General features: G+C 34.9%; 1 protein-coding gene across 3 annotated transcripts; it reads right to left on the reverse strand.

Annotated features, from left to right (window-relative positions):
* Positions 1-194,537: 194,537 nt before the first annotated feature.
* SRBD1 (S1 RNA binding domain 1) lies at positions 194,538-469,234 on the reverse strand. 3 transcript variants are annotated; one of them, XM_023494981.2, is made up of 22 exons: positions 469,175-469,234; positions 465,009-465,135; positions 463,359-463,435; positions 461,324-461,489; positions 456,734-457,120; positions 442,702-442,868; positions 439,264-439,381; positions 438,354-438,492; positions 435,581-435,677; positions 434,079-434,214; positions 415,742-415,845; positions 403,145-403,252; positions 400,706-400,863; positions 391,526-391,616; positions 389,573-389,680; positions 335,654-335,745; positions 309,153-309,235; positions 236,788-236,894; positions 235,215-235,391; positions 232,691-232,879; positions 200,244-200,428; positions 194,538-195,439 (listed from the first exon to the last, which is right to left on the reverse strand). In XM_023494981.2, the coding sequence occupies exons 3-22, from the start codon at positions 463,433-463,435 to the stop codon at positions 195,150-195,152; spliced, it is 2,979 nt and encodes a 992-aa protein (XP_023350749.1). In that variant the 5' UTR covers positions 465,009-465,135; positions 469,175-469,234; the 3' UTR covers positions 194,538-195,149. The 3 variants fall into 3 exon arrangements, with proteins under 3 accessions (XP_023350749.1, XP_023350750.1, XP_023350752.1); XM_023494982.2 differs by having other exon boundaries at positions 469,009-469,192; XM_023494984.2 differs by lacking the exon at positions 465,009-465,135 and having other exon boundaries at positions 469,175-469,232.
* Positions 469,235-487,587: the final 18,353 nt, after the last annotated feature.

Raw genomic sequence — 487,587 nt, forward strand, 5'->3', positions numbered from 1 at the left:
AGAGATAACAGGTCTCTCATGTTTGCAGTGTGTGAAATCGGCAAGGCTAGCCATGGAACTTTTCCAAGACCCTTTCACTTTTATAACCAACCCTGAGGTTCCAAACCCACATGTCACAAATCTTGAAGCAAGAGGAATAAAAATAATAAGTCTAAAGTTGGGCTCCTTCAAGTATGAAGGTATGGAAACTGAGTTCCTAAACATGTTCCTCTGGCCATGCATGCATCAGGATTTAGCATCAGGATGTTATTAGAGAGAACTAAATGTAATCTGAACAAGCACACAGTATGGGACTAAAGATAGCCAAGTTCTGCCTTCATTAAGATAGGGCAACTATGGAATAAGTGTCATTTAAAGTGATTACTGAACTGATATAAGAATTTATACTATAACCTCACTATTACAAAAATGAACTCTGAAAAACTTAATAAATTGAATCAATGAACAAAAGTAATTATGATTCCAGAGGACTGATGAAGAATTCTCCCAACCTCACGACTGAGAGATGATGAATTGATTTGCAAGATGAAAAATGAATTTTTGAATGTGACCAATGTTTTGCTTGACAGTGCTTATATAATAGAAAATTTCTTTATTATTTTTTCTTTCTTTCTTTTTCCTTTCCTTCCTTCTTTACTTTTTTCTTCCCTTCCTCCTTCCCTCTTTCCCTTCCTTTCTTCTTTGCTTGATTTCTTCCTTTTTTCCTCCACTCTTCCTTTCTTCTTTCTTCTTTCCTTCCTTTTTTCCCCAGTGAGTAGGAGAAATAGGAGAGAGAAAAATGTGTGCTTGATAATTTAAAAATACAAAAGGATCCCAATGTGTGTGTACATTTATATGTTATAGATATATTTCTTTGCTAAGTTTTTTTTCTAGAGACAATAGCGTTTTCTGTATTTTAAAACATATGAAAAGATTTGAATGAAATAATGCAGAGTGAAATGAGCAGAACCAAGAGTTTATGTGTAATAGCAATAGTGTTCTAAGAAAAACTTTGCATGACTAAGTCATTTTGAGTATTATAAATATTCAAATCAACTACAAAGGACATATGAAGGAAGATTCTATCCATATTCAGAGAAAGAATTGAAAAATAGAAGTATTTATACATATATATATGATATAGTTTTACATAGATACAAAATGGTATTTAATGGTAACCCTTTCTCTAGTGGAATGGGGAGAGAGGAAGGAAAAAAGTACACAGCAGAGAACAAAAGAAAACTTAGAAGAAATTATAGAAAAGTGGTTTATCTTTGAAATGATGTGCAATATTTATTATACAATTTTTCAAAAAAAATTTCCATGAAATGTAAGTTCATGGTTCTATACTGAATCTTCTTTTCATGTGCTTTTTCATTTTCTTTATCTTTTAATATTTAAGATTAAAATTAACAAACATTTAAAAAGAAAAGAAAATGTGAAATCTGAATTATCCTTTAGAATTTCTTTCATTCACTCTAAAGATTTTGCTTTTGATACTTGCTTTGATGAAGAAACTCTATCCTTTAGATGTGAAGTTTCATAAGATTTCTTGTGTTAATTTTTATTTTTTATTCATTCTTCTTTTTTTTTAGATGGAAAGGCATAAAAATTAGCAACCCGAGCACAGATATGACCTGGCAATGTAATCATAAGAGATTGCACACCAAGTCGGGGAGTCTGATCAGACTCAAGAATGGAAGCTGAATTTTCCCTTTGGAAAAGTTGGTCAGGTTAAGGGAAGCAGAGTAGTCTCCATATATTCAGACAAAAAATTTAACTCTATTTAGTTGGCAGGAAGAAGGGGGAGAGGAGAAAGATATACTGCTATACTCAACCTTCTGCCAGGCATGAAAATATAGGTTAGAAACCCACAGTTTAGGAATAGAAAAGGTCACATGTCTTGATATTCAAAAAGAGAAATGTATATTTTCAATTATTAGTCAGTTAGTTTGACCTGGACTCCTAGAAGAGTTCTACAACGGTGAACATCTGGAGCAGAGGGAAGTCCAGCATGGCTTTATTAAGAACAGATCATTTGATCAACTGTGATAGACTTGACTCTTTTCAACAATGAAATGATTCAAGCCAATTCCAATAGACTTGGAATGGAGAGAGCCATGTACGTCCAGAGAGAGTACTATGGGGACTGAATGTGGATCACAACATAGTATTGTTACCTTTTTTGTTGTTTGTTGTTTGCTTGCTTGTTTTTTCTCTCTCACATTTTTTTCTTTTTGATCTGATTTGTCTTGTATAGCATGATAAATGTGGAAATATGTTTAGAAGAATTGTACATCTTTAACTTATATTGGATTACTGTCTAGGAAAAGGGGGAGAGGAAAGGGCGGAAGAAAAGTATAAAACACCGGGTTTTCCAGGGGTGAATGATGAAAATTATCTTTGCATTCATTTTGAAAAATAAAAAGCTATTATTTTAAAGAGAGTAGATCATTTATGACCCATTGCCTTTTTTTGAAATGGTAGATCAAGGGAATGCTATAGGTACTTTGCCCAGATATTAACAATACATTGTACAAATTATCTCATGATATTCTTCTGAAAATGATGAAAAAACAGTCTAGATTATGGCACAATTAGTGAATTCCAAACTGGTTGAATGAATGTATTGAATTATCAGTAATAGTTAAACCTCAACTTGGAAGAAAGACTCTAACACAATGACTTTGTTACAGTCTTGGCCCTGTATTGCTTAACATTTTTATCAATTACTTGGATAAAGACATAGTTTCTCTGTTTGCCAAATTTTCAGATGACATAGGACTTTGAAAGCTAACACATTTTATGATAGCCATGATCCAAAAAAGGCCTCAGCAGGTTAAAACATTGGGACAAATTGAATAGGGTGAAATTTTAATAGGAATAAACATAAAATCCTATGGTTCAACTTCTTCACAAATATAAGATAAGGAAGGAAAGTATGGCTACCTAGCATGGATCATTTTCTTCCAAACTTCTAAATATTTCCATCCATCATCCAGATTTTCCTTGTTGATGAGAATCAAATACAGGGGAGACTTTCCTTGTTATTGAACTCTCTACTTTGTGAGGAAAATTATTGTTGAGGAATTTTTTTTAAAAAAACCTCCATTTTTTTTTGGCAGAAAAACTACTCTACAAGAAGTCCAGATAATAAATCTCTCCAGCCCAACCCTCCCTTCACTTTCACTTCTCTGTTATGCTACTGTGGCAGACTATGTGATGATACAATGTGGAAAATGCTGGGCTTAGAGTCAGGAAGACCTGAATTCAAAGTCAGCCTTATATACTTATTAGCTATATGATCATAGGTGGGTGACAACTTCTATTTGCCACAGTTTCCTTAAGGCTAAGATGGGAATAATAATAATAACATCTACTTCCCAGTGTTATTGTGAGGATTAAGGGACATAATATTTATTTTTTTAAAAAGGTAAATAGGGGTGCCTAAGACATAGTAGGTACTGTGTAAATGATTTTTCCCTTCTCCTGTCTTTCCTTGATTCCTAAACTCAATATGTGTATACATATATGTGTGTATAGGTAGTGTGTAAATGTGTATATGTGTATATCTGCATGTATAGTGTACATGTACATATGTATTGCTACACACTATACATATATACATGTGTGCACATGCATACCTACTACATGCGGTTATGCACAGGTGTATAAGTGCATTTGTGTGTCTATGTATACATATGTATGCATGTGAGCATATTATGTACATATGTATTCTCTTTCTGACTAAGGAGCTTAAAGTATACTCTGATGACTCTTTTACTTCTATTTCTGCCTCTGCTGGCTCTTAGTCAAATGCTTTCCACCTGCTTCTTCCACAATTCCTGGATTTTCTTATGTAAGAACATGTTCTAAATGGGCAATGTATTCCAGAAGTCAAAATGATGCAGTGTCAGCATTGTTGCCTAGCTCATTCAGTAAACTTCTATTAAAAAGCTTTTCAGACTGAATTCTGATTGGAAAAATCAATAAAATGTCATTTGGAGTAGTTTTTCCAGACAGCATAACTTAGAAAGATAGACAAAAATGTCTGTGGACATTGGGTCAGGAACTAACCAAGATCACAACATAGTGGTAGTGTTGGGGAGCATTCCAGCACTCAGAGATTTTAAAGGGGCTGAGAATGAACATCCAAGCAAGAGACACTGGGGCAAAAAGATCCTACAAAACAACCTGAACCATGCTGAAAGCAGACACAAGGGCCAGCTGGAAGCTCTGTTGCCCATTACTAGGGCTGGGTCAAAATTTCAAAGCAGAGAGAAATGGTACTTAAAGAAAATGAACTGATAAATAAAACTAAGAGTTGAGTTTTTAGAGGAAAAAAATCCACAATTGATAATGTATTAGTTAAATTGTTTTTTTAAAAGAAAGAAAGAAAACAAATTGCCAGTTTCAAAAAAGAAAAAAGGGAATTCACAAGCAATAAAAAGGAAATAAAAGTAATTGTAAGGAGCTATTTTTACAAAATACAACACTCATTCTGTTATTTGAAAAAATAGAAAGCACAAGAATAAATGCAGTTTTCCTAAAAATTATATTAACTTAAAACCAAGAGCAGACATTATCTGCAATAGGAATAAGCTATAAGGCTTTCCAATAAGATTAAGGGTTAAATAAGGATTCCATTATCAGCACTACTATTCAATATTGTATTAGAAATCTTGACTAAAGCAAGGAGACAAGAGAAAGAAATTGACAGGAAAAGCATAAACAATGAAGAAACAAAACTGTCACTTTTTTGCAGATGAAATGATGGTTTACTTGGAGAAACTTAGAGAGTCAAGTAAAAAATAATTAATCAAAGCCTTCAACAACTTTATCCAAGTTGCAAAATATAAGATAAATCCATAAAAGTTATCAGCATTTCTATACGTTACCAATAAAACTCATCAAGAAAAAATAGAAAGAGGAATTTCACTTAAATAGCTAGAAACAATATAAAATCTTCAGTAGTCTATCAGCCAACACACACCCAGGAACTGTGAAGTCCAGGTTAGCACCCTGGATGCCTTAGATTCAGCCAGAATCAGGATACACAAAAATCCTTGGTCTTTATTCTTGATCTTTAGGGGGAGAAGTGCAGCAAAAGGCTTTAGTGGGAGAAGTAAAGGAAATGGACGAAACTCCAAGAGGTGTGCCACCAACCCTCCTTTACCTTGTCCTCCTATAAAGTGATTCTGGCTTGTCTTACCCCACCCCCTAATCCCACCTACAACTATCTGTATACACCAAAAGATCGAGCCAGCACAGAATAGTGGGAAGGGCCATTTCCCAAACATATGCTAATAGAGTATTGTCCAATAAGTAATTAGCCTTAAATGCTTGGTTGTCTTTTTCCAGTGCACATACTCAAAGTTTCAGTCCTTTACAGGAACTATATTAACACAATTACACAATGTTCTTGACTCAAAGACAGAACTAAATATTTGGGGAAATATTAATTGCTCATAAGTAGACAGAGACAATATAAAATGAAAACAGTAACTAAACAAATTACTGATTCAGTGCTGTACATATCAAATTATCAAAGAATTGTTTTACAAAGCTAGAAAAATTATAACAAAATGCATCTGGAAGAACAAAAGGTTAAGATTATCAAGGAAATCAATGAAAAATGTGAATGAAGAAAGTTTAGCATTATTGGATCTCAACTATAGTGTAAAGCTGTTGTCATCAAAACAGTTATGTATGGAGTAATAGAGAAGTTAATTAGTGGAACAAATCTTATATAGATATAGATATCTGTGTATTTATGTATATATATATATATGTACATGTAGATGTAAATATACATAAATACACATACAAATGAACACAGTAACCTAGTATTTGATAAATCCAAAGGTTCCAGCTACTGGGCCAAGAACTTACTATTTGACAAAAACTGTTGGTAAAATTAAACCAGTTTGAGAGAAACTAGGCATAGACTAACATCACATACTGTATGCCAGGATAAGATTAAAATAAAGAATGACATCATATAAATGATATGAGGGGATATGAGAAAACTAGAACACTAATGCATTGTTGACGGAGTTGTGAACTGATCAAGACATTCTGAAGAACAATTTGGAACTATGTCCCAAGGGCTATAAAACTGCATACTCTTTGATGCAGCAGTGTCACTACTGGGTCTGTATTCCAAAGAGATTATAAAAGAGGGGAAAGGACACATGTGTGAAAAAATGTTTGCATTAACTAGTTTTGTAATGGCAAGGAACTGGAAAATGAGTTAGTGCCCATCAACTGGGGAATAGCTGAATGTAATTAATATTATTGTTCTATAAGAAATGATGAGCAGGATGATTTTAGAAAAGCCTGGAAAGACTTAAATAAACTGATAATGAGTGAGGTGAGCAGAATCAGAATATCATACACAGTAACAGCAAGATTATGTGATGGTCAACTATGATAGATTTAGCTCTTCTCAGTACACAATGATCCAAGACAATTCCTATAGACTGGGGATGGAAAATTCCATCTGCATCCAGAGAGAAAACGATGGAGACTGAATGTGGATTGAAGCATATGATTTTCACTATTTTTGTTTGCTTTTTTTCCTCATGGTTTTTCCTTTTTGTTCTGAATTTTCTCTTTCTCAACATGACTAATATGGAAATATGTTTTTAAAAAGATTGTACATGTATGACCCATGTCACATTGCTTGTTGTCTTAGGGAGGGGGGAGGTAAAGGATGGAGGAAAAAAAATTTTGCAATTTGAAATCTTACAAAAATGAATGTTGAAAACTATCTTTACATTTAATTGAAAAAATAAAAAAACCTACTGAATTAAAAGAATAAACACATACCAAAAAAAAAAAAGAATGATATCATAATCAAATTAGTGGCATATGCAAGAAATTATCGATTAGATCTATGAGAAGAGATAAGAGTTCATGGTCAAACAAGTTGTAGAGAGTTTCATGGATAATAAAATGGATCATTTTGATTACATAAATTAATTAGCTTTTTTGCATAAACAAGACCAATGCATCTAAAATAAGAAGAAAAGCAGAAGAGAGAAAGTGTTTGCAATAAGTTTCTTTGATACATTTCATTTCTAAAATATATAAGTGATGTAGTCAATTCTATAAGAATAAAAGCCATTCCTATAATTATTAAATAATGAAAGGATATATATATATATATATATATATATGCAGTTTTAACAGAAAGAAATCAATGGTATGAATAGCCATATGCAAAAATGTTCTAAATAGCTAATAATTAGATCAATATAAGTTAAAATACCTCATATCCATCAGTTGGTGAAGATGACAAAAAGAAAAATGACAAAAACTAGAGGACATTTGGGGAAACAAGTACATTAATATACTATTGATGGAATTGTAAACTAGTCCAACCATTATGGAAAGTCATTTGGAGAGCTATTAAATTGTGCATACCTTTTGATCTAGCAATTCTACTACTTAGTATATATACAAATAGATTTTTTAAAGAGAGAAAAGAACTCATACGCACAAAATATTTATAGCAGAGTTTTTTGAGGTGGCAAAGAATTAGAAACTGAGGACATAACTAGCAATTGGGAAATAGTGAACAAGTTGTGGTATATGATTATTATGGAATTTTATAATCCTGTAAGTAATTTTGAAGCAGAAAAATGTAGAAAGACTTATTAAATAAATTAATGTAAAATGAGGGCAGCTAGATGGCCCAGTAGATAGAATACTTACCCTAGAGTCAGGAAGACCTATTCAAATCTCAGAGAAAACCTGATTTTATTAGCTGTGTGACCTTGGAGAAGTCCCTTTACCCCATCTACCTCAGTTTCCTCATCTATAAAATGAAATGGAAAAGGAAAAGAAAATCCCAACGGGATTACCAAGAGTCAGATACAACTGAACAACAAGAAAATGAAGAGAGCAGAACCAGGAGAGTGTCAGACATAGTAACAGCAAAGTTAAAAGATAAGCAACTTTGAAAAACTTCATGACTAGTGGAATAGATTGGGTTCAAGGGATAAAACAGTCAACAAATATAGCAACCTAGTCTTTGACAAACCCAAAGATCCCAGCTTTTGGGATAAGAACTTACTGTTTGATAAAAATTGCCTGGGAAAATTGGAAACTAATATGGCAGAAACTAGGCATTGATCCATACTTAACGCCGTACACCAAGATAAGGTCAAAACGGGTTCATGACCTAGGCATAAAGAATGAAATTATTAATAAATTAGAGGAACATAGGATAGTTTACCTCTCAGACCTGTGGAAGGGGAAGGTCTTTATGACCAAAGCAGAACTAGAGATCATTACTGATCACAAAATAGAAAATTTCGATTATACCAAACTGAAAAGTTTTTGTACAAACAAAACTAATGCAGACAAGATTAGAAGGGAAGCAATAAACTGGGAAAATATTTTTACAGTCAAAGGTTCTGATAAAGGCCTCATTTCCAAAATATATAGAGAATTAACTCTAATTTATAAAAAATCAAGCCATTCTCCAATTGAAAAATGGTCAAAGGATATGAACAGACAATTCTCAGATGAAGAAATTGAAACTATTTCTAGTCATATGAAAAGATGCTCCAAGTCATTATTAATCAGAGAAATGCAAATTAAGACAACTCTAAGATACCACTACACACTTGTCAGATTGGCTAAGATGACAGGAAAAAATAATGATGATTGTTGGAGGGGATGTGGGAAAACTGGAACATTGATTCATTGTTGGTGGAGTTGTGAACGAATCCAACCATTTTGGAGAGTAGTTTGGAACTATGCTCAAAAAGTTATCAAACTGTGCATACCCTTTGATCCAGCAGTGTTACTACTGGGATTATATCCCAAAGAGATTATAAAGAAGGGAAAGGGACCTGTATGTGCACGAATGTTTGTGGCAGCCCTTTTTGTAGTGGCTAGAAACTGGAAACTGAATGGATGTCCATCAGTTGGAGAATGGCTGAATAAATTGTGGTATATGAAAATTATGGAATATTACTGTTCTGTAAGAAATGACCAACAGGATGATTTCAGAAAGGCCTGGAGAGACTTACATGAACTGATGCTGAGTGAAATGAGCAGGACCAGGAGATCATTATATACTTCAACAACAATACTAGATGATGACCAGTTCTGATGGATCAGGCCATCCTCAGCAACGAGATCAACCAAATCATTTCTAATGGAGCAGTAATGAACTGAACTAGCTATACCCAGAAAAAGAACTCTGGGAGATGACTAAAAACCATTACATTGAATTCCCAATCCCTATATTTATGCACACCTGCATTTTTGATTTCCTTCACAAGCTAATTGTACAATAATTCAGAGTATGATTCTTTTTGTACAGCAAAATAATGTTTTGGTCATGTATACTTATAGTGTGTCTAAGTTATATTTTAATATATTTAACATCTACTGGTCATCCTGCCATTTAGGGGAGGGGGGGGTAAGAGGTGAAAAATTGGAACAAGAGGTTTGGCAATTGTTAATGCTGTAAAGTTACCCATGTATATATCCTGTAAATAAAAGGCTATTAAAAAAAAAAAAAAAAAGAAAAAGAAAAACTTCATGACTTGTATCAATCATATGGCCCACAATTTCAAAGGGCTCATGATGAAGCATGCAATCTGCCTCCAGACAGAGAAGTAATGTAACTATTGTGGAAATTTGCATGATTAAATATACACACACATATAGGCAGATACACATATATAAATGCATACATGTGTGTATATATGTGTATACATGTAGTAAGTTTTGTTTTTCTTGCCTTCTAAGTGAATGAGAGAGGAGGAGAGAATTTAGGACTAGAAAAATTAAGATAAAAATCCCTATGCTTTTAAAAAATATATGATTTGTTCTGCCCCTCTCCAACTTATCTTCACTGATATTATTTATATGTGAATTATACTCTTCTAGAACCATATTCCAGTTTTAGGTCTCATCCTCCCAAATCAATGAAAAATAGGTGGTCAAATTCACCTCATTGTTTTTGTATTTTTAGTTCATCTTGCTAATTAATGCCAAGCCATGCATTTGAAATAGATATCTAAGCATCTTTGGTGCCTCTTGTTTTTCATTTCAAAGTCCTTTTGATTATTCCAGAGACCAGTAAAATACATTATTATCAATCCAGGCTAGTGCCTGGTCAAGACCTATCATTCCTGTATTTGAAGCCACAGTCCAGAAATTCAAATACTTCTCTCATATACCATCTTCTTAACCACCTGTTCAGATACTAAATCTATCCTTCCATTCTCAATTCTTTGTCTTCGATGGATAGCAGTGATGAAAATACCACTTTTGTCCCTACGAACATCAGTTTCTTGCCCTTAAGACTTTATAATCCTCAGGAATTCTGGCTAAGTTCTTTCTATCAGTATCATTTGTTCCCACTTGACATAATCATCCAGCTTGATAAGTTTGAGAGGTTAGTGTATTTAAAGCTTATTTAAAATTCTAAAGCATTATATTCTAGTTATTATATTGTCACCTACAATTTTGATTCCTTAGAGGTAATATTTTGTGTTTCCCCCCCCCATATAACCACAAAAGAAAATGGAGATCGAAAGATACTTTTTACTGAACTGCTGATCCTCTTTTTAAAATAATTGTATATATCTCACTGAAGAAGCCTCATAGTATCATGACACTTATTATTGGAAAAAATCGGTACAGCATTCTCTGCAAGTTGAAATATTGGAAGAATCCCATATCTACACTGAGGGTTTTTAATTTTTCTGATCCCTTTGGCAGTTTGGAGAAGTCTGTGGAACCCTTCTCAGAATATTGGTTTTAAATGCATAAAATGAAATATATGGGATATATATTTCAGATATTGAAAATCTGTTTCATTGAAATTGTTAAAAAATTTTTTTCTTATTTTCACAAATCCCAAATTAAGAATTTATAACAAATCCCTCTCCAATATGGATTCTGGGTGGGACTCCCTGACAGTGGTAACATTTCTTCCTGTTTTTTTTTTTTTTATATATATTGTTTGACAAAAATACTCAGAGACTTTTTGAACAATTATCTCTGTGCTTACAACCAACAAGATGAGATCCACATACATATGCTTGGGAGATATTTTTTTATTGGAGGAGAGTTTTTAAGGCTGCATTTTACTCTATTAAACAAACTCAGTGGAATCTTTCATCCTCTGCACCTATCATCTAGTTGTGTGGCTATATGTGTGTTTTATTATAAAGAGTTATTTGTAAAAGCCTGCCTTTTTCCTTTTCATGTTTGCATTAAGGGCACCTGTAATATATTTATAAACCTCTTTCATAAAGATTTTATAGAAAAAAGAAAAATATACCTAATTGTCAGTAATTACTGATATCTTTTCAAGTCCCCCCCCTTTTTTTTTACTCCCAGGGGGACAGAAAAATACCACTAATGGTGTCTTGTTTTTTTTATTTTTTTAAGAGATATCCCAAAATAATTTCAAAATTGTTTTACTCTAGCTTGAATTTCTTTGTGATATATCTGGTCATGTCCAGCTGCTCTTACCCATTTCATCTTCTGAAGTGTCATTTCTGTTTCCTTATATAGTACATTTAGCATTCAAGATTTAAGGTCTAATATGTTAACTCCATTACATTCAAAGATATGAACAGGGCATGATGGCAAGGTTGCAAATCTGTATATCTTGTGAGTTATCATCCTGTCAGTTTAATCTGTACTAACCATTGGGGGAGACACAATTTACCTAGATAACTCTCATGCCAAGCTTTCCAGGCACTTGTTTTCACTGCTTTTTTGAGGTCATATCATTTTATAACATTCTGCCATTCTCCTCTGAAATTTTTTTTTCAAAGAGCTTATACTCTAAATTTATGTTTTCTTTGGCTGCCATGTCTTTTTGCTTAGTTAAAAAGATCCCCTAAAAGATCCCCATTTGTTCCCTAAAGTAGCTTCAGGGATCTTTTGACCTTTTCCTGATGGCAACTATTTTCCATCTTACAACTCCTCAAAGAAATGACAATTATAATAATTGACATTTGTAAAGTGATTTAAAGTTTGCAAAGCACTTATATGCATTGTATCATTTAAAGCTCACAAGAATTTTATGGAGTAGGTTCTATAGGTATTATCTCCATATTCATCATCATCATATACTAATATAAACCGTGGTTAAGTCTATTTGCATAAGACTCTCCTTATTGATGGATATTGATTACTCATTTGATTAATAGCTGTTCTGTGCCTTCATGAGACATGAAATTGGTGAAAATCTGGGGGAAGAGAAAGCCTAATCTTCTGGCTTCCAGATTCAAAATTTATGGTTCCAGATTCTCTTCAGGTAAAAGTCCTTAAAGAGAAAGACTCTGGGAAGAAGCCATCATGTTGAGAAACTATCATTTTGAACATGTCCCTATCCTCACTAGAGATTTTAGGGAATATTTCCTTGCGTGAACTCTAAAATACTTTCTCTTGCTTGATCTACCTTATTCCCAGTGGATGATCTTGTTGGCTTTATTAATAATTTAGTATATTGTCATTTGTATAATTTCTGTTTTCTATTTTTTATTGGCCTGGATAAATGGATTTAATTAGTATTTGCTTTATGTGGTATGTGTAACTGGCATCTGGTAGGAATGTCAGGAATTTTTTAAAAGAATCCTAGGAGGCAATGGATATGGGAAAATCACAGGATCATAGATTTAGAGCTTCAAGTGCCATGGAGGAAGCTCCCCTGGTGGTCTACCTTGTCATATCACAGTTAGTTGACATAGATAGGAGTTTTGCTTTCCATTGGCAAAAGAAAAACTAGTGTGGTATCTTTGCCTGGGCATAACTGTTGTCCTCTTACTTTTCTAGGGAGATGATATAAAAATATGTGCAATCTTGATAATACTACTGGATGAATTCACGAGGGACTTGAGGGAATGCATGGCAATACCAGGTTATGTCTCAGTGTATTAATTTGTGAAAAGTCTGAGACCTTCTCTTTGTCTTTCCCCAATTCACAAAATTGTTTAATTAAGCCACCTTGAAAAATAGAAGCAAAGATACTTAGATTATTAGGGCTAGGCATTGGGCATATGGGAGAATGGTCCTTTGCAATAATAATTGGGTTCACTACATTTTGTGCTATATTTTCTTTGATATTTTCTTGATTTCATAACGCTTTCTTTTTTAAGTATACTATTTTCTTTTGCTACAATATGAGGTCTAAATTGTTGTTTTTTTCCTTCCTGGATCTGAATAGCAGAAATTTATAGCAAATGATGGCTAAACCAAGTAGGCGGTTGGGTGATACAGTTGATAGAATATTGGACCTTGAGTCAAGAAGACCCGAGTTCATAACTGACCCTCACATTCTGTGAATCTAGGCAAGTTATTTAATTTTTATCTGTCTCTATTTTATCACTTGTAAAATTGGGGTAATAAAACCATTTCCCAGGGTTTTTATGAAGATCAAATGAGTTATTTGTAAAACATTTTGAGTTGTTGCTATTATCTGGAAATAATATGGAAAGTAGTCCTATCAACACACTGACCACTGTGAATCCAAAGGATTAATGCTAAATCATGCTACCTACCTTCTGACAGAGAGGTGAAGACCTCTCACTTTTTTTTTTTTAACTTGGCCAATGCAAGAATTTGTTTTCCTTGAGCATGCATATTAATTATGAGGATTTTTTTCTTTCTTCTTTCAGTGGGAAGGAGAGACTATTTTTGTTCATTGAGAAAAATTAATTTTTAAAAGTAGTCCTGTGGTTATATCACTCCCAATTATGGAGATGTACCCTCTTTTTCCTTTTTTGGGGATTAAGTGACTTACCCAGGATCACACACGTACTAAGTGTCTGAAACCAGATTTGAACTCAAGTGCTAGTACTCTATTTACAATGCTCCCTAGCTAACCCAAATATATTCTTTTATTCCAGGCACTTACATACAAAACATGTCACAAGGCATTATATATTCAATGCAGTTATTAAGTGCTATTGGAATTCCAGGGAGGCAAAAATTACTTTCAAGTAGGATGGTCAGGGAAGACTTCAGGAAGGAAGAGATCCAAAATAGCTTTTGAGGGATGGGTAGATTTGGGCAGGTGAAGAGACAGCAGTAGGATGGGGTGGGGAACAATGGGAACAAAGTCTCACGAGTTGGGGAGAAAAGACATTTCCAGGAGCAGAGTTGGGAAGAAGTGAAGAATAAGGCTGGAAAGGTTTGGAGCCATGATGTGGAAGGCTTTGAATGCCAGAGATGAAGAAAAGAGTTTATGCTTTATATGCTGTAGGATGCAACTTGAGGGGGCTGTGGAAAGATGACACCAGATTTCTTTGAATTTCAGTGAAGCCGCCAAATGTTTGGCCTGGAGACAAGATGTCAGACACCACACTGAGCTCAGTGGCTGGGTCTCCTCCAAAGCCCCCCTCCTTTTCTCCCCATGGATGGCTTTAAAAGCTGAGACTTGCTGCCTCCGCTGGGCCCTGAGTTGACTCTGGGGCATGTCATGAATAAGAGAACAGTGAAAAAAAGAATTCCAGCATTCTTCTAGCGATGCTCTAAATCCTTTGTTTACCTTATTAGCCGAGACCTGTCAGATTGCCTGACACGCTGATGGGCCAGGAGGTTGAAGGAAGCTGTCACCATGTGATTTCCACGCTGACACTCTGTCTAGTCCCCGTGTCAGCATACAGCTTTCCACAAAGCATTCAGCCAAGCTAACCTTTCAGTCGCCTTTGCTTCCCAATGTAGACACAGTCTAGTGTCTGTGAGCTTGCACAGGCTAGAAAGGACTGAGGATTGATGGAGGGATGGTCCAGTCTATCCCTATGGCCCCAATGAAGCCTGAACCCACTCGAGGGGAGAAACTCCCTATTCCCAAAGAAGGTGATATAATCCCTCTTCAGGCCCACCCCTTGTCCCTCCAGGTTTGCATCCTAGCCTATGTTTCTCCTGCTGCACTGAAAACACTTTTAAGACTCTTCATCTTTGAAAAGTGGATTCATTATTTGATCCTGACCACTCATAAAATAATTCCCAACATAACTTGTTGATTCTATACATCCACAACCCTCCCAAACTGCTAGGATACAATAGGGAAAAGAGAGATTTTAGGCAGCATAGCACAGTAGATAGAAAGATGACTTCAAAGTCAGCAAAACCATAATCTGACACATTCAAGCTGTGTAACCTCTAAGTCTCCAGAAAAAATTCTTTAAGATTATAAGAGGAGCTGAGTTGGGAGCAAAGTGGAGGCTGGCATGGAGTTTTCCACACTGACAAAAATGACAGAAAAAAAAGAAAAGAAAGACTGAAATAAATCAGAAAAGTGCAGGGAATTGTCTTTTATTCCTTTGTGATTTTAGGTAGAGTTGGGGGTTTTGACAGAGAAAATAATAGAAGATATTTAAAAGGCACTTTAAGACTTGTATCTGAACTGATACTGACTGAAGTGAGCAGAACCCAGGTGAACATTGTACCCAATAGCAATAACATTGTGAAGATAATCAGCTTTGAAAGTCTTTGCTCTTCTCAGCAATACAATGATCGAAGATAATTCCAAAAGACCCATGATGGAAAATGCTATCCACATCCAGAGAAAGAATTATGGAGTCTGAATGAAGATCAAAGCATACTGTTTTCACTTTTTTTGTTGTTTTTTCTTTCTTGTGGTTTTTTCCTTTTGTTCTGATTCTTCTCTTACAACATGATTAGTCTGGAAATATGTTTAATATGATTGTGCATATATAACCTGTATCTGATTGAATGCCATCTTAGGGAAAGAGAAGAGAAGGGAGGTAAGAAGAAGAAAAAATGGAAAGCAATAAAAGTAAATATTGATAACTAGTAAATTTTAAAAGTAAAATCACTATAAGATTTGCAAAATATTTTATCTATATCAAATTTGAACTTTCTAAATACCTTGTGAGGGAGGTACTGTGGGTCTTATCATGTCCATTTCACAAATAAGGAAATTATATCTCAGAAGAGATTGAAGAACTTCATGATGGTCACAAAACTAATAAGTATTGCAGATGGGATTCAAATCTGCTCTCCTGACAAGTCCTAATGTATCTATAATATCAAGCTGCCCTGCTGGAAATAGAAGGAATGTTTATTTATGATCTTGTTATTTAGGCCTCTATAGTTCATCAGAGATTAGTTAAAATCACAAAAGACCTCTTGGAGGAAGGAGATAGAGGTATATAAGTTGATATAGGTAGTGTTCAATATATAGGTTGTATGTATATTAGTAGATGATAGAGTACAATCCACGGACATGGACATTCCTTCTAAATTTCTGGGTGTTTAATAACAACAAAACAATAGTAATAATGACATTGAGATGATACTTATTTTCTGGGCACTCTACTTAGCACTTTAAATTATTATCTCCTTTGATTTTCACAGTGATCCTGAAAAATAGGTACCATTATTATTCTCATTTTACAGATGAGAAAACTGAGGCAGGGTGACCTGTGTCCATGGTCACACAGCCAGTAAATAAGTGTATGAGGCCAGATCTACACTTATTCTTAGTTTTGCTTCCCACTTCCTTCAGCATTTGTTCTGAGTTGTTTTGACTACTAAGCATCTAAGAGGGACAGTCAGGAGTTTATGGTATATCTGTGCTCTTCTTGGTGGGAGAAAAGGGATGTGAATCTGTATTTCTGCAAAGGGAATCTGGGGTAACTCTAGAGTCTGTATGCAAAGCACTTTGAAAGGGGGATGTAAACAATGATTCAGGTCTCACAGATACCTAAAAACAGTGTATTTGATCTTTGGCAACTGAGCTCTGTTTCCTGGCTCTCAAAAAGATTGTGTGATTATTCTCTAATTTCACCCCCTGCCATCTTTCCTGGACAGAAATTCCCATGCTTCATGCCCTGTGGACACCCTTTCCACTTGTTAAAATTCTTCCCTTCCTTTTGGGTCCAGCTTAGTCATCATCTCCATACAGCCTTCCCTTATCCACCCATTCCCCAACTGAAAGTATTCCCTAACTCCTCATTGTAGCTTGTACATTTCATCTAGCTCCTCTCTCTTTCTCTTATAGAACCCTAACTTGTATCATCCTTATATGTGTGACTATTGATTCCACTCTAATTGAATATATGATGTTCTCCTTCCCATTAAACCTGCTTCTCCCCCACATGAAGTGTTAGGATCTCCATGGAGATAGTTATAAGAAATGAGGAAAGAGATGCAGCTGTAGTAGGGAAGGTGCAGGGAATTACATGGAAATTCAAGGCTAAAAAGGAAAGGATCCCAAGATTAATGATTCCAAGATTATTCCCTTGTTGGGACTGGCTGCTAAATTCACTCATATTCTGTTGTGTGGATGAGGGAGGAGATGCCTTCCAGAAGATGGAAGACTATTTCCTGTCAAAGGAACATTGGTCCTCTCCTGAGTCCATCTAGGTCTGAGAAGTCTATTCTCTGTCACAAGTTCTAGGACCAGAATTGCCTCAGAGTTTTGGCCCCTCCATCTTAGTGTGTTGATAACATCAAATGGTCACTTCTTTCTCCAGTTAAGGGGAAACAGGAAGATCTAAACTCTACATCTCATAAATCTTCCAGCCTCAATTGACCCGATATATGGTTAATTCCTAAAATCTGGGGAAACAGTGGACTTGCAGCCACTTAGTGCTATGTGAGGGCAGAGAAGAGAAGAGGGAGACAATGAGAGAAGAGGGAAAATATATGCATGGGAGTTTACCTGCCTGAGATGATAGTGGTATCCTCAATAGTAAGGTTTGAGAAAGGGAAGAGAATGAGTTCTGGGTTACCTTCCTATGCAATAAACTCCAGTGGCTTCCTTTTGACTCCAAGAAAAAATTTGCAATATTCTGTTTGACATTTAAATCCTTCAAAAACTAGTCCTCTCCTACCTTTCCAGGAGGCTGTTTCAAAACCAAGACTTTCCATCTTTCACCTCCTGGCATCCTCTCTGGTTGTCCCCCAATGATTAGAATGCTCTCTGTCTTCCACTCACACTACTAACCTCCCTAGCTTCCTGTAAGCATTAATTCAAATCCCATCTTGTACAGAAAGCTTTTCCCAAGCCTTCTTAATTGTAGGGCCTTTCCTCTGTTAATTATTGCCTATGTATCTTGTATATAGCTTGCTGTTTATATCATTGTTTGCATATTATCTCTCCTATTGTAATCTGCTTGAGGGCAGGAACTATCTTGTTGCCTCTCTGTGCATCCCCAGTATCTGGCACATAGTATGTGCTTAATAAATCTTTATTGATTACTTCTTCTGAAGGTCAGGGGAGAGATGAAGGCTGGATATATGGGAATCATCTTCACAAAAATGATCATTGAACCAATTATAGTTGATCAAGTTGCTAAGTAAGAGAATTGTAAAGTAAAAAGAGAAAACAGATCAGAACAGAGCCTTGGTTGCTGGCTGAAGACTGAGCAATGAAGGCTTTTTCTCAAAGAAAGAGAATAACAGAGAAACCTAGAGAGAAAAGACTATCAGGGAAGAAATGGCAATTGGTAGTATTAAAGATCACAGAGAAGATGAGGAACAAGGTAGAGGCAAGCCCAAACTGTAATGGAAAACATTACTTTCAGTACCTTATTCCTTATGGCTCCTCTGATTCTTGGGGGAAGGGGACAGAGGAACTTTGGGGCACCAGAACAAACCATTTTGTTCTCTCTGAGCCCCCCTTTTTATATACAAGCACAATGAATATCAAAGACAGTTTTCATCAATATTATTTAGAACATAAACATCATGTGTGAGAACTAGTAGATAGAAATGTTGGAGGGGAAAAAAAAGTAGCAGCCAAAGAGAAAGGAAGATCTCAACTGAAAAACCTGTCACTTAAGGGACCTCTGTGGACAAGGCAAGAGAATTACTAAAAACAGCCTCCCCACATTGTAGTTTTGGAAGGAGGGAGAAGCATGTGAGTGGGAGACTGGGAGAACAGGCTACATTTTTATTTTATGGCAACATTGGGGCTCTTTTGATATTTTCCTCTTCTCTCCTCCTCTTTCTTAAATTCCTTTGGGACCCCATTGAAACCCTAGGTCTTCCATGAACCTTCCCATAATAACTGCTAATACTTTTCTCTTCCTTTTTTGATCATCTATAAAACTTACTCTATGTGGCAAAGATCTTGGACATTGTTATATTCCACATAAGACTTGGTGATGTATTGTCACTGTCTTTCTCTAAGATTTCTTTCATTAGTGTTTTCTCCTCAAATCAAACACAGATAAATTGCCTAGGATTTCTCTTGTGCCCTTAGCTAAATACAGAGAGTACTGGCTACCTTGCCACTCACTCCTCACCTCCCCAGGGTAGAATCCCTAATTTTCTTCAAAGCTCAACTCAAATGTTAAGATTCTCCAGGGAGCTTACCCTGATCCCTCCTCTCCCCACCCTCCTCTTGCTAATGATTTGTTTCACGTACTTTGTATATATTTTGCATTCACTTTTTAATGTACCTGTTCTTCTTCTAAGGACAAATCATTGTTTCATTTCTGCTGACATAGTTCCTGGCACAAACTCAAATAAATGCATCAATGAATGAAGACATTGAATTCAAATGAAGTGAATTGAATTGGACTAACTCTATTGAATTTCCCTGATCTCTGATCACAAGCTGCTTTAGCCCCAGATATTCTCCCAGAAGCTTTAATCAAAACACCATATGTATAATTGTCCCAACCGCTTCCCACTCATAACTCAGGCCCATATTACTTCCCATCTTTAGTCCTGTCTAGTCCCTAGGCAATGATTCCCTAAGAGAAGGTCTTTTAGACCTTGAATAAAAGGGTTAAGGTTCTCCCAAGTATTACACCCCCATCAAATTACGTGCCATTGCGAGTGTCAAGAAAAGTTCAAGATAGCTATTGCAAAGTCGTGCCAAAATTCTTGCCCGAACACATTGGATTATAAAATATGTGTGTATGACAAGCATATCTGACAGATCGGTTTTCTCCACACCGACATGATGTTTAGAAGAAGAACGTGTTTTTTTAGGGTTGTGGTTTGGGGATTTTTTTTTGTTGTTGTTTTGTATGTGTACTTCTTAAAATATGACCCTGCCATCAAGTTGCAGCATCAAATCACAACTAAAGGGCTGAGATATATCCAATGCCATTTAGGAAAGTGAGTCGCCATCCCCTTTTAAAAACAAACAGCCCAGACGTTGAGTTGAGTTCAATTAGACATCCCCTGTTGCTTGGGTACAAAAGTGTTTTTATTAGGTTCCTCCCTCATAGTGCTATACATGGCATTTCCCCTCCACCCCCTTTTGCTTGTTTCAACAAGTATGGTAATTGCCCCACCAGATTTCCCGGATTAATTTCTAGTTTGAGGAAAAGAACTCAGTTTAAGCCTGTATATGTAATTAGAGGTGGTACAGTAATTAGCAATGCCCATTGAGACTGAGTCCCACAACCACCAAAACAACAGCATGCCCAACTGAATCTGATGAATGACTCAAATAGCACATTGCACAGAGAAGGTGCTCTTTGATATCTAGAATTCTGTTGTCTGGTTTACTGGTTCCTTGTATGAGGAATTTAATAATAATGAGTCATTTGGAGGGGGAGGGGAATGTTCTGGGAAGTATTGGTGGGCACATCAAAGAAAGGAGTTAACTGAAACTTTTCACATTTCAGTCACTTGTGCTGCCATCTTGCTGAACTGACTTTGTTTTAAACAAACTGATCTGCTTCGCTGTAAATGACATTCCATTTCCCACCTCCAAATCTTTGTAAAGGCTGTCATCCCATTCCTAGAATGTTCTTCCTCTTCACTTTCAACTCTAGGGACCCTTGGCTCCCTTCACCTCTCAATTCAGGCATTATTTTTGATAGGGAAGTATTGTTGATGCCTGAGTTCATAGATCTGGAGGACCATGAGATTAGAGCTGAGAGTCTATCTGGTCCAAGTCCCTCATTTTATAGCTGAGAAATTGAGATTCAAGTGTCTCCTGCAGAATTTGAATTCAAGTTTTCCCAAAACCTTTCAGCCCATTATACCAGCCAGTACTCTCCCCACTAGCCATATGAGAAATTATTTTGTACATATATATACATATATGTATTATATGTATATATATATATATGTAATATGTGTATGTATATAAACTCATCAGTTTATATGTCATATTTCCCTAGCAGGATATAAGCTTTTTGAGGGCAAGTATTGTTTCATCTTTTTCTTTGTATCCCTACTGCCTAGCAAAATGCCTTGCACATAGTAGGGGACTTAATAAAAGTTTGTTGAATTGAACTGAATTAAATTGAATAGGGGCATGGGACACAACATAATATATGTTGTAAATGAGCAAGCAAACGGACTGAAATATATTTGGAAATCTGCAAATAGAGCTATTTTCTACAAAGATCCACTTTTCTGTGAGGTCAAACTGGTCTTCTTCCATCCAGGTGTTTTCAGTCTTTTAAATGGTGTGAGAAGAAGCTTTAGTTCATACATAAGAAAAAGTTTCCCCACTCAACAGAGCCATATATGTGTGTTTGTAGGTAAGTATGTATACATATATACATATACTCATAGGCATATATTTAATGCTTTGAGTCATTATTTATTTTTAGCCTTTAACAATTTTTTAGAGTTCCATTCTCCTTCCTCCCCACAGCCTCCCACACCCCCTGAGAAAGCAAACAATATGAAGACAATTATATACATGAAGTCATGTAGAGCATATTTTCATATTAGCCATGTTTCCAAAAAAATGCAAGGAAAATAAAAAAGTAAGAAAATTGTGCTTCAATTTACACTTAAGAGTTCATAAGTTCTCTCTCTCGGAAATGGATAGCATTTTTTCATTACAAATCCTTTGGAATTGTAAAGACCTCTTAAAACAATGTCTCGAGTTCGAACTATTCAATACCAACCATCCAGATAAAACTGATGACCAAATATCTCCACATTCTGATACCAATATGCTATCAAAAATGCATTAAAAGTGAAAATTTCCACCAATCATTTTGGCACTTCTCATTAATCAAAAGATTGATATCATGTAGTTAAGTTTCGTCACCAAACATTTATTAAGTCCCTACTATGCGCAGTACTGTGCAAAGTGCTAGGGATAGAAAAGCAAAATGGCACTTGTCCTTAAGAAGCTTACATGTAGAACACAACATGTAGACCAGGGGTCTTACTCTTACACCATTTAAAAGGTTGAAAACACCTTGATGGAAGAACTTGACTTCTCAGGAGTACATGGATACTTTTAGTGGAGGGAAGGAGATTGTGAACTTGGATGGGAAAAAAATTACATCTTTATTTTCACTAATCTTTTCTTGAAATTTAGCATTAGAAAGGGTCTGTCGGGAGGTCTTAGCAGACCTGACAAAAGGCTCACTGATACAAAAAGTTAAGAACTTTAATGAAGAGGAAGAATCTGTCTGGCCAAGTGAATTTTTCACTTTTCACTTCAAGGACAAAAATGACATTCCTTTCTCAACACCAGAAATAACAGTTAGAGTGTTTTCCATTAACATGTAAATGGCTGATTAGTTACTCTTTGGTCTATGTTCTGCTCTAAAGGGAAAAAAAACCCTGATGCAAACTCTAAACACATAGAGTGTAACATATTTTAACACAATTTTTCTTTCCACTCCGAAACAGTAGATCTGAAACATCATGGAGTATGGCTCAGGCAATGAAGGGAAAGGTTAATATGTGAGGCTCTCTGTGGGGGGCAAGCCGGATGACTGGGGGAGCTGTTTGTCCCATAAAAAGCAATTAAAAATGACACGATGTTAAAAACCATCCATTCAGAAATGCCAAACAGTCCCGATCACCTGCAAATGATCCCTTGAGTCTGGTCAACGTAAAAAAAAAAAAAAAAAAAAAAAAAAAAGGAAAGAAGGAAAAAAGAAATTCTGTCTCACAAATTGCCTGGTGTTTAACTTGAAGCCCATTTGTTAATTTTGTAAACACGAGACTATTTCCATTTCACATTGACACGATATTGACAATATGATTCCTGGCAGGAAGGAAGTATCTGGTTTCAGCCAACTCCAGGGCTCTTCTCAAGTCTCTCCTCACCTGAAGGGTTTGGAAGAAGGGGGAGGAAAGGCATAGATGCTGAGAGAAAGGAGGCGTTGTGAAATACACACACCAGGTGAACAAGTCCGTCAGAGGCAAGCCCGTTAACCCCTGCTGTTCCGAGTTCCATCCTCCCCCCAGAGCCGTGCAATTCTAGTTCCGGATGAGGAGCCGGAGCCCCTTGGCTGTCCTGCTGTGGTCACCTCATTAAGGGAGGGGGATGGCTCTTTGCTACCACTTAGCTCACGGAAGCCCGAGGTGGTCCTAGCTCGGTCTCCTTCCTCCAAGCAAGTTCAGATCTGCTATAATTGCTTCGTCTAAACTTTTGGAGCTACTGTTAAGTCCACATTCTTTCTCAGTTACTCTAACTGAGTATGGGGATTTCAGTATGGGGATTTTATTCCTGATAGTCGTTTTTCTGTGAGGGTAATACAAAGCTGGGCTTAGTTCCTGGAAGACGGGAGTTTGTAATCCTGCCCCTGATGCAGACTAGCTGTGTGAGCCTGGGCGGGTATCCCAACCACTCTGTGCTCTGGACAGGTCTCTAGGACTATAAATTACAAAATATTGACAGCATTGGTAAAGGGTATTCCTTAAGAAAACTGTCTTCACCAATGAAATCACAGGTCTGGTTTCTATTCCCATACTTCGATTCCATCATTCCCATTGGGGGTAAAATGCCTTTTCTCCTCCCACTTGGGAAAATTAGAAGGACATCGAAAGGGAGCAGTCTATGTCTTAAAATGTAACTGTAGAAGGGAAATACTTAGATTGGAGTTAAGCAGGAAACATGTTAGTGCTCAGATTGTATGTGTCTAAAGGATCCAACTTGTGGGACCTACATCTTGTGTTGTAGTCATGTCTTCCTAAGTTTTCAAAGGGAAGAAAAAGGGGACCTCTGAAACACAAGAAGAAATGCCCGTGGACTATGGACCCCAAAACGAGTAGGTGGAAAGAACTCTTGAGGGCTAGTATATATGCAAGGAAAATGGTAGCGCAAGTATTTTCTATGCCAAATGAAAATCCAAACGTTGGCATCCCTAAATGTGATAACAGTGGGGTGGAATAGCATAAAAACTCAACACTGGGAGAACACAAGGTCATATCTGGCTGTGAAACTTATATATAAAGTATATGTATGTGTATAGATACACATATAGCATTTCTATGTTATATGCATATTGTATATGTGCAACATACGTATGCATATAATACATGTTATCGTGAACTAATATTTATAAATCTTTTATATGATTTTACATATATATTACCATTTGCAAAAATTTGACATCTTTAGTTCTCAAACACCTAATTTGTACTTATGATGATACCTCACAGAAAGATTGCAAGAAAAGTATTTTTAAAATGAAAAATACTTCTTCATGGTTGATGTGCTAGCTAATTTCCTCAAAGTAGTTTTAAAAATCTTTTATTTCTAATTTATTTTCTTTTCAAATCTATTTTCTTTTATTTCTTTCCTTTTTGAATTATTTTTTTAAATGAGAGACAGATCCCTGGGGGTGAAAGTAACTAGAAATATATTGAAAAATGGGTAAAGAGATGATGCAGCTGGGTGGTCCGGGGATAGGTCACTGGGTGTAAAATCGGGAAGAATTCAAATCCAGTATCTGATACTGACTAGCCATATGACTTTAAGCAGGTCACATAAATCTCTCCTAGACTCAATTTTCCCATCTGTAAAATGAGGATTAAAAATAGTCCCTTTTTCATAGGTCTACTGTGAGGATCAAGTATGATAATATCTGTAAAGTATTGTACAAATATTAAAATATTAGATAAATTCTAGTTATTATTAATAGGTAATAAAGATATCAATGTTTTTAAAAAGTAGAATACTATAAAATTGCAAGTAATTATTATACAATATATAACTCCTGCTCTCCAAATCCTCTTTCTATTTGGACAAATTACAATTTCTCTGGCCCTCAGTTCCTCTTCTGTAAAATGAGAGCCATTCAACTTCTCAGATCCTTTTCACTATGGATTTAAGATAATAATACTAGTTAGCATATAGTAATTGCAAAACATTTTAAATATATTATCTCTTTTTAAGTTAACTGAGTTTCATAGCCTTTGGGTTCTGGATTTAAGATCTGGGTTGTTGAGTTGTTTCCGTCATGCCCTACTCTTTAGGATTTTTTGGCAAAGATACTGGAGAAGTTTTCCATTCTTCTACAGGCTATTTTACAGATGAGGAAACTGAGGCAGACAGGGTTAATTTAAGTGGCTTGCCCAGGGTCACTCAAGAAAGTGATTCCCAAAATCCAAGATCTAGAGAAGTATTTCTTGGGAAACTCTAGATAATTAGTGGGGAAAGGGAGGAAAAATAAGGTCAGGAAAATTGGGAAGCAAGAAGTAGCCCTAATTCCTATTCTGTCACTCCCAGACTGATAAAAATTTATTCAGCATTCTCCCTGTCAATACCCTCTTGGGAGGTCCCCTTATAATCATCAGCCTCCTCTGATCCAGCTGAACCATCCCTGCTCTCGCTTCATCTGTCTACCGGTCAGAATTTAGACGAGGATTCCTCCACTGCCGCCCTTATTGGCGATATGCCCTCGGTGGGATGATGTTGACCCCAGGACAATGTTGGTGGTGATGCTATCCGTCCACATTCCTTGATTTAATCTGGAAGGCTCCAAGGAGGTGGGCTACTGCCATAACTCTGAATCAACTTTCCTGCCTGAGGATTATGTTCACTTGTACAGGATCTGAGAAAAGAAATTCCAAATATTTGACACTGGAAACCATAGGCCAATATCATATGAATAATACAGACAGGAAGGCTCCCTCAGCAGCTGGTACCAAACATATATTAAATAAAGAAGTAGAACTGGCCCCCAGCCTAAGTGCCAGCCATCCAGCCAGATCATTTCAAATTACAAATAGAAACAATTAAACCTTATTACATTTATTACAGACCTGGTCTCTGGTTAGCTATTAGGTTTCTGCACTTACTAATTTTTTAGTCACGGAATCCTAGATCTCTGAAGATTAAGTATCTGCCACAACTCAGCAGGCTACCAACATTAGACAATATTTACACTGCACTAGATTCTCAATGCCAGCCTTTGAGACCAGTGACAAGCTGTAAGCCCATGTTCAATGTCAAAATGATACAGAGGACAGATGGGATGAACCTGGAGTTAGAGAATCTCGATTCCAATCTTACTTTCTGTGTTCTCGGGGCCTCAGGTCTTCATGTATCAAATGAGAGAATACAATCCTTTCCAGAATATGATAATAACAGCTAGCTACAAAGCACTTTAAGTTTAACAAAGCACTTCACTCATTTGATTCTCACAACAGCCTTGAGAGGTCAGTGCTACTATTTATCATGCCCTTTTTATAGAGGAGAAACTGAGTCTCAGGGAACCAAAGGGATCACATAGCTGGTAAGTAGCTAATTCAGGTCTTCCTAACTCCTAGACCATAGCTACTAACCCAACTGAAAATAGTAAGCAAATTAGGGAAGAAGACCGATCTGTTTTGGAACCCAAATGGAAAATATTCCAGTCTGCTCGTATGAATAAATGTATGTTGTGTCTATGCTTAGAATGCTATCTCTGGCCCTGATGGATACACTTCCAAGGAGACACAATGGAGAGGGAAAAATTTGGAAGAGGAAAAAGAAAATGGTCAAGGATATTCAGAGATTCTTCTTCATAGCTTGCAAATCCCAGAGGAAGACAGACAGCTATAAAGACAACACACAGAACAGAGTTCATACAGCTGTCCAAAGTAATAAATTATTCCCACGGGCTAGAAGAGAGTGTCCAAGTGCTCTCCTGATGCTGGGGATAGACTATTTGTGTCAATGTAGTTATAAAATCTGGTCTCTTGGTATGTTTTTGATAGATCATGTCCCAATCATGGAAAGCATGAAGTAGAATGGGATTGGGAAAGAATGAAATAGTGGGGAGAGAGATAGAGATGGAAAAGAGAAAGAAATGTGGATTTGTCAAGAAATGCTTTTGTAGCATATACTGAATACAGGGAAAAGGAAAAAGACAGGGACTCCAAGTGTGAACCTTTGGAGGCAAATCTCTGTGGTGAGTTTAAGAGTGATGAGGAATACATCTGATGATAGCTCATGAGAGCTAATTCTATGATGGGTACCTAAGGAGTAGAGTTAGTGACCCACAGAGATGACTTGAGAAGGTGTAAGCCCTGGATCTTCCTTGGTATGAACTGAACAAAATCAGCATTTGGGGAATGGTGGTGACAAAGTTGTTGCCATGATAGTAGCACAGTACAGTGGAAAGAATGGTGGATATGGAATTATATGACCCGGCTTCATCTTCTAATTTTGTGATATGTTATTTATATAAATTTGAATACATCAAGCCTCAATTTATTCTTCTATGAAATTAGATTGTTGGACTGGATCAGATGTGTCAAATTCATGATCCACAAACTGCCAGCAAAGTTCCCAAGTGCAGCCAGAAACAGATTAAAATGTAATTGGGAAATTTTGTTTCCCAAGCAAACAAAAATACACTACAACATAGATAATTTTAGTTTGTGATTTTCTAGCAAGGATGCTAGGCTCATCAACTAGACTAGATGGCTTTCTAGTTTCTTCATAGTTCTGAAGTTGTCATCTTATGTAAATCATCATCTTATGTAAATAATTGTCTTTCTTATGTAAATAACTAATAAGAGTAGTTCTGAGCTTTTGTAGTCCCAAATTGAGGGAGGATGCACTTGTAGAGAAGGAGTAGTTCTGAGTTTTGGTAGTCCCAAAATGAGGGAGGGGAGGGTACACTTGTAGAAGAAGTCAGGGGACCTTCTTCTGGAACAGAGAATAATTTTTTTTTTAATTTAATAGCCTTTTATTTACAGGTTATATGTATGGGTAACTTTACAGCATTGACAACTGCCAAACCTCTTGTTCCAATTTTTCCCCTCTTTCTCCCCACCCTCTCCCCCAGATGGCAGGATGACCATTAGATGTTAAATATATTAAAATATAAATTAGATACACAATAAGAATACATGATCAAACCATTATTTTGCTTGTACAAAAAGAATCAGACTCTGAAATATTGTACAATTAGCCTGTGAAGGAAATCAAAAATGCAGATGGGCAAAAATATAGGGATTGGGAATTCAATGTAATGGTTTTTAGTCATCTCCCAGAGTTCTTTCTCTGGGCGTAGCTGGTTCAGTTCATTACTGCTCCATTGGAACTGATTTGGTTGATCTCGTTGCTGAGGATGGCCAGGTCCATCAGAACTGATCATCATATAGTATTGTTGTTGAAGTATATAATGATCTCTTGGCCCTGCTCGTTTCACTCAGCATCAGTTCGTGTAAGTCTCTCCAGGCCTTTTTGAAATCATCCTGTTGGTCATTTCTTACAGAGCAATAATATTCCATAATATTCATATACCACAATTTATTCAGCCATCCTCCCAACTGATGGGCATCCACTCAATTTCCAGTTTCTAGCCACTACAAAGAGGGCTGCTACAAACATTCGTGCACATACAGGTCCCTTTCCCTTCTTTATGATTGGAACAGAGAATAAATGAAGAGATAATGGATGTTCATGTCTATAAGGTTAGTCTACAATGAGTAGACTTTTTTTTTAAATTATGGACAAACCAAGGCTTAGGAGTCAGGATCACAATTAACAAACCCACAAAGGGAATGAAGAGACAGAAAATATCTTGTTGCCTAAGTACCAGATGCTAGGATAAGGTATTCACTTACCTCGAGTATGAGAATGGTAAACTTCAGACAGCTCAAAGCTTACATAGGAGAGTTAACATATGAAACTCATTCCCCTAAAAGGTGACATGAGCTAGAAATACAAAGAAATTTAAGAGTATGAGAGACTTTAAGGATATAATGTTCACAAGGGAGGTTACAGAAACAGCAAGAATACATCACATTCAAATCAAATTTATGTTCAATCATTCTGCAACTTTTCTTAAAGCACACAAACATATGTTATATATTTGTGTATACACACACATATACACAAATGCTGATCATTTCCCAAGTTGTGGAGAACAGGCAATGTTCAGGTAGATATATTCACTGTTCTTGCCTAGTCTTGTAGAATGATAGGATCCAAACACAAATAATCATAATATACAATGATATGACTGGAGAGAAATTATTATTTCTCTCTTATATTAATAATTAGTATTAAGGAGATTCAGGATTTTTTTCCTTCGAACTTCCTCATTCTCTACTGGATCAAACCAACTCCTGAAGAATTGGGCTGATAACATTCTATTCAATCTTGTCAGACCTCATCCAATTGAGAAACCAATTGAGGATGGGAGGGAGATGCTTTGTGCAGGTTACCCAAGCTGGGGGAGGGAGGGTGCAACTGGAAGTAAGAATAACATAATCAAGTGTCCCTGCCCATCATTAAAATAGAACCACTTCTCATTATAATATTCATTCTTCTCACTAATTGTTAATCCATGATAGTTGATTGCTGTTTCTTAGGAACACCCATTCTTTGGAAGGTATATAAACATGGATAGGTTGCCATTATCCAATTTTGGTTCATGATTGATCTCCAAGTGACTATCTTTTTATTAATTATTTACTATCCATAATTAATAAAATGAGTACCCAGAATTTATGTCTCTCCAAATTTTTATTTATCATAGATTAATGCATTAGGAAAACACAGAACAAGGTATACTATGAGATCTGAGGAACAAAGTTAACTATCCTCACAATCACCCTGTTGGGTAAGATCTATGTATCCCTAGTACTTAGCATGATGTCTCAAATGCAGTAAATATTTAACAAATGCTTGTTGAGTAACGGCTCCACTTTTTTTTTTTTTTTTTTTTTTGTCTTTGTAGCTTTGGTGATTTGGATATAGTAAGTATTAAATAAATGCTTTATTTATTGATCTTCTTTTCGTAGATGAGGAAGATGAGGTTCAGAGAGGCTATGATGTCCAAATTCATATGGCTAATAAATGGCAAAGAAAGAATTAAAACTCAAGCCTTCTGACTGTTAATCCAATGTTCTTTCAACAACCTCCCACACTACAGATGGTTCCTAACATCTTGAACCTTGTGAGGTTAATTTCCTGGAAGGCTAGTCATGACCTTTTATAGACAATCTGTCTCTTGGTGATTCCATCAGAAGCAAAATCCTGAAGCTGACCCAGGGTGAGGGTAGGGGATGTGTTTTTCATGGATCTGTGTATGTCCTTACATTCTCTGCCTAAGAGACCTGGATATTGTTTCTGCAGGGAACTGTGTGCCAAACAGCTGGGTTTGGGGAAGCTTTAATAGGGATTTAGGCTGTGGATCAAGCCAAATGTTCCCATTTATTTGATAGCCTAAGAAGGTTTGTGAGTCTAGGAAATACCTCCAGTTTCATTATCATAACCGAGTAAGAAACTCAGGAGCATTTCAGTTCATGCAAACTCAGCAAGAGTACAGCTGATAGGGGAGTCAGATGCTCCAGCCACTTATATTCCAGGTAAATCTCCCCCAAGCCCCAGTTCATCAAAAACCCATGTCCCCCCATGAGAGCAGTTGTCAAGACAATCCCAATTCATACACTAATTCCACAAGTTTTCCTTGAGAGCCATTTCTGTGACCAGCATTGAAAGATCCAAGTGGTACCGTCTCCATGGCGCTAGCTGCCATGAAGGGTGTGCCATCCTACTTATGCTTTTCCCTTCCCTTCCCCTAGCTTGTTTTCTGCTTGATAAAAGCACAACGGTTAGACCATTAGTGATGCAGTAACAGCTCAGGCAGTGGATCAGATGTCCTCAGAGGGCCCCAAAATGGAAATGTATAACTATAAACTACAGGCCACATAATTCAACTTGATTTCTCACTACATCCTAAATTTTATGTGCTTTGGGAGACACTGCAATCGATTGAAATAAAGATAAATTCATGCACATGGTCGTTTTTTATTGGCAAGGTGAAGGATTCCTTTGGGTTGAAAAAGTTACTTCCCCAAAGAGGAATGACTTCTTAAAAAAATCTCAAGGAGGAGAAATCAGGCGTGGGGAGGCAGGGTAGTGTATCAGACCACAAAACTGCCTGGCAATAAGAAATGCTTTCTGACATTGGGGAAAATCTCCACTCTACTTTACTTCTCAAGGTCCTCACATCTAAAATGGAAACTGGACATTAGTCAATCAAACAGCACTCATAAAGGGCCTATGATGTGCCAATTTCTGAACGAGGTACTGGGAGATGCAGAGACAAAACAGTCTTTGTTTTTGAGGATTTTCTCATATCATATCAGTGATCTCCAAGGTTCTTTCAATCTGCAAAATGTTATGATTCTACCTTTTCGTCTCTCTGGAGAAAATTCAAATTTTTATAAGTGTGTGTGTGTGTGTATGTACACATATATAGATATACATATATAATAAAATTAAAAAATTAAATTCCATAATCTCTGAATCTGAAACCAGAAAAGCTCCAATTATCTCTTGGGCAAATGATTCTTGCTTCTCTTTCCCTGTTCTGTGTAGCCTAAGAAAATTCCCTTCCTCGTCTGTGTTCCTGTTTTTCCATATCTTGTTGTTATTTTCCATCTGTAACATGGTGGGAGAAGTCTATCTGCCCCTCACTTCCTCACCTTCTACAGGTGAGGAGCTAAGAAGCTAAGAAGCTAAGAAGGAGCATGAAGAAGCTAAGATAGCCTTCCTGGGGATATATCTCAGCAACTTGACAGCAGAATGCTTTCAAAATGGTGGGGGGCATCCGTGTTTTTCATACTTGGTGTCTATTTAATGGAAAAGAAGTCCTGTTCTTGTTGGGGTTGGAGGCCGAGAAAGCTGGGAGGAGGGAGGCTGCCACCATGAAGTGGGGAAGTCAGGCCACACTTGAATATATTTCTCTTGTTGGCCCTTAAAATCACTCTGTGGAAGCCCCATAAAAACTGCTTTCAAAGACAGAGCCCTCCAAAGAAAATGGAAATATTATGGAGCACTTGTCTTTTTGTTCCCCTCCAGGAGGGATTGAAGCGTGTTTCTCATCTGGAGATTCCAGATCACATTACAGCAGCAAAAAAGTGAGGGGACACCGAGGGACATCTGCTTACAGGCATTCCCACTGCTAGCTATTTCCAGCAAAGACTTCAGGCAGAGATATCAGGTGGCTGATCCTTCCCACTAACAGAGGACATCATTTTAGATAGTTCTATCCCCCTGGGGACCATTTACCACCTCACACTTGAGGTCTTTCCACCGAAACAAATCTTTGCTTCATAATAGAAACTGTAGACACAGGCCTGAATGTGGACAGAGCCACTGCAGAGCACCAATATTTAGACATTGCTAAATATTTCCAGCTGCCCAGAGGACCCATATACTATATGAGGTGAGACTCTGTGAGGTTTCACCACACAGTCAACAGCAGCCAAAGGGCATTTTCAAAACTTTTTTCTACTGTCCTCCATTTGATGAAAGACTTGTGGTTAAACCTTTATCTTCCATAAACATTTAAAATGTGGTTACCTGTGTTTCCATGTCTCATTTTTGTTTTATTAAAAAAAAATAGGCTTCTAACAGTCAAACATATGATACTCTGAATTTTCGGCTGAAAACAGATGTGATTCCATGTAATAGATGTCCACGGGCATCTGCACACCTGGCAAGTGTTGGTGCCCACATACCAGCATGAGGGTGCCATGCATAGATTAACATGGAATGCCGGTGTTTTTGCAGATGCCCATAGACAATTTAATGCAGAATCATGGGGGGTGATAGCTACATCACAGGAACTGGGAAATTTCAAGATCACAGAGCACCAGATCCAAAAGCCATGTTGTATTTGTCCCACGGGGCTGCAGTATTAAAGACATGATCATCAAGGAACTGAAAATGGGTAAGGGACAACCAGTTACTACTAAAGAAGGCAACTAAGGCTAAAAAGCAGCAAGGCACCTGAGGGAGAGACAGGAGAGAGTATGTGACAGGGAAGTCACACAAATACAAGTGCCTCCATCACATCTTCCCTCAGAAGGCCAGGAGCCTGAACCTGAGAGTTCTAGAACAGCAGCCCATCCCAGTCCCCTGACTTTGCTTCCAGGCCATCCCTAGCAGCCATTATCCAAAGAACAGCTCCTGGAGACGTGCCCCACAACTACTGAAGACCTGGGAAAGAAAGTTCTCATTCCTAAAGACCTTGGTAAGTCACTGTCAAATGGTTCAACATTAGAAACAGCTAGGAAATAATGTTAAATAAAATAGATTGTAACCTGCTTTGTCCCTGCACCTGAAGGCCCATTTTAAAGGTGAGGAAACTGAGGCAAAAGAGTTAAGTGACTTGCCAAGGTCACACAACTAGTTTGTTTCTGGGCCACTTTTGAACTCATGTCTTCCTGATTCTGAGCCAGACATATTATCTACTGCACCACCTAGATGCTCAAAATGTACCCGGTAATACAGTCAACTAAAGGCAAAAAAAGAAAAAAATTAGTTTGTACTCTCAAGGAGCTCAGTTTAATGAAGAAGATAACATACAAGCAACTAAGTGTAAATAAAATATAAACAGAATGAATTGGAAATAATCAATAGAGAAAAAATGTTACAAAGGTAAACATTGATGGGGCGTTAGCAAGAGATTGGATATGAGGAGTAAGGGAGAGCAAGGCAGTGGAAGGTGGTGTCCAGGTCATAAGCCTGAGTGGCCGAGAAGATGGCAACACTTTTGAGAATACCAGGAAGTTAAAAGGAGAGGAAAGTTTCATGAATTCATATTTGGACATGTCTTTAAGATGTAAGTGGGATATCCAGCTCTCGATGTCCAACGGGCAGCTGGAGATGTGAGACCACAGAAAATCAGCAGAAAAGTCGGAGCTGGATAAGTCTGCTTGAGAATCATCAACTCAGGGATGATAATTGAGTTCCTGAGAGCTGATAAGGTCACCCAGTAAAATAGCACATATACAAGAAGTGTCCAAGGAAGGTTTTCTGACTGTACTTCTGCTCCCTAGCCATTACTACAAGGATCTGTGAGGAATCACAAAGGACCCCTGCCTAGAACCACTTTTAATTAGTATGTTAGAAGAAAGAGACATTAGGAAACTTTATGCAAGCAGCCAGCTTTTCCCTCTTGGTGAATGGGTCTAGAGATTCTAGAAAGAAGTTTGGGTTTATCCTGAGAAAGTGGCAAAAATGTACTTTCCTTTTACCCAAAAATCCTCTCCTGGGCAAATTCCCCAAGTAATAAAATATTTTTAGAATCATTTTACATATATATATTCCTATATGTGTCTAACAGTAGCCACCTTTCAGGGAGACACATATGTTTATGTCTATATACATATATACATGTATAGGGTGTGCATATATATATTATGTGTGTGTATATGTACAAAACTGTCTAATTGTAGCCCTTTCTAAGGAGAGGGAAGGAGGAAGGAAAAAGAGGGAAAAAAGTAATTTTTATGACATACACACACTCATATACATAAATCTTTGTGTATATATGTATACATATATAATGTATATATAATACATATATATTTATATATATAATTATTTATGTCTAATTGTAACCATTTCTAAGGGGAGGAGAAGGGAAGGAAAAAAAGAAAAAAGAAATTTATGTAATAGTTATATATATATAGATAGATATGTATATAGATACATATATATATTTGTGTGTATATTTACATATATATGTGTATACACACATACACACACAAATATATATATACCTATTTATGTCTAACTGTAGCCATCTCTAAGGGGAGAGAAGGAGAAGGGGGGAAAAAGGAAAAAATATATATATGTTTATATGTATATATACATCATATGTACATACACATATACATACTTATTTATGTCTAATTATAGCCATCTCTAGGGGAAGGGAAGGGAAAGGGAGGGAAGAAAAAAATTTTTATGAAAGACATATACTCATATTCAAACACACAAATACACACACATATATTTGTGTCTAATGGTAGCCATCTCTGGGGGAGGGAAGGGAAGAAAAAAAAGGAAATTTATATGATAGCTATATATTTGTGTATGTAGGTAGATATGTAGATACACACATATATCAATATAGATACATATAGACATACCTATTTGCATCTAATGATAGCCATTTCTAGGATGAGGGGAGAAAGGAAAAAAGGAAATTTACATGATACTTTATTATTTTTTTTAAATAGCAAATTGTACATAATAGATTTGCAGTTTTATGAGCAATTTTTTTTTTACTATACTATGTTATGGAAATGCTTGTTCTATTACATAAATTAAAAATGAAATTACTTTGTTAAAAAAAAAAAAAGAAATCATCAGAAAGGCCTGGACTCATATGAACTTATGATAAATGAAGTGAATAAAACCAAGAGAACATTGTACACAGCAACAAAATTAAACGATGATCAATTCTGATGGACGTGGCTTTTTTCAACAATGAGATGATTCAGACCATTTCCAATGGACTTGTGATAGAGAGATCCATCTCTATCCAGAAAGAGGACTATGGGGACTGAATGTGGAGCATAACATAAAATTTATACCGTTTTTGTTGTCATCTGCTTTCTTTTCGTTCTCTCTCACTTTTTTCCTTTTTGATCTGATTTTTCTTGTGCAGCATGATAAGTGTGGAACTATATATAGAAGAATTGCACATATTTAATATATATTAGATTACTTGATGTGTAGGGAAGGTGGAGGTGGGAGGAAGGAAAGAAATATGGAGCACAAGGTTTTGCATGGGTGAATGTTGAAAACTATCTTTGCATGTATCTTGAAAATGAAAAGCTATTATTAAAAATAAAAGAAAATATAAAAAAGAAATCAAATATAGGAAGGAAGATATTATGTACATCAAAACATTTATAGCAGGGGTAGCTAGATGGTGGGGGAGAGCATTGGCTCTGCAGTCAGGAAGATCTGAGTTTAAATCTAGTCTCAGACACTTAATACTTTCCAGCTGTGGGACCCTGGGTAAGTCACTTAACCCCAAATTGCCTCAGCAAAACAACAACAATGATAAAAAAAAAAAAACTTTTATAGCAATAAAAAACTAGAAACAAAATAAATTTTTACTGGTTTTTACTGGAGAGAGAGAGAGAGAGAGAGAGAGAGAGAGAGAGAGAGAGAGAGAGAGAGAGAGAGAGAGAGAGAGAGAGAGAGGAAGGAAGAAGAATATAGGGGAAAATGAAAGAGAGGAGGGAAAAAGAGGGAGAGAGGCAGAGAAGGAGGAAGAATATAGAAAAGAAGGAAGGAAGGAAGAAAGAAAGAAAGAAAAAGAGAGAGAGGGAGGGAGGGAGGGAGGAAGAATATAGAAAAAAGGAAAGAAAGAAAGAGAGAAAAAGAAAGGGGGAGAAGGAGGGAGAGGGAGAGAGAGGGAGAAGAAGAGAGGAAGATAGAAGGAGAGAGGGAGGGACAGAGGGAGGGAAGGAGGAAGAAAGAAATGTAATACATTAATGTAATGGAATTTTATTATGTAAGAAGAAACAATGAGCATAGAGAAGCATGAACATATTCATACTGAAGTAAACAGACCCAAGAAAATAGTATAGACAATGATCCTGACAATGTAAATGAAAAGAACAACAACAACAAAAACCCAAAACCACCACCAACAATAACCAAACTAAAAAACAAAAACAAACAAACAAACAAACTTAATTTGGAATGATTTTAATGACTCAGCTTGGTCCCAAAAAATAAAACAAAAAAATGTTATTTCCTCCTTTTTTCCTGACCTGAGGAACTATAAGAATGAAACATTACTAAAAATGTCTTTGGTTTACTATGAAACAGACTAGATAGTTTTCTTCATTATTTTTTAAAAACTATTTCAGTTTTAAAATTTTTTGTTCCTGGGACTATCTCGCTAATAGGGTATGGGGAAAGGGAATATATTTGAAAATGAAAGTAATGAAAAAGCAAAAATTTTTAAATGTTTATAGAAAATACAACAAAAAAATGGAAAGGGGAAGAAAATCACACACATACACAATTTTCTCCCCAATCATCTGTGCCTAAGATAAGTTCAATGAAAATAAATCAATAGATTCCCTTATTAAAGACTTCGGGGAGAGACCCCTTCTTTTTGTACTTTCAGTGTCCTCGCTTCTCTCCTTTTAGTTCCTCCCCTTAGTTCCTCTCCATCTCCACTGACTGATTGTACCATCCGATAACAGAACACATCAGCAAACCATAAATATTGGCCAACTCCAAGGCTGGCTTTTCATCCCTAACCTAATGGGAAATTGGAAGCTCATTTGCTAGCTTTCCCAAGCTGCCCTCAAGGGCCTTCTCCACTGGAGTTCAAGTCTCTGGAGAACAACTCACTGTGGGCCTAATCATAACAAGCCGCGTGCAGTCATTACACGATTTTAATACTGAGCTTTTACACAGGCATCTGGGTATGTGTGTTCTTATGAGCAATTTGTAATGAAAAAAGGTATGGCCGGCAGCAGCCTGGGAGACGAGGGGTCCCCGTGCACAGCACCAGGAGGTAATCAGTTCTCCGAGTGGGAGCAGCTGCCTTGGGTCTGGGCATGGGTGAGCCACACTGGGGTTTTTAAGGTGCTATTTGATCTCCTCTTACACCCCACATGTCTTCAATTTTCACATGATCGGAATGAGACTGGAATGAGAGCAAACGTATCCATCATGTCTATTGCAAAGACTGTGTTCTTAATTAAGGGCCCCAGACGCTTGGCTTGCTTCCCCATACTCTATTTACACTAGCAAGGAGATAAGGAAGCCGGGAGTCAGAGAGAAGCTCTTCTTCCTTTGAGACTTAGCATCCGAAGGCCATGCTCATAATCTTGTTGTCCAAAGGCATGAGGATTCTCCCACTGGGGACTACTGAATCTACCCTCTGGAGAATTCCTAAACAAGTCAACTTCATTTTACAGAAGATGTATTTCCCTCAGAAGTTAAGTGGAAATGGAATTTTTGCTAATAAAATCTGAGTTTCTCATTCCCATCAAAGAGTCGGTCCATCTTCTTTTGTGCCAAATGAACCTTGAGTGGGTGGGAGTTCTTGACCTTTCTCTCTCCCTCATTCTTATCTGCTTACCCTTTGCTAATGATGAGCATATGAAATCTAAAATGTGTAAGAAAGTCTTCCTGTTTAAAGTGATGCTATACTGAATCCTTTTGGTTGCTGCATGATATCTTTACCCAATTACCACATACAAATATATAAATATATAGAATATAAATGTATTTAAACATGCATATAAACAATAAATAAAATATTAAAATAATTAAATTTAAATTAATATTAAATTTAAATTTAAATAATAGAAAATAAAATGTATATAAACAAATACATAATATAAAATATGCATACATATATGTAGATGTATATATTTTTCTTTCTATATCTATACATGTCATGCATGCATATGTACATACATATCTTTCTATATCTATACTCTATATCTTTCTATCTATCTATATATCTCCCATCACCCTATTCAAAGATGGAAAACTGATGTTTTCTGTTAAGAATATCTGCATCCTGCTTAAGTATCACACAGTTGCTCTGTGATCCAAATCCATTTCTTAGATTTTTACTAAAACATTTTCTAAAGAGAAAACTTGAAAAATCTTTCCTCATATTCTCACAACTCCTAACCCAGGGCTGTCCACACAGCAGTTCCCAGGAACTTCTCAGAGTTTTGGGGCTCTGTGAGGACTACATAAAGCCCTCCCTCCTGGACACATACCCTTCTCACTGAGGGGTAGGGATTTGTGGAGGGAAGAAGTTTCCTTTCCTTTTCCTGTGGTATAGGGATACCAGGAACAGCAAACCCAGAAAAAAATGGCAATAAACACAAACAAAAAGAATAGTAGCTAGCATTAACATAGAGTTTTAAGATTTGAAAAGTTCTTTTACAAATGTTATCTCATCCAATTCTCAAAACCACTCTATAGATTAGGTGCTATTAATTATCCTCAGGGCAGCCCAGTGGCACATTACATAGAGTATTGGGCCTAAAATCAGGAAAACTCATGTTCCTGAGTTTCAAATCTAGCCCCAGCCTCTTACTGTTTAATCCTGTCTGCCTCAGTTTCCTCATCTATAAAATGAAGTAAAAAAAAAAAAAAAAAAGAAATGGAAAACTACTCTAGTATCTTTGCCAAAAAAAAAAAAAGGGTTATGAAGAGTCAGATACTACTAAAATGATTGAATAATAAAAATTTTCCCATTTACCAATGAGGAAACTGAGACAGATATCACTGATTTATTTGCTCAGGGCCTCACAGCTAATAAATATGTCAGGCAGGGATAAAAAATCCAGCAAAAGAGAAAGTCATTGACATCTGTTGGAGGAGCAATGTAGCAAGGGAGTGAAATGATAGGAGAATTCAGTGCCGAATCATCCCCTTTCCTGAGACCTCGTCCAAGAAAGGGCTGGGATGCTTAGTGATGCTCCATATCCCAAGGGGAGCGAGGAAAGAGAAATGTCTCTTCCTTCCCTCACCAAAGGGAAAGAGTGAATCATTGGTGAGACTGTGTTTTTAAGTGTATTTCCTTTCTGTATGACCAAAACCTCTCCATGTTTGAGAGTCTTATAATATTGAGTTCATATCAACCAGTCCCTTATGGAAACACAAGGTTCCAAAGCTCCCAGATTTTAAGTAATGAATCAGATAAATGAGAATTCTCCAAAGTGTACCCAGGCCTTTTTGGTCAAGAGGGGAGACTCCTCTTGACACAGGGAATGACAAGAGAATTCTATGAATACCAGGTTTTAGAGCTGGAAGAGAGATGCTAAAAATAAATTAATATAATTGTTTATAATTACAAACTTGGGCTCTAAGTTTATTTCTAACATACTTCTTTCACTATTAATGTTATTATTGAATTGATGAGTGAAGTAAAAAAAAAAAACATAAATTGGTTCCAGTGTGAAATCAGGCTTATTATATTCATGTTGAAAACATTTTAAAGTGAGAGAAAGAAAAGGAGAAATAATATAGGTTTAATTACATATTTCCAATTGCACTCTCTAAAGCATAAGTAGAATTTGAATTTTGATTTCTTTAGTTTCTCAAGAGAAGTAATGTGTCAGTGGATAGAGCTAGTTTCAGAATCATTAAGAACTGGATTAAGTCCCAACTCCTGACACTTATAGATCAAGTCACACTAGCCAAATGATTTAACACCTTAGTGCTCAGGGCAACTCTTCTCTAACTCAAGTTTTTTTTTTTTTTTTTTATTTAATAGCCTTTTATTTACAGGTTATATGCATGGGTAACTTTACAGCGTTAACAATTGCCAAACCTCTTGTTCCTAACTCAAGTTTTTTTTTAAAAAAGAGGATCTATCTTGCACTAATGGAGAAAATTTCATTTTCACCAAGTTCCTTATATCAATAAAACAGATCTAATCTCTAAGCTTCTTTAAGGACAGACTATTTTAAATATGCTAAAGTAAAACCCACATGGGGAGAGGGATTTTTTGATGTGATTAATGAGATTTCTGTGTGAAGACAGGGATGCATACTTGAAAGCAATTGTGTTCAAAGAAATTAGCACGTACTAATTGCTTTTTATGGCAAATTGCATCTCATTAAGAACACTATTGGATTTTTAAAAATGAGTTCTTCCTGAGCAGGGAGCATATCTAGATTCCCAGAGGCAATGGGGCAGATGCTGGAGCATCCCTTCCAGAAATGACAAGTTTGACAAAGCTGTCCTGAAGCCATGAATGAGAGGAGGAGGAAGAAGGTTGGTGGGGGTCTGTTTTCTGCAGGATAGATCAGCCAATTATGTGGTATACCAACTTGATAAGCAAAGATGGAATGAATGTGTCCATCTGTACCCTTCCCTCCTCTGCCCTCCACATCCCATTCAATACCCACCTCTGTGCCTTGCACTTAGAAAGCACTGAATAAATGTTTACTGATTATGAATGTGGAAGGGGAGAGCAGGGACGAAAGTAATATATTTCTGAAGGAGAGGTCAGACCACAGCACAGGCAAGAAGAACTATTAGGCAGCTGAATGGTACAATAGCTAGAAGGCTAAATTTAGAGTCGGGAAGACCATAAGTCAAAATTCAACCTGAGCCACTAACTCGCTATGTGACTGTAGGCAAGTCATTTCTCTCAGCCTTGATTTCTTCATCTGTAAAATGGGGGTCATGATAGCTCCCACCAAATAAGGTTCTTTTGACAATCAAATGAGAAACATGGGTAACTGTTTGCAGATCTTAAAAGTGCCATATGAATGCCAGATAACAGGAATGATAATAATAACATGGTTAAGGAGTATGGAAGAGCTGATTTGGTCTATCTTCTCCCTTTCATTAAAATAGGTAAAGATGATGCTCCATGCAGCATTCTTAAGCTTTCAGCTCTTCTCAGAAATTGCTGTCCCAACTGTCCAAAGCAAAGTGTGTTGCCATCATAATTTTTTTTATAAAATTTCTCCAAGAGCTCCTTCACCTAATGCCCAGCCAGCACATATATGCCCTGGCCCAGCCCCTCTGAATGAATAGTGAAATGCCCCCACTGTTTCCCCACTGATGACCATTCGTTTTCCACAGCCCTACCACCAGAGGCATCTTGGCATGAGGCAGCTCACCTCCCTTACTTTCTACATGGCTGGCTTCATTTTCCTGAAATATCCATATTTCCAGGAACCCAAGAGCTCTGCTTCGAAGCATCAATGAGGACTTGTTCTGCTTATCGTTAATAAGTCTATTTTCCCCACACTCGGATCTTGAGTGTATTAAAAACCCAATGGTTTCTGCAGCAAAACATTTAAGCTCTTGTTGTAGCCACTGAGAAAAGGTCTTCAATAGCCCATAAAAATTTTCCCTCCCATAACATACATGTTTTTTTCAAAAGCACAACTAATATATTCCCAACTGCAATGATGGGAAATAGAAGAAACCAGTCATTAGAAAAGCAAATTAGAATTCTCCAGCCCAGACCCAACAACAGAGGCAGTTCAGTTCATTTCACTTATTCAGTATTCATGAATATTGTGTCCAGTATTCATTAAGTGCTTATTAAAAACCTATGTTCTGTTCAGTAGATCATTAAATACTTACTAAGGCAGCATCATATGAGCAGACATTTTTGATGGAAATTAATTCAATAATGGTTCAGGGGGAAAAGCACTAACAGGAATATCAAAGGATATAGATTTAAATCCTGTGTGATTTTGGCAAATCATTTAGCATCCTGGTTCTTGGTTCCCTCACCTGTAAGATGACAGAAAAAGAGACTGACAAAGAGAAACCCAGAGAGACAGAGACAGAGACAAAAAATGGAGCATACAGAGAGAGAGAGAGAGAGAGAGAGAGAGAGAGAGAGAGAAAGGGAGGAGAGAGACAGAGAGAGAGAGAGAGAGAGAGAGAGAGAAGGAGAGAGAGAGAAGAGAGAGAGAGAGAGAGAGAGAGAGAGAGAGAGAGAGAAAGGGAGAGAGAGAGAGAGAGAGAGAGAGAAAGGGAGAGAGAGAGAGAGAAAGGGAGAGGGAGAGAGAGAGAGAGAGAGAGAAAGGGAGAGAGAGAGAGAGAAAGAGAGAGAGAGAGAGAGAGAGAGAGAGAGAGAGAGAGAGAGAGAGAGAAACAAGAACAGAGACAGAGACAGAGACAGAAAAATGGAGGCAGACAGGGAGACAGAGACAAAGAGACAGAGATAGGAACAGAGAAACACAGGGAAAAATAGAAATAGAATGAGAGAGACAGAGATACAGAGAAAAAAATAAGACAGTGCTTGTTTACATTCTAATGCTAAAAACTACACATAAAGGTGAGCTGAAAAACACTGGGACAGGTCCAGAAAAGAATGGGAAGTGGAGTGGAGGCTTGAATTCCAGAAAAAAAAAGTTCACTTATCAAAGCAAAGAGACTTCAGAACAGAGTCCAGGTTAGTGCTGGGAAGGGCAGCGAGGTGATGATCCATTCAAAAAAGTCATAGCATCCTGGTTATCCTTTTCTAATCATATCTCTGTTATTCATTCTTTCCTAAAATGTGACACAAAACAGAGCTTGAAATTCCAGATGTGATCCTACCAGGGCAGACTAGAGTGAAATGATTAGCTCCCTTATTCTGAGCACTGCACTTCTATTAATGTAGTTTAAGATGCCATTTGCTGTTTTTGGCTTCATGTCACACTTCTGACTGGTGTTATATTTCAGTCTATTAAAATCCCCAATTTTTTTTTCATAGCAGGTACTTTCTAGCCATGTCTCTTCATCCTGTACTTGTTCAGTTATTTTAAAAACAAAGTGTAAGACTTTGTTTAGCCATATTGAATTCCATCTTAATAGATCCATATTATTATTCTAGTCTGCAAAGATCTTTTTGCACCATCACCCTGTCATCCATAATAACTGTGCTTCTTACATTTTGTGTCATCTGCAAACTTCATAAAGCTGTCCATTATGCACTGCACTGACCCAAGTCTTTAACTCAAAATGTTGAACAACATATGATCAAGAGCATTTCCCTGACTTGCCTCCACTAGAGATCATCTTCCAAATTGTTATTAACCCATTAATGACTATTATTTCAATCCAGATACTTAACAAATTTTGAGACTTTGCTTTGTTGCAAAATGAGTCAAGTCTATCTGTGGAATTTCTCTGGTCTACAAATTGGTCATCCTATCAAAAAGCAAATAAGGCTATTCTAATATAAAATGTTCTTTTTTAAAATGTATGTTTTGTTTAGTTAAACATTTCCTAATTACATTTTAAAAATTTTAATATATATATTTAAAAATTTTGAGTTCCAAAATGTCCCTCTCCTTCCCACATTTCCCTTATCCCTTGAGAAGGCAGGCAATATGATATGGATTATATATGTGGTTATGCAAAATGTATTTCCATATTAGCCATGTTTCAAAATAAAACATACACAAAAAAATGGAAGCAGCTCTCTCTCTGGAGGTGGACAACATTTTTCATTATGGGTCCTTTGGGATTGTCTTGGACCATTGTTTTGATTGGAGAAGATAGGTCTTTCACAGTTGATCATCATTACGATATTGTTATTCTTATAAATAGTGTTCGCCTAGTTCTTCAGATGACTATTCTTGATGAAGTTATACTATTCTTAGTAATCATTACAAGCTTTCCTAAGTGTTCACAAACTATTCTTTTAATATGTTGTAGAATCACAGTTAAAGCCTAAACTTTGAAGACTCCAGTGTTTTCCTGTTTTATTTTATTTTTTTAAAGAAAATCAGGACATGACATGTCTTCCATTATTTTTCAAGGATCATTGAGCATCATTCAACATTCAAATATGCTAGTTCTTTAGTTCTTGTGTTCATCCAGGCCTAATGACTTAAATTCATTGAGGGCAGCTAACATTCTTTCCTAGCTTTGTTTAATTTAATTGTTTTATTAACTCTTTATTATCATTCCCCCCCACCCCCATATCCCAGTTCTACTATCATTATCCTTAGAGGAAAACATAGTAAAAATGAGTTGAGTACTTTTAACTTTTCCTCATCATTGATTAGCATTTTCTCTTCATTCATTGCCATTTTCCCCTCCACTTGAAGCATTAATCCTATCCTTGGATGGAGTGATCCCTCTCTTCCAAGAGTTACATCATTCTTCCTTAGCAATGATGTCCTTATTGATTGGGATCAAGCATAAAATAGCAGTTCCTCTACTCACTTCTACCTTTTGAAGTCACCCTATCAATATGTTGTCTGAGTAGTGTATTGGGGCTTTAGACAGAAAGCAATCTACTACAGATATCTAGGTAACTGAAATTTCCTATAACTAATATATGACATATTTGTCTTATTTCTCAAACTTTTTTTTATTTCAGGGCTTCTTAACATGGAGTCCATGAACTTGTTTTTTAAAAAAATTGATAACTATATTTCACTATAATTGGTTTCCTTTGTATTAAAAAAAAGCATTATTTTGAGGATTTCATGGACTTAACCAAATTGCCAAAGAGAACCAAAAAAGGTTAAGAGTTGTTTCCTCCTGACTTGGTGGTCTGAAGTCATCTGCCTTGATAATAGCTTTTCTTTGTTTCCCACAGCATTTATCTTTACCAGGTGCTCTCCACTCTTCTTTCTGCATCTAGTTTCTGGATTTTCTCATGGGCATTTTTCTCCTTAATATTTAATGCTTCTCCAATAGCTCTTTTTATTAAGGATAAATATTTATAACAGTAAATATGAAATTATGAATATCATATACTTTTTCACAGTCATTGTGTAGACATGAGTCATGTCTCTATGAGAACAAAAGATCAAATTTAAGTTAAGGATATTGGATTTGAAGTCAAGATTTGGATTTTCTGAGTTATACAGTCTCCAAGCTTCAGAGAAACTAGTTAAACCTCTTCATGTTTGGTACTCAAGCAACCAGGAAGTGATATCAACAGCCTATGCCTTTAGTCCTCCAAGCCATTTAAGTCTCCAGAATGATTTCAGTATCATTCATGAAAAAACTAGCGTAACTTGCAAGGGACAAAGGTATGGATATTGCTTCTCATACTAGAAAACTAGTACATATCTGAACAGAATTTGAATTCAAATCTTTTTTGCTCTAAAAATTCATTATTCTATTCAATATGGCACCTTCATCTGTGTGCAGTGCTCAGGGACCCCTTCATATCTTGATTCCTAGGAAGCTACCCCAGGTCTATGGAGTAGTTCCACGACTTTGTGGGTCAGGATTCACTCAAAACCATAGGTCACAAGGACCCATTAATGTGTTTCCTTTTACTACTTCAACCAGAAAACATTAATTCAATTCAAAATACATTTAATGAAGGGGTTCTTAGCATAGAGTCCAAAGATTTCTTTGGTTTCTTTTTATATTTTGCTGACTATTTTCAATATAATTATTTTATTTTATAGTCTTATACATTAATTATGTAAATTTTAAAACATTATTCTGAAGAGTCCATAGGCTTTTGGAGACCATGAGACAAAAATCAAGAAAACCTGAGTTCAAATTAAACCTTAAGCTCATCATGACCCAGTAAGATAGGTGCTATTATTATCCTCGCTTCACAAAAGAAGAAACTATGGAAAACAAGTTTAGTGACTCACATAGGAGATGTCTTTTGCCTCTTTTTGTATACCCAGAACTGTTAATGACCATGGACAGTCAGAGGCCTGCAGATGAACCCTAGGTGAAGCAAAGATACAAAGGTTAAGTCCAGCTCCCAAGCCCAAAGCCCAAGGATGCATGAAAGGAGATCACATATCCCTGTTTGTCCCATAAAACCACACTAAGATAGACCGGACACAACATCCTCTCTCCTTGAACCAGCAAAAAGTTTAGCCCTTTCTCATGGAGATATGGCCCTGGGCAACACAGAACCAGAAATGCATTCAGGAAATGAAGTGGGAGGAACCCTGAAAAACAATAAGGCAGAATTATCAAATGAAAGAGAAAACTATGTGTAACTTGGCCAAAGTGAGGAATAAGGGAGATCATGATAACCATCTTCATGGTCATTCATAGGATACATACCAAGGAGGGAAGAAGAATTGCATGGGGCCATCTATGGAGTCAGGAGATGAAATTGATGGAAGAGAAATGCTGCCTTCAGGAGCGTTTCCCCCATATGGAGGTCAATCAAAATGTGAACTAGACTTGGAGGTAAAGGGATAAAAGATATTCTCATGAAAGCTATTCTCAGCTCCTTCTCTTTCACATACACACACACACACACACACACACACAAAGAGACAGACAGACAGAAAGAAAAAAAGACAGAGACAGACAGAAACAGAGAAATAAAGACAGAGACTGAAAAAGAGACAAAGAGATGGACAGAGAGAAAAAGAGAAGAGACAGAGACAGAGATAAAGACAGAGAGAGACCAAAAAAGAGACAGAGAGAAAAAGAGACAGAAACAGACAGAGACAGAGATGAGATAAAGACCGAGACAGAAAGACAGAGACAGAAAAAAAGACATAGACACAAAGAAACAGAAAAAGAGACAGAGATAGAAAGACAGACAGAAAAAGAGACAGAGACAGAGAAAGACAGAAAAAGAGAGAGAGATAGACAGAGAGAAAAAGAGACAGAGACAGATAGAGACAGAAAGTTAAAGCCAGAGACAGAGAGACAGACAGAGACAGATAGACAGAAAGAGACAGACAGAGACAGAGAGACAAAGACAGAGACAGAGACACACAGAGATAGAGCTCTAGACTTGGAATCCTTGAGTTCAAATCTTCTCTCAGGAACATGCTAGCTTTGTGACTCTAGGCAAGTTACTCTAAGCCTCAGCTTCATCATCTGTAAAACGGAAATGATAATAAAGCATCTACCTCATTGGATTGTTGTAAGGATAGAATATAAAACACTTAGCACACTTCTATGAATATTATTAATATAGCAGCTCTTTAATGGAAGAAGAGGATCTTATTATGAATATTATATCCTATGTGCACATAGCAGACACCCAATAAAGATTTATTGAATGATAAATGGTCCATAACCAGAAGGATACCATATATAGCACTTAGATGGTATACTGGATTGCATGCTGGACTGAGAAGTCAAGCAGACCTGAATTCAAATTTTATTTCTGGTTCCTAATAGCTATATTATATACAAGCAAGCCACTTAACTTTTTTGAGATTCAATTTCCTCATCAGTAAAGTGGGAAAAACCATAGCACCTACTTCATAAAGCTTTAGTAAAGATCAAATGATATTATGTGCACAAAATACCTTGTAAACTTTAGAGCACCATATAAATGCTAGTTATTCATATAACTACATATTGTTTCCATATCACTGTATTAATTTGATTAATTAAATAAAAATATGAGCGTCAGCTCACAGTGAGGCAATAACTAAATGTTACAAAGGATTTCCAATCCTTAGAGGTCCTGAGTTCAAGTTCTGACTTTACTCCTTACCATATGTGAGATCTTGAAAAAAGACTCTGACTTCTCTAAGTCTTAGTTTCTTCATTTCTACGTGTTAGAAGCAGGATTAAAGCTCATTTACACCAGTTCCAGATCCTGCTCTTTCCACTCTGCTACACTACCTGTCTATTATCAATAATTAACCTTTGTGGATACACAGACAATTGCCAAAAGTCTTTGATAAATAACTGGGCAATAGTAAAGTAAGATAGTTTCTTAAAAAGGATTGGACAGTGTGCTTCTGATTTAAGTGCTTTTTTACTGACCAAAAATTATAATTGTTTGATATAATGGGAAGAGCACTGGATTAGTGTCAGAAGACCAAAAGGCACATCCTGTTTTAGGACTTATTAGCCAGGATGCCCTATACAGATTCCTTAACCCTCTCTGAACCTCATCTATCAAATGGGTATAAATAATATCTTGTACCTCACAGGATGTTGTAAAGATCAAAGATCAAAGTTCATGTAACTACTTTGAAGTAATAAGTTTTCTATAAATGTTCCATGATTGTTACAGAGTTTTATATCATGGTACTTCTGGACATTCCTTCATTTGACCCCCATGATACACACATAAGTTAAGCAGGTATTAGTATTAGCATTTGACAGATGGGGAAACTGAGGCTTATAGAAGCAAATGCTTAACCAAAGTCACACAGAGCTAGGATTAGGACCCAAATCTTTTTTTGGCTCGCAGTTCACTGACCTGTCTTAAATCACATTGCCTCTAAAGATACTGAAGAATGATAATGGCAATGTTATATTGCCCTCGTTCACCATTCCTCCTGGTCTAGACCCACCAATGAGTATTTTTCTGCCTGATTAAATAATGAAATGACACAAATCTATTTCTTTCAAGGTCCAGAGGCACCATTTCTTGTCATGCTATATTCGGCTTGTAAATATTGACTTTGGAAAATTGTACTGAAAAAGGAAAATGTTAATTTTTAAATCAGAAACAGCTTCCAAATCCTCAGTTCCAGCAGGAGAAGAGAGAAGCTTTTGAAAGCAATGCGTGTCTGTTTGGGTATATTACAAAATGCCCTTATTTTGAGGAGATATGTAACATGGGCTCATTTCTTGTCACTACTACTATCAAGGCTTCTATGAGTTGAGCTTCCCTCCACACTGACTCCTCCAATTAAGTTCAAACCATGCTGATAGAAGCTCCAAGCCTATGTCATCACAGGGATTGTCTGTTGTGAGCTTTGGAAATGGTTCAAGTTAGGTAATAGTGAATTTTTTCCCAGTAATATTTTATTTTTCTCAATACACATAAAGATAGTTTTCAACATTCATTTTGTAAAGATCTGTATTCCAATTTTTTCTCCCTCCTGTTCTTATCTCCCCTCTCCCCAAGACAGCAAGCAACCTGATATAGGTTAAACATTTATAATCCTTTTAAACATATTTTAATATTTGCCATGTTGTGCAAAAAAAATCAGACCAAAAGGAATCATGAAAAAGAAAAGGCAAAGAAACAAAGATTAAAAAAAAGGATGCTTCAATCGACATTCAGTCTCCATAATTCTCTCTCTGGATGTGGATGTCATTTTCCATTCCAAGTCTATTGGAATTTGAACTACATTTTTTAAAGTGACAACAATAGTATCTTTCCCTTTTGGAATTTCTTTCTTCTTTGGGAGGAGAAGAGGGAAGGAAAGTAAGATAACAGATGATGAATGGAACCCCCCAAATCCACCAGCTATCAGAAAGCTTCCTGAATGGCTGAGAATGAGCTTAAAGCTCTACAATGAGCCAATGAGCTCAGCCCAGGATGCTTAGGAATTCATTGTAATATGGAGGAAAACATGTTCCTCTTTTGGGAGTCACAAGGAAGGAATTCTTAGTCTTTATTTTTGTCAGGGAAGCCACTGGCAACAATATGATGAAGATGATGAACCTTTTCTCAGAATGACACGTTCAAATATATAAAAGAAAACACATAGGAATGCAAAAGAAACCAATGACCTTGAATACAGTGTGTGTGTGTGTGTGTGTGTGTAATATATATATATATATATATATATATATATATATATATATATATACAGTGACTATATAAGTCCATAGAGTTTCTTGCCAAAGATACTGGTGTTTTGCCATTTCCCTTTCCAGCATATACCATTTTATAGAAAAGGAACTAAAGCAAATGGGGATGATAAAAGAGTTATTTAGAGTTCTAAGACTGAATTTGAAGTCATGACGACGAGTCTTCCTAGGGGACATCCAAATAAATAGTGTTCTATCCACTGAGTCACTTAATAGCTCCTTTTGTACATACACATATATACATATTTATACCTATAGTTATATGTAAATGTATATAGTTTTTATATAAGCTCCAGGAACTTGTTTTTAAACTATATGTGTGTATAATACATATTCATGTATGTATATACAATATACAGGTATTATACATAAATATATATATATATATTTTTTAAACAAACTCATGATACCCAGGCTGAGACCCCCAATATTATGACCAAGGAAGAATCATGGGCCAAGATGAACATCAGCTAGCAAAAGCAAACACTGTGTAGTCTAGAATCTTTTAAACATACTTTCTATACTTTCAACTCTATTCATAATATTTCCAAATACTGATATTTTCCCTTGTGAATTTTAGGCCCTCTTCATTTCTTACCAGTAATTCTAGCCTTCTAGCAGTTTTTCCTGGCTTCACATTATTCTTTTCACAGCTGTTCTATTAATCTTCCAAATGCAGTATTTAGCCATACTGCTCTCCACTTCAGAAATCTTCAATGTCTCCCTATTGCCTTGAAAATAAAACTTAACCCCTTTTCCTAGCATCTGAGGTTTCCCTAATTTGCTTCCATCTAACTTTTAAACCTTATTATACTTATATATTATAATATATATATAATTATGTATTTTATATTTATTATATCACAATCATATAACATTAATTATATGATGTTATAGAGTGCAATGGATAGAATGTTGAACCCAGAGTAGGAAGTTGCTGTTGTTGCTGTCCAGTTGTGGTCAACTCTTGGTTTTCTTGGCAAAGATACTGGAATGGTTTGCCATTTCCTTTTCCAGATCACTTGCATTTTATTGTTTATATGCTCTTTTCTTTGTAATGGGGTTCTGATTCCTAAACTATCAAGAATAAAGACCATGTTTTCCACTTCTCGTCCTCCCTGCAGCACCCCGCACTATGTCAAGCATTCAAGGATGCCCAGAAAGATTTGTTGCCTGTATCATAGCATCACTCAGATAAAAATTCATATTCCATCCATCATGCTATAGTGGAAAGAACAACAGTCTTACAATCATGAGAGACTGGGCTATAACCTTGACTCTGTGTGATCCTGTGCAAGACATTTAACGTCAGTTTCTTTATCTTTAAAACTGGAATGATAACACTTGCCCTACCTTTATAAAACAGCTGTAAGAAAACACTGCACATCTTCAGATTCTCCACCTGTGACAGAAGCACATAGTAACTGTTGTTTAAATGTTAGGTGTTATTTCTAAGATCTCAGTATTCCATGAACTGAATTCTAGAAAAAGATTGGGGGGTGGGGGAGAGTTCTAAAGAATATTTTCACACACATTGCTCTAACTCATCCTTAATCTAGCCCAGAGCCCGTGGGCATCGTACGGTACCCACTAGATTTGGAAACTTCATGGCCCTGCCAGACCTCCAAGTCTCCGCCAATTTTTTTGCGGTGGCTACTGTAGTTGCCCAAGCAAATGAAGGCAGAGAGACGGAGCAAGTTTCTGCCAAGCCGGCGCCTGCTGAGCTGCCCCACCATTCTCACTTACATTCTAGACCACAAATTGCTCCAAAGGACTTGTTACAGTCTGGAACAAAGCAAATCATACTCCTCAAGGTTCTCAGGGGCGCAGGTTTTAATGTCACCAAAGGAACTCTTAGCACTCAGCATTGAAAAAGCACCATGTTAGTGTTCCCATTTCTTTGCCACCTTCATGAACCATTTTCCTAGATCAGCAAAAGAACACACACACATACACACATACCCCTAATATTGGAGAAAATTGAGTTTAAAATAATTAAGAATTTAACTTGGAGTTTCCACATGAAAAGTATGTCACTGTGGGACTTCAATGCTAACCTGAAACAAGCTATTAGTAATGAGTAGTATCTCACCCTGAGCCAGTCTGAGGAACTTGTTTCAAGCCCATTAAAAAAGGTCTAAAAGCCAAGTTCTGGTCTTTTTTCAGGGAGATACTGCTGAACTGAACTGAACTGAGTTTCTGGATTCTAGCCTTCCTCTCTCCCTTTTACTTTGTGGTTGGACTGACTGCTTTCCACCTCTCAAGCCAGGTAAATTCCCATGATACTATTCTCCCCCAGTTGCATTTTGCTTCCCCACAGCAAAGTCATCCCTCCTACCATTTCCTTTTTTCCACCAAACTACTTGGATCAGCTCTATTTTCTGCCCCGTTGTTTGTTTAGAGGAGGATGGAACAGTTATGAGGGGATTGAGAAAGAACTAGGCAAATCGTGATGTCTGCAGCACGAAAAGAGGAATTTTTCTCCTTTTCCCACCTTTGTTCCCTCCCCTTATCACAAACCACTGCAGAGAAACTCCTTGTCATTCTAGGGTATTAGCCATAGAATTATGGAGAGGGAGAGGGAGAAGAGCCTCAGAGAAGACCATATGAATTAAGAAACTGAGTTTCAGAGAATTTGATGCTTTACCACATACTGGAGTAAATAAATAGCAGAGCTAAAATTTTCACCCTTTTGATTCCAAAACCAAAAGTTCCAATAACTGGGGTTATTCCATTACCCCAGTATTTGTATGTTTGAATCTGTATGGGGGGAGGGAAGTAGTCTATTCTCACATTTCACATATACTTGTTCATATAGATAACATGCAAATACCATTATTAAGTCTTCCTTCAGCAAGCATTCCATTTCAAGTGGAACTGAGCTGTATGCCCTGTATAGAGAAAACCACATAGAGATACCAGGACTTGCTTATTTCAATCAATCAAAAAATATTTATTAAGCACTTACTATGTGTCAGCACTGTGCTGAGGTGCTAGGGATGTAAATACAAAGAATGAAATAATCCCTCTCATTACCTTACATTGTAAGGAGAGAGACACTAAATTATTCGTTACTGAAAGTGGATCTGATAAGTTTGTCTCTTAAATGATTACCTTATAAATAAAACAAATAAGAGAGGTAAAAGGATTTGGGGGTAAAGAAAGATTCTGAAAAGCATCATATGTTGAAGAAAATATTCCTATGTGAGGAAATAAAGGAAGCACAAAAGGGAACCGTGAATGAATAAATGAATGAGCATTTAAGTGTTTACCGTGTACTAGGTGCTGGGGACACAAATAGAAAAGTGAGTCAGTCCCTGCTGCGGAGGTGACCATACTCTAAACTGGAAAGAATTCACATAAGAGAGTTCTGCAGCAAGGTTGATGGAAAGGACCAGGAAGTGAATCTTACAACCTTTAGTATCCACAGAGGCCAATTAATATAATGAACTTAGTGAAAATAAAGAGGTACATTTTTTCCCATTCAAGTAATCTGTCCAGACACCTTGGTTAAGATCCTCTGAATTCGAAGATTAATGTAATAGTCTAGGCGAGGGTAACAAAGTCTGAATTATGGTAATTGCTGTGAAAGTGGAGATGAAGAAATCCAAGAATTATGTATGTTGTCCAGGCAGTAATAAAAAGATTTGATGACTGGTTGGATATGGGTGAGTTAGGAGTCCAAGTTGGTACAAAGATTGCACACCTGGATGATTGAGAAAGCAATGCTCTCAACAGTAATAGAAGATCTTTGAATTAAATGAATTTTGGGGAACAGTAATAAGTTTTGTTTTGGACTTAAGTCTGAGATGCCTAAGAGACATTTACTTAAAAATGTTGCATAGACAATTGGTCATAGAGGGCTTGAGCTCAGGGAAAAATCTAAGGAAAGATATAGAAATCTGTGAATCATTAGTAGAATGACTCACCCAAAGTCATAGAAAGTGGGAGAGTCATTATTTAAACCCAGATCCTTCTCTTAGATGTTTTGCAAACTTCAAAGTGCTCAATAAATATTAACTGTTATTATTATTTTATTTTTATTAAGACCATGGCTCTTTCCTATCTGTCATAATGACAGTCAGTGAAAACTTTCCAGGTTGTATATATTTCCTTCATGTTCATAGCCTGATTTCTATTCTGTTTTATCTAATTTTTTTAAGTCCTTAATGTGTTTCAAGGTCAATATTTCAATAAACACATTCAGAACTGGCTACTGGTATACTGTGTGTATATTGTGCACTGTTACACACACATACACACGTGGCATCTCCCCTCATTATTGTCGTTATAACCATTTCAATTGAAGTTATATATTTCTAAAATTTTATTGTGGCTAAAAACCATAAATTGCTCAGTTTGGAATTACTGACATGCTCAGGATACAGGAGGGATATTAAAAGCATTTTCTGCACCACTGTTATGACTCGATGACAGCTGCCAAGAAAATCTTCTATAATCATAAATGAGATAAGCAAGAAGCAATGAAGACAACATAAAAAAATCTGGCAGTCAGTGAAAGCAGGTGTTTCCCCTGCCTCTGAGCTAAAGAGGCTGCCCAAATTAACAACCTTATGAAAGGCCGGCTACAGACTGGAAACATATGGCTGGACAGCCCCAAAACAGTGAGATAGAGTAAAGGCTACAGGGAGAGCAGATCCAAAGCTTTAGCCAGTTAGCTTGAATGAAGGAATCTGTGCAATCATAGACAGCAGAATTTATAACATGGACACATGGGTTTCCTGGGAGTAGAGCAGAAGGAAAATGAGGTCTATTTTCTCCCTATCTCCCTCTCCATCATGTTCCTTCTTTCCTCAATCTTTGTCCATGACATACCAGGAATACCCTCCCTCATCTCATTCACTCCTTCAGGGAACTGCTTAAGTCTAAGCTCTTCCAATACATATCATCTGATAAGAATTTAGAAATAATAGAATCTGAGAGATCAACTCATTAGTTTGCAAATAAGGAAACTGAGGCAGAGAGAAATGGAATGACAAGGCAGTAATAGATTAGAGCCTGAATTCTCTACATATCGTTCTTTTCACTGCCAGTCTGACTGCCTGTATCACTGACCCAGATCCCACCCCTCCTCTGACTTCTTACTATTACCTCACAGAGATTGCTGTTCTTTGTCCTTCATATCAAAGAGGACCATGACATCAGAGAGGAGATGCATGACATGCAAGTGAATTGGAATTAAGTGAGGGAGAGCTGTGCAAGGTCACTTGTGTCACTTACCCCTCCATAGATATCTGAGTCCACTGGCCAGATACAGATTATGAAGACTGGATTTGGCCCTGGATGATCCATCCATATTACTCAGTTAACCCTCCTTTTCTTTTGATAGGACAGATTCTGCACTTTCTAAGGCTTGTTTATTTAACAACAAACAGATCTCTACTCCTTAGACAGACAATTCAAGTGGATTCATATGAATAAGCTTGCAAGAATTTTTTGAGACTTTCATCATATACTTTAAGAGGAAGAAATTTTTGTTTTCAATATTTTATATTTTCTTTGATTTTGGTATTTCTACTTTTAGGCTTTGGGGAAGTTACAGATTTGTTTATTTCCTTGTTTTTAAGTGTCTGCTTAATTCCTTTATCATCTCTTTTTTTTATTGATGTGTTTAGTAAAAAATACAATGTTTTCCCCTAAAAACTGTTTTAAATGCAACCCACAAATTTTGGTGTTTCATCATTTTTCTTTTAATTTTAAAACACATTTTTCTATGATTTGTACTTAACCCAATCATTATTTAAGATTAAACTATTTAGTCTTCATTTAATTCTGGGTTTGATACATATTTGATACATATTTTCCACTTTAAAAGTTTTTTATTGTATTATATTCCGTATATTCTACAGATTCTACTTTGTATTTATGATGTGCAACATTTTTAAAAGATGCCATGAAATGCTGAATATTTTCCCTATAATTTCAATTCAGTACTCACCAAAGGTCTTTTCTATTTAAAAAAAAATAGTGTTTAGATCCTTAATTTATTTCTTGCTTTTCTGTCTAATATGTTTATCCAAATCTAAAAGAGGAAAAGTTGAAGCCACCAATAATTATTGATTTACAATAGGTGTTGTCCTATAATTCAGTTAGCTTACCTTTAAGTAATTAGATGTTATCCCAAAAGACACATGTAGATAGATATGGATATATATTTGATATTAATATGGTTTCATTATCTATGGTGCCTTTAAGCATAATGTAGTTTCCCTGCTTGTCTCTCTTAATTATATCAAATTTTACTGTTATTTTCTCTGAGATTAAGGTGGCCAATCCTTTTCCTTTTCTTTCTTCTTTTCTTCTCTCTTTGGGATAGAAGAAATTCTACACTTTGAGGGATGGGCACCCTTCCTTCCTTCCTTCCTTCCTTCCTTCCTTCCTTCCTTCTTTCCTTCCTTCCTTCTTTCCTTTCCCCCCTAAGAATGGGTCTTCCCATTTTGTTCATAGTAGAATTTCAAGGACCATTCACAATCCTAATCAAACTACTAATTAACATGGGAGCTGTGACCTGCTCCATTTTTAATATAAGTCTATTTAGTTCTCCTTAGGCAGCCTTGGGGCTTACCAATTGATGCTAAACTTGGTGCAGGATATAAGCAGATAAATCAATAGGGAAGACATTAACAGCAGAAACAAATGTATAAAAAAGTTCAAGCATCTATGAATAAATTGAGTAAAACAAAGAAAAATTATTCAATATCTGAATAGGTAGATGTAATGGACCCTGTGGATTTTGTGAAGAGCATGGAACACCACACAGCATGAAATTCCTGAATGTTTTAAAAAAGAAGTAAGAATTGTAAGAGAAGAATTTATTATTTGCACAGTAGAAATAATTGGCAGAATAGAAAAATTTGAATCTTTGCAAGTTTCACCAGAGAGGGGGGGCAGGGATTACTAGTTGGAAATGCAAATATATGGAAGTGAAGAATAATCTGTATGACAGAGAAGGAAGAAAGCAATAATATTTTTTAAAGCATGGTCTTAATACAAACAAAGCAGAATGATTTCAAAAATAGGATGAGTAGGGACAAATTAAGAAATCTTGGTCTCTCAAAACAGCATAAAAAATCAAGAAAACTAAAACCCATAATGCATGAGATAATACAAGAAAACTTCCCAGAAGCTCTGGACACAGAGAGCAAAGTGCCCATTGAAAGAATCCATAGGTCTCACCCAGAGAAAAACCTGAATCTGACAATTCCAAGATACGTAGTGGTTAAATTTAACAAATTCACTGAGAAAAAATAAAATTCTGTGAACAATTGAAAGACTTTCAAACACAAAGGAAAATAAATTTGAAAACTGCAAGACAATTTTGTATCCACCAGAAAATGCAAAAGGAAATAGAATGTGTTCCAAAGAAAATGAAGCTCAAGATGCATTCCAAGATTACTTACCCTGCTAACCTGAGTCTAACCATAAATGGAGGGGGAAATGATGATATTCAATAATAAAAGTCATCTGAAGCATTGTCAGTAAGGAAATATAAGATACTCGGTTGTAGTAGACATAATGAAATTCTTGTCATTTGGAGACCTGGGTCAGAATCCTATATATGAGTCACTCTGGACTAGTGACTTAGGCTTTCCAAGCCTTAATTTGATAGATGCATTATATTCCAGTAGGATGTAAACACCTTGAAGAACAGCAAACATTTCAGTCTTGTTCAGGATTGAAAAGAAGTGACAGGGAGACATAATGGAGAGACACAGCTGCAGTAAAGGGATGACATAGTTAAATGTCGAAAGAAAGATGCCAGAGAGGTCAGAGAAAACCAGTCCATTTAAACCATGCATTTCCTAGAACTTTTCAGTTTATTGAGTGTCCCATCCTTTTGTTGCCTCTTTTAGCACAACCTAGTACCTAACTTATTAACCAAAGGAAGCCTAGACAAGACAATGCTTAACTTAAATAATCATTTGATCAACATTATCAAGCACTTACTATGTGCCAAGCAGTGGAAATGCAAAAAAAGGTCCATAACCTACTGCCCCCAACAATTCACAGAATCTCAGAATTAGAAGGGATCATCTAATTCAGACTAGACATGTTTAAGAACCCCTCCACAACATTCCTAACCAGTGATCATATAATCTGTGCATAAAGACCTCAAGTAAGGAAAAATTGACTTTGTCCTGAGGCAGTCTATTCCACTTTTAAGTTGTCCTTTTTGTTAGGAAGTTTTTCAAGTGTACTGAGTGGATAAGTCACTTAATGACTCAGAGATTCAATTTTTCCATCTATGAAAGGAAGATAATAGTATTTGTACTAGGAGCTATATGGCATAATATACAGAAAACATGGGTTCTAGCATCACTTCTAATATACATTGACCACATGTCTTAAGAAAAGCAACTTAATCTTGCAGGGAGTTCATGCAATTCATTAAGATTATAAATTGCAGAGTAGATGCAATGGGTTGGAAGACATTTCCTCACTGAGAATTCTTTACATCTGATTGTTGTTGTTCTTGTTGGTGGTGGTCCTTCCTTTTGGAAGAGGACCAATGACCTCATGAGGTGATGTCTTAACTTGCCAGTGAATTGGATTTAAGTGATGTAGCACAGTCATCAGCCTCATGTCATCAAAGTCCCATGGGCAAGACAAAGGTCAGGGTTATGGGTGCAGTGGTAGTTATTGTATGGAAAGTTCTTTGTAAATCTTATAGCACAATTTAAACATTATTATGATGATGATTGCTATTAAATTTGTCTTTTTACTAACCCTCCCCATTGCTCTTAGTTTCATTCTCAGGGGCCACATAGAGCAAAGTCAGTCCCTCTTCCAAGTGACAGGACTTCAAATACTTGAAACCATCTATTACATTTCTATAGTACATTAAGGTTTAGAAAGCTCTTTGCTTTGGCTCAGAGAAGGAATATCACCACACCAGGGTTGGTAGTCCATTGTATAAAGGGTAATACTGAGAAGTGAGTACAAAAAGACTAAGTTTGGGTTTTGCTGAAGGGTATTTTTGTTTTGTTTTTGTTGGGGGGTTTGTTTTTTTAGCACAAGTTTAAATGGAACCTTTAAAATGGCAAATGATTCAGGTGTTGCTAGAGATGAATCTAAAAGATTCTGAAAGCAGAGAAATAGTAGAATAAAAAGAATGTTGAATTTAGAGTTCTCTGAAACTTGGATTCAAATCCCAAATACCGTTACTGCCCATGTAATCTCAGGCAGGTATCATCTCTTCACTTGCCTCATTTATAATGAGATCAAATTAGAGGAATTCTATGTCTCTTTCCATCTAAATCTGTGGTACTAAACCCATTCTGGTAGTAGAACTGACTTTAGAATCACTGGCTTGTGCCTGAGCTGAAAGGCTTAGCCCATTGATTCTAATGGTAATTGGCATGAGGCAAGTTTCTGCAGAAATGATATCCCAATGCATTAAGTCCTTTTGGAAATAGATCCTTATGAACTAAGTTCTCACTTCAACTAGATATGAATTTGGAAATAAAGGGGAAATGGTTTGGCTAAGTGCCTGAACCAAGTGCCAAATGAAGAGCTAATGAAGTATCCATATGCACCAACACTTGGAAAGGAGGAGAAGGGAGGTTTAGTGATGTAATTCTCCAGAGTAGAGACAGCTACAGTGAGGCATTCTGGGAAAATAAGAGGGCTGAAAGCCTCTGACCTGGGCTTTTTCCTATTTAACTTATTAACCACTTTTTTGCCTTTGCTCCTGCTAACCTCCCCATCTGAAAAAAAAAATCTGATTTCTTTCTTCCCTTCTCTGTGGTAGTTGGGTGATACAACAGATAGAGTCTGGGCCTAGAGTAAGGAAGATGTAAGTTCAAATCCTGCTTCAAACTGACTACTACCTCTTTTGATCATATTCCATAGCATTTCCCATTTGTCTTTTATTTGACTCTCAAAAGACATCTTCCATCTCCTGTGGTGTTGCCTTTTCAGGGACATAGATCTCATCTTTTCTCTCTCCTAAACTAAATTTCATGAGGGCAGGAACTGGTTCTCATCACAACTTGGTATCTTCTCTAGCACCAAGCATTATTAAGTCCATTCAGATCAAAGGGTATGTATTAAATGATTAGTAACAATTAAATATTATTCCAAGCACTGAGAATATATAGAAAAATCCCTGTCCTTGAGAAATTCGTAGGTGATTTCAAAAAGAAGGTCCCAGCATTGAAGAGGACAGTAATGTCTTCCTGAAGTAAAGAAAACTTAAGCAGAAAATTGAAGAAAGCCAGGAGGAAGAGCCAAGAAAGGAAAGATTCCAGGCTTTCTGGGAGAAAGCGAGTAGAAAAGTATAGACTCTAGAGAATGATTGTCACAACCAGGTCAATGTCACTAGATCTTTAAAGTACATATATACATATACATATAAAGTACTTGTACTTAAAGTACATAAAGAGAAATAAAGCATGAAAAGACTAGAAATGTAGGAAGAGTGCCAGTTGTGAAGGTTTTTAAAAGTCAGAGGGTTTTATATCTGAATAGAGAGGGAATAGGGAACCAAAGGATTTTATTGAGTAGGGGAGAGACACTGTCAGATGTAAACTTTAAGAAGATCATTTTGGCAGCTGAATGAACAATGACTGGGATGAGGAAGAGATTTGAGGGAAGGAGACCAATCAAAAGGTCTAGTCCAGATATGAAATTATACACTGTCTTCTACATACAGTAAGCATTTAATAAATAACTAGGCTTAAGTTGAATTGAATTGCTTTCCTTGAATGGGTTTTTGGCTAGTTGAAAGCACTACTAACTTTTTTTTAACCCTTCTAATTCTAACTTTTCTTCTAACTCTTCTAATTCTTCTAACTCTAACTTTTCTCCCAACTCTGCTTTTAACTCCTCTCCTAACTCTTCTACTAACTCTAATTCTTCTTCTAACTCCTTTTCTAGTTTTTCTAATTCTTCTAACTCTTCTTCTAATGCTAACTCTTTCTAACTCTTTTTCTAATTCATCTTCTAACTTTTTTCTAACTTCTAACTCTAACTCTTCCAATTCTTCTAACTAACTATTCTCCCAACTTCTCTTCTAACTCTTCTTCTAATTCTGTCTTTTATAACTCCTCTTCTAACTCTTCTTCTTACTCCTAGTTCTTCTTCTAACTCTTTTAATGTAACTCTTTTTCTAATAGCTCTTTAACTCTTTTTTCTAACTCTTCTCTCTTCTAATTCTTTTAATTCTAACTCTTCTTCTAACTCCTCTTCTAATTCTTCTTCTAACTTCTCTTCTTCTAATGCTAACTTTTTTTTCTAATTCCTCTTCTCTCTTTTTCTAATTCTTCTAACTCTAACTCTTCTCCCAACTCCTCTTCTAACTCTTCTTCTAATTCTGTCTTTTATAACTCCTCTTTTAACTTTTCTTCTTACTCCTAATTCTTCTTCTAACCTTTCTAATGCTAACTCTTTTTCTAATATCTCTAATTCTTTTTTATAACTCTGATCTCTCTTCTAATTCTTCTAACTCTAAGTCTTCTTCTAACTCCTACTTCTTCTAACTCCTCTTCTTCTAATGCTAATTCATTTTCTATTTCCTCTTCTAACTCTTTTTCTAACTCCTCTTCTAATTCTAATCCTTCTTCTAACTCTTCTAATTCTTTTAACTCTAACTCTTCTCCCAACTTCTCTTCTAATTCTTCTAACTCTTAACACTTCTTTTAAGGCTTTTTCTAATTGCTCTTCTAATTTCCCTTCTCAGTCTGAGAATACAATGACAGGCAAAAAACAGTCCCTGCTCTCAAAGATATCAGTCTAATAGAGGAGATAAAATGAAAAGAACTACAAGAATTTACAAACAAATATACAGGATAAGTTGGAGGTAATCAAAACATTAAAAGAAATGGGTAAAAACTTCTCATAGGAAGTAGGATTTTAACTGAGGTAAGGACAATGCTTTTTTTTTTTCAGCAGTGCATGGCACAGTGTTTTATATGTTTGTTGCTGTTAAGGAATTTCATTCACGTCTGACTTTCTGTGACCCCATTTGGGGTTTTCTTGGCAAAGATGCTGGAGGGGTTTGCCATTTCCTTCTCCATCTCATTGGACAGACGGGGAAACTGAGGTGAATAGCTTAAGTGACTTGTTCAGAGTCACACAATGAACACCTGAAGTTGAGTCTTCTTGATTCCAGTTCCAGTATTCTATCTACTGAGCTACCCATTTGGGGCATTGCCTCAGTCAAATTGAGACCTGGGAAAGACCTTACCTTAAAAAGACCAGTGTCTCTCATGCACCCAGGACCATCACCAGTCATCCTAATCTGTGACTTGCATTGGACTCCAATGATTTAGGAGGAGTAAGTGAGGCTGGTGATTTTGCACAGCCTTCTCTCACTTAAATCTAATTCACTTGCAGGTCAAGACATCACTCTGCTATGCCACTGATTTTCTTTGAGAAAGGACAAACGATAGCTGTCCACTTAAACATAGAAAGTGCTTAATGAATGTTTAATTAGGCTGAGTGGCATTAAATTGAATAACTCTTCTTTGTATCCCTAATAACACTCTGAACACATCACAGGTACTTTGGTATATCTCCTACCCCAACCCATAACAGAGCATACTGGAAAATGTTGAACAATCCCAGAGTAAGATGTACACAAAACAAGCTTTTAAATTTAATCTGTATTGTTATTATAATATAGTGAATGAATAAAATATCTATCGTTGAAGATGAAACTATCTAAGTCTTTGTCATTTATGTGACAATGGTAAAGATTAATATGAGCTCAGGAAGGAAAGAGTAGCAAGGAGAACAGTTATGTCAGTAGCAATTGAGTACGGGACCTCATATGAAGGGTAGATTTTGGGCAGGAGTGGAATAGATCTGATCTGAAGGATGCTAAGAAGGCTCCTTGGCCAAATAAATAAATCACTTTGTCACTGATGCCTAAAATTCTACTATAAAGCTTCACTGCTTGAGTCTGTCACTTCTCCATTACTGTATAAACACTTTTTAAAGTGTAAGTCCATTAAGAGTCATTATTATCAGCTTTTAACATCTGTGTCATTAATTTATTTCTCAGATCCCTTTCCTAATAGCAAGTTAGTTGAGTTGTGAGCTAATAAGAGGCCATAGGAAAGAGGGAGGAAAAAATCCCAGACACAGAATCCTGAGCAGAGAAAACATCAGTGGGATTTGTTCCAAGGGGATTCTAAGAATCCAGAGATCAGTGGAAGGGCATTGAACACCTAAGAAAAACAGAAGGGTGTCATAAGGATGCTTTCTGAACAAACAGCAAATCAAATGAGAGAACTGAAACTCAATCCCTACCCAACCCCAGCTGGAGAGGAGAGGCCAGTTAAAAGAAACTTGAGCCATACCTCAGAAATAGCAACAGCAATACTTCAACTTCCAGCCATGAGTATACTGGAGATTATTTAACAATCGGCTCTTTGGGGTAAAGAGGAATATACTCACAACACACTTTTAAGTTTAATCTTCATTATCAGTGTTCTCTGGATCACTGTTTTAAGTCTAGACAATCAACAAAATAATAAATCAAGCCCTGATTTGTACTGCATTTCTGAGGTGTGAATGATCACACTAAAAATTTAACAATCTGTCTCCTCAGCCCTATGAACAGGCTCCAGCACACCCCTGCCTCTAGCCCCAAGATGAGGAACAGAGCCATGAACTCCAAGAAATCACAGCCCAGCTGTCTGTCACTATTAATTTCTTACATTTCAAACATGATTAGCTGTCTCCGAGACAGGAAGGAGCCTGAGGTGAAAGGTAGGTGGAGCAGGGTGTTTGGGAAGGATGAGGGGGGGAAGGCCGGATCTCAGAGAGAGAGAGAGCAGATTCTGGGAATAACCTGCCAATCTTGCCTTCTTTTCTCATTTTTGGGTCTTCTTTTTTGGAGTGTGTGTGTATGTATCTGTCTGTCTGTTTTTCCTTTTGTTTTTCCTTTAATAGGACCCTAAACATGATGAGGCACAATCCATGACCAGTGTCTGTGGTTTAAAGTTTCCTCAGTTTGCTCAGCCACTGTTTTTTTTTTCCTCTTTTTCCCCTTTCTTTTCTTTTCGTTTCTTGTGTGTGTGTGTGTGTGTGTGTGTGTGTGTGCTGAAGTTAAAACTATGGAAAATCCTTTATATGCGTACTTCCTCTGAACACACAGTATCTCTACAATCTGACCTGAAGCATGAACATCAACCCATATTCTTCCTTTTAAGCCTGGCATCCTTCCAGCCCTTCTTTTCAACCTCAAATGTCAGGCTGGGGCTTTCCATACATATACACACAGCTCCTCTGCCAACAGGTCTCCTTCCTTGACTGGTCAAGTGAAGAGGGAGCAGACTCTCACTTTCTCCCCAAGCAACAATCTATACTCTTCCTGTCGGCCTGAGAGTCCTTATGAAAAAATGCCAGCTCAACAGAAAAGGATCCTGTCAGAGAACAATGCGACCCTCTGGGATCTATTTGGTGTTTGGGAAAGAAAGGGAGAGCCTAAGTCAGAGTTCGCTAGTTCAGCATGGACAGTGGACTTGCAATTTGAGGGATGTTCCTAAAATCTCACTCTAGTCTTTTGGGATGCTAGAAATTCCACTCGTAAAGATTCATTCCTTGGGCTCTTAAAGTTTGGTATTTGTTTTTGTTTTGTTTTGGTTTTTGTTTGTTTGTTGTTTATTTCTTTGTTTTGTTTTTGGGTTTGGGGTTTTTTGGTTTCCTTTTTTGGCATGCAAATACCATTAGGAAGGGTGATGACTTAGATGTCAGTCAGGCAGGATGGGTTTATCGGAAGGTTTCTAGCCATGTGATTAAGGCTAGTAGTTACTGAACCCAAGATAGGTACCTGAAGAAAAGATGAAGGATGGGGAATATTGACAGAAAAGAGAAAAATTGGGCTGAAAGAGAAAAATTGGGCTGAAAGAGAAGAGGCAGGAGTCCAAAGGGGGTTCTTACTGATTCCAGTTTTTACGGTTCAGGTTCATTTCAGGAAGGACAGAGACATTTGTGACCCTTAAAATAGGTTTCTTTTATTGTGGAGAAAGCTCATAGGGAACATGATCACTACCTGCTTAGTTTTCTATGGGTTTTAACCCAATACTGAGCAAAGGGATTCTTTTTGATGAAACTGCTGCTAATGATAACAATAATAAGGCAGAAAGAACCAAACCCATTTCAACTAAATGCAAACCTCCTAAAGTTTATTTTCTTTAATTTACCTTCAATTATCCTGATAATACATATGGGAGAACTCTTGCCTGAAATATCCAGATAAATAGGAATCTATATATCTGGCAATGAGTCCCAGTTCTATCATTCATGGACTATGTGACCAGAAGCAAAATTTGCCTTTATCCCTCATGTCTGTTTCCACTCTGTGAAAATCCTATCTCCTGTCTCCCAGGTTTTTTGTGAGAATAAAATGAAATTATATTTGAATAGCCTGAAATATGAAGAGTTTAGTTGAGATGACCTCTAAATTCTTCAATCCTATTGAACTGATGAAAGACTGACTAGTGACTCTTGATTTTTTCATGATGGAGTCCTTTCTCTTTTTTCATAATTAATTCGCACAAAAGCAAGTGATACATTCTGGTTGATAGATCATCAGGAAGATTTTAATTCAAATCCTAACTCTGACACTTAGTAGTTGTGTGACCCTATACAAGTCACTTAACCTCTCTCTGCCTCAATTTCCTCATCCACAAAATGAGGATGGTATTAACATCTACTCCCAAAGATTATTATAAAGATCAAATGAGATAATATTTATAAAGGAATTTGTAAATTTTAAAGCAATATATGAATACTAAATATTATTGTAATTATTACTAATGCTAATTACTATATACAAATAATTATTACATTTTATTTTTATAAATATGAACTATATAATATTATACATAATTAATTAATGATCCCATCAAATATCATTATCATAATGTTCCTCAAAGTCATATTATTTGACCTCATTCCATGGGTTTTGAATCATAGTAGGGTTTCATGCATCTAAGGGACACCTCATTACAGAGGGTGAGCATACCCAAGATATGAAACTTGGGCAACCTAACACTATGGAACAAAAAGTAAAAATCCTTCCCGTTGCAGTGTTTTAAAGATGATCCAACCTCCTATGACCTAGAACAACACTATTTCTCTTTTATCTTTTCAATAGCCTTTCATTTGGTTCAGCTGGCATTGACCTGACCAAAAAGTGACCAGAAATCATTTCCATTCATTGAACATTTATTAAGCACTAACTGTATGCACAACACAATAGAAAACTATACCTACTTTACCTACTTTACTATTCTTTTACTATACGTACTTTAAAAAAATAGGCACATTACAGCTATACACCTTGTACTGTTGGGTACTTTGAAGGATAAAGGATAAAAAAGACAATTACACATAGTTCCTGACTTCCAAGAATTTATATTCTCTTTGAGGACACAAGACATGAAACAATTAAAGGATAATTTAGTTCTAAACTGTGTAATATTGTCCTTCTGTATGCTAGAAGATCAGGAGAGAATCTGAAGAAGTACTAGGGAAAGATTTCATGGGGAAGGTGGATTTAGTTGAACTTTAGAAGATAAAGTTTTGATGAACAGAGGGAAGAAAGGTCGACAAAATGAAAGCAAAATTCTTCCCCTTTCTTATGTGGACATTTGAGAGAGAGGCAAGACACTTCTGAGGACCTGAGAAAAAACAGTTCCATGGAGAGAAATACTAAGAGCACCTGTTTAAAAACAGCTCTGAAGCAAGTATGTTTAACGGCCAAAGCAATGATATAATGTATTCCCAGCATACAATGTTTCCCAGCAATTAGCTTGAATTTGACTATTTTCAGGATTTTGGAGCTTATTGCTGGGATACTCTGCATCAAAGAATTGTTTGGCGGCTGCAGGAGTGTTGTTTAATAACTATTTGTGTTATACCTAATAGAAATGTGTGAATTTGGAATTTCTTCATCATGGTTGGGTCACTCCTTATTAAGGTTATCTCCCTCATGGGAAATATTAGAGACCAGACAATAAAAGCAGAAGAACAGGAACCAGATTAAATAGAGACCAAGATGGGGGAAGAGAAAAGCAGCTGAATTGAAATATCATCATCATCATCATCTAGTATTTTTATAATACTTCAAAGTTTGCAACATGTTTAAATTTATTTGCAACATGGTTAAATCTTATTTGACTCTCACAACTATCCTGTGACATAAGTGCTCTTTTCAGTTTTATTTTACTGATGAGGAAACTGAAGCAGACAAAAGGTAAGTGATTTGTCCTAATCACACAGCCATTAAGTGTCTAAGACAGGATTCTAACTAAAATTTTCCTGATTCCAGGTGCACTGCTCTCACAGGGATCTGGAAAAGTACCTAAAACCTATGCTGCCCCACGGCTCTCCTAAGGAGGTTATGGTTTCATGATTTTGCTCCCTTTGGGACCCTGTTGGGGTGAGCTGACGATGGCTATCTATAGACTGATAAGTGAGAAGGGGTGAGGTGTATCGGGGTTTATCGATTATAGAACAGGCTCCTCTAGGACAGTCTAGCGCACCACCAAGTCCTTTGAGTTTTAAGCAGTGGCTAGTACTTCTCTGGTTAGTAATTTTGTTATTTAATTACCTCAGTTGATGGCTAAGCATAGTGGGGGCTCTAATCCCAGTTTGTACCTTAGCTTTAGTGTCTTCAGCAGGGGTAAAGTCACGTAAGTTGCGTATTTTAATATCAACTAGGGTGTATTACAGCACAGTTGAGCTTTAACTTTATTTGGTGAATTGAAAGCTTAAACACACTTTATGCCCGTTCTTATGTTAATTCGGGTTAATCGTATGACCGCGGTGGCTGGCATGAGATTTACCGACCCTTTTTATTATGATTTAGTCAAACTATCATTTATAGCTCAATGTCAGTCACTGCTGTAACCCGTGGGGGTGTGGTTAAACAAGGTGTCATGGGCTACTTTGGGAAGTGTGCCTGATACCCGCTCCTTTAAACTCCATATAAGCTAAAGGGGGATACTCACTGGGCTGCGGAAACTTGCATGTGTAGGTCTAATAAAAATTAACAGTAAGGCCAGGACCAAACCTTTGTGCTTGTGGAACTGATTAAAACCCATCTATGCATTTTCAGTGCTTTGCTTTGGGTTAAGCTACACAAACTAATAAATAAATTGTTGATAAAACTCGAGTTTGTATACTATGTCAATATTAAAAGTTTTGCATTTTTTTTGTTTTTTTCCCAAAACTTATAAAATAGATGAACCAAGGTTTTGGTTTTAAAGATGATATACCTATCTAGTTTTTATAAAAGTGTAGTGATTGCCTCAGTACAACTGAAACCTGTTAAAGACCTTAGCTTAAAAAAGACCAAAGTCTCCCCCTGAAGCCAGGGCCATCTCTAATCATCTTGATCTATATCTGTCCACTGGACCCAGTTCCAGATGAGGTTCCAGAGGAGAAAATGAGGCTGGCAACTGTCCACAGCTCTCCCTCACTAAAATCCAATTCATTTGTTTATCATAGCATCATGGTCAACTTTAAGAACAAAGAACAAAAAATAACAGTAGAGGGAAAGAAACATCCTTTGTTTCTGGGAGCCATTGGAGAAAAAGGGAATTCTCTGCTTAGATTGTGGACCTGAATGGGCTTGCCTTCCTTGCTCTTTGATGTTATCAACAGTGAGGAAGGTGACCTTGCACAGCCTTCCCTCACTCAAAACTAATTCCCTTGCATGTCATGTTATCATCTCCCTGAAGTCATGGTCCTTTTTGAGAATGAAGGACAAACAACAATGAGAACTTAAAAATGATAGAGATTCATTCAGGTGACCTTGCACAGCCCTCCCTCACTCAAAACCAATTCCCTTGCATGTCATGTTATCATCTCCCTGAAGTCATGGTCCTTTTTGAGAATGAAGGACAAACAACAACGAGAACTTAAAAATGATAGAGATTCATTAAATTGGAGAAGGGATCTGATGGTGTGACAATATTGGAGGAAATCAAAAGAGCAAAATCATCCATGGTTTGAAATCAGAGTAGAATTTGTATGCCTTGCTATTTTTTCTTAATCTTTTTTTCTCTAATCAATAGTGATTTAGAACATTTTTTTTTCATAAGACTACAGATAGTTTTGATTTCTTCTTCTGAAAACTGTTCATATCCTTTGTGTGCATCCTATGGTCTCTGTTATTATTTTTAATGAAATTATTGATTGTTTCAATGATTTCGAACCACTCATTTAGGATTAGGTTATGTTATTCCAATTAATTTTTAATCTATGTTTCCATGGCCCTTTATTAAATGCAATTTTATTGCATTATGATCTGAAAATAATGCATTTGATATTTCTACTCTTCTGTATTTGCTTGTTATTTTATGCCGTGATACATGTTCAATTTTTTTGTAGATGCCATGTGCTACCGAAGAAAAAGATATCTTCCTTTCTATGTCCTTTTAATTTTCTCCAGAGGTCTAATAGACCTATCTATCAGACCAGGTCTATTTTCTAAAATTCTATTCACCTGGTTAACTTCTTTCTTGTTTATTTTTTTTTTTGGTTAGGTTTATCTAGTCTTGACAGGATAAGGTTGAGTATAATTTTAGTATAATTTTTACTATCTTTTCTTACCCATAATTCATTTAACTTTTCCTTTAAGAATGTGTATGCTGGAAATATTTATGGAAATATGTATAGAAGAATTGCACTGTTTAACATATATTGGATCACTTGCCATCTAGGGGAGGGAGTGAGCAGAAAGGAGGAGAAAAATTAGAACATAAGAGTGAATGTTGAAAATTATCCATGTGTATATTTTGAAAATTAAAAGCTTTAATTTTAAAAAAGAAGAAGAATGTGTATGCTATACCAGTTGGTGCACATATATCTATTATGTATGTTACTTCATTCTCTATGGTACCTTTTAGAAAAACATGGTTTTTCTGCTTATTTCTTTTAATTAGATCTTTTTTACTTTTGCTTTGTTTAGACCATGATTATTACTCCTGCTTCTTGATTTTTTTAACTTCCACTGAAGCATAATAGATTCAGCTTGAGCCCTTTATCTTTGCTCTGTGTGTATCTTTTTGCTTCAAATGTGATTCTTTTAAACAACATATTGTAGAATTCTAGTGTTTAATCCACTCTGCTATCCATCTCCATTTTATGAGTGAGTTCATCCATTCAGTTCATGCAAGCTGTGGTAATTAATCATTCATTTCTCTTCATCCTTTATCCTTCTCTCTCTCTCTCTCTCTCTCTGTCTCTCTGTCTCTCTCTGCCTCTCTCTGTCTCTCTGTCTCTCTCTCTTTCTCTCTCTCTCCTTTTTTATATCCAACTGAATGTGCATATTATTTTTTAATCAATTCTCATGAAAATAAGGTTCAAGTGTTGCCCACCATCACCTCATCATCCCCTCAATTATAAAAGTTCTTTTGTGCTTCTTTTTATGAGATAATTTATTCTATTCTATCTCTCCCTTTTCCCCTTTTCCCAGCAAATTCTTCATTCTTACCTCTTAATTTTATTTTTTTAAATCATCCAATTATAATCCACTGACACCCATGGAAAATTGTTTCACCCCCATTTTTTGTTGGTTCTGACTCCCCAGAAATCATTTTAAGGCACTATTTTAATAATGTTTAGAAAGGAATTTGGAAGAACTTAAGCAAGTCCCTCCTTCACTCTGCCATTTTGGCTCCAACCTCCTATGGTTTACTCTTGAGTGATATCTACATCTTCAGAGAAGAAATCCTTTTTAGATCAGCAGTTCTCAAAATTTGATCCCCAGCCTCCAGTCTTCTAGGCTTCCTTGAACTCTTTTCTAGGAATCTAAGAGGTCAAGACTATTTTGGTAATAATATAAAAAGATTTTCATTTCTAAGATGGTAAATATAATCCACATACATAAAAGATTTGGGGGTATAGGAGATGTCAGGTCCTCAATTATTTTTAAGAATGTAAAAAGCACCCCAAATCAAAATAATTTGAGAATGACTTGCTGCCTTAAAGATTTAACTGTTTTTGCCTTTTGCTGCCATCTCTCCCTGAAGAGGGGAGAAACTCCTCATAGCTCAGAGACCAGTTCTTGTACCTAAATAGGTATAATACCACTATTTTATTAACACAGTTTCTATGACCTGAATTGTAGAGAAGTGTCCTCCTCTAGCAGGAGAGTGGAAAAGCTCCAAAGAGGGGCGATCCTGTCACACAAGACTGACCATTCCCTAAAGAAACCTAGCATGGCAAAGTGCAGTTATAAGTTGTCTTTTTTTTATTTATTTAATAGCCTTTTATTTACAGGATATATGCATGGGTAACTTTACATCATTAACAATTGCCAAACCTCTTGTTCCATTTTTCACCTCTTACCCTCCACCCCCTCCCCCAGATGGCAGGATGACCAGTAGATGTTAAGTACATTAAAATATAAATTAGATACACAATAAGTATACATGACCAAAACGTTATTTTGCTGTACAAAAAGAATCAGACTCTGAAATATTGTACAATTAGCTTGTGAAGGAAATCAAAAATGCAGGTGGGCATAAATATAGGGATTGGGAATTCAATGTAATGGTTTTTAGTCATCTCCCAGAGTTCTTTCTCTAGGCGTAGCTGGTTCAGTTCATTACTGCTCCATTGGAAATGATTTGGTTGATCTCGTTGCTGAGGATGACCAGGTTCATCAGAACTGGTCATCATATAGTATTGTTGTTGACGTATATAATGATCTCCTGGTCCTGCTCATTTCACTCAGCATCAGTTCGTGTAAGTCTCTCCAGGCCTTTCTGAAATCATCCTGTTGGTCACTTCTTACAGAACAGTAGTATTCCATAATATTCATATACCACAATTTATTCAGCCATTCTCCAACTGATGGGCATCCATTCAGTTTCCAGTTTCTAGCCACTACAAAAAGGGCTGCCACAAACATTCGTGCACATACAGGTCCCTTTCCCTTCTTTATAATCTCTTTGGGATATAATCCCAGTAGTAACACTGCTGGATCAAAGGGTATGCACAGTTTGATAACTTTTTGAGCTATAAGTTGTCTTAACCATGTGATCTTCTCTACTTATTTGCTTCACTTCTTAGTGAAAACTACTGTGCTCTCTCCCTATCTCCCAGATGCTTTGTATTGATGGAAGAGTGGCACCCAGGTTTATGGATAGCTGTTACATTTTGATTATTCCTGTTTTGGTTTTTCTATCACAAATGTCATGTGATGATTATTTTATTTTGCTTTATCATTTAAGGGGCAAGGCTGTGACTGTGACTGATTTGTTTAAATGGGAAACACCTTATTAGGGATGCAGAATCTGCAGTATGGTGTAGTAGTATATCTCCCTAGCAGAAATTGTAGCTATATGGTGGCCATGGTTAATGTTGTCCCTTTCCCCTCATCCCATCATGGACCTGCCATCATGAGTACAGATTGGGCTTAGTGAGTCAACTAGAAGGAGAAGAAGAGGAGTATAGATATTCTGTACTCATCATGTCCAAACACTATCTGAGTAACTGAGGACTCCAAGAAACAAATATATATCACATGTAGGGGAAGCACCCTTCCTAGGAAAGATGGGATGTGGTGGGGAAATGGTAGAAAACAAGACAACGAAGTATGGGAGGAAGAACAGCAGGGTTAGGAGCCATAAGGAATGGTTTTAAGTTCCAATTCAGCCTCTTGCAAGTCCTATGATTTTGACAATATGATATTCTAGGAAGAGTCCTCAATTCTGAGTCAGACATCTTAGATACAAATGCTTTCACTTAATTAGCTGCATCAGTGATGTAGAGGAAATGATGTATTATATTGTTCAAGAAAGAATATTATGTTGTCTAAATCCAACTTTTTAAGTAAGTAAAAGTCATCTTCACACAGAGTGTCATCTGACTCCAGTCATTCTCTAAAAATGCTGGAAATGGTTACAAGGTATTTGGGGTTTCCCCAAGTCTGGGTCCACCCAAAGTATTCTTATTTTTGGTTGCTATATCCAGGACTTGTATTTTGAGTTCCCTTGTGTTTTGACTTCACTCAAATTTTATTAAATGTTTACAGTTACTCATATCTACCTCAATCTACCTTGTTTTCAAATTGCCTTTTTAGCAGTTTTGCTTAACTACATACAAATGGTTTAAGTATGCGTACCATTATCTAAATATTATATGTTAACCTTCTAGAAGCTGGGTGAAAGGAGCTACAGTCTCCTTTCAACTTACTCTCCAATATCAAATGACCTAATAAATTTCTTTCAGAAACTATTTCAGATTTTAGGGTTTCTTCTGGCAAATGACAGTGACCTTGAAGAGTCACCTAATTTTTCTGACCATCATTTCCTGATCTATAAAATAAAAGGCTTGTACTGGATATCTAAAGTCTCTTTTAACTCTAAATCATGATCTTAATTATTAAATCCCTTAGTTTTCTGTCCTATAGAAATGGAGGGAAAAAATGCTACCTTACTTACCTCATCAGCTCTTTGTGAAGATCAAATATTCTCTATAATATCTAACTTAGGGACTATAAATAGATGGCCTCTGCTCTCCTCAAGTTTTTTTTATTTTAATTTAAAGCCTCTTTTATTAGATTTGCTAAACACCTGGCGAATACATTGTTAGTAGCCTTTGTTAGGTATACTCCATCTCTGGCCAGGAATATGTCCATCCTATATTGTGAGCCATAATCCAGAAATCCAAATACCATTCTCAGACACCACATTCTTAGCCATCTGTTCTCTTCCCAAATTAATTTTTCTCTTTGGCACTCAAAGAACAACAGTGGGGAAAATACAAGTAAAGTACCCTTGTGGTCTTGAGTTTCCTGCCAGAGCTTCATAATCATTTAAAATAAATACTTTTTAGGTTCTTTCTGGAATTGTCATTTGTGTGTATGTGAATCACTAAAAACTACTAAAAGTGTTGTCATTTTTAAAAATTTCTAGTGAAGTCTCCATTAAGTCTTGCATGTACACCCAAGGAAGACAATAGATATCAAATCAACAAATAATTGTCTTACTACCCACAAGTGAGAATTGCCAACTGCTATTACTCTTCTCTTTCTGCCCCTTATTGGATGATCTTTTACCTAACAATAACAGTGGTTCTATGACATCATATATGGGAGGACAAGCACTTCTTCCTCAGAGTCTCTAGCTTTCTCCCTTTTAGGAAGAACCTCAAATTGTACAGATGTCCTTTACCTTCCCTTTCTCCTTTTTTTGTAACACTTCTCCATTCTCCATCATCCTAACAAGGGTCTACTCTCTTCTCCTCCACTTCAGATTTCATACCCCATTTTAGATTTCCCCACATTGAAGAACTATTTATGTTTCTTCTAAGAAATCTTCACTCTCCTTAACAACCTGTAGGATTGAGAGGCATTCTTTGTATTAGTCTTTTCATCAAGGAGGGAAAAAACACAGACAACACTAGGCTAAGGTTAAAACACAGACACTACACATTTGATGTAAGCCATTGAATAGTTTGCTCTACTCTCCATAATAATTTGGATTTTTCATCGTTATTCCTTGAAGCTACTTCTCTGAGCTGATACTTTAATTCAAGACACTTTAAAATAAATAGCTCAAATTTTTTTATCTCAAAAATAATTCCATAGCCAATGCCACATCTACCTGCTCCTCAATGTTGTACCGACCTCTTCTCTGTTTTGCCAATTTGTGTCTGGCATATACTAGGCACTTAATGAATGTTTTCTAAATTTAATGAGATGGAATGGAAGGAGATGGGATGGGATGAGACTTTCAATCTATGTTGGTGGTGAGAAGAGTCATATAATAATAAAACTCCAGAATCAAAGACAAAATCAGTTATTTGTTTTTAAAATCAGCCTCTTTGGTTTGGCAATTGTTAATGCTGTAAAGTTACCTATACATATAACCTGTAAATAAAAGGCCATTAAATTTTTAAAAAATAAAAAATAAATAAAATTAGCCTCTTTTATAGTCTCATCTGGTAATTAATTCAAGACTTTGATTTTAAAAAAAAAATAAGGTTTGTATTGTTTTCAGTATAACTCCTTTTTCTTTTTTTAAATAATAGTTTTTAATTTTCAAAATACATACAAAAATAGTTTTCAACAGCCACCCTTGTGAAACTCTGTGTTCCAAGTTTTTCTACCTCCCTTCTCCCTACCTTCTTCCCCTAGACAGCAAGCAATCCCATATATGTACAAACAACAACAAAATGATGCAAATACTATGTTGTGATCCACTTTCAATTCCCAGACCTCTTTCTGCATTCAGATGACTCTTTCCATCAGAGTCTATTGGATTTGGCTTGAATTACCTCATTGTTGAGAAGAGTCAAATATATCAGTTAATCACCACATAATCTTGTCACTGTGTGCAATGTTGTCTTGGTTTTACTCATTTCACTTAGTATCAATTCATGTAAGTCTCTCCAAGCCTCTCTGAAATCATCCTTCTGATCATTTCTTACAGAACAATAATATTACATAGCATTCATATACTATAACTTATTCAGCCATTCCCCAACTGATGAGCATCCCCTCACTTTCCAGTTCTTGCCACTGCAAACATTTCTGCAAATGTGGGGCCTTTTCCCTTTTTTATGATCTCTTTGGGATATAGACCTAATAGAAATACCTCTGGATCAAAGGATATGAACAGTTTGATAGCTCTTTGGGCATAATTCCAAATTGTTCTCATGAATGATTGGATCAGTTCACAACTCCCCAATAATGTATTAGTATCCCAGTTTTCCCATATCTCCTCCAACATTTACCATTATTTTTTCCTGTCATTTGAGAGATGGTACCTCAGAGTTCTCTTAATTGGCATTTCTCTAATCAATAGTAATTTAGAGCATTTTTTCATATGACTAGAAATGTCTTCAATGTCTTCATTTGAGAATTGTCTGTTCACATCCTTTGACCATTTATCAATTAAAGAATGGCTTACAATGTTATAAATTTGAGTCATTTCTCTATATATTTTAGAAATGAGGCCTTTATCAGAATCTTTGGGTGTAAAAATTTACCCCCAGTTTTCTGCTTTCCTCCTAATCTTGGCTATATTGTTTTTGTTTGTAGAAAACATTTTAAATTTAATATAATCAAAATTATCCATTTTGTATTTCATAATGTTCTCTAATTCTTCTTTGGCCATAAATTCCTTCTTTCTCCACAGATCTGAGAAGTCATAATTCCTCTTTCCAGGGAGATGTTTGGGAATTACTTATGTGTCTGAGAGGTAACATTGTATAATAGATGGAGAACTGGCTTTAGAATCAGAGAGACCTGGATTCAGGTCTCACTTCTGACACATATTGTTTTAGAAAAAGCTTTTAACTTCTTGGTGCTCTAGGCAACTATCTGAGACTACAGAATAAAGTAGAGAGGGAGTTTATTCATCTGGGAGTTAATTGAAAATAACTGAATGAAATTACAGATTTTGTCCCAATTCTCTATCCTATATATGGCTAGCTGGCTACACATATTTGTATCTTTCTTAACTGCCTTCAGGCAGAGACTACTTTCCCCCCCCCCCACCTCCCCTCACCTCCCTTCACCTCCCCAGTGAACTTAGTTGGGAACTTTTCATGGAAAAAATGCTCAATGAATGAATCACTGATTGAGTTCTCCTATGTCCAAATGCCAGCAAGTGAGATTGGACTGGGAAGAAGGGGTGGTAATGAGATTAATAACCAAGGAGAAATATGCATATGCTCAAAACATTCTAAGTAACCATAAGTAAAGCATTCAATGTCTCAGAGTCTTAGTTTCCTTTTCTCTAAAATAAGGATAAATATTACTTATGCTACTAGTATCATAAGGTTGCTCAAAACAAGATAATGTAGATAAAACTCCTTGCAAACTTTATATAAATGAAAATCTCTTATTTTTTATATAAATGCAAGCTACCTAAATTTCAATTATCACTATAATTATCTGAAATGGATAAGATGACTCAGACAGTCCTTTTCAGACCAAGGAAACTCATTTTCTGACTTTTTCTTTAATGGAAATGAAAAATATTCGAAAACCCTAATATTAGGTGCTTGAAATCACAAGAATAATGATCTTTCTTGAAGATGTCAATAAAATTTCTCCCTGAACTGTCTAAATCACTATTTGATTTTTTCTCTTTTCCCCTGAAAGTTCCTGCTAGCTCTAATCTTCCTTGTTTCTATGGTTCTGTGGAATAAGAAAAGTTCAGAGAACATTCTGTCATTGGAACACACTAAACATTATCCAGGTTGCTGAATTTCAGGGACAGACTATTAGACCAGATTCAATAAGCTTGGGAATGATCTGACTTAAGAGATAGAAGGTTTTAGATTTTTTAGGAGGAAGAGCTAGAAATACAAAGCAATGTTAAGGAAATCCAGGATAACCTAACAACATTGCAATTTGCAAAAATGAGTAGTAAGTTCAGGAAAACTTTATTTGTTATGGCTAAAGAGCCCAAACAATCAAAGCAAAATTTTCCATGATATGCTTTTAACTGTTTTCCTGTTTCATACGCTGTCAGACACAGTCTACCCACTGGTTAGTTTTACTGTACTGCTTTTCCCTCCTGTTGTTTTTTAATCTTTATAATAAGGGATAGTTTTCTGAGTAATAGGAGAGAAGGACTATATTTAGAAACGAATATGGTAGAAAAACAAAAGTTAAGACCCTTTCAAAAAATGACTACTTTCAGATCAGGTTCCTATCCTTTGTCCAAGTTCATTAAGTTGCATATTTCAGAATTCCTCTCAGATAAACTGGACATGACTTACCTTTTGTAATTTTCCCAAGGTATCCTCGGGGGGGGGGGGGGGGGATGGTTTTCATCTGAATAATTAGTGAATTATCAAAACAAAGAAAGGGAAGAATTGGGGGCACTTCAATAACCTATATGAGAAAATTCACTTTTCTGAGTGATTCCAAATATAATACATATATTTGGATTCATTATTTTTATCACATGCATTAGTCATCGATAAGATTATTAATAATATTTATATATTTTAAAGTTTACAAAGCACTGTACATGTTTTCTCATTTGAGTCAAACAAAACCCTGTGAGGTAAGGATTACAGGTGCTACTATTATTCTCATATTTCAAATAACGCAGTCTCAGAGGAATAGACTTGCCTATGGTCATATAGTTGACAAATATAAAAACATAAGATTTGAAGCCAGAGCTTCCCAGGTCTATGTCTTGTCCTCCATTTCACTATAGTACATTGCCAATAATAGTGATAATGATAATGATGGTGATGATGATGATAAATTTCTCAAAGCCCAACCTAAAATTCACATTGTACGTAGAGCACAATGACAAAGAAAGGGATTGCCTGTCAGGGTGAAGTAGAGAATGAGTGCCCTTGAAATGCTGGCCAAATAATCTAACAACACAGTACATCACAATACCATTTGTTGAACTAGCACACTAGCCACTGTATTTAAACTACTGGGGTAAATGTAAGAAATTCACAGGGTTGGATAGTGTTGTAGGTTGGGTCTACTTGAAACTGTTGTGATGATCTTGAGGAATTAGAAAACCAGTAGAGGTAATCTTGCTCCTTTGTATCCTAATTTCATATGAAGGCGAACTTCTTCAGAACTAGGTAGAAATGTTAATAATCCCACTTGCTAGAAAAGCTTCACAACAAATAGTGCTGCTCACTCAAACAATAAAATTACAATGGTACCTAAATTGGATTGAAAATATGAACACTTTCATTATGTCCCCAAAATATCACAAAACTGGAAATGGATTTCACTAGCCAATGCAAAAACTTCATACTGGTCCTTTCAATGATACCCTCAGCTCCAAGTTATATAACAGTGTGCCACAGGTCATTGTAGGGAAATCAAGAGGAAATAGTTTTGTCTGTAAGCCTAGATTAGCAGATGGAGAATTAGAGATGAAATGGAGCATCCACTCCAATCCAAAGAGGGAAAAGTTGAAAACCTTGAAGTCATTGAAAGTCTACATTTATTGTAGGGACTAGAAATTATACCTAATAACGGAGCAGATGACAAAAATAGCATCAACATCCCAAGTGATTTGAAAAGGAGAGGAATTCCATAAAGTCCTATTTGACTTTGAAGTTGTAAATCCAACTAACAGACCAATTACACCAAAACTGAATGATAGAGGGAAGGATTAAAACCAAGGGTGTGCTAGAGTCTGCTTGTACTGATTCTTGAGAACCAATTGTTTTTTTTCTTTGTGGTCATTTACACCTCAAAAAATCAGCAATTACTACAAATCAGAAACTGATTTGTAGTAGTTTTAATTTCTAAACTTAAGAATGTGACAGAGAAAATATTAATAATGCAAATTAAACTTAAAAGTGTCATGTGTACATTTTTTTTCTGAAGCCAGTTAAACATTTACCAGAATACTCCTGGTTATAATTATCATGAACCAACACATTTTTTCCCAGAAGAAATATATAAACTATCTATAGAAAGTATAAAAACACTTTAGTACCTGCCCACATGAATATTTGTAGCAGCTGTTGTCACAGAAACACAAAAGAAAAGGTAGAACTTACCAAGGAATAAGCATCAAAAATCACCTTGGAATTGGGAAAAATATTGACTATTTATGGGAAGGCTTAGGAAGATCACACCAATATCTAGCTCCTATGTGCAGAAGAAAACTTGGACAATGTACAGTCTAAATAAAGACAGTAAAAAAAGAAATATTCAGAAAGGAATCTGAAGGAGAGGAAAGATATTTTAAAAATTCTGTATTCCTTTAATCAGCAAATGAAAGCAAAAGTCAAAAGGTTAAGGTAATAAAAAGGGGTCAAAGTAGCACAAAGTAAAAAAATAATCATTTTAACATCAATCAGAAACTTTATTTCATGGAGTCTTAAGAAGGAAAGAAACAAGTTAAATACAAAAAAAAAATGTATATTTTTTTTCTAAAAAAGGAACATGGTGACCCAAAAAGCTCCAGAAACTTAAAAAAAAACTGACTATCAATTTAGTAATCATTAAACAAATTGTCTTAATGTGCTACAATCTTTATACTGCTTTTATGGATTATCATAAAACTTTTGCCTCATTTCTGTATTTACAGCTTATTCGTGTTGCCACCAATAAATAAAATAGTCTAAAATATAATGAGAATGCTAAAGTACTTGATATCTGTCTTAAAATCTGTTCTTTATTTAAAACACACCATAAGCCATATTATAACAAGAAAAATTGATATAAAACATGGCATTTCTTGGGGAGACAATTTCTGGAGGATGCCCATTATATTTATCCAGCTGTTGCCCAATGGTTAGAGCCCAGGGCCTTGCATCAGGAAGACCTGAGACATTGACTAGTTTGTGTGACCTCAGGCAAGTAACTTAAATTCTGTTTTACTCAGTTTCCTTGACCGTAAAATGAGAACCATAATAGCACCTACCATTTAAGGTTACTGTAAAGATCAAGTGAGTTAATATTTGTAAAGCACTTAACCAAATGCCTGGCACAAAGCAAATATTATTTAAATGTTATTATTGTGCCAAACTTTAAATCCATTGTCACATTTCCTAAACAGAACAAGATATGGCTTTCAAATTTTAAAATTATTAAATTAAATTAAAATATTAACAATCGCTTGATGCAGATCTAGATCTGTAACTTGATATGGATCTCTATATCAAGTGATTAATAAGATGCATATGTGCATGTTTATGTATATATTACTGAAAGAGAGAGAGAGAGATTACATCAAATTATATGGCTGGGTTGAAAATGCATTAAACATCTCCATAATCTCATGAAATCTTTCTCCAATAAAATCAAAATGTCATTTGGACTTGTTAAGTAGAAAATTCATAATGTAAGCCAAAAAAAGATCAACATTGAAGGCTCTGAACTTGAATCCAGGGGTAACATTGAACCAGTGTATGAAAGCAAGACCTACAAATAGCTAGGTCACTCAGTCAATAAATATGATTTAAACACCTACTATGTGCTAAATACTAGGAAAACAAAGCTAAATTTTTTTAAATAGTCCCTGCCTTCAAGGATTACAATCTAAGGGGGGAAGACAACATTCAAAATTGGGGATAAAGCTATCCAGAAAATGACTGTGATTCTGTGACCAAACAGGCTAAGAGACTTGCTGGCAAATCCAGTCTGAATTGAAAAAACATATTAAAGGTAATCAACACCTTGGCAATACCAGCCTTAATGTGCCAATCCCTTCCCCTCAAAATTACCTTGCATTCATTTCGCATTCACATATTCTTATATGTTATAGAGTTCATCTCCCCTGGTATAATGTAAATTCTTTGATAGCAGCAACTGTTGATTTTTGTCTTCGTATCATCAGCATCTTAGACAGTTTGATGCATGATAAGAATTATATCAATTCTTGTTGATTGATTAATTGATTGTGAATGTGGGAAATGTGCTCCAAACAGGTTTTTCTCTAGCTTCTTCAACTAGCAATAAAGTCCTTTCCCTTCTCTTCTGAATCAGTCTTCACCCTTTGAGTAGTTAATTTACTTGCTTGGAGTATTCTTGGAATACTCCAAGTAAATAGTTAACTTATTTGCTTGGAGTAACTCGGAGAATTCAAATATAGGGAGACACTTCCCTGAAAGTACCAAATGGAAGGCGTAGGCCAGCAAAGCTTGGCCCATGAAGCATAGCCGCACAGACAAGAAGCATCTTGAATGCATGTCTGTGAATTTTCTTCATTGCATCTCTTCCCCCCCCCCGCCGCCCCAACACCTCCATCCCTAAGCTGCTGAGACACGTCCAGATGTGTTTATACATTTCCCCCCACTCATCATTCCTCTGCCTTGGATTGGGCGACAAAACAAAGATAGAGGAACAAGAGGCACTGAGAGAGACTTATCCGGTTTCTGTTTATCACAAGGGACTGGTTTATTTGTTTTAGTGAGTTGGCCAGCTGCAAGCTGTTTGGTTTGGGGGGCTTGGATGAGGATTGTTTTCTTTTCCTGGTCAGGGGCAGTTGGGGGAGCCCTTTCTCTCCTGGGAGATCCCTGACTAACAAAGTGAACAGTTAGGGGTTTCCTTCGCCAAGGGGAGCTGTTTTATCCTCAAGGACACTGACAGTCAGTGCCAGGACAGCCCTTCTAGGAAAAAATGACTGGAATAAAGACAGGCATCCTCCTCATTCTTCCCCTTTTTTTCTTCCTTCTTCTTTCTTCTTCTTCCTCCTCTTTTTATTCCTTTTCCTATCCTTCCTCCTCCTCCTCTTCTTCTTCTTCTTTTTCTTCCTCTTTCTACCCTCATCATCATCATCCTCTTCTTCTTCCTCCTCTTTCTACCCCTTCTCCTTTTCTCTTCCTCTTCTTTCTTCTCCTCCTCTCTTTTTCTTCTCCTTTTCCTTTTCTTCTTCCTCCTCTTCCTCTTCTTCTTTCTTCTCCTCTTCTATTCTTACTCCTCTTCTTCCTCTTCCTTCTCTCTTCTTCTTACTCCTCCTCTTCTTCTTCCTCCTTCTCCTCCTCTCTTCTTCTTACTCCTCCTCTTCTTTTCCTCTTCCTTCTCTTTTTTCCTTTTCTATCCCTCATCACCATCCTCTTCTTCCTCCTCTTTCTACCCCTTCTCCTCTTCTTCTTCCTTCTTCTCCTTCTCCTCTCTTCTTATTTTCCTTTCCTTCTCTTCCTCCCTACATTTCAATCCCAGGAGCACATTCTCTAGTGAAAAGGAACAGAAAACTCCTCAGAATGGGAGTCTAATGTAGAGGAAGAAAAGGTATCTCTCCACAATCCTGCTTTCCAAAGAATCCCTGGAGTTAAGCATACCTACAGATATTTTTATACTCATTTTACAGATGTGGAAACTGAGCCTCGGAGTGATTAAGCGATTTAACTATCTCCTCTGACTTCAGACACTCTACCATATTTAAGTATTTTAGTAAATGCTTGTTAATCTATTTATTAACTGATTACATGTGTCCATAGAGTGGAGACGTCTCTGTTTCGATTCAGTTAGAACATCAAAGGATTTATTTGGTTTTTAAAACTTCAAATCAATCTGAAGAGGCAGACTGTGAGCCAAAAAGAGACAACCAGCCCTCAAGCAGAGAATCTTCTAGCTGAACAGATCCTCTGAAATACCTTTTACTTGCCTCCAGGCAAGCTTCTGGCTTCTGTAGGACATCAGGCATTCAATTCACCTTACTAAATATAAACTGGGTATCTATCTACTCTGTAACCTACCCTATTTCAATTAGATATGCCACAGGATGGAGGCTTTTTTTCTTATAAGTTCTTGGTGATTATTCTTAAAAATTAAATATTTTATAAAAAAAATTGACATTGAACATCAATTGGATAGAGTGATAAAGTAGAATTAAGAAGACTCGAGTTCAAGACCAGCCTCAGACATTTACTAACTCTGTGACTCTCAGAAAAAAAAATGTTTTACTTAATAATATTTTTATTTTTTCCCAATTACATGTGAAGATCATTTTCAGCATTCAGCTTTGTAAGACTGTGAGTTCCAAATTTTTGTCTCTTCCTGCCTTCCCTCCCTTCTCCCTGAAATACCAAATAATCTGATATAGGCTATACATGTACAATCATGTTAAACATATTTCCACATTAGTCATGTTGTGAAAGAAGACAAGGGGAAAACCACAAGAAAGGGGGGAAGTGAAAATTGTAAGCTTCAACCTGCATTTGGACTTCATAGCTCTTTCTCTGGATGTGATCAGCATTTTCTATAACAAGTCTCTTGTAATTGTCTTGAATAATTGCATTTTCTCAGCAAGTTTCTTACTTCTGCCTCATTTTCCTCTCTGTAACATGAAGACAATGATAACCTGCCTTCAAGGATTGTTCTGAAGATAAAATAGGATAATATTTATAAAGTGCTTTGCAAATTTCAAAGCATAATTTAAATGTTAGCTATTAATATAATACAAACAACTGAACTTGTTTAACATCTATTTACATTTAAATGAATAATATTTCAATGCATAAAGAATCATAACAACTTTTCAATTATTCCAAATTCTATCCACCAAGGTCCTTTCTTTGTCGTGGTTAGTATGTATCTTTTTTTCTTTTTTTTTTTTGCTTCACATCACACATAAGGGTCTTTCCAAAATTTTATGCATGTATAAGTATGTTTTAATAATATTATAGTATTCTTTTATATTGATACAGTAAATATATTTAACCATTCATCTGTTGTTGTTCTTTTAGGTTCCTTTTTAAAAAATAAGTATGTATATTGCAGTTTTAACCAAATTGCTCTTTTTTGTTTTTGGTTAACATCTTCACAATATGTTCCCACTATATGGAAGTATTGGGTCAATTTGTATCATTTTTGAAGTTGTGACACTCTTCTTCAAAATGATTCTGTAAGTTTGAATCCCCACCAGAAAAGAATAATTTTACCCACTTCTCCACAGCACTGTCAACATTGCATTATATTGCTTTTAATTATTTCTAGAATTTAGATTGGCAAATTTCTGATAATGTTGAATTTCTCACTGAGGCAAACTATTGTGATCTCTAGGACAGGATTGGACACCAAACAGGGACCATTGGAAAGAACTTAACACAGGTGGCAAAAAGTATCTGATTTCATTCTTCTAGGTTTGAGACAATTGAGTTGTCATCAGCACTAAGCAGAAAATGCTGGTATTACATAGGATCAGAGATCCTGTATTAGTCACCTAACCAATTCTCTGAAGAAGCAGGAGTTTCTGGGAATTTATTTACATGAATTCAAATCTAATTGTAGGCCCTATCTTTTTCTCATTTTTCAGTTTTTCCCTTAGTTTTGTGCTAATTTTTATCTGTTACTAGAATAAGTGAAGTGAGATATATAGTATAGAAAAATAAATGCTTTGATGTTTGTAGAAATATATGTATCTATATATATATGTATAGATAGATATAGAAGAATTACACATGTTTAACATATAATGGATTACTCACTGTCTAGGGAAGGAGGTAAGGAGAAGGGAAGAGAAAAAATTTTGAAACACAAGGTTTGCAAGAATGAATGTTGAAAATTAATTATGCAAATAGATATATTTTGAAAAACAAAGTTTTAATAAAAAAAGAACAATAGATGCTTGATGTTTGAAAAATAATGACTCATTTAAAAGGTAAAAGAGAAGTCAGTGGTCTCGCTTTTCAAAGACAACTGATTTAGGGGAGAATCCCATATTTTGTCTATTAAAATATAATCCACAATATATTTTATGTCACAGCATTTGGTGATTCCCTCTATTCTTTTCTCCAGGAAAATATTCATGATATATAGACATAGTCATTCTTGGGAATCTTCAAATTGATGGTTTTTCTCAATCGCATTTTCCAATATTATTCTCATCCCTATTGTCAAATTTGTCATGAAATCATAACTGTCAAATTTCACTTCCACCATCATCTAGTTTAATAACTATTCAAAACTAGAATTCCCACTTTAACACACCTGACAAGTGGGCCTCCATCCTCAGCTTTAAGACTTCCAGTGAGGGGAAATCATTTTGTCCTGAAGTGAACCAGTTCATTTTAAAGAGCTCCCATCATTATATTTTCCCTTATATCATGCTTAGATTTGCCTCTTTGCAAGCTCTACCCATTCTCTCTGAGTGACAAGCAGAACAAGTCTACTGCCTCTTACATGTGAAAACCTCTCAAATATTTGAACATAACTATTATTTCTTCCCCATGCCTTTTCTTCTTTAAGCTAAACATCCTAGCTCCTTCCACAAGTCCTTAGATGGCATGAATTCAAGGATTATCTCCATCCTAGTTCCTTCCCTATGGATAATTTTCACCTTATCTTTGCCCTTCTTAAAGAAGAGCCCAAAACTGAACACATAGCTTTATCTCTGAAGTACAGTGTAACTATCACTGACTTTTTCCTAGAAAGTTCTACTTTTAATGCATCCCAAGAGTTAATTCACTTTTTTTTTTGACTATCATATTACCCCACTAACCCTTACTGAATTGGTAATACACCATAACCTCAAAATATTATTGGGGGCAAGCTACTGTTTAATTGTTTAAACTATCATACTTGTTGTGAGACTAATTGCTTACACCCAAGTGTAAAACTTTATATTTAATTCTAACTAAATTTCACCTTAGTAGGTAGATTTGGTCAAATTTGCTACCCGTTTGTATTATTAAATAAAAACATATTCTGATTTAATATGGAAGACCTTAATGAGCTCTTTGTAGAAATTCTCTACCTCTCCATAATCTGCACCTGATCTTGGAGCATTTGCTACCATTATCTTCATTATCTTTTTATAAATATACATCATGAGCACTACAACATGAGAGGGTCAAAGTATTGTAAGATAATATTTCCTGTTGCCTTTTGATATACAATAAAACCAGCTACACCAAATCCCCAACTTTTGTGTCATTCTTGTTTTTAGGAGTAACATCTTTTTGCCTTCTGATTTCTTTTAGAGTGAGAAGAAAATGATGAACATGATTCATTTACTGAGTAGCATGTCTCATCAATGTCCATTAGAAAGCAATCTCAAAGCTAGAGTCTGGGTAGCTAAATTCATGTTAAAGACCTGCCTGATTCATTTATCCTCTGACACTTTTGGGGCAATCCTGCTAATATATCATGGTATACTCTTGAAGATCGAAAAACAATTTTGTTTTACCTTATTAAATCTTGCATTGCAAAGAAAATCAAATTCTATTTTGTAGAAATGTGGAATGTTCATGCAAACCACAGAAATAGGTCTGCTGAAAATATTAGTAGGGGCAAATTTCTGGAGGTATTGTCTAGAGCTCTTAAAGTGTGATCCACAAGGCTATTACTGCTATCTGAGAAAGCTAGGTGACTTCTGCACTCGAAAACAGACTCCTAATGCTGAGTGAGGAACCAGCCAGTAGCCTGGAAACTTCTTGAAGATAGAAATAATTTCTTGTTTTAAATATATCCCTCATTTGTCTTTTATTTTTGAAGAAGACTGACATCACAGGGTGATATCTTGACTTGTGCACAAATTGGACTTAAGTGAGGCAGAATTATTCAAAGTCATCAGCTCTCTTCCATCATCAAAGAACAGTGGCAAGATAAAAGTAAGGTGACTAGCAATGGCCCAGGATGCAAGGGATGACCTTGATGTCTTCAATGCCCGACCAAGCTCAAAGCCCTCCACAGTATCTGCTTCAGCTGCCTTTATGGTCATTGAAATATATTCCTCTGTTCCACTCATTCCATCAGGAGAAGTCTTCACATGCTTGGGATAGAAACCCTCCTAACTCACCAACAGGTTTGAGTCTTATCAATTATCCTCGACCTGATCTGCTGAAAAATTTTTTTAGCAAGATATAGCTGCTGTATATTCTACAGCTTCTTGGAGCCAGAGGTGAGAGTTGGGTGAGGGTGGACACTAAAGGCAAATGGGCAGCCCTTAAAAGGATTTAGCAACCTCTCAGCCAAAGGCACTAATCCACTACTTTGTCCCTAGATCTAGTACAATTCCTTGCACATAGTAGGTACTCAATAAATGCCTTTTGGCTTAACTTGGACCAGGATTCCCTATGACAGCCAGAGCCTAAAGCACTCCTCTAATGAATATTCCTGCAGTATGACTCATTGGGGATAAAGTGATTGCCATATACTTTAACTGATATCCTGATGTGACTCATGGTCCCATTTATGAGGAAAGTGACTTACACACTTTGCTACTTGAGAAAGGAGGAGTCAAACAAAAATAGAATATGCATTCTCTGTATCCTCCCAAATATGGCTACTTGGGCAAGGAAGTTCCTTCTTGCTGAATAGCTGGAGATGATCAGTGGTGTGTTCTTCTGCAGACTACAAGGCTCTGCTGAGTTCCTGAACCTCAGTGTCTTCTCATTAAAAAAAATATGGAGATTAATTTTTTTAGGCCCTTCTAGGTGTAAAAATATCCCATGGTCATCCCATCTATTTTAAGTTCTATAATGTCAAACATTTTCCATTCATATCCTATTCTATTAAGTCAAAAGACCTTAGAAAACCACTTAATGTATTCAAGCTTATCATTTCCATAATGCATAGGAAAATGGCATTGATTTACCTCATATTTCCAGAGTAGGGTGCCAGAAATTCATTTATTTATCTGTTAAGTAATTTGTTCATTCATTCATGTGCCCTGTTATTTGCATGGGTGTTAAGAAGCATGAACTTTGACTCTTCCCTTCAAGGAATTAGCTGGGGAAAAGGAAAAGGATGTACTTAAAGCACAAAAAATATTTAATATTATTCATATATGTCAGGAACAAGTGTAAACACTTTTATCTTATAAATATGAAGGATCAGAGATAAGTTGGGGGCAGTCAGGTAGTGTGGAAAACAGAGTGCTGGATCTGGAGTCAAGAAGATCTGAGTCCAATGCAGCCTCAGATACTTCCTAAGCAAGTCACTTAATGCTATTTACCTCAGAATATCTGTCAAATGGCAAACAACTCCAGTATCCTTGTCAAGAAAAATCCAAATGGTGTCACAAAGAGTCAGACACATCTGAACAAAACTGAACCACAGTAACAGATTTAGAGCCTTCAAGATTTAGAGCGCTACATTTTTAAGTTTGGTCCACTTGGGGCTTTGAGGTGGTACAGTGGAATAGAATGTTCAAATGCTGCCTCAGATACTTACTAGCTCTATGTGACCCTGGACAAATCACTTAACCTGTTTTCTCAGTTTCATCAATTACAAAATGAAAATTATAATTGATTTTTCAGGTTTGTGAGGATCAAATGGGATCATATTGGCAAAGCACTTACCATAGGGCTTAGTACATAGTAGATACCACTTAAATGCTTATTCTTTTCCTTTCTCCAAAGATAAATAGTGCTGGTGACACAGTTGGTGCTCAATAAATACTTGCAGACTGGAATGGAATAACTGCCTCTCCTGTCCTTTGAACCAGCCAATTGTGCCAGAGGGGTGAATGTTTCTCACCCTTCAAGTTACTGGAAAGGATGACAGGGTGGAATTGAAAGACAGGAGCTGTCCAGCTGATGTCCCTTGGGATCACTTGATTTTGTGTAATGGGTAGGAGATGACTTTGGGTCCAGAAGTCAGAGAAGCTGGAGCCCTTTTTACTGATAGAGTGTCTGAGAGGTAGTGATAGTACAGTGGTGATGAGTCCAAGAATCATTGGATGTCAACCCTAAGATCTGACAATTCCCACATATTGACTGGATCTTTCTTTGGGGCTGTTCCATTGGAGTTCACAAATGTCTAGCAGTGAGGTATATCCCCAGTATCCCTCCCTTGTAAGCTGAAAAGTGATGGTGGGTTTGAAAAGTGGTGAAGGGTTTGTTTTTCTCTAATAGGTCTTTCCTAGACCTTTATAAACAGTAAGTAGCTGGGCCACCATTTGAACCCAAATCCTTTTTATTCCAATATGCCTCATATTCTTTCTCTTGTACAACCTGCTTTCTTATTATTTGACTGTTTCTTCTGAGTTCCTATAGCTATATTCTAAAATGGGGTTTTGCTCTAAGTTCTTTTTTGATGGTGGGGAAGAAAAAGGAAACAAACATTTATATACCATCTACTATAAGCCAGGCACTGTGCTATATACTTTTTGCTGATATTATGTTATTGGATTCTCCCAATTCTTGGAGGTAGATGCTGTTATAATCCTCAATTTACAACTGAGAAATCTGAGGCAGACAGAGATGAAGTGACTTTTCCAAGATTACACAGCTAATATGTTTCTGTGTTCAAGTGCAGGGATCACTTAGCCCGCTCAAGCAGCTGTTATAGCCCTGTGAGTCACTGACTTTGAGAGCCCTAGCCAAGGATGTCCAGAAGACTGTCCCAATTAAATCTGACTGACTAATTCCACCTTCAAGAGACTCATCTCCAAGCTTTGAATGAACACTTCAGATTTCTACAATTCAGAATTTGATTTTATTTGCAATTCAAGATTTCATAAAGTCATATAGAAAGATCATAGCATGTAGACATCACAAGAGCATGGCTTCAAAGCTAAAATGGATCTTGTAGGTTCTTATTTAATAATAGTTATTAGTTGTTAATAGTTGTATGACTGCTGAGAGCACATCACCTTAATTTCTGTGAATCTGTTTTCTCATCTGTAAAAAGAGGCATGATAATGTGTTACCTGTCTCATAGGGTTGTTGTGAAAAATGTGTTTTGTTAACTGCAGAGTTTTATATAAATGTGATGATGATTGAGGAAGATGATGATGATAATGATGACATTATGAATGTCAATATGGCCCCAAAGTAGAAACAAAGAAATGGCATCATGAATCCTGACTTTCTTGTGACAAGTTTATGAGGTCAAGCTATAAAAGCTGACCCTTTATGGTCACTGTAGGAGATGAATATCTTCATCCCCACAATTCCTTCATGAAAATATTCATGTCTGAGTGTGATCATTCTGCTTAGATTTGAGTGCTTTTCATTTGAGAAGCTCTGATCTCTGTCTCAATTGTTAAAGATGGGAAATCTTTTTTCTTTCTTTCTTCTTTATTCTCCTCCTTTCTTCCTCCTCTTCCTCTACCTTCTCTTCTTCTTCCTCTCCCTCCTCTTTCTTCTTCTTCTTCTTCTTCTTCTTCTTCTTCTTCTTCTTCTTCTTCTTCTTCTTCTTCTTCTACTTCTTCTTCTTCTTCTTCTTCTTCCTTTCTTTTTTCTCTTCTTTCTCTCCCTTCTCTCTATCTCTCTCATCTTTCCTTTTTTTCTTTCTCTTCCTCTGTTTCTCCTAACTCCCCCCCTCTCTGCACATCTCACTTTTGCCTTCTAGCTGATTTGAACTTCTCTTTCCTTCCCTCGAGTTTAGCTTTAGGGACTTTATTCTTTGTAATAATAAAATTAACCAGCAACTAAGGTCTCCAGGGAGAAGCAGTGCAGGCCTACATTCATAGAGTTCCCCCTACAAAGATCTCCAATTAGAAATTATACCTGTGTTCTCTCATGGCCTCCAAGTCCTGGTGGAAGAGAGCCTGAAACAGGAAATAGTGATCACTGCTAATCCTGAGCATGAGCTGGATTTAGCAATTCATAAATTCAGAGTTAATTCATTTTATGATTTGCTTTCAGTAACACATATTTCATTTAACCCTACGGTCCTTGTGGTTCAGAGCCCTACCTGCCCCCTCTGCAACCCAGGTTATCTCCTTGGTTCTGTATCTGCCATTCCATGACTACATGGCCCAGTAGGGAATGGCTCTGGTAACCAGGGACAGAATTAACCAACCCTCTAATTCCAACGTGTTTAGCTTTGGAGCAGAAAAAGTTAAACACCTTCTCACAACACATTGTAAACATGTCAGTGTGTTTAACATTTTAAACATGCTCTGTTCTCCTGCCCACGTGGTTAGAAAAGAAACAGGTTATGATGTTTAACTTGTGAATGAACGTATATGCTCATACGACTAACACTTTTTAAACACTTGTGGATGCTTAAAATTATGATGTGTTTAAGATTTGAGTGCATTTGCTTTTCTGCACTCTTAATCCAATGAGTATTGAATGCATTTTTCCCAAACAGCAAGGGTCTGTCCACCCCACACAGCTGAGGCTGGTAACCACAAAGCGCTCATGGCTCCAGAATGCTTTTTTCAGCACTTTTATATCACACACACACACATACACATGCATGCACACATGTTCTAATAACAGCAATGACAATAACTCTTTAAAGGCTTTTGAAAGCATTTTACTTTCAAAACCTTCAGGGACCTTTGTAAGATAATGGCCTCTTTCTTTTTGTGGATGGGAATATTTTGCTATTTCTGCCTGTTTAAAATCTACAGCTGAATTACCTCATTTCTCCTGTCCTCAGATTCTTTATTTGAATAAATAAGGAGATAGACAGACAGACATAGGGGATGATAGATAGATAGACAGACAGACAGATAGATAAATAGATAGACATAGGAAACAGACAGACAGGTAGAGAGATACACAGACAGACAGACATAGGAGACAAACAGATAAATAGGCAGATAGATAGGTAGAGAGATAGATAGATAGATAGACAGACAGACAGATTAGATGAAAATTAGGCTATAATGCCAGGATAAGGTTCCAGAAAAAGACTACTTCTCTTGCAAAGGGGCAAGAGTCAATTAGTCATTGATTTAGTAAAGACAGACAAACAGACAGACAAACAGGCAGACAGACAGACAGACAGATAGATAGATGAAAAATCAGGCTATAATGCCAGGATAAGTTTCCAGAAAAAGACTACTTCTCTGGCAAAGAGGCAAGAGTCAATTAGTCATTGACTTAGTAACTTTGGAAGAGAACAGAAGGGCAGAAAAATGTGAAGAGGCCCTGATAGGAATGGATAGGGTTCTAATATGAGATAGTGGTCTCATGGTGGGTGGAGTCTTGAGCTTAGAGTTGAGAAGACCTGAGTTTAAATCTCATCTCTAATACTGAGTTTTCTTAGCAAGTCACTTCAACTTAATAACACAGTAGAACCTACTTCACAAGTTGAGAATATGTGTATATAATCTCATGTTAGATCCCCTGGTTGGTTCCTGCCCCTTTCCCAAGAAAGTAGTGCTTTCCTCTAATTCCATCCTGACATGATAGTCTAGCATTCTCCTTTCACCAATGAAGAAAATAAGGACTGGAGAAATGAAACAACTTATCCACAGTCACACAGTTAAAGAAGAGGTGGGATTTAAACTCAAAATATATGCATATGTATACAAAACATATATATGTGCATATATAAAATTACAGATATACATATTATATAATATTACATATTATATAATACATTTCTATTAGCTGACATTTCAGCTATTCTCTATAGTTTGCAAAAATCCAATGATGTGGTGGTGGTGTTCTTCTGTTCTGTCTAACTCTTTATGATCCCATTTGGGGTTTTCTTGGCAAAGGTATTGGAATGGTTTGCCATTTCCTTTTTCCAGCTCATTTTACAGATGAGGAAACTGAAGCAAAAAGAGCTAATTGACTTACCCAGGGTCACACAGCTAATAAGTGTTTAAGACCAAATTCAAATTTAGGACTTACTGACTCTAGACCTAGCCACCTAGCTACTTCCCCCCAAAAAACACTATATAAATAGACATACATACTCTTTAGCTTATAAAGGGACAGCTAAGTGGCACAATGAACAAAGCTTTATAAAAACAGTGGCTCAGAGGTATAAGGTAATTTATCCACTGCCACCCAGGTTGTTCATTTGCAGAGTGACTTTTTTGATGTAGGCCTTCTAACTATAAAGTCTTCCCCTCAGTCATTATGAATAATGGCTAGGATGGGACTGTAAACTCCTAAAATAAAAAGAGCCAATTCTCTTAATAACCTCTTTCTGACTCACATAGGAATCACTCCCCTCTTAGTAGGCAGAGAAGTTGCCTAATGGGCATTTTCCCAAATAGGGAATTTATTCCCAGTGGCCTGAAAACTAGAAAATGCCAACAATGCACCATCTGGTCTAAATCACGAAACATTAGAAATTCTAGTTCCTTCTACTGGACTTCATATGGCATGAATTCAAGAATTCTAACCATTCTAGTCACTGCCCACCTTTTCATTGTCTTCATTCAGAACCAAACACAACACTAAGTGTCCTCTGACCAGGGCAGAGTACAGAGGGACGATCACTTCCTTATTCCTAAAAGGTCTGCTTCATCTAATGAAGACAAAGAGTCACAACAATGTTTTGGCTGCTACATCCGATTGTTGATTCACACTGACCTTATAGTCCTCTAGAAACCCTTAATTTTAAAGATAATTTTTGAACCATTTTTTGAAATGAGAAAGCCTTCCCATTTTTTCTATTAAATTTTATCTTATTAAATTCATCCATGAGTATGCTGGTAAGTATTTAACAACTAAGATTTCCTCCCTCCAAAAAAATTATGAATGACACACTTTTAAATTTAATTTGCATTTTCTCCATCTCTTAAGTCTAGAAAATCAACCAAAACAAAGAATATTTGTAGCAGCTGCTGATTTCCAAACTGAAAATCTAACAATTGGCTCTTGAAAGCCAGTTCTAACTGGATCCAAGAAATTCCTGGATTTATCCCAGTATTAAAGCCTATTAGGATGTTTAACTCCCAATTCTGTCATCCAGTGTTTGTCATCCATCCTAACTTTATGTCATCTGCATGTTTAAGGAGCATGCCATTCATTCCTTTATAAAGTCATTGATGAAAATGTTGAATAATACAGATACTTATGGTCTTTCACTGGGAGATGTCCTTCCAAGTTGATACTGAATCATAAAAGTCTAAGATTTGGTGCCCCCCCAGCTACTCAACCATCTAATTCTAATTGTAGCATTGTCTAGTCTTCATTTCTTCATCTTTTCTATAAAAATGTTATGAGATGAAATGCTTTGCCAAAATCTAAATAAACTATATTTATAGTTTCCTTGGATCTATTAGTTTAGAAAGTATAACAAAAAAGGAGGAAGAAAAAACTTAAGACACTTACTTAGTTCATAATCACTGCTTTCTTTGCCAGATATTCACTAATCATCTCTTTCATGATCCATTCTGCAATTTTCTCAAGATCAAACTCAAGCTCAAATTCCTCATCCCATTTCTTACAGATCAGCACACTTGCCTTTCTCCAGTCCAGTGGTACGTCTCCCAGTCTCCACAACATTTTGCTGATGTCTTGCTTTTTCAAGAAAAATTTAATTATCACATGTGCCAATTATTCTAATACTTGGAAAGATAGTTCATCTGAGATAGATGGCTTGAATTACTTAATAGCAACTAGTTTCTACTTTTTGTGATTTATATTAGATAATAACACCTTTTGATCATTTTAGGTCTGTCATTTTTCAAAGAAAAGGCTTTTTCGCTTCATTGAACAAGCAAGAGAAACACCTTGCATATCTTCTTCTCTGTTGCCACTTACCATCATTCCATCCACTCCCAGGAATAGTCTTGTTTCTTTTTTGATCTCTGGCATAATTCTTGTTTTCCCCATAATTTTTATGTTGTTTTTAACAGTATTTGATGTTTCCAAATACATGCAAAAATAGTTTTCAACATTCATTTTTGTAAAACTTTATGTTCCAAAATCTTTCTCCTTCCCTCCCCTCTTCCCTTCTCACCAAGACAGCAAGCAATCTGATATAAATTAAATATATGTAATTTTTTTAACCATATTGGACAATATTTGTCATGTTGTACAAGAAAAATCAGATCTAAAGGGGAAAAAAACATGAAAAAGAAGAAAAACAAGCAAACAAATAACCACAAGGTGAAAATACTATGCTTTGATTCATATTCAGTCTCTACAATTCTGTCTCTAGATGTGGATGGAATTTCCCAAACCAAGTCTATCGGAATTGCCTTGAATCACTGTATTGTCAAACATAGTTTTTAAAAAAACAACTTTACTAACTTCATCTTCCCTCACTAACTTCCCTCTAAGCTTTAGCACTCCCTGATTCTGTTTCCATAGTACCCTGCCATTCTCTTATTTACCTGCCCTTGCTTGCAGTTTCTCTACATAGCTTGAAACCTAATTTTCATTCCCTGGGTTTTAGTTCTCTTAACTGTAAAATGAAAGTTAGACTAGATGTACTCAAGCTTCAAACCATATCATCTCAATGTATTCACTTCTAATAGGTATTCAATCCAGTGATCAGTCAGTAAGTCAATAAGCATTTCTGAACAACAATTAACATGCATTATTTATTATTGGTCACCAAATAAGGATTCTACAGACCCGGACTTTGTTCTAGGTTCACTGTGTACTTGGCAATTCACATTGGGTTCATAACTACTATAAAAAGAGTGACTGTGAGATGACAAAAAAGAAAAATGAGATGACAATCTCATAGGGATTTTGTTGAAACCATTCTCTTCATTCTAGGCTTGGAATATTTGTCTCTTCCTCCATGAAGCCTTATCTGATTCCCTCTTCCTCTTCCCCACCTCATCTCACCACTGAAAGTCTTTTTGTCCTATTCAAATTTTCTTAAGAGTCTTTTGTCTGGGGCTTTTTCCCTTTGCTACTGATTCATTAACTACCTTATATCATACTTACTTGTCATATTCTCCACCTCTCCTTAGATTGTAAGTTTCTTGAGGACAGGAGCTTCTTTCATTTTCCATATTTGCAATAAGTAACAGTATTTTGCATGTAGTAGAAGTTGGGGCTTTGGACAAAGAATATAAAGGAATTGGTTTCTAGTCAATTTATTGCCACATACTTTCCAGATATGATACTGTTATCTGACTTCTGTTCTCAGGTACAAAGGAAGAGAGATACAAGATAATACTAATTCTTACCCATTAGCAGTCTATCATCTCAGAAGTGGGAGCTTGACAGGCCATCCTCAGCAACGCGATCAACCAAATCATTTCTAATGGAGCAGTAATGATCTGAACTAGCTATACCCAGAAAAAGAACTCTGGGAGATGACTAAAAACCATTACATTGAATTCCCAGTCCCTATATTTATGCACACCTGCATCTTTGATTTCCTTCACAAGCTAATTGTACAATAATTCAGAGTCTGATTCTTTTTGTACAGCAAAATAATGTTTTGGTCATGTATACTTATTGTGTATCTAAGTTATATTTTAATATATTTAACATCTACTGGTCATCCTGCCATTTAGGGGAGGGGGTGGGGGGGGTAAGAGGTGAAAAATTGGAACAAGAGGTTTGGCAATTGTTAATGCTGTAAAGTTACCCATGTATATATCCTGTAAATTAAAGGCTATTAAATAAAAAAAAAATTAAAAAAAAAAAAAGAAGTGGGAGCTTGAGAATTATTTCTCATTACAAGTATTCTGAGAATGCAAATTTGGTGGTCCCCAGCTGATATATATACCACTATGCTTCCCAACTCCACCCCAAACAATATTTTCTTGCTAATCAATCTATGAACAAACATTCTAGATGTCCTTTGAGGAATAAGACTTTTCACACTGCTTAATGATCACGAATGTCATAAAAGACATTACAGCCCTTTTTGTCACAATAACTGTTTGCCCTTAGTAGCCACATCCATCCTGCCCAAATATCTTAGAAGAGTTTTTTGTGGAAAGGCTTTAGAGGGGATATGATTAAGTTGACTATCCTTTAGTTATTTCAGAAGCAGAGGGAAACCCCCAAAGAAACACGTTGACTGGATGAAATTCCAGCCTGAAAAATCATTATCCCCACTGCTAGGAACAATAGTCATAGCTTTACCCATAGAGCAGTAACACTACCTATTTCAGAAGCCCCTGTTCATCTCTCTCAGGAGTTTTACCTAGCCTCCTAAATATGTTACAGATTCCCACCCAAATGACACACGAAGGGGTTCCAGAAGTCTATAACCATGAGAATGAAGCAAGAGGAATTCCTCTAGCGAGTAATTCCCCTATCCCATTCTCATAAACTCCTCAGTTATAGATGATTAATCAGTAAATCAATCAACAATTATTAATTATTATTAATTATTAATCAACGACTATGTGTCCTTTCAAGCACTGTACTTAGCTCTAAGATTATAAAAACAAAACAAAATCGTCCCTGCCCTCAAGAAGTTTATATTTTGTGGGTGAAAACAACATGCATGTATATAAGTTCATACCCCCAAAAAATACCATAAAAAATAAATTCTAATGATTTACAGAGGCAGAAAAGGATTCACATGGGAAGTACTTGACCTGTGGTAGAGCCTTCTGAGCTGAGCTTGTATTGGTCTGATTGGCCACAGTCAGACACACCATATCTTGTCATTTTGTTCCTCTGAGAACAAAGGACAACAATCAAACAAATCTTTTTTAACTACTTTGAAAAGGACAACATGCATTTGGATTCTTAAGTTCCACCATTTTAGAAAAACCAGACTTTATTATACCTTCTAGTCCCATTTCCTATTTCCCTGCCCAATGTTATATAATTTTCTCCACATTCAAATTATTTTTCCTTAAAAAAGTGAAAATTTAACAGGGGCTGTCCTAGAAATTTCTAAAGTTCTATGAGAATGAGCTTTACCGTTAAATTTTATAAATTACTGATTTGTAAAATGTATGCTGTTGGTAAAATGTATATTGCCCTTAGGACAACTTTATTTACTTTTACTAGTGGGTTCAGAGAGGACTAGCACCTCAGACTTGAGGGATTGCCAAGCCCTTTTTAGAACTGCTCATCCACTTTTGATGGCTATCGTTACCCAAATCTGTGGTTCCAAGAAGCTATAGCATGTACAGTGGCCATACCCACTAAACAACACCTCACAGCAATGGACTAAAACAGATTCAGTGTAACCAACAGGCCTCAAACCCATCGATGAGATAGGGAATGTCTTTCCTAAGCATGGGAAGATGTTCCCCAGAAGAACAGACAGATAAAAACAATTTGTTCTGACAACCATGAAGGCAGCTGAAGCAGGAGCTATAAAGCCTAGAGTTTAATCAAGTATTCAAGATGCCAGGATCATCCACTGCATCCTGGGTCATCACTAATGTTAGCTTTAATGTTATCATTGTTCTTTGATGAACAATAAATATAAATATAATAAATATAAAAGAGAATATGACTAACAACTTTGAGCAATGCAGCCTCACTTAAATCCAATTCACCTACAAGTCAAGATAACACCCATGATGTCATTAGTCTTTTAGAATAAAGGAAGAACATTTACTTTTACTGAAATCAGTCAATGCACCAATCAGAATTTCTTGAGGTGCTCTAATTTGATATCCAACAATCTCTCTTGTGTCTCTCCAACAAGGAATCCCATTAATTCCTCACTAGGCTCTCATGAGGTGTCTGAGATTCTGCTCCATCTGGATGTCAGAAGACAGTCTTATTAAGAAATTGAGTGGCCAGGAGACAAAGAGGAAAATGTTCTGTTTCCCTTCTAGCCCTTCCAGTTAATTGAAGCATCCTACAAAAATTTCTCTCCTAGGGCCCACTTCTAAAACAATTGCTTTCCCACAATACATGCTAGACAAGAGGTTCTCATGCCAGTGTCATGGATAACCCCACTAACCTTTTCTCTCATGCACAAGATGGTAATTATTGTCATTGCCCTGACTTAGGTCCACTTAAATCAGTTAACCTGGAAACCATCTGGGAGGCAAGTCCTAGTTTCATTTACTTTGTACAGTATCACTAGGGAATATGAGGGAGAGGAAAGACCTTGAGATAAGGGTCAAAAGATTTACAGAAGTCCAGTTCTATTTCTACTATTTAATAATTGTAACATTTGGTCCAAATTGACAAGGAATCCAAGCCTCAGTTTCCCCACCAGTAAAATGAGGGTAATAATCCCAACCAGGTCCCAAGGTTATCCTAAAGACTGACTGAGATGTGGCAGCTAGGTGGTGCAGTAGATAGAGCACCAGCCCTGAAGTCAAGAGGACCGGAGTTCAAATCTGGTTTCAGACATTTAATGCTTCCTAGCTGTGTGACCCTGGGCAAGTTACTTAACCCCAATTGCTTAAGATTATATGTAGGGAGGCATTTTGGAAATTGTAAAGCCTTTCTTTGGTATATTAGCCTCTCTAAAAAAAATTTCTTTTAAAAATCAAATACCCTAGGAAGATTAGGTCTCTAACATCTGAGTGTGAAAGAATCTCTGAGAGGTTTTACTCCCTATATAGGTACGAAACAATCACAGAATCACAGGATTTGGTCATTTGAAGGGCTCTTAGTATATATCTGGCCTAACTCATACATGAAAGAAATCATAACTGTGACACATCCAAAAAATAATATACTAATAGATCCAGTGGATAGACTGCTAAGCTTGGAGTCAAGAAAATCAGAGTTCGAATCTAGCCTCAGACACTTACTAGCTCTATGATCCTGGGCAAATTGCTTAACATTTGTTTGCCTCAATTTTCTTCATCTGTAAAATGGAGATAATTATGACACCTACCTCCTGGGGTTATTGTAAGAGATAAAATGAGTTAATTAAATATAAAGCATAGTGCCAGCACAGTAATCAATATAAAATAAATGCTATTACTTTCACCATCACTACTATTATTATATCATTATTTTCTAACCCTCCTCTTCCATCTTGTATTTTGTAAAGTTGATTTTTGTACCAAAGTATAAGATTTTACATTTGTCCCTACTGAATTTTACCTTATTAGATGTAATCCAATAGCTTAACCTGTCAAGAAGTTTTGTAGGATCCTTCCTTTGTCATCCAGCATGTTAAGTATCACCCTTAGCTTTCTGTCATCTGAAGATTTTATAAGTAGGTCCTCTGTTCATTTATTCAGGTTGTTGATAAAAATATTACACAGAACAGAGGACCAAATACAAATTGCTAGCTTACTCCATCAAAAATCTTTTGCCACATTAGCTCTGAACTATTAACAATTATTCTTTGAAGTTGGCCATATGACTAGCTCAAAATCCATCAAAATTAATTTTATCATTGAATCCATCTCTCCATATGATTAATGTAAGATATTTAATAAAAAGTTCTATTAAAAATCTAAGTAAACTATATGCATGACATTCCTATTATTTATTAGTTTAGTAACTTTGTCCAAAAAGGAAGTGAGGCTAGTCAGACATGACCTGTTCTTGATGAAGCCATTTTGGCTCTTTGTCAATAACCACTACTTTCTATAGCTGTTCAGCAACCATCACTTTAATAATCTGTTCTAAAGTTTTCCTGGAAACTGAAGTCAAATTCACTGGCCCACAGTTTACAGAATGATCTCTTCTCACTCTCTCTTTTTAAAATTAGGACATTATTATAAAGTTACCAAACATTGTATGCCCTTTGGCGCTACTATAGCTTGCCAAAGAAATTTTTAAAAAAAAGGCATTTTTACATACAATGAATTTTACAGCAGTTCCTTTCTGTTGTAGCCAGAAATTGGAAACAAAGAGGGTATCCTAGTGGAGAATGGCTAAACAAATTATGTATATGAATTAATGTAATATAATGCTTAAGAAATGGTCAGACAATTGATTCAAGCATTCTGGAGAACAATTTGGAACTATGCCCAAAGAGCTATCAAACCATGCATACCCTTTGATCTAACAGTGTCTCTACTGGGTCTATATCCCAAAGAGATCATAAAAAAAAAGAAAAGCACCCATGTGCAAAAATGTTTGTAGCAGCCCATTTTAAAGTGGTAAGGAACTGGAAACTGAATGGATGCTCATTAGTTGGAGAATGGCTGAATAAGTTATGATTTCAGTAATGATTTCAGAAAGGCCTGGAGAGACTTACATGAACTGATGCCAAGTGAAGTAAGCAAAATCAGGAGATCATTATACACGGCAACAGCAATATTATACAATTCTGATGTATGTGACTCTTTCCAACAATGAGATGATTCAGGTCCAGTGGTCTTGTGATGAAGAGATCCATCTACACCCAGAGAGAGGAGTATGGGGACTGAGTGTGGATCGCAACATAGTATTTTCACTCTTTTTGTTGTTATTTGCAATTTTTTCTTTCTCATTTTTTCCCTTTTTGAACTGATTTTTCTTGTGCAGCATGATAATTGTAGAAATATGTATAGAAGAATTGCACATGTTTAACATATATTGAACTACTTGCCATCTAGGGGAGGGGTTGGGGGGAAAGAGGGGAAACTTGGAACACAAGAATTTGCAAGGATCAATGTTGAAAATTTATTCATTCATATGTTTTGAAAATAAAAAGCTTTAATAAAAAAAAAGAAATGGCCAGACAATTTTCAAGGCTACTGGAAAGACCTCTGTGAACTAATGCAAAGTAAAGAGAGCAGAACTAGGAAAATAACTTATATGGTGATGACATCATAGAAAATAACAACTTTGAAAATCTTTTAGAATTCTAATCAGTTCACTAATAAGCCATGAATTCAAAAGAATGAAGCTGAACCATACCACTCATCACCTGATAAAGAGGTGATGAAATTAAACTGCAGAAAAATAAATACATTACAGAAGGAAATTCTAGGTTGAGAAGACTAAAAGAATAGCTTGATGTTCTAGGATAAAGAGGCCCCAGATGCTGAGAGAAGTTCTAGGACCTGAGACTATATCTCAACTGAGCCAAGTGACTCAAATTCAACAAGAATATTATCTAGGAAGTATCTTACTAGTGCCTTATTTATTGTGGGTACCAACTCCCTTCTAGTCATTTTTATTATTATTTCCAGTGTAAAGATCATTGTCTTTGGCAAAATAAAAATGGAGGACCTCTACTTTTTCTTCCTTCATGTTATTATCATTCCCTCAGAATCATTGGAATATACTCTAGACCAAAGATATCAAACATATGGCTGCAATATTCCCAAGTGTGGTCCAAACCAGATTAAAGCATGACAAAAAATATTTAATAAAACAAATAAGAACACAGTAATACATAAATAATGTTTCATTTTCTAAGTCATTGTGCATCCCACAGGGATCCTTTTGTCCAATTTAGTGATCCCCATTTCTATTTGAGTGTGGTCCCATTGCTCTAGACCACATGGACAAAAAGAGGAAATAGATTAAAAATTCAGAAAACTTATCACCAACCTGGCAGAGAAACGTGATATAGTAGTGATAGGAGACTTCAATTATCCAAACATCTGTTGAAGTTTTTCTTTCTGTGTCTCTATCTCTGTATCTCTGTCTCATCCTGTAATTTCCTTCAACACCTGGAACCCTTTGACCTTGAGACAGCCTATATCATCTTGTGATTCACTTCCTCACATTTCTCCACTGGTAAGTTCCTCCTGGAACTTCCATTCTATAGATGAGCTTCGTTTGGAAAGTCTTCATTCTCCTTCTGATATTCTTAGATATTAAAAGCATCTACCTTAAAGATGGCACAAAACAATTTGAATGTCCCAAGCAGGACTGGAGCTCAAGAGAGAGACAAGGATTGAATATTGTGTATAGATCTGGGAGCCACTAAACAAAGATGAGAATTAAATCCATATGACCTGATGAAATCTTGGAAAGAGAAAGCATGGAAAGAAATGAAAAGAGGATCCAGGATAAAGCCTGGGAATATAACTATGGGACTGTACTGGTAAATGTTTAGGGAAAAAAACATTATATGTAGGAAACATATTATATAGTAAATATGCACTTACATATACAGGGAAGATTTTTAGATTTAATCTACACTATTAAGATTTTTTTTCATCCATTTCTTAAGTTCAAATCAGGGGTCAGTAACCTATGACCTGAGGGCCAAAGCCAACCTATTTTTGTCCCACTGGATCTGGGAATGGTTTTCACATTTTAAAATATAATAAAACTTTGTTTAAAAATATAAAAAATATTTTTTTAGTGCAACTGTATACAAAAACAGGGGACAGGCTGGATTTGGTCCTTAGCCATAGTTGACCAATCTTACTCTAGACAATCAACAAAATAAATCAAAGCATGATTTATAGTTCTTTGACAATTTCTGAGGCAGAAATGCTCATTACTAAAATTTAACAATCAGGTGTCCTAGAAGTTTGAACTGGTTCTAGCACAAGCTGATTATGGAGAATAATCCAGCAAAAACGACTGAGAAAGATGCATACAGTTTGTGGCCTCAGCACACAACAGGGCTTCTTCCATATAGTAGGTGCTTAATAAATGGTTGTTGGATTGGACTCCCTGCTGTTAGAGCAGATACCTCACACTCATGACACAAACCCAACTCATCAAAAAACAAAACAAACAAACAAACAAAAAAAAACCCTCTGGAATCAGCCTTAAATATTTTGTGTGTCATGGACCCCTTTGGCAGTCTGATGAAACCTATGGATTTTTTCCATTTATTATTGAAGGAAATTCTAACTTCTGATTAGCATTTAGTCAAAATAAAGGTGTAATTTTTCCAATCCAAGTAAATTTGTTGTTGTTCAATAATTTTTCTGTCGACCCTCACTCTTCCTGACCCTACTTGGGATTTTCTTGGCAAAGATGCTAGAATAGTTCCCCAGTTCCTTTTCCAGTTCATTTTACAAGTGAGGAAACTGAGGCAAACAGGGTTAAGTGACTTGTCCAGGGTCATACAGCTAGAAAATGTCTGAGATCAGACTTGAACTCAGAAAAATTAGTCTTCTATCCACTGCACCACCTAGCTGCCCCCAAGTTAGTAGACTCCCTAAAATCTATCCCAGATTAAGAAGCCCTCTTTAAACTTTCATTCTCTGTAATCCTGGACAAGTTATCTACTTTTTAAACCTCAAACTGCAAAATAAGGAAGCAATACAACTTCCATACTCCTTTCTTCCCATTTTAAGATTTAAGATCTCATTATCCCAATTGTTGAAAAACTGGGGGCAAAAAAATCTAAAGAAGGAAAAGTTGGTGCCATATGTAGCCATGCTAATGCTCCCAGTGGAAAGTGACATGAGACCAGCATGGAAGAAAAAACATAGACCATTTAAAAATCCACCCACCCAGTAGTTGAGCCACATTGAAAATCAATAAGGCAGAGAGGCAGAGAGATCTTAGTGCCGACCTGATACCTGTCTGGGCCTTTAAAACTGGGAGACCTTTGAAGTTGCAGACGACCAATAAAAACACAGCTGGTCCTCACAGCTTAAACATCCCCAGTGCTGGTGGTTTTATTTTATTTTATTTTTTTACCACTAGTATTGCAGCAGCCAAACCACTGATCTCTGGAATGTTTGGTCATCGCTGCCTTGGCCAATAGCCGAGAGTCCATCCAATAAGCCGGGACAATGGCTCATGGCCAGACACTCCATGACCTGTGAATGACTGCACTGTGAAAGTTTGGAATAACAATATATTGGCTGTGGCGGGCTTTACTGTAGGGCAGAATCCTGTGTAAGCTGACCCTGTCTGAGAGCCACATCCATGGCATTTACCTTATTAAAGTTCCTCCAATGTCTCATTTTAAGTTAATTTTATCTTTAATACAGCTCCAACTCTTAGCCCCCTGAGAGAGAGTCAACGTCCCAGGGTAATAAGAAATTCTGTCATTTGAGTAAAATTTGTCATCTATTTTCCATTTTGCACCAACTTCTTTCTGGGAGGTAGGTAGGGCTGGATTTAGTCTCCCCATGAAAAGAAGGGAAACTGAGGTACAGAGTTTTGTCTAAGTCACATGTCACTTGTATGATTTATCACCCAAATCAGAAGTTGAGCTCGTATTAGAATCTATAAGAAGCCTGATTTCCACCCAAAGATACTGACTTCTATGCGCAATGGCTACCCTGCTATGGCTTACAATAATCTAAAGATGGTAGGTTTTCTTTAGTTGGGTGTCCTACTTTCTGGCTATTATGCACAAGAAATTCTGACTTTGCCAAAGACTGAGACATTCATTCAATAAGCTTTAAAGGAACATCAAGTGAGCAGTTAGGTAGTACAGTGGTTACAGCACCAGCCCTGGGATCAGGAAGACTTGAATCAGAATCTGGCTTCAGATAGTCATTACCTGTGTGGCCCTTGGCAAGTCACTTAATCCTGATTACAGAGAGAGAGACAGACAGACACACACACACACACACACACACACACACACACACACACACAGACAGAGAGAGACAGACAGAAAGACCGAGAGAACACAGAGAGACATAGAGAAAGACACAGAAAGAGAGAGACAGACACAGACACAGACACAGGGAGCAAGGGAGAACGAGAAAAAGAGACAGAGAGAATAAAGAAGTATCCAATATATGTCTGTGATTACAAGGAAAATACAAAAATAAGATGTGGGAAATCCCAGTCCAGTTATTAGAACACACAAGGCATACTAGACAGTGGCGTTCAGAGAGAAATATGCTAGATTCAGGATGAGAGGCTGTTCAGCCATTTCAGTCATATCCAACTCATAGTGACCCCATTTGAAGTTTTCTTGACAAGGATACTGGAGTAGTTTGCCATTTCCTTCTCCAGTTAATTTTACATATAAGGAAACTGAGGCACACAAGATTAATTGACTTGGCCAAGTTCACACAGAAAGCATTTGAGGTCATATTTGAACTCAGGTCTTCCTGACTCCAGATCCAGTTATTATCCCATTTAGCTAAATGGGAGGACCATTATTCAAAACCTAAATCTACTTAGAGTCAAGTTATCATGTTGGGTAGGAACAGCATTTAAATATATATATATATATATGTATATATATATATATATATATGTATATATATATATGTATATATATATGTATATATATATATATATGTATATATATGACAATATCAGAAAGTGAAGAAAATGTATTTGGCAAGAGGAAGACAAAACAATAATAGCAAAAAGAATGGAAATAGAAGAATGATTTTTCTGTAGGTGGTAAGGAAGCCATCCTCAGGATGTGAGCAGTTTGGGAGATTAGAATTTGAACTTCCATATTAGGTAGGACTCCAATGACAGAATAGATATGGAGACTAAGAGCAACAGAATCCACTTTAAGCAATATTGTATCCATTCATTATTTTGAATCAACTTTGATCAATCCTAGCTTTTGAACAACTTACATGACAATGGCAAATTATCTCCTAAGACCCTCTATTTTTTTTTATCTGTAAAATGAGAGCTAGACTAAATAAAGTATTTCCATCTGAATTGTGTAATAGGAGAGAAAGATGATGAGAGAAAGAGATGGCATGAAGTGCATCTGGACTTGAGTTAATATCAGCAAACAGGGAATTGTTTGGACATCCATAGGCCAAAGTCTTGTTTAAGTTTAGCTTATTGACTAAAAATCACTTATTTGTTTTGAGCACTATCTCCTTAAGAATAGTAGCAAGTCAGAGTGGGGGAGGAAGATGAGACTCCATGCATTCCTTGTTCTCTCTTGGTTTATTTTCGTATCCTCACTCAAACTTTCCTCATCTATGGCCTTTTAGCCTAATCACACCCCTTTTTCAGGGCTCAGCTAAAAAGCCCTTCCTCCATGAAGCCCACAGTGATTTTCCCCAGCCCACCACCTAGAATCCACGCTGTCTGGGCCATTATTTAGGCAACCAGGAGATATTACTTTGTCTTGTTCCATGTGTGTCACCATGATTGTAAGCTCCTTGAGGGCAGAGTGTTTCCTTCTAACTTTCTCAGGATCTAGCGCCCCTCAAACATTTATTGATCCAGACATAAATCTTGAGGTTATCTACAGTTAAGAGGCCTCTACTTTCCAGTACAGCCATGAAAGGGAAGTCAGGATGCTAAAACAGAGAAATGTTAATAAGAACTTCAGTAATGTCAGAGACCTAACAGGAGGCAAAGTCGCCTGCTTCAGTCCAGTCTCTATGCTTGTTGCTTTTCCACTTTCATCTCCCAAATCATACTAATTTCGTCATTTTCCAACTTATCTGACAAGGTACTTTCTGTGCAGGAAATAAATGTGTCAAATGATTTCTAGATTTAAAGTGACGGATCACAGTGGGTTTCTGGGCAGCAGGGGTGCTAGTCTCATAAAAAGTAGGCAGCCTTTATTACTTTAAGGAGGGGAAGGAGAAAAAAAAGAAAAAAGAAAAAGGGAGAGGAAGGGAAGGAAGGCTAGAATTTCTCTGGTTTTACTTGGGGTAATCTCCTTAGCAGCCACCCTTGCCCCTCTGGTGCCTGCATCTTGAAAAGTACAAAGTCTGGAAAAATGGCTCACCTTCTGTGAAAAACTACTGTGTACTCTTCTCCTTCGTAGTGGAGGCTGAAAAAAAAAGGAATAAACCTCAAAACCATCTTGGAAAAATCAAAAAAGCAGACTCACTGATAATTGAAGCTGGCAAGGGCAATAGAAACATTGTTATGGGTGTTCCAGCCACCCCAGCACCAATTAACCCAGAGGGGATAGGAGGGAGATGCAACTAAGGGGTCAGGGCAGTACAGTCTCCTGAAAAACCAACTCCTGGGATTGGGGGCTTAAGTGTGCAGAGATCCCAGTTTCCCCGAACTGATCTGAAAACCAGGTTTGAGTAGAGAGGTTTGGATGGGGTGTGTGTGTGTGTGTGTGTGTGTGTGTGTGTGTGTGTCTGTTCAGCTAGACAGGCTCCTGATGAGCTTTAAGACGGGGAATGGGGGGGAGTCTGAGTCCTTCTTGCCATCTCTTCCCATTCTGTGATCCCAAAATGAATCCAAGGTACTTTCCCAAAGGCAGCAGTGCAGAAAGCCACCTTCTCAGATCCCGCCCACCCCCCCACCTGCCTTCCCACCCTTTACACACACACCCTTCTGCTTGCTCAGCTTGATTTGAGTGTCAGATTACTTCTTGGCCCCTTATGTCCTGACTCAAACTCAATACTGACGCCTGGGGCAGGATGCTCAGATAGAAGGGTGCCAGGGACAGGCCTGGTTGCTGGCATTCTCCAGCAGGAGCAGGGAGAAATGGGCAAGGCGCAGTGGCCCAGGCAGTGTCTGTGCAGAGGAGCCCGGATCTAAATTTTACTATTTGCCATTTACTATTCTGAGGGGGAAAACAAATTTAAAACACCTGGAAATTTACGTCTCTGATGGGTCAAGTTGCAATGTGCTATAATTTAAATGACCCAGTCTGTATACTTCAAAGGGATCTCTCCTCCAGGAAGCTGGGGAAAGGGGGTTGGGGGGCTGCTTTTGTTTCATAGAGCCTGGCAGTCAAGTGATGTCTGAACAATTCACCTGCTTCTTCGGGCTCCTTCCAAAGATGCCATCGCAAATGCCAGGGAAAGCAAGAGACCACGTGAGCTCGGGTCTCCTAGGGAGCCCCTGGGACCAGCAGCCAGGACTTCTCAGGGGGAGGGGAAGTGAATGAGGTTAGTTCAGTGAGAGCTATCCCCCACGTGGAGCATGAGAATGTCATTATATAGCTCTAAGGAGGACAGAATAGACATCGCTAGCCTCAAATCCCCCACCAAAGCCCCCCACTATTGTCCAAAGGAGATCTGTTCTTGGCAGGAAAGGAGCAGGAAATTGGAGCCAGAATTTGGATATTTTTTCTCCTCTCAGAGAACATACAAGTTAGAATTTTTACATGCATATATACATGCGTGTGTACACATGTATATGTGGATATGTGGATATATTTATACATATGCATATATATATATGTATAAATGTATAAGTATATACTGATAAATGTTTTCTCAAATATTGTTAGTCTAGGGTGTGTGATTTTCAGTTTCAAACTAACTTCTGATCATTGTTTCATTTATGAGGAAAGCAGAACCCCAGATTTTATATCCAAGGCTTGGCTGCTTTCCCACTGAATGCCAGTTTCACAATGAACACACGTTTTAGGTGGCCAAAAAGCCCATTTATCCAACTCAACAATAAAAATAGAATTCAGAAAGAAGTAGACACAAGAGAACATCATACCAGCCAATTCAGAGTAAAGACGCTTTCCCATTGGGAGTGAGGTAATTCAGTTCAACCAAGAGAGAGGATGCTAGATGTCACCCAGGGGGAAGTTCCCCAAAGTCTCTAATACAGCAAGGTAGGGCTATGGGTATGATGGACACGGCTAGCTCTCCTCGTGGCAATTTCTCCCCAGAATCTTTTCTTCAGCAACCTGAAATGAGATCAGCATCATCCACCTTGACTCACAAAACCATAAGCCAAAAATGCCTAAAGCATCTGCAGCCCCTGGAGAGACTAGAAGTGACCCCTAGCACAGTCCTCCCCCTGCACTCACTCTGCCCCCCACACACACAGGCATGGGTCAGCCCCGATAATTGTAAAAACCTCTTTGCTTTTGCAATTATCTCATCTCACCCTTACAAGCAGCCCTTGGAAGCTTCCCTGGAGGATGGATTTGTTTTTTACAATGAGGAAAACTGAGGGTCAGAGACATTGTGATTTGCCCAGTGATCACACAGGAAGTTAGCAGTGGAACTAATGTTAGAACTCAGTTCTTTTGGCAGCCAGTACCAAGGGGATGGAACTTGGCCCTGAAGTCATAAAGGTGGGAATTCAAATCCCGCCCTAGGCATTTTCTTATTGCAGATTATAGTCCTGAGATAGTTATTAAACTCTGAGTCTCAGCTTCCAGCTCTGTAAAATGGAGATCATAATAAGACTCACCTCACAGGGTTGTGGTGACAGTTAAGTGACAGGATGGATTATAGGATTATAAATTTAGGGGCTAAAGGGAAGGAATCTTAGAGGCCTCTAGTCCAACCCCTTTGTTTTATAGATGTTTATAAACAATCTCAGAAAGTTTAAGGAACTTACCTGGGATCACCAAACTAGGAAGAACTTGAAAGCGTCTAAATCCTTTCTGAACCTACAACTTCCTACCACAAAGTCAGTATCCTGGTCATTATGCCAGGCTATTTTGCATAGGATTTTGCAAATCTTAAAGGACTATATGAACATGAATAATGTTGGTGCTATGCTCTTTCCATTAACCTTTTCTGAAGTGCCTTATCTGTCCTCCCCTCCCCTTCTCCCATTGGTAATGCCCGTCCTTGAAAAGAAGGACTTGTGTAAGAGCTATCAAACTACACATGCCCTTTGATCCAGCAGTTAAGAGATCTTAAAGGAGGGAAAGGGACCCACATGTGCAAAAATGCTTATGGCAACACTTTTTGTAGTGGCTAGAAACTGGAAACTGAGTGGATGCCCATCGGTGGGAGAATGACTCAGTAAGTTAGATATATGAATGTTATGGAATATTATTGTTCTGTAAGAAACGATCAGCAGCATGATTTCAGAAAGACTTGGAGAGATTTACATGAACTGATGCTGAATGAAATGAGCAGAACCAGAAGATCACTGTACACAGCAACAATAAGATTATATGATGATCAACTTTGATGGAAGTAGCTCTTTTCAACAACGAAATGATTCAGATAAGTTCAATAATCTTGTGATGAAGAGAGCCATCTACACCCAGAGAGAGGACTGTGGGAACTGAGTGTAGATCACTACATAGCATTTTCACTCTTTTTATTGTTATTTGCTTGCATGTTATTGTCTTTCTCTTTTTTTCTTTTTGATTTGATTTTTCTTGTGCAGCAAGAGAATTGTGTAACTATGTATGTATATATTAGATTTAACATATTTTTATCATGTTTTATATATATATATATATATATATATATATATATATATATATTGGATTACTTGCCATCTAAGGGAGGGAGGGAGGAGAGTGGGAGGGAATAACTGAAACAAAAGGTTTTGCAAGGGTTAATGTTGAAAAATTATCCATGCATATGCTTTGAAAATTAAAAAGTTTTAATAAAAAAGAGGGAGTTTTGTACATTGCCTAATAAGTTGTCAATTGTAGAATACTGCCATAGGCAGCTTGTAAAAACACTCTCTGCTGCTCATCTCCTCTCAGAGAAGAAGAAATTTTCTTTTTTTTTTTAAAGCCAACATAATCACTTGTCAAACTAAGAAAGGCTTCCCAGAATATTCCCACTTTTCAATCTTGTGGTTGCTCCTGCTGCAATCTCAGACTAATCATCATAAAAGACAATTAGATCAGATTGTAGTATAAAGAAGAAAAAGTGTTGTCAAGGGATCTTGGGTTCTTAACATCTCAAATCTGTCATTAAGCTACATGTTGCATTCATTATGTAATCTTGGGCAAATATAATTTCTGTGAGCCAGTTTATTGATTGATTGAGCTATAGGGAAAAGACTTCTAAAGATCATTCCTCTGTTCTCAGGCAAATGATTTTGGATCAACCCAGAAATATTTTTGTCAGAGCCCTAACTAGGAATTCCAGTACCTGGGACAAATTCAGGTGAGCAGATAGGGAGTGGTATCTGAATTATGACCACATAAAAAAATTTTATGGTTGAAATAGACTCTAGATAGAGGGACTTGGTAGTTGAGGAAGTTGAGGACCTAGAATCAGAATGTTCTTGAAGAAGGTTGGGATTGGGCTGAAGAAGACTAAGAGGTAGAAACTGAACTTCTTAAGAGGGAGAGTAGTCTGAAGGCCCAGAGAAAACAACAATTGGAATAGGATAGAATGAACCTTAAAAGAAGAAGGATGGGGTACAGTGCCAGTAAGAGGATCTGAAAGTGTCATTGGGAAGCAAGGAATGTGCCAATTATTTCTCTCACCCCTATATTTCAGTATATGTAATGGAAAGAGAAATCAGCTTTAGAAATGGCATCAAGAAATATCTTGTCTTTGGGACAAAATCAAGTTTCAGTGAATATAATGTAATGGCAGGAATGTGGAAGCGTGCATTAACAATAAGGAGAGTTCCCGTTCCAAGACTTTCGAAGTCTTGTAGAAAGAGAAGGTGCAAGAAAATAGAAAGTTAGAGAGAGCTAAGGTTTGAGCTAGTTCCAGGTGTTGGGAGAAGTTGGGAGAAGCAAGGAAATCTCCTTAGCCTTAGGATGATACCTAGTACATAACAGTTGCTTCATTTTCTTCCTTTTTTTCCTTTTCTTCTGCTTCTTTCCTAATTTCCAATTTCTAGTCTTTTTCATTCCTCTTTCATTTTCCCGGGATGATCTTCTCTCTAAATCCCAGCAAATATTGAGATTGGAAAGTGGGATGAAACTGAAATGGCACAGTTTTACAAAGAGACAAAGTAGTCCATCCCATTCTCCTCTTCCCAAAATCTTTGAGGACAATGACTCAGTTTTCTCTCCCACCTTTTACTCCAATCCCCAGAAAGGTCATGGAACTCAGAAACAACTAAGGGAGAAAGGAGTTTAGGGGAAAGGCTTCAGTTATGTGAAAGATACTAGAGTAGTCAGGAAACATACTTCCCAGGTACCGGAAGAGAGAAGATATCAGACAGTGAAGTTCTCCTTGACCAATCTGGTACTGAGGACAGAGACTTGCCTGAAAATGCAATGAGAAGAATATTCCTGACTTTTGTTTGTTATACTTCCAAGAGATTAGAGGTCTATAGGCAGCATATGGTAGCAGAAAATGAAGAGGAATTAAGTAGCCTCTTGATGAGGGTAAAGAGGAGTGTGTAAAAGTTGATTTGAAACAACATCAAAAAAAAAAAAACCAAAACCCTGAGGTCTTGTCAACTGGTCCCATCACTTTCTGGCAAATAGAGGAAGTGGAAATAGTGTCAGATTGTATATTCTTGGGCTCAAAGATCATGGCAGACAGCAACTGTAGCCATGAAAGGAAAAGCTAAGTTCTTTGAGAGGAAAACTGTGGAAAATCTGGACCTCATCCTAAAAAGCAGAGACATCACCTTGCCAACAAAGGTCAAAGCTATGGTTTTTCCTGTAGCAGTATATAACTATGAGAGTTGGGTTAAAAGGAAAGCTGAGCACACAGAATTGATGCTTTTGAATTCTGGTGCTGAAAAAGAATTTTTAGAGTTCTTTGAATAGCAAGGAGATTAAATCAGTCAGTGTTTGAAGAAATTAATTCACAGGAAATTATTCCCTAGAATCATTCAAATACTGAAGCGGAAGCTTAAATACTTTGGTTACATAATGAGAAGATGGGACTCACTGAAAAATCCCCTCATGTCAGAAAAGATTGAAGGCAAAAAGAAAAGGGGATGGATGGCAGGAGATAAGATGGACAGGGTTTTGAAGATAACCTGAGCTGCTGCTGGAAGTTATTCAAGTTAGGAGGATTGACTTGAGGGAAGGGGGAAATGTCAAGTTCTCCCTGAATTACTGCATAAAAAGAAGACAATGTTTTTTAGTCCCTACTATATGCTTAGCAGGCTGAAAAGAGTTCTGATCTTTTAGTTAAAAGAGTCAGGTTCAAATCCCAGCATCACCATTTACTATAGAATGAATACATACATACCTATATATGTCTGAATATGGATGTGTATGAGTGTATATATAGATATATATTAATTTGGTATATATATTCAGTTCTTTGATATATATTAAGTGCCAATCATATGCCAAGCACATAAATAAAATTTTAAATAATAATGCTAAACTGAGAGTTTATATATTTGTATATATATATAATATATATAATTTGTAATATAAATTTGAATATTGAGAGAGTAATATATTTGTATACTAATAATCTAACAATCTATGAAGCTTTTGTTTTTATATCACTTTATTTGATCTTCACAACAACCTTTCTAAATAGGTTGCATAAGTATTATTGTACCCATTTTTCATAAGAAAAAACTGAGAAAGGTTTAGATGATTTTCACAGAGTCACAGGAGCTAGTCAGTATACCAAATTTTCATAGCCTTCTCATCAGGCTGTGCTGCTTCAAATCCTCCCCCCACTTCAGCCTTCTTCCCAAACAGATTTATATCATTACTTTGCTCAGCAAAGCCTTCTTTTGTTGAATTAAGTGATTGAAATTATTTATTTATCTCTTACTAGGTACCCGAACCATGTAAGGATCAGCTAAAACTCAGTCTCTGTCTAAATCATTAAAAATTCCAAATGGTTGGCCAAGGGTCGCTGAATTCCTATCTGAGAGCCCCAGATAATACTTCAAATGAGGATCTGGATGGGTTGTTAGCTGTTGAAATGACCAATTTCTCAGAGATCACTGCAATTAAACCTCATGTTCAATGGCTTACAACACCAGCACTGAGATTTCAGAAACGGAGCATCTGCAGCACAGCTGGAGCAGCTGTGTTGGAAAATCAATCATTGCCCTGGCAACTGTGTAACTGATGGTCCATCAATCAGAAACACAAGGCATTTATAAAACACATAAATGTGCCTGCAGATCTGCAAATGCAATAGGGAACCGAGGGCCTGAGAAGCTTGGGAGAGAAAGCAACTTGAAAGGCCTCATGAAGGGGGGAATCACAGATGGGTGCCCCCAGCAGAATAGCCCAAGGGGTGGCAGATGTGACATCTTCTTAGGGAAGGCAGAGCCCCAGGCAGAGTACCTATGACAAACCATCTTCCAACTTGGAGTATTTTTTATCAGTTGTCTGTCCCTCATGCCTGGAATTCTCTCCTCATTTGCTCCTCCTGTCTTGGGTTCCTTCAAATCTCAGCTAAAGTACTATCTCCTACAAGAAGTTTTTCCAGTCTGTAAATTGTAGGACCTTCCCTCTGAATCTATTTTCAGTTCATTCTGCATATCTCCTGTTTGTACATAATTGTTTCAGGTTCTCTCCTCTATTCGATTCTTTTTTCCCTTGAGGTAGGCTTTTTGCCTAACTTTGTATCTGCAGTACTTAGCACAAGGCCTGGAAGATAGTTGAGTTACTAAGTTATTGTATACTGTGCCTCAAAGAGTCCATCTCCCCATCTTTAGGGACTAAGGGTACCTAAAAGTTTGCACTTGAAGATGCTCTTCGACATTTTATTGGTTCAATTATCTTCAAGTTCCACTCTTTACAAACATTTGGATGCGTTGGATGCATACAAAGTGTATGTAGTGTATGTATGCTTGTAAGAGGATAATAGAGAAACAGAGGAACAAAAAGAGAATAGGAAAGGAAGCATTTTGTTTTTCCTGACTCAAACTATAAAAGAGAAACCTTTTTCTACTTAGGAATTCTATGTGGCTTTAAAAAAAAATGGAGATACAATGGATGTTCTCTTCTCCTTGCAGGACTCTTCTTAGGTCATTCATTCACTCTCATAGGAATTTTATCCACCTTACCCCATCCCATATTCATGGTGGGAGGGGAAAGGGAAAGAAAATTAAGAAATGTTTAGTTTTTTCCCATAGTTTTTTCCTATTTTTACTTTTTTTAGGGGGGGGGTTTCATGTTGCTAATCCAGATGTCTTCCTAGATAGTAATAGCCAGATCACTACTTAGAGCATAAATTCCTCAGGCATAGCACTTTAAGTATAACTCCAAAAATAGCATAGTTTTTATAAGCTTTAAGTTTTATACAAGGTGTCCCAAAAGTCTTAGGGCACTTTAAAGCTTTAATAGCATACAAAGTGTCCCAAAAGTCTCAGGGCACTTTTTAGCTTTAATAGCATACAAAGTGTCCCAAAAGTCTTAGAGCACTTTTTAGCTTTAATAGCATACAAGGTGTCCCAAAAGTCTTAGAGCACTTTTTAGCTTTAATAGCATACAAAGTGTCCCAAAAGTCTCAGGGCACTTTTTAGCTTTAATAGCATACAAAGTGTCCCAAAAGTCTTAGGGCACTTTTTAGCTTTAATAGCGTACAAGGTGTCCCAAAAGTCTTAGGGCACTTTTTAGCTTTAATAGCGTACAAGGTGTCCCAAAAGTCTTAGGGCACTTTTTAGCTTTAATAGCATACAAGATGTCCCAAAAGTCTTAGAGCATTTTAAAGCTTTAATAGCATACAAAGTGTCCCAAAAGTCTTAGAGCATTTTAAAGCTTTAATAGCATACAAAGTGTCCCAAAAATCTCAGGGCACTTTTTAGCTTTAATAGCATACAAAGTGTCCCAAAAGTCTTAGAGCACTTTTTAGCTTTAATAGCATACAAGATGTCCCAAAAGTCTTAGAGCATTTTAAAGCTTTAATAGCATACAAGGTGTCCCAAAAGTCTCAGGGCACTTTTTAGCGTTAATAGCATACAATAACAGACTTCAGAGCTGAGGTCTCTGGACAGTATCACAGTAATACAAGAACAGTCAGGAAATCACTAGTGAAATGCAGCTGTTAAGTCGCGTGATATACGCTGTGATGGGTCCTAAAAACACAACAGAAGCATATCACAGGGAATGTACCTCAGGTCTTCAGCATTTAGGACCTTTTTTCTCAAAGTCTCCATTTTAAGCCTTTTAAATATTAAACACTGAAAAAAGCCAAGAAGAACTTATTAGGTACCTACTATGTGCCAAGCACTTTGCTAAGTGCCTTGGACAAAGAAAAGCAAAAAGTTCTTGCACTCAAGCAATTAACAAACTAAAGTACAATCTAACTACCTCTTTAGTTTAACCCAGTTATTATCATGAATCCAAATATTTTATATTTCTCTTAGAAAACTACTATCGATGCTGTAAAGTTACCCATGTATATATCCTGTAAATAAAAGGCTATTAAATTTAAAAAAAAAAAAAGAAAAGAAAAGAAAACTACTATCGAACAATCAACTAAAATTGCTTAACAACTATTTTTATTCGTATCCATTTAACCATATGTATTATATCGTAACAGCTAGGTGGCACCAGAATGCTTTGCTTAGAGTCAGGAAAACTCATCTTTCTGAGTTCAAATCTGACCTCAGACACTTCCTAGCTGTGTGACCCTGTGTAATCCTTAACCCTGTTTACCTCAGTTTCCTTATCTGTAAAGTAAACTTCAGGAGAAAATGGCAAACTTTTCCAGTATCTTTGCCATAAAAACCCCAACATGGGATCACAAAGTCAGATATGACTGAACAACCACCAAATATCATAACATTTTTTGGTCTCACTCTAAGTGCCCAATTTTGCCTTTATTCTCATTCATTTTTCCTTATATACATAGTTAGAGCATGTTCTATTTTTCTGGTTATACTTTTTTCTTTTCCATTGTTTTAAAAACTTGTTTTCAGATTTTTTTGTATTAATTGCATTCTAATATTCCATTTCAGTAATATACTACAAATTATTTAGCCACTTTTATACTGGAGAGCTTTACATATGGTTAGACATTTAGGTGCTTCCAGTTTGAAAAATCTTTGTTTTTCAAATTCTCATAATGCTGCCATGAAAATCTGTTAACAGGTTTTTTTTTCCCTTTGTCTTGATAACATTGGGAATCGTGGAAAGGATGTGAGGAGGAGACATTTCCAACAATGGAATTATTAAATAACTTCTCTTACATGCTTTCTAAAAAGATTCTATGAATTTGCAATTCTTCCAATAATAAATGTAGATATCTTGCTGCAAGTCAAAAAGTCAAGTCAACAAATATTTATTCCATACCTATGTCCCAGGTACCATGAAAGCTCAATCTAATTGGAGGAGACAAGATTAAAAAAGAAAAACACCTATGTACAAACAAGATATTTATAGAGTAATTTGGAGATAATCTCAAAGGAAAGGTTCTTCCATTAGGGAAGAGTAAGAAAGGCTTCTTGGAGAGTGAAGAGTGGAATTTTAGCTGAGAATTAAAAGAAACTGTGAAAGTTAGAAATTTAAGACAAGGAGAAAGAGATTTCCTACCTGTCCTGAATTTTGTTTTTTTTATTAATATTTTCACATATTATGAACATGAGATTGTACCTCAAAACTGTTTTAATTTTTACTGCTTCATTATTGACTTTAAGTATTTTTTAATGTATTGACATGAATTTTTGTTTTCTCTTTCAAAATTATCTATTATGGTATATGAATATGATGAAATATTATTATGTCATAAGATATGATAGAGGGGATGACTTCAGAAAAATCTGGGAAGTCTAATTTGAATTGATGCAGAGCACAAGCACACTGAGCAGAACCTGGAGAACAATTTATGCAGTAACAGCAATGTTCGGTTCTAAAGGATTCATAATGAAATATACATTCCACTTCCAAATAGAGCATATTTTTTCTCTCTTTCTTTTTTTTTCAGGTTTTTTTTTCTTCCCACAACTAATGTGTAAATTTATTTTGCATGGTTTCCTATTTCTAATGAGTTTTGTTTTTCTTGACTTCTCAATGGGGAGAGGGATGTGAAGAAAGGAAAGAATCTAAAAGTAAGACTAAACTAAAATTGAATTTAAAAAAAAAAAAAGAAAAAATGTTCATATCCTTTCATATCCATTGTATACTAGGAGTTGCCATTTCAATTTTTAACAATTTCTTGTCCCAAGTTTTTCATGATTTCTCTGCTATATTATCTTTCCCTCTGAATTATCTCTCAACAACTTCATCAGGAAAAAAAAAAAAAAAAAAAAAGCCTGGGCAGGATAGACTATGGGTCTGACCTAGTGTGGCATTTCTGATATTTCATTCTCCTGTAGGTTACATAGGGGTGATAAATTTCCAGTCTTCCCATTTCACAGAGAAATAAGCTAAGGTACTTAATAAATGTTTATTCAATGAATTAATGGATGGAAGCTTGAAGTCTTGAGATTTGATGGTATCTAAAAGGAAATAATCCATCATTCAATCAACAAGCATTTTTAAATTCACTTGATATCTTTGGCAGTATGAAAGTTTTTAAATTGAAATGTGAATAAATGTGAATGTGAATAAATTCTCCCTTTACCAGAACAAAGATTTACTCCTCAGATTGATATTAAAGACCCTCCCTCAGTTGTACCCCCATCCTTGTTGCTCTGGTCCCCTACAGGGTCTCTCTCCAATCTCTGGCACACACATTTTTTATCACTCCATCTCTTTGCTCTCCTGATACACTTCCTTTCTATTATTCCATGAATTTGTTGATAGGATCACAGAACTGGAAGGAACCTTAAATGATATTTAACCCCATTCTCTTGCTCTGTAGACAAGAAACCAGTAAGAAAACAGATACTTATTTAAAGCCAACACAATATGTCAGGGCCAAGATTTGAAACTAGATGTCCTGAGTCCAAGCCAAAATTGTTTCTTCTACATTATAATCTATGACCTAAGTTCACCAATTATTTCATGCATGAATGAGCCATATTACTTCTCCCTTTACTCTGGAACACTGAAGACCTATAATTGGGATCAGGAAAACCTAGATTCAGATCTCGCTTCCAAGACTAGCTTTGTTGAGCAAGTTACATAATTACTCCAAGACTCAATTTCCTCATCTGTAAAATGAGTGTTGTGTTATTTTTATTGTTCAATCATATTGATTCTTCATTGCTCCTTTTGAGATTTTCTTGGTAAAGATACTGGACCAATTTACCATTTTCTTCTACAACTTGTTTTACAGATGAGGACACTGAGGCAAACAAGATTAAATGACTTGCTCAGGGTCCCACAGCAAAGAAGTGTCTGTGGCTATATTTGAACTCTAGTCTTCCTGACTCCAACCCACTGCACTGCACTAGGGGCCTCTTCCCATTCATAATCCTATTATCCTAGGAATAACAGTGGTTTTGTCCTTTGCCAAGTTCTCCCATTTATTCCTGGGACATCTCCAGCCATCCTGATCTATAACTTGCCATTGGACCCAGATGGCTCTGGAAGAGAAAGTGAGACTGGTGACTTTGCACAGCCCTCCCTAATTCAAATCCAATTTTCTTTCATGTCATAGCATCACCACACCAATGTCCCATCGTCTCTGAGAACAAAGGACAAGCAACAACAACAACTTTATGCAATGCAATATAAGCTCCATCAGTGTTTGCTGATAAATGTAATATGGTTATAACTTCAATTTCTCCACCAAAATAAGGAATGAGGTTGTAGCTGGAGTTAGAAACCAGATAGGATCTAAGCCAGAACAGTTAATGAAATCATATTCAATAGCTCAGAGACAAAGCTCCAAGAAAGAAGTACCTTTGATTGCACCCACATTCCTACTCATCCTCTTGAGGAGAAGGACCTCCTCCAGTTCCTCTCCCCTCATTTCACATGTTCCCTACATGTTCTTAGCTGACAGTCCCTTCAAAAACAATAAGCCTAGAGCATCCAATATTTCTATGTGGCATTTGTGATGGATATGAAATCAATAATTTATTTCTGTCACCGAAATAAACCCTGCTTTTCAAAGACGCTGGTAATTTAGAAGCCAGGGGATTTCTCCGCTTACTTCTGCCAATTGCCATTTTTCTTTCCTTCTGGCTTTTCCCACAGTAAATCACTCTGAGGGAAAACAAAATGTGAAATCAGGCTTTTCATATGCTGGGGACGGAAAGTGAAGGATCGTAGGAAAAAATGAAACCACTCTGGAGCTGCAAGTCCCAAGCTCCAGTCAAACTTTCCACTGAATCAAGACTTCAGCTTGCAACCCGAGAGGAGAAATTAAGTTGTAATATTCCAGCAAATAGTGGGAGCCAGTCATCGCTGTGATATGGACTTGTGGCCTAGATAACGAGGCTCTGCAGAAGCAAATTTAATTACCTGTCAGGAACTAAATAAAAGCTTTGCTTTATCTAATACTCCCTGTGTGTAGCATAACTATGGAAACAAGTCTGAAACTCAATTGATTTGTTATTTACAGGGTCCTAAAGAGTCGTTAAAAAGAAAAGTGGATGACTGAAAGTCTTTTTGAAGTTTGATTTTTCTTTGATATGCTTTTTGTCTACTTTTTTTGCTAACTAAACCTGTAGCTGCCACCATCTCTGATCATTATCTTTAATTATAATTATGCTTACTAAAATAACTCATTTGAGTAGCTTACCTTGATTAAAAAAAATTAAAAATAAAAATAATTTTTAAAAATCTCCCAAAGTGACCAACTGACTTGAAATGAGCTTAACCCTTTGCTCAGTAAGTCCTCAGAAGGCAGAACCCAAGTCTTTCTGGCTTGGTAAGACCTGACTCATGAACTCATGCTCCATTGTTACTGCCTTTGAAAACTTACAATCTTCGTGACATTCCCTCTTCTCTAGCCACATCAGAGAATGATTCATTTTATAGTAATTACTAAAAATCTAGTCTTATAACAATTATGTAAGGAAGATTGGATAGATACTATTGTCCCCCTTCCCAGATGAGAAAATCAAGGCTCAGTGATGATTATTATTCCAACTCTTGACTATTAGTATTCTTTCTTTTTTCTCATGGCCTTCATTCAAAAACATTTATATTTTATATTCCTTTGGGTAGAGCACTACAGTAAAGGTATAATTCCCCATGTGGACAGAGAAAAAGGAAGGAAGGAAGGAAGGAAGGAAGGAAGGAAGGAAGGAAGGAAGGAAGGGAGGGAGGGAGGGGGGGAGGAAAGGAGGGAGGGAAGGAGGGAGAGGAGGAAGGAGAGAAGAGAGGAGGAAAAGAGGAAGGGAGGGAAGGAAAAAAGGAGGGAAGGAAGGAAAGAAGGAGGGAGGGAGGGAGGGAGGGAGGAAGGGAGGGAGAGAAGGAGAGAGGAGCAAAATTATATAGAGCAGATGCTACTACTACCACTTATCTTGGAGACTGGGGGCTAAATGTTTTTCTCTTCCCTACTTATTTATTCCTTCAATGGAAAAAAAATGGGATGATTAATACTTTTGTCCCACATAGTTTCATTTATGCTTTTTTGAAATAGCTCTCTAGAAAACCAGGCTTTGATAAGGCCCACAGAGATTTAAATGGAGCTACTTGACTATTCCTTAAACCCAAATCACTCTAACTCTCACTGATTGGCCAATAATAGATCCCAGCCCCAAGCCTGACTTGGTCCCCCTTAAGGTTTTGATAGCTCTGAGTGTAAATAGTAATTGTTTCTGTTCTGGCCAGAAACTTGAAGGTCTTCCTCTTCTAGATTTTTTTTTCTTTTTAGTCAGCAAACTGGGCCATTTTTTGCTTCCTTTTTTATCTAGCCTTAAACCATTGAATCTCTGAATGGATGTTGCCTCAGAGAAATTGAAACTTGGAAAGACTTTATCTTAAAAAAGACCAAGTTCTGCCTACTGTATCTGGGATCATCTACAGTCTTCCTAACCCAGGTTTTGCCTTTGGACACATATGACTTTGAAGAAGAGACAATTTGATGACTTTGGGCAGATATATCTTACTTAAAACTAATTCACTTGCAAGTCAAGATATCACCCTCCTGATATCACTGGTTTTCTTCCATACCAGGGATTAACAAACATTTATTCAACCATCATGGGGTATTGTTAGTCATTGTCCAGATCACTTCTCCCCCATTCACCCATTTCCCCATGAAATGGATATGCTTGGAAATGTCATTGTTTTCCTCCCACTTTCTTTTGATTTTGAACTTAGGTGGTCATGACCTCCCTGACTTCTCAAAAGGGGAGATGAAAACACCAAAGGAAAGGGGAAATCAAATCAGATTAGCAGATTTCTGAAGGGGCTCACTCAAAACAGATATACATAAATCTATCAATATGGGAGGTATTACACATAATTACATAAATTACATAAGCACATAGTAACTCAGGCTAGTAGTGATGTGATAAATAACATAGATCAACATGAGGATTTATACATGTCCATAAGTCCTAGAAATAGTCCAAAAGGAATCTATTGTCCATTATTTCATGTGTATAGGGAATCCAATAATTTCTGCAAGCTTTGAAGTACTGCAATAGTCTCATCAACAATCTTTCATCTCAAGGAATCCAATGATTCCTGCTGGTTTTCAAGTCCTGCAACAGTCTCATTATCAGCCATGATCTTTCAGTGTCAGATGTTTCTTAGATTTTCTCCTTTGTTTTGAGGTTTTTCTCCATTTCTGTCTCTCTCCAGGTGCTCGTTGCCACCCATCTGTTTCCTTCTCCATCTGTAGGAATACAAGCAAACCCTCTCTCCCAGGCAGTTAACCTATCTAATTCCCTTCTTTTTACCACTTTCTAAATCTCTCCTCATCATCTGGCTATTACATTGGAGCTGTTTGCACCAGACACTGCCCTGTTGGGTGAAAAGGACCTGTATTCTCCCCAACTGTAATTTCTTGCTGCCATGTGATTATTTTTAGGCTGATTGATCACATCCGAGTCCTGACCTTCTAAAGACTCTCTGGGTGTAACCTCAGCTGCCATCATGCCACACCTGTCTTTTGTATGATATCTTGGGTCTGGGCCCCGCCTCTCATTTCTCTGGGTCAATCTACATGCGGAGGCCCAGTAAAAGCCCTTGTGGCATTTTGGACATAGGGTTTTGGGTTTTATTCTCTCACCCTGTCCTCTCACTCTATCTCTATATCTACACTGGGCTCTCAAATGTCCTATTTTTCCACATTGAGAGCATCAACGAGTTTCTCTAGAAGTCCCTTGCCAAGAGGGACCCTGTCTTCCCATGTTCATCATAGTTTGGGTATAATAAGCATTTGTGCCCACTATGTCACAGCGCCTTATGATCTCCTCTAAAGGAGCATCTTTGTCTAGTCCCTATATAATTCTTTTGCAAACCTCATTTGCATTTTCCTTAGCCAGATGTCTGGTCATTATTTCTGTAGCTGAATTTTCTCCAATGGTTCTTGTGACAGCTGTTTGCAAACGTCCCACAAAATCTGCAAAAGGTTCATTGGGACCTTGCTCTATTTTTGTGAAGGCTTCCCTTGATCATTCCCTGGGAGGGAACCCCAAGCTTTTATCACAGCCTTAGAAATTTGCTCATACACTGTTATGGGATAATTAATCTGTTCGGAATTCTCTCCTTACTGATCTTCACCTGCTAGTTGGTCAAAAATGACTTGTACATTAACTACTGTTTGCTTATTGTGTCTGGCTTGAATCTTACATAATTCATGATACTCTGAAAGCCACAAGTTTTGTCCAGGTTCTAAACATGTCCTTGCTATGGATTTCCAGTCACTAGAGGTTAGGATTTCATAAGACAAATTATCTAGTAACATCTTAACATAAGATGATGTAGTCCCATAAAGAGTGCAACCTTTTTTCAAATCCTTAATTTTTTCCAAATCAAAAGGAGTGTATCTTCTCCTTTTTTGACCTGAAGAGTCAAGCTCTTCAATCACAGGGTATACATTTATTAAATCAGATATATCCTGTCCTTCATTTTTTGCTTTAACCAATGCTTTTTTTGTAATCTTGTCATAGGCTGTTTCATAGGAGGTCCTGAATGTGTTACTGCTTCTTCCCCTCCTCCTTCTCCCTCCACCCATGAAGGTGGGTAGGTCAGGGGATGGGAAATGCTCCTGTTATGAAGTGCCACACTCAGAATTGTACTTCACTCCATTCTTATCTGATTCTTCATCCTTTTCACCTAGTTTAGTTGGCTCCTCCCCCTCCTGCTCTTTCTTCTTTTTTCCTTATTCTATAACTTATATAATTTCCTAAAGCCAGTTGTATTAAATTACATGTATTAAGTGTGTCTTTGGAAATTGAGTCAGGTCCATTTTTATTGTAGAATATGTATTGACAAAGTTGCTCTCCTACTAATTTCCACTCCTCTAGATCCAATTCTTTTTCCATAGAGAACCAAGGAGATATGTACTGTACAGTTTCTAAAAGTTCAGTGATCTGCTCCCAAATTATAATCAAACCTTGGCTTTTCATAAGTCTGACAATGCTCTCTACACATTTTCCTTGAATTAGAAAAGAAGGCTGTTTTCTAAACATTTGTCCCATTTTAGCTAAAATTCTATTTTAGCTCTTTAACAAAGTTTCCTTATTGTACTTACCCTAATTTCTGGGTCGAGGAGACTTTTCCACTGACATCAGGATTGGAGGCTTTTCCACTGGAATCAGGAGTGTGTCTAACCCACATTGGGAGCCAAAATGTAATGTTCTTCTCTAAAATATAATGTTCTCTGGGAGCAGGTTTCTTGGAGGGCTTCTGGAGGCAGCCTTAGTTTCAGTTCTGTGTAATAATCACCTCAAATGCAGCCAGGAATTTAAGTCCAAATCCTTCATTTTCTCCTTCAAAGTTGAATCTTTTCCTGGAGCATGGTTAGCTTTCTTAAAGGTCTATTTCTCTCCTTGGTTCTGAGAGCTCCTGCCACTAGTCCTTTGTCTCTGCCAGCTTCTGCCTCTGAATGTCTCTAGCCAGCACAAAGGTGGAAATTGGAATGAATCTGACTCTGCCTCCAAGAGTGGGCTTGCGGGCTTCCCGAAGTGCATCCTGGTTGAGGCTCCTACCTTATATATATTCTCTTAAAGGTGTGAATCTTGTGGAACTCTTAATAAGTTCTAAGTACATCTAGAGAACTGTTAAGCACCCTGCTGAACAACCATTGTCTCTATCAATTCCACTGACTTAGCACCTTGTAAGAATCGTAACAGTTTTCTATAGGTCTCTGAAAGTCAGTAACCTTCTGTCCTTCAGTCCAATCACCTTTTATGATGCAGCTTGGATTAATTGTCAAAGGGTATATGAGTTTGTGGTTCTAATAGATTAAGACTTGGCTCCGAAATTTGGAATTATGCCCAAAGGGCTATAAAACTATGTGAATCCTTTGATCCAGCAGTGTCACTACTAAGTCTGTATCCTAAGGAGATCATAAAAAAGGGGAAGGGATCCACATATGCGAAAATGTTTGTAGCAGTCTTTTTTGTGGTGACAATGAATTGGAAAATGAACGGATGCCCATCAACTGGGGAATGACTGAGTATGCTATAAAGTATGAATGAAATAGAACATTATTGTCCCTTGAGCAGGCTGGTTTCAAAGAAGTCTGGAAAGATTTACATGAACTGATGCTGAGTAAAGTAAGCAGAAGCACGAGATCATTGTACACAGTAACAGCAAGATTATGTAATGAACAGCTATGACAAACTTGGCTCTTATCAGCAATTCATTGATCCAAGATAATTCTAATAGATTTGGGGTAGACAATGCCATCTGCATCCAAAGAGAGATGAATGTGGATGTGGATCCACATAGCTGAATGTGGATGAAAGCATATTGTTTTCACCTTTCTTTTGTTTGCTTTTTCTTTCTCATCATTTTTACCTTTTGTTCTAATTATTTTCACAACATGACTAATATGGAAATATGATTTAAATGATTGCATATGTATAACCTTTATCAGATTCTTTGATGACTTGGGAATATGAGAGGTAAGGAAGGGAGGGAGAAAAAAATTGGAACTCAAAAACTTACAAAATCTAGTTGTAAACTATCTTTACATGTAATTGGAAAAATAAAATACTATTGTATTAAAAAGGACACCTCTGAGTCCCCACCTCCTTTTTATAAATTTTCTATATTTCACTTAATGCTGTTCACATGCACATAATAGAATCAGTTCTACACAGAAACAGTTTAACATAGAGTTATTATTCAAATAAATAGTACATAACAAGAACATAATGAATAATAAAACAATAAACCTTTTGCCAAGTAGCTGTGAGTCCTCCACTCTATTAAACCTGGAAGTTTGACATCACAGGTGTCAAACATGTGGTAGGAAGCATACAACCTAAAACACTCCTGACAGTGGCCCAAGATTAAAATTTACTTCCTATCTGATTTTAATGTGTTGATTTATTAATAAGAAAAAAAAGAAATATCTGAACATATGATTTTCTAAGTCAATATGCAACCCACAGGAATCCTTATATATACTTTAGTAGCCCCCCATTTCTATTTGAGTTTGACACCATTGCCCTAAATAATAGGAACAACTTAGATGCAATTCTCAGAAATATACTTTGTATTTATTTAGTTTCCCACAGCTATGCCCCTGTGAGTGGGAAAAGGAATAAAAACAAACTGTTCCAAAGAATGTTTGACTCATCCTTCCAGAACTACCATTCACTATAAGTAGTCAGAAACTTAGAGGAATTCTAGATCTGAGACTCCTAGAACCCAAGATTTCATATGATTTAGAATTAAAAAGCATTGCATAATGCATAGCAAATTGCTTGCCATCTTGGAGAGATAGAGAGAAAAAATGAAATTTGAAATCTTATAAAAATGTTTAAAACTTAAAAAAAAAGAAAATTAAAGAGAAAATTCATTTTTCAATGGCTTTGGGGGGCATCTATTTATATAATCAATCATATAGTGTATGGAGCTTTTAGTTTATATAATCTTATTTGTCTAAAATAAAGTCTGCTTATGAAGAAGAAGGAAGAGAAAAAAAAGAAGAAGGAAGAAAAAAGAAGAGGAAAGAAGAAGAAAAGAAGGAAGAAGAAGGAAGAAGGAAGAAAGAAGAAAGAAGAAGAAGAATCTTCTCTAAAATATTGAAAGCCAGTGTGATCTAGTGGATGGGGCATTGGACTTAGAGTAAGGAAGGTGGATGGGACACTAGACTTAAGAGTAAGGAAGATCTGAATACCAATGCTTCAGATACTTACAAACTGGCTATCACTTGACTATCTTGATCTCATTTTCTTCATCTTTAGAATGAATGGATTGGACTCAGAAGCTTCTAAGGTCCCTTTCAGTTCCATATTTATGATCCATGATCCCTAACTAATGATCACTCAGCCTCTTTTTGAACACACTCCAAAAACTGGTTAATTGGAAAGGATGCTAGATTTGGAGTCTGAGGAACCTAAGTTCAAATCTCAGCTCTGAAGATTACTGTCTATGCAGCAGTCACTTAACCTGGCTAACCCTCACTTTCCTCATGTAAAAAAGGAAGAAATGGGATCAAATACCTTATAAGAGGCCTTCTAGCTCTAGATCTGTGGTTCCATGACTTTCCAAACCACCCACTTACCTTTTAAATAGCTCTAATTGTTAAGAAACTTTTCCTTATTTCAGCCCAAAGTCAGCTTCCCTGTAATTTTCCTCTACTACTTCTAATTCTGCCTTTTGAGAACTAAATAGAATATGCCTTCAATTCACAAACATTTGTTAAGCCCTCTTTATCCCCTACAGGTCCTTGAACACAGGACCAAGTTTGAGGAGAAGAGGGGTTCAGTGCATGCTATGTTAAGGTGGAGAAATCCTGGAGGCAACTGAAATTGCAGAGCTGGAGATCCAAGATGGAGACCAAGACATGGGAACCTTCTGCAAAGAAATGGATCATTGAAGAACCAGAGAAAATAGAACAAGATCGCTGAGAGATGGGGTATAAATTTTAGAAGAGGACCAAGAACAGAACTTAGAGGAACAGGGAGGGAAAAGGGTCAACAAGGAACCAGGAAGGGTTCGTTGCATGGGAGTCAAAGGAGCAGAAGCTTTACAGAAGGAGAGGCTGGTCCACTCTGTCACATACAACAGAGAAATGAGAAGAGAACATTGGATTTGGCCATTCCTAGATTATTTATGACTTTCAGAGGACAGCCTCCATAGAGAGGCAGAGATAGAATCCTGATGATCATAGATGGGAAGAAGATAGAATTCAAACTAGAAATTAGACAAATAAAGAGAGAGGAAGGGAGATGGAGATGGGATGCTGCTTTAGGTCTGTATAGTAGGGATGGGTTTTTTAGGATGGAGGAAATCTAAGTTTTTTGTAAAGGTGGAAAGGAGACAGTAGAGAGAGAAAGATTAAAGGGGATACTGCTATCCTCCTGCTAGATCATCATTGATGATCATATGAGATAATATGGTGTCTAGCACATAATAGGCACCTAATAAAAATTTCTTTCCTTCTTACTTTCCTTTCCTTCCTCTTGCCTTCTTTCCTTCCCACTTTCCTTCCTTCCCCCCCTCCTTCTTTCCTTCCTCTCTTTCTCCCTCCCTCCCTCTAGAATAAAATATAAACTCCTCTGTCAGGCATTTTTACATTTCTTGACAACTTGGCTCTTTCAGATTCCTAGTCTTCTTAATCTTTCTTCCCTCACATTCTGTGATGGAGCTACACCAGTCTCTCTATACAACATTCCATTTCCCAAACTTGTACCTTTGCAATGGCAGCTGGAATTCACAACTTCTTTATTGTTATCTCTTGGAATATCTGGTTTCCTTCAGTACTTAGCTCAGAAATTTTCTCCTACGTGAAACCTCTCCTGGTTCCTACCCCTATCTCACCCTTAGTATACATTTCACCTCTTCCCCAAACGACCTTGTTTTCCTTTTTGTGAATATATATATTGTACTTACTCATATCTACACATGTTTTCACCCTCATTAGAGGATGAGCAGGACCCGTTTCACCTTTGTCTTTGAATCCCCAAAGCTAAGAACAGTCATTATAACATAGGAAGTGTTTGTTGAGAGCACAAGTGGAGTCCAATATCTATCTATATCCTTCACAACCCCATGGGTCTGAGTCAAGATAATAGAATCAGACCTTGAACCCTGAACTTTTTTAACTCCTGGCTCCCTGCTCTTTTCCAAGACATCCTGTTGTTCATTCGTTCCCTTTTCTTAGAAAAGGAAAGCAAAAATTTGACACATGACACATTTCCATATTCCAGTCTTTATTCAATGTGCCCTTCCTCCTTGAAGTTATCTATATCCTGCCCCAACTTTCTAAACCCAGCTTATCCCACCTCTTCCATACAGACTTCAAGGAAATATCCTCATCTGTAAAAGGAGGGAGCTGGATTACACGACTTTTTCCTTGAGATCTTTGATCTATGAGATCTTTGAGATCTATGATAGCAGGAGCCAATGACCTCCTCCGAGCTACAATGACTTCTCTCTTTGCTTCCATTTGTTTCTCTCTGTCTCTCTCTGCCTGTCTCTGTGCTTGTCTATTTGTTTCTCTTTCTCTCTAAAGTCCAGAATATATCTATATTTAAAAGCCTGAGCCTCCTTCCTGGTAAAATTGCTTGTGCTCAAGAATCATCCACTATGGTAATCTTTCAATCCTCTTACAGCCAAAAAAAAAAAAAAAGCGAAAATTTCTCCCTATTTATTAAAGATGGAGAAACTGAGGAATAGGGAAGTTTTTTTAACTGAATCCCATGCACATTTAGCATATTTATGCTATTTATGCTCTGGCTCTCCCTTCCCTGCTTCCCTGTAGCATTACTAATGATCAGATTATCCAGAAGACACCATTTTTAATTTCTCTCTGTTGTGATTTTTATATATATATATAAGCAATGCTAATAAAATCTATACCCAGTGTGGAATCCCACTCCACCCTTGCTCATCAGCTATTACCTGCCCTCAGGCAGCTCAAGTCTGTTTACATTACAAATAAAAGCTAAAATATGCTCATTGCCAGCTCCCAGGCTCCTGGGATGGAGAATGGGAACTGGTTGGGAATGGGGCCAGGCAGACACCCCCGATCTCTCTCAGCTGACTGCTCCCCACCTCTCCCCAAACACACCCCCCTCCACTGCCCCAGGCGTGGATCCCTGCATTTCTCTCCTTTGGACTTTAACGGACTGCTACAACTACCGCAGATCAATTCCTTAATTCACAGTTTAATTATTTAGAAGAGGGGAGCTTTGGCTCCTCGGCAAGCCCCCCTCCCTGTGCCGCACGGCCCCCCAGGAACTAGCATTGAATCATTGTTTAATCCTTATTACTGCCGTGGGCCCCCTGGGGGCCCTCTGTGTTGTTGAAACTTCATTTCAATATTTACCACTTAGATCACTTAAGGGCTGTCAGCTTTAATAAAATTTTATCAATTGGATACTTATATTATTCACGGCTTCATAAAAATAACAAGGCCTGCCTTGGCATTTCAATCATTCCCGGGCTAATTTCAGTGACTGCTCAGGGATTTCGTTTTTATTAACATTTATATAGGATGTGACTGATTTTGCTTACCAGATACATATTGCATGAAGCAGCTGGCCCGCGGTGCTCCGAGTTATCCCGTGCATCTTGGCTCCAAGGGGATGATGTGGAGCACGCACCAAGCGCGGGCCTGAACAGCTGGGCCCAGAACCAGGCGGCCTCCTTCAGAGTACGGGCCTGGACCTCGTTTGTGGAGTAACAGGAAGCCGACAGTATCCCTCCCCCTCCCTCAAAACAACGGGGCTTGTCATCCAAGGATGGCAGATGCTGTCCGTGACATCGCCGTTCATTCCTCAATGCAGGGGCAGTCGGCTGTCCTGGATGGCCAGCTGGAGCCCAAGGTTGGAACTTCCCCCGAGGGACTCCTTTTTGGGTCCTTTTCCGAAGGAAATGACTCCGGAGTCTCAATATGGAGAGGGTACCTGAGCATCTTAACCTGTGTTCTGGAAAGATTTCAAGGGTCAGAAGATGGGGGGGAGGAGGGGGGAATGGCCACTTTTTTCATCAACCTCTAACTAAAATCCTTCAGTTATTTTAAAACATGATCCCAAAAGTCTTCATCATTTAATAGTCTTCATCAGATTGTGACAAGGAACCATGATGAACAAAAAAAAAAGTTTATAAATTCCTGATCTACACAGAGAAGGCTGCATTCTTGAGAAGCTCGGAGTGTCCCATAGAATAGATTACATGGAACCCGTAAATTTGAGTTGTAATTGCTTTAAATGCACATACATGAAAACTACATGATTTCCAACTGCTTCAGCAATTGTGAGATTTGCCAGCCTGGAACTTTGCTACTCATTGGGGTTTCCCAGGGATTACTCTAGGGATAATAGTGCCAGGTCCTGAGTTCCTCTCTCAATTTTTTTTTTCCTGAGGCAATTGGAGTTAAGTGACTTGTCACACAGCTAGGAAGTGTTAAGTGTCTGAGACCAGATTTGAGCTCAGGTCCTCCAGACTTCAGGGCTGGTGCTTTATCCACTGCCCTCCTCACTCAAATCTTTAAGCATCTCAGTCTTTCATTTACCAGCTGAGTCAAGTGAAGTTCAATATCTTCTTGTTTTCTGGTGGTTTACCCTAAACCTCCAAAAACACCCCAAGTTTTTGAGACTTAATGGACTAAATTTCTGCTGCTGTCTTCCCCTTCTCCCCTTTGTCCTACACTTTAGAATCCAGGGCTACTTTCCCTAACATGTTTACAGAGCTTTGTGGAAGGACTACGCTATCTGGAAATGACTACAGAGTCTCAATATGTAGATGGTATCTGAGTATCTAAACACTCATTGTTAAAGTTTTGAGCTCCCTATCCTCTCCCTCCTTTCCTAACCCCAACCCCTCTGTTGAGAAGCCAAACAATTCAGTAGAGGTTTTACATGTATAGTCATGCAAAATATTTCAATAATAGTCATGTTGTGAAAGAAAACAAAAACCAAAAAAAAAAAAAAAAAAAAAAAAAAACACCCTCAAAAATAAGTTTTTAAAAGTATGTTTCAATCTGCCTTTAGACACCAGCAATTCTTTCTCTGGGTATGGATAGCATTTTTCATTCTAAGTCCTTCAGAGTTGTCTTGGATCATTGCATTGCTAAAAATAGCTAAATCATTCACAGCTAATCTTACAATATTGATATAACTTTGTACACTGTACATTTCACTTTGCATCAGCTCATAGAGGTCTTTTCCAAGTGTTTCTGAGAGGATCCTGCTTCTCATTTCTTATATCACAATAGTATTCCATCACAGTCACATACCACAATTTGTTGAATCATTCCCCAATCGATGGGCATTCCCTCAATGTTCAGTACATTGCTACCAGAAAAGTATTGCTATAAATATTTTTGTGAATATATGTCCTTTTCCTTTTTGTTTTTTATTTCTTTTGAGACACAGACCTACAAGTTGAATTGCCAGGTCACAGGGTATCCATGGTGTTACAGCTCTTTGGGCATAATTCCAAATTACAGAATGATTGAATCTATTCACAACTTCACCAACAATTCATTGATGTCTCATTTTTCCCACATCCTCTTCATCACTTGTCCTTTTTCCATTTCTATCCTATTAGTACTTCAGAATTATTTTCATTTGTATTTGTATTGAGTTAATTTAATTTGTATTGACAAAGCATTTTTTCATATGGTTATAGCTATCTTCATCTGAAAACTGTTAATATTTTTGATCATTTATCATTTGGAAAATTGTGCTATTTTTATATTTGACACAGAACTATATGTTTGGAGATCAACCAAATCATTTCCAACGGAGCAGTAATGAACTGAACCAGCTACGCCAGAGAAAGAACTCTGGGAGATGACTAAAAACCATTACATTGAATTCCCAATCCCTATATTTATGCCCACCTGCATTTTTTATTTCCTTCACAAGCTAATTGTTACAATATTTCAGAGTCTGATTCTTTTTGTACAGTAAAATAAAGGTTTGGCCATGTATACTTATTGTGTATCTAATTTATATTTTAATATATTTAACATCTACTGGTCATCCTGCCAACTGGGGGAGGGGGTGGGGGGGGTAAGAGGTGAAAAATTGGAACAAGAGGTTTGGCAATTGTTAATGCTGTAAAGTTGCCCATGCATATAACCTGTAAATAAAAGGCTATTAAATAAAAAAAAAAAAAAAAGAAATGAGGCCTTTATTAGAGAAATTTGTTTCAAAGTTTTTTAACAGTGCTATTGCTAACTATATTTCCTTCCATCCTATTTCTTCCCCTCCCCCACCTGTTTATTCTCTCCTTTCACCTTTCCCTCTTCAAAAGTGTTTTGCTTTTGACCACCTCCTCCCACAAGGTGCCCTCCCTGCCATCATTATGCTTCTTCTCTTATCCCCTTGTCTTCACACCCTTCTTTGTGGTTAGGTAGTTTTCTATATCTAATTAAGGGAATATGTTATTCCTTCTTTGAGCTAACTTTGATAAGAGTAAAGTTTACTCAGTTCCCCTTAGGTTTTCCCTCTTCCCCTCCACTATAAAAGCTTTTTCTTGTCTCTTTTATGTGAGATAATTTACCCTATTCTATCTCTTCTTTTCCCTTTCTCCCAGTACATTTCTCTCTCACCCCCTAATTTTATTTTTTTGGATATTATCCCTTCATATTCAACTCATGCCTGTGCCCTCTGCCTATATATACACGTCTTTTAACTGCCCTAATGATGAGAAAGTTCTTATGAGTTACAAGTTTCATCCTCTCCTGTAGGATGTAGAAATGTAAATAGTTTAACCCTATTAAGTACTTTACAACTTCCCTTTCCTGTTTACCTTTTTATTCTTTTCTTGAGTCTTGTATTTTAAAATAAAATTTTGAATTCACCTTGGGCATTTTTAATCAAGAATACTTGAAAGTCATTTCTAGCCATATAAAAAGGTGTTCCAAATCACTATTGATCAGAGAAATGCAAATTAAGACAACTCTGAGACACACACAGGTGTGTACCTGTCAGATTGGCTAAGATGACAGGAAAAGATAATGATGAATGTTGGAGGGAATGTGGGAAAACTGGGACAATGATACATTGTTGGTGGAATTGTGAATACATCCAGCCATTCTGGAGAGCAATTTGTATTACTCAAAAAGCTATCAAACTGTGCATACCTTTTGATCCAGCAGTGTTTCTACTGGGCTTATATCTCAAAGAGATCTTAAAGGAGGGAAAGGGATCTGTATGTGCAAAAAATGTTTGTGGCAGCCCTTTTTGTAGTTGCAAGAAACTGGAAACTGAGTGGATGCCCATCATTTGGAGAATGGCTGAATAAATTAAGGTACATAAATGCTATGGAACATTATTGTTCTGTAAGAAACAACCAACAGGATGATTTCAGAGAATCTTGGAGAGACTTAAATGAACTGATGCTGGGTAAAATGAGCAGAACCAGCAGATTATTATACACAGTAACAACAAGACTATACAATGATCAATTCTGATGGATGCAGCTCTTTCCCACAATGAGATGATTCAGATCAGTTCCAATAGCCTTGTGATGAAGATAGCCATGTCCACCCAGAAAAGAGGATTTGTGGGAACTGAGTGTGGACCATAACATGGCATTTTTCACTCTTTCTGTTATTGTTTGCTTGCATTTGTTTTCTTTCTCAGTTTTTTCCTTCTTGATCCAATTTTTCTTATGCAGCAAGATACCTGTATAAATATGTATACATATATTAGATTTAACATATATTTTAACATATTTAACATGTATTAGATTACCTGCCATTTAGGGGAGGGGATGGGGGAAAGGAGGGGAAAATTTGGAACACAAGGTTTTACAAAGGTCAAAGTTCAAAAATTACCCATGCATGTGCTTTGTAAATAAAAAGCATTAATTTTTTTAAAAGAACAAAAAATAAAAAAGGAATACCTAAAAGGCTTCTATTTCATTGAATATAAATTCAATAGGAGAAAAATGGATATTTTCCTCCCTGAAGGATTATATTCAGTTTTGCTGGGAAGGTAATTCTTTGTTGTAATCCTAGTTCCTTTGCCCTTTGGAATATCATATTTTTAACTATCTGATTCTTTAATGTAGAAGCTGTTAACTCTTGCTGACTGTGCTTCCATGATATTTGAAATGTTTCTTTCTGGCTGCTTGTAATATTTTTTTTTGATCTGGGAACTCTGAAAAATTTGACTGTGTATATTTGGCTATAATATTCCTGGAATCTGAGAATCTCTTTCATGAGATGGTCAGTGGATTCTATCGATTCTATTTTACCTTCTGCTCTAGAATATCAGGACAGTTTTTGCCGATTATTTTTTGAAAGATGGTATCTAGGTTCTTTTTTTGATCATGGCTTTTAGGTAGTTCAATAACTGTTAAATTGTCTCTCCTAGATCTATTTTCTGTGTGTGTGTGTGTGTGTTTTTTAGTGAGATATTTCACATTGTCTTCTATTTTTGATTCTTTTGGTTTTGTTTTATCGTTTCTTGATTTCTCATAAGGTCATTAGCTTCCACTGGGTCATTTTTAATTTTAAAGAATTCAGGAACCTTATGTACCTCTTTTTTCCATTTGGCCAATTCTGCTTTTTAAGAAGTTTTTCTCTTTGGCAAATATTTTTGCCCTTCTTTCCATTTGATCATTTCTTTTGTTAAGGCATTTTTATCCTCATTGGCTTTTTGTACTTCCCTTGCCATTTGACTTAGTCTGCTTTTTAAAATGTTATTTTCTTCAGTATTTTTTTGTCTTCTTATTTAGCTATTGACTCATTTTTTAATGATTTTCTTTTATCACTCATTTCTCTTCTCAATTTTTTCTCTATCTTTCTTACTTGGTTTTCAAAATCCTTTCTGAATTCTTCCACAGCCTGACACCAATTCATGTTTTTTCTTAGAAGTTTTGAATGTAGGAGCTTTGACTTTGTTATCTTCTTCTGAGTGTGTATTTTGATCTTCTTTGTCACCATAGTAATTTTCTATGATCAGAATTTTTTTCTGTTGTTTGTTCATTTTCCCAGCCTATTACTTGACTTTTAAGCCTTTGTTGAAGTAGGACTCTGCTTCCAGGGTGGCAGGGTTTATTATCCCATACTTCAAGAGTTTTGTGCAGCTATTTTCAGAGATACTTCTATAGATCTGTGAGTTTTCAGTTCTTCCAGGATAGTATGAACTAAAAAGAGGTATGTTTACTGCTCTCTTGATCTGTGCTCTGGTCTGTGAGGGTCAACAAGCACTAAGTCACCACCTCTAATACCCCCCTAGTGCATATTTTATACACATGACATACAACTATACAAATCCATAACCACAAATTCATACAGATACCTCCCCAAAGTCACAAAAGCCCCCATTCTCCCAATTAATTTCAAAAATCATAGAACAAACCTCCTGAACTAATGGAAGAACTATATGGGATAAAGCAACATTAGGTCTAATTGTTGTCTAGAGTCATCAGTTTCTCCATTATTCATGGAAAGTGGTAGTAACAGGAACATGGATAATTGAAACTCAGTGAGAATTTCAATACAACCCTCCTTTAAGTATTCTCTTTCTTCTTCTCTCTACCTTCCTCCTTGGAGATTGTTTCCCTCTCATAGCTGTCATTTCCATGTAGATAACTCTTAAACCTATATCTCCAGGCACCATCTCTTTCCTGAGCTATAGATCTGCATCTCCAAATATCTGGTGGACATTTCCAGCTGGATGTCCCACCATCACTTCAAATTTGGCATGTATATAACAATTCATCTTCTCCTAAAACCTACTCTTTTTTCTTATTCTTTTGTCTCTGATGATGGCATGTCTATTCCAGAAGTCTGTTTTGGAAATCTGAGTTTACTTTGGCTCTTCCCTCTACATGCATTCAATTGTTAAGTCATTCTATAATGCTTCTCTGAGCTTTTCTTTCTTTTCTATTTCTATTGCTACAACGAAAGTTGCAAGCCCTCTTTAGTGAATCCTTGCAGGGATTTCTCATTGGTCTTCCAGTCTCTCTCTCTTTCTCCATCCTACAAATAATTGTCAGAGTCATCATTCTAAAATGTAGCTTTAAAAACAACAATTCCCCTGCCCCAAATCCTTCAATGGTTCTCCCTTATCAATTTAATTCAACTTAATAAAAAATTATTAAGTACCTGTTATGTACAAGACCTGCCTATCTGGAGATGTAAAGACCTATATGCAAAGACCTGTTCTCAAAAAGTTTATATTCTCATAGAGAAGAGATAAGCATAGAGGATTTCAATCATATTTGATTCTTTGTTACTCCATGTGGGGTTTTCTTGGCAAAGATATCGGAGTGGTTTGCCATTTCCTTCTTCAGCTCATTTTGCAGATGAAGAAACTGAGGCAAGCAGGGTTAAGTGACTTGTGCAAAGTCACATGACTAATAAGTGCCTGAGGCTAGGCTTGAACTGATGCAGATGAATCTTCCTGATTCTAATCAGGTTGCGCTATCTACTGTACCATCCAGCTGCACCACAAGAAAGAATAATTAAATGTAAAAAAGAGGTCTATACAAAGTGTTAAATAGAAGGAGGGTGAAATTTTCACCTGAGAAAGCCAGAGGTTTCATGGACCGGATGGCAGCTGTTAGGTCTTAAAGAAAGTAAGGCTTTTCACCAGATGGAGAGGGAATTGGGCATGTCACAGCCACAGAGAAGAAAATGAGAAAAGATGATGAAACAAACCAACAAAAAACAATGGAAAAACCAAAATGTGGGCAGAGAGGAGTTCAGGTTGGCTGGCTTGTAGAGTATTCAAAAGAGATGGGATATAAGGTAGGTGGAAGCCAGATTTTTGAGGACCTTGGATGCTTTATTTGGCAGCAACAGGGTGTCACCGATAGTTTTTTTTTAAATAGAGGAGTGACATGATTAGAATACTGAAAAAAGAACATTGCTCAGGATGGAGTAAAAGAGAGATTGCAAAGGAAATAGATGGGGATAATGAGGCTAGTTGGGAATCTCCTCTATTGATTTAGACAAAGAGAAACAAAAGTATGTCCTATGGTGGTTGCAGGAGGAGTTAGAAGGTGTGAATGAGCAAGGTATTAGAGGTGTAGAGCTGACAGGGGTTGGAAACTAATTGGCTGTGTGGACTTGAAAGAAGGAAGAGTCAAAGATAAGACTAATGACGTGTGTGTCATTGTGTCATTGATAGAAACAGAAAAGGTAGAGGAGAACTGGGTTGGGATTTTTTTCTGCATAGTTTATTTTTGGCAGATTTTAGTGCATATATCTAGCAGACAGGTGGAAATATGAAATGTGTGCTTTGGGGAACAATAAAGATTAGAGATACAGATCTGGGATTCATCTGCATAGAGCAAATAATCTCCAAGAGAGAATTAGATTGCTGAGGGAAATCAAGAATTGGAAGGGACCTTAGTATTACCCATCTACTCCAAATTATACTAGAAAAGAATTACCACCAAAACATACCTGACAGATGGTATGTTAGAAAGAGTAGAGAGAAGGAAAGAGGGCCAAGAATAAAATAATGGATGTTACCCACATTGAAGTCATGGAAGGTGGAAGGAAAGGGAGCCAGCCAAATGAGACATAGAAGAAGAGTTCCAATAGACAGAAAAAAAATCACAAATTCAAGACAGTTGAGATAATCCAGAAAGAAAAGATCAAGATACCTAGTAAAGATATCAGTGTGAAAGGTTCCAAGTCCTTCTAAAGTAGAGATTCTTCACCTGGGGTGTACAAATTCTCAAGAGTGTCACTGAATAGATTTCAGGGGTTCTATGAATTTGGCTAGTAAATAATAATAATAATCTTTATATTAAGTAACTTTTGGTTTTCTTGATAATTCTATGTATTTTATTTTATTCATTTAAAATAATTATTATGAAAAAGGGATTCTTGGGCTTTACCAGGCAGCCAAAACTATCACACACACACACACACACACACACACACACACTACACACTATTAATTCCAAAGACATCTCAAGAACAAATAAGACACTAACTCATGTAAAGTAAACCATCAATAAGCAAGAGAGTTGAATGAAAAGTAATCCTCACTGGATTTCAGAAAGGCCTGGAGAGACTTACATGAACTGAGGCTAAGTGAAATGAGCAGGACCAGGAGATCATTATATACTTCAACAACAATACTATATGATGATCAATTCTCATGGATGTGGCCATCTTCAATAATGAGATGAACCAAATCAGTTCCAATAGAGCAGTAATGAATTGAACCAACTACACCCAGTGAAAGAACTCTGGGAGATGACTAAGAACCATTACATAGAATTCCCAATCCCTCTATTTTTGTCTGCCTGCACTTTTTATTTCCTTCACAGGCTAATAGTACAATATTTCGAATTCATATTCTTTTTGTACAGCAAAATGACTATTAGGACATACATGCTTTAACATACTTAACATGTATTGATCAACCTGCCATCTGTGGGAGGGGCTGGGGGGAAGGAGGGGAAAAATTGGAACAAAAGGTTTGGCAATTGTCAATGCTGAAAAATTACCCATGCATATAATTTGTAAATAAAAAGCCATAATAAAAAAATAAAAATAATAAGAAAAAAAAGTAATTTTCACTAAAGAGGCAAAAACAACAACCTAGGACCATACTAATGGCACTCATCACTGACAAACCCACTCTAAGCCAGTGCTGAGGGGGAAAGTAGACAGCAATTCTCTCCTCAACAGCCATGATCCGGGAACGGCATAGAGAGTTATCTTCTCATAATCAGATCTGGGTCCCAGTCCTGGGGACAGTCTTAAGGTGAGAAGGAGGGCTAGCACACCAGAATTAGAGACCACAGTGGAGTGGGAACCCTCCTCAGAATTTGTTGGCAGAAAAAAGAGTGTTTGTAGTTATTCACAGACCAGAGCCCAGGTCAAGAAAGCAGTAAATACATGTCTTCTTAGATCATACCACCTTGGAAGAACTGAAAATTTACAAATCCATAGAAGTTTCTCTAAAAACAGCTGGACAAAACTCTTGAAGTTTGGGAATGTACCTTCCACTTTAGAAGCAGATACTTTAACAAGGAGTTAGAAGTCAAGTGATAGGTTGGGGAAATGGTTGGGGAAATGATCAAACAACAAAAACAATTCTGATCTGAAAAAATTACTATGGTAGTAAAATTACTATAGTAGAAAAAATTACAAGGAAGATCAAAACACACTCAGAAGAAGATAATAGAAAAAACTCCTACATCCTAAGTCTCCCACACAAAGGGTTATCAAACTGTACATACCCTTTGACCCAGAAGTGTTTCTAATGGGCTTATATCTCAAAGAGATCTTAAAGAAGGGAAAGAGACCCTAATGTACAAGACTGTTTGTGGCAAGTCTCTTTGTAGTGGCCAGAAACTGGAAACTGAGTGGATGCCCATAAATTGGAGAAGGGCTGAATAAGTTATGGTGTATGAATGTTATGAAATATTATTATTCTACAAGAAACGATCAGCACGATGGTTTCATAGAGGCTTGGGGAGACTTAGTGAACGGATGCTGTGTGAAATGAGCAGAACCAGGAGATCATTGTACCTGGCAACAACAATATTATACAATGATAAATTCTGATGGACGCAACTCTCTTCAACAATGAGACAATTCAGAAATGGTCTCGTGATGAAGAGAGCCATCTATACAGAGAGAGAGAGCTGTGGGAACTGAGTGTGGATCACAACATAGCATTTTCACTCTTTGGCTATTGTTTGCTTGTATTTTGTTTTCTTTCTCATTTTTGTTCCTTTTTGAGCTGATTTTTCTTGTGCAGCAAGAGAATTGTATAAATATGTATACATATATTGGATTTAACATATATTTTAACATATTTAACATATATTGGATTACTTGCCATTTAGAAGAGGGTAGAGGTAAAGGGGAAAATTTGGAACACAAGGTTTTGCATGGATTAATGTTGAAAAATTATCCATGCATATGTTTCAAAAATAAACAGCTTTAATTAAAAAAACAGTGTTATTAAAAGCAGGGAAAGTTTTGCATTTTTGTTTCAGTTTTTCACTAGCTCTCTAAAAAAAAACCCCAAAGAGAAAATTATGTACCAGATGTGAAACAATTATAGCTGAACCTATGGGAAAAGATAAGTCAAGTCAGTCATTTAACTCTTGCCTTGCAAAAAAAAAGAAAGAAGAAGAAAAATAAAAATAAAATAAAAAGGTAAGTCAAGTCTACAAGCATTTATTAGGCATTTAATATGATACAACAAAGAAAATAAAAACAGTCCCTGGTCTTAAAGAGTTCATAATCCAGTGGGGAGACAACATGCAAACAATTATGTACAAACAAAATATGAATATATATATATAATATGTATACATACATATATACACACACATATATATACATCTATATACACATACACTAATATATATATGTATATATATGTATATCTATCTATTTGGAAGGTTTTTCTGAGAATATCCTACACATCATTTCTTATAGTACATTCCATCATAATCACATTCCACAGTTTGTTCAGCTGTTCCCCAATTGTTGGGGATTCCCTCAATTTCCAATTCTTTGTTCCCAGAAAAGAGCTTCTATAAGTATTTTTTTTACATATAAGTCTCTTTCCTTTTTTTGTTTTATATGTGTGTGTGCTTACATATGTATATATATGTCCTTACATATACATACATACATATGTGTGTTTACATATACATATGTATGCACACACAGACACACACACACACACACACAACAAACATGACAAACAGGAGATTAGCAACAGAGGGAAATGTTAAGGAAGTTCAGGGAAGGTTTCTTGTATAAAGTGAGATTTTAGCTTAGACTTTAAAATGAACCAAGAGGCAGAGATGTGGAGGGAAAAAATCAGAGCAAGGAGGGAAAATGCGTAGAATCAGAAGATAGAGGATCTTGAAAGAGAAACAGGAGACTAGTGTCAGTGACTCACAGAGTATATTAAAGGGAATAGGGTATAAGAAAATTGAAAAGGTAGGATGAAGGGTCTAGGTTATGAAGGATTTTAAAAGCCAAACAGAGGTTTTGATATTTTATACTGGAGCTAAAAGTGAGAAATTCCCAAGCAAGTCATTTAATTTATATTTGTCTTAGTTTCCTTATCTGTAAAATAAGGATAATAATGAAGTCTACTTCCTATTATTTTTGTGAAGATAAAATAAGACAATATTGTAAAATATTTCACAAACATTAAAAGGCTCCCTAAATGCTAACTATTAATATTGTTATTCATTAATTCCCCTACTTCACCAGCCTCCATGCTCCAACAGAAACATAAAAACTAATCCACAGGTTTGTGCCTGAAATGCACATGAAAATTCTCTTCTTGCATGATACCAACCTCACTTTCCCCTCTCCTTTCAGAAAGTAGCAGGAGCTAAGTCCAGCCTAAAAAGAAAATAATGAGAGTCAGAGAGGAAACTAAGTCAGGGGGCCAGTATGAGTGGGTGGACTCTCTTGAATGAAAAAAGACCAAAGCCAATTAAGTTTAGTCCATTTTCCCCAGAAACTAATTAGGGCAAATGTTATGGGCCAGAACTCTGAAACAAGGATTCTTACAAGGTGTTAAATCAATGGAATTGATAAGACAATGGTTATCTAGTTTAGCATGGTGTTTAACAGTTCTCTAGTTCAGTACATGTTCTTAGTACTTAAGATAGTTCCACAAGATTCACACCTATGAAAAGAGACCATATAAGCTTAGACAAATTCAGCCAGGATTCATCCAGAGAGAGCGAGAGAAGACAAGCGCACTAGAAGCTCTTGAAGCCAAGGAGATAGAAATTCATTTTCATCTTCAGTCAGGCTCCTGGTGGCCAGCCTGGCCTCCTACATTTTCTCCACTGAAACCAAGACTCCAGAAGGCTTCCAAGAAAGCTAGTGGAACCTCAGGAAAAGAGACAATAAAGGATTTGGGCTTGGCTGTTCTTGTGGGGACTGAAAAGAAAACTACCCCAGAGACCTCCAAGGAAACCCAACCAAAGAGAACATTACAGGCAAGGACTGAGGCCAGTGGAAAATAAATGCCCCAATGTGGGAAAAGCCTGAGGCAGCTTTGTAGTCCAGTTCTGACAGTATATATACCATTAAAAAGAAAGGAGTCAGAAAGTGAATGACAGGGGAAAATGAGAAAAAGATGAAACACTAAAGACATTAAGAGAATAAAAGTTCAGTGAAAAACATAGAGACAAAAAATAGTCAAATTAAGATTTAAAAAATCCCAAACAAGCAAGGATAAGTACTAAATTCTCAAAAATGTAAACACCATGGAATCACAAGACAGAGTTGAACAAAAACAAGATATTCCAAATGTTTCAAAAGAAAAATGAAAACCTTACTAAAAATTAAAAGGTAAAATGTATAAGTAGTTTTTGTAGAAGAAATGATTGGCAGTTAGAGAAACTTGAATATATAGTGGCTATTTTCTCCAAAGAAGTGGATTAGAAAATACTGAAGTAAAGGACATCTATAATAAGAGAAGCAACAGGCAATAACATTAAAATAATATGTGATTTCTATACAAGCAAAAGTCATTGACCTTGAAGACAGCATCCTTAGACACTTAAAGATGATAGATCTCCCAGAAGAACAGACAAATTGAAAACAGTAATACAGAAAATAATACAACAGCCCAGAACATTTAAATACATAAAGCAAAACTGAACAAAAACAATTTAAAGAACCCACAAATTGCTTCCAGGAAAAACAACAACTTTATTCAAACTCTAGGACACCTACTAGTTAAACTGAAGATAAACAACAACAACAAAAATCTGCAAGCAGCCAGAGAAAGACATTCTAATATGAAGGAAAGGAAATTTGAATAACACAAGACTATCCTGCACCCACTAAAAACAGTAAATGGGAATGTAATAATATATCTGAAAAGCAAAGGAGATCAAATATAATATGAAATTACATACCTGGAAAATCTGAGCTTAATCATTAACAAAAAATATATTCAATAAGAGAAGCATTTGAGACCTTCCTGAAAATAAAAACAGACACAAGCAGAATATTTTACTTGCAAATACCCCCAAAAAGCAGAACACAAGAAAGGCAAATAAGTGTAACTATCAAGGAAAGGATAAATAATGAAATAAATTATTCTCTTCTTTAGACATTACTTTTTTTAAGAGAAAGATGGGCCTATAGGATAAAACAATATTCACCACAAAAGGATCTTCAAAAATTATTCCCCCTTTTTTGTGTTTTAACTATGTAAGAAGATAAAAATGAAAGAAAAATAGATCAACGGAACAGACAAGACAAAAAAGAATCACAAATAATTAAACTCAATAACTTGGTGTTTAATAAACCTGGAGATATAAATTAACTCAGATTGAACTCCTTATTTGATAAGAAATGCTGGAGAAAGCAGTCTAACAGATATTGGGTTTACACCAACATCTTACACTATTTTCTATTAAAAATTCAAAATAGATATGTGACCTGAATACTAAAGATCACTCCACTAAAATAATTAGAAAGGATGTAGATCATATATCTTTCAAAGCTATGAATAAGGCATAAACTCTTAACTAGAAGACTGAGACAATTATAAAATATAAAATAGATCATTTTAATTAAATAAAATTAAAAAGCTTTTGTAACTAATAAAATCAATGCACCTAAGAAAAGAGGGAAACAATCAATTTGGGATAGGGGAGAAGGAGGAGGAGGTATGTCAATAAAGATTAGCAATTTTCTGTACCTTTTAGTCTTAGAGAATTCACTGGAGCATGGGGAGGTTAAATAATTTGTAGAGCTTCACAAAACCAGCATGTATCAAAGGTAGGCTTTGAGTCAAGGTCTTCTTTACCCAAATCCATTATATCTAACTATTATAGCATACTATCTTTCTTTTAAGGAAGAGACAAGTCCTCATAGGAGGTAAGACAGGGGTGGGACTGGAAAGAGGAAAAAATAATCTATAACAGGAACTGAAAAACATTACCCATGAAAAACACTTTGGAAACTAGAAGGAAAAAAAAACATAATGCACAAATTTAATGATACAATAAGAAATAACAGAGTAGCATTAAAAGAAAGAAAAATTGAAGGAATATATATCTACTATTAAAAAATAATAGACTTGGAATTTAAAAAGTAAGAATCTGAGAGAAAAGAAAGAGGAGGAGGGGGAGAGAAAGAGAGAGAAAAATGGAAGGAGAGAGACAGAGACAAAGAGAGATACACAGAGAGATAGAGATATGAAGGGAGGAGGAGAGAGAGAGGAAAAAAAGAGGAGGGGAAAGGAGGGAGGGAGGGAGGAAGAGAGAATTTGCATTCTCAAAGAAGACCAAAATGAAATCAAAACACTGGGGTTAAGGACCAGCCAAAATACCTTAACCCCATTACATTCTCTTAATGTCAGTGGAGAGACAGAGACACAGAGAGACACAGAGACAGAGACAGACAGACAGAGTAGGTTTAGATAAGTTCAACTGCTTTCATTGCCTATTCTATTTTCTTTTTCTCAAAATTTTTTCCACATTTTTTTAAATGCAGAAGGAAATATATTTCATCCAAAACAACTATGAAATACATAAAATACCTGGGAGATGATCTACCAAGACATATTCAGAAATTTTTAAAAAATACAACTGTAAAACACCATGTTGTTGTTCAGTCATTTTTCAATCGTGTCTGTTCTTCATCATTCCATTCGGGGTTTTCTTAGCAAAGATCCTAGAGTGGTTTGCCATTTCCTACTCTACTTCATTTTACAGATAAGGAACTGAGGCATATAGGGTTAAGTGACTTGCCTGGGATTACATAGTTAGTAAGCCCTCAGGCCATTTTGAATTCAGGAAGATGACTTTTCTTGACTCTAGATCTAATACTCTATCCATTGCACCAGCTAGCTGCCCAGCATAAAACAGTATAGAATTTTTTTTAAGGATAAATAATTGGAGAGACATTCAGGTATTCATGGTTAGGCCATCCCAATGTGATAAAAATGACAAAGTTATTAAATTAATTTACAATTTCCAACAAATCATACTACTCAGAAGTTACTTTATAAAAGTAGACAGAATAATTATAGTATCCATCTGGAGGAACCAAAGGTCAGGAATCTTAAGGAAAATCATGAAAATAGTTAGAAAGAAAGCTTAGCACTGCCAGATCTCATTATTATAAAGCAAAGGCAACATAGAATAGTGGACAGAGAGCCTGGCTGGACCAGCTATATTGCTTTTAGACTTCCTTGAACCTCTCCATTATGTCTTCCTTTCCCCAGGAAACTGTGAGTTACAGAGAAGGGTCAAACTGTATAGGTGGATGGAATTTCCCAAGAGAGCCCATATCTATTAAATCATAGATATGAATGAAAAGCAAAACAATCAGCAAAACAATTAAAAAGTCATTCAATTGAACAGACTTGGTAAGCAAGACCCAGAAGCACTAAAAAATATATAAATAACTACATAGTAACCCAGTGTCCAGTGAATATAAAAACAGAAACCATTAATAGTAACTCAGTTCAGTCAACATAAAAATGAAAACCATTAGTGCTAAGAGTTCCCTATTCAAAAAAAAAAAAAAAAATACTGAGACACTGAACAACCATTTGTCAGGGAAAAGACATACCTTAGAGTATCAACGTGAGAATGGTTTCCAGAAAAAGACATAATTAATTATTATCAAGAAGGATCCAAATGAGAGGGAATACATGTAAAGTACCTTAGAGGGAAGATGGTTAATGGAATAAAGTCACAGAAAAGAAAGAAGAGGATGGGATTTAAGGTACAATTGGGGTTTATCTTTGGCAAGGAGGATATTCAACTCTTATTCTGTGGCTGTAGAGAAGGAGGAGAAGATGAATGAAGACACAGAAGAGGATTAGGGGTTTGAGAAGAACTGGAAAAATTTTTATCATACGGGCCCAATCGTTTCAGTAAAGTAACAGGGAAGATTACCAAGTTGAGACTGAAGGAATAAAATCCAAATTCCTTAAGCATGACTTAGTCCCAAACTTTCTTTCCAATCTATTCTTTCACTATTCTCTTCGACAAACCTATGTCTAATCAAATGGGAAGCATCATTATACCCCAAATATTTCTTCATCACTCCATACCTTTACTCTTGCTATTTCCTCAATCTGTAATTCAATGCCCAGTAAGATGGAGGAAGAGAACTTGCCAAAACTATGTATAAACAAGCTGTACAAAATTAGAAAATGACCAGTAGAGAGAAGGCACTAGAAGTAAGAGGAGGTAAAAAATAATCACTATTAGAAAGTGGGATTTTAGCTGAGATCTGAAGCTTCCTTCAGGAAGACCAGAAGCAAAGATGAGAAGGGAGAGCATTCTACCACAATGGACAGCCAGTGCAAAATGCTTGGATTTGGGAGGTGTAGAATCTTGTTTAGGGAGCAGAAGAAAGGCTGGTATCACTGGATTGTAGAATACATGAGAAAAATGAGTAAGGTGTAAAAAGATTGGAAATATGGGACAGGAGACTAGTTTATAAAGAATTTTGATAAAAGGTTTTAGGAGCTGAAAGAGATGGATATGATGGAATATATATATATATATATATATATATATATATGAATTAATCAAATAAAGATGTGAGACAATGTGGTGGTATAGATAGAGAGCTGGTCTTGGAACTAGCAAGCTGTATGATCAAATACTATCTCTGATACAAAAGCATTGTGGGACCTTAGACAAATCACTTAGCTTTCTCATTAAGACAAACTTTTAGTTTGCTCTGGGCAACACTATAAGACTACAACCTGCAGGAGTACATCCCACCTACCATACAGACCACTTTCATCTTTGTTTCATGATATTGGAATCTCTACAAAATTTTCATAAGAATAATTTGCATAAATATCAGACATTCTTGATGCAGTTACAAGAAGGAAATTGCCAGATTTTGCCACCCCCAAAAATCTTCCTCAACAGAACACATTTTATAGTCATACCATTTACTTAAAGATGCAGAGACCCCACTGTACTTATTGTTGGTTGTAAAAAAGCATGTGTTTCAGGAAGGCAAAATTCAACCTTAAAGGCAATCCTCTAACAAAGTATCTTCTATACATATGTTAAGATTATGAAAGATTCTTTGATAGAGGCAATAACAGAAATAACTACATCTGACAGTTCTCTGATTATTAACAACAGGTGAAGCCTAAATGAGGAGACATACATCCACTGTCAATGGAGGATGCCCCAGGTGGAGTCCAAATAGTAGAATTCCCTGGGATTGTTAAGGCCCTCCACATGCTCTTAATTGACAATGGCATTTGTTGATTTCCTCAAGAACTGGAACATTGTGTAGTTTCCTAAATGAGATTCATAATCACACAAAAGAGATCAGTCTAACTATCATCCATGAAGGAGATATCGAGAATAAGGTTCCAAGAATTTGGGGTGGAAACCTCTGGAGAATATATGGGTTAACAGACAAAAGTCATTAAGAATGAGAAGTTATATAGGTAGATTGCAACATGGATCATGGGAGGGAGTACTCATGCTGATGAAATTGTATATGCATTGAAGTACAATATGTCCAGCCCTATCCTAAGCTCTGTGGCAGAGGGGGAAAAGCAACTAAGTTAATTCTTTGTTCTCAAAATGCTTATAGTCCAGTTGGGGAGAGAAGAGATTTGGAGACAAAAGACCTGAGCTTGAGTTACTGCCAATGTAGTTTTGAGAATGTAACCTAAACTCTCGTTTTCCATACCTTTCAAATAAAGAGTTAGACTAGATGATCTCTATAATCCCTTACAATTCTAAATTTTATGATTGTAGTCTTTCCCCAAACTCAATATTTCATTTCCTATATCGGTATATATGAACAAGCTATCTTCATATTTAGAATACACTCCCTTCTTATTTCTAGTTCTTGGAAACTGTCTTCTCAAGGTTCAATTCAGATACCACTTATTGAAATGATAATCATGAAGGGAAATGCACTTGGAAGGGCTCATGAACTACTACTATCTACCACTTAAGTTTTCTCCTAGACTCTGAGGGGAGGTGCAACAATTGAGCTCAATTAAAGTGGAATTGGGATTGTAACACAACATAACTATCAGTTCTTCATGTTTGGGGAATCACTCCTTCCTCAGCATTTTGTTTCCCTTTCAAATGTAACATTTATTCTTGCCTCCAGAACCTTTGCAGCCACCCCACCAAAGCACTTCCCTTTATGTGATCATAACAATCGCTAAATTAGGTAGCTTTTAGAAAAGCTTTACTAAGGTGGTAAAGACACAAACTAACTCTCCCACCCTCTCCTCCTGGCCAAAGTCTGGCATACTTTCCCACTAGCATATACAAAGTCCAGGAAAAAGTGAGCTCAAGTTTTTAATATATGTGACTAAAGAACCATTCATAGCTCATGAATGCCAAAGTTCTTTTCTCCTCTTTGGTGGATACCCACGAAGTTCTCCTTAAGCATGGTGTAGTTTTTCTACTATATTCTTTGTAGAATTTTGAAGCTAGCTTTCTCCAGTGTATCTAGGTAGCCATTATGCAGACCTTGAATCAGTTATTTTAGGGATGCTTCTAGGACTAGTATATCAATGAAAAGTCCAACATCCTTCAACCCTCTAAAGTTCACAATTTCCTCTTTTGTTTGAGAATGGAGCAGAGGTGACTAAGGTTTGATCCTTTCTTCCCTCCAGAATGATTCCTTTTCAAGTGTGTGGCTAGAAGCTTCTACCAATAAGATATCGAATGCTCAAACCCTCAATTTCAAACTAGCTTCCTAGTTTTATACACCCCCACAGGGTGTAACCAGTTCTCTCAACTGATCTAAACATACTTCATGTCACATTTAGTTGAAATACCTTTGATTAATTATTTGATTCAAGAAGATTCCCAGATATGTTTGTACCTACTTTGCACCTCTGATCCATGATGATGATGATGATAATGATGATGATGATGATGATGATGTGTTCTTCACTAATAAAGATATCAGAGCTAAGTGGGGTGATGTGATTGAATAGATGGTTGATTGATTGACTCAATTGATCCCCAATCTTACCCTTGAATGTCTTATGGTTATTATAAAACAATACAGAGGCAACCTGTGATTGTTTTTCTGCCAATACAGTAAAGGCAGTATGGACTTGGAACCTGGCTTCCAATCTAGAGTCTGACACACTTTTTGTGAGACTGGACAAGTCATTAAACCTTGGTTCTCTCATCTATAAATTGGAGAGAATGTGCCCTGCTTAGCTTAACTCAATGAAGAAAAGGTTTTATAAGGCCCAAAAGAACTAACATTTTTTGTAGAGGCAAAGAGTTAGAAATTCAAGGGGATGCCCATCAATTGAAGAAAGCCTGAATAAATTACAGCTTATGAATATGATGGAATATTACTTTCATACAAGAAATGATGAAAGGCAGTTTCAGAAAAGCCCCGGAAGATTCTCTAACCAATATAGAATGAAGTGAGTAAAACCAGGGAAATAATGACAACATTGCATAGACAATCAACTTAAAAACTCTGATAAACAAAATAATCAAATAGGATTTGAGAATATTCATATTGGAACATATTATTCACTGCTTGACAGAGAAGTGATGATTGAGGTATATATATATATATATATATATTGGACATGGCCAATGTGAATTTATCTTGCTTTACTATATATATATATATATATATATATATATATATATATATATGTTACAAGGGTTTTTTCTTTTTCTTCTAATGGGAGGGGGGTTGATGGGAGGGACAGAAAATTAATTTTTGTTCATTGAAAATATTAAATTATGTCTATTTAAAATTTTTTACATTTTTAACAAATGTACAAAATTTATATTACCACATTAGTGGTAGTAAGATGTGAACTATTGCTTTTATCTTTTTCAGCCTATGAGACAGAGAATCAGCTCATTTAACAGACCTTTTAATTAAACAGAGGACAGAGTGCTGATTCAGTTCAATGAGCAGTTCCATACCCATTGGCCACTTTATTCTTATCCTAACTTCCTTAGGATCAGTCAGTCATTCAATCAACAAACATTTATTAAGTGTTTCATATATACCAGGCACTATCAAGCACTTCAAGAGGACAGGAAAAATGTAATCAATTCATTAATCAACAACAGTGTGTGAGGTGGCCTGACCCTTGCCATCTCCCACCCCAGTCCTGGGCATGGAATCCCTTCAAAACAGAATTTTATTATGGAAAATGCTTTGTTCCCCATTCAGTCATATTAACCTTGTCAGTCAGGATGTGCCCCACTTGATCATCTATTTCACTTGTCTCAAACTTGGGTTTGAATTGTTTCCCAGGAAGCCTAAGGCTGGATACATTGTTTCCTGCCTCCTTCCAGAGCTGTGTGGATCAGGTCTCATTGTGACAATGGCTGAAGGGCAGCAGTTGCAGTGTGAAAGGATCAATACTACTTGAAGCAGGATACAACTTTTTGCTGTCCTTGTTTTCCAGTTCGTGTCCTGAGCTGAACTAGAAAATCCTAAATTCCATGTGATATTGTCCTGAGATTTCGCTTTTAGATGGGGTCTTTTAATTGCAAACAGGAGTGTTAATCCTGCACTAATCAACAGCTTAATTAGCTCAGCTAGAGAAAAGCTATATATATATATATATATTTTTTTTTATTTTTGAGGCATTGATAATTATAGTAAGCCCCTGCTCCAGACATACCAGAAACTGAACATGTTAACAACTCTAATAATAAATCAAATCAATCCAAATTCACAGAACACTAACAATTCCACCAGCTTCCTCTCAAACTTTGGCAAACTCACAGAGTTGGCTTTGTCAGTTTTTATTCTGCAGTGACTAAACCTCAGGAATCTCAATCAATAGGAATTTATTAATAATAAAAATTAGAGTTTACATACTTTTTTGCACATTTAATCTCATTTTATCATCACAACAACCCAATAATAGCACCAAGGTAGGTATTACTATTATCATCCCTGTTTATAGCTGAGGAAACTAAAGCTGAGGTTAAGAATCATACAACTAATAAGTGCCTAAAGCTGGATTTGAACTCATGTCTTCTCCACTTAAGGGTCAGAGCTTCATACTTTTTGCTACCCAAGTGTCTACTCTGTGCAAGATGTGCGCTCAAGAAGTTCATAGTCAAATGAAAGAGGAAACTTGAAGAGAATTATAAACAATTATGAGACATAATCAACAGAGGGAAGGCAATGGAATTAAGGGGGCTTGAGAAAGACTTCTTATAGAAGGTAGGATTTAATTGGGCCTTGAAGGGAGCCTGGGAGGGCAGGAGGTGGACCCAGAGAGGCTTAGGGAGATGGATAGAGAAAATACCCAGAACTGAGAAATGGGGGATCCTGTTAGTAGAACAATCAGGAAGTCAGTATCTCCTGACTGAAGAGTATTTGTCAAGAAGTAAGGTGTAAGAATACTGGAGGGGTAGGAGGGGGCTGGGTTATAAAGGCTTTGAATGCCAAGAAGAAGATTTTATAGTTGATCCTAAAGTATAGATAATAGGAAGCCATTGTTGTTGATTGAGTTGGGAAGGTGATTTGGTCTACACTGGGAAAATCACTTTGGGAAGATGGACTGGAAAGTCCAGCCAAAGCTGTGCCCTGAATATAAAGAGTCCAAACTGGAGTCAGATCCGCCTCTGATGCTAATTACTTGGGTGACCCTGGTTTCAATTTACTCATCTATAAGATAAAGGGAACAGGAATGGCGAAGGGTGATAGTGCTGCTCCCCTTAAAAAGGGAAGAAAATAGAACAAAACATTTTAAAAATACACAGAAGAGAGCAGAAGGAAGTTCAGAGACAGTCAGATATATGCTGGGTAGAGCCCCCAGCTTAGAGTCAAGAAGATGTAAATTCAAATCCAGATTCAACATTTACTAATTCTGTGACATCAAATCAGTTTCCTCACCTGTAAAATTAGTAATAGTAATAGCACCTACTTTACAGTACTGTTGTATGAATGCAATGAGACAATGACTGCAAAGTGCTTAGCCAAATGCTGGGCACATATTAGATGCTATATAAGTATTATTATTATTAAAAGGGGGATATAATCATGGTAGTTAGGTACCATCTCATTAAACTTAATATCTACATTTCAAAAAAAATTTATGTAATAGACATTTACTCTTTTCTATTCTCTTTGTCTATAGAAATGTTCATGTATGTTTTAAGTTCACAGTTAAAAAAAATTTTATAAAATAGAATGGGAGAGAGGAAACATGAAATAGTTTCCTGGGTCCTTTTCAGCTCTAGACTTCCAATCTTATAAATTAGCATGAGAATATATCATGATTTAGATCAGTCACACAAGATAAATAGGCATGGATAAGTCGCTTTGTTAATGAGACCAAAGATTCATTTGAGTGTTTATGTAGATGGAATACAAGTTGAGGAGAGAACCAGAGAGTGGTTCTCTGACTATGAATTCTTGATGGGTCATCAGTTTTTCAAATCATTAAGTATATATTTAGTTAGAACCAAGTGGATCTACCATTAACTACAATTATTTTGATGTTTTTCTACAATTCCTACCCCCTGTGCATAACATCAATGACAATTAAAAATGGTTATAATAATAGCATTACTAAATACCTATTATGTGCTAGATACTCTGCTAAGTGCTTTATTAGTATCTCATTTGATCATCAATTCTAGGTGATAGACATTATCTCCAATTTACAGTGGAGAAAATTCAGACAAAGACTGATTTGCCAATAGCCACAGCTGGTGAGACTGGTTTTTGAACTCAGATCTTCCTGACACTGGGACATAATTGGTACCAAATAAATGCTTATTAGATCCTGAGAATTGGTTCAGTCTGGCTCTTTGATGTCACTGACATCTTCATCAGTCTCAGTATTCTGACCACCATTACCATCCTTGCTCTGCATTTCATATGACAAAGACAGAAATCTCCACACACAGCAACAGGGAATTCCCTTTACCTGATTCCCTTCCCAGGTCCTCATGTTTCCCAGAATGAATCACTTACTCAGATTTTCAGCTGTTTTTGATGTCCTCAAAGCGTTTCTAATAAACTGAATTATATGATCCATAATGCAGTCTTCATGGCAACAATTAGAGTCTAAAAGACAAAAAGCCAACTTTATTACTCCCTGTTTCCAATTGTTCATAACTGTCTCAAAACTTCTCCTAGACTGAACCTTTTTTCCTATGTCTGGCTTCTGCCTAGCTTTGGAGAGGATGCTTTAAGCCTTCAGTTTTGATGCTTGAAGAGAAACAAATGGGGAAGATAAGGAGATGGAGAGGGAGGAGAAAGTCAGGCAAGAGAGAAAAAAAGAGATAGAGAAGGTGGGGAGGAAAGGAGAGAGAGAAAAAAAAGAAAAGAAAGTGGAAGAGAGAGATAAAAGGAAAGAGAGTAGAAGGGAAAGGAGAAAATTGCAAAGGAGAGAAAGGGCAAGGAAGAAGTAGAAAAAGAATGATAGAGAAAAAAGAAAGAGAGAGAGACAAAGAAGGTGGAGAGGAAAGGGGAGAGAGCAAAAAAAGGAAAGAAAGAGGAAGGGAAAGGAGGAATTTAGAAAGGAAAGAGAGGACAAGAAAGCAGGAGAAAGAAAAGGGAAGAAAGAAAGAAATGGAGGAGACAGATAAGACACAAAAATCTCACTCTAGGAGAGGAAAAAGAGTTTAACTGTAAATGAGGACATCCTATAGCTCAGTCCTACCAATATTTTAGGCAGAAAAGTCCCTTGTAGCAGGCTGAATACCAAGTTAATAGAACCCTAATAATGTAATAGAATGAATAGAATTGTGAGTCTCATTCATTCGTTTGAGCAAGATTTATGCGGTCCTACTGTGTTAAGGCACAGTGAAAGGTGACATGATAGATACAAAGAGGTATAAGATGCAATCCTTCAAAAAGAATATAGCCTAGTTGGTGAGAGGGGCCTGTAAGATTCCACAATCGGGAGAGTTTGGCACCTACTTTAATTCCCTGGAACATTGAGGAACCCACAGAAATTCTTGGTCCAGAAATGGACAAAAACCTTCCTTTGATAATACAATCAAGACATATTCAAGATTAAAAAGCTTTACTTTAAGAAATAAAAGGGAAAGAAAGATAAAACAAAGTCATAAGATCATAGAGGTAGAACTGGAAGAGAATCATTTCTATTCCAACACCCTCAAATATTTCAATATATTCCAATACCTTTTTATAGATGATGGACCAACACCCAAGAAGAGTAATTGATTTTACAAAGTCACAGAGGTGACCAAATACTCAGACTCTTTTTATTGTACCATACTTCAAAGGGTATTTCTCAGTTAGCCCATGTAACTGTTGCCAAACCCAGTCTAGAAGATTCTTTTCATTCCATGATTCAACTCTATGATTAGGTCAATGTTTTGGGATAGCTATAGATAGGATAGATAGATAGATAGGTAGGTAGGTAGATAGGTAGATAAAAGATAGATGAACAAATAAATGAACATAGACTAGATAGATGATAAATAAATGAATTGATAGTTGATAGATGGATAAATAGATAGATTGAGAGCTAAATAAATGGATGGATAAATAGTTGAATAGATTAGATAGATCACATAAGTAGTCAGTAAGGGTAAGAGGCTAGATTTCAACTGCCAGGTCTTCCTGGGTCCAAGAGCAACTCTGAGTCAACTCTACTGAGTCTTAATATAAAAATATGAATATAAAATAGATATAATAAAATTTAATAGATGGATGGATGAATGAATAGATAGATAGATAGATAGATAGAAGCTTAATTCTTACTTTTGGTGAAACTCAATTTTTTTTCCCATTCCAACTATAGTCTCAATCTAATCTAGACCCAGTCCACAGAGTTTATAATGGCCACATCATAAGTCTTAGAATATCCCTTCAAGTCAGAATATATTTCCCAGGAGGTTCCAAAACTTCTCCCATCATTTTTATTTTTCTGCTTTCAAAATGTATAACTATCCTTGCACCACTTATATAGTTCTGCATCCTACTTGAGGATGTGGTATAGAGTCATACTCAAACTCATTAACTGTATTCATACTTTTCTTAGACCTACTTGCCCATTACAAACACTTTCCTCATTGAGACAACTAGGTAGTACAATAGTCAAGAAACCTCAATTCAAATTCTGCCTCTGATGCTTATTAACTGTGCAATCCTTGACAAGCAGAAGAGTTTCAGTATGGATGCTCAGCTCACCTCTGCAAAAGTCTTCAGACCACCAGCACAAGGCACCATGGTCCAAATAAGTTTGTAAAGTACGCTGATTTTTGGTTTGGCTCAGCTTGTGTAATCACTTTGGGTATTAACTCGGCCAAGAAACATTCTGCAAAAGCAATTTATATAACAAATATAAGTGGAATGGAACACATTTCAGGTACCCAAATATGAGGAGAAGAAAGAGAAAGCAAGGATGGAATGGAGATTAGATTTCTAGTCCTTTCATATTGGGGTCCCCCAATAGATCTGTAACTTTATTAATTTGGTTATTATACCTGGATCACAGACCATCCATGCTTGCCCTTCCTTTGTGGCTCTTGTCTACATCCTTCCATATTTCCTTAGGATCCGTCCAACACGCTGCTTAAATGTCAAGATGGACTGGACCCATAAATCCATATAAAAAAATAACTCCTTTTATCAAGATCATTTAGTGTCTCATCTGCAATTTAGTCTTAGAGAGTTGACCAAAGCACTGAGAGATAAGATGATTTGGCTAGGATCACCCTAGTAAGGGTCAGAGGTTAGATTTGAACTGCCAGGTCTTCCTGGGTCCAAGAGCAAGTCTTCATCAACTCTACTCAGTCTTAATATAAAAATATGAATATATAATATAAATAAATAATATAAAAATATCTGTTTTAATACAAACTGCCAAAAAACATTGTTTTCTCAAGTCCCTGCCATGGGTTAGAAAATGGACACAACCCCTAAGTAATTCTATACCAAAAACCTGTTCTGGAAACTGACCTGACTTTCTGTGGAAAATCTTATACTTTTATTATCATTTATAATTATAATTTTAACATTTTTCTTTTGCATAAAGAAAAGTGAAGACATATCAGTAATAGACTCTGACCAGAGGAAAATAAAAGAGGTGACTATTTCTAGCAGATATTTGAAGCTGGTGAAAATTTAAAGTACTCTTGTATGCATATGCAATCAGTTCCCCCCCAAAATCAGTTATTTAATGGGCTATCAATGGTCCACGGTAATGATGAGACATGGGACAATTTTCAGCACCAATCCCACCAAGAAGAAGTAAACAAAAATGTTTGCTTTTATTATTTATTAGGCATTTTGTTGGGGAGAGGGGGTAGCAGAGAGAACACTGTCTAAAATTGCATGCAGCACCTTTAACTAAAGAAACTAATTGCAAGCCACTTTCAATATCTCTTGTTTTTTAATTTAATGTCCTTGGAGAGATATAATTGGGCTGGAGGGAAGAATTTTCACTGAAGTCATGAATTTGCGATATAAATACAAACAAGAAAGAAAGCTAATACAGTAAGGGAATATGGGATTAATTTTGAAATTGTCTGATTAGTGGATTGCTGCCCATCAATAATTGCCTTATATTTTCCCAAGGCCCTCTCTTTATTGGAGTCTGGCATCTGCATCTGCCCACAGAGTCTGTCAATCAGTTCTTGCAGCTGGGAGGGTCTTTAGAGAGACCACAATTGTGAGCCTGCTGGGGCACGTTGTTAGACAAAGCAATATATCCTAGACACGAAAATCACTCTCATCTCAACTCTACTGCGGACATTTTTTACACCAAATTCTCCTCTGGGCTTGTGGGAAGGAGGAGAATCACATGGGGCTAAACATTACTCAGCCTGATATTTTTAAAGGCAAGTAAAAAGTCATCTGCAACTCTTAACATACATTATCAGAGCCTTTCCACTAGAAGAAGTTGAAGTCCCTAGGAGGATCTGGGATCCTTAATAGTGCTATTAGGAGAACAGTACAACAGCTGGAATTTTAAGAGATACATAATGATCATCAGAGATATCTAAAAACAATTTTTAAAAATAGAAATGAAGAAAGATAATTAAGACAGTTAGGAGTAAATGGAGTAGATGGTTTAAAATTGAATTAATTTATCCTTGCATCTTTTTTAAGTATTCTTCACAGCATAGAGAGCTGATCTTCTATTGCCCAGGTCTCCAAGGGCCACAGAGATACTTGATCAGAGAAAAAGGAGGTGGGTCTGTTGACTGAATTCACCATAAACATCTCTTAAAACCACAAAGAAAGTTGCAGCCCTGCTAATGATCTGTTTATGGTATGTCCTTTTCCAGAAATATTTATGTCTCCCTATCTTGCCAGCAATCAGTCAAAATACACAAAATGGATTTGCATGTAAAAAAAACTTCATTTGGAAGCAGACAAGAGATGATAATGGAACAAAGATGGTTCAAAATACTCTGGGTTTTTGTTTTCTTATCATCTGGTTTGCTAAGCCAAGCATTTGTTTTAAATTGTGATGACATCCTTGTCAGGCAGAAATGGGATAGTTATAACCCTGGAAGGATGGAAGGCTCCTGAAGTAATGTACTGGGTTGATTTTAGGATTGTTGGGGGTTTTTTAAACAATCAAAATGTAGCTTCCCATCTTCAGAATAGTTGTGTCCACAAAGGCATGTGCTCAGGTACATGCTCATATTTTTAATTGATATTTTGCATCTTTAAAAAAAACTTATTATTTTTAAGTAGTACTGCTTTGTGGCTCATTAAGAAAAAAATTTGAAGTTCCATTATTTTTGTTTCTTCAGTTTGATAGATTTTTAAAAAGTCTTTAGGACTGAGTATTTATTGAATAATGAAAATTAATCTTAAAAACATGAAATTCCCTGGATCCATATCCTAGAGTTATATGCTATGAACATACATGTGTGTCCCACATAAGCAAGGGCTTAATCCTAGATTGTCTCAGAATATCACATACTCCATTCTGCCTTGTGAGCTTTTCTATCTCCAATAACTATCAGCCATGTGGCACAAAAATTGTGTTTCCATAGACCAAAGGATTAGTCTAAGGCAGATCTGCCTGATAGGAAGTCTAGTTTCACCCTGGAGGTGAGTGAATTTCCAGAAGACTGGAGCTGGGATAGATCTTTTCTTAATGGAATCTTTGAAGATTCCAGCAGGGACCATATTTTATTCTTCTGTAACCCCCAGGGTCACCTAGCAGATTGCTCCACGGGAAGGAAGTCCTGAATGTCATTTCTGGATGAACTAGTTAATGAGGAACCAATCATTTACATTTTACTGAGAGCAAGGTAGGGAGGGAAGCATGGACATGATATGGACAAAGATAAGTAATGTGAGATAGAGAATGATAGGGGGAAAGCACCATTGAAAAAGTGGGGGAGAGAAAGAACACTGTCATTTGCTGAGGATGGGGAAAGAGTTATATGAAGGAAGGACACCTGATGAGCACACTGATGGAAGATGGATATCTTGTAATATAAAATGGGACCATAATGCTTGAACTAGTTACCTCTTAATGGGTTTTGTGAGGAAAGAGCTTTGGGGAATCCCACAAAGCTCTGTACTCCACTATTCTACATGAGAACTCTGAACTGACACAGCCATAAGAGTCAATTAATTAGGCTTGTTGATTGGTGTTCTTTATGGCTGGGGTCAATTCAGAGAGTCCTCAGGAATACAGGAGCCCTCCCCAAAGATTATTAAACTTGAACAAACAACCTGATGTTTCTAGTCAGCATAAACTATATGTTCAACAGAGTAAAGAAGACAGAAAGATCACGTATCTCAAGTGCTTTAGCAAGCAGTGGATGTTTTACTTCCCCCATACACCATTTCTTAATCCCCAGATCTCAGTATGGTTGGTTGCAATCCCCTTAGAAGATTTATGATGCCAAATGAGAAAATCTCAGTCTTCTTAAAACAATTCACAGTACCACTTGGGAAGGAGTTAGAAGAACTGCTGATTAGGCTGGTGTCTTGTCTACATCTGCAACTTTGTCACTCATATAACAAGGGAATCTCTCATCCAAAGTCATTCTCATTTAACAGCCCCATCCCCACTGCCTGTTGTCAAAGGCAATGTTTCTTTGTGCTCCTGATCAGCACCATGGCATCCAGAGCCATTCTCATTTTCAATGACCCTCAGTCCCCTCACGATGTCCCGACACACTCTTGAGAAGTCCATGGTCTTCTTTGCTCTTTCTGTTACCCCTTTTCCAGTGGCCCCGGCTTTTCCAGTCACCTTTACTCAATGCTCCATTTACTTTGGTTCAAAGCATTCTGGGAAAGTGAAGTTTGGGAGGTTTTTTGTTTTTTTCTCTCTAATGGCACCATTTTCTATTGCAGCAATGTAATACCTTTCTATCTCCCTTCCTTCTCCTTAACAAAGCAGGTGAGGAGAAAATAAAAAGGAGGGATGGTTCTGCCATCTGCTGGTTCTGGTGTATGACTGCTGTAGTACCGCACAAATGTGAGATAAATTCTTCAAGAGGTTCTGTGACTCCATCATTGTGGAAATCACCACTAATGCAGATCAGAGCTTTGATGCAGATTGACTTCGATGGTGTTGGAAAGTGGCTATGGGTCTGTCATCCCATGGTCAACCTGATGAGGACCCTTTCTGACCTACCTGGGTTGGTTCTAGGACTACCTAATGCCTGATACCAGGCTCTATTCTCTAGGCTTTTCCATCTTGGTAGGACCTGTGGAACTTGTATTCTACTCACATAGCAATAAAAGACCCAAGGGCCATAAAAGTGGCTGAAGTAGGCACTAGGTGGTGTTTAGAGCTTGGTCAGCCTCTGAAGACATCAAGATCATCCACTGCATCATGGGCCATCACTTGTGACCCTGATTTTTGTCACCACTGAACTTCGATGATTCTGGAAGAGTGAGGAGGATGAGTTTCTGCATCATCTACAGGAATTCTGCAGGGAGGAAATGAGAGGTAAGGTTAGGGAAGGGAAAGGAAAGGATAGAAAAGAAAAACCTTTGTAACTTATACGCTTAGTCATACATATATTGGTTGTATGCTTAGTCAAATAAAACAAATTCCCAAAGTAGCGATGCCCAAAAAATATATCTGATTTTTCCAATTTGAGTGAATTACTTTTCTGTCAGAAAGCAGACAGCATGCTTTATCATTGGTCTTCTGTAATCATGATGGTTTATTGCACCAAGACATGTTAAATCTCTTAAAATGGTATGTCTTTATAATATTGTTATATAAATTATTCTGGTTCTGCTCACTTTATTCTTCATCAGTTCATATAAGTCTTCTTGGCTCTTTTCTTTTGAAATATTAATATTCCATCACATCCATAGACCATAACTTGTTCAGCCATTCCCCAATTAATGGAAATTCCTTTTGTTTCCAGTTTTTTGCTGCTACAAAAAGAGCTGTTATAAAAAAAACTGCTTTCTCTCTCTCTCTCTCTCTCTCTCTCTCTCTCTCTCTCTCTCTCTCTCTCTCTCTCTCTCTTTCTATCTTTCTCACTGTCTCTTTCCTCCCTCCCCCTTTTCTTCCCCTCTTTCTTCCCCCTATATATGTATATATATATATATATATATATATATATATATATATATATATGTTTACATTTGGTTTTGTCTCTCCCATTAGACTGTAAGCTCCTTGAGAGTAAGAACTGTCTTTTGGCTTATTTCTGTATCCCCAGGATTTAACACCATACCTAGCACTTAGCAGATGCTTAAAAAATTATTGATTGAGAAAACAATCAGGTTGTTAGAAAATAGAGAGACTAAGAAATTGGTGAGACACAGGGCCAGGTCAATAGCTTGGATATCCCCTAAAAGAATAAATTGTGCTGATATTGGCTTACAATGAGAGCTACCTTTTCATGGGAGACTCAAGTCTCACTGGGCAGTCTGGTGCTGAGATAAGACAATATGTCAGTCATTAAAGGTGTCTAGGACCTCCCTAATGATTTCCCTTCTAGGGTTTCTTCCAACTCTGACTCCTATTCTCCTAAAAGTGACTTGGAATTTAAAGGGGAAGGGTCTAAAAGCAGTGAAATGCTATTTGCAAGTTCCTGTAATCTCCAGTTTTAGGCACCCCACCCATTAGCCATTTTACTCAAAGGTTCTCATTCCTAGACCGGGACCCATGGGGCACCATACGATTTCACTTATATTACAAGGTTCTTAAAGGCCCATGAACATGTAGGCCTGTTTGCTCTAAACCAAATGGCATCACCTCTGAAACTTCATGATTTATATAGCCATTTTTTTTTTAAAGAAAGAAAGAAATCCAAAAGCAAAGCCTTTCCCCAGCCACAATGCATAAAGCTTACAAGAAACATGACTGATGATGAGATAAGGAGGTGCCCGTAGCATATGGAATGCAACACATGAATTCCAAGGTAACTGATTACATATTAAAAACACGGTTTCCATTTACCCAAGTCGAACAGAACAATCCGTAGCAAGAAATGAAAAGGTTGGCAGGGTGCTGTGTGTAATGGTCTCCTCTTGGTGGGGTGGAGGGAGGGCAGGGAGAACCTAACTTAATCAATCACCGGGAGTAGGAGGCGAACGCGGCATCGGGAAGCAGATCAAAAGGACTGCCTCCCTTGTATTGGCCTGGGCTGCACACACTATATCAATCTCTGGCCAAGCCCCGGGAGCCCCAGGCATCACCTCACAAACTCGCACAGAGTGGGCTGGTTTGATTTTTGAATGCACACGAAGAGCCTGAAACCCAATCCCAGAGTGAGGCTGACGGGGCAGGGGCCGTGGGGAAGGAGGGGGATGCCGATGGAGGTTTGCTGTGATTTGCTTTCCTGCTGATTTCAGGACTGTCGAGTTTAGGCTAGATCGCTCCTCAGGTACCAAACGGCTGGGCCGAGGAAGAACCTTCCCACCAAGGGCTCCCTGGATGCCGGGCTGGGCCAAGTACGCCGAGGACCCAACGCTGGGCTTCCTCGGCTCAGCATTCTCTTTCTGCGTCCGGTATGAAGGGCAGCCAAACTTTGCTCTTTGAACTCAATGTTCCTATCACATGGTCCACGATGCACAGACTGGGCCTGATATCTCGCTTGTGCTATCCAGCATTCAGCCTTCCTCAAAGGAACCCGCCCACTGACGTCTTGCCAACTAGAAACCTTGATCCCAATCAGGTGACAAACAACATTTTGCCAATTATCTCAAGGAAAGGGCGGCAAAATTCTCATTGTACAAATGCTTTTTGTACATAGAAACTTCGACCTGTACTCCTTTCCTCTTCTTTTTCTCGATTCTCCTCCTTAAAGATGTTATAATTGCCATGGTTTCATCCTCTCTCCACCAAGGACTGCCACATCTGTCTATCTAGCCCCCTTTGCTCTCCTGAGTTCCAATCCTACCTTCTGACGAGGTGCGGCTAGCCGTCTCCCAGGTGCCTCAAACTCAACATGTCCAAATTTCATTATTTTCAACATATCTCCCAGCTCTTCTGAATATGTAGACACCATCTTCTTTCCAATGCTCTGGGTTCATTATCTCAGAGTCATTTTCAGCTCTCCTCTCTTTGGTCCGTTGTTAGTCATTATAGATGATGTGGGAACACGTCTGTCAGTCCTCTCACATCTGACCTCTTCACTCCATTCACATGATGCTGCTTTGATTCAGTCCTCATCATCACCTTTCACTTCCACTATTTCAACTGCTCCCTTTTGGAAGATCCCTGCTTCTAGTCTCTCCCTTATTCAATTTAGTTTGTACCTAACTGTCAAAATAATCTCTCAAATCCAGATACTCATGTCTTTCTCCTTCATGATCAGTTATTATTTTATCTAGGATATGTGTATGTGTGTGTGTGTGTTTATAAAACTGATGAGCTTAAATGTCTGACTGATATAGACACACACACACAAACACACACATTCATATTCACACACACATATACATAATCATATATATCTATACATGTACAACCATACACACATATGCACATATGACACATTGCACTATATATACATATGTCTATATTAGTTAAGAGATATGTGTTCATATAACAGATGTATATATGAAGTACACACCTGAAGTTTGTGTGAACATATATACCTATGTAGATCAACAGAGATGTATGTATACGTGCACATGTATGTATGTGTGTCTACATTGTATGTGTGTTATGTATGTGTGTACGTATTGCTTCAGCTGGAGATTTAAGCTCATCACAGTCTGATACCACCCTATCTTTCTAGAATTATTTCTTATCATATCACTTCACATATTGTATATATCCCCTGATTCTTGTCCTCTCAGCTTCCACACAAGAATATTTACTTAATAAATATTGTTGAATTGAATTGGGCAACATATCATGAACTGCCTTGTGGCTTCTTTTACTCCAGAATTAAACTACTATCTATTTCTTATTTAATTTTTCTTGTTTTGCTTCCCCAAACAGATTCCAACCTCCTTGAACACAAAAGTCACATAATAGAATTGTTATTATATATTGTTTTCTACTATTTGATTATAAACTCCTTAAGGACAAAGACTGTTTTTGTTTTCCATATTTATATTCTCAGCACTTAGTACAGTGCCAGAAACATAGTAGATACTTAATAAATTTGTATTGACTAAGTGATAAATTGATTAGAAGGAAAATAATAGAAAGATAAGGCTAGGAAGACCTTAGAAATCCCCTAGTCCATTCTACTTCCTAAAGCTTCTTTGTATGCATGTCAATCAATCAACCAATCAACAAGCATTTATTAAGCACTTATGTGCCAGACACTGTGCTAGAGGTTGAAGGGCAAGTGCATAGAATAAAACAATTCCTGTTCTCAAGTTCCTTTAGCAGAGGCTTCTCTGGTTGTTGTCCTTTGTTTTCAAAGAGAACCAAAATGACTTTACTATGTTAGAGTTGATTTACATTGTATCTGATGTGGTTGATCAGACCAATATGAGCTTGGAGTACTCTGCTACAGGTGAGACACAAATAGTCCCCATGAACATTTGGGGTGGATTCCCTAACTTTGCTTTTTTCACATTTTCTTTGGGCTAATTCAATTCTTCTTTGCTCACAGAGCACAGCACCTTCTCTGATGAGGGCATGTCATGGTGGGCAGTTCTGTGCCAGTGTCTCCCATGTCATACAATAGATTCTAAAGTTCTTAAGAGATATATTGAAAGTGTCTTTGTATAACTTTTTCTGACCACTTTGTGAGCACTTGCCCTGTGTGTTCTTCATAAAATATATTTTTTGTACAAAGGTACATTTGCCATTCAAACAATGTAGCCAGCTTAATTGTGCTCTGTGCAGTTGGAATGCTTGGCAGTTTAGACTGAAAAAGGATCTCAATGTCTTGTATCTTATCCTGCCAGGTGATTTTTAGAATTTTCCTACAATTCAAATGGAAGCCATTCAGTTTCCTGGCATGGCACTGATAACTGTCCAGGTTTCACAGGCATACAACAATAAGATCATCACAACTGCTCTGAAGACCTTCAGTGTGGTAGTCTATCCAATAGCTTTCCTCTCCCATACTTTTTTTTCAGAACCTCCCAATCACTAAGTCATGTCTGGTAATGTGTGTGTCAATCTCATTATCAATGTGGCTAACCCTGGAAAGCATACTGCCAAGGTAAATGAATTTATCCACAGCATTCAAAACTTCACAAATTTGGTATTATGGTTGTTCGGGTCCTATTCGCCCCCTCATTAAGGCCCTTTCCTGTTAATGCTCTTCCCTTCAAGCTACCAAGGAATCAGGGTCTTTTTGTTGGTGTGGGGGACAGCAACCCTTACCCAAATTAAAATCGGAGGCTCTCAAGGTAAAAAAGCAAAAAGGATTTATTATAATCTTGTGAGAAAGGGCAGCTCCCAACGACAGCAGAGTCAGTAAAGGAGTACAAAGCACAAACTGCAAAACACAGGTTTAAATAGACCCTAAGGTGGAAGCCCCTCCCCACCCTACCTTCCCATTGGCTGGAAGTCCAGGTTCTCATTAAAATGGAAATCTACCCAAATAGTAAAACTCTACCCAGAGTCTAAAAATCTATCCAGAGCCAAAGAATACTAGCCAATGACAGACACCCTCTTTACCATATTAAGAAGTTAATGGTAATTGTGGTGAAAAGAACAAGTGGAACAGGAGGGAAATGTATGTTTATCTAAGATAAGCAAACACCTGTGGCTTTTGGCTCCAGCACAAGCAGTTATTGCAAACTTTAACATTATAATTAGGTCGAGGCACATTCTTATGAGAGGTCTTCACTCAGTTCATCCCATTCACTGGGGTCTCATTCATGCTATCAGTATGACCTTGCAGTTAAAAGGAAGCTACATAGGGGTCATGTACAACGTCAGCTTCTCACTTTAATATTTAGATTCTTTCCCAAATATTCACTGGCTGTGTGTCCATAGATGGGTCTTGGACCCTCCTTTCCCTCTCATGGATTTTCTTTAAGGGACACTCACTCACCAAATTTACAGAACAATAACATGTTGACCTGAAAACAGACTCAGTAAGGCGCAGGGCAAAGAGAGGTAGTTCTAGCAAATCAACGCGTCTGGGTGTTTAAAATCAGACTCTGTCATTTGCTAGCTAATTAGTAACTGCCAATATGTGTGTGGCTCTTTGCAAAAAACTTTTAAGTGTATTTTCTCATTTTATCCTCTTAACAACCACATGAGGTTGCTGTTATTATTCCCCTTTTGTAGATGAGGAAACTGAAGTAACCAGAGGGGATGTGACTTGCTCAGGATCACATGGCTAGCAAATACCTGAGGCTAAATTTGAGCTCTGTTCTGCCTGAATCCAGGCCTGGTGAGTGATGTCTGGGCTACCTTTCTCTGCAGTCTGGAGCCTGAGCTCAAGCTCGAGCACACACTCACTGGAGTCTGCTTATTTCAAGTCCTCTCAGTTCGTAAATACCTTAGTACAATTACATCACTACAGCACACTGAGCCTGTGCCAACTGTAGAACCATTACATCATCATACTAAGTATATGTGAACTAGAGAACCATCATCTGATCAATCACACTGAGCTAACATCCTGCTGTAAGTGTCTTTGCTCCAAGTAAACTTTTCTCAGAGTTCTCCAATATCTACACTGATGCTCCACCGGCTCCTCCACCCCAGCTGCATCTAGCTAGTTGTATCATTTGGGGCAAATCCCCTCAGTTTCTATTTTCCTGTCTGTAAAATGAGATGGTTGGATGCACTGACCTCTAAGAACCACTTCAGGGTTAGGTATAGGATCTATCACTAGCTTTTGGCAGGCATATAATGGGATTTGAGGTATTCTTATTGGAACATGTAAAACCCAGAAGCTAATCAATTTTGCTCAGAGCTCCAGACAAATCTAAGTGATTCCCAGTCCCACAAGGGTGGACCTTCTTTTGTACTTCAGTATTCTTTAAGGTACCTGGGATGTCATTAATGTGAATATTCTCAAAATGAGTGCAAAATCATTGCCTTGTTTCCCTTCTTGTTCTCTCATGTCTGCCCAAACTTTTCCTTAATGGTATCACGCAAGCCACCCCTTCGGCATAGATCATTATCAGAAATACGGGACTTCCTAGATACACCCACTATGATCTTTGAGTCCTCCTCAATTCTGATTCTTTGGAACATATGGTGATTCAAGATTCTCAATCATACATTATTACAGAGACAGGTATTTAAAGAGACAAGTGTTTGTCTCAAGGTGCATTTTAGGATGACTAAGGGTCCTGTGAAATTCCCTAAATGCAATCCAGCCTGCTCATTTCCTCTTATGCAATTGTGGGAAGAATTGTCAATCTACAGAGAATACTCCTCGGTATGTGAAGAGGATTGTAAATGGGACTGGACTTGAAAGGAGAAAGACCAGAGTTTGAGTCTCACTTCAAAAGCTTTAATTCAGCAGGGAGCTCAGTAGATTACAGTACTGGGCCTGGAGTCAGGAAGACCTGAGCTCACAAAAGGAAGATGAAAAAGATGGCAATGGTTGAGTGGGAGTATGTTCCATGGAGTCCAACCTGGTATAATAGTGGAAGGAAAATAGACAGTTCTGAGCCTTCTATAAAGGAGGAATTTATGTCCCCTTAATTGTCCAATCAAAGGGAGATGCTATTGAGAAAACTGAGGTATCCAAAGCTGAGTCAATCTGGATAGTGATGAGATGTCAGGTGATCAGCTGATCCTAGGGGAAACATGATGTTCTATAGAGTCAAGCCCAAGCAAAGATGCCAATGGAAAAATGGAGCAGATACTTACTGGCTATGGGATCTCAGGCAAAACTTAACCTGCCTAAGTCTTAGTTTCCTCATTTATAAAATGGGGATAGTGAAAACACCTACCAAATAGGTTGCTCTAAGGCTCAAATAAGATAATATTTATAAAGAAACCTCCAAAACTTAAAGTATTATATAAATATGAACTATTATTATATTGTTGATAGACTGATTCAATGAATTGTCATGCAATTGGATAACTCCCTTTGGATAATAGGTGTTTTTCATCCTGTGAAAGGAGTCTTGTGCAAATTTAAAATTACATGATATTTCTCAATAAATGCGACCAAGGAGATAACTCTGCTAAAAATGACCCTCTGATTATTAGTGCCTAGCAAGGCATAAAACAAGGAAGATATATGCTCATCAAAGGAATGTGCTACTCTCAAAATGCAAAGGGATGAAGAATTGTCTACAAATGATGACATCTTCCAGATGCTCAGTTTGTGAGTGACTTTGTTTTGATTCTCTCAAACCCCAGGATATTCTAGGTCTTCTTTAGAAAGATCAACAGAAAAATTATTGACTAAAGAACACATAAAGAAAAAAAACACTCTTTGATAAATAACTAAGCTACTCATTCATATATTTTCAAATATGCTAAGTGAAGGGCAAAAAAGATGGAGCTCCCATGACTAAGTTAATTATGTTATTGTTGTTTAATTGTTTTGGCCATATCTGACTCTTTGAGACCCCATTTGGGGTTTTCTTCATAAAGATACTACAGTGGTTTGCCTTTCCCTTCTTTAGTTCATTTTACAGAGGAGGAAACTGAGGCAAAGTTAAGTGACTTGTCCAGGGTCCTACAGCTAATAAGTTTCTGAGGCCAGAAAGCCTGGCACTCTATCCAGTGTACCACCTAGCTGCCCCATGTACATTATAAGTTAAATTTATTATTATATAATATTCTGATTCTATTTATACATGATCCCTTCCCATCCCTCTTACCCTTGTCATGTACAAATATAAAGAAACACATGTATTTGTAAAAAGGGAATAATAATCATTATACTATACTATATACTATTATACTATACTATACCATAGAGTTATTATAAAGAAAGTGCTTTCTTAATCTTAAAAACATTAGCAGAAATATGAATTGCTACCACTTTATAATGCCTTGGAATTTACAAAGCATTTTCTTCATAACAGCTCTTTGTGGCAGGTAGTTAATGCAAATATTATCAGCCCTATTCAAAATTGTGGAAAGTGAGCTTTAAAAGAATTCCATAAAAACAAATTCTCTTAAGCAGCTATAACTTTGGCAAAATCTCATAAGAGGAAATGTCAGAAGAACAGATATAAAGTGTTACACTTGAGTTCAAATATTAAACTTTATGAGTATAAAATGGGAAGGGCAGTATAACTAGATGTGTTCATTTGAAAACAATCTGAGGGTTTTAGTGACCTGCAAGCCTAATGTAAGTCAATAGACTAATGTGCTAAGCAAGAAAGTTAATGTAATCTTAAGCTACATGAAGAGAGGCATAATATCATTGGTGAAAAGAGAATCCCACCATACCCTTACCTGGTCTAACCACATCTACAAGCTTGGACTTTTGGTATCACATTTTCTTTTGAGGGGGAAGCATTGATGTGGCCAGAGAAGGGACACCAAGAAGGGAAAGACTCACAGATTCATTCCATATAAGGGATAGTCTCAGGTGGGAACATTCTAATTGTCTTTAAATAATTGAAGATCAGTCTTCATGTGGGAGGGAAATTTGATTTAGTTGCTTGGTCCTACAGGGTGGAACAAGGGGTAGAGTAAAGAAGTTTCAGAGAAGGAGATTCAGGCTTGATTTCTGAAGCAAGTTGCTAACAATTGGAATAATCTCAATGAGTGAAGAGCTATCTTGGGAGGTCCACGATCCTTCTTCCCTAGAAATCTTCAAACAAAGATTGGAAGACCACTTGTATTTGTTTCTGTTGAAGTCTCCCAGGTTTCTTAACATTTTCCTCAGCTCCTTATTCTCCTACACCCCACATATCCAATCAGTTGCCGAATCTGGCCATTTTTACTTTTACATATGAAGGTAGCACAGTGGATAGAGCTGGACTTGGAGTTAGAAAGCCATGAGTTCTAATACTGTTTCTGATTCCTATTTGCCATGTGTTCCTGGACAAGTGAAGACAAGCTGTCTCAGCCACAAATTCCTCATCTGTAAAATGGAGATGATAATAGCACCTATCTCCTAGGGTTATTGTAAGGGCCAAATGAGATAACGTTTGAAACTCAAACTTTGAAGTGCTATATAAATGCCAGTTATTGTTTTTTACGATGATAAATTGAGCCCTCTTTTTTCTTGACTGTTACCTTATTCTTAATCATTGAAAGGGTATTGGATTAGACAAACTGAAGCCTGGGAATGACCTTAACTTAGAAAGCCCAAGGTCACTCATTGCATTCCAGGTCATCACCAGATTTTTTTCTTGCCACCAGACTTTGGTGACTCTGGCAAGACTCTGTCATCCTTCCAATTCATATGCAAATCAAGATATCGGCTTCAAAACACCACCTGATGTCATTGGTTCTCTTTGAAAATGAAGGACCAACAACAATGCTATTGTATCCAACCTCTTTTCTCCACTCATACGGCTACCATCTTAGTTGAGATTTTCATCATTTTTCATCTAAATTATTTCATCTCCTGATTGACCTATCAGCCTTAAGAATCTCCCCATTGCAGTCCATCCTTCTCACTGCTGCCATAGTAAATTTTCCTGACCACGTGAATCCCCTATTCAATCAACTTAAGTGATTTCTTGCCTCTAGAAAAAAATACAATCTCTTCTATTCAGCTCTTAAATCCCTCCTTTCCTATATAAAAAATCAATATAAAGAAGTTTTATAAAAATATTTATGTAACCCAATCTTTCCAACACAACACATTCTCTATTTACTTCTGTAGCATCATATCCCTTTAAGTTACAGTTCAAGTACCATCTGCATGAAATGTCTTTTGATTTCCCCCCTCCCTATCTGTTGTTGATTGATTGACTGAAGTTGCAGGGGAAATATTATTCAGATATGGATTGAATATAATGGCTGCCAAGAACCTTTTTAACTTCACGATTCTTTGATTTTATCATAGTCATATGATTATAAGCATCCAAGTCAGAATCTCTGACATAGTTCTCCTTATTCCCAATTCCAGTTCATTATGTGGCAATTTGTCTCTTCTCTTTTATGCCTTTGCTCTTGGAGTATATTTGATTCTGCTTTTTTGCCATATGAGTTTACCACATACCTAGAATAGCCAGTCTGATCAGTCCTGCAACTTGCCTTTAGAACATGATGTCCATTGTTGGTACTGCTTCCACCATGACACACAATATTGGCTGACTGACAAACCACCTGATCTACTTGACAACTACCCCATAAGGCAGCTGAGTCCTGCCTCACCCTTAGGTCCTAGCCTGCCTTTGTGATTCTCATTAACTCTTTATTCATAGCCATACAGTGGTAGGACTTTATAGAAATGGGTTATATAAATGTATTACATAAATTATATATATTTATTGGTTATTAATTTATATGTTTAAATGACTATTTATATGAATTATACAAAATAATAAAATGATATAAATTTATATGAATATATGCAAATATGTGTATATGTATGTGCATATATATATATATATTGTAAATTACAACCCAAATCACCTTTCTAGAGTTTCTTAAAGGCTTTAGAGCAGGGAGGAACTTTGAAGATCATCTTTTCATCCTCCTTTATATTATAGATGAAGAAGCTGAGATCCAGGCAAGGGAGGTGTGTTCCCCAAGGTCATACAGGTAACAAGTATCAGAGATGGAAAATGAACCATCTATTTATGGCAAAGATGGTGATTCTCGACAGTCCCTCTACAACTATCTTAGCATCAAATGAAGCAAGAAATCTAAAAATAGCAGTGGATCAACAGTGATAAAATCCCCAGGTCCTTAAAAAATAGATAAAAAAGAGATACAAAGGACCTGATTGATATGGAGGGAGGAGTGGGCTTTGTGCATCTCTGCAACCCCATTCAAAAGTATGGAGGGAGCCAGGACATATGGAAGAGGATTTCTGATGGCAGGCTTCTGTGTAATAAGAGGAATTTAAAGAAAGAATTCACATTGAATTGAAAACTCAATAATCATAAAGAATGAGTAAGTAAAAGAACAAATCACAGATAGAACCAATCAGTAGTTTTACCAAAGAAAATTACAACACTGAGCTAACATTCCATAATTTCCAAGGTTCAGAAAAAAGCTGAACTTAAAGGAAACTTTAAATCTCTAGCCACTTTAAGCAACAAAAAGGAAGAAGAGTTTAATTCAACCCTAGGAAATGAACAAATTAAAAAACTGCAGATGAACACAAAATAGAAATTCCAAAAATCAGAGATAAAATTGAAAGGAAATAAAACAGCCTTTTTTTGGTGAGGAGGACTACAACACAGACAAGCATTAGATATTTTGATGGGAAGAAAAAGTAGAAACTCAATTTATCAAAATTAAAAAAGAGCAATTCACAATAGATTAAAAGGTTAGAAATGAAATTCTTAGAAACTATTATAGCAAATGCGCCAAAACCATTTAAAATTTAAATGAAATTGATGAGTATTTACAAAAATATGAAACATCAGCAATGAATATCAATGTAAGAATATTAAATTATTGGCAAATTATTAGCAAAATGATTAGTAAAGGACAATATATAGTCAAAAAGATTATTTTGTATGACCAGATTGCATCATACTAGAGATACAATGTTAGGAAAATTAGGCCATTTTAATAACAAAACAATTTTAAAATATGTGCTTATGTATATGTGCAAAAAAAAAGAGCTTTGGACAAAACACAGCACTCATTTAGATTTTTAAAAACTATTTAACACTTCCTTAATGTGATAATTAGTAGTTATCTCCAATGATGAGATAGCATTATTTGTAACTGAGAAATAATATGGTCCGAGAAGAGCTGAGGGTAGAAAAGGGAGAGATTATTTACTGTCACTGACCTATTTAATATTTTTCTAAAAATGTATAACTAAGGTGATAAGTGGCAAAGATCAAATATCTTTCATTTCTCTATGTACAGGTAATATAATAGTTTGCTAAAAATTCAATTAGAAAATTAATTTAAAAAATTAGTAACTTTGGCAAATTATCATCCTATAAAATAACTCAACAAAATAATTAAGTTTTCTATAATTATTAATAAAATCTCATAGTAAAAGATAATAAAAGAAATTACATTCAAATTTATTAAATTGATTTTTTTGTGTGTTTTTCCTTTTCCTTTATTCTTTTTTATAAGGCATAGCTCTCTGAGAAGTAAAGGAACAAAGGATATATTTGGAAGTGAAGATGTTATAAAATTTTAAAATAATACAAATATTAAAACAAAACCAATTTTATATTATTTCCATGCATAAAGTCATTTACATGGGTGGAAGAAAAATTCTATATGCTGTTTAAGGTATAAATCTAACAGAGAAAAGCTTGTTAAATAATTATAATTCCAAGTATCTTTATTTAGACAAAGTTCAAAGGACCAACAATATTATTGGAAAATATGACATAAACCACTTCTATCCATAATTTATAATATTCCCAAACAAGAGTCAAAATTATACAATAAGGAATATTGTACTCCATATATATGGGATATTCAATAAGGAATAACATAGAGTTTGGATATATGTTCAGTTAACAGTTCTGATTCATCCTAATAAACAATAATCACATAACTTTTGGCACACCCTAGGAAACATTTTCCTAAAACCATTTACTACCTCTTTAACTATTCTCTCTAAGGATTCTCCTTTCAGCCTGGTTAAGGGTAAACTCAAGAGATACTTCTGTAAATTGAATTAATTCCTTCTCTTACTTTCATCATTACCCTAGTGATTTCAGAAAGGAATCCTTCCTGAGCTATTGGACACCTCCCTTTAGAAATGAGTTAGGATTTTTATTAAATATGATCTGAACAAATTTCAGTGCAAGGCATTGTTTTGGAATTATTAGGTTAAAGTAATACTGAGGTTTTCTCAGTAGGATTATACCAAGGTCTTATCCTAATATTATTTTTGCTATAATACAGGAAAGAGAGAACAGAATGGCTAAGGGAAGTAGAGGAAAACTCAGTATGTTTCCACTCAATCAATAATTGGATATGTCTTCTCTTTTTATCAATTAGTCCTGCATGGGCCATGTACAACATGCTAGTAACCTTAGCTGAATACACGGTCCTTCAGTGGACCCGTAATTTTATCCATGTGTATACTACCTTGAATGAGGCATATATAATATATAGAAAACTATAAGCAACTAGATGGAGAGTGAATAGATCACTGGGAATAAAATCAGGATGAGATCAAATCTGATCTCAGATACCAGTTGTGTGACCTTGGATAAATCATTTAAATTCTGCTTTCCTCAGTTTCCTCAGTTATAAAATGGGGATAATAATAGCACCTCTATCTCACAGAATTGAAAGGAACAAATGAGATGTTTGTAAAATATGTAATGCAATGCCTGGAATATAGAAAGCAGTTAATAAATGCCTGCTTCCTTCCCTCCCTCCTTCAAATATCAGCCTATCCATTCTTTTTCATCCTGTGAGACTCTGCTTAGAGTATACTGGAACAGGAGACCTTCTTGTTCATTAAATATTCTAAATTTGGGGTCCACAGACTCTCAAAAAATTGTGAATAGATTTCAGGATGAAAATAGATTTAGTTTCACTCTTCTCTAACTGAAATTTGACATTTTCTTTTAATTTTAATTTTTTATTTAAAATTTAAAAATATGATTTAAAAGAGGAAACATAGGTTTCACCAATTTGTGAAGCAAAGGGAGTCCATAACATTCAAAACATTCAAAATCCCAGTTCTAGGCCTTGGTATTGCAAGGATAGCAATGGATCATAGGAGCTATTATCAGTTATCACCCCCTCTTACCATTGGGCTAATTCATCTTTTTTCCCAGTCATACATATTTTTCTGATGAGGTTTTTTCCCACATTTTCCCTGGGTTATCTTTTGTGTGTCACATGTCACAGCCTGCTGATAATCACTACAAACATCTCCTCATGGTGATGCTCATGTAAATACTTCAGAAACCATGACATTCTAAAACATGCACCTGTGTTTTTTAAATGGATCATTGTTTCAGGGAGTAGCTTGGGGTCCTTAAAAGACTTGAATAATTTCCCAAAAGCAATTCAGACTACTGTCTTCTTGTCCAGCTCTGGGCAGACCTCATCATATATTCAATGTCTGTTCAAGGCATGAATACTGAAGGACTAGCTGAGAATTGCATATCATCTTGGTGCAATAGTACTCTTCATCTACTTGGTTTCTTCTGAGTGAATTTTCAGTCATATATGACTCTCTATGACTCCCCATTTGAGATTTTCTTGGCAAAGATACTGGAGTAGTTTGCCATTTCCTTCTCCAGCTCATTTTACAAATGAGGAAACAGGGTGAAATGACTTTTCCAGAGTTACATGGTCATTAAGTGTCTAAGGTTCAGATTTGAACTCAGGAAAATAAGTCTTACTGACTCATTAGTGACCACATACAGTTAAATCAAACTTTTAAGTGAATGTGGACCTCATTTAGGAGAATTTTCAGTTTTTCAGAGCTCAAAGGATTTGGTAGAGAAGCATCCACAAATAGGAGCAACAAGAAATTTTATCTAAGAGAATCCCTCTTCCATTTTGATTTCATGCTGGACATCCTCCCAGCTAAGTGGGGTAGTACACAGAGTGCTGGAACTGGGGTCAGGGGAGACCTGGAGACAAATTTGACTTCAGACAATTACTAGCTATGTGACAATGCTTCCGTTTCCTCATATGTAATATTAATTGAATAAGAAAACTGCCAAGAAAACTTCAAATGGGTTATGAAGAGTCTGAAAGAACTGAATGGCAATCCTCCATTAAAGGACCTTTTTATAACTAATCAATTTAAACTGATATTAACAGAGATTATATTTGAATAAAATTATCTTTGTTATTGAATCATGTCTCATAAAATTAACAAGCAGCTAGAGTAGGGATAGGGGAGAAGACATTTCCAACTTTTGAGGACATTTTTAAGTTTAATTTCCATGTTCTCCATCACTTTCTTAAATCTAAATAAATTATCAGTGAAACAATAAATCAAACCTTGATTTGTAGCCTTTGCTGATTTCTGGGGTATAGATACACTGAAAATTTAACAATGGATACTCAGAACCTCGTATGAACTGATTCCAGTTCTAATCTATGAACTAATCTAATCTAATCTATGAATAGATCAATGCACTACTATGTCAAATTCATATTTATTTAATATTTATTTCCTGATACCTTGGGACCCTAGTTTTTTTCTTTCAAGTCAGGAAAAAACTGACTGAATTCGAGCTTTTCCACCAACTGTCTGATCAGTGTTACAGTTATCCCTCAGTTCTGTGCCAAACTTTGTAAACCTTACAAAGGGGAAGCCATAGTCTTTCCTTATGGAATCTAAAGTCTCGGCACAAAACAATTAGGAGCAATAGAAGACAATGACTAAGCAAATGAGTTGTTATGAGATCTGTATAGATGAGAGTCACAGTAGGAATTCAAAATAAAATGTAGGAAGTCTATTCTTTTTACTCTTCTACCTCCAACTTCATCTGAATGACAGTACTAATTACTAACTTGTTCTAATACAACTTGAAGATATTGGGTAGCTTAGTCTCTAAATAGCCTGAGGATATGGTGCAGGGGAGAGAGAGAGGTGGGTCTGAACTTGTTTCTTCTATGGAGATTCACAGGAGACAACACATTAGAACACTATCTCCCAGTTGGGGTTGGTATTTTCTAGTAATCAGGATGCCTGTCAAAGATAAAAGAAAATTGCAACAATCTGGGATTTACCCACCAAAAAAATCAATTTAGATCAGAGCTATTTCTTGACACATATTTCTAATGTTAGAAATTTTGGAAAAACCTTAATTACAAATATTTCAGCATAGAAACCCCTAACCCCAGAATACTGTTATGGGGACAGAAGAAACTGCTGGTGACTTTTGAGTTTGTAGTCATCAAGCAAAAATTTTGTTTTCTTTTGCATATAAAGAAAAATATTCTGGAATTTTTCTGTAATATTGAGTGTCAGGTGACAGGCCATTCATATTCTTAAAACATCCTTTTTTTCATTTTTCTGTCTAGTTTTTTTTTTTCAATTATTAAACATTACTATTTTTTTCTTTTCCATCCTCAGTTTCTTCCTACCCATTAAAAAAGAAATACAGACACCCCTGTGTTACATAAGGATAGTGAAAACATTGGCTGCATCCAGAAATAAATTTCTCATTTTGTATAATAATCTATCATCTCTCTTTTTTTCATCAGTCCATTGGAATCATAGTTGATCACTTGGTTGATCTAAGTTCTTAAGTCTTTCAAAATTGTTTTTATAATATTAATGAATCAATTCATACAACCTTTTCATGTCACGTTGAAACTATCTTTCCCCCTCATTTCTTAAAACACAGCAGCATTCCATCATTTTTATATAATAAATCTTTCCAAAGTTTCCATTGCGTTCCCTTCTATGCCCAGCAGCTCTACAGGCTAGGCTTATCATGAAGAGTCATTGGCAAAAAATTGAACCTCATTGCCCTATGAAGCAAGGAAATGACTTGTTTTTATGATTTCTATGCACCTCTTTTAAGATATTCTCAAATCTGGTTATTTTATCTTCCACTTATCTTCATTCACAGGAGGGCATCTATTTCCATCGGATTTCCCCGCCTGATTCCACAACTAACGAGCTATCCCAAGTTATTTTATTGAATAAATTGTTTCCTCTTCTTGAGCTTCTACTTTCAATCTGGGATTCATAGACCATATATTTCAGATGAACTCGGATAGAAAAAAAAAAAGACATCTGTATTTTTATTACCATCTAATTGAGATTTGACATTTCCATTATTTAAATCATCATTCTGAGAAGTCATTGATATGGTGGGCCAAAGGAATTTGTGACACACACAAAAATGTTTAAGGAAAAGACAAAATCCTGGGCTCAATGATCTTAAAGGGATGCCAGCACTAACATTCTAAGATCCCTTACCCACTGCCTTCTCTCAGATCTTGGTACAATGCAAAGTCAGGAAGACTTTGAACTCAGGGGACTTGAATTTGAATCTCAACTCTGGATGTTGCATTCCCATTCTAAGCCTCTTGATTACATGAAATGAAGTGGAAAGACTAGAGAGATGCCTTCTAAGATTCCTTCCAGCTCTAGAGCTTTGATTTTGTGAAAGAACATACTGCCAGTCTTCAGCATCACTCTGTCTTCTCCATTACTTGTTTGACCCTTCTCTTCAGATCTTTCAAAGATGATGGAACAGAACTAAAGCTCCTCCCCTCCTGCTTTCAAGCCCTCCTCCAGATTAACTCAAACACTTCCCATCTCTTCTGATTCTTTTCTTCTCTTTATATACTACACCTCGAGTGATCCTGCTCACCACCACTGAATAATAGTACTGGAAAGTATAATTCACATTTCTCTGCCTTCCACTCTTCAAATAGCTCCCCAAATCCCTGTTTCTCCAGGGAACCTTCCTAAAACATATAAACAGGAGTCACAGATAACTGTAACAAGGATCTGGAGTTCCTTTCAGATCACTAATTGTAATAGCCTTTTTCAGTGGTACTTATTTTAAGCAATTATCATTTATATTTGTTTAATGTTGGCTCATTGGTCCATCTCTCCTTGAAAGAATCTTCTGTCTGGATCAGAATCATTTGCCTCAGTGACAGTAGCTCCCAAGAGGCAAGGAGTAAGCTTGAACAAGTTTAGCAGAGCCCACCTGGCAAACAAATAATAAAAGTTTTGCATGAAGGAGAGATTTTCACAACTTTTGAAGTTCAGAGGTGATATCTGGAGACCGCCTTGGAAGGACTTGAGATCTGAGCGACATGTAGCATATCGAAGGCTGTTTTTCAGCTGGGTTTTTTCTTCAGTTGTTTTTAGTCATGTCTTAGCGGCCCCATTTAAAGTTTTCTTACTTGGCAAAGATACTGGAATGATTTGCTGTTACCCTCTCCAGCTCATTTTACAGATAAGGAAATGAAGCAGCGAGGTTAAATGACCTGTCCAGGGTCACACAGTAAGCATCTAGACCAGAGTGGAACTCGAAGATGAATCTTTCTTACTTCTGGGCTGGCACTCTGTGCACTATGATGCCACCTAGCTGCTCGTTGCTGCCAAGTAATTGCCAAGGGAAAATAGGGGTAGCCGTTCCTTTCAGAGATTACTGAATGTGTATCATTGCCTGGCTCAGTGGACAATCCTCCAGGGAAGGAAGGGGAATGAACGTGTATTGAGTATCATGTGCAAGCACTTTACAGATACTATCATTCCATTTGAGAAAATCCTTAGGAAAAAATTTTACCTGAGGATGATCTCAATGACTGGCCAAAAAAAGAGAGTACTTTTTGCTTCCCCTGGAATAATAAAGCTCTTTGAACTAGGACCATCCACTCTTCTTCTTTCTGAGGACCCATAAGAGATGTTTTATTTCTGGGAGCCCAGCTGTCCTGGAAAGGGACAAGGAATACCATGTTCTCTCCCTTGGCCTATAACCCCAGGCCTGACAGCTGGGAGGGCACAAATGCAGTAAGAATTTCCTCATCAGCAATATAGCTTGTTGCTCCCATGGATTTCCTGCCTAATTGCCTTCCTCCATCTGCTAAGTCAGAGGCTTCTCCCTTCTTGGCCTTAATATCCCATAGTTTCCACATGGATGTGGGTTTGAAACCTCTCTCAGATCATCAGGTCAGATTTAAAAGGGTGAAGGAGGTGGAGTTAAGAATAATGTCATCAGGTTAATAAGTAAATCCTTGAATTGACAAATATAAATTTTGATAAATGTTCTCTCTTTGCTTGGCATTAAGTTGGGGCCTCAACAGTCTGTCCTAGATAAATAAGTGCTATAACTAGAGTGGGGCAACTGGGGTTTTACCTAAGGATGCTAAAACTTAGAGGGGGCTAATAACATTTGGGTAACAATGTAGTATGGTAGATATAGATAACATTCTATTGGAGTCAAGAAAACTTGGTTTCAAATCCTGTCTGTGACTGTCTCTGTGACTCTAGAGAAGAGACAAATCTCTAAAATAAATTGTAAGAAAGGAATAATCTTCAGCAATAGAGGACGTTCTCTTTAGGAGCTCATGCTCTCTTTCTTACATTCGTTGGTGGAGGGGGAGACTTCACTGAGTTCCTCAGCCCAGAGGAATCAAATCAATATTCGGCAGGCACTGGATCCCAAGAGCAATGGAATGAGATTAAAATGCAAATGTTCAATGTTTAACAAAACAAACAAAAATAGAACATAGATAACATTAAAATTTAAAACTAAGCCAATTTGTGGCCAAAAGGGATTCTTATGTACAATTTAGTGACCTAGTTTTTATTTGAATTTGATACCACTGCTCTAGATCATTGCACCAGTACTGAAATAGTAAGTAAGCATTTATTAGGTGCCTACTATGTACAGCCCCTTTGCAAAAAACTCCAGCTGTTCCCTTCTCCTCTGAATCTGTCTTTAAAAATTGATTGAGCTCTAAATCACTTTTGATCAGAAAAATGCAAATTAAGACAATTCTGAGATATCACTACAATCTCTCAGATTGGCTAAGATAACAGGAAAAGATTAATAAGGAATGTTGGAGGGGATGTGGGAAAACTGGGACTCTGATACTTTGTTGGTAGACTTGTGAATGGAACTGTTCTGGAGAGCAATTTAGAACTATGCCCAAAGGGCTATGAAACTGTGCATACCCTTTGATCCAGCAGTGTTTCTATTATATATATCCCAAAGACATCATAAAGGAGAGAAAGGGTCCCACATGTCCAAAAATGTTTGTGGCAGACCTTTTTGTAGTGGCAAGAAACTGGAAACTGAGTGGATGCCCATCAGTTGGAGAATGGCTGAATAAGTTATGGTATATGAATGTTATGGAATATAACAATCAGCAGGAGTGAAACGAGCAAGGCCAAGAGATCATTACATACTTAAGCAACAATACTATATGATGATCAATTCTGATGGACCTGGACATCTTCAGCAATGAGATGAACCAAATCAGTTCCAATGGAGCAGTAATGAACTGAACCAGCTACATCCAGCGAAAGAACTCTGGGAGATGACTATGAACCACTACATAGAATTTCCAATCCCTCTATTTTTGCCCACCTGCATTTTTTATTTCCTTCACAAGCTAATTGTACAATATTTCAGAGTCTGATTCTTTTTGTACAGCAAAATAATGATTTGGTCGTGTATACTTATTGTGTATCTAATTTATATTTTAATATATTTAACATCTACTGGTCATCCTGCCATCTTGGGGAGGGGGGAGGGGGAAGGAGGGGAAAAATTGGAACAAGAGGTTTGGCAATTGTCAATGCTGTAAAGTTACCCATACATATAACCTGTAAATAAAAGGCTATTTAAAAAAATTCAAAAAAACAAACAAACAAACAAACAAAAAAAGAAACGATCAGCAGGATGAGTTCAGAGAGACCTGGAGAGACTTACATGATATGATGCTGAGTAAAGTGAGCAGGACCAGGAGAACATTATACATGGAAACAACAAGATTATACAATGATCAATTCTGATGGACGCAGCTTTCTTCAACAATAAGATGATTGAAGCCGGTTCCAATGCTCTTGTGATGAAGAGAGCCATCTACATTCAGAGAGAGAACTGTGGGAACTGAGTATGGATCACAACATAGCATTTTCACTCTTTTTGTTGTTTGCTTGCATTTTGTTTTCATTTTCATTTTTGTTCCTTTTTGATCTAATTTTTTTTGTGCAGCAAGAGAATTGTATAAATATGTATGCATATATTGAATTTAACATATATATTTTAATATGTTTAACATATATTGGATTACTTGCCATCTAACAGGTATGGGAGGAAAAATTTGGAACTCAAGGTTTTGCAAGGGTCAATGTTGAAAAATTATCCATGCTTATGTTTTGAAAATAAACGTAATAAAAAATAAAAATTGATTTGAGGGCATTTTTATTGCTGTTTTATTTTTGTCACCTACACTTTCAGTTATACTCCTCTTCTTTCCTCTATGAGTAACATCTCCTATAACAGAAAATTTTTTTAAAAAGAAAAATGCAAACAGCAAAACTAACTAATATATTGGGAAAATCTGATATTATACACAGTTTTCCATACTCATATTCCCCCATCCCTGAAAATAGGTAGGTTCTTCCTCTTATCTCTCCTTTGGATCCAGGCTTCCTCATTCTAGTTTCATATCATTCAGGTGTAATTATCTTATTGTTGTTTTTGACTTACAAAGTTTTCATCACTGTATACATTGTTTTCTTGATTCTACTTATTGTATTGCCCCAGTTGCTATGTCTTCCCTTGCTTCTCTGTATCTATCATATCTGTTTCTTACAGTGGTTTTCTAGGGGTAAAACCTTGGAATTGTTTTTAATTTGCAATTCTTATTATTATTAATCAACTTGCCCAAGGTATTTATGAAACTTGTTCTGGGCACAAAAAAAAATCCATTTTTTTGGATAGATTCTGTCCTTCCCTAAAATAGCTTGTCTCTAGAGCCAATGTTAATTAAAATAAGCAAAACTCATTTTTAAAGAAAACCACCAAAACTAATCATCCTCTCCAGTCCTCATTACTTCCTGCATGTTGTTGTTCTTCAGTTATTTTTAATAATCATGTCCAACTCTCCATGATCCCATTTAGGATTTTCTTGGCAGAGATACCCAAGTGATTTATCACTTTCTTCTTCAGCTCTTTTTATAGATGATGAGGAAACAGAAAGTTAAGTGACTTGCTCAGTCACACAACTATTAAGTATGTGAGGCGAGATTTGAACTACAGAAGATGAGTCTTGTGACTCCAGGCCAGCAGTAAGACCACAACAAGACCACCATGCAGGACAGCACCACTCAGCTGCAGCAATTCCTGCATAGACTCTTGTAACAAATAACCTTTGTTCCCCATCTCTTCCCTGTTTCCTTTACAAATTGCTCCCTCAGTTATCTTCCTAATATAGCTACTTTAGTAGACATCTTCCTTTAGGCACATGGAAGGTACTGATAACTTGTTGGAAAGAGATTAAGTTTCAAATTTCTTCTTCTATCATTCAAAGCCCCTACAATTTGATCTCAAACAAATAGTCTTGCGTTGTTCCTCCATATAAACTTTCTGTTCTTCCCCAAAAGATACCTCCTAAAATCACTCCTAAATTTTTGTCAGTTACTTTCCTCTGGGAACATCCTATTAAATTGGGTCAAGTGTAAATCTTCAGATTTATGAGAATGTAATCACTGTCTTGAGGAATCAGTAAAATGAAGCTCTGTATCACAATGGTGTGAATGTAATGAGGGAAACACATTTACACATCTTGGGTCATTTCCCTGTGGCTATCTGACATTGGACAAGCACTTTTCATCTCTGAGACTCAGTTTTCCTTATTATAAAATGGAAGGGGACAGGAGTCAAGTAGATAATCTCATTTCTACCCCTAAAATCCTATGGTTACCTCTAAATTCTACTCATCTTTCATAGTCTAGCTCAAATCCCATTTCTGGGAAGCCTTTCTTTCGTTCTTTCTTTCTTTTAAATTATAGCTTTTTATTTAGAAGTTATATGCATGGGTAATTTTATAACATCGACAATTGCCAAACCTTTTGTTCCAATTTTTCCCCTCCTTCTCACCACCCCCTCCCCCAGATAGCAGGTTGACCAATACATCTTAAAAATATTAAAGTATAAATTAAATACAAAATAAGTATACATGTCCAAACTGTTATTTTGCTGTACAAAAAGAATTGGACTCTGAAATAGTGTACTGTTAGCCTGTGAAGGAAATAAAAAATGCAGGCAGACAAAAATAGAGGGATTGGGAATTCTATGTAATGATTCTTAGTCATCTCCCAGAGTTCTTTCTCTGGGTGTAGCTGGTTCCTGCTCTGTTGGAACTGATTTGGTTCATCTCATTGTTGAAGAGAGCCACGTCCATCAGAATTGATTATCATGTAGTATTGTTGTTGAAGTATATAATGATCTCCTGTTCCTGATCATTTCACTCAGCATCAGTTCATGTAAGTCTCTCCAGGCCTTTCTGAAATGGCCTGCTGGCCATTTCTTACCAAACAATAATACTCCATAATATTCATATGCCACAGTTTATTCAGCCATTCTCCAACTGGTGGAGAATCATCCACTTAGTTTCCAGCCTCAAATCCAGCTCAATTTCTTCAATTGTAAAATGAGGATAGCAACAGCACCTACCTCCCAGGAATGGTAAGGATTAAGTGAAATAATTATAAAGTGCTTAGCACAGTGCCACATATTTAGTATGTGCTGTATAAATGCTTATCCCCCTTCTTTTTCCCATACCAGATGAAAGTGATCCCTTCTTCTTTGAACTCCTATATATAGTAATTATTGCCTTTACTACTCATTGGCACTTTTTATACCTGATCTGCATGTTGTTCTTCTGTCTGATTGTTTTCTTTTCACATATGTATGTCTAATACACATTCACACACACACACACACACACACAAATTTCCACATTTATTTAATGCTTTATTTCATTCCCCTGGCTATCTAGTACACTGTACTTTGTACATCAAGGACATCTGAACAGTATTTGATTTATTGACTACACAAAAGAAATAAAAAAATAACAGCTTTGGAATTGAGAATCATAAGACTTGAATTTGAATCCCTGCTTTGCCACTCACTGGGTATGAAATCTTGAACAAATCACAAAGCTACTTAGTGCGGTGATAGTGTAGCTCTTCCTGAGTCCAAGTCTGGTTTCAGACACTTCTTAGCTGTTTGAGTCTGAGCAAGTCACTGACCCCTGTTTGCTCATGTTTCCTCATCTGTAAGTTGAGTTGGAGAAGGACATTTCCTTCAATATCCTCCAGTATCTCTGCAATAAAACCTCAAATGGGCTCACAAAGAGCTGGACATGACTGAACAACAAGGACACCCATAACACAAATTCTGCTGTTTAGTCATCCATCAGCAAACTAAGACGATGCCTATTTTAATGTTGATGTGTAGCATTATTAGACCACTGATTAGAGTTGAGAGGAGCTCCTAGCATAATCCCTTCATTTGAGAGATGAAGCTATATTATATGCCTAAAGTCACAGAGTTAAAATAGAGGTTGCATTCATACTCAGGTCCTTTGATTCAGACCTTGTGTGCTTTCCTGTTACTTGTCTTTATTAAGGTTCAATCAAGAAATCAATCGATAAACATTCTATTAAATGCCTATCTATTGTGTGTCCGAAATACAAAAAAAAAAAAAAAAAAAAAAAAAAAAAAGGCAAAAGACAGCTTCTGCCCTCAAAAAGTTAATCTAATGGAGCAGATAACTTGCAAATAAATATATACTTAGCACAAATTTCTAAGTAGAATAAATAGGCAACCATTAATAGAGGGAAGGCTCTAGAATTAGAATGGGTTGGAAGAAGCCACATAGAGGATATTATAAAAAGAAACTCGGTAATCAGTTTGGAATACAAAAGCAAATAAATACAAGCACATGTTTTCCCCTCAACTTCACTAAATTTAGCAAATACTTTGTGATCATGAAAACCATAGCCATTAGATAAACAAATTATTATAGGGACAAGTGTCAACAGGGGCATAATCCACTAATTTGGGGATGGAGATTAGCCAGATGTGACACCATGCTTCTCATGTAAACTTGTCATGGTGCTAGAGTGAGTTTATCTGCCTTTTGTGCTTTCAGCCCTGTTAGTTTAAATTGCTGGCAGGATCCAAGCTTTTCACCAGACACCCTTTCTTAACCTTCATCTTTACAGCATACCTCTCCAGGCTCAAATGACAAGGTAACTCAAGTCCCTGAAGGCAAAGTCTGCTTTGTTTTGCACCCTGTTCAGGAGGGATCCCGGAAGGTGCTGTTAGAAAAGGTTTGCCCAAAACCCTGAGGACTTCCCTAATCTGTTCTTGGGGAAAGAAGAAGGGTGAGGGGATTTATTTTTAAACAATGCTTGTCCAATAAGACACAGGCATTCCAGCTATGCACATGTCTTTGTCTAGAGCTCTTGGAAGGAATAGAAGGAGGAGGAGGAGGTCCTTGTGCTCTCAGGGATGTGACAAGACTGAGGCCAGATGTCAGTTTTAATATTTTTGGCTGTGTCTCCGAGGTTCACTTCCAATTTCAATAGCTTCCAGTCACAGTCACACAGGAGCCAACCACCAAGGAGCCAAGGAGCTTGATCCCTGCAAAGTTCTCTGTCTGAGTAAAAGAAGCCTAATTTCTAAATATCCCATTTAGCACCCTCTGTTCAGAGCTTCTAAAGTTCCAGGTGAAAGGGGATGATCTGGAGAAGCCTTCTAAACAAAGAAGAATTGGAAGTAGCAGCAGCAGTAGTCAGGCCTCCAACTGGCCCTTGGAAATTTGACTTTCTGTCCTGAGTTCTCTTGGTACTGCAAACAGTTTAACCCAACTCACAGAACAACTTACAAAAAAGGTTGAAAGAGAATGATAATGATGTAGACACTTAAAATCTTGCACACCCAAATCTCTTCCTATCTTCCAGTCTTCTTATACCCTATTCTCCTCTATTTCAAATTATGTCATTTCAGTAACTAGTTTCCTTGTTGTTCCTTGAATAAGACACTCCAATTCCTGCCTGAGGATATGTCCCTCATCCTTTGTCTTCTTTCAAGTTCCCCAGCTAAAATCCCACCTTCTGCAAGAAGCCTTTCTAAGTTTGTCTCAGTGGTAGTGCTTTCCCTCTGCAAGTACATTCAATGTATCCTGTATATAGTTTGTCTGCATGTGGTCATTTGCATGTCATCTCTTCCTTTAAGAAGAGATATTTTTTGGGGGTATCATCCATACTTAGCACAGTAACTGGCACATATTAAGCATTCAATGAATGCTTGCTGCCTAACAACTGGCATTTCTATAGTAATTCAAGGTTTACAAAATTCCTAATTATTTTTGTTTCCAAATTCCATTATTTACTTCCCTTTTGATTCCAAATATAGGCAGCTTTTTAAATTTCTGGTGTGTGTGTGGGGGGAGATTGACCTGCTTTTAGGGTAGCCCTGTTCATAAGCATGTGAAACCTGAAAGTGGATGATGTCATTATGAAAGACATCCAAAAAGGAGTCTCAGCCAGACTTCAGTGAGTAAACTTCATCCTTTCTTAAGAAATTTAATTTAGCTTCCTGATGTTTTACTTAAAATTCCTCATCTTTGACTTAAACATTATCCTTGACAGATGACAAGTTTATCAATCAGTCATTTATTAAATACTTATTATGTGTCAAGCACTGGGCTAAACTCTGAAGATGCAAATAGAAAATCATTGCCTTTGAAGAGATTGATGGAGGAAGAAAACAGACAAGAAAAAAAGCCGAAAAAGGGGAGAGATAGAGAAGCCTGGGGGACATAGTGGAGAATTCCAAAGAAGTCCAAAGGTTTTATAGCTAGTGGGAAAGGAAGAGAAAAACCTTATTTTAACAGAGGCCTTGGAACCTAATGATTACCCTCCAATCAGACGGGGCAAAGAGTATGGATGAGATGTGGGTATCAGACAGATTCAATCCTAGAGCATAATGAAATTTCCCAATGATGAGTTTCATGAGCAAGGAAAATATGATGGCAAGGTTTCAAAGAAGCTCAAAAGCAGAGTAGCTGGTGGGAAATGGAGATGTTCTTCCATGTGTATGTCCTGGTGATGTACTTTCTCTATGACATATGACTTGGCCATATTTGTTTTCCACATACACATATATTTTCTTTGAAGATCCACTTTTCCCACTAGGTGTACACATTCAAGGAAGAATGACATCATAGTTTATAGGAGGGAATGTTCTTTGATTCCTTTATTTACAATGAAACTTAATTAAAAGACCTTTATTATGAACTGTGTCCTATGACTGATAAAAGTAAAATACAGGGATAGGGGCTCATAAGCTATGGTTTGCAAGAACTGTGACCCACAGAATACTTATAATGTGGGGTAGTGAATTGGAGGATCAGGAAGACCTGGGAACTATACTCATTTCCTTGAACATTGAGTACTTGAACCCAGTCCTGGAATAGTACTGTCCAAGTCATATTGTAGTTATATATACACTTAACTATGAAATTCCAGGAAAGAGAAACTTAAATGATTAAGTGGTGGGAATCCTGAACCAGCCTTCCAGAATATTAACAAAAGTATCTGAAACTTGTGTTGGGGAGTATCAAGGTTTTCTAGATTGAATATTAAGTACATAGTCCTTGAATTGGAGGAATGATATGGAACTGAGTTTTGATTCTGAGAAGCAAAGTCTAGACTTTATTTTCTGCTATTATTTTAGATTAGTGGTACAGGTAAAAGTACAGATAGGGCAAGTGGAAGAAGGGAGATTCTCTTCTAGCAACTCTAAATCTGTTTTCCTTCCAGGGGGTGGTGGAGAATCCTTAAGACAGTACTGTAAAGCTGGAGGCTGATGCAGTTTTGGATGAAGAAAGTAGGATTTTCAGGAATGCTGTAATTTAAATGATAATCATCTCATCTGTTCATGGGCTAATGTGCCTTCTTGTGTGGTTACCCAGGAAGGAAGACATTTTCTCTATATCCACAGCTATATACATCTTGGACCCAAGGTATATTCTGAGATTCATAGAAGAAACATTGCAGAATAGCAAAATGAATCTGAGAGGTATGACTTTGCAGAGAACAACCTTCAGCACTGATTCTGGTGGATGTATATTGAGATCTGAGGATTCTAGGCCATTAATTGAATAATATAACCTTGTTAAGACAATTTTTCTGTGTTTCTGCTGCTTCTTCAATTTAATGGAGCACCCAACTCAACTCATCCCATTCACCAAAATATCAGAAAGGTTTAGCCATTGATACCCACAAAAAGTGCTCAAAATTCCAACTTGACATTCTAAGTTTCACCTTTACAAACTCACTTTAACTCTTTGGAGTAAACATATTCGTCAGGACCTAGGCTTGACATTCACTGCAGCTCCCTCATCTAGAGATACAACTGAAAGACAAATGGGCAGTCATTTGACAAAGATAATTGTTGAAGACATTCAAATTTACTCATTTCATCTGACATTGCTCTGCTAGGGGGAATTTCCCTAGTTATGTTCACACTATTCCTATCCTGAAAGTGAGACATTGGGAGATTTATCAGAAATCAGAAATTTTCACAAGTCATAAGATAGTCAAAATTAGAAGTATTCTTGGAGGTCAATAGCTCCAACTCAAATTATTTTGATGGATTAAGAAACCGAGGTCATGTTAACAAATTCCCTTCCTTCTCTTTTCCTTTTCTCCATATCCATCTCCCTTCTGCTTTTTCTTTCTTTCCTTCCTCATCCTTTCCTCTTTCCTCCCTTTCTCCTACAGTTCTTTCTGGAGCTGGCTTCCCAGTTAGGACTTGTCAAATTAGATGGGATCTGTGGCAGTGACCAATTTATTAGCATCTCTCCAGAGGGAGCTGATCTGTAACACTTAGATCCACAATTCTCTTCTTTTCATTAGGATGATGGAGGATCTTTGTTTTATAAATTATTTGGGGATACTTGAGATGCTTGCTCAGTTTCCTATTGACAGAGTAAGACAATAAAACTTTCCTGGAAGGAGGTTTAGCAATTTCTTTCTCCAGAGGTTGAAGAACACACTTGGTTTTGGCTTTTCCCCTGTCTCCCTAATTATATGTTCCCCCTTTATCTGTAGCACATCTTCTACATAAAGAAGTGTGAAGTAATCCATACCCTTCTTCCTGTGGAAGAGATTACACTGACATTCTGGAGTCTGCTGTTCACTATGGACTTAGTTACTTATACTTGGCTGGTTAGCAGTTTCTTAACCACCATGGTGCTAAAATGAAGTGAGAAAGAGAAGTACCAATTTCTTCCAATTTAGTTATTTTAGCCCTGAGGGCTTTGACCAAGTGACATTTTGGAAAGTTCTTCTAGTTGGCTTGAAAATACTTCAATGTCACCTGGTCTGTATAGAATGAAAGCATTCTGATTAGTGATCCAAAACTATGGATATTTCCCTAAAAGGCTCCATTGGGCTAGAATTTCCCCACCACTTACAATAAGCTATATTCATGTTGAAATGAGCTGATAGATTAAAAAAATGTTTTGTCATGTTTAACCCAAACTAGACATTCTTGACATTTTTTTTTTTTTTTGGTCTCATAGACTAATTTAACAGTATGGTGAGCCTTATGGATCCCTTCTCAAAATAATGCTTTTAAATTTATTTATATATGTACGTACACACACACACACACACACACACACACACACACATACACACACACACACACACACACACACAATCAAGGAAACCAATTATATTGAAATAGTTATTTAAAAAAAAATTAAACAAGAACACAGATTCCATGTTAAAAAACCCTGAACTAAAACATCCTTTTTTTGTAGCAGATTCATTTTTATCACAGTAAACAGTTAATGTGCCCTGATGTTTTCCTTTTCCAAATTCATTGAATGAGCTAGGATCTTTCTGCCATTTCCTTAGGCCTTAGAACACTTCTGCCTACAAATTTCTAATGGAGATTTTTCCCCCTTTACTAGTATAGAGCCATTTGCAAACATTGCCATATTGTCCCAGAATCCCCTTAGATCAATTCTCTCTGGGCTCAACTGTTGCCATAGGAAGGGTGGCTCTCCTTCCTAATGTCTGTCAGTCTTAAAGTTTAGTTATATCCAAAGATATGCTGATAAGTATAAATTTAAAAATCAGCTAGCTGCAGGGTGGGGGAGGAGGGAAGAGGAAAAGGAAGGGAGGAGAGAAGTAAAAAGGACACACTTTTAAGTTTAATTTGCATTTTCTCCATCATATTCTTAAGTCTAGACAATCAATAAAAATCATTTGTAGCATTTTTCAATTTCCAAGGTATAAATGATTCCAATGAAAGTTTAACAATCAGCTGTCCTAAGTAGCACAAGCTAACTCCAGCATGACCTTCAGCTTTTGGTAGTGATTTTTATGGGCCATTTCACTTGCATAATTTCTTTGTGAATTGATATTTTCTCTTAATATAATCTCTTGAGGAAATCAATTATATTAAGTGTATTGACTGCTTTGTGTAATAGTTGGTTGTCTGAATTTGACTAAATCTGTGCCTCTTTTGTTAGAGGGAACACCCAGAAAGGAATTTCCTCAACCAATGCAGATAGTTTAAATGATGTTCTAAGCATCACAAAGTCAGCATCAATCAGTTATCCAGTCAACAAGCATGCTGCCAGGCAAAAATGCCAATCCCGTTCTCAAGGTGCTGCCATTCTAACAGAGGAAGACAACATGAAAGTGAGTAATTACAAATATGATGATATATACAGTTTTAATTGGGAACAATCCCCTAAAGAAGGCATTAGGGTAAAGGAGGTCTGGGAATGGCTTTCTTGCAGAAGGCAGGGCTTTAATTGAGACCCAGTCAAGAAAGGGAGGTAGCAGAGATATAGAGGGAACATTCTAGCCATGGGTGAAAACTAGTGAAAATGCCTTGTCAAGAAATAGTGTCATGTTCAAACAATAGCAAGGAAGAAAGTATCACTGGATTGAAGATCCACTTTATCCTGTTTGTCTCAGTTCCCTCATCATAAAATAAGCTGAAGAAAGAAATGACAATCTTTGCTAAGACCCCAAGACCCAAATGGGGTCATGAAGAGTTGGACACAACTGAATGACAAAAGCTAAACCAGATTTTACATTTGATATGGAGGTAATATGAAACTATTGGAGTTTATTGAGTAAGTGGGGGGTGGAAGTAGGGGGCGGGGTGGGGAAATATGACCAGAGCACAGTTTTGGGAGGATCAATTTGACAGGTGAGTTAAGGATGAATTAGAGTGGGGAGACATAAGGTAGGGAGACCAAGCAGCAGACTGCTGCAATAGCCCCAGTATGACAAGTGATGTGAGCTTGGACTAGGATGGTGGTCAGAGGAAGAGAGGAGCAGGAGAGAAGTTATGAAGATAGATCTAACAAGGCTTGATAAGTGCTGGGAAATCAGATTGGAGGCTGAGAGTAGAGTGAAGATTCAAGAATGATACCCAGGTTTTAAGTCTGGATCACTGGAAGGAAATAGGGAAAGTTTTTTGGGGAAAGAAATTTGACTTTAATTTAAGAAGTCTATGGGACATCCCATTTGAGATAAACCCCTAGAAAATACAATATTGCTGTATATCTAATGTGTAGTTAGAGACGGGACCTTTTTGTATAAAAGGGAGGCAACTCTAAGTCCTTTTGGGGACTAACACTTAGAGGTGCTGATATTCCAGGTGCAACCTTCCACTAGTTATCTCTGGTGATACTACTCAGTATCTGGTTTTGTATCCTTCTCAATAGTCTTTTGGGGAACTATCACCTTTCCTCCCTTCCTTGTTATAGTTGATCTGAACCCTAACTTGAGATAACCACTAAAGAAGCATTCTATTTCCACTCTAGTCTCTTAAATACTCATCTCTATCCTTCTGAGGCAATTCAGTGGGATTCATGAGTTTTATGCCCGTAGCTTTTTTTTTTTCTTCTTCTGAGAATATCAGCTATTTTACCACAAAATCATCCATTTGGAAAGCAAGTGTTCCTCAATGTAGGAAATAATATGAATAGGTGAATCCATTCAATCCTCCTTTCCAATTATTTTCTATGAATCCCCAAAGTAACTCTGATTTATTTAGAAAAAAGTAAAAATACTACAACATTTAGGTCACTAATTTTCTCATATGTAGGATTTGGTTTTGATGATGTCTGAAATTCCTTTTCCTCCTGATGATCTTTGATCCCATGACCAGCCACTTCCCTTTTTATAGCTAGACAAGTTTAGGTTCTGCAACAAATCTGAGTAAGTGGCCAAATAGTCCATGGCGGCTCTGACTGAGAAGGGATTCAAAGGCAAATGACTGAAATATCTGCCCTAATGGCATGAAACTGTCCCTAAATATCAACTAAAGACACATAGAATTCAAAGTTCAATCTATTAAATGAAATACACCGAACATATCTACAGATGTGTGTATATATACATACATACATGTAATTATAACATAAATTACAAAATAATGGCAGTTTCACAATATACCGTGAAACCATATATCAAATTAAGGTACTGTATGTAGTACAATAAGCTCAATAAGTAATTGAAGACAGAGGCAGATTAGACATAAAGTAGATAGAAGGTATTTTCAAAGGGAAAGCAATAGCAATTAAGAAGGATGTCCTGGCCCACAACATTTTGTGGGCCAACATTGTGGTGCTTAGGGGAAAAGAGGATGTTTCAAAGCTGCCAAATGTTTTCCCAAAGTGCAGGTCTGCCCACTGACCATCACCACCCTTATGCAGACCCACACTCAATAAACTCTAGTAGCTTCCTATTATTTCTAGAATCAACTAAAATTTTCCTTTTCTGGCATTTAACATTAACCACAATCTGTTTCCTTCCTATCTTTTAGTTTTCTTGTACATTTCCCTTATATACTCTCTGGCCAAAGAAGACTGTTCCTTGCTGTTCCTCACATAGGACATTCTATCTTTCAAATGGCTATTGTTCATGCCAGTAATACTTTCCCATCTCACCTCTGAATCCAGGTTTTCCTGAAGAGTCGGTTCCTTCTGCAGACCACCTTTCTTTCCCCTACCTTCCATTTTCACTTTCTATCTTTTATGTAGTGTTATTTGTATACAGCTTCCCCTGCTGGAATGTGAGCTCCTTAAGGGAAGGGGCTATGTCTGTCTTTCTTTGTATTCCTAGAATTTAGCACAATGCTTGGTACAAAGTAAAAGCTTAATAAACGCTTGTTGACTGACATGATAGATTGTTTGATACATCTTGCCTGTGACCCTGGATAAGCTGCTTCACTTCTCAGACAACTCTCTGATTATAAATTGCAGAGCAGATGCCAATCTGTAGTGGTGAAAAGGTTTTTTTCAGCATCAGACCCCTACTCCAGTGAAACCACTGGTCTAACCATACTCTTTCCTAAAGAGTAAGGAGGAGGATAACAACTTTTCTGGAGGAAGATTGCCAAAGACAAAAGTTTGCAGAGTATTCTATCTCAATATGCTGCTGCTAACCTATTTCTAAATGACAGCCTCTGAGAGCACTGGACAGTGCTCTTTCTTTCAGAGCATTTCCTTTAATCATGGGTCAGTACTTTTATAAGAAGTTTTCTTGGAAATGTGGTATGCCTGGTGATATTCTCCTATAAGTGAATATTTTCCAGCTATGACTTCTTCGAATTTCATTGAAAAATCACCAAAATAAAAGCAAGTTTACTGCACGAAAGTTTTATTATGGAGAACAAAATACATATGATTTTTTCCAATAACTTTCTGAACTCTAAGCTACAGATACACTTGGATCTGTAGAAAGTTTTAGTTTAAAGTGGCAATGAACAAAGGATTTATATACCCCAATTATAGAGCACATGTGAAATGTTATATATAACTCATAAACTGGACTTATGCCTGACTCATAACTCATACCACTGAATCCAACTCTATGGAGGACTACCCTATACTTCAGAAGGCCACCTGAAGACAGGCCTGGAAAGGAGACTTGCACTATACAGGAAGTGAAATGGTTTTCTGAAAATCTGAAGAAATGTTTAAAAATCCACTCATGACAAGCCAATTTCACTCAGAAAAGCAATACCAAATGGGCCAGGTAAGGTTCTCTGGTGTGTTTCCCCTGAGGGAATATATAGCAAACTGTTCAAGAAAAAAATATTCAGTCTCCTTAGTTATTCAACAGGCATCAAGGGGCATGTTCAGAAACTTCTGATAACATGACTTATTTCTAATCCCTGGGTAAATTCTCACATGTTTGAGCTATAATTGGTAAAAATGAAATTAAATAAAAGTTTGGTGTCCAGTGAAATGCTCATAAAACACGAATGAGGTCTAGGGTGATCCTAGATCGGGGAATATCAATATTGATTACTTTGACTTCCACTCTCTCGCCAGGGCCCAGCCCAAGACTCCTTCTCTTCTTCACTTTAGAAAGTTTTGCTTCTGTAACATTTCGGATGGGAATCAGTCCTGACTTGCCCACTCCTATATCCACGAAAATCCCGAAGAGAGTAGCATTCTCAACTTTTCCAGTAAGAACTGTCCCAATATTCAGATCTTCCAGGCACACTATACTCCGCTTGAAATCAGGTTTATCAAAATCTTTAAGGAAAAAGGGGAAAAAGACAAGACAAAATCAAAATGCAATCACAATATTTTATTTCCTAGTTGCAATATTAGTCAGACAAGTACTTGCTGCATACTCACTGTATGCCCAACCCTATATTAATTACCGTAAAAGATCCATAAGGACCAGAAACTAGATTCTCAGTTAACTGCAATCTAGTTGAAAGAGAGGATAGATGTATGCACATTGAACAATTTGAAGAAACTTATTAAAAAAACACATTAATACAATACCAAATGAGTTAAAAAAACTGAAGAGGCCACAGAGTCACTCACTGCTAAATGATGTACAGAAAAGAATATGATTTTGGTTCTAATTACACCCTCAAAAATCATTAAAACTCCAAGAAAGATGTGGAATAATTGACTGGAGACTTCATCTACCCACAAAATTCTCATATTTATGAATCCATCCAACATGTTTTGACTTCCTTCTATGTTTTATAAAGCTTGGTCCTGGAGAGATTGGCTTTGTCTTTAAGGAGTTTACTTGACCAAGAGGATTCTAATCTTGGGCAATAATGTGAATGGAAAGCCTCCCAAATATAGAGATTAATGGAACGGTTTTCAGAAAATATCATTGTATTTACACTTGTGACCAATACTTGACTCTGCATTCTTATCTCTTCGGAGTGCCAGAATTGGCACTCCAAGTCAGGAAGATGGAATTCAAATGCTGCCTCAGACACTCAATGCACAAGTGTGCCTGAGTTTCCTCATCTACAAAATGGTGATTATAATAACACAACTCCTATGGTTGTTATGAAGATAGTATTTGCAAAGTACTTTGTAAACTCAAAGCATTACATAAATATAGTTATCATTATTATTGTTACTATTATTATATACACTGGTATCTTTTTTATGGAACAGAGAGAAAGAGGGAAAAATGAAACTAATATAGAGTTGGCTATTTGTGAACATGTTGCTCAGATTAAAAAAGACTGCTACATGGGAATATTCATTCCACATGAATGGTGAAAAAAAGCTTGTGGATTAATTGTGGATTTTGTTTATCCCTTTGTTCCCTTTGCTCCTTTTTCTAGGATTACCAAGCATTGACTTTAGCAATAAAGAATACATTCTATATTCAAAATTCCCACTTATGACACCTCATTTCTATCACCTTCTCTTTCTCATCTCCTCTTCGTCCACAGCTGTCCTGTTCCATTCTGACAGCTCACTGAAGTCTTTTACATTTGCCTCGACAACTGGTCAATTTTCTTCTTTATTTTTCAAGCTATCAGTTCATTCAATCCCTCCCGATCCCCCTCCCCCAACTAAACATAGCACAACTGAAAATTAAAAGAAAATTCAGGTTTTTCCTTTGAACATACACACACACACACACCTTTTTCCTTATTACAAAAAAAAATCTCTGAAATTTGAACAGACTCTATATGACACAGAATTCTACAGAGAGAGAATGTACCTCATTATTTGATGGTGATGCAGTGAATTCCAAGAGCAAGAAACCTGTTGTAATGTAATCCTGAGAAAAGGGCCACATCCATACAAAGTAAAACCACAGAGCGGATCAGGTCGAAAGACAAAATTGGCTCTTAGGCCCCAAAGGAATTGTTCTGTGCTTGAAAAGTCTCTCCTCTCCCCTTTTTTGCAGGCAACCAGCTGCTTCAGATTCCCTAAGGATTCCTGATCAGTTGCTTAGTTTAATTTTGCATGAAAAACCTGAGTCAAGAACTACTTAACATGTTCCTGAAGACTGCTTGGGCCATAGGGACAAGTGAAAGTTCTCCTTGAAAAATCTGCAGTATCAACATTTTAACACTTTGACAGACAAGACTCCTTCCTGCCCCTAATCCAAGTTATAAATATTATAAGTAGTTATCTTATCAGGGCATTAATTTAAATAGAGTTGATTGTATCAACTGAAAAATACTTAGGAACATGAGAAAAAAAATTTGAAGGTAAGAAAGTAAGCACATTTGAGAAAATGTAAAATGGAGGAAAAAAAGATAATGTAAATCACTGAATATTTCCAAAAACTGATTAAGTATTCACTCTACTTACAAAGAGTAGAATGCCTTAAATCTTAACAGATATAGTATTTGTGAATTGCTGTGCTAAAAGAAAAATCATTATTTGTTAATGAGCCATTAAGAACTTAGTGAGGCTGGCCCATGAACAAAAGATATCCCATCAAAGCCAAACTTTTCTAGCTTTATAGAACAACTTCAGAGCAGAATTTTAATGGAAGACTAGATAAATTATTTAACTTTTTTAAGTCTGAGATCTGTAAAATGAAGGGATTAGGCTAAATGAATACTTAGATTCTTTCCAGCTCCAAATCTTAGAAACACACTGCCCATACATATCATGATTGCTAGCAATCTTAAGACACTTTACAAAACATGATTAAGTACATTCTTGTTCATACTCACTCTTCCTCCTTAATATGGTTCTTAAGAATGCTCACTCTCTGTGGTAAAAGTAAAGAACTGGTTGAATTTGAAGAAAATAAATGCAGAAATATTACCCAATTTCTTTAGTGCTGTTTTTTTTACATGCAAAGATCTGAAGGCAGATTGGATTCACAATAGTTTCTGAACTGTTTTATAAGGGGCTTTTGAATGACACATGGGTGATGGTATTAGTATAGATAGTAAAGAAACAGATATATGCTTAGGGATAAGGAGTGACACATATATATATCTGAATGTAGTCAATTGAATGTAATAGAAAAAGATGGAAAAGGAAAGTGAATAAACTTTTAAGTACCTAATATATGCAAGAGACACCGAGATTTTATAAATACCTCATTTGAAATAAATGAAGAGTCAGAAACCCTGGTCCGATGCCATTTGAGTAAGTCATTAACTACATTTGTTTAGTTGCCTTTCTTGTTCAGAGGGGAAAAAGTATTCATCAATCAACAAGCAACTATTAAACACTTACTACATGCCAGGCACTGCAAATATATAGATTAAAAAAAAAAAAAAAAAGAAATAATCTATGTTTTCAAGAAGTGAACATTATAAGAGGTACATAGATATGCAAATATAAAAAAAAAAACCATAAAATATAATTGGAGGGATGGTACTAGAAGCTGGGGGCCACAAAGATTCCCTGAGCAGCACTGTGAAAGAAAAAGGTATTCCATGTAAAAGAAGGGAAGAAGGAAACACATTGCAGGCATGAAAGGCAGCAAGTACCAGGGACAGGAGTGCTGCATGTGAGGATTAGCATATGGCCAATTTTGTTGTACTGCAGAGCCAATATGGCAAGACGCATCCAATGAAGCATTTACTATATGTCAGACACTGTTGATGCCAAGGATACAAAGAGCAAAACCAATCTTTGTCTTTAAGGAACCTCTTCACCCCTAATGGGAAGGACAAGATGATAACCAGATGGTATACACATGATACTGAATATATGGGAAAAGTGAGCTGGGAAAGGCAGTCAGGAATAGCTAGAGCAGAGAAGACTGGGAAAAGCCTCTTGCAGAAGGATCTAATGAAAGACTGAAGGAAATTAAGGAAATGAAAAGGAAGAAAGAAAGGAGAGCTTCCAGGCTTGGAGGACAGCAAGTATAAAAGCATGGAAGCAGAAGATGGGAGCTTCATATTCTAGGAACATCAAGTTGACCATGCTGCTGGAAAGCTAAATACAAGGATTCCAGAAATGGAAGAAGAGGCCATATTAGTGCTGCTGTTAAAAGAAACCTTGGTTTGGGCCTTATCTAGTCAATGAAGCAAGCTCAGGAAAAGAAAGATAAAAATTGCACATTAGGGCCGCAAATAGTTGGATGCAACCTACCTTGAGTGCAAACTATGCCAGTGCTTTTATAAACACAAGTAATCAATTTCCTAATGAGGGGAAAAAGTAAGTTGATTGCTACACATAATCATGAGGAAATGGGATTAGTGCCATTTCTGCTCTACCTTCAATATAGTATCATAGGGAGATGGGATTAGTGCACATGTGCAAAGGGTATTTCTGGACCATTGTCTCTTGCAGGTTGACTAAAAGGACTGAGTGACTCTAAAATCCATATAAGACCTTAACACAGTATCACTCAGACTGACTCTGTAGAAGTGTTTATATTTACATAATATAAATTATGCCATCTATATTAACTAACTAACTTACTACAGAGTCACTGGAATTCATTGAGCAGAAGAATAATGCATACTAAGTGTGAATAGGTAGGTCAGCCCTAGCTTGTGAAGGACTTTAAAAAAATAAACAGAGGAGCTTATATTTGCTTCAAGAGGCAAGAGGGAGCCATTGACTATATAAAATGAGAGAATAAAACGATTATAGTAAAACTTAAAAAAAAAATTACTTTGGCAGCTGTATAGAGAATGGATCAGAGAGGGAGATTTGAGGGAAAGAGATTAATTAGAAAGTAATTGATATAGTCTAGGAGAAAGTTCATGAGGACCAGAATTAGAATGTGACTATATGAATAGACATATGGGAAGAGATGAAAGCAATATTGAGAAAGTAGAAAGAATAAAATTTGACAAGTAGAGTGAGGGAGGAATAAGGAATGAAGCATAATGTCAAAGTTGAAAACAGGAGTATCTGGAAGAATCAAGAGTGCCCTCAATATGAACAAGGAAGGTCAGAAAAGAAGACAGCTTTGTGGGGAAGATAAGTTCAGTTTTAGTTTGAGATACCTATGAGACATCTTGATGATGCACGAATGAAAAAAATAAACATGCAAAAGTGATGAAATGTGTAAGTGTGAAAAAGCAAGTACAATGAAATACAAAAATGTAAATATGAATTGCTAACAATTTTCATCCCTTACCTGTTCGGAAGTCAAAGCTTTCAGGCTGACTCAGACCATCAATGATGATTTGCAATGTATGTACTGTTGTTTCCAAACTTTTAGCAATTCCTTCTAGTCCTTCTTTTTGAACAAGTGAATTTATTTTTTGTTGCACTTCAGGCTTTCCAATTTCAGAGAGGTTGCCACCAATGAGAGATAAAAACCTTCAATGGTTAAAATAAAACAAAGAAAAAAAAAAGTCTTAACAATTTTATTCAGCATCATTAAATTTCCTTCTTACCCCTATATTTTCATTTATCTCTGAATTATGCAAACATCAACATATATTATCAAGAATTCAGTGATAATTTTCTGTGTATCCTAAACTGTGCGGGACGTAGACTTTAAATCAATCTTCCTACATTTCTTTTATCTGGCAGTTTCAATCAAAAAAAAAATTTTTTTTAAATATTGTCACATGGTGGAAAGAGTGATTGACTTGTAGCCAGAAAGATCTAGTTTCAAATTCTGACTTACTAGCTGTGTATTCCTGAGCAAGTTTCTTAACTTTTCCTAGCTTTACTTTCCTTATCTGAAAAAGGAGATAACATAGAGCACTTACTTCACAGGTCTATTGTGAGGATCGATTGAGAAAATGCATATAGAGTTTTGCAAACCATAAAGCATGATATATGATCATTAATGATCTACTATCATAATGTTTATTGTTGTTAGATAGCAAGAACTATATCTATTGGAATCACTCTCAGAATCCAGTACAGTATATAAAGTACAAAATGGTATTTAATTAAAACATTACTGATAATTATTTTTCTTAGTTTCATATGCTGCAAGCAAGCTGCAATCCACAACCATGAAGAATTCTGAAGCAATAAAAGATGTCATCAGAAGATGGACTGGTTCTATGGAGAAGGATGAGAAGTAGCCAAGCAAAATGCTTCACTGGCATTCTCAAGATGTCAAAAGAAATTGAAAAGGCCCTCTAAGACAGTGGATAGCTTTCCTTTGGTGAAGATATGGGAAAACATGGCTAAGAGCTAAGGTACATATTGTTGGTGATCTGTCACTAAAAGAAATTTCTGAAACAATGAGATAACAAATCAATTTGAATATGATTACTGAGGAAATTACTCAATTTTTAGTTAAAGAGCTGGAAAAATATATTTAGAAAGAATTTTTTATTCATAAAACTCATTAAAATTTATATATTTAGAATTAGGCAGAGTATGCATCAACTAAAATTTTAAAAGGGGGCCCATGATAAGAAATTAATGACTACCTTGGTTCATATTTTTCTAAAATGAACTGAACTGAAACACCTGTCCAGTTTAAATAAAATAGAGCCATCCATTATAACAGTCATATTTAGCTCATGCTTTCAAAATCTTCTAAGGAAAACTGCTTACAACCTAAATTAGTTAAGGGGGACAGGGTAAGCAGAAAGATGGAGACAGGGAAGAATTAACTATGAAAACCAAACAAATATATTACATATACTCAGTTTTTGAAGTTGCATTACCACACCAATATGATAGTAATACAAATGACTTTGTGTATATGTGATGAGATTACATATTCTCAAACTCAAAAATCATTTTTAATAGCATCAAGTCACACCTTACATAATCTAAACTATGTCATCTATATTAACTATATTCATTGTTATAAAAATAAATTACATTTAATTATCATTCCAAAGGTGTGGAATATAAAGAAAGTGAAATAATTAAGTAACACGTATAAAATAATTACTCAGCTATTAACATTACACATATATCAACAATATATGATAAAGTAAATATACTTTCATTATTATTACCATTTTCCCTTGGTTGTATGGATTCAACTGACTTGCTCAGTCTCTAAAGTTAAGCAATAAGTTGATTTATGCATTTTTTTTTCATTAATGAGCCCAAAATATATTCCACATCTGAATGATGGACGATTGCTTACTTTCTTGAAATTCACACTACTAATATTTAAAGACGGGGAAAGCATGGTAATGTCCACATCTGTGATTTTATTAGTGTGGAGAAATTCTGGTACTTCCACTGAGGCAACTCATTTGACAGCTCTAGAGAGTAGCCTGGAAACACTAACACTTTAAGTGGTTTGCCCATGAACACAGAAACAAGATCTGAACCCAGGTCTTCCCAATCAAAGGTCATTTCTCCAGTCATTATGATGAGCTCACATAATGGTATTTCTAAATTTCTGAGATCTAAAAATTTTTTTTTATTTGATTTTACTTGATTAATGGCATTTCAAAAATGTCAAATCAGTAATTAGGCAGATAATGACACCCTCAAATCCTTTTTTCCCTAACTAAAAGATTTTGCAATAATATGGATTAAAAAACAAGTAACCTGATGGGAAACCCCATCCTTAATCAGAACTGGAGTATAACCCTTTGGTCAGGCTGGTATAGTATTTGCTATAGCAAAATGCTAAAACATTTATATTTGATTTCTTGGCTGGGTTTGCTGTATATCACTAGAAGAGAGACTCTTGGTTTCCAGAAGGAACTATTATTCTCTGTATAGAGAAGATTCTTAATTTGCTACTTAAATATTGGCAAACTGTCCGTAATCAAATCTTCCTCAGGTCTTGCTCCTTAGCTATGGGAATAAAAGTAGCTTTTCAGAAAAAATCTTTACAAACATCTTTCCTTAAAACACTCTGTACTCAGGATACTGAAGTGTTTTACCTAATGGACTAATGAAATCTAAAGTAGGCATGGAAATAAAAAACATCATTTGGAATTCTTATTTAGCAGAATGAAGTCCAAACTTCTTCAACTGGTACTTACTGTTCTCTAGTTCTGACTCCACTGTACCCTTCTAGCTTTTGCCTTCCACTGTTCCCTTTGACATAGTCTCTGTTTCAGGCACGTTGGACTATTAGCCATTTTCTGATAAATATATGTCTACTCTTGATTTTGTTCATATTCTTTTTGCCTAGGATGTCTTTTCTTTAGTCATTTTCTGTTGAATTAATACCTATATTTAAAGCCTCACTTAAAATCATATGTGTATTTGAACACAAATATGCATCTACATACATACACACATATATAGATTTCATTAATATATACATATGCATCTGCCTCACATCCTCTTACTTTCTCCACTGCACCTGATCGATCTTTCTTTTATGTGCTCCCATAACACCTGGCTTAGAGTCAGAAGATCTGAATTTAAATCTGGTCTCAGATACTTACCAATTATATAAGCCTGGGTAAGTCACTTAACCCTGTGTGCTTCAGTTTCCTCATCTGTTAAATGAACTGGCAAACCACTTCAGCATTCTCGCCAATAAAACCTTAACTAAATGCCACTTTTGCATTTTGATTGTTCTTTTCCAAAAGCACGTTTAACTAACTCACTATATTATGGTTGTTTATATGCCTTACCTTCCTATTGAATAAGAAAATTTATCACATTTCAAATTCCAGTACCTAGAACAGGAGGCACTCAATCTATGTTGATCTGAATTGAAACTTGTAGAGAGACAGAGACAGAGAGACAGAGAGACAGAGAGAGAGAGAGAGAGAGAGAGAGAGAGAGAGAGAGAGAGAGAGAGAGAGAGAGAGTGTGTGCCAGAGTCTGTGTGTTCATGCACAGAATCTCCACTGCACAGCTGAGAAGGTTAGCTGCTAACTGTTGCTGCTGATGGATGGGCTGTGGTATGACTAAGTCCCAAAGACAGGAAACAGCTGTCTGGACTCTGAGTGACATGGCAGATGTAACATGACAATCTTTACCAACAGCCAACTTCCTTATTCAACTTTCTAAATAACCCATGCTTAGCTGTAGTTTCAAACTACATTATACAAGGACTAGTAATTCAGTGCTGATAGCACCAAACTGAGAATAGACAGACCTGGCTTTCAGTATTATCTATGCCCCTCATTTGCTTGGTTGTAAGTGTATGAATAACTATTGATTTAACCTCTGGGACCACAAAGTGGGCCACCCTGCAAAATGAGGGTAAGATATCTGCCCTTAAGTAAGAATGAGACAAGAGCAAACAGAATAAATGACAAAGTGTTACGCTTTTCCACAATCAGGGGCCATTCTACCTTTCCACTCTTACCTTTTTCCCTTCATCTCCTGAATACCTCCTGCACTGTCCAATCTGCAGGCTTTTATTTATTCCAAAGACTTGCAATGTCTTACCTTCCAGCTAGCCCAATGAAATCCTACCCCCAATCCTTAAAGCCAAATTCCAAAGAAATCTCACATTTCTGATAATCTTCTAAACCGTATTCCCTCACACCAAGATATTTATCTGGTACTTCCCAGGAGGCAGAGAACTTATATACTTGTTTTGTATCTTCTACTGAAATCAGGAAATATTATGTTTTAATTGTATGTTTGTGATATCCTCAAAAAATAAACTCCATGAAGGTAGGAAGTATGTCTTCTCTGAATTTTTAACTCTCTCAGCATTTAACCTGGTGATTTATGCTTCGCAAAAATTTAATAAAAATTTGTTGAATGAAACAGATTTGAGCTCTTTGGAATAAAGATATCATACACATCCAGATTACAATATACACTGATATGATTTTTCTAATCACTTTTTGGGGGGGATATAGATGCTATTTGAAAAGTGCTAAAGAAATCTTGGTAACTGAATATAATCAAAATAATTACTCTCCAATAAAAAGTGATTTTGATGAAGAACATAAAGAAGCTTAGGAACTGATGCAAAGTAAAGAAGACAAAACTAAGAAAGCAGTGCATACAATGACCAGAACAATACAAATGTAAAGAATATCCCTACCTTCCCTCCTCCCCTCCAAAACATTAAGCTGAGTGTTACATAATTATAATGAGCAAGTTTGATCCCAAATTAAAGAGGAAAAAAAATGCCCTTCTCAGTCTGCTTTGCAGAGGTCTGATACTGGGGTATGGGTGTCACATAGATTCAGCTCAAGTACTGTTAGTTTGACAGAATTTTTTTCTTTCTTTTTTCATATTCGTTGTTATATAGGGTAAAGTGTTTTTTTTTTTTTTTTTAAACAAGTCTGTGAGTTTCATAACTGTATTTCAATATAGTTGGTTTCTTTTGAAATCCTATGAATTTAGTTTAGGCATTTAAAAATACTTTTTGGAAGAGTTCCATGTTTCCCCAGACTTGCCAAAGGGGCTATGACACGAAAAAGGTTAAGAACTTTTGTTTGAATGATGGGCCCTCTGAGCAGTGGAAGGGGGTGGTATATATTTGGAAAAGAAGGTGATTTAAAAATAGAAGATATAAATTTAAAAAGTAATACAACCCTGGAAAGAAAATGGCTGAACTGACTGTGAAGTTACCAAAATCATTCAGGCACTGCTGCTATAGATTATTGAGTTGTCTATGGCATTAACTCTCTAGAGAAGCTGAACAGTAATTTTTAGTGGTGTCAGACCATACATAAATCTTTCATTATCAGGCCAGGAGCTGGTATAGGGGCAAAAATTTCCCCAAACATTGCATAAATATTGGCCTCAATATCAGAAACACTTAATACAGCAGGCTAACTTAGATCTTTCTGGCTTTGTATGAGAGACTAGATGCTACCAGTCATTTCCATATTTTAGAAATCTGTTTATAGTGGTTACAGATGTGGGGGAGAAAGTAGCCTAGTTAAGCTCTGTGAATACTTTATAAATCATTTTCACTCTCACTCAAAGCCTAAGGGCATTTGCCACAAAAATCAATAGAAAACATCAAGTTGGGGTCAGTATTCATGGTGCACATTGATGTACTCTTTTTGATACAGCATTGCTAAGAACAAAGTTAAATACTTTTTTATTTAAAAAACTTTGGTAAAGTTACAACAAGGTTGGGGAAATAGGAAAATGGCAATCAAAGTAATTCAGAAAGAAAGAAATCTTAAAGTAAACTGGGTATAGATTTTATCCAACGAATTTCTAGCCTTATGCTGATGACAATATTAACAGCATAAATTAATGTCAATTTACCTTCATACATGGGTATATTTCACCAAATAGCTGGTTTTAAATGAAAATTTTTTCCAAAGTTACTAAGTTGTAAGTCAAACTCTAATTTAGACCATTGAATGTCACCCATTTTTTTCTAAGAACAGTCTTGCTGAGCTGCTGATGTTTTTTATTTAATACATAATTTCATCCATCTTACTTAAAAGTTAGAAAGTAACATAAATGCAACAAATAAGCACATCGTGTTCTTTTAGCAACACATCTGCACAAAGTTAAAATGCAGACCTCATGATTGAAGATCATGCCTACTTTCAAACACAATTCCAAATAATCAAAAATGACTAATACTTTTCATAAGAATTTTATGCCTTTTCTTTCTACAGGGAATAAGATATTTAGCAATTCTCTAAAACTTTATAAGACTTCAGATGCAGTGACTTTTATGGAATAATTTCCAGCAATATCATTGAGGAGCTTAGAGGCCTGGGTTTGTTACATTAAAAAGCAATATGATATGCCACAGAACGAACAGTGATGCAACATAATCACTTTAAAAACAACTTAATATTAGCATGTGCCTTGTGGGTAAAACAAATATGATTCTAAGTCCCAAACAGAGAGAAACACACCATGAAGGTAAAACATTTCCAGTTGTTTTTATTTATTGTAAATACTTAAAATTGTTCTATCAAAGATGATTTTTATATTCTAGTTTTAATCAATATTAGAGTAACTATTTTACTGAAAAGAAAAATTTTAAATTCAGTTATTTCTTAAACAAATATACATTAATTTAATTCTTAAACAAATATACATTAATTTGAAATGTGTAATTCCTACTAAGAATTAGTGTGAGAATTTGATGATTAGAAAATCATTCTTAAAAAATTAACTCTTCAAGAGAAAATTTGACTTAAAATATAATTCCAGTGGTATACTTTTTCTGCAGGAAACAGAAAATATAAATTTAATATTCTTCATATATAGCTACAAACACTTTATTATCAATATCAATTTTATGGGTTGAGAATATTGAACAATACAACTAAATTTGCTTAATATCCATATTTAAATTAATTATACCAACAAACTACCAGCAGAAGATAATTTAGAAATTCATCAGAAAAGGTTTCTCTAAATTGGAAATGGGAGGGAGGCAGCCAGCACAAGCAGCTAAGCACAAAGGCCAGCACAGACATTTCAGAGTCCTAAGGCAGTGCAGTCTTCTCGTGGTGATGCAGGCTCTGCGCATCCAGGGAGGAAACAGACCAGAAAAGGGCTGTTTCAATTGGAAATGGGAGGGAGGCAGCCTAATACAAATGCCTGTGCAGACAATGCAGAGTCCTGGGGAGCTGCAGACTCCACAGGCGTGCAGATTCCATAGGCATGTAGATAGTGCAGACTCCGTGTGGTGGAGAATCTAGGGGGAGGAATCTACAGGAATTTATACCAATGTTGGTCACTCTGCCCTGGTTGCAAGCTAGTAGATCAGCAGGAAAGTTATAAAACATCCAATACAAACACAAAAGATCAATAGTGAACCCCAAAATGCCAGAATCTCAGGGGAGCTGGCCACGCCCACCCAGCACTAGGAGTGAGTCAGCACTGACCCAGTGCAGCCGAGGCTGCTGATAAGAAGCTGCTGCCTATAAAGGAAACTTGGAAAATCTCCCCCACCATAAAAGCATATCTTAACTTTTTTTTTTTTTTTAAATGAGTAAAAAAGTAGAGAACTCCGATGATAGACAGCTTTTATGGTGAATCTTCCTGAGTTCAAATCAAGCTTGAGACACTTACTGTGTCCCTTGTGTGAACTTGAGCAAGTCACTTAATCCTGTTTGTCTCAGCTCATCTGTAAAATTTGTGAGAGAAGTAAATAGGAAAAGACTCCAGTATCTTTGCCAAGAAAACCCCAAATGGGTTCATAAAGAATCAGATACAACCGAATAACAACAGCATTAATGCCACAGATCTGAATTCAAGGGTGACAAAAGGGAGAAAAGTTCTACTGTTGTTCCCCACTACATTTTGCAAATGTAGTTAATTTCTACAGATAATTATTAGGCCAATATTCACGTAAGGTTAAAAAAAATAGTGCATTCTTTAAAACATCTGTTATTTTTGTAGTCACATTAAAAGTGTGCAATGTTAATTGCCATTTTCATGATTGACTATCATGACAAATTCCTGTCCTCTTTGTTATATAAAGCAAATAGTTGTCATGCATGCAAGTTTTGGGTTAAGTAGAGAAGAAGAATGACTTTAAAATAACCACCAAACACCTCAGGAAATTAAAGAGCCACATGTAGAGAAGTTTTAAATGATCTTTCTCAGCACATCATCTACAACACAAAGTGAAAACAGCTAGTTCTCAATAATGGTTTGCCTCTTATTTATTTCTCTAAAGCAAGCTGGATTAGGCAGCTAGATCAGACACAACTGAACAACAACAAAAAAGCAAGCTAACCCCAAATTTATTAGGCTCTGCATCCATAGCAGTGTATGGATTCTGATGACACATGTTCTGATTACATAGAGGTTTTAAATAGTACATAGCTTTTGAGCGGGTATGTTCTTAATGTTTTCACTTGGTACTAAAATGTCTTTTGATATCATTCTAAAAAGTGAGAAATAAAGCAGTCTAACATAACCATGAAGAGTAGCAAGAAAGAAGCTGTCACAAATTAGGAACTGCAATCTTTGTCTTCCAAAAAACTTGGTTTACGAGCATAAGATTATTAACCTGATTCTAACTTCTGAAGAGCCTACTAATATTTCCTTCTTTTTCAGAGCTCTGTTACATAGGTATAGAAACTGGATACTCTTGGCATGTTGCATTAATTGTGTACTGGGCCATAATCTATTGGAAGCTGTTTTCACATTCACTGTTTCCAGCAATTTAGTACTTAATATCAACTTTGTAAGAAAATGAGCTAATTAATTAATTGCTGAGTATTTTTGCTCTTAATGTTGACTTTTTTCTTAAGAAACCTCTAAGTCACCCCAAATTTAGTTGTACCTTTCACTGGTATATTAGTCACAAATAGAAACAGTTAAATTGATCATTTTTATGTTGTTTTAGGGGTCAGTATGAAAACATTTTAATCCAAAATAAAAGGTGATTATATTTTAAAAAGAGAGCACTATGAAAACACATTCATATATTGAACTCATATATTGAAATGAATACCTGTGCCCTTCAAAATAGTCCCCTTGTGAGTTACAAACTTGATCCAAAGACAGTGTAACTGTCTAAAACTCTTGGAAATCCTCTTCCAAAACTGCTTTCAGAGCCATCACAGGAAAATGACACATTCTATATATATATATATATATATAGGCATATAGAGAGAGACACATCTTGCTTTCACCCAAAAACATTATCTAAAACACTCATCCATCCTTTGTTATGATTGATTTTATAATTCCCTCCTTCTCCCCCCACCAAAAAAGTTCACTCTTTTATGAATGAATATTTGCCATTACTGAGAATAGTCAAAATAATGACAGATTTAGATGGTTATTCCAAACACAGATTTTTTGAAGTATTTTGAGCAATGGATACATAACAGGAATAAAGGTATAACTTTGCAAGGTGGCTATTATAAAGCACATAGATTATTTTGGGTATATATGGGAATTAAAAAACTGGTTTAATTTCTTTATGGATATATCTTCATGGCTTGGATTATGTCTATAATATCAGAATATAAAATGGTTTCTCAAGGATAATAATTAGAAGGATGACACATGTATAAGTTCTGTTATATTTGTCTAAATTATATTTTCTTACACCTCATACATCCAAAGAGATATCCAAATGTGAAACCAGAAGAATATTGGAAAAGTAAAAACTGCAACATGTCAATTTTCATTAGTTCTCCTCCTCAGAGAGATTTATAATTCAGGCAGAAGATTTAAGTCCCAGCTGAAAACTGGCATCCAGAGTTACCGCCTGGGAGCAATTTATTATTATTCTTTTTTGGAAAAAAAAAAAAAAGTTTGTTTGGTTCTAAGGTTACAGAGTAAGAGTTGGATAAAATTAAGTTAGTGGTTTCAAAGACTATGGAACTTCTACAGCTCAAAAACATTGTGTTTAGAACTAATATAATTTAATTTTCTGGCTGTAAAGCCATAACGTGGATTAGTGACTGAATATTTAGGAGAGTGGGGACAAATCAAAACACCCTGTTCAGAAATACACACTAGCAATGGTAGAGCTGAAATTAAAACAGTTTTGGTACTAAGAAAATGTATGCGTGTATAAAAAGAATACATTTTCTCCTTTTTAGAAGTGACTTTTTTAATGTGATGGCAAAATGACTGACTCGGTCACAATGCAAATAATGCAAAACAAAGCCAAGAATGTATATCACATAACACCTGTCTCTTACACAGCTGATACCTTTTCAGCTGTTGGTGAAGGTTCTGATTGTCTTAGCACCATTTATCTTCCCTGACCATAAAACTAAGGATTTTAGAAATGTCTAGTATTTGTGTAGGAATGGGAAGATACTATTGGGAAAATCATTTACCTACTCTAAGACTATTTTCACATCTGTAAGTGGGGGCAAGATAGGTTCAGACTAGCTAACTGCTAATATACACATTTTATGATTTATATAATACTTCATATATACATATATAAGCAAAATTTATCTTCCTGATAATTTTCTGAGGATTGCTATAATTTCCTGAATATTGCAGTCAGTAAATAAATCACTAGTTTGACTGACATTAGGTAGATACTTGAACCTGAGATCTTATCTACTTGGATGTTCCTTCCAAAGAATTAAAACTGCAAACTATCTACCAGAGGACTGATCCAGTATGTTTGGGGCCTTCCTTGCTTTTTTCCTGATAATACCAGAATACCAGTGGAGCATTCATTCTGTGCTACCTTTTATCCTTCACACTAGCCATGCACCCAATTCACCTTCTTCACTTATATATTTCACTGATTACCTCCTTGATTCTAATTCTTCTCTGAAGTTCCTTGTTATATGTTGTAGCCTATCCATATCTTTCAGATGCCTCTCCACTGCTCACTGGGTGGAAATGAAATCTCAGGATAAAAAAAAAGTGGTAATTGTCAAAGATGGGATTTGAGTTCAATTCTTTTCAGGCTCCACCTCTAGTTCCCTTTCTACTATACTATGCTAATATTCTATGACTAACTTATACATTGGATATTGCCCTCTACTCTCTCTATTCTCCCAGATTTAGTTTATGAACTTGAGAGAAGAGGAAAAAAGTAGAATTTAGGTCCCTACGTTTCTTTTGCTTTCATTAACTTTCAGCAAAGGAGCCCAGATCCCAGTTGTGGGCTAATTCTAATTTTAACATGAAATCTTGATGAAAACTTTCAACAAGATCTTTAATGAAAACAATTATTTCAATTTTGGGTTTGTTTTCAAGTAAATTAAAACAGATTATATGACTATCTCCATCCCAACCAGAAGTTTGAAACAGGTGCCGTGCTCTTATATATTGTGCTTTGTTTTTAGAAATACATACAACTAAAGAATAATGAAGTACTAAGTAATTCATTCCTATCAAAGAGTATGAGTGAATAAAATCCATCCCATAATATATCTTCATCCAGTCCATACGAATGGATATCCAATAGTCATTTGGGCGTTTCTGATATCTCCATATGATATCATTTTCTTCTCATGACCTATTATTTTAACTTCAATTTCTGAAACTAAAATGATAAACAATTAAATCTTATTACTTCTGTCTTGAGCTGCTGAGAGGCAGGAAAACCAAAGTTGGGGTTGTTGCTTGGTTGCAATGAGTGTTGAGTGACAGTCTTGACATTAAATTTCCTGGTCTTTGTCAAGTTGTATCAAGAGCATAACACAGATTTCCAGCTTAACTATCTGGAGTGAATCAAATCCTTAACACAGCAGATTCTTTGGAAGTGTGCCAGGTCTCGCTGCAACATGTACAAATCAGTGTAATCTGCAACACAACGCATGATCTCCTGGCACTTTATTCAAGCAACAGGAGAAATCTGATGCTTGCCCCTGGCTGTCATAGCCAGCCAAAATACTATTTCACAAATAGGGAAGGAATTTTTTGAGGAAAGGTAACCCCTGGGAAAAAAATATGGGGCCTCACTTTTCTGGTGAGAAAATAGCTATTTTATTAACTGTTCAAAATACACAACACAACACAATCACCCTCATGTAGGTGTTTAATAAAAGGTTTTACATAATGACATAAATAAATGTCCTTTCCTTCTGTATTTGAGGGTTTGTTGTTTTGGACTGTAAATCTGAGATCTTTGGAACTCTACACACAATGCCACATAGAAATGGGTATGTAAAAAAGAAAGGTCTTTGATACTGAGGAGGTAACATGTTTCTGGGAAGCCCAGGAATCCTTTCAAACCACAAGTGCTCCATTTAGTATATGAAAATGGGTATCTTCTGGAAAGCCAGGATGAGAACTAGCATAAAAGAAGAATTAGAAACCCCAGATTATCTTCTGATTCATTTTAGTTATACTAAAGGGGAAATAAGAACAAAAAAGAGGTAAGGACAGAACAATTACTCAGGGTAAACATGTCCGAGGGAAGGTAAAAGTACTGAATTCTTAATTGGGCTGTACCTTTTCTGTCAAGGAGAATTACCTTTGAACTGGGAAAATGACTAAGAGTGAATTAATAATGAAGATAGGGAAAGAGAGAGTAAAACAATAAAATAAAGTTCTGATGATAAGGTCCAAATGAAACAGTGCCGGGTACTTAAAAGAGTGAGCATACCTGAAGGTAAAAAGTCATAGCTAATTATCTTTGAAAGTTAAGGGGAAAATGAAAAGTTATACTAAAAGAATGAAGAAGGGCCAAAGATGCACTGTTTTTTGTTTTGTTTTAATGAAGACTGGAGTCTATAAATTAAGGTTGTTGTTTATCCTTTGTTCTCAAAGAGGAGCTTTGTAAGGTCACCTGACTACTTTCTCTTCCAGAACCAGTTAGATCCAGTGACCAGATATAGATCAGGACAATTGGAGATGGCCCTAGATGCAAAGAAAGACCTTGGCCTTAATTTTTAAGCTAAGGTCTTCAATAGGTCTCAGTTGGACTAAGACTGCACCCATTCCGTGATTAAGACTAAGGAGCAACTGAAGCAAAGAATCTCCTTTTTTTACCTTGTCAAAAAAAAAATCTAGATAAATGTGAGAGGGGAAAACACTCAGGGTTCCTAGCCAAAGCCAAATGATTGCTGTTTACACTCAATCTTATTCTATCAGAATGAACAGTGACCAAATGGGGCATGGCCTGGTACCCAATGGTAACTAATTAATGAGAATCAGATGGGTTTTTGGTTTAAGACATGGTCCTTATGAAAGAAATCTAGTCAGTAAACCCCAAGATATCTTGGGAAGATTCAGAGATCAAAAAAAACAAACAAACAAACAAAAAAAATCTTTTAGGAACATCTGTAGGTAAGGGTATGATAGGGAGGGAGAGAGGGAGAAAGGGAATAAGGTGAAGAACTTACAGGAATATATGAATTCTTTTTCTGTATTTTATTTTCATTATTTCTATGTTTCCCCTATGACCTGTATAATATGTGCAGGCTCATATCTACTTAAGCCTTGACCAGCTAGAAACATATTTACTTAACCTGAGCTGATGACATTTATTGCTATTTGACATTTATTGATATTTAGTCTATTAGCTGGACCACTGTCTGCTTGATTGAGTCTGAAGCCCTTTCTGTTTCCTTGAAATCAGGAGATTTCGGGGAAACAGAAACCTTCCATTTCAATCTCTCCAAATAGCAACAACCAATTAGATGCCTTCCCCTCCCCTTCTCAGTGCTCTCTTACTTGTGATGTAATTTCTTGTATAAAAGCTATATATCTTTACTACTTCTTTAGCCCTCCTACTGTGAGCTTTCTTTCTTATCTCGCGATGGGACAGCTCATCCTCCGGAGGTTTTCAATAAAGAACTTTTCTGCCTTCTACTGAGTGACCTCTGAGTAATCATTTTGAGTAAGGGTTTTCTACATCCCTCACAGAAGGAAGAGAATTTTCCAACTGACTAGTTCCAGTTTGTGGGTAAATTATACTCACAGAGGTTGTTGTTTGTCCTTCATTCTCGAAGAGGAGCAATGACATCAGAGAGGCGATGCCATGACATGTAAGTGAATTGGATTTAGGTGAGGGTGCACTGTGCAAGATCACCTGCCTCACTTTTCCTTCCAGAGCCAGCTGAATCCAGTGGCCAGATACAGATCAGGACAACTAGATATGGCCTCCTTAAAGTAATGACGACAGCATAGTTAAACAGAGAAAGTGCTGTCTCTGGTGCTGGAGGATCTGGGTTCATTTTCTGGTTCAGATGCTTATTATTTTTGTGACTGCAGGCAGGTCACTTGGGCCTTAGTTTCCCCAATTAAAAAATAGAGAGATTGGACTAAATCATGCGAGATCCCTTTCAGTTCTAGATCTATGAGTTAGATTTCTCTTTCTGATAAGACTCAAAAAGGAATTCTTAAAAGGATGGTTAGGGAACATACAAAAAAGTTCCAGTGATTCCTCAAACTCAACATAGCTTTATCTTCCCCCAAAAAAGGTCAGGCTAAATTAACCTTATTTCCTATGTTTAATATGACAAATAGATGAGGGGAAATGCTGTAAACAGCAAAGCATTTGAGGAGGAAGAGACAGAGGGATGTGTACTATAAAATAGTACAACTTGAGATGAATCCAGAGTACTGTACCTACTTTTAGGTGTCCAAATTTGGAATAATGTTGAAAAATTGGAGAGGATGTAGAGAAGGGTAATTAGTACATAATGGATTATATGAAGAAACTTGGATGCTTAGTCTTGGGGAAAAAAAAAAGATAGCTAGTGAGGAATATGATCACTTCCTATAGGAAAAAGTTTTTTGGGAGAGGAATGAGCCTCATTTTGGATGGGTCCTTATGTAAAAGTAGGAGCAATGGGTAAAAGTTATAAAAGAAGAAAATTTAGGTTTGATACCAGGAAAAGCTGCTAACAGTAAGAGGTCTCCTTGGGATAGAAGATTTTCATCTTACCAAAGATCTCCAAAGTCACAAAAAAAAAAAGTTCTAAATCACTATTGATGAAATTAAAATAACTCTGAAGTATCATTTCATACCTCTCAGATTGGCTAAGATGACAGGAAAAAATGACAAAATACTGGAGGGGATGTGGGAAAATTGGAACATTAATGCATTATTGGTGGAATTGTGAATAGATCCAGCCATTCTGGAGAGCAATATGGAACTATGCCCTAAAGGTTATAAAATTGTATATACCTTTAGTCCAGCAGTGTCTCTACTAAGCCTATATCCCAAAAAGATCTTAAAGGAGGGAAAAGAACCCACATGTGCAAAAATGTTTTTAGGAGCCCTTTTTGTAGAGGCAAGGAACTGGAAACTGAATGGATGCCCATCGGTTGGGGAATGGTTGAATAAGTTATGGTATATGAATGTAATAGAGTATTATTTTTCTATAAGAAATGATGAGCAGGCTAATTAAAAAACAAAAACTGGAAAGACCTACATAAATTGATGCCTAGTGAAGTGAGCAGGACTAGGAGAACACTGTACACAGTAATAGTAAGATTATGTGTTGATCAACTATGATGGACTTAGCTTTTCTCAGCAATACAGTGATCCATGACAATTTCAATAGACTTGGGATTAAAAATGCCACTTGAAGCCTGAGAGAAAACTACAGAGAGTAAATGTTATTTTCACTTTTTTTTTTGTTTGTTTCCCCCCCCCCCTCATAGTTTTCCCCTTTTGTTCTAACTTTTCTTTCACAACATTACTAATATGGAAATATGTTTAAAATAATTGCACATGTATCATCTATATTAGATTGCTGCCTTAAGGAGAGGGGAGCTAAGAAAAGAAGGGGAAAAATTTAGAACTCAAAATGTTACAAAAATCAATGTTGAAAACTATTTTTATATAAAATTGGAAAAATAAAATACTACTTAAGTTAAAAAAAAAAAACACAACCCTCTAGGATAAAGCAGAATAACCATTTTCTGGCTAAGTTGTAGAGGGGATTAATTGAGCAGTAGGGGAAGTCATATGGTACAATGAATAATAAGAATGCTGGACTTGGAATCACAGGTTTAGGGTTCAAATTCTTGCTTTGGAACTTACTACCTGGTATGACCTTGAGCAAGTCACTTAATCAAGAGCCATTTATTAAGAATTGAGTATAAATACAATCCTAGGCATTAGGAATACAGAGACAGAAATGAAATACGTCTTTGCCCTCAAGGTGTTTACATTCAATAGAAATAAACAAATGTACACAAAAGTATATACAGAATATAGACAAAAGAAATACAAGATAATTTTGAAAGGGAGAATCAATGGAGCTTGAGGATCTGTAAAGAAAAACATGCTTATGGTGATTTTTGAAAAAAAACCTTAAGAGGTGGAGTTAGAAAGGTAACTTCAAATCCAGCCTTAGATATTTAATAGTTGTGCATCATTGGTCAAGTCACTTAATATCTCTTGGCCTCAGTTTTCTCATCTGCAAAATGGGAATATTAGCACCACAAGATCATTGTAAAGAGCAAATGGCATAGTGTTTGTAAAGTGTGTAAAGTTTTGCAAACTTTAAAGTGCTATATAAATGATAGCTAGTATTCTTGTTGTTATGATTGTTCTTTTTATATATGTAAATCTATTTGAAGTTTACTAAAAACAAAAGAGCAAATGATGTGGATCTAAATAAATTTTCCACCAAATTACTTACAAGTTTTCCCAAATATATTTATTAAATGAATTCATTCACCTGTTTTTACTTTTACCAAACTCTAAACTTGTGTGCAATTACTTAGATATCGTGTGTTTCAATTCTATCACACACACACATACACATTTTGGTCAAAATCAATTATTTTGATGATAACCCATTTTATAATGTTTTATATTTTGAGATTGCCTTACTATTTTCATCAACTTTTTTTCTACAGAGTGCTCCTTAATATTTTTTACCCACTAGTTTTTCATTATCATTCATGAATTTCACTAAGAAAGCCCTTTTAATTGGTATTACATACAATGGATGGTGACAGCAGTGTTAATGGTGAAAGACATCAAATCAGATCTGTGAATTCAATGGTATGTCTGTTTCCTGTACTAATACAGACAGGGAAAGGTTGTCTATCGTCTAAATTGAATTGCCTAGTCCAAGTGGTAAGTAAATTACCACTTAAATAACATAGACAGTTTGTGTCAAAATAGGACTGGAATCCAAGTCTTTCTAGATCCAAGGATACCTTTTTATCTATTCGACTCTATTAGCTCATGTCACTTAATAAAAGTGAGGGACAGTGTCATTTTAATTCTATTAAGGAAATCTATGAACAATGAATGTCACTTTTCTTATTTAAGGTATTTCTTTATTTCAGTCATTATAGCTTGTCCTTATACCAGTATGTTTTGAAATAGGTCAATTTCCAAAATTGGGCTGTTTTGTTATTTTAAATAAGATTTTAATGATTTAAATATTTGTTGCTTATAGGTAAAATGAAAAGGTCAATAGGTATTTTGATATTCCATTTCTTTTGATAAACTTATCTAATGACCTCTTGATTTTTTTGGCTGAGTTAACTGTATTTTCTAGATAAACCATGATGTAAATATTTTGATAATAATGGCAGCTTACATTTATGCAGCACCTACTATGTGCCAAGAACAATGCAAAACACTTTACAGTTATTTTCATTAAATTCTAACTACCCTGAGAAGTAGGGCCTATGATATAGTTTTATATTTTATAACTGAATAAATAGGCCAAGAGAATGTCAGTGACTTGCCCAAAATCTCACAATAAGTGTCTAAGATTGGATTCGGATTGGGTTGGGTTCTCTTTCTCTCTTTCTCTTTCTCCCTCTCTCCTCCCCTCCCTTCTCCTCTTCTCTCTTCTCTCTCTCTCTCTTTTTTTTTTTGCTGAGGCAATTAGGATTAAGTAACTTACCCAGGGTCACACAGCTAGGAAGTGTTATACTCTCTGAAGATTCACATCTTTCTAAATCCAGTCTTGCACTATTTCAACTGTGCTACCAGAAGCCTTAATCCTTCCACTTTTTTCTTTTATTATTAAAATTGCTATTATTCCCAATACTGTATCAAATAAAAGCGGGTTAGTGAGAACACTATTCCTTTCTTACATACTAAGATGGTTTTTAGCTTAGTTTATATACTTTTTAGGGGTCAGCCCTGGAGTCTGGAAAACATCTTCCCAAAGCCTGGGCAAGTCGCTTCATCCTATTTGACTCAGTTTCCTCATCTGTAAGATGAAATGGAGAAGAAAATGAAAAATGACTCCAATCTTTGCCAAGAAAATCCCAAATAATGTCATGAAGAGTCATACATGCTATTATTATGCTAAAAAAACACCTCTCTTTAATCTTTAGTTTTAATCATCCATGAATATTGAAGTTCAGCAAAATCTTATTCTACCTTTTTTCTTATTTATTTTGAATAATCAGGATTGATAATTTTAAGATATTATATTTACCTAAAGTATCTGAAATTTGGGGATCTAATGTGGAAAACTGGTCTATAATTTTAAGTGGGCTTAAAATTAATATCATATCTGCCCCATAAAAGCTATCTTTTCCCATATACTTGATAATTTAAATGACCTAAATGAGTATTTGCAAAAAAAGCAAAATAGCTAGAATAACAGAACAAGAATCAGAATATTTAATAATACAAAACCCAAAAAAGGAATTAAATAAAACATAAACGAAGATAAAAAGAATTACAGTTAGTAACGATGTTCAATTTGCAGAGGAAAATGCAACAAATTACAATCATATCTCCTGGCCTTAGCAGACTAGAAAACATAACAGATTTAATCTCTATTAGCAAATTCAAGAAACAACTCCGTGAGATACTTTTTTAGTCCAGATTGACAGAGATATAGATGAAGAAGTCTAAAAACACCGAGGAGGGGTCTGGCTAGGAGCATATAGCAGCACCACATAAGATGTGAGCCAGAGCATGATGTCATCACTGGTCTAGAATAGAGGGATGTGGCATGCAGGAACAGGTGCCAACTGGCAGTCTTGTACTTCATTATACCTTTTTGAGCCACAGAATCAGGATGAACATAGAAAGGAACTGTACTATATGGATGAAGATGTTAAACAAGGTGAGGAGAGGCTGTGGAAGGAACAAGTTCCGAAGCAAGCAGCAGCTTTATGGCTCTGATCAAGGAGCTGAGTCACACTTTCCAGTCATGGTCAAGAATAACACTTTCAGAAGTGTTAACCAAGGCAAGATCCCAGAACAAAGGGAAGCCTCCAGTCTACTCTGGACAAGCAAAACTTTTCAAATGACTCATAGCATCTCAGTTCTGAAATAATGTAATATTCCAAATGGAGTAATCACAGACCTGCTCAGGCTCAAAACAAGGCCAAGAACTTGGGGAGCTCTAAATGTGGAGGGAGAGGCAACAATAAAAGTCTGCCTTGGGTTGGAGAACTAAAAGCTCTGCAGAATTCTTTTTAAGTTGCCTAGGAAATCACAAATAGCACAATCCTTAATACTTCAAGAAAGACACAGGACTTGCCCAGACATATTGACTGAAGTGTGCAGAGCCCTTACATAAGACCAAAGTTAGGAAGAGAGCTAGAAGACAAGCAAACAAAGAAAAAAGGATGCTACCTTAAAAAACGATTATAGGTGGTGGAGCCAAGATGGTGGAGAGGACACACGCTTCATTCTGAGCTCTCTTCTACCCTCACTGATTACAGAATTAAGTCTCTAAAATAGTGCTTGACTGATAGAATCCACGAATATTGGGAGTATAACAAATTACCAGCTGAAGATCACCAGAAAAGGTTGGTCTTGATGGGCGGGAGGAGACCAGCACAGGCAGGGAGGCAGAACAAGGAGGCCAGGGCATGCTAAGTGGACCCGGGGTGGGGTGCAGTCTCCAGGAGCAGAGAATTTGTCAGGAGGACTCTAGCACAGGTTGGCTGCTCAGCTTTGGTTGCAAAGCAGTAGATCAGCAGAGAAGTTAAAGCCGTATTCCGCAGTGCAGCTGCTCTTCCTAGGGCAGTCACTCTTCCATAGCTCAGCCACTCTTCACAGCCTGTTTGCAGGACAGCCATTGTCCATCTGCCCCTGTTCTGTAGAGGAAGCTGGGAACCTCCTTGCCCCAAAGGCAGATCCCAAGGGCTTTTAAAAAAATGAGTAAAAAAGCGAAGCATATTCTACCCATTGATAGCTTCTATACAGAAAAAAGAGCAGATTTCCAATCCTGAGGAGACTAACAGCAGACAGTCTCCAGACAAAACCCCAAAGGGGGATGTAACCTGGTCCTCACCACACAAGGCTCTTCTAGAAGAAATTTTAAAAGATCTTAAAAGAGAGATAAAAGAAAAATGGTTAAAGGAAAGGGAAGCTCTGCAAGAGAGTATGGAAAAGGCATATAACTCATTAAAAGAAAGATTTGAAAAAGAAAAGAACTCCCTGAAATGTGAAATGGAAAAGATAAAGAACTCCCAGGAAAGTAGGATTTGTGAATTGGAAAAAGAAAATAACTCATTAAAAAAAAAATTTGTGAAATGGAAAAAAATTCCATAGAACAAAACAAGTCATTTAAAAACTCAATTGGACATATACAAAAAGTTTTTTAAAAGTAAATGAAGAAAATAACTCATTAAAAATCAGAACTGAACAAATGGAAAGGAATGATTCGATGAGACATCAAGAATCAGTCAAGCAAAACCGAAAAAATAGAAAAAAATGTTAAACATCTATTTGGAAAAAAAAAATAGACCTAGAAAATAGATCTAGGAGACATAATCTAAGGATTATTGGGCTCCCGGAAAATCATGATGAAAAAAAGAGCCTAGACACTATTTTTCAGGAAATCATGAAAGAGCCCATCAACAGTCCGGATATTATAGAATCAGAAGGTAAAATAGCCATTGAAAGAATTCATTGAACCCCTTCTGAAAGAGACCCCAAAATTAAAACTCCAGGGAATATTGTAGCTAAATTTTAGAACTATCAGACTAAGGAAAAAATATTATAAGTAGCAAAAAAAAAAAAAAAAAAAAAAAAAAAAAAAAAAAAAAAAAAAAAAAAAAAAAAAAAAAAAGGCAATTCAAATACCAAGGAGCCACAATAAGGATCACTCAAGGATCTAGCATCTTCCACATTAAAGGATCGAAGGATCTGGAAGCTGATATTTCCAAAGGCAAAAGAACTTGGAATGCAGCCCAAAATAAACTACCCAGGTAAGATGAGCATTTTGTTCCAGAGAAAAAAGTTGGACATTCAATGAAACAGGTGAATTCCATCTATTTCTAATGAAAAAAATCACAGCTAAACAAAAAATTTACCTTCAAATACAGGACCCAAGAGAAGCATAAAAAGATAAAAAAGAACTCTTGAGAATTGTATTTCTGTTATGGGCATACATACATAAAGCGCGCATGTATAATTTGATTTTACTGTAATAATATAAAAAAAAAGGGAATTAGAAGTGAAAAGGGGATTGAATCAGAAAAAGGGAAAAGGGAGATAAAAAGATGGAAATTACATCTCACAAAGAGGCAAAGGAAACCTATCATATCTGAGGGAATTAAGGGAAGGAGAGGAACATTGTATGAATCTTTCTCTCATCAGATTTGGCTCAAAGAGAAAATATTAGATATATTTGGTTTATAGTGAAGCTTCTCTCACCTCACTGAAAAGTAGGAGAGGAAAAAGAAAGGGGTAGGGTAAATAGAAGGGAATACAGAAATAGTAAAGGAAAGGTATAAGAAAGGGGGAGGGACTCTAAGGAGGAGGGAGGGATTCTAAAGAGAGAGAGCTAGGGGAGGTAAGTGATGCTCATATGTCTAATACTAAGGGGGGGAAAGAAAGAGAAAAGTATAATCTGGGGATAAGAAGATGGCAGGAAATACAGAATTAGTAGTTTTAACTGTAAATGTGAATGGGATGAACTCTCCCATCAAGCAGAAGTGGATAGCAGACTGGATCAAAAGCCAGAATATGTTGTTTATAGGAAACACATTTGAAGCAGGGTGAGATATACAGACTAAAGGTAAAAGGCTGGAGCAGAATCTACTATGCTTCAGGTGATCAAAAAAGCAGGGGTAGCAACCTTTATCTCAGTTCAAGCAAAAGCAAAAATTGATCTAATTAAAAGAGATAAGGAAGGGCACTATATCTTGCTAAAGGGTAGCATAAATAATGAAGCAATATCAGTATTAAACATATATGCACCAAGTGGTACAGCATCTAAATTCCTAAAGAAGTTAAGAGAGCTACAAGAAGAAATAGACAGCAAAACTATAATAGTGGGAGATCTCAACCTTGCATTCTCAGAATTAAATAAATCAAACCACAAAACAAATAAGAAAGAAGAGGTAAATAAAATATTAGAAAAGTTAGGTATGATAAATCTTTGGAGAAAACTGGAGACAGAAAGGAGTACGTTTTCTTCTCAGCAATTCATGGAACCTATACAAAAATTGACCATGAATCAGGACATAAAGACCCGAAAATTAAATGCAGAAAGGCAGTAATAGTAAATGCATTCTTTTCAGATCACGATGCAATAAAAATTACATTCAACAAAAAGCTAGGGGAAAATAGACCAAAAAGTAATTGGAAACTAAATAATCTCATCCTAAAGAATGAATGGGTGAAACAGCAAATCATAGAGGCAATAATTTCATCCAAGAGAATGACAATGAGACAACATACCAAAATTTGTGGGATGCAGCCAAAGCGATAATAAAGGGAAATTTTATGTCTCTAGAGGCAATGAATTGGGCTTACAACTTAAAAAGCTAGGAAAAGAGCAAATTAAATCCCCCCCCCCCCCATCAAATACAAAACTTGAAATTCTAAAATTAAAAGGAGAAATTAGTAAAATTAAAGTAAAAAAAAAAATCCATTGAGTTAAATAAAACTAAGAGTTGGTTTTATGAAAAAATCAACAAAATAGATAAACCTTTGGTAAATTTGATTAGAAAAAGGAAAGAGGAAAATCAAATTGTTAGTCTTAAAAATGAAAAGGGAGAACTCTCCATCAATGAAGAAGAAATTAGCGCAATAATTAGGAGTTACTTTGTCCAACTTTATGCCAATAAATTTGATAACCTAAGTGAAATGGATACTCCCTTCAAAAATATAGGCTGGCCAGATTAACAGAGGAGGAAATAAATTGCTTAAATAGTTCCATTTTAGAAAAAGAAATAGAACAAGCTATTAATCAACTCCCTAAGAAAAAATTTCCAGGACCAGATGAATTTACATTTGAATTCTACCAAGCATTTAAAGAACAATTAACTCCAATGTTATATAAATTATCTGAAAAAATGGGGAATGAAGGACTCCTACCCAAATTTCTTTTATGACACAGACATGGTACTGTAAACTAAACCAGGTAGGATGAAAACATAGAAAGAAAATTATAGACCAATCTCCCTAATGAATATTGATGCAAAAATCTTAAATAAAATATTAGCAAAACGATTACAGAAAATCATCCTCAGGATAATACACTATGACCAAGTAGGATTTATACTAGAAATGCAGGGCTGGTTCAATATTAGGAAAATATTAGCATAAATGACTGTATTAATAACCAAATTAACAAAAAACATGATCATCTCAATAGATGCAGAAAAAAAAATTTGATAAACTCAAACATCCATTCCTATTAAAAACACTAGAAAGTATAAGAATAAATGAACTTTTCCTTAAACTAGTCAGTAGCATCTATTTAAAACTGTTAGTAAGCATCATATGTAATGGTGATAAACTGGAACCATTCCCAATAAGATCAGGAGAGAAACAAGATTGCCCACTATCACCATTACTATTCAATATTGTATGAGAAATGCTAGCTTTTGCAATAAGAGATGAGAAAGAGATGAAAGGAATTAGAGTAGGTAATGAGGAAACCAAATTATCACTCTTTGCAGATGATATGATGGTATACTTAGAGAACCCCAGAAATTCTACTACAAAGTTATTAGAAATAATCCACTTTAGCAAAGTTGCAGGATACAAAATAAATTCACATAAATCATCAGCAGTCTTATATATCACTAACAAAATCCAATAGCTAGAGATACAAAGAGAAATTCCATTTAAAATAACTGCCAATAGCATAAAATATTTGGGAATCTATCTGCCAAGAGAAAGTGAGGAACTATATGAGCAAAACTACAAAACACTTTCCACACAAATAAAGACAGATCTAATGAATTAGAAAAAACATTAAGTGCTCTTGGATAGGTCAAGCAAATATAATAAAGATAACAATATTACCTAATCTATTTATTTAGTGCTGTACCAATTAGACTCCCCCAAAAATCTATTTTAACGACCAAGAAAAAATAACAAAATTCTTCTGGAAGAACAAAAAGTCAAGACTTTCAAAGGAACTAATGAAAAAAAAAATCAAATGAAGGTGGTCTAGCTGTACCAAATCTAAAACTATATTATAAAGCAGTGGTCACTAAAACCATTTGGTATTGGTTAAGAAATAGGTTAGTTGATCAGTGTAATAGGTTAGGTTCACAGGACAAAACAGTTAATAACTATAATAATCTAGTGTTTGACAAACCCAAAGACCCCAGCTTTTGGGATAAGAATTCACTATTTGACAAAAACTGCTGGGAAAACTGCCAATTAGTATGGCAGAAACTAGGCATTAACCCATACTTAACATCGTACAACAAGATAAGGTCAAAATGGGTTCATGATCTAGGCATAAAGAATGAGATTATAAATAAATTGGAAGAACATAGGATAGTTTACCTCTCAGACCTGTGGAAGAGGAAGGAATTTGTGGCCAAAGAAGAACTAGAGATCATTATTGATCACAAAATAGAAAATTTTGATCATATCAAGTTAAAAAAGTTTTGTACAAACAAAACTAATGCAGACAAGATTAGAAGGGAAGCAATAAACTGGGAAAACATTTTTACAGTCAAAGGTTCTGATAAAGGCCTCATTTCCAAAATATATAGAGAATTGACTCTAATTTATAAGAAATCAAGCCATTCTCCAATTGATAAATGGTCAAAGGATATGAACAGACAATTTTCAGATGAAGAAATTGAAACTATTTCTACCCATATGAAAAGATGATCCAAATTATTATAGATCAGAGAAATGCAAATTAAGACAGCTCTGAGACACCACTACACACTTCTCAGATTGGCTAGGATGACAGGAAAAGATAATAATGAATTTTTGGAGGGGAAGTGGGAAAACTGGAACATTGATATATTGTTGGTGGAATTATAAATGCATCCAACCATTCTGGAGAGCAATCTGGAACTATGCTCAAAACATTATCAAACTCAGACATGTAGAATGAATCTCTTCATATGAGAGGATGATGATGATACAAGGAGACTGAGAGGCAGTTGCATTCTCTGACCTCTCCACTGAGAGGCAATTGCTTTTGCTAACCTCTTTCCTCTTCCCTCTTGCCTCCAATTTATTTCATTCTCAATCCACAAGGAACATCTGCATAAGTAAAGGCTGCTTTGCACCTTCTTTAAGTGTTATGATTCAGTGGAGGCTCTCAGAGAATTGATCTTCTCCTTCATTTAGACCTTAACAGTAACATGAAAGCATTAGAGGGGAAAAAAAAAGTTAGAAATGAAATTTATGGAAGGAAAAATTGGAAAACAGATCAAGAAAAAAACCTGATAATTATATGTAGAGGGCCGGAACTCTGGAAAAGTATACTTGAAACAAGGATACTGACAACAAGGTGTTTATTCAATGTGATTGATGAGATGATGGTTCTCTAGTTCAAAGAAAACCATCATCTCATCAATCACACTGAATTAACACCCTGCTGTAAGTAAGTGTCTTTGCTTCAAGTATACTTTTTTCAGAGTTCCCCAATATCTGCAGTCCTCTACAATCATAGGATTCCTTGAAAGCCATGATTAAGAGCCTAGACCTCATATTTTAAAAAATTATAAAAGAAAACTGACCAGAACTCCTAGAACCATAAAGCAAAGTGGAAACAGAATCTATTTAACATTAAAGAAACCTTAAAATGAAAATTCTCAGGAACATTATAACCAAAATCTAAAGCTTCCATGTTATATAAAAATTACTACAAGCAGACTTAAACAAAGAAAAGTTTAAAAAAAAAAAAAAAAGAGGGGAAAAGGAAAACACTTCAGGGCTAAAAGGAGAAAAAAATCAGGGGAAATTATCTCATATAAACAGGGTACAGAAGTAGAACTGTATAAAAAAAGAAGGGGGGTTAGAGCAGGTAACACCTAAATTTCACTCTCAGTTGAAGTGATCAAAAAAAGGAAGAATATACACACAAAGAGCAAGGGAAAGAAATGCACTTTATTCAACAGAGAAATAGCAAGGGAAGAGAAAAGGGGGAATAAAGAGAGGTCATTAAGACAGGAATGAATCCTAAGCAAAATAAATTTTAACAAAGGAATATATGTATATGTATGCATACAAACACATACCTTTTTGAGTTGGGAAAGAATTGAAAACTGAGAAATGGCTAACCAAATTGTGGCATAAGTATATGATGGATTGTTAATGTACTATAAGAAATGATGAAGGGAATGATTTCAGAGAAACCTAGGAAGGCTGGTAATAACTGTTATAAAGTGAAATGAACTGTTATAAAGTGAAAAATTTTTAAGCAGAAAAATTTACAATGACAACAATTCCATAAATAAAAACAACATTGAAAGGTGCAGGAACTCTGATCAGAATAACAACTAACCACGATTCCAGAGGGCTAAAGTTGAAACATGTTGCCCACTTCCTAATAGAAAGTAAAGGAATCAGAATGCAGACTAATTTTCTTTTTGGACATAGTCAATATGGAAATGTGCTTTGCTTGTATTTTTATTTGTAAGAGAGAATTTGATTATTCTTTTTTTCTCAATTGGAGAATGGAATAGTGATGAGGTCCTGAGTAACTAGGTGCAGCTAGCAGAGAGTATTGATGGAATTACTCCCCTGAGCAGGCAGGCAAGGGCACTAAGCCTCATGTCCCACCATCTTTGAAGGTTGAGGGCAGCCCCACTTCACTATATGCAGTCAGAAATTTGAGTTCTGTCAAAACCCTGAGGTTGAATTTTCCCATGAAATCTGTCTGTGACTCACATCATCTTTGCTGAACCCCATTTGGATCAGTCTACCAGGATACTCTGCCTCTTGGTGTCTTTCCTTGCCCCCTCTCCCTATACCACGTGGTCTCTATTCTTATCCCCACTCTGCCTTATAGTGGCTTTCTCCTTCTTTTAGGATACTAAACCCCTTTACAAATTAGCCAGCCACTGAGGGCATAGTTCAAACTTTATGTGTTTCCGTTATTAACTAATAAAACCCCTTTCCTTGCTAACTATATGCTCTCTAACTCTATATTTCATATTATCATTCCTGGTATCTACCATTTTGTCTGTAACCTCTCCTCTTAAATAAAGCTACCTTTTGACAAAAAGAATAGCTATTGTGAATTCTTTACATGACTGAACCCCAACATTTGGTATCTTCAATATTATTTGGGGCTAATTTGGAAATAGAAATTGCTCTCCTAAATCACATCATTTGGTTCTGAAAATGCCTGTTCATAAATCATATCAACAGGATGTAAAAATTATAGTTCTATCATGTATTTCTCAATGTGATTTAATTTTTACTCAGTATTTAGATGCTATTTCATTCTGGGCATACATACATATTACTAAAAGTATTTATTATTTTTGTTGCTTTTAAACAAAATGTAATTTCCCTTATCTTTTTTTTACATTTTTTACTGTTTCTTTGTCTAAAATTCAGCTTTTATATGAATCTCTATGTTTCAAAAACTTCCTGTAATAATGTATTGTTTTATTCTTCTTTTTAATTTATGCCCTTGAGAACAGACCATCTCAGCTTTTCTTCCTGCAGTCTCAACATTTAGCATAATATTTGTCACATAACTTTGTCATATATTTATTCATTTATTTACCTTATATTTATTTATCTTGTAATATTTACTACATATTGCCATGTACCAAGGTATTAGCTATGTTTTATATCCCATGTTATAAGATAGGGACTGTGTCTTATTCATCTTTCTGTACCACATCATGTAGTGCTAATAAGCAAAATGCCCGATACTTAGTAGGGTCTTAACAAATGTTCAGTAATTGGTAGTAGTGACTGACTCAATAAATACTTTTGCAATAGGTGCAGTAAAAATCAATAAATGAACTCAATGAATATTTATTGAACTATATGCAAGGAAAGCTAAATACACAACATGCTGGAGACTTACTTATTGATATTTCTCCTGAAAGGGTATTGTTGTACAGTCATGTCTGATTTTCATGAATCCGTTTGAGTTTTCCCAGAAAAGAACCCAAAGAAGTTTCCTTTTCCAGTTCATTTTATAGATGAGGAAACTGAGGCAAACAGGGTTAAGTGACATACTCAGAGTCAGGCAGCTAGAAAATACATGAGGCCAAATTTGAACTCAGATCTTGGATTCGTACCTGGCACTCCCCTCGCTGTGCCACCCAACCCCTCAAGCTCTTTGCAGCCTCTGACACTGCTGCTAATCACCCTCTTCTCTCTAGGTTTTTTGCACACTATTCCCATACTCCTAATTTCCTTTAACTCTATGTCCTGTCTTGTCTCTGTCTTCTTTGAGGCATCCTTATCTAGATCAGGGCTTCTTAAACTGTTCCTGCTCATGCCCCCTTTTTGCCTGAGAAGCTTTTATGTGATCCCAGGTAATTAAGTATATACAATATCAAATCAAATATTTACTTATAGTAAATCATAATTCTGTGATCCCCATATTTCAGTTATGCAACCCCATGTAGGGTCTTGACTTGAAGAGACTTTGATCTGGATCATGCCTTCTAACTCTAGGTCCAATAGGGTCCTATTTTGGTCCTCTTCCCTGTTCCCTCTACAATTTCATTTTGTGATCTCATTGGCTCTCATGGATCCAATTATCATCTCTATACTGAGGATTCTTGAATCTACTCATTCTAGCCAAACCTTTCAGCTGGCTTCCAATCTCAAATCTCCAACTACTTTTCAGAACTGGATTGTTCAGTAGACTGAACTCATTATTGTTCCCCCAAACTCTCCCACACTCCAAATTTCCCCATTATTGTAGAAGCAACTCTAATTTCTCAGTCCCAGGCCTCTTCATTATTGCTTACTCCTCAAATCCAATCTATTTAAAGCTCTCTTAATTTGACCTTTGACATTCATTTCTCAGAGATGCCCATTTTTGTATGATATTGTCATCACACTGGAGCAGGCTCTAGTCAATTCATATTTAGATTATTGCAATAGCCTGCTAGTGAGTTTGCTTGCCTCTAGGCTCTCTCCAGTTCAATCCATTCTCCAATTAGCCACTCAAGTGATTCTCCTAAAGCACAATTCAAAACATATCATCCTTCTACTCAAACTCCAGTGGTTTCCTATAGTCCCCAAAATCAAACAAATAAAATCTCTACATGGCATTCAAAGCCCTTCATAACCTAGCCTCCTCCTCCCCCACTTTCCAAGATTTTTACACCTTACTCTCTGTCACATTCACCCTGGCCTCCTGGCTATTATATGAATAAGACTCCATCTCTCAATTCCCAATTCATTTTTCAATTCTATATGACTATAGTCATAGCCCTCTATGACTAGATTGTTCTCCCCACTCTAGTCTGTCTATTGGTTTCACTGGTTTCCTTCAAGTTCCAATTAAAATCCCATAGGAAGCTTTTCCCAAGTTGTTTTAATTCTAGACTTAATAATTCTTACCTATTTTTCTTTTATATATCTTGATTACAAAGATTGCTTAATTTTGTCTCCCTCGTTAGATTGTGAGCTCTTTCAAGGCAGGGACTGTCCTTTGCCTTTTTTTTTTTTTTTTTTTTTTTTTTTGGTATCCCTAGAAATTAGCATAGAGCCTGGTTTAAAGTAGGTATTTAAAAAATGTTTACTATTGACTGATTGACTAGCTTAGCCTTTAATTTAGAAGGCAACACACAAAGGATATGTCATTAATTTGGGACAAGATTACAGATAAAATACATCTACTCTATTTTCAAAGCAAGTTTCTTTCTCTTGAACTGAAACACTGATGTGTTCTTGTGCTGAATTCTCAGTGTTTTAAGAATCAAGGCAAAAATCTGCCTAAATTAGCTGATTCTATTTTTCACTCCAACAAAAGCTACATTTGGTAAAATGAAGATAGTTTTTTAAATTGTCATGTATAAGGGAGGTGCTATTTCTTTTCTCTGTGTGGCTTCCTTTATTAGATAGTCAAGATGATTTTCAAAATAAAATTCTCCAACTTGTTTTTATAAATAAAGACAAGACAGACATAATTAAATATTTTTCTTCATGATCCCATCGCCTTTCCTGTCAAGACAGTGATACACCCTGAAGGTGTGAAAATAATGATAACTGGACAGCAAACTGAAAACATTGTAGTTACTCCAACTACTCTAGTAAACTGAAGGAAATAATAAAGTGGCAAAAATGTCACTTTAAAATGAAGTGTTGGCTTTTCTCCCCACACTGAGATAAACAATTGTAAATGCACTTAGTACAGAGTAGGCACTATATAGGTGGTCACTCCTTTCCTTTCCCCTTAAGTAAAAGTTTAACCATTTTATTATTTTTAAATTCAGTCAGTTGATTCCATGAAAATGGTTTTAAAATATTTTCAAATATACTGTATTATTTTTAATGAAACCAAAATACTTCATTTAAGCAAGCTTTTGATTTTATAGCCTGGAACGTGATTTTCCCAAAATCTTAGTGTTGGAGGGGATCCTGATGTTCTTGCATAAGGACCTTCTCTCTAACATTCTTGACCAGCAGTCAGTCAGCAGTTGTTTAGCAGCTAAAGCAAATCAAATCTTGCGGATTCTCAAAGAGGCCTGTTCCATTTCAGTGTGGTTCTATTACACAGCCTCTTTTCCGCTGCCTTGCACAGCTTTTTAGTAGGAGGAGATAGGCAGAAAGTGGAAGGGCCCGAGCTCAAGCTAAGTGACTTGGAACAAGTCACATAATCCAGGGGTGCAGCCTCCCCACCCACACAATACAAGCTCATACCAGATCAGATGTTCTTGCCCTTCACTGGACTCCTTTGGAAGCCCAGTGAAATTCATGCACTCCTTGTTGACATAATGTTTTTAAATGCATAATATAGAATATAAAGGATTACAGAGGAAATCAGTTATAACAAAACAGTTACTGAGTATTAAATAAGCTGCTGAACTCACAGTTGAGAACCCCTCCTGTGAAATGGTCTCTAAGATTTTTTTCTAGCTCTGAAAAGTGCTGACACTAGGATCTCCTCCAGGAGAACTTCCATGACTCTCTCAAGCAATTCTCAGCTGATATGAGTCAGAGGGCCTTCCTCACCCACTTTGTCCTCTGAAGGTTCTCTGCCTTACCAATGTTTTCCTAATCTGTGGCACCCGAAAATGATCCCTACATTTCTGAGTATCCTAATAATCTCCTGTATCCTAATAATCTTTCAGTATCCTTAGATGGAATTTAGTTGACTCATGTGACATCAAGAGCAGCTATTTTCCATGTACTATGTGATCTAGGGACTCTGGCCTTCTTCCTGTTTCTTTCTTTTTGGGGGGGGGAGAGGGGCTGAGGCAATTGGGATTGGATGACTTGCCCAGGGTCACACAGCTAGGAAGAGTTAAGTGTCTAGATCAGATGTGAACTCAGGTCCTCCTGACTTCAGGGCTGGTGTTTTATCTATTGAGCCACCATCCAGCCCATGCTTGGAATTCTCTTGCCTTCTCATCTCAACCTCCTGGTTTTCCTGGCTTCCTTCAAGTTTCAGCTAAAGCCCTACTTTCTGCAAGAAGTTATTCCCAGTCCTCCTTAATCTAAGTGTTTTTCCTCTGAGACTACCCTCAGTTTATCCTGTATATAATCTTATTTATATTTAAATGTTAAGCATGTTGTCACTTTCATTAGATGGTATATTCCTTGAGAGCAGGAACTGTTTTATTTTTGGTTTGTTTGTCTTTTTTTGTAATCCCAGAACATAGCAAAGTGCCTGGCCAACAGGCACTTCTGCCAACAGAAGGTGCTTAAATGTTTTGACAGTTGACTGGTTAACATTAGCATTCAGAAGCCATTAGATACATTCTAATCAGTTGCATTTAACTGATCTTCAAAATATAAAGAATAATGAGCAATGAAATTTCTATGATATATCCTAAACTACTATTATGGGGTTTATGAACTTGAAGATGATTCAGAAGCACTTGTTTCTCTCTTCACTGAGAAAAAATTATAGGTCCAATAACTCAGCATTCATAAAATTCTTAAAAAAGTAATTAAGTTAAACACGATCATATTTTTGGTCCCCAAAACTGCATTAATAAAGTTCTCCATTTTGATCAAAGAAAGATTGTTTGCTGGGTGACATTTCACCTCGTATATAGCTAGGAGGATTCTCACATGTGTTTCTATCTTACCTCATAGCTATGTCATATGATTCTGGGTGAATACATGTTTGGTCCAAAGGATTTGGCTTCAGTGCAACTTTGGGGGATGTTTTGCTCTTTTTCTTGCCTTGTTTCTCATCTGTAAACTGAACATCTATTGGAGTTGTCACAGCAACGCTGGGGACTTGATCTCCTGCTGAAGATTCATTTTGTAGACCACTGTCACAAAAGAAAGGGAGAGAGGATAAGAAGGTAGGCCACCAGACAGGGAGGAGAGTAGGACAACAGAAGAAGAGAAAAGAAAATGGAGAAAATAGAAGTAGAGGAAGATAGATTTTGGTTATCACATCTTTATCACAGAGATATACTATCCAATTTTAGCTACTTAGCCATTTCATAGAAATGTAGCATTTATCACTGATTTAAAACCGAAATGTGTATGTGTATGTACACGTGTATGTATATATGCAAAAATATATATATATAGATTTGTGCATATGCATATGAACATATATATGTATAATATGTGTATATAAATATATGTTTATCTAAACTCCCATATATACATATATGCATATGAATGAAATACACACTAACATTAGATTGAGACAAAAGGACTATTTTAACTTTCATTCATTCATCTATAAACTTATTTATTCAAAACATATAAAGCATATAGTCTGTGACTAGCACTATGGCAGGCAGGATTAGAAAATCAGAGCAGTCTGCCTGGCTCATTTTGTGGGAGAAAGGAAGTTGTTCCCATGGAGATAATTATATGACCCAATGAGTTAAGAATCAAGGAAATTAAGAGGCATCTTGATTGGTGTTGGTTTCCTGGCAACCCTGTTTCCATATAATTTTGAGGATACAAATTGCTCTTTTCTGATAGTCTCATTTTTTTTTCTCTCTTTTATTATCCTTTTTATCCACCTATCAGCGTCCTAAAAAAACATGGTCTCTAACCAATCACAAAACGATTATATTAGTGACAAGTGAGAAACTGGAGATTCAGATGCAGATCCTCAGGGTTTCTTGTGCTTTGCTAGAGAAAATACCCTACAGAGGAAAGAACAGCCAACAAGTCTAGGTAGAGTCCAGTGAAAGGAGAGACCATGAAGGCAACCAAACAAGTATAGAAGAACAGATCTACTTTAAAAGTTGAAGCTCTCAAAGAATAATTATGAAGCTCAAATCTGGCTGTCACAGGATTTGAAAATTCTGCTGAATTAGGCCTTCTACCTTTCATTGAGACAAAGCTTTGAAGACTTTCTGGATATTACCTATGACTAAGAATTGTGAGACAGAGTTGTTAAACTGTTAACTGGCTTCACAATGGCCAAAATATCTTCCCCGACCAAATCCTTGCATTATAATGTTTTACCCTCTTGGAAGCTATCCCATTAAAGTATAGAATTCTCTGGGAGAACTACTGATTACCTAAATTTAGATGAAAAATTTTATCAATGTAAAAATATTCAGGCAGGTCAACTATTACAATGTACATGAGTCATAATGTGATGGGTTTTTTTGGCAAAGTAGATTAGCAAAATACAATTTATTTCATTTGGGCACTGTAATTTAATTTCAAAAACAATATAAACATAATATCTGTGCAGGACATTGTCTAGCAGTATGAACCTAAGGCAAAGTTCCTATGCCTTCCTTTCTTCCTCTGTTTTAAGAAAAGGACATTAAACTACTTTTGAAAAATCACAATATGTTTTCAAATCAATGAAAATATTAAGTTCATTTCATTAGTTTCAAAATTAATTATGGCATAGCCAGTTCTTTTCATTCCATAAAAATCTGCTGTGATGCTGACTATGAGTTTAAGAGGAAAAAATTAAGCTAAATAGGAAAAAATTAAGTTCAAAATGGTTAAAGTTTTTTTTGAAGGAAAATAATAATTTATTTAAAGTCCTTGTTTATCAACAGATCTTTACTAAAGGGCTAACTACCAACATTAATCTATGTAAGGAATATTTCATATGGCTCAGCTTGGTAAATTAACTATACTAATTTCAATATTTAAAAAAAGAAAATGTATTCCAAAGATTATTGCAGGATGAAATCTACTTTGAAATTTAAAGTAACTACAATTCTACTGGGATGATCATATCCACTTGGAAGTCCCATATCATTCTACAAAGAAAAAAAATATAAAATTCTAAATCTTGGTTTAGAGTAAAAAACATCCACTAGTATAAAATTTTTTGGAAACTAGCCATAGGAGACTATACTTACTCAGGATAACATTTTAAAGACTCTTTTTCATTTAAAAACAGATTTAGAAAATCTAATAATTTATGACTTCTTATATTTCATGTCTGGCTCCCCAAGATGGTGACAACATAATTTTAAAAAATGTACCATTAAAATATGGCCAACTGAGCATTTTTCCTAAGAACTCTGAATCGTCAATGCTTTGTAGTGACCCCAAGTTTTTTTCACCTTGGCACTGGTTTAATATAGTTGAAGTCATCAAGAAACTTGGATGTCTTTTTTTAATATTTTAATTTTTAAGGACAACAAACAGGATTAGAAGAATTACCTGCAGAATGTTCTGATGTAATCTTGGTTGAATCTGATAAAACCTGCACATTGTTGGAAAGATTTAGGACCCAATCCTTTTACAGTCTTCAGTTGCTCCCTATTAATGAAAGGCCCATTTTTTTCTCGCCATTCAATGATATTTTTGGCTCGGCTGGCATTCAGTCCTGCAATGTGCCTAAAGAGGAAAACAAATGAGGGACATGGCAGTGATTATATGTGAAAAACCAACAAAAACTCCACAAAGGGGTATCACTCAAAAAGACACAAATTTTTTCATAATAACAAAAGTAACATCTTAATTTATAAGTCTTGTTTTGTGCAGGGCTAAAAAGCAAGTTGAACCAAGGAAGAAGTCAGCAGGAGAGTGAAGTATATAAGGTAGCAATAATATTAAGAAATTATAGTAAACTGATTAACAGTAAAGCAAGGAAAATCTGCCCCTTTTAACTCTCTTAGATAATTTATCTTCCTTACCTCATCCACTCAAGTGATGATTTTGCCCATTTTCATTTAACTTATAGGATCAGACAGAAGCAGAAAGCAGTACAAACTTATGTTCTGTGATCTACTTTTTTCTGTCAGCCTGTTCTCATTAGTATAAAAAGCTGATGAAATACAGAAATATATCTAATCATGAACAGCATACATAATATAATATTTCCTAATAGGGCACAAGATGTCCTGCTTGATTTTAGCAAAGCAGCATCTAATTAATTCCATATAATTTAACTTTATGGAATCACAGGGTGCTCAAAATTACAGCAGAAAAGCAACATTTTCAATATAGGAATCATTCCCCATAACACTACTTATATAGGGGATCTCATGCTATGGAAACGAGTTCAAAGAAGTTAGTTTTTCAAGTGTGGAACAGTAGGAGAGAGCTTGGTGGTTGAGAGGAAGAAGGAAGAGGAACAAACATGGATTTTGATCACAAATTATGACTGATTTTTATTTATGGAACACGGATACTTTAATCAGACCTCACACTTGATGGAAAGAAATAGGTAAGAGGAAAAGAGAAAAGGAAAGATCCTAAGTTAAGGAACAAGACAGAAAAAGAGTTGGGAACATTCTAAAAATTTTCAAAAGATAATTTGATTAGACAAAAATTAAAAACATAGGGAGGAAAGAGGCATAGCCTGAAACTTGGAGTGACTATAAACATTTATTTTTTGGTTAGTACTAGTGTGAACTTATATGAAAGTAGTCCATTAACATATGGCTATGGCGGGAAACCTCTTATCTATGTTAACCTGTGAACATTTACTTAACTTTTAATCAGTGACACTAATGGATTCAATGACTAACATCTGTTCACTATTTTAGATTTTTACTGAAAGTGATAATGTGAGATGTTACTATAGTTTTGACTAAGTCTTCTCTTCTGAAACCTCATTCTCTTTCCAAAGAACTGTCACTACCTTTCATATGTGATAGGTGCTCTTCTTGATTTCTTGGACCTGGTAGGTGAACCCATACATATCCTCTTACTCAAGCTGTGTTTGAGGCGTGAGGAAAACAAAACCCACTACTCTCTCTGATCTATAGCCAGGGAATTCCCATCTCACCTTAATAGAATTTCTGAACAGATGTTGATATCCACTCCCACAAAGCTGACACACTCTTCCACCACACTGTCCAGAGTTGCTTTGAGTAAAGTCTGGGACACATCATGCTGAAAAGATAAAATTCAAAGAATAATGAAAAATTAAAGGGATCTACATACTAAAATAACCTATCACTTTGTCTCTGTTACTCTTGAAGACCTGAGGAATCTAATGGCAATTTTCTCTATTTCTTTTAAGTATGATGACAACATATGAACCAAGAAAACAATCTTTTAGTATTTAAATGAATTCTTAGACTCTGAAACCTTCCTTTCTAATAATTATATGTTCTTTCCCTGACTATTCTAGCCCACTCTGAAATTTTATAACATGTTCTAACTTTCATCTCTCTATCTACAGGCTTCTTTCCTGATGCCAAGATCTATCAAATTCTTTTAAAAACAAACAAAACAAAACACTAATATGACCCTATCATCCCCTTAAGATACTTAACAAGCCTTAACAAACTGTTACTCTCCCCTACTGCCCTCACTTTTCCTCTCTAACTAGCTTCTGACTTCATTATAAAAAGTACTCTATCAAATCTAGTGGCCTATCCTTTCCCTTTTCTTTCTGTAATCCCATCAACTCATGTGGATTCCATTATCAATCCAAGAAACTACATCCCTAAATATGAACCTATAAACTAAGTCATAAAAACTCTGATAGTTTTTTTTTTTTTGGTTGCAAGTATTACTGCCCTCTTAGCATCATAAATAAACAGCAATATGTCTGATAACTTTAAGTTCTCTGAAAGATGGCCATTATATGTTTATATTATATAGTTGTGTAATTATATTATCATTGTAATTTATCAATAGGCACAATGGATATCATACCATCTGAAATATAGCTGAGAACCATGAAGGAAACAAAAAAACTACTACAATGTCTAATTAGCTCACAAAATCCAAATATTAAAGTTTTCTTTACTAAGAATAACACTTTAAACTTCTATTTGAAACTGATGACTCTTTTTTTAGATATGATTTTTGTTAGCTAATACTCAATATTTGTGAATGACTGTACTAACTAAATCAAATTCCAAAATATTGCATGGCTTATAATCTATAATCAATCAGTCAAAAAGATTTGGCTTATTTACATTGGAAAAAAGCAAAAGGATAAAGAATGCTCATTATTTAGACTATGATATGTAAATGGATAAATAACCAACAGAGAAGGTCTATCAGTATTTATGGCCTGTACTCAAATATATTTATTTCTCTGACACGAGTGTTCTTTACAAAACTGCTGATTGTAACCCGAATTTTTCCATCCTGTGAGATCCTTGGCAAATCCTTCTATAGTTTGTAACAGAAGGTCCAGGGTCCACTCAAAATATTGGAAAGCCTTTCTAAGTTTCACTTGACCTCACAAGAATACAATGGAATGTGACCTATTCATATATTATCTTTTTGCTCAAGACTCAGCCAGTCTATATTTTTTCATTAATCCATTTATTCCTGACATTCTTAAAATCCATTGTAATTAGCCAATTCTAATATGCTGTAGTCTATATACATTCACTACGTATTTCTTCCTTACACAATGAGTGATCCTCAATTTCAATTCCTCAAAAACTGTTACACTGCATTACCTATTTATAGTAAAGCAACAAAAATGTTAGAACATTGGAACAAAGAAAAAAAAGCTTGATTGAAATCTCATTTTTGAGGTATAGATGCTCATAACTTAGTTTTGCAGGATTTTGTCAAGTTCTTTATTGGATTTCTCTATTCCATCACCTAACGCAATAGATGTATAAACAAATCTAAAATTATCTTTTAGCTCAAATAAAGTAATAATATCTATAAAGTTAGATGATAAAATGGGTTATAAAATGTTTATTATATCCACTGATCATACCAGCATCTCTTTTATTTGCTATTCTAATTTGTCAGACTGGGCTCTGTCCTTTCAAATTGTACCAGAGTTGATTTCATCTTTTCAACATCTCTGGTATATGCCCCCTTCTCTCCTCTGACAATGTCACCACTCTAGTATAGGATCTCATCACCTTATATCTAGATTACTGTAATAATCTGCTAGTGCCTCTGCCTACCTCAAAAGACTTGAAACCATTCTCTATCCAGTCACTAAACTGATTTTCCTAAAGTATAGGTCCAATCACAAATTCTCCTTACTCAAAAAAAAAAAAAAAAAAAATCTGAGTGGTTTCCTATTATCTCCAGGATCAAATATGGAACATTCTGTTTGGCATTCAAAACCCTAGGCCCCTCCTACCTTTCCAGTCTTCTTATACTTTACTCATTCCAATATGCACTTGTTGATCAATGATACTAGTTCATCTGACTATTCCATGAACAAAACACTCTATCACTTGATTTTGGGCATAGAATGCTCTTGGTCCTCAACTCCCTGTACTGATTTCCTCATCTTCCTTTGAGTCCCATCTGAAAGTCCATCTTAAATAGGATATCTTCCCCAAACTCTCTTAATTCTAGTGCCTTACCTCTGCTAAGTATTTCCTATTTTCCCAGTATATAGTTTGCTTTGTATAGCTTTGTTTGTATGTTGTCTTCCCCTTAAGATTATATACTGCTGAGGGGCAGTCTTTTGACAAGCACACATGCCACACACACATGCATTCATGTAATGTTCTTCTTTTCTAAAATATAATAGTTCTGTGGGAGCAGATTTCTTGGGGGCTTCTGGAGGCAGCTTTAGGTTCAGTTCAGTGTAATAATCACCTCATATGCAGTCAAATGCAAATTTCAGTCCTTTACTGTCTCTTCCAAAATAGCCCGATAGGCTTTCCTTAGTTCCGAGAGCTCTTGTTGCTTGTCCTTTGCCTCTGCCAGCTTCAGCCTCCAGCTCTCTCTGAATCTCCAGTTCTGCCCGACTGCAGTCTCTGGCTTCTCAATTTCCTTAAATGACTCCTGGCTGATGCTTCAAGAGCTTCTTATATATGATTTCTTAAAGATGTGAACTCAAAGGCTGACTTCTCCTTTGAGAGAGTGGGATTGTGGGTTCCTGACTTGTGAATCTCCCGACTGAATCCTGACTTGTGAATCTTGAACACTAATGTGTGAACTAATGTGTGAACTCTTAAAGGTGTGAAAGGTGTGAACTCTGAACTAGAGAATTGCTAAGCACGATGCTAAAATTAGACAACTGACTTATCACTTTGTAAGAATCCTAACACATTCACTCACACACACACACAGATACATGTATATTATATACATAGATAAATATAGCAATATATCTAAATTCATATACATATGTACACATACACATTGATGTACATCTATGAAAGGTTGTACTAATTGTCTTCTGTTTCTTTAAAGACATTACCCTTCTTAGGTCCAGGTCTCCATATTTTTACAATCTACCAAGTCATCATTTCCTATACCACAGCAACGTTCCAAATTTATATTAAGTATTTTAAATAGTCTACAATGCAGTTTTCCTATTTTTCTTTTTTTTAAATGAATCTATTTTAACTATCAGAGATCAATGATTACTACCCCTAACTTTTTTTTAAAATAAATTCTACTCCTGATCATCATATGTGTGTGTATCTCATTATCTATCCTTGCTGACTCTTCTACTTTACTTCTACCTGCCACCTTGATTTACTATTGCTTAACCTATCAGTCCTTCAAGAACCCCTCTCTTAACTTCTCCTTCTACCCTTTTCTCTCACCCTTCACCCTCTTATTTCCATTCCTTTTAATTCACACACCTTATCCCATTCCCATTAATCTACACTTCCTTCTCTACTATTTCTTCCATTTTTTATTTCTAATAAATTTATAAGAATTTTGTTTTATCCTTCTAGATATGTATGTATTGTTACCTTTTTAACACATTTACATGTGAGTAGGATTCCAGAACTACAAGCTCTTTTCCACATTTAATTCCTGTGTCAATTCTTACTCTTACTTCATTCATATAACGTAATTACTCCTTTTACTATTTCCTATATGGTTTTGCTTTTTAAAATGATACCACACTCAGCTCTACCCCAATCTTTTGAATTATCACTTACTAATTACTACCTTAGACATATGACTTACATGTATAAAGCATAGACACAGTTTGTCCTTACTAAGTCCCTGAAATTAATCTTTGATGTTTACCTGATATTTCTCTTGGATTTTATATGTCAATTTTTTAAAACTAAATTCAGATCTATTTGCAACAAAATCCTAAAAGTCTGACCATTTGTTCACTGACTGTCCATTTTTAAAATTCAGGATTATATTTAATTTTTCAATATATTTTTGGCTACAGCTCTAATTCTTTGGTTGCACCCTTTTAAAGGAGCCACTATTAGGTCTTGTGTGATTCTAACTGTGGCTCCATCATATTTGAATTGTTTTTTTCCACGTTGCTTCTAATATTTTCTCTTTGATTTGAGAGTTTCAAAATTTAGCGATAATGTGTTTGTAAGATTTCCTCAAATGATCTCTTCCAAATGGTGATTGGTAAGGGGAAGAACAAGATATAGCTTTACCTGGCAGCTGGCTGGTACAATGGATAGCAATGGAGTTAGAATCAGGTAATCATTAGCTAGGCAATACTCAAGAAATCATTCAACCTTGGTCAACTAATATAATATTTTTTATGCACTTACATGAGTAAGGCACTGTGCTAAGCATTGGGAACACAACAAGGACAGTTATTGTCCTAAAATAGCTTCAAGTCTAACTGGGGAGGCCTCTGTCTGCCCCAATTTCCTCATCAGTAAAATGAAAATACTAAAAGCATCTACCTCCCAGTATGGTCTCAAGGAACCCCTAAATTATGCTTTGATTTTTTAAAAAATGACACAGGAGAAGAAAGCAAGGATAATTGTAGAGGGGAAAATATAGCATGGCTCTATAAGAAACATTTCAAAAATAATAAAGTTCAGAATGAGAAGAAAGTTTGAGGAAATGACAAGAACAGCAAAAAGTTGTGCTATTGTTTAAAGTTTATTTGTGGAAAAGAAGAGAATCGAAGAAAGGAGACAATTATCTCAGGACAAATAGGATATGGATGACAAATGACAGGGAAAAAAAAAGCAAAAATATTCAACTTTTATTTACCTTCTGTTTTCTTGGGAACAAAAATGATTTGGAATTTGGAAAGGCCAGAAATAAATGAAATTGCTCCAACAGACTTGGAATGGAAAATGTCATCCATATCCACTATGGAAAGTGAATGGAGAGCAAAGCATAGTATCTTCACATTTTTGTTTGTTTGGTTGCTTTTCCTTTCTCATTTCCCCCTCTGGGTCTAAGAGATGGAGGTAATTTTCTTATTTCTTGAAATATAATGTCTAGGCAGCTCTTCTTAAGGTCATAATTATCAGGTAGTTCAATAATTCTTAATTTTTTTTTTCTCTTTGCCACATATCTTCCTTCTACTTCACCATCTGAGTACAAAGTAAAAGATAAGTCTCTAGTAGTCTCTAGTAATTCATCCAAAAAACATCTAGGGCTTGGGATAGAGTCATTAGTTAAGTAGAAGGAAGAAATATATGTTAATTTCCCTATCTAACTTCCTTCATAAATAACTGATATAGAAAGCATATGACATGGGAATCAAAAAGATTATTATTTCCATTTTACAAATAAGAAAAGTGAGATTTAGATTATTTGCCCAAGTTTTTTTCAGAAGCTAGAACCTCTCTGATTTTAAAAAATTATCTGCTACACCATCACTTTAGCAAAGTGCAAGTGAAGCTCAGAGATATGTAGGATTCTTAAGAAGGCAGATGAAATTCAATTTTGCACTGATAAGAATAATCCAAAGTGTTTTTATGATGCCCAAGAGGCTACTATGGGCCACAGATCTATGGTGAATCTCAACTACCCAGGTGTTGATGGAGCCATACTGATGAGTGATAAAAATCCTGGAGGAATGGGCTAAGTACCTCAAAGGGTTCTCAATAGACCTTCCATCAATCAATGATGAAGCCAATCCCTCTTTAGTAAAATTTCCAACTGACTAAGAGGCTTTGAATATCGTTTGGCTTCTTTCATAGAGAAAAAGGTCTGGGGCTAATTCTATTTCAACTGAAATTTACAAGGTAAGGATTAAATGACTGAAATTTCCTGGTTATATGGCAAGAGAAGGTTATCCCTCTGGAGTTCAAGGATGCTTCCATCATTCATCTCTATAAAGGAAAGGGAAATAAGTTGTCCTTTGATACTCATGGGGAGGTCGTCTCTCAGTCACTGTTGGCAAGATTCTGACCAACGTTCTATTTAATAAACTGTTCCTTCATCTGGAAGATGGTCATATGTCCAAGAACCAGCCCTGTAGTCAGGAGGACCTGAGTTCAAATTTGACCTCAGAGACTTGCTACCTGTGTGAGCCTGGGCAAGTCACTTAACCCCAATTGCTTCAGGAAAAGAGAGAGAGAAGAGAAAAAGAGGAGGGAGGGGAAGAGAGAGAGAGAAAGAGAGAGAGAGAGAGAGAGAGAGAGAGAGAGCTAAAAAGAGAGAGAGAGAGCGCTAAAAAGAGAGAGAGAGAGAGAGAGAGAGAGAGAGAGAGAGAGAGAGAGAGAGAGATTGGTTGCCTGAAGAATTTCAATATTGTACATCAGCTTCATGAAAAACATGCTTGCATGAGTTTGGGATAATGGATAATGCTCTCACACTTTCCCAGTCACTAGCAGAATGAAGCAGTGCTGTGGGATTATTTCCATGCTTTTTGGCATCTTATCAGTAATGTTGCCAGATGCCTTCAACATAAAAATGGCATCAAGATCAGTTACAGAACTGATGGTAAATTATTTAATTTGAAAAGAGTACAAGCCAAGATTAAAGTGGAGGTAGAGGTGATACGTGACTTTTTGTGGGCACTCAATACAGCTTTTGAAATTGAGATGCTACAATAGAAAGATCAATTTTCTGTTCCTTGTGCTAAATTTGGCTAACAATGACACCAAGAAAACACAGGTCCTCCAGCAACCAGCACTACATGTTTCACATGGAACTATCAGTTACAGAAAATGGAGAAATACTGAGGGCTGTGGCTAAGTTCACTAATCGTGGCAATATACCTTCCAGGGATGTCCATATAGATGATGAAATTGACACACCCATTGCCAGAGTTAGCTCATTAAGCTCGGAAAGAAAGTGTGGAAAGAAAAGGCACTAGGACTGCCTACCAAACTGAACTTCTACAGACTTCCTTGTTGTACACCTGTGAAACGTGGATAGTTCTGCCAAGGCCACGCCAGGAAACTGAATCACTTCCATTTGAATTGTCTTAGAAAGATTCTGAGGATCACCTGGCAAGAGAAGGTCCTGGACACTGAGGTCCTTTCTTCAGTTAAGTGCCAATCATTCAAACTCTATCCCAGAGGGCACAATTCCAATGGGATGACCACATTGTTCAAATGGCTCAAGTACATGTGCCTAAAAGACTTACTTCATGGAGAATTTAAACATGACATATATACACAGAGATCAGAAGAGATACAAAGACACTCTCAAAACTTTCACTGAAGAACTTTGGAATCAAGTGTGAGACATAGGCAACACTGGCACAGGACTGCCCAGCACAGTGTGCCCAAATCACAGAAGATGCTGTGCTCTATAAGCAAAGCAGAATTGCAATAGCTCAATAGAATTTGTGATGAGCAAATTTAGAGACATCTTCATTCCAAATATTCATGTGGACTATTTTTGCCCAACCTGTGGTAGAGCCTTCTGAGCTAGTACTGATCTGATCAGCCACAGTCAAGAAATACTGTACCTTGACTCCAATATAGTTGTGTCATTCTGGTCCTTTTTGCAAATGAATGACAACTAATCAATCATTTAAAATCACAAGATGCTATTGTATATCCACTGTTATGACAAAGTTTCAATCCATTGCCCTCTTGGGCTCAGTGTGAAAGAGGCCAGTCATTAATTATAATATTTTTCAAAAGATAATAAAAAAATGTTTGGCAGGAAAAACATAGTTCTTTAGATCAAGATATCAAAAATACCTGTATATTGTCTTACTTCTGATTTAGTAGGGTTGAAGCAAAGACTTCAACATGATTATGACTGCCCAGGAAGAAAAGCTAAACTACAATATAAAATCTTCTCATGATATCTTAACTCAATTTGACAGTTTTCTGAATAAGAGGCTCAACCTAAGAGCAGTACTACCTATAAGAGACCAGGCAAAAAACAGAGCAGAAGAGAGAATATTAGGATCAGAAAGAACTGTAGATAAGCAGAAGCCTTTCTCCTAAAAATATGCCAGGAAAAAACTAATTTTTCGAAAAAAAAAAAATTTTTTTTTAAAGAAAACTCTAACCCTGAACTTTTTGGGAACTTATTTGGAAAAGAATCTGTTTTAAATTCAAGGAAATGTTGAGGTCATATCATTTTACATAAAGTTTATGAGATTAAAATATATATAAGCAGTCAGTCATTTGTACTAGTCAGATTTTTCAAGGTCAGTATCCATATTTGTTATTACTCTACCACAAATTTTTGAAGCAATCCTAAATCACTCTATTCTTTTTTGTTCCAGCAATGTTCTAAAAAACATTTTACCTAATTATAAAGCAATTATTGCAAAAAAACAAATATTATGTATGTTTTAAAATTTTAAGTAAATTGTTTTAAAATTTTAACAGTTTAGACAAAATTATTATTTGATTAGATAAGAAAGAAAATTATTTTATGTAACTACTATTTGGAAAAAACACTGGCAATTACTCTGCTGATGAGCTATTTCTTTGGCAAGAAAAGTTTTCTTTTAGCCATGAAACAAAATCTGTTTAAATTATGTTTTATTTCTGGTCACTAGTTAATTGAATACTTTTTTTTAGATTGAAAAAAATACTCAGCAAGCAGTCTGTTATGTTCCAGTCATCACATGCTCTTGCTCTTTCTGGTCTCCACTCCAACTCCTTATGGCTACTAATGCCCAAAGTTGGGTTTGAAATACGAGGGGGGAAAAAAGGTTTTCAGGAAAAGTACAGCCAATTTAAAATAAAGGCTTACTTTTTAGCTCACAAATAACCACCCACTTCATTTTGATTGACACATGGCAGCTCAAAGGAATCATCCAAGGAAGCATGTTTTGAATGACCCATGAAAGGCAGAATTGACTGTGAAATATTTGGGAAAACAGAATATCGTGTGCTCAAGACCAATTCTGGTTCATTTATCTAAACAGCAGCATACAAGTGATCACTGTATCCCTTTCTCATATCCAATAACCAAAACTAATTTGAGTATCACAGAAATACTGTATTTAACTAGATTAAAATGTTATACCTTAGAGTTCCGCTAGAGCATAGATTATTTATATGCAACAGCAAATATTTTCAAGGCACATTTTTGTTAGCATTTTTCCATTCTTGAGGTAGTTTTCCTTGTTGCTAGGAAAATTATTTCAGTTTCTAAATGAGTAAAATATAGAAGCAACTAAAAGCACTTGTAAGTAGGTACCAGTCTCCATCAAAATAAATTGCCATTATGTCCTTTAGAGGGTTTATTTGATTAATCACATGGAATTCAGAAGTCTAGTCTATAATTAAGAGCAAGCGCATCCATTCTCCCTTTACTTTGTTTTCACACTCATGAACAAAGTATACATTAATGAATTTGTAGGAGTTAGCTGTGATGAAAAAGAGTTTGCTAAGGTATATAGTAAAAAGAATGTTGATATTTGAGTAAAACAGAAGTGGATTTCAATTATGCTGCTAACATTGCTGTAGAACCATAGGCAAATCACAATCTCCCTGAATCTATATAATTCCTCATCAGTTAAATAATATAGTAATATCTATAATATCTAGATCACAAGATTATTGTGAGAATCAAATGAAATAGTATATATGTATGTGTATATATATATATATATATATATCAATCACTTGGCACTATGTAAATATCAGCTATTAATTATTATTCTAATACTAATAAGAACTCATATTTGTGCTTTAAAAGTATAAAACTACTTTTCTCACAAAACTGATGTAGTTAATATAAGTATCCCTATCCTACAGATAAAAAAACTGGGACAATTTAGTATGATGATCACAGTTTCACACTGTGTATTACTTATATTACTATATATATATATATATGCTAATTTATATATGATAATGTATATTACATGCACATTATATAATAATACATATTAGTATATATGTATAACTAATAGATATACTATATATTACTTATAAAGTCAATTTGGGGATTTAGGTTTTTTTTTTTTTAACCTTTAAAAAGAATGGGTTGAACAGAGGGATTTCTAAGGTCCTTTTAAAGTTTTATAGCCTATGGTTCTACTGTTTATACATTAAGTAGTTTTATTATGTATTTGTCTTTTACTCTATACAATATTACATTCCTTAAAGATAAATTATTTTTTCCATTAATTCTGCAAAAAAGTAGCTGTTCATATTTTGTTTCATATTTAAAATTCTTAAAACAATCCAGGTCATTAACTAATTTAAAAACACTTATCTGAGCTATTCTGTAAAGATAGCCATTGATCAATTAAGTTTAACAGTTGAAAAGTTTAATAATAATAATTCCTGCTTGATGAATAAAGCATCTCAAAGGTAAGTGAGGCTCCTTAGAAGATACTCCTTAGTAAAATGACAATGAATACACCCATAATTCATGATTTAAAAATAGATGTTCCATGTACAAAATACAGAAAAACCTAGTTGCTACCCTTCAGGAATGGACAATATAAATACATTTTTTTTTTTTTTTTACATCAACAGAACTCCCCAGTAGCGGAGAAGTGCTATTTAATAAGGTATAGCTAAAACTTATTAGCTTTCCCCCTTGCCTCAAATGTACCACAACAGCCACAACTAAAATGTAGGTCTCTTTCAATGGACACATTCTAAATCTGAGACTTCTTCAAAACCATTATTAGGCTCAGGAGCATATCATATTGTTTTTGAAGAAAATGTGAGAATTCAGTAACAAATATCTATCACTAGCTCATTGATGAGCTACTTACTTGATACTTAATTTTAGCAAACACTAAAAAAAAAGTTTCTTTAGTAATTATATATTTCAAAAAGAAGCTTTCAAACGTTATCATCATAATCTAATGTATACATTTTAATATGATCAAGTGGGGTTCATTCTGTGTACTACATGCTCTAATGTCCCCTAGTGGATATAATTATGTAAGGTGGAGGTACAAAAGTGATAATAATTGCTCTATAAATGTAAAAGACCCTCAAATGCCTATTTTATTCACACACACACACACACACACACACACACACACACACACACACAGCGCCTTTCATCTTCTTATTCATTTTTCCCCGTAATTCACTTAACTATAAGAATGTGCAATAATATGAAACCTTGGCTAAAAGTAGCACTATCTTAAACACGTATGTGTGCATACAAATACCCACCACCAAAAATTAATTATACATTAATAGTATAATTGAAGAGGGATTACATTTTACTTCTATCTTTGGAGATCTGGAGATGGGACCACTCAAACTTAAGATGCAAAGTTTTAGTCATAAAATAAAGCTTTTCTCTCCACTATTAAAAGTCTTACAAATTTGACCTTGTGATATAAAAGAGAAATCCCTGCCCTAAGAAAGGTGTCAATTTTATAGAGAGATTTTGTGAGCCATGATTTTAAAATAGTTTTTTTGGTTTATAAGTCAAAGACAGGGGTTAGTATTATTTTTTGGACATGGAAATGAGAACTGTTGTTAATAATCCTATTTATTAAAGGTAAAAAGAAAAGAACTCTTAAGAACTATATTCCTGTTATGGATATACTTAGAGAAAACGGGTATAATTTGATTTTATTATTATAATATGAAAAAGAAACTAGGCAGAAAGGGGATTGTACTGGAAAAAGGGGAAAAAAGAGGTTAAAAAAGGGAAATTACATCTACTAAAAACAATTCACAACTTTAGCAAAGTTGCAGGATACAAAATAAATCCGCATAAATCATCAGCATTTTTATATATTATCAACAAAGTCCAGCAGCAAGAGACACAAAAAAATTCCATTCAAAGTAATTTTAGTATAAAATATTTGGGAGTCTATCTGACAAGAGAATGTCAGGAACTATAGAAACACAACTACAAAACACTTTCCATACAAATAAAGTCAGACCTAATCCACTGGAAAAATATCAAGTGCTCATGGGTTGGCCAAGCAAATATAATAAAAATGATAATACTATCTAAATTAATCTATTTAGTGCCATACCAACCAAACTCCCAAGAAATTATTTTAGAGATCTAGAAAAAAATAGTAACAAAGTTGATCTGGAAGAACAGAAGATCAAGAATTTCAAGGGAATTAATGAAAAAAAAAAATACTAATGAAGATGGCCCAGCTGTGCCAGACCTAAAACTATATTATAAAGCAGTGGTCATCAAAACCATTTGGTACTGGCTAAGAAATAGAGCAATCAATCAGTGGAATAGGTTAGGATCACAGGACAAAATAGTCAATAACTGTAGTAATCTAGTGTTTGACAAACCCAAAGACCCCAGCTTTTGGAATAAGAACTCACTATTTGGCAAAAACTATTGGGAAAATTGGAAACTAGTATGCAAAAAATTAGGGCTCGACCCAGACCTAACATCAGATAGAAAGATAAGATCTAAATGGGTTCATGATGTAGACATAGAGAATGATATTATAAGCAAATCAGAAGAACATAGAACAGGTTACCTCTCAGATCTATGGAGAAGGAAAGAATTTGTGTCCAAAGAAGAACTGGAATTTATAATTGATCACCAGATAGATAATTTTGATTATATTAAGTTAAAAAGTTTTTGTACAAACAAAACTAATGCAGAAAAGATTAGAAGGGAAGCAATAAATTGGGAAATCATTTTTACATTTAACAGTTCTGATAAAGGCCTAATTTCTAAAATATGTAGAGAACTGACTCAAATTTATAAGAAATCAAGCCATTCTCCAATTGATAAATGGTCAAAAAATATGAACAGAAAATTTTCAGATAAAGAAATTAAAACTATTTCTAATCATATGAGAAAATATTCTAAATCATTATTGATCAGAGAAATGCAAATTAAGACAACTTTGAGATACTACTACATACCTCTCAGATTGCCTAGGATGACAGGAAAAGATAATGCTGAATGTTGGAGGGGATGTGGGAAAAGTGGGACACTAATACATTGTTGGTGGAGTTGTGAACAGATTCAGCCATTCTAGAGAGCCATTTAGAACTATGTTCAAAAAGTTATCAAACTGTGCAGACCCTTTGACCCAGCAGTGTTACTACTAGGCCTATAACCCAAAGAGAGCTTAAAGGAGGGAAAGGGTCCCACATGTGCAAAAATGTTTGTGGCAACCTTTTTGTAGTGGCTAGAAATTGTAAACTGAGTGGATGCCCATCAGCTGGAGATTGGCTGAATGAGTTCTGGTATATGAATGTTATGGAATATTATTGTTTTATAAGAAATGATCAGCAGGATGATTTCAGAGAGACCTGGGCAGAGTTACATGAACTGATGCTGAGTGAAATGAGCAGAACCAGATGATTGTATATGACAATATCAATATTACATGGCAATCAATTCTGATGGACATGATTCTTTCCAACAATGAGATGATTCAGACCAGTTCCAATTATCTGGTGAGGAAGAGAGCCATTTACACTCAGAGAGAGGACTGTGAGGACTGTGAGAACTGAGGGTGGATCACAACATAATAATCTCACTCTTTTTGTTGTTGCTCGCTTGCATTTTGTTTTCTTACTCATTTACTTTCTTTTTTTGATCCGATTTCTCTTTCCGTGTGTGCAGCATGACAATTATATGTAGAAATGTTTATACATATTGGATTTAACATATATTTTAACATGTAAAACATATATTGGATTGCCTGCCATCTAGAGAAGGGGGTAGGGGGAAAGGAGGAGAAAATCTAAAACACAAGGGGTTATGCATGGATCAGTGTTATCAAATTATCAGTACATATGTTTTGAAAATAAAGAGCTTTATTTAAAAATTTGTTAAAAAAAATAATCCTATTAGTAATATCAAAGTCTTTCAAGCTGTAAAGTTGTATAATTCAATATGACAGAATATAAATATACTCTCTCTCTCTCTCTCTCTCTCTCTATATATATATACGCACACACACACACACACACACACGTGTGTGTGTGTGTGTGTGTGTGTGTATCCTTTGATGCCATCCATGTAGTCAATTGCAGCCTGATTCCCACTCAGCAGTCATTCTGCCTATTGTAAATCTTCCCTAATTAAATGTCTGTCTGACAATATGAAAGAGTGAGGCCTCAGATATAGTAAGGGATTCACCAAGAACAAAGGGACTCTAATGGTTTTTAGATAAAACAAACAAAATAAATACCCATCTTGAACAGTAAAAAGATACAGGCAGCAGCAGGCAAAAAACCTGAACTAGTTAAATGGAATGCGAGTAAAGTTTCAAAGAAGGAAGAAGAGAACTTTAGCTGTAAAGAAATTATTCTCTATCTTGGCAAACTTTACAATGGTATAAAAGCAACCCAAAACTCAAAGTTTCATACATACAGTATTCTATCACTATAAATATATTATGTATTTACATTAAATATATTATTGCTTATGGTAATAAGGCAAATACACATCCCTAGTCAATTCTGAAAAATGGATTTCAACTTTTAGGATAATATCAATATTAAGAAATTGGTTTCCATTCCTTTATCACTTGGCAATCAGTATTTGGGGTCTTCCTTTTATTTTTGTCCAGACTTCTGATTTCATCACTGTAAGAAAGAGTTTCCTGTAAGCAGTCTCCTATCAATGAAGATGTCAACTATTCTGCTATTTATATTGTTTAAAAGTTATTGACAACTTTTTTCTTTCACATCACCAGAAATTATTCCCAGTATTCCCCTTCCCAACGAGCCATTAATTATAGTAAATGTTTTTTTAATTTAAAAAAAAAAAAAGGAAAGTAAGAAAAGAAAAAAATGTCAGCCAAACTACTCAAAACATCAATAAAGTCTGACAAAATAGACCTCCCACCTCTGCAAAGGAAATAAAGGAACTAAAGAATACAAGCATCTTCTCAGTAGTGTTTCTTTGGGACCATGCTAGTTTATAATTTTGCAATACATTTTGGATTTTTTTTTGTGGTTATCTATAATGTTTCCACTGTGTATATTATTTCATTGACTCTGTTTACTTCACACTGCATGAAGTCATATAAGTTTTTCTATGCTTCTCTGTATTTATTATGTGTCATTTTAAAAAAATAGCACAGTAACAATCCATTCCACTTACATACCTTAATATGTTTAAGTCATTTTGTAATACATGGGCATGTTCCCCCCAAGTTCCTTGCTACCATTAAAAATTACAGGAATAATATATTTTGGTATATTATAGGAATTTTCTTCCTATCATTTACCTCCTCAGGGTATATACTTAAGTATTAGAAATTCTGAGTCACAAGGCCACGAACATTTTAGCCACTTTATTTGCATAATACCAAATTGCTTTTCAAAATGGTTATATTGATTTATAGTTCCACCAGTAATGTACTAGTGTACCTCTCTTTTCACCTGTCCCCAAAATACTGCTTACTTTTATCTCGTCATCTTTGTCATTTTTCTAGGTATGACATGAGACTTCAAGATGCAAATTATATTATTAAAAGAGTTATGTGGAACTTGAAGAGGCTAAATGATTTATTCAAGTTCACAAAGTAGCAGAACTGTCAGAGGCAAAATTTGAAACCTAATGACTCAAAGATCTATATTTTATCCCCAGTCTAGGATATCTCTCTTTTATCCTTAGGGCAAACCAAAAGTGTGCTCTCTAAAGTTACCTCTGACCTACTGAAATAATCAGATTGATTCTGTATCTTTTTTTAATTGATTCTATTTACAATCAATTGATTCTGTCCTGTTACCTAAGTCATGTTTCTCTACACCTGAATTTAGTTCAGAAATTCAAAGTGTTGTTAGAAATCCAGTTCTGCTAAAAATGGTTCTATGTTTGTCTCAAGAAAATTTGTTTGAAGGATGTGGTTGGACACCAGGGAATCTGATCTAGAATCTTGACATTACCAAGCTATCTGGTTTGTTATTCAAAAGAAGTCTGGTCAACTCTCTCTAACCTTGCAGGTGGACTCAAACAATAAAATCTTCTTAGTCACAGGCAGGAAGACGGGGACTGTTGTTAGCCTCTCGTTTCCAATTTCCAACCAGTCACACAGTCCCCCACATCTCATCTCTGTAATCACTCATATTGATTTTACTATTCAAGAGGCCAAGCTCTTTTAACCAAACTTAACTTGCCCCCCCCCCAAAGTCTTATTCTTTATCCAGCACTGCCTAAAACTATCAAAAAGAACTCCCCTCCCCCCCCAATTCAGGATCTTATCTTTGTTAAGGAAATTGAAATCATATTTACTGGCAAAATTGCACTTTGTTAATAAATTGATCATGCTCAGAACTTTATGCCTCAGTTTATCTTATTCTGACCATAACACTATAAGGAAACAAATCCAAAGTATTTTTCATCCCTCATTCCCTATGGCTTGTCTATCGTATTTAGTACTTTTGATCATCTCTTCTTCTCTTTGTTACTCTGTATATCTAGGCCCTAAGGCATTGTAATGTTTTACTATCATGTAGAAGTTTATAAGGATTAGCTTGTGTTTTGTTTTTGTTTTTGCTTTTGTTGAAAAGGATACTAAGATAAATGGGCAGAAGTATTATACAAGTATTAGAAATTATTCTCACCATTATCATCATTAATGGCAGGATGACTGTCCACGTACTGATTTGAATAGATTATCTTTGAAATCTATACTAACTTAAAAATTCTGATTCTTCTTTTTAAATACTTTTCTCCTTAATTGCTTAAGGCAGATATTCTTCAAGGTTCAGACTTAAGTCCCGACATCTTCTAAGCTCTATATTCTCTTTGTTAACTACCTTAGAAAAAAATCTTCTTGAATGTCCTCCTGATATGGCCATATTTAAATCAAAGTTCTTGTTTTTCCTGCTATAGCTGTCCTTCCTCCTGACATCAGTATAATCATAACCTTGGTGAGTTCCTTCTTCTGTTTCACTTCTCATAGCCAGTTAGCAAATTCTGTTGATTCCTCCTTTTATACCCATCTCTTCTTCCTTGCTATTACCCAGTACAGCTCCTGATCACCACCCTTGAGAAATATGGCAAGAATCACCTGGGCCTGCTTTCTCCTCAATCCAAATCATCCTTCATACTACTACCAAATCGATATGAATTGTGCATAGGTAAAAATTTAATTAAGTTCCTCCTCTGTTACCTGTTTGTTGACTTGTTAAATCTCTCTTGCCTGGAGTTACTAGGACATGTAGAGACCAAAAAGTGGCCTTCAGACTCTATTACTGCCTAAAAAATAAATCTTCCTGAAAAGGACCTCAAATGTTTCATGACCTCAGTGAACTTCAGACTGGATGGAATAAAGGAATAAACACACACACACACACACACACACACACACACGATAAGCACTATGTATAACCATTATGAATGACATGTATTTAGATATATGTACACCCCTACATACACACTGGATACCAAAGTAACCTGAGTAACTAATTCATAGATGCTTTAGGAGATTTTTGCATTTATAATAGATATTCCACTTATTGATAAATGTGGTGATTATACTCACTTCTATAGTGAAGATTCCTCTTGTCCCTTACATCAATTATTTTCTTATCTCCACTTGTCACTACTATAGTCTTATTTTCAATGAATGGATGATTTTGTGTATCCTGCTTCATTGAAAAGACAGACCTTTTCATTTAAAACTGCTTATGTTACTCTGAACTTCCATTCATGATAGCCTAAAAAGAACTGCAAAAGTCACCAATCCAGTTTCCTCACTATACAGAAGGGTAAAAAGATCCAAAGAGGTTGACTGCAGTGTTGCTTCCACTGCACCACAAACAAATCAGCTGAGTACCATCAATCCATCTCCCTCTTTTCTGGTTGAAGAACTGACAGCTTGACTCACCAGTGTCCTTGATCTCATTCTCTTGCTTAGGCCTTATCAGCCCAATCTCTCCACTCTTTGACAGCTCCCTGCCTGCAACACATTTACTTTCTCCCTGATAAAGTCTAAACTCTTCAAAACCTTTTGACATCTCATCTAGGTATCTGCTTATTTCTTTTCTCATTGGGGAAGAACTTTGTGTTTTTCCTTAGGCTTAGGGAGCCAAATTAGCTGAGCAAAGCCAGACCTAGACGACAGGAAGAAGTAGTAAAGGGAAAGCCAAGAAGCATTTGTGGGAGGCACCTTATTAGAGCCAATATGATGATCATGAAGAACCACTAATGTGTGATATTTGATACTATTAATCACCTTTGTTTATTCAAGTCTGACTAACTTTCTTGGACTTCAGTTTCTTCTGTAAAATAAGGCATGAAGGCACATTTCTCCTAAGGTCCCTTATAGCTTAAGTCTCATAGTCCACAGAAGGAGGTGAGTTTAAAAGGTACAGTGATACTCTTGCATTCCCTTCTATGATTTTTATACAGCTTCCTAAAACAAGTAAATAGTAATGTAGGAGAATGTAAGAAAAGCACCAACTCTCTAAACTGCAGAGACCAACATCAAAATCTGCTGACCCAACACCGTGTAAATAATAAAAATAACGGATATTTGCACAAGACTTTAAGTTTTCACTCTCATAAATAACTCAGATATGGATAATCAAGTCATCTTCATTTTTAGATGAGAAATTTGAGATTTGTAGGTTGATTTGTCTAGGATTACACAGCAAGTAAATAATAGAGACAATGTATAGAATCTAGGTTGCTGACTACAAGGCAAAGGTTTTTCCATTATGCTCAGTCTTTTCATTAATGATCTAGAAAAACGTTGCATTCTAATAATTCTGATAAATTTTGCAGCACTTTAAATGGATTTAAACTTCTCTATGATATGAAGACCTATGTTTTTACTAAGCATCCAGTGATACAATATGGCCAAAAATCATGGAATAGCAGTATCCAAATAATTAAAGCTAGATAATGTCTCATTGAAAATGGAGGTGGCTATAAGAATGATATAGCGCATTATTAATGAACACTTGCATAGAAATGGCATAAACACATTCTTCAGGTAGCTCTCTGACCAGAAAAAGCACATTTGAATCTTAGAGCAAGGGCTAGTGTGTATATTCCACGGATATTGATGTAACAACATGAGATCCCGAAAGTATGCATCAAGCACCCTGGGGAGACCCCTCTTTGTCCAAGCCCCCTAGAAGATTTCTCAAGGCTAACTCTAGTAACTATTCGGCAATAAGAACTGGCCAATCTCCAATCTACTTATGATTTTGATCCCAGGATCATCTTCTTCATTCTGGTACATCAAATCCCTACCATTTCCTGCCACATGGTTAGTGTTCTGAAAACCCAGGGTCTGACATTCATTTGCTCCTGTTTGTTATGAATGTAGCTTCTAATGACACATGATTAGCACCTGCTGTGAGATTGTATCCCAAAAAAAATTTTTTTTTAACAGTCTCTCTTTTCCTTAGCAGATCCCTTTTCAAATACTGATGTTCTCCCTAGAATCTTTCCTCAATGACTTATTTACATACTCCTATCCCTTTATATTCTCCCTATCCCAGTACCTAATCCTAAAAGCTAGTTTTCTTACTCTCAACCTTCTCAATGTGATCCAATTTCAAATCTATCCACCCTTTCCACTCTGTAACCCCATCACATAATTAACAAATTTCTCTATATCTTAAATCTCTTCTCTCATTATCTGGCACTTGTTGGGATCTGGTTCTCTCTTTATAACACCACTTCTCTCATCACTCTATCTCTTAGCCAATATTTCCCCAATATTGGCCAATATTCTCTCATATATCACAACTCATTAATTAAGATGGGAGATTTGGGATTCTCTTTGCTCCCCATTATTACTTTCAGAATATTCTTCCACTACCACCTAGAAACCACCCCTTCTGTGAGATTCATGCTATCTAAATTTACTTTTTAATCTAAACTCTGGTGGCTATTATCCATCAATTCCAATTTTCCTTTCATCAATTTATCTAGGGTCTAGTCCATAGTCTTTCTCTCCACCACACCTCCCCTAATGTCAACATACATTGGTATGTTGAATCTTAACCTTTTAATTTCTCAATCTACTTAATTCCCATGATTTATTTATTCCTTTACTCCAAATGAGCACTATCTTGCCATCAACAACAAAGGTCCTGTGCATCCAATTCGTGAATTCTGAAATTACTTTTATCAAAGTCTTTTACCATTCCATCTTTCCTTCTCTTTTAACCTAACCTTGTTCTTCATCCTTAATTGTTGGTGTTATTTTTCCAAAACACAACCAAGTGATAAAAGTTCAGATCTTTTATTGTGTCCTTCAATATAGCCCGGTTAGCTCAGGCCTATCTCTCTATCCTTGGCTTCTGCCTCTGCTTTCTTCAGCCTCCAGCCAGCACCAAGGTGGAAGATGCAATGCATCTCTCTTGTCTCAGAGAAAGGGCTTGTGGGCTTCCTCTCAGAGTGCTCCTCTCCAACCCCCAGGAATGTTCCCAAGTAACTCTCTTGAGTGGATCACTGGAGTTGTATTTATGCTACTTCTCCGAGAGTGGGATTGTGGGATATCTCCCAGCATTCTCTCTGGCCCTAAGAACTTCAAGGGAGGTGTGAATTCAGATATCTAAGCCCTGAAATCTCCCAAATGTGTGAACTCCATTGAGTACTTAGATACTTATGAGCTCTCTAAAGGTGTGAACACAAGCATCATTTCTATCAGTTGTACTTAGTACCTTGTTTCAAGTTCTGGCCCAAAATATCTCCTTCTAAGATCAAACCAATCATATTGAACCATGCTAAATTAGATAATTATTTTCTCTATCAACTCCAATGGCTTAACAGTTTGTAAAGATTCCAACACTTAATTAACTCCTTTTTCATGACCAGACAGGAAGCCATATAGTGGGAAACAGACAGGTTTTGTGCAGGATAAGAAGGCACATATGACTTGATATTAGAAGCTATAGATCCAAGAGTAAAGAAGACTATCCCTCACTATGGTTCCTTTCATTTTCCCCAAAAAGAGTATGAAGGTACTAAATTTTTATTATTCATTCATTCACTCATTCATAAATGTTCATAATTTTATTGGGTACTTATTATATGCCAGGCTTTGGTGATACAAAGATTGAAATAAAAACAATTTCTATCCTTAAGGAGCTCATTAGAGAGAATAACATGAATACAGATAAGTACAAAATACATAGAAAATATATGTGCAGTAGTTTCCACAGGAAGGACATCAAAAACTGTGGCGACTAAAGGGCAGAATTCATCTATGTGGTAGCCTGTGAGCTGAATCTTTAAAAAAAGTTAAGGATTCTTTTAATTATCTGGGAAAGGGTGCAATTTCTTTGTAAAGTAAATACTGCATCCACAGGGCTAATCTTCCAATAAAATTTCTGACTATATAGATGAGCTTTAGAAAACTTATGCTACATTTTGGCTAAATAAAACACTGTTTTTTTTTTTTTTTTTTTTAATTTAATAGCCTTTTATTTACAGGATATATACATGGGTAACTTTACAGCATTAACAATTGCCAAACCTCTTGTTCCAATTTTTCACCTCTTACCCCCCCACCCCCTCCCCTAAATGTCAGGATGACCAGTAGATGTTAAATATATTAAAATATAAATTAGATACACAATAAGTATACCTGACCAAAACGAATAAAACACTTTGTTACTCTAAAAATTATTTTCTTGCTAAGTAGATAACCAATCCTATATGTTCCAAGAAAAACATAAAATGTATAGATGACTTTTCAAAATCACCAGCTACTTGATTGAAAGGGCAATGATCTACCTATTATAAGACTTCTTATCTGCCATTTTCTCCTTTTTCATCTTGTTCTTTCACTTTTTTATATTTCAATCCCAAAAGCATTACCAAGAAAACTAGCAATCTTAATTTGAAGGTCTGATTGAGTCCATTTTGTCACTCAATTACAATTTCCTACATAAACTAGATGAGATATGATAGACCCACAGATCTTTTTCAAAGGAAACTGAATGACTTAGGTCATCTACATTATCTAGTTTCTTTCACAGCAGTAAGGCAATAAGAATGCAAATTACCAAAGTAGATATACTCTAGAATCTGAGTGAGCTAATGAAATTAAATACTTCCTTTAAACTTAAAGTTTTTTCCTGTTCTCTTCTTTGAAAAAGGGTTCAAATTTTGGATTAAAAAATTTATTTTCAAAATACTAAAGAATGCATAAAAGCTCAAATTTTGCTGCTATCATATCATTTACTTTAACTACATAGAAATCATTATTCATGTCTCCAGAATCCTGTATTTTCAGAACTAGCGAGGATTTTAAACATCATCTAGTTCAACTCACATTTTACAAACAAATAAAAAGAAAGAATAAGTAGTTTACCAAAACACAGATGGAAAAAAAGTGGGCTTCACTAGAAGTGTGTGAGGCAAAGTAAGGACAGTTTGGTTGGACCACAGAATAAAGAAAGGACTTTTTGGCAATAAGTCTAGGAAGGCAGAATAGTGATAGGCTGGAAAGAGCTTTAAGCACTGAATCAGGAATATGTATTAGATCCTAGAGTCAATAGGGAACCATTGGTTCTTATTTAATTTTCCAGATATCTGCTAGAACTCTGTCTTTGCTGACTGGTTCTCAATCTCCTAGAGCTCTCTCTTTGCGGGATGGTTCACAATCTTGCACTCAATTCATTTTCTTTCTCTCTCTCTCTCTCTCTCTCTCTCTCTCTCTCTCTCTCTCTCCCTCCCTCCCTCCCTCCCTCCCTCCCTTCCTCCCTTCCTCCCTCCCTCCCTCCCTCCCTCCTTCTCCCTCTCCTTCTCCCCCTTTTCCCTCTCCCTCCTTTCCTCCCTCCCTCCCCCCCCCTCTCTCCATATATAGATATAGATAGATATATGGATATGTATACAATCTATTAGATTATAAGTCCTTGAGGTCAGAAATTGTTTAGCTCCTGTTGGCAAATTAATAGGTAGATTACTGTCTGGCATATTAAGTGATAAGGAGCTTAGTAGATACTTGTTGATTGACTGCTGAGCCAACATGGAAACCTTCACAACGTTTGTAATCAGACAAAGAAATGTTCAAGAGACAAAAAGAAAACTCCAATGAGGAGAAGAAAAGCAAATTATTGAACAGACTGATGATGCACAAAGAAATCACCAAAGAACTTAGGATTTTTCAAGGCACACAGAAAAGATAAAAGCAGGGGTAGCTGACAAGATGAAAAGAAAAATATGCATACGGATCTCTCAGAATAATAGCACTGATAAAGCTAAGGACAATGAAATTTTTTAAATTATGGTGGAAAAAAGAGGAATCATGGAGAGGATAAGAATCCTAGCTGGGGCAAATGAGATTATGATAAATGACAATACGAACTAGGCAGCAATTCTTGTCCTGTTTCAGGTTTTCTCTGCCAAAGAGAATGATGCTTGGATTAGCAAGGTCAAAACAAATATAGCTGAGAAGGGATTGATTTTTCAAGACAAGCAAAGAGATATCCTTCAAGAGTTCATATCACTTGGTTTAAATAAACTATACCCTTGGGCAATGGAAAAACAAACCAAAAAATAACTGGAAAATCTGATTTCTGTCCCATTGTTAGTAAGTTTCAAAGATTTTGAGGAATAGGAGAGAGTCTGTTGAATAACTACTCATCAAGTATCTTGCAGAGAAAATTGTTTTTTGGTCTCTAGTTCAAGTTCTGATCATTAAACTCTCATTCAATTCTGAAAGTCTTAAATTCAATTTCACCAAGAGTATATTTTTGTGCATGTCTTCATACAGAAACTTCCAACTTTTATCACTTTCTCCAAACTGATGGGCATATGATGATACATCAGAATATCTTAATTTGCATTTTTCTTATTTAGAATATTTACCGAATCAAAACACAGAAAGACACTCTCTAATCAGATGGTATGAACAGAAAATTTTGAGAAATGAAAAATTTGAAAATTAGAGGTTTCACTTTTCACCATGAAAACTAAAAAAGATAATAAAAGACGTAAACAATCAATGTTGAAGCAACTTTATGGAGACAGAAATAAAAACTGTGAAACTGTCTAAATGCTATAAATATCAATTAGGAATTATTCAAGAAAAGTGCAAAAACCTTGACAAATACTTTTTTGAAGTCAGCACAGTAAGATTCTTGGAGACCTTCCCCAAGACAGAAACAAAGGTCAAACACATACCAGAATATTTCTATCACTAGTACTTTGTGGTGGTAATAAGAGTAGAAATGAAGTGGGTGTTCAATTAAAAGAACAGGTGAGGGGGAAGAAAAAATAAATATGCTAGATGAACATAGCAGAACATTTCAAGTAATAAGAAATTATGAATATGAGAAATTCAGGAAAGTAGAAGATTTGTATGAACCAATCCAGAGTCTATCCAAAAGGTGTGTGTCTGTGTGTATGTGTATATAAATAAATTGTCTAAAACAGTGTAAATGAAACCATCGTTAAAAAGAAAAGTTAAACTCTGGATAACTAAAAAAACCAATCAATATTATAGAGAACAGACAACAAAACATATCTTTTATTCATGGCTGAGAGCCAGGAGGCTACTGGGATAGAATATTGTATATAGTGACAGATATGGTTACTATATTATATGGTTCTGCTTAACTGGTTTTACTTTGTCATAAAAGTGAGATCACTGTGGAGAAGAGAAGAAAAATGTCTGATTAAAAAAAAAGGAAGCATAAAAACATTTTAGAAATAAAGTAAATGAAAGAGACTTGGAATTGTTATATCAGGAGTGTCAGATAATCTTTCTTTTTAAAAAGCTTGATATATTTGAATTTTAAATATTAGGTTTTTTTGTTATAAGCAACACTTCCATAGCTCCTTCCCTTAAAAAGTTAAAGAAGATCATCAAATACAGTGACTGTGATTGGCAGTACGTGAAACTTTCTATTGTTATAGTTTTGCCAACGGAAAGGAAAAAGTATGGCATTTGAAAAGCAAAAGCCCTTACTAAAAGAAATGTAATTTGCCTTGTCCTCTGTGACCAAAATTTTTGAAACCTAACTAAAATAAGACCCTAGATTAGCTTTATATGGTTTTCATCACCCCATAAACAATACTGTTATTGATGCAGATCTGTCATTTGAAATATTTTACCCACAGTATACACAGCAAGGAATTTTATTTTTACCATACATCATCTCTGACAAATTTGTGGTACTTACAAATCTAAAAGCCTGTAAAAATCTAATAATGAATTCTTAGTGGGGGAGTCATATGAGGAACAGATCAGAAAGAAACAAAATTGATTTTGGAGGGATTTAATACACTGAACAGAGGTCAAAACACAGCAGATTTCTCTTCACATGTGAAATCCACAACTAGTATATCTTCTCTGGGGTAGTTAAGGGAAAAATGTTTGTTGGTATGTAGGGTTCACTTGGAAACACATCAACAGAAACCAATGTGCATCCATTATATCCTGACAGGGAAGTAGATCCTGGACCATGGAAAAGATCCAATTTCATCTCTTTAGTGAAAAGTCAGAAATGATCTTCCCTTATTAATAACCAGATTCTCTAATTTCTTCCTTGAGATTAAATTTAAAGTAAGGAATCTATTTGGATTCATATTATTTTAGCTACTCAATTCCCTCTCTTGAATAAGACATGTTCAAAATGCTGGAATCTAAATAAATTCATTTTCCTTTATAAAATTATTCCTGTCTGACACATCTACTACTCAATATCATCTGGATAAAGTCTATAGTTGGGCAACAATTTCCCTGTCACTTATGTGGAAATATTTCTAGAGTTCAAACAGGAACAGAGCAGTTCTTCACATTCTGAAACTGGACTCTAAAATTAGCTGCAACTAAAAATTAATCTTAAAAAAAAAACAACCAATCTTTTTTCCCCCCTGAAAGACAAGAAAATAATTCGTACCTAATCCCTTATCATGAACAATAGGAGCAGCATTTTATATTAGATGAGTTATCAGAAGCAGTATGTCTAAGTACCAAATATAGTTAAAGTAGTTATATTTCTCTTATAATTCATAAATTAGCAAAGAAATGACCTTTAATTACAAAGTTTTCATGTTCATTTCCCCTCCTTTTATTTTTAACTAATTTTCAGGAAATTCTCTTAAAGTGAGATATTTGTGTCAAGTATGAGGTTCTGATAAATATCTGATAGTAGATTTATATCATAATGGTCTAAAGTAACCAGCTGCTCTGGCTATAATCAAGGCTAGCCCTGACCAAAGCTAACAGGAAATCACATTTAAGCTAAATAAACTTTATCAAATTACCACTGATTTACACTATTATGATGAATTTCAAATTTCTGTTCTACTTAATCTAAGACTTAGAGAAATTATCAAGTTTTGTTGCCTATTCTGTAATGCAAGTATTAAGTCTCAATGTCCCTAAAAGGTGAAAACAAAACACAATAGCACAACTCATACATGTGTCAATGAGGTATGATTAAGGATATGAATTATGGTGAGACAGATTTCATGAGAAAAGCAAGGGCAAACAACCCCCAAATTACCAGATAAGGGGCCCTCCTTTTCCCTTCTTCTCAAGAATATAAACATAGAATTATGAATCTTAGCAGCATCTGAGGCAAGATTATTCCTGTTTATAGAAAGAAAATACTACACTTGTGATGGTATTTTTGATCAGTAAGATTCCCAGGTTGCAAGTATTCTTAAAGATTTTAGGTTATTAATTGTGCGGGGCAAAAATAATATCTCACAGACAGACTTTTTCGATAACTAATTCATTTGAGTATGTGAACTTAGCTTAGTGGATAGCCTTTTCTGAAATCACTAATGGGCTTTGAGACAATTTGATGTGTGTGTGTACACATGCATGATTTGAGACAACTTGACATACATATAAACATGTATGTATATATAAGAAATATGTACATAAATATATGATAAGTTCTTAAAATTATCTGTAAGCTAATATACAGTTAGTAATAATGGGTAGTAGCAGTTATTGTCTGCTTACATTAAATAAATGCATGAACTTGACAAAAGTAGGAGTGAGTAAAGGTATTATGGAGTACACAAAACTTTGACATAAGTCAAAGAAGAAAAAAATTTGCTGAACTTCTAGAATATAGATATACAAGGTTACAGGTGACTATGCTTATTAATTAACATACAAGAAAAAGAATCAAAGTAAATCAATAAAAAAGTTTATTTTACATTATAAAGGAATTTCTCAAAATAGTATCAGTAGACAATTAAGCTTACTACTACCACCATCACCACTGTCACTTAATATTATTATACTCATTGTATTAGAAATGTTAGCTATAGCAATTAAAAAAACAAAAGGAAGACGAATTAGAGTAGGCAATGGAGATGACATGATGGTATACTTCACTTAAGAGAATCCTAGAGAATCAAGCAAAAACTATTTAAAACAACAACCTTAGAAAAGTTGCAGGATATAAAATAAAATAAAACCATAAAAATCATCAGCATTTCTATATGTTACCAGAAAAGCTCAGTAGCAAGAGATAGAAAGAAATTCCATTTAAAATAACTGTAGACACAATAAAATATTTGGGGGTCTACCTGCCAAGATAAATCCAGGAACTATATGAACACAATTACAAAACACTTCTCACTGTGACAAAGTCATATCTAATCAACTGAAAAACTATCAATTGCTCATGGGTAGGCTGAGCTAAAATAACAAAAATGACAATTCTACCTAAATGAGTCTACTTATTCAGTGCCATACTAAACTTCCAAAAAATTATTTTATAGCACTAGAAAAAAATAATGAAATTCATTTGAAAAAAGAAAAAGTCAAGACTATCAGAGGAATTAATGGGGGAGAAGGGAGGGAGAGAGAAATGAAAAAGATGCTGGCCTAGCAGTACCAGACATAAAACTATTATAAAGTAGCAGTCATCAAAACTATCTAATACTGGCTAAAAAATATAGTAGTAGATCAATGGAATAGATTAGGTACACAAGATAACAATAATCAAAGACTATAGTAATTTAGTTTCTGATAAACCCAAAGACTTCAACTTAAGGGATAAGAACTCACTATTTAACAAATACTGCAGGGATCACTAGAAAATAGTATATCACAACTAGTCAAAGACCAACATCTCACAATCTATGTCAAAAAAAGCTCAAAATAGGTACATAATTTAGGTGTAAAGGGAGATGCTAAAAGTAAATTAGGAGAGCAAGGGATATTTTACCTATCAGATCTTTGGAGAAGGGAGAAATTTATGGCCAAAGAAAAATTAGAAAACATTTAAAAATGCAAAATGGATAATTCTGATAATATAAATTAGAAGTTGTTGCACAGCATAAAACCAATGCAGCCAAGATTAGAAAAGAAGTAGAAAGCTGGGAAACAATTTTCATCGCCAGTGTTTCTGATAAAGGCCTCATTTCTAAAATATATAGAGAATATATTTCTAAATATATTTCTAAAATATATAGAGAACTGAGTCAAATTTATAGGAATATAAGTCATTCCCTGAATGATAAATGGCAAAAGGATATGACTAGATAATTTTCAGATGAGAAATTAAAGCCATCTATAGTCATATGAAGAAATGATTTCAGCCACTACTGATTAGAGAAATGAAAATTAAAATGCCTCTGAGGTACCACTTTCTGCTAGGTATTCTGCAGTATCGATTTCTAATTTGAAATTCATAAAATAATCTTTTCTGACATAGTTGTATTTTCAGCTAAATGTAAAATCCTTTTTTGTTTTTCTGTTAGATCCTCCAGTCTTTTTCTGTTAAGGTAGGGAGAAAAAGGAGTAAGAGAAAGAAGAGGATTTTACATTTAGTTGGAAATGAATATATATTTCAAATCAGAAAGAACTACAAACTAGCTTTAAATCTTAATATCCTCTCATTTCAGCTAAATATCACCCCAGATTATTTTACTGTGTATTAAAAATCCCTGAAAAGATGTTGATCTTACTGGGCTTTAATCATTTATGGTTTTTGTCACTACTGGAAATGTTTTATTTGTTGTACATGTTTTGTATATAGCATCAACAAAATTAAAATAATGAAAAAACAAATTTGTAATTAAATATTTGGAATGGTCATTTTTAAAAGATAACTTGACTTTTTTTGGCCTTTTTTTGTTTTTTTTGTGGGTATGGAAAGGAGACATGGTCATATGATTTCATGTTAAATGAAATTTGTAGTGTGGAAATGTCTTCCACCAATGGAAATTCTACAACCTATTAATAGTCTTAGAGTCAATTTTCTTAACCGTTTTTTTTGTCCCATAGACCCTTCTTAAAGTTTGGTAAAGCCCACTGGATCCACTTTCAGAATTTTTTTAGGTATATAAACTCAAATACATAAGGTTACAAACACTGACATGGTTTCCAAAATATTAAGAAACAAATTCATATACCTTAGATTAGGAAGCCCTAAGAAAGTTGCATGGTTTGCACTAAAATGCTTTTAATAAAAGCATTCTATGATAGGTGGTGCAGTAGGTAAACTGCTGGTCTTACAGTCAGGAAGCCTTGGGTTGAAATTTGGCATCAGAAGTTTAACCTTTGTCTGCCTCAATTTCTTCTATAAAAGGAAGATAATGGCACTTTTCTCACCAAGGTTTGGTGGAAGGACAAAATTAGGCAACAACAATAAAGTATTTTGTAAACCTATAAGTGGTACATAAATGCCATTATTCTGGTAAATTGTTTAGGTGATACATATGCTATAGGCAAAACTTGAACACTGACTCAAAAGCCAATCCTATGCCATGGTGCCTTCCACTCTCAACATAAGAGATTAGACTGAGAGAGGGGGTTGAAATACCATTCAAGAATAGAGAAGCAAGCACCAGTTGGGGTCAACCATGTGAAGTCCTGGCCAGAGTCGAGAAAGATACAGTATATTTAAAGGCCAGATATGGATACAGACAGTAAATTGAAGAAAAAAAAATATACTTCCTATCATTTTATATCTTTTGGCCAAACTTTATTTACCTCTACCATTCAAAAAGTAGATGCATTAGTACTCACATTCCCAGCTCATCAGTTTGCATTTCTGTCAACAAAAAACAAATCCTCTCATTATATCAAGATATTGTAATTGGCAAATAAAGGAGTTACTTTACTTGGACATTCTCTAAACTACAGAGACTGACATAAGATTACATTCTTGAGGAACAGTACCAATGTTAAAAATTCTTAAGCAGATTGTTTTAGCCTTATTTTTCAACATCCCTTTTGTAGTTTTAAAAAATTAATCAACTGACAAGGATTAATAAATAGGTACTCAATAGAGTACTTATTTTATGTCAGGCACAGAGAAAAAGAAATGGTCCATACTATTGAGGTACAATGTATATTAAAATAGTAAAGGCAAGGTAAATGGGCCAAGTTACTTGTGGGAAGATCAGGAAAGATTTTAAGTAGAAAGTATTCCTTAAGTACGTTTTGGATGAAACAGATTTCATGAGGAGGATGAGATGGGAATAAATTCTAGACATGAATAAAGCTAGTATCATCAAAGGGACAAAAAGACAGAAAAGTGAAAAGTGATGTGTCTTATGCAAAGAACAGAAAGGTCAGCTTGGCTTTAAAAAAGGTTTATATTTAAATCTACAAATAATATGGAGCCAATGGTGTTTACTGAGCAATCACTTTGACAATTGGGTGGAGGACTGATTAGAGTGGGGAAAAGACTTGAGGCAAAGGAGACCAATTAGAAGTCTGATCCAATAATCTAGGTGAGAAGTGATAAAGACCTGCTCTAAGGGAGGGGAGTTGTGTGAAGACAGAGAATAGGCGAGTCAAGAGATGTGGTAGCAATGGTAAAAAATAAAATAAAATTCAAGATGTAATAGTTGATTGAATATATAGACAAAGCAATAGGGAGGAGTCTAGGATAACAAAATGATTATAAATCTGAGACAATGAAAGGATGTTGTAGCCTTTGACAGAAATAGGAATTTCTGGAGCAGAAAAATCAATAAGTTTAGTTTTAGATTTTTTGAGCTTAAGATATCTCTGAGACATCTCATTTTGCAACAATGCAAGATTCAAGCTAGAAATCATCTGCAAAGAAATGATGGTTAAATGATGAGGTTACCAAGAGAGAGAAGATATAGAAGGAAAAAACAAGAAGACCCATTGACAGAGAACTTTGTGGGATAGTCAGAGTTAAGGAGTGTGAATTAGATAAGACAGCAAAACAGCCCAAGAAGCAATCAGACAGGAAGGAGGCAAACTAGGAGAGAGTCGTGTCATAAAACCTTTAAGATGAAAAACTATCTAGCAAGAAAGGGTGGACAAAAGTAACAGGTCAAGAACTATGAGGACTGGGAAATAATCACCAGCTTTGACCATTAAAAAATCACTGCTAACTGTGAAGAGTAGTTTCCATATAGGAAGAAGCTCAAAAGTCAGAGAGTGAAGAGTTGAGAATTGGGCGAGAGGAGAATAAGTAGAGGTAGTTTAATATAGACAACTTTTCCGAGTACTTTGGCTAAACAATAATTTATGGAAATGGTTGACTAGCAAAGGTTTTTCAAGAAAGGCACATCTAAGAACTTATTTGATAAAGAGATTGAAAAGTCAAAAAAGAACTAAATGAAGGTACAATCTGTGAAAGAAGATGGGAGGGATGAAATCAAGTATACATGTAGAGGAGTTGATTCTGGCAAGAAAAAGGGTTACCTCTTTCTCAGAGATTCAGAAAAAGTAAATGACATCAAGGTGTTTTGAGATTAAGGGAATGTTAAGAGGAAGGAGCTCTTGTCAAATGACCTCTACTTTTACATTAGAAACAAAGATATAAGGTTATATGGGATACTGAGGGAGAATTAGTACCTCTAATTGAGATTGCTCAGAGCTACAGAGAATTGTTTATCCACCTTTGTTATTTACCTTTACCCACATTTCACCTCAACTTCTCTCCAACAAGCTACAGTACACACAGGTCACACTCCAATAAACCTTTTCAGGTAATGGATTAATCCAGGCTGTGGGCTAAACCAACAGGCTTGAACCCCATCAGTAAATTAGAGGGAAGTCTACTCCAAGCAAATGAAATTTCCCCTAGTGGAATGGGCAAATGAGAACAATTTGTTCCAATGGCCATGATGGTGGCTGAAGCAGGCACTTTGAAATACTAAGCTTGGTTGGTTGTTGTATTTCATTGACTCTGAAAGACAAGAGTAAGGCCATCAACTTCATGCAACTCTGCTTCACTTAAATCCAATTTGTGCAGAAATTAAAAGATATCATCACACCATTTTTCTGTCTATCTCAAAGCCTTGTGGCAATGGGTGAGTGATAAAGCATCAGGTGCAGATACATTGGGACACATGAGGCCCAGGTCATAGAGATATCTTCTCATTGGAATCAGCAATGGGATTAAATAACCTCTTGGTCTGAGCAACCTTTTAAGAATGGGACTGCTTGCTTCCAAGTGTGAGGAAGGGACTAGAAAAGGTATTTTTTTTAAATTGCTTACCCAACCTTGGCCTGATTATCACAGCAGGCAGGGATCCCATCCTTGAAGAGGTCAAAGTAAAATTTTATGAAGGTCTGGAGAGCCTTATCATCAATTTACCAAAAAAGGATAAGCTTAAAATTCTGGGTGACTTTAATGCTATAGGAGGCTCAGACTCAAACATGGCAAAGAGGAATGGACTTGGAAACAGCAACTGCAATGGTCATTTACTACAAGTCTTGTGCATCATATGACCTTTATATCACCAACACTATATTTCATTTCCCTAAACACAGTAAAAGTTCATGGATGCATGCTTGTAGGAAACACTGGCATTAACATACTGTGACTGTAAGAGCCGAATAGGTGAGAACTATGAAGACATGTGGTGCAGGGCTCTGGACTAACCATAGATTTCTCTCCAAGCTGAAATTCACATTCAATAAAAGGGACAACCCCAAGGTAAAAGAATACCAGAAGAATTAATGTCAACAGATTAGAGCAATTTTCTGAGAGAGAAGAGTTTGTTTCTAATTTGGAGCATCAAGCAAGCCAACACAGTTGGTTACAATGGACCAGAAAAGGAGTGGGCAGTTTTCAGAGATTTGGTGTAAAGCATGGCATTTGCTCATCTAGATCAGAAAATTATGAGTTTGCTTATGAGCAATATAGGTTTGACAAAAATGATGGGGAAATTCAAAAGCTGCTAAATGAAAAATGACAACTCCACAGGTTGTACGATCCTGACGTAGAACTTAGTCAGAAACTGAAGACACCAAGATCAACCACTGAATCCTGAGTCATGGCCAGTTGTCATAATGTTGATAAGGCAAATGCCATATTAGAAAATACAAATTTAAGAGTCTAAAGATTTATTTCTTCCAGTTTCTCTGAACTTCTTGTGTTTAGCATTTATGTTCAATAATAGCTAATTTTATTTATAGAACATAATTTGCTGAGCCATGCCATCAGTGGGCATTTGTTTCCTGCCTTTTAGTATAATAAAAAGTGCTGCTATTAATAATTTGATATATATAGGACCTTTCTTTCTGTCCTTGACCTCTTTGGGTCATCTCATATAGTGGTAGAATCATTGAAAATCATTGTGTTTTCTTTTTTGATGTTTTTTTTTTTTCCTTCACTTTTTGGATCTGATTTTTCTTGTTCAGCATAATAAATGTGGAAATATGTATGGGAAAAATCACATATGTTTAACATATACTGAATTACTTGCTGTCTAGAGGAAGGGAGTGAGAAAAATTTGGAATACAAAGTTTTATAAGGGTGAATGATGAAAATTATCTTTGCATGTATTTTAAAAATAAACAACTATGATTTTTTTTTTTTAAAGGATCATTGTGTTAATCATTGTGTTAAAGGAAATGAACAGCTTAGTTACTTTTCCACCATGAATTTGACAATTTTCCGGCATTAATTGGTAGTATCAATGTGTGATTTGTCTAACAACTAATAATATGCCACAACACTGAAGTAACTGGACAATATCTGGGTTGACATATCTACTATAAATAAAACCTCAAGACATAAAGAAATTGTAGCTAATATTAATCAACTCCCTAAGAAAAAAATCTCCAAGGCCAGATGCATTTATATGTGAATTCTACCAAACATTTAAAGAATAATTAATTTTAATATTACGCAAACCATTTGAAAAAATGGGGAAAGAAAGAGCCCTACCAAATTCCTTTTAAGACAAAATATGGTGCCGATACCTAAACCAGGTAGGGAGAAAACAGAGAAAAAAAATTACAGACCAATCTCCCTAATAAATATTGATGCAACAATCTTAAATAAAATATTAGCAAAGAAATTACAGAAAGTCATCACCAGGATAATATATCATGACCAAGTACGATTTATACCAGGAATGCAGGACTGATTCAACATTAGGAAAACTATTAGCATAACTGACTATATCAATAACTAAACTAAAAAAAAATCATACAATTATCTCAATAGATAAATAAAAAGGCATTTGATAAAATCCAACACCAATTCCTATTAACAATACAAGAGAATATAGGAATAAATGTTCTTTTCCTTAAAATAGTCAGTAGCATCTATTTAAAATCATCAGCAAGCATCATATGTAATGGGGACAAACTAGAATCATTCCCAATAAGATCAGGAGTGAAACAAGGCTGTCCACTATCACCATTACTATTCAATAATGTATTAGAAATGTTAGCTTTGGCAATAAGAAAAGAAAAAGAGATTAAAGGCATTAGAATAGGTAATGAGGAAATCAAATTATCACTCTTTGCAGATGATATGATGGTATACTTAGAGAATCCTAGAAAAATCAACCAAAAAACTACTAGAAACAATTCACAACTTTAGCAAAATTGTAGTATACAAAATAAATCCACATAAATCATCAGAATTTCTATATATTACCCACAAAGTCTAGCAGCAAGAGATATAAAGAGAAATTCCATGTCAAATAACTGTGACAAATAAACTGTTGGTGGAATTGTGAATATATCCAGCCATTCTGGGGAGCAATTTGGAACTATGCTCAAAAAGTTATCAAACTGTGCATACCCTTTGATCCAGCAGTGTTTCTACTGGGCTTATATTCCAAAGAGATTATAAAGAAGGGAAAGGGACCTGTATGTGCACGAATGTTTGTGGCAGCCCTGTTTGTAGTGACTAGAAACTGGGAACTGAGTGGATGCCCATCAATTGGAGAATGGCTGAATAAATTGTGGTATATGAATATTATGGAATATTATTGTTTGGTAAGAAACGACCAACAGGATGATTTCAGAAAGGCCTGGAGAGACTTACATGAACTGATGCTGAGTGAAATGAGCAGGACCAGGAGATCATTATACACTTCAACAACAATACTATATGATGATCAATTCTGATGGACATGGGCATCTCCAGCAATGAGATGAACCAAATCAATTCCAATAGCACAGTGATGAATTGAACTAGCTACACCCAGCGAAAGAACTCTGGGAGATGACTATGAACCATTACATAGAATTCCCAATCCCTATAATTTTTGTCCGCCTGCATTTTTGATTTCCTTCACAGGCTAATAGTACACTATTTCAAAGTCCAATTCTTTTTGTACAGCAAAATAACTGTTAGGACATGTATACTTATATTGTATTTAATTTATACTTTAACATATTTAACATGTATTGGTCAACCTGCCATGGGGGAAGGAAGGAGGGGTAAAATTGGAACAAAAGGTTTGGCAATTGTCAATGCTGTAAAATTACCCATGCATATAACTTGTAAATAAAAAGCTATAATAATTTTTTAAAAAGGGAAAAAAATAATAAAATAACTGTCAATAATAGAAATTGTAGTAGCTAAACAGGATGGCTTAAAGTTCTCCTTAAAAAAGGAAAGTAAAGGAATTTGCTTCATTGTGCTTCCAAAGGCAATAAATAAGAAACTTTATTTCATTGGAAATTTTGTTCTTCATGAAGCCTGTATTTTTATTCAACATGGGTGTAAAATAGTACCCTCTGATGATAATTAAGGTGTTAGTACCAAAATCCTTTGCAAAGGATGATGAAATAAAGCTATTCTATGAAGAGCTTGATTAAATCAAATTAAAATAACATTTTAGATGCTTGGTGACAGCAAAGGAGAAATGAAATTAGCTTACAAAATATGATTCAAGGTCAAGGAATAAAAGAAGCTAAAAGCTTTTAGATTACTCAAAAGATTTCATGCTTAAAGGCTTTGAGTAATTATTATTTTCTTAATTTAAGACTCTTGATATGTTGAATACCAAATGGCATAACAATATGAGTAAAACATAGCTTAACAAATTTGAATCAACTTGTTACAAATGGATAGTAATTCTGGAATCGGTTTTCTGCACACAGATCACTGCTGGTCAGATCAAAGGTCAGAGTAACACCAAATAAGAAGAAAAAGTGAAGTTGAAAAAGCATCATGTATAATTATAGCTGCTCTAACATATCAGATTAAGCTATTAATTCTGGAAAATGGGAAATACAAAGTCCAAATACTAAATCTACCTTCTAATGAAGTTTAAATCCTACAAAATAGTTAAAATTATTAGTAGACTAAAGAGTCCAGAAACCACCTCAACCAGAAAGAAACAAAAAACAACTTTTATCTTTAGCCTAGAATGACAAGATGAATGAGATAATCACATCAGATATTGGCTTTTTGCAATGCCATAAAGGATAACATAATATTAAAAGTAGGATTACTACAAAAAAAAAGTTGAAAAAAATAGCCTTTGGAGAGCCTGCCAGGAAAACCAGCTCAGCCATATTATTTTAAGAACACCTAATAGATAAAACCAAAAGAACAACAAATATAAAAAATAAAACAGATCTGTTGGTGCTTCTGCAGTGACCTTTATCAATAAATAGCAAAACTATCTATATTTAGACTTTCTAGTCTCTAAACTTAAAGTGACAGTAGCATTTAAAGCAATGAAACTCAGCAAGAGTAGCTGACCAAATACATACAGAACCAATCTGGGCCAAGACAACACAATCTTCAAGCTCTGAAGAATGGATTCACAGTGTATCTCGAAGAGGAGAACATCTCAAAAGAATGCACAAGATAATAAATGGCACTTTTACTAAAAATAAAGACCCCCAATAGTATTATGTTCACCTTATTTCTATAAAATACCATAATGGATTTTGCATACACTTAAGATCTTCTTGTTGAAAATATGAAAACAGACACATTTTGGTAGATGAATTTCTAGAGTGGATCACATCTTTTATATATACACACCTGAAAAACAGTTGTAGGAAATACAAAATTGTTTACTTTTAAGAATTTAATTCAGTGTATCAAACATGCAGCTTTGATGGTTCACAGTACTGTCTTTCACATATATGAAAAAAATTATAGAAGACATGTAGTCTAGTCTGCTAAATACTGATATCAATTGGTGCTTAGTAGAAAAAGAGGCATTTGTTTGTTAAAGACATTAGTATCATGAATTCCTAGCTTGCTAAAATTCCTTCTGTCTTTTATGGAATATGACTTCTTTTAAAATTCCTCTTCATTCTAACACATGCTTTTGTCCAAAGTAAAATCAATCCTTATCACCTTAAATTTCCCATATATTTGTCAGGATCTTCCCTTTGTAGTTATCACATTTGGTCTTGTATTATAGTTATAGATATAGTTTAAATACACATATTAAGCACACTCTTATATCTTGATTAGAATGCAAGTACCTTCACACCAGAATCTGTGAAAACTATTTATGTCTAGTTGCTACATTTAATTTTTTTTCTACAACCTCTCTTGCATATGTGTTCTTATTACTAAAAGAGCTACCACTCTTCAAATCCTCATCAACTTCTCACCTGGACTACTATAATAGGCTTCTAATTTGCCTCCTGGATTCATGTCCCTTCATACTTCAATCCAAATTCTACTTAGCTGCCAAAGTGATTTTCCTAACACGTAGGTCTCACCCTATTACCTTCCATTTAATAAACTCCATTGATTCTCTATAACTTCTAGAATCAAATTTGAAATCTGCACTTAAAATTCTTCAAAATCTGGCCCTTCCTTCCAGTGTTATTAGACTTCAATGGCCTCTACATACTACAATGCAGCCCTACTGACCTATTGTTGTCCCTTACAGGAACCCTTTCACTTCACAACTCCGTGCCTTTGCATTTTATTCACAGGTGAAATGCTCTCCCTCCCAAACTTCAACTCTGAATTTCTGGCTTTATTTAAGACAACTCAAGTGTAACCTTCTCCAAGAGGCTTTACTTGACCCTGCTCCTCTCCCCCTATAAGCTGCTAGTCCATCTTCCCTAAAGTTATTTCAGTCTATACCTTGTAAGCTCTGTTTTATATATGTTAACACTGCCATTACAATATAAGCTTTCTGAGGGCAAGGAATATTTTCACTGTTGATTTGTATCCCCAGAGCTTGGCACAATGTCTGGCACATAATTGTTTTTGGATTAATTGATATTTTATATAATTATAGACGGAAAATTGGAAGAGCCCTCAATAGTCACTAGTGCAAGCCATACACAAAAAGCATCCCCAACAAATGATCAATCTTATGCTTAAAAAGTGCTTCTAAAAAAATGAGAGAGATCTATTATTTCCAGAGGCTGACTGTTCTGTTAGGAAGTTCTTGACATTAGGAGTAAATTTATCTTTTTTAAATGTACACATTGCTCCCTATTCTCTGCTCTAGAAGAGAGAAAAAACATCTAGTCAACTCAACTTTTCTAAATGTAAAGAAACTGGGGGCCAAAGGGATCAAATGGTATATTGGTGACAATGTGAAAGAACATTAAAAGTGAACATGGTGTTTATATGGCACTGACTCTTGAATTAGGAAAACCTAGGTTCCAATTCTTTTTCAGATACCTATTAGTTCTGTGGCCCAGAACAAATTTATCTTTGGCCTAGAACAAATTTACTTAATCTCTCTGGTCCTCATTTTCTAAAAAAATCTGTAAATTGAAAAAGAAAGACTCAATGACTTTTAAGATCCCTTTTAGCTCTAAATCTATGACCCTAAATAATAACTAGGTTTTAAACTAGGAATCATATCCAGTGAAGCTGAAAAGAAAGGTTCAAGCCCAGTTGTATAGAGCTTAAAAGGCTAAACATTAGAGTTTGTATTTTACCCCACAGGCAATAGAAAGCCACTCAAAATCCGTGGACCTCAGTTTCATTAAGACAAGTTGTTGTTTCCCACCACCAATAATTGGCCAAGTTTTTATGGGTACTCAAACTTCTGTTTTCAAATGTCTTTACTTTTTAAAAACTTGAAACTTAAACATTTAACTTCTTCTCCAAGGGTCCTGTCTCCTCTTTGTCTTCCTTCTTCCCATTCTCCTTCCTGTTCCCACCCTAAGCAGCAGAGAGTCTTTGTTTTAAGGTAGTGAAGAATAGATATATCTATTATAAATATATGGGCAGCTAGATGGCACAGTAGATAGAGTACCAGCCCTAAAGTCAGCAGGACCTGAGTTCAAATTTGACCTCAGACACTAGATACTCCCTAACTCTGTGACTCAGGAAAGTCACTTAACCCCAATTGCCTCATCAAAAATAAATAAAGGTGTGTGTGTGTGTGTGTGTGTGTGTGTATACACACACACACACACACACATGTAAATAAATATAAATTCATATTGAAAGACACTAGATTAAAATACTGTTAAGGCCAGCTCTAAAATCCCATGAATTAGACTTCCAATACCCAGACAAGTAAAACAATATTGGACAATTCAAGTCAATAAGGACTTATTAAACACCCACTAGGTTCCAGAACTCAGCTAAACTAATAAGTATTTAAGACCAACAATCTACTATAACAACAACAACAACAAATTAAGTGAAAAAGAGTCAAGGAGACAAGCTAGATTTTCCCTGAAGACCTAGGCTTCAGCCTCAACCTTGTCGATTATAGTTGTATAACCTATAGCTTAGTTTCATCATTGATAAAATGAAAATAGCAATAACTGTCCTATTTCAACTCACAGGAATATTATGAGGGTCAGACTGGGGAATGAAAGACAATGCAGCACCCAGAATGAAAACTAGTTTTAAGAGTTTAAAGATCAGAATTCAAATTTTATTCTACTCTTTTTATTACCTAGTGACCTCAGACAATTCATAATTTCTCTGATGCTTATCTTCCTTATCTGTAAAGTTAAGGGGTTGAATAACATTATCTTTATGGTCTCTTTCAGGTATTAAGCTTATAACTGTAAGAATAGAATTTTTTAAATCAGAAATTACTCCATAAATGCCATGCTTTATTTAAAGGTTGTATGTTTGGGAGTTAAGCTTAAGGGGCCTTAGTTAATCAGACTGATTTACTTAAAAAACTTTTCCAAATTAATATGAAAAAAATCTAGTCATCACTTTTCAGTCAATATTTTGTTTTTGTGGCAACTGGTATGCTTGGCATTCACCTACTATGGTCTTCCAGGGCCTTTTCATGAGATAGAGAGAATTACAATATTTTAGTCACTACATCAACCAAGTATAAATCAAAGACAGGGACTGAATATAAGCTATTTAAGAGTAAAGCTCATGCTTTATTTATTTACTTACTACTTGCCCATAGTGCCTTGCTAGCATAGTGTTTTTCCAACTATAAGTGCTCAATAAATATTAACTGAACAAAATAATGATTTTTAATTCAGCACCATCTTTTCAAGGTCACTGGATCTTCACTATTGCATGAGAGTAGTTATAAATTTAAAGCTATTTCTTTGAACTAGAATATTAAACTCTTCACTTTGTTTCATATTTTTAGATGAGGCAGAGTTTTAGTTACATGTGAAAGTGAAAGAAACAAAGAACAAATGTAAATGCCAATTAAAGCAATTATAGAATAGAAAAGATGCTGAGATGAGTATCTATCAGGTCAGGTTTAAAAACACATCAGAAGCACTAGAGTTTGGGGGGAAAAAAAAGAAAAGAAAAGAAAAAGAAAAAGTGCCTATCTCGGCTGAGTAGCACTATTAAACTCAGATGCAGGGTTCTATTTAGTTTGGACAGGTCCCAGCCGCAGAACAAAGTCAGTCTGTCTTAGTACCATAACCGAATTCTACAAGTTAACAGCTTTTCATGAAAAGCTGCCATTTCAAAATGTCAATCAAAGCTGAGCATAAGTGGGAACTCCTGCAGAAATAACCAGCTGCAGGTTTGAAAAACATTTTTCACTGAAAGTGGAAACACAAAAGATGTTTGAATGGGATCTCTTTTCATTCCTGTAACAGTAGACGGCCATTTTCACAACATCAAGGACAAAAAACAGAGGGCAAAATTACAAATAATGTTTTGAAAGAACCATTTGCTGGGGTGATGACTGATTCAAGTTACAAATGACAGAATTATTGGGAAATGGGAACTCATTAATATGAAATTGTTTGTTTCTCATTAAGGGATTGTAATCTTGAACTTTTAAAAAATTGCACCTGAATGTTTATGGCATATGGAATGATATCCAGCCTCAGATTTACAATATTTATTTTCTATATCATTAAAGAAACACAAATTTATGATTTGCTTAAACAAAGATGAAGTGAACATTATTTTGCCCTTGTAGAATACCAAGGCTAACAGTAACATTATACATGTACAGTTTCTTCAAAAAAAATTCAAAAGATCATCATAGATGAACTTTAAATAAAATTAAACTAATTAATAAACCACTAAATTATACTCATTCACATACTTTACTGGGAAAGGAAAAGGTTAACAAGCTCTAAAACAAGATAATAAGACTGTATAAAATATGCTGACACCACTATAACAAGTTATCCATCTTTCCAGGCATACAAAAGTATAAAAATTAGTGAAATTTTCTCTTTCTTTTCTGACAGCTTTAATAAAGACTGAAAGCACAAATCACTTTAAGCTATTTTCTAACCATAAATTTTTTTCTTCTTGATACACAGATAGCTGCAAAGATACCTATTTGAAGAAATGTAGATCATCCTAATGTAAGCACAGTTGCCTAACAGAGCTGTAGTCAATTGCTTTTCAAAAGAAAAAGGAATAAAATCAGATTTCTACTTAAATGATAGTGACCATGCTAGAGAATTCAGTGTTTTTTAACTTAAAAAAAATTCCTACTTTTCATAAGTTTTCTTTCTGGGAGAATCATTGACAACCTGTTGATTCATACTCATTACCATATATCCAAGTGACTGTCATTGAATGCCATTAGAATGAGAGATGAGTGATGATCTATGGTCACATACCAATTTTTGAAAGTTAAAAAAATATGCATCCTCAAATAAAAGCTTTTCAACTTTTCAAATCCAAAAATACTTTCAACTGGTACAAAATCAGAGTAGAATCATATTTCTAAAAATAAATAAATTCTTTTACTTTTTAAAAGCAGACCAACTTAGCTTTTTTTTACTTTTTGTCATCTGATTTCAATGAAGGTAAAAAGTCTGCTTTGCTTTCACACTTAACTTCCTATCTTTAAGTGAATGATATATTTATTTAATTCTGATAGCCATGACCTAATTACCATATTTATCTCTTGTTCAAATTGACTTCTCAAATTTCACAAAGCTTCAGGTACCTGAGAATTTCTCCAGAGTTCCTAATCAGCACCTAGCAGCAGAAGTAGTGGCAAGCTGGCTTGTCTTCTTACTATTTGTACCATTATGCCAAATACTACCAAAAAGGAAACCCAGCACAGCAGCATAGGTACACTACATTTCAATTCTACCATAATTCAAACTTATCTGACTATTAATGATATTTTCCTGTTTTAAAACAGCAAAATTATATCTTATCTTGTCGAATTCTATTTTGAATAATATTTCAAAAGACATGAGAGAGAGAGAGAGAGCTAGAATTTAGTGGCTCAACAAGATTCTCTCACTTGTTCTGTTTTAAGAACTACATCCAGTACAATAGAATTCAATTACTACTTTAAAAGTGTAATTCCAAATTTCAAAATATTAAATTTTAAGGAAGAAAAATCATCTGCTATAAAACCCAATGGCTTTAAAAAATGTTGATTTTTATAACTTTCATTCAGAAATCTATTGATTTTAAGTCTGATATGTTTTTGTTTGTTTGTTTAGTTGTCACTCAAAGATAAGTTTTTTATGAGAATGTTAAGAAGCAAATGGTTAACAGTAGTATAAACTATATACTTGGTTTAAATTAGAATGTCTAAAGCTATCACATAAGGCATTCATCTGCATTCCCTGTTTATGGGAATGAAATATGTAGTCATTTGAAGTTCACAATATGTATACTGTGTTTGTAATAACTGCAGATTTTACAAGCACATTATTCTTTCCATTAGGATTAAAACCTCACCGAATAGCAATTTGTGAAAGAATTCTAGCAGGGCCTGGAGCCCAGAACTCTGACCTCTGATGAGATGCTTGGCAGGAACAAACTCTAGGTCTAGGCAAAACATCTGGTTTGAGTTAGACTTCCTGAAAAAATAGCCCCTGTACTGGGGAAACTGGTATTCACTCAGCTTTGTCTATATAGTTTGACTGACTAACACTGACGCAGGAAAAAAAAAAAAAAGAGGTAGAGTGAGGGGGAAGAAGGGAAGACTCTACCAGAATGTATGTCAATCATTACAGACTTCTTGGTGGCCCTTCAGAGTATTATAGCAGGCACTGTCTGTATTTCTTCCATATTTCTTATACATTTTCTTCCTCTTGTGCATTTATACAAGCATAACTTTAATAAGTCAAATTTAATCAAATTATAACTATAACTCATAGAATTATTTCAAAATTAGCTTCATTTTGGCATTATCTTTAGCCACAAGCACATTTCTAGATTTGAAACTTTTCGATCATACCAAGAAGAAAAAAAATAGAGTAAATATGAGACACACACAAATATGGCAAAGCTTTTATCAGCATTAAAGAGCTTTATTTTCTTGATTTTGTTTTTTAAAAAGATAAAAAAGTTGTGTATGGCTCATCTCAGACATAAAAAAATCTTGAAAAATTCAGCTTGTGATGAACAGAATTCTTATTTTTCAAAAACATGAGAAACAATATTTATGCAGTTTCAGTCAACAGATATTTATTATGCACTTACTATATGCTAGGCACTATGCTAAACATTAAGGATACACATATAAAGGGAAAAAAATTCCTGCTGTCAAGTAGCCTTCAGGTTAATTTGGGAGACTATAAGCAAACAATAAAGGTCTAAATCTGAGATTTACCAATTTACCTGGAGTCTAGATCTACTTTCAATCCTGAATAATATGCATACCAATCAATTAATAGACATTTATTTATTAAGTGCCTACTATATGCCAGGTAAACTCTAAGAGATATGTACAAAAAAGGTATAAAAGATAATTCCTCCTCTCAATGAGATTACAATCTAAAGGGGGAGACAATTAGATTTATCCAACCCATGAATTGTTTTTTTGAAGACTCATAAATATGAAATTTCAGCTAATTATAAAATGATTGTATACCAAGAAAGCACACTTTCTTGGTATACAATCATTTTATACATAATAATTGATTTTATGTAATTTTATAATTATATTTTTATTTTTAAATATTAAATATTTTTATAATTAATAATTGATAAATAAAAGTACAATAACAGTATAGAGAGACTTCTGACAATCAGAAAATTAAATATAGCTATCTAAACCATAAAATGTAGCTACCTAAACCATAAAAACAGCATATATCAGGAAGGTATCAAGGTAGAGGAGCATTGAGTAATAGATGTAATTCCAAATGCAGAGATTTAGTTATCAGCTTTAATAGATAATTGTTAGTAAAGTTTCTAAGAGATCTTAAAGTGCAACCAAAGCCAGTTTATCTTTGTACAAAGAATAAGGTTTAGACTCACAGACTTTCAGGTGTCTGATTCGTTTGAGAGGGCTCTCTAGAGAGAAGAGTAATCATGATATCCTATAGAAGTTGTGATCAGTTGTCTCTTTGTTCTTAAATACATGAATTTTCTTAAATAATGAGTTATAAATAGAAGCACAATTTTGCAACTTCTAGTAAATGATTATGATTTTAGACATAAAAGACTAGATTTAGTAAGGTAAACAAGAATACAAATTGATAATTGAATACACAGAACACAGCATAATTACATGTGAAAAGGACATTACATGCTTAAAGCAGATAGTTCATTCATTTACAAAAATTTATAGCATGATGCATTAGGAAGAGATTTGGATTTAGCATGAGATGACCTAAGTTTAAATTTAGGCTCTACCAATTCTACCTGTATGCCTTTGAGTAAATTATCTAAACCCTCTGGATATCAGTTTTCTCGTGTGTAAAATAGGAAGTTAAAACAGATGATTCCTAAAGTTCCTTTGAACTCTAAATCTATGATTCTACACATTTTTTTCAAACATCTATTATAAAAAATAAAATGTATTTGAATTTATATCCACTAGATTCTACTGAATACAATATTTAAGATATCTCTACCCTTAACCTTGAACATGAAAGAAGAGGGTTCAAAAACTTGATTTTGCTTTATATTTCTGATTATGTATATGTACTTTGGAAACAGACAAATAAATATGAAAGGGATAGTTCAAGAAAGCTTCTGATTTTAGATTTATTTTAGAATATTTTCTTTCTAAATACTCAATGCCACACAAATATTCTTCTGTGCAAACATGGCACCAATATATAAACAAACCTACATTCAATCTCAAGTAAATCTATGGCTTTGGGCTTCACAGACAGTAAATTATCTCACAAAATAGAGCACTTAAATTTCCACCTGAAACAACCCCATTCCAAAATAGGAAGAAAAAGAATAGCAGTAGAAATAGAGGGAAATAAAACCTCTTTGCTTTTGAAGACAAGTGCACAAAAATCTTTTCCATTTCAGTCACTTCAATTTGTACTTATGTGAATTGCACAGTGTGAACTGAAACTTTCATGAAGGCACACCTGTCAGCATACCAAGTAAATAATAAGTAATTTACTGTAAATTTAATCATCCCCCTTTCTACACTCCACAAACCATCTTCTCTTTGCATATAAAAGACAAAAATCTATCTCTAGTTTCAAAATAGGTAATCAATGTTTTCCCCTAAAGATAGTATATGTAACTTAAAAGTTGTAATAAATAAGCATTAAGTTAAAAGATTCTTATAATTCAAAAATCAAGTATGTTGAAATAATAATTGTACCTCAAAATAAGTCTTCAGATCTAAACTAAAATGTTTTTTAAATAGAAGGTATTATTACTAACTTTTCTATCCCAAAGCAATAAAAACTTGAACATAATTTCTTCTTTTCAGAAAGATACATTTCTTTATAAAAATAAAATTAGCTTCCCTCTCATGGGTAAATGATTAAATGTATATAAATACAAATAAAAAATTTAAGGACATCCTAATATGAATAAATTCTTGTCTGGATGTATTGAGAGTCAGAACATTAATAGTTTTTAATTAATTAATAGTTAATAGTTTTTAAAAATAGTTAATAGTTAATAGTTTTTAAAAGTCTTTTAATGTAGTATTATTTATTTAAAGATGTCTTAAAGGACCTTAGAGACCATTAGGTCCAATGATCTCATTTTACAAATTAGTTTCCTAATTGAAGCCCCAGGAAGCTAGATGACTTATCTAACATCACGCAGTAAGTGGCAGTGACAGTAAAAACCATGTCTACTAATATCAAAACCAGGAACAGATTAAGCCAAAAAACCTCAAGTAGGTATTTTATATGATGGTGACTTTTCCCGATGTGTTTTGATGACAGTAATCACTATCATATTAATTATTTTCCATCTCTAGAGACTGGAGCTTAAGGCTTAAATGTGTGAAAACATGTCGCTCCATACATAAGGATGAAAGAAGCTGGCATCTCTTTATAATATGAGAAGATATCGTAAGATTTTCTTTTACATGAACTTCCCTGATGCCACTGAATGCTATAAAGCTAGAATAGGAAAACTGGACATGATAGCAGCAATAACAACAAAATAAATATAGTTTTGAAGCCAAAAAATTGCCCTAGCCTAACTGCACTTTTACACTGTAATTAAAGAATTCCTTCTTAAAGACACATATAATAACAAATTGCCTTCAACCTCCCAAATAAATTTATTCAACATTTAGCTATCAATCCACAACGGTACATTTATAAAAAAAGCCCTGGTTGTTCAAACTTAACACTGCCACCATTAGGATTTTACCTTAAAGACATATACAAATATAAATAAACAAACACTTTATGTTTTATAGAGTTCTAAGAATAAGGAGGAAAAAGCTCTCCTTGATAATCATCTCCTGGTAAATACAAAAGAAAGCTGAATTTGGTTCACTAATACTTTCTGAGTTCCTAGAATACAAAAAAAAAAGGAAGAAACATTAACTTAGTCTAAAAGATTTTTGGCCTATTTCAGTTTCTATGCTCCTCACCTTTCTGAAAAACAAGTAAATAAGAGATTACTAAAATGAAAAGGAACCAAATGACAATAAAAAAAACTTTTGAAAAAAGCAGCAAGGACAATGGGAATTAAAAAACATATAAAGATATACTTTAAGGATAGTTATTGTACTTGATGGTACCTTTACTTGAGATAAGGTTGAGCTCTGTTGACGGATCTGAGTCCTTTCTCCCTTCTTGGCAGACCCATTTCTGTTTAAGTCAGCCCCAAACCACAGTAGTTTAAAATAAGCACCTAGAGTCAGCAAGTCAGCGTTCTTGTTCATAGAGGGAGAACTTCAGGCAAACTTATCTAAACTTTGTTTTTCGGTCAAATAAAATGGAGACGAGACTACTACCTGCTCCCTTGGTGAAAAGGGAGTGCCTGACCTTCCTCAAAGTAAATCCAAGAAAAAAAAATGTAGAAAGAACATCTAGCAGCCCCCACCGCCCACTTAAGTAACTTATGAGTACACACAGACTACTTGATATTTTGTGAAGTTTGAATATAATTTGAGAGTCACCTGGATGACAGCAATAAAGACAACATTTATTTTAAGTAACCTCAAATTATATATAATTAAGTAACTTTTAATTTGTTTTGATTTAAGGTCTTCCAAAGTTGAGCCTAGCATTTTGAAAAAAAAAAATTTTTAACTATCTATAACCCTGTGTCAATATATGATGCTACTGGGAATGGTAAATGAATTAATTTTCCAAGGAAAATTAATTACTTATGACTTACAGTTGTAAAAGCAAACAACGTAACTCTGGATTAGGGCACATTTAATTTCTATTTGTGGTAGCGATTAAATTAATTTCGTATAATTCATGGTATGTAATGGAACGCAGAACAAAAATGAAATCTTAGACAATGACTGACATATAAAAAGTATATAATCATAAAGCTGATCCAAAAGTAAAGATAACAGATATTAATGTTTCTAATAATTATTTTATATAGACTCTTTTAAAGAAAATATTAGCTAAAGAAAAGTAACACATAGGAAAAAAACCTTGCCATTTATTATCCTCTTTGGAAGAATAAGAGAGACACAAACTTGAACACACTGAAAAGTGAGTAATGGAAATAGAGAGAAAAAACAAATCTGTATAGACTAATGTTATATTGCTCATGATATTAGCAACCTAAGTTTCTTTTGAGAGAAATTGGAGATCATAATATTAATCTATTAATATTTAAGATATGGTTCAGCTGAGTCCTTAAACTTAAAAGCTATCTTATTTCAGAGCACCCAAGAAATAAAGTGCTTTCAAAATAAATCATTTACAAGTCATTTGGCCAAATTTCAGTATTATTAAGATTACAACAGATTTTGAGTAACTAATAAGAGTACTATGTAAGAGTATACAGCTGCATGTATAAAATATGCTTCTTACTATTTTGTCATTTCCTATGTGCTTAAACTGTTTGAAATATAATGTTTATATGTTTTAAGTTTATGTATAGTTTACATATTCAAAGGTTATAGTTTATGTTTTAAAATAAATCTTGTCCTGATAATATATAATAAAGGAGCTATAATAGCAATGTGCAACATTATCTAAGAATTCTGACTATGTCTAACTTTAATTTTTTTCATAACAGTATTCACATTTTCCCATGTAAAGATAGTTTTCAACATTCACTTTTGTAAGATTTTGAGTTCCAATTTTTTTTCTCCCTCTCTCCCTTACCTCTGACCTTCCCAAGAAAGCAATCTGATATAATGTCTAGCCTCAATTTTAGTTCTAGATAGTTACTGTTCTCCAAATTAAACATGCATCAGCTTTGGAGAGTAAATCAATGCCAGTCTCAATAACATAGTGAATAAACGATCCTGCCCTAAGATAAAAGCTATTCCACATGCTACTTAAAAATGAGGCAAAAGATCCAAATAATAGTACATTAAAAAAAAAATGTCCATGTGAAAGTTGTGAAGAAAAATTCGTGCCTCCTAATTACACAATGAATAATGGAAAAGAAGATTATATTAATAATGATCCTAATTATTAACCATCTTGTAAAAAGGAATAAAAAAAATACTCTTCTGTTATGTGACCACATATTTAAAAACAATAAAAAAAGAGAAATGTACTAAGAAAAATAATAAATATCTTTGAGAGGTAAGGAAGAAATGTAAATAAGTATCTAAATTACATGATAAGTTTTATTGAAAACAGAAATTGAAGTTTATTGGTTATTTTGGATTATGTAAAAATAAAAGACACTCTAGTCTTTACAATGGAATTTTTTGAAATGACATCATACAATTAAGTTTATTTAAATGACTCAAGCTCATATAGAAGAAACTTTCCTATTCTTGGTGAATCAATGCCTTTACCCATGGCTGAAAAAAATATCTATTTTGAAGCATGAAACTCTAATAAACAGTAAATATACCTTTCTTGCTTTTTTTCTTAAAACACAGAGTCACCCTTCTTTTAAAATGGGCCTAAACTAAGCATAATTCAGGATGAAATGAGCTCTGTCTTCAAAAAGGACTACTCTGTATCAGAAATTGGAAGGACATTACTTTAAAGTAAAAATGACTTTCAGTCTTTATCTTTGGCCCACAAATAACCTTTTAATTAAGTTTTATTCCCTTTCACTCTCAGCTTCCACATCAGATTGGTATTTAATAAGGAAAAAAAATGTCTTAGATCAAAATTAAATCTATATTGCTGTTTGCAACAGCACTGCTCAACTACATTGATGGAAAGATCCAAGGACAAATAGCTTACCCCACCCATATTGTTAAGAGTCAGATAATATAGAACAAGAATTATTCTGTCTGTCCTACCCCGCTGCCTGTATTCTTCCTAACCCCCTCATATACATGGCAAAATCTAAAGAAACAGGAACATACAAAATACAATACCTCCCTTTGAATATATTGGTTTTTAAAATGCACTTTTCAAAAATCTTCTTTAGGCATCTTTCTTATATTACTCCCCACATTCAGATTTCAGTAGAATGACTACAGGGAAATCACTAATTTTTATATCAAAACTATGGTATTTTGGCATCCATTCTACAACCAAATGTAAATCCACAACAAACCTCCAAAACACAGAACTAGTAAGTAATTATATGATGAAAAACAGCTTGATTATAAGGAGAAGAGAGACAGGCTGTCAACAAACAAACAGCTGTTTCTTATTGACAACCATAACTAGATCATACCATCCCAAAACATGACAGTTTCTTAAATCTCCTTAAATTCTCCCGTCCATAATCATCTTCAAAATATTGTTAATAACTAAATTTAGATATGAACAAAAATTATATCCTATTAAGTATAAGGTGAAGTGCTGTTAAGATGTGATGCTGAAAAGTCAATATTTGTGCAGACAACAATTATCCTAGAAAAATAGAAGGGATAAGTATACTTTTCTTTCTTTTTGGAAGGGGGAGGGGAGCCTGAGGCAGTTGGGGTTAAGTGACTTGCCCAGGGTCACACAGCCAGGAAGTGTTAAGTGTCTGAGAACACATTTGAACTCAGATCCTCAGGGCTGGTGCTCTATCCACTGCGCCACCTAGCTGCCCCAGGGAGAAGTATACTTTCAAACAAGATGCTACATAGTTTCCCCCTGTAATATTTATAAGGAAGAAGCTTAGGCAATGAGCCTCTGTTTCCTCATTCCTGGATTTAATTACACCACCACCAATATTATTCTTTGTTTTGAAAGTTTGCTCTACACACTCTTCCTTTCTCACTTTTGGAGAATTCAAGTTTGAGCCTGCCTGAATGGACAAAGTGATCTTGAAAATTTCCCCCAACTCAAAATTTTATAGCTAGTTGATAACCTTAAATAGTCAATGTTGTGAAAGAGTAGCAGGTTACATTTATATAGCTCTTAAAAGTGTTAAAAAAAAAAAAAACATTTTTCAAACAAGCCTGCGATGTAGATAGTGCAAGTATTATTATAGTTAAGACCACGTTATACAAGAAATAGGGAGGGATCGGAAATGTTAAATGATCTGCTCAAGGATATACAGTGTCAGAATTCAGAAGGTAATAATAATCAATAAATACTTTCTAAGTACCTACACTGTCCCCAGGCACTGAGCTGAGGAGTTAGAATGGAAAATCAACAAATGAAGCAATCCCTACTATCTTAGCAACTAACATTCTAACAGGGGAAGCGTATGAATAAGTAGAAAGTACATACTATTTCAGTTTTGCTAAATTCAAGTCATAGGAATAAACAAGACACTTGTAATCAAAGGAAAAAATAGACCTCTCCCCCTTCCCCCAAATGAGGTCTTTCTTTGTCTATCCTACACATCTGTCAGGCTAGGTATCCAACATGGTTCCCCCAAGACTACAGCCTACAAGAATTTACACACAGTTTGGTGGCACTGTTTCTATATGAATGACACCACCGTTTTAGATAACCCTTAGGCCGTATGAAATACTTTTCACTACCTAAATATTTGGCATATAACCACTAATTAACTACTTGGTATTTAAACACAACTTAACTACCAAAATATTTTCATATCTTATCTTATTCTGATGGAAAGGCATTTATTTTATTTTATTTTTTAAAACTGGATTGTGGCTTATTGGTATAGCAAACTCCTGTAGGGAAAACTTCCTATTGATATAGACCAGCAACTACTAAGTAATTTGAAACTTTTAAAGAGTTTCCTAGACTAAGATTGATATGCCCATGGTCACAAAGTATGTCAAAGAGGACAAATATGAATTCAAGTTTTCTTAACTCCAGGCCAATAATATACACCGTATCATTCAAATGAGGTTCATCCTAATAAGACAGTACTTCTCCTTCATCTCTCCCATCCCTTTCTCTCTTCTCAGCACCTTAGAGATCCATGGAAACCTCTGGATTCAATAGCCAGCTTCCTCACAACCCTTTAGGAGCAAAAGCCTGTAGAGAGCTGCAGTCCAGAAGCACCAATGCTGCCAAGTTCTGAACTGTGGGTGCAGGGGCAAAAATTAAGGAACATTGGGAGTTTAACAGATTGAGAGGGCAGGCTAATGCATTTGTGGGGAACTGTGCAGCACTTTACCAAGCCTGAGAGAAAACTATAGCAACCAGCTAGAAACAGTTCTAACCACCAAAAAGTTATTTGGGACAGACCTAGGTTAGTATCTGTTCAATTGCCAACTATAGGAGGAGACTGAGATAACTTGGGATTCAGCCCCTAAGAAAAGGGGAGTCAGAATTAGAGGATAAGAAAAAATAAAACAAAAACAAAAAGATTCCAGAAATATTCCAGGAAGAAGAAATCTCAAAGACCTTTATGGAAGTTGAGAATATAAAACCACAATAATGTTCTTTAGTGGTTTAGAAGCAAAAAGGGACTCATGAGAGGATTTACGTCCTGCATGACAAAAATAATGCAACTAGAAAAAAAAATTGAATCTGCAATGGCAAGCAGCCTTACCAAAGAAATAATAGAAATAATAGACTGGGAATGCAAACTCCCAAAAACACAGAAGTGAAAAAACCTTCTAGAAGAAAAACAAAACAAAACAAAAAAAATATGCTCACTATACAAGCAAAACATACAGATCTCAAGGACTACTGTATATCCATCCCTTTTATAAAAAAATCTAAGGATACAAATTCAAAGATTCAAAGTGGTTAAATTTAACAATTCAATTTAAAAACAAGCTTTGAGAGAAAGAGCATAGAAGTTTAGGTTGCAACCCAGGATGACCTATCCTAAACATCTGGTCTTAACAAATATGACAAAAGATGGATATTCAGTAACAAAAAAGGTAAAAGCTATTTTTAGAAAGAAAACCAGAAAGAAGATTATTTACTTCCCAAACCCTAAACAATAGAAATGCAAAACTATTAAATAAATGCATCAAGTAAAAATAACAATAAAAATAGAATGACAACAGAAAGACCAGTAAGAGATTTCTTTCTATATGTACACAGGAGGAAAGGGGGGTGGAGGAAAACTAGAAGAAACCAGTGAAGAAGTGTATGGGGGAATTATAGTTAGAACTTGGTTACATCCAGCCTACAAGTAAATACTTATTTTATGGGACTACATTAACAATATGAGAAGGTACAAGAAAGGAGTGAGGGTAGGGATTGGGAAAAGGAGCTTAGAGAAGAATGAATAATTCACTGGGGTCAAATCAAGGGCTAGGAATAAGGGAAAGGTAACTTCTTTGAATTCAGGGAAAAAAAACAAACAAAAGAAAAACCTATAGGGGAATGGGTGAGGAGGTGGAAAAGGATGAAGAAGGAGAGAGAAGGAAGGAAACTTACTTTGGAGGTGGGAGTGTTGGGATCTTACTCAAAATGATGGGGTGAATAAGACCCCAACAGGAGAGGGTTTCAATGAATGCTTTTAAGGGTGAAGTGAGATAAAGATTTTACACTGGTTGAGGTCTGTAAGTTTTGATGTCTGAAGAATCTTCTTGTCCAGTGAGGGAATTGGAACCTGTGGGAAAAAATGGGAGGGAGATTTCTAGGCAAACAGTGGAGAAGCAGAGAGGAAAAGGTCAAGAAAGGGTATAAATGGAGGGGGGAGTCCCCACAACTATGGGGCATTGTCTTCTCTGACACTTTCAATAATTGGCATCATTCTGAGAGTGAAGCACAGTAGAAAAGGGGAATCCATGGATAAGCTATATAAGTCAGTGGCAGAAACTACCAGAGGCAGGAAACTAGAGGATACCGTCAAAGCTTTGATGGCATAAATAATACTGAGAAAAATGAGAGAAAAGATGATTGTAGGGGTCATTAATCAGAGAATAAAGGTCTAGAATAAACCAAAAGAGAAGCTGTATAATGATGAGAGTGAAAAAAATTTTATTTGCAAAGAGGAATAAAAAATGAAATTTTAAAAATCTAATGAACAGTATTATAATTAAAGGAAAGGAAGGATGGTGAAATCTACTAGACTGAAAAGGAAAAGGAGACAGAAATATATAACCAGATAAAAGCAGAAGAGAGAAAATAATAAACCCTAAAGGAAGAAGAATGAATCAGAATTAGAGGAAAACAACCAAAAAGATCAAAGCAACATAATACTGAATTTACAACAGAAATGGGAGAAAGATATGCATAAAAAATTTAAAGACAGAAGAAAATAAAAATTTTACAATTTGGAATCATTCAAATAAAATGACTATATCTCTCTGGGCTTAAAAACCCAAGGAAATCACTAATAAGAATAAAATAGCCATAAACTCCAAAATATTTAAGAATTTGAAACAAAGAAGATACCCATCACTTGGGAAATAGTTAAACAAAGTCTACTACATGGTATAATAGAATACTACAGTGCTGTAAGAAATAATATGTGAATACAGAGAAGTATAGAAAGATCCATATTAACTGTTGAGAGAGTTAAATAAGAAAAGCCACCAAAAAAAAAAAAAAAAAAAAAAAAAAGAGAACAAAGACACTCCCCAAAAAATCAGAAGTAAATACAACAAAATTACAAAGATCAAATAGGATGAAAATGAAGAGACAGGAGAAGACTCTCTCATGAAGGAGCAAAGTTCACAGGTATTAAACACTATACATTTTGAGACTTTCTCAAGGTACTGATCAAATGTGCTACTTTTTTTTTCTTCTTTAAAGAAAGTAACAAAAACAAAACACCATTTTGTCATAGGATAGCTCTCAGGAAGGGATGTATAAGATATTACGGTAATGTAAGAAACAGAAAACATCAATGAAAAAAGTTACTTAAAAAAAAGCAAGGTATACATAATAGTTTAATGTTTTTTGTTTATGCAAATGTTTGTTTTCTAAGATATGCTTTGCTCAGAATGAAAAATAACATTTAAATTTTAAAAATTTTATGAAAACAAAAAGAAAACCATACCCTCTGTTTCATACTAAACTGGCAAGCCATCTCCCTTTCGTGAATATGGACCCACTGAAAGAAAATTCATTTTAATACCATAATCAAACAAAACACATTTGAGAGGGCTATAGCATCTTAACATTTGGTTTCAAATTTCACAGAAACATTTTTGTAGTGAAAAGAGAGACCTTCGGTAAGAGAATTAAGAATAGCTAAGGCAGAAGTAGTCAATAAACATTAATTAAGAGCATAATTGGACAGGCACTATGCTAAGTATAAGGGATACAAATACAAAAAAAAAAAACAAAAAAAAAAAAAGAAAGAAAGACAGTCTCAACCTTCAAAGAATTTACAATCTAATGGGGAAGACAACATAAAAAAGAAAGGTTAAAAACTAGGCAACTAAGATGGAGGGGGACAGAAAAGGAGAAAGAAAGGTGTTTATGGAGATTGCATGTTGAAGAAAACAACAAAATCCAAAATTTCATGCTAAAATATAGTTAAAATGTTCTGGAAATGAGTTTGGAATTATTTGAGAAAAAATTTTAAATTGTTTTTAATACCTCACCATAATATTTGTCAATCTTTTTCCTTTTACATTATTTTCTATCTACCTAATAAATATCTTGTGAATACTCAGTTATTTACATGTTGTTGTGTACTCATCAATAAGATGAATGATTGAGAAGAATATATATTTTTTTTAATTTTAGTTTTTTTGCAACATGGCTCATATGGAAAAATGTTTTACATGACTTCACATATATAATGGGTATCAGATTGCTTGCCTACTCCATGGGCAGGGGAGAGGCTGAAAGGAAGGAGAGAATTTGGAACTCAAAATAAAAATGAATGCTAAAAAAAGAGAGAATTTTTTTTTTCTAATTTAAAAAAAGAATGTGTGCTAAAAGCAACCTTGTCTTTCTTTGTATCTCTGGCACTTAATACAATGCCAGACATGTAAACTGACAAGGAGGTCAAAGACAAGAAGGTCCCAAAATATAAAAATATTCATAGCATAACTCTCTAACAGGAAAGGAAATGGGAAAAACACTATCAATTGAGGAATAGCTGAATAAATTATGGCATGTGAATGTAATATAATTGAACCTTAAGAAGTGAAAAAATATGTAGAATTCTGAAGGAATTCTAGACAATGTATATATGATAGGAATAGTATCTGTTTCCCCTAAATTGGTCTAGTTTCCTTTTAAAAGAGTAAAGAGACAAACCTTGAGACTCGGTTGGTCTGGGGACTAAAGACCTGGACAAGGCTTCCTAATTGTCAGAAGAATAAAAAAGCCTATTCTAAGAGGAATAAATATTTCTGAGGTTTGGCTGAATTTCTATTGCCCAGTGAGAGTAGCATTCACTTGAGTCACTGATGGCAAACTTTTAAAGCTTTTTATTATTAAAGAAATCAAAGAGGAAAAAGACCCATAAATACAAACATTTATAGCAGCTCTTTTTGTAGTGGCAAAAAAAATTAAGTGTTTGTCCATTTACTAGGAAAAGGCTGCAGAGTATGGCATATAAATGTGCATATAAAGAATGCTTTGGTTGTTGTTTTAAGTCAAGTCCAATCTTGTTGACCCCATTTGGGGTTTTCTTGGCAAAGATCCTGGAGTACCTTGTCATTTCCTTTTCCAGTAGATTAAGGCAAACAAAGGTTAAACTACTTGCAGGTCGCACAGCTAGTGAATTGAGGTCTTTCGGACTCTAGGCCTATGCTCAATCCACAGTGCCACCTCACTGCCTTAATAACTACTGTGTTGTAAGAAATAGTTTCAGAGAAACAAGTAAAGTAAAAGTAAAAGTAAAGTAAAGTAAAGTAAAGTAAAGTAAAGTAAAGTAAAGTAAAGTAAAGTAAAGTAAAGTAAAGTAAAGTAAAAAGTAAAGTAAAAATAAAGTGTAAAGTAAAAAGCAAAGCAAAGCAAAGCAAAGCAAAGCAAAGCAAAGCAAAGCAAAGCAAAGCAAAGCAAAGCAAAGCAAAGCAAAGCAAAGCAAAGCAAAGCAAAGCAAAGCAAAGCAAAGCAAAAGTAAAGTGAGCAAAATCAGGAAGAAAATTATAAAGACAAAATTTGTACATATTGAAATCTTTGGTCAAGGCAGTGAGTTATTACAGAATCAGAAAAACTCTAAGACAAAGTAGTGGCTGATAAGAGTGGTAGAAAGATGGGAATGAGGTTTTTAATGTGTATATTCTAAAACACAAGCAAAACCAGTCAGCCAAAAGAACAAAGATGACTTGGCACAGCCAAAAGACAAAAACAAATGAATATTTTAAGGATCAATAATCTGTTAATATGAAGGATTGTCATATTTGCATGCATGGGCATTTAAAATAACACCAATTTAACCAAAGTATGTGTTGATTGATATAGCTCACAATGCTGTACTTGCTCATTTTTCTATCTCTCCCTTAATTTAATGTGATCATTGATGATCTTTTCCTACTTCGTTCCCCAAAATTCCTCTTCTGGATTTTAGGTTTGCTATGCCTTACAGGAATCTTCATTGTTTTCCCTCAAGAAGTCATATGCTGGCGCCAGACCCAGTTTTCTATATGAACTGAAAACAGGACTCACTAGCTTATCAAGAAATCCAATTCTCAAATGAAGAATAAACTCTGTCTCTTTTAAGTAGCACACAGGACTCATCATGCCAAATTGTCTATTTGGGTCAGTCATTATTAACTATTCATTCATCTCCTAGAATTGCTTTCATGCTTGATTTCTCCAAGAGAATCAGGAATTTCTGATTTTTTTTTTCCCGTTTCAAAACTTTCAGGTTCTCCTTCTTTTCCTACACATCTCTCTTGAGTTCTGAACTTTTGTGTAAACTTTCTTAATTCACTGGAAGAATCGAGATGATAGAAATGACATCATTTAATGAAGATACAACCTTTTATGCTCTGGCTGTTAGATCTAATTTTTTCCTGAGATGTCTCTGTCTCTGGTTTGCTAAAGACTTTAGATATACTACCTCATTTGAGCCTTAGTACAACCCTATGAGGTAAGTATGTTTAACAATAAGTATAATTAAGGAAACTAGCACTGGCAGAAGTAACACTTCTTCATGGTTATATAACTAAGTAAGCATCAGAGGTGGAGTATGAATCCGGGTTTTCCTGAATCTAAGTCCCACCATGCAGTGCTATTCTTCCCTTACTTAAAATAAGGGAAAAGAGTCTTCTAAATATTTGGTCATCACTTGAAGTTCATAATGTTTAAGAACAACCTTAAGATATGTGGTGGGAGATGGGAGGGCTCAGCTAATTATTTGTAGCTCTAGTTCAATCCCCATAAAAGTTCAACTACCTCGAAATTGCACAGTCTCTGTGAATGGAATATGAGAGAATTTTGACTCTTGGTGCTCTCTCTTTATTCCTAATTATCTTTATTTACTTTGTGTATACTTGTATCTGTACATGTTATCTCCTTGACAGAATGTGAGTAAGGGAATAGGAATTGTTTTCATTATAAAAATCTTTATTCTTAGCATCTAACACAGTTACTAGCATCAACATGTCTGTTGCTTAGTTAGTTATTTGACTGAAATAAAATATTACCTCAAAAGAGAAGAAGTTAAATTCCAGAACCTACCAAAACCTAAATGTTACCAAGACCTAAGCGTGCAGCAGGTACTGGGACCATGGAATTTGAATTAACTATCTTAGTAATCTCCTGGTTATTTTATGGTAAATGACTGGTATTAGTGCCTGGAGAATGCAGAGACTTTAAAATATCCTATTGGACTGAATCCCTATTTTTCATTCCTCCTTCTCTAAGCAGGTTCACATCACCAAAGATGATGCTGGATATGGCACAACTCCAGAACAAACAATCTCTTCTTGGCCTTTCAATTGATGTTTGCAAGTATACAACAAGTGCTTTGTACTCTATAAGCTTGGCCAGATGGACCATTTCTAAATTTTCCTCATATATTATACTTAATTTTATAGTATCACATGATTCTGGCATCCCATCTCCACTCTAGTAATATATTTTTCAGAAACTCATATGTATAGGATTTCATTTCCGCCATACTGATATGCTCTACTTTTAAATGTAACCTGACAAAGAAGAAAGTATTGAAATATATGAAATCCCTTTAATTTTTCTGACATTTCAGAAGCTATGCAGCAAGCATAGAGGGCATCAATATAAACAAACTTTATACTTCCTCTGATAACCCTTAATTTTTAAAGTCATTTTTTTCAGCTAGTATAAAGACTAGATAGAAAAATTACAAATATTTTCTTTTCCCCCTAAAATATGTATCTTTTTCTTTTTTTCATTAATAATTTGGTATAGATTGATTGCTGTAATTTAACATTTATTGATTGGTCATGATGAAGTAAAGAAATGCTATGAAAAAAGTTATAAAGATCATTCACTTTTAAAAAGCATCAACCATTCTGTAGACAAACTGAATGCTCTGGTGTTGAAATCTGAGGTCCACAAATAAGAAACCAGTCATTTTCTTAGAACCATGGGGTCCCACTGGGTCTCAGTGAATCAAGCTGTGGTTACTTGAAAGTGCTGTTCACATAATAAATTAAGCACCTCATTTCCTTCATCGAGAAAATCTACATACCACCACTATACAGATTTGTTTTAATAAAAGCAATAAAGCAAGCCCAAAGGTTATAGCTGTTATGACATAATCACACCTCTGAGATTTAGCAACACTCAGTTGAACATCATGTCTTAAAAAGTTTTTGCAAGTTGCCTTCCAAAAAAGCTAACTCTACTCATACCCTCTGGCCCAATTAATGCCAAATAAATAACGAAATGAAAGTCTAATATATAAGTTAAAGAAATATCCCACTTAAAGCAAAATATAACCTTTTATTAATTCCAGTATGAAAAAAAAAAGTGTGGTTGCCTTGATCTAGATTATTTAAAAAAAAAAAACCACCCAAGTTTACAGTACAATGAATAATAAGACAATCTCATATGAAAATTGAAGATGGGGTTTGAGCAGGAGTTCTTATTCTTTTTTTATATCATGAACCTTTTGGCAGGCTGCTGAAGCCTATGGACTCCTTTTTCAGAATAATGTTTTTAAATGCATAAAAAACATGATTAAAAAAGAAAAAAAATTATTGACATCATTTTTAAAAGATTTTTCTTTTAAATTCTCACATCACAGGGAAAGAACCTCTAGATCAGAAAAACCTAAAATTCACACAGACAAAATGTTTCTGAATGGAGTGACAAATTAAATCTTATGGATAGTAAGTAATCAAACAGAGAATGAGATAGAAAAATACCTTTCCTATAAGGAATTCCTTCTTGAAATCTCCAGGAATACAAACATATATCTATATCTATATTTATATATATACACCTACCTACCTATCTATCTATCATCCATGGTTAATCATATGGAATAAAGAATACTATGTACTACAGAGGAGAAAAAGGAGCTGCTCTCACACTCATCCAAACTGGAAAACAAGGTCTCATTTTTATGTCCAGGGAGAAGTTCCTAAAGACACCTGAAGAAATTTTTACATGGAAAGTAAGACCTGAAAAAGTGGGCTTTTAAAAACAAATTTCAAAAAGTTGTGAAAAATATGAATTGGAAGAATGAATGAGTCAAAAAATTGTGACCCTCTCTCTGTGACAATTGGTATGTTCTCAAAACTTTGTATATTCTTATGAGTAAAAATTTTTTGAGCACGCAACCTTAATGTATGTACACACCTGTTTATAAATTATGTACATTTACTTCTATGTTAATAATTATGAACATTATAAAACTTACAAAGAAATAAAACATTTTAAAAGGATGAAATAAAGGTAAAATAATATTTGAGCCAAGAATGACTTGGAAAGCACTGGAATTTACTGAATAGGGAAGTGAGCTGGCCAGATGTGTACTTTAGGAAAATCACTTTGGCAACTGGGTAAAGATAAAGATATCTGAGGCAGGAAGATCAACTATTATTACCCCAACATAGATGATGAATATCTGAACTAATTAGAGAAAAGGGAACATTTCAGGGAGATATGGAAGTAGAAATAATAAGATTTGGCAACTGATTCATATGTAGGTATGGACTGAGGGAATATGAAGAATAGAGATTATATAAAGTTTGTGAAAATCCAAGTCAATTGGAGGATGGTGTTCCTGCTAGGAATAAAGAATCTTGGAAGATGTGTAGGTTTGTTGAGAAATACAACGTAATAGACAACTAATATAAAACTCACTCATATCTGCTTACCCTATTTAACTCACCAAATGAAAATGAGAGAGCCAGGACTCTCACTCACTCATTACTCTGCTCAAGCAGAAAGCTTGACCTTAAAAGAAAACTTGCTTTGGTCATGAGGTGATCTAAGAGGGGGAGAGAGTGGAGAGAGAATTTCCCCCCAGCTGTTATGAGTAGAGGTTCATTTAGACTATAAGTAATTTGAGAGGCTAACACCCAGCTCTTAAGAAGGAAGAGCTGGTAGCTTATACAGCAAAAGAAGAAGCTTTTACTGTGTTGGGGTTTAGGGGATGTGTGGTTGTGCAGGAGACAAAACCTAGGATCAACCATCAAGGCAACACTGTTGCCTTAGAAAGAAAAATAACAAGTACCAACCAATGAAGGAAGGTTAAAATGCAAAAAGGTCCATAGCTGAGAAAGATTAGCAACAAACATCAGATCTATAACAACAGATTGGAGGAGAGAACAGTAATAACACAAAGAGGATCCAAGGGACACAGTTATGGTGCAGCAAATAGAGAATTGCCAACAAAAGAGCCATGCACAAGTAGTCTTCCACAGAGCATATTGTCAGAAAAGAACTCATCCCAGCTATGGTTTTGGGTGGGAGTCCAACCTAAAGCATTAAGTACTCTAAGTCATGAAAACTACCTAGGACTAGGAAATATGGCTCGTTGAAAAGTGTCTCTTGGTTTTCATTGGGTGGAGATATGAAAACCTCTGTGTTCTTTACTGTGTTAAAAAAAATATATATATTTTATGAGGCAGTGAGATGATACAACAAGAATAGATGTGTAGGTCTAGAATCAGGAGATGTGAATTTCAATCTGACTTCAGACATATACTAGCTATGTGATCCTTAAGTCATTTAACCTCTGTTTGCATCAGTTTCCCCAACTAAAAATGAGCATCTATCTCCTAGTGCTATTGTGAGGATCAAATGAAATGTTATGTGTAAAATGTCTAACACAGTGGCTAGCCTATAGAAAAGATTAAATAAGTACCTGTTCCTTTCCCCCTTTATTTTGTTTGTGAACCTGAGGAAATTTAAGGAAAAATGATGGCTCACCTTCAAATGACAATTCCCAGGAATTGAAAAGAGGGAAAAATATCATTATATATGCGACTTCATGTCAAAAGAGAGTCTCTGACATAACGATCATGTTTATCTCTCAATAGTTTTTGTATCACTGCTCTTTCTTGGTTCTTTTCTTACATGTCTGACAAATCTTCTGTCTCCATCTTCTATACTATCTCAGCTGGTCAGGACGTATGGGTCCAAACTATCATCTCTGAGACTATATATCCAATTTCCCCCCTAAGTTCCAGTACCAAATCGTCAATATTCTATTAGAAATAACAAACTATATATCCTAGAAGATCTTAAACTTAAACATGTCTCAAACCAAACTGCCCTTAAGCTTCTCAACATGCAGTTGAGGGCCAGATACAGACTACAATACTCATAAAAGCAGCCTGAATTGGAGTAAAAAAAATGTGAAAAAATGTGGTTCTTATCTGATTTTTACATGTTGATGTAATAATAACGATAACACACACACACAGAGGTCTAGTTTTCTAACAAGCTTATAGCGAACCTCATGTGTGGTTTAGGGACTCCCATTTCTGTTTCAGTTTAGCATCACTATCTGGACCAACACACCCATTAGATGAAGAAATAAATGAGAAACTTTCACACATCGGGTCTTGCCACCAGCAGAGCTGGGATTTCAAATAGATTTTCAGTAGGGAACAGACAAGATTAGCAAGTTACTTCTGAACATGTTTGGTCTGTCTTTGCCATTTCTCTCTACTCCAATTTTTTATTTCAAACATTCCAACCAACTAAATAGAACCTAACAAAATTCAAATTACTATGCAAAAGATCTAAGAATATTGAGATGACCATAATGGTCAGCAAATGACTTCTCCTTCCACAGTCTGTTTCAAACCATTCTTTCTACTTGTTCATTCATAAGGAAGAGATTGTCCTAAGATATAATTTTAATAAACTCAACATTTATCAAGTATAAAGTTCAGAGCAAGTGATACAAAGGTAGCAAAAACACTGGATCTCAAGAACCATAAAATTCAGTAAAAACAAGGAAATAAAATACATGTAAAATCAATTATAATAATAAGAAAAGAATTCTCTGTATAGTAATAATTGAATAAGGTGGGATGAGGACTATAAAGAATCAAATATCATTTTTAGTTCTGATTTATATAAAGGGTCTCTCTGGAGAACTTCCATGTTCTCACAATGTTTAAGGCTCAGAAAGCCTTTAGCCTTCACAGATCAGACATTTCTGCACTATCTATTCTAAAATCATGTAAGAGACTTGTCAACATAAAAAGTATGAAAAGGGAAAGCTTTATAAAGATACATGAATGAGAACTGACAAGTTACAGTCTAACCCCAATAAACACCTTTTCCAAACCCCCTGCTTTGGATAGAGGGGACAAGAGAGATACCAGAAGACATAGAAACAGAAATCTGGCTTATTCATCCAGGTGCTATAACAAAATTCCAGTGCAATTTCAATATTTGCCTGCCTTCTTACATGAAGAACAGTAATCTTAGAAAAGCCACAGCTTGAATGTTTATCTGGTTGCAATTCCAAGGGTAAACAACAATATACTCTATAATACTCCCTGATTCCCATGTCCTTTCAGTGCCATCCTGATCAATAGAGTACCCAATTAAGCTACTGAAAACACTATTCTAAAAATGTATTGTAACCAACTTGATACATTCTGTTCTTACTGTGTTATGAGAGCAATAAGACAAATCTGATGTGGCTAAATAATATCCAAGCCTAGTGCTAACCAAGATTTTAAGAAGGAAGTATCAGTTTTTAGAAGAAAATGGTGATTACTGCTTGATTTACTTCACATCTTACATTACAAAAATGTAATCTACTATCATGTCATTTTAGCTCAACATAAGAAGTAATGTTTATTTATTTTACTATAACTTTTTATTTACAAGATATATGCATGGGTAATTTTTCAGCATTGACAATTGCAAAACCTTTTGTTCCAACTTTTCCCCTCCTTCCCCCCACCCCTTCCCCCAGATGGCAGGTTGACCAATACATGTTAAAAATGTTAAAGTATAAATTAAATACTATATATATATCATGTCATTTTTTTTTTATTCTTTATTCACAAAAGATTGTGATTATGTGTGAAGTCCGGGTTAGCTCCCTGTTGACCTCAGGATCAGCCAGAGTCAGGATCAGCAAGAGTCCTTGGTCTTTAGGGGGAGAAGTAAAGGAGATGGATGAAACTGCCACAAGTTCTCCATCTACCGACCTCCCTTCTCTTCATTCTCCTCCAAAGTGACTCTGGCTTGTCTTACTCCACCCCCTAATCCCTCCTAAGATTATCTGTATACACCAAAAGATTGAGCCAGCACAGAATAGTGAGAAGGGCCATTTTATCAAGCATATGTAATAGAGTATTGTCCAATAGATAATTAGCCTTAAGTGCTCAGTTGTCTGATTCCAGTGCACCTACCCAGGCCCTTTACAATTATGAATATTTTTGAGTTATGGCTTAAAATGATTAACCCTTAAATAATATAGACATGAGAGTAGACAATAGGGATCTAAGAGAAAAAGGGAAAAAAGCATATTCAAATTTAGGAATATATAAGGATCAAGTGGTTAGAAGTAGATTAAAAAAAAATTTTTTTTACCCAATCTGAGGTTGGATAACACATTACTCTTTCTACCCTAAATTTTACCTAAAGTTCCCTAGGTTTAGTTTGACTGATGATCCTTTTCAGATCAGATCACCCACACAGTACTTTAACTAGTTCCCTCATGGTGACACTATTTATTGACCACCTTTCAAAATCATTTGGGATCTTCCTACTTGGGCATAGTGGACATAGCTTTTTTACTCATTCTACAATTCTAAACTTATTCTGAATCAATTCATTCTATAATTGCATGATAAAATTTTGTTAGCCCATTCCAAGCATATTTCAGTATTTTAAAGCATCATGACTATGTTGCTGGGAGTAATCTCTTTGAAGGCATAAAGCACAAGACTTCTATACCTTAGTTGTCTTTATGAGTTCCCACGAAAGGAAAATTCATCACTCTGTGGTCAGTGAGGTGATGGATTTTTATGAACTCTCTTAGTAAAGAGTATTCCTAGAACACTGATTAATACATTCAATATAAATGACTAATATGTATCAGTTCATTTATCTTGGGACATACTTTCATATTTTTAATGATTTTATTTTGATGAAGTGAGTCCATAAGTATTCTGGGTAAATGCTTGGAGAATGACCTTCATATTGAGATATAATATTCTTTTGCTTAAAATGTATAATGATAAATCCAGGGAAATGTCCCTTTTTAAAAAAAACTGATTATTTTCTATTGTAAGTATTTGTAATAATGGAAAAGTGAGTCTTACAAATTTTCAATAGAAAAAATGTCTTTAAATTGAAAATTTGTAAGAATTACTTTTACATTTTTACAAATACAATAAAAATGTCTTTAAAAAAGGATGCTAAGATAATTGTATAAATATATATGCCTATATTGGATTGAACACATATTTTTACCACGTTTAACATATATTGGATTACAAAATTGGAACAAAAGGTTTTTCAAGGGTCAATGTTGAAAAATTATCCTTGCATATGTTTTGAAAACAAAACACTTTTTAAAAAAAATGATGCTAAAAAACTTCTTGTGGTATAAAAGAATTGAAAATAAAGTAAATACCCATGGATTGGGGATTAGATATAGAAGAGTAATGGATTAACATACTAGAGGAAAAAATTAATATGAATGTAGAAAAGAATGGGAAGAATCATATGAACTGATGTAAAATGAAATAAGCAGAGCCAAGAAAACAATAAACACATTGACTACAATAATGTTAAACTCTGTCCTTTCTAATACATCCTGACACATCTGCTAAAATTATTTTTCCTTAAGCTCATGACAATGTCTATATCACTTCCTTATGTAATAAACTCTATTAACTACCTAGGAAAAAATACATAAACTCCTCTGCTTCAAGCCTTTTACATGCTATCTCCCAGATTGCCCTTTTACTCTTGTTATACTGTATTTTCCTCAGTCTAGGCAAACTTGTTGTACTGTTTCTCACACATCACTTCCATCTTTTATTCCTGTGCCTTTGCAATATCTTTCCCCACTTCCTGTAATGTATACCCTACTTATCTCTGAGTCTGAAAGAATTCATAGTATCCTTCATCACTGAACTCAAATTTAATTTTCTACATGATACCTATCCTGTTTCTTCCAGAATTTATCCTCCCCCCCCAAATTTATATATTCCTATTTATGTTGTGTATACCTTGTGAATACAAGTTAATTGATAAGCTCCTCAAGGAGAGGTACCATTTTACATCTGATTTTGTAAATGATAAACCATTATTACTATTCTCTATATAATAATTTAAGATTTTAAAAGTACTTTATATGAGTTGTCTAATTTTAATTTGCAGTATCCTTGTGAAGCAGTTTCTATTACTCTCCTTTTATTTGGATAAAGAAAAGAAAATTCAAAGTTTAGTCACTTGACCTAGAGATCAGCTACTAAATAAAAGTTAAAGTTAAATCATCAGATTGTAAAACAAAGTCTGCTCATTAAACTATTTTAACAAATAATAACTAGGCAAAAAGGTTCATATTCTAACAACTTTACTGGTACATATTGACTGGTACATACCAACAACTGGTACTGGTACACTTAGAAATTATTAGAAATATTTCAGAACTTTTGTAGGAATAAAGTTCTTTCAATGACTCATGAAGCTGTGAAACTGTGCCTAACAACAACAATGGGCATTTAAGTAGTGCTTTAAGATGTGTAAAGCACTTAAGAAATCATTTCATTTGATTCTCCCAACAATCCTTGAAAGTTAGTGCCATTTAATCTTCATTTTACAAATAGGAAATTGAGGTGACAGAAGTTGGTGACTAGATGCTACAATAGATATAGTATTAGGCAGACTTGAATTCAAATCTAGCCTCAGATATTTACTAGTTGTGTGACTCTGGGCAGGTTACAACCCATTCTGCCTCAGTTTCCTCATCTATAAAATGACCTGGAGATAGAAATAAAATTACTCCAGTATCTTTGAGAAAAAAATTCCAAATGGGATCACAAAGAGTTGAGCATGACTAAAATGGATGAACAAACAACTTCTTGACCAACCCCCACCTTGATGCCAAATTCAGGACAGGCATGTGACATTGGTAAGGGCTTCTAGATGCTCAAATCCTTCCTTTATTTCATATTCTCTTCAATGTTGGATTATTTTTCCCCTTCTTCAACTCTAACTTTGAAGATGTTTACCAGCACTAGATTATAAGTTATACCCGTACTTTATTGACTATATATAAAAGCAAGGGAAACTCCACAGAAGAAAAACAATCACTCACAAGATTTGGGATTTATTTCATGTTAGGATATGGCAACTTTTATATAAGAAAAACTAGGCTTCAGAGATTTCAAATACAAACATGTTAATTACAATTTTAAAAATTGAATGGAAGGAACAAAAAAAGTATTTTGCAAGAATGGTTGAGAGATAATACCACTGTCATTTTTGTTATTTTTGAGAGATTATATTGAACTAAGTTATTCACTATTCATAACAGAGCTATAATACCACATTGATGCTACTCCTTTTTTCAAAAGTCAACTTTCAAAGCTTAAAAAAAACCAAGTCCCATCAGAGGCCCCAAAGCCAGCCAGAAAAGAACCTAACAAAAAGATGTTCACTGATTAGTGATAGAGGTGGTTGTATAAATGGGACTCAAGGTTAGGAGAAATGGAAGAAGAAACAAAAATTCTATTACAAGTAGAAATAACATTTTAAAAGATACAGAGAAAAAGAATGACCAGATTTGATTTTTTAAAAAACTGCCTCCAAACTCTAACACTAATTATACCATAAAAGTTCCCTAATTTTATATCAGGTATTTACCAAAGGAAGGTATGAATTACTGATTTGTAGAAAGTTTAAAAGAGACAATAAATGATCAGTTGTAATAATAATTTAAAATGGCTCATTAATATGTCATTGAATGACTTACAAAGTGCTTTTAAGCATAACTATCCTGTGAAAAAGGCAATGCATTCCACACTAGAAGAAAACTAAAATTCAGATTTTAATTGACGTGTTCAGAGCCAACAAGTAATAATTGTGAGCCTTCACAACTATGCCATAACTATATCAACATTATTACCAATCATATGTACCTCAAAATCAAACATGTCACTACAGTGCCAGAATTCAGTCAAAAAACAATCTACAAAAGACAGGTTTATTTTAAATGTTAAAGAAACCAACCAGATGCCAAACACACTGTATGACCACTTAGTTCTCCTAGAAATGAATATAATATCTGCATTGTATTCTTTTTATTTTGATTGTTGCATTTTGCCTTAAAAGAAACTTCTTAACATTCAAGTAAACTTACCAACAAAGTGCATTATTCAAAAAGGGTTCAGAAGAACCACCTAATAGAATGATTAGGATTGATGGCACAATCAGTATTCTTTTAAGAGACTGACCTACTGGACTACATTGTAAAATATACATAATTTCTATGAAAATAAACTTCTGCAGAAAATGGTAATTCCAAAACAAAAAGTATTAAAACTGCTTTAAAGGACAAATTTAGCTTGGAATAAAACTCATGGTTCTGAAAATGAGATTTTGAAAACACATTATGCAGTTATGTAATTCATGAAATCATTAAAATTGATTTTAAAGAACCATCATACTCATCTTAAATAGCATTACCAAAAGATTCCTTAAACTTTTGTTAATCTAAATACCATGACTTTGTGCAGATGCAACAAAAATGGAAAGTAAACTTAAATAGGAACAAAAAGTGATCATCTAGTTTCATTATCCAAGGTCAACAATGTGTGCAACATTAACAGCAAAGACAAAATGGAAATTAGATCTTTTAGTGTTAATAATTCAGTATTACTGGTAAGGAATTGAAAAGTAAAAATTTTCAAGTCATGACTACTTTATAGCAGCTTTATCACAGAGTAAAATTATAATGCAACAGCATTTTCAACAACAAGAAAATAACAATTATCTAAATGAATAAAAGATCCTAATTTTTAAAAAGGAAAAATTAAAACTTCAGTTTATGTTGTAGTCATCAAAGTTATAGGCTTTCACTTTCATAAATAAAAGAAAATATTTTTGAATTTATAGAGTTTGGACTTTTACACATATATTTCATAGTAGCAAATAAGAATATGCTAATAATTCTATGTGTATTAACTTAGAAAAAAATCAAAAGACAGACAAGGTCTCAAATATTTTGGCCTATTCATTTTATGAAAAGTAATGCAAGACAGTATTTGGCGTAAAAATACCATAAAAAATTTGGTATACCTGTAAGATTCAGGGGAAGAATACTGATTCTGCAGTCAAAGATCCTGGTTTTAAACATGTTACTGTCCCTTACTATTTAGGGACCTAGGGAAAAAATCACTTCAACTTCTTTTTCTGAGTCTCACTTTAATGATCTATAAAATAACAAAGTTGGACTAGATAGTCTCTAGTTTCTTAAAAATTCTAATTATTTGTCCCGTTTTACTTTTTAAAATTCAAAAAGTAAAATGGGACAAATAATTAGGATTTTTAAAATTCAAAAATAATTGCTTCACGATGAAACATGGGGTTTCCAAATAAGGTCTTTAAATGACCATCAATAGGACAGTATCATCCTGTACCAGTAATGATAAATAATGCAGAAAAAGAAGAAAGAAGAGTTTGAGTTCAATCAGCAAGCAACCATTTAGAAGTAATTTTTCTTTACTATCAAACACAAAATACATGTAGTAACTCACACATATGATACATGAAACAGGTTAATGGATTATTGTCTTTACATGATTAAAAACTTTTTTTTTCTTTTCAAAGTACTGTTTCTATAGGAAAATAAACCTGCACATTTCAAATTCCACTAACGAGTTCATCAGAGAAAATAACTTCATTCTAAGAAACAATTCAATAATTTATTTTAAAAAAACTTAGGGGAAAAAGGTGTAGTTATAGCAAAGTCATTATGAATCCCCAGAAGGAATACTCAAAAATTCATTTTAATAAAATTTATTCCCCACTTCTATTATTACTAAAGGTATAAGAGGCTAGAATAAAGAACTGAACCAAAGCTTTTCTCTTTGTCTTATCCTGCTCACCCTCAACACACAAAGTTAGCGAATGGAGAATAGGAAGAAATATCAAATTAACCTAACTCACCTATGGAATACTAATAACTCAAGAACAAGATTGGAGTACTCATCTTATTCTTATCTCAAAGTGTTTTTGGGAAGTCTCATCAAACCATGGTCTAGTAAAGAAGCCCTTTTAGGTCACCTGGGGATATAATGTCTGATGATCTCTACCACCTCTCTCTCCATAAATACTGAGAACCATGTGTTTTAAAAATCAACACCTGCAATTTTATAGGACAAGAGTTGGAGCATAAAATTTTGAATTTTATGCCTTTTGAATTTTAGCTATTGTTAAACCAAAAATTATTTCATATGGTACTGAAAGTAATTTTATGGTCTCTACTATTTCCTAAGTATTTAATATCCTTCATATCCTTTCTTTGAAAGATTTCATCTCTTTTTTCAGCACTGTTTGTCCACAATTACTCATCTCTATAACAATTATTACTACATATGCCTAATTTGTGCTCAAAGAAATTACAGGCCAAGACTCATTATAATAAATTCTAGCTAAATCTTCTGATTATCCTAGAAATTCATCATGTCGAATGTAAGTAAAAAGTCTCTTAGCTGAGACTTTGGATATGTTTTAGTAATAGACTTTTGTTGTAATGTTATTCACTGTCATGGGATTTTATCTTCTTATGGTAGAAAACCAAACCAGAAGGCAGGAAATCTGGGTTTTAATTTTTGGCTCTGCCACTGTTAGCCAAGCTTCAGTATTCTCATATGTGAAACAAGGGGGTGGGGAAGAGAGTTACTAAATGATAGCTAAAGCAACTTTTAGATCTAAAATCCCAATTATATGACATATCATATGCTTAAAATGAAATTCATAACAACTACAAATCCCCCATGAATTAGGTGGTAAGCATCATTTCAGTCTACATCTAAAGATGCCTTAAGTTCACTTCAAAGAGAAGAAAGATGTGAATGCAGGAGACAAGTTAAAGCTTATGATGGACTTGTCTGTCCATTAGGGTAAATTCATTTTATAAATATAACAACAACAAAAACTATTTATACAGAACCTATTATGTGCTAAGCACCATGCTAAGTAGTTTAGCTCATTTGTACTAACTTGTGAATGTAACTACAAAACTGGAAAAAAAAATCAATATTCTTCTACCACAAAGCTTAGTGACAAAACAAATAACTATATCAATACTATTTATGTAAATCATTGAAACACAAGAAAAAGAGTCTAGTGTGTTATGTTAACAATCTCTTCCCAGAAGATCAATAATTCATGCTCATTTACACAAGAGCTAACTTTCTCCTTTTCTCCGCAACCACTATAATGATGTGAAAAGAAGGGTCTGCATATCAAGTTACTAGTCTGATCTAATGTTTTTAATAGACTATAAATCTCACTGCAGTCAATTCTGTTTCAATCATAACCCTTGTAAAACAAAGAATAAAGGAGAGAAATCTTCCTATGACAACTTATAAATATTAACTACTAATTCCATACCAATCTTTGAAAATAGGAATCAACTTTGTGACCCTTAATTTGCATATTTTCAGTTTGGTGTAATTTGAAAGACTGATAGATTTCCTAAATTTCTCTTAAATTAAAAGCTCATATTGCTTTACCTGATACATTCCAACTCCAATGTGCTTCGGCTCAATTTTCACTAGCTCAGCTAACGGATCTTGTACACGTCTTGCTATGGAAACTGAAAAAACAGAATTAGAAAACAAGTATGGTTTAATGTGAAAAGCAGTACCAGATAATTACTTACTAGTATTTAAAAATGATGTAAGTATTTAATCGTTTCCTCTCATTCTCCCAAAAAGAATTCAATAATTTAGTTGGAGAATTCTAGATAAAATCTTTTCTTTTTATCACACAAAGAGAAAATATTAGACTTTAATGAAGATACAATTTAAAAATTAATTCTCAGCATAGCTAACTCAGGCATTGACTAATGTAGCTAAATAAGATTTTTGATTAAAATAGTAAGAAAAAGTCTATAATGTATTCTTTTTCATCCTAAATGCACAAAACACATGCTTACATTAAAGAATAATAACACAAATTTATACAATGCTTTGTGCACCACAATCCTGTGAGGGAGGAAAATGGTAATGATATCATTATTTTCATTTACCGGCTGGGGATAGGGACTGTACCTGTGATTTCATTGGTATAGACAAATCAGAAGAGGACATTCTGTCTACTAATGCAGGTTGGTAGATTTTCTTTAACTTAGAGGCTGTGGAAATGGCCTAGAGCAAAGAGAAATGAAGTAACTTGCCTGGGGTCAAATAGCCAGTAGGTATCAGAAGTGGGACTTGAGACCAGCTTTCTGGCTATCATATCATGTTGTTTCTCCCTCATTTTGTAATAATTATCTGAGGCCCAAAGAGCTGGAATGACATACCCAGGATCAGACAGTCAAAAACAGTGGAGCAAAAACTTAAACATTGATACTTTATGCTCCAAGTGCAGTGTTTTTTCCACTACACTATGCTTCTCACTCCAACACAGATGTAAGTGAAGAAATAGCAGAAACACAGTCAATAGTTTCTAAGAAGAAATATAAAATAAACTTAACTCATACAAGAAGTACTGACAACTTAGGAATAAAATTACTTATTAAATGATTACTATATGTCAGGTACTTTTTTCAAATGCAGAGGATACAAATAAAGGCAAAAAGATGATCTCAGCTCTCAAAGGACTCACATTTTAATAAATATACAATAGTTAAAAACGAAGTATATGAATAATTAAGTATATAATACACACACACACACACACACACACATACACACAACTCACAGGGAAGGCTGAAGCATAGGGACAAGGAGAATCTAGTAAAGACATACAGAATGTGGAATTTGAGGAATTCAGCCAACATTTAGATCACTGTTTTCTTCTCTTACCATACCCAGATCATTTAAATGGGGGGGCATTCATGTCGATGCTCTACTAAAACTTCCTAATCTCCCAATTCTTCCATCTTTTCCAATCAGGATATTCATAACCAGGATCTTATCATTAACTACAAGCATTCCCTACCTGAGTTCATAATTCTTGATATTGCTCTATTTGATCTATAATCATCTATCGCTCCCTTTCTTGCTATGCACTGCTTTTAATCTTCAAGTATCCTTTAGCACTTTCTCAGATCATTTCCCTATCTCTTGACTACAATTTTCTCCCTTCCCAAAATGAACTTCACAGTTAGCCAATTCAAGACCATGCTGTCCTCTTCTCTAGAATATCTTGAAAACATGTCTTTTTGGTACTTATCATTTACCAACCTTAGCTCTGGCATATTTTTGCTATCCACCTCCTTTACTCCTCACATGTGGCTGAACATAAGTAGAGGAAGTTAAGATGTTAATGAATACACGACAAATTCATGTTATCTAATTTCAACTGGGTCTTCCCTGTAGCAAGGTAATCCTTTTATTCTTCCCTAATAGATCCTTATCTCACTGGGCAAAGAAGTTATTTTATTTTTTCTTTCCTCATACCTCCTATAATTCCCCTACTCACAAATCTATGAGAGAACCTTTCTGGATGGCTACAATTACTAATCCCCACTCTCTCAACCCCAACACTACCTGTATTAAACTAACACACTAGCTGTCTAATCTTGGGCAGGTAACAACCACACTCAGCTTCATTTTCCTCATCATTAAAATGGAAAACAGAACCTACATCAGAGGTATAAAATACTCCAGAGTGAAGCAGAAACCTGATTAAAACACAACTGGAATTGGTTGGTTGTTATTCTTCATGCTTAAAAATGACTTAAATAATATCATTATGTCAGGGTCAAGTATACAGTGTGTCTGCCTGGCTGATCAGTTTAACACAAGCTCTAACAGCTCTACCACAGATTGGGCACAAACAATCCATATAAATACTGTGGGATGGAAATGTTTCTAAATTTGTGCATCTCACAATTCTTTTGAGCTACTGCATTTCTACTTTGCTCATAGAGCACAGAGCCTTCTTTGACGCAAGCACACTATGCTGAGCAGTGCCAGTGTCTCCCATATTATTCAATCAAATTCCTGTGTGTACACATGCACATGAGTGTGAGTGCATGCCTCCTATAAGCTCTCTATAAAATAGTCTTTTAGACAAAGTTATGTTTTATATTAGAACAACATAGTCCATTAGAGCTACACTCTGCAGTAGATTCGACTCAACAAAGGATCTCACTATCCAGTTCCTTATCTTACCAAGCGACCTTCAGAATCTTCCTAAGAGAATTCAAATGGAAGCAAATCAGTTTTCTGAAGTGGTACTAGTAGACTGTCCAGGTTTCATAGGCATTCAATAAAGAGTCAGGACATGGCTCATAGATTTTCATTTTGGTAGGAAGTCTAATAATTTTTCTTTCCATACTTTACTTTGAAGCCTCCCAAATACAGAGCTAGCTCTGACATATGTGCATCAACCTCATCATCTATGTGGACATCCCTGGAAAATATAAGACCAAGCCAACTGAACTTATCCACAGCATTTAATATTTACCCATTTGCTGTAACCAATAGTTGCACATATGGATGATGTGGTGCTGGCTGATGTAGTTTTCTTGGTATGAATTGCCAAGCAAAAATCAGCACAAGGGGCAGAGATCCATATTCTATGGCATCTTAACCTCAGAGGCTGCACTGAATGCACAATTATTTGCACATAAATAGCCTTCAGGACAAGATAATGTATTTTGGATTGTCATTATTATCATAAAACTCAATTTCATCTGCCTTTTTATTGAACCCCAAATCCTGAATCTCTCTAAGCTTTGCCTGCATTTTACTTTTTGATAGAGTTAAATGTTACCTTCTCAGTGACAGATGAATTAACCGACTGGTAAATCTTGTGGAATATTTGGTTTTTATTTAGCAGTTTCTGAATTTCCCCATCATTTCCATTAAACTAATCTAATTTGTTGAATGTTCTGGATGAGATGAGTAAATTGCAGTACAATACACCAAATCTCTGAAAATTGCCCATTTTTTTTCTGCTCCTTTGTTGACAAGAATGTGTAGGCAACTTAGTAAATAACCAAGTTAGCAAAATGGAGAAGCACTCCAATTTCTTACCATCTTACCAGTCTTCTGGTAGTCATCTTGCCTTGGAGCGACTGCTTTTGTCAACAAAATGAGAATATTTACTTAAAAAGGATAAATCTAAGATGGGACCAGCACTCTGTGCTAAGCATCACCTTCACACTCTCATATTCTAGCTCTTCTCCTTACAAATTCCAATGCGAGGAGGTGTTCATGAAGTTTTACTGAATTTAAGTAAATGCTAAATAGTATTGGTGATGAGAAGATCATGAGGTGCACAAGTCTTCAACAGAAAATGACTGTTGCTAATGCTATTTCCAATTCCAATCCTTCTAATGACTCCCTGTCAAGTCTGGTATTCTGTTCCTATGCTGGCATTTAAATTCCCAAAGTACAAGCCTGTCCTCTTTCACACATTGATGATGAGGGTCTCCAGGTCCTCATAAAACTTCTGACTTCTTAGGATTTATCACGGTGGGAATATACACACTGATGATGGTGGCTTCTTACCAGTGGTAGTTGCATTTTCGTGAGCCTGTTATTCATTTCTTTGGAGAGGCATAAAGGCTTGCTGATGAGATTAGATTGGAAACATACACCATCTTTATAGTGCTCCTCAACACAATGGCCACTCCAGAAAAACTTGTATCCAGTTATAACTTCAGTATGTTAACCTTGATTTGTTTTTTCAAATTCAAGGCTGTTATTTGGATGTACTACCCACTAAGTTCTCTTATAACAAGTGCTGTTTGTCTTTCACGTCTACTGTTATTTCATGTTGTCTATAAACATGCACAAGTTCCATGTACCAATAGTGACTGAAATTATCTTCACAAAAGTTTTCATACATTTTTATAATTCATCCCCAAGATAGGATCTCCCCCTACTATAGTCAGCAGGCCAGGGTTATTAAGCTAGGAGTACAGATATAATTTTAAGGGTACTTTTTGTAGCCCCTTTCTCATGCTAGGTGGTGAGCAGTGCAGTCCTTTCAAAAGACTGTTAAACCCTACTGCTGTTTTAGTCCAATGTGATGATAACCCTATGAACCGAGCCCCATGTGTGCTGGGTTATGACTATAGCTCTCAGTGTATCCGTACCTGCTATTTCATCACTTGCCTATTAACTACAGAATTCTGACGTAAGTAAAAATGGTAAAATGGTGATGTCTTTTGATTCATGCATAAGTCAGATATAAGTGAGACAGAGTTGAGCAAAGTCACTGGCTTAATTCATTCTTAGAATTTTTGAAGTCCAGTAGCAAACCAAATCAAGATAATTAGATCTCAGGATGCAGCAGATGACCTTGGTGTCTTCAATGTTTAACTAAGCTCTAAGAGCGCCACAGCACCTGCTTCCACTGCCTTCATGGCCCATTGGAACAAACTGTTCACATCCACTCATTTTACCACGGAAAGTCTCCCCATGTTTGAGGCAGACACCCCTGACTCATCAACAGGTTTGAGACCCCTTGGTTACCCTTCACCTGATTTAATCTAATTGCCTGAAAGGGTTTAACAATATGACTCATGTACACACTACAGCTTCTTGAAACCACAGGTAAGAGTTGAGTTTCAGGTAGATAACAGAAGAAGAAAGCGGCCTTGTAAAAGGGCTTGGCAGTGTTTATGTCAGAGGTACCAGTCCTCCTTGAACACCCTGGGAAATAGTTAACAAAATAAAAACAATAAAATACATCATATATAATGTTAATATGTGGTTTTCTAGGTCAATATGGTGTAATCCAATATGGATTCTTCCAAGAATTCTTATTATGGTATTTCTATATGAACCTGACACCATTGACCTATATTACAGAGTTGTTGTGAGGATAAAATGAGATAGTAGAGTATATATAAAGTACACTGCCACCCAAAAAAGCACTTTGCACACATCTCTAAGCACTATATAAATGCTAGGTATCTTTCTTAGCTACCAAAAATGTATTCTTTTTATTTCAATTCATTTAGATACATACTTGTTCTTGTACCAATTAGATGTAAGGTTCTAAGAGGAGGGATTAATTTATTCTTTGCATTTGTATTCTCAGTAGCTAATAAAGTAACACATAATAGATACTTATTAAATGCTTACTGACTATTTGACTAATGGATGAATAAGATAAAAGGACAAATTTGTGCAACATTTGGTAGTCATTTTGGTTGAAAAAGTATAATGTACAATGGACATGTGATAATGACAAAGAGACTTAGATCAGTAATTTCCCTGATAGGAAGAGATCCTAGATCACAAAAGCCCCACTAGTAATGCAGATCAGAATTATCCCTCAATGTATAATTTAATAATCTAGAGCACTGAGAAGGTGACTTGTTCAGGATCATAGATATGTGCAAAGAACAATAACATAAAATAAAGTTGGAAAAGTTGGTGAGAGCCAAAATGTGTAGAATGTTAAGGTCTAACATTAGGAATCTATCCTAGAAGCAATATGGAGTAACAAAATCTAAGTGGCATAATGGATAGAGTATGGGGTCTGGAATCAGAAAGATTGATTTGCATGAATTGCAATCTGCCGTCAAACACTTATTAGCCATGTGACCTGGGCACATCATTTAACCCTATTTACCTCAGTTTCCTCATTTTTAAAATGAACTGGAGAAGGAAATGGCAAACCACTCCAGTATCTTTGCCAAGAAAATCTCAAAAGGAGTCACAAAGAGTCAAACACAACAACAAAACAACAGAATTAAAGAAGACTTTTCATCAAATAATTGATAAAGACAAATTTATGCCTCTAGAAATTGATTTCTGCAGCTGTGTGGAGGATATATTGGAGAAGAGAGAGACAATACCTTGTCAAACTGGAGGCCTCAGAGATGATGAAAAATAGATTTAGAGTAAAAAGATAAGAATTTCACATAAAAAAGAAGAAAAAAAGAAAAGAAAATCAGATAGTTCAGGATAATAAAAGTGACATATAAACTATTAACTTTTACTGAGGTGACTTAACTGAGGTAAAATGAAAGACAAGGGAATGGATAAGGTTAATAACCTTGGGGTATAATGGTGTTGGAGTGGACATCAATGTCTATATTCAAGTGACAGTATACTGGGACAGAAAAGAAACACTGTGACTCAATCATTAAATTTCTTTGAAAAACAGAGTGAGTGACCTGAAAAACAAAAGCTTAGAGCAATAAAAATTTGTGGGAAAAAAAAAAAATACTGGGATTGGAGTCAGGGAAGAAATAGGTAGAAATCCTTCTGGTACTTAATGTGTGACCATGAGGAAGTCACTAGTGGTAAATGATGTAGCAGCAATTCTAGAATCTACTATATAGAGCTGTGGTAAAAATCAAAGAATGACACCTCCTGCCTTCAAATGTCTGCAGAGACATTCCCCTATGATAGCAATAAAATCCTCTTTTTATATCTACCTTTTAAAATCTCTAGCTTCACCTATATCATCACCTGAGACTAAGTTTATTCTCTATCCTCAAACTTTAGGCATATTTGTTAACATATTTTTCTGGGGCACTACATGGTACAATGGATAAAGCACCAGGCCTGAAGTCAGGAGGACCCTCATTTAAATCTAGCTTCAGACACTTAACACTTCCTTGCTGTGTGACCCTGGGCAAGTCATTTAGCCCCAATTGCCTCAGCAAACAAAACAAAACAAACATACTATCTTTCTGAATAAACTTAGTTTATTCCCAAAAACAGTATGATGCGTTATAGATAGTATGCATTTAGTTGCAAGTCTGACTAGATCAGTGAAATAAGTGTCCTATTGTTATTATTATTGTTGCCATTGACATCACCAAAATCAAAATGCAACAGCAACTGTTGCATTGTTAGGCACCTACTGTGTATCAGACAGTAAAACAAAGTCAAAAACATTGTATCCATACTCAATAAGCCCACAGCTTACTGAGCAGCCTCAACAAAAATAGAAGCAAAACAACAATGGAGAGAGAAGTTATAAAGATGGTGGGGGAGGAGGGAGGAAACAGAAGAATATTTAGCCTCTTGCTTCTGGTCATGTGTCAGGAAACATGAAAAAATTAGTAATGGAGAGAATGACTGAGAACAAAGATGTGTTCAGGATAGACGCAAATTTCAATGAGAGGTAAAAAGAGCATTAAAGAAGATTTAATATTAAGTGAGTTTGTCCACGACAAAATTTAGGTTAGAAAGTTCATAATGGAATAGAAAAAAATAAAGGATAGTGATAGCAGAAAGAAATAACAAAAATGAATAGGGAGCTTAATAAAGTGGATAATGGTAATAGAAAAAAAAGAAAAAATCTTAATTGACATTAATACTTAATTATGAGTATAAAAGGAGAGTTTACAAGGTAAAGAAAAGAATTATCAGTTAATTGGGGTCTATAACCTATATCATCTTTACATTTTTATTCTTCTAAATTAGAACTGTTTGTAATATTTACTCTAAACCAATAACTTGATTATAAAGCTAAAATACAAATTTTGCATACATTAGGAATTGTTTCCTGATACTAAATAATCAATTTCATTGTATTTACTAGGTCTGGCATCACCTGCATTTCTACCTGAAAAACATATGCATTACATAAAGGGTATAAAGCTTCTAAATACAACAGCTCATAAGACTTTAATCTTTGTTGCTTCTCATTTGTGAACAGTCCCAGGAGAAGACAGAAAAACATAATAAAGTAGAAGAGGAAGAATTAGGTTCAAATCCTACTTCATAGCCTCATTAGCTGGGTGACTCAGAAAAAGTCAGTTAAATATGAATCTGTTTCCTCATCTATAAAAGGAAAATAACCACCTATCTGAGAAGGATTTTGGGGGAAAATAACTCATATAACATGCTTTTTAAATCTTAAAATGCTATATAAAGAATAATGTTTATGATTACAATGTTCTTTTTTTAAGTTTCTACTATGTTCAAAACAAGAAAGATACAAAATCAGGAATGAAACAGTCTTTGAAGAGCTTACAATCTATAGTGGGGATAAGTGAAAGAAAGGGAATGAGGGGAATGGATTATAGAAAGCAAGTATTAAGTGTCAGGCATTAATTATAATAAGTATTTTGCAATTATTATTTTAGGTAATATTCACAACAACCTTGAGAAGTAAGTATTATTATTATCTCCATTTGATAGTTGAGAAAATTAAAGCAGAGTTTATATGATTTGTCCAGTCACATACCAAAGAAGTATCTGAGGCCAGATTTAGTCTTCCTGATTCCAGAATGAGTATTCTATTTACTTTTCCACCAAGGTGCCTCATACAAGGGCCCACATGCATAAATATACATACATACACTAGTATCATACAGGTACACATGTAAATTTGTATTCATATAAATATACACAAAAAATATAGGCATGAACAAATCAGGGAAGGAAGCAAATAGGAACTGGCAGAAACAAGACAGGTATCATGTAGTGGGTTAAACTTGAATTCAGCTCTAAAGGATGCTATGGATTCTCTCAAACTCAGAGGTAAAGCAGGAATATATTCCAGGCAATGGAGAACACCACTGCAAAGGCACAGGGGCAGAATACGGGAGTGTTATTTGAGAAACAGTAAGAAGTCTAGTTTGTCTATACCAAGGAAAGCACGACGTAATAGAGCTAAAACAAAACAACACCACCACTATCCCTAAATGTGGGGGAAGGCTTTAAGTGTCAAGGAGATGAGTTTATATATTTTGGCCTGGGTAGGAACCAGAGTTTATTGAGCAGGGGAATGTGACACAGACAGACACAAGCTTTAGGAAAATCACTTTGGCACTGTGTCGAGAACAGATTGGGAAGTTTTAGGCCAGGGAAACTAATTACTGGACAATTTAATAGTTTACTTGATGATAGCTTGAATTAGGGTTCTAACACAAACTATGTGATGATCCTGCAAATGGCCACTGTGTGTTTGCATATGTACATGCACATAGACAGAATTCCAACTTCACATATAAAATCCCACAAAATGTGAATTTAGACTGAAAAAAACCTAACATAGTAAACTGGCCAGTTGGTGATAAATTCTTTGGACGTGGTAACCAATGAAACAAAAAAAACACATAATGGCCTTCAGCTCAATCAAGTGGATATTTATTAAGGCAGGCACTGTAATACCACCAAGAATACAAAAGCAAACAAACAAGGAGTTTACATTCTAATGAGAGAAGTCAACACATAAATGGGGAGATGAAAAGTGGTGGTTGATGTAGAGGGAGGTTGATGTAGAGGGAACTACACAGGGGAACAGTGACCAAAAAGGGGACAAATGGTACTAAAATTCTGTTTTTGACACCACCCTACCTCCCAAAAGCATCAAATTAGCAATTCTTGCTCTAAACGTGAAATCCTTTTACAATGACCTAGATATAGATCAACTAGATATGAAACAGATGAAATTGAACCAATTAATCTTGATATTGCCACTTCAACTGGTAGATAAAAGGAAGCTGGAACTACATGGAATAATGTCTCATAGGTACTCCTCACAGAAACAGATGAATGAAATGATGGAATTGGTTTTCTCCCACATCCAAAGGCAACAAGAAACATCTTTTCATAGGTATTTAGTCATCTCATATTGCAAAGCTCATAAGTATGTGCAAAAAGGCAACCAAGGAAATAATCGAATCATATGTGCCAATAGCCACTAAAGAGAATGAAGAGATTGTTAAAGAATGTCTAGGGTGGAGGCAGGATGACAGAGAGGACACATGCTTCTTTCTGATCTTATCCTATGACCTTCAACTAATTAGCAAATTCAGCCTCTGAATTAGTTCTGAATTGGCAGAATCCACAAATATGGGGTGTACAGCAAATTACCAGCAGAAGATAATTTTGAAGATTGCCAGAAAAAGTCTATTTTGGTCAGGCATGGAGGGAGATGGCCAGGCTGAGGCAGGCAGAGCACAGAGGCCAGTGCACACCGGGCAGACACGGGGTGGGTGCGGTCTCATGAAGTGGGACAGACTCCGCCTAGAGGACAATCTACACTAGTGTTGACTACTCTGCCCTGCTTGCAAGCCAGTAAATCAGCAGAGAAGTTATAAAACATCCAACACATACATAAAAGATCAATAGTGAACCCCAAAACTCTAGAGTCTCACTTCCTGGACCTGGCCAGGAACACCCAGCTCTGGGAGTGAGTCAGTGCTGACCCAGTGCAGCTGCAGAGGAAGCGTGGAAAACCTCCACTGATCTAACAGCAGATCCTAATTTTTTTTTTTTAAATGAGTAAGAAAGCAAAAAGAATTCTAACCATAAATAATTTTTTTGGTGAAAGAGAAGAACAGATTTCAAACCCTGAGGAGACTAAAAAGAGATCATCTCCAGATGAAGCCCCAAAAGATGGTATAACCTGGTCCCCATCACAAAAGACTCTCCTAGAAGAAATTATAAAGGATCTTTAAAAAGAGCTAGAAGAAAAATGGGGAAAGGAAAGGAAAACTTTGCAAGAGGGTTTGGAAAAGACATATAACTCATTAAAAGATAGATTTGACAAAATGGAAAAAGGAAACAACTCCCTGAAAAACAGAATTTGTGAAATGGAAAAAAATTCCATAGAACAAAACAACTCATTTAAAAACTCAATTGGACAAATACAAAAAGAAGTTAAAAAAAAAAAAAAGTAAATGAAGAAAATAATTAACTAAAAATCAGAACTGAACAAAATGACTCAAGGAGACATCAAGAAATCAATCAAGTGAAAGCAAAAATGAAAAAATAGAAAAAAATGTAAAATACCTACTTTATGAAAAAAAAAAACCCAAATATATAAACTTTAGTAAATTTGATTAGAAAAAGGAAAATGGAAAATCAAATTCTTAGTCTTAAAAATGAAAAGGAAGAACTTTCCACCAATGAAGAGGAAATTAGAGCAATAATTATGAGTTACTTTGCCCAATTTTATGTCAATAAATTTGATAACCTATGTGAAATATTGGAATATCTACAAAAATATAGATTGCCCAGATTAATAAAGAAGGAAGTAAATTGCTTACATAGACCCGTTTTAGAAAAAGAAATAGAACAAGCTATTAATCAACCCCCTAAGAAAAAATACCCAGGACCAGATGGATTTAAGTGTGAATGCTATCAAACATTTAAAGAACAATTAACTCCAATACTATATAAACTATTTGAAAAAATAGGAAATGAAGGATTGCTACCAAATTCCTTTTATGACACAGACATGATACTGATACCTAAACTAGGTAGGAGAAAAACAGAGGAAGAAAATGATAGACCAATCTCCCTAATAAATATTGATGTAAAAGTCTTAAATAAAATATTTGCAAAGAGATTACAGAAAATCATCCTCTGGACAAGACACCATGACCAAGTAGGATTTGTACCAGGAATGTAGGGCTGGTTCGATATTAGGAAAACTATTAACATAATCGACTATATCAATAAGCAAATTAGCAAAAACCATATGATTATCTCTTTTTTAAAAATTTTTTTATTTATTTAGTAGCCTTTAATTTACAGGTTATATGCATGGGTAACTTTACAGCATTAACAATTGCCAAACCTCTTGTTCCAATTTTTCACCTCTTACTCCCCACCCCCTCCCCCAGATGGCAGGATGACCAGTAGATGTTAAATACATTAAAATATAAATTAGATACACAATAAAAGTATACATGACCAAACCATTATTTTACTGTACAAAAAGAATCAGACTCTGAAATATTGTACAATTAGCTTGTGAAGGAAATAAAAAATGCAGGTGGACATAAATATAGGGATTGGGAGTTCAATGGAATGGTTTTTAGTCATCACCCAGAGTTCTTTCTCTGGGAGTAGCTGGTTCACTTCATTACTGCTCCATTGGAAATGATTTGGTTGATCTCGTTGCTGAGGATGGCCAGGTCCCATCAGAACTGGTTATCATATAGTATTGTTGTTGAAGTATATAATGATCTCCTGGTCCTGCTCATTTCACTCAGCAACCGTATGATTATCTCAATAGATGCAGAAAAAGCATTTGATAAAATTCAACACCATTCCTATTAAAAACACTAGAGAGTATAGAAATAAATGGACTATTCCTTAAAATAGTCAGTAGCATCTGTTTTAATCCATCAGTAAGCATCATTTATAATAGGGATAAACTGAAACCATTTCTAATAAGATCAAGGGTGAAACAAAGTTGACCACTATCATCATTACTATTCAATACTGTATTAGAAACGCTAGCTTTGGCAATAAGAGATGAAAAAGAGATTAAAGGAATTAGGGTACGTATTCAGGAAACCAAATTATCAAATGATAATGATGATATGATGGTATATTTAGAGAACCCCAGAGAATCAACTAAAAACTATTAGAAATAATCCACAAATTTAGCAAAGTTGCAGGACACAAAATAAATTCACTTTTATACATTACTAACAAAACCCAACATCAATAGACACAAAGAGAAATTCCATTTAGAATAACTGTCGATAATATAAAGTATTTGGGAATCTATCTGCCAAGGGAAAGCCAGGAACTAACTATATGAGCAAAACTACAAAACACGTTCCACACAAATAAAGTCATATCTAAAGAATTGGAAAAATACCAAGCACTCTTGGATAGGCCAAGCAAACATAATAAAGATGATAATACTACCTAATCTATTTATTTAGTGCTGTACCAATCAAATCAAACTCCCAAGAAACTATTTTACTGACTTAGAAAAAATAACAATAAAATTCATCTGAAAGAATAAGAGTCAAGAATTTCAAGGGTACTAATGGGAAAAAAAAAAATCAAATGAAGGTGGCCAAGCTGTACCAGATCTAAAACTATATTATAAAACAGCAGTTACCAAAACCATTTGATACTGGCTAAGAAATAGAGAAGTTGAGTGATCAGTGTAATAGGTTAGGGTCATAGAACAAAATTGTCAAAGACTATAGTAATCTAGTGTTTGACAAACCCAAAGACCCCAATTCTTGGGATAAGAACTCACTATTTGACAAAAACTGCTGGGAAAATTGGAAACTAGTATGGCAGAAGGTAGGCCTACACCCACACCTAACATCATATACCAAGATCAGGTCGAAATGGGTTTGTGATCTAGACATAAAGAATGATATTATAAACAAATTAGAAGAACATAGGATAGTTTACCCTTCAGATTTATGGAAAAAGAAGGAATTTGAGACCAAAGAACAACTAGAGATCATTACTGATCACAAAAATTGATTATATTAAGTTAAAAAGTTTTTGCACAAACAAAACGAATGCAGATAAGATTAGAAGAAAAGCAATATATTGGGAAAACATTTTTACATTCAAAGGTTCCGATAAAGGCCTTGTTTCTAAAATATATAGAGAACTGACTAAAATTTATAAGAAATCAAGCCATTCTCCAATTGATAAATGGTCAAAGGATATGAACAGACAATTTTTAGATGAATAAATTGAAGCTATTTCTAGTCACACAAAAAGGTGCTCCAAATCACTATTTATCAGAGAAATGCAGATTAAGACAACTCTGGGGTACCACTACACACCTCTCAGATTGGCTAAAATGATAGGAAAAGAAAATAACGAATGTTGGAGGGGTTAAGGGAAAACTGGGACATTGATACATTGTTGGTGGAAATGTGAATGGATCTAACCATTCTGGAGAACAATTTGGAACTATGCTCAAAAAGTTATCAAAATGTGCATACCCTTTGATCTAGCAGTATTTCCACTGGGTTTATATCCCAAAGAGATCTTAAAAGAGGGAAAGGGACTCACATGTGCAAAAATGTTTGTGGCAGCCCTTTTTATAGTGCCTAGAACATGGAAACTGAATGGATGCCCATCAATTGGAGAATGGCAGAATAAGTTATGGTATATGAATGTTATGGGATATTATTATTCTGTAAGAAATGATCAGGATGATTTCAGAGAGGCTTGGGGAGACTTACATGAACTGATGATGAGTGAAATGAGCAGAACCAGGAGATCATTATATACTTCAACAACGATACTGTATGAGGATGTATTCTGATGGAAGTGGATTTCTTTGACAAAGAGACCTAACTCAATTTCAATTGATCAATGATGGACAGAAGCAGCTACACCCAAAGAAAGAACACTGGGAAAAGAATGTAAACTGTTTGCATTTTTGTTTTCCTTTCCAGGTTATTTTTATCTTCTGAATCCAATTCTTCCTGTGCAATAAGAGAACTCCTTGGTTCTGCACACATATATTGTATCTAGGATATACTGTAACCTATGTAACATGTATAAAAACTGCTTGCCATCTAGGGGAGGGGGTAGAGGGAGAGAGGGGAAAAATCGGAACAGAAGTGAGTGTAAGGGATAATGTTCTAAAAAAATTACCCTGGCATCAGTTCTGTCAATAAAAAAGTCAATACAATTAAAAAAAATAAAATAAAATACAGAAAGATGAAAAGACATAGAACAAATAAAAAAAAAGAAAAGAAATGATCAGCAGGATGATTTCAGAGTGGCTTGGAGAGACTTACATGAAGTGATGCTATGTGAAATGAGCAGACCCAGGAAATCATTAAATAGGGCAACAAGAAGACTATACAATGATCAATTCTGATAGATGTGGTTCTCTTCAACAATGAGACGATTCAAACCAGCTCCAATTGTTCAGTAATGAAGAGAGCCATTTACACCCAGAGAGAGGACTATGGGAACTGAGTGTAGAGCACAACATAGCATTTTCATTCTCTCTGTTATTGTTTGCTTTCGTTTTTGTTTTTCTTCTCAGGTTTTTTTTTTTTTTTTTGCTTTCTACATTCGATTTTTGTTGCGCAGCAAGATAACTAAAAATATGTATACAAATATTGCATTTAACATATATTTTAACACATTTAACATGGATTGGACTACCTGCCATCTAGGGGAAGGAGGGGAAAATTTGGAACAGAAGATTTTGCAAGGGCAATGTTGAAAAATTACCCACGTATATGTTTTGTAAATAAAAAGCTATTAAAAAAAAAAAAGTCTACAAGGACCTAGATAAGTTCCTCCTACCTAAACCACCAAGGGCTTTATGGTTACAATGACTTCAATGCAAAACTTGACACAGGTGAGAAAGGCAAAAAAAATTAGAAAACATGGTTCAAGAACAGTGACAGAGAAGACAAAAGCCTTTATGCTACATAGAAGACTTATATATATTGATCACAAAGAGGTCTTGGCATTATAAGCACCAAAACTGGAAGGGAGACAACAAATAGGTTAATGATAGAAAGAATCTGCTGGCACTTTAAAAACTAAATTCTTTTTTACTAGGTGGGGTGGTAGAAAGCTACTAATTTTAGAATGTAACATCACAGCCCTATATATATATTTTATTTTTAGAGAAAATGGAAGTGGCACTGGGATCTCCATTGGGCAATGGAGATATGCCTGATGTAAGTAAACACGCCTGATGTAAGTAAACATGTTGAAAGACATAAAATGGATCATCTGTAGAAGTGATATAAACAATATTATAAAATAAAATATGATTAAACAGTTGTATTAATGAAAGCAAAGAATAATTGCTGGACAACACACATGTTGCTTTAGTATTTTTAACATAAAAAATATGAAAAGAATCTTTTAGTACATTGTAGAGATGCTCAGCTGAGAATTTACAGGAAGACTTAGACCTGCTTGTCTAAGAAGACAGGTTGCAATCCCATTAGGAGAAAGAATACGGTTATCAGTGCTTCATGGATGTATTGAAATATTAAATTTCATAATATTTTTAACAAAAAAGGCTAATTAAATAATATCAAATGAAATATAATATGCCAAAAAGTTAAAAAGAAAAAAAGGGAAAAGGAATTTTTCCCCATCTCAGTACTAGATTTAAAGTCAGCAGACCAAGGTTTAATTTCTACCTCTGCAGAAATTTGCCACTTTTTTGCCTGGGAGAACTGGGTAAAAGATAATCCTCACCCTCCTATCCCACCTCTGCATTCCTACTAGCTGATAAGAGAAAGAAAGGACTTATTTCTCTCATTTGACTGTCAACCTCCTACCTGGGAGGAAAAAACCTCAACAGCACAACACAACATCAAGCACAGACCTGGAGCTAAATAGCAAGGACCCAATTCAGAGGCAGAATAGACCACCCAAGAAGGAGCTAAAAGTGAAGTCTCTTGTGCAACACCAATGCCATGTTTATGGAATACCAAAATTTATATTCATGAAATTTTTCTATATAATTAACTTCAGACTTCTCTTTGTATGATAATACTAACTATAATTCATATTGTGCTTTAAGGGTTTGAAAGGGTTTTATAGATGTGATTATATTTGCTCCTCCCAACAACCCCCTGGAAGTAGGTGTCGCTATTTTACAGATAATGAGAAGGAAGCAGACGAAGGTTAAATGATTTGACCAAAGTCAAAGAGGTGGTAAGAGTTGATCATTTCCCTACCTTCTATGTATGTTCCATATATTAACAATGAAATTGTACATATAAGGTAATTTAAGTAGATGGAGAAACAGAAGATTTCTACCAATTTAAAACAATTTCCCTTGGTTTCAGGCAGTACAACTAACCCAGATTGCTGTGTTCAGAAAGATGGCCCAATGGATAGAAAACTGGGCCTGAATCAGGAACATCTGAGTTCAACTATGGCCTCAGATACCCCTTCACTCAGTGACCCTGGGCCAGTCATATAATCTCTGTGCCTCCCACTCTTCTCATCTGTATATTAAGGGTAATAGCAGCATCTCCCTTTGCCAGGGTTGTTGTGAGGGTACAATGAGATTATCATAGTGCCTGGCACATAACAGAATCTATATAAAGACTAGTTACTACTACTGTTATTATTATACATAAGTGGCCAATAATCTTCAAGTGAATGAAAACTTCAAGGTCATCTAGCTTGCTCATCAGGCTAACAATGATCAAAATAAATACAGAAAAGGGCAATTAAAAAAGAAAATCTTCTGTAGATTAGTACTCCCCTCATCTGACTATTTCAAATATGTAAGAACAGAAACAACAACAACAACAAAATAGACATGGGTTATCAGAGATTCTGTAGTCAATGATTTGTCATCAAATTATCAGAGATAAGATCTATGGTGAACCTGACTGGCTAGTCTCACAAGTCTTTTCAAATTCCTTATTATTTACTTTTAACATACTCTAAGAATCACAGCTTGCTGGACAGGCTTAGAGAGCAATAGCATGGTGTCATCTGATCTGCCTTTTGCTTGTGCAAAGGATGTTCTCATATATGAATCTCTTTTAAAAATAACAAAAGGTTATTCAGTGCAAATACTACATAATACAAGAGAGATGCCCTCCTCTAATAATCACTCTTATAATTACAGACTACACTGCCACAGATAAATTTGATGTCCTGTGAAACATGCTGTTTTTTTAAAAGTTGCAATAATACTATTTACCCACATTATGCCAATATGAAAATCAAAATAAGATTATTTCCAATAAAAAGAAAAACTTTTTCTGAGTATGAAGACAACATGAAAGATTCAATCAAAGGCCTATTTAAAATGAACTCTTGAAAATCTGAATTTGCAAATTAGTTTTACATTTTATTTAATGAGTTTGTATTACTTGGTTTGAAAAATCCTGAAATATTGAAAAGGATAAGAAATTGACGAACATCTGTCATGTTATTGCCAAATGATGAGATTGAATAAGAATAACTATAAAAATCTACACTTGGTTTTTTTAAAAGATTAAGCCTAAACAAATACAGGAGAAGGACATGTAAATAAATAGCTCTTATGAAAGATTCCAAGATTTTATTAGATTTTCCAAGCTATAAAAATCACCAACAAGGTAAATGGAATCTCGGGCTACATAAATAGCATGACAGACAAGCATCCTTCAGCCACCAAAATGATTTTCTTAAGGAGCAGATCCAATCATGACACATCTCTAATTAAAATATCCAGTGGTTCCCTAGCACCAAAAGCATCATATCTTTTATGACCCAGTCCCCCCTCCCAGCTTTTTAATATTTGTGAATTTTATTCCCCATCTTTGGGAGTACTCTTTGACCTAGACATAGTAACTTCCTGGCTGACCCACAAACAAGATATTCTATCTCTCAACTCTGGGCACTTCAGCTGTCTAAAATGTTCTTCCACCTCTACCTTTTAACTTCCCTTAAATCTCAACTAAAATCCCATCTTATACAGGAAACCTTTTCCAACTTCACAATTATTTCTGGTTTATCCTATATATAATTTGTTGGTACATATGTTTGTTGTCTCTCCATTTGATTGTGTGTAGCTTGAGGGAAATGATTTTTTTTTTTGTATACTCAATATTTAGCACAGTGCCTGACATATAGTCAATCTTTAATAAATGTTTACTGGCTGATTGTCCTCAACACAACAATTTAGAAAGGGCATTACATTAATACACAAATATATCCAAAAAAAGATCAGGATAGTAAAAGACTGAGATCAAGTCATGCAATGTTTAAAGGCCTTAGAATGTTTAATATGGAGAAAAAATTTTAAGGGATATGAGAACAACTTTCAAATACATTTAGGCTCACAGTTCTAGAATTAGAAGGGACCTCAATTAAACTAAACCCCTCATTTTAAAATCCAAGAAAAATGACGCTCAAGATCTCACAAATGGCAAAAACATTATTCTTACTTATACTGACCAGAACTAAGAGAAATGGGTAGAAATTACAGAGAAACAGATCTGAATTCTCAAAAATTTCTTAACAATGAGCTCACTCCAAAAAATAGAATGGTCTAGGGAAATAGCAGGCTTCCCTTCACTGAAGACCACCTAGAACACTGTAAAAGAAGAATTCCTAGTTAGAGAATATTTAGACTAGATCAGTGGTGCCAAACTCAAATTGAAACAGATCCCAAAAGCTATATACTGACTTACAAACCAAAAATTAACATTATATTGAAATTTGTTGTAATTTATTTTCTTAAACATTTCCCAATCATATTTTTATCTTATTCAGTTTTTCAGGGCTCAATCAGCTAACAGGCAAGATTTACATGTCTGGAATAGATGACTTTGGAATTCCCTTTCAAATCTAAAATTCTATGAAGTTGGCAACCCAATTGCAGAGAAAATTTCAGAAGTCTAGGAGATGAGAGTATCTCAAAGAAACAACTCTGGAATGGTGGCTAGTGGTTAGGATACTTTCCATTATATTCAAAATTTACCTCATTCATTAAGAAACCTTCCATCTAGCACATAGGCCAGTGCTTAGCACAAAGAAGGTATTTTAATAAATGCTTACTGATTAATAACTATTGACCTGTCGAAACAACTAATAGCTAGAAGATGAAAAGAGTAAGAGAAAAAAATGATTTAAGTTGAAGTGAAATCTGTTTATGGTACAAGAATTCCAAAAACTACAGTGGAAGGGGTGGGCTGGAATTTGGTTGGAATTTTGGGTAGGAAGGTTGAGTGGAATGGAAAAGGATACAGGGTCATACAAGATGAAGAATGGGAGTTTCAATGATGACCTACAAGATTTCAGAATCAGAGGGATGTAAAGGGTATGACCAGGTGAAAATGGTCTCAATGAATTTCACAACAACCCTGTGAGACAGGTACTAATACAACATCTATTTTTCACATAAAAACCGAAGTTCAGAAAGACTGAATGCATTGGTCTAGGTCAAAAAACCATCACCTAAAGTGGACAAAATCAAGATCTTCCTCATTTTAAGTTCAAGGCCTTTATTATACAAAAGAGGAAAATGAAGAATAGAGTCTAGAAAAAAGCAAAAGGAAGAAGAATTAGAAGGATAAAAGGAAAGAAGAAGGAAAGGGAGAGGAAAAGAAGGCAAAGAGAATTTATATTTTTATGATTCCTTTCCTTGAAGGTATATTTTTCAACTCAAGAGGGAAAGTATGACAAGGGAAGAGAAAGAGACCAGGATTAAATCCTGAGTATCTACTTTCACTTTTGAAAATTTAGAGACCACTAACTGGTTGGAAGAAGTTCTGCTAATTCTAAACTACCAACTTATGATTAATTTGGTTTCATATATGGAGTTTGGAGTTATCTAATGGAGACAATTAAACATTGTCTAGGGATATTATGCTCATTCATATTAAATTATAAAAATTCTGAAAAGGCAATGTAATTACTTGTTGAATTTAGAAATATTCTCTTAAAATAAAAAAATAAAAAAAATTGCATTAAGCAATTTCCATATGGATCTATTCTAATCTTTATTCTATGATCAAAAATTAAGTTTCTAGAATCTAAGAAGTTATCTTATTGACCTGAACTTCACTTCCTCTAAAAAAATAAAAAGACAGTACAATGTACAGTAGACGTTTTAAAATCAAGTTTCTTTCTCTCTGTCAGGATTTGTGACATAATTTTGATTATCACATATCTTCCTATCCAACTTATTTTAAGGAATTGCTCAAGAGCTGTACTGTTTCTAAAATTCTTTTTTTAGCAAACTGTCAAGTTTTAAAACTTCACTTTGTGGAAGGAATTTATGACCAAATAAGAACTGGAACTCATTACTGACACCAAATAGAATTTTGATTATATTAAGTTAAAAAGGTTTTGTACAAACAAAATTAATGCAGACAAGATTAGAAGAGAAGGAATAAACTGGGGAAACATTTTTACATTTAAGGGTTCTGATAATCTTTAAATATCATTTCTAAAATATATATTTACTCAAATTTATAAGAATTCAAGCCATTCCAATTGATAAATGATCAAAATATATGAACAATTTTCAGATAAAGAAATTAAAACAATTTCCAGTCATATGAAAAGGTGCCCTAAATCACTACTGATCAGAGAAATGCAAATTAAGACAACTCTGAGATACCACTACACTCCTCTCAGATTGGCTAAGATAACAGGAAAAGATAATGATGAATGTTGAAGGGGATGTGAGAAAATTGAGACACTAATACATTGTTGGTGGAGTTGTGAATAGATCTAGCCATTCTGGAGAACAATTTAGAACTATGCTCAAAAATTATCAAACTGTGTGTACCCTTTGATCTAGTAGTGTTTCTATTGGGCTTATATCCCAAAGATATCTTAAAGGAGGGAAAGAGACCCACATGTGCAAAACTATTTGTAGCAGCCCTTTTTGTAGTAGCAAGAAACTGGAAACTGAGTAGATGCCCATCACTTGGAGAAGAGCTGAATAAATTATGGTATATGAATGTTATGGAATATTACTGTTCTGTAAGAAATGACCAGCAGGATAATTTCAACCTGGAGAGACTTACATGAATAAAATTTTCCCTTATTAAAGCCTGACAAAAATAGCTGTAATTCATCTGCTATATGAAGCTAATTAATAAAAACCATTGTTTCCTACCATTTGTTCAAAATAAGAATTGTTCATGCAAATATATTACAGGGTCATCACCACTTCATGCACTTACTGTTACCATTACAATTATCTGTAACTTTGTATTTATAAAACAATAGCCTGAATTGGGGGCATGGTGGGGTGGTGGTAAATAGAAGCAAATAAATAAACTATGTCTTACATGTAGGTAAAATGAAATAATAAGCACTAAGTGGCTCTGAGGACTAAAATGAAGTCTGGCAAGAGCCCCAAAACACTGAATCTTGTAAACTGCCCAGAAGAAGGAATGTTACTATTTCAAAAAACCTATTCAGAGGTTTCTCACTCTCAACAAAGTTGCTTTACAAAACTATTTTTCTAGATTTCATTTATAGTTTCAGGAAAAAGATTTGAAACAGGGATTCTATGCTAGCAATATTTATCATTTCTAAAATGTTGTGAGAAAAGATACTTGGTTCCACAGATATTTTCTTAAAAAAAGTTCAGACAAGAAAATGTAAGAATATTTGAAGTTGGATGAAAATATTAGCAAAATGTTGTACCCAATTATGATGTACCTGAGGAGTTGATAATATAGTGTCCCAACAGTCTAAGTACTGTCCGAAGCTTTAATAATAGTAAGAATGCTCTAAGATTTTTGGAATGTCCTAAAAAAATCCCATAAATTTGCTACAACCACAAAAAAAAAAAAATTAATTCAAAAATATTGGCTAATTTCCTACTAAAATTTAACATAACTATTTTATTGCACTATATTGCACTACTTTAGCAGATTTTCAAACTTTGTTAAAAAATTTTTTTTTCATCAGCTACCACTCTGTGTGACTGAAAGGAATAAATTTTTAATATTAGTCCTAAAATCATCCAAAAAATGAAGTTTTGATGGATACACAATAATTGTGATATGGATGCACAAGAAAAAGTTAAATGGATAAAGATTAAGTAATTGAGATAGTTAAGCAAAAGGATAACCTGTACCAATATAATTTGTCTGAGAGTGTCTTCCAGAAATTGTCAAATTTGCATGGCATTAATGACAGGGGCCCCATCTTGTTAAAATAAAAAAAAAAAAAAATCCACCAAGTAAGTGTAAAATTTTAAATAATCAAACTTTAAAATGATGATTTTTGTAAATTTATAGCATTTAATACTTTAAAGTTAATAAAAATTTAAGAGTGCATTAAGACTTCTAGAACACTTTACATATATGTGAAAATCTCCAAAGGCCCAGAAAGATGAAGTCACTTGTTTAAAACCATATAGCTAGTTAGTGTCAGCACTTGACATAAATCCAGGATGTTCTAAATCCAGTGTACCTTCAACTGGGCCATGCTATAAGTGTTGGGTGAATGTATATGGAAGTATAAATATCTATGAGGCAAAACATATATATTCTTAAACAAGTATCTAACCAGTACTTGGAAGGCACTCTGCTAATCTGAAGTGAGATACAAAGATGGAACATGGTGCAACTGAAGGTAAACTGAATTTAGAAAACGCTACATTCTAGGACCTATTCTGATACTTAATAGTTTTGCATTCTTAGGCAAATCATCTTACCTCTTAGACAGTTGATAAGACAGTGGATGGAGTGCTGGGTCTTGAGTCAAGAAGACCTGATTTCAAATTCATCCCATGAGACTTATTATGTGTGTAAGCCTGAACAAGCCATTTAACTATGTTTGTCTTCCTTTCTCCAGCTATAAAATGGGGGAAGAATAGCACACACCTCAAAGGATCATTGTGAAGATCAAATGAAATAACAAAGATAAAAGTTCTTAGCACAGAAATTGGCACAAGGCCTGATATATTCATATCAGTTGAGTTTGATTCTTCATGACCCTACTGGGATTTTCTTGGTAAAGATACTGGAGTGGTTTGCCATTTGTATTTTACAGATGAGGAAATTGAGGCAAACACGGTAAAGTGACTTGTCCAGGGTCACCTAGTTAGGATGTGTCTGAGACCAAATTAGAACTCACAAAGATAAGCCTTCTGACACTATCTATGGCACCATTTGGCTGCCTACTGACATATGGTACATACTATATGAATATTTATCTCTTTTTCTCCTTCTATCCTCCCCATCCTGTGCCACTGGATTTTCACATAGAAAATGAGAGGTTTGTTTTGCCACTCTAAATTCTAGGCATTACATTACAATCTCTGTTCTCAAAACCTTACCCTTTAGAAGGGGAGCTAAGACTTGCACAGACACATGAGAATATAATAAAATATCATAGAAGTGCTAGGGTATGGGACCCTGGCGAGAGGAAGTACAGAGGCCACCTCGACCTTTGGTGCACAATAAGTTTTCTGCCACGTTGCAGAAATGCCCTTGTTGAGCAAGGAGCAGTGATGCACATCATAGGAACAGATTGGCCTGAAGTCATAATGTAGTTGTTCATGAGCAGGGATGCTTTGACATGGCCTCTCAGTTGTGATCATATTGCTAAATTGCTGGATTGACTCTCCTCCCATTGATAGATACACAAAGCCCACAAAATGCTTCTCTGAATAGTGAGTGGGAATTGCTACTGTTCACGCGCTGATCACGCTTGCAAAAAATGTATATCAACAAGAATGTGCGGCATAATAAATTGGAGCTCTTTTCACACTTAATGAGTCTCCTGCCTCATTCATCTCGCCTCTGAGATTAAAGGGCTCATATACTTTAAGCTCTTAAAATGGCTGCAATATACAAATAATACTGATGTGTCCAAAATAGACAGCAGCTAAGATGGGGATCACAGAAGGCTTTATTGAAGAGATGATATGATCTGAACCACTAAGGTTAGATAGAATTTCAATACAGAAAAAATGGAAGAGGAATTCCAGAAAGGATTAATAGTAAGTACAAAGAAATAGAAACAAAAGAGTTAAACTAGAACTTTTTATTAACAAACGAGTGAAAGTCTGTTCCACTTAGACTACATCAAGACACTTAAGGAAAGACAGCCTAGTGTATGTGCTACTCTAGCTTCTTGTTTTTCAAATGACTGCTTTTCAATCCACTTCCCATCCCCTACCTTACCATTTCTCATCCTTGAGACAGACTATTATGGTCTTGAATATCACAAGTCTCAACTATGATAGAATAAGAGACTTAAAAAAAATTTACATAGAGGTAAGAGTAGATCCTATAATAATCAAAACAATTAACAGTATCCACTTCAGTCAGAATTAATGATCCAAAAGTCTGAGGTCTGATAGGTTCAAGTGGAGAAGTAATTTGAAGTAAAAACAATCCTCATTACCCCCTTACTATTCGGAATCAGTTGCCCAGCACAATATAATTCAGCCATCACCAAGGATCGGGCCTTCTGGTATTTCAATACTACCAAATGCTTCAGCTCATACAGTCATATGCCATAAACCTCATCTAAATCCTACACTAATCTCACACTCCCCTTCATCATCTAGCACCAAGAGTAACGGAATGTTTTAATGCTATCAAGTAGAGACATTATCCCAAGATAGGTCATTTGATAATTCAATCAACTTGGTTTTAGGAGCTTCAATCCTGGACACCCACCACCACTTAGTTGAATTTTCCCAGGATAGCAGCCTTCCAAAAGTAAATGGAAAGAACCAAAAGAAAGGTTTCATTTAGTCCTTGATCTACCCTAATGAATCCTAATATTATTAGGTAAAAATAAAAAAAGGAACACTAAGAATTTCCCATGACATAGAATCCAAAAACCATACTATCCTTATTCCTTCTCCATTTCCACTGGACCAATTTACATAAGTGATAATGTTTACCAAGTTAGCCTTCCAAGCAACATTCAAAAGAAAGATGAAAAGAAGACTTTTAGACTTGGTATAATCTTTCTTTCAGGCACATTATTTCCCAATTACACCTGAATGACACAAAAATAAATGCTGAATGAAGTGTTAACAGTGAAAACTAACACAATGAAAAAGGTATAACACAAAGAGTATGCTGAGTTTGTTTTAAAGAAGTCTTAAAAAGTTTAGCAGTAAACCAAAAACTAATATATTCACAAAGGTAAATAAATATTTTGTAGCTCTTATAATACCCTATTTGGATTTGTTAAATCTAAATGCAACATAATGTCTGTAAGTATTTTAAGCTCATTGGAAACAGCTATTTTACATAAATATGGTTGGTTTCAGGAGGATTTTTATCCCATTGATGTAACTACCATTGTATACGAGGACTGGCCCTGCAGCTTTCAAGAGTACAGAGTTGTCTAAGGAAGTGAATAGTTAAGTGAATTGTCAAGGGTCACAAGGCCAAAAGCCATTAAGTACCAGACACAGGATTCGAAACTAGGTATTCATGACTTTAAGGTCAACTCTCTGACACATGCCTTTTATGTAATGTATTATGATGTTACCATTAAGGAAGACCCATGCAATAGAATCACCAAGACTTTCAAACTGACCACACTACTTTCCAAATGTAAATTTCTATAATATCCTTTTCATAATTAATGAAAAATCATTTTTGTTCTCTAACACAATCCACTTGAAAAATACTTTTTCTGATTACTCAGTTTTTTAACATACCAGTTCTTGTAAAAGTGATCTATTTAAATGTGTATTTTAAATATAAGTAAAAGGTGATTATCAACCTTTTTAATCAAAGACACTTGTTTTGTAACATCAACTATGACGACTGCTCTCTATGTATGCTTTCCTGATATCTCCTTTTGTTCCTGTAAAAGCTCTTTAGAACCTAAGCTGGCAACCGTCATGTAAGATGTTTTTATTTTGATTCAGAGCACAAACTTTGCTTTTACTATAAAGGCCAATAGTGTTTTCTTACCAGCACTTCTCAAATTAGGGTCCAAGCCTGGCATCTCTTTGTTAGCTTCAGGACTGACACTGTAGATGGATGCCCCTGCTTCACTGACAATGCTGAAAAGAAAGAAGAAAAACATTTTAGCAAATCATTGACAAGGAGCAAAAGAAAATAAAATTTCATGAAATAGGATCTTCCATAGTTTGTCATACTTCTCCTCTGATCAAATCATTTATGTCCTTCTCTTACTCCAAAGTATATAGAAGAAAAATGAATTTCTATCTATATGAAAATACTCAGGAGTTCAATATTTGATAATGATGACCTAACTAGACATGAGTATCAAACCCTAAGTACATATATAGTGTCCAGAAAGGTAAATCTGAATTCTAAAAGTACTAACTCTATAATATTTTTTGTGTAGTCTCTGCCATTCACACTAAGGGAATAATTTGCAAGAGAGCATGTCAGCAATGCTCTATGATAAAAATAACCATAGTTTGATGTGACAAGAGATAAGAAAAGTTGCCATCTTAGTTGTCAATATGATCTTTAGCCATGCATCTATTTTAGACATAAGTCAATAAACACTTACTAAACCATGCATCTTTTACCATGCATCTTTTTATCTCCAATTTCCTGTTGGACATACAACCTCAATATCCAATATACATTTTAACTCATGTCCAATATATTCAATATATATTTTAACTCATGTCCAATACTGAGCTTATTATCTTTGCCCTCAAACACTTTCTCCTTAACTTCCCTCTTACTGTTGAAGATACCACCATGTATCCTGTTCCGCAGGATGCAACAACTAGGTTATAAACTTCCTCTTTTACCTCCCATATCCAGTCAATTACTGAAGCTTGACAATTTTACCTGTGCAACTTTTCTCATATGTGCATCTTCTTTCCTCTGACACTACCATTTCTGGTGCAGACCCAAATCATCTCATGCTTAGACTTTGATTATTATTATTGTTATTCAAAAAAACCTGCAAATTTATTATGTAAAACTTACTATTTCTTTTAACTATGTAAAGTTAACACTTAACTTTCTTTTTCTTTTAAATTTCTCCCTCCCTGAGATGGCTACCAACACACATACAAACACATACACGTATGTATATATGTAAAATTACTTATACATACTTCTATTTATCAATTCCTTCTCTAGTGTAGCTAGTGTCTTCCTTCATGAGTCCTTTGTAGCTAATTTGGGTATTTATAATAGTCAAAATGATTTAGTCAATCAAAGTTATTCTTAAAACAATATTGCTATTTGTTTACAACATTCTCTTGGCTCTATTCATTTTGCTCCTCACTATTTCATGTCAATCTATGTTTTTCTAAAATCAATGAGCTTATCATTTCTCATTGCATAATAGTATTCCCTCTAAATTATATAACAACTTGTTCAGCCATCTCCTAATTGATGGGCACCCAAAAACAATATTGAGGTTGTTTTCCTTTTTCTCTAGTCATCTTTGGAAATAGACTTAGTAGTAGTATTACTAGGTTAAAGAGTATATGAAGTTTAATAACTTCTTGGGTATAATTCCAGTTTGCTCTCCAAAATAGTTGGATCATGTCAGTTCCACCAACAATAAATTACTATCCCAATTTTTCCACATCCCCTCCAATATCTTACTTTCCCCTTCAATTATTTTAGCCAATATGATAAATATATAAAATGCTATTTTAAATTTGCATTTCTCTAATCAATAATGATTTAGAGTTATACTTTTATATGACTACAAACTGTTTTGATTTCTTCATAGGAAAATTGCCTGTTCACATAGAAAATTGGCTTGGATCACTTATCAAATGGAGAATAACTCATATTCCTATAGATTTAGTAAAGTTATTTATATGTTTTAAATATGACTGAGAATCTGTCTATAAAAATATCATCCCAAATTTTCTCCTTTCCTTCTAATTGAGGCTACATTTGTTTTATGTGTACATAAACTTTTTACTTTAATATAATGAAAAATATCCATTTTTTACCTAATTTTGCTCTTATCTCGTTTGTTCATAAACTGCCCATTTCTCTTTATATCTAGGTCATGTATGCATTTTGTCTTCCTTTGTAAATAATATAAGATATTGCCCAGTTTCTGCCATAGTTTTCTAGTTTTCCCAATTTTTTAACCAAATAATGAATTCGTATCCCCAAAACTTAAGTCTTTATATTTGTCAAATACAAAGTTACTATACTCATTTGCTTCTGCAAATTGCATTTCTACTTTTTTCTACTGACCCACCTTTTCTATTTCTTAGACAAGTACTTGATAGTTTTGATAATAACTGCTTTATAATATAGTTCAAGATGTGGTACTGTTAAACTTCCTTCCTTTACATTTTTTTTCTCATTATCACCTTTGATATTCTTGACATGTTTTTCCAAATGAATTTTGTTATTATTTTTTCTAATTCTGATGATAACATAATTATATTGTTGAAGGTCAAAAGAAGTAGCATTGCAGCTGAAAATACTATATATCCAGCAAAAAGAACCATAATGCTGAACTGGGGGGAAGGGAGAGAGAGACATGTAAAGAATTGCAAGACTTTTAAGGATTTTGTTGCAAAAACACTTAGAACTTAATAGAAAACTTGATAAATAAGAAACATAAGGTAAATTTTTAAGAATCTAAAAATATAAGGTATATTTTTGTTTTTGTTTGGGATTATGCTTCTTTTTGCCAGATATAGTATTTTCAGTTGCAATCCTAGTTTCTTTTGATTTCCATCATATAATATATTCCACGTCCTGTAATCTCTTACTATAGACACAATAGGTCTTGTGTGATTCTAATTGTGCCTCTAACATATTTAAAATGTATTATAATTGTTGTTGTTGTTGGTGGTGGTGGTGGTGATTTTCTCTTTGATCTGGGGGTTTTGAAATTTAGCAATGATGTTCCTGTAGATTTTTCTTGTAGGATCTCTTTTGGGTGGTGATTGCTCAATTTTTTTTTTCTTTTTCTACTTTCTCCTCTTGTTCTAATAAGTCAGGACAATTTTCTTTAACTATTTAATTTGATTCATGTTTAAATTTAATAAAAATTTAATTATTCTTATATTATATCAAGATTCTTTTTTGTTCATAGCTTTTGGGTAGTCCAATTATTTTTATGTTTTCTCTTCTTGATATTTTCTTCAGAGTTGTCCCACCTTCTCTTCTATTTTTTTCTTCCTTTACATTTTATTATTTCATGGTCTTTTGTAATTTCAATGGATTTCCCTTGCAAAATTCCAATTTTTAAAGAGTCATTTTCTTCCTTAACACTCAGGATCTCCTTTTCTGTTGGTTGCCTTTCTTTTCATAATCTTGATTTTTTTTCCCCAAGTTTTTCTCAATCTCTCTCATTTGATTTTAAAAGTCTTTTTTTTTTTTTTTAAGTTCTTTTATGAATTTTTTTGAGCAAGTAATCATTTAACTTACTCTCTGGCATAGGACAAAGCTTTGTTTTTGGTTTTTTTTTTTTAATTTCAGTATGCTTCTCTGAAGATGAACCCTGGTCTTCCTTATTACCATAAGAAACTTTTTATGGTTGGATTCTTTTTCCTTTGCCTGCTCTTTTAAAAAAAAATTTTGTTTTTGTTTCTGTTTTTGTTTTTAAATAAGGGCTTGTTAATCTCATCTCCTCTAATCCTGTGGTAGAGAGAGAGTATCTCTGGCTTCAGGTCTTCCTTCAATTCTCCCCTCTGGTCTAGAGCCCAAAAGTGAGAACTCTGCCCTCCTGTAGGTGCCTTCAGACAGGCAGCACTGCTTCTGCACTCATCCAACATGTATTTGTTCTTTTTCACCCAAAACCACATCTCCACAGCTTTGAAGTCCTTATTAGCAAAGGTTCCCTCAATCTTTGCTGACTCAGATATCCAATTCCCTATAACTGTCTGGAAAGTGAAAATTCCTATAGCTGGGTAGAAGCTATCTCTCAAACCAACTAAGCTCAGGGCTAGTTGCTTGCTACTTCAGTAGAGCTAGCCTGGAGATATTTACACTTCATAGGGGTTAAATTTTAATCCTATTCATATCTTTTCCAGTTGTTCCCAAGAGAACCATAGTTCTTCCCCAGCTCCTATTTGTTTTTAACAGCTCTATGTTTGTCCTAAGGAGGAGGAATTTTGTATTCTTTATGGGGAAATCTGGAGAGCTTACAATTTTTCAGATCAACTTGGTCTCTTTAAATTGTAAAATAAGAGGGTTCAACTAAATGCATCCTGAAGTCTTTTCCAATACTAAATCTCTGTTGTAAGCCTCTGTTCTAAGAAGTTGGTCAGTTGAATTGGATAATTAACAGTGTTGGCACTTTGAGAAAGGGCAGTGGATAGATAGCACACCAGGCCTTGAATCAAGAAGATCTAAGTTCAAGTCTGGCTTCAGACACTTAGCTACCTGATCTAGCATAAGTCACTTAACCATTTGCTTCAGTCTCCTCATCTATAAAATTGAGATGATAATAGCACCTATTTCCCACAGTTTTTCTGAGGATCAAATGAAATAATAATTGTAAAACACTTAATACAGTACCTTGCACAAAATAAGCAGTATGTAAACATTAACTACTGATTCCTATTATTGTATGATTGTTTATTTTACTTCAGGAACTTTTGATAGCTCAGTATTTAAACGTCAAAGAAGAAATATACTTTTATGACACAAGTATCCAAAGTAAAATATCCATCCATTGTCATATCAGTACAGAATCCAAAGGAGTACCTAAAGTGCCAAGATAGGCATGAAAAAATTAAAATTAAAATTGTTCTTAAGAGCCCTTGAAGGAGTTTTGTTAATTATATTCAAACAGAAAGAAAAATGACTACTTGGGAAAAGTAGAGATTTGTTCTCTATAAAACAAGGATCTATATCTCCTTGAACACCTCAAAACTTCAGAAAGTTAATGACTATCTTTCTAAATTTTATATTTAAATCTCCTTTTACTATCAGATTTAACAATTCAATGGGATGATTGCAGAATTAGTAAGATTTTGAATGACCTGCACATTCTGAAACAAGGGATTAAAAAAGTTACCAATCACAAATCAGAAGCACTGTGACAAACATAGCTATGGTACTTTCTACACCTCAATAATACAACACAAAACAAGAGACCTACAAGAAAAATTAAAATTTTGATCCACCCTAATGTTTTGAAGTTGGATTATCCTCCTTTCCCCAAAAAAGTAATAATTCAGTGCCTAGAGATTTTACAACTTTTGTTAGTTTTCTTTCAGATTAGCCCTCCTACCTATCTACTTTTCCTAGAATTCCAGTGGTAAATATTCATTATATTTGTATCTCTACCATCCAGTATGTTGGCTAGAACATAGGAAACAATAAATGCTTGGTAATACAATGTCTGAATGAATAGTTAATGACCAATAGTTAGCAAAAACAATAAATTGTGCTGGAGATACCAACCACTTTGAAACTAAAGAAATTTCTGGCTATGCACAATATAAACTCATTCTAATCCATACCCTAATCACATCTTTTTTAGCCTTCCATATGAGTTGGGTCATAATGGTAGTATGACAGAGCACAAAGAATATGCACAGTCTCTTTATGTCCTCAATTTACTCTCTGAATCACACAGATTTTCTCAAACCAGGAAGTTAAGTGCAGTCATACATCCAGAGAATTTAACAAATATTGCTTTAGGAACTATAAAAGATATTAGCCTAGTACATGTGTATAGATCTTGTTCTCTTCAATACATTTTGAAGTCAGAATAATACTAACATTTCTCAATGTATGCCCAGAAAATTTTATCCTATATTTTGTAAGACTAGAACATTTAACTACAAAATCTCCTTACAGCTCTAACATTTTTTTTTTTTTTTGCTGAGGCAATTGGGGTTAAGTGACTTGCCCAGGGTCACACAGCTAGAAAGTGTTACATGTCTGAAATCATATTTGAACTCAGATCCTCCTGACTGCCAGGCTAGTGCTTTATCCACTGTACTACCTAGCTGCCCAGCTCTGACAGATTTTTAAAATTTTATTCAAAAAATTATAAAATTTTTATTTTATTTTAAAATGTATTTAAAATTTTATTACTCAGGAAGTAACTCAAAAAAAAAAAAGTAAATTAGAAGGGGACATTAATTCATTAAGACCTTAATAACATAAATTTTTTAAAAAAATTACAAGACTTCCAGGAAAGAAAGTCGGGGAGAGTAGCTCCTCCCGAATTCCTTCAATACTTATGAGACATTACTTTCTTCATCTTACTAAACAAATCTAGGGAAGAACCAAGAAGAGAACTGCAAAAGAGATACCCAGATAATCATGTAAAAAAGAGGAAATTGCAACTACAACTACTACTTATAGAATAACATACTCTACCAGCCCTGAAATCTTGGTCCTAATTCTAACCTAGGAGTGCCATGTTACTTTGGACACCTCAATCAATCAATCAGCAAGCATTTTATAAATCCCTACTAGTGCTAAGCACTGTGCTAGATGACAGGGATATAACTACAAAGACTGAAAAATCAGTTCACACTCCCTTCCTGCATGCCAAGTAAGTACTAGAGATCCAAAGAGATGCAAAACCCAAGTCCCATTCCTCAAGAAGCTTACATTCTAATAAGGGAGGTATATAGAAGATATAGAGGATTTGGAAGATAATCTCAGAGGAGCAGTAAAGTCAGGATAATGGGAAAAACTTTGAATTAGTTCAAATGAAGGCCAGGGAAATTAAGAGACAGAAATGATGGAGACAAAACATGGGGGAATAGACAGCACAAAGCATGTAAACAAGGAATGGATAATCACGTGTGAGGACAGAAGGACGATTGGACTGGATTGCTGAGTGCATCAGGGGAAGAGTTGTCCAAAGAGGCTAGAAAGAAAAACTGGGGCTAGGTTGCAAAATCCTTTAAAAGTTAAGCAGACCTTAAGTCAGGAGCACCTGAGTTCAAATTTGGCCTCAGACACTTAATACTTCGTAGCTGTGTGACCCTAAGCAAGTCAATTAACCCCAACTGCCTCAGCAGGAAAAAAAAAAGTTAAACAGAGACTTTTATATTTTATGTTAGTATAGAATAGGAAAATGAAAACACCAGCAATGATTGAAAAGAGAAGTAATGTGGTCAGATCTGTACTAAAGGAAAAGAGACAATTTAGTTTTGAATATGGAAATAATTTCAAAGAAGTAGAAAACAGATTCTCTTCAAGAACAAGGGAGATGTTCACAAAAGCTTATCATATAGAGAAGCCTTGAATGACATTATAAGTTCCACCTTGTGACTAAATGCAATAAAAATTAAATTTAAATAATATGAGCAAGTTATAAAACCACATGTAAGCTGGAAAAAAATCCATGACTACATTAAATGAGCAATCAGAAAAATAACAAGATAATCTTTAAAAGATAATAATATATAAAATAAAAATTTATGAGATGTAGCAAAACCTGATTTTGGACATAAATGCACATCACTAAATGCCTAAATTAATAAAAATTAAAGGGAAAAATGAACGAAATATTATTAGAAAGGGAATAACCCAAATTCAAAAAAAGATCATGAAGATAAAAAAATTAATAGCAGGGACAATGGAAAAATTCAGTATCTTCCAAAAATCAATGAATGACGAATAAACAAGAAAACTGTCAAACCATTAAGAAATGGATGCTGTAAAAGAGGAGAAATAAACGATAAATAAAATGTCTAATGAAATGGAGATTATAACAATAATGCTTATACTTATGCCATATATTAAGGTTTCTAAAGTCATTTCTGTACTACATCTAATTTAAATTTCACAACTATTCATGAAAGGTACCATCATTAGTCTAATTAACATAGTAGGAAACAAAATTCAGAAAAACCGATTTTATAATCGCTAGATATTTATATAGGTCTTTATATACATCATCTTATTTGATCTTTACAACAAATCTGTGAGTTACATGTTATTATATCCATTTTATGGATGGAAAAAAGTGAAACTGAAGTTAAAGTATCTTGTCCAGACTCTCACACCTAGGAAATGTCTGAAGTGGAATTTAAAACTAGGTTGTCCTGATTTGAAGTCCAGAGCACAAACCACTACACCTGTTTGTCTCATGACAATACAAAGCAAATTTAGCATTAAAGAAATTACAGAAAATTATATAATTTTTTTATTTCAAGGAATTTAAAGGTAATCAATGAATGAAAAAGCATTTTATGCAAGCACTGTGCTAGATACAAAGCCAAAAGTAAAAGAGTTCTCATCCTCAAGGAGCATACATTCTAATGGAAGAACGATATTTGTACAGAGTGAGTCAAAAAGAATTTAATAAGTACCTAGTATGTGTCAGGCATGTGCTATGCATACAAAAAAAAAAAAAAAGACAAAAAAAAAGTCCTTACTCTCAAGAAATATACTTTCTACATACATATATACTTCCTAGGGTGTTGGGGGCGAGGGAAATATCATCTTCACATGGAGATAACAACTGAACTCATGAAAATTGACATCAGAAAATGTGATAATATAAATGCAGCAAAAAGAGAAGGGCATTGTATAGAGCTGTAAAGAACAGCAACAATTAGAAGATATAACATGGGAGAAAAACAAGCAAAAGGCAACTGAAAAAGAACAGTCAGAGAGACAGGAAAACCAGGAGAGAGCAGTGTCACCAGAATCTAAAAAGAGCAGGCAATTTTCTGGGTCAAAGACTGCAGAAAACTTAAGAAGGATGAGGATTGAAAAAAAAGACTATTAGATTTGGCAGTTAAAAGAAAAATGGTCATGTTGGAGAATAAAGTTGAAACATAATGATGAGGTCAGAATACAGATTTCAGAAAGTGAAAAGAAGAATGAGAGGAATTAGAGGCATTCATTGGTGGTAGATAGCTTTCTAAAAAAGTTTAGCCATGAAAGAAAAGAGAGATAGAAGATGATAGGTATTGAGTAAGACAGAAAAGAAAGAGCCAGTAGATAATGACAAACTGAAAATTAGCAAGAGAAAAGGGATGACAGGCGAAGTAACATATTGAAGGAAATCATGGGGTTCACTTGGGAAGGGGAGATTTTAAATTACTCTAGGATAAAGACAAGAGATACTAGCAAAAAAGGTATCAAAGAATTAAACAAAAAAAGGTGAATTTGGGGTGAGAAAAAGCTGAAAACACAAACTGGTTGCCAAGCTGTAAAGATTTAATGCTAAATGTTAAACAGAAGACTTCTTTGTTTGTTTTAATCCCTACTCCCTTTAGGATGACATATAAACTCCTTTTTGATTTCAAAAACTCTTTAACAACCTTGCCCCAACTTTTCTATGCCTTATTATATATATCATTTAATTTTCACATTCTGTGGTCAAGCAGACTAGCCTTCTTGCTATTATTCAAATATGACACTTCATTTATTTTTTCCCCAAGGTCTAGTATAGTGTCTAGAAAAGAGTAGCCACTTAATAAATGCTTGTTGATTGATTCACTTGATTTAGAAGTAAAAGAGAAATTGGGGATGGGGACAAAGAGGCAGAACTCAGAGTAGGACTGAATAAAGGGATCATAAATTAAAAGGAAGGATTACAAGATATCAAAAGGAGTAAGTGGTTAAGAGGAAAAGCTACTTGGAAAGCAGTATTACAAATTAATGTCACAGAAATAAACAAAAAAATCAATCCACAAACATTTACTGAGTTGCATACTCTATCAGTCAATAAACTTTTAAATTTTTACTATGTGCCCTAGTGCTAAGTACTAGGGATACAAAGAAAGGCAAAAACAAGACAACTGACTTTTAAGAGCTCACATATTAATAGAGGAGATTGTACACAAACAGTTACATACTGCAAGATAAATACAGGGTAGACTAGCTACCCTGTATTGAGAGGTACTAAGAAGAGATACTAAGAAGAAATGGGACCAGGAAAGATCTTCTGAAAACAATTAAGATTTGTGTTGAAGCTTTATGAAAATCAGGACAACTAGAAGTTGGAAGAGAGTTTATATTCAAATAGTAGGTGGTATAATCAGATTGGCACTTTAAGAAAAATTATTTTGGCATTTGAATGGGCAAAGAATTAGAATGAAGAGAGATTTTAAAGGGAGACCAACCAGAGGATATGGAAATTGGCATCAGAGGACTTGAGAACACCACCTAGTTTGGAGCCACAAGAGGGAACAGTAAAGGGTGAAAGACACTAAGCTCTGTTTTGGACAAGATAGATGATGACATTCAATAACTACTTCAGATGGTAGGATCAAGTAAAGGATTTTTCAAAATGAAAAGGTATGGGCTCATTTGTAGGCAGCAGGAAGAATGTCAGCTGATAGGAAAAAGAAAAGGGGACCTCAATTTTTTCAAGAAATATGAAATAAGATTCTTAGCTACAAAAATAGGATGGGAGAGGGGTGTGGAAAATAGTTGAAAAGAAATGAAAAAGTTAAGAATGGCCCCTCTGGTGAGTGGGAAGGAAAATCAATTAGGAAGGAATAAAAGGAATAAAATGTCCTATAGCAGTGAGTGGCAGATAGAGATTATTTAACAAACGTTTGTAGTGGATAAATGCTGTTCAAAAGCATAAGAATAGGAATAAATGGAGAGGGAAATGTTGGGAGTGACCCCATGTTGGGGTTCCATAAGACATAATTAGAGACCAGACAGGAGCCAAAGGTTTTCAGATTTTAAAAAAAGTGTCAAGTTGAATTGTATTACCAAGGAATGCAGATAGGGCAAAGAGAAAAATGTGTAGGTTGATTATCTACTCAGGAGGGTAGAATTTGGGGAAGAGGAAAAAAAATAAAAACTATAAACAAGGAACTAAATTCACTGAAGAAAAAAGGATAAAGATTACCAGGATGTGGACTTGGTGACAAATTTGAATACTGTTTACCTCAAAGGATAATAGGCATGAGTGATAGTGGTAAAGGGAAGATCTGGAACTGTCAGAGTTCCAGAGTAACGATATCCAATCTCCTACACCATAACTAGTAAGTCAGGGGTCTCAGTGAAAGTGAAAACAGTACTGGTAAGGGTGGCCAGTGATGGAATGTCATTAGGAAGGAGACAGATTTTAGTGAGTGCTAGAGGATGAAAGAGGTAAGAAAGGAAAACATTTAAGATGAAAGCGAAGGTTATCACCTTTGGAGCACAGTAGAGTTAAGGAGCAGGAGTGAGGGAGATGCAAGTAAGGGAGCAGGCAGAATGGCAATGATTTTGATACCTTTATCTACTCTGTATATAGTTTGTATGTACACATTGCTCCATCATGAAAATATTTAAATCTCCACTGCTTAGCACAAATAGTACCTGGCATTTTAAGTACTTAAATGCTTTACTGACAGACTAGCTGACTGAAAGAAATAAGGATTTCAGAAGAGGAATGGGAGAGAAAAATGAAATGTTTTTGGAAATGTCAAATTTGAGAGGCCTATAGTATATTCATTTTGAAATATTCAACAAACATTTTGAGAATAAATGGAGCTGAGAGGAAAGACTAAGAGTGAATATATGGGTTTGAAAGTCATGTGAATAGAGACAATTAAATCCATGAAACTGATGAGACCACTAGTTGAGAGAAAACAGGAAGGGTTCAGGGGAAAGCCTCCAAGAACTCCCAAAGGAGGGAGATCTAATATGAATGAAAATCAAAAAAAAAAAAAAAAAAAAAAAGCAGATGGAAAAGGAATAGATAGACAAGTAGGAGGGAAATAAAGCCAGATAAGGGAAAGGAAGGAATGATACCAGCAGGGGATAGAAATGGAAAAGGCTGGATAAGATATCAGTCTTACTTGAGCAAGGAAAGGAAAGAAGAAATAAACAAGAAAAGAAAAAGAAAGGAAAGAATGAGAAAGACGGGAAATAAAATAATAGAAGTAAACTTTAAAATTCAGCATGGTTAACAGGACAATGGGAAAAGAATGGAAATAAGATTTGTGTAAGTTAAAAAAAAAACTTCTGTGAATAAAAGACAGATTTAAAAGAAAAGGAATATGAGAGGAGCATGCATATATATTTTAATGTAAAAAAATAAAAGCTTAATAGTTATGAATGTAAATGCCAATGTATAAATTCCCCATTAAAAGAAACTGAGGAATAGAAAATAAAAATTTTTGCAGTATACAAGAAATATATTTAAAACATATATATGAGATGCTACAACCAGCATAACACATTGCAGGAAGTCAAATACAAAAATGTCCCATATGCTTTAAACAATTTTTGCAACATTTATTGTGGTAACAAGAAACCAAAAACAAAGACTGGTGTGTAAAGTGCTAAACAAATTGTGGTACCTGCTTATAACAGAAAGTTACTGAACTGTAACAGTCTAGTCAAGGAGACAGCAAGCCAAGAACTACGTACAAATAAGATCTATAAAGGATAAATTGTAGATAATCAGCTACAGGAAAGCACTAACATTAAGGGCAATGGGAAAGAGTTCTTGGTAGATGGGATTTTGACTGGGAACTGATGGAAGTAAGTAGATTAAGCCAAGAATCAGAAATGAGGAGGAAGAAAAGTAGGAGGACAATTCCAGGCATAGAGGAATTTGAACAAAAAATGTCCAAGGTTAGAAGATAGGAGTATTTTGTGCAGAAGGCCAGAATTACTGGAATACAGAATACATGGGTTTGAGTAAGTTAGAAGAGGCAAGATTATGAAAGGCTTTGAAGATGAAACAAAACAATTTTTACATTTGATGCAGGGGATGATAAGGAGCCATTGGAATTTATGGAATAAAGAGGCAGTGGGAAAGAGGGCTATGTGTGACATGGTCAGATCGGCAATTTAGGAAGATTAATTTGACAGGGGAGTGGAGAATGGACTGAAGTGAGAAAAGATGTGTGGTAGAAAAAATAATAGGCTACTGCAGTAATCCAGGCTTGGGATAATAAAGATCTACATCATGGTGGGTAGTAGTGTCAGAGAAGAGAAGGAAGCACATATGAGAGCTGTTATGAAAGTAAAATAATCAATTTTGGACATGTTGAGTTGAAACTTTCTATGAGACATCAAATTTGTGATGTTCAGTAGGCAGCTGGAGATGCAATCAGAAAGCTTAAGACTACATAAGTTGATTGAAAAATCATCTGAAAATTGAATCTGTGAGAGCTAATGAGATCACTAAGTGAAATAGTAGAGAGAACATGGTCCAAGTCAAAATGTGGGGGTTTACTCAAATTTAGTGGGTATGACCTGGATGAACAATCATCAAAGAAGACTAAGAAGAGAACCATTAGGAAGTAGCGTCATGAAAACCTAGAAAGAAGAGAGTATCAAAGAAAAGAAGGAGAAATAGTTGTGAGAAAAATCAGAAAGCTATTGCAATAATCTAGATAAAAAAATGATAAAGATCTGAACTAAGGTGGTAGCTGTGAATAAAGAGGAATGAGAAATTTCAAGAAGATGGTTTAGAGGGAAAGATAATAAATTCACTTTTAGACTTTTTAACACTAAAATGTCTTCATGATGCCAGTTTGAAGATTCCAAAAAGCAACTGATAATTTGTGACTGAAGTTCAAGAGAGAATGACACTGTGTGTATAAGTCTGAATTATCTTAAAAAGAGAGGATAATTGAACCAGGAAAGTCTAAGAGACAGAATACAGAGGGAGAAAAGAGTCTAGAATGTTGAGGGAAAATCTCAGAGAAAAACCACAGGTTAGGGCAGTTAAAAAAGTGTGCAAATTTTGTGAAAGTAATGGTTGTGTGTGCATATGCTTTTATTAATATTAGGCTAAGTCAGAACTTGGCCTTGATCAGTTTCAACTGATCAAGCTATCCCTTCCTCCAACCTCTTTAGTTCATCACATGTAAAATGAATGCAGGATTACCTAACATACAAAGGTTTCAATGGACTTTTTTTAAAAACACAACTTCTCTCCTCATTCTCTTTTATACCATATACAACCTTGGCTTCTGATCTTATCATTCCAATGGTTCTACTCTTTCCAAAGTAACCAACAATCTTTAATTACCAAAATGAATGGTCTTTTTTCAAACCTCATCCTTCATAACATCTCTACAACTTTTGAAACTGTATCACCTTCTTCTGGATACAACCTCCTCCCTACATTTTCATGATATTGTTTTCTTATGGTTCTACCTTCTAAACAGCTTCTTCTCAGTCTCCTTTGCTGAATCTTCATACACATCATATCCACTTACCACAGATACGTGTCAAGGAGTCTGTTTTGCATCTACTTCTCTTGCCCCCTTACAATGTCCTACTTGGTGACTCTATCTGTTTTCATGAATTCAATTATTACTGAATTATTAACTGCATCTCTCTTATATAGATGACTTCCATATTTCTATATTCAACCCAAATTTCTGAGTCCCAGTCCCAGAGTCATCTCAAATACAACTTGTCTAAAATATCTATATCCAGTGTCTAAAACCAATTCCCTCAAAATCCTCTCCTCTTCCCAAATTTCTTATTACTATCAAGGGCATAGTCATTCTCCCAGTCATCCAAGTTCACAACCTCAATACACATCATCAATTCCTCATTCTCACTCGCCCCAATATTCAATCCACTTTCAAGCCTTGTCATTTCTACTTTCATAAACTCTTCCATATATATGTCACATTCTGTTCTCTCCTCTGATGCTGCCATCATTCTAGCTGCCCTCATCACCTCACACTTCAGCTAATGCAAAATCCTTCTCAAGGATCTCCCTGCCTAAGGCCTAAGGCACTCCAATACTTTCTCCACTAAGTTTACAAAATTATGTTCCTAAAGCTCAGGCCTGATCACTTCATTTTCTTTACTCAATCAATTCTAGTGGCTCCCTGTTCCCTCTATGATCAAATATGAAATCCTCTGTTTGGCTATGCACCAATGTACAAGATGAAGAATTAGATTTATATTTTGGACATGGACAAGATGGAAAACTGTTTTGGCTTGATTATTCATATTTGTTACAAAAGTTTGGTTTGGGGTTTTTTATTGTTGTTGTTCCCTTTTAAATAGGGGGTTGGAGAGGGAAAATAAATGCTTGCTAATTAAAATTCTTAATTTAATTTTAAAAAAGTAACAAGTCTCTTCTTTGAAGAAGTATAGGTCTAAAATATTTCATATATTGTTCGATAAAATTGACATACTGTTTGGTTTTCCCCATTCTTTCTTAAATAGTTATTACAAAGGATAAAGTATGGATAGGGGATAAAGGGGAATAAATTTTAAAATGAAGGTGATGTAAAAAAACAAATGGTATCAATTAAACTGGAAAAAAAATTAAGTTTGACTGTATTGATGTTCAGTATTAAGTTTTCAACTAAATTTTATTTTTTAAAGTAGAAGGAAAATTCATACTTCAATCAATATATTATTTTTTATATTTCTAGCAATAACTTAAATTAAGGAATAGCCAATATATTTATAAATTTGAGGATAAAAAAACTAAAAGAGATAATATCATTAAATATCAGAATTGGGATTCAGAAAGATATCTACTAACTACAATGATAAATTGTATCTGAAAAGATGAAAATTAGTGGGGATTTAGGTAAAATTATATAGTTAGCTGTAAGATATATAAAAGACTCATGATTTTTACTTAACTGCAAAATCGATATGAATGAATGATTCCCCCATCTTAGAGGGTATTAAATAAAAATAATACTATGCAGCACTTTAAGATTAACAAAATATTTTGTAGAGATCTTATTTCATACCCATAACAATCCTAAAAGGCAAGTGGTACTGTTGTCCTCATTTTACACATAAGGAAACTAGGAGAGGTTGACCTACCAAAGAGGCACACAACCAATAAGTGCATAAGATGGAATATGAAGTCGGGTTTTCCTAACTCCAGGCCCAGTGTTCTATCTACTGCCCATCTATCTACCTCTTTATAAAATAGTATTCAGAATGAGTTTGTTTAGAATATTTCTTGAAAATTGTGCTTTATTTTGGTTGTCATGTTTTAGGAAGAAAATTAAATTAAATTCATTAAGAAGATCAATTGAAAGATGAAAATTATGACCAATGAAGGTTAGTAGCAAAATTTAGGGAGAATAGCTGACTTCAATTTATTGAAAAGATTGTTAAATAGAACAAGACTAGGCTCTTTTGTTTTTGAGGAAAGTCAAAGGGAATGCTAGTTCTTTTTGTGGTGGCAAATTATTGGAAAATGAGTAGATGCCCATCAAGTGTGGAATGATTGAATAAATGATAATATATGAAAGTAATGGATTATCATTGTTCTATAAAAAATGATGAACAGGTTGATTTTAGAAAGGCTTGGAAAGATTTACATGAACTGATGTTGAATGAAACAAGCAGAACCAAAAAAACATTGTATACAACAGTGGCAGGAGTGTGCAATGATCAATTATGATAGACTTGGCTCTTAGTGATTCAAATGATCTAAGGCAATCCAAATAAATTTTGGATGCAAAATGCCATCTGCACCCAGATAAAGAACATCAACACATACTATGTTCACCTTTTTTTTTTTCTTCTTTTTTTTTCCCCTCATGATTTTCCCCTTTTGTTCTGACTATTTTTCCTCCCAATATGATACATAAGGAAATATGTAAAAAAATGAATGTACATGTATAATTTTTTAAATTTTGTTTTATGGTAAATGGGGAAATTAAAAAATAAAAAAATATATATATTAAAAAAAAGAGAGAGAGAGAATCCATACCAGGAAAAAGAAATAGAATAAAATAAATAGACAAATAAATGAATGAGTGAATGAATGATATGCTGGATGGAAGTTGCAGAGAAAACAGATATTAAGTTCTCCTAAGAAAAAACTTTAAAATATTTAAACCCATATGCAAATGTCCCCCATTGTAGAAGTGAATGAAAGCTAAATGTTACAAGGAGGTGTTATAAGAGGAATTTTTGTAAGGAAAAGAATAGCTGTTTAAGAGTTTTATAAATGTTTAGTGACAGAGTGAATTTAGTTTTTTGTCCTCTGCATCCTCAGCATTTAACATTAGTACCTAGCACATAGTAGGTGTTTAACAAATGCTTAATAAATTGGAATGATTCAGGAAACCTCTAAATGCCTATCCTATCCTACAAGAATCTATATTTCCAGGGCCAACAAATAAAGAATAAGGAATATATAGATAGATATACAGATATAGACACATTTTTCCCCATAAATATTTTAAATGAAATGCAACAACATTAATAAATCCTAAAACATTTAAGGGAAACAAAATTAAATAAGTAGTTATAGTTTAAAAAAAAATAAAGAAAACACACTTATAATAAGATCTGAACTAAATACTTCTATATACTGTGACAGATAGAAAATGCAGAATTGTTATGATACCATCATAAAAAAAGATTCAATGTTAAGTCAAAGAAAAATCACCTTCAAAAATGCTAAAAAACTTACTCTAATAAAGCTTCTGAAAGGCAAGGCACTTTGAAGTAAAGACTATGATCTGTAAATGAAAGTAAAAGTAACTTTCAGTCTTAAAACAAAATTCTATTTTCTTACTACTATAATCTTTCTCTTAAAAATATTTAAAATTGCAAATTTCATATATTTTTTTAAAAAATTATAAAGTGATATAAAAGGCCCAGTTAACTGCATGTTAACAGTAAAGTATATGGATATTTGACAGATGATTCAGATGTTCTAATTCAACAAACTAAGCAAAATTATTTTGAAAAACTCAGATAATATTATATATCCTCCCCTCAAAACCCATGCTGGAACTTCTTTTAAACACAGGAATATAAAACAGATGTGACATGAGGTACTCAACATTTTTAGATTAACAATAATATTAAATCAATACAAAATGTAGTAAATTTCATATGCTATAGTTATTGGATACCTTGAGTCCAATAAACAGTTCATTGTTAAGTATAGATCTGAAAGCTTAAATAATCTAAATGAACAGAAAGTCCTTAAAACTGATTGTTTCAATATAAAATATTGAAATATCTAAGAGACATACATAGCAAAAACTAATGGAAACAAATCAAATTTGAAGTGATGATGATTTTTTCCAGGCAAAGTTGTTAAAAACAAAAACCTCAATTCTTTCTCTCAAGAGTTCACATGAACATCTTAAAGCCACAAGAAAAAAAAAAATACTATGAAAATTTTGTAATACATCTATAATTTTTATTGACAAAATTCTTTATTTTTCTTTATGTAACAATATAATAGTAAAAATGAAAGATATAACATAAAATACAGATATCCAAAACATGCTTACTCCCTGGATTCTATTTCAAAAGACAAATGGCATTCAGGTATAAGACATTAATCTCAAATGCCTAATATTTTTAACACATTTTACTATAAAATAAAGCAAATGAGGTCCAGCATAGTAGTTTCTTATTCTCAAAAAAAAAAAAAAAAGAAAGAAAGAAAAGAAAAGAAAAAATAGGCTCTTCTAAATTAAAATACTCAAAATTATAATATTATTAACTTCATAAAATTGTTCAGGGATAGAAATAATATATATATCAGAATTCCATCAAATGGAATTTGCATGTTTTAGGAGACATGATCTGATCTCTAGTAACAATTAATCTGTATAAAAATTATATGGATTTTATTCTCTTAAGAAACTTGGCTATTTAGACAGATAATGAACTTCTTTTAGCAAATCAACCCTATAATGCCAATACACAATAATAAAAGAATCCCTTCAATCATAGATAAAAAAATTATTCCCCCACATAGAGACACATTGTGAAAGATCAATTTCTTTAAAATATATACATCACACCACCATTACCACCACCACCACCACCACCACCAAATCACAATTTAAAACATCTCAAAATTCCAAGGATTTTGCCCATGAATATTTGAAAATCCCTCAGATATATAAAATTCTTTCCATCTGACTAACAGTAATTAAAAATCATAGGATTTGCTTCTGCTCAAAAAAGCTTGTAAGCTTTCATCATTACTACTACACTTATCAGTTTATATTGTAAGTTATTAGTTTTCCTTATGCCAGTTTTACAAATACTTATTTTCCATGGCTGACTCCTTATTTATGTTGCCAAAACAGCAACAATTTTTTTTAATTGTGAAAATTCTATGAGAAATATTGAAGTTATTTTTTATTAAGGTTTTTTTTGTTGTTGTTGCTGCCTCCTCCTCTTCCTCCTTCCCCATTTTTCAAAGTGGTGAACAAGGTTGTTTTAAGTTCTTGGGGAAAAGATAATAATGAGATGGGTGATTAACTTCAATATTGTTTGAAAAATTCTTGGGTTCATTGAAATGCAAGGCCCTAGAGTAATTAATACAGAAAAGGAGGCAGTTTCAAATTCCTTCTAAACTGTCAATTCAATAAGCATTTATTAAAAGCATTTCCTATGTTGCAGGGACTGTGATAAGCAGTAAAGATAAAAGAAAAGGCAAAAACACATTGTCTATCCTCAAGAAGCTCACACTCCAATGGAAAGATACTATGTGAAATACTGTACATATGAGATATATACTATATATTGTAAAAGGAAGGTAATTTCAAAGGGAGGTCATTAAAAGTGGGGAGTGGGTGGTGGGGGCTGATGCAACCAGTAAAAACCTCCTGGAGGAAAAGTAAGATTTGAATTTAGTCTTGAAAGAAGTCTGGGAAATTAAAAGACAGAGGAATTAATAGAGTGGAGAGAAGGAAGGAAAAAAGAACATAAGCATTTATTAAGCACCTATTTTGTACTAGGAACTTTTACAAATATTATTTCTTTGTAGATTCTATCATTAGATCCATATTATAGTTGAGGAAACTGAGGAAAACAAAGGTTGCACAGTTAATAATTGTCTGAGGCCAGATTTAAATTCAGTTCTTTGATGACTCATGGCCCATGGTTCTATCCAATGTGCCACCCAGCTGCAGGGAAGACAGGGAACAGCCACTGAAAATGAATGGGGTCATTACCAGAGGAGATGATTTGCAAGTGCACAACAGTTTCACCCTTGTGCAAAGCAAAGTGACCTCTGGGGCCCCAGAAGAGTTCTCTCCACTTCCATTTGTCCCTGGGCCTTTAAAGGCCTTTGGAACAGCCGCTCAAAAATTCACAAACATAAATAGACTTCAAATGAAAAACAGTAACAGAATGGTGGGAATCAGCAATTTTACACAAGAGGCTATGAAAGATATAGTTTGCTGGAGTCTTCCAGAAGTTGGAAAAGAATTGAATAAGTAAAATTAATTTGGTACTCTGGAAAAGTGTAAAAGCTGATAGTGAATTTTTAAAGAGAACTGAAACAAATATATCTCTTGCAGAAGACGAAACATTTGTCAACAAATTTCATTATGAAGATTGCTAGCTGATCAAGATAATTCTGAGCACCTCTTTCAGAACCTGAAAAACTGATGAATGAGGATGCATATGAAAGATCCATAAATCTATTGAGGAATGAACAAAAATCCCAAAATAAGCCAACATAAGAACACTTAGCCTAGAACAGTTTATGTCCTAAAAATGTAGTGCACAAGGAAGATTAGAACCTTTTATCACTTCTGAAAAAAGTCAAGGGGTGGGGAAAGGAGGGAAGGGAGAAGGAAAAGAAGAAAGAAGAAGAAAGAAGGAAAAGAGAGAGGGCAGAAAAGATGGAAGGAAGGAGGGAAGGAGGGAGAGAAAAAAAAAAGAGAGAGAACCTTGCCCTGAACTACTCAGAATGAACTGAAAAATAGAATGTTTCAAATCTGCATATTTCATCCAACTTATTCCTAGTGTCTAGTTTTGAATTCACTGAAATCATGTAAGGCAAAAAACGAGTTCTGAAACAATGTACTTCAAAAACAGCATTGTTTGCTGGGGAAAAAAACTTTAAATGAATAATTTAATGACTACTTATGTCTACCTATCACTATACTTTTGATCAGATTTTGTCCATGGAAATAATTATATGAATACTGAAATTAATTAGTTGGCATGTCAGATAATAGCAATATTATTTTAATTCTGAATAAACTATGTAGCTATTTTACAGGGACATGGCTCAAACCTTTCAAAATACCTAGCAGAATTTCATGAAATCTTTTTAGAAGAAAAGAAAAAATAGGAAAAGACATTGATCATCATGGGCAAGGAAAAACAAGTAGTACTAGAATTGTACACTATTAGAATTACTGACTCATTCATCAATATTTATCAGCATTTTTGGTTAAATGTCTTTAATAACTTTCCTTAAGCTTCCCAAATAGTTTATTTTTTAAAATCCTTTTCATTTACTCAGATAAGAAACTACAGCACACAGAATTTCAATAACATGAAAAAAATTTCTCAACACACAAGAACTAAATCAAAATTTCTCACTAGTCTTTTTCCTCTTTTCTTTGCTCTACATGATTGTTTTGGGGTGTATCTCTCTATTCATAAGGAGATAATATTTACAAAGAATAACCAAAACACTACAAACAGAAGAACTTCCTACATTTACTGTTTAGATGAAACTGAATGATGTATTAATGAAAAACATTAAAATTTCAATAAATCTTAAAGAAAAATTGAATTATGGTTTAACACAGTTGCTTTAAAAAAAAATAGCCCTTATTATAAACTGGTTTATTTTATTAAAGATTAACCCTTTGTTGGATTCCTGAATGTTTCAAATGATGACGTCAGAAGAGTTGTCTACAAAGGTAGACCAAAAAAAAGGTTAACTGCTTTGTCAAAAACAAGTCTTCCCAAAGATCTCCATATCAAAGTGAGTTCTCCTGGCACTTTGAAACTCTTCTTTAGACTTAGTACATTCTGCCTTATATTACAGATATATATATAGACACACACAAACATACCCTATTTGTAAACATCTTATCATCCCCACCTATCTACAATTAGATTGTGAATTCCAAGAGGGAACATCTGTGCCTTATTTCATCTTTTATCAGCATCTAAACAAATACCCACTCCATTGTAATAAATGATTATTGAATTGACAAACAGAAGTTAATTTAAGAAAAAGCATTCATAAGTTCAAAAAATTTTAAGGTGCTGCATTAACAAGCATTTTCCTTCTTCAAAGCCATACATACAAATATGATCCAAATATCTCAAAGTGGCACTCAGTCCTTTAGTTCCTACAATACCTTACAGATTTATTTCTCCACATTACAGAAGTACAATGTGAACACTAACTAGTCAATTAGTTGATAAACATTTATTAAGCCAGGCACTGCACTAAACACTAAGAATACAAAGGAAGGCAAAAGACAGTCTCTGCCCCCATGCAGCTCACAATCTGTAAAAGAGACAAAGTACAAAAAGCTTGGTATAAACAAGCTATAGATAGGACAAACTGGAATTAATTAAGTGAGGGAAGGAAATCCTACTGCTTTGCAAAAATCTGGTTAGAGAAGTCAAGTTAAAAAAACTGGAGGGAGGAGGGAAGGAGGGAAAAGAGGGCACAAAGAGAGAGTGAGAACAGCAGAGACAGAAACAGAGCGACAGAAAGACAGACAGACACTCATACAAAGATACAAACTACCTGGTTGTTTTCAATGCACTTTTACTTCCAAATATGTAGCATGAGCACCACCTGGTGGGAGCCTAATTCTAAATCAACTTTCAAAAGAGTTTCAAGTCAAGTCACATAGTCTGAAACATTGAAGGACCACAGAAACCACATGCCCAGATTCCAGATGTAAATTCTACAGTGTGCCCAATTTACCATTAGAAGAGGGACCAGGAGAGGGGGCGAGGAGAAGGGGGGAGAGAGACAAAGAGACACACACACACATTCAGAGAGAGGCAGAAACAGAGAGAGGGGGAAGGAAGAAGGGAGGGAAAGAGGGAAGAAGAAGAATTAGATAACAGTTCCAACTAAAGATTGCTGCTCTCACTGCCAATTTATGCAAAAACCTAGGTCAGCAATGCAATTCAGTGCTAACAAAAATTGCAGAAATATATTAGTCAGCTTGTGATCAGTTCAATAAGCATCCATTAAGCATTTACTTTTATGCCAGGCACTATGCTAAGCATTTCAAATAAAAATAATAACCAAGAAAAGGTCTCTGCTCTCAAGAAGCTCACATTCTAATGGAGGTAAGGAATATAATATTTATATATAATAACTAATAAAATAATAACTATATAAATATGCAAAATATGTGGTGTTAATGGAGTTGGGAGATGGCTGGAAGTGTATAAGAATACCAAATAGACCAGTGTAGATAACAGATGTAGATAACAGAAAGATAGGTAAAGGACAGGTTGCAAAGACAAAAAACTAGAGACAGAAATATCACTAAACAGAATATGGTAGTCCAAGTGGTACCAGCACAAAGTGGAGACACAAATATTAGAAAGTAGGACACAGATTTGAGAAATACTGTGAGATTAAAATCAATCTGGCAATTGATAGGATGTGAGAGGTAAGAAAAGAGTCACATATATTGCTTCAGTTTTAAACTTTGGTATCTAAAAGAATAGTCATTGAAACAAAAGAAAAAGAAGCAAGGAAGAGGAACAGAAAACATTAAGTTCAATTCTGGGCATAGTTGTAGGTATCAAAAGGATATAAGCAAAAATAACAAGTGGTTGAAAGATGCTATGTAAATTTACTTCTGCTGAGCAGAACTTCAGTATGCACTATTTCAGTGTGAAGAAAATTTCTCTATCATTAATAAAATGAAATAATCAGTGACATACTGCTGATACTAAAAACTAAAAACCTCATTCATAAAGTTACTAATGTCATTCTATTTTAATTCAATTCTATTTTGATATTTTGAGTTCTGGACAATAAAAGAGTAAATTGAATGATAATCTCAAAGGTCATTTCAAAGGCCCTAGTAACCAAAAAAGAAGGGGATTAATAAAATGAGGTCATAAAGGTTGTATCTTGTATATGAGTCACTAGGTTTACCCAGTGGAATGCATTCTAGGAAACCAAAGAGACTCAGAAGCTCTCTATCATTCCACGCCCCCCCCATAAACACTTTCTCCCCAATCACAATGTTTTTCCCCCTTTTTTGTTCCCTCCTTCCTTTCCAGATTCCTCCTTTTTCCTCTGCCTATGCCTTAAACTAGCCAGAAGTAGGCCTTTGCTCAGCACTGCTGAAAGGGTACTAGGGGATAAAAAAAACTTCTGACTGCAAGAGCAGAAGCAATACCTCAGCACATAAAGAGGCAAACAATCACATGGCTTGCAGTGACAAGATAACCACCTCTGTATTAAGAATTAACTTTAAAAAAAAAAAAAAAAAGAATTAACAAAATTCAGGAAATAAAGACAGGGAGTTAAATTAAAAAAAAAAACCTTTCCAAAGCCAAATTAAAAACACAAAACAAAACAAAACAAAACAAAACAAAACAAAACAAAACAAAACAAAACAAAACTTCCCCACTATAACATGAAACTGTCTCAACTCTTCTCCCACCCCCAAAGAAATTTTGTTAAAGATTTCACTAACACTGAAAAAAGCTTTGTAAATCTTAGAAGTAATATGTAAATGTGGCTTATTACTATGACTATTATTTTACCCTCAATTTGCACTTAGTTACTGTTTAGCTATATGCCACAAAATAGATTATATTAGTTTACCCAATTATGTAATTGCAATTATATTGAAATTGTGACTAATATGCACAGTATGAATCACTAATTTTTGGTGACATTATATAACATCTTTCTCCAATTAATTATTCAATAAATTCTTTATGGAAAAAAGTTTCAAAAAAAAACTTCTTTATTTAAACATCATTCAGAGCTGACCCTTGGTATGTAAAAGCTCAAAGCAACATCCGTTAGCCTGAATGTGAAATATTTTCATTCTTCTTTTCTAAATACAGAAAATTTCAAAACTATTTTAGTGGATGTAGTCTCAGATCAAAGCTCTAGTTTAATACTCTTCTTTTTCACAGCATTAAACTTCACCTCCAAAGCAAATGTCATCTGCTACAAATTACTGCGATATTCAAGGCACTATTAAACATTTAAAATTTTAACTATTAAGGCATTAGTAAATAATATGCTAAAAGACACAAGACTTTAATCAAATATGAAGAGTTTCAATGCTAAAACTCAAATGGATTCTTCTTCCCAATTTTACAGATTCATTGAATATAAAAGGTTCAAGTTTTAGCACTTTGCTCCTGGAAACATAGAGGTTGTCGTTTGTGGGATTTTTTTTTTCATTTTTTTTTATCATCATTAGCTTTCCAAACTGGAGTGCCAAAAATAAAGTAGCATGATTGCCTAAATCTTATATTTAAAGTAAAAGTTGTGCTCCTATAAATCACTAAGCAGCCTTTTCTAAAATTACTGGATGAAGAAAGAATGCAAAAAAATTGCAATATTAGAAAAGAACACTGAATAGAGTCACAAAACTTGAGTTCATGCCTCAACTATGACATCATCATAACAATAGCAAAAATAACTAACATTTATAAAATGCTAAATATGTGCCAGGCATTGTGCTAAGTGCTTTTGTATACAAATGTTATCTCAGCTGATCTTAACAACCCTGGGAGGTAGATACTATTATTCATTTTACAGAAGAAACTGAGGGAAATGGCAGTTAAATGACTTGCCCAGGATCACACATCTAGTAATTGATTGAGGCCACATTTTTAACTCGGGTCCTCTTGATTCCAGACATGGCATTCTTTTCAACTATTTCAACTATGTCTTCTAGCTTCCCTGGGCAAGTCACTTTATATGTACATGAAGGACTGGAGCTTATTAAATAAGCCATAAACAGGTTCCAATCTACCTGGATAGATGGTATTCCCACTCTAGGTGGTCTTCATTTTGAGGAAATCAAGCATTTGAGTAACCATAAGAGGTTAAAAAGAAAAATGGAGAGTACATGAGCATAATGAGTAAGTATGATTCAGATCCTTTTAATTCCACCTGTAAGAAATTTGTATCACTGAAGGTTTGTTCGCTAAGATTCTTCTGAATCATTTTCAAGTTGGTTCCATGGTCACAAGGCCAACCTCTGTACGGTAATGAAAAAAGAGTGGTCAGTTCTCCCAGTCTCAAATTCATTCCTCTCATTCCTTCTCTTATATCTTATCTACAGCTTTCTGACATCCTTCAATAGCACTGATTCTACAATAGATATCTTCACTTCCCAAAGGTTCCTCAAACTCAACATGTGTAAAACAGAACTCATTATCATCTTCTCTATGTCTACTTACTATTTTCTGTTGAGATTACCACAAGTTTCCACTCATCAAAGTTCATCATCTCAAAATAATTTTTACATTCTCCCTCTCCTTTTACCATCCATTTTCCAATTAGTTGTCAAATCTTGTTGAAGCAGCAAGAGGAAAGATGAAACTTCTAAATCTATCTGCTACTCTCTGTGGCTTCTTTTTTAAAAAATGGCCCTGCCTATATAAAGCACCACCTCCCAAAAAAAACATGTATCTCTCTAAATATACAGTCAACACCCTATTTCATAGGATCATCCATATAGATAAAGAACTTTAGGCCTTCATCATTCCTCAATTGGACTACTATAACAATCTCATAATTGGACTTTGGCCTTCCAATTCCTCTCCTCTCCAATCCATCCTTCATACAACTGCCAAAATAATCTTCCTTACCTTACAAGTATCTGATCAACTAAACTTTTCTCCTCAGGAATCTTTAGTGCTCCCTATTGTATCTAAGATATATTACAAATTCAGTAGGTGGGCACTGAAAAATGAATAAGTGAGTCCACATCATCCTTCTAGGCTTATTTTAAAAGATTTCTCTTCATTCCAGACAAACTTGTTTGATATCTAAATCATGACACTAACTCCTATACTAACTCCTTCCCCAAATATCTTTGTACATTAGGGCTATCTTCCATATAAGGAATGCATTGCCTTCTTCCTCTGCCTCTAATAATCTTTAGCTTCCACCTGGGATCAACTCAAGGAGGTAAGCCTATCTAGATCAGGGGCTTTCAATTGCTGTTGAAGATACATTAAATTGGATGATCAAACAATCACTATTTTCCCTGCTGAAGTTCCAAAAAATGATTTAACGTGCTTACTATGCAGCAGTCTTGATCAAACTTAAACCAGAAGAATTTTACTTTAGCTATGCACATGATCCTATAATTAAATTGACACTACTTTCTATTCAAATGGTATTATAATTCTTAAAGCATAAACCAGATTTAGTACCAGTGTTTTTACACTGACCAATCTTTTCCCATGATTTAAAATAAGAAAAACAAAACAAAACAAAACAATAACAGAATACAAAAATAAAACAACAAAATAATGCATTGTAAGAGGTGCTGGGATTAGAAAGAGTATGTATTTCTTCCTATTGCTCTATTTATATATATTCCAATATACTTCTAGGGATCACTGCACATTTCTGTCTGCCCTATGTTATAAATATTTAATGGGAATAATTTCACTCAGAGATCTAAATTTTCAGGGTCTTTATAACAAATGAGCTTATTTATACTATGTTTGGAAAACAAAGGCTAAAAAAAAAAATCAAACAAACCAAAAACCTCCACAGTAATTTACTATCACACACATCCTATAAAAAAAATTAGCAGACATTATGATCACAAAAGTGGAATAGTGACATAGAAAACCAATTTATTTTATTCCTATCAACCCTTTAGTTTTCTAAATTCTACTAAAATAGTCCATAATTCAAACCTCTGTAGTCAAGAGCAATGAAATAGATAATCAATATATATGAACTGTCATCAAAATCTATCTCCATCTCTAGATTAATAATCACAACAAAAAATTTGCCTTCCCTAATTCCAAAAACTCAAGTCAACTCCCCCTTAAAAAATTCTGGACATACAGAAATTCTAATTGGGGTGTGTGTGTGTGTGTGTGTTTAATCTGAATTTCCAATTCCTAAATATATCAAATGTTCGCCTAATTTTTAAAGTAAAACCTATTTTGATTTTTAAAATCAAATTTACCATTTTAGGAGGAAACACAAAGAATACTGAAAGCTAGTCAGATAGTCAACCACATAATTTTTCAGGCTATTTTTAATAAATTCAATTCCAGACAGTCTAAAATTTCCATGTGTCAAATTTTAATGTTAATGACAAAATACTACAAATCACTAGGCCACTGTTTTCAGAAAACATCTGTCCTCCTGAAGCTTTTGAGATCATTGTTAAAGGTTCAAAGAAATAACATTCCAGAGACTATAACAGAGAAGAAGTAATTAATGGGCCAAGAAAGAGTTTAAGGGAAAGGGAAATAAGCATGATTTATCCTGATCTATCCTGAATTTTATTCATTGTTTTTACCTCACAATTTTTAAGAATAACTTACATGAAAAATACCAGCACCCTTTTTTCCTTGTTGAAATTATTACTATCATAAAGAATCCAAATGATATTAGCTTGGTTAAACTCCCAAAACTCAGGAATATGCCTTCTAGATATGTTAATTAACCTAGTCTATAGTAGAATCTGTCAAAGTATTTGATATCCCCAATCTGATAAAGAAACTGAGAATCTGAGAGACCAAGTGACTTGCCCATCTACTAAGCTTAAATTTGAACCCAGCTCTCTTCTGATTCCAGATGCATTGCTGTTTCCATTACCCTCAAATATAAAAAACCACCTTCTGGAAACAAATTTAAAAGGGAAGTTTTAAAGAGCAATGTTTACATAATTTATGAAAACATGGAAAGGCTCCAAAAATAAAGGAGAAAGTATGGATAACATAAGAATAAATTGCAGGATTTGAAGAAAAACAAATCTTGAACCTTGTAGTGACATTATTCATTACACAGAATTCAAAGCATTAAGTCCAATACAGACCCTAAACAAGAAGGCTTTGTTACTAAGTATTAAAAAGACCCCAATGTAGGGGGTTTCACTCCTAATTGAGTCTGAAGGCAGTGCAAGCAGAAATAAATTCAATCAATGACAACACAGTAAGAATCCATATCTTTAACAACCACCTTATTTGGATGAAAATAGACCTCATGTAACCAACCTATCTTCACTGCCTCCCCATTGTTTACAATTATCAAACAGCTGCCAAATTGACATTTCTGAAACAATGGTCTTAATATGTCATATTTTCCACCACCACCACCACCACTCCCCCCCATTAAAAAAAAAATTCTTTTATAAAAACAAACAATAACCAAAACAAACAAACAAACAACAACAACAACAAACCAGTATATTTCAGTTGCCTCTGGGATAAAATATAAATTGTCCAGTTTGATCCTTCATAACCTGTCCCCTATTTATCTTGCTAGGCAAAAATGAATAGCTATCACCCCCTCTATTCTATCTAAAATGTCCTTCTTGCTGTTTCTTCAGAATTCCATCACTTCCTGCATGTCTTTGTACAAGATGTCCCTTATGCCTATAATATTCTCCATTCTCACCTTAAGAGTCCCTTAAAAAGGAACAGCCCATGTACTACCTTCTATATGAAGCTTTTCCTGACTCCTCTGATAGTAGTAATTGCAATTCATTACTATTATTACTAATGATACTACAATATCATTATTATTAACATTAGAATTCATATGTTTTAAAAGTTTGAAAAGTACTTTGTAAATATTATCTCATCTTCATGACTCTAGGAAGAAGAGGAGCTATTATTCCCTATTTTACAGAAGATGAAACTGAGGCAGACAGAGATTATGTGACTTGCCCAATTTACCTAGCCAATTAAAGGTCTGAGGCCGAATCTGAATCTAAGTCTTGATGACTCTAGGCTTAGGGCTCTATCTCCTGCACAAACTTAGTAACTCCTATCTGCTGTAATTATTTTGCTCTCACCTCATAACTGAAGATTTAATGTTTGCTCCAACAGAATGTAAGGTTCTTGAAGTGAGAGGATATTTTACTTTGACTCTGTATTGCTGGCCCCCAAATCAGTCTATTTGTCTACTTTGTATACATCATATGAGCCCTGCAGGCTTTTATGTAAATAAGTGCTTTTTCCAATCTGGAAGCATTATAAAACTGTGAGTTCTTACATAATTATGAGCTATCCTACCAACTTGTATTCTTTCTTGTCATTTAAATTACTTAAATACATCTTATGTACCATCAACTTCAGTCAGCAACAATGCTCTCCCTAACCCTATAGAAGCTAAGCTTAACATATTTTTTTCTTTTTAGTTAACTATTTGATCCTCTTCTCACTTAAACTCCCCTGTACTTTTAGGCTTAAACTAGCAGCATAATCCTCAGGGACATTTTGAAAGTTCCATACTTATTCTACAAACAAATATTCTTGCTAATCAAGAACTGAGTAATGTGATTTATGCAGAAGTATGAAAACTATATTTTAATGGGAACTTCTCTTAATAAAGACCCCTTAATTATTTACTGAGCAATTTGGATGTAAATGAAGAACATGGAGAGCATAATGCTTCCCAGCCTTGCCTAGCATAAAATACAGTAAAGAAGGAATGAAGCCTTCATTTGTACAAATCCTAAATTTATGTGATAACAAACAAGAAGACGGCCCCCTGCTCTGACATGGATCTCTTTTCTAAAACAAGTCTATGCACTAGTACTTTTTTCCTCTAAAGTAACAAAACAAGCAATACAATTTTACCTATTCATCCATCAATGAACAAATGCCCTGAGTATAGCCTTGAGAAAGAGATTTCTATCTGTCTTCATCTTGTCTGAAAATGCTGACATTTTTCAGTAAGAAAAGGTTCCAAATGGCAGGTGTCAAAGTACTTTAGTCTCACAAGCAGCGCTAGAAGGCAGAAAAAGCAGCAGCAGCGGGTGGCCATGTCAGCAGCACAAAGTCACTAATCAGAGAACGCATGTCTGAAAAGAGCAAACCTCAGAGTCTGTTAAATCAATCTTGTGCCACATGCCACTATTAGGACAATGTTGTGGTGCCAAAGATTTGTTGCTTGTACAAAATAACTAATATAAAAAGATTTTACATAACTGCAAATATATAAACTATATGTAATTGTTTACTGTCTCAGGAAGGGAGGGAAGAAGAAGGCAGGGAAAGAGAGAATGTGGTACTCAAACTTTAAATTTCTAAATGTTTTTAAAAACTGGAAAAACAAATATTTTTCTTTATTTCCTATCAGGATTAAATATTCTCATTCAAAAGTTGTCTTAAACGGTAATTTTTAAAAATGTCTTATGTTCTCAATTAAAAGTATTCACTACATTATTCTCCTTAAGTTCATTTTAATCTATACAAAGTAGAACAATAGATCCAAAACTTATTTATATGGTATTTCAGGTACTAAAAATTTCACAGTTCGAGTATAACAAAAAGTGAATAAAGTACACAAAAGGTGAATAAATTTTTGATGAATTTAATTTTTCCTTTTCTAATGCCAAAAAGAATAGTAGTGTATATTCTATAAAAGAAGGTCAAAATGTAGTTAACTGGCAATTTTCTTATGATAAAATTTGCAAATTTGTGCATGATTTTAATAGCAATTTAGTTCAACAGCTCAAAAAAATTAAGTGTCTTCTATATGTAAAGTACTGCAGAAATTCAAAAATGAACAAATATGCTCTTTTGCTGCCAAGAAGTTTATAAAGTAGATAGACATATACACAGCTGAAAACAAGTAGAAATGTGCTAAGTGTTATTTATAAACAAAGTGTTATAGGGACACAGGAAAAAAGCAGAAAATAGGGAAGGGGGAAAAAACCTAAGGAAAATAAGGAAAAAGCCTTGGAAGAAATAGCATTTCAGCTGGACCTTTTAAGATAGGAATAGTTTGGATAGGTAGATTTGGTAAAGAGAAATAAGAGAATAACATAGTAAATATTTTGGGTAATAAACTAATATATACAGGTAGGAAAACACAGGACATATTCAGTGAAGAGCCAATAATCTGTTTTGGCTGTGGTGCAGGATACATGAAAGGGAATGATGGGAGATAAAGCTGTGAAAATAAGCTGGAACCAAACTTTGAAGGGCCAAGAAAAGTGACATAGTAAAGAATTTAGACTTAAATGTTTTAGGCTTTTTGAATGTAAAGATGTGATCAGTACTTGACTTTAATTCCACTAGCAATGGTTTCTGGAAATTAAAATATCTTTATCTAGGATATAAAGGTATTGCCAAAAAACAACTTATAAATAAAATAGTCCAAATTACTCTTTATTAAGAATGAAGAGTTTTAGCATAGAATATACAGAAACTAAAGAGGGATAAAATACCATAACATTCCCTAATTCTGCACCTAAATTTAAAAAACAGATTAGTACTAAAAGTAAGAGTCACACATTGTACACAGCAACAGCAAGATTACACAATGATCAATTCTGATAGATGTGGTTCTTTTCAACAGCGAGGTGATTCAGGCCAATTCCAAAGGTCTTGTGATGAAGAGGCCTTCTGCACCCAGAGAGAGAACTGTGGGAACTAAGTGTGGATCGGAAAATAGTATTTTCACTTTCTTTTTCTTGCAGTTTGCTTGTATTTTCTTTTCTTTTTCATTTTTTTCCTTTTTGATCTGATTTTTCTTGTGCAGCATGATAATTGTGGAAACATGTATAGAAAAATTGCACATATTTAACATATACTGGATTACTTGCCATCTAGGGGATAGAGTGAGGGGGAAAAAAAATTGGAACACAAGATGTTGCAAGGGTGAATGTTGAAAATTAAGCACATGTTTTGAAAATAAAAACCTTTAAAAATATTAGGCTAAGCAAATAAAATATTGAAAGTATTTCCATCCACTTCTTGGTCTCTCATTTTCATGAATAAATATTTAGCCAGGATCTGGCTTGGTTAGATTCTATTATAAATTAAGATTCATTTTCTGATATTTTTAATTTAAATTTTAGTTTGCAAATTAATTACTTTTTGTCACTTTTTATTCTTATTCAAATACACTCCTCTCTTCTACTATATCTCTCAGTTGGTCACTAAGCAAATATCTGTAAAATATCTTCTATGAACCAAGCAAAGTTTTAAGAGCTAAAGATACTAGGAAGGACCTTCAAGAAAATAAAATTATAATGGAGAAGAAAAAAATCAAACAATTAAGAGTGAAGTCAATTCTGGGGATGGGGGATGAGGGTGGAAAGTAGAGAGGAGCTGGGAGAAGAGCAATGGGATCAACAAAAAATAAAATTTAAGTGGAAAATCCTGAAGGAAGCCAACTAGGAAGCAGGAGGAAGGGAAACAGCATTCATATTGATGGGGGTTACATGATCACACATATGTTTTAAGAAAATCACCTGGGCAGTGAAATAGAGGATGCACTATAGTTATCATAGTAATAATACTAGTAGTGCTAGTTTATTGTTGTTGTCACTGTCAGCATGTCTCTAAAGCTTTATGGTTTGCAAAACGCTTTACAAATATGACCTCATTTTATCCTCACAAAAACCCTGGGATATAGGTGTTAATATTGTTCTCATTTTACAGATGAGGCAGACATTAAGTGATACATCCAGGGTCTTTAGAAAGCAATTACAGTTGGATATAAATTCAAGTCATCCTAGCTTCAGGTCCAATATTCTACCCAGCTGTCTAAAATAGAGACAGATAAAACCTAATGAGTCATTCTAGCAGGCTATTACATGAGCCTAAATGAAAAATGCTAGAGAAAAGCTGACAGCACTATGAGTAGAGAGAAGGATTGTATATGAGAGATCACACAAAAGTAGAAATTACAAAATTTATAAGAGTGACTGTGAGGCTGCAGCACTTTCCAACACTATTAGGAAAGTTGGGAAGAAGAGAACATTTGGAGTGAAGATTTTTGAGAAAGATGCTGGAAAAAGAGTACATTTGGGGTGTAAAGAATTCTTTTCTGGACATATTAGTTTTTATGAGAGTTATGGAACAACCAATTCAAGATGTTCAAAAAGTAATACAGAGCTGTAGTTCCAGGAAAAAGAAGGTCTGGAAAGAAGAATTTGGGGGATCATCTGCATAGAGACAACGACTAAAGCCAAGAGAGCTGATGAGAACACCAAATGAAAAAGAGGGAAGAAGGGGCAGCTAAATGGCACAGTGGATAGAGCACTGGCCCTGAAGTCAGGAGGATCTGAGTTCAAATCCAGCCTCAGACACATAATACTTCCTAGCTGTGTGATCCAGGACAAGTCACTTAAGCCCAATTGCCTCAGCAAAAAAAAATTTTAAAAGACAAAGGGGAGAGATGAGAGAAGAGAAAGAGAAGAGAGATGAGAGAGGAGAAAGAGAAGAGAGAGGAGAGCACAGACAGACACAAACAGGCAAACAAGAAAGCAGGCAGACAAAGAAGCAAAGACAGACACAATAGGGAGAGAGGGAGGAGAGAAGAGGATTTAGGACAGAGACATATCCTGTCTGAAGATATAGCAAAACAGAATGTGGAATGGTCAGACAGAAGAACTAGGAAAAAATAGGGTTCATTTAGAGAGTATACAAAATATTAGAGAAATCCAGAGTCAAAAGTTAGAAAAAAAATTGAGAGAGATCAGGTGTAAGAAAAGTTCATTAGATTTTACAGTTAAAACATCATCAGAAACTTTGTAGAAAGCATTTTCAGTTGAATTATAAGGTTGGAAGTCAAACTAGGAAAAGGGTAAGAGAGGGGAAGTAGAGACACATATAGTAAGGTTTTCTCCAAGAGTTTTAGCCAAAACGATGACAGATTATAGGATAAGATCTAATGAGGATGATGAGATAGATTGAAGATTTTAAGACAGAAAAGACAAAGATATATTTTTGAACATCAAAGGAGGAGTGAGTAGATGAAAAGAATCTGAAGAATCAAGAGAAAGTAAGGATGATAGTGAGGGTCAATCTGCCAGAACACATTGTGAGGAGTCTGCTCTGGTAAACAGAAAGGCAATCTCTTCATATGAAACAGGGTAGGAAGACAAATGTAGGACTGAAAGACAGAAGGAAGATAATCAAATGATGTGAGAAGAGACAGCTCTCAGTAAAATGTCTAAATTTTTGGTAAAGTAAGAGATGACGTCTTCCAGTAGCGGTAATGGAGAGGGTGTCATGGTGGCTTGAAAATGAATGAAAAAGTTCCAAAAGACCACTGCAGTGAGGGAGATAGGAAACCAATTGGAAAAACCAAAATATTGCCTTGCTGCAATAAGAGCCCAGTTGACTTTATGTAACACTAATTTTAGTTACATGCATAATTTCATGATTTTTTGCAATTTCATTCCAATGAACTTTATCTTGTTAAAAGGATTTATAAAAAAAAAAAGGAAGAAAATCAGTAAAAACCAATCAACCCAATCTGCCGTGTATTAAGAATAAGTCTCTCCTCTATCATTTTTACTAGTTTATAATGAGATATTGCCTGTAATTTTACACTATCCCCGATGGTGAAGTCTTGCAATTAATTTATATTCTAAAATGAAACTGGACTTATCTACCATGTAGTCTTCTTGGTAAGGTTAGTAGTCCTGTATTATTTCCTGGCTGAGAAAACTTTTGTGCTCTTTTGGCTTCCTCATGATTATTTCACATCAGTTAAACCTCTCTAAGAAATGGTAATAATTAATATTAGTTTCCCCATTATTTATTTTCCATTTATTTTGTTAGCAATACACAGCAAAAAGCAAAATCAATGTAAAATGATCATCTGTCCTGTTGAAGGGATGTTACTCATTCTCAGAGAATATAAAAAAGCTTAATCAATCTATTTATTTACCACTACTGAGAGAATCTGTGAATCAAGCTTCCACTGTCCTGCAAATCTTTGTATCTTCTAGAGCAAGACTGTCAATACAGTTACATTCTTCTATAATAATTCTATATAAGATCAATAGTAACTAATATTTATAGAAAGCTTTAAGTTTCACAAAGCACTTACATATGTTCTCATTTCATTCCTAAAATTATCCTGTAAGGTCAGTGTTGTTATGCTCATTTTTCAAGTAAGAAAACAGGCTTATAGGTTGAGTAGCTTGCCTATAGTCGCATGGCTAATAAGTGTCAAAATGTACGACTTAAATTCAGCTTATTTTATGTGACTAGATCCAGTACCCTTTTTATCACAAAGGCTGACTCAATAATACATGATCTTAGCGTGAGAAAAGCAGATCAAATTTATAGCGTACCAGCATCTTTACATATCTAAAAACTAATTTTTAGATCTCTCTTTTTTTTCTATTCTATTGCACAAGCAGAAGAAAGCTGCACAAGATGAAGAACCACTTAATATTTTCCTTTGTTTCTCAAGATATCCTACCTTGAGCAAAAAACTTAATCATTAGTGGTCAATCTATTGGCAATGAAGTTCTTCATCTTTAAGTAGGCTCCTGTATGGACAGAAGAATATGTTGCTGAGAGAATATCTTCTGGGTTTCTTATAACCTACTAAATGGCATGGTGAGTAGAGTATTCAAAGAAATTCAGAAGACCTGTTTTAGGTCTCTTTTGACTCTTGTCTTTTCCCCCACTTGACTCACCAATATCAAGACTGTTAAAATTCAGTTATGTAAATAATTATTTTCAACAACCATATTCAATTACAAATGTTTTACATGATCAGAGACTTTTAATGCTAATCTCCTTTCAAGTTTAAATAACCTAAATAAGGGTCCTTTGAGACACAACATGCCTATTTTCTTTTCTTCATGCACGCTGAACTAAAGCAGAAATATAAATGAAGCCACACTCTACCTTTCCTTAAAACTGTTGCTTGCTAATTTTTTTGCTTTCTTCTCTGCACACTAACAAGTGGAACATATATGTTTTACTCTCAAAGTAAAATGAATCTTATCAGACTCCCTAAATAATAATATTTTAGGAAGAGTGGTAAGAGACTTCTATAAAAATCAACCAAGATTACCAGTTCTCTTTGAAGTATATGATTTGTTAGATTTAAAAACATATATCTTTATCAACTTCTCACTATTCAAATATTCAAAACTCTTTTAATCTGATTCACATTGGTAGTTCAGCATATGTCCATGATCAATCTAATACAAGGAAATCTCTAATCAGCATCTTTCCATATTCAAATATTGAAATTAAAAGAATTTAAACTTACAACTATATTTGCTTAACAGAAGTGTCTTTTTAAAGTATCAACATAATAATACCTAGAAAAATACTATATGATATAAGAAAATTATTGTTTATGAATCAATAAACCATTCATGGCTGCAGAAATACAGATTATTTCCTCTTTTATGCAACACAACAAAGCATTTCCTAATCACATATCAAGATCATTCAGAATTCCTTGTAAAATACAATAATATAAATATTACTACTCAATGACTCTCATAAGAAGCATCAAGTGGTACACAAAACAAGGATAAAGATGCTTGGCTACAGAAAACACCAACGCAACGGAAATCCAGCACAGTCTAAGACCAAATAGTCCAAGTCAAGTAAGGATTCTAAATGGATCGTTAGGTCTTCTGAATGGTTCTGTTTGAAAATAGTATAGTGTTGACTTCCTTCAAGCACCAAATCAGGGTTACTGTCAGAGTTCTTTAGGCACAGAAAACTTTTGCCTATTCATTCACACAAGAAAACACAAAAGGGATGGAGAATATGTATTGTTCAATTTTCAATAGACAACTGAACAGACACTCCAGAGACCTTATGCAATAATATATCAGTCTAGTATAGCCTACCCAGATGGACTCAGAATTGAAATGGAGAAGAATGAGTGAATTAAGGAAACCTCAAAGAATTTTTACTGATCTCTTAATAGCAAAGGCTTATCATTTTAGTCAAAACATTTTTACCAGTGTCCCTGCATTGAAGCAAAGCTCAGAACAGTACTGCCTCCAAAGAATTAATAAAGATGATCATCACACAGAAAGCAATGGAATGGCACATTATGAGTATAAAAATAGGATACAATACATAATTGATCAGAAATTCTCAAAAAAGAGCAAGAATAAATGCCATAAAATTATGTGAAAAGGAAAATAGACTGGTCACATGAACAAAGAAATGGATGATGGTGGACAGTCAGAATGGTAAAGTGGCACACTTGCAACATAGGGAAAAAGCAAGGAAGATTTCCACTTTTTTGCAGGACCCATTTGGCAAATACTTGGGAAGATATGACTAAGAGTTTCACAGGATGGGCAAGCTTAGATGGGCTGCAATATGTCAATGAAAGGAGCTCCTAAATCAAAGACAACAAAGATCCATTTGAGTATTTCAGCTCTACAAAATCAAATGCTTAATTAAATGTAAAAACAATAAGTTCAATGGAATACATAGGTATTCCACTGTATAAAATAATTTGAAAAAGATCACAAACCTTCAGTTTTATCTGAAACAATGTAGAATAGTCTCATTAAGATTCTGAAGAAATAGGGAAAATAGGCATATGAATCAGAAATTTAGTGTAATAAGATACTAGATTTTTTTTTTAAGCCTTTGGGATCTTTTCCTTTTGCCAAATACCTTATACTTCAACTATTTAGTGACTTCAAAACTTATTCCCAGAACAGATTTCCTTTTTGTAATACTTGGCCTACACAAGATATTCTTTCCATCTTTATTTTCTTTACTGCTACTTCTAATTTTCTATGTAGCACAATGGGGACTGCAATGTAAGAATTTATGATGAAATAAAGTTTCCTATAAAAACTGACAGACTTTTTGATATTTCAACAATTCATCTTCTTTCTTCCAGTTTTTGCCTTATATACTCCCAGGTTAATGAGACCTTAGTAGGTTCCCTTGCAAAGTTCTCTGTGAACTTCTTTTTCCTCCATTGTTTCTCATTGTTTAATGGGATAATCTTGTTCATAATGTTCCACTAATGTCCTCTGTCATACTTTATGAACAAATTAAATTCTAAATCACTGTTTTCCTTGGCTACCACTATCTTTTTCTACTTGGCAAGAAGTATTTGTTCTATGAAATGATTTCCAGACTATTTTCATGCTTTCATTGCAGTAAGTGATTTGCATCAGTGAAACATTCTTTAAAAATGATGATAATACAGATTAATGTCTGTTCTTTTATCCATTTCTCAATTTTAGTAGCAACAACTTGTATAATGCTATAGTTGCTACTAAAAGTGGGAAAGTATCCCTGGCACATGGATATATGGCTTCAATGAAAACTATAACAGTGGAGGTTAAACTTGAAAGAAAAGAGGACCACTAAAACATATATATATATAAGGATTCTGGTGGGCTGCACAATAACATAGAAAAGTATATTATTATATTAATGTTATCTGCTTTGTACTATTTCTATTTTATTTAATATCTTCCTATTAGACTTTAATATAGCTTTCACCAATTTAGGAATATTGTGAACTATGTATTTCATACATGTGTTCTACAATCATTTATTTTTTGTCATGTCTTATTCCTGAACTATATTTCTCACAATCTTTCCATATGGCCATCTGTACTGAAGTCAAAACAAAGCAAAATATATAAAGATGTCATATGGAGAGTTTTGTTAAGTTCTCCAAAAGATTTTTCTATATATTCAAAAGGTGTAAAAAATGTGAGCATTTAATTCATAATTATTTCATGGTGTTTTTCTTTTTAAATGCTTATCACAAGAACTGCAATATAAGATGTTCCAATAATCCCACTCCCTTTTTTTAAAAAATCTCCAAATGGAACCTATGAAATCTTGCTATAAATTCCTTTTGATTTCTGGTTTGATTTGTAACAAAAACATCTAGATCAATATGGCCCAATTCCTATTAGGTCACAGTATATCCATTCATTAGGAGGGAACTCACATTTAGAATAACAACATGAATTAGAAAAGGCTAAAAATAGAGAGCACAATTAGGAGTCTGCTGAAATAAAACAGTCTTAAGAAAAATGTAAAAAAGGAACTAAACTAGGATTCTGACTATATGAGAAGTGTTAAGATGATAGAAGTGATACAGGGATGAGGTAGAGGAAAATATCAATGATCATTCTAAGACTGCAAACCTCAGTGCCTGAGAAAAGAGTGGTAATTATATGAGAAACAGACAAGTCTGAAGGGAGGACATTTTGAAGGGAAGATAGTGAGCTATTTTACAAACGATGAACTTGAAATATCTTCAGAAAATCCAAAAAAGAAGTAACCAAGAGACAGGCTATTCATAGGTTACAAAAAAAAGTTATATAAATATGGGAAGTTCTATTTAGAAGAATAATTGATTTAAAGAGAGATGATTAAATTACCGATAAAAAAGGTGTACAATGGGAATAGAAGGAAAGATGAAAGGAGAAGTCTTGGGGTTCTTAATTAGGAAAGAGAAAAGGAGAAACTTGGAAGACGAGAGGTAAGGAGAAAGTTACATCCTATTACAATGATCTGCAAAAGCATTTTGGAGGAACTAATAAAGGGTGGAGGCAGTATATACAGAAAGGATGAATATAAAGCATACTAAAAATAGAATTGACAAGACTCCACAAATGAAAATCAAGTTTAACTACTAAGAATCTAATCTGAATCAAATCATATAAATATGAAGTTAATGGCAATCTTTAAAAAAAAAAAGCCTATATTAAAAATGCATATCCTATATTATTTTTTCGAAATAACTCGGTACTTGAAGGATTCGTGATTTTTTCAAAGAGCAAATGAAGACTTAGGAGACACTTATGATGCATTTCTCTGACTGAAAATAACAATCACTTGTTGGACAACCACTAATGAAAATTCTCTGTAAACTGGTTTTGGTCACCAGATCCCTACAAGAAATCTTTCTAGCTTGGTGAAACACAGCAGAACTTATGCTACATCAGAATAGTCTCTGAAAACTTAGAATCATTTTTACCCAATGAAGTGTCATTAATACCCATTATTAATGTCAAATCAGCCTTGAAAGGTCCCAAAACTTGTAATGCAAGTTCAGCAGTGAATTTCAATATTTATAATCAAACTAATATGTTCTTGGAAATATGAAATGAAGAGGAAGAGAGAAAGGGAAAAAAAGGGGGAGGGAGAGGAAAAGTAGTAAAAAGGCTTACTTCACAACTACAGAGCATCTACAAAAAAAGACCTTAGTTCAGGGGTGAGGAATCTTTTATCTGTCAAGGACCATTTGGATACTTATAAGATCATTCACATGCAAAATTATCATCTTATAGAACTCAAGCAGTAAGAGGCTGTTGTACCTAGATTTCAGCTCATCATTCCCTGCAATTGCCTTAGCAAATGATTTCATGGGTCTCAGACAGCCCATGGATGGTTCCACACCCTGTCTTAGATCATTAAGGAATACATTCAACACAGAAAGGTAACTGGACCAAGACTGAGGATTGTTAATTTTTAGACTATTACTATGAGATAGTAAAATTATTCTCTTATGAGAATATATGATCCTTAAAACTATAAAAAAAAACACATAAAAAATACTTGAGAGTCATATTGCTTTGACAGTCATTTCATTATTAGAACCCTTCTTGGTAATGGTTAAAGTAGAAGTGGAGGACTGGGAAAAACAAAGCTTGAGATCTGACTTCACAACACAGAAATCAATGATAAAATAAAAAATTGGTATTTTCAAAGAAAATATCTAATGCTATCTATAATTCAAAGTAATAGATTTTTATCTGTATTTTTGTTTCTCATTTAAAACCAAATTATTCATCAAAAATCTTCATACCAAATAGTAAAGACTTACAGGAACTAAAAGGAAAGTAAGAAAAACAACAACAACAAAATACAAGACAGTGATAAAATAAATTAAAAGTTTTAGAATAATTTACAAACACAAAAATCTTCCATCCAATATATAACTTCCTTAGATTTCTTTTTTCTATTTAAACAAGTTTCTCTATCATAGCAGGCAATTTGATACCATATAATTTGGTATCAAATTTCAAACTATTAAATATGACAATTCAAAAATGGCCAAAACAAGAGACTGAAAATGTTATTCAAATATTTAAAAGAATATGTGAAAGAGAAATTAGATTTCATTTATTTAGCCCCAGAGGAAAGAACTAGTTTAAAAAAATAATAAATCACAAAGAAATAAATCTAGGTTTCAAGTCAGGAAAACCTTTCTAGCAATTAAATTATGAAGAATACATAAATCAAAAAAAAAAAGTTCTAAAAGATATTAATTGAGGATATACATCAAAAGAAAGGGTGCAAATGAAGTAGAAATCAAATTAAATCCTCAAAAAAGGGTGACTTTTGCTCTGGATTTAGATTTAGAAGAAAAAGAACAAAGAATACCTGGGAGGAGGGAGAGCATTGTGAAGAAATTTTAAATAGCTAATAAATTATCCACCCAAAATAATGCTGGAAAGGCCCACCAAATGCACAGTATTTCTACACTTTCTTCTACATTGGTTTTTACCCCTATTTTTCTTTCTGTCATGGGTGAAATAGCTTGGTCTCCATGGATAGTGAGCAATATATTAATAATAGCCAAGAAGGATTATATAGAGATAAATCTACCTTGAATTGAACGAATAACTTTTCTTAATTTTTATATTTCTATATTTTCCAATAACATATAATAAATCAATTTCCAACATTCATTTTTTAAAATTTGAGCTCCAAATTTCTTCTGTCTGCTCTGCAAAGACAATTTGATACACATTACATATGTGAAGTTCTGCAAAACATATTTCCATATTAGCCACATAGCAAAAGTAAACAGAGACAAAACTAAAAAACAAAAGAAAGCCCCACCCCACCCCCCAAAAAAATGCTTTGATCTGCATTCAAACTCCATCAGTCCTGTCTCTGGATGTAGATAGTATTTTCATCATTTTTCATCATCATCAGTAGATAGTCCTTTAGAAGGATACAGAAAAGGCATTCACCATCAATTATCATACAGTATTTCTATTGTTGTGTACAATGTTCTTCTGATTCCATTCATTTCACTTTGTATCAGTTAATCTATGTTTTTCCCTGGTCTTTCTGAAAACATTCTGCTCATCATTTCTTAGAACATAATAGTATTCCATCAAAATCATAAACCACAATTTGGTCTGTCACTGTGCAATTGGTAAGCACCCCTTCAATTCTTTGCCACAACAACAACAACAACAAAAGCTATAAATATTTCTGTACATATAGGTCCTTTTCCTTTATTTTTTCTTATTCTTTGGTATACAAATTTAGTTGTGATATTGCAGCATCAAACAGGATGCAATGTTTATAGCCTTTTCAGCAGAATTCCAAATTGTTTTCCAGAATAGCTAGATCACTTCACAAAGTGACCATCAGTGTATTCCAAAGAGATCATAAAAAAAGGGAAGAGGACCCACATGAGTAAAAATGTTGTAGCAACCCTTTTTTATAGATGCAAGGAACTGGAAATTGAGTGGATGCCCATCAGTTCAAAAATGGCTAAATAAATTATGGTTTATGAATGTTATGGAATATTATAGTTCTATAAGAAATGATTAGCAGGATGATTTCAGAAAGGCCTGAAGAGACTTACATGAAGTGATGCTAAGTGAAGTGAGTTGAACCATGAGAACATTGTATACAGCAATACCAAGATTATCTGATGATCAACTAAAAAGGACTTAATTCTTTTCAATATGAAATGATTCAGGACAATTCCAATAGCTTTTTGATGGAGCAAGCCATCTGCATCCAGAAAGTAGACTAAGGAGACTGAATGTGTAATCACAATAGAGTATTTTCACTCTTTTTGCTATTGTTTGCTGCCTTTTTTCTTTCTCATTTTTTTCCTTTTTTGATCTAATTTTTTTGTGCATGATAAATATGGAAATATGTTTAAAAGAATTACATATTTAATCTGCATTAGATTACCTGATATGAGGAAGAGAGAGAAGAGAAAAACCTGAAACATAAGGTTTTGCAAGAATGAATGTTGAAAAATATCTTTGTATGTATTTTGAAATAAAAAGCTATTATTAAAAAAAAAAAACCATATAGTAGGCATATGTCCCTATTTTTTCATATCATCTCCAACAATTATCATTTTCCTTCTGTCTTGTTAACCAATCAGATAGGTTTGAAATCTTACCTCAGAGCTGTTTTAATTTGTATTTTTTCAACTGTGATTTTTTTTCATATGACTCTAGATAGCTTTGAATACTTTTGAAAAATGAACTTTTGATCCTTTATCAACTGAGGAATGATTCACATACTTACAAATTTTTCTCAGTTTCCAGAATCACCCTTTATGTCTATATCATCCTGATATAAGGATCTAAGATATTGATCTATCTTGCTGTTTAGGGGAGGGTGGGGGAGGGAAGGAAAAAAATTGGAAGACAAGATTTTGTAGGGGTGAATGTTGAAAACTAGTTTTGTATGTATTTTGAAAAATAAAAAGCTGTTATAATAGCTTTTTTTTAAAAAAAAATACAGTGGTCTGTACCTAGTTTCTGCCACATAATTTTCTAATTTTCTCAGCAGTTTTTATTAAATGTAACTTTACTAAAATTGTGTTCATTTCTGAAACTGCTTTCTTATTTTTTGCTTATATATGTCTACTTCTGAGAGGGGAAAGTTGAGGTTCTCCACTAGTATAACTTATTGTCTATTTCTTCTTAAAACTCATTAAACTGCTTTAAAATTTGGATGCTCGTCATTTAATACATAAATGTTTAGTATTAATAGTAATTTATTATCTAACATATCTTTTAGAAAAAATGTGGTTTCCTTGTTCTCTTAGATCTATTTTTGTTGTTACTTTGTCTGCGACCATCATTGCTATCCTTTTTTTTTTTTTTACTTCAGCTAAAGCATCATAAATTCTTCTCCACCCCTTTACCTTTACCCTGTCTGTCTCTCTGTCTCTCTCTCTCTGCTTTAAGTGTGTTTCTTGTAAACAATATATTGTTGGATTATGATTTTTAAAACTATAATGCTCTGCTATCTATTTCAATTTTATGGGTAAATTCACACCATTTATATTCATGGTTATGATTACTACATATTTCCCCTCCAGCCTATTTTTCCCATGTATATTTCTCTCTTTCCTTTCATTTTATCCCTACTCAAAAGTCTGCTTTGCTTCTGACTACCACATTCCCCTTTCAAGTGTTTTTTTTTCCCCAAGTCACCTTACCCTTCAACTACTCCCCTCTGTGTACCCAAACAATCTGTATACCCAAAAGAATGGGTATGTTATTCCCTCCTTTAGTCAATTTACTATTAAATTTCAAAAATGAAAGTTAGATATCTAAATGCGAACATCAACAAGTTTGTGGATTTTTAAAAAAAGAGAAAGAAAGGAAAACAAATTGGTCATTATTTGAAAGATGAGTAGTACACATATCAACAATTTTGAAATAATATAAAAAGTTCTTTGAAATAATAAATTATCTATTTATTGTATAACTTAGGAAGCAAAACCCTTGGGGGTAGGACAAGCATATTTGTTTGGGTATTATAAAGCAAAGAAGTACAAGTTACTGTTACATGAAAAAAGGTCACACTTTTAAGCACGTCCTCCAAGATACAATTCCCTGTCAATGAGGAATTTTAACTCCAGTCCCTTCCTATGGCTGTTTTGAGTAAAAAACAAACAAAAGAAAGCGACACAAAACAAGCTATCATTAATCATTCTTTTTTTTTCTTTGTTGTTTCCCTACCTCCAGTGTAATATGAATTATTTAAAAGGTCTTCTTACATAGTTCAAGGAAGATTAAATGTCTAGGCAGTTAAACTAGTTAAATAATCTCTCAATAAAATACTAGCACTGCCTTTATTCATATCTTCATTTCTTACATAGGGATTTAGTTAATTTTCTTGTACTACCCATTTCAATTATGTGATAACTAAAATTATTGAAGACTCATACAAAATAAAACTAAATGCCTTGTTTAGGAAATTATTTCTCCTTTGACCTCTAAAAAGAAAAAAAACAAAGAACTTTGGGAAATGTGCATTGAAAAGGACTATGTATCCAATATTCTATTTAACATTTTCTTTCAGCCATCACCCTACTCACCCCCCACCTCTACCTCCAAAAAGATTGGAAACAACTGCTTTAGATTTCTTTTAATGCAGCAAGCAATAGCTTGTAAATGGATGCAAACCAGCTGAAACATTTGACAGACAGTGTTAAATACCAGAGAATTCCTATCAACCATTTTACTTTAAAAGGTGCTTTGATGTTGGCTATCTTTCATGTACTTCTTTCATGGAACATTAATAAAGAAAACGTAGTTGAAGTAAATCAAGTCCCCAGGTCACATCTAGAATTACAGCACTGTAGGTACCTGATGAAATACAAATTAATGCTGCATGAGTAGTGAATAAATAAAACCACTTCTACCCACAAAGCAGGCAAGTTTTAAAAGTAGTTCAAAACTTTATTCTGCAACTAGACCCGAGACATTTTTAATCCTCCGACCTCTTGAAATCTAATTATCATAATATGAACCCAAATGTTAGTCTCCCTTCAAAATAAAAATGCTATGAAGTGGAAAAGTATTGGGAATTAAGATTGGTGTAACATTAGAAATGTATGGTCTGGGAATACTTTAAAGTGGCATTTCTTAACAGTCTGTATGGCATAATGCAAAGAGTTAGCCACACGTTAGAATCAAAAAGGATATTAATAAGTTTAGTTTGATTCTCCCTAGATATCTACCTAAAAAGTATGATGAATTAGATTCCTAGAGAACAATAATTTTCAAAGTTTGACTTTTGAGTTTTAAATCTTGCTGTCCCAAATTAAAAATGGGATCTTTCTCAAAAGCAATTAGTTATCAACATCTTTAGAATCTTGCTTTAAATACAACCAAAATCAGAATAATAAAAGATTGGTGATTCTGCATAATTGAGCATAGAAGCCAGAAAGAATTTTTTCCCAAGGGGCAAGGTATACATACTATTTAAAGCCCCCCCCCCAAAAAAAAAAAAAAGGAAAATATGGACAATCAACCAAAAAGAACAACAACAACAAAAAAAAAAGCATTTTTCTGCAACAAAAAACAATTGTGAATTTGATGAATATACCTATGAAGTGCATAATCATGCTTGTCAATGAGGCCAATTTGAATGAGTGAAAAGTCAAAAGAACAGAGTACATATACACTTCAAACTGAAATGATTAATAATGGAAGAACTGATCAAAATAGAATGCTATTCTTACACTTTTTAAAGATTTTTCATTTAGTCTAAAACACTCATGAAATATAAAAGTTAATCAATTGTCATTTTCAAGCCTAACAAAGATGTTTAATTTATATTTTAAGTTCTGTTGAAGCAAATACACTTGTCTAAACAGAACATCTGTTTTAGTTATAATACATCGTATCTTTGGCATGAATTCACAATAAAACTAACAAAAACAATCAAGAATTTTTATTGGACCTGGCAATAAAAGCAGATTTGTAACAAAAAACCAAAAGACCAGATATGGCCGTCATTGGGCTTTAGTCCAGTCCTAATCTAAGTCAATAAACATAGATCCACAAGAGAGGTTAACATTTTTTTTAAAAATAAAAAAAATTTAAAATTTAAAAAAAAGGAAAAAAAATCCTGGCATTTTTTTAAGTTGGACATAGGTATATGAAAGTACATGAGCTGTAAGAGCAGAGCAGTAAAATGTATTTATTTTAAAACCCAAACTGTCAAATTGAGTCCAGATAGAATTTTAAAACCACAAAAAAGTACATATTCCAGATGCCTCATTTCTAATCACATACATCAATGAAATGTTTTATTTAAATATCAGAGTAAAAAAAACACATCTGTCATTTTAGTACAATGAAGAAAATTAAAAAAAAAAGGGGGGGGATATTAACAATTACATACATTTTTAACATCCCTGGTACTGTAACAAATTACAAGCAGAAAAAACGTTTTATCTCAAAAATGTTAGTCACTAAAGTCTGTCTTTGATGGTCACGATATAAATTAAGGAAAGGAACAGAATAAGTATAATAATAATAATAATAAAGAACCATGATTGCAGATAATCACACAACATCTTCTCAGTCCACCTGTCTTATGTTATATTCAAATTGAAAAAAATTGAGAGTCAATGTATACAAGGTGTAATCAAGTATCTGACAGGATGTCCATCATATGGGAGGAGAAATATACTTGCTTAGTTTTGCTGCAGAGGGCAGAATTAAAGATAATGGAACACACTCTCTGACTCAATAAATTCCAATAACAGATTTCAGAGTTAGCTAGGTGACACGATAGAGGATACAATGGAGTCAGGAGAATTGATATTCCAGAGTAAAAATCTAGCCTCAGAGATTTACTAGCTAGGTGACTCTGGATAAGTCATTTAAACCTATTTGCTTCAGTTACTTTATCTGTAAAATGAGCTAAAGAATAAAATAGCAAATCACTACAGCATCTTTTCCAAGAAAACCCCAAATAGGGTAACAGAGTCACACATGGCTGAAACTATTTTTTAGGGCAGCTAACTGGTGGAATAGGTACAATGCTAGGCCTGCAACCAAGAGTTCAACTCTTGAGGCAGCCTAGATAGTGTAGTGGATAGAGTATTGGCCCTAAAGTTAGGAGGTCCTGAGTTCAAATGTGACTTCAGAACTTAACATGTCCTAGCTGTGGGACCCTGGGCAAGTCACTTAACCTTTAAAAAAAAAAAAAGAGGGGGAAAGTGTTCAACTCTGGCCTCAGATATTTACTAGCTGTGTGACCCTGGGCAAATTAATTAATTCTTTATTTCTCATTTTATTCATTTATAAAATGAGCAGGAGATGAAAAAGGCAAACCACTCCAGTATCTTTGTCAAGAAAATACCAAATGAGGTCACAAAAGGTTGGACACAACTGAAAAATAACTGAACAAAGTTACCTATTTCCTCTAGATCAAATACAAACTCAGTAACTGTTTGACTTTGAATAGCTTTCAATGCCTCATTCTACCAGTCAATATCTCTCTATTTGGTTGAACAAAATAATCTTTTTTCTCTTCTTCTCATACAATATTCCATCTCCTGCCTCTAGACCTTTGTATAGAATACCTTCCAACTTTGGAATGAACTTTCTTCTCTACTCTGCCTCTTTTGCGATAATTTTCTTCAAAATCTATTCCAAGAGGTACCTTTTATTTGAGGCCTTCACTGATTCTACCAATTAATAGTGAAATTTTCAGTGACTAAATTAATGCACGTGTACGCATGCGTGTTTATATGTGTGGTTGTATGTGTACAAATGTAATGTTACTTCTAAAGAAGTAACTCTTTATTCTTTGAAAGCAGGATTGTTTCAGTGTTATAATTTAATGCTCAGCAAATAGCACAGCAGATAATAAGCACATAATAGATATTAACTGACTGATGGATATAAATGGAAGGCATAGGTAAACTAGATGTCCTCTGAGTTCCTTCACATTCTCAGATTCTGTGAATCTTAGCAAAAATAAAAAAATAAAATAAAAAAACCCCAAAATTTTAAATATTACTACTCTACCTAGAGTAGTAAGTACTTTACCAAAAGTCATGTTACAATTATTATTTTGCACTGATCTGAAAATATCCATTTACGTTAGACCATCACCAACTAGAAGAACGAACTATGGAGATTGAATGTGTATCAAAGCATACATTTTCACCTTTTGTTTTGTCTTGTTTTTGTTTCTTTCTTGTTTTTTTCCCTTTCCAATTTTTCTTTCCCAATAGTACTCACATGGAAACATGTTAAAAATAAATGTACATATATAACCTATATCAGATTGTTTGCCATATTAGAGAGGGAGAGAGATAAGGGAGAGACAAAAAAAAAAAAAGTTTGGAACTAAAAATCTTACCAAAATGAAAGTTAAAAACCATCTTTAAATGTAGTTGGAAAAATAACATACTATTAAAAAAATAAAAAGAATAAAGAATTCTGCTCAAAGAAATGATCAATCATGATTCCAGAGGACTAATGATTAAGAATGCTATTCACCTTCTAAATGAGAGGTGTAATCCCTATATTTATGCCCATCTGCATTTTTGATTTCCTTCACAAGCTAATTGTACAATATTTCAGAGTCTGATTCTTTTTGTACAGCAAAATAACGGTTTGGTCATGTATACTTATTGTGTATCTAATTTATATTTTAATATATTTAACATCTACTGGTCATCCTGCCATCTGGGGGAGGGGGTGGGAGGTAAGAGGTGAAAAATTGGAACAAGAGGTTTGGCAATTGTTAATGCTGTAAAATTACCCATACATATAACCTGTAAATAAAAGGCTATTAAATAAATAAATGAATGAATGAATGAATAAGTAAATGAGAGGCGTTTTGGATCCAAAAATGGAACACTTGTGGGTGATGTCACGATCAAGGGTATAACCATTTGTGTACATGGCCAAACAAAGTGAGGTAGAGCAGGACACGAAAGAATAAAGAGGGCAGAGATGTATTAAAATCTGGACTATCAGAAGTAGTATCAACATTGATAAGAACACCAACACTGATGAAATTAAAAGAAATGAAAAAGAATAAAAGTTATCTACTTTGATAATAAAAGCAAACTTAATTTGCCAAAAGCAAGTTCCCAAAGCAGTAATTTAATTACAAAATAACCATTTCAACTTGAGCCAATAATTTAATCAATAATTTAGATTTTTTTTATTGTTTAAGATTTATTTTAAAAAGGAAAACTACATTATGGTTAAAAGCACAATAGAAAAATTTTTCATTCTCTATTCTCTGTACCCTATAAGGTAGTTTTCCTGCTTGTTTGTCTTGAATTTTTATTGTTGCCTCATTTGAAATTATGATTCAAACTAATATTTAGAGTTACCCAAAGCATAAGAAAAAGTTCCTCATCTCCTTATTTTCACTCTGTATTTTTGTCTATTTTAAATTTTGTCTACTATAAAATTTGAATTTATACAAAAATATTATAATTTAGCATTTTTTTCACTCTTGATATTTTGGAAAATTTACTGTATTATACTCTGTACAGATCTGGTTCTGAGTGGGGCTCAAATATTTAAGAAGCAAATATTTAAAGAAATCAGAAAAGACCCCATTTATCCAAACTCCCAAAAAAGGGAAATTCTGACAAGTAAAATGAAAAAGTATATATATCTATAAGAGAGGGATAGAAAGTTTTTCAAATGCATTGAACAAACACAATAATCTGAATTTCTTATCAAAAATAATTATTATTTTGATTTTTTTACAATCTTCATATTTTAATTCACATTTGCAGCATAGTACCGCCCTGCCACTAAATTTATACCTTAAAGCTTTGTTCATCATTTGTGCATTAAGATTATTTCTAGTTATTCATAATTGCTGAACAGGAAACTTCCCTTTTTTAAATAATTTTCTTAGTACACATTCTCAGCAATGAGATTACTGAGTCAAGGTTTAATTAGTTGTATAATTCCTACAGTGCACTGACAAAACACTGCTCCTTCCCCCTATTGCATCAATTTGTATTCTTTTTACTATGAAAGACTTTTTCTACAACTCTACAAACACTTTATCAATGTCATTTTCCCCCAATCTGCTAGGTCTCATTATTGAATTCTTTTAATTTTAATTTCCTTGGATTCTGGAGAAATTGAACATTTTTTCAGGTGACATCTGTAATGTGTGTATGTTGTTTAGTCATTCTGTTATATTTGACTCTTTGAGATTCCATGGACCAAAGCACACCAAGTCCTTCTGTCCTTCACTATCTCTCAAAGTCTGTCCAATCTCATGTTTATTGCTTCCAGGACATTATAGAACCATCTCATTATCTGCCATCATCTTCTCTTTTTGGCTTTAATCTTTCCCAACATCAAGGTCTTTTTCAATGAGTCTTATTTTCTCATTATGTTGCTTAAGTAGTTAAGCTTTAGCTTCAGTATTTCATCTTCCAATCACTGCTATGAATTAATTTCTTTAAATATTGACTGATTTGATATCCTTGTTGTCCAAGGGAATCTCAAAATACTTCTCCAGCAACACAATTTGAAAGCATTAATTCTGAGATGCTCAGGTTTCCATATAATCCAATTCTCATACTTGTTCATTACTACTAGAAAAACCCTATCTTTGACTATATGGCCCTTTGTTTGCAAGGAAATGTCTCTGCTTTTTAGAATGCTGGCCAGATTTGTCATAGCTTTCCTTCCAAGGAGCTAGCAGCTTTTAATTTTAAGGCTACATTCACTGTCTACGGTGATCTTTGAGCCCAAGAATATACACTCTAACACTGCTTCCATTACTTCTCCCTCTATTCGCCAGAAAGTGACAGGACCAGTTGCCAACATCTTAGTTTCTTGATGTCAAACTTCAAGTCAGTTTCTACATTCTCCTCTTTCACCCTCATCAAAAATCTTCTTAATTCTTCTTTACTTTGTGACATCACAGTTGTGATATCTGAGTTACAGTACCAACAGAGTTACATATCTAAAACTGCTGATATTTTCTCCAGTAATCTTAATTTCAGCTTTCAATTCACCAGTCTGGCATTTCACATGATGTAATCTGCATATAAGTTAAATAAAGTGACAATATACAGCCCTGTCTTACTCCTTTTCCCATCTTAAACCAATCAGCTATTCCATGCTAAGTTCTGTTTTTTCTTGGCCCACATACACGTTCCTCAGGAGATGAAATGATCTGGTATTCCCATTTCTTTGAGGACTTGCCACAATTGGTTTGTGATCCACAGTCACAGACTTTAGTGTAATCAATAAAGCAGAATAAGATGTTTTTGTAGAACTTCTTTGCTTTCTCCATATTCCAGTGAATGTTGACGATATGGTATCTAGTTCCATTGCCTCTGAAAAACAGCTGGTTGTTCTGGTAATTCTCAGTTCATGTATTGGTGAAGTCTAGCCTGCAAAATATTAAGTATAACCTTGCTGGCATGTAAAATAAGCACAATTACTCAGTAATTTGAACAGTCCTTGGCATTGCTCTTTTTTTAAGACTGGGATATAGAAAAGATTATCTTTTCCCATCCAGAGGTTACTGTTAAGTTTTCCAAATCTGCTGGCATAATGCATGCAGTGCTTCAACAGTATCCTGTTAGGGTTTTAAATGGCTCAGCTGGAATAGTATCACCTCTGCTAATTTATTATTAGCAATGCTTCTTAACTCCCAGTCAACTTCATTCTCCAGATTGTATGGTTCTAAATCAGTAATTACACAGTTATGGTTAACAGTGGTTAACACTGATGTTAAAAATATTTCCTAGGGCAGCTAGATGGCACAGTAGATAAAGCAACCAGCCCTAAAGTCAGGAGGACCTGAGTTCAAATTTGGCCTAAGGCACTTAACACTTCCTAGCTATGTGACCCTAGGCAAGTCACTAAGCCGCAATTGCCTCAGCAAAATAAATAGATAGATAAATAGATAAAAATGAAAAATATTTCTTGTATACTTTTCTTATATATTTTGCCACCTCTTCTACTTGTTTAGTTCCTATAATTTTTATCATTTATCATGCCCATTTTTACATGAAACATTTCTTTGATAGATCTTAATTTTCTTAAAGAGTTCCATTCCTTTCCCATTCTGTTGCTTTCTTTTATTTCTTTCTTTATATTGATCATTTCAGAGAACAACCTTTCACTTTCCTTCTTTTTTAGCCATTTGTAATATGTCATCAGACAGTCATTTTGCTTTCTTTTTCTTTGGAATATTTTTTGTTGCTACTTCCTGTATACAATATCACAAAACTTTATTCGTAGCTCTTCAGGCACTCTAAGAAATATAATCCCTTAAATCTATTCATCATATCTACTTCATATTCACAATGTATATATACTGTTACATAAATTATCAATGCATATCCTGTCTAAAGATTTTGTACACTTGATTTAAACCGAATCTGATAAAAAAGACAAATAAAAACCAAACAAGAATAACTTCTTTAAAGTACCGCTTTCATCTTAATTTATAAAGTACATCCAAACCAACAAGTTAAAACTTAAGAGAAAAATAGTTCTAGCAATCACAATCTGCATTTCCTCAAATCCCTTACTATTTACAGTGGGGCCAGATAATTTCAGCTTTACATTCTGTTATAAGTTCAATGAATCCTGACTTTCTGCTACTTCATCTATTATTCTATGAAATACTTTTCCTAAACCTCTGCTATTACACAGCATTAGGGGAAACATCTTTGGCCTCACTATGTCACTTAGAACAGCCACTTATGAGCAATACTAATCTCTTCAAGTAAAAAGACACCAAAAATGTCCGAAAAAGAAGATGCCAGAAGAAAAGTTACAACCACTACCAAAATATATTCTGAAACAAATCCTAAAACATCCTTACCAGTAAACAACATCCAGTGGTGCAAAGTATTTCTTCATTATCAGATCTGCAAAGTAAGCTTCTGTTTCCCGGCAGGCAGTCCCATTTCCAATCACTATAGTACTGCAGCTTTAAAAGTAAAAAAATAAAAGTCTCACAGAAGTAGCAAAGGTCTTATCTTCACAATTAGCAATGAGAAAATGCATTCCAAAGCAGATACTCTGATAGGTACCTCTGTTTTTTAACATAACCTAACAGCCTGTGCTTTATCTCATACTAGTCAAAAGGGAGGGATATTGTTCAAGTAAAATTTTCCTTCAATTGAAAAAGGTTGATGATAATCACCATTACCATCACCATCATCGTCTGTTAGAATACAGGGGAACTGTTTGATCTCCAGTTGCCACTGTCAGGTGGCTCCCGTGTATTCCAACAATTCTCCTGTATTCAAACATATGGCACCTGAACGTGGGATAAGAATTACAAGAAGAACCAGAACTGTTCATGAGAAGGATCTTTGCAGAATTCCTTTGGTAACTTGCAGGGAAGGAAAGGAAGAAGAGCCCCGGTCAGACTTTTTTAGTCAGGATATTTAAATGGGCCAATACAACAAAAGGCTGAGCCAGAAGACTGATGAGAGACTTAAATGCCTGTTCTGACTATAGTCCTTTTCTCCGTTTGAAAGTTTGCCTCCATGATAAGATCAACACCTGCTACAACCATCTAGAAGTGATAGAGCTGCTTGCATTTCTCAGTGTGCAAACCATGCTGGGGGGGGGAGGGGGAGGATGATAACAGCAAAAAACAAAAAACAGGGAATTGTTAAAGAACAGGTCAATTCTCCGAGAGCCTCCACAGCTGTGGACCATAACATCTGAAGGAGTTGCAGGGCAGCCTTCACTGACACAGATGTTGCTGACTGGGAATGAGATAAATTGGAGGCAGAGGGAAGAGAAGGGAGGTCAGACAATGCAACGGCCTCTCAGTGAGAGAGGTCAGAGAACAGCAACTGCCTCTCAGTCTCCTTGTATCATCGTCTCACAAGAGGAGATCCATTTTGGGCTGGATCTCTAGCAGCCATTGTCAGGTGGATCCCATGTATTCCAACAGCTCCCATGTATTTCCACAGTTGTCGTCTTCAAAAAGAGACTTTTACTTTTTATCCACATGCCCCATGTTTCCAACATAATCAGTTTTCCTTTTGACTTGGAAACTTGACAGTATTAAAAGAAATGGACACTAAAATGCTACCAAACTAGAATTTGAAAGCACATGACATCACATGGCCTTAAACAGAAAGTTAAAAATGTCATGCGGTCAAGAATTCAAACTTAATCTCAAATATTCACTGTCCATCAAGGTCCTAATACAACTAGTAAAACTTTTCATCTGTCTAAGATGGTCCCCACCTAATAACAAAGGAATGGACCAGATGAGTTCTCTTGTCAACTAAAGATTCTGTAATTGTAAATGTTTCTGTCCTATATTCATCATTTTCTAGATGTCCATGATGATATATAGTATTTTACACAGTATTTCTCTTGCTAATACTTTGTGCTCATAACACTAAGAAATATAAGCCTGACATGATACTTGTTACTATATTTTCTCAAAAAAGAATGCCTCTTAAGAAGCAAAACATTTAAAAATCGTAACAAGGAACTTATAATTACTCATATTTTCAAGAAACTCCTATGACCTGTCTATAGGTAAAATGAATCTATTTCCTTAAAAGTATTAAGAAAATCTTAATTAGAAGAATAAAATGAATAAGTTACTAGATATATTATTCCTTTTTTAGTAAACAAAAATATTTTCTTTGAGTTTTCAAATTCCTTCTCTCTTGAGATGTGGCTTTTTATGTGATGCCCTCTTTCCACTTAAATAAAGGCTTTTCTCCTTTACATTCACAGCTTTATAAGCCCTCATAGTTGAATACACTATAGAAGTACCCAGAAAGTTATGTTTTCATACTTGAAATTCAGCAACAGTCTTTTTATCTTTTCTGCTTCTCGGAATCCTTCTCCTGAATGCAAGTAGACGACACCAGTATGAAGTATCTGACCTTCAAGAAATAAAAATGAAAGTCATTTATTGAAAATTAAAAAAAAAATCAAAGACACTGTCAATCTGACTAGATCCAAACTTAAAATTTGGCAAATTTTAGGAGGAAAGAGGATTATTTTAATTGTCCTTTCAAAAAGAATTTGGATAACATTCATTAAATCAGAATATCCCTGTGAGTTTTAGAGTATTACCACTGTATAGGTCACAAAGACAACATCACATAGCATCTTCCTCCTTCTTTCCAAGAACCACTAAGTACAAAAAGATGTATGGGTGTTCTAGCTATTTGGTAATAAATTACTTGGCCATGAAAACTTAAGAAACTAAGAAACATTTAAAATATTCTGAAGTCTTAGGCAATTATCTTCTGCTTCTTCGGGGAAGAAATGGCAGAAAAAAAGGCAGAGAGTGCTAAGAATCAATGTTTTTAAACTATACATGTATATTGTATGTATATTGATTTAACTATAAGGGTTTTTTTGAGATTTGCTTTTTTCCCCCTTAATTACATGTAAACAAAACATTTCAATATTCTTTTAAATTGAGTTACATATTCTTTCCCTTCTTATTTTCCTTCCTTGAAAAGGCAAGCAATTTGATATAGATAAAACATATGCAATCATGTTGAATATTTTCATTTTAGTCATGTGGCAAAAGAAAAGGCAGATAAAAAAAAAAAGTATCCTTCAATTGTCATTCAGACTCCCATCAGTTCTTTCTATGGAAATGGACAGCATTTTTCAATCATTAGTCCTTTAGATTGTTTTGGATCACTGTACCTAAGTCATTCATATGATTATTGTAAAACATCACTAAGCCTATGTACAATATTTTCCTAGTTCTATCCATTTTACTTTGCACCAGTTCATGTAAGTCTTCCCAGATTATTTTGTAAGCATCCTGCTTGTTACTTCTTATATCACAATAGTATCTCATCATAATCATGTGTCACAACTCATTTTAGCCTTTCCCCATTTGATGGGCATCCCCGCATTCTTTTCCACCAAAAAAAAAAAAAAAAGTTGTTAAAAATCTGTTTAAGTATAGGCTAATTTTCCTGGGATATATACCTACCAGCAATATTTCTGGGCCAAAGGGTATGCACAGTTTTATTACCTTCTGGCCATAGTTTCAAATTAACTTTGGGTCTTCTAAACATAAAATCCTTATGCAATGATAAACAATTTATTACTGAGGGGACAGAGTAGGCAATTTTTACTACAAATAACAAAATAGAAAATTCCAGTTAAAGGTAGTATTTACGCACTGTTTCTCCTTGGAAATATAATTAAAGATATTCTTAGACTTGGTTTTATCTTGCACCCAAAGATAATAAAAAACATTACTTTATACTTTCTGATCATTTAGAATTATAGTGCTCAAGATGAACAAACAAAAAAGACCTTCTGAAAAAAACTTCAGTTTTTTTGCACTCATATAGTAGCAAAAGATGAGAAGATAAATTATTTGAAGAATGAAATAAAATGCATAATATTCTACAAATTAAGTAAATATATACTTTAATATGCAGGGAGTTTATTCAGTTTTAACTCATTAAGTTGGGCATAAGGGAGGAATGCAAAAAAAAAAAAATGAAAAATGTGACTCAGGAGTAACAAAAGAAACTCAAGACTTGTGAATGACACTGAAGCCTCATGCTATATACATCATACAAATCGTCTTCAAGAACATGTTAGGAGGTGGTAACTGAAACATAACAATAGCATCATATAAAAATTTACATGATTCTTTAATGTTTGCAGTACACTTATTATTTCATTTGATCTACATAAGAGCCTCTTAAACTATGAGTCGTGATCCCACATGGGATTTTGTAACTGAATGTGAGAGTAGTGAAATTATGATTATCAATAAATATTTGATTCGTATGTCAGTTTTATATACCTTTATATTCTCAGGCAAAAAAGGAGTCACAAGTAGAAAAAGTTTAGGAAGCCCTGATCTAGACAATAACGATTAAGAAAGGTGACATCAATTATTATCCTCATTCCAGAGAAGAGGAAATTAAGGTTCTGAAAGGCTACATAAGAAAACCCAGGCTACAGAACTACTCTCTTATACATGAATTCAAGTCAAGAAGCATCTTTTAAATGCTTCCTATGTGCCAAGCACTGTGCTAAGCACTAAGACATAAAGAAAAAAAAAAAAAAAACTTAAACAAAAAACAACTATTTACTAATGTATAAGTCACTTCTGAATTATGTCTATATACAGACCATCAACTTGTTAGAACAAAGATCAAAATCAATACCAAATTTAAAAAAAAAAAAAAAGATAAAATGAAGACATTGTAATTAAAAACAACTTCAATTTGGTCAATTTCAAAGAGCTATGGGCCCACACAACCTGGGAAAATGGATAACAAAGAAGTTAGTGTGTTTCAAAGATTAATAGCATTTCCTGTGCAACTGTAATCTGTTTATAGCAAAATCAGAACAAGGAAATTAAAGCTTAAAAGTCAACTTGGCCAGTAAGCATTTGATTTCCTTTTCAAATGGAAAGACATGGCAACCAAGAAAATATGCAAAGTTTTATAAAGGATAAAAAAAAAGATTATTAGTGATGGCAAAATAAAAATATTTAGCTCTCCCTTTAAGTGGAAAAAAAACCCAAGGTCATCTATCACAAATTCCCACCTCTCTCCTCTATATCTCAAATCTCTTCAACATCATCTCCAATTCTTTCATCCTTGGCTCTTGAATCCATAATGAGGTAGATCTACTTACTAACTCTTTAACTTGTGCTCTTAAATTAGTCCTCTTCTTTTTCTACCATGAACTATCCCCTCAATTCCAGGTCCATCATCACATTCAATTTTTCCTTATCCACCGAGTCTTCTTTGCTGCTCAGAACTGTAGTTCATATCTTTTCCCCCACCCCTTTGAAAACCATTCTACACTTCCCATTTATGGCTTTCAACTAGACTATTTAAATGAAACTAATCTCTAAAGGCAACCAACAATCTCTTAAGGGCTGAATTAATAATATTTTCTTAGTCCTCATTCTATTTAATCTCTCTGAACATAGTAACAATGTTGACTACACTCTTTGCTTCTATGACATTCTCTGATCTCTGCTTCTCAAGACACTCTGTGGCACCATTACCCTTCTACCACCAAGAATAAGTATCTCCAAATGTTCTGTCCAAGACTATCTCCTCTCTTTTTCTCTACAGATTCTAACTTGGGATCTCATTAGCTATCCTAGATTGAATTAATATCTCTAAACAGATAAGCCTAATTATCCAATCTGAACACTTCCCTTTAACTCCAGTCTTGTAAAAATCAGTTTTCTCCTAGTCATCAGCATCTCAAGGATTTGTATCATTAATCAACATATCCAAAACAATTCATTGTCTTTCCCCAAAAAACACACCTTGCATTTGCATTTTTCAGTTTCTAAGGATACAACCATTTTTTAAGTAAAATAGATTAATAACTCATTATCCCTGACAATTCTTTCTTCTTACTGTCAATTCCTTTCAATTCTACCTTTACCATATCTTTGTCATGAGTCTCCTTCTCTTCACCCACCCACTATCTAATCTCTATTCTAGCTTCAGACTCTCATCACATCTCATCTAGCCTACTGTAACAACCTTAGACTTGATCTCCTTGTCACCACTCCCTGCACTCTCCAGGTCAACTTCCACATAGCTACTAACTTAATATTTTTTAAATATAGATCTATTTGTCACAACCCCATTCACTTCAGCGGCTCGCTATGGTCTTAAAAAAACAAAAACAAAAACAAAAACACAATGCAAATCTTCAGCTAAGCTCTCCATAATTGGATTCCCACCTAATTTTCCAGTCTTATTTCATATTATTCCCTTTAATGCACTGTTCATTTACCTACAACTTATTTGCCAATCTCTTTCCATAATTCTTTCAGCTGTCAACTCCTTCATTATGCTTTTACAGATCTCAATTGCTTATGCTTTTGCCTCCTTAAAATAAATTTGTATCTAATTATATATATGGCATGATGTATTCCTCCTAAAAATTGAAAGTTCCTTGAGAGCAGGGTCTATTTTTTTTTTTGTCTTTGTGTCTCCCCACAGGGCCTAGCACAATGCTTTGAATATAGCAGGTATTTGGAGGCACAGACAAAAGATCTAGAAAATGAAGCAACAAAATCTTCATCAAGAAATCCAAGGAAAGAATCACCATATATCACTATTCTAAAGTAAAGCAGCAGATCAGCAGAGGAATAGAGGTCTGTGGGGACTAGGAAAAAACAAGGAAAAGCAAAACAACACTCAAGCAAACAAATGAAAGGATGACTTAGAACCAGGGGGAAAAAAGCCAATCAAAAAAAACCAACTTATCAGACCATCAACAACAGTAGGAGCTACCTTCTGTAGGATGCAGAGTAAGTGCTAACCATAAGCTCTATAATTCTGTATCCAGATGCAAGACAGATTAAGGAAGAGATCTGTATCATGACTTTCAAGGGTGAGGAGCCATCATGGGTTGTTACTGAGCAAGGAACAAAGTTAAAAGGAAGCAGCAAGTATAAGGCTCTGACATCAGGAGAGCAGCAGGGTCACAGTATCAGCATCAAGCAGACTCTAAAATCTAAAGAGGAATAACCAGAACAAAAATTCGAGACCAGAGAGGAACCTGCAGATCTATCACTGAACCACCAGAGCTTTCCAGCTGACTGATAGTGGTTGAAGTCAGTATCAATCTACTGGCTTCTAGTCACCCAGATTCACAACCTTGTTTTCATGCTTAATTTTTCACTCTCTCTCTCTCTATATATATATGGTGTTTATGACATATTATATAATTTATATATATATAATATTTATAACATATATTACATAATTATATAATTTATATATTTAATATGCTGTCAAATCTTACTATTCATACTTCCACAACATCTCTGCAACTGTCCTCTCCTCTAAATTTACACAACTATCTTATTCTGAGTCCTAATCATTTCTGAACTGGATTTTTGCAATAAGTAGGCCCTATGCTTCAGGCATGTTATTATTCCAATCCATCTTCCACAGAACTGCCAAAATGATTATCCTTAAAAACCAGGTCTGATCATGTCATTCCTCTTCCCAATATGCAGCAATAGATCCCCATGACATTTAGGATCAAATATAAATTCTCTATTTGGAATTTGAAGCTCTTCAAAACCTGTCCACTCCTTGCCTTTGCAGACAATTACATATGATAATCCTTCATGCACTTTATGGCCTAAATTGGCCTTATTTTCTACAGTCCATTTCAAATCTACATATTTATGCATTATCTTTCCCCATGCCAGAAATGTTCACTTCCTATTCACCCTTATCTTCTACAATACCTAAATTCCTTCAAGACTCAACTCAAAATAAATCAACTTCTAATTTTGTTGAATCCCTAATTTGTTGTTATATTTCAATCACATCCCACTCTCTGTCACCTTTCCTTGAGGTTGTCTTGCAAAGATACTAGAGTGGTTTGCCACTTCCTTCTCCAGCTCATTTTATAGATGAGGAACTGAAGCAGAATTAAATGACTTGCTGAAGATCACACAAATGAAGTATGTTGAGAGGTTTGAATTCAAAAAGATGAGTTTTCTGACTGCAGACCCAGCACTTTATCCACTGCACAACCTTGCTGCTCCTAAAAATTTGATTACATTGCATCTGTTTTGTGTATTAGATATATTCATGTCTATTTACCCCCAACTAAAATGTAAATTCCTCAAGAATAGAAAATGTTCCATTTTTAACCCTATAGCCCCCATTTAACATAGTGCCTAAAATATAATAATCAATGATTGCTGATGATTTTCGTCTTTTGCTCAGAAAAGCCAACTTTTGCAAATTTTGCAAATGATTAAAATCAATTTAAAACTACTATGTGGAAGTTTCTGTTGTCTGCTGTGAATAACTGATTAATTTTCCATTATTTTTTCATTTATTGTTCACACATCTATAAAAAAAGACTTGGGACACTCATGGGAGATAGCTTGTTACAGGAGAAAGACTTTAAACTGATATCATATTGAATTAATATATTTTTTTTAACAATTAAAATATATAATGGAATTTTGGTTTTTGTACTTTTTAGTAAGTTGGAAGATTGTAAGGATACTGTTTATTAAAATCTGCCCTGCTTAAAATCAGCGGGAGTCAGGAATTCAGGTTAAGGGAAAATCCTCAATCTTTATTCTTTGGGAGGTGAAGGGGGGATGGCGATAGAAAGTGAGAGCAGTTGAGACAAGAACACAATCAGTAGTCTCTCTTCCTCTCTCTCTCCACCCACCAAAATAGTTTCTATGTCATTTCCTACACAACACATCAAAACTTGCACAGAGAGTGGGTGGGGCCATTCTTTCTCCAAGCATATATTAGTAGAGTATCGTCCAATTGCTATTTAGCCTCATGTGCTTGGGACCTCAGTGCATCAACTTGAGTTTCAGCCCATAACACATCATCAAGGTAACCTTAAGTAAAGCTTAGTAACTACTGATATCTCCTCATTTTATAGATGAGGAAACTGAGGACTAGAGGGGTTAAGCCTTATATTTAACTACCATAAGTGGCAGAGTTTAGTCAGCTCCTTCACCTATAGCAAACGCCTCCTAAAGCTGATGATACCTATAAAGGTTATAACAGCTGTAAAGAAAACATTTTGTAAACCATGAAGTACAAGTTAATAAGTACTACACTATTTTAAACACTGTCCTCATTTAGTTTTGGGTTTTTTGCTTTGTTTTGTTTTTAAGCAGATCCACTAAGTAATATGTACATCAAAAAGAAAATAGTTGACTATACTATATTTTCTAACTCAAGAATGAGTATATTTTCCTTTTAGCAATTTTGCAGGTAGATTTCTTAACTGAGATCTTTAACACCACTTGGGATTTAAGGACTTAAAAGCAACCATATAAAACTTCTTAGAGCGATAAGCAATCAAAAAGCATAAATACAAATTAAATAAGATTGTTATACCTCCAGTTCACAAAAATTATGAAGGAAGAATGGCTTTTTTTATAAACACCTTCATGTTAAGAGTTCATTATATTTTTTCATTGACAAATGTAGCTATCTTTGTTGGAAAATTAATTTTTAAAAGGGGGAAGAAAATTATTTCTAAAGAAATATATCAATTAAGTTTCATAAATACTTTCTAAAAGGGGGTTTAACAGTTACAGTTTTTAATTTTTATATACCTATATTGTGGAAAAACCAAAATCACTAAATTTCTAGTGATGTAATAATTACTTAGGATGAAGTAAATTTATTAATGTGAACATAAGAATATTTTACATCTTTAAAAGAAACTTTTAACATATATTTTGCTTCAATCACTTCTATTTTAAAGAATTTATCATTGAGTTCAAAAGATTTTGATGCACATTCTTTGATTCTTCATCATGAAACCATATTTCATGAGAATAGATAAAAAGCATATTTTTGATGTACAGTTCATTTCCCTAAATCTTTGATAATATTCTAGTTTTTTAGTGTATATATCCTAGTCTTTCAACCCAGTAATTTCTTATGCAATTGAAAGTATGTTTGTTTTCATCATTTGAATACATTTCTTAAATATTTCATGACTTATGTGGCATACACTGCCATAGTATTCAATCAACATAAGGCTATAATTCTAGAACAATGCAGTTTCTACATATATCAATATATTTAGCAGAGTTCATCATTCCCTCAATGAGGAAAGGATTTCCAGGCCCACTGGAAGTTAAAAAAATTTCTCAATACATTTTGGCAAGATAGGTAATCTACAGATCCATTTGGACTTTTGACTACAGTTTTGGTATAACTTTGAATGAAAAAATAAATTTCTTCAGTAAAAATAATCTTTTTTTCAACTCTACAGAAAAACTTTCCACCTCTTCTTGCACAGAACGAAGCATTTTTTCTTCAAAACAATGGTTATCAGGTCATTTTTAACTGGTTCTTCTAATTTCAAAAAGTCTATGCCATACTGCAGAAGCATAAATATCAATTTCTCTTTGAAAGAGTACTGTTGCTTTCTTTGGATTCAGCAGCAAAAATCTGTCAGTTCTTTAAAAAAAAAAAAGATCTGTTGGGTTTTTTTTTTGGTTTGTTTGTTTGGGAGTACATTTTCTTTTCAGCTGAACTAATCATATACCATAATGAATTTCAAAAATTCTTGAAACACTTTCTGTATCAGCAATGTCATAAATATCTCTAACAAAATAAAAGTATTCTTTAAGAGTCATAACTCTCATAAATTTCCTTGAAGAATATCCATCTTTAAAAAAAGAATAATTAACAACATAAAAAAAACAAAAGCTAACCCCAATCCTACAAAACCTAACTCTAATCCTAATCCTAACACTAACCCAACCTTAACCTTAACCATAAAAATGTTCTCAGGCTTCTGATTCCATTGCTATATATCAGACAAATCTAAATATACCAGCTCAATCTGATTTCATCTGGCCAAAATCAGACATTATTAATCAGCCGAGTGACAGTATACAAACTTGTTACAAACATTGTTATCAAAAAATATTAAGCTATTTGAAAATGATTGTTTGTCCCAAGTAATTCACATACCACTGTAAGAATTTAAGAGCTCATCCTAAGTCCAAAAGCAGTATCTTAGCTAACGGGTATGAGTTTTAACTCACCATGCCTGTCATGGGAAATAAATGTTTTACATTCTTATCAATCCTTCGAAAAAATTTTATTTAACTTAAGCTATAAGAAACCCAATCACAAGCCATGATTAAACTCCAATCCTTTACTTATCACCATGCAACAACAAATACATATAGCAAAATCCTGCCAAAGTATAGCAACTTTTAATATTGTAAAAAATTCAAATGACCAGTGAATGCTCAATATTCTAAGGTAAAGGGAGAAATAAAGTCAGAAGAAAAGAAAAATTAAATTAACCAGTATAAGGAATACTAAAAACAACTAAGATCTTATCCCCTAAGAGTTTTAGAAGCTTTGAGAAAAAATAAAGTTGGTATTTATAACCTTTTAAAAACTCTCAGCTAAAATACAATTATTATAAGCTATATTAGATATTCACAGGAAATATTAAGAGAAGTACTCACTGGTGGGAGAAATAATAGCTAACTTGCAACCATGCTTGTAACCAGGATCTACTCCCATCAAGGTTCGTCCTGGAACAGGGCTTGTTAGAAGCAGTTGTCTGAGGTTTCTTCCAAACATCATTATTGATTCCTTCTCTGCATCTGATGTGAGTTTTGATCTTAGAAGGCACATTCCCATCAAAAAAAAAAAAATTGTTAGTTTTTTTTTCTAATTAACAATCCTAGAAAAAAAAATTAAAAATGGATTTACCCAATTATTTTTCCAGAGCTTTTATTGGAACAAATAGATTTATTGAGAGAAATACCAAACCAAAGAATTGTTTCAAGTATCTTTTTGTTATTGAGAAGAAAGCTAGCCTAGGAGGGGAAAAGATCACACTACAAGCAGAATTCAAGTCCTATCTATGATTCATATTGGCTGAATGACCCAAGGCAAGCCACAAAATCTCTCATTATTCTAAGCAACATGATCCAGAAACAGATTTGTATTCACAAAAAATTTCTCAGCAAAAGCTCCAAATATTGTTAAAATTATGTTGTTGTTCAGTCTTTTCAATCATGTCTGACACTGGTGTTTTCTTAGCAAAAGTACTGAAGTCGTTGATCATTTCTTTCTCCAGTTCATTTTCCAGATAAGGAAACTGAGGCAACAGGATTAAGTGACTTACTCAGGGTCACCCAGCCAATAAACATCTGAGATCAGATTTTAACTCAGGTCATGCTGACTCCAAGTTCAGCACCCTATCCATTACACCAGCTAGCAGCCCTGAAAAAAATGTACAATCAAAAAATTTTTGTTCATCAATGCACTTGCATGAAATTTCATGAAAAATTTCAGAGAACTCTCTCTCTACCTATAAACTTTTCCCCCCTATATTTTCTCCTCACAATTCGTCTTCACACAAAGTCACTATGTGATGGGGAAACAATGAAAGGGAAAGGGGACAACGGGTGCACAACACATAATATATTAAGAAATAGAAATGCACTGCTGTGATATAAAAACAAAATGCAAAAGGAAATAAACAGTAAAATAATACTGAAGACACATAATGATCTTTCCAAATTGTTCATTCAAGCAATTTATCAAATTTTCATTCATTTTTTTTTTCCATTATCCATCCACCTTTGAAAAATGAGATGAGACTTGAAACCACAGCTACTGATTACCACAAGACTGAAACAACAGAAGGTGGGAATAACTGAAAGCTAGGGCTTCAAAAAGTAAGACAGAAAACAGATAAGATGCAAGGGACTTGAGAAAAGAGGATGGTTTAGAGCTGAACAAATTCACTAAAGGTTTAAGATAAACATGGAAGATATGTACTTATACAACCTGTGCATAATTGAAATTTCTTTCCTTTTCTTAATCAGGAGGAATATAAAGTCCCAATACAGTCTTAGAAAAATTCTGCTGAATGACTTAAAAGAAAAAGATGGAAATTATTCTTTTTTTTTTTTGGTGGGATTAGCTACTTTATTATTATTTTTTTTTTTATTTAATAGCTTTTTATTTACAGGTTATATGTATGAGTAACTTTACAACATTAACAATTGCCAAACCTCTTGTTCCAATTTTTCACCTCTTACCCCCTACCCCCTCCCCCAGATGGCAGGATGACCAGTAGATGTTAAATATATTAAAATATAAATTAGGTACACAATAAGTATACATGAGATGGAAATTATTCTTTTGAAAACTAAAAAGTTTTAGATTAAGAGTTAAGAAAATGTGAAAATAAAGAGGCATATGGGGTTCAGCAAGAAGTTACACATATATACTGAAGTATTCTATTTGACAACTTTCTTCCAAACTCCCAGCCCCAGAGTCTTCTGAGGTAGACATCCAAATGCATTGATGAAACAACACTGACTGTTAGCCATTATGGGAATAATGAAGATTCAACTGAATCCTTAAAAACCAAAGTAATCCTTGTCCAAATATTAATGTATAGCAAAAATAATGTTTGAATGTAAAAATGAATTACCAAAGTTAAAAAGAGAAAAGAGTAGTAAGAATTAGCTAATAAGATGTTATAATAAGGACACCTTGGCTTTTCTCTCATCTCTCACTCGCTAAAAACTCATCTGTTTAATCTTCCGGCTTTTATTATCATTACCAGCACAGTAATAGACTGGTACCAAAGAATTAGAAATGCAATATATCAAAAGATCACATATTGCCAACAGAAGTGCAACTCACCTAGCAAGAGTTATTTTATGATCTATTTTTAGGAGCTCCAAAACAGAGCAGTGAGGATTCATATCAAGATGTTGATGGTTATATGTCAGTTTCTTATATTAAATAATTATTGGGTAAATTCTAAAAAACAAGTTCTCTATATGTGTATGTCTGTGAGAGAATGAAACAAAGAGAAAGAGACAAAGAGAATGAGAGAGACAGAGAAAGAGGAAGAAGAAAGCATATGTGCTATGTACCTGTATTCTCTACAAAGAAGAGGATAAATGAGACGTTTGTAAGCATCCTCTACTGAATCATGTAAGATCTTCATTAATTCTGGCCTGGCAAATCTTAAAGGTCTCCACCTGCAAAAAAGAAAAACAAGTGTTGAAATCATACAACATAAGCAAAAATATGCAATGATAAGGAAAAGGGGAACAATAAAAAAAAAAGTCCACTTTCAGAAAGGAAGCCATAAAAGTAAGCAAGCCATAAAATAACTATGAAGGGAAGTGGGAAAGGAAAATTAGTAAACACTTACTGATAAATATTAGTAAATATTTAAAGAACAATTAATACTTATGCCATATATTACTCTCAATATTTTAGAGGAGAAAGCCCTTTCCCAAACTCATTTTACAAAAGGAATACAGTCTTAATAACTCAATCGGGGAGTAAGCACAGTGTGAGAACTTAAAACCAATATCCTAATGAATAATGATATGAAATTAAAGATACTCTAGCAAAAGGATACCAAAAAAAAAAAAAAAAAAGATGTATGTGTATGCGTGTATATAAAATTTTTTCACCATGAGGCAGACATGTTTCAATAGTGAAGAAACTAATTTAAGAAAACATATAAAAGAAAAAAATAATATATCAAGAAAAGTAGGAAAAGCCTTTTAAAAATTTAACTCATTTATATTAATAATACCTAGGAAGATGGCAGAGTAGTTCAGAAAAATTTCAGCTCTCCAAATTTGCTCCACAGAAAAAAGAAAGAATATTGCCTCAGAGAAAAAGTAGAACCAGCAGAAATAAATAAAAGTTAAAGTAAAGCAATTGTTCTCTTAAGAAAACCCAAGAAGACTACATGGAAGAAGTGATATCCAGCAGCAGAAGTTCCACAAAGTTAAGTGCAAACACCTTCAGGCCAACTCCATGGACTTAAAAAAATAACAAGTTCTAGGGACAGCTGGGATTGGGACATAGCCTCAGCCTTAGAAACCTCACAAACATTGTGGGGGTTTGACCCTTGGACAGGAAAAGATTGAAGGACCTTTTTATTATAGTAACTGGAGAAACAGGTATAGAGGAATTGCACATGTTTTAACATATAGTAGAATACTTGCCATCTAGGGAAGGAGGTGGAAGGAGGAGAAAGAAAAAAAATTTGAAACACAAGGTTTTCCAAGGGTAAATGCTGAAAATTATCTTTGCATGTATTTTGAAAATAAAAAGTTTTGTATGTTTAAAAAAAAAAAAATGCAAGCTAGCAAGAGATCCACTAATTAGGAGCTAAATTAAGAAGCTGACCCAAGCCTCTGAGAAAAGAAATGGAAAATAGTGCCTGCCTCCATATGTCATTGCTCAAGGAGACAAGATCAACATTTTTACTTCTCACAGAAATGAAAAACATAAGAGTCAGGGTTAACTCAAAACTTGGAAGGCCCACCTTAGAAAGCTTGCAAGAAGACCAATACAATCTCCAACATGTGAATAGGGACTGTCAGGACTAAAGTAAAAACAAAATAAATAACTCTCAATAGGAAGAAGACAAGGAGAAAAATACAAGGAGAACAAGACTGAAATGTGTAGATCCAAGCACAGAGTAAAACAAAAGGAAATCAAAAGGAAAGCCACTAATAAAAGAAAAAAGTAGGGGCTAATAATTGTTATCCTACCCAGAATGGTTGCAGTGATATCCAGAAGACAAAGAGAGGACCTAATAGGATCTACACAATCTATCTACAAGACCCAGAGGAGATGGAATCTAGCATTACTACAAGTCATAATGTAAGAAGTAAAGTTGTAAAGATGACTAAACAAAAACAAAAGCTTATCACAATGAAAAAATATCAGGGTTTAAGAAAAACTTGAGAGACATTAACTCAGAACAAGAAAAACACTCTACAATATGAACAAATGTTTTTTTTAAAAAATGGTGTGACAGAAAAAGAAGTCTAGAAGAAATTAAGCAAACAAAACAGAATAAAACAAAAAAGCCCTAAATTAGAGCTCTTTAGAGGGGAAAAATTTGTAAAGAAAACATCTTGGAACAAAGAGGTAAATCAAATCAACAAACATATTTTAATCTATCACTATATGCTGGTTATAGAAAAAGCATTTAAGCAACTGCTAGGTGCCACAGACTTGTGCCAAGCACATGTGCAAGAGCTCAGAAAAAGGTAAAAGCCTCTCAAGATCACAGTCTAATAAGACAATAGGAAAACAACTATATAAAAATAATATACCTGGTCAATTAAGTAGAGAAAAATAAGAGGTGTGACACGTTTTGGGAAAGGAAAGGCTTCACAGAGAAGGCCAAAGGAAGAGATGAAGATGTAGAATGTATTAGGCACAGGGACATTTATTGAAAAGATCCAATCTCAAAATGATGAATCTTATTCAAAAAACAATAAGGAAACGGGCATCACTGAATCCCAGAGTAACAGGAGGAGAAGAAAAGTATAAGAAAATCTAAAAGGTTGGAGGGTGCCAGATTGTGAAAGGCTTTGAATTCCAAAGAAAAGATTTTATCTTTTATTTCAAAGCTAATAAGCAACAACTAGAGTTTTTTTTTTTTTTTAATAGTAAACACTAGGGATAAAAAAAAAAAAGGTAAAATACAAAATATCCAAAGTTAATATATTGAAAATCAGGAAAAAAATAAAGAAGCGTTGGCATTAAAAAAAAAAAATAACCTGAGGGGCAGCTATGTGATGCAATGGATGGAACACCCTGGGCAAGCCACCTAACCCCAACTACCTTGGGTGGGAGGATCCTTGAAAAAAACAGATCAAGGAAAAATTACTTAAAGGGTAAACAACAAAGGATTCTAGGAAGATGGCAGAGAAGAGCAGGAAATTCCATGTTCTCCAGATACCCCCTGAAAAGAGAAAACAGAACCTCAGGGTGAATATGGACCAATAAAAACAACAGAATAGTAGACCTCTGGGAGCAATCTCAGATCAGAAGACACCAGATAGGAGTTGTGATCCCTGTGAAGTATAAACACCACCAGGCTAATTCTGTAGGAACAGTAAAAATCAAGCCGTGGGGACGGGCTAGAGTGGGAGGTAACCATTGCCCCAGCTACAAGAATTTTCAAATCCCTAAAAGTGTGGGAAACTGCAAGAGGTACATCTCAACTGGAAGATTGAGGGAACCTCTGCTGATGAAGGACACCAAACCCATCTGAGCTGCCAAGATGCAGCCTTAGATGAGAAAGAACTAGCACATATTCAAGAGGCCTTGCCAAATGATTGGATGTGGCAGTGAAAGATAGGAAGGATTCTGTGTAGATTCAAGTCTGGGGAACTAGATCAGGAGATAGTGTCCTTGAAAGTAACAGGCAAGATTTTTGTGGGTAGAGGTTTTCGGGGAAAGATAATGGGTTCCATTCAAACACAATGAATTTAACATGCTCATGGGATATCCAAGTTGAAATATCAAAGAGGCAATTGGAGTTATGTGACAGGAGATATAGATGAGTAGAGTTTTCTAAAAAATGTAACATTTGATTTTGTCCTATTTTGCACAAATTCTCCTATTTCTGATGACCTTTCAAATATTACTGAAAGCAATAATTATCACATCTGCCAGTTATTTGAAGTATGTCAAAATTCTGATCCAAGAGGTTTTAACAAAATTATCTACTTCAAAACTTATCTAAGTAAAAACCATGAGTAAAATAAGAAATTAACCGTTTGTACAATCATGGGCCCATGACAGGATCAGCTCTTGTATTAAACTGAGCTTCTGCATTGACCTCCACATTCCATGCTTAGTCCTCTTCCTCCAGACCTTAGAAGCTGAGTTCTAGATCTTCTACACCTACCATGGAATCCCATAACAAATTGCCTGACACAATGGAGTCCTGAGATGTCCTAATAAGAGTATATGCACAGACCAGTATGTTCCCAGTCCTTTCCAAGATCCATCACATAGGTTTCTGACTACCCTGGGGCTTTTTCAGGGGAGGTCTCTGTTCTTGCTCCTTCCAGATATAGATTCTTACAGGTAACACATGGTTCTGGTGGTGCTGGGAGAATTTTAGCTTATTTGGTTGCACTGGCTTGGCTGGTAGCTCCTTTTTCTATTGCTTCTGGATTGCAAGAAGTCATTGCATTTCTTTTTTTTTTTTATGTTAAACATGTTAAAATAAATGTCAAATCCAATATATATATAAACATAGTTATACAATTCTCTTGCTGCACAAGAGAAATCAGATAAAAAAAGAAAGTAAATGAGTAAAAAAACAAAAAGCAAGCAAACAACAAAAAGAGTAAGAATGTTATATTGTGATCCACATTCAGTTCCTACAGTCCTCTGAGTGTAAATGGCTCTCTTCATCACAAGATCATTGGAACTGACATGAATCATCTCATTGTTGGAAAGAATCATGTTCATCAGAATTGACAGTCATATAATACTGATGATGTTGTGTACAATGATCTCCGGGTTCTGCTCATTTCACTCAGCATCAATTCTTGTAAGTCTCTCCAGGCCTCTGAAATCATCCTCTTGATCATTTCTTACAGAACAATAATATTCCATAACATTCACATACCATAACTTATTCAGCCATTTTCCAATTTATGTTTCCATTTTCTTTCCACTACAAAAAGGGCTGCCACAAACATTTTTGCACATGTGCGTCCCTTTCTTTCCTCTAAGATCTCTTTGGGATATAGGCCCAATAGAAACACTACTGGGTGAAAGGGGATACAAAGTTGGATAACATTTTGAACATAGTTCCAAATTGCTCTCCAGAATAGCTGGATCTATTCACAACTCCACCAACAATGTATTACTGTCCCAGTTTTCCCACATCACCTCCAACATTTGTCCTTGTCTTTTCCTGTCATCTTAGCCAATTTGAGGTGTGTAGTAGTATCTCAGAGTTGTCTTAATTTGAATCAATTCTCTATATATTTTAGAAATGAGATCTTTATCAGAACTCTTAAGTGTAAAAATGATTTCCCAATATATTGCTTCCCTTCTAATCTTGTCTGCATTAGTTTTGTTTGTACAAAACCTTTTTAACTTAATTAAAATTATCTATCTGGTGATCAATTATGAGTTCTAGTTCTTCTTCGGACACAAATTCCTTCCTTCTCCACAGATCTGAGAGATAAGATATCCTATATTCTAGGATAGAATTTGCTTATAATATCACTCTTTATGTCTAAATCATGAACCCACTTAGATCTTATCTTGGTATGTGGTGTTAGGTGTAGGCCAAGCCCTAAATTCTTCCATATTAGTTTCCAATTTTCCCAGCAGTTTTTGTCAAATAGTGAGTTCTTATCCCCAAAACTGGGGTCTGGGTTTGTCAAACACTAGATTGCCAAAGTTACTGTCTATTTTGTCCTGTGATCCTAACATATTACACGGATTGATACTCTATTTCTTAGCTAGTATCAAATGGTTTTGATGACCGCTGCTTTATAATATAGTTTTAGGTCTGGCTGCTTTATAATATAGTTTTAGGTCTGGCATACTGGGACACCTTCATTAGCATTTTCTTTCCATTAATTCCCTTGAAATATTTAATCTTTTGTTTTTCCAGATGAACTATTTTCTAGATCTGTAAAATAATTTCTTGGGAGTTTGATTGGTATGGCACTAAATAAGTAGATTAATTTAGGTAGTATTGTCATTTTTTATTATATTTGCTTGGCCTTCCCATGAGTATTTGATATTTTTCCAACTGATTAGATCTGACTTTTATTTGTATGGAAAGTGTTTTGTAGTTGTGTTCATATAGTTCCTGACTCTCCCTTAGCAGATTGATTCTCAAATATTTTATATTATTGACAGTTACTCTGAACAGAATTTGTTTTTGTATCTCTTGCTGCTGAACTTTGTTGGTAATATATAAAAATTGGATGATTTATGTGAATTTATTTTGTATCCTGCAACTTTGCTAAAGTTGTGAATTGTTTCTAGTAGTACTCTAATCGTCTGCAATGAGTGATAATATGGTTTCCTCATGAACTACTCTAATTCCTTTAATCTCTTTTTCTTTCCTTATTGCCAAAGCTAACATTTCTAATACAATACTGAATAGCAATGGTAATAGTGGGCAGCCTTGTTTCACTCCTGATCTTATTGGGAATGGTTCTAGTTTATCCTCATTACATATGATGCTTGCTGATGGTTTTAAATAGATGTTACTGATCATTTTAAGGAAAAGTCCATTTATTCCTATATTCTTTAGTGTTTTTAATAGGAATGGGTGTTGGATTTTATCAAATGCTTTTTCTGCATCCATTGAGATAATCACATGATTTTTGTTAGTTTGGTTATTGATATAGTTGATTATGCTGATAAGTTTTCCTAATATTGAACCAGTCCAGCATTCCTAGTATAAATCCTTCTTGGTCAAAATGTATTATCCAGGGGATGACTTTTTGTAATCTCATTGCTAATGTTTTATTTAAGATTTTTGCATCATACCCTTTGACCCAATAGTATTACTACTGGGTTTATATCGCAAAAAGATGTTAAAGGAAGGAAAGGGACTCACACGTACAAAAATGTTTGTGGCAACCCTTTTTGTACTGGCTAGAAACTGGAAACTGAATGGATGCCTATCAATTGCACAATGGCTGAATAAATTATGGTATATAAATGTTATAAAATATTATTGTTCTGTAAGAAATGACCAACAGGAAGAATACAGAGAGGGTTGGAGAGACTTACATGAATTGATGCTAAGTGAAATGAGCAGAACCAGGAAATCATTATATATGACAACAACAAGACTATATGATGATCATTTCTGATGGCCATGGCTCTCTTCAACAATGAGATGATTCACACCAGTTAAAATTGTTCAGTGATGAAGAGAGCCATCTACACCCAGACAGAAGACTGCAGGAACTGAGTATTGACCACAACATAGCATTTTCATTCTTTGTTATTGTATGCTTGCATTTTTGTTTTCCTTCTCAGGTTTTTTCTTTCTAAATCCAATTTTTCTTGTGCAGCAAGATAACTATATAAATATATATACATATATTGGATTTAACATATATTTTAACATATTTATCATGTATTTGACTGACTGCCAGTGCTAGAGGAGGAGGTGGAAAGAAGGAGGGGAAAATTTGGAACAGAAGGTTTTGCAAGGGTCAATGTTGAAAAATTACCCATGCATATGTTTTGTAAATAAAAAGCTATAATAAAATAAAATACATATATAAAATCTTTTTATATATATACTATATTCCCTATATATTTAGACTATTATAGACTAATTTCCCTAATGAACATTGATACAAAAATCTTTTCTTTGTTGTCACTCTACCCGATTTAGCTTTCAGCAAAATATCTGTGTCATAAAAGGAATTTGGTGGGACTCCTTTTTCCCCTAATTTTTCAAATAGTTTATATAGTATTGGAATTAATTGTTCTTTGAATGTGTGGTAGAATTCACATCTGGTCCTGGAGATTTTTTCTTAGGGAGTTGATTAATAGTTTGTTTTGTTTCTTTTTCTAAAATGGGAATATTTAAACAATTTATTTCCTCTTCTGTTAATCTGGGCAATCTATATTTTTGTATGTATTCCTCCATTTCACTTATATTATCCAATTTATTGACATATAGTTGCTAATTATTGCTCTAACTTCCTCTTCATTGGTGGAAAGTTCTCCCTTTTCATTTTTAAGACTAACAATTTGATTTTCTTCTTTCCTTTTTTAATCAAATTAACTAAAGGTTTATCTATTTTGTTGGTTTTTTTCACAAAGCCAACTCTTAATTTATTAATTCAATAATTTCTTATTTTCAATTTTAATTTCCCCTTTTATTTTCAGAAATTCAAATTCAGTATTTAATTGAGGATTTTAAATTTGTTCCTTTTCTAGTTTTTTTATTTGTATGCCCAATTCATTGATCTTCTCTTTATTTTATACAAGTAATCATCTAGAGATATAATATTTCCGCTTATAATCTGCTTTGGCTGTATCCCACAAATTTTGGTATGATGTCTCATTATTGTGATTTTCTTGGGTGAAATTATTGATTTCCTGTTTCATCCATTCATTCTTTAGGATTAGATTATTTAACTTCCAATTAATTTTTGGTGTATTTTCTCCTGGTTTTATAGTGCATGTGATTTTTATTTCATTATGATCTGATTTCTGTCTTTGATTTTGAGGTTTTTATGCCTTAACACTTGGTCAATTTTTGTATAAATTTCATGAACTGCTGAGAAAAAAGTAAACTCCTTTCTGTCTCCATTCAATTTTCTCCAAAGTTCTATCATACCTAACTTTTCTAACATTTTGTTTACCTCCTTAACTTCTTTCTTATTTATTTTGTGGTGCGATTTATCTAGTTCTGAGAGAGCAAGGTTGAGATCTCCCACTAATATAGTTTTGCTGTCTATTTCTTCTTGCTTCTCTCTTGACTTCCCCTCTAAGAATTTGGATGCTATACCACTTGGTGCATATGTTTAACATTGACATTGCTTCCTTTTCTAGGGTGAAAAAAAAAAAAAAGCAGGGGTCAGAATCCTGATCTCAGATCAAGCAAAAGCAAAGTGAGATCTAATTAAAAGAGATAAGGAAGGAAACTATATTTTATTAAAGGGTAACCTAGATAATGAAGCAATATCAATACTAAACATATTCTTTAGAGTTCTTTCCTTTTTGCCTTTTTATGTTTCTCTTGAGTTCTGTGTTTGGAGATCAAATTTTTTGTTCAGTTCTGGTCTTTTCATTAGAAATAGATGAAATTCACCTATATCATCTTCCTCCCAGAAAAATAATGCTCATTTTAACTGTATAGCTTATTCTTGGCTGTAATCCAAGTTCCTTTGCCTTTTGGAATATCAGATTCCAGGCCTTTCGATCCTTTAAGGTGGAAGTTGATAAGTCTTGGGTAATCCTAATTGTGACTCCTCGGGATTTCAATTGCTTCTTCCTGGTTGCTTGCAATATCTTTTCCTTGGTACAATAGTTCTGAAATTTAACTACAATATTCCTTGGGATTTTAATTTTGGGGTCTCGTTCAGGAGGTGATCAGTACACCTTTTCAATAGCTATTTTACCTTCTGATTCTAAATATCAGAGCAGTTTTCTTCTATGATTTCCTGTAAGATAATGTCTAGGTTCTTTTTTTCATGGCTTTTAGGAAGTCCAATAATCCTTAGGTTGTCTCTCATATCTATTTTCCAACAAGGTCAGTTGTTTTTCCTAGGAGGTATTTCATATTTTCTTCTATTTTTTCATTTTTTTTTTTTTGGTTTTGTTTGACTAGTTTTTTAGAATCTCATTGAGTCATTCACTTCCATTTGTTTGATTCTAATTTTTAGTATTGTTTTCTTCAGTTATCTTTTTTAGCTTTTGTAGAGCATTATGATTTTTCCATTCCTTCTTGCAATGATCTCATTTTATTCCCCCATTTTTCTTCTGTCTTTTAAGATCCTTTATGCAATCTTCCAAGAAAACCTTATGAAATGGGGATCAGCTTATATCTCCTTTTGGGGCTTCATCTGGAGTTGCTTTGCCTTTAGGAACCTCAAGATTTGAGGTCTGTTCTCTCTCTCCATAAAAGCTGAGAATTCTTTGTGGTTTTTTATACATTTTTTTAAGACTTGAGATCTGTTCAATGCAAAGAAGGGACAGCTGCTTTAATTTGCCCTGGGGCAGGTTCTGCTGATTGATTTCCAGTGCTTGGTATCACTACTAGGTCCTACATTCTTCAGGGGCTCAGTGGTTTACAATTTGCCTTTAGCAGCAAATCTACCAAAACACCTGATTGCAACCAGGACAGAGTAGTCTAAGAGGCTCGCAGATGATTCCCAGCTGCATGGAACTGCAACGCTTTGACTCCCCACCCCAGCTCCTTGCCTCAGTCTTTCTGTGCTGCAGTCTGGGCTCAGCAGACTAACTCCTGCCTGTTTGAAACAGACCTTTTCTGAAGTTCTTCCAAGGTATCTTCTTCTGGGAGTGTTATACTCCATATATTTGTGGGTTCTGTGACTCCAAAACCAGTTTAGAGGCTTCATCTACTGTTGGTTTGCGAGAAGGTCAGAGGAGGTCACAGAAAGTTTTGTCTGCTCTCTGCCATCTTGGCTCCATCCCCCAATCATTGCCTTTCTGAATCATTTTTGAATCTGGTGTGATTTTTAGGTTCTTGCTGCAGCAAGTACATGGGAAACCTACTTGAACAAAAATCAACTATACAGCTTTGAAAAATATATGTTGGTTTGGGGAGTTCACTATGCATTCATATGAGTCTTTTCACACAATTCCTGTTTTTCTTCCACAAAATTAGTTTCTTTTCTTATTGTGACAATTTTACCCTTTAACTTCTTATAGTAGTTTCTCACTTTTTATAGTAGATTCTCTTGATAGACTTACACTATAGAATTTAAATCCATTCTTCACCGGAACCTTTAAAAATTTATTTTCTCTTCAAATTAAGGGAGATGATATTTCTGTCCTTCAAGTCCTTTGTCCTTTGTCACAAACTCTAGCAGGGCATGAATCTGCAATGTAATCTCATTTCCTGAACAGAATTTCCTTTTGTAGATTCCTTCAAACTTTGAAGAAAGAAGTTATCATTAAAGTAAGTCAAGAAATCATCTGTAATAACTACAGCAGAGGTCCTGATTCTGTTCATTCTCTCCCTACTACCATCCAAACTAAAAGTTCTTCCCCCCTCCCCCCGAGGCAATTGGGGTTAAGTGACTTGCCCAGAGTCACACACCTAGGAAGTGTTTTAATCCCAGGTTATCCCTTCACAAATGCCAAATATGAATTCATAGCTACCATTGACCTTTTCTATTTCTATTTATTATTCAGTCATTTTCCAGTCATGTCCAACTTTCCACGACCAAAACCTACTTGAGTTTTCTTGGCAAAGATACTAGAGAGATTTACTATTTCCTTCTCCAGCACATTTTACAAATGAGGAAACTGGGGCAAATAGGGTTAAGTGACTTGTTTCAGTAGGCAAGAAGTGACACAGAAAATAAGTGTCTGACTTTAAGGCCTAGTTATTTATCCACCTAGCTACCCTACTCAAAAGTTAATAAAGTTTTTTACATAAATACATTTTTATATATTTTTAATGTATATTAACTCTCTGCAGTCTCACAATAATCATATGAGGAAAGTACTAAAATTCTTCTTATTTTGAAGATGAGAAAGTTTCATGAAAGTGAGAGAGGTGATCTGCCCAGGAGAAAGAAATAACAAGAGTCTGAAGTAGAATCTGAACTCAAGTCTTCTTGAATTCCTGATTTCTTATCCATTGCACTTTCCTCTGCCTCTAGCATACCTCTTTTAAGCATAAGAAATAGTTTGTGGATAGACCTAGAGACAAGAGACAAAATGTTTAATGTGAGGACTATCAAGAAAGCTAGTTTTGGCTGGATCATAAAGTGCCAGAAGGGAACCTGAAAAGGAAGCCACAGTCACACTGTGAAAAGCTTTAATGCCAAACAGAAAAAAAATTGTAGTTGATGATAGAGGCAATTAGGAGAAACTAGAATTTATTAAGCAGGGGAATAAATCTGACTACCATGTTCTTTGTTTCATTTGTCATTTAGATGTAGATTACTCCTAAATTCACACACCTAGCTTCATCACTCTAAATTTCAGCTCCATATTATCATCTGCATACATATCAAAGTCAAAATTTTCAAAACAAAATTTCTAATCATTCCTCCAGAACTACCCTTTTTCCTAATTTCCAAATTTCTTCCCCCCCACCCAAAAAAATCAACATTCTTTCAGTCATGCAGGGTTACAAATAGGAGGAAACCTATGGTCTTTATGTTCCCTTACTTTATAACCAATCAGTTGCCCAGACCATTCAATTCTACATCTACATTTCATTCTCCTCCTTTCCATTAACAAAATTATTATCCATCAGGCTGATGGCCTTGTCCTTGAATTACTAGAGCATCCTCCTAAGTGAATTCTTCTCTAATGGTTAAGATTGATTTATTGTAATCATTCTATCTAATAATTAGTTCTGCACCTAACACATAGCTGAAGCTTCATAAATGCTTGCTGAATTGAAATCATTTTCCAGATGACTGAAATCCTCAATCACTACTATCTCACACTTCTGAAGCAAGTTTATGCTTTGTTTCCCAAATTTCTCAACCTCATTCCTATCCAGGTAGTTTGTTGTATACTCTATTAATAAAATAATTTATTCTTCCATCAATCATACCAATGTTCTCCATTATTCTTTCTTTTTGAATCTCCAATACATTGCACATTTTTGGCCCACAGTAGGCATTTAATAAACATTTACTGATTGATTATTATCTCACACAAATGTACCTTAATAAACAGTACAAACATGCCTATCCCCATGTATGTAACTTAAAATATAAAAATCACACATACACACACACAATAGTAATGCTAATTACTAGTTTAGAACTCTGTCATTAAAGAAAAATGATCGAAACATCTATACAGTCAAAATTTCAAAAAGGAAAAACTATATTGAATCATTCAGACACTTATGTTACATAGTTTTAAATTTAAGTTTTGGTTCAAACAATGCCTCAAAGCATTAAGATCCCTAAGTTATTTTACATGATGGTGCTAAAAAGGAGAGAGTGTGAGAAGGTCATAAAAATCAGCAGACAGACCTGTTCTGGACACACCAGCTACAGAATTCATTCTTCACACTATCAGGAATGTTGACCTTCACTGTCAGGATCTTCAAATTTTCCCCTCGGTTAATGGCCAGAATCTGAGTGTAAACATAAAAGGCAAAGACAGATGACATACAAAATATATAAAGGATAAACTTATTAAGTCAACATTTATGAAAGGGACTGTCTAACATTCTACTACAAAGCAGGTCAGTCATTTGGAAAATAACTAAGTTCTACTTCTTTTTCTCAAAATGGATTTCAGTAATCCATCAATAAGCATTATTAAATGAACAAAGTACTAGTCATACCATAATTTTACAATTAGTAATTTTTATTATATTTAATAGTTGGTTTATGATAAAGTGGCATGCATATAAAATAAATTTCTATATAAAATTTAGATCCCACTCATTTAGAATTATAACAAAATTCAAATTTATCAGCATGACAGGATTTAAAATGAATTTTATATTTTCCAAAACTATACAAAAGTATTTACTAAGAAAATAACAATGTATATGAAATGCTTAAAATTTGAAATACATTCTTTTTCTTAAACTCATCTGAAGCATGCATTTACTTATAACATTTTTTCATGCACTTTAAAAATTATGTTTAACTGTTAAATTTAAATAGATTCATTGAGAACTTCTAGCAAGCAAATATTTTGTTAGCAAATTCAAGTTATTACCAAAAAAGTTACTATGAGTATCTGAAAATATTAAACAAGGATTTCTTGTCTATATTCAGAATGTTTCTTAATTTATACTGATAATCCCCCAAAATATTAAGGCTTTACTATATAAAAAATTCTCCTCTTGTGCATTCAACTATATATTTTGAAAAGTTTATACACAAAACCAGATTACAATATTCCAAAAAGATAAAGATCCTTATATCTTCCATCTCCATACAATAACCTAATATAATACCCAACAGAAATAGCCAATTTAAAAAACTATTCAAAACATTTGGAAAAAAAAGATTGGAAAAGAGAGGTAAAAGTTTTACTTTTGTAATAGTCAAAAACCAGGAAAAGCCCACAAATATGAAACAAATTCTCATTACATTTTATAAATGAACTAAGAATTTAAAATGTTTAAAAAGTCCTTCTTAAACATTGGAAACTGAGAAACAGCACTCAATGGAAATTCAAAAACTTTCTACCCAAATCTCTTTCACACACCCCCTCCCACATGCACAAAAATGTATTAAAAGTTGATATTCTAGAAGTATTTTATTTTCCCACCCCTGTGCACTGTCAATATTTAGCATCCGGTATCAATCAGGAACTTTAATTCAATCGCTAGCTAACTCAGACATGTCACATATGTTAAATACAGGGGTTTAAAGTGCCTTCAGGCCAGAGAACTCATTTATATTAAACAGCCTTCCTGACATATCAGGCCTGACACATCCTTGAACAACCAAGCTTGTAATAAAAATTGTATGTGAAATATTAAAGCACTAGGTATAATGACTGCCAAGGAAATATTGAAAATTCAGCTTTTAACTAATCAAAACTGTTCAGGTTTATTCTTAAATATCACATTAAAATGTAATTTTTTAAAGAAAATGTCCAGGAAAAAACAAGAAATTAAATATAGATTAAAACTCTTCAAACAATTCTGATATTATAATTATAGATCTGTGTTTCACTAAAAACTCACTAGGAAATACTGTGTTTCAAAATAGAAGTTATCAAGTAAAATTTCATGGAACAAATAATTTTACATACTTTGACTATACTGTGATAAGTACAGTATAAACTCCAAACAGAATTGTAGCAATTATATAATTGTATAAGATTTAATATATATTGGATTACTTGCCATCTAAGGGAGGGGGTAAGAGGGAAGGAAGAGGAAATCTGGAATACAAAAGTTTTGCAAAGGTCAATGTTGAAAAATTATCCATGCACATTTTGAAAATAAAAACTTTAATAGAAATAAATAAAACTTTAAAAAAAGAAAAGAAAGCATTGTAAAAATTTTCATTATGTTTTTATACAGCAAAACAGGGCAATATGAAGGAAAAACGATGTTCATGAACAAATATTTATTAAGTCTTTACTAGGATACGGAGTACTGTGCTAGACATTTTAAATGACACAAACACAACCTCTACCCTCAAAGAACTTTTTCAATACTGTTGAAATGTACTGAAAGTACTAAAATATTGTTTCAATAGGAAGATAAAATGGAAAATTTTAAAACACAAGATAAAATTCAAGTAAAAAGCAAAAAGTCAAAAAGGCAATAAAGGCAAGGTTCGAAAAGCCACAAGGTATTGCTAAAAAACAGCAAAGAAAATTTTCAGCTTGCTAACAGGATCATGGTATAACAATCTGTTACTTTGTTACACCACTAGATGGCACTCCAACCATCAAAATGGCAAATTTGTGACAAATTATCCAATTTGAAGAATTTCAATTAGAAAACAGGTCTGAGGCCAAGTCATCAAATTCAAAACTGAAGAAGAGTGGTTTCTTCTATGCTGTCACTAAAAAGCAGTCATTCAAGACTCTGTACAAACACCTCCAGTGAACCAGAAATAATCTACAGGACAGCCCATTTCATTTCTAGGTAGTTCAAATTATTTGAAGCTTTTGTTCACATCAAATCTTGCTATGTTTTTCTGCACCTTTTACCCACTGCTCCTAATAGAACTATGGGGCCAAAACAAGTTTAATCCACTTTCCACAAAGCAGGATTTCAAATAATTAAGCTAACTTCACTGCACAATTTTTTTTTACTGATAAGATGAAAAAATGATCAGAGTTCCATTAATCAGCATTTGCACAGGATGGATTCAAGTGCCTTCATCATCCTATTTATCCTAATTTGAATGCATATCATCTTGTCAATATTTAAATATGAGAAGAATACAACATTACAGGTATGGTTTGAAAAAGGCAAGAGTACACAAACTCAATGTAGTATTCTCCAAACACTGTGCATCCATTGATAAAGCCTAAGATTACAATAATTTGTTTGGTGCTGATGACAAATCGACTTATGATCACTAAACTTAGAGATCACTAAAACTCTGAGATCCTTTTCACGTGATCTAAGTATATGTTCCCCATAACATGAATTATACAACTGATTACCATGAGAAGTATTTTATAGTTATGCTTATTAAATTTTTTCTTATTAAATTCAAACTTCAATTCAAATTCAAAATTCAATTCAACTAACTTATTAAGCAATTATATACAGAACATCATGCATGGCATTAAAGAAGATATTAGACCAACATACTAATACACATTTTAAGGTTGTGTTTTATATACATTACCTCATTTGATCCTCCTACCAACCCTGTAATTATTATTTTTATTCCCACTTCATATTTGAAAAAAATGGGGAAAGTAAAGATTAAGTGATCTAAGCAAATCACAAAACTAGTAAGTATCTAAAGTAAAATTTGAAGTCAGATCTTCCACTTGACATTGACTTCTCTAGTCCGATAAAAGTTAGACATGGTGGTGCATGTGTATAATCACTACTGCCAGGGAAGCTGAGGCTGGCAATCTGTCAAGTTTTGGAGTTCTGAATTTCAGTGGAGCAAGGCAATCTGCTGTCTATTCCAAATTCTACATTTGGGAGTTGGTATCACCATCATGCCTAGGGAAGGGAAGGGAAGGGGAAGGAATGATGGAAGGAAGGAGGGGATGAGAGAGAAGAAGAAAGGAAAAAGGGGAGAAAGGAAGGGAGGAAGGTAATTGTTGTTTTGTTCTTCATTCTTACAGAGGACTATGATATCAAGGGGGGGTGATACCATGCCAGGCCTGCAAGTGAATTGGACTTAAGTGAGTATGGGTTGTGCAAAGTTAACAGCTTCATTTTTTCTTCTAAAGCTGTATGAGTCCAACAAGATATGGATCAGGATGACTAGAGAGAGTGGGAGACTTTGGCCTTTATAAGTTAAGAACCTTTTCAGGATTCACTTTGTCTGAGGCAATGCCCATTCAGTGATTAAGATTAGTTTAAAAAATGAGGCAGAGAACGGCCTCTTTACTTAGTCCAAAAAAAAAAAAAAAAAAAATCAATCTGGAAGTGGAAGACCTTCAAGGGTTCAGACCAAAACAGAAACAACTACTATTTACACTCACTCTGAATTATCAACAAATTTAGGAAAAATCCATGATAAAAATATGTCATTTATGCTAAAAACTCTATAAAGGTTAGGCATCAGAGAGCCTTTTAAAAAATATCATAAAAAAGCATTTATCTTAAACCAAAAGCAAAAATCGCATGGGAGGGAAAATACATTAGCACATTTTACAATAAATGTGGGAGTAAGATGAGGATGCCCACTATCCCAACTATTATTTGACATGATTCTGGAAATGTTAATAATAAGATGAAAGAAAGTAAAGTCACAAAAATAGGTAAAGTGGAAATAAAAATATGCTTAGTTGCTAATTTTATGCATCTATACATGTCAAAATCCTATGGGTTCAGCAAAGATAATAAGTGAAATAAGTAAAAATTTCAGAAAAGTTGCAGGCTACAAAATTAATTCTTAAAAGCCAACTGCATTTCTACATAATGACAAAAAGTAGGGACATATCATTCCAAATAATTACAAAATATGTAAAAGTGTCATATTACTGCATTGATCAACATCTAACACCTATGACAAGATAGGAAATGGGTTCATGATTTATACATAAAAGATGAAATTATAAGCAAATTAGGAGAACAAGGGATAGTTTACCTCTCAGATCTATGGAGAAGGAAGGAATTTATGGCCAAAGAAGAAGTAGAGAACATTATAAAATACAAAATGGGTAATTCTGATTATGTTAAATTAAAAAAGTTTGTATAAGACAACAACCGATGCAGCCAAATTAGAAGGAAAGCAGAAAGCTGAGGAAACATTTTTTTATAGCCAGTGTTTCTGATAAAGGCCTCATTTCTAAATTATATAGATAATTGACTCAAATTTACAAAATTACAAACCATTTCCCTCCATCCCTCCTTCTGCCTTCCCTTCCTTCCTCCCTCGAATACTCCCCCCAATGTGACTACACTAATCTTCTTCCTATTCCACTCAAGATACAATATTCCTAGCTTTTACAATGGTTCTTTGTCATGAGTAGAATGCTCTCCTTCCTTACTCCCAACTTCTCTGACCAATTATCAATAAACCCTTACAAAATTATTCTAAAATGCTTATTCAAACGGTACTTTTGTAAGTATTTAATTCAAAAGATACAAATGACCAGAAAAGTGGCCTGTTGTTTACTAGCTAAGGAAGTATTTTCTGCTAGAGACAGTCAATTTCTGAAGAGCGCAACATTACTCAACTCAAAACCCACATTCTATTTTCCCTTTCCCCAACATCCCTTCCTTCTGAAAGATTACCTTCCATTTATATTGTACATATTTTGCACATACACATATATTTACATGTTGTCTTTCCAATAAGAATGTGAGCTTCTTGAAAACAGGGACCATTCTCTGGAATGTTGCACTTAGTACAGTATCTGGCACACAGTAAGGGCTAAATAAATATTTGCTGATTGATGGATTTCTCCAGGCAAAACATTCCTAGTTCTTTCAGGGAATTTTTATAAAGCATGGGATTTAGCATAATTTTCAATCCTCTTCCCATAAAATTAGTAAATAACATGAAGCTCTTTATAACTTTATCCTATAAATTTAATCTTCTTTCTCTTGGTTCTTTGCTCAATCCTTTTGAAACTTAGCCCATTTCAATTGGCATTACAATTACAATAAACTTTGCCCCTTGATTTGGAGATGGGTTCAAGCCTGCAAATTCTTTTGAGACATCTTACCACACTGGTCTGCAACCACAAACTCTTGAGAACTCCTCCTTTTGAACCTCAACACACTCTTATCCTGGTGGCAATGCTCCTCAAATAAATTTACAGATTTAATACCATACTGATCAAAATATTTTCTCAAAGCTTATTTCAGAGTCAGATAATTAAGTTATTGAAGATATACAGGAAGAAAAAGAATTGTGATATGTATAGTGTTCAGACAGGAACTTGAACATATGATGGAGTTACTATAGAAAATGAGGCAAAACTGTACTAATTTTGATGATAAAGGAAAATTTTTAGAAAGACTAGAATTATCAATATTAAGAATCAAATAGAAACTCTGGATGCTCTTAAAGAATAAAAGGTAAGGAGATTTGCAGAATTGACTGACTATGGGATAAATTTCAAAATCATTGGGAATAAGTTTCTCAATTTTCTGCTAGAATTATAGTGGTCGCTTAATTAGAGCAATGTAGACATAGGTATAACCTCAGTAAATCCTCACAAAATTATTCTAAGAGGTTTACATGAATAATTTCATTTGTAATACTGAAGATCTCAATGAAGAAGTCTATAAACCATAAGATCTAATTCAGGTGTGAATGATTAGAAAAGGGGTGTCTGTTACGTACAACCTATGGAAATATTTTCTACCTGAGATAGTAGATTTCTGAAGAGGACAACATTTACAGTATGTGGATTTGGATTTCTTCTCTTCATTGGCAAGCTAACATTCCAGAAAAGATGGCGTTAATTCTTGTTTTGAGCAATGTTTATAGTCAATCCTAAGAAAAAGAATTGAAGACAACCATTTATGGTGTTTTTTACTCTCAAACAGTTGGAAGAAATATTTCAGAAACAAGATTGCACATAAGTTCCTTTACAAATATTTTTCCTATTATTCACAAACCTAATTTGTTAATTTTGATCTACATCTAACAATTAATTCTGATTCTTTATTTCAATGGATAACATATCCAACCAGAAGTCAGAAAGACCTGAATAAATCCTGCCTAAGGTATTTGCTAATTATATGACCTGGGCAATCATAACATCTCCAACTCGGTTTCTCTCAATGTAAAAAAGGAGATAATAGTACCTATTTTCATAAGATTGTTATAAGGATCAAATTCTATTCTATATCTATTCCCCCAATAGATAAATGGTCAAAGGATAAAAAAAAAAAAAAGTAATTACTAACTAAAAACCTTTCAAAATACAAATTAAAACAATTCTGAAATATCACCTTGTACTTATTATTACCCAAAATGTTTAAAGCAATAAAACTCAATGTAAGGGAGCTATGGGAAAAGAGGTATATTATTATGACACTGGTGAAACACCGAATTTGGAAAGCAATATAGTATTATACAGTAAGAGCAACAAGATAAACTGCAACTACATGTAAAATGTCTTATAAACTTTAATACTAAATATTAGTTATTTATTTATGTTATTACATAATTATTAATAGAATTTGGACTGGTAATCCCAATATTAGACTAAATATACTCTAATTAAAACAAATATACCCTAATTAGAACAAATATCCTAAGCAGATAACTGATAGGAAAAAAATACTACCGAAATATTTCAAACAAATTTATTTAAATTTTTAAAAAATTTAAAACAATCCCTATTCCTAACAACTCAAAGAATAGAAGAAATTTTGGGAAGTGTAAAGATGCCAAAAAAATACAAGGAAACAAATATTTTTAAAAAAAAACAATTATGACTAATCTCTCAGTTTTGAGTATCTGAGTAAGCCACAAAGTTCATCAATTGAGGCACTGACAAAATTGTTAAAATTTTAACAGAGTCAGCACCTAATAAATGTTGGTGGAATGAACTCAGTTGTACTCTATACTCATAATTTGCTTTGTACTACAGTGGTTTCTATACTTTTCCTACATCCTCTATTATATATAAACTCTATAACAGCAAGAACTTTAACTCAATATTACATTAGCCACAATCCTTACTATAATAAATAAGTAAAATGTAGGTATGAAGACTACTATGAGATCTATACTACAGAGATGAAAAAATGAGGGAAAGGATCACAAAAATATTTACAGCAACTCTTTTTGTGGTGAAAAGAACTGGAAATTTTTAAAGTATACATCAAGGGAGGAATGGCTGAACAAGTTATGCTAAGAGATAGCAAAAATAAGAGAGCATTCATTAATATACATATATAATGTGTATATATGTGTGTGTGTGTGTGTGTGTGTATATATATATATATATAAAGTGCATATGTGAGATGAAATAGTTACAGTGATAGAAATAATGAAGAAAATGGTTTAAGTTAACCTAGGAAAAGTACTGTGAAGTGATGCAGAGTGACATGATCAGACACAGGAGAAATTTATACAATAACAATAAAACTGCAAAGAAAATAATTCTGAAGGACTTGGGAATTCTGATTTCAATTTGTGGTATGTGGATGGTTGTGTGTATCTGTATGTGTGTGTTCTTTGTGGATGATGTGAGACTGGGAGGGAAATGACCATAACATTTTAAAATTTATTAGAGAAAAAGAAAGTCACAGTCTGATGTGTACTTTGAAAATAATGAAAGCAGATTTTTAAAGGACTAGATATGATCCTACTGCCTAAAATTATATGAAGAATTAAGTCCAAGTCAGATGGAAACTTTGCAAGAATGAAATTTTGAAAATACAGAAATACTCAAATGAATCTGTGAGCCTTGTAGATTCCAGGAATTTATTTATTTTTATCAATACTAATTTCATTCTTAATAAGGAAACAATAAGAGGAACTGCTATTCTGAATGGGATTCTGACCAACAAAGAAGAAAAAAAAAAAAAAAAATATATATATATATATATACACACACACACACACACTCACACATACACACATTTGAATAACCCTGGGTGAATTACCAAATTGCTATCTATATGAATGTTTCTACCTATAAAATGGTACAGCACAATAAATCAAGAGGTGGTTCTATATCACGAAATCTTAGATTAAGGTCTCACCTATGAATGGGCCCATGGGAAAATTACTTAATATTTTCAGGATTCCCAGGCTATTCTTTAAGACTAAATTTAAGAGATGTTGATATACATTGGTTAAAAAAAAAAATTCCTCACTGGGCACATTTCACACAAATGAAATCACAGATTTGGTTCAGTTTCTCCTATCCCCCTTTTCACCTCAAAAATTCTGGGATAGTGTAAGGGTAACATTTAAATAAGTAAAAATTGTTTGAATTTTTTACAAAATAATTGATAAACTATGCATATCCTTTGATCTGCAGTGTCTCTACTGGGTCTGTATCCAAAAGAGATCATAAAAAAGGGAAAAGGACCCACATGGCCATCGTCTGAGGAATGGCTGAATAAGTTATGGTATATGAATGTAATGGAATATTATTGTTCTGTAAGAAGTAATCAGCAGGATGATTTCAGAGAGATCTAGAAAGACATACATGTACTAATGCTAAGTGAAGCAAAGAGAACATTGTACATAGCAATTACAAGATTATGTGAAGATCAACTGTGATGGACTTGGCTCTTTTCAATAATGAGGTGATTCAGGCCAGTTCCAATAGACTTATGATGTAGTGAGCCACTTGTATCCAGAAAGAGGACTACTAGGACTGAATATGGACCACAACATTTTCACCTTTTTTTGTTGTTGTTTACTCATTTCTTTTTCCTTTTTGACCTGATTTTTCTTGTACAGTATGATAATTATAGAAGTAATGAGGGGAGCCCCGAAACACACACAAACAAACACACACACGCACGCACACACACACACACACACTCTCTCTCTCTCTCTCACTTTGGGGGTGAGCCATGAGGTACAGCACTTGAAAAGCTCCTTGAAGGAGAGATTCTCCTTGAACCCTGCCTGTGAGAAACTTGCCCCAGGGAATCAATATAAAATGTTTTTTCTTGGTTTGACTAGTTGAAGTTATCTCATTTAAGTGGAGATCTAGATTTCTATTGACCCCTATTGTTGGCTCAACCACTCCCAGTAGGTGGTCTCATCTAGGTCTGGGGGCAGTAAGTAGGTCTACAGCATTGAGGGAATCTCATTCAGTTGAAACTTCTGTCTCAGATTTCCTTATAAAAACTGTCAATTTTAAACTCAGTCCTTGCAGAGGACCTAACATGCCATGCCAAGGAACTTCTCTCTCCCTGGCATAGCAGCAACCCTCTGCCCGCTAAAATGATACTCTCTTTCAGCTTTAGCCTCTCTTTATCTGTCTTACCTATTTCCTTAACAAGACTTTATACCTCTCTGTTGGGATTTCTCTGCTAGAAACTCTGCCACACCCTGCCACCAAGGAATTTAGTCTTTCTAGTCATATATAGCTAAAGCAGACTTCCCAATGCCAATAATAAGCTTCTTTTACCAGTCTAGCTTTTCAGGTTTATCAATTCCTTTATGAAAGACCTCTGCGCCGCCAGAAGGGGGTTCCCACAACTCCCTGCCCTGTGCCGATCCTAGAGGAATCTAGGGGAACCAAACCTCTTCATTTGGTTCCCTGAATGCCGAACCTGACACTAACATCAATTGGCTGCCTGACTGGGATTTTAGGGGAGCCTAACCTCATCAGAAGTATGTTCAGAAGAACTGCACTATTTAATCTATATTGGATTACTTGCTATCTAAGGGAAGGGGGAGGAGGGGAAGGGAGGAAGAAAATTTTTGAATGCAAGGTTTTGCAAGGGTGAATGCTGAAGTCAAGATAATATGATGATTGCACTGGTACACAAACATTCCATAACTTTAGGATCATAGAATAAGATCAGAGATTTAGAGCGACAAAGCATCTCAGAGATCAATGAGTATAAAATTGCTTATATATGAGGAAATGAAAGCTAAAGGAGTGTAAAAACCAACTGGATTATATAAATTCTAAGTATCAGAGCTAGGGGATGAATCTAACTCCTTTGACTCTTGATCCAGCATTCTTTCCCCACTGCTTCTCTATTCAGTTCCAAAATTTAATGGTACCATGAGGAAGGGTGGTCCTGGACCATTCCAATAAGAAGAAAAGTTCTGGCAAAATATATAAAAAGCTGAAAAGGATTCTAGGAAGAATCCTAGACTGTATATCTGTTTTCTGAAGAACAGTCTAGCTGAGACCAGAAAAGATAGCAGATTAAGCGGAAGCAATACTGTCCAGTTCTACCCCCACAATTATCCAACAAAAACTGAGCTGTGCAATCCAAGGGAACTGCAAGAATAAAAACCACAAGTCATTTTTCTAGCCCAGATCAGCAGAAGAAACAGAGAAGATAATGTGTTAAAAACAAGATCTACCTAGAATGACACCATACAAAGCCTTCCAGCACTGGTATTTTGAAATAGAGGAGAGGGCTGAATACTAACAGAAGTCAAGCACAGATGGACCTGACACTGGGCAAGGAATAAAAAGGGGGCAACTGGAAGCTCTCACTCTGACCCGAGAATACCACTATTATATGATGATAGATAAGAGATATATTACAGAAATTATATAAATATTTTTATTATTACTGATATAAACTGTGTCCCCCTTGATCTTTTTTTTGGGAGGGGAGAGGAAAGGTGGACCTGGGTTAGAGAAACCCTAAAAATCTCAAATCCCTCCTGACCTCTGGTAGGGGCCCCACTGTCATGTTCCTAAAGGGAATCCCCAGATAGTAATCTCCTACAATTCAACTGGAAATCTTGGTCTGGGACATAATCACTGCTCTTTATTGAATTGAAAATTAGTCCCTCAAATGAATATAAACTGTTTGCATTTTTGTTTTTTTCCCCCAGGTTATTTTTACCTTCTGAATCCAATTCTTCCTGTGCAACAAGGGAACTGTTTGGTTCTGCACACATATATTCTATCTAGGAAATACTGTGACATATTTAATATGTATAGGACTGATTGCCATCTGGGGGAGGGAGTGGAGGGAGGAAGGGGGAAAGTCAGAACAGAAGTGAGTGCAAGGGATAACGTTGTAAAAAATTACCCAAACATGGGTTCTGTCAATAAAAAGTTATAATTATTAAAAAGAGAGAGAGAGAGAGAGAGAGACATTAGGGACTATGGAAGTAGTTGATAGGAAGTTACGGACTAAAGAACTAGCAGGAAAAGTTTGGGAGGAAAATAGCAAAATTTGAAGAGCAAATGAAATAAAATTATTAAGGATCTTTTTAAAAAGAAAAAGAAAATTAGTCCCTCAGATAATCTGGAGATTGGTCTCTAGCTCCTGACCACAAAAGCCCAATCAATATAAATAATCAAAGGCTGAAACCCCAAACTTTTGCTAAAAACCCCAACAGGATTTGGCCCACTGGGAATTTGTTTCTTCTCAGTGTTATAAACCTATTTTTTGCCACAAACCTCGCCTGTATTCATTTGGGTGGGGAATTCTTTTGCAAAGCCTGCGACACCAACATTGGCTGGGGGATCTCTCAAACCTCATTTCTCACACCTCATCAATATGAAAAATCAATTTTAAGGAACTTAACATTGAACAAACAATTTAAACATGGACAATTTGGGTTTTGGTTTTTGTTTTTTTTTACACAGAAAACACTATATATATACTATATGTTTAAGATTAACATCAACAACAGAGTAATTAAAAAAAAAAGATAGGAAGAATCAAGGTAAAAAAAATAACTGACATATAAATTAGGTGCAGAAGAAAAATAGACACGGAGGCATTAGAGGAGGGAGGAGGGCTCATAGTTCTGAAAACCTCCTCATATCTACAATGGGTTTAATAGGCAACAATACATCTAAACAATGAAGAGTACAGAACTCTCCAAAATCTATAACGAAATAAAAGGGGAGGGATGAGCAGATAGGGAAACAAGGGCTGAGGAAAGAAGACAAGGGAGGGATCTTTGGATGGGGGTGACAAGGGGAGCTCTGAAACTCTTTCTCTTTCTCTCTGACTTTGGAGGAGAAAGCTAAGCTCTCCTCTGAGAAACCAGCCCCAGGGAATAAAGATAAAGTGGTTTTCATTCATTTATTTAGGTGGGACAGGTTGAGTACCATTCCTACTTAGAGTTGGAGATTCTAACCCTTTTGAAACTGGAAATTAGTCCAGAGACACTCATTCAATTCCAAGATTTTCTATTCTGATACCAGCTTAAACTGCACCCAGTCCCCATCTAAAAGTAACCCCCTAGGCTTCTATTATAAAATTAGCCAACTTGGGGCTCAATCCTTGCAGAGGATTAAAGATGCCAAGGAACCTCTCTTTCCCTGGAATAGCAGCAACCTTTGCCCACTAAAATGATATTCTCTTTCAGCTTTAGCCTCTCTTTAGCTTCCTCACCTATTTCCCTAATAAGAATTTATACCTCTCTGTTGGGATTTCTCTGCTAGAAACTTTACTTCTCTGTCAGGACCTTGCCACCAAGGAATTCAGTCTTTCTATTTATGCATAGCAAAGGTTGACTTCCCAATGCCAATAATAAACTCTTTTTTACCAGTCTAACTTTTCAGGTTCATAAATTCCTTTATGAAGGACAGCTGTGCCGCCAGAAGGGGTTCCCATAACTCCCTGCCCTGTGCCGAATGCTAGAGGAATCTAGGAAAGCTAAACCTCTTCATTTGGCTCCCTGAACTTCAAACCTGCCACTAACCTTATCAGGGGGAGGGCTAAGTAATAGCAAGGCAAGTTATGGAGCAGTATTTAATTAACCAGGCAGCAGGGATAGGAAAGATGTACATGTATGGGAGGGAGTGGGTGTGAGTGTATGTATGTAGGTACATAGCTACACATGTATATAAATATATCTTTTCTTAGCTGTAGTCAGCTTGGGGGGGGGGGGTGGTAGGAGGGATGAAAGGAGGAAAAAAGAATAAAGTAAATAAGGTGCACAGCAGAGAACAAAGAACAATTTACAAAAAAGTAAAGAAAAAAATGAACATCCATGAATATAATTTCTTCTAATAATATATATACTTTCTTGATCTGATAATTTGTTGTTATACATTTTAAATCCTCTCTGATGTTCTGCTAGACAGATAACAACGTTCTCTTTTATTTTGTTCTAAACTCCTTTTCTGTTTATCTTTTTTTCTTACTGGTTTTTCAAATAAAGCTCAGAGTACTGAGCTTTCTTCCTCCATATTACTTCATTTGATGATCTCTATGACTGAATAACAAAATAAAATGCTAACTTTATAAATATGTCTATCCTGCCCCAAATCCTTTGTCTTCCAATCTAGCATTTCAAACTGCCTTTCAAAATTTCTACAACTGGCTCTCTAAGTAGCCGTCTTAAATTTGTGGTTATTCAATATCTTTTTCAGTGATTTCTGTACTCCTCATGACCCTATTTGGGATTTTCTTCCAAACATTAGATTCACAGAGTTAGTAAGTATCATAATAAGCTAGATCTAAATTCACAAGGTGAATCTTCTTGACTTCAGGCCCAGTACTATGCCAACTAGCTGCCCAGATATCTTAAACTAAACATGAATAAAACAACTCATTATCTTCTCTCCCTAAGCATTCTCTGCTTATTATTTTAGAAGGCAACAACATTTTTTCAGTCCTTTAGAATGGGAAGCTAGGAGTTACCCTCAACTCCTCACTATCATTCATCCCCTATATATTGTCAGGGCTATGGACGTCACTTTTGTAACATCTCACAAAGACTCCTCCTCTAAGACTGCCATCATTCTCCTGCAGAACCTCATCCCTATTCCAATCCATCCTTCATTCAGCCACCAAAGTGATTTTTCTGAAGTTCAAAATCAACCATTTCACCCCACACCCATCCCCACTCAATAAATTTCAGTGCCTTCCTATCATCTCCCAGAATATACAAAATGTTGTTTGGCATGCAAAGCCCTTCAAACTAGATCTGTCCTACCTTCCCAGTTTTCTTATACCTTACCACCCAACATGTATCTTCAAACCAGTGCCACTAGTCTCCCAACCATTCCACAAATAAGACAATCCATATTCCAACTCTAGGCATTTTCTCTGGCTGTTCCTCAGCAACAACCCTCATGCCTACAACACTCTCCCCCTTCAACTCCCATTTACTGACCTCCCTGGCTTCCTTTAAGACTCAACTAAAATCCTTTCTTTAAAAAGAAGCCTTTACCCACCCTTTTTAACTCTTGATGTCTTCCTTCTGTTAATCATTTACTGTTTATCTTGTATATACATCTTGTTTGAATACACTTGTCTGCACATTGTCTTCACCTAAAACTGTGAGCTCCTTAAGGATGGGAGTTTCTTTTGTCTTCTTCTAAAACTACAGTGTTTAGCACAATGGAACATAATAAGCATTTAATAAATATTTGATTCATTGATTAATTAATGATTATAATTGATCTCAGAGACAATAACAAAAACTGACTTTTAAAAAAGAGACTATCAGATATGATTGCAATGGAATATTATTATGCTATAAGAAATAACAAGCAGGATGATGTCAGAGAAATCTGGACTGACACACTGATACATAGTAAAGTGAACAGAACTAGGAGAATGTTGTATATAGTAACAATATTGATCGATAAAGAATTGAGAATGACTTAGCTATTCTGAGCAATATAATCTGAAAGGACTAAAGATGAATTACAGTCTACCTCTAGAGAAAGAACTAATATTGTTTGATTACAGACTAAAGCATGCTATTTTTCACATTCTTTCATTTTTTTTTCTTAATTTAAGTCTTCTTGTGCCAAATAACTAATATGGAAATATTTAACATATTGAAAAAAAAAAAAAAGAAATTGGCAAAAAGCAACATTTTGCTGAATGCTACCATAGATATTTAGTTTCAGTACTTAATACGTATGTACTAAATGATATTATATCTAAATAGTTAAAGAAAAGTTAAGTACTTAATATGTATGTATCAGATGATATTGTATCTAAATATTTAAAGAAAAGTTAAATGAGTTTTGTCATTGTTGTTCAGTCATTTCAGTCACATCTCACTTGATGATTCCATTTAGAGATTTCTTGTAAAAATGTTTAAGAGTAATTTGTCATTTCTTTCTCCAGCCCATTTTACAGATGAGAAATTCAGGCAAAGATAGTTAAGTGACTTGCCAAAGGTGACATAAATAGAAAGTTTCTGAGTCAAATTTGAATCAGGTACTCCTGATTCCAAGCCAACCGCTCCATCAACTGTGCCACTTGGTTGCACAAAGAGACATACGTGTTAGAATATTAATAGAAGGAAAAAGTAAATAGACCTCTTTTAGAACTTGACAAATCCAATCAAAAATTAAACAAGAAAGACGGATTGAAAAGAATTTAATAAGTTAGTTAACAAGCTCCTAGTGATTATTGACTAAGTATAGAAAGGAATCAACATATGGATGAACTATGACACCTTTATAAAGAAATTAACAATATCACACACACAAAAGTTAAAAAACAAGCATAAAATGACAAAAGTGAAACAACATATCAAAATGTGTGTGATACAATCAAAACACTCCTTAAGGGAAAAACATTTAATTAGGCATGAAACTAGAAAAAAATTTTAAAACCTTAATTAAATACCAATAAAAAAGCTAAAAAGTCAATGAAGGTATTAATAAACTTGAAAGCTTAAAAAAATTGTAAATTAATATATAAAACTATGTTGTGGATTTTTGTTTAAAAACAACAGAATACATATTATCACTATCACCATCCCCACCACAGCAGTTAACATTCATATAGCATGTACTCTGAGCCAAACATTGTGCTAAGCACTTTATAAATATTATCTCATTTGACCTTTAAATCAAGCTTGAGAGGCAGAGGCTATTATCTTCATTTTAAAGGGAAGGAAGGACACTGAAGCAAACATTCCCAAAAATTAAACCAGTAGCTAGTTTGATTTTTTTAAATGCAAAGAAATAAATTACCATTATCAAAAATGACATAAGAAGAAAAGAGGCTAACAAAGCTAAAGCTAAAAAACTCAGCATCTTAAATGAATATTTGGAAAAATATAAAATGTCCTGGTTAGTAGAATAAGAAAGACAATTTATATAACTCAATCTCACAAAGAAAACTAGTCATAAATTAATTCCAAAAGAAAAATCTCCTGTAATCAAATAGATTTACAAGCAAATTCTAGCAAAAATTTAAAGAACAATTAATTTCAATAGTATAAAAACATTCATAAAAATAGCAAAAGAAGGGATTCTACCCAAATTTCTCCTATGATACAAATATGGTCAAGATAAGAGGTGTTAAATACAGAGTCCAGAGATCTACAAGCCTGCAACACTCCTAACTGAGACACAAAATCAGATTAAAATGCAATTGGTAAATTTTTAACAAAATAAATAAAAATATAATATGCAGCCCACACTAATATATGGTTCAGTGGCCCCATTTTATTTGACTTTGACATCACTAGTCTAAATACCTAAACCAGAGACTCATAATAGAAAATGTAAATTATAAGCCAATAAGTTTTAAGAATATTGAAGTAAAAATTATAAATGAAATATTTAAAAAGAGGATGTAATAATATATACCAAAAAGATTATAAAAATCACCAAATTATATTTGTTTCCAGAATGTAAGGTAGGTTTAATATTTAAAAAATCATTACAATCATATAATACTATCAACAAATACAGAAAAATCTTTTACCAAATTCAATATCATTTCTGTTCAAAAAATAAATAAATACTAGAAGACATAGAAACAAATAGGCTTTTCTTTAATATGTTAAGTAATACATATCTAAAATAAAGAAAAAGAACTATATGTGACAGGGATAAATTAATGGCCTTACAAATAAGATAAAAGGTAAAAAAAGATTGAATTAGTTTATCGTCACTGTTTATAATTCAATAGAGTTGTAAACTGCCCAATCATTATGAAAAAAATTGCTACTATATTCAAAAAGTCATAAAGTTCTGTATATCCTTTCACACAGCAATACTGATACTAAGCCTAGTAGTAAAAATTAGAAACAAAGAACAAGTCATATGGAAATGATTGTTATGACATATAAATGCAGTGGAATACTACTTTTAAAAATGATAAATTCTCTTTCATATCAGAAATTCCTGGCTCTCGTCATGTCCCAGCTAAAATCCCACCTTCTACAAAAAGCCTTTCCCAATTTCCCTTAATTATAATACCTTCCCTTTGATGATGATTTCCTATTTATCCTGTTTATATCTTATTTATGGGCTTGTTTTCATGTTGTCTCCTTATCATACAATGAACTCCTTGAGAGTTGCAGTATCTTTTGCCTTTTTTTTTTTAATTTTTAATTTCCTGCACTTGACACAGAACAGAGCATGGCACATAATAGCTGCTTAGTAAATGTTTCTTGACTGACTTACTGACTGAAAATGGTTTCTGAGAAATTTGGGAACACCTTTGTACAGAAAGAAGTGAGAAGAACTAGGAAATCAATTTATAAAATAACAATAGTGTTATATAAGAAACAACTTTTAAAGAGAGTGAAAAAAATAGCCCAATGAAATCATAGATCTTTGTAAGCACTAAACTTAGTACTATTAACACAATTACTCTTTACAAGCAATTTACATATTTACCTGATGATGCTGAATATTTTTTATATTGCATGAAAAATTCTGGTAAAGTTGAAATTTACTGATATCTTTCTCTCTTTCATTCTTGGATGACACCTTTGCCAAGGATGACTGGATGCAAACATATCTACGTAAGCACCTATGCACAAAGAATAAACAGCTAAAGTCCCAATAGAACAATTTTTAAAAATTAATTTATAATATTAGTCAAAATACCAAGGAATATTTTAAGCATTGTTTTTCATTTTTAAAGATGATGTTCAATGGAACATGAGCTTTTTTGTGTTTGCCTCAGCAAATGGAATAGGGTGTGTTCATCTATGTATAATCCTATCTGGTCACTCTTTGGATCATTAACAGGCCTCAATAAGTTTAAGGATATCATTCCCAGTTATGAAATTATTAATGATAACTATCTCATAAATAATAACTAGCATTTCCATAGTATTTTATGACTTACAAAAAGTCACAATATTATCTTATTTTATCTTCACAATTACTCTGAAATTAGGTGTTACTAATAGCTCCATTTCATAGATGAAGAAACAGAGGCTAACATAAGTTGAGGGACATAGCCCAGGGTCACACAGCTAGAAGTGTGCTATCCCAGGTCCCACACACTATCTTGATAGTCTCTTATAAAAGATCTTGTTCTGTCGACTTCCTTAGCATCCGTTATCATAACATATAACTAATCACAACTAATCACTAATAGCACCTACTCTCATGCTGCAGGAATCAAAAAGATCAAAAAGAGAGAGGTTCTTATACAAATTTAGAAAATTTTTGTTTTTGTTTTTTTCTGAGGCAATTGGGGTTAAGTGACTTGCCCAGGGTCACACAGCTAGGAAGTGTTAACTGTCTGAGGTCACATTTGAACTCAGGTCTTCCCGACTTCAGGGCTGGTCTATCTATTGCACCACCTAGCTGCCCCAAATTTAGAAAACTAAATCAAATATGAATGTATGAAAACTATTTGGAAATGTGTCAATCCTTCCCATTCAATTCAGTAAAATATAAACTCACACAGTAGCTGAGAACTTCCTAATGTTCAGACAAATCTTTAGAAGAAACAATAGTTACCTATTCCAAAAATGAGCTAAACAAGAATAAAACACATGCAAAAAATATACAATTAAAAGATCAGTGTCTAAGAGACAAAATGATATCAGTAAAGAGGGATTGCTTTAAAATCAATCATGCCTTGGCTACATACTGATTCCAAGAACCTGGGCAGATCATTTAACTGAGACAACACTCTAACACTGTAAGGCAATGACCAGGAGCCAATCTGAATTCATATAGGGAGCTTCTTTATCCAAAGTTCCCTAAACCAAAGAAATCATAGGTCTGATTCAAAGGCAAGCGGAAAAAGTCCAGTCTGAATATAAATTTCTGATATTAATTTAATTTCAAAGGATTAAACTAATCATGGCTATTGGCATTAACCAGAGAAAACCAAAAAACACAATCCCACAGACCAAAACCCATAATGCAGAACATACAGTTTCCTGATAAAATCCAATGTGTCTTTATCTTTAGCAAACATGTCAGCTAAGATATGCTGCACTCCCATTTCAATCTCCTGGAGAGTTGAAAGTCCTTTGGAAGAGAAGTTGGAAAAAGAAAAGACATATAAAATATTTTTCAGAGCCAGCAATAAATCTAGTACATATAAATTGTAAAATAGATAAATAAAAAAGGCATAAGAACATAGTCCCCATGTTAAATGGGAATAAAAGATTCTTATACTACTAAGCTAAAACTGCCTAAAAGGAAAGGAAAACTTCCCCTCAAAACACAAATCTCCTAGTAGTCTTTAAAACTTTCCTTTAATGAATGGGTCAGGAATGATAAACACCTTTTAAATTTGTTTCTTTTTCAAAAGAGTACTAGAATTCTATTGACCAGAATTTGTTTACAAAAAAGTTCTCAGGCCAAGAGCATACCAGATTTATTCACCCAGCTAATTATTTCATGACCTTAAACCAGTCTTCTTTCTTCTCTAAAGCTCAGCTATTTAATGTGGAAAAGGTATACACATGATACCACCCTTCCTCCCACAAGTGATCAAGATGACAACGAATGGGAAGATTAGAAAATAGCAAAGCCTCTGTAACAAAGAAAATACCAGACTAAAATTTGGAACCCAGCACTCATACTCCCACTATATCCTGTTTTAGGTCCATAAAAAAGCAAACTCTCCAGAGGTATAATGAAGTTAATATCTTCCAACATATTAATGTAGATTTCCCCAGGATATATGACATCCATTTAGGAAAACCATTCATTGCTTGCAGAGTTTTTTTTCCCTTGTGGTTCAAAGTACCTCCAATGTGAGCTTATGGAAGAAAAACTCTAAAAGTTATCTTTAAAGTTTCATGAGAACTTATAGACACAATAAAAATGCTGGCAGAAAAAGGAGGGTAGGTCCTCTGAGACTTTCCTGTATCCACTCTGGGAAATCATCTTAATTTTTAAAGGATCCCAATGTGAAGGGTTCTGTTCTAGTTCTAGTGACCAAACAATTTCTCAAGAGTTTAAAAGCTTGGCAACTAGATAAAACAAGACCTATAAGAAAAACCAAAGTTAAGGAAATAAGAATTTCAAAAAAAAAAAAAAAAAATGCAATCTTTTGCCCTACTAACTTTATCAAACTAGTCACCAAACTACCAAGTACACTAATATAAAGACATGGCTAAATGTGTTTTAAGAGAGAAATAAGAGAAGAGAGAAATTTTTAGGGACTTTTTAAAAAAATTAATCTATACAAGGTTGTCCCTTACAAAGATACCCAAGCATAGTTTCTTTGAATAGAAAAATTAAGAAAGAGTCACCGGTGGCAGGTAGGAGAGAAAAGGGTAAGGGATTTTTATCAGAACATGATTCCAGTCAGACGGACCTCATCTGACTTTGCTCATGTCAGCTATGTCTTCCTCTACTTGAAGATAAAGTTGAAAATGTATATGTAAGAAACAAATTTCATTAGTTCCTCTACTTGAAAACTAATGAAATTTGTTTCTTACACATTTTCAAGAATAATGAAAAAAAAAAAATAGCATTGGAAAACTAGTTGATTATATGAGAGAAAATACATGCAGAATCAGGATAGGAATTGGCATAAGAACCTTTCCATTGAGACTTTATTTCTCTTGGTTTCAGACAATTATTATTGATCCTTCTGTATTTCTAATTGGAGATAGGAGAGAGAAGGGAGACTAATAAGCTGTACTAGACTAGTATTTATATTGTTACTGTTGTACCAATTATATGTACCCACTCACCAATAAGCTATAAGCATTATCATATGTTACATATCAATTTCTAACAGTAGACTCTCTCCACCAATATCAACCTAAGGAGATAGGATTACATAAAACATAATCACTAGAGATATGATTTATAAAACAATACTTCTGAAAGCAAAAAAAAAAAAAAAAAAGCAAAATAAGCTTATTAAGCTATCAGAAAAAAATAGAAAAAGGATTAAACTATGAATATTTAAAATCTCCAGCATTTTAAACTGAAAACAAATGCCAAGCCTTGATAGCGATCATTCTGCTCTGGGGAGCTAAAACTCTTAACACCTGGTATACACTATCACCTCTTAGCTCAATTATCATAGTATGTACAATTACTTAGAAGTAACTATGCTGCAGGAAAAATGATTACTTAAATGTTCTATCTTGCTGGAAAACTGAACTTAAGATGATCATAAAAATAAGTTCAAATTCTGTCTTTGCTTGTCACCCCAAATCCAAACAATCCTGCATTGTTTTTTCATCCTTAACTGTATTTCTTTCCTTTTCCCCCCACCTCATCCAAAAGACAGTATGTATATGTACATATACAAACAATATTTTACTAAGTTTACCACAAGTTTAAACTGCCAAGGCAAAAGAAAAATCAGTCTATGGTACTATTTTAAAAGTTTTAAGAGAGAATAATGGTATTTTGTAATTGGACTACCCTCTACAGACTTATAATTGGAATTGTAATTAGAACTTGACATGGGAACTTCCTAAAGAGAATCACCACATCAGAAAAACCTTCTCAGATTGTCTACTATTGTGGGAGGGGGAGGAAGCATGGGAAGATGCAGAAGACCAACACCAAGACTTCTTCCATCTCACTTGCTTTTCTTTTTCTTAAGATGAGAGAGAAAAATTTAAGTAGGGAGAAAAATGGACAGTTGTACTTTACAAGTAAACTTATGAAGAAAATTAATTTCTATACATAAGATGTATTCCAAGTCACACTGAGATATATGATAATTACCTTTCACATTGGGTTTCACATAAGAGAGAAGATTTAGTGCCCCTGGATTTTCAAGTAAAGTTTTGGCTGCTCCTTCTAATCCCAGTTGTTTGGCTCTTTGGGCCTTCGTACCTTTGCTCCCAGTCTTATATGGGGCTGACTACAAAGGAAAAGTCAGAAAGCATATTTTATTAATCTATACTGAAATAAGCGAAAGTCTGAATTAGTCATCAAAATTATGGATATTCATTAATATTTTTATCTAGAGACGCCATTAACTGCCCTTTCTTTTCTCACTCTAGATGCAAAAATTAACTGCTATCTTTTCTCTCTTAGGGCTAGTGTATTAAAAAAAAAAAAGACTGGGTATATTTTCTGCAGATGAATAGTTTGTTCTCTTAGTCAGGCAAGATGGTAAGGAAAAGAAGATATAAGTTCATTTGGAAAGTAATAGGCCAACATATTTATAAATAATTCATTTCAAATAACAAGTATTTTAAGTACCTAAATGCCAGCTATTGTGTGCTTGAAACCAGGGATACAAGGACAAAAATTTAAATAATCTCTGCCCACAAGGGCTATTACTCCATTACACAGTATTTTATGATTTAGCATAACACTCCATCTGATCCTGATAATCATCCTGTAAAATATACAGTACAAGTATTACCATCCTCAATTTACAATTAAGTTTACTGTGATAAAGAAAGGTTAAGTGACTCACTCAAATAGCAAATTAAAGCTTCAAAGCTGGGATTAGAACCCAAGGCTTCTGAAATTAAATTTAAGAAAAGAAGAGTTTGCTATTTTAGATCCTGCATTAAATATGAAGGGATCAATTCCCAGATACTGGATTCTGTATTATGAGTTTAAGGTACATTACCAACAAAAGCAGTTATTTCTTAAGCAAGTAACAGAAACAACTTCTTACCACATGGTCTAATTCCTCTAAAGTTCTACAGTTTAACAAGGCTGTTAACAACGATTCTGATAGTTTCCCTTCCTTTTTAATCTTCTGGATCGTAGCATGAGTCTTCTTTGCAACAGTCCTAAAAATGAAAATTATTTATTATCTAATAACCATATATTCCAATAATTTTTGTTTTGTTTTTGTTTGTAAATCCTTGTTATCAGAGTATTTAGTTTCTCCTGACATTCACTGCAAAGTTGAAAGGTCTGGGTCCCAGTTTTCCATCCCCAATTGCTTTCTTTCTAGCTGCTCAAAAAGAAGACTTAGATCTTCCCCTATTCAAAGAAGCATGTTGCAATCTCATTTCCAAACTATTTATGTGAAAGGGCACAGACTGTACCTTCAGTTCTTCTGCCTTCACGAACACCTGAAAATCAAATATATTTAAGTAGTTCTTCTTGCTGAAGTGCCATTATGCAATTATACTGTTAAGCTCTAAGGTGAATCCGATCCTTAAAAAGCTTTTTTAAAAAAACAAAATAAATTCTCCCAATATTCCCTTCCAAACAACTTTAAAATAACACCTGAAAGCAGACTTTAGAGTAGCAGAATCAACAAAAAATTAGAGTGAAAGATTTTTCCAGGCTAAGAAAACTGAAATGGTTGGCAAAAAAATGTCTATGATACCAGGGTGGAAGACTGTCCAGAGCTCACACATGTGATAGCAACAACAGCAGGCACTGCAGCAACTTTGGAAACTCTTAATCCAGAGAGAAAGGGAGTTGGGCAATCAGTCAGAAAGAGATCACTGATTGGCAACTGTATTACCCATATAAAGCTCTGGGTTGCAGATCCAGAGTGGAGAGGAGCACTGGAGATTTTTCACAGGAGGGTACAAGTCCTGGAGTTATTTCTAAGGTGAAAAAAGCACTAGTACTTAGGCTGCAGGAATTCTTCAGGGATAAAGACTAGAATGCAGGCCAGAAGAGCAGATACTAGACTTGTCCCAGGATCACACATCGTAAACACCCAAAACTTACAGCTCTCCACAAAGAGCTCTGAAAACAGCTGCATGAAAAAGCCTGAAGCAGAGCAGAACCAGGAGATCATTGTACATGGCAATCAATTCTGATGGACATGGCTCTCTTCAACAATGAGATGATTCAGACCAGTTCCAATGATCTTGTGATAAAGAAAGAGCCATGTGCACCCAGAGAGAGGAAGTGAGTGCGGTTCATAACATAGCATTTTCACTCTTTTTGTTGTTGTTTGCTTACATTTTACTTTCTTTCTCATTTTTTTCCTGGTTTGATTTGATTTTTCTTGTGCAGCAAGATAATGGTATATATATGTATGCATATATGGGATTTAACATATATTTCTACCATGTTTAACATATACTGGACTACTTGCCATCTAGGAGAGGAGGTAGTAGAGGAGGGGGAAATTGGAACACAAAGTTTTGTAAGGGTTATGTTGGAGAATTATCCATGCATATGCTTTGAAAAATAAAAAGCTTTAATAAAAATTAAAAAAAAAAAGCCTGAAGCCTGGGGCTATGCCTCACCTACTGCAGCACCCAAATTTTAATAAAGTTCAAAGGAAAGAAACAGGCTGCAAAATTGGGCAAACAACACAATGATTATTTGATCACAAAAAGCTGCTACAGTGACAGAGAAATCAAGAGAAACTTAGAAGAAAACATTATGAAAAGTTACAAATAAGACCTCAAAAGAAAAATGCAATAGGATCCAAGCCCAATAAAAGTTCCTGGAAGAACTGAAGAAAAACTGGGAAAAGGGGGTAATGGGAAAAAAAAAACACCACTCTGGAGAAAATAACATCTTAAAAAACAAGATTGGCCTAATGACAAAAGAGGCACAAAAATCTACTTCAGAGAAAAATTCATTAAAAAGTAGAATTAGCTAAGTAGAAAAAGTGGTAGAAAATCTCATTCAAGAAAATGATTCTTTAAAAATCAGAAGTGGTCAAGTAGAAGCTAATGACTCCAGAAAATACCAAGAAACAATCCAAGTCAAAAGACTTAAAACATAGAAGAAAATGAAAATAGCTCATTGGACCAAAAAAAATGACCTAGAAATCAGATCCAAGAGAAAAATTTAGGAAATATTAGACTGAAAGCCATGATCAAAGAAAGAACCCAAACATATTTCAAAACATTATCAAGAAAAACTGTCATAATATCTTAGATCAGAGAGTAAAGCAGAAATTGAAAGAATCAATAATAAATCAGAAAAAAATGCTGAAGATAATAAATTTTTTGTAAGCTTAAGGATTAAGATCAATATAGTAACAAAATAATTTTCCTAGAAGATAAATGATAAGGCATGCTACCTATCTCCTATCAAAGAGGGAATGGACCCAAAGTATGGAAGGAGAAATTTTTTGTCATGGCTAATTTCAGGAATTTGTTTGGGTTGATGATGCGTACAACTTTTTTTTTTCTTCCATTGGAGGAGTAGGAAGGTGAGATGGAAAAAAAAAAATAAATGATTGTTAACTGAAAAAGTAAAAAGATTTTTTAGGACCATGTCTTATTTAATACTTTTATATGCAGCGCATAACAAAGTTCTATGAACAGAAACTTAATAAATAAAAATTTGCTGTAACAAATTGAACAAGACGAAAGAATAAACTAATTCCAGACTTTTGAATGTGGAAAACAACACACACACACACACACACACACACACACACACACACACAAAAATCAAAATTTTGATCAAGTCTAAGATCATTACTTCTCAGATCCCTTCCAGTTCTAAACCTGTGATGCTACAACTAAAATGTAATTATATCCTATATTATATATGTGAAGTATTCTTGATGTGTAAAGATCAGAGCATGAATACTACATCTAATGAAGAGTAAGAATACTTGTCACTGTCTTTAGTATTCAAAAATAAACCTTCCAATAATAAATGGGATAGGAGGCAAAGCTAAAAAGAGAAGAACAAAAAAGCTATCTCCATAATACTTGTATAAGAAAATTAGAATATACTCATCACAGATACATATTTGCTAAAAATCTTTAGACAAAAGGAAAATGTAAGAAGAATAAATCCTATCCCGTTTCATTTTCAAAATGCTTTCCATTAAGTTTTTTATATAACAAAGACAATTATTCAACATAAGGCAAAAGTTACTATATAAAATTGAATTTCAGATCAAAATACATAGCTGGCAGCCCTACATTCTTTGCATCTTTAAAAAAAAAATCCTCCTTCAGAAGGTAACCTTCAAAAAGAAACAGTACTGTAAGCTATCAGATCTTCAAAATCTCTTCCCTCTTGTACATTGGTTGGACAAAGAAAGTACAAAAGGGTATGTGTACAAATACATGCTGAAATAGAATGAACCAATTTCAAAATAAATTTTTCTCTGCTACTCCTTCCTCTGATTTACCCATCAACCCAACTCTTTTCATAGGTTCCTTACCTCAACTCCTCTAGAGCTTGTTGAACTTCTCGCAAGGCATCAGCATCAAGATTGTTAATGAGCTCTTTTCGATAACGGGCAATGAAAGGAATTGTATTATCATCATTAAAAAGGCAGATGATATTGGCACATACCCAAGGTTCAATATTGGTCTTTTCTGATAAAACCTAAAAAGGATATAAAGAGAGAAATTTAAGATTCAAAATCTTGAAATGTTACTATTTCATAGGCTTTTAAAAATAAATTGTTATTTTTTGAGGCAAATATGTAGTTACTTAGAAATTTCTTGGTCTTTTTTTAAATAGAAATACCAACTATGCTCTATGATAAATATGTATAAATATTGACATAATCACAATATTCAAACAATATTAATTTCTGAACAATTAGCTTATTCTTAAAAAATCTAATTTACAACATTTTGTGGCATTTTTTAAAGGTATGGAGCCCTGCAAAAAATACCTTCTTGAGATAAATGAGATTTGGAGAGAAGTATATGTGGGAGAAGAGGATAAATAATAATGAAAGCATCTTTCCATTACTATTCTTGTTATTTGGTCAATCAATTGTCTCAAACTCTTCATGACCCTGTGGGACCATACTGTCCATGGGATTTTCCTGGTAAAGATACTAAAGTGGTTTGTCATTTCCTTTTCCAGTAGATTAATGCGAAAGGAAATTAAGTATCTTGCCCTGAGTCACACAGATAATAAGTTTGTAAGGGCCAGATTTGAACTCAGATCTTCCTGATTCCAGGCCCAGTGCTCTATTCACTAAAGTACCTAGCTGCCTCCTGCCTGATTGGTAGGGAAGGCACAAAAATAATTATTATTTCACTATTAATATTTAAGATATGCTTAAAATGAAGAACTCATACACACTACCATAACAACTGGAAAGTAAACAAAAAATGTGTAAGAATAAACTGAACCCCAAAGTATAGAGGTATAATACATGGCTAACTGAGCCTGATACGTTCTATGTGAAAATCTTATTATTCTAGGCTTTTTAAATCTTCACTAAAGCAGTTTCTAAATCTCATGTAAAAGAAAGCAATCCCTTCGAAAGTAAGAGAAACATATCAATGATCTATCTCTGACTTTCTCAATTTTTTTTTTAAATATCATGGACTATTCTGACAAATTGGTAAAATCAACCATTGGGAAAGAGAATGGAATAACCATCTATATAGAATCTGTTATTTTTTTTAATTTTTGTTTTTATTAATATTATTTCATTTGATTCTCATAACTACCTTGAAAGGCAAGCACACATTTTAGAGTTCAGGAAACTGAGGCAAACAGAGGTTAAGTGATTTGCCTAGAATCAATCAGCTAGTAAGCATCTACACCATATTTGAACTCAAGTTTTTCCTAACCCAGTGTTCTATCAGTTGTATCCTGTGCTAGGCATTGTAGATAATAAAGTTTAAAAAAAAAAAAAAAAAAAAGACATTTCTGTTCTCTCAAGAAACACATAATCCAATGGCTTTTTTGCCTTGGTCTAACAGTCTACATGATGAGTATATCTCAAGCCAGTCTTCCAGGAACAAGAGAAAGGATCTTTGAGAAAGACTCTACATCAAAGCAATGCACAGATAAAGAGTTCCAGGGTGTATTTAGTACCAAGAAAATGTTATAATTGTTCAAAGAAGATATCTTCTAATTGTGAAAAGCAAATCTATCCCCCATATAATTCAGGTATTGTTGAAATTCATAGATTACAAAACATATAACATAATGATTAAGAGAAAATTCAGAATGAATTCTCATGAATGTAGGAAGTCAATTCCCAGGACAGAATTCATACTGAAGTGAAATCTAATGGAGGCAAAGACTTGGAAATCACTTTGGATCAGAGGGCATAGTTTCCTCAACATCAAATTGGAAAGAAATCTTTTGAACTTAATAGATATAGGACATGTCTTCAACAAGAGTTCATACTTTATCAACCATTATTAATAAAAGTATTCATACTTGAGAGAAATCTTACAAATACAAAACTTAGTAAATATCAAATATTCATACTGGAGAGACTCCCTGTAAAGGCAGTGAGTATGGGCAAGTCTTTCATTGCAATGTAAAACTTTATTTCTGATTACAAAATGTATACTAGAAAAAAATCTTATGGATGCAATCAATAAAGGAAGGTTTTAGTCAAAGGGCACAGCTCACTGAACCATCAAAGAATTTATACTGTAGCAAAACAATATGAATGTAGTAAATGGGGGAAGCCCTCCTGTTGGAGTATAGGACTCAGTGAATATTAAAGAATTCATAATGGAGAGAAATTTTTTGAATGTAACAAATATACACGAGCCATCCATCAGAAAGCATATTTTCTCAACCATCAAAAATTCATAGTGAACAAAAACCATATGAACGCTATGAATATAAGATCTTCTGGCTGACAGTATGGCTTATGCAACATCAGATATACATACTAGATAAAAACTTTGTGAATGTAATGTGGAAAAGCTTTTTAGCAGAGTTTATCCTTCACTGATCAGCAGAGGATTCATACTGGAGAAAATTTTATGAATGCAATTTACGAATGCAATTTCTGCTGGAGAGTAAACGTTACTTAATATCACACTGGGGAAAAAACCCAAACCTTATGATTGCAATATAAGAACTTTTCTTACCATCAGAAAATTCATCCTAGAGAAAATCTTTAGGAATTCCATCAGTAAAAAAAGGCCTTTAAACAAAAATCACTTCTCACTCAATATCAGAGTTCATATGGGTGAAAAATCTTCTGATGTAATGAACGTACAAAAACCTTTTATCAGCATTCATGTCACTGACCATTAAATAACTCATATAAGAGAAACACCTTATGAATGCAATTTATACAAGGCTTTCTGCTAGAGAGGAAGCTCTACTTAGTATCAGAGAATTTATGATGGAGAAAAACTTTATGACTTCAAAGTGATATCCTGAATGAGAAGGTCTTTAACAAAATGTTATCGCTTACTCAACATCAGAGACTTCATGCTGAAGAATGACCTAATGAATGTACGCAAAGGTGATAAATTGTTAATCATTATTTGTATCATCAAGAGTTTATATTATTCCAAGGCTGATAATAGGTGAAAAAAAGACCTTTTATTTACTTCTTGGGGGTATAGAAAGAGAAGGGAAATATTCCATGGAAAAGCTGGGAATCACAAAGTCTTAAAAGAAATGATTTCTAAGAGTTGGAAATGAGGATAAGGTTACATGTCAAGAATGGGAGCTAGTGAAAAGTCATAGGCATGGGAAATGGCATGCGAAGATTGGCAAGCAGTGGATAAGGCAGTTTGACTGTAAAAAGAGAGTGGGTGAAGAGAAATAACAGGAAATAAGTTTGCTGTGAGGGGCTGAAGACAGACTGGGAGGGGCTTCAGATGGCAGAATAAGGAGTTTGTATTTTATCTTAGATGCAATTAAGCCTTTTTGAGTAGCTCTCTACTAAGATTATTAGTAATATCCACCACTGCATAATAGATGTTATCAGAGACTGGCAATGATGAAAGGGCAATTATAATAGATAATAGTCTATTAACCACTTTTGCAAAATTATGAGACTATGGAAGGAGAACATTATATTGGTTATTACCACTAAAATTTTTCTTCTCTCCTTCATCCCCAACTGGGCTTTTATTTGGTCATAAGGAATGGCTGTCTGGGAAAGAAGTGGAAGGATATTTTGGGAAACATAGGTGACCTTATAAATAAAATTAGCAAGTTCCATACTTTAAAAAAATATGACTCATCATCTAATGATACAAACTAGATATAAACTGAAATAATCACAGAGAAGAACCAATATTAAGGAGCATTAAAAAGGACCATGTGGAAGAATGTTAAATTTTAGCCAGGACTTGTAGGAAGCCAGGGAAGCCAGGAGGCAGAGAGGAAGGAGAAAATTCCAAGTATAAGGAGAAAGATAACCAGGAGATGAAGTATCTTGTGAAAGGAACAATAGACCAGTGTCACTAGAACACAGAATATGTGAACAGGAGAAAAGTATTAAAAAGATTGAAAAGGAGGGAAAGGATCAGGTTATAATGGAAATTAAAGCAAAAAAAAGGACTTTGTATTTTTTATATTTGGTTCCGAAGATGAAAGAAAGCCACTGACTATGGAATTGGAGGAAGGAGGCTTGTCCTGGGCATATCTTCAGAACATTTTAAGTTCAATTTGACAACTGAGTCAAAGATAGAATGCAGTGAGAAGAGACTGGAGGCAGGGAGACCCAGCAGATTTTTGCAGTAGTACAGTTGTAAGAGGATAAAGAACAGCACTGGGGTGGTAGCATTGTTACAGAAAAGAAAGGGACACATAGAAGAAAAGTTCTGGAGGCAGAATAGATAGGCAATAGAGAAGAAGATTTAAGAATTTTAATAGAGTGATGGTGATTGAATCTAGAGTTGATGAGATCACCAAGAAAAACAGGATGACAGGGGCAGTTAGGTGCTACAGTGGAGAGAGCAACAGTCCTGAAGTCAGGAAGACCTGAGTTCAAATTTGACCTCAGACACTTAACCCTTTCTAGCTATATGACCCTGGGCAAGTCACTTAACCCCAATTACCTCAGCAAAAAAAAAAAAAAAGAAAAAAGAAAAGAAAAAGAAAAATAGAATGACATTTGAGAATGAGCAGGAAATTGAGGATGACATCTAGGGTAGCTTCTTATCAAGTAGGGAAATAAGGAGAAGATATGAATGATAATATCCTCACCATCTACTCTATCTCTATTCCAAATTTCATGATTATAATTGATTGATAAGTTACATTTTTTCAAGGTACATTTCACTAAATTTTCTTGGCACAATTCCCAGTATGTCTTATGGGAGATGAGGGAAAGATGCCCTATTCATATACGAGCACAAGATCATTTATCTAGTCATGTTCTTTGAAAATCTTCATTTTTCCCAAATCATCTGCTAAGTGAACTAGCTTGCACAAAGATTTCTTTTTAATCTGTTCCTTCATTTAATTGACAAATAATTCTCAAGGATCTATGCTATATATGTCACTGTACAAAATAAAAAGATTTAAAAGATACTAACATGAATGAACTTATGAATGATGAAGCAAATTTATTTACACTTCCTTTTGAGATAGAGTACTGGGCCTGAAGTTAGGAAGACTCAAATTCAAACCCAGTGTCTAATATTTACTAGCTATATTATTCTGGGTAAGTCATTTAACTTGTCTATCTCATTTTCCTCACCTATAAAATGCCATCCAGCAAAACTGTTCCAAACCCAAATTTATTTCATAATGAGAAATTTGTTTGTTTGATTTTTAAAGTAATAAGACAAAGTCAAAAATGATGGAGGAAAGTACAAGGTTCCCCGTAATCCATTTGTCAGAGGGAAAAATTCTTTGCAAGACTAAATTCCTTAATCCTTTTTTCAAAAATGTTTAAGATCACCCAATTTTTCAATTATTTTTAAGACTTAGGAAAACTGAGATTTCAGACACAATAGATGTTTCAAAATGGACCACAATATATGCCATTTTGGGGGCAAAATCACTATTCTTTAATGGCACAAAGTAATGTAATTCCCAAAAGGATACTAATTCTTTTGAATGATGATGGTGAATATGACTATGTCTTAAGAGAGTAGATATTCTTGCGGATGTCACTTTCCTTCAGCATGGATAGCCCCCATTTCTTAAACTCACACTGGACCAACCTGGTCTGATAATAGTGCTTAATAGACACCTACATTTCACTTTTTAAGGCATTCAACTTCAATTTGCTGGTTTCAGTTCCTAAGATTTCCATTTTGAACTGTCAACAATTCATCTTATTGGTATAGAAACATTCTTTGCTGAAAGATAATAACTTATAAGTAGCACAGTGCATAAAATAAACCATTTTTTGAAATTTTATTTTCTGAGGAAGTTTCCACAAATAAGTAACTTCCAGAACTTTTCTTTCACCCCTTAAGCCCTTTCAACAGATGAATCATATACAATGATATTTTGTTTTTTTCAGGTACACAATAAAGACTACCTATTTCCTTTATCTAAACATCCAAAATATGCTCTTTCCCTGATCATAGTGTAAATAGCCCATTGTCCAAAAAATACATTGCAGAAAAAAATAAAAATCTTTGGATGTTGCTGAAAAATGTTGCATTTTATTTCAAAAACAAACACAAATTTGTATACTTCTCAACCTTGACAACTTTCCTTTTACAAAGTTAACTTAGAGGAAAACAAAATCTGGATGAATGCTATTTTTAATGGTTCTTTGACTCCTTTCCTTATTATTTTTGATATTTGCAATTGAAAACAGCATCTTGAACTAAGTGCTCCTATGTTCCTATTACTACAATCTATGTAAGGCTATAATTATCTATTGGTCACATTACATCTCTATCAGCAATTTCAGAGAATAAAAATGCTAGGAACTCAGCCTTCAGATTCTAAGAATATCATTCTACCTGCCAGTATTTTAAATATCAAACAAAAAATATGTAAAGTCTAGAAAAAGAGCTCTTAAGTATATTGTTTTACATGAGAACAAGCTTTTGCATCAGAAGTTCCCTCATAAGTTATGTAAAAATCACCTTTAGTTCAAAAATACAATTCTAGACTCCAAAAACTTTTACCTAAAGCTGTGAAATTAGCAATGACATTGCAAAAACAAAAACAACAAGCAGCTAAGCAAAAATGTATTACATTTAACATTCTAAAATATGAAAACTGAGTAAACTTATTCCCACTAGAGGTAATTATTATTTTTATACTCAAGTTTACACAGTGAACTGTGAAATGAACATATAAATTTAGTATATTCAATATGGCCTCAACTACACTGTTAAAGACAGGTAGATGCAGAATAAATAGTGTGGAGAATATTACTACAGGCAATTTTTCTTTTCAGAATAACAAAATAACAAAACAATTCTCTCATCCAAATCCTCAAAATTTATAGATGATGTAAGAATTCAAATTCATCCTCATTGATTCTGAAACAACATAAAAAACATCTTTTAAATAAGTAGGCAATTAAATAAAATTATTTGCAAAAAAAAAAAAATCAACTGCTATAGATAACTTTTTGGCAAAATTGCAAACAGGTGAAATTTTTAGCACCTTTTCACCTTCGTGTCAAAGTTCCATATAATTTCTTCAGCTCCTATCCCCTACCCTTTGGGTATCCAGTTCTATTATACATCTTAATAAGGTGCTCAGATAGAACTAGCCCTGGTGTGAAGACTTGCTAAGCCCTTTTCAGGGCTGCTCATCCACTTTTGGTGTCTACCTTTCACCCAACTCTCACCTGTATCTCCAAGAAGTTATAGCATACACAGCAGCCACACTCCAGCAAAACTGTGTTGGCAGATGGGCTAAACCAGGTTAAGTGTGACCAGCAAATCTCCAACCTATCAGAGAGTGAGGACGATGTCTTCCCTAAATATGTAAAGACTTCCCCATAGAATAGGCAAATGAGAATAATTTGGTCCAGTAGCTATGAAGATGTTATAAGTTTGGTTAGTCACTGAAGAATCCTAGGTCATACACTTAATTACCAGTTGTCCTGACTTTTGTCTTGCCACTGGGCTTTCATGACTCCAGAATTAATGTGAAGCTGACTGCTTGCAATTCTGCTTCACTTAAATCCAATTCACACAAAAGTCAAGACATCAACCATGTCATTGCTCCTCTTCAAAACAAAGAACATCTGTAATCTGGATATGCAAAAGCCCATCACTATCATGACCTTTTTCCTCTACATGATGTCGCCATGGGGCTTCACTCACTCTTGGACTCCCTTTGCCAAATGTCCTATTTACCCTGAAAGGGAAAGCAAAAATCATGACACAAGACTGAGACAAAGAACACTTGCCCCTCAAGCTAATATATGACCTCAATATAGTTGCCTTATGGTTAAGAATTCTGAAATTCAAGAAAAAAAAAATTGTAGATTCCAAGCTTTTTTATGATTTTACTTTTTCTTTGTTATTCAATACAGTGCCTTCTGAAAAACCTCAATCAAATCTCAGTTGAATTAAGAGAAGAAAAGGAGTTTCTGTGTCATGGAATATTTTGGCAGCCTGGTGAAACATATGGATTCCTTTCAGAAAGTTTTTAAATGTATAAAATAAATTATATGGAATTAAGAAGGAAGCCAATTAAATTAAAATACAGTTATCAAAATATTTTTAAAACAAATTTGTGAACCCCAGATTAAGAAACTCTGCTCTAAAGTCTACTCCAAGAGAATAAGGTATAGAATAACAATGGCAGTAGAAGCTATGCTGGGTCTGTCACTAAGGTGAAAATTAAGGTTTGCTAGAGCAAGAATGGATCAATGTCAATCAATGCCTTTCTGTTTGCAATATTATACATTATATTTATCCATTTAATTCTATCTGTGGAACAGTGCACCTCCTCCCCCCCCCAAAAAAAATTTAACACTTTCTTGGAAACAGATACTTTATACAAAGAAAATAACAAACTACTATATGAGTCTAAAACAAGTACCAGTTTCATTTACTTCACTCATGTCTCTCATGCCAACATAAAGGACAATCAAATTTGTGATTTACAGTTCTGCAGTGACAAAGTGATTTCAGGAGAGACAATAACAAACAAAGACCAAGAACTATATGGCTCTACTCCTCTCATTTCACAATAGAAAAACTTTCTCCTGCTTCCAAATTTCACTTATACCTTATTTTTACTACTTTGTGTGTATATACTTATTAACTTTACATTACACCATGTGTATATATATTTTTTATATACTTGTCTCACCAATTAGAATGTAAGCTCACTACAAATGGGGAACATTTCATCATTTATAATTATAACCCAGAACAGTGCCTGGCAGGAAATAATACTTGTCCAAAATATAACTCATCTGTCCACCCAAATTCTTCCCTTCTTCCTAGCTTTTATATTTCTGTCTAGGATAGCACTATCATACCAGTTACTCAAGCTCACAATCTAAGTTGTAATCCTCAACTACTCACTTTTTCTCAACCTATCTTATATCCAATCTGTTGCCAAGACCTATCCATTCTACCTACTGCAAAAGTCTGCTGAGTCTCCCTTACTCAAATAACTCCTCCCTCCAGTCCATCTTCCACTCAACTGTTAAACTGATCTTAAAAATATCTAAGTCTGAACATGACATTCCTATTCAATAAACTCAAGTGATACCTTATTATCTACAAGATCAATAAAAACCCTTCATTTGGCATTGTTATTGTTGAGTCATTTTCAGTCATATCAACTTGACATAAGAGACTAAAGTAGGTCACTGAGGCCAGATTTGAACTCTGGAAGATGAGTCTTCCTGATTTCCAGGTCCAGCATTTTATCCACTGTGCCTATAGTTGCCTCGTTTGGCTTTAAAGCCCAATACAATGGACACTTTACTTCTTTCCAGTCTTCTTATACCTTGTTACGTCCATATATTCTGTGATCCAGTGGCACCGTTCTACTTGTTGCTTCTCACAACAGATAGTCTATCTCCTAAGTATATTCACTGTCTATCTTCCCATGTGTCAATTTTCTCCCTTCTCTCTGCCTCCTGACTTCCCTGGCTTACAAGTCCCAGCTAAAATGCAATCTTCCACAAGAACCCTATTTTGATCCCCCTTAATGGTAGTGCTTCTCCTTTGTGATTATCTACAATTAACAAATTGTTTTTACATAATTGTTTTCATGTTGTTTCTCCCATTAGATCACATGCTCCTTGAGAGAAAGGACTGTGTTTTGCCTTTCTTAATAAAATATTTGCAGATTGGCTGAATCTATCGACTGCCTATATCAGCAAAAGAAATGATTAAAAAACAGGCAAATTACTGTTCCCTGAAATTCAAAGCAAAAAACAATCTAAGATATTATACACAGAAGTTCTGAAAATATTGGTTGTTACTGATTACTTTTCCAAGAAAAACTAAAAATGTACCAAAAGATTATGTGTTTCTACTTTTTTACTATAAAGAAATACCTGCAGTAATAAGAAAATTTAACTAGCCAACCTGTGATCATCTTTTTCAGATACATGTAACTTCTAGTCATAGAATTTCCTATGACAAGATCTTTAAAATTATTACAGAAAGATAAAGTGAGTTTTTTGTTCCTAGTCAGCCAATGGCATTTATGGTACGAATAGATTTGTCTAATTTTTCTGTTTAGAAATGGACACCAAATAATTACTCCATGTTTTCTCTAAAAACTTGAGGTACAAGAGAATTATATATGTGTAATTAACTAGAAGATTAATGTGTGTCAAGAGTCAACTAACTCGCCACTACCTATAAATATGTAAAGGAGAAGAAGTGTGGGTAACACTAGAAAATCCAAATAAGTTAATACTTCAAAATATGTTTGAAGAGCAATTAAGATACCCATGATCAGAGGCATACCACACACTTCTTCTGTGACCTATGCTAAAGTCTACTGTCAGAAAGCAATCTAAAGAAAAGATTTTGAATAGTTCAACAACAAAAGGAAAAACCAAACATGTAAGTTCTTCCTTATCTTCTCCCAGTTGTGAACTGGGAACCATTCTGTAGAGTAATTTGGAACTATTCCCAAAAGACTATAAACTGGACATACCTTTTCATACAGCAGTGTCTCCACTGGATCTGTATCCCAAAGAGATCATAAATAAGGAAAAAGAATCCACACACGCAAAAAATGTTTGTAGCAACCCTTTTTGTAGTTGCAAGGAACTGGAAATTGAATAGATGCATATCAGCTGGGAAATGGCTGAATAAGTTGTGGTATATGAAAATAATGGAATATTATTATTCTATAAAAAATGATAAGCAGGCTGATTTCAGAAAAGCCTGCAAAGACTTATATGATCTGCTGCTAAGTGAAGTGAGTAGAACCAAGAGAACTTTGTATACAGCAACAATAAGATTAAGTGATGATCAATTGTAATGGACTTGGCTCTTTTCAACAACGAGATAATTCAAGGCAATTCCAATAGACTTGTGATGGAGAGAGCTGCATTCAAGAGAGGACTATGGAGACTGAATATGGATCACATCATAAAATTTGTTGTTGTTGTTGTTATTTTGTTTGCTTATTTTTTACTTTCTCATTTTGATCTGATTTTTCTTGTACATCATGATAAATGTGGAAATATGTTTGGAAGAATTGTACATGTTTAACTTATATTGGACTTGCTATCTAAGGGAGGGAAAAAGTGGGGAGAAGGGAAAAAAAATTGGAACACAAGTTTTGCAAGGGAGAATGTTGAAAATTATCTTTGATGTATTTTGAAAAATAAAAAAAAAAAACTATTACTATTAAAAAATAAAAACTCCCCAAGACAATTTTTCAAAATCTATTTGTAAAGATAGGATGAATTAACTAGCATCTAAAGAGTTACTACTAGGGTAATCAAGCAGATGATAGCTGTAGCAACCATCTTTCCAAACTCATAAGCAAGGGATGCCCAGATTCACTATGAGTGGGATGGTTGCAGATGCCAAAAACCATTTAAAAACAAGTTGAAGGTTCTGTAGGAGGCAGGAAAATCTGCTCAAATTTGACAGGAAGGACTAAAATTCTGAGACATTCCAAATATTCAGAAAATAGCCATGAGGAAAGAACTCAGAAAACCAATTTTCATTCCAAAGCCTTATAAAGTAGGGTTATAATTTACTTTTACTAAATATTTATAACATATCACAATAAAAGATATTTATAGTCTTTGTTCCAGTTGATCAAGCTTTTTGACCTTTTCTCCTTAGTCTCTTCTACTTCTCTTCTATCAAAAACCTTTAGCCCAATATAGCACTTCTCTCAAAAAATCTTCACCCCTCTATAAAACTATGCACACCCTTTGATCCAGCACTACTACTATTAGATCTGTATTCTAAAGAGATTTTTTAAATGGGGGAAAAGGACCCACACGTACAAAAATATTTCTAACAGTTCTATTTTATAAAGGCAAAGAATCGGAAATTGTGGGAATGCCCATTTATTGAGGAATGACTGAACAGGTTGTAGTATATGAATGTAATGAAATACTTTTGTGCTAAAAGAAATGGGGAGCAGGAAAATTTCAGAAAATCTTGGGAAGACTATGAACTGATCCTGAGTGAAATGAGCAGAACCAGATAGAACATTTCACATAATAATTGGAACATTGTGTAATAATGATCAAATTGACTCAGCTATTCTAAGCATGGAATAATCCAAGGCAATTCCAAAAGACTCAATGCAAAAATGTTATCCATGTCTAGAGAAAAAAACTATGAAATCTGAATGTAGACTGCAGCACACTATTTACATTTTTTTGTGTGTTTTCTTTCTTGTGGTTTTTCCCTTTTGTTCTAATTCTTCTTTCACAACATGACTAATGTGGAAATGTTAGACTGCTTGCTATCTTGGGGAGGGAGGAGAAAAGGAAGGGAGAAAGAGAAAATTTTGGAACTTAAAATCTTACAAAAGTGAATGTTGAAAACTAACTTTATGTGGAATTGGAAAAAGTAAAATAAAGTATTATTAAGTGCAAAAATAATAAATCCTCGCCCTTTTTTTTCTGTTCTCCTCTGCAATTCTCCCTGTCCTTTCCTCTTTGTTTTTCTTTGGGAATCTTTCACCAGCTGCTATACGAATGGCAACAATAAAGAAAAATAAATAAAGAAATCTTCAGGGCAGAGGGGCATAGAAGAAAGAGAAAGAACAGGAAAAAAAAGGTATGCTAATCAGTATCTCAAAAGGTCACTTACATACCACCACTAGGCTTTAAATAAGATTTTAATAGTGGAACCTAAGTATTAACCTATTCTAAGATAACTATTTTTTAAAAAAATTATTAGTCACTATATTATCTGTGCCTCTAGTCCCATCTGATGATACATATAATCAAGAATTTATTGTTTACTACTCTATCAAAATGTTATCATAGAACACAAATGAGTTCTCGAATAATATAGCTATGCCACCCAGCTGTTTCAAACAAAGAGTTAGAACCTAGTAAACTTTGTGTTTCTCTCTGGTTAATCTGTAATTAAAGAATAATAAGAGGAAGCTATAAGATTGTGGGAGCCTCTATGGGTCAAAGTGATACATAAGGGAAGCAATGAATTCACAATGAAGTTGCAAGTGATGATTTTTTCAGCCACAGTAATTCATAAAAACAAAGTGCTAAAGTATGGAGAGACTGTAATAACAGATGTACATCATTTTGTGTAATAACTAATTCAATAACTTAAAAGATACATTAAGTTTCATTAATGACACTACTTTCTCCCAAACCTTAGCAAATAGTTTTCAGGAATATCATCAATATTAGCCAAACATTCATACTTCTCTTACTTATATTGCTTCCCAAATAACAGATACACAACACAGTCTGCCAGTGGCTAGGAATGGACCTCCCAAAGGTCCATTACCCTCTAAAATCATAGCCTTCAAGAAGAATCATCTTCACAGCACATTGAAATAAAGAAGTACTACAGTGGAGCTTGTGTAATATCACAAATTTGTCTGAATAATAGCATATATATATATATATGAGTGCCTGAAAAGCTATATACATCTAAGATATATATCTGAAAGCTGTCAAAAATTTTTATCAGTTGTCTCCTATTTTCCCAATATTTCCCATATTATAACTTTGAGAGGTGCTTCAACTTCATTTCTGATTTTCAATAACTAGGTAATAGTTTCTAACACTTTAGTTTCTCTGCCCTCTGTCATTAACAAGTATTTCATAATCTGGAAATAAATATTGAAATGCATCAAGGAGTTATTAAAAATAGGAATCCTGGATAAATATTTTTGTAATGAGAATAACCTCCTAAATTATGTATTTAAAATCCAGATTTTAAAGGTTATTACTGAATTAAGAAAGTTATTTTTGTCTCTAAAAACTTGGTAAGAGGCGATATGGTGAATTATATGTCATATGAAAAAATATTATGTTAGTTATGGAACATGTTCCCTGGGATTATTATAAACGGGGGCCTTCTCTCTGCATTCTGAAAGCATTCCCTTTCTCAATGAGAGTAAATGGAAGAAGCAAAAAGAAAATGATCATTTCTTACCTGTACCATGTCCCAGTTCATTTCCAACTCCTCCTGAACCTTGCCGACATTTCCTGCAGTTTTGACAGGCTGTCCCTGAGGAAACATTGTAGATTTTATTTTCTTTAAAGGGGGTTCACTAAATGTAAGGTTCTCTTCATCTTCTCTCTTCTTTATGCAGCTTCCTCCCTGCATGGTACTCGTTGATGGTATCTCGATGCCACCACCACCACCATCTAAGTTGTCAGTTCTGCAGATCACCTCTTCAACTTTCAGTTTTTTGGCCTTCTGTGTTCGAGGCTTATTAGATACTCTCTTCCGAGTGCTATTTGTAGTTTTCTGGTTCTGCAAAACTTTGAGTTCATCTTTGCTGTCTTCGGAAACATCATCAATAAGCACAGAGCTATTCTGTCAAACCATCAAGTGAACATGTGATTAAAACAACATCAAAGCCAATTCCCCAAAAGCCTTTAAATTCAATTAAAAAGTCTGTAAGGTGTGTCCACAGGCCACATAGTAGTAAAGCAAGCAGAAGCATTAAAATAAAGAATAGAAAAAGTTTCAAACTTCATGCAGTTAAAAGATCTAAACAACTCATCTGGGAAGATCTAACCTTCCCTGAAACCACAATGGTCACCTGAAAAAGCATCTGCACTGAGTCTAAATTTCACTCCCAAATACAGCAACACAAATAAGTAAAATCCACTGTCTATTTCATTTTGATAAATTTCAAATAAATACCAACACCAAACAATCAAATCTTCTCTCCAAAAGTTTACTATACTGAAATCACTGACAAAATGCAGTCAAAGGAATTATGTCACTGTAAAAGCACTGCATAGAATTCAGTTCAACAAAAGACCAGGAGGAGGGTAAGAATAGCATATATATGAAATTCAAAACTAAAGTTCAAACAAAGCTCCAAACTGCTCACTCCAAAATCACTCTTTTTAAAAAGTTCACAACTGACAACATTATCAGATTAAAGATTATCCTTCTTTTCATCACCCTTCTCATTCTCTGGTGGAGGTACTTATGCACATACTTATGGTTTTATAAATATCTATTAAGTAAACAAATGAGCTAAGTAATAAAACATCCAAAAGTATGGATGATCCTGCGAGAAATAAACTGCCTAAATAATAGACTAATTAAGTAATCAAAGCAAATAATCAAAAATCTGAAAGTCTTTGACATTTTTACAAACTTATGTGTATAATAAAGAACCTGAAATCCTAAATACATCCCTTATAGCTTTAGGAAAGCCTCAACTGAACCACTGCAAAAATACAGAAATCAAAGATAATTTTTAAAGCCTTTCGGAAAATTTGTTGCACTACTCTCCCGCACATGCCAAACCTATTCTGATGTTTAATAGACTTTATTGTCAAAAATTTCTTCCTTTACCATCATGCTATAAAGACATTATGGCACAGTAGATAGAATGCTAGACTTGGAATCAGAAAGGCTTAATTAGAATCCTACCTAAGACAATTAACAGCAGTGCCATTGAGCAAGTTCTTTAACCTAAGTTTTCTTATTTGTAAAATGAAGAAAATGACAGCACCCTCCTCACCACGTATTATATGACTCAAACGTGAAATTATGCAAGTAAAGCACTTTACAAACCCTACAGTATCATATAAATGTAACCTATAATGATTATAATTAATCTTTTTGTTCTATCTTCAACACAGTTCTTACTATACACAAATTGCCACTGTAAATTTGACTTTACCTAAATTTGAAAGGAATCTACATTCCAGAAATACATCTTATGTCAACGTGACCATAAAGTACAGTGTTCTCTTCACTCTTGCCTCTCAGTGTGAGGCCTTGGTACTTCCCTTGGTGTTCCTACCCAGCTTCCCCAAACAAAACAAAGCGAAACAACAAAAAACATCCAAGTGAAAGCAGAACAGATGTGGAGAGACAGATCAACTATCAACTGCAGACTGATGGGGGCTTGGCTTGAGATTTATGCCCCACTCTGCCTACCCTACCTATCCTCCACCTCCCCACATCACAGTGTCTGTCTTCTGATCATTTTTACTAAGCATCTGGGCCCATCTCCACAATCTCCCCACCCCCTCCCATCAACCTCTTCTCTGGGCCCTATGTCTATTCCCCACCCCACCTGCTCCTTCACAGTTCTATCCTCCAAGTGTTCCTATTCCTGCTCTGTCCTTCTTGAACCATGTGCTAGCTTCTTCTCTCCATGGATATATGGACTCCTTCCTGCCTCTCTCCCTCCCTTCCCCAAGTCCCAGGGCAAATTCTTGTTATGTAAAAATTCTTTATGTAGAAATCTGCAGAATAGATGGCAAGTTAATTAATATCTACACTGCCATGTCACCCAAATAACTATATAGTTATTCTGACTGAATAACTTTAGTTCCTTTGCTTTTGTGTTCATAAAGGAAAGTGATTAAGGTTGATGAAATCTTTGTGATGACCTATTTCTATATGCTTTTACTAATTACTTTCACTTTTCTTTAGATCACAGATCTATACGTAGCTATAGAATTCTAAAACTTTGGCTGACCATTGTGACAGGCTCAATGGAAAGAGGAGCTCCTGGTTTTCATCTGAACAGATTTCCTTCTATTCTGTCATTGAGGAAACCTGAAGGCAGCTCCTCTGTGATTTAATTTCAAAGAGTTGCCTATGGCTGAGAGTTGAAATAACTTATCCAGGCCACCACAGGGTCACTCTTTAAAGTCCATCTCTCTATCCGATTCCCATATATAAAGGGAAATTAAATGACAAGAGATACCTGAGCCTCACTACAGGAGCACCTTGAAGAAGTAATCTTGCTGATCATTAGTGTCTTCACTGGTACTTGCCAGACGAACATGAGGCACTAAATGGCTGGGCTGTCAATTCTCCTCATACAGTACAGGCACTCAAAAAGGTCAATCAGGGAAACTAGCTAACTAGAGATGAACTTTACTCCCCCATATTAATTCAAAGGAATAAATCTTCCTACAATGACATCAAAACTATTGACTTTTAGAAAAATTTTACGGAATTATGGAAAAATCTAAAATTTTCTAAAATGTCTAAAAGAATTCTAAATAAAAACATTTTTCTACCTGAATTGGTCTCTTTTTCTTCTTCTGCCCCCACCATATTTTTTATTTCTTTCCTTTCTTTCTTTCTTTCTTTCTTTTTTTTGCTGAGGCAATTGGGGTTAAGTGACTTGCCCAGGGTCACACAGCTAGGAAGTGTTAAGTGTCTGAGACCAGATTTGAACTCAGATTCTCCTGACTTCAGGGCTGGTACTCTATCCACTGTACTACCTAGCTGCCCCTAATTTCTAAAAATACTAAATATCAATAGAAGAATCTGATATAATTACTTACAGTTAATAAACTGAGATGGGAAACTTGAGCTTCCCTCCAACTCTATTACACTAAGCTTTATGGAAAGCCTTCATACTCCTAGCACCATGTAAGAAAAATTATAAAAAGATGAATACAAGGAAATATGCAGTGATGCAGAGCAAAACCCAGAGGATCAGGAAAAACTGCATACACTGTGACAGCATTAAAAAAAAAAAAACAAAGTCAAGATAGCAGAATCCCAAGACAAATTAGAAAGGATACACAGAACAAATGCTTTTTCTGTTCATTTTCTGTTCATTTATTTCCACTTTATTAAATGCTAAGGGTCTCATGTAAAATTGCATTTATGTTACATGTTTGTTTTTGTTAATGGTTATTAAGGTTATAGTTTGGGGGAAAAAAGACTAGAATATTCAGGATAGGAGCTATAGCTTTTTCAATTACAAGCAAAACTCAACTCTATTTCAAATTTTTAGTGGAAGACTTACAGGTAGAAAGCAAGAAACATGGAGGTTTAAAAAAGATTGAGCAGCATTTTATGAAAAGACTATGATAACTATCTAATCAAAAGAGAAAACAGGTTCATTTTGTAATCATGCAATTTTTCATAAACATAATATTTAATGACAAGCATATAATACACATTTGCCTAGGATAATAAATATAATGCTGAAAAGTTGAGTTAAGTCATTTTTAATAGTATTTTATTTTTTCAAATACATGCAAAAACAGTTTTCAACATTCACCTCCGTAAAACCTTATTAACTCAAATTTTAACATACTAGAAGAGTTCCCAGTTTAAAAAAATTTTTATTGAAATTTTTTGTTACTAGAACAAATTTTTCCAAAGCAAATAATCAACTTGTAACTTTATTTTTCTTAAAATAAAATTAAGGGGGCAGCTAGGTGGCACAATGGATACAGCACCAGCCCTGAAGTCAGGAGAATGTGAGTTCAAATCTGACCTCAGACACTTTTACACTTCCCAGCTGTGTGACCCTGGGAAAGTCACTTAACCCCAATTGCCTCAGCAAAAAAAAAAATAAATAAATAAATAATAAAAAGATAAAATTAAGATTAAATCCAGATTATTGTATATAGCATTTGCAAGGTACAAATATATCTTCAAAAGATACCAAGCAATCATAATCTATCTGAAAGCAAACAGTCTGCTGACTCAGTGTGAAAGATAATTTTTTGAAAAATATGTTCTCTGCTCTGCAAAAACAAGAGGAGGGAGCCCATATCTACTTGGGATACCTACCAGTTCTTCTTTAATAGCCACCTTTCTCGGACTACTGCTGATCTGAGGGGTTTTCTTCCGTACCCCAGACATTTTCTTTGGCTTGGGCACCTTCAAGCTGTTGGTAGCTTTCTTTTGGGGCTCCCAAGAACTATCTTTATCATTATCCTCTTCAGATTCAGATGAGCTAGGAGAAAATTAACAGAACATTTTCTAGGAAAATAAAATTAAAATATCACAATGAAAACACAGAGATACTTCCACTTCCTACAAACTGTAGTAGTGTTTTCATATAAGAATGTTCTGTGGCAAGATGAGAGACCTCAACATGATACAGTATATTTTTGAAGAAGCACAACATGGTACTTACCTAATAATGATAGATTATAAAACATCTGTAAAAAGAGAATTTCTGCATGAGAGAAAATCGCTGGCTCCTCTCTCTGCAATTCTCTATATTTTGAGCTCCATTTTTTTCCTCCCCATTTGTTTCTACTTCACCCTTACTTTCCTATTCCCTAATATGATCACTGGAAAAAATTTAGGATAGTATTTATTACTCAGATAATTTTTACTGGATCTACTACCCCACAATCACTGAGATTTTTTTATTTTTAACTATCAATCCATACAAATTGCATACTAAATCAAATCAATATATAATATGGCCTTCAAGAGCACCTGGTTTATATGAAGCATCAGCATCAAGTGAGCTTCAATAACTTCAGGTAATTCTATATTCACCCTATGATGTAATCTGCTTACTGAGAAGACTAGAACAATTACTGTACTTTCTAACGCAACATACAAAAATCAAACAGCAGCTTTCCAAATCGTCCTATTCTGGCTTGGTCTCAATCACAGTATAGAAGCAAAACAGTTGCAAAAATTATACATAGCAGGGCAGCTAGGTGGTACAGTGAATAGAGCACCAACCCTTTAGTCAGAAGGACCCGAGTTCAAATCTGATATCAGACACTTAATACTTCCTAGTTGTGTGAACCTGGGCAAGTTACTTAACCCCAACTGCCTCAGCAAGGAATGAATGAATGAATATAAGTTATACTCAGTAGATAAGGTAGAAAAACCAACTTAGAAAAATTTCATTAACTCAATCTCTATCCACCCATCCTCTATATGTCTGTTATTATTCAACGATCATTTAAAAAAAAATTCTAATAAAATTAATACTAGGATGATGTGGATTCCCATATCAGGATTAGGAAACTTCTAGACAAGGTCTATGATCCTTGATCTAGGAGTTAGTGAGCACAGAGTTCAAGGCAATGGTAATTATTAAAAGTAATTCCTCACAAAGATAATGAATAAACAAAGTCCATTTAGACTGCACATATATATACTTAATAGCTAAGTTGAATAGAAAGAGCTTTGGTTCGGGCAACTAGGTAGTACAGTAGATAGAGTATGAGCCCTGAAGCTAGAAAGACCTGAGTTCAAATCTGGCCTCAGACACTTTAACAATTCCTAGCTATGTGACCCTGGGCAAGTCACTTAACCCCAATTGTGAGAGAGAGAGAACAAACTAACTAACTTTGGCCTCGGAAACCTGGATTCTAGTTCTGGATCAAACTATAATCATTATCTCTCTAGAACCCTTCTGAAGTAGAAAGAAGAATCAAGAAAAAAAAAGAACTAACTTATCCTTGGAAACCTGGATTCTACTTCTGGATCAAACTATAATCATTATCTATCTCTCTAGAATCCTTCTAAAGTAGAAAGAATCATTCCCTATCACTCCTGAATTCACAAATCTGTTACAAGGAAAAAGTTGAAATAATCCTTTAGAAATAAAAATAATTGTTAGTTTTGCTGAACTTTTTCCCTTTTGTTAATTTTTTATTATAAGGGATGGCTTTCTGAGGACACAAAGAGAAATAAAGATGTAAGAGCAAAATTTATCAATAATTATTTTAAAAGTACAACAGAAAGTATTTTTTTTCATGTAGCAACTCTTTCCATGGTGCAGCACTGTTTTCAGCAAAAATTAGCATATGAAATAATCATCTTTTTTACATCCACAACAAAACACACTTACGATTGAAGGAAAGAAGGCAACTCATCTTGTGCCACCACAGCCTGAACTTTTAATTTTGCTCTCCTTGATGTTGACATCTGAAAGAAATATGGCATGTAATCAATATAAGACACAAATATGAGGCACACTTTCTTCGGCTACCTCAAAGTAAAGATGCATTTAAAGTTAACTCAACCTTGCTCTATAAAAGAAAAAACAATTCTCAAGTTCAGATACTATTCTTATCTCCTCTGCATCTGCCATCTGTTAATAGCCATCAAATGTATTCTCAGAGCCTTAAAAAATGTCTATATCTATATTATCTATTCAGCTCTAATTATAAATAACTTTACATATTTAATTATTCAACTAGAATGATTCAAGGAGGCAACCAGAGCAAACTATAAATTCTTCCATCATCCCAAAGAGTCCTCAGGAACAGACATGTATCATTTCCTTCCTTACTATCTGCCTTCAATATCTAACATAGATCTCTGCGTGAAGTGACTGCTCAAATCACTATGTGACTAAGACATGGCCAGGAAGTTAATCTTTAAACAGGATAATTCACTTCCAAATAATCAAAAGCTGATTCTATTTTAGATATACTTTAAAAAGACTCATGTTAATTCTGAACAGCAATTACAGACAGTTCTATTTGACAGGATCCACAGGGTTCCCTGCTCCAGGCATTTTAAGTCACTTGGTCTACAGGGCCCCACGCACTAAAGCTACTCTCGATGCAGGAGCCCAAAGAATTGCTGAGCCCTTTGAGGGAAGGGAAAGATCTACACAATTTACCTTAAGTGAGAACTGACTAAATTTACAAAATCAACATCTCAGAATACATGTTATACAATACAATACAAAAATATTCTGATGATTATTTAATCAATTAGCATAATTTGTGGAACTAGTACAAATATGCAGCTACACAAACGCTAAAATAAATTCCCCAAATCTCTACTTATTGAAATGGAGACACATAATATTTCAATGCACTTTCTCCATTATCCACCAGAAGAGAGATAGGTGAATATTCCCCCAAATCTGGGTAGTATAATTAGTTATCCTCTATATGATACAAAGACAATACAAAGAGTCTAATGGTCTAATCCCTGAGTCTAATGGTCTAATACCTAATCTAAGAAATAGAGATATTACTTGCCACAGAAAAGAGAGTAACTATGTCTGGAATGTTATTAATATAATTAAATTATGACCAATTTATCTTATATATTGAAAACCATTTAACATACTATGCTCAAGAAGCAGCAATATATAATCAACATATAGATGATGTGGGTCACCCCTACTCCCAGAAAACACGACACTGCAATAGCAGTCACCTTTGTGCAAAAAAAAAAAAAAAAAAAAGGAAACCCTCAAAATATCCTGAATTAATCATGCTCTGGGCCTCCTACAGATTCATTTTTGGAGTCTCCTTTAGGATTTTTTTTTAAAAGAAAAAAATGATGACAACTCTTACCCACTCAATTTTAACAAATAAAATGTGAAAGAGTTCAATAGACTCAACACCAGATAATCAAAAATATGTGTCAAATTTAAGGAGTGTAGTATCTCCCTTAGTAAGAAATTCCCAGTAAAAAAAAAGCAAAAAACAATATTATATATAAAAAGGAACTCTGTGGATACTGAAGAACTACTCACTTTTGCTTCCTCTAATGGCTCCTCTAAGTCTGAGGCTTGATATGTGCTCTTAAATAGATGTGAACAATCCTTTTTACTTAAGTGTTATAACTTAAGTGTTGTTACCTGAAAAATAAACTGATTTCCCCTGCAAAGAATTAAAAATAAAGGAGTAAGATTTACATAGTCATAGAATTTCAGAACTGAAAGGAATTTCATAATATGTTATTGAGAAGAGGGTATGCCTTTATATAGTCAAGAACTCAAATAAAAAAGGGACTACTAAAAGGTACATAAAGCTCTCAGCTAACAGCATGACTTAGAAAAGCACATACTAGCATTATTTGTGTTCTACTGTATTTTTTTTTTTTAGGGTATTTCCTAATTATAATTAATCTGGTTCAAGCTGGCTGCCTGAGGCCCACAGGTGTTTGACCTCTCTGCTTTACTACAGTATAAAAATATGAGCAGAAGCTGGACACAAATAAATGGTATTCAATCTTTAAATGATCTGACTCATCTCAAACAGAGACTTCTAGAACATAGTTGGGATCACAGCTGGAAAATATTAACATTAAATAGCCAACATGCAAAAATAGCACATTTTATTACATACTGGGTCTTCAATAAAGGCCAATAAAATAATATGTATTTAAATACCATCTATCAATCTGTGTGTGAGAGAGCAAAGGGACAATTAGGAAACACAGTGGACAGAGCATCACGTCTGGAGTCAGGAAAATCTGAGTTCAAATCCATCCTCAGACACTAGCTATGTGACCCTAGACAAATCATTTAACTCTGTTTTATCTCAGTTTCCTCATCTGTAAAATGCACTAGAGAAGGAAATGGCCAACTATTCAAATATCTTTGCCAAGAAAACCCCAAATGGGGTCATAAAGAATGGGACATGAATGAAAACTAAACAAAAACATTATCAAGTTCTCAGGCTTTTGGTTTAAGGGTTTTTTTTTTCTTGTTTTTCTAACAGAAATGTAACTAAGCCACAAAGAGCCTCATAATAAACCAAAAATAGGAGCCTACTCTTTCCCATCTCTAGTCCTCTAACTTTTCTCCATAATACAGGAAACATCTAAGTGACACAGGGCCTTCAAAATGCAGGCTTTAATCGAATTTTCTTCACACTGAATTCAGAGAGATATAACAAGGCTTGAGAGAGGAATGTCTTAAAAATAAATGCTATCAATAAAGTTAATATTCCTCTCAGAATTAGAGGATTAAATAGTATGTAATGCTTGTTGTTTAAGGTAAAAGTTGGATGTGTAGGAATGCAGCTTTGGGAAGATCTAACAGATTCAAGCAATCTAAAAATATAAAGGTAAAAGCATTAACTTTGCTTTTAATTGTATTTGTATTTCAAGGGTGCTTAATAAATTCATTCATTCGATGTATTATTTTTGAGTAACTATTAGATTTCATTTAGAAGTGTTTCTGATGCAATAATTCATTTGACACATACATTGATTCCTTTTCTGTAACAACAGAGAATTTTAAAATTTAGATTCTGGTTGCCTCTGCCTTTAATTGAATTACTTAAACTGATTTATCTTTCTTACCTTTTTAATGCCTCTTTTTAAAAAATAATCTCAATGATGTCCCTTTATTTCATAAGAGATATTTTTAATTGTATCAAAAAATTTAAGTGGTATCTAGTCTAACTTCATTCAAAAGATAAGGAAAATTTAGTCTAAAGAGGGTGATTTATGCAAGATAATATAAAAAGTGGAATAGCCAGAATTTTAATTCTACTCTTCTAATTTCAAATCCAGCACTTCAACACCATACTACCTGCTAACATATACCCCAACCATCATCTTTGCTATTATAATAAATTTAATTTCTTGGATTTTCTTTTTGTCCTCATCTTGCTTGGGCTGTTATTATTATTATAAACAATAACAATATCCTAGAAATAGTAATATAAGAAATATAAATTTTAAAAAACAGATTCAGCTCATATTCAACTGTGTCCAACAAATCAGAACTAAAATGGGAATGCTCAAAGAGGTTCATTATCATAGTTAGCTTCCAGATAAAATTTTTTTTTTTTTGCTACAACTCAAAAAAAATCATCTAAAGAATGTTATTTGGATAAATAAAAAAGATAATGGATGAAAATCTTCCAGGGTTTTATGGAAGATAAATGTTATGAATATCTAAGATATGGTTTATTTCTGCCTAACAACTAGTAAACTTTGTATATACTTAATAAAAGGAATGACAGTACAAAAAGGCCTACAAATTCGTAGCAGGTTTCCAGAATTTCCCTACTTTCAAGCTGTCTTATCCACCTGTCTTACCCCCAACAAAACCTATTTTGTAGATGTGTAGGCATTTTCCAAATCAGTACCACCTACTACATGGTGACTAAGAACTCCGGGTGCTATGATTCAGCTGAGGTGGGAGGGAGCAGACCAAAGAAACCTGGCAACAAGATAAAGTTAAAGGGAAGCTATTCAAACATAAAATAAAATTGCAATCCGAAAAAAAAAAAAACAAAAACACAACAACAAATCTTCACAAAATATGTGAAGTAACTTCTAAGAAGCACCAGATTCAACACCTTGATGTTGTTTTCAACAAACAAGTGCTAATAACCATAGAAACTTACAGCTTAAAGATATCACAGAGACCATATCTAGTGTAACCCCTATCCTAGTAATAAAACTATCTACCAATTTGCTGCCAACTGTCCATTCAGTCTGTGCTTGGACATCTCTCTTGATGGGAAACTCACTAGTCCTTAGGAGTAGCACATCACATTTTAGACAAGTATAATTGTGTAGAGTTTTTACCTTGAGCTGACCCAAAATTTGCCTCTTTATAATTTTCTCTCCTTGGTCCTTGCTTGACCCTTCATAGGGAAGAAAATAAGCCTAACATCTCTTCCATACAACAATCATTCAAGTTTCTAAAGACTAATGCACTCCCTCCAAATTTTATCCTCTCTTCTCCAATTCCTTCAAATGGACTTAATTTGATTCCATATCTTGTAAAATATAACCTCTAAAATGCTTGCCCAGAACTGGACACTACACTTCAAATTTTGACTATCCAGGACAAAGTACAATGAAATTATCCTCTCTGGATAATACATCTCCATCCTGGTTTTAAAATTACACTAGTTCTATTAGCTGGAAATTCATACTGAGCCTGGTTACTTTTCATATGTATTACCAGTCTCCTTCTAACCTATAAACAATCAATTTCTTTAAAAAGGCAACATGTTACAATTGGGTCTATTTCATCTTAACCGCAGCCCACCATTGCAAATTGTTTTAATCTGGATCTCGACGCAGAAACTATTCCTACGATCTTGGTGACGATTTTGATAATCAACAATTGGGTCTATTTCATCTTAACCGCAGCCCACCATTGCCAATTCTTTTAATCTGGATCTCGACGCAGAAACTATTCCTACGATCTTTGTGATGATTTTGATAATCACCTCCAAATCAACTATCCAATCACTGATGAAATGACAAGATTTTAATCATTAATTAAACTGATCGTGCACCAAGATATTTTGGTAAGAGATGACTTTCCGTCTATCCATTTCCATAAAGCCCTAGAAAAAATATTTACTATTTGTGTAACCTTCATCAAGTCACTTCACCGTGGTGGAGACTCAATTTCCAAATTTGTTAAAAAGGTTTTATACAGGAGGTCACGCAAGCCTGGCCATCCTCATTCTAGACCAGCTCACGTGACAGTTAAAAGCCACGGTCAAGGGGAGAAACTAGGGGTCCAAGCCGAGACTCTTTCCATTCAGTCCTAGCCTAAGAGATGGCCATTCAAAACAAAGGCTAGTGACGAACCCTAAGAATGGACACTGGGGAGCAAAAGACGAAAACCATCCGGGGTTAAAGGGCGAGGCTCGGGAGTTTTTCCCTGAGGCCTCTCTGGCCCCCGGTCTTCGCGGTTCCGAGGGGCAGAGTGCGGGGCTTGAGCGTCTGCAACGCCGAGCACAAGAGCGCGGGCTGCGATGCGCCCCATTTACCTCACAATCACACCCGCACCAGCACTGCCTGACAGTGTGAGAATGTCTCACTGTGGCCTGTTCCGCCCCGAAGCTCCGGGAATTCCAGAACAAGCAGCGAAGTTGACACGGGCAACGAGTCCACCCGCGACTCACGGGAGAGCGCGAGAACAGCCCCACAGCTCACCTTCCCGCCCGTCGTGCCTTGGATCGCGTCCACCAGCGGGTTTCCGGTTCTGGGCGGAAGCTGTTCAAACGCAGCAAACCCCGCCACAAACCTTCACGACGCGGATGACGTCACGAGCCTCCGACGCGGTTGCTGAGGAAGAGGAAAGCAGAGGCCGGGACGGATGGCTCCGGGGACAAATGGGAAAGCAGAGGTGAAAGCAGGAGGCCGAGCGAAGGGGAAAAGGCGCGACCCGATTGGAGAAAATGAAGGCTGGTGGGAGGAGAAGCGGGGCGGGGGAGGGCGTGGCCAGTCCAGAGGCCAATAAGAAAACCAGACCTTAAAGAGGCGGAACGTGATCCCGCCTAAAGTGGCAGCTCATAAGTTTGCTACTCTGTTACCATACTGAGCCCTGACCGTTGTGGGCTAGATCTAGCCCCTGAGCGGCTTGCGATCAGCGTCCAAATGCCTTTTGTCGTTTTCTAGAACTGATTTTATCCTTCCTCCCTTTTCTCTAATAAAAAGGGCAGGATTTAATGCCCTTTAAATTAAAGGCATTTTAATTTAATTAAATTAATTAATCAACTGGCATTGATCATTTTTTCTTTTAATTTAATAAGCACTTTTTAAAAAAAGGATTTAGGGATTTAAAGAAGTACCTTTTTTTTTTTAATATTAATGTTTAAAATCATACCCCAAATGCTTTCTATGTGAATTTAATTGTAGTATCTACTAGCTTATTTATTAATTTAATTAATAATTTAAATAATTTAATAATTAATAATTATTTTATTTACTATCTATTATTTTAATTACTATTTAAACGGTGCTATGTCCCAGGTATACAAATAAGAATAAATTTTAAAAGCTTGCATGCTTATGGAGACAAGGATATCTGTTAACGAATCAGAATATAAAGCGCATAAATGCAAAACGGTGACTTACAAAGTAGTTTGGGTGGAAGGGCACTAGCAGGTGGGGGGAATTGGGAAATTTCCACACAATTCTTTGTGGCACAGGTAAAGGGAGTGGATCCAGGCATAGGAGAGAACCAGGGTAAAAATACAGGACTTGCAAGTGAATTGGATTTAAGTGATAATGACTCTGCAAAGTCCCCAGCCTTTCACTTCCTCCTTTGAAGCTATCTGAATTCAGTGACAAGATACTGATCAGGATTGACAGGGATGGCCCCAGATGTAGTGAGAGACCTTGCCTTTTTTTTTTTTCCTGAGGCCATTGGGGTTAAATGATATGCCCAGGGTCACACAGCTAGGAAGCATTAAGTGCCTGAGGTCAAACTTGAACTCAGGTCCTCCTGACTTCAGGACTGGTGCTTTATCCACTATCCACCTAGTTGCCCCTAAGGCCTTGGCTATATGCCCCAAGTATCAGTTTGGCTGAGGCAATACCCTTTCAGTAATTAAGGCTAGGTTAAAATGAAGCAAAGAATGGCCTCTTTTATCTAATATTTTAAAAATCAATTTGAGAAGGGAAGACCCTTAGGATTTCTGGCCAAAACAGAAACAATTGATATTTACCCTCACTTTGGGGGGAGAGGGTAGGTGACCAAAACAATGATCTATTTATTTATTGCTATACCAATCAGACTTCCAAGAAAATATTTTAATGATCTAGAAAAAAAATAACAAAATTCATATAGAAGAACAGAAGATCAAGAATCTCAAGGGAATTAATGAAAAAAAAAAAAAAAATCAAATGAAGGTGGCCTAGCTGTACCTGATCTAAAACATATTATAAAGCAGCAGTCACCAAAACCATTTGGTATCGACTAAGAAATAAATTAGTTGATCAGTGGATTAGGTTAGGTTCACAGGACAGAATAATCAATAACTATATCAGTCTAGTGTTTGACAAACCCAAAGATCCCAACTTTTGGGACAAGAATTCATTATTTGACAAAAATTACTGGGATAACCAGAAATCAGTATGGCAGAAATTAGGCATGGACGCACACTTAACACCGTATACCAAGATAAGAACAAAATGGGTCCATGATTTAGGCATAAAAAACAAGATTATAAATAAATTAGAGGAACATAAGATAGTTTATCTCTCAGACTTGAGGAGGAAGAAGAAATTTGTGACCAACGATGAACTAAAGACCATTATCGATCACAAAATAGAAAATTTTGATTACATCAAATTAAAAAGCCTTTGTACAAACAAAACTAATGCAAACAAGATTAGAAGGGAAGCAACAAACTGGGAAAACCTCTTCACAGTTAAAGGTTCTGATAAAGGCCTCATTTCCAAAATATATAGAGAATTGACTCTAATTTATAAGAAACCAAGCCATTCTCCAGTTGATAAATGGTCAAAGGATATGAACAAACAATTTTCAGATGATGAAATTGAAACTATTTCCACTCATATGAAAGAATGTTCCAAATCATTATTAATCAGAGAAATGCAAATTAAGACAACTCTGAGATACTACTACACACCTGTCAGATTGGCTAGGATGACAGGAAAAGATAATGCGGAATGTCGGAGGGGATGTGAGAAAACTGGGACATTGATTTGTTATTAGTGGAATTGTGAACGAATCCAGCCATTCTGGAGAGCAATTTGGAACTATGCTCAAAAAGTTATCAAACTGTGCATACCCTTTGATGCAGCAGTGTTTCTACGGCTTATATCCCAAAGAGATCATAAAGAAGGGAAAGGGACCCATATGTACAAAAATGTTTGTGGCAGCCCTCTTTGTAGTGGCTAGAAACTGGAAAATGAATGGATGCCCATCAATTGGAGAATGGTTGAGTAAATTGTGGTATATGAATGTTATGGAATATTATTGTGCTGTAAGAAATGACCAGCAGGAAGAATACAGAGAGGCTTGGAGAGAATTAACATGAACTGATGCTAAGTGAAATGAGCAGAACCAGGAGATCATTATATACTTCAACAATGATACTGTATGAGGATGTATTCTGATGGAAGTGGATTTCTTCGACAAAGAGAAGATCTAACTCAGTTTCAATTGATCAATGATGGACAGAAGCAGCTACACCCAAAGAATACTGGGAAATGAATGTAAAGTGTTTGCATTTTTGTTTTTCTTCCCAGGTTATTTTTACCTTCTGAATCTAATTCTTCCTGTGCAACAAGAGAACTGTTCCGTTCTGCACACATATGTAGTATCTAGGATATACTGTGACATATTTAACATGTATAGGACTGCTTGCCATTTGGGGGAGGGGGTGGAGGGAGTGAGGGGAAAAATCGAAACAGAAGTGAATGCAAGGGATAATGTTGTAAAAAATTACCCTGGAATGGGTTCTGTCAATATAAAGTTATAATTATTAAAAATTAAATTAAATTAAATTTTAAAAAAAGAAAATGACATCTTATTTCATCTTCACAAATGAGGTAGAAGTTTATAGTTGAAGAAATTGAGATAAACAGGTTAAGTGACTTGGTCAAGATCACATAGGTAGCAACTATCTGAGGTTATATTTGAATTAGGTTCTTTCTGACTCCAATATTCTGTATACCCCACACTTCCCAGCACTTAGACCTTGATCAAATATCAAAGATACCTAGGTCACCCATTGCATCTGGGCAAGACTCTTGTCTTGCCATTGGACTTCAATAACTCTGGAAGAGAGATTAAGGCTGATGACATTGTGCAACTCTATCTCACTTAAATTTAATTTACACACAAATCCAGATATTGCCCTGTAATATTATTACTTCTTTTCAAAAATAAAGGATTAACAACTTACTAGCCACCATATTCGCTTATTCTTTGTTCTACAACTATATGGGAGCTTATGAAATCAAAAAGTGAGGGAAGGAGAAAGAAAAGAAAAAGTAAAGAAAGGAGGAGGAGAAGTAAGATGAAGAACAAAGAGAAAAAAGGAGGAAGAAAAAGAAGAGAAGAAAATATGAAGAACAATTTACAGCTAGAGATATGTAGTTAATAAATCAGAAAAGAAAGGGGAATGGGGAAAGCATTTAGATAATGGCTACTATATGCTAGGCACTGTGCTTAAGTACTTTACAAACGCTATTTCACTTGAGCCTCACAACAGGAGAAAGGGGAATGGAATAAGCATTTATACAGCTCCTTCTATGTTCCAGGCATTGCACTTTTTACAAATATCATCCCATCTGATCTTTTCAATAACTCTGCAAGGTAAAGATTGTTATTTCCATTTTTTCAATGAAGGAAACAAACAGAGGTTAGATGATATGTTCAGGGTCACATAGCTAGTAAGTATCTGAGGCTGGTTGTGATCTCAGGTTGTTCTTCACTTAAGACCCAGAACTCTGTCCACCATGTTTCTTAGATGCCTCAGAAGGAGCTGAGAATAACAAGTGGTTAGACCCTTATGGAAAGCCAGGGAAGAGTAGTATCACAAAAATCCAAAAAGCAGGAGAGAGCAGTCAGTAGTGTCAAAGTTTGATTAGGATGAGAACTGAAAAAATACTATTTGATTTGGCAACAAAAATGTAAGTCCTAACTTTGGAAAGAATAATTTCAATGGAGTGATTAAGTCAGAGGCCAGAATACAAAGGGTTGAGAAAGGAGTGACAAGAGAAGTGTAGGCCATTCACTGAGAGCTTTACTCAGTGGGTAATATGAGACGAGGAGGAGTAAAGTGAATTACGCAGAAGCCTTCTTTCATTATTTCCTCTATCAATATCAAGAAGATAAACTCCTTCTTTTTGTGAAGGTAAACCCCTCTACAAGTACAAAAACTCTTTCATCACATCTCCAGTGGCTTGTCCCTTCTAGCATTCCCACTCTCACTTAACTTCAATTCTCCCTGTTTATTGGCTGCTTCCCTACTGCCTAAAAACATACCTATGTTTCCCTCATGCTCCAAAAACCTTCACTTGGTTCATCTGTCCTTACTAGTTTTTCTCCTATATCTCTTCCTTCTCCCAATAAGTACCTCTGCTTCCTTTCTTCTCATTTCTTAACTTTTTGCAGTCTGGCATCCAATCCTTAATATTAAACTGAATCTTACTCTCTCCAAAACCGATGACTTTTTGATATCCAATTCACACACAATTCAAGACCTTACCCTTTTAATTTTATTGGTCCTCTCCAGAACAAAGGACAAAAAACAAGAGTTCTGCATAAAGTCTCTACACATAAAGACTTCCATAACAGGTGTTATGTACTTTCCAAGTACTACTGATCTCCCTTACAATGTCTCTTGTATATGTCCCTTTGTCTCAGCTCATGCTGCCACTATCCTGATGCAAACCTGGATTATTACAATAGCCTACTGTTCTACCTCCCTGTGTCAGCTCTGTCCTGACTCCAATCTGTCCTCCACGCAGCTGTCAAATTGATCTTCCTAAAGCAAAAATATGAACCAATAACTTGCCCTGTCCCTATTAATTGATTAATACAGGATAACCAAAACTGTAGCAGGAATTCTTCCGGAGTCTTAATAAACACTAGGTGACAAAAAGACTGTGAAAGAAAAAGGTAGAAGATAAAAGGATTCTGTCCACTAAGAAACAAAGTTTGCTGAAGACACTACAGTGGAAAGGGAGAAATACATAATTTGGGGTGGAGGGGGGTGAAGGTGAGGATGACAAAAGGTAGTTACGGTAGAAATCAATATAAGTGTGTGGAGAGTCACTCAGTGGGGGAACTCTCAGTGAGGTAAAAGACCCTTTAGTTCAGAGGGAACCTGCTGACAATGTCTGGTTCGGCTCTCATCTCCCCTTGGGGCATCTCACCCTTCCTGAGAAGTGGGGGTGGTGGATGTGACAACCTGTGTTCTACTTGAAACAGAGATACTTACAGTAAAAGAGGCATCTACTTATAGTTAGCACATGCTCAGTATGCTGTGGTAATGTAATTGTACTAAGGTATTTAGAGGCTGAGAGAACTTGAAATAAATGGACTCCATATTTGACCATCCACATGAGTCTCACCTCATCACTCTCCACCAAGACCAGCATCTTTGGCTGACCCCAAGATCCTCCAGAGAGTTGTTCTGGACAGTTTGGTACCCCAACTTGGGGGCTCTAGAAAGCACATTATATAAGTGCAAGCTTTTAAATTGCTATACTTTTCCAAATTCATAATTAAGTACTTTCTTGAGCCTGGGAAAATCTGATTCAGATCCTCTTTTTCCAAGCCCTCCCATACCAGTAAGCCTTAAGAACTTTTCTGTGAACTCCTAGGAGGCAATTACAATGTGAACCTGCAACACAAATTGTGATTCTATTGCATCTTGTACTGTTACCTAAGTAAATGCTTGATATGTTGTTTCTACTCTTGTCTGCACAAGATCTGCATGAAATAACTTGCATGACCCTGAAAGCAAGAAATGCATCTAAAACCAAGTAAAATTAGTAAATTTGTTGACACACTAGATCTGACACACTAAATCAGCTTTTTATAGCTTAAGAAAAATTCAGTATTCTATATACCCTCCTTTGGCTGCAAACATTGATTTTTACAGAATTTCACTTTGACTTCATCAGATTTTGACAAATCTTTAACTTTTCCATCATGAAATTATACTTTTATCACATTGTATAATGAATGTAATTTGAGGATAGCCCATTTTTCCAAGTGTAGCTTTGAATATAATACATAGTTTTCAATGATGTTTAAATCAGTAATACATAAGACTACAGAAACCTGTTAAGCTCCATCTCTTAGATCAGTTCCCTAAATTTTCTTGATATAAGGCCATGCTACAGTTTTCCACCTACAATGAGGAAATTCAGCAATTCTGAAACAACTCTGTTTCTCAACATATCAACATATTTATCAGATATCATCATTCCCTTAATAGGCACAAGATTTCTAAGACTACCGGAAGTACAAAACTCCTAAACATTTTTTAAGGTGAGTATTTTGTAGTGTGATGAAAATACACAGAGCTTACAAGTTCATCGGGATTTATTCTGACAATAGTTTTGGCATAACTTCAAATGAAAAAATAAACTTGATCAGTAAAAAAATCTTTTTCATTCTTCTATACTCCATCCTTTATATTGTGTACCTAGAGTCAAGAAGACCTGAGTTCAGAAATAGCTTCAGATACAGACTAGATCTGTGACCCTGGGCAATTTATTTGAACCATTTGTCTCAGTTTTCTCATCTGTGGAAAGGGATAGAGAAGAAAATGGTGGGTTACTCCAGTGTATCTGCCAAGAGAACTCCAGATGGAGTCATGAAGATTCTGACATTGACTGAAACAACTGAAGATCAATAACAAAGAGGTACCTCAGAGAGAATTTTAAAAAAGAGGGGGGTAGCATGTTTTATCATGAATTCTCAGGAATTATGGTTAGTCGTTGTGTTTATGAGAGTTACCATGTTTTACTTTTTTAGATATTTGAGTTCATCAACCAAAATATGCCTTTTCATCCTTTCACCCCAAATTCTCTACTCCAATTGAGAAAGTAAAACAAAACAAAACAAAAACAAAAACAAAAAAACAAAGTTTATTACAAATGAATATAGTCAATCAAAACAATTTTCCACATTGACCATATCATTTAAAAAATACCCTTTTCCCCTTTTTGCTTTCCCCCACTACTTCCTTTTAAGTGAAATATATTTCTCTACCCAACTGTATATGAATGTGTATTTTTTCTTTTGACCAAATGAGGTTCAAGTGCTACCTATCCCTCCTACCCCTTCCTCCTTTTTTTGTTTGAATGTCTACTAATGTGTCCTGATAATGTGAAACAATTTTCCCTAACCTTATTTTCCCACCACTTCCTATCAAGGATATTCTTTCTTTGCCCCCTCCCCTCCTTTCTTAAAATCACTATAGTGGATACAGCATCTGCTGTAGATTGAGAAGGAACCGAGTTCAAATCCCAACCTCAGACATTTAATACTTCCTAGCTGTGTGACTCTCTCTGGGCAAGTCATTTAACTGCAATTGCCACACACACACACACACACACACACACACACACACACACAAATAATAAAAATAAAAGAGAGCTTAAAATCATCAAGGCTTTGTCTAATTGGACTTACTCTATGAATCCTGATGATGAAAGGTGCAGAGGGGATACATGTATCAAATGATTACAGCTGAATATACGCAATTTATTCTTATTTAGTCCTTTAGCATTGTTCATTCATGTAGCACCTTCTTGGGGTTTTCTTCACTTTTGCATTTGAACTTGTTTCCTCACAGTTTTGATGGTTTTTTAACAGGACTGCTTGAAAGTCCTCTATTTCTTTAAATATCCTTTTTTCCCCCTTTGCTATTATATTCAGTTTTTTTAGGTGAGTTATTCTTGACTATAGGTGCATATCTTTTGCCTCCTGAAATATCAGATTTCAAATTTTCCACTCTTCTATCATAATGGCTCTAAATTATATGTGAACCTGACTATGGCTCCTGGATGCTTGAATTTCTTTCTCTCTGGCTGCTTATACCATTTTTTCTTTGACCTGGTAGCTCTGGATTTTGGTTATGATGTTCTTGGAAGTCTTCATTTGAGATTTTTTCTATTTCCACTCTGTCCTCTAGTTCTAAGAGAGCTTGAGAAGTTTTCTTTTAAGATTTCTTGAAATATAATGTCTAGGCTTTTCTTCTTCTCCTCCTCCTCCTCCTCTTCCTTCTCCTCTTTCTCCTTTTCCTCCTTCTCTTTCTTCTCCTCCTTCTCCTCCTCCTTCTTCTTTTTCTTCTTCTTCTTCTCAATTGTTTTTGCCATGAGATACTTTGTATTTTCTTATAATTTTTCTAGCCTTTTGATTTTGTTTTAATATTCTTGTTACTTCATAGAGTCATTGGCCTCTATTTAGTCCATTTTCTTTTTCTTTTTTTTCCCCCCATTTTCATTTTAAGGAAGTTGTTGCTTGGGAAAGGGTTTTTCCCTCATGAGTCAAGTTCATTTCCTTCTTCCATGACTCTCTTTGCTATTTCCCCACAAAACACTTTTATTCCACTAATAAAAACAATTTAAAACTCTTTTATTAACTCTTGCTTCATCTCTTCCAGGAATTCTGGTTGGATTTATGCCCAAGCTATGTTTCTCCCATAGGCACCACTTGTAGATGTTTTGAAGTCATTCTTTTCTTTGGTATTTGTGTCATCAGAATCCCTGCAACCAAAATAGCTTGATTTTGGCAGTGTTCCTTTATTTTATTTTATTTTATTTTGCTATTGTTGTTTGCCCATTCTTTCACCTTACTTCCTGATTTTGGACTTCATGTTAGAGCTGGACTCTGGGGCACATTTAGAAGTAAGTTCTGGACTGGTACAAATGCTGCTTTGTTAGATTATTGAGTGTTACATTATTCTAGAATCTTGGAGATAGGCTGAAGTACTGCAGCAAATTATCAGTGCTCCCATAATGGTCTGGTCCAGGTAAAGTTTGATTACTGTCCTCCTGATCTAGGCTTTGCTTGTCCCAGGGTTTGAGAATGTGTATAGTTAAATTGCTGGACTCCAACTGGAAAGCTCTTGGTTCAGAGAGGCAAAACTCAAAAACTCTTTGGCCTGGGATTCCTACCTTCCTTATTCTTATATAAACTAGGTCAGGTGCTAGAAGTGAGACTCTACTTTATACCTGAGGTCTGAGCCACATCACTCCATTGATTTCTGAACTTCCTCCTTTTTTGGTACATAACTCAAGGTTTCACTGATCAGGGATGTCATTGCCTTATAAATGTTCCCCTTCTCACTCTGCCTTGAATCAATCGAGGATTGAATAGTGGGCTATAAAGCTGCCAGCTGAAATCTGTCCATATTGCAGTACCCTAATATGGGTCTAGGGATACCCCAGCAGGAGTCTTAGATGTCCTCTTGAGTTGGAAACGTGCTGTGTGCTCCTCTCCCAATCCTGTCCCTAGTATCAGCAAACCTCTGTCTCTTTACAACAAAATGGGCTGTACAAAGAATTCATGACTCTTTTGGATTTCCCTATCAGGATTCAGTCTGGTGCATTTTCTACATCAAGAGGAGTTTGTGAAGGAAAGCCCACAGCATGCTTCCTTTAACTCCACCATCTTGCCTTACTTTTTCAAATACTTGAAAGCCATCAATTAGTTTTTACAAAAGGATATTTACTTCTCTGATATGGAAAAGACAAAGGTATCAATATTATGCTCATAACAATTGGATTTATTGTCCAGTCTACTAGTACACATAACGATAACTACCTTATCACTCAATTCTTTTTCTAGATAAAATATATTTAGTTCTTCAAAATAAGCTTGCTATGAAATGAATTCCATAACATCACTCTACTAGCTACTTTTTACTATAGTTGAATATGGTTAAACAAAAATTCTTAGTTCCTAATCATGTGCAAGGTATTGTGCAAAAGGATATAAAACAAGATGAAGTATATCCTTCAAGAAGTTTACATTTTACTAGGGATGGGATGAGTTGTTGCTCCTGAGATACTTCAGTCATGAGCCTCCATAACCCCATATGGGGTTTTCTTGGCAAAGGAGAGGTTTGTCATTTTTCTCCAACTCATTTTATAGATGAGGAACTAGGCAAATAGACTTAAGTGACTTACCCAGGTTCACTCAGTTAGTAAGTGCTTGAGGCCATTTGAACTTATATCCTCCTGACTCTGAAGCTAACATTTAACATTGCCACCTAATGCCTGGGGGATGGGTTGAGAAATATTCACAAATACCTAATATACCAATTAGAATATAGTTAGGCAACTAGACAAGGTCAATGAATGCCATAAGAGATTTGAGAAGGAAACTTCCTCTTCTTATTGGGGGAACTGGGAAAATCTTCACTGAGAAAGTTGTACCTGAAATGGGCCTTAAAGGAAGAATAAGATTTCTATAGGTATAAGCAAGACCATATTTCTACTATACAAGATAGCACATGAAAGGCCTGAAGACAAGAGAAAGCAAGATGCTTTGGGGAACAATGAGTTCAGAAAAGTAGGCTGAATCAGATTTTGAATTTTGGAGGAACTTGAATGCTAAGCAATTTAGGCAGGTCCTTTGAAAGAAAACTTAAAATATTATCTAATCTATTTCCATTGTTTTAAAAAATAAGGAAACTGAGGTACAGACATGTTAAGCAATTTACCCTTAATACTCAGAGAATATGTGACAGGATCAAAATTTGAACTTAGGTCCTTTAATGCCAAACCCAATTCCTTTTTCTGCTACATTAGCATTAGTATTGGATTGGAATGCTTGTTGGCAATAGAGAGCCACTGAAGGCTTGTGAACAGTCTAAAAGTATTGCCACATATTGTGCTAGGAACTGTGCTAGGTGCTGAGGATACAAGAACAATAAATTTTTAAAATCCCTATTTGTAATGATCTTGGAATGGGAAAGATAATAAATATATTACAAATGCACACATACACATTCACACTCACATGCATACACAGAAGTTAAAGACTAAAAAAGCTTCATGCAGAAGATATTTGATATGCATCTTAAAGAAAAATCTCCTCCTTAAAGAAAGCCTTATCAGTAAAATGAGCCGGAGAGGGAAATGTCAAACCACTCCAGTATCTTTGTCAAGAATCCCCAAATGGGGTCACTAAGAGATGGACATATCTGAAACGACTGAAAACAACAAAGAAAGAAAGGGACTCTAAGAAGGAGAAATAAGTAGGAAGTACATTCTACAAATGGGAGGAAGGGAAGAGTGTCCATTGTAAAGTCCCAGAAACAAAAGATTAAGTATTGTGTGTGGTGGAACAAAGAGAACAATATAATTAGATCACAAGGAATGAGAAGGAAATTATATCTGTGTATTAGTAAGATTACTTTGGCAGTAATATGAAGAATGAATTAGAGAAAGACTAGAGGCAAGAAGAGTAGTTGAGAGAGAGACCATTATATAATAGTTCAATTAAGAAGTAATGAAGACCTGACCCTGGTGGCACTGATGGTGCAAAGGAGTTGCCAGTTGTAAGTAATATTGCTAAACAATAATAATGAGTTGACAATTCATTTTGTGAAGATGAGAGTAGGGTTAGGAAGAAGGAAGACACAAAGATCCCTCTGTGGCTTTGAATTTGGATGACTAGAAGAATTGTGGTACCATCAAAAGAAATAGGGAAGTTGAGAGGGAAGACAAGTTTTGGAGGGAAGTTGATAAATTCTGCTTTAAATATAATATTAAGAGGTCAGTGAAACATCCAGATAGAAATATAGGACAAGATCTTAAATAAGAGGTTGATTAGAGTTATATATTGTTATATATATTTGATTGGTTATATATATATAATTGGTTATATATAACCAAAGAAAAAAATCTTTGGTTAATCTGGATTGGGGAAAAAATAAAGAGTAAAGGAGAATAAAAAAAACCACATTTAGAGAAGTATGAAGAGAGCCAAGAAATTTTGGTATCCTGAAAGCAAAGGAATAAGAGACTATGAAGAGAGGGGGTGGCCAACAGTATCAAATTCTAGAGAAAGATTACAAAATAAGGACAATTGTAAGGTCAATGGTGACATCAGCTTGATGTAAGGAAGTTTTCCTAACTAGAGCTATCCAAAAGTGTAATGGGCTTCTTTGAGAGCTGATACATTTCTCCCCCTTCCCCCATAAGTCTTCTAGTGAAGACTGAAGGACCATTTCTAAGATACATAGTAGAAATGATTCCCAAAAAAGTGTTGACTAATTCCAGGGGACAAAGGCATAAGGCATGTTTAAGGTCAGAAAGTATGGATTAGTTCTGGATTTCAGGATAAATAAAATGACTGATTAGAGTTTTCACCAGACTCCATTAATTCTCTCAAACTCCAAAGAAGAAATTATACACCAGATTAGGAGCAGTTACTCCTGAATCCAAAGGGAAAAAAAAAAGATAACCCCATTCATATAGTAAAATCCTTATAAATTAACACTGGAGAATGTTAATTCTTAAAGCAATTGCTCATTCTGACCCTCCTCCACCACCTCCACATGCCTTATGGAGATTTACAAATTGGGATTCCCTTATACTGCAAGTATTTTCTGATATACCTCAGCCTCTGCCCACTCTCTCACAGGCACCAAGCTATTTAACATTGATTTTACCCAGTTACAAGATGATTGGGAGTGAGAGGAATTCCACCAACTTCCCAGACTATATGCTAGGTTAGAAAAACTAAAGTCTGGAAAGACTATCCAAAAGATCTTCTGAAAAGTCCTATACTCAAATGACAGACACTTAATTCAGCCATGGAAGAAAGCCAGGGGAGAAGAAAGGTTTGAAACCCAGCTAAGATCATTTTTGTCCCCCACTACCTTCCTCATAGGTTACAAATGGCAGATACCTAGGCCACTGAAAACTAAAATCCCCAATTTGGAAAAATGCTGAGGCAACCTTGCAATTTAACCTTAGCGATCTACACAGCAGCAAAGGGGGAGAAAAATCAGAAAGTGAATGATAATGGAATATAAAGAAAAGGGGCTGAGGTACTGAAGACTTCAAGAGAAAAAAAATTCAATAAAAACCCAGGCACAAACAGATAAATCAATCAAGTGGATCCTAAAACTGGGGGAAATAAGAAATAAATCCTTAAAGAGATTACAAAGCTTTCTTAATTACAAAGGAAAAAATTAACCAAGACTTGATAAAATACAAAATCCTATGGAATCCCAAAAGAGTGTGGAATGACAAAAATTTCAAAATGGTTCAAAAAGAAGATGAAATCTATGAGGAATTAGAAATGAATATAGAATTCTATAGAATAGAAATGAAAATAAAATTAGAAATTTCAAAGTTTATAATCTCATGAAGAATTTTTAAAAGCTCAAATAACAGACTAGAAAAAATGAATATATGAAGAAGTATTTCTCTAAAGAAATAAAACATAGAATAAAAGATCTGCAGTACAAAAATGCTGAATTAGAGACAGAGAATTTGTCAGAAAAGAAGCAAAAGCCAACAACATTAAAGGAATAAATGATCTACATAGACGCCAAGGCTGTATGCACAGTCACAATATAAAGATCATGGGTCTTCCTGGTAAACATGACTGAAAAACCTAAACATCATGCAGGAAATAATATGAAAAAAAAGCTTATATTTCTGAATATGGAAAACAAAGAATCAACTGAGCACACAAATTGCCTCTAGAAACAAGATCTAAGAGGGAAACCTTCAAATATAAAGGAAAGAAATTTTAATGATATACTGTCTTACACCCATCAGAATCCATAAAAAGGAGTGGAATGAATAACATATTCCAAAAATAAAAAGATCTTTAGATGAAACCCAAAATGGCATATCCTGAAAGTGTAAGTCATAGCACTGGTAAAAAAAAAAAAAAAAAAAAAAAGTGAATATTGAACAAAAGAGGCATTCCTATAGAATCTTTGGAAACAGGGTTATAGCAGAGTTCAACCAAAACTAATGAGGGAAAAAAATAATGACTTAAAAGAAGAAAAAATTTTAAAAATCTTTAAAATACTAAAAATAAGTTCATAAACAAAGGATGTTAAGGATTATGGGAGGTAAAATATATTTTAATTACATTAAAGTAACTATGTTTTGTACAAACAATATCAATGCAACCAAAATTAAAACGAAAGTAGGAAACTGGAGAAGAACCTGCATAGTGAGTTTCTTTGATAAAAGTCTCATTTTTCACACACACACACACATATAAAACTGAAACAAATTCATTAAAATAAATGGTCAAAGGACATGAAAAGGCAGTTTTCAGAAGAAATAAACCTATCAGTTATATAAAATGTGTCAAATCACTAATAAAGAATGAAATTAAAACAACTTTTAAGGTAACACTTCATACTCATCAGATTAACATGACTCCAAAATATTTATAACAACATCTTTTGTGAGAGCTAAGAATTGGAAACAAAGTAGATTGCCATCAATTGAGGTATGATTAAATACTAATTCATGAACAGAATAGATTACTGTGCTGTAAGAAATTATGTATGTGATAAATACAGAGAAACAGGGAAATTATATGAACTTATGCAGTCAAGTAAGTAGAACCAAAAAAACAATATACACAGTAAATACTAACTTGTAAATGAAAAGAACTACATGCCAAAAAATCAAAAACAAATAACAAAATTATAAAGCTCAAGCAGGACTTGAATGAAGAGATATGAGATGACACTTGTAACCTTGCTCCTCACTTCTCTTTCTGGAGGTAGAAGGTTCACAGATATTACATATGGTATATGTTTTTCAAATTTTCACTGTATTGATTGGTTATACTGATTTTTTTTTCTCAAAAAATATTTTTTGTTATTTGAAATGACTGTCTGTGAGGAAGAAAGGTAGAGACAGAGTAGGATACCTATAATGATGTAAGAAACAGAAGATGTTAATAAAAACATATTTTACAAAAATATTCAAAGGATTACAACCTTAAGTCATAGGTAAAAACCAAATGGACCTTGAAGAAGGAGAAAATAAAGCTATGGAAATTAGACATATAGATTTTTCAATGATATGGATTCTCTGATGTTATTCAGAAGAGTAACATCTCCATTTAAATTATTTTAATATGATGCAAAATTTTCCAGAATTGAACTCCAAACTAAAAATCCACTCATATCTATAGGCCTTAAATGAAATGTTTTATAATTGCTCTTGCCATTTAAACAAAGTAAGTGTGAAGCTGTTTTGCAGCTGAAGCCATGAAAATAAAAATAGAAAACTAGCAAAGGCCATTAAATTTTCTTATAAATAATTTTGCTATCAAAATTTTGCTATCAGTCTGTTATTTGAATTTTTAAAATTCTTTTATGAGATTATAAACTTTGAAATATAACCATTTTTAATTCCTTATAGATTTCATTTTTTTAACCATTTTGAAATTTGTGTCATTCCACACTCTTTTGGGATTTCATAGGATTTTGTATTTTATCAAGCCTTGGTTCATTTTTTTCCTCTGTCTTATAATATTTATTAAGAATTATACCTAGTTCTCACATACCGGCTCTTGGCCAATGGACTGGAACAGAGATATCAAACATGATCTGAAGGCTACATGCCGTACTCAGACAATAAAACATAGGTGACATTATATTTTAGTAGTAAGTCAATAGAATGTAAGCTGGAATCCTTATGTATAAATTAGTGGCTCCTGTGTCACTTTGAGTTTGATACACTGGATTAGAAGATTAAGGGAACCAGTTAACAATGAAACTCAAAAGGATGATGATTGGACCCCAAAAGGATTGGTTGAAAGAATTCGACAATTTTTAAGTTTAGCTTATAGAAGAGAAACTTGGGTTGGGGGAACATAATATCCAGTATTTATATACTCTTTGGGGCAGTTAGTTAGCTTAGTGGATAGTGAGCATGGAGTCAGAAAGACTAATCTCCTTGAGTTCAAATATGACTTTAGATACCTGATAGCTGTGTGACTCTGGAAAAGTCATTTTACCCCTGCCTAAAACTGAAAAGAAATGGGAAACCTCTTCAATATCTTTGTCAAGCAAACCCTATAGATAATTGATCCAAAAATTGCAAAGAGTCAGATACAACTGAACAACAAGAACCTGGTAAACATTTGTTACCTTTTGTCCCTGTATGAGAACTGGGGATTCTATTACCCATATCTATGGATACTAAGCAAACTAAGTTGGAGATTTCCAACAGTAAATTCTGAGTAGAGACAATAGTGAGGTAGACAACATCACTAGAAAACCCACATCAGCCTAGACCAATAGTCTACTGTGTGGCTTTTTTTTTTTTCAATTTAGTAAGAGATAATTAATTATAGAAAATTACTCAAAACCTTTAAGGATTCATTAAACACAGTATTTTTATTCTATCATTCCTTGAAGTTCCGGAGTCTATAGAGATATATTTCATTAGTTTTGATAGCAAAATGATTCAGATAAATCAGATTCAGATAGGGAAGGAATAGATAAACAAAACTGTATATTCAAAAATATTTTTATTTATCAAAATAACATTTCAAAATGTCATAAGATCTACTTGTTTGACTTTTTTAAAAATCCAAATATAGGAGTCTTCCTTTTAACAGCACAGTGGAAGAGTTAACAGATTTTGCTAGCAGCATAATTCCAAAGTGCCAAACAATTTCAAAGACAGTCTGAATTTAATGAAAAAGAGTTCCAACATTGAGTACTGTTTGGTTTAAATGAATACCAGAACAGATCTAAATTTATTCTTGGTGTTTTAAACTGGAAAAAAAAAAACAGTGATGGGGAAGAGGGGTAAAGAGGAGAAAAATAATTCAAATTCATTCTAGTATAGAGCTTTTTTGGAAGTCACATGGATCTAAAAGGTTTAAAAAGCTCATGTTTTCTCTATGACCACATATCAGAAGTATTTCTGATATAAAGCAGAAGCCCTTGTAGAGTTCATAATGACAGCCTCTTTAAAGAGCCTTAAGGCTGAACTCTTTCTGACTACATGACTGCCAAGTCAAACTCTATCAAACCTATCTTGGTAAAAATATCCAGATAAGATAGGTTCAAAAAAGATTCTCAATCTCAGTACCAAAGGTAGCTCAACAGGAGTGATCAGAAAGCAGTAGTTTTCATATGATTTAGATTGTCAGTTAAATATTCTTTGAATTAACCATTCCAGGTGCTATTAACAGGAACACCTGCTATACAAGCAATATTCCTTAATGTATTGCCAATTTTTAAACATTGAAGAGCTGGTGTTTGAGTTTTTGAATTACCCAGTTTCCTTCTTTCTTTTAATTTTTAACTGTTTTCCCTTCTCATCACCTTTTTCTAGCCAATTTTTGGATATTTCATTGCTTTTAGCTAAATCACAGCTTGGCAAGGATAAAGAAATTGTCATACTCAAAAAATCTGTCAGAATTTCCTCTACTAAAACTATTTATGAATTGGAAAGTGAATACTAGAGTGTAGGCTAGAGTACATAAAGGTTAAGTATCTTTCCCAGGATCACATATTAATTGGGGGGGGGGGGAATTGGAGTTAAGTGACCTGTCCAGGATGAAAAAATGGACACCAAAGGTTGACAAAGTTCCAAAGAGGTCTCGCAAGCCCTCGCACCAGAGGTGCTAGTCCTCCCTGAGCATTCATTAAGTACTGATTGAAATATAAAAGAAAGCTATATATTTAGTATTTTTATATAGAATCTTTCTTCCCAAAGTTAAAGTAGCTCTACTACCTAGAGAACTTTTAGTATGAAACATGTCCTTAGATATATCGATAGAGCTGACCATATGGTTATGAATTCCTTCTTCATGTCTTCTGGTCTCCTCTACAGTAGCTTAGAACCTATTATTTCTTAATGGTCTATTATACTAGCCTAATAATTGATTTTTCAGTCTCCAGTCCCTTCCCTCTCTATTCCATCCTCTTCTAGGTGGCTATGATAAGAGCCACATCCATTTTACATAGATTGTAATGGTCCTTTTAGAGGATTGGGAGACCATTTTGCTTCCTTGTTAGCCAAGAAACAAAATCCAACTAAAGATGAAGCACAGTCAGTAAATTTATTTCACCCTTCTTGCTAATCTCAAGCAAATGTTTTGGAGGCCAGTT

This window comes from Sarcophilus harrisii, chromosome 2 (assembly GCF_902635505.1).
Source record: "Sarcophilus harrisii chromosome 2, mSarHar1.11, whole genome shotgun sequence".
Lineage (NCBI taxonomy): Eukaryota > Metazoa > Chordata > Mammalia > Dasyuromorphia > Dasyuridae > Sarcophilus > Sarcophilus harrisii.

Bases quoted from the DNA above. Each gene is read 5' to 3' on its own strand.
- SRBD1 (XM_023494981.2), bottom strand. From the start codon at position 463,435: ATGTCAACATCAAGGAGAGCAAAATTAAAAGTTCAGGCTGTGGTGGCA. The intron at 309,236-335,653 runs GTAAGAAAACAC...CTGTTTTTTCAG, and splicing joins CCCTAATTTGAGAAGTGCTG to TTTCCATAGCAAGACGTGTA. The intron at 235,392-236,787 runs GTGAGATGGGAA...TTTCCTCTTTAG, and splicing joins TGTTCAGAAATTCTATTAAG to GCACATTGCAGGACTGAATG.